Source organism: Drosophila navojoa, chromosome 5, assembly GCF_054131105.1.
Source record: "Drosophila navojoa isolate 15081-1374.11 chromosome 5, UAZ_NAV_1.0, whole genome shotgun sequence".
Taxonomy (NCBI): Eukaryota; Metazoa; Arthropoda; class Insecta; order Diptera; family Drosophilidae; genus Drosophila; species Drosophila navojoa.
This window is the reverse complement of record NC_142893.1, coordinates 7,415,323-7,992,038: the sequence shown is the minus strand read 5'-3', so window position 1 is coordinate 7,992,038 and position 576,716 is coordinate 7,415,323. Positions and strand designations below refer to the sequence as shown.

The 576,716-nt window shown below is 36.7% G+C and overlaps 42 protein-coding genes and 8 long non-coding RNA genes across 112 annotated transcripts in view; 25 read left to right on the top strand and 25 right to left on the bottom strand.

Moving 5' to 3' along the window:
- The window catches only part of LOC149091007 (uncharacterized), a 39,147-nt gene extending 33,243 nt beyond the window's left edge, over positions 1-5,904 (bottom strand). Inside the window, exon 1 of the long non-coding RNA XR_016196922.1 lies at positions 5,704-5,904. This is a non-coding gene — a long non-coding RNA (uncharacterized LOC149091007). The remainder of the gene's footprint in view (positions 1-5,703) is intronic.
- Positions 5,905-27,597: 21,693 nt separating this feature from the next.
- On the top strand, positions 27,598-29,369 carry LOC108655242 (zinc carboxypeptidase). Its single transcript, XM_030382461.2, has 4 exons — positions 27,598-27,863; positions 27,945-28,081; positions 28,161-28,933; positions 29,005-29,369. The coding sequence occupies exons 1-4, from the start codon at positions 27,705-27,707 to the stop codon at positions 29,199-29,201; spliced, it is 1,266 nt and encodes a 421-aa protein (XP_030238321.1). The 5' UTR covers positions 27,598-27,704; the 3' UTR covers positions 29,202-29,369.
- A 23,879-nt stretch (positions 29,370-53,248) lies between these two features.
- sca (scabrous) lies at positions 53,249-72,255 on the top strand. The gene is made up of 4 exons (XM_018106861.3): positions 53,249-54,131; positions 58,713-59,151; positions 69,313-69,849; positions 70,116-72,255. Exons 1-4 carry the CDS (start codon positions 53,665-53,667, stop codon positions 71,040-71,042), a joined length of 2,370 nt encoding a protein of 789 aa, XP_017962350.1. The 5' UTR covers positions 53,249-53,664; the 3' UTR covers positions 71,043-72,255.
- On the top strand, positions 59,158-64,367 carry LOC149091006 (uncharacterized). Its single transcript, XR_016197189.1, has 2 exons — positions 59,158-63,398; positions 63,451-64,367. It is a non-coding gene; the product is annotated as an uncharacterized LOC149091006 (long non-coding RNA).
- Positions 72,256-101,128: 28,873 nt separating the features above from the next.
- LOC149091005 (uncharacterized) lies at positions 101,129-105,253 on the top strand. The gene is made up of 3 exons (XR_016197174.1): positions 101,129-101,381; positions 101,468-101,641; positions 104,762-105,253. It is a non-coding gene; the product is annotated as an uncharacterized LOC149091005 (long non-coding RNA).
- Positions 105,254-128,603: 23,350 nt separating this feature from the next.
- On the bottom strand, positions 128,604-131,012 carry LOC108653730 (Cytochrome P450 9h1). The gene is made up of 3 exons (XM_018104468.3): positions 130,242-131,012; positions 129,224-129,878; positions 128,604-129,141 (listed from the first exon to the last, which is right to left on the bottom strand). The coding sequence occupies exons 1-3, from the start codon at positions 130,947-130,949 to the stop codon at positions 128,960-128,962; spliced, it is 1,545 nt and encodes a 514-aa protein (XP_017959957.3). The 5' UTR covers positions 130,950-131,012; the 3' UTR covers positions 128,604-128,959.
- Positions 131,013-132,085: 1,073 nt separating this feature from the next.
- On the bottom strand, positions 132,086-133,990 carry LOC149091004 (putative cytochrome P450 9h1). The gene is made up of 3 exons (XM_089261515.1): positions 133,234-133,990; positions 132,499-133,168; positions 132,086-132,438 (listed from the first exon to the last, which is right to left on the bottom strand). The coding sequence occupies exons 1-3, from the start codon at positions 133,945-133,947 to the stop codon at positions 132,266-132,268; spliced, it is 1,557 nt and encodes a 518-aa protein (XP_089117641.1). The 5' UTR covers positions 133,948-133,990; the 3' UTR covers positions 132,086-132,265.
- Positions 133,991-135,553: 1,563 nt separating this feature from the next.
- Positions 135,554-135,951, bottom strand: LOC149091003 (uncharacterized). 2 transcript variants are annotated; one of them, XR_016197107.1, is made up of 2 exons: positions 135,812-135,951; positions 135,554-135,746 (listed from the first exon to the last, which is right to left on the bottom strand). It is a non-coding gene; the product is annotated as an uncharacterized LOC149091003 (long non-coding RNA). The 2 variants fall into 2 exon arrangements; XR_016197106.1 differs by having other exon boundaries at positions 135,554-135,751; positions 135,812-135,933.
- Positions 135,690-137,688, top strand: Or49b (Odorant receptor 49b). The gene is made up of 6 exons (XM_018104489.2): positions 135,690-136,122; positions 136,613-136,883; positions 136,949-137,048; positions 137,126-137,227; positions 137,300-137,407; positions 137,487-137,688. The coding sequence occupies exons 1-6, from the start codon at positions 135,690-135,692 to the stop codon at positions 137,586-137,588; spliced, it is 1,116 nt and encodes a 371-aa protein (XP_017959978.1). The 3' UTR covers positions 137,589-137,688.
- A 1,490-nt stretch (positions 137,689-139,178) lies between these two features.
- LOC108653733 (antigen 5 like allergen Cul n 1) lies at positions 139,179-140,302 on the bottom strand. 2 transcript variants are annotated; one of them, XM_018104473.3, is made up of 3 exons: positions 140,133-140,302; positions 139,629-140,059; positions 139,179-139,570 (listed from the first exon to the last, which is right to left on the bottom strand). In XM_018104473.3, exons 1-3 carry the CDS (start codon positions 140,265-140,267, stop codon positions 139,255-139,257), a joined length of 882 nt encoding a protein of 293 aa, XP_017959962.1. In that variant the 5' UTR covers positions 140,268-140,302; the 3' UTR covers positions 139,179-139,254. The 2 variants fall into 2 exon arrangements, with proteins under 2 accessions (XP_017959962.1, XP_017959963.1); XM_018104474.3 differs by having other exon boundaries at positions 139,179-139,549; positions 140,133-140,300.
- Positions 140,303-140,973: 671 nt separating this feature from the next.
- antr (antares) lies at positions 140,974-142,188 on the bottom strand. Of its 2 annotated transcripts, none has more exons than XM_018102918.3 (3): positions 142,007-142,188; positions 141,554-141,954; positions 140,974-141,428 (listed from the first exon to the last, which is right to left on the bottom strand). In XM_018102918.3, the coding sequence occupies exons 1-3, from the start codon at positions 142,130-142,132 to the stop codon at positions 141,089-141,091; spliced, it is 867 nt and encodes a 288-aa protein (XP_017958407.1). In that variant the 5' UTR covers positions 142,133-142,188; the 3' UTR covers positions 140,974-141,088. The 2 variants fall into 2 exon arrangements, with proteins under 2 accessions (XP_017958407.1, XP_089118504.1); XM_089262378.1 differs by having other exon boundaries at positions 141,554-141,951.
- A 951-nt stretch (positions 142,189-143,139) lies between these two features.
- On the bottom strand, positions 143,140-157,255 carry LOC108653738 (uncharacterized). Of its 6 annotated transcripts, XM_018104482.3 has the most exons (5): positions 156,908-157,255; positions 156,702-156,845; positions 143,983-144,103; positions 143,849-143,911; positions 143,140-143,777 (listed from the first exon to the last, which is right to left on the bottom strand). In XM_018104482.3, the coding sequence occupies exons 2-5, from the start codon at positions 156,802-156,804 to the stop codon at positions 143,603-143,605; spliced, it is 462 nt and encodes a 153-aa protein (XP_017959971.1). In that variant the 5' UTR covers positions 156,805-156,845; positions 156,908-157,255; the 3' UTR covers positions 143,140-143,602. The 6 variants fall into 6 exon arrangements, with proteins under 6 accessions (XP_017959971.1, XP_030238334.1, XP_030238337.1 ...); XM_030382474.2 differs by lacking the exons at positions 156,702-156,845; positions 156,908-157,255 and adding an exon at positions 155,310-155,487; XM_030382477.2 differs by lacking the exons at positions 156,702-156,845; positions 156,908-157,255 and adding an exon at positions 151,161-151,203.
- A 206-nt stretch (positions 157,256-157,461) lies between these two features.
- bic (bicaudal) lies at positions 157,462-158,730 on the top strand. 2 transcript variants are annotated; one of them, XM_018104478.2, is made up of 2 exons: positions 157,462-157,618; positions 157,759-158,730. In XM_018104478.2, the coding sequence occupies exon 2, from the start codon at positions 157,761-157,763 to the stop codon at positions 158,295-158,297; it is 537 nt and encodes a 178-aa protein (XP_017959967.1). In that variant the 5' UTR covers positions 157,462-157,618; positions 157,759-157,760; the 3' UTR covers positions 158,298-158,730. The 2 variants fall into 2 exon arrangements, with proteins under 2 accessions (XP_017959967.1, XP_089118563.1); XM_089262437.1 differs by having other exon boundaries at positions 157,483-157,607.
- A 743-nt stretch (positions 158,731-159,473) lies between these two features.
- GTPBP1 (GTP-binding protein 1) lies at positions 159,474-164,526 on the top strand. Of its 3 annotated transcripts, none has more exons than XM_089262436.1 (5): positions 159,474-159,811; positions 161,619-161,972; positions 162,306-162,486; positions 162,552-162,894; positions 162,954-164,526. In XM_089262436.1, the coding sequence occupies exons 2-5, from the start codon at positions 161,714-161,716 to the stop codon at positions 164,172-164,174; spliced, it is 2,004 nt and encodes a 667-aa protein (XP_089118562.1). In that variant the 5' UTR covers positions 159,474-159,811; positions 161,619-161,713; the 3' UTR covers positions 164,175-164,526. The 3 variants fall into 3 exon arrangements, with proteins under 3 accessions (XP_089118562.1, XP_017959952.1, XP_089118561.1); XM_018104463.3 differs by lacking the exon at positions 159,474-159,811 and adding an exon at positions 160,205-160,429; XM_089262435.1 differs by lacking the exon at positions 159,474-159,811 and adding an exon at positions 161,367-161,535.
- A 356-nt stretch (positions 164,527-164,882) lies between these two features.
- On the bottom strand, positions 164,883-165,368 carry LOC108653743 (protein NCBP2AS2 homolog). Its single transcript, XM_018104488.3, has 2 exons — positions 165,105-165,368; positions 164,883-165,041 (listed from the first exon to the last, which is right to left on the bottom strand). The coding sequence occupies exons 1-2, from the start codon at positions 165,275-165,277 to the stop codon at positions 164,960-164,962; spliced, it is 255 nt and encodes an 84-aa protein (XP_017959977.1). The 5' UTR covers positions 165,278-165,368; the 3' UTR covers positions 164,883-164,959.
- On the bottom strand, positions 165,291-166,100 carry MED9 (mediator complex subunit 9). The gene is made up of 3 exons (XM_018104483.3): positions 165,715-166,100; positions 165,525-165,588; positions 165,291-165,468 (listed from the first exon to the last, which is right to left on the bottom strand). Exons 1-3 carry the CDS (start codon positions 166,014-166,016, stop codon positions 165,304-165,306), a joined length of 531 nt encoding a protein of 176 aa, XP_017959972.1. The 5' UTR covers positions 166,017-166,100; the 3' UTR covers positions 165,291-165,303.
- Positions 166,101-167,717: 1,617 nt separating this feature from the next.
- LOC115561913 (uncharacterized) lies at positions 167,718-170,913 on the top strand. Its single transcript, XM_089261991.1, has one exon. It carries the CDS (start codon positions 170,505-170,507, stop codon positions 170,682-170,684), a length of 180 nt encoding a protein of 59 aa, XP_089118117.1. The 5' UTR covers positions 167,718-170,504; the 3' UTR covers positions 170,685-170,913.
- A 38-nt stretch (positions 170,914-170,951) lies between these two features.
- On the top strand, positions 170,952-184,041 carry gem (transcription factor CP2 like gemini). 2 transcript variants are annotated; one of them, XM_030382469.2, is made up of 13 exons: positions 170,952-171,719; positions 173,945-174,056; positions 174,249-174,452; positions 177,273-177,345; positions 177,437-177,834; positions 177,901-177,994; positions 178,731-178,875; positions 179,436-180,008; positions 180,072-180,247; positions 182,698-182,899; positions 182,973-183,088; positions 183,163-183,237; positions 183,471-184,041. In XM_030382469.2, the coding sequence occupies exons 1-13, from the start codon at positions 171,339-171,341 to the stop codon at positions 183,913-183,915; spliced, it is 2,994 nt and encodes a 997-aa protein (XP_030238329.1). In that variant the 5' UTR covers positions 170,952-171,338; the 3' UTR covers positions 183,916-184,041. The 2 variants fall into 2 exon arrangements, with proteins under 2 accessions (XP_030238329.1, XP_089118115.1); XM_089261989.1 differs by lacking the exons at positions 170,952-171,719; positions 173,945-174,056; positions 174,249-174,452; ... (4 more) ...; positions 179,436-180,008; positions 180,072-180,247 and adding an exon at positions 182,479-182,621.
- Positions 184,042-184,249: 208 nt separating this feature from the next.
- LOC108653735 (salivary endonuclease) lies at positions 184,250-189,738 on the top strand. The gene is made up of 5 exons (XM_018104475.3): positions 184,250-185,394; positions 185,453-185,842; positions 186,146-186,754; positions 189,529-189,617; positions 189,688-189,738. Exons 1-3 carry the CDS (start codon positions 185,349-185,351, stop codon positions 186,751-186,753), a joined length of 1,044 nt encoding a protein of 347 aa, XP_017959964.1. The 5' UTR covers positions 184,250-185,348; the 3' UTR covers position 186,754; positions 189,529-189,617; positions 189,688-189,738.
- On the top strand, positions 187,834-189,924 carry LOC149091002 (odorant receptor 46a-like). The gene is made up of 5 exons (XM_089262085.1): positions 187,834-188,194; positions 188,258-188,848; positions 189,529-189,617; positions 189,688-189,869; positions 189,914-189,924. The coding sequence occupies exons 1-5, from the start codon at positions 187,937-187,939 to the stop codon at positions 189,922-189,924; spliced, it is 1,131 nt and encodes a 376-aa protein (XP_089118211.1). The 5' UTR covers positions 187,834-187,936.
- Positions 189,893-191,390, top strand: Or46a (Odorant receptor 46a). Its single transcript, XM_089261990.1, has 2 exons — positions 189,893-191,127; positions 191,184-191,390. The coding sequence occupies exons 1-2, from the start codon at positions 189,940-189,942 to the stop codon at positions 191,235-191,237; spliced, it is 1,242 nt and encodes a 413-aa protein (XP_089118116.1). The 5' UTR covers positions 189,893-189,939; the 3' UTR covers positions 191,238-191,390.
- Positions 191,391-191,421: 31 nt separating this feature from the next.
- LOC108652720 (uncharacterized) lies at positions 191,422-196,596 on the top strand. The gene is made up of 11 exons (XM_089261985.1): positions 191,422-192,265; positions 192,344-192,502; positions 192,561-192,822; positions 192,906-193,058; positions 193,117-193,260; positions 193,320-193,455; positions 193,563-193,724; positions 193,788-194,081; positions 194,143-194,323; positions 194,378-194,610; positions 195,389-196,596. Exons 1-11 carry the CDS (start codon positions 191,512-191,514, stop codon positions 195,989-195,991), a joined length of 3,081 nt encoding a protein of 1,026 aa, XP_089118111.1. The 5' UTR covers positions 191,422-191,511; the 3' UTR covers positions 195,992-196,596.
- KCNQ (KCNQ potassium channel) lies at positions 196,435-258,572 on the bottom strand. 17 transcript variants are annotated; one of them, XM_018104448.3, is made up of 21 exons: positions 258,142-258,572; positions 241,921-241,989; positions 208,379-208,570; positions 207,417-207,634; positions 207,176-207,351; positions 206,962-207,087; positions 206,793-206,903; positions 206,442-206,629; positions 205,254-205,298; positions 203,295-203,488; positions 200,953-201,045; positions 200,183-200,590; positions 199,329-199,456; positions 199,178-199,262; positions 199,051-199,093; positions 198,687-198,783; positions 198,247-198,618; positions 198,083-198,186; positions 197,617-197,732; positions 197,154-197,362; positions 196,435-197,079 (listed from the first exon to the last, which is right to left on the bottom strand). In XM_018104448.3, coding segments are annotated over exons 2-21 (2,994 nt in total). In that variant the 5' UTR covers positions 241,923-241,989; positions 258,142-258,572; the 3' UTR covers positions 196,435-196,992. The 17 variants fall into 17 exon arrangements, with proteins under 17 accessions (XP_017959937.1, XP_017959939.1, XP_089118113.1 ...); XM_018104450.3 differs by lacking the exon at positions 241,921-241,989 and having other exon boundaries at positions 258,142-258,571; XM_089261987.1 differs by lacking the exons at positions 241,921-241,989; positions 258,142-258,572 and adding an exon at positions 208,666-209,384 and having other exon boundaries at positions 197,617-197,723; positions 198,083-198,162.
- mlt (tubulin folding cofactor E like protein mlt) lies at positions 212,038-215,766 on the bottom strand. Its single transcript, XM_089260957.1, has one exon. The coding sequence runs from the start codon at positions 213,688-213,690 to the stop codon at positions 212,224-212,226; it is 1,467 nt and encodes a 488-aa protein (XP_089117083.1). The 5' UTR covers positions 213,691-215,766; the 3' UTR covers positions 212,038-212,223.
- Positions 258,573-266,348: 7,776 nt separating the features above from the next.
- Positions 266,349-296,168, top strand: LOC149091000 (uncharacterized). Its single transcript, XR_016197188.1, has 2 exons — positions 266,349-266,382; positions 295,944-296,168. It is a non-coding gene; the product is annotated as an uncharacterized LOC149091000 (long non-coding RNA).
- On the bottom strand, positions 266,604-271,554 carry LOC108653741 (uncharacterized). The gene is made up of 3 exons (XM_018104487.3): positions 271,136-271,554; positions 267,298-267,371; positions 266,604-267,128 (listed from the first exon to the last, which is right to left on the bottom strand). The coding sequence occupies exons 1-3, from the start codon at positions 271,151-271,153 to the stop codon at positions 266,891-266,893; spliced, it is 330 nt and encodes a 109-aa protein (XP_017959976.1). The 5' UTR covers positions 271,154-271,554; the 3' UTR covers positions 266,604-266,890.
- Hr3 (nuclear hormone receptor 3 ROR-beta) lies at positions 283,543-327,555 on the bottom strand. Of its 2 annotated transcripts, none has more exons than XM_089262610.1 (9): positions 327,304-327,555; positions 286,821-287,048; positions 286,554-286,722; positions 286,293-286,462; positions 286,112-286,215; positions 285,593-285,739; positions 285,287-285,530; positions 285,069-285,219; positions 283,543-285,002 (listed from the first exon to the last, which is right to left on the bottom strand). In XM_089262610.1, the coding sequence occupies exons 1-9, from the start codon at positions 327,344-327,346 to the stop codon at positions 284,882-284,884; spliced, it is 1,377 nt and encodes a 458-aa protein (XP_089118736.1). In that variant the 5' UTR covers positions 327,347-327,555; the 3' UTR covers positions 283,543-284,881. The 2 variants fall into 2 exon arrangements, with proteins under 2 accessions (XP_089118736.1, XP_017959959.1); XM_018104470.3 differs by lacking the exon at positions 327,304-327,555 and adding an exon at positions 306,172-306,570.
- On the top strand, positions 287,280-288,314 carry LOC149091001 (proteasome subunit beta type-6-like). 2 transcript variants are annotated; one of them, XM_089262364.1, is made up of 3 exons: positions 287,280-287,408; positions 287,476-288,110; positions 288,187-288,314. In XM_089262364.1, exons 2-3 carry the CDS (start codon positions 287,500-287,502, stop codon positions 288,215-288,217), a joined length of 642 nt encoding a protein of 213 aa, XP_089118490.1. In that variant the 5' UTR covers positions 287,280-287,408; positions 287,476-287,499; the 3' UTR covers positions 288,218-288,314. The 2 variants fall into 2 exon arrangements, with proteins under 2 accessions (XP_089118490.1, XP_089118489.1); XM_089262363.1 differs by having other exon boundaries at positions 287,310-287,408; positions 287,491-288,110.
- Positions 307,081-307,701, bottom strand: LOC149090999 (uncharacterized). Its single transcript, XM_089262611.1, has one exon. It carries the CDS (start codon positions 307,616-307,618, stop codon positions 307,265-307,267), a length of 354 nt encoding a protein of 117 aa, XP_089118737.1. The 5' UTR covers positions 307,619-307,701; the 3' UTR covers positions 307,081-307,264.
- A 4,098-nt stretch (positions 327,556-331,653) lies between the features above and the next one.
- On the top strand, positions 331,654-341,477 carry Hdc (histidine decarboxylase). Its single transcript, XM_018104461.3, has 8 exons — positions 331,654-332,059; positions 332,972-333,550; positions 333,645-333,754; positions 338,306-338,359; positions 338,428-339,121; positions 339,895-340,040; positions 340,106-340,316; positions 340,460-341,477. The coding sequence occupies exons 1-8, from the start codon at positions 332,032-332,034 to the stop codon at positions 341,083-341,085; spliced, it is 2,448 nt and encodes an 815-aa protein (XP_017959950.1). The 5' UTR covers positions 331,654-332,031; the 3' UTR covers positions 341,086-341,477.
- RNaseZ (ribonuclease Z) lies at positions 333,896-427,868 on the bottom strand. 2 transcript variants are annotated; one of them, XM_089260948.1, is made up of 3 exons: positions 426,517-427,868; positions 425,076-426,158; positions 333,896-333,914 (listed from the first exon to the last, which is right to left on the bottom strand). In XM_089260948.1, the coding sequence occupies exons 1-2, from the start codon at positions 427,802-427,804 to the stop codon at positions 425,083-425,085; spliced, it is 2,364 nt and encodes a 787-aa protein (XP_089117074.1). In that variant the 5' UTR covers positions 427,805-427,868; the 3' UTR covers positions 333,896-333,914; positions 425,076-425,082. The 2 variants fall into 2 exon arrangements, with proteins under 2 accessions (XP_089117074.1, XP_089117073.1); XM_089260947.1 differs by lacking the exon at positions 333,896-333,914 and adding an exon at positions 369,058-369,083.
- On the bottom strand, positions 342,359-343,673 carry LOC108652719 (uncharacterized). The gene is made up of 5 exons (XM_089260871.1): positions 343,425-343,673; positions 343,217-343,361; positions 343,025-343,150; positions 342,807-342,956; positions 342,359-342,742 (listed from the first exon to the last, which is right to left on the bottom strand). The coding sequence occupies exons 1-5, from the start codon at positions 343,541-343,543 to the stop codon at positions 342,488-342,490; spliced, it is 795 nt and encodes a 264-aa protein (XP_089116997.1). The 5' UTR covers positions 343,544-343,673; the 3' UTR covers positions 342,359-342,487.
- LOC108653736 (uncharacterized) lies at positions 344,113-345,987 on the top strand. Its single transcript, XM_018104476.3, has 5 exons — positions 344,113-344,329; positions 344,402-344,552; positions 344,698-344,844; positions 344,905-345,042; positions 345,169-345,987. Exons 1-5 carry the CDS (start codon positions 344,211-344,213, stop codon positions 345,343-345,345), a joined length of 732 nt encoding a protein of 243 aa, XP_017959965.1. The 5' UTR covers positions 344,113-344,210; the 3' UTR covers positions 345,346-345,987.
- Positions 345,449-352,672, top strand: Csgalnact (Chondroitin sulfate N-acetylgalactosaminyltransferase). Of its 2 annotated transcripts, none has more exons than XM_089260870.1 (6): positions 345,449-345,512; positions 347,269-347,374; positions 350,427-351,525; positions 351,583-351,734; positions 351,795-352,094; positions 352,162-352,672. In XM_089260870.1, exons 3-6 carry the CDS (start codon positions 350,454-350,456, stop codon positions 352,294-352,296), a joined length of 1,659 nt encoding a protein of 552 aa, XP_089116996.1. In that variant the 5' UTR covers positions 345,449-345,512; positions 347,269-347,374; positions 350,427-350,453; the 3' UTR covers positions 352,297-352,672. The 2 variants fall into 2 exon arrangements, with proteins under 2 accessions (XP_089116996.1, XP_017959954.1); XM_018104465.3 differs by having other exon boundaries at positions 345,456-345,525.
- Syb (Vesicle-associated membrane protein synaptobrevin) lies at positions 346,400-350,258 on the bottom strand. Of its 8 annotated transcripts, XR_016196915.1 has the most exons (6): positions 350,054-350,258; positions 348,760-348,837; positions 348,174-348,511; positions 346,933-347,138; positions 346,774-346,877; positions 346,400-346,661 (listed from the first exon to the last, which is right to left on the bottom strand). XR_016196915.1 is itself a non-coding variant. In XM_018104484.3 (4 exons), exons 2-4 carry the CDS (start codon positions 348,804-348,806, stop codon positions 346,588-346,590), a joined length of 459 nt encoding a protein of 152 aa, XP_017959973.1. In that variant the 5' UTR covers positions 348,807-348,837; positions 350,054-350,255; the 3' UTR covers positions 346,400-346,587. The 8 variants fall into 8 exon arrangements, 6 of the variants coding, with proteins under 6 accessions (XP_017959973.1, XP_030238339.1, XP_030238342.1 ...); XR_016196914.1 differs by lacking the exon at positions 346,774-346,877; XM_018104484.3 differs by lacking the exons at positions 346,774-346,877; positions 346,933-347,138 and having other exon boundaries at positions 350,054-350,255.
- Positions 353,380-358,382, top strand: LOC108652718 (uncharacterized). Of its 4 annotated transcripts, none has more exons than XM_030382471.2 (5): positions 353,380-354,327; positions 356,362-356,890; positions 356,949-357,057; positions 357,367-357,804; positions 357,948-358,382. In XM_030382471.2, the coding sequence occupies exons 1-5, from the start codon at positions 354,310-354,312 to the stop codon at positions 358,003-358,005; spliced, it is 1,152 nt and encodes a 383-aa protein (XP_030238331.1). In that variant the 5' UTR covers positions 353,380-354,309; the 3' UTR covers positions 358,006-358,382. The 4 variants fall into 4 exon arrangements, with proteins under 4 accessions (XP_030238331.1, XP_030238332.1, XP_017958402.1 ...); XM_030382472.2 differs by having other exon boundaries at positions 353,381-354,327; positions 356,949-357,015; XM_018102913.3 differs by having other exon boundaries at positions 353,383-354,327; positions 357,974-358,382.
- Positions 361,959-368,468, top strand: LOC108654040 (beta-1,4-galactosyltransferase galt-1). Of its 5 annotated transcripts, XR_003980018.2 has the most exons (6): positions 364,140-364,972; positions 365,049-365,211; positions 366,531-366,834; positions 366,905-367,951; positions 368,108-368,208; positions 368,302-368,468. XR_003980018.2 is itself a non-coding variant. In XM_089260949.1 (5 exons), exons 2-5 carry the CDS (start codon positions 364,865-364,867, stop codon positions 367,728-367,730), a joined length of 1,401 nt encoding a protein of 466 aa, XP_089117075.1. In that variant the 5' UTR covers positions 363,186-363,359; positions 364,524-364,864; the 3' UTR covers positions 367,731-368,040. The 5 variants fall into 5 exon arrangements, 4 of the variants coding, with proteins under 4 accessions (XP_017960551.1, XP_089117075.1, XP_017960550.1 ...); XM_089260949.1 differs by lacking the exons at positions 368,108-368,208; positions 368,302-368,468 and adding an exon at positions 363,186-363,359 and having other exon boundaries at positions 364,524-364,972; positions 366,905-368,040; XM_018105061.3 differs by lacking the exons at positions 368,108-368,208; positions 368,302-368,468 and adding an exon at positions 363,186-363,365 and having other exon boundaries at positions 364,527-364,972; positions 366,905-368,040.
- Positions 377,162-424,556, top strand: CAP (Cbl-associated protein). Of its 14 annotated transcripts, XM_089260942.1 has the most exons (21): positions 377,162-377,400; positions 383,601-386,337; positions 389,380-389,486; positions 389,523-389,893; positions 390,224-393,238; positions 396,876-397,127; positions 407,673-407,812; positions 407,916-407,988; positions 408,260-408,292; positions 408,822-408,975; positions 409,045-409,165; positions 409,461-409,493; positions 409,940-409,992; positions 410,058-410,236; positions 410,624-414,688; positions 414,913-415,047; positions 421,773-422,079; positions 422,145-422,259; positions 422,339-422,545; positions 423,187-423,419; positions 423,487-424,556. In XM_089260942.1, exons 2-21 carry the CDS (start codon positions 383,677-383,679, stop codon positions 423,653-423,655), a joined length of 12,423 nt encoding a protein of 4,140 aa, XP_089117068.1. In that variant the 5' UTR covers positions 377,162-377,400; positions 383,601-383,676; the 3' UTR covers positions 423,656-424,556. The 14 variants fall into 14 exon arrangements, with proteins under 14 accessions (XP_089117068.1, XP_089117062.1, XP_089117061.1 ...); XM_089260936.1 differs by having other exon boundaries at positions 377,162-377,360; positions 389,523-393,238; XM_089260935.1 differs by having other exon boundaries at positions 383,618-386,337; positions 389,523-393,238.
- A 136-nt stretch (positions 427,869-428,004) lies between the features above and the next one.
- LOC108654041 (cell growth-regulating nucleolar protein) lies at positions 428,005-429,049 on the top strand. The gene has a single exon (XM_018105064.3). The coding sequence runs from the start codon at positions 428,133-428,135 to the stop codon at positions 428,973-428,975; it is 843 nt and encodes a 280-aa protein (XP_017960553.1). The 5' UTR covers positions 428,005-428,132; the 3' UTR covers positions 428,976-429,049.
- Positions 429,050-429,184: 135 nt separating this feature from the next.
- Obp46a (Odorant-binding protein 46a) lies at positions 429,185-440,350 on the bottom strand. Its single transcript, XM_018105065.3, has 5 exons — positions 440,221-440,350; positions 430,038-430,218; positions 429,830-429,943; positions 429,489-429,645; positions 429,185-429,435 (listed from the first exon to the last, which is right to left on the bottom strand). The coding sequence occupies exons 2-5, from the start codon at positions 430,143-430,145 to the stop codon at positions 429,230-429,232; spliced, it is 585 nt and encodes a 194-aa protein (XP_017960554.1). The 5' UTR covers positions 430,146-430,218; positions 440,221-440,350; the 3' UTR covers positions 429,185-429,229.
- Positions 432,402-441,675, top strand: Ndg (Nidogen). Its single transcript, XM_018105057.3, has 10 exons — positions 432,402-433,036; positions 435,623-436,102; positions 436,311-437,684; positions 438,246-438,656; positions 438,720-439,129; positions 439,204-439,361; positions 440,249-440,503; positions 440,564-440,738; positions 440,811-441,095; positions 441,174-441,675. The coding sequence occupies exons 1-10, from the start codon at positions 432,800-432,802 to the stop codon at positions 441,445-441,447; spliced, it is 4,059 nt and encodes a 1,352-aa protein (XP_017960546.3). The 5' UTR covers positions 432,402-432,799; the 3' UTR covers positions 441,448-441,675.
- On the bottom strand, positions 437,947-439,830 carry LOC108654044 (uncharacterized). The gene has a single exon (XM_089260951.1). It carries the CDS (start codon positions 439,706-439,708, stop codon positions 439,370-439,372), a length of 339 nt encoding a protein of 112 aa, XP_089117077.1. The 5' UTR covers positions 439,709-439,830; the 3' UTR covers positions 437,947-439,369.
- A 3,051-nt stretch (positions 441,676-444,726) lies between the features above and the next one.
- On the bottom strand, positions 444,727-564,336 carry SLO2 (slowpoke 2). Of its 4 annotated transcripts, none has more exons than XM_089262380.1 (29): positions 563,856-564,336; positions 548,960-549,411; positions 468,673-468,752; positions 467,556-467,655; positions 467,270-467,468; positions 466,685-466,759; positions 466,511-466,594; positions 466,317-466,411; positions 466,051-466,234; positions 464,076-464,339; positions 463,804-463,982; positions 463,443-463,583; positions 461,696-461,845; positions 461,172-461,422; positions 459,177-459,551; positions 456,945-457,301; positions 456,706-456,856; positions 455,271-455,843; positions 453,554-453,659; positions 453,257-453,472; positions 453,036-453,199; positions 452,862-452,973; positions 452,595-452,780; positions 451,929-452,135; positions 448,828-449,025; positions 448,307-448,512; positions 447,394-447,736; positions 445,552-445,740; positions 444,727-445,475 (listed from the first exon to the last, which is right to left on the bottom strand). In XM_089262380.1, exons 2-29 carry the CDS (start codon positions 549,238-549,240, stop codon positions 445,116-445,118), a joined length of 5,826 nt encoding a protein of 1,941 aa, XP_089118506.1. In that variant the 5' UTR covers positions 549,241-549,411; positions 563,856-564,336; the 3' UTR covers positions 444,727-445,115. The 4 variants fall into 4 exon arrangements, with proteins under 4 accessions (XP_089118506.1, XP_089118505.1, XP_089118507.1 ...); XM_089262379.1 differs by lacking the exons at positions 548,960-549,411; positions 563,856-564,336 and adding exons at positions 496,579-496,772; positions 504,956-506,152; XM_089262381.1 differs by lacking the exons at positions 459,177-459,551; positions 548,960-549,411; positions 563,856-564,336 and adding an exon at positions 496,579-497,486 and having other exon boundaries at positions 452,004-452,135.
- On the top strand, positions 489,357-489,900 carry LOC149090998 (uncharacterized). Its single transcript, XR_016197167.1, has 2 exons — positions 489,357-489,609; positions 489,675-489,900. It is a non-coding gene; the product is annotated as an uncharacterized LOC149090998 (long non-coding RNA).
- LOC108652539 (uncharacterized) lies at positions 490,092-490,780 on the bottom strand. Its single transcript, XR_003980129.2, has 3 exons — positions 490,529-490,780; positions 490,385-490,456; positions 490,092-490,321 (listed from the first exon to the last, which is right to left on the bottom strand). It is a non-coding gene; the product is annotated as an uncharacterized LOC108652539 (long non-coding RNA).
- On the bottom strand, positions 490,979-491,406 carry LOC115562345 (uncharacterized). The gene is made up of 2 exons (XR_003980131.2): positions 491,216-491,406; positions 490,979-491,151 (listed from the first exon to the last, which is right to left on the bottom strand). It is a non-coding gene; the product is annotated as an uncharacterized LOC115562345 (long non-coding RNA).
- LOC108652536 (uncharacterized) lies at positions 492,286-493,192 on the top strand. The gene has a single exon (XM_018102745.3). It carries the CDS (start codon positions 492,474-492,476, stop codon positions 492,882-492,884), a length of 411 nt encoding a protein of 136 aa, XP_017958234.1. The 5' UTR covers positions 492,286-492,473; the 3' UTR covers positions 492,885-493,192.
- On the bottom strand, positions 493,567-493,902 carry LOC149090997 (uncharacterized). The gene has a single exon (XM_089261917.1). It carries the CDS (start codon positions 493,900-493,902, stop codon positions 493,735-493,737), a length of 168 nt encoding a protein of 55 aa, XP_089118043.1. The 3' UTR covers positions 493,567-493,734.
- On the bottom strand, positions 493,829-494,644 carry LOC108652538 (uncharacterized). Its single transcript, XM_018102747.3, has one exon. The coding sequence runs from the start codon at positions 494,470-494,472 to the stop codon at positions 494,350-494,352; it is 123 nt and encodes a 40-aa protein (XP_017958236.1). The 5' UTR covers positions 494,473-494,644; the 3' UTR covers positions 493,829-494,349.
- Positions 527,244-530,589, bottom strand: Ir47a (Ionotropic receptor 47a). Its single transcript, XM_089262009.1, has one exon. It carries the CDS (start codon positions 530,334-530,336, stop codon positions 528,489-528,491), a length of 1,848 nt encoding a protein of 615 aa, XP_089118135.1. The 5' UTR covers positions 530,337-530,589; the 3' UTR covers positions 527,244-528,488.
- Positions 564,337-576,716: the final 12,380 nt, after the last annotated feature.

Here is a 576,716-nt window from a genome sequence, read left to right as displayed (position 1 = left end):
TGATTAGAATGCATATTAAAAATGCTTTAACTGCCAGCGAGCGCAGAGCGCACTAAACACAGCTCGGCCGACAAAGAATAGTTGTAACAGCGCCGTAACAGTGCTGCTAGCTGCACTGTTAATTGAAATTTATGAAGTGATTTAGTGTATATAGTTGCATATGTGCAAAGAAACCCTTTAGCCCACTTAAATCCACACACACACACACACGCAGATGTGGCCATCCACCCACTCACATGACTTAAACCTCATTTTGTCAGCTTAGGCACAAAATGTCGGAGTTTATCAGCCCATAAATCATAATCAAATTAGTTGGCCCCGGCACTGATTATGTTGAAGCTGGCGCATGAAATTGATTAATAAATCAGGTCGCTGTAATAAATCAGCAACAGCAGCAACAACAACAACAACAACAGCAACAACAACACGAATTACGCACGTGCCCTAACACTTGACTTGAGCCTGTCGTGTTCGCTCACCTCTCCTGCTCGCCTGGCTAATCATCTATTTATGCCAAATGCCAAAAATCTGTCAACGCTTAACGCATACACAATAAAAAAGAATTATTAAAAAATTATTTCGATTTCTTTTTTTGGCACTGATTACGCAGCTCGGCAAATCAATTATTTGCTGACGATTTTAGCTGTTTGCATGCGCAAATCTGATTTACACGCACAAATGAATATTAAATTGCTTGAATCAATTGTGCGCACACACACACACGCACACACACAGGCACGCACCTATACACACACCTACACCCACACACACACACACAGACAGCTTTGGCAATGATTGTGAATTTCGTGTTATGCGAAATCAATAATAACATAAATCGCACAGCGCGCACAATGAAATTCCAACAATTTGGCTCTACGCTCAATCCGACGAGCTTCGATTCAATGTGATAGCAAAATCGACTGGTTGAGCTTGGGGAGAGTTTGGTTTGTGTGGTAGAGCAAGAGAGGGAGACGGAAAGGGAGCGCGGTTAGATTGGAGCGTGAGGTTAAGATGAGCACAGCATGCGCTGATTTTTCGGCCATGCACTTTTCATACACTCAACTCAGGTGCCACGGGCTGCTGAGGAGATTGAAGAGGCTAAGTTGGTGGAAGAAAAAAATTATATTATATCCATATATAATGCCTGAACAATGGCATGACTATGGAATTTACGATCGAGTGTAATGGTAGTGGTAGTCGTGGTAGAGCTTGGCATTGGACATAAATTCTTTTTGGAAATGATTATTTTTAATAAAAAAGGAATGTAATGAAATAATGCGTTTTAATAAGAAATAATATAAAGAAGAAGATCTTTTCAGTTAAATTGACTTTAAATAATAATTTTATTTGTTAGCATTTATAAATATATTTTTTCAGCTTTCTGTTAAATTAAATTTGAATAATAATTTTATTTTTTAGAATTTATAAATGAATTTTTTAAGGGAAAAGCATATTAAGCATTTTATAAAAAATGGGCAAAAACTTTTTGAACTCTTATAAAACAGGATTTAATTTTAGAGATTCTACATTCTAATCAGATATATAATTTTTCATTTTCTTGCATTGTTATATGCAAATCGGAAACTTGTTTAAGTATTTATTGTGGTTAAAATTTGATTTTAATATTTTAATATTTTTATAATAATTTATATAAATATATTTATATAAATATATATATTTAAAATTTATTTTACTATTTTTTAAAATGTGTTATTATTTTTAGAATTATATTGTATTTATGTATTTATTGTAGTTTATATTTTATTTGACTACTTTTTAAGGCTTATTATTATAGTAAAAAAAAAAATTATATAAATATGAATTAATTTATGATTACAATTTGTTTTCATATTCCCAATGCATCATTATCAAACAATTTCTATTACATCAGAAAAGTACATACATATATAGTATATTATATAGTCAATATCAAACCACTAGAGCTCGAAATCGAAAGTGTATCTAAATTTTGCAGTAGACTTACGAAACGCGTTACAAAGTTATTTTCTTTTGTTTTGTTTTTGTTTGTTTTTTTTTTTTTTTATTGTCTCAAGTGTGTTGTTTGTTGCAAGCAAAACTCTTGACGTTACTGTCTATAAGAATGAAAACGCATCCATATACATACAAATATATATATACATATATATATATTTACAATTTATATATATATATGTGCATATATGGATATATGTAGATGGGGATTATTGCCAAACATTTTGCTCTGCCCTGCGCTGTCATATGAAATTCCCCGGAATAAACTTTATTGAATTTTGTATTAATTTTGTTCCTGTTGTGTGTTTTATTCACTTTTTTTTTTTTTTTTGTATTTACTTGCATGCCTCAAAGTCAACTTATTGTTTGTTGTTGTTGTTATTGCTATTGCTGTAGTTGTTGTTGTCGTTGTTGATTGTTGTCGCTTGGGTTTAATATGAAAACGTTGGCGTTTATTAAATTTTGTTTTGGCTGCGCACAGTAAAAGAGAAAACTTTTCGTTCGCACATTGCATGTGCAGTTGACATCTTTATGTGTGTGTGAGTGTGTGTGTGTGTGTGTACGAGTGTTGAAAGGCTGCCTGCTGTTGTTGTTGTTGTTGTTGTTGTCGTCGTGCGCTGTTATACTTACTCGTTGACATTTTCAACGTCAAAGTGCTGTTTGGCCAAAAGTGTCTGCAGCTGCTATGCAAGTGTGTGTGTATGGGTGTGTGTATGGGTGTGTGAGTGAGTGTGTGTGTGTTGTAAGCAACTTTCATATTTGCAAAATTTTTAGCACAAAATTTAAACCATTTTTTTCAATTACGCTGCAGCTGCAACCAGAGCAATCCAGCAAAAGTTTAATTGCATGCCACTTTGTTGAATGAATGCGTGCGTGCGCGCATGTGTGTGTGTGTGTGTGTGGCAAGGGCAAATAATAATTATAAAAAACATAACAACATTGCTCATAAAATATATATAAAAATGTAATAAAAACAATTGTTAACAATTAATTACACATGCGAAACAAAATTGTGAGACAGAGGGAGAGAGAAAGGGAGGGAGAGAGGGAAGAGAGTGGGTGAAATGCGTGCAGAAAAGTTACCGAAAAAAATTCAGCAGCTCATATTTCAGCTGATAATAACGAAAAGGTTAAAAGCAATTTTCACACACACACACAGACAGACACACACACATACACACACACACAGACAGACACACACACACATTTGCTCTACTATGAATACATCATTGTTGCTGTTGTGCGTTGTGTCTAATTGGCATTGTTGTAGTTCCCTTGGCTGCGTGTATGTATGTGTGTATGTATGTGTGAGTGTGAATGTGTAACAGGTGCGCTTTGGCATTTTGTTGTTGAAATGTATTTTGAGCCATAAATTAAATAATGGGCCATAAAAAAGTTTACAGCGCTTGGCTAAAGTGTTTAGAACCCGGTTCATTTTTTTTTTCCAGCTTCTGCAACCGATTTTGCGCCGTTTTTGTTTTTCTTCTGCTTTTGGCCAGCTGTAAATTCCAGCAGTCAGCTGAAAACTCATTTAAAATGGCCTTTCCTCTGTGTGTGCGTGTGTGTGTGTGTGTGTGTCAGTGAGAACTGCACGATAAGTACCCTCTTATACCCAGTGGCTCATCCGCACTAAAAGCAGGCATAATAAAGTTGTGAGCATTTTAGTTACAGCGACTGTATGCTCTCAATATACCCTTTCGAATTGGAAATGCGTTAAGCGAGGGAGCTTGCCAAAGTGCTCAAAGAGCTCTCAAGTGAGATTAAGTTTTCTTGTAAATGAAAGTATACATTTAAAGAATGTTAGATAACATTATGCCAAAATGTTGACAGCAAAGGAGGGACAGAGAGAGATAGGAACAGAAGGCAATCAGGGACAGAGATTATATGATAATGTTTTATGTTTGTATCACATATAGCCAAAATTATATACATAGCTGTCATTCTCTGTTTCTTCCGTCAATTACTAATACTATAAATAAAATCATGTTATGATAGCATAACAGAGCATCTGCTAGTTGTATATTCTGAGGCATTTTAAAATTTAATTCATAAGCTTTATGGCTGTTCAGAGAAATTACAATGATAAATAGAAATTCAGATTACGTATGAATAAATTATAATAAAATAATCGCATCTGAAAGTAAAGTAAACTAAGAAGTTTTCAAAAACATTTTATTGTAGTTATAGTTAAGACATATAAAAGAGGGAGAGAGCGAAAGAGAGAGAGAGAGAGACAGAGAGAGAGAGACAGAGAGAGAGAGAGAGAGTGAGTGATAAGGGCAGAGTGAAAGCGTAATATAGTTTCTGATAACTGTGCTCATACCAAATTCATTAAGAACAGACTGGGAGAATGACTTACATATATGTATATCTTAAGGGAGAGAGACTAGCAATATAGCAATATTTTACAGCAGGTCATATGACTAGTAAAGGTAGTAGTAAATGTTCCTAGTCTGCATCTCTCTGTCTCTTATACTCGCTTTATCTGTCTCCCTCTTTCTCTTTTCTCTCTCTCCCGCTCTCTCTGTCTTTATCTCTTTACCTGTGTCGCTCTATCTTTGCACCAGTCCTTCTCATTCTCCCATCTGATCTTTCTACCTCTGCCTCTATATTTGTTTTAGTATACTCACACAAACAGGGTATTCACTCGTCGCTCTCGTCTCTTAGCACAGTCTCGTTTTTTGCTCAGCCAAATGTCTGTCGCATTTTTCATAAGCCAACTCCCTCTCCTGCGCTCTCTGGGTTTAACTTATGTCTTTTAATAAAGCATTTAAAAAGCGCCATAAATTGCTTAACTCTAAACGAGTTTTGCTCATTTGTGCACTGCCATTGCCAGGGCATTTATAAATTTTATTAGCCATACACACAAGAAGCGAACATTGCAAACGCACACACATACACACACACACACACACACACAGTCGCATTATGCAACTTAGCAACTGAATCTGCATTTGCAAATGTTGCAAATGTTGAATTTCAAAAGAACTGTCGAGTTATGCACAAGCCGGGTCACAAATACACATGCATATACATACATATGTGCACATATATAGACATATGTATATATGCAAAGCGGGTAACCAGACAGCAGCTCCTACAATGCTCCAGCCTCCACTTTGCAACTTGTGTGTGGCGCCCAGCACCTGTGCTGACAGCCACTTGAAGCGTGCGCGTGACATTCGGCGGCTGTCACCATTTTTACACCGCCTCCGTTCACCGTTCACCGTTCGCCGTTCGCTGTTTTCCATTTTCCACTTTTCACTCTCCGGCGAGCCCATGCCTGACGTCGACGCTCGCATATTTGAATAATGCCCGTCAAGTGGCAATGCCATTGTTGGGCCTTTATTTCTGTCTGGCTTCGATCCGGGCACACGCCCCCCTTTGCCCATACGCCCACAACATCCTGACTGTGATTGACGATACGATTTTATATTGAATTCATGCCTCGGCTCAAACTCTTGCGTAATCTGCAGCTCTCTCGCTCTCTCTCTGTCTCTCTCTCTCTCTCTCTCTCTCTCTCTCTCTCTCTCTCTGACTTTTGTATTGCTACACGTGTCAGTTATTAAATGTGCTGATTAAGTGCAAAGTCTAAAGTCGCATTTCTTATGGGGTATATGGAATTTTATTTATTTATCAATTTCCGCTTCCGTTTCTCAGCTCTCCTCAGCGCCGCAACTCAGCATAATTATGACAAATTGATTTACTTACTGGCTGGAGAATAGATTGTCTTGCTGATAATCGAGCAGCGACAGCGGCTCATCTCAGATCTCGCAAGCAACAGCCAGTGACAGTCGCCTCCAATTTCAATTATTATAAATGATTCTCTGGTTTATTTCACTGATGCTGGAAAATGAAATAGAGGTAATCGTTATTTATATTGTTTTTCATCAGTGATTTCCAATGTTTCAATATTACTTGTTGGTTACATATATATTCATTTGCTATATGAATTTCATGTGAATGTAATGCCACGCCTGCAATGGGCGTAGATATACCCGCCAGATGCTTTTCATGTTAGGTAGTCGAGGGTATATACGAGTCAGTGCTTTAAGTTTCAGGTCTCTAGCTTTAGTAGAGCGGACAGACGGATGGGCAACAGTACGAGCATTGCAGAAAGCTAATATGCCTAAAAAATTTGAGGTTGAACAGGTTATCGTAATGCTCTGTTATTTAACAATATTGATTATGTTAAACAACAGTAAATCAACAGTGTTTCGCTAATATAATGTTAAATAATATTTTTCACTCTATATACATACATATCTTTATAAAGAGCATACGTATATATATATTAAACATTAAACGCTAAGCGTGCCAAATGCCGGATTTAGTTTATTGACAGCATGCCGAAAATATTTTTATTTATTTACGTGAAGTATTTAGATTATTGTAAGTAAAAAAAAAAACCAAATAATCTATAATCTTTATCGATTATTTATTGACTACAGTTTCATATTAATTATAATTAATTGGACTACAATGCGAGAAATCAATCAACAATGCTTACGACTTGTCCATAAATAATTACATATATTAATATAATAACTTTTCAATCTGCCATAATCAAATGTTGAGAAATTATGATAATTTACTGCACTCTGATAGCAAAAAAAGTAAAAAAAAAAAAAAAAAAAAAACAGCCAGTATGAATAACAGTTTGTTAAATTTCACAAAGCGTTGTCATTTATGAAGTGCTCTGAAAATTGTTAACGCAGCAATCGAATCGAATGCGCCGCTAAGTATGCAATAAATTTTGTTGAATTGCAAGCCGAGTTCAGCGCGCAATTATATATGCATAAATTCAGTTGTTACATTAAATATAATGCTTTATAGAGTAAATGCCATTCATAGATCTCACTCCCTGCCCCACTCCCTCTCTCTGTCTCTGTCTCTGTCTCTTCCTATGTTGATATCTCACTCGAGCACGCAACACAATTAAGCGGCATTTTAATGCTCGACTGGCTTTTGTGCAACTGGCCATGCTGCATGTTGCCATGTGCATGCTGCCGTGCTGCATGTGCTGCACTCGCTCGTTATAATTGATATTTCAATGGCACTGCAGCCGCACTGAGTGCCGCACGCATCCGTTGTGGATGCCACGCCCTGCCGGCAGCTGTACCCCTTTCAGCGGCAACAAAAGCCCTGCGGCTTACGCTTAATGTTGATGTATTGATTTATTTCCTGACAGTTTTGCTTTTATATTTAATTTAATTTTATTCTTTTTTTATTTTATTTATTTTTTCGTTTTTTGTTTGATTGCGTTGATAGTTTCGAGCAGCGAGAATAAAATAAAAAGAGACGCGTTAAGCGGATTTTTATAAAGTGCAACAAATGCCAATAAGCGAACGAATCGTGACTCGCTGCAACAGCAGCAACAGCAGCAGCAGCTCCTCTTGACTCGCACTCAAATGCAAAGAAGGAAACGTGAGCAGCATAAATCGATAAGAGTTGGGAAAGGCATTAAGTTTATGTATGCACATCGACGCCCTGACATATAAATGGGCTCTCTCTCTCTCTCCCTCTCCCCCTCCATGTGCGCTGGGTGTTAATGTATAGCGCGGTAAAATCAACTAACTAGCCTGATAATCAAGTATACCCACATTACGCCTGACCCTTTTCTTTAGGGTCTCCAAGGAATCATTTCTCAGCAGGGGGAGAGAGAGAAAAAAAAAAAAAACAACAAAAACAAAAACAGTTTTGCAACACGTAAAATTATGTAAATTTTTTTAGCTGCTCATTTGATCAATATTTGGCATTTGCATATTCCGGCCGCATTGTTTACCACAGTTTGTGGCAGGCACACTTTGCCTCTCCCTCTCCCTCTCCCTCACTCTCTCTCTCTCGCTCTTTATCTCTGCCACACTTCGCTTTATTATGCATGGCACAGCCAGCGGCCAAGTTATGCGCTCAGCCATGTAATTCTTTCACTGTGTTCAGTCGTCCATCCATTCGTCCAGCCGTCCCGCAGCCAGTCAATCAGTCAGTCAGCCAGCCAGCCAGCCAGTCCCTCGGTTTGACTTATTAATGCCTTGTATATCAAAGGCTTAACCCATGCTCAAGTGTTAAAAAGTGGCAGCTGTTTGCTTTTAACCAAAACGCCTGCCACACTCGAAGCTCCATCGTAGCGAGTGCCTGAGTGTAAATAACAATGTTCGGGACTCTCTCACGCTGTTTACTTGGCACCGATGCGTTGTTCTCTAATGATGCCACACACACACACACGAGCGAATCACACACACATCTAGATAGTGTGGGAGACACAACCGCCCACATAATAGATCACTTAGCTGTTAAATTTATGTGCATGTTGTGGCTCAGGCATGCGGAAGATGATTTTAGCTGCTAGTTTTTGGCATTTAGCGTGACTGCGAATAGTCTGTGTACCTGTGCACAGGCATGCCTCAGCGCTTGCCAGCCAAGTCGAACATTTCTATTAGGACGAAAACATTTTAAGCAGCCATAACATAACAGTGAAGAGCCTATCGAAAATCAGTGCTGCGTGCAGTGAAGGCGCGGAGGCGTGGCACAGAGAGCTGTGCGGATTAGCTGCTGGCGTATTGAGCTTGTATTTGAGAAAATTAAGTGAAAATAGAGAATGTTGGGTTTGTCTGGGGCTGAAATCCTGTATGAGGACGTTTACTATTCATTGCTAATCATGAATTAAGAGTGAGCTGGATTATAAAAGCTTTCATTTTTGGCTAATTACTTTGTGTCTAATTAGTTATTAGTTGCATTAGTTGAAAGTTTTATAATAATAATGCAATCATTTATATGTTTTGAGTTGTGCATTTTCTATGAGCCTAAAACTTATTTGTTTAAGTATGAATATTCGACATAAGTATTAAAAGTAAATAAGATCTATTGACTCATACGTTGGCTCACATAGATCTGCTGAAAAATATATATATAAATACACAACATACACAAAAGAGAGTTTAAGGTGATTTCAAAAATTTATATATGTATATGTATGTATATTATATTTTAAAAACAATTTTTTGTATTTATATTTACATATTCATATTATTAATATTTATACTTTATCAATTTAAATAACACTTTGCTAAAAATTTAAAATTCTTTGATTTGCAGAACTGTGAGAAATATTATACATTAATATTAAAAAAAAAAAAAAAAAAAATAACAAACAAACAAATAAAAATATATTGATAAATGTAAAATATACATTCACACATGCAAATAATTGTATGTTACATTTATTCATACATATTTGTATTTATTTATTTCTTTTTTTAAGACAGCTGCTGAAATAACCTAATATATCTATAAAGATATTTCAATCTATAAAATATATTTTTTTTTTTTTCTGTGTAAATATGCATTTATATATGTGTGTATCTTTTAAATGATTGTATATGTGTATAGGCAAATATATTTCAATGTGAATATTATATATTTATTATACTTTCAAATATATCCATTTCCATATTATTTACATTTATTCATATTCGCTTGGTAACTTGTATATGCATACAAATGTAATTTATGTATTAAGAAATGTATCTCAATTTATATCTGATATATAATAAATAATATTTTCTCATATTACCATAATATTTGCATTATTCATAGTCACATGAAACACAAAACTCATTGAAATAGAATCTCAATAAATCTTCATCTAAACTAACTGTATATGTATTTATACAACTCGATTAGTTAGTTAGTCACTGCGAATGCATCTAGATAGATAAATCTTTATCTATTTTTCTAGTCAGCATTCAAATATATTCACATTTCATATACCATATTTATGACTTTAATTATTTTACACTCTCTCCATTTCGCACCACAATCAGCAGCAGCAGCAAAACCATTTTCGGAAAGTGCGAAATTTGAAACTGGAATTCGCAATAGAGCAACGCTTTATTGCCATTTGGCTGTTGACATTTGGCCCTGGTGCAGCAGTGCAGTGGTGCAGTGGTGCGTGGCCGTAACCACTTAGTGCGGCTGAGTTCGGTGCGTCGTCAAGGCAACGCTTAGTTTGCCACCGCAAACTGTAGTCAATGCGGTTATGCAATGTGCAAACAGTGCAGTGGATGAAGCGATTGGAAAGGGGATATGCTAGAGGTGGCAGGTGGCAGGTGGCAAAGCCATTGAAACAAAAAATAATTACTCGATTTTGATGCGAAATTAACAAATAAATTGGAAGCTGTTGCTGTTGCTACTGTTGCTGCTGTTGCTGTTGCTGTTGCTGTTGCTGCTGCTGCTGCTGCAATTGGCCAGCATTTTGTGGCTATGTGGAATCACTCATACGCCCCGTACAGCAAATGCAATTAACTCGCTTGGCCTGCAACAACATGATTACCATAAACAAATGCAGCCAAAGTTTGCCAAGGGCATAGAAGGGGGAGAGTGAGTGAGAGTGAGAGAGAGAAATTCCCTTTTAGTTTGGCAGCCAGCTGAAAACTGAAAGCCAAACGCTGTCAGCCATCGAGGGCCACACAATACTCAATGGCTCAGGCGTCGAGCATTTATGGCAGCTTCTGATTGCAATCTCATTAGTCGGAGCGCAGAATTTGATCAGCTTATGCTGAGTTTGTGAGCGCATTTAATCCATTTACCGCGACATCATTAGATGCTATCTCCACTTTCATTTACTCGACCAGCCAATTAGGCGCTGATGTGTGTCTGTGTGTGTGTGTGAAAGTGCAGTATATTAAATTTAAATTGTGCGATTAGCCAATGGCGTTTGCATTGTCTGCCTACACAAGCTCAAGTTCATCAATATATATATATATATTTATGTGTATATAGGATACAAAAAAAAAAAAAAGGAAATTTAAATGTGGCCTAAATGCTTCTGAAAAGCAGCAGCAACAGCTACAGCGACAGGGACAGCAGCTGCAAAGCAATTTGTTTCGCCACCGAGTAATTTGTCTTCAAAAGCAAATGTTTTGCAATTTGTTAACAAGAAAATTTCTTCGCTTTTCTGCGTCTTGGGCTTGTTTGCAGTCGCCTGGTTTTTTGCCCCGGCTTGTTTACATTGTTTGCGCCGCTGTTTCATTTCTTGTATACAAGTATTGGTTAGCACACACACACACAGACACACACGCACAGAGGGGCCCTATCTTTCGCTCTCGCTCTAGCCGAGTCTCTTTCCATTGCAAATGAAAATTGTACACGAATGCTGCGTAAGTGATAAGGGGCCAATGCCTGCGTGGGTGCTCTCGTGGCTCTCTGCGTCTTCTACTGCCATATATATACACACACACATATATTATTTATACATGTATACTTGTACACTTGCTCGTATGTGTTTGGCTGTGTGCCGTCTGTTTTAGTCATTGCTGTTGCTGGTAATAAATGATTTTTTAGTCCAAAATTGAAAGTAAATACATATTGATAGGCCAAAGCAGAAAGCTCTGAGAGACGTATAATGACTAAAAAATACCTTGTAGAAGAGGCAGGATAATAAAACACTAATATTTATATATGTGATGAGTGCATTGAATTTAATTTAATTAATTTATTATTTTATATATTATATATGTATTTATTATATTATTTTGCTGGGCAATTAAATATAATTTTTTGGGGGAATTTAAGAAGTAAAATATTTAAATTACTTTTATTATATAATTTAAAGTCTTAAAAATATATTAAATAAATTTATAAAATAATACAAAAAATATTTATAATTATTTAATTTATTTTTTAGTTATTTCTGTTATTAAAATTTTTAATTTATTTTTTTGTTTGTTTTTATACATACAAATATATGTTTAATTAAGTATAATTTATCAACATTTATTTCCCATCACATCCTTTCATTCCCACTTATTTACAGGGTATTCCTACATATTGTCTAGTTTCCATGGAAAAACAGTCTAAAACATGTGTATGAACTAGATGCTTTAAGCTCGTAACGTGAATATTGTATATTTTCACTATATAGAGTCGAATAACCGTCCGGACCCCGCCCACAGCCCCCAAAAAACATGAGCTGCTACAAATTTGAGCAGCAAAAACTTCGCCAACCGGCGGCAGTTAGAGAGTTACGAGAGTTTCACTAGTTGGGCAAACAGAAACTCTTGGCGAAAAACTCTTTAACGATAATTGAATAATATGCTGAAGCTTAACCCTTCGTTTCCTCCTTTCTTTGTATGACATATGTATATGTATGTGTATGTGTATATATTACAGCAGACAGCGCGGTCTGGCAACGTGTTATAAATATAAATATGCATGGATAAGTGTATGCGCTCATGTGTGCAAATTCAATTAGCTTCATGACCGGACACGTTAATTGGCCTTTAATAAACGTTGCCAAAGTGCAGTTAAAAAATTTGTTTGCAATATGTGTAATTAAATGGGAGATATATGTATAAATATACATATATATATATATATATATATATAAATATGAATATATGTAGCAAATACAAAATTTTGATTGATATTTATGCTTTATACATATATATTTTTTTTTCTTATGAAGTTGATAAAAGTAAAATACATATAGATTTCAATGATTGATAGCGCGCTACCCTGTCAATAGCTTGAATTTTAAATGAACTAATTACCGACTTTGCTTCATTTCTCTTTCCCTGCTTTATACAAACATAATTAATAGACATATGCAATATTTTACTCTCGTTTATATGTCGTTGATGGATTACTCATTGCCTTTGCATGAATTGTCTGAGAGATGGCGAATTAATAAATATAATTGATGCTCAAAGACAATGGAATATGTGAGGGAATATATATTGACTGTTAGTATGAGAAAATAAATTCATTTATTATTTTGCCTAGCATATGCAGATGTTGAGGTAGGCTATAAGTGATTTGCGACATACTCGAGGCGCATTTATAAAGGAAATTACAGAAGCAGACAGCAGAAAGAAGAACTTTTTGCTTCAATATGGATAATCTCTTCTCCCTTGCCTAGCTTATATGTATAGGAGATTTCCTTTAGTGCCGCTGCAGAGCTACAATGTAAAATAATACTCGAATACAAATCCATGTGTTGTTAAACTGCTAGTCGAGCTGCCAAAGACGTTTTAATCCTTTGCAGACTACGTGGTATTTTCAAGTGAAAAAAATGCCTTTTGGTAGTTTGAGAATGTTGAATTTGTAACATATATATTTCATAAATCCAAGAACCCACCAGCAGCACAAAAATCTATAGATGTGTGTGTGTATGTGGGTGTATTCCAGCGTGTGTACCTGGCCTCCCCGCTTCACTATTTGCTCAGCTTCTGTGTTAGTTTGGTGAATTTATTGCCCTGGCTTCAAATCGTCTACATTGATTTGAGTTTTTTATTTCCTCTTTTTCATATACTCTCTCTCTCTCTCTCTCTAAGAGCTTGCAATTTAATAAAGCATGCGTAATATGTTTTCAGTTCCTGTGTGTGGATTATCGAAAAACCTGCCGTCAGCTGCATACATTTTGCACACGAAACACTATTTGCATTGAGCTGAAAAAGTAAAAGTCTGCACTTGCTGGGGTTCCAATTTTTACTTTATTTACTTATTTTATGTTTTTAGTAATCATGGCAAATCCTCACACACTATCACCAACACACACACACACACACGCAGACAAAGAGTGATGCGGAGAGGGGCGAGGCAGAGTGCCGCCCTCATAAAACGCTACAATTTGAACTTTAACACCTTCAATGACAGCCACCGAGAGTGACCCGAGGCGCAATTTTGTGTAAATAACATGAAAATAACAAAAACAGCCTCAGGCATGGCACAGACGTCGGTTTTGATGTGTCAGCCAGGCGCTGGCAGGCAGACGAACAGACGAGTAGGCGAGCAGGCAGCACCACCCAGCATTCTAAGCCACCCGAAAACCACTCACAGGGCAACAAAATTTTGCTTTGCCTTTTTATGAGTGCTCTACGGTTAGTTGTTGCTATTGCCGCTGTAGTTGGCCATTATGCGCATAAAATATAAGAGGGTTGTTCATATCCAAGACGACACAATAGAAACAGTGCCCGATGCACACGCACACGCACACACACACACATTCAGCTAAAGCATAAATCTGAGCTGCTTTATAACCCGCAAAAACAGACAGGTGGCGGGGCCGGCGGGTCAACGTAGGGCGAGAAATTGAAACTTCACTGCAGCACGACACAAGAGAAAAAAAAAATGAGCGAAAGAGACAGAGAGAGTGTGTGAGCGAGAGAGAAGTACAAATAAAATAACATAATATAAAATAAAGAAAAGGAAGGGCCAAAGCCAAAAAGATTTATTTTTACATTTTTATTATAAGTTTCTTGTTGTAAGTTTTGTGGTCATGCGGCGTTAGCTTTGCCTCTGGCTGCGGGTCTGGCTGTGGCTCTGTCTCTGGCTCTGGCTGTGGCTGTGGCTTCGACGTTGGCTTTGGCTTTGGCTTGAGCCTTCCATCAACATCAGCACAAATTGCTGTAAAATCGCGTTGCAAATTATGTTAAATTTCAGGCACTTCATTTTCAACTTGATTGCCTGAAACATTGTAAACATTTTCATCGTTTATCTGCACACTCTGCCATTTTAATTCTTACGCCAAAGTCCAAATAGTTCAATGACACCGGCTCAAAGTGTACAATAATGAAATGAATAAGCTGATTATGTACGCAGCAATAAAAAAAAAACTTTCGCGTTGACAGCTGAATCATAAGCAGAGCACTTAAATCTTGTGAAAGTACTTAAAGCTTGGCGAACCTTTTAAAGCTGTCGGCTTTTACTTTACAAATTCATGGAAACCTAAGCTTGCCCAGGATATAATAAAACATTTATGGCTTAGGATTTTATATAAAATGAAATCTTCTTTAATGTTTACTTGAAGCTTACTTAATTTTGAAAAAAACTTCTATTGAACAGGTTTAGGTATAGGGATGATAGTGAACAAAGCCATGAAAATGCCATTAAGGATATTATCATAAAGCTTTAAGGAGTTTTACATAGGATCTTACATACTTGCTAATCTTAAAAGGGAATTGATTTTTTGTAGATCTTATTTATTTTGAAAAGATTTGATTTCTTTAGTTTACTTAAAAAAAAATGTTTTTTTTTTTTTTTTCTATTTAATTTATAATTTTCTATTGTTAACAGCCAAGCTTAATATCCTACTAGAACACAAAAAATAGAAATATGTAGAGATAAAGCCTTTAATAATACCTTAAGTATTCAAGCTGAACTACAAAATATACTTTAGAAAGCAAATATTTACCAGCGAGGCCATAGTAATTTGAGCTCAGCAAAGAAAGTAAAGTCTTCAAATGCCGCACATATTGTTAGTTTAATCTCCTGTTACGACGGGAGGTTTCCTGCACCCAAGAGCTTCCTGCTCATTTCCCATTCTAATAATAATTTGATATGCTTTTATAAACTAGTACATTTAATCTCACTTGAAGCATTTAATTAAAAGCTCTCTGGGGTAATGTGGCAGGCAGCCAGCGTCATTGGGTTATTTTCACAATTTGCCCGTTTATCACACGCACTTTAATATTAAGATTGCCATGTCAGAGCTTATGAATTGGGGTTTCCAACTGAATGCCAGCGCGTAGTTTGTATACGGCCCGAGCGAACATCAGCTGTCAGTGGCCATAACATTGGGTTTATTGTTTTTCTTTGCCAGCAGGCAGCAGAGCTGCCAAAATAACTGAAAGAACTTCCTATCCAGCGACACCCACACTCCCAGCTTTGTTCTGGCGCTGCTCGTTCCTCTCTCTCTCACACTCTCTCTCTCTCTGTCTGTGGCGACCCTTTTGTCTCACTTTCAGGCTTATTTTATGCTTGACAATTTCATTTACCAACTACGAAATGACCTCAAACTGAACAGTTTCGTACGTAATTGAACATCAGGCATCAACTTGTTGCCATTTGCTTTGTTCTTTTTCGGCTCTTCGATTTCGCTTCATTTTCGTCTTTTTCTTTTTATTCTTTTGTTTTATGCGCATTAGAATCCTTTCGCCATATCGGAATTTCTATTAAAAGCCCCCCGACCTTATAGTATGTACATTTGTAAGCCTTGTAAATATCCAATTTGCTTTATGCTCAGCACGCGAAGCAGGCAAAGGCAATGCGTTTTTCTCCTCTTTTTCGTTTTTTTTTTTTTCAATTTCCATTTAGTTTTCAGTCTTAATGCGGAGCTCCCTAGCGCCAGGCATTTGCTTTTTGCCATACGCTTTCTGCTGACTCGTGCGCCTAATTGTCAGTAAGAAGCAAACAATTTTCAGAGCAAATGGCAATGAAAATGAAAATGAAAATGAGAATGAAAATGCTATACTTAGAGTGCCTTGTGGATAGACAAATATACATACATATATACATGCATACATACATATATAAATATGGGAGACTTGGCAAAAAAATGACGCTGCAAAAATTCTTGGCCAACGCTTTTTTACGCGCTTGATTAATTTTGCTTGCCCTTTTGTACTTTTCCTTCGTTTCGTTAAAAATTGGTGTTTTTTTTCTTTAATTTTATTAGCATTCGTTTTTAAGAGCAAAGTGTTAAATTTGACAGTTTGGAGCACAGGGCAAAGCACATTATGCACACTTGATTAAATATGGCCAAGAAAGTTGCCAACTTTGCTCGCTCAAAAAAAGTTACATTCAATAAAAAAAAAATAGCGCTCGTTATGTTAATTTTTAAGGAAATTTTCTATCGGACAGCTGTCAGCTGATTGGCAATTCATTCAGGCCAAAAGTGCACAAAGCATATGTTCAGATTCTCAGCTTTATAAAGTGACCCCCCACATACACATATATATGTATGTATATATTTCTATATGAATGTAAAATGCGGTCAATGCGCACATCATTAAGCCCTGGTGATTTTCTCAGGTAAATGACAAAGTTCAAGTGGCATTCAGCAGTTGTGTGCTTGATTTGATTGAATGGCGACTCCGAGCTGAAAAGCATCTGCAATACATTTTGTACTTGACTTCTTGTCTAGCTACACACACACAAACACACATACACACACGCAGGCACACACACACGCACACACACAGTCAGCGCTACAGTTATGCGTATTATGTTAGTATCTTGACTGCACGCATACAAATTGTTGCCGCTCTCATCGTCTACATAATGGGTACGTACTTTGCTTTCAATTTACTAATGCATCAGTGATGCCAAGCCAAAAGCTAAAGGTTGACTAGCTACCAGAGCACACTTTCAAGATGAAGTTGTTTTTCTCTGCTTATTTTTTGGTTTGTTTGTCTGTGCGCTTTTCTCCTTTTATGTTTCGCTTCCCTTACGCAAGCGTAGGGTATGCTTGCTGCTTGTTGGGTAATGCTTAATCAAAAGGTTTTCCTTTTTTTGATTACCTAATGTTTGTGAATATTGACAGCTCTTTGACCATTTACTCACAATGTCAGCAATTTTAATTGCAATTTTTTATTAAACATAAATAAATAATTAATGCAAATAAACCAGTTTTTCATTGCCATTAATATATTTAAAAAATAAAAAAAATATAAATATTAAATTTGAAATAAATACGACTTCATAAATATTTAAGTATTTTAATCAAATTTAGTTGCTGATTTTTGCCACTATATATAATATAAATATTTTATATTATAAACATTTTTTTAAAGACTTTCTGCCAATTTTTTTTTATTTAATTATTTAAAAAAAAATACATAAATAAATAAAAATAACAATAATAATAATCATGAATATAATAAAAAATAAATTTATAAACCAACCAAAATATTTTAAATAATTTTTTTATATATACATATATATTATTTATATTTATCTATATCTTTTTTTTATTAATATACTGTTTATATTTCTATATTTTATATTTTATAATTTAAGATTCTTTACCTGTATTATTTTATTTATTTTACAAGTACAATAAACATTTTCTTTTTTGCTTCTGCTGTTTTCCATTTCGGTTCATGTTTCCCTCTCATACAATGTCAGTTTATTTGATTTCATTTACTTATTTACAGGGTACACTCGAGCACAATAAATCCATGGACAATAATATATTTGTCAGTCTATCACACTTCACTTGCCGCATTTATAACATGTTTTTCTCAACTTTTCTTTTGCCCCGGCCCCGGCCCCGGCCCCTTCCTGCCTTTGTTGCATAAAGTTATTGTTGCACGCACATCGAGCGTGCCGGAGTCAAGTCAAGTTTGTTTATCGTTCGTGCATTGTAATCAGTGCTATGCATTGTGGCTGTGTGTTTGTGTGTGTGGCATCTGCCACTCGACTCTGAAGCGGCGATGGCTTTACATTGAATGTCAAATTGGCGAGCGAGCAAAATATGCTAAAAAATCGCAGACAGAAAAAAAGAGAAGCCGCAAATATTAGCAAAACATATTTGTTTTCCATGTTTGGTTTATATATATGTATATTTTTTTTTATATATAATTTGTTAAATGCATAAAGCTTATTTATAATTCAGTTTGTTGTTGAAAAAGCACAAACAGCAAACATTTGCGGTTGCTTTTTATTGAGCGCGTAAATCATAATTAAATATTGAGTTTTTGCTGACCAAATGGAAACGAGTGCAAAATATTTGATATTTAATTGGTTAACGTGGCGTATGCGTGATATTCGATTAAATGCTCTGTTGAGCTGGCATGTTATTTCCTGTGGTTTCTATGGCAAACACTTGAGTTCATGCGAATCGAAGCAAACACCGATTTGTGCGTGTGTGTGTGCTGCCACGCCTACAAAGACACACACACATCACAGCACAGCCGCCCCGATGTTTACCTTGGAGTTTGTAGCGGCCTGTCAAGTACTTGTTAAGCTAACAGCAGCTGCTATTGTGTGTGTGTGCGTGTTTTTTTTTTCTTGTTCTTCGGCCAGCCAACAGCAATTAATTAATGCCACAAAAAAGAGAGAGAAAAAAGAAGAGAAGATGCATGAAATTAAGTTAAGTTTAGCATCTGCTAAATTCTGAACTCAAATTCAAATTGGTTGACTTTAATTCATTTAAATAATACGCAAGCGAGCGCAGACGCCAGCTCTCGGCAGGGCAATGAAAATAAATGAAGGCTCATCAAAATAAAGCGTTGAATATTAAGAAAAATTGCGTGCAGCCGGACACAAATTTAAAAAAATAAATAAAAAGCAGAGAAAAATAAAAAGTGGAAAATAAAATAAAATGAATTTAAAGCGAGTCACAGGTGCGAGCATTAAGTCGCCTGGCCAAACAAATTGCTTCTTTACCTACCTTACTCAACTTTATGCTCACTCGCTCTCTCTGACTCCCTGTCTCTCTCTATTTTTTTTTTTTAAATACTTCCGGCAACAGTTGCTTTGGCCTTAAGGCCCCATCAACTATGGCATCTAAAAAATTTGAAAATTACCAATTTCAAAAAATATTCGCAGCGACTGCCCAAGGCTGTGAGGCGCAAGGATGCGACATGTTTTGCACTCTTTGCCTTGTCTGCGGTTTTTTGTGTTTGTGCAACGTGGCATGAATGTTATAGCCTGCCACGCCCCCAACCACACACACTCACACGCGTACAAGAGTTGGGCTACCCTGCACTTGAAGTGTAAATGTGCAGTGTAATTAAAAGTGGGCGTGTATGTGTGTGTGTGTGTGTGTGTGTGTGTATGCAGGTGCACAGCAATTGAGAACAAAAATGATAAAAAAAAAGGTAGTAAAAGAAAATATGGAACTTTGGCTTGTAGTTTGTTATACCCTGTCTGTGAATGCTCGCAATTATGCCCTTGCCGTAGCTCCAACTACTTTATATACCAACTAAATTAAAATTCATCAATTAGAGCATTTTAGACACAGAAGGAAATTATTTTGCATTCAAGTTTTTTAATAAGCACCATGTTGTCAACTTTTTAAATTACTTTCAGGTTAAAGACAAAAGAATATAGCTTGTCCTTAATAAATTACTAAAAAGCACATAAAAGTTTCCTTATAGAACTACGTTCATGTAACATTTGCTCTATCTTATATATATATGAATTTACTAATTTCCTTTAATTTCTCAAACACTGTCTGGCAAGCCAAATCGCAGCCAACGAACAAACAATCTAAATTATCAACTGATAAAAGCCAGACATAACAAAAGACTCTCAGTTCGCTAATACAACACGAATTACAAATTTCAGAGCTGCCATAAAAAAAAAAAAAAACTCACTTTAAATTATCTCAGTTTTCTGTTCTCTAAACAGAGCATTTACACACACACTTCAGGCATTGAATTGTAGCGGCGAGTGTGCTTACACTCTCACTTAAGAGCTAAGACGCTCGAGAGGATAGTCCAGCTTAAAGCAAGCTGAGAATTATTTATACAATATTACGGTCTGAGAGTCTTTGTGCTAGAGAAGTGAAATGCAAAGCGAGCATATGCTAACACACAAACATATGCAAAGGAATTATTTAGCAACAGAGAATATTTAGATGGTACGAAAGGGAAAACTAAGAAAATAATATTTTCTGAATATATAGAATAAAATATATATATAATAAATATATGAAATAAATAGAAATATATTTGTAAAATAAACTAATATATTATTAAATATGTTTATATATATTTTTTAATATTTAAAATATAGAGTAAGCATAAAATACATGTTATGGAAAATATATGAAAAATTTTGTAATATATGTAATATTTTACAAATATTTATACAAGAATGTATGTATGCATATATAATGAAAATATTTTAAAATGCAAACATTTCTAAAATTAAAAAATATATAAAAATTATAATTAATAAATATTAAAAATTATATATCACATTAGCACACATATAAAATAAATTTATTTAGAAAAAAATATATATTTACGATAAATAAGTGTATATATATAATAAATATTATTTAAAATCTGAAGTCATAATAAGGTAATTCTGTCTTAGCAGTAGCTATAAATTTTTAATAGATATATATTGTTAAAAGGATTTTATATGGGTACAAATATCTGAATTCCCAAATTGAAAGGAATTTAAGATAACTCAATCATATATTTCTGCACAGGGTATTTTAACGTCTCATACATACTTATGACTTTATTTATGATTTTTTGTTCTTTCAGTTTCTTCTTTTTTGTAGGTTTTCTTTTCTTGGCTTGCCTGGCTGCTGATGCTGCTGCTGCTCCTGCTGCTGCTGCTGCTCCTGCTGCTGCTGCTGCTCCTGCTGCTGCTGCTGCTGCTGCTGCTGCCCTGACGACAGACTCTTTGCCGGCGGTTTGTATGGCATGTGGGTAATTTTCAGAAATATGAACTATATGCGCTATGTGCTGGCTTTTTGATTGCTGATGGCTGTTTGGCTGCACAAGGCAGACAGACGGAAAGAGAGAGAGAGAGAGAGAGCGAGAGGTCGGCCTGTTTAAGCGCCATAAGCCGGACACTGGCCCAGCCAGTTCTATTTCCAACTTAGTTATCTAAAACGGGCAACGCTCGGGCTAGCAAAATAATAGAATATGGGCCATAATGTCAAGCAGAAAAGGCGAAACACAGAGAGAGAGATGGAGTAAGAGCGAGAGAGAGAGAGAGAGAGAGAGAGGGAGGGACATCTGGTCTTTTTAATTAACATTTGCCAAACGTAAACCCAAAAGCAGGCAAAAAACATGGCCAACTCTCATTCTCCTCCCTCTCTCTCTCTCTCTCTCTCTCTCTCTCTCTCTCTCTCTCTCTCTAGCTCTTTGCTGCTGAAATTAGTTTCAGCAGGTGAAGCTCACTTTTACTGAATATGTGATAATTGAGTTTTAGGTTATTCAATAGACTGAACAAAGATTCAAATACATTCGGCTGCCTTTATTCGACTAATTGCTGGCCAGAAAGCTACAACAATGCCCACAATACAAATGCATAAAATATGCATGAAATTTAAACAAGCTTTATCCAAATTGTTGTACAAATATTTAGTTTTGCTTAAATTGAAAGAGATGAGAAAAAAATAAAAATACAATTGAATTTGAAATCACAAATTTTACAGAATTTCAATCAAAAGCCAACTAAACAATATATGTAGATAGATGCATATACATAAATACATAAAGCCATAAAATTCCATTGATGGCAATTTTTATGGGCATTCTTTAATTTCAATATATAAATTCAAAGCAGCATTGCCAATGGAATGAATCGAAATGAATAGAAATTGCACACAACCGGGCGCACGTGGTTTGGCATTTTAAAAACTGACTTCATGTGCTGCATGTGAGAAAGTGCGAAGTGTGCCCGAGCATAAATCTTGCCCGGCACAATGGCCAAAAACAGGAGCACAGAACTTCGAAATGGAGACAAGCAGCAGCAGCAGCAGCAGCAGCAGCAGCAGCAGCAGCAGGAGTCGCAGCAGCCAACATACTAGTCACAGGAGCAGCTCAAAAGCACTTAGCCATGGCTGTGAAGCCGCCTAATTTATGGGCCCAGCACCAGCCAGACAGAGTGAGAGTGAGAGCGAGAGAGAGAGAGAGAGTAATACAACCACATTCACATCTAGAGCCACGGCCAGAGCAGATAGCCAAATGGCAGAGCAAATAGCTGCAGATTAGGCACAGACGATTGCACTGAAACAATGCTGAATTCAGAATGCATAAAGCTAGGTGATCTAGAGTAGAGCGGGGACGGGGGCGGTGGCGAAAGGGGCGCGGCCATTGCGGCGGCTGTGTATGTGAGCGTTTTGTAAAGGCCACAAGACTGTGTTATGCACGCTACGCATTCACGCCATTCAAATCGATGTAGCGCCTGTGTGAAAGCACTTTACAACTGTCTGCGTGTGTGTGTGTGTGTGATGTGTCTGTGTGTGTGGGTGTATGTCTGGCATAGAACTACAAATTGATAAAATTCAATTCGATAATGTTGAACAGCTTATGGTTGAATGACAACAGCTGAAGAAAAAGTATTTACATGCATATGCACAAGAGCGTAATGGCCATGAAATGCTCAAGGTCTGAGGATCCTAGTTAAGCTGTTAGAATTGACGTAGAATTGTATTTGATGAACTTTTGATATATCATAAGTTAACAAATGCCAAACTATATTTGCTAAGCCTTAGCTGTTTGTTATAGACACAAAAAGCTTTTCGTAAATGTCTTTCAATTATCGAAGCGTGAGTTAACCGAGCGGAAAAAAGCAAAGTAAAATGGCAATGCAAGAGAAAAATTTATTGAAGGATTAATTTTGTGAATTTTTTAATTTAGTAAATAATGAATTATATGATAGAAAATAGCTGAATAATAGAGATGAAGTCATTTGCCCAGAGAGATTTTATGGACTGCAGCCTTAAGTCGGCGTAACAGTAATATAAGAAAGAAAAATATATATAAACAAATAAATAAATATAAACAATTATTACGATGATAAATATCATTGATAGTAAAAATATATGTACATATATAAATAATAATATTTATAAATATTTAGGCTTAGGTTCTTCGACTTGTTTTACTTTATAATATTCTTTGCATCTGCCTGTAGATCATGCTAAAATAGAGAAAAAGGACTCAGCTCACTTTCAGCTGGCGCAACAAATTTGATTATGTTTGTTTGTGCGTCAGATTAATCTGATGCTGAAGTGTCATAGTTAGGTAATATCATTAGGCCTTAATAAATAGAAATGGCATAACTTTTTTATGACTCAAACTGCAGAGGGGCAAGCACAAAAGGAGAGTTTGAGAGATGCAGAAATGTAAAGAGAAATAGAGAGAGATAGAGAGAGAGACAGAGAGGGAAACCTGGCCTCATTCATTTTATTGTTATGGTTATTACGTTTATTCGCCCAACTCCACTGACATTTATTGCAAAAAGTAAATGTTTGATGATAGTCACGTAGTTGGTGCTGCTTCTACTGCTGCTGCTGTGACTACTACTTAAACAGCGACAGTCAACAAGAATACGAAAAATACAAAATAATATACAAAAAAGAGAGAAAAGTAAAACAGGAGAGCATTGTGCAGAGTTCAAAGTTGGCGGCACATGACATGCAAAAACAAAATCCCAAAACACTGAAACGTGCTTTTTTGACATTTTACGCTATGTGACGAGGGGAACAGAGAGAGAGAGAGGAGGCGTGGGCGGGAAAGAGGCACACGAAGTGTGTGTAAGCGTGTGTGTTGGTAAATTGAATTTTGCTGCCAAAAAAGAATGAAGGAAATTTGTCGTATTGATTTAAAGACAAGAAACGAACGACAGACAGGCATTAGGGTCAATTACCGCTGCTAACTGAATTGACAATAAAATCAAAAGCAGGCAACAAACAGTTAACTTCTGATGCCACATTACTTAACTGTCAACTGGCAAAGAGAGACAGAGAGAGAGAGAAAGAGAGAGAGTCAAAGAGAGAGAGAGAGTTAGAGCTAACCACCCACACACACACACACACACATACTCTTACTTACTCACACACACACACACATTGTATTACTTTCATTATCTGTGCAAATATTTGGCAGTTGGCAGTTGGCTCTGTTGCCAGCTCAACAGTTTCGGGCAAGTTTTTAAGCCGCTTAGAGAGCAACCGAAGTGAAAGTTATTGTGTGTTGACAACACACACGAGTTGACACACGCACACACACACACACATACTCACACGCATATTTTGGTGCACATTTCATAAATGTGCCAAAGGACAAACTATTTTTTGTGCCTGCTGCTGCTGCTGCTGCTGCTCTCAGTTGCTGTTGTTATTGTTATTGTTGTTTTTGCTGCGTGCGCTTTTGATGAAGTTTCCAGTTCGGCTGGCTGGCAGCGCTTAAAACACACGCTGTTTGTCGCACCCCTGGGAACGGCTCCGGCCTGTGCATACGATCTTAACTTTCGCATATGCCCGATATACCCAGAAACTATGCACACGAGGGCCGCAAAGTTGCGTTGAGCCCGCAGGAAGCATCAGCGCGTTGCCCGGCTTACCCACTCGCCGCCCACCTACCCACCTCTCCGCCGCCAGCGTGGCTGTTGTAAATATTTGCCTTTGTGGCCAGCCCAGCGAGCGTTGGCAGAGCAAACATCTCAGACAAATCCAAACTCAACCACCCATCCATTCTATTTGACTAGAAGCAGAGACACGTTTAGCTCCAGCTCGCCACCTCAAGCAACCGGGAAAGTCAATTTGGGCAGCGCTGATGCTGATGCATTGCCAAAGGCTGGCAGGCAGATAGGCAGAGGGGCAGACAGACATGCATGCGTGCTATATAAATCGCAGGAATTGCAATATTGAAAAGTGCGCAGAGAAAGCAAACCACATTTTATGGCCACTGAAAGCTAATTAACAGCTTTTTTACGACACATCAATTCGCGCATTTTCTTTGAGCCGGAAAATAAACACTGAGAGCACGGAACATGTTTGGACGCCGCCGTCGACGCATTCTATAAAATTTCCTTATGTGAAAAAGAAAAACTGAAAGCAGACAAAGAAAAGCGCGTGTGTATTTACGACACACTTGTCGAGGGTGGCACGCATGTGTGTGTGTCAATGCGAGGGAGCGAGGCAGTCGGTACTTAACAACTTGGCGTATTTATTTAGCACGTGCTTTTGAGGCTGGGTAGGGGCAGGTGGGCGGATGGGTTGGTTCATGGGCATATTTGTTGCTTGCTTTTAATTAACAAATGCCTCGAAAAACTCATTGTTGTAATCATAGCCTGCTGCTTAATTAGACGTAAAAGTCTAGCGTTAAATTAACGCAGCTTTTTATAGGCTGCCTGGGATAATCTACGTATAGAGCTATATAAAATTTGGCAACAATTTTCAATTTGCAATTATCGCTGGGTTTATTAGCATTAAGTCAACATATAAAATATTTACTCTAAAATTTATCACTCATTAAAGTCATAAAGCATCTTGGCTTTGCTTTGCTTTGTTTGCTCTCTCGCTCTCTCTCTCTCTGTTCATCGTGAGACCGGCAAAGCAAGCAGCGCGCTCTGCCGCTGTTAAGCAGTGCAGTCTGTTAATAACAACAGCTCTCTCTCTCTCTCTCTGTCTGTTATTAGCATTCGCTGTTAGCAATCAATCAAGTATACCTTAACTCACTTCAACTTGAAGTGTTTAATTATATATAAAATAAATTTGATTTGACTGCAACAATTCTGAATTTCCGGCCCTAGCCATTTACAATGAAAATGCCAAATCTAATTTGTAATTGCATTTCTGGCTTTATATCATTGCATTATAATGCACGCTAATCCATATTGACAAAGCTGTTTAGCCTTTAATTAAATGCATTTGCATAATCAATTAAAAACTTTGAATGACCTCAATATTGGGCATTTGTTTTCTGCATAATTGCATTATGTTCATCAGCAGTTAAATTGTAATCAATATTTAAATAATCCAAACATGATAATTGAATGCAGGCAATTAAAATCGAAATTTGTGAATTCAATCTACCCAAACCCAGATGCCCCTACCAAGTGCTTGTCATTGCATTTTCGCTCTCTGTTTGCCAGCGTCAAGTGCAATCGCATTTGGCCCACTCGAAAAGTGCTTCTTCACGCGCAGACATTGGACTATCGAAATGGTTGGCCCCAAACCAAACGAACAGTGCTCTAATAATACGGCCAGTCACGAACATATCTTATCAATTACGTTGACAAATATTTGTCTGAGCCATTGCGAAAAGTGCCATAGAAGCATATGGGGATGAGGCTGCTTTGCCCTTGCGGACAATCCAGCCGTAATTTAGTGTGAATTATGTTGAATTGCCATTGATTAGTGTTTCAATTTGAAGTGACATTAAATGCATTTACTTGAATAAATATTTTCTCAAAACAGATATTAAAAATGGCTTGTTTGTGCAATCTAAGATAAAAGCCCTTTATGCTAATTACATCAGCAGTCAAATGAAGCCTACTTAAAGTTAAGCCTTTCAGAACTTAAGCAAACTCTAGTGTCTTCTATCAGTATATAATCGACCCTTAAGTATAGCTACTAGAAACGTAAGAGTTAGTTAAGCAAACAATTTAACTATTTGATTAGAAATCAAGATTAAAACACTCGCTCATTTCCGCTCTTTGCGTCATGCAAATCATTCCCATAATGCATGATAACATTTGTTCGCCTACAGAGATATTTCGGGAAAAAAAAGCTGCACAATTTATTTTATGTAAATGATCAATCATGGGAATGGAATATATGATACATATATAAAATTAAATATATTTTCCTTGTAGCTGCCTCGGAAGTTGTATTAAGTTGACTTAAAATACTATATATATATCTTAAGCAAATTCTAGTCTATTATACATTATATAATGAAATTTAAGTATGCCTACTACAAGAATAATTTAATTATTTGATTAGAAAACTAAATTAAAAGCTCGCTCATTTCAACTCTTTGGCCCATGCAGAGCATTCCTCTATTGCATGATAACATTTGTTCGTTTACAGAGACAATTATCGTATACCCATGCACAGTCGTAACTTCCTTTTGTTGACAGTGTGTCTACTACTTTGTGGTAGGTTAAGTGTCACATATGTAGATAAGGAAAACAAAGTGCAGCAGACACAAGCTGTAAAAAAAAGAAGAATAGAAAAAGAAGAGCACAACAATGCCAGATGATTGATCAAAAGTTTGCCCTATCAATAACTTATTAGATAACGCATGGCGTTGGTGCTGCACTCCGACAATATGCACTTCACAAGCTAATCGACACAAGGGCCAAGTGTGTGCTCCCTCCGAATATAAAAGGCAGTGCATGGCCAATGCGCATAGTACAGTGAGCGTTCGAACGTTTCACAAAACAAACAAAGGAAGTGGAAGTGGAAGAGTAAGAGAAAGAGATAGACGCAGAGAGTTAGAGGCAATATGAAAGTGCTACTAGTTTTCGTCCTGATATCCTTGGCTGCGTTGGCCAGCGCCAGGAAGCCATTCGCCGTGCGCTACGATAACTTCAAAGTGTATCGAGCTTTTGTCGAGGACAGCGAGCAGCTGGAGGAGTTTAAAAAAATTCATCACCACCTACAAGTATGGGAATGCGATAAAGCAAGGGAGGCGAACCATCAACAACTTCTTTTTTCTCTGCTTTTTCTGTTTCTCATTTCTTAGGTTCATATACTTCACGAGATTGGAGGACCCAATCGCAGCTATGATGTTATTGTGGGTCCATTGTTTCAGCGCGCCTTTGAGCAGGTGCTGCACGACTTGCAGGTGGCATACGATATAATCGTCGAGGATTTACAGGCGTAAGGCTCCAGACTCCAGCCAGACTTTAATTAAAAATATGAAGCAGATACTAAAGCAAAATAAAAACTTTTCGTTTAGTTTGCTGGACGAGTCGGAGGTGGATGAGGAGGCGCCCATGGACTGGGAGACCTATCATCCGCTGGATGTCATCTACGACTGGGTGGATGAGCAGTGCGACCAGCACGATTATCTCGAGTGCAACGTCATAGGCCACTCGTACGAGGGCAGGCCCATCAAGAGCGTCAAGCTGTCCAAGCGTGAGGGCAACAAGGCCATTGTCATTGAGGGTAATATTCATGCCATGGAATGGATATCGTCGGCCACCGTCACTTACCTCCTTAATCAGCTAATCAACTCCGAGGATGAGGAGATGCAGCGTCTGTCCGAGGAGTTTGATTGGATTGTGATGCCGATGGTGAATCCCGATGGATTTGTCTACACACACGATGTGGAGCGCCTGTGGCGCAAGAATCGTCGCCCCAATGGCTATTCGAACTCGTCGGGTCCCTGCTACGGCATCGATATGAATCGCAATTTCGATTATCACTGGAGCGGCGCCGGCTGGGGTATTGAGGACCCTTGCGATCATTGGTTCGGCGGCGATGAGCCAAACTCGGAACGTGAAATTGTGGCCCTGCAGGAGTTTGTCAACTCCTTTGAGGATGGCTATATACGCGCCTATCTGGCCTTCCATGCCTACGGCCAGTATGTCCTGCTGCCCTATGGACACACAAACACTGAATTTCCGCCCAACTATGATCAAATGATGCGTATTGCTGCTGCTTTTGCCGATGGCGCTGAAGATGCGTTTGGCTCCGTTTTCACTTATGGCGCCAGCGGTTTATTGAACTGTAAGTGTTGAAAAAAGACCACTGACTGCCAATTGTAATGCTATTGACCTCTGACACTTCACTCACTGTAGATGTTGTGTCTGGTGCGGCAAAGGACTGGGCATACGGGGTTAAGGGCATACCATTCACCTGCACTGTCGAGCTGCGTGATAAGGGCACATTTGGCTTCTTCCTGCCATCCAATCAAATTACGGAAGTTGGCGTCGAGGTCACCGAAGGCCTTAAATCGCTCGTTGCCAAAGCAGCCGATGAGGGCATTTTCGATTGAAATCGGTCGAGAGTCGAGAGGACACATTTCTGACTCTCACAAATGTCGATAACAATTGGATTAGCTTGTAGCGAACCTCTATGAATTTATTTACAAATAAAAAAATACTAATGTATATATGTATGTATGTATACTCAATATATTTCAATTTGATGAGCATTAAGAATGCGTATACGTGATATTTGCTTTGGTTGTGTTAACTGCTTGTTGTAGGGTACAGAAAGCAGTGTACTGGACTATAAAATACGACACAAGCTGTTCAACTTCCGGTTGAGGTTTCGGCTGTTAGTGAAGTAAGTGTAAGCAGTGCAGAACTGCTTGCAGTGAGTATTTCAGCTTGATTTAAGTCCTGGCTGAGAGCTTGGGATAAAGTAGCTAACAGTAGCTGTTAATTAAAACTTATTAGCATTCTGTTAAACAAATATTCGAAATAACGAATATAACATGAAGAAATTTGTGAAAAAAAATTATATGTATATATGTTAAATTTAAAAATTAATATATGTATATAAATTAAGTATACAAAGGTGCACTAAATGAATTGAAAGTTAATATTTATTAAAATATATGTGAATGAATATTTAGTAGCAATATTTATTACATTATTAATTCTTCACAAAAAATGCTCTTACCCCAACCAGATTTTGGTCATACTAAGAGAGAATCTATTAGTTGCATAATAAAGAATGATATTTAATCAACTTTCAACGAACTCCCTCAATATCAACACACAGCGCAAATTCAGAAACGATACGTAACCCCTAGAGATAACATTTAATATTTATTGCATCAGCTTGCCAAGCATTTGATTTTGAAGTGACTTTCGAGCTTATTGCCAAAGTTGTTGACTTATCTCTGACACCCACTTATTGGCCTGCTTACATTACAGCACACGCTCCCGCTCAACGTTCGTCCCTGCTGCAGCCGGCAATTAAGCCACAAACTTAAGTGTATGGCTTGTCTGAATTACATGTACTTATGTCGTTTGGGTCAAGCAACTTTACTTTGCTTTCGCCACACAATTGCGACGAAAGTGTGGCCCCTTATCTGGCTAATTAGCATTAAGACTTAAGCTCCGCCAGTCACGACAGGTTCACAACTAAACTTTGAGTGCCATTGATTTCATTCGGTCTGGTCACGTGCCGCACATTTGCGACGAGACATAATAAAAAATGTACTTCAAATATGAATCATAATTATATTTATCGAATATTATATACCCTCTAGCTAAGTGAGCTTAGGGTATAGATAATGAATATATCTTTTATATAAGTTAAATTTTTGATAATGATACGAAACTGTGGTGATTCTCTATTTTTAATAATTAAAAATATTTAAATAAATTATTTATTTTAGATATATGGCTGATAATATATATATAATAATTAAAAATATATCCAAAATATATTTTTAATTTCTTAACTACTATAGATATTCTAACATATTATCAATCGGATTTTCTTAAGCCAGCAGCTGTACTCAAAGTCCTTCACTCATACTATTTCCCATCGTCATCAGCAAATCATAGGGTATTATAAGCACAATATTATGCATATTGCTGGCTCCACTAAATATGATGTGAAGCAATGAGCATAACAGTTTCACGCTCGATGCTCGACGCTGGCTTCTCTTTTATGTTAATTTTCTTGGGGGCAAAAGGCATCTAGGCTCATATAGGAAATTCGGGTGACCTTTTATTGGCAATAACCTGAGCTGTTTTAGACGCTTTTTGTTATTGTTTTCCTCGCTTTTTTGTTGCTCTTTGTTTGTTTCAGTATTCTTCCGTTGGCACGCCCACATGCCATATAAAGAAAAGGGGCTTTAGGGCAAAAAGTTAATTGAAAATGCGTATGGAATTTTGGGCCGGAAAATAAAGAAAGGAATTGGCTTTTGCTGCTGCTGTTAATGGCGCCTGCTTTAAGATTACCGCCTACAATTTATTTTCAGTTGCTTTCAACTGCGTTTGTTATTTGGTTTGCATATTTGATTACAGAAAGATGACGAGGAAGAAGCAGCAGCAGCAGTAACAGCAGAAGAAGTTGGAGCTGTGGGTATTTGGTTCGTCGAGCGCTTTGAGCACGACACTTATCAGGTGTCAAAGGGCGAACCGACGTTACAAGTGCAGCGTGTGTAAAACCTGGAATTTTCTTCATTTCCAGCTACAAACATTTTTAAGCGAACAAGCTGACAGACAGACCGAATGACTGACTGACGGCTATATGGCAAGCATATACTATACTCATATCCTGTTCACTCGACTCGGCTTGGATAGCATTTGCAGTATTTGCATGTCAAAGGGCTAGAAAAATCATTGAGACGTAAATCATGTACCGATATTAAAGTCGATCGTATAGTGTGGCATGTGAAGAGTTGATGCTGATACTGGAGCTGCTCCTGCTGCTGCTGCTTGGTAATCGCTCTGCAAAATGTATTCTACAGCAGGAGCAGCATCAGCAGCAGCCGAAGCAGCAATAGCAGTAGCTCATGTGAAGTTTTTCAAGTGCATTCAACCAACTGCACAGCTTCACCTCAGCACATCACCCACACACACAGACACACACGCCGACAGGGTAACACACTTTATCATAAATAGCAGCGGTACATGGCTGCAGGATAAAGCGAGGCTCAGCAATGGCTGCCTGCCTAGCTCACTGGCTGTCTGGCTGACTGGCTGCATTGGACACGTGGAACCATCATCAATCTAGGAGCCAACGACAGTTTTAACGACTTCTTGTGGATTACTTCAAACAAAATAACCACTTTGTAGTCGCTGCAATTTTATGCTGCCCAACACCCCGCCCCCCCTTCGTATTCCACACAGTTTGCTGTTGATGGCCCTGGACTTCCGACTCGACCACGGCTACAGCTTTAGCTTTAGCTTTTGGCTTTGGGTATTTGCTGCATTTGGATAAAAGTTTTGCTGCGTGCTGCACAAAGTTCCCCAGTTGCCAGTGCTCCAAATGGTGGCCAAAGTGCGAACGTTAACAAAAATTTGCCAGAGCACACACACATACACGCCCGCACACACATGCAAAACTTAAACATGTATAAATTTTTATTGTTCATGCAGCAGCCGAAGGAAGCACTTAGTTGCCACGGCCACAGACAGGTGAAAATAGCTGAAGAGCTGTGCTTCACAAATTGATTGCGTCCAAGGATTAACTTTCAGGGTTCATGGCAAATCAAAACAAAAACAGAATCTAGTCGAGGCGGCAGCAATATAGCTGCTCAAACTTGGGTATATTTTATGCAAATAATGGGCTTTAGGATTTTAGATAAAAAAGTTGTGTTTTTATTATGTGAAAATGAGTTTATATTTAAATTTAAAATTCAATTTTTCAAATAATATGAATGAATGGCAAATCTTGATCTTTATATAAATGTTTTATATATATATATATATATATATTTTTTTTTTTAATGTTATTTATTGTTATATTTGTTTATTGTTATTTACAAAAATATTTAAAAATATATATATTTTGTATGATAAATATATTAGGAAATATTTAATAATATATAATATTTAAAAAAATCTAAAATATATATATATATATATATATATATATATATATATATATATATATATGTCTATATATATATAAAATATTATTTTTAATTTTTTGTATTTCCTATGATATTTTATACTTTAATTTTATTTCAATAGTTAATATAATAGTTAATAATTTATTTCAATCATGCTCATTGTGATTAGCAGCTTACGAGCGGCAGTGGTTTAATATAACTAGGTTCGTGTAAAGAGATTAGAGATTACTTCCATTCACGCAGTCTTACTCTCCTTCACTTCGGCTTTGCATTGCTGAGCTGGCATTCGTCTTTCGAGCACATTTATAATCTTCAACATCGTGCAGCTGCATTAGTAACAACAGCTCTCTCCACTCTTATCTCTTTTTATTTCTACCTTATGTATATGCCAACTAAAATTTGAAATTATATTTGATATATGTATGATAATGATTCACATAGCTAAACAGCCAATGTTTTGCCACTTATTGATAATCTAAGTAATGATATGCCATTAGCCAGACATACGTTTAATTTAATTAAAGAAAAAACGTTAACTTAATGCCAAAAGGCGTGGCAAAAAAAAAGAAAGAAAATAATACTAAAAACATAAGAAGCAAAACTACCCTTAAGACAAATGGGCAGCTGTTGCATTGCTTTCGCATACAAAACAGAAAAAAAGCAGGAGAGAGAGGACAACGCATGAAATCCAAAACGTAGAATCCCTACAAAATGTTGCCCAATGGCCAGTTGCTGTTGTTGTTTACGGTAACAGCAGCAGCAGGAGCAGCAGGAGTAGCAGCAACAGCAGCAGGCAACTGACAGCAGATGCGACAAAGCTTCATTAAAATTAACAAAACTTAATTGCAGCTTACGTGGCACGTAGCATGTTGCAAATGTGCTTTGCAATCTGTTTGATGGCCCCTACAATCAGCGTGCTGCAGCGACTAGGGGAGAGAGACACCTGCACCTGCCACTCGCTGAAGATCGCGCTGCAGCCAGTCAGGCCTGCCAAAATTTGATGTATTGCATTGGGGTCTGGCTGGCTAGCTGGCTCGCTGGCAGGACACTGTTGTGATCCTGTGAGCAGTCGCAGATTGCAGCTGCAACAGGATTAGTGCACGCGTGCGTTCAGCTGCAAACAGTCGAAGAAAGGACATCACGACATAAACAGCCAACAGGCAACGGGCCTGGCCTGGGCCCAGGCCTGGCCAAGCTGATCCAACAGGCAGGCAACTGGTTGCGAGGCCACATAAAGTGGATACCTTGCGTGCAACTGTTATTGACAGCATGCACACGTGTCGCCCGTCCCCCTGCTCATCCTACCTGCCTCTGCACACACACACACACACACACACACACACACTGCTGCAGGCATAGAACTTTCCTCGGCTCAACGTAACCCATTTGGCCTGTCAATGGCTTGTAACTTGGGCAAAACCGTTTAGGCCAACTTGGAACCGAACTTTGGCACATGGCATATCAGAAATTACGTTAAGCGCTTTAGTGCCTTTGACATTTGCATGCAATGACTGTCGCTTCGGCTTTTGGACACACAAAAACAATAACTGAAAACTGCAATTACCCTTCGACCACGCCTACACCGGTCTGCCACCCACCACCTGCTCGCCTACCAAAAGAATAGCTTGGCCCCACTGAGGTCGTTGTGCCATCAATTGTCATCAATGGAAATTCAATTTGCAGCCAGCATTCCATCACCTGAGACAGCAGACAAACGAAAAAAACACGAGCTAAGTCGAATGGAGAGATTGAAACTGAGAGGGAATGAGAGAGGGAGAGTGGGTGGAAGAAAAGAGAGAGCAAGAGATGATGAAGTATATTCTGATATGCAGTGGCACATATTACTTTAATTATAAGCTAAATACTCTATGTTAGACAATATATTATAGTACATATATATAGTTGGTAGTAATTTTTGGCTCACTATTGTAGAGTCTCTAAAAAATGTTTAGCAACTAAGCTCATGCTGATTTTGAAATATTTCTATTTATTTTAGAGTATTTACTCTCTAAGTTTTGCATCTCATATCGATTTTGATAGGACTTTCAAAAAAATCTATAAATAAAATTAAAATTTATAATTAAAACAAAATACAATTAAAAATGAATTTTGTTTATTTTCAATGCTTTTTTTTTACCCTAATTATTCCATTGTCTGTAAACTTTTCTTTTTCTTTCATACGAAAATAATTTATTTTTTACTTTAATTGTGGAAAAATAATCATGCCAATGAAGCTAATATGTAAAACATTTAAACAGAACGGATTTATTACTTTTAATAAAAATATGAAGTCACAAAAAAATGTTTGTTATTTCCTAGAAATACTCCAGTTATTAGAACATATTTGGTATGGGCTTAAAATATTTTTTAAAAATATTTAATAATATTGTTTAAAAGAAATAATTCCCATTAAGACAAATATATTACATTAAATCCACATTAATTGCATAGTACTTAATTTCTTTCCTTTAACACATTTAGTCGACAGCTTCTAGTCATCAGTTGGCAATTTTGAGAGACTGTACTAAATTGAGGCAACTATAATTACTATAAGTACTCACAATGTTTAGACACTCACTTAGTTGTCGCCTGTGAAATTGGTGCCCGAAACTTGCGCAGCTCTATTAGAGTATGCATTAGCGAGCGCATTAAAAATGCGCTAAAGTGAGCATCAATTTTGGCCAAGTTTGCAATTAATTGCAGGCGACCGGCAAATGCTGACAGCGGGCGGTGTCATATTCATAAATTGTGGCCAGCCGGTGCGGCATGAGGCTTGTGGCCAAATAGCTGACCATATGGCGGCGGCAGCAGCAGCTAGTCAGCGAGAGGAAGAGAGAGTGAGAGAGAGAGAGAGAGAGAGAGAGTGGCAAGGGAAAGGGAAAGAGAGTGTGTGTGTGTGTGTGTGCCTGTGTGTGGTTTGTGGTATCAGCAAACGGCGTGGCGGCACCAACATTGACAGCAGCAGGAGGCGTGTGTGCTTGTGTCAGTTGTTTGAAGTGTGCCCCCAATAAATGACGCCAGTTGTGAGCGCTGCTGCGCTGCGATCCAATTTCAAAACAAAAGGTTTCTGATTACGTTACGTTATTTAAAGCGCAAACGCAGTCAAGTGCATAATGATTAAAAGGCCACACGCAGGCACACACACACAGAGACACTCACTGGCACACCTATTCAGCTCATATTTTGGCACATTAATGCAAACTGCATTTCAATAAGAACCAGCATTAAATGCTTGAGCGAGCGCGAGCAACAACTGGCGTAACTGGCTGCCAGATAAAAGATAAAAACTGAGGGAAAATTATGTAGATAACTCATACGCCCCGTTATGCGGTCAGCAGCGGCAGCTGCTTCCTTGCCACATTTGCAGCGCGTATATCCTGTGCGCTGCGTGACCAATTCAACAGCTCGCAGCTCGCAGCTCGCAGATCCTGCTCCTGCTCCTGCTGGACGCTCTCAGGCGTCCATTATATAAATGCGCTTTTAATAATAGCCATACCTACCCGAACGGACCTATAACGTCGCATGCATGTGTGCGTGTGCCTCGGTATGTTTGTCCAGGGTGTATTTGCATTGGCCATAATGGCGAACGAGTCTGCGTTAAGCCAGCATAATTTAGATTTCAACTAAAGATAGAGACACTGGAGCACAGAAACCAACACACACACACACACACGCACACAGCAACAATGTTGCCAACCGCAGCAGCGCATGACAATTAAACCAAAACTGCAGAAAACTGCAGATGCTATGATGTTGGTTTTTTTCTCTTTATCACTCTCCCTCTTCCTTCTTTCTGTTTGTTTTTATACCCTTGGCGAAGAGAGTTGTGTGAGAAAAGCATTAAAGGCAGTTACTTACATATATATACATACGATCACTTAATCTGGTTAAACTTGTGGAATATTTTCATATGAATATATAATAATGTGATTATTTTATATATTTTACTTTATTGATACTTAAACAAAGCAATTTCTTTGTATTCATAATATTATACTTTTAAATAATATTATTTAATATATTTTATTGTTATGGATATGTATTTATTTATTTATTAATATATTTTTATTATTATTAGTATGATATTTATATTGAATTTTATATAAATCATTAATGTCTTTGATGCCGTCAAATAATAATAATAATTTTATTGTTCTGCCAGATTGAAGTCATTAAAATTTTACACATAAAAAAAATATATTTATATGAACATCTTGTATTTAAACGTAATTATATTTAAATAAAAAATAGATTTATTTTTCTAAAAATATTTTATTTAATTTATATATTTTTTGAAATTTATTTATATATTTTTTAATAAATTATATATACATTTTTTGAAATAAATAATCTTGCAGCTTTTTTTCTGAGTTCATAAGACAGATGCTGCTTAAAGTCTATACAAACTTTAAATTTCAAGTCATTTACGTCACAAATAGATCATATTTATTTATATAAATAAACACATTAATTTTAATTTTAATTAATTTTTATTTGGCAAACAACATTTGCATACATTAGTTTCATTAAGATTCTAAAAAAAGGTAAAAGATAAAGAAAGGCTTGTTAACTGGGACCAAATAGCAATGAGCTTGTCGGCAGCCTGTTGCGCATCATTAATCATTTGATGTGGGTTTGGGGTAGTCGCCTTTGTTGTTAAAAATTAGTGTGCATATTTATATATTTTAATAGGAAACAAAAATTCTAGTGAATGATGTATTAAAAATTTGGTAGATTATTTGATATGCTTTGCTGCCATGTTGAACTAAATAAATGTTCATGATATTAAATTTCTATTCATAAACAGATAAGAACAGAAATCCAAATAGTTGACATGCTACTATCACATTATTTTTTGAATGAAATTTTTTTTAATAAATACAATAAAAAATACTTTAAATTGATATATATTGAAATATTTTTGAGTATTCTTTTTATATAATTTTACCCTATGATATACATTTTTTCGCTCAGCAGGCACTAGTTCATTGTCTTTCATACAAATTTAACAAAATCCATCAAGAGCATTTATTAGCCACCAATAGAAGCTTCTTTGCTTCAGCTATCCTTTCTCTCGTCCTCTCTCGTTCAGTCCCTTTGTTGCTATAGTTTTTGTTTTTAATTACTTTTTTGTTCCCTTTTGTGTGTGTGTGCCATCAATCAAAGCAGAGGGTCTTCAATTAATGGCCATTTAATTGGCATTAATCATTCAGCCGCAGCGCATTTCATATGCCCAGCACAGACTGCATATAAAGCCCTTTAGCGCCCCCCGCACACACACACACAATATATACATATATAAATATATCTATAGAGTGCCTATAAAGCGTCGACTATTTTTTAATTAAATTCCAATGCACGTTGTCGCTGCTGCTGCTGCTGCTGCCGTTGCTGCTGATGTTGCTGATGTTGATTCCGCTCTGACGGTTTCATGTAAATTCAATATAAATATTTAAGTATTTGCCACATGCTCATTTTTAACAGCACCTGCAGTCGTATGCCCTTCGCCTCGATCTCTCCCTCTCACTCTACCAACCGCCCAACCCGCCCACTCTGACCGCTGTCGGAAAATCAAATAGCGTAAGAGTCGAGCTGCCAATGTGCTCACGCCTCCCCCTTTTGCCGCTCTCTGCACTCCCGCAAACATGCCAAAAAACCTCCCCGCGTGTCTGTACCTTTGCATAAGCAAATATCGCGCTGTCCAAAAAACACGTGAGGTTTTCCGTGTTGTTTCTGCTGGCTGTGTGCTGTCCCTCTGCATGAGCAGCGACTTCAGACCGGCGACTGCCCTCCAGTTGTTGAGCTGCTGATGAGTACTTCACATCCACAGCCATGCCCAACTTTTGCTAGCCTTCACTCCGCCCCACAGTCTGCTTCCTGCTGCTGCTGCTGCTGTCGCTCGTGCACAGTTCATGGTTCAATGACAAGCAACTTTGAGTGGACAAAACCAACACACACACACACACTTTTACACTCACTCATGCACATACACACACACCCACATACATTCAGAGTTGAGCATACAAGAGCAGCCGTTAGCCGTTTGCTGTTAGCTCTCTTACCTGGTGCGAGCTATTTGTCTGCGGTTTGGCACTGTTGACACGCCCCCAACACACACACATATGTACATGTACATAGACACATGCATACGCCCAGGTTTTGTACCATCCATCAGCAATTTTTGTTCGTACTTAATTATGTACAATTTCAGTCCCTTGTCAAACATTAATGTTTCAGTTAGTTACAGGGACAAAAGGGCAAATTATATAAATCAAATCGAAGCTGAATTGGAAGCATGCTTTCAGATTTTTAGATTGATAAAAATAATGAAAAGAAAGTCAACAATATTAAATATATATTTCTCTTAAATAAAATCGTCATAAACACTTTAGAGTAATACATATCAATTAAATTTATTTCATTTCATTTTATTAAATTATTATAAGTTGACAAAAAAAAATAAATAAATCAATGAAAATTAATTTATAAATAATGCTTTGAATATAATAAATAAAAAATATGTTAAGCATACAAACATAATTATTATATTCCACATTTATATTTAGCTTAACTCAACCTAGCTCGAGGAAAAAAAAAACATTTGTATCAAAGTAAATTCAATAAATTTATGTTAATATTTAATATTAATTATTTTTCACAATTTTTTTTAATATGCTACATTAAATAAGAATTAATAAAGCATATTTAGCATAAATAATATATTAAAAATTATTTAAAGCTTGTTAAGGATTTTTTTCTTTTATAATAAAAGTTTTTGCTGTCACAAACAGTCAAATAAACAATGCTAATTAAAATATTGTTTTTTACCAACGGACAACAAACAAACAAACAACAAGAACAAAAAAAATGGCTGACAATTGATTATAAATTGTTTTCTAGTTTACTTTATCAACATTAAATCAAAGGCCAAATGGTAATTTATGTAAATTGCAGTTATGCAAAGAATTTATTTGCATACATACATACATATATATATATTTTTTTTTTAAGCAAATAATTAAATTTGTATTTTACTTTATGCATTTTATAATACGTTTTGACTCAGCGGTTTCTGTCGGGCCCGCGACTGAACTGAACTGGACTGGCCCCCGGGTTCAATTTATGCTTTATTTGCCGTGCTGGTTACTCAAGTCCTTTGGCACCCCAATAAAATATTCGTTTGGCCGTTTTTATCTTGCTTAACGAAGTGGAACTTGCGTGCGGTAAGTAATAAAACATTAAAAAAAAAGAATAACTGAAAGCAAGTACAAAGACAGTTGAGCAAGAGAATGCTTGCTATGAGAGATACCCTGTAGAGTCCCTCATTGGTCACTCTGTTTGTTTGTCTGTTGAGTTTGTTATTATTAAATGGAAATCAAAGATTTTATGGGACTTACATGAATTCAAGTATACTTAAGCGAAGTTATTTACTTTTATATATATAAATTGCGCTTCTTTCTATGCCAAATGTTGCCTGAAGAGTGGTTGACATGCCATTTCCTTTCTGAAGTCGCTATTTGACTGTTTCCGATATCTCATCGTTACTCTAGTTCACTTTCTCATTTACTCCATTTAGATCAGTATTTCTCTCTATCTACCTTTCACTTTTTCTTTTAACTATATCAGTTCTTTGCCTTCTCTTATTACATTTCATTTTCTTTCTATTAGTTTGTTTCACTAATTATTTCTTTTTTCGGTGGGCTTTTCTTTCGATCTCTCCTCTTCTCTCTCTTCCTTCTAGCGCTCTTGCGTACTTTCACTTTCTCACTTCCATTCTCTCCCTTATCTCTCTCGTTCTCTCTAGTGTCGCTCTCCCTTGTGTTGCCTCCCTCTTTCTCTATTGCTCTTCTATTTCTCTCTATGGGGAGAATATTGTCTCCTTAATTCTCATTGGCTCTTTATCTCTATTTCCTCTCTCAGTACCTATCTCCTTTAATTATAAGCTCTTCTAAGCCTCTCAAAACCCTCCCAGAGCTCTACACTCAAACGTTTCTATAGCAACTCCCTTAAAGCTTGCTCAGACCAAGCTCGATCTCTATAATATGTACATACATATATGTACATATTTTATGAGTTCGCTTGTTGTCTGGCAACAGTTTTATTGCACCCATTCGGCACAGTTTGATTGCCAAAGTGAACCCAAAAATTACGTTAAATTCGAAAGTTCCATTTACTCTGTGTAGGCCTGTGTGACAAAGGCCTCAACTACAAGCTGTAAAGTCTGGGTAGGCCATAGAGAAAGAGAGAGCGGGAGGGAGCTAGAGGGCCGTCTCTCTAAATGAGTAGTTAATTTCATGTCATTTTGTGCCAAAAAGTCTAAACTCATTAAACCATTTCTGAACTGTGGCAGTCAGAAATTAAATGGCCGAGCTTACAACTGATTTGCAGCCACTCGGAATTGTCGACCATAATTCAGCCGTTATGTGGGTGGACGTGTGTGTGTGTGCGTGTAACTGCCTGACTGGGCATGTCTGTGGGCGTGGCGCACAGCCTGTCAACGTTTAAATTGCGGTTACGACGAACAAAAATGAATAAGTGGGCTTCCAGCATTTCGGATGCAACATTTTAAATGATTTCCATGTAGCTGCTGCTGCTGCTGCTGCTGTTGCATGCAACTTGCTACCGCATGCAATTTGCCGTGCACTGCATACGAGCAGGCACACACACACACACACAATGCGAGCAGCCACGTTGACCAATCCGGCAAATGAACAACGTCCTCTGGCCGTTCGATGTCCACACTTTTCACATTTGTGCTGTTCATATTTCATTCTCAATGACGCTGACAGGACAATGCGGTAAGCGAGCCGTATGCGGCAAGTCCTGGCTACGTGCCCCAATCTATCAGTGTGTGGGTGTGAGTGTGGGTGTCTCTCTGTGTGTGTGCAAGTCGTTTGCATGCTGCAGCTGTGTGCGTGTGTGTGTGTGTGTGTGTGTGTGTGTGCGTTCGTCCATTGTTTGTGTGGGTGACGCTTGCTTACACTGATTCCAACTGATGAAGTTGGCATTTTATGTGCGGTTGCCGGGACCCATTCACGGAGTGAACACGCAGCCGGGGCCGCATTGTTTATCGCCAACGGCAACAGCAATGGCAACTGTTGACCGGGGCCACGCCCACACCGCCCTGGCCGGCGTGTGTTGTTGCTGCATTAATCAAAAGTTCAGTGTCAACAAAAGTGATTTTTCGTGTGCACAAAAATTTTACGTTCATAATTAAAAATAAATAAATAAATAAAAATCGAGCTGTACATGAGACAAACAATGGAACGGGGCGAACGCAATGAAAAGCATTCGCATTCGCATTCGCATTGAATGACTGAATGAATGAATAAGCGAATGAATGAATGAGCGTATGCACAAGGATAACAGTTGAAGCGACGCATATGTTATTGGCAAACGGAAACAAGACGCCTGCTTATTGTGTGCTCAGGCTCTGTCTGTCTGTCTGTCTGTCTGCGTGGCTGGCTGGCTGCTTGCCTGCCTGGCAGCTGACAGTTCTTATCCTCACACATTTCTTTTTCGAGCTGCAAATCGAACGGATATGCGCAGGAAACCTCAAACACACACACACACACACACACACAGCTACAGATAGAGGCAACTTGCCCTCAATTTCGATTCATCTTCGGGCTTGGCATTTGTTTCCTTTAGCTGTAACTGAGCAGCAGGTGATATACCTAACGATTTCCGGCTTATGATTTGACTTTATTCCTGCTCTCGTTTGGCTATCATTTATAGGGTATTTGCATCAACAGCTGCTCCTACTCCTGCTCCTGCTGCTGCTCCTGCTGCTGCTGCTCCTGCTCTGTCATATTCTTTTCCAACTGCCTTTCTCATATATCATAGCAATCATATTCTGGCACACACACACACACACAATCATTGCCAGTTATTAATTGAAGCCATTGACCTGGACGCCTGGCCTCATCAAATTTATGAGGCCCAATTGTTAATAACTCTAATGGCACTTGAGCGCACAGAGAGTGGAGCCAATAGCCGTAGTCGTTGCGGCTACGGCTGCGACTGCTGTAAAGGTAATAAGAAAAGTTTAACTTTATGATTTCTTGCTTAGCAGCAGCAACGCAAATTGTAACAACAGGCGGGCCGGGCTGGCTGAATGGCTGCATGGTAGGTGGGCAGATGGGCGGCCCATGCGGCGTATGCTTGTTTTCTTGCTATTTCGGGCATGGGCACGAGCACGGGTACGGGCACGGGCACAATAAAAGCATAAAGTGACAACAAAGCGGCGAACAACAAAATAAATAAATCACAGCCAAAGCAGACAGACAGACACACTCACACTCTCACACACACACACACCAAAGACTCAACGCGCATACAAACAGCACGCACAGCGAAAATGAGAAATAGAAAAAAAGCAACAAGAAATAAAAGTTGAGTTATTTGGCAGGACATACCCTATAGAGCAATTTAATAAATAGTATTGCTTGATAAATAAAATGAATAATTATTTAATGATAAATATATCGATAAATATATCAAAATTTTATGTAGACGCAATTTTGTTTATATATGAATAAATGAATTCGCTCATATATGATCAAAATATATTTAAAAATTAAAATTAAATCAAATTAAATTGAGATAATAATAATCTAATCATTTTATTCATATTTGATTAATTAATGGTTAATTTCAATTTAAATAATTTATAATCTAGTTTTAAGTCATAATTATTAAACATTGTTATTTGAACATTTATGTAAGAGTATTTTTAAATTAACATTAAAAAAGGAGTAAAATAAATAAATTAAAATTAAAATTAAAATAATGTATACATGTACAAATAGAATGGTTTGGCATATTTATTTATTTGATTATATTTGAATTTCTTTATATTTATAGCAAGCTCCACAGACCGAAATACTTCAGCTGCTAAGCTGTTGGCATCTTTAGCAGACAAAAAAGAGGCATAAATAATTATATATATGTATTTAGTATATTGTGGTATGTATATGTGGCTGTAGACTGCTCTTTATGTGCATGTTTACTTTATAGGGTAAGCTTTGTCTACTTTTTTATTCATTTTATCGTTGACTGGGTATAAATGGCACCAACAATAACAAGCAAAGCAAAACTTTTAGTTGTCCCAGAGCTTTTGTTCTTGTTCTTCTCCTCGTTCTTCATCTTCTTGCTCTTGTTCGTCCTTTTGCCATGTGCACGCGATTCATATTTTTCCAAGGCAATGACGCCTTCATATGTATGCTTGCCGGCTTATTGTTAGCGTACGCTATATAGTCCAACTGTTGTTGCTGTTGTTGTTGTTATTGCTACTGGCATTTATTGTACGGCAGTTTGACACAATGCACAACAAGGTGGGCGTGCAGACAGCTCCTGGAACTTGAGAGTTGCCCAAAACGAAACACAGCAACAAAAACACAAGAAGACAAAACAAAAAAAAAAAACAAAACAAAAGCGAACGGAAACTTTGTCATTGTTAGGTTGTTTTGTGGGTCTCTCAACGGCTGCTGTTAAGCATTTCCGGCTTTTATTGTTCTTAAGCTTGGCCCACCACTAAACGCTTCATCATTGCGCACAGTTTTCATTTCCTTTTTGGCTCTCGGCTCGACTTCGAGTTGGGTTCGAATTGGTGTCGCTGCACGTTGAAATATTTATGTAGCTGCTTGTTAATTTATAATGTGCCTTTTACCTCTAAATACCAAATAAAAGAAATATATAAAAAAAAAAAGAAAAGCAACAGCAAACAAAACGAAGACTTTTCACTTCGAGTCCTGGCAATAGCCATGGCCACTTGTGCATGTCCCGCTCATTATAGACTTCACACAACCCCCAACCCCACCCCCACCCGGCTATCGCTCCTTCTCCCCAGCTTGGATAGCATTTTTGCATGTCTTACGGCAAATCACCTTAGGACCAAAAACATCACGAATTTCTCACAAAACTTTGCATAAATTTTCGTGCAAATTTACGAGCTGTGAGCTGTGTAAAGTTTTATTTTGCTCCTCCGCATTTTATATATATTTTTTTCTGCTGCCGCGTCTTCTTCTTCTGTTTTCCACAGTTTTCGCTGTGTTATTTGAAATTTACGATACAATAAATTTTGTCAAGCATTTGAAGTTGTAAAGGCAGCAAAGCCAAAACCCAAAGGAGTTTTCTTTGTTTTCCCAGTTTTCGTTTGCGTCTTGGTTTTTTTTTTTTATTTTATTCGTATGGGCTTTGATAAGCCATTAGTCAAAATGACAAACGTTTTGGGTTGATTTAAATTGCAAAGATTTACAACGCATACACGGCTAAGGCCTTTCCACATTGAATATACGTAAGTACCAGCACTTGTGGGCTGACGTTCGCATTGCGTTTGTGTTTGCCCAAAAGCCATGGCCCATAACGAATCAATTGAAGTGCGTGGGAGTTGAAAGCAATACATTTGCCTATACCCAGTAAATAGTTGATGAGCCAGCGGGCATTGCCCTGCATATCAAGTGAGTTTGTGCCTTTCTATTTTTATCTGAAGCCAAACGGGGCAATGGATTTTGACGAGTGCCTGACAAAGCTGAATCTGTGGGCTTTGAATCTATGGCAATAGTCTGAAGGATAAGAGTTATTAAAACTCTCATCGAAGCCAATTGATAATGAGTAAAAATGTATAATAAATAATAAATAAAATTTATAAATATGCCCAGCAACGTTATATTAAAAACACAAATTTTCTATATAAAAATATTCAAATATTAATATTTTTATTTGTTAATATTTAAAAAATTGTACATAAAAAAATGTGGCATTTGGTTTACATTACACTTACACGTTAAAAAAAATTAAAAATAAATAATAAAATAAGAAAAATTGTCTACATCAAAATAAAAAATGTTTTATATTTTTTTTAATATTTAAAAAATCATATAAATGAAATCTGTAATTTTTTTCATTTAAAAAAAAATAAGTATAATTTAATAACTACCTCTCATTACTAAAATATTATTATTACTTAGCTATATACATGCATGCATATATATATATATATATATTTTCTGTCTCTCGAATTTTCATAAATTGAACACAAATATATTTAATTTTCCATAAAAACCCTTGCCTTTATAAAATATATATATATATTTTTTTAAATTTCAAGTGATTTAACCATTTGTTTTACAACAAGCTGCCAACATTTACCAAACTTTTTTATAAATATTTTCCACACTAAAGTTTTTGTGAAAAATATTATTCGAGTATTTTTTAAAGCGTTTATTGATTAAAAGTGCCTGAAGCTATTTGAGAATTGTACTTCTCGTGGCCATGCCATATGCATTTGCAGAAAGGGGGGGAAAATATGTTGGGCAAATGGAAAATGCGTCTAGTTATTTATCTACACACATATCAATGGGCATAATATTCTGGAGCAGGCTTTTAGCTCGCCGATGCATAAAAAATTCAAAAGCCGATTTTGTGCAAATATCGCCGAAAGGCCCGCCGTCTCGCATACAACGTGGGCCTCAACAAAATCGCATTTGGGCATTTTCGAGAGGGAATCCGAAAAAAACACAAATATTTTTGCATTTTCCCTTCAGACATTTTTCACTATTTTTTGTTTTGCTTATTGTTTCTATCTTTCTCTCTCTCTCGCTCTCTCTTTCTTTCTCTCTTTTATTCTACTCGCGGCTGGCAGCAAAATTGTTGTCCTTTAGCCCTATTTTCCGTGTTCATTCGAGGAATTTTTTCGTTTTGTTGTCGCATGCGAAACGGTTTCATATCCTGCACTGGGGCAATTAAGTTCGTAATCTGAGCGACATCTGTGCCGCACTCGATGTGCAACTGGCAACAACAACAAGAACAACAGCAACGCTACGCAGATTTTTTTTCTGTACGCCGCGCTTTTCAATATTTCGCAGACTATTTCATTTTTGGGTCTCGCATCCGTTTTATATGGAAAATGTCAGCGTTGTTTACAGCTGGTTATTAACTGTCCTTCGCAGCCGTATGATTCCTTTTTTTTCCCCATTTTTTCCCGTTGATGGGCCAGCCAAATGGACAGCCGTAAATTTGCTAATAGGTCGAACTGCGCAATTGGCGTGGTTTAGTGGTTCAATTATGCGTAAGCCGTAACAGAGATTAAAGTGAATCAAAAACTGTTATTGATAGGTCGGCTTAATTGGCTGAAAAGTCTTGATTCATCTATAAACTGGGGGCAGAGAATATAAGACTGTGATATATAACTAGCAATCGAAGTAGAGCACAATAAATTTATTGCTTAGCTTTTAAATATTTATTTTAATTTTTAATTTAATTGATATTTTATTAATTTATTTTTAATAAAATTTTCATATACAAAAAAATGCTTATCAATTACTTAGATTCAAAATAAAAATTTCAAAATAAAAATAATAATAAAGCTGTGATGTTTCAGAAATCAAAACAAATTATCAACAGATCGAATATACAAAATATAAAACTTTTAAATATAATAAAAAGTCTGACAAAATAAATAATTCTATATCATAACCTCTTAAACTCTACTCCAAATATTAAAAAAAAAAAAGAATATTCGCATTTTTTTTTTTTAATAATTAATATCTGCATTCCGTACTAAAATCTTGCCTACTTAATCAAAACCCTCAATCGAAACCCTAATGAAAGTGCAACCAATTTTTCATCTATTTTCTGCTGCCCTGTCGTAGAACGATGATTGATGTGTAAAAGTGCAGCTGCTGGGACTGCTCACTCCACTCGACTTCACTTTCATATTGTTGTCGAAATGCAGTCGGAGATGCAAATGAATGCGGCAGATTGATATACGTAAAGCGCAAGAGCTCAAAGCCAGCTGCATTTCGGGCCAAGCCAGCAGGTTGCATTGAAATGCATTTGCATTGTTAAGAACGCGACTAGACATGCACGCACAGCCAGACAGACTAGATGTGTGTGCGTCGGTGTGCATGTGTGTATGTGTGTGTGTGTGTGTGTGTGTGTGTTAACAAAAGTCATCCTGCTGCTGCCGCTGCTGCTGCTGCTGCTGTGCTTCATAGCTGTTTTTCACCTTGTCCATTAACTGCTGCTGAAAATCTGAATGCCCAAGTGCTCGACAGCTGCTTGGATTTCAAGAGAAGTCAGCCTTGCAAAACATCCTTTCGATACCCTGTAGTGCAATACGAAATAGTAATCTTAAAATGGATCAACTGAACTGCATGAACGGTATGTTACAGATGTGTGAAGAGTCTATATTGACTAGACATGGTTGCTTGAATCTTTTCTGAGAGATATTTTCGTTTATAGAAACCAATTATATATTGTTTAATTTGATTGATTTTTTAATAAAGAAAATGCATTAGAATATAAACATTTACATTATAAACAAGGATGCTTGACTAGCTATAAATATAATCTATAGTTCTTTAGACTCTATATAATTCTTAATTTTGTATACTCATCGTGCAAATCTATGCCCACACTCACTTTTTTGCATGGTATTTACTCAGTCAATAAGTGAGTTTTTTGTTATTATAACAGGCTTACAGTACTTATATTACCAATACACTTCTTAAGCACTCTGTGCAGGGCATCTGCATAGCTCCTTTATTTTGTGGCCTAGTCTCTAGCTCTTACATCCATCTTACAGGGTATCTGCCTTGTCGAACAAGTGTATTTTCGCCTACTTTTTTCGAACTCCATACGCCTAGGATGTGCGATGTAGATGCAGCTGTCGCTGCGGCTGTGAATACGCACTTACACACATGCTGACACACACACACACACACACTAAAAGAGAAAGAGAGAGTGAGCGAACGACCACACATAGGCTAAAGTCTGTGCCATAGCTAAAGGATTTTTATGGTTTTTCAATTGGTTCACATTTTTTTTTCTGTTGGCTTCTTCTGCTGCTCTGTTTTTGTTGCTTTTTGTTTTTATCACAGTGTAGGCAGCTGTCAGGCATTTGGCAGCGTTTCGCATACGCGTGGGGCATTCATTAGGGGAACGCAGCATAAAATTCTGGCTAAAAGCAAAACTCGATGCCGTTGGCTGTTGGCTGCTGCCAGGCCGCCTGCTGCCTGCTGCCGGCTGCTGCCTGGTGCCTGGTGTTGTTGCCAAGAAAACAAAAGTACAAAAACAAATACACAGGCACACATAGACACACACACACACACACATGTACACACACAGCAGTGCTCAACTGGAAGCAGCCATGCAGCAATAGCCTTGAGTGATAACATCATCATCATGTATGTGTGTGAGTGCGTGTGTGTGTGTGTGTGTGTGTGTGTGTGTGAGCAGCGAAGCATACAGGCAACAAGCCACGCCAAGGAGCAAGCGATGAAACCCAGAAACTGCAGCAGCAACAGCCGCAGCAACAGTAACAAGAACAACAACAACAACACGAACAACAGCAGCTACAACAACAACAAGGAAACCTTGGCAACCAAAAAAACTAAACAAAAGCAAAAGCAAAAGCAAAAACGCCGCAGACAAGCAACACGACAATGGGACAAAAGGTGAAGCAAAACGTTGAGCCAAGATTAAATCAGGTAAGAAATTTTGTACGTTGCGAGTGGTAAAAAGTTTTGCACCTGCCGTTAGTCAAGCAGCAGCCGGTTGCTCAGCTGTTGTTGTTCTTGCTGCTCCTGTTGCTATTGTTGCTGCTGCTGCTGTTGTTGTTGTTGTCATTCAGATGATTAGTGCGCAGCCTTCAAGCTGCGACTGCGCAGTTATCTTTTCCTCTTTTTGTTGTAGTTTTACTTTTCGGTTAACTGTTGCCGGCACATCGCGTGTTGTTGTTTTTGTTTATGGCGAAAAACCTGTCCACGCACGTATTGCAGCTTGCCGCTGGGCGTGACAACGCCTCAAATTGGTCAACAAACTGTGCGCGTGTTCCACTGTGCGTCTGCCTGCCTGCCTGCATTATGCTGTGCCACATGCATATGCAAAGAATCAACAGTCTTTGGGCGTTTTACCCTCATCAGGCAACGAGCTCACTAAACAGCCGAGAACAGCTCGGAATGGAAACACCTGCGCTCAACTAATTTGCGCTCACCTTTTGCCTGGCATTGATTGTTATTTTAATTGCCTTCAACGTGCTGCTATTTGCATTTGAAATTTGAAATTTTCGGCTGCAGTTTTGGGAATTGAATAGGTTTACGAGTGCATTTAGTGTAATGAAATGTTTTATGGCAATTTGGAGTACACATTTTTGTGGAGAATATATTAGTGGCTCTTATAAGTATTAGTAAAGTTCCTTATTTTCATGGATTTAAATATGTATTAAAAATGTAGAAGAAAACTTATATTGAAGATTTAGTGAATAATTCATTTTTTATTATTTTTTTTTTATTATTTATATATTATAAAAAAAATTATACTTTTTATAAATATTGATAAATATAAAAATGTACAAAAAAATTACAAATAATTATTTAATATGATAATATGCCGAAATTCCATTTTATTTATATTTTTTTATATATATTTTTCACAAAAATTGTCGCTCACATTTTAACACAAATTTGTGCATATTAAAAAATTAAATATACATATTCCTTATATTTTTGAAAATATATATTTAATATACATATTATATTTGTAAATTAAATAGTCCTAACAATTTTTATAAATAATAATTTAAATTAAATTAATAATATATATAAATAAATAAGTAATAAAGAATTTTAATTGTTATATTTATTATAAAAATATAACTCAGTATAAAAAAAAAAAACATTAAAAAATTTGATAGAAATAAGGTTCTTAATCCAAAGAGTTGACGTTTCAGAAACATTTTTAATTAATATTTCCAGCCATAAAAGATCTTTAATATTAAAAAGTTCACTTTATTAAAAATGTCATTAAAAGAGAGGAAAGATTTCATTTAAATTCCTTTCGGCCCCGACAATAAAAATAAATGCATAAATATTTATGTAACACTTTCCTCAACCACAGTTGAGTACTGCGATGTCTACTGTGGCTATGCTATATATGTTTACTGTGCGTTGGTTTTGTATAAAAATTCTAAAACACTCAAATGTAAAAATGTAAAGCAAAAAAAATATAAATGTAACCGACAGTCTAGAAGTGGAGCCGTTAATGGCTTAAATGCAGCGACAATAAGAGAAACAGCAGCAACAGCAGGCAGCAGGCAGAAGGCAGCAGACATCAGCCAGAAGCCAGAAGCCAGAGGCCAGAAGGTTTACTTCCAGGCCATTAGCTTAATATGCTCTGACCATAACGTGAACCGCATCGGGCGCAGAGACAAGACCATAAAAACCGAAGCAATAACAATAACAATATTAACAGACAGCCAACAACCAGGCGACAATGAAATGTTACAAAGCTCACGCAGCGCTTCGTGCAATGCAAATGGTAGCAAATGTGTTGCAGCTGAGTTGAAAGGGCACAAAAAGCCACCACCAGCAGCCGGTGCAGGAGCCGGAGCAGGAGCAGCACCACTGTCACGCCCATGTGCAGGGTCGGGTCGGTTGAGAGAGCGCGCTTTGGGTATGGGGAATTGCCGGATGCGCTGTTAGCCGCACGAGTTGCCTGCATTAATGCAATGTGCAACAAGCTAGAACACCGCGCCACAAATTGACAACAGCAACAGCAGCAACAGCAACAACAGGCAGACAACAAAAATTAAAAAGTATCAAAATGGAAAAAGGGAAAAACTAAACTCAATTGCATGCAACGTTCCAAATATATGCAAACAGCAGCAATAATAATACCAACAACAACAACAACAGCAACAGCAAGTGCAACTCATGTGGCAATGGCAGTTGATTATAAGCCCATTGATGTAGCTGCAACTACCCTGCGCTCCACAACAAACGCTGGCTGCATTAAAAAATAAAAGCGAAAATATTGCAAATTGCAATACACAAGCGCAGACAAAATGGCAACAATGCGAAAAGGTGGCATCATCCCCAGGCAGGGCTGGGCAGGGGCAAAGGTGGCAACTGTTGCAACTGACCAACACGACATGGCCATCAACTCTGGCCAAAGCCCGCACTTACCTCTCCCCCTCTCCTTCCCTCTCTGTGTGCAGCGAAGCGGACCACCCGAATGGGTTGGTTTCTGGCTTCACTCCGTCTACTCCTGGCCCGCTCTCCGCTCAGCCTCTGCCCACCACGCTGCCCCTCTGCGACTCCTTGGTGGTTTATAGGTGCGCGCTGCACCCCGTCACATGCCAGCTGAATGCGCCATTTTTGGCATATTCCATTCGGGCCCAGCACAAATGCTGAAAATTCAACGCCCAACGCTCGGACCGGGCCAACAATGCCGCCAAATAAACTTCATTCAGCTTTCAGTTTTTGTTTTACCTTTTGTTCGCTTAGCTGTTTTAGCTTTTAGTTGTGGGCCAAATGACTTTCTGTTCTATTTTTCTCTCTTTTTTTTTTGTAATTTTTTGTGCTTTCCCTAAAGTTGCAACACTCAAAAATATTCAACAATAGACGAGGAAATTTGCAGTGTTTCTTTTTTTTTTTTTTTATATATAAAGGAAGATTGCAGCTGATGATATAATGCTGGACATTTTGAGTTGTAGTAAAGCCAAAAGAGCAGAGCTTTAAAACTAAGCGGGTTTAGCTTGATCTTATGAATGTATTTTATGTAGCTATTAATCATAATCTTCAGATAGACCTAAAGAGAGCGATAGACCAAGCAGCATAGCATAGACATCTGATAAAAATGCAACACTAATTGGGTGCATTGTATGTCCTTAATATTATGAGCAAATATTTATTAATTGTACTAAAAGAACTTTCTGGAGTTAACTGAAGTAACTAAATATATTTAAGCTAAAATAAAATACAAAAATAATCCGCATTCCCTCACAAATTATTTACCCTCAATCCAGAAAATTCTAAAGCAAATCATATTACGAACTCAGCGTATATAAAAGACCCTCATAAATGATCTTCAATCAGTAAATAAATATTTTAAATGTCCTCACCTTTTTTTTTTGAAATAGCTTTTAAAAAGTGTTAAATATAAAGCCAATAAAAAAAAAAATAAAAAGCTGGCAAAAACTCACCTGGTTGAGCCGTTGAAGGTCTGACAGCTGCTGTTTGCTGTTCGAATGTTGATTCACCGCAGGCGCGCCATGTGCCACAAGGATATGCACAAGGATAACACAAACACACTCACTTAAGCACACACAGGTAAAGCTGCAAAAAAGAAAGCAAGACCACCCAAGTACAGTTAGCTAAGAGCTGAGCTTAAGTAAATGTATTAAATAGAATTGCTTAGGATAATCACAATTATTATCAATTGACGATAGTTTAGCAACAGACTCCCAGTTGCCATGGCAGCCTTAAAGAGAGCAGGAGTCAGCGCGCTCTTAAATTTGCCTTGAGCGCGCTCTCTCACTCCCACACACACACGCACATTGGCTCTCTTAGCATGGACAACCTGTTCTTTGGCCTGCTTGTTGCATGCTCTTCAGCCTCGCACTATGCGCGCACGCTCTCTTTGTTGCTGAGCGTCGACGTCGACGTCGACGTCGTCGTCCACCGGCTGGCGGGCTATAAAAGCGCAGCAGCTGCTGCGCGCCGCTTTAGTCGAACGACAAGCGTCGCGTCAACTGCATCTCGTGCACAGGCGAGCAGCAGCCAATCTCAAGTGAAAGTTTGACAATATTTTCCACGTGAGACGAATTCGAAGTGTGCGTGTGTCCGTTAACCGTGACTCGTGTCTGTGTGTGCGTGCGTGTGCGTGATTCACTTTAAGCCGCTTAGAGCGAGCGGCAGCACGAGCTCTACAAAAACGTGCACTCAGCAAACATAAAAAGGAGTCGCGCATAATTCGAATATTCTAAAAGGTGGTCATGAAACGTGCTCAACATTTGCATAAATATCAAATGCCACCAAAATACTAAAAAATCATCAAAGCAAGAAAACAAAAAGTAACTGTGCTTGAATTTAAAGTAAGCAACAACAACAACAACAACAAACTGCCACGAAAAATGTTGCGTTTAAGAGCGCTCATCGTGATCGTTGCGTTGGTTGTGGCAGGCGCGCGTGGCGCCACCACCAGCAGCGGCAACATCCTCGTCAGCGACGAGAACAACATGTTGCGCGATGCCCAAACAGCCGGCAGCACGGCTCCAATTGCAACGGCAACGGCAACGGCAGCGGCGCCCGCCTCATCCAGCGTGGAGCTGCTGCGCTTTGTGAACGAGGACGAGGACAACAACGAATTGGAGCTGCTGTCCGGTGGCAAGGATGAGCAGGATGCGGATGCGGATGCCACCGAGAAGAATCTGAAACTGGGCGATCAGGTGCGACTGCTAACGAAGCAATTGAATGCGCTGATGACGCGGCGGCGCGAGGATTACGAATTGCTCGAACATAATTTACGCAAATCCCTGAGGCTCACCACGGACGCGGCCAGCGTCGATGCGGATATGCGCAGCGAATTGGACCAATTGAGGTGAGCTGAACTAACACACACACACACACACACACTAACTTAATTAGATGCAGTTGCCTGCTCGAATCGTCTATGCCACTGGCCCACAATTCATTTACAACTTGCAACTTGCAACTTGCGACTTGCAACAAGCAACTTTTGCAGCTCTGCCTTAACTTTAGTCGGAAGTTGTTGAACAAAAGTTTTTGGTTCTCTCTTTTTTACGAGCTGCTCGTAATGCTGTCTGCCAGCCAGACATCCAACTCATTAATTTCGTGGGCGTGGCTGTCACTAATTTTTTACAGCCACACAGAGACAGAGCGCGTGAGAGATGTGAGCGTTTTATTTATTTAATTTTTTATTTGTATTTTTTGTTTTTGCGCACGCCTGAAGCCAATTTGGCAGCGCCTCAAAGTAGGCGACACTTTTGCGCCTCGCTGACTTTTCGCTTGTTTTCATTTATTTGGGATACTCTATGCTGAGGGTATTGTGGTTTTGTTTGGGCAATTTGTTGAAGGAATTGTTTATTTGAGATGTAAATTTGTTTTTTTTTTTTAAATATATATATAAAAATAAATATTATTATACATATATAAAAAGGGGACAAGAAAAAGATTTAAATTCTTATTTATTAACGAAATATATATTATTATGCTACAGCATACTCAAAGCGCATATAATCAGTTATTAATATTATGTAACATGTTTTATTGTAACATTTATTTAGTAGAAATAAATGTAAAATAATTACATTTTTTGTAAAAATTTCTTTATTTTCATTTCAGTTTTACTCTCATAAAATAAAAATAATAAAATTTATAAATTAAATAAAAATATGTATATAATAATAAATATTTTATTTATTTTTATTTAATATGTATACAACAATACATATTTTTATTTAATTTATACATTTTATAAATTTGTAAAAAATATATATATATTTATATATCTTCTAAAAGATCTTACTGAATGTAGCTCTATATAAATATAAAATATAATAAATATATAACTATTTATATAAATCACTTGCTTTAGATCAAAAATTGAATGCCTTTTACATAATAAATTAGTTTCAATATTTATAGAAATAAAATTGCAATTTACAAATAAAATAAAAAAGAAGAATTCCTCAAACCCAAACGAGCAGACATTTAAAAATCTCTTATCTCTTATATAGAATATAACCAAAACGTCTTCCATCACACAGCTGCCAATCAATCAATCAAACCATTACGATTTCTTATTTATATCAATATCGTTTTAGCTTGCAAGTGAAGGACATTGAAACTTCGTTTCAGTCTTCAGGCCAAATGCTTGTCTTTTATTTGTGCCTCGGCATTCGCTCTGTTTGTATTTGCTGTTGTTGTTGTTGTTGGCACAAACGCAACTTAATTTAAACAAATAAGAAAATCGTTCCGCAAAAAGAAGAACTGAGTAAGCAAGCCAAGCCAAGAAATCCAGTTCCCTAAGCAGCTTAGCATTTGATAAGAGCCCGACACTCAGGCAGCACGTTGATGAATTCTGATTTCTGATTTCTGGCCTGGGCCAAGCCCCCGTCAAAGTTTCTTTTTCACTTTTGTGATTTGTGTTTGTTGTCTTTGCCGACTTGGCTGACTAATAATGATTGTCTCATCGACACACACACGCATACGCACACACTCGCACACATATCACTGTTGATCTAGAGCAAAGGACAACAAAAATGGCGCTCACTTAATTTACTGTACAAATAGCTTTGGCTAGTTTTGCTGTTGTTGTTGCTGTTTGCTCATGTCGTGAACGTCGTAAACTTTGTCACTGACACCGTAAATAATTCAACACACGCGTGTGCCACACACACACACACACACGCACATACATAAGTAGCAGGCAAGTTTGCCAGGGCCAGTCAAACGTCATGTCAACTGTGGTTTATGTGTCACAGCCCCATGGTACCACACCCCCACCACGCCCCCACTCACTGCTTGGGTGATCCATTAAACTGGTGGCCATTTGCCTCCACTGATTTGGTCTAAATTTGTTGGCGCATTCAGCGCATTTCCCATTGCAGCTTCCATTTGATAATTAAAATGTGCGCACAACACACACACACACTAACACACAACATGCACACACACGCATGGAGTTTTCTTCAGCGTTAGGCATGTTGTTTTCCTGCACATTTTCAATTTGCTTCATGTCATTGACAGCATATCCAATTTTTACTTGAATGACATGCGCTGCGTTCACTTTTTCATATAAAAATTCTTTTATTTTGCTTTATTTTTTTATTTTCTATGTTGTTTACAAAAGACGCGCGCACTCGCAGAAAAAAAAAAGTGAACGCGTTCTGCTGCAGCCATGCGAGAAATTGTAGTTGCTTTTGTGTAGAAAACACAATAGTCTGCTCTTCTTCTTTTTTCCCCATTTTTTTAATTTTTAACAAAATTTTGTTCTTTGCTTTTTGTTGTATTTTTGCAATTTTAGCTATACACTCTCTAAAATGTTTAAATAAATTGAGCTACCTCATGTAAGCGAGCCATTGAAGCTGCGATTGAATGCATTCGTGTTGTTCAAATGCGATCAAAATTAAAATATATATACATGCACATATAAATTTATTAGAGATTTTCATTTTTACTATATGAGTAAATAGAAGGATTTTGATTGAAAGCAACTGAAGCATAAATTGCATTCGGTTGGGTTAACTGAGCTTGGATTGTGGATATGTGGATGAATGTATATTTGTTAATTTACTATCTACACAAAGAGGGAGTCTGAAGAAACATTAAAGGGTTTAAAGAAATATTTAATGTTGGGAAACATAATTTGAAGTAAAGCAGTAGAATATTTATTTAATTGTAAATTACAAGCAAAAAATTTTAAAAAAATTCAATTTTCTCTTTTTATTTATTTATTTAAATTACATATTTGTTTTTATATTTTTTTTTATTTAATATTGAATTTTTAAATAATGTTCCTTTTATTATTTATTTTTTTATTGATGTTTTTTTTTTTTAAATTGATAAATAACATTTTGAAAAATTTTAAATTGTGAATATTTATTAGAATTCAAATATATAAAAAAAATTATATATATTTTTTATCAAATATTTTAGAAAATATTGCATTCGGATATTTATGCAATTTTTATGTTTTGAAAATTATATAATCAACTCCAATGCAGAAGCAAAAATATAATAAAAAAAAATCAAATTAAATCCTTTATATTTTCACAACTTTCTGTGAAATTCTCAAACAAAACCTCAACTAAATTTCAGCCACATAGCAAACTACGTTTTCTATGGTTTCACTGAACAGATAAATGCCTCGAGCCATTACGAACTTTTATACATTTCATTCAGCATATTTTACAATCAAATTTTTGCATTCAAGTCCAAGCCCTTCACGTAAATGAGCCAATTACTGCCAACAGTTTAAGCAAGAATTTTCCACATTTTTAATCAAATACGCGCACTTAAAAAATTAAATGAAAAAAAGGGACGAAGGAACTAACCAGCATTTTGCGCGCTCAACTCGGTTGTAACTGAGCGTGTAGTTAAAAGCCAGAAAAACTTCTCAAGTCGTCAAATTTACAGCGCACACACACACGCACAACTGCAGGCGTGCATAAGTCAGGCGCACGCAAATTGAAATATTACGTATACGCAACATTGCCAACCAAAATGCTGTAGCATGAAGAAGCAAAAGTTTTTCATGAAAATTTCATGTAGCTTTGCTCTTTTGACAGTGAAAAATAAAACAGCAGCAGCAACAGCAGCCGGAGCAGCTGTAGTCGGGCGGCAAAAAAAAAAAAAAAAAACAAAAGTACAGAAAACTTTTCTATGTGATAGAGTGGGAAGCAGCAGGACTTGAAAGACACCTCGCTACACACATACACACACACACACATACACACACTTGGCGTGCGCCTTCAGCTCTTCCGACTGACTACTTTAATTGTCTGAAATGCCACAAAAATGCGCTCAAGTTTTGAGGCTGGCGCCTGCCAGCTGCCACAAGTGCTACAACATTTTCATTTTCACATTTTCCCCAACTTGTTTCGCTTGTTGTTGCTATTGTTTTTTGACGCTAAGCAAAATTTATTTTTGCCACACTTGAACAATATTTGCAATTGTTGTTGCTTGTTTTTTCGGTTTTTGCGGTGGAAAAGTTCTTGATTTTTTTGTTGTTTTACATTGTTGAATTTGATTTGAGTTTGGTATTCGTTTTGGCAGCTTTGCACTATGCACTGCTGCGGCGCCTAATTGAAAAACTGCATGAAAATGACGTTGCTTTTCCATGTAAGCCTCACGCCCAAATCCCATTAACACGCGCGGGCGCTCCATCGCGCTGCTTTTTGGCCACACAGGCAATTAAGCCGTCCGCTTGCCTGAAAATGTCAATTTAAATTAGATTCTGTCGGCGTCGCAGAGGCGGGGGCGCTGCACGTTGCAAAGTCAATTAAAATGTTACGCATACGCGCCGTGTGCTGCATATTCATTTGCCAGCTGACCGGCTAATTAAGCAAACCGAAGTACAAAATACGTTTCAAATATAATCTATGCTAATCTCACGTTCTCTTCTTCTTCTTCTTCTTGCCACTTTCTGATTTAACAGACGCGAAATGCAAACGCTGCGCGCCACCCACAGCGGCAACAAAGAACGCCTCACCGTCGAGTGGCTGCAGCAGTCCATATCGGAGATACGCAAACAGCTGGTGGAGCTGCAGCGCACCGCCGGCAGCGTGGCCAAGGATGTGCGCCATGGCGGCGCCGCCTACGAGGACCTGGCGACCATACGCAACGACTATCAGCAGCTGAAGCTGGAGCTGGCCGCACAGCGTGAGCGCCAACAGCAAACGGAGGTGATTGTTCAAGAGCTGCGCGAGGAGCTCCTGCAGCAGGAGCAGGAATACAAACATGACCTGAATAGGCAGCAGCAGCAGCAACAGCAACAGCAAAGGCAGCTAAATGCCAATGCAATTGCCAAGGAACAGCAGACGGAGCAGTCGGCCAGCATTGAGGAGGATAGCAGCAGTCAGGAAAGCAGCCAGGAGGTGAGTAAACACACACACACATACGCAGCGCAGTCCGTGCTCAACTTTATGCTAATGATCAGATAAGCACGCAGCACACACACGCATACACGCGCACACATACATCCACACACACTCAGGTGTGTGCTTCAAGTTTTATGGCTTTGAAATTTTTGCCTTTGTTGCTTCTGCTGCTGTTTTAAGTGCGCTCATAAAGAGGCCCGTCGGCCACCCTACACGTCCCCACCCCTCTCCCTATCTCTCTCTCTCTCTGTCCTCCTATTGCCATTATCTGCCCATTTTATGCCTCATTTTATACCTGACTGCCGTGGCCATTGTTTTGGGGTAGCTCTCGTTTGCCAGCTGAGACACGATGTGCTAACGAGCCGAGTGCCCAAGCCGACTCGAGTACATTGCCTGCCCTGCCTCAAACTTCCTCCCCTCCCTCTCATACTCTCTCACACTCTTTGTGTGTCCTTACTTTTTAATGGCGCCTCATATGCTGCTTAAATTACTCATACGCACCGCAGGACGTCAACATATTTAATATTTAATGCTAACTCCTCGCCCCGGGCAGCCACTTAGACCCACACGCAGACACACTCACAGACACACACACACACAACTCTTCTTTCAACTGCTGTCTGTTCCTGTCTCCATGCCTAACTGAATCATTAACATTAAGGTCAGGCAAATCGCAGACAGCGCCGACGGAACAACAGCATGCTAACAACTTTTAATTATAATTAAAGTCAATAAAAATGCGCCTGGCAAAAGTGAAAGTTAAATGTAATCTTCAAGGGCAGCCACCTCTATCAGATACCCTGTATAGCATAATGCAATAGTTAGCATAATTAAATTGTTGAAATATGCCAACTAAACATGCAATGCCAACTCACAAGAGAGCAGCAAAGGGCCAATAGAAAAAGAGAGTGACAGACAGAGAGAGAGAGATAGAGAGAGAGAGAGAGAGAGAGAGAGAGAGGAACTAAAAAAGAGAATATTTATGGTATATTATTATTAAATATATACAATATTCTTATATATTGAAAGCTCTCCACATAAATTTATTAATTTGCATTTTACATGGTAAGCAGTGCTATTAATTTTCAAGCAATTTATCAACACTACATCCATGTTAAGCTTCTGAGTGGCTTACAATACAATTGCATTTACATGGCTGCAAACATTTCTTAAATTCTTAAATTCATTTAATTGAGTAAAAATTTGTAATTGTGTTATAAAATATATTTTAAAAGCCGCAGAAGAAGAAAATTCAGTTAATTGCCATTTAAGCTACTTATGTAAATGAGTATAACAGTTTGTATAAAAATTCGTATAACAGTTAAGGTAGCAGTTTAGTTAACAGTTGCTATTGATATAACAATTTAAATGGCAATTATTAAAGCAGATTGTAAAAGAGTTTATAGGAGACTTTAAATATTATTTCTACAGCAAATTCTTAACTCTAGCTTCAGCTTCAGCTTCAGCCTCAGCTTCAGATTCAGCTTCAGCTTCAGCTGTAGCTCCAACTCCAACTGTAGCTCTAGCTCTAGCTTCAGCTCTAGCTTCAAGTGTTGTCTTCAACTTTAGCTCTGCCTCCAGCTTCGGCTACATCTTTACTACCAGCACTAACTCTAGCTCCAGCTCTAGCTCTCACCAATTTGACTTTGCTTCAGTTATTGAAGCTAGCAGTGCTTTATTTTCGATTAACTAAAAGGCATATCTGTTGACCCAGCATCCCAATTTTGTTGTTGCCTCTCAAGTGAACTCCTTTCGGTTCTGCTGCGCAAACAAACTAACGACAGATATTTGAGAGCACAGCCAACAGGTAAAGCCGCAAAATGTGTTTCTCAACTGAGGGCACTGCACAGAAAAACATGAATAAAAAAAAAATGCACAAAAAAATACATCAAAAAACTTAAATTGGAACGTTGTGCGCTTCATTAAAAGGATTATGCGACGCCCATATGCATGCGGTTGCCTCACAAAATATGTCAGCAAAATGACCCAAAAAAAACACAAAAAATAAGAGGAAGAGAAGTAAACCGAAAACCGAAAACTGGTTTACAGACACCTGTTTACCGAATGTGCCCCCCGCCTTCCGCCTGCAGCCTCCAGCCTTATGCTTCATGCTGCCCTTTGTCGCTTTGAAGTTTCTTCTGATATTTAGCAGAGAAATTTGCTGGACTATGGCTATACCCTGCGCTGCTTGAGCAGCTGATTGAAAAGCGAACACAAAGCAATTACATATAGCCACTCAGCCAATACAAATTTTGACCACAAATTGCAAAAAAAAAAAAGAATTAACAAAAAAAATAAAGGGCAAACAAAACCAATAAAAGCAATGAAAACGATAAAACGTGCAGTCAGGCGTTGTAAGCGGCTTTCACAAGAGACGCACTCGAATCAGTTGGAGTGCAGGACGATAACTCACACACACATGCACACACACGCACACACATTAATGTTAAAGGGCACGCCTGGTACTTTTCGTATATACATATGTCTATAGAATGAAATTGCTGAAAATTGCAAACAAAAAGCAGGAAATCACCTTTTAATCGCCCTCAGCATTTTTGTGGCAAAGCGAACGAAAGGTGAGAGGGTGCGAGGGGCAGATTGTGCAGAAAAATGTTGGTATATAACGCCAGCTGCGCTGTCAGAGACCAGCCTGACGGCTGCTGTCGCTTTTGTCTTGCCAAAACATTTTGGCCCCTACACAGGTCCCCACTTTTTATTTTTTTTTGTTCGTTGTTGGCCAACAAGAGAGCAGATGCTCTTGAGTGCCTTGATAATCAGTTAGTGTGTGAGTGCCTGTGTGTGTGTGTCTGTGTGTGATTGTATGCGTTTATGATGCGCGCGATGCTTCAGCACAATTTGATCCTTTTCATTATTTTTAGGTTTTCGCTGTTGTTTTGTTGTTGTTTTATGCCACATTTCCCACCAAAAAAAACCCAAAACAAAAAAGAAGCGCTTCACTCTCTGACAGCAGGGACCAAACAGCAGTTAGCCAAAAACCTGTCTTTTCACCTTGCTAGCTAAAAAATTATATATATATATATATATATATATATATATAACAAAATGGCAAAAAGCAATTTACAAAAAATAAAAATAAATTATTTTGAGAGCGCTGCAAGCCAGAAATTAGGTTAAGTTAGAACAAAGCGCATGGCACAACAATCAAAATTGTGCAGGTGGCCGCAGAAAATAAAAAGTGTACAACAACAAAAATTACATAAAAAAATTTGAAAACATGTTCTTGCTCCCTCTCCGTGTGTGATTAAATTAAATCAACTGTATCTAATTTGATTAAAATTTGAAAAGCAAAACCAAGTACACAGAAAAGCGCGCGCAATTTGTGCAAAAATGTTAAGCCAAAACCCCAAGGGGAATGCCTTTGAAGGAATTAAGCTAACAGAGGCAAAGCACACTAATTTCATTTCAGTGTTAGTTAACGTTTTGCAGACATGTGTATAAGCTTGTATTCCCAAAAGTTGTTTTGCTTTACATTGCTGCAACAACAAAAATAGTACGGAAAACATGTTCCTAAATGGTTCATAGTTAGGCTAGTTCGCAGTTCGTCAAAAGAACTATTAAATGGTTCATTACTGGCTCAAAGCATTGTTAACTAACTGAGCTTTTTCGCGCTTTATTTTTTATGGAAAATATTTCTAGGTTATTTTATAACAGTTTTTATGTTAAAATATGCCAGCCAATTTTTGTCAGACTAAAAAAAATATTTAGAAAATGTATTGTAAAAAGTTCATAGCTGGTTCGCAGCTAATTCACTAGCTGAAAAAACTCTAATCGAATTCCTGTATTGGCTAGCTTTTGAAGACTATAAAAAACAGCTTCTATATTTTTCATAAAAATGTTTTGTTAGAGAAAATGTCTTGTTAGCGATAGCTGTAATATAAAATAAAAATATATAAAAAAAACTCACATAGTTTAAAACTAGTTCACAGCTAGCTCACATATTTAAAAACAAAGTCTCTGAATTAAAGTTCAATTTGTGAACAGCCTTACAACTATATATAGATTAAAAAATGTTCTTATCTCAACATTTCCTTAAACCTAAATCTAAGCCTCTATCTTATATTATGAATAGCCCTTTGAAAGCTGCTTCACAAATTCCATTCAAGTCCAAAAATAAATGGCAGCTCCACATTTATTTAAATTGAACCCAAGCCATAATAGATAAAGGACAAGTTGCCATAGATAATGAAGACAACCACAAGTCGAAGTTCCTTCTGTCTCCCTCTGTCTATCTCTATATAAAACTATATCTCTCTCTCTCTCTCTCTGTCTATCTAGTTGCCAAACTGGCTCGTTCAATTGATAAAAATTTCTATCGAGACAAGTTTACAGTGGGGACAATATTTATTTGGGTCTGGCCGGGGTTATGGCAATTGCCAATCATTCTGACAGCTAACACGGGCAGACAGTAAAAGCCTCTCTCCGGATTGTATATACATATATATACATATATATTTATTTGATACTGTTGGCACTTAGTTGAATTGGCTGGGCTACTAATTGAACTGGAATTGATGGCAAGACCTTTTGGCCAGAGCCCTGAAATGTGAAGACGCAGCTGCCAATGACAAGTGACTCTCGACCCAAAAATGAAAAAAGAAACGATGTTCTAATTGCGATGTGTGCAGATTTATAACAAAGCATATTGCTTGTAACATACAGCTAGACACCAGCAAGAGTCACACACGCACAAGGACTCCAGATTAAGCTAAAGTCTCTGATATAACAAATCGCATGATGGAAGCTGTCACTAGCAACAGTTGAACGCAAATATTTATCATTGGTTATTGATGCGACTGTTGCCAGCAGCAGGACAGCTGAACAGCCCAATACAAAACGCAAAGCAGCAGCAGCAGCAGCAGCAATATACGAGTAAACATATATCGCATACACATATGAGAAACTTGCTGTTAAATTAGCCAGGCAAACAAATGCGGCACAGACACAAAAGCAGGCACAGCAGCCGCAGGGGCTAGAGAGAGGCAGTAGGAGCAGCAGCAGGGGAGGGGACACAGCATCAGCAGCAGTAGGAGCTAGAGTAGCAGAGTCAGTCGGAGCAGCAGTCAACGTTGAGAAAATCAGTATCCGGTTTCAGACACAAGAGACTCAAACAAAAAAAATTGTTTTTGGAACTTTTTTGTTTTTGTATACCCTAATAGAGGTTACTTTAATATTGCGAATGCATTTGCAACAAAGTGTAAATAAATGGATTTGGAGCATTGTGGAAGAACTTATGCAACCAATAAAAAATAAATAAATAAATAAATAAAAATATATAAAAATATAAATGTAAAAAATAAAAAAATATATATAAATTAAAAAAAAAAATATATAAAAATAATGAATTCTGTACATTTGAAACAAGCTCTGTAATTGTTTACAATTTAATATAAATGTTAGAATTTTGACAAGGTCTTAAAAAACATTTTAAATTTAAAAAAAAAAAATAATATAAAATAAAATGAAAAGAAATAATAATAATAAAATTTAATAATTATAATTTTTAATATATTCAAAATAAAAAAAATATTTACAAAATAATTTTATATATTACAGAGTATCAGACTTTATTGATTCATATCACTCACTTATATCACATAAATGATAAATGAAATTTATATCCTAAGTTATTCGTAGACAATTCGCGCTATCTTCAATCACATTTTACATATTTTTTGCTGCCTATTCTTTTCCTTTCTAGAGCATCTAGCATTCGCCCATGTCCCGCTCACCTATATTTATGCTCCTGTAATTTTTTTTATTTGTTTTTTTTTTTTTTCTTCCTTTTTTTGTTGGCCTTGGTTAGCTTGGGTTATATTCTATAGCACATGAGTGGGCTCCAGCAGCATTTTACCTTATTTATGTTGATATTTGTGCTGGCTTTTGTTTTATGTTACTTTTCTTGCCTCCAAAAGTTACCCGCCCGCCCTCGCCCACCAGCTGCCTGCTGTCTGCTGTCTGCTGCCTCGCTGGCAATTTGTTTGATTGTTGGAAGTGCTTGTATATATTTTCGGTAACCATAATCATTTCGCTTTTGTGTTGTTGCTGTTACTGTTGTGCGATATTTGCATATATGCAGTGCTCGTAGTTGATATTTATTTTATGAGCGAAATTATCTTTATTGAAACCCGGGCATACTCCTGAGACCCGGATATACATATGTGTGTGTGCTCAAGCTAGTAGTGCGTAGCATGTTTCTATTACTCAAGCAGAGCTCAAAGCTTATCCCCAGCGACATCGAGTCGATTTATGTGCATAAATATTTACATATATATTATATGTATGTATATACTCTATATTTATTTATGCTATTTGTGCTTGAGCTTTGGTTTTCCATTTGGTTTTGGTTTAAAGAGCGCTCGCTCTCTCTCTATCTCTTTCTCTCTTTTCTGAGCCGTTTCATGCCAACTCTTTTGATTAAAAATTTTGCTTTTTGTGAAACTGCGCGGCAATATTTGCGCATATTTAGTTTTAAATTATGCACACGTTTGCCATTTGGCCACGAAAAAATAAATAAAAAAAGAAGTCCTACCAATGTTGGCACCTAAATGCGCATTAACTTAATGGCATTTTGTGGCACTCACACACACACACAGAGTTCCTCCCTCTCTCTCTGTGTGTGGGTGTGTGCAACTTTTTGAGCGGCACACAAAAGTCCTATTAAATTTTTACGACAATTCAGCGTGGAGCAGGAGCCGTAGAAGGAGCAGCAGCCGCAGGAGCAGCAGTCATCGCAGCTTTTTCTATTTGTGCTGCACACACAGACACACACACACACACACATCGAGCAGCAGCAGCTTGTTTGCTGCATAGCCTGACGCTAATAGCAAATCCTTGTTAGCCTTCACTTGAGCACAACATGTAAAATTTCACTTTAATCCTTGCTGCGACCCAAGCGTTTTATGCATTTTACATATATATATGTATGTATGTGTATATGTGTGTGTGGCTTTGCAAATTAATTAGCCGAGCGGCTGCTCCTTCTTGCCTGATTAGCATTTCTTGATTGTTATAGCACACGAGCATAAAATATTTATGCTTCAATTTCAATTTCGATTTCAATTAACGCCGCTGTCACTTGCCACAAATAGCCCCAAAATATACTTAAAATTTTCCACCACTGCCTTGTTAATTGGCCCAACCGAGGCGATTGGCATAAAAGAGGGAGGAGGGTGGAGGGGGGCCAACGCATAAATCACATTTAATTATATTGTTGACATCGTTTTGCCGTAAATCGTGCATCACCTTTTCGATAGGCTCCAGTCAACTTCCTGCACCTACATATATACATATTATATAGACAGTATATAGCTAACATATATTGTACATATATATATATATATATATCTATATTGGCCCCGCTGCGGAACGTGGCGTATTAGCCATGTTCGTGACCTTTCGCATAAAATAGCAAACGGCGCTTCCTCTCTGTTATTTTTTTTTTTTTTTTTTTCTTTTTTTTTTTTTGTGGCAAGGTTTTTTTTTTGTATTTTTGTTGGGCAAGTGGCATCCCAGCTCGCCCAGTTCTGCCAACGTGAACGCCCCCGTCGCCCGTTCCGACGTGCGCTCACGCAAAACAAACAGCAGTTGAAAATTCCTTTAGGTCGCGCTCCGATTGGCCATATAAAAGTTTCGCCTACTCGCACAATTCATATTTTACGCGCAAATTCGTATATATGTAAATAATTGAATTTAAAACGAATAAAAATAGACGCATACCTACTTTAAAATAAAAAGGGACTTTAAAAAATGCGTAAAAACAATTTGGCTGGCTTTTGGCTTGTTTAATATTAAAGCAAATTATTCTTAGTCTTTCGTCATATTATTTAAGATTTTAAATATGCAAATATTAAATTTTTTATTTAATATTTGTTAGCATTGGTTAACATCTGAAACTTCTCTATTATTTAAATTATTTATTTATATATTAATTAATTAATAATTTCCTCCAAGAATAATATCAAAAGCTTGTTAACAGCTTCAACCATTTCAGCCAATTAATAAGTTCAAATGCCCAATAGCAAATGCCAAACAAAAGTTTTTCCCTATTTATAATAACGAAAAATTATTAATGAAGCTACTTTGCGTTCACAATGCTTTGTTTGTTGCCATTGTGAATGCTACAAACAGCAAAGCAAATTGAAAACTTTTTGATTTATAAGCTTGTAATCCGACTTATTTGCTCGCCCACTCCCTTTTCTCACTCTCTCTTTCCCTCCCTCTCTATTTATTCATATTTCCCACTGACTAATTCTCTATCTCTTGCCTCCGTTTTTGTTTGGCTGTGTCGCATAATTAAACAGCGAGGCAAAAATATTACCCTACTCTTCAGCTTGACATCTTCATTCCTCCATTTCGCCACATCTACATCGTCGACTATGTATTTCTGATTCATTAGCAGCATATTTCATTTGGCATTTTCATTCGCTAGTTTTGCTTTATTTGGCAATTATGAGCGCATCTTTGAATGGTGAAGCTTCTCCCTCAAAATATAGATGATATTTCGCAAACTTTTATTTTTAATGAATGACAAGCGAAGCGTGTGTGCTATGATGATATGTATATATAAATATATGTATCTGTATCTGTATCTGTATCTGTTTGTGTTCTGCATCTACATCTGCATGTGCATCTCCATTTGTATCCTTATCTATTTCAATGCTGTTGGCGCATTCATTACATTTGCATTCAGAAATCAGAAATGTGACCCAAATGCCATTACCTTGGTTAACGCCTGTCACTCAGTTAAATTATACTACTACTATATGACTGCGCTGCTACAACTGAAAGATGCAGGAAATGTGGCCTTATTTGAGCGTGCTCAACTACCAAATACCCTGTAGAGTATCTTAAAAACATAAAAAACAATTAAATGTCATTTAAGTGAAAAATATTTGTAATATTGCCGTTGTAAATATTTATTGCTAAAAAATTATTTCCCATATTAATATTATATGAAGGATAAAAAAAAAAATATTTTTAATAAAAATAAAAATAAAAAAAAAATGTGTGTAATAAAAATTTCAATTATAAAAATTCTATTAAAATTTGTAAACATTTTTAATATTGGAATATTTACTTTTTTAACAAATATTATTTATTATAAAAATAAAACATGCATAACAAAAATAAATTATATAAAACATCAAAAACCTTCCATTAAAAAAATATAAAATATATATAGCAAAAGTGCTGTCCGTCATACCCTCTCTACCTACATTTAATGGGTATTCAGTACTAGAAAAAATGCATAAATGAACTTGTGTGCCGCTAACATAGACAGCTGCCAAGTCGCCTTAACTTAAAGTCTATATGAGTGCACACACACCCGCACACACGCACACATACTCACACACACAGACGTAGAGACACTATGTCCCCACTCTCACACACTTAACGCCAGGGATTTGCGCGTTGCTGTCGCTGACATTATTGTTGCACACGCCCTTTATCCTTGCATAGCCTTCGTCTGTGTGGCACTGTGTGTGTGTGTGTGTGTGTGTGTGCGTGTGTGTGTGCGTGTGTGTGTGCGTGTGTGTGTGCGTGTGCGTGTATTTGTGGCAAAGTTGTTTGGCACTGCGGCTGTACGTTATGAAATGCATTTATTATAAATGGATTTAGGATTCAATTCCCTGCACATAATCCCGTGCACATGCATATTACAAGTGCGCTAAGACAACGACAACCGCGACGAAGCAAGCTTAAGAGCGACAATTGACCATGCTCGACTGCGTAAATGTTTCATATTTATGGAGAACTAGAACTTATGACTGTGGCTAGAAATTATGGAAAAATAGAGAACAGCTCTTATAATTTTCTCTGGTATATCTATATAGCCAAGACAGTCATCTCCGAATGCTACAGGGTATACAATTGCATATTTAAGCCAGCTTCCTCAGTAGATATTAGCTTCAGCTATAAAATGTCTGGCCTTAAGCAACAGAAACCCAAATCTGATTTTTATTGATATAGTATATCGATATATGAAAGAAAAAGTACTTAAAACTACTAACGTAACGTCTCATTTATCCCCTATCAACAACCACACGCTGAGTATATAAAGCCCTTACGATTTGTAGCTCTAAGTGTTTCAACGAAAAAAAAAATAATAAATAAATAAAAATTTCTTTCTCTTTGCAGTCGAAATCGCAGTCGAGCAGCGAACTGGCGGACCACAGACGTCGCCACTGTCGCTTCCAGCAGGAGCAGATCCACAATTTGCAGCTGGCCCAGCGCAGCTTGCGCCGGCAGATGAACGAGCTGAAATACCATCACATTGACGAGCGAGTGCGCAGCATTGAGCTGGAGCAGCACCGCATTGCGAATGCCAATTTCAATTTGAGCCGTCAGATAGCGACGCTGGACAAGCTGCACACCTCGATGCTGGAGCTGCTCGAGGATGTTGAGGGACTGCAAAGTAAAATGGACAAGAACATACCCGAGCTGCGACACGAGATATCCAAGCTGGAGTTTGCCAATGCCCAAATCAGCTCCGAACAGAATTTGGTCCGAGAGGAAGGCAAAAATTCCGCACGTTCCCTGCAGGCGATGGCCGTCAGCGTCAGTGCGCTGCAGGAGGAACGCGAGGGAGTTAGAAAGTTGGTCAGCACAGTGGAGCAACTACAGACGAATGTGGATCGCATTCAATCACTGGTCAACAATGAGCTGCACAATAAGGTAAGCAATCTGTTTTAAATATAAAATGACAAAAATCAAATATGATTTAGGCTTTAATATATTTTTAATAAATTATTGATATTACATCTGCAATTCTTAAAAATGATGCGATTATTATAATAACTAATTTTTATTATTTTTTTTTTTTAAATAAATTTTTTTTTTATTTTTAATTTCATTTATTTTAATAAAAATATTTTCATTATAAATATATATTTATTTCTTATTTAATTGATTTCATCTATGATTTTTCTATACACTTTTAGCTTTCGCACCTCAACAAGCCGCACAAGCGTGCACACCATCAAAAGCCACAACAACAACAACAACAATCAGCGCAATTGACGGATTTGCGCACAGATAACGAACTGGCCGAAACTCTGGTGGCTGAGCTGGAGAATGTGGAGGCACAGTACGAGGCGATTGTGAATAAACTGCCGCAGGACTGCAGCGAGCTGTCGACGCATGTGGATGGACTGCATTTAATAGCGCCCGCTGGCCAGCATCATCCACTGATGACGCACTGTGACGCGAACGGCTGGACGACGGTGCAGCGTCGCTTCGATGGCAGCGCCGATTTCAATCGCTCGTGGGCCGATTATGCCCAGGGCTTTGGCACGCCAGGTGGCGAATATTGGATTGGCAACGAGCAGCTGCATCATCTGACGCTGAACAACTGCACCCAGTTGCGCATCCAAATGCAGGATATCTACGATAACAATTGGGTGGCCGAGTATAAGCATTTCTATATCTCGTCGCGTGACGATGGCTATAGACTGCATATCGGCGACTATAGCGGCAATGCGTCCGATGCGCTCAACTATCAGCAGGGCATGCAGTTCTCGGCCATCGACGACGATCGCGATATATCACAGACGCACTGTGCTGCTAACTATGAGGGTGGCTGGTGGTTCTCTCATTGCCAGCACGCCAATCTCAATGGCCGCTATAATCTTGGCCTGACTTGGTTCGATGCCGGTCGCAATGAATGGATTGCGGTCCGCTCGAGCCAAATGCTGGTCAAGCGTCTGCCCAGCGATGTGTGTGCGCCGAGCAGTAGCAATGATGCAGCAGCAGCAGCAGCAGCAGCAGCAGCAATTGCCGCGACAACAACAGCAACAACGGCAACGCCAGTGGTGCCAAGCACAAGGCCAACCACTGTGGTGCAGTTTGTTGCCGCTGCGCAGGCGTAAGCAAACAGTTAGCTGAGCGAAAAAAAAAAAATAAAGAAAACTAAAAGCGAAATAGAGAATAAAACAGCTACAGTGAACCACCAGAGCCATGCCTACTATAGTTTGGAGTGCGTGCGTGTGAAACGCGCAAAAAAAAAAATAGAAAATGAAAACTCAATATATATATATATATATAAATATATATGCGTATATATATATATATGTGTGTATGTGTAAAAATTAACATAAAGAAAGCACGTTTAGCCTCGTGCTGCGTGCGCTTCTTTTGTACATAGCGAATTCTTGTCTAAGTTGTAGTTAATACTATTTCAATGGAGCTTACTAGCCTCGTCAAACACAAAGCCGATGATGAAGAGAAGCAGAGCATTGTGCTTAACAATATACTGTACACTAGGCGTATGCGTAATCTAGCTATAGAATTTATCAACATGGAAATATGCAGCCACACAAAAAAAAAAAAAAAAAAAACAACAAAAAGAAAATCCCCCCCGTCGTACATATTTGTTTTGTCTTTCAGCAGATCTCATAGAGGCATAAGTCAACACGCAGCTCAAAATTTGAAGAAAAGAATAATATCATTACATATTTGGGTAAACATATATACAGCCTATGTATATATATGAATTTAAACAAATAATTCTCCCTCTATTTTCGAGGCATATCATGAGCAAAACAAATAAGTGCGTGTATTGTCTTGCAGTTATTTCCATAATAACATATATATATATAATTAGTGTATAAGTGAAAAGCCAGCTCTAGTGTAGGCATCTCAGACAAATAATAAATATACTTAAATGTCATCGCAGTTGCACACACACCAAATTTCTTTCAACTAAGAAAAGTCTAAAATTATTGGAATTTTTTTTCTATTTTGTGTGTGTGCTTCTGTAGTTTAGTGTTACAACAATTTAAGCGTCCATATCAAGTACATGTGTGTAGACTTGAGCGAAAACAGTCATTAAGTATAGTTCTAATGGTTACTTACGCAATTGCTGATTGCAATTGTTGTATTATATAAATGTTATCAGCGGCAGCAGCAGCAGCTCCTATTCAACTGCTTAAAAACCCAATTTGAAAAAGTATAAAACAAAAAAAAAAGTTCAGCTTAACTCTCATTTTCACTAATGCAACAACAAGTCGTATATGCCAAAGATAACGAGAGCAAAATCCATAAAAAAAAAACAAGTAAAAACAAATATAAATAATATAAAATGCGAAACAAACTATTTTCTGCACTTTTGCATATACCAAAAAATACATAAGAATAATATAAAAATAATAATAATAATTTATAATAATAAAAGTTGCAGCTAGCTTAAGACAAGCATAAACTTTATTACATATATATATGCTTGTTAGTATATATATATATATATATATATATATATATATATATATATATATATATATATATATATATATATATATATATATATATATATATATATATATATATATATATTAATATAAATATATATATACATATACTTGTATACATTAATTTTATGTACGTTACGTATTAAGCGACTCAAAAAGAAAGAAAGAAACAAAAAAAAAAAAAAAACTGGCCAGAGCCAGCGTATTTTACAATAAATGAATTGATGTGAAATTTTTCCCAGCAACAGATTTTTCCTTACGGCATTCAGCAGCTGCATAAATATATCGTATTGCCCAGTGGCTGGCAAAAACTGGTTAAAAACTGGGCGTGAACGAAACAGAAAAAGGGCGGCAGAATAAGTGAAAATTAATATCTAAGGTCTGGCGTGCATTTAATGCCCCATTAGCCTTATTAACTCTGATTTTCTATCATGTTTTTTGCAGGAACTTAAACTCAAGGAATTATAATATAAAGAGCTTAAAATTCTTTTATATTTATATTTAATTATGTTGTTTAAATTCTATGCACACTTATCCAATAAAGTCCAAGGATGCTTAAGCAGATATTTTCTGTTATCATTTGCAAAAATAATTAATTTAATTTATTGATGTGCGACATATATATTTCAAAAATTTTGCTTTAAGCGCTGAGCTGGAAATCATTCCATTATAAACAATTTAAAACAGATTTTTTCAAGCACAAATATTTTGCATTTAATAGATATAAATGAAAATAAAAAATTTCTATTTCATATACACATTTATCTCCTACAATTTATTTTTATTTTTTTTTGTAAAATAAGCAGAAAAACGGTTGCCCTAACAACTTGAATATTTTTGTAAAAAGAAAACTTCTTCAATCAGAAAAAATATACACAGAAAAAGCGAGGTATTTAAATTTGTTTTTCCTTTTTTTTCGAACTCAAAGGTAAGCTTAAAATATACCAGGAATCCGCATAAAATATATGTATATTTTTTTTTTTCTGTGGGAAATGACCAACAAAAGCTGTAAAAAAAATAGAAAACAAGACTTATAAACGCCATGTCAATCTTGAATATATGAGCAACATGACAACGCACTGCTGCGGCACTCAGAGTGTTGCCAATGACAACAACAACAGTCCGAGATATGCTGAATGCATAGATTTATGACTGCATAATACCAAAACACACACAACGTAGCTGTGGGGCAACCAGAACTGACATGCAAGCATGCTGTAAGCCAAGCCAACTAGAGCAATGCCCACAGCTGCGCTTTGGCCGTTAAATGATGTTGACGAGATTTTGTTATATTTTGTTATACTAAAACCTTCTTTAGCTACCATAGAGACTTTTAGTTATTAACTAATATGTAGTTAATGAATGAAGTGTTAAATGTGTGCGCTCAAAAGTATGCTATGATTTTTTGCTGCTCTTTAGCAGAGCTCAGTCAAGCAGTGCACAAAGCAGTGCAAAGGCCAGCTAAATTATTTGATATGTCTGACTGAGTGGAAGGCGGTCTATATGTTCGCCTATCTGTCTCTCTGTACATCCGTCTATCTGTCTCTCTGCCCGTCCGTCTACTATCTAGTATTCTCTATGCAGCTCAGCTCGCCCTGCAGGCATAAGAAGTTTTTCACACCAAAAAAGCTGCAGCAAATCCTTCAAGCAAACGCTCAGCTGCAATTTATCAAGCATGAGAGAGCGCTCTCACTCTCACACACACACACACACTTTAATAATGGAGCAGTGCGCATTTTTTATGCTGCTGCGAATAGCAGCTTATTTCTTCCTCAGCTGCTTTGAGACTCTAATATTGAATATTTTTCAGCATTGACTCTTGACTGGGTAAGCATTGGCATCCATGGTAAGGCATTGGCTGCAGCTAGAAATGTCATTGTAGATTGACGCACTGATCCTTATTTATGCATTTATTTTGCTGACACTTTTTGGCCCCCAAAAATAAAAAGCAGCCAGCTGTAAGTCTAATGCAAGTGCGCTCCGGAAATGTCAGCGAGCACAAAAAATTGCCTTGCAATTTCTACTCTTTATTTTGCTTTCTATTATTATTATTATTTTTTTTCTCTCTCTCTTCATATTTTTTTTGCTTGACATTTATTTGCTGGCTGCGAAAACAAAAATAAATGTAAATAACATTTGGCATTTGGTCGAGCGAAACTCTAGAGGCCCACACACAAGCGCGCTATATATGTATATATAGAAACGAAATTTATATATTCTTTTCTTTTCTTTTTTTTTTGGCTTTTGGCTTTACTTAGGTCAGTCAACAGTTTACAGCGCTTCTGCACCATTTAACCTGAGAACATCTTTGCGTATAAAGTCAAATTTAGTGTGAACTGCCCAAAAAATAAAATAAAATCAAATCAAAAGGAAATGAGCCCTACCTAACCCAAAAACCGACTGGCCATCCAACATTTTTTACACTTTATATATATAAAAATATATATACCACTTTTTTATGCTAGTATTTACAAAGGCCAGCGCTTAAATGAGTAAAGGGAGCACAAATAAAAACTGAAAGCTGCACATTTAAAATGCAAATCTATTCATGGCTCTGCGGTCGTAAGCATCACGAAGTCCGGACCAGCGTCCATCGTCTGTTGGCCGGTGCCCGTTTTCCGTTGTCCGCTGTCCGTTATCCGGAGTCTTGTGCGTTCGCACTTCCGGCAATTAACAATAAGCGTCGCAGAAAGGTAGCTGAATTTTTATTTTTGTGAATAGCTACTTAAATATGGCAGCCATATTAACTATCTGAGATAGCTAGCTCCTCTTTGTGTTGACGCTCTGAAGTGAGAAGCTTTTCAGGCACTTGCGATTATGTGTGAAAATGGAAAGCAGGAAGAAGAAGATGCCCGAGACAAAGTAGAGGAATTATATATATGATGGAAAATTAGAGTTTTCTTTTTTTAGTAAAGTAAAACGGTTGAGCCTAATATAGACTTAATTCTAAATAAGTTTCAGGTAGTTTGAGATTAAGTTATTAAATGTTTTCTATTTGTTTTTTATATTAAATTTCATTTTACGCTGAAAGAAACAAGAATCTAATGATTTCTTCATCTGCATCAATATTTAATTCATAAACAATATTAAATTAATCATGATTAAATATTTTCTATCATCAAAACACATAAATTGTGCTCAGTGCCACATGGAAATAATCTATTGTAAAATGCATTTAAACTGTTGTATTAAAGTTGAAGTAAACTGTAATCAAATTAGTTCTCATCCACGCCTACTCTTAATTTAAATGCATCATAATCAACGCTCAACCACCCATACTATTGCATGCTTTAATGCCATAAGCCCTTCCGTTGCCCTTCAAAATGCGATTCCATTGAAATATTTATGCACACATGCGTGCATACACATGTTTGCCGCTTGCATATATGCAATGCGCAAAATTCGCGGATATGAAGGAAAATCAAAACCAAAAAACCGCGAGATTGAATAATTCGAGTGAACTGAGCTAAACTTTTCGGCTGAAATTATGCTCAATTTCGGTGGAAATAATATACATATAAATATATACATATACATTTATATATATTAATTCGCTTTACATCATTTGATATATGCAATCGACGCAACGGTGCGTATGCGCAATTAATATGCATATCACTCAGTCGAACAAATAATTATGATAATTGAAGTCTGCTTTGTAATCGATGCGCACAGCTTGAAGGCCCTGCTTAATTTGTATCAGAAATGTTTCCGACAGGCAAAGGAAGAGAATAATGAAATTTACATTAAATACACTTTAACACACGCTGGGCCCATAAAGGCAAAGGCAGACAACAATTTAATTAAAAGACATAATACATGCACACAGCTGCTCAGCATAGCAGCTTAAGCTGATAAAAGACGTGAGAACTGTAATATAAAAATAACAGCAATAACAAAAAATAACTATAAACTTTTACGATTCTAATGTGGCACACACACACACACACGCATACACAGCACGCAGAGCCACAGGCAAAGAGCAAACGGTTGTAAGCATTTTCTTTTAATCAGCTGGCGACGCGAGCGCCTTTTTTTGGCTTTATTCCTGCTGTGTGTGTGAGTGTGTGTGTGTGAGTGTGAGACCGTGCCCACATTCAGCGCCATGCTAAAGGGAATATGCTAATTTTAATTAGCCAAAAATTTACATATGCTACGCACACTAGTCAAACAGAACGCACACACACACACACACACACACAGAGAGACACCCACACCCGCAGACGCACACGCAGTCACACACATACAAGTACTTAAGTACTTAAGTGGATATCCTGTCGCAGGACTTTCGCTGTTTTGACAGCACAAAGCACCAAGTTTCAACATGTTACAGCAATTGGCCTAATTATCATTATATATTATAATTGCCACAGTCGGCAGCGCAGCTCATTTGAAATAGATTTGATCCAAAGTACTATATATAGAATATAGATATAAAAATAACATAAATAACATTCGCATCAATTACAAAGTGTCGATGGGTTGATTTTATTCAATTTAGTTATTATTTGCTTTTTTTCCATCAATAATTACATAATTGTGCAAGAGCACATTTAATTAATTTTAATACTTTAATAAGCCTTTGAAGTACAATAGAAAATATAAATATTTCAAATGCAGTTTATATATGCAAGGCAATATTTGTTTTTGTGTATGGTCGAATATTTTAATAAACTCACAGACACACAATATAATTAATTAGATATTATTTACGTTTAAAAAGAAACCATAAATATTTGCCAATTCAATTTATGAATATTTTTATAAAGTCTAAATAATTTATTCATATTAAACTTAACACGTAAAAACATGCAATTTAATTTTCGTTAATTTAAACATATAATTTTATTGAATTATATTTTTGTAAAATTAGAAAAAAAAACAATATTAAATTTTACATTAAAAAATATATATTAAAAATATAACATTATATTTTAAAATATTAAAAATATAATAAAATATTGTTTAAATTTTTTTTTAAATTATTTTACAATGAAAAATGTAGCACAAAATATGTAATATTTTATTTAATTATCCAGTAATTTATTTTATATAATATATACTTATTTAATATTTTGAGAATGCTCAAAATCTCAAAGCGCTTAACATATAAGAGCTACAGACACCTACAGTTATCATTCTATTCCAGAGTAGTGTTTGCTGTTTCATATTCTATTTGATTAGCCATAACAAGCTTTTCTTAGAACCCTACTTAATACCCAAAATGTGTGCACTAGTCAGCCAGTCAGCCAGTCAGCCAGCCAGCTTTGGACTGCATCAAAAATGCCAGCATAATTCCCATAATACTTATATGAACTACACACTAAATCTGTACTTGGAAATCAAAAGCATTTATTACTGGGTCAGAGTAGTGCTCGACGTTCTTTGATCACAAGAGCTGGGCCACAAGCAGACGAAGCAAAAGAAACTGCTCCAAATAAGCCAGCTTATACAAAAAGCTAAAGTAATCACGACGTGCATCTAAAGAGACCAAAAATTCACAATTGCTTTGCCAAAGGACCTTTGCCATAGAGCTGGGCAGGGGAGTTGGCGCTGCCAATGCCAATGCAAGTGCACCCGCATATACATATATACATATACATATATATTTTCATTTCTTTTCTTTTATTTTTCTTCATTTTCATTTTGGCTTGAGTTCTGTGTAAACGCTGCTAAAAGTCACATTGCATTCGAATGCAAAAAGCACACAGAGTGCACGAAACCCAAAAGCCTTATTGTTTTCTGGTTTTTATCTACTCCCAAGCTCCGTTATTTCACTTTTCAGGCAGCCAAGCGAGTCTGAGACACGGCGACAGAGACAGACTGAGACTGAGACTGAGACTGAGCTGCAGACTGAGGCTAGGGCAAGGAGATTATTGTTGCAAACTTGGTTGACAATTTGCGTCAAGCTGCAGGCAAAACTTGCCAGCATAACAACTGACGATGATGCAAGGGCCACGGAGACACAAAATAAGCCAGGCCAAAGTAGACGAAATGATGCTGCAGCTGGCCAAAGCAGAGAGCCATCAGGCTTCAGGCTGGGGTAATAAGGCATCAGGCAACAAAAAAAAAAAAAGAGGGCACTGAATATAAACACTGAGTCGTAGAGTCTGAGAGTTGAATACTCACTCAGTCACATTGTTCGGCCAGCTGCTTACGAGTCGAAAGCTGTCGAGTTTCTTAACTGTCTGAACCGGTGCGTGTATTGTGTCCGCCTGCCGCCAGCTCAAACTTTTACGTACGACTCTATCCGAAAGACTGTGCATTTTTAATACCCTACAAGCATGCCTAATGGAGTCTGATAGAGAAAGAGAGAGAGATAGGGAGAGACAGGCAAGCAAAACTAAATATTTGATATACAAAACTATATCTATATGTGTTTGTCTGTTTGCCACATTATTAAGGCTGGCTGTCAGTGCCATATGCCAGTGTCTAGCTGAACCCTAATCGATTTATCATACATATTTTACAGATTTTCGTTCATAGAGAATGTATTATAAATAACCCTGCGATGAGTCCACTTTGGAATTAAGCAGTAAAGCAGAAATTTAACAAGCCTTAGTGTTAATGAACTTTTTTAATTTTTGGTATAAAATGTTTTTTGCAATTTGATTCAATTTTTATATATATCTACAAATATTCATCAATAAATATTGATCATCATCTATTAATTCCTATATACACCAGGATATACTCTAATTCCAAAAAACTCCTATTTAATACACTCTTCATGTTCTAAAAATAATAAATAAAAAATCTCTAAAGAACACGAAGCGAATAACGTTTACAATAACAATTATATATTCAATATATTATATATAATATAACATTATTTATTATTACATCTACAGGGTATCTCTCGTTTGGCACCCTCCCCAGAACTCAATCAAGCTTTGTAGTTTTTATTATTTTGCACTTGTTAATGACATATTTAAGTTGAATATTATGACTAGCTTTGTTGCGGCTTTAGAATTTAATGCGCTTCGCCTGCGGCGGGTCAATGACTGCGCTGAACGAGAGATGGGTGAGTGAAGATGTGGGCTGGGGTAAAATGGGTGACTGCAAGTAGTATGGCCCGACAGGCGGACGAGACGGAAATTGTATATCCGTTAGAAAATTATCAATTTATGGTAAAATGAGCACTGATTGCAAAATGCGACGATATGGCCAGAGCATTGCGCTAGGAATTGAAAAGTACCAGCATGCTTTGTGGCATTGCTAAATTGAAAATGAATCGAAATGAAGACCAAGCCAAAAACGTATCGTGCCGATGCGAGGCACTGCGAACAGTCCAGGCATGTGGCTGTGGCAGCGGCAGCGGCAGCGGCAGCGGCAGCAGTGGCTGTGGCTGTGGCTGTGGCAGTCAAGGCGACAGTCAACAAGCAGCTGGCAAACGGGGCCCATAATGAGCAAGTCAATATCATGGACAGCAGGGCACACACACACACACATACACACATACACATTCACCCGCACATAACAGTAGCACAGCAGCAGCAAGGAACAGCAGCGCCAACAGCAGGCAATCGATTGAGGTCCTTGCGTACGCCGTTGCTGCTGCGACTTGCGACTTGCGTCATGCAGCGTATTGCGAAGAAAAAGCAGATTGCAATTTGTTTTACTGATTTCCATGCTTTTGGCTTTATTTGCACAACGGAAACTTTCATTAACATCAAACAGCTACAGCTCAAGGCGCTCTCCAAAAGGAATATTCAAGTAAGCTACGCCACCCCACCCAGCCGCTCCGAGCCCACTCTACCTCCCCCACACTCACTCACGCATTGTTGCCATTGTTACATACAGAGAGAGAGAGAGAGAGAGAAAGAGACTCTGTCTGTAATGAACACATATTCGCCATTCGCCATTGATACCCCACGCTGAATTTCATGATTACCTTGCATCGGGCATTGTTCATTAATGCAATTAGTTATAATTAATAAAAGCACGAGCATGATGTAAATTGCGGCCCAATCAAACTGCATGGGATATTGTTACTCGTTAGCCACAGCCAGAGCCAGGCACTTCAAGAGCCCTGCAGAGCCCAGCTCAAATGAATGCAGTGGGTTTTCAAGCGCTAGCAATTGTGGCTAATTGAAGGAGTCTTCAGATTTTTGGTTTTGGAGAACTATTGTTATTGAAGCGGCAATAAATATTTATACAAAGTTGTATAAAGCTGGAAGTAAACGGGATATAAGCTGGTAAGGATTTACTCAAATGGAAGCTGCTGAGAATTCATTGAAATCATAATTAACTTAATTCTTTTGTATCAGCAAAGAAAATAGAAGAAAAATAGAATAGATTTTAATTATATATTATTATGTATATATTTTGAACAGAAGACTTATATAAACAAAGCTATTTTATATACTAATCAATTTTTGTTTTTTCTTTTAAATTCCTATATATAGAAGCTCTTTGTAAACAAAATATTTAGAATTCTAATAAATATATTTATTTTCTTTATTTAACTTGAATACAGACTACGAAATTTTTTTGAAATTTAAGAAATACATAATCAGCTATCATTCCTCATACCCTATTATCCACAAAGGAAAATGTGTATAAGGCATATAAGAGAGAAAATACTTAAGCTCCCATAAAGCTTAAATGCTCTTTGAAAAAAATTATTTTGTCAACTGCTGAATCTTTTGATTTGCGCTAACTAAATTTAAGCTTTATCAAAACAGCTGCAAAATTATGATAAAATGTCTTTTATGCTAATTCTTATAAGATCTAACCTTTACTTTAAAAACCTCAAGCTCTATGCTTAGCTGATCACAGTAATATATAATATATATGATGATAGCTTATATTTTTACTAGACTACAATCTTTTTTCACTAATTCACTTCCCTTTGTATAATTTTTTTTTAATAAACTGAAGCTGCAATCGGTCCGAGTGAAAACCGCAAACACATCTAATTGGCCACAAGTTGATGTGCAAACATTTGCCACCTCGCCAAGCAGCTGGACTGCTGGATGGACTGACGGACGGCTGAAAATCTGAAGAATTTGTTAAAATATGCAAAGCGAGTGCAACCAATTACGATGGCAAATAATGGCACGAAATGTGCTCGAAGCATCTCACATTTACATTCAGTTCGAAGCAGAACAAAAGTCCAGGCACAAAACACTCAAATTTATAAGGCTGCTCGGTTTGGCTGTTGACCCCTGACCCCTCAAATCCCCGGCCCAACTGCCCAGAGATGTTGTTGTTGTTGCTGTTGTGTAACTTTGTTTGTAAGTAATTTTAACAAATTTGTGAGACATTTGTGGCCTTTTGTGCAAATATTTAACCTATTTTTCGGGCTCTCCTGTGCTCAGGCCATCCCACATAATGTTATTTCGCTTTTGTTGTATTGTATTGTGTGTGTGTGTGTGTGTGTGTTTGCCTTGACTTTTTGCGGCCAAAAGGCCCAATTAACTTAAATAATTAGCCAAAGTTTCCACAGTTGCGATAAAGTTGTTGCTGGCCAAATTGGCGCTGGTTCCGGTTCGCCTGCCATTTCACCACAAATGGCCAGAAATTTCTATAAAATTTCATTGTTCTACCGAGCGGCTGTAGTAGGCCTTTTCTAACTGGAACAGATTGTTTTAAATTTATATAATTATATATATATTATTTGCGTACAAGATTTGAGCATGGGCAACGTATTGAAGCGCAGTGGACGAAGGCGTAAATCCAAGGACAAAAAACTAATAAAAAATCCGGTTATTTTATATCGTCTGCTTTACTGGAGCTTGATCTTCCTGCTATTGGGCGGACTACTCGCCGGCGTATATTATATGCTGCAATCTGATTTCGGACAGTGCAATTCTTACGATAGCAAGTGCTTCTGATAGACGCCATTCAGTAAGTTTAGATTCGCTCAATTAACCTCATACGAGATGTTATATGCATTAGCCTCATCAAATCTAGTGAATAGTATGGCAGGTGCTGTGATCGCGGATAGTCGCACGGAAACGAAGAAATGTATTACCCTAACCGTTATTATGCTTGCCATTATTTTATTGTTTTTTGGCATTTTTGTGCAGCTTGACAAGGAGCCGCCACCCTGCATGGATTACAGAGTTCTATGCTTTAAAGGCGCAAATTACCTAAGCGCTACTTAATGGTTTTTCAATAGTTTTGTTGTGGTAAGCTCATTGGCATTACACATACGCGTTATTATTATTATAAAAATATATTTTTCAGTTTGTTTTTAGTTTATTTGTAATACTTCAAGTAGGCTCAGCCTAAAATCAAAAAATAAATAAAATCATATACATATATGCATACATACTCATATAATAATTGTTCAAGATTTATGCTGCTGTTACGTATACGCATCCTTTGAATATTTACCAAATTTTCAACACATTCTTAGTATTTATATCGTTCTTTGAGGTAAGCTAATGGATATTACGTATACGCACTGTTTTTATAATAATCTATTTACAATATCTCATTCTTTATTTTTAATTACAGAGGGTTTTTTCTGCTACACAAATTAATTAAGAATTTTAATCATCATAATTTTAATCAGAAATATTTAAAAAATATGAAATTTAACATTTACAATTTAACAATTTTAGCAGCTGATCAGATCAGAACCAGACCAAGGTAAGTTTAATCATATATTATGTATACAAATATTTTTGATTTTATTACACATTTTGAGCTCATTTTACTTTTATAAATTAATGCACATTATGTTTACGCACCGATGATTTCTTAAATTTCAGAGTTTGTTTGACTAATGAATTGGCTTTCCATTGCAATTTATTTTTCTATTTGGGGAAAACTTTGTGCTGCCATGGGAGACTTCGACTTCGACATTTGTAGACAATGTGCGCAATGTTTACATATAATTAAGACATTTTGCTGACTGCTGCCAAAAAGTTGAGACGACAGAAGAAGCTGCTTTGCCAGCTGCCAGTTGCCGCTGTCTGGCTGATTTAATATGCATTCACTGCCATTAACAGCAAATATTCCAAAAATAAAACACGCAAATTGTTCTTTTAGCATCGACCTGAACATCTGATATCATGTTGAATGTATGATACTTTTTGATTGGTTTAGCTTAACTGGGAAACACGAAAAATTCATGAAAAATAAATATAAATAAAAAACACGGAACTGTTGACCTACTCCCCGCATATTGAATGTTGGAAAAAAAAACGAGCTTTTGAAATTGATTGAAGCGCTGCCTTTTATGCAGCTCACTCGTTGAATTTGCAATGCGCATTCATGAATGGCTGAAGAGCGCAGTTAACAGCTGAACGAGTGTGAAGAAAGTCCACATACATATACAGACACACACATGCAGACGATATGTATACATGTATGTGTTTATAGGCAGATTTTAACTGGGGATTATGGCTGCAACAAATGGCGGATTCTCTATATTAATTAAGGTTTTTACTTGGATTTTATGAGGGTTTTATTGCTCACATATCCTAGAGACCCTAAATATATGCATAGGGTATATCCGCTGTGTATGCAACACAATAAAATATAATATGCACGTCAGTTAAAATCATCTATAGCTCATGTACTCACATGGAGGGCAATTCGAATGTGGATACCTTTAATCTGAGGTATCTCATTGTCGTATACTTTTTGCCTAGATCAATTTGCTTATTTTGTGTATATATATGTATATAAAGTTTTTATGCCCTGCCCAACAATAACGTTGTCGCAGTCACTTGTGGCCTAAAGTTTATCCAGACACACCCACACTCTGGCACTCCGCACACACATACACATATCCACGAATAAAGTTGTAAATGCAAACAACAAACTGCATACTAATGATGTCTCTGTTGTGGTCTGCACTTTTGCGCTGTTAGCCCGCATAATTGGACCCTAGTATACATATATATACATATGTGTGTATGTGACTATTCCTTGTTGTTTATCTTTCTTTGGGTTATGATTTAAAACACAACAGTGCACAATTCACATACATACCTCTTTGACTCGACAAATATACAGCTCCTATGACCACAAAGAGAATTTGTTGCAAAACTTTAATTGAAGCCAAAATGACATTAGCTGAAAGCAAAAATAAGAACAAAAAATTTAGATAATTTCAAATGAAGAATGTACATAAAAATATTTATTTTATATTATTAAATAAAATATTGAAGAAAATGAAAAAATTATTACTATTACAGTTTACCATAATTAATTTTTGTTTGGATTAATCTAGTAAATATTTAGATTTTGTTGCAGAACTTTAATTGAAGCCAAAATTATTAAAAATTTAGTTTGCAAAACATATGTGTGAAAAATAAATCAAATAAAATTTACCTAAATAAATTGTTTCATGATTAAACTAAACATTTTAGCTCACGTTTATTTTGACTGCGAATCTCTTAGTTCTAAGTCTACGCTTCAAATTGAAAGCCGTTTTATAGCTTTTCTTTCTGTTTCAAGTTATCTCTTCACACGTTTGTTTCTTTTGCCACCGAAAATTTGTTTCCAACTCTGTCCAAACTTTTATGATTGCTCTTATTCATAAGCCAATGTCATCTTCGTACAATGTCAAGGTCAGAGTTCAGTTGTCGAGTGCTTGGAAAGTTGATACGAGCGATGCGATACGAGTCGTGAACTGATGAAAATATATATGGGTGAGTGTGTGCCTTTAGAGCAAACTCTCATTGTTATTTCTTGACTGTTGCTGACACTTTGCTGCACAGCAGGTGAAAAATAAATAAACTTTTGAATTTCTAACGTAGATTTATTGCCAGCGCTTGGCTAAAGTTTGACATGAGTTGGCCTTGCGGTTGCTTTGACTCAAACAAACGCACATTCACACATGCACGCACACACACACACAAACACACACAGCCGAAACTCAAGACTAATTACAGAGCAGTATGTATTTCGTTATATTTATTATTATATTTCGCAAAAGTTCACTTGAGCTACAACAGGTATTCTGCGGTTTAAAAACTGTAATTGGATTCCTAATTAATTTTAATTTACCCTAAATGTGTGTGCGTGTGTGTGTATATGTATATTTTTTGTCAAGTTATTTATTAGCTGAGTTTTAAGCGTAAGCTTGGATAAGACGAATTTCTTTTAACTTGTGGCTTAAGCTTTGCTTTAAGATGATACAGTGAGAGTCAACCAGAGTCAGTATAGGAAGCCAAGAAATCTATGGCAGCTTATATACAAAATATGACGAAAAGGCAGATTCGCGAAATATCCCTCGACCTATAAATGTATATGCATAAAAAAACCCAATGGGATGACTTTTTATTTGAGAGAAATACGCTCTGGTCATGTTAACATTCAAAAGTATCTCTAAACCACAGAGAGAAAGCGAGAGAGAGAAAGAGAGCGCATGTAATGGACACCGCTTCCCTCTACTATAAAAGGTGTAAGAAAAAAGTTGACCTCTCAGAAGCTACTCGTGCAGTCACAGTAGAGACCATAATGAAGCTAATGTGCAAGGCAAAAGGTGATTGCTTGGAAAAAACAAGTCCGTGTCTTTGCTGATAAGGTTTTGCGGTGGAAACAGATGAAACCTAAAAGTAGGCAAACGAAAGACAGCACTCAGGCAGGGTATATAAAGGGACCCCAAGCTAGTGCGCGGCTACTGAAAAGAACAGAGAAGAAGATTTAAGCTACAGCAAATGCAACTAAAGAGCAAACTAACAGTGCCTAAAATATATTTATCTGTAATATAAATACTAGGTATATTCAGTATTTACTTTGACTATATAATTCACATTCACAGCCACAAGCCCACACTCAATTAACTATTTCATCACATATAATGCAACTGGCCTCGTAATTAGTTTGGATGGCTTATTGATTTGATCTAAGAGTTCGTTTCAACGCGTTAAGACTTCCGGAGTCGAACTAATACAGCCGTTCCCAGACTACAGCAGATTAGGCAGCTGCTAGGCGGCTGAGATTAACTACACATTCACGGCCGAAAGAAAAGGCGTCATTGCATGAATAGATTTTTCGTGAGAAATCGAACTATGACATGATTCTCAATGCTTCTCACTAAACTCTTAATGGATATGAAATATGTTAATTATGTTAATTATTTCAGTGAGACACAGCCAGAGCGGTAGACAGACGCAGACCAAGAGCTGTCAATTACCCAATTTGTCTGCAAATGATTGCAAGGAAATGCGATAAGCAATCAATTTGCACACACGTCACTGCCGACAATGAGTCGCAGTGCAGCTAACGAGTTGAACTAGGCAAAATTGTGCGCCAGCATACGGTACGTATGAGTAATATGAACTTATCAGGCATTTACATAATTGAATTGTACTACCACACTGGCGTTGGCAGACAGCAATAGTATATTTACGAAAACAATCGTAATGGGACTGTAACAAGCAGCTCTGTCTTGAGTAGAGAGAAGACACTCTGAATAACATGTAGCTAAGCTGCTTACGCGAGGCATTATGTGCACGTGTGTGTGTATGTGTGTGTGTCAGTGTGTAATGTCATGAGGCACAATGCCATGGTAACTTGACTGTGCATAGTTGATGCTGCAACCGCAGGATGCTAATTAGGAATAAGTGAATAGAAAGCACTGAGTGTAACAACTTTTCCAGCACACACGCACACACACTCACACATAACAAACTTCAGCTTGGTAGAATTTCTTTTCTCAATATCTATACATCTTTTTATTTTGTGGCAAGACTTTGTCTTGTTATACCAGTAAGAGCTCAAGGCTAATTTGTTGTCGAACAATTTAACAGTATATTGACCTAATTGTGTGCACTTCTTCACCCACACATTTACGCACTCTCTCTCTCTCTCTCATACTCTCTCACTCTCTCTTCTTCGTTTCCGTTTTGGCCAAAGTTGGGTCCATTTTGGTAACCTAAGCCAATGCCATTTTAGAACTTAAAGCAGCAACAGCAGCAGAAAAAGCAAAATAAATGCTGACTAAGACTTAGTTGACTTTGCCGCTTGCTCTGAGTCGCTTTGATTTGGGTTGCAATTGCTGGCCAATTCTCAGCTTGGCATTCAGTATTCAGTTCAACACGTGCCACTTCTCTCTTTGATTATTTTCTATATTTTCTTCTGCCTTTCCTTCCCCTCAATTTTTTTTTTTTTTTTTTTTTTTGTTGCTGTACATCTCAAATTGTATTTAAAATCAACACGTTTTAAAACAAGAGGCGTTGATGTACGTTAAAAGACAAACAAAACATTTGACATTAAGTATGTGAGATTTGCATTTTATATACGCTAACAAAAGGGGGGTATATTAACATTCTTATGTGGTACGTAAATTTATAGAAAGCTGTGAGGTTACTCAAAATTATATATGTTAAATGTATTAAGTGTTAATAGCAATTAAATTATTTTATTTTTTTAGATGAGAAAAATATTTACATTAATAATAATACTAATTTTTATAGTATATATTTTTAATTATATATATTTTTTCATTTTAATAACTAGTTATATTAAATACATATTTTAAAATTTACTATATTCATTTACATATATCATCATTATTTAATTCAGCTAAGGCTATTTAAATACTAGTTAATTAAACTGAATATTTCAATAGTATAAACATATATGTTATAAAATGTTACAAAAATATAAAATATATGGTAAATTATATATTAAGTTTGGTATTTTATTTTTTTATCAAAATAAAAATTTCAAATACCGAATTTAATAGTAATTTAGTACTTTATTTTCTATAAAAATAAAATAAAAATAATATACTAAATTGAATACATGTAAACATTTTATACAAAAATATTTGTTTATATATTTTCAAACATTTTTATTTAATATATGTTTAATATACATGTAAACATTTTATAAAAAAATATTTGTTTATATATTTTCTTACATTTTTATTTAATATATAGTTTTTTTCACACTAATCTCTCATTTACTACTTTAAATATAAAACATAATCTCATTAACTGCTTCTCTGCCTCTTGTTTAACGAACTCTGATGAACTTCGAGCTACTTTATTCGAGTAGCACATTAACACAGAACTACATTGAATATGTATTTATTATTATTTGCAAGCGTATTTTCTTTTCCGTGTATGCGAATTGATGTCTTTCATGATTTATTTGTTTTTTATATATTTTTTACAAATTTGTGACGAAAATACAGCAACACGTGCTGTGGTATGTAAATACAATATACATTCACTCAGACACTGACTCACTCACTCGCATATTTCATAGAATATATAAACACACACGCACACACTTAAGCTGTATTTGTGTGTGTGTGTGTGTTTGCATTTGTGTTTGTTTGCGCTTCCGTCTGTCAGATACAATTGTTGCTGTTGTTGTTTATGCTCATCGTCGTTGTAATGATTGTCACTGCTGCCCCGCCCAAGCGACCCTCCTGCCCCCTTGGAGCACATGTTTCGACTTCGATATTTGCATTGGCAATGCATTGTTCCCGGAACTTTCGTGTTTTTTTTTTTTTTTTTTTTTTTCTTTCACTTATTGTTCTCTCATGTAAACGAAAATGCTTTAAGCGTACAAAACTGAATGTAGAATTTGGGTTATTTAAGTGAAAACATAGTTACAGACTTGCCGCTAGAGTTGTATGTGCTATAATTATAATGAAAGAGCTTAACTACGATTTTATATGTATGTAGTTGTTAGGTAAAAGATATAGAATAATAATAAAATTATATTTATTCAGGCACAAATGTGATTTGGTTTCCTCATGTTTAAGTAAACTTAAAACATAAATATGCAGGTTTAAATATATTTAAAGAGTAGAAATCAGATAAGTTGATTTAACACATTTAATTGAGCGGGAGTGTATCAAAACAGTACTAAACGTATTATTTAGATAAATAAATAAACAAATGTTAGCTATGCGCAACAATGGTTATAATTTGAAAATAAATAAATATTTTGTAAAGTTTTTCATAGTCAGTAGACTTTAGATTTTTGCAAATGAAATTTGAATATTATCCAAATAGCTTTTCAAACTTTATTACTAAAATGACTAAAGGCATAACAACAATTTTCCAAAATATGAAATAGCATGTCAAATTTGTAAACTGCAAAAGCAAAGCCAAGTGCCATACATCTAGAACAGAGAGAGAGAGAGAGAGAGAGAGAGAGAGAGAGAGAGAGAGAGAGAGAGAGAGAGAGAGAGACAGAGACAGAGAGAGAGGGAGACAGAGAGGTAGATAATATCATCATGAATAAACTGTAAGGCTGTCACATACGGCCAATTATTGAGTTAACTCTATGAAAACAGTCATAAATTGTTTGCTGCTCATAACTCACACAAGTTTATCCATCAACTAGGAGAGATAAAAGTTTCGGAGGCTGGACCTGCAGCTGGCAGCAACGTCTGCAACGCATCAAATTAAAGGGCAATCGAGCAGAGAAACTGCAACAGCTGCACATGTTGCTGCGGCTGCTGTGGTCAACGTACAGCTAAGCTCAGGCCTCACCCACTCAATGGCCGGCAGCCAACTGTGGCAGGAAGAAACTGTGGCGATTGTCTGCATCGGAAACAAGACAATTTGTAAAGTGCATGAATACAAAATGAACTGTGACAATATGAAGTTTAGTGCGCACAGAAGCCACAGAAAATGTCCTGCAACTAGAGGATATATTGATAAAAATGCGATTGAGTTACATTCACATTGTTTGCCAGATAAATTTTCATTCTGTTCTTGTTTCACTATATTTTTGCTGAATTTATTTCTATAATTTTATTCGGCCACAAATCGAGTTATTAATTGAACAGCTACAAATTGATGTCAGGCAATAAGCTCACACTGCAAACGATTTGATAAGGACTCAACAGCAACAACAACAACAGCAACAGCAACGGCAAAGTCCTGCGCTAATCTCTGTAATTTATAAAGCTTTGCGTAAGCCTTTAAAAGCCAGCCACTCCCATCAAATGCAAACATCAAATTTTTAACGCTTTAAATTTATTTACAGCTTTTATTTTTGCTGCTTTATACAGATGCTGCTCCTGCTGCTGCTGTTGCTGCTGCCTCTACTTCTGTCTAGTGCAACTTTTGAAGCGACTGCAAAATGATTTAATTAACATCTCATTAATAACACATTTTTATTACAGAGAAAATAAGCCATATTCAAAGTGCAGTGAGTAGTTGAAAGTTAATCAAGAGGAAGAAGCACTTGAAAGATACTCAGTAATCCAAGTAAATACCTGGAAGATGCTCTGAAATCGAGAGGAAGCAGCTTAGAGGTAGTCAGTTATCAAGTAGCAGTTGCTTGAATATACTAAATAATCGTGAGAGAGTCGCTAGAAGATACTTCGTAATTGAGAATATGTCCTTGGGAGTTACTCTGAATCGTTAGCTGTAAAATTCTGAGTAATCTAAATGAATACCTGGAAGATGTTAAGTATTCAGGGGCGTCGCTTAAAGAGTCAGAGTCAGAGCTGCGAGAGTTTAAAGATCATCCAAAAGCAAAAGAGAATAGCAGGGAAACGTTTGGCCACCATGAGTTGAAAGAAGAATATTGGTATATTTTTTATTTATAAAATAAATATATATAAAAAAAAAGAATAATAAAAAAAAATAATAATAAATAATAATTATAAAAATACATTTTTAGAATCTAAGATGATCTTACTTGTGTATACTGTAGTATAAATAATATATATGAATATATATTATATATTTTATATATATATTTTTTTTATATATAAACATATCTTTATATAATTAAAAATCTCCCCTTTACATTTACTTTCAACTACAAGTAAATATTTTTTTTTATACATATGTATTTCTATTCCAATAAACATTCAGATTTTCATTCAAGAGCTTAAGCTCTATTAAAATTTTTAACTAAAAATATTTTCAAATATTAATTTAAGCCAACACAACAATCCCCACAAGCTGCTGCTGCTGATGATGCTGATGCTGCTGCTCTTGAGTGGGTCCAAAAGGATTGCGTTTATGGCAACTATGAGCTTTCATGCATAAAAGTTTATTCTATTGTTGAAAATTTTCAGCAATCTTGCACTTAGTGCACTTCAGGCTATAGTTTCAAAAATGATACCGCACAAAGTTTTGCAAGAGAAAGAGAGAGAGAGAGAGAGAGCGAGAGCGAGAGAAACGAGAATGAGAATGAGCGTAGCAGATATCTGCTTCAGAAGCACTTAAAATGTTTCGCCCATATTTCGATTATTTACAAAACGATTCAAATTTTCGCCATTTAGCTGCCTGTGGCGATGATTTCCAAGATTTTCTGCTGGCTAGGGGCGTGCGTCGCTGCGGCCTGCTATTGACAATGATTATGTGCTCTGCGTGTGGCTTGTCGATTGAGCGTCGAACTTTGATATTGTATTGTTCGCATCATGGCCAAGTTAATCGAGAGGCCAATTAGCCGGACTCGGTCGGGACAATAATGTAACAACTCCGCCCGCCCCTACGCATTCTGATTGGACAGCAACAACAGCAACAGCAGAGGCAGCAGCAGCTGAGTACACGGCGTAGAGCCTGGCAAACACAATTAAGCGGCTACTGTTAAATTAGCAGCATAATAAGCACCAAAATGTAGTTAAGCCGTAAACAAGCACAAAAGCAAAGCCCGATAAATTAAGCGCTGACATTGGAACAAAAGTTTGCTTTATTTGATTGCTCGAACGGCGGGGAGGGAGGGGATGCGGCGACGCCAGACATTACTTCAGCACAATCGCACAGAACTTAACTGTTGGAAAAAAGAAACTGCCATTGAGTACAATTTCTAGGAACTGGCAAAGACGAAACCCAAAGAACCCAGCAATGTCAAAGCTACAACTTATACAATCAAGGCCAAGATACCAAAGGCCAAAAGTTCACAAAGAGAACCTGAACCAAAATGTAAAGCAAAGAAATAAGATAGAAATAAAATATCAAATTTTCTCAGTCGCCATTTCGTTTTACCTACGACAATTGTATCATTATTATTATTATTATTTTTTTGTTTCAACAAATGATGACATTGTCTTAATACTATGCTTAAATGAGACTGAGGGAAAATTTAACAAAATTTTATTATGATAAAGGAGGTTTTAATGTTTCTAACTCCTTCAGAGTTTTATGTGAATTATAGAGAGTTAGTTTATGAATGAACTATAAATTTAATAAACCATATATGAACTACATAAAGTTAGTTTATGCATTTTAAATATCATAATAAATATAGAATATTATATAGAAATATATAATAATATCAATATCATAAATCAATAATAATAATTTATATTTTGTAGATTTGTATAAATAGCGTATACATTTTTATATATTATTTAAAAAAAAAATAAAAATAAAAATAAATAAATAAATAAATCCCAAATTCAGCCTCATTCAAGAATAAAAACAATCTAAAAACCTATTCATAAATTCCTTAAAAACAAAAATCACAAATTTTAATTAAAGCTATTATTTAATATAATTTTTAATTTTTAAAGTTCGCATTTAATTAATATAATAATTAAATTCACTCATTCAGCTCGTGTCATTGGCATCGCCAGCATCGCAGACGCTTTGCAAGCAAAATCGTAGACATAGACAATAGGCGTCCATAATGAAATATATACAATACTCAACCGCAATTTTTTCCACACATTTTCACATAACATATGCATAAGTGTGTGCGTCTACATATATGTTATGCATGACAAGGCTTCATTCAGCACACACACACTCACACACACATATATACAGATGAATGTATACAGATTTACATGCTCCATGCATGGACATATGCGGGCGTCTTGGTGGCACATGAAAATGGCTGCTGACACGTTTTTGGCTGAGGCTGGAGTTGAGGCAGATGCTGAGGCAGATGCTGCGACTGAGACTGCGACTGAGACTGCGACTGAGACTGCGACTGAGGCTGCGACTGAGGCTGAGGCGGTCGACAGCTGCACATCACGTTTCGCAGTGCCCGTATATCATTTGCGAGTCTTCTCTGGGAATCCGGTTATGTAATTACTTAAATATGTTATAACCAGGAAGCTATATAATATCTTTATATATGTGCGCACACATTACGGATTCATATCACTATGTCACTTTTTTATCACTGCAGAAGAATGCAATAAACTTTCGCATAGCAGATAATTAACAAAATGAGTGCTTGACAAACAAAAAAGCAAATTTGTGTGGAACCTGCTTAAATGTATACGCATAATGGCAGTACCTGTTAATTGCGTCCATAGAAATTGCGATAAGTACTGGAGCTTTGTCTGAATGTGAAAAATGAATATGAACGTAAAGGCAATTCCACTGAGAAATATTTTTGTATACGTAAAATTAAAAAAGCAATGGCTACATTATACAGATTATAAAAAATTATTTAAAAAAAAAAAAGGAATATTTTTTAATATGAATAATAAAAATAACCAATAATTTTGTATTTATTAATTAATATTGTATTTATTATTAATATTTGTATTATTTGTTTTAATATTAATTCGTTAAAAGTATATTAGTTTAATTCAATTAATTTCTGATTAATTTTTTATGGTATTTTATATTTAATTTTAGTATTTATTTTTTCTCTAATAACTATTCTTAGACAAAAATATATATTCAGACATATTTTTAAATTTATTTCTTCTAAGTCTATCTCTTTATTTGATTTTTTAAATAACTCCCAAGTGATTTTCATGCAAATTTTAAATAAATGTACCTAATATTATGAAATGCAAAATAAATTAGCTAAAGTACGTGACGAATTATTTAAACAAAAAAAAGAAAGGAATTTTAACTGCATTTAGTTAAAGTGGGAATTCGTCTCACGCATAACTAATTACTTATGTAAGTGTGTATGCATATATATATATTTTTTTTGACTTGTGTTTTTCTTCTTTTTCTTTCGTTTTCATGTGAGTCAAAGAGCATTTGGCAAAACGTGCGAGCATTTGCGATGCTTTTAACACTTTAATGACATTAATTTAAATGAATGCCAAGCATACACACACACACACACATAAAGGCGCAGCACAAACAACAAACTGTTCAGATAGAAGGAAAATAAGCAGAAAAATGGAAAAGCGAAAAAAAAAATTACTTGGAACAGGCAACTGCCGTGGAAAATCAGAAGCAATTTGTTATTGCTATCTCTCTCTCACTCCCTCCCTGTCTCACACGCCCTTCCTGTCTGTCCAAGAGTAATCTGTATGTACATATGTATGTATTTATCTGTCATACATATTTACCAGGTCAAGCGATTGCAAGTTGACTTTGAATGAGCATAAGTAGAAGAGGCCGAGTTGGCAGTAAAGAATATTAAATGCTCTATGTTAAATATTAAAAAAAATTATATAAAATCAAAATGAAAAATAAAGATATAGATAAGAGTAAGAGAAACTGTATACTACAATTATTATTATTAATTATTAATTATTTTTGTATATAACTCAATCAAAGAAAATCTTTAAATTTACAGTCACAACCAATACACTCTCAACACTTTATGAGCGAGTATGAATAGTACAGTCAATCGCGGCTTCGACAACTGCAGCTGGCAAGTGCCCGGCCAACTGTCCAACTGTCCAGCCAGATAGCTGGCCAACGTTAGATACTTGGCAGTTTGCTGTCTTTTAGGATTTTCAGTTGACTTGAGCTGAATGCGTTTACAGCTGGCGCCAGTCAAAGGCAGTCAACAGCTGTCTCGTTGTTTGAAATTGTAATGGGATTTTCATAATATTTGACAGCTCAAACATGCTCAGAGCCGAACCGAACCGAACAATCGAAATGTATGCATAACGTGAAAATAAGTGTCGAAATATTAATTAACATGAATTCGGCTCAATTATGGTGCATATACATATTTATTGCTGTTGCTTTGAGCTAAATTATGTGTAAATATTTAAGCCAATTTGCTAGTTGAAACAGCGACGAGCCTTTTAAATGCGTCAAATCAACAAATAATAAACAAATTGTGCTCATGCAAAAATATTCATGCAATTAGGCAATAAGTAAACAGCACGACGATCCTAACAACCCTCTGTATATGGCGGCAGTGCCAAAGGCTTGACAACACGGCGTATACGCGATGGAATATTCAATAAACGAACACCGAAGCGCCATCTAATACACTTTAGGGGAAGGTTACTCGATTAAGCTGTGCAGCTTGGCATGCCTGATGAAGGAGATAAGATAAGGTAATATTTCTGTATATATACTATTAAAAAATTGATAACATTAATTAATTATTTTATTTTAATTAATTATTTAATTATTTTATTTTAAACACTATTCACTGTGCTTTAAGTATTCGTATTGTTCTTTATAAGCCTTATTTTCTTATTTATTTATTTTTTATTTTATTTTCTAAAGCTGCACCACGTCCTTAAGGCTTTCATCTGCCTAATTAATTAATTAAAATACTTTAGAGCATGCTTTTAGCAATTAAGCATTACACATAAATTTGTTTTACTATAAAACCCAAAGTCCCTATGGAGACTTTATGCTTTGAAGCCTAAAAATAAAATCAATATTATTTTGTTTTTGCCTAAGCGGAAGGCCATTAGAAAACTAAACCTAATCGTATTAAAATTTAATCAAAATAAATTGAGTATCAAATAAATTTTTCATTAATCTGCTTTGAACGTTATTTACCACTATTAACCTTTAATATTTCATCAAATAATTCCTCTTTTACTGCAAATTACAGAGTAATACAATATTGCCAACATAGAGTCGCACAGGCGTTTTGACTTTGATTTTAACTGGCGCTTTGTGCCTGCGGCAATATTTAATTCCAAATTTTATGCACAGTCAAATTAATGCCATGGCGCAGCTACCATTGTTTTTCCGAACAATATTCGTGCGCAGGAAAATTAAATTAGGCTCCAGCACAATTGCCATTGTTGAGCAAAATGCCAGCCGAAATGCCATTGAAGTCGCTCGAATATAAACAAATAATAAAACAATGCCAAATAAGAGGTAAAAAACAATAAAAAAGAGATTCTTATAGCTCAAACGTAGCTGAAGACTGCGAAATGAATGAATAATAATACAGAAATAAAGCATAGCAGCTGAAATAAATTGGAGAAATATGAGAGCAGAAACTGAAAAAACCAGACGCATCGAAAATTTATTCATTGTAGCAAAAGCTGCTGGTGCCACGGCTGCTGCTGCTGCTGCTGCTGCTCCTGCTGCATCTGGTTACTGCGGCATTCGTTTCCGCTGCAGCTGCAGCTGCAGCTGCGTCGCCGGATGTGATTTTCATTTTTATTTCCGGCAATTAGCACTCGAATCGAGAGAGCAAACGAACTCTTAGCGCGGCCACTGAAGTATGCTTCAGCCAAAATCCGTTTAGATGTGGATTTAATACTACGTTTCTATACCCTATCGAGAAATAATGATTGACTCTCATGTGGAATTACTAATGAAAAATATAATAAATAATAAAAAAATTATATATATGTGTATATATATAAAGTGATTTATTATCATAAGAACTTACTATTTATAATTTGTATATATAAATACAAGAATATGAATACTTATATGAATGATATAATTTGCTTGTAAATCACTAAAAAATAGCTTATCAATTAAATTATTCTATATCATTTTTATTATGATATAAAATTGATTAAGCTCTTATTAAAGCAGAATGTAATTTAAAAAAAAATGCAAGTTTTTTATGCAAAAAAAAAAAATTTAAATAAATAAATTTATATGTATATTTAAGAAAACTTCTCTGAACAAATTTATAGCCTACTTTTAAGCGCTGAGTTGCTCTTCAAATAATTTATATATATTTAGTTATATTTTATATATTTTTTAAAAATTTGTTTTTATCCTCTAATAATACATAAATATCTATAATGTCATTACCATTCTCACATATCCGACAAATATTTTATCTACTCATAATATCTTTCCACAATTCTCATATGCCTTCATTTTTTAAGCTCCGCCTAGTGACATAATTTCAAATGCTCTGCTAAGCACTTAATAATCTGCAATGCTAACCTTTTGAAATGTTCACACAAATTTAAAGTTTCACTCTGCACTTCCGCTGACAACGGCTACTGACCGCCCCCAGCACCCACCGCCCGCTCCCCGTCAACGGTCAGGATTTGCGCAAACGAACCTGACCGAATTTATGTTTCCGTCGTGGTCTGCAGCTGTTTCGGCGCTGTCTCTGTGACATCCGTTCGCATTAGAATAAGTTCATTGCATATTCAGACCCATAAAGCATTTGCTTTAAAGCCCAAAACATGTCCAGCTGACATCTTCAAGAGATTTTTTTCAAAAACCACAAAAAAAAAATGAAATAGTTAATTGCATTGTTGGTCTAAAATTGTATGCCAATCAAGTAATATGATTGCAAAAGGCTTATTTCCGCATTTGAAATAAGGTAAATAAGGTATAGATAGAATGATAGGGTTTTGTCAATTGTCAAAAGAAAATTTAGCCTTAAAGTAATTTTTAGCTTGATAATTTTGTATACATTTTTGTTTAGTTTTCTTCTTTAATATAAGCATTAATATAAGCCATGAAATATATAATTATTATATGAATATAGGAATTAGTTATGTATTGATATAGATTATATTTGAATATAGTAATTATTATTATGTATTAAAATTATTTGTCAACTCAATTTGCAGTTTTTTCATTTCATAATAAAATACCGATAATTCCATGTTATAAATTTCTCTCTCTCTTTCTCTCTCTCACTCAGTTTCACTCTCCCTCACTATCTCTCTTTCGCTCTCTCTCTCTAGCAATCCCTCTCTCTCTCGCTTTCGCCATCTCTCTCTCACTCTTCCTACATATATTATCTACACGTAATAGAAATTCTCTAGTTGCAATTGCTGACGAAATACATTTCTAGAATCTGTTGAATGTGGTCTGTGAGCGTTGCTCACGCTTGACATATTTATGCTGACCAAAATTGATGTTTGATGTCGCAGCAAAGTTCGTTATAATTAAGGCTGCCTGATAGAGTGGATAGAGCCGCGTCTTGGCGCAGCATACAAGACACGGTATGCCTTCAGATGGTATGGTATGTTATGGTATGGTATGGCTCGGCATGGTATGGTTAACAAGTGAAGCAAGTCGGGTATATTTATCAACTAGCCGCAGACCGGCAATTTGTTGCTTGTTACTAACCGTTTGCTTGGCAACTTCGTTGCCTGTTTTTGGGGCTGTGAACAGCAGAGAGCGAGAACTGCGAAAGCCAGCTGGCAGCTGATTTATGATGGCAGCCGCAAAGGGCTTTGGATCTGATCTGGTCTGTTCTGGTCTGGCCTGGCCTGGTCTGGCTTGGTTTGGTCTGGTCTGGCTTGGTCTGGTCTGGTCTGGTCTGGCCTGGTTTGGTTTGTGGCACATAAAATATTAAAGGCTGACGAAAATTAACAGTCAAACGCAATCGAATTTTAAATTAGTTAAGCCAACCGGATTGCTGTGCATATATGAAGATAAACTAGGCAACACTTGTGATGCTCAAGTGCTCCAGCCTCAAGCTACCGAAAGTAAACCAGAAACCAAAAGCTGTCTGCCTTAATTGTAGCGACATGCGTTTTAAGCCGCAAAAACCATTTCAGTTACGACTTTACACTTTTGCACTTCATTTTGCACTTCTTCTGCCTTGGCAGCATTCGACGACCATCGACCAAATGAAAGTAAAGCGCCAAAGGATTTTACTCACTTACATTGCTTCTTCGGCGCCTTCCACTACGACTACTACTACTACTACTACTACATCTACACTTTTGATGCTTTTTCGCAGCTTACTAAGATGTTGTTGTTGTTGCTGTTGCTGTTGCTGTTGGTGTTGGTGTTGCTCTTACCATTGCTGCTACTGCAGTTGGTATTTCAAAGCATTTTACATGGCATTAGTTGTGTATGATGCTGCTTTACGAGCTAAACGAATCAGCTGAATGCGCCAGCTTGTTGCCGCTTTAAAATGTAAGGATGCCGTGCTACAACAGCGCTCAGCGTCTCAGCAACAAATATCTCTGGGGCATACGCAGCGTATGTGTAATGCGCTTAGTGTATTGAGTGCCAAAGCAAAAGCGTCAAGTAAATCGAAATGATATACTAATGTATATGCTCCTCTGATTCCTTGCAACCCTGAGTCCAATATACTAGAATTTAATCTTCATTTGAATAAATATGCATATATATGTACGTATATATGTGTATACATATAAATAATCCCCTGCCCATGTGTAAAGTAATAGATTATTTTGCCAGCTAAATTTTAAAGTGAAATTAGTTTTGCTACCAAAAGCAAAATGTGGGCAACTATCTTTGTAATTTAGTTAAAATTATGTGTATATAAATTTAAGGCCATTTAAATTAAATAGACTGCAAATATAAATCAAAAAATTGTTAAGGATATGGAGAAAAATATTGTTAATATTGTTTATTAATTAATTAAATAAATTATTATTTTTCGTACTGATTTTTACCTTTGAGTCAATTTTATATATATATATGAAATAATTTTTATATATAGTAATTATTTAAATATTTGTAATAATGGTTTATTCTAATATATTTAATATATACGATTATATTATACAATAATAAATAAAGTACACTACCAATATGAATTTAATATATTAAAAATAAATCACATTTAATATTTATCAAAAAAGTAATATTTTTCTTCTAAACTTATATCAAATAAAACGAAAATAAATCAATAAATAATTAAAGAAATGCTTTGCTATAAAAAGCCAGCAGGAGAGGTCAATTGAAGCTTTGAATGTTAACAGCAGAGCTGAGTCAAAGATGTTGAGAAAATATGTTATTTATTTATTTTTTGTTTTTCTATTTAGCAAACAAATATTTTACCGAAATTCAAAAATAACTGAAATTGTGTATGCACAAAAAGATAAGAACATTTCAAATTCATATTCAAAGCGAATTAGAAAAAACGTTTGCAACGTTTGACATTCCAGAAATGTTTGGTATGCATTAGTTGTGCGCCAGTCTGTTGCCTGTTGTAAAACTGAAGATAGTGCACACGTGTGCTCGAAATTCAAGTGACAATTGAATGGGGGTAACTGCAGCAACGGCAGCAGGAACAACAGCAGGAGCAGCAGGAGCAGCAGGAGCAGGAGCAGCTGGAATTGTGTGAGGCAGGAAGAGCAGAGAGCAGAGGAATCAGGCAGTGCAGTCAACTGACAGCTGCTTGACAGAATTCAAGCTGGCATACGAAAATATTACTTATGAGACCGGACAGTAAAATGTCCTTTACACAGCGACCCGAAGAGAAACAGAGGAGGGAGAGAGAGAGACAGAGAGAGAGGTTAGTAGAAGTAGAGACCAAAATCCAGGCAGCACGAAATTCTGGCAAAAAGAAAATATAAAAAAAAATTGTCAATATGACAAAACATTGTACGTTGTACGCATTGTCAAAAGAAACGTGCTCAAGCAAGTTATTGACATGAAAAATGCTCGTGTATATATTTTTGAGTTTTGATTTTAGATTTACGACACACACACACACACACACACACACACTTGAGTGCACAGCTTTGCTGACTACACGGAATTCACAAATTTTTGCAATAATTTTGCCAATAATAAAACACAATTTGCTCGCCTGTTATTCGATGTAGATAATTGCCAAAATCAAATGACAACAATCATTTTTAACATACGAGAAAATTGTATGCAATTTATTTCTACAGCAATTTCAATTCGTTTTATATATATATATATATATATATATGTTTCTATGAAAGTTCAACAACTCTGTCGCTTGATGTATGTCTTGGTTAGTCGACTCAACAATTGTTTTTTCAATTTTCTACGTTGCGCTTGTAATCGAAAAACTTAGCACTTGATTCCCCAGCGTCTCTTTCATCATCGTTGGCTGCTGTTGCTTTTGATGTCAACAATGGGGAGTTCAGCGCAAAGTATGCCAAAAATATTAAAATTGAAAATTGTTTTTTTCTTAAATAACAACAGTGAATGAAATAAAGAGAAGAAAAAAAAAATGAGAAAAATAATGCAGAAGTGAAAACAAATCCCCAAAGTGAGTGGCGCAGCGACGAGCCTCATGAGCCGGTGCAAACGGAATAATATTTACCCAACGTGATTTTGTTTACCTATCTTTTCAAGCCCAACTGCGCTGCTGGCGTTGCCACCTGGCCGCCCTAAAAATAACCAAAGAAGCACACCTACAAACAATGCGACAAACAGAGAGGGCGAGATAGACTGGAAGAGAGTGAGAGAGAGAGAGAGAGAGAGAGAGAGAGAGCAACGCAACGCAACAATATTATATGGCCACAAATTGTTTGTATTTTGTTATTAGTTTTTCTCTGTTTATTTCGCCTTTTAGCATTTGTTCGCCTTTATTTTCATTTCGCTTTTATATCTCATTGTGCAGAATGTGTATTCCAGAGAACTTCAGTTAATCCAGCTGTCGCCGTTCGCTTAAAGCACAAACAGCAGACGTATCTTTAAAATACTTTTGGCTGTCAGCAGCATCAGATACAACTTGAAAATACTCTTAACTTAATTTTTAGCTTGCCTCAAGTTCTGTCAGCTGCAAAATGAAAGGGCAAACTTGCTGGCAACTTGGAAAAAACAAAGGCCGAGACTTTATTTAATTAAAAACTTGATGCACGCATGCAAAATGCACTCGCATAAAGAAAACATGTTACATCTTGCACATGGACATGGTCATGGGCGTCACTGCCACCCTTCCTCCCCCTCTCTCTCTCTCTCTCTCTGTCTCTGCCTTGACAAAACTTTGCTGGTAAACTTCAAATGTATGTTGGATTTTTCATTAGCACTTCTTAATTAGCTCAGACACACCCACACACACACACATGCATTTGTCTTTGTGCAACTTTCTTTTATGACATGAGCTAATGCCTAAGAAAGCAGCTCAAATGCCAAATGTCTAAACATAAAACTTAGCATAAAGTTGGCCAATTTGGCACATCTCCGGCACGTCTCTGTATCCAGGGTGCAATCACTTTGCTGCCATGAGCACTCCATTGTGTGCGCTTTATTGTCCGTTGTAAATCTCTATTACGTCTTAGGTGTACTTCGGGGTCCACTAATTCAATGCCCCACCGGCATGGCAATGATACGAATAGACAAATACGACTCCACTGACTCGGCTGACTCGGCTGACTCGGCCTAATGAAACCAAACAACTGCAGCCAGGCTTCAATTTGTTGGCCAGTTGACTTACATTTTGCGGCCAGCTTCGTAAGCGGCTTTAAATTGTTCAACTGTTACAGACAACAACAAAAATCTCAAGGACTTTCGGCGACAAGCTATAAAGTTGAATGGGGAAAACTCAATTTCATTTTAACAAGGAAAACATTTCAGTATACAATTAGCATATATATATAGAGAGAGAGAAAAAAAACATGCTGTAGGTCAATGCAAAGGCAAATCATGATTACATCACAAATTGAATTAAATATTGACCGCTGCTCGAAGTGTTTTATTCATTATATAAATGCAATCGCGTTCAGCTAGTGAGCTTAATTAACTTGGCGTAAGCAATCATATAATCTGGAAATCCTATACAAAAGCATCGAGCAGGACTTGAAGCCAAAGGTTTTGATTTGCCATCCATTTGCAATCAGACTATCTGGTTTCAACTGTGAATTCTCCGAACTGTCATATACAATAATTAAAACATAGAATAAAAAATATATATTTATATATATTTCCATTCAATTTCTATCTTTATCAATCAAATGTCTACTGTCTAATAGTAAAACACCCAAAACTAAAACCCACTAGGCCTTAATCATAACTTTGGGCACATTATGTGCCGTCCGTTCTGCATTTGATTTTATGACTTTAATCGAAAACTGCCGTGATATTTGGTCTGCATTTTCGGACTTTTATCGAAGATTTGACTTGGGGCACAGATGAAATTTTCGTTTTACATTTTAAATTGAGTACAATAAAATCGCTTGTTTACACAGACGACTTACATGCGCACAGCTATTGCTTTACATATGATTTCTATTTCAAATTTTCCTCTTTTGGTTTCTGCCCATACAACTGGGGATTTAACTTGTTGTATGCGATTCGACTGGGCAACAGCTGTTTGGTAATTGTGTGATTTAGTCGCATGTATTTCATTTGTTAATTTTCATAATTCACATTGCCAAATGTCGGCCATTCGTAATGAGGCTTGATTTATGCGCGCGCCTTAAAATATGCAACATGCAAATTAATAAAGCGCGCTGCTTAAAACTTTTAATCCTTTATGCACATATGGCAGCCAGTATTTATCGCTACCCACTGACATACGCCAGCTCACCTGGGTGAGCTTTTCCCTCATGGGTTTTTTGTTTTTTACTCGCCAATGGCAACAGACATGCCCCCCACACTTTTGTATCTCCCACTGTATTCCCCTATTAGATGGCTTTTGGGAGCACATTTGGAATTTATGCACATTTCATGGCATTAATTATGCGCTTTCGTAGCTGTTGCTGTTGCTGTTGCTGTTGCTATTGTTGTTGCTGTTGTTTATTGTTGACATTAATAAACGCGCAATTAATGAAATTGCAAACGTGCAGCAACATAATTAATTATTTCCATTAATTATGAAAGCTCTACAATTTATACAAAAATTTTAAATAAAATATTTGTATGTATTTATCTATGAATGTACATATATGAATTATTTTTACATTTTATACCCCAAGTTTATTTACATACAAAAAAAAGAATTATTGAAATGTGTTTGATATTTTAAATATTGTCTTGTATGGCAACTAAGCAGGCTCTAGATTAATAATAAATTTATTTTGATATTTATAATAGCATGTAAATTATTTTTCAATTTTATACCCTGGGGCTTTGTCTACTAATAATGAATTTATTTAAATATATATTTAATATTATTAATGTAGTTTAAATGCCAACTAAGCAGGCTCTAAATTAATAAAATATATACTTTTTTAATATTTATATCAGCATATATTTTTACATTTTATACCCTGAAAATATATCCATATATACACACATTATTTTAAAATATTTTATATACAGCTGCGAAAAATAAAATAGCACCACTTGCATTTTTTCGACTGTCTGAGATTTTTTTGTAAAGCCTTAAATATTTGTTTGATAATTAAAAAACAAAATGTATATATTTTTATTTATTCATTTCTTAATTTATCTTTTAATACTTAAATAAATTTTCTGTGGTAAATTTTTAAACTTTTCTCTATCGCTTTCCCAACAGTTTTCATTATGCATTTAAATAGCATAGATAGCTAAATGCTTTGAATTTTCCATGCACTTTTGTAGTCAAACACACTTGAACTGCCGGCATCCTGTCTCTTTAGCTATTTTTTTTTTTTTCTTTTTTGCCCGGAAAATGGCAACTGCTAAAAAACTTATTAAATTTGCTATTTTCTCTTCAACAATTAGCACTCGTAGCAGTAGACGTACTACCTGGGTCCGGCCCGGGCATTATATCCGCAGCCCAGTTAATGAAAACTTTTGAATGAGAACTTGAATAAGTAATAAAGCACTTGCCCCGTAGATGGCGCAAGATGGAAGGCAAAAAAAAAAGAGAAAACCTGGCCAACTGATGATGGGGAGACGACGACGGCAGCCAACTGGGAGAATACTTCAAATCGGGCTGACGGTCGGCCAGTTGGTCGGTCGGTCGCTTGGTTGGGCAGACGAGCTATTTGCAAAATGCTTGACCAACTTCTGAACTTTTGAGTAACTTTTGATGGCATTTGCAATTGTTTGTTGTTGCGTCGAGTGCTCGGAGTTTGCCCCATGTCGCCAACATGCTTATTATTATTGTTGCTGTTGTTGTTGCTGTTGCTGAATAGCCTAAGTGTTTTAATCGGACCACAACTGAGGCTTTAAGTAGCACAAGTATATGCAAATGTATATATAATATATTTGTATATATGCACTGCTTATGTATTTAAGTTATTATAATTGCATTTTCAATTTGTTCATTATATGTAATATATAAATTGAAAATGAAACATTTCATAGAACAATTAATTAAAATTCTCGTCTTAATCAACCTTTCAGCCAAGCCTTTCACTTGTCTTCGAAATGAATTTCAACTAATTATAAAACACTTTATAAACTCTTGCTGTCTTAGCCTACCTCACATTGCCAACTCAATCAAAATGTGCACAATTCACACAATTTAAATTGTGATTAAAACACGCTCGACAAGCCATACAACAGCTGCCAGCACAGTCTGTGCTGGCTTATATAATAAATAATCATATTGCAAACTTAGCCCCAATGCTGCCCACCAAGCAGACTTGAGCCTGGCCACAAGTTGCATTTGTAAGCAATTTGAGGTGCACACATTTGTATTCACCGAGCTCAATAACAAATTTAAGCCCAGCCCAGTGTCTATCGTCTGTGGCCAGAAGCTGCCCAAGTGCGGCAGCCGAGCCACAGGAGTAATAGAAAATTCAATTTTCCGCAACATATAAGTAATTAAATTTACTTTAATGGACGACAAGGCGAATGACATTTCAAAACGAGCATAATTCCTCAATTTGAAGCGAATGCCAAGCTATGTAAATTTTATATTTTATGTGCCAAAAAAAATAAAAACAAAGCAGGTTACAATTTTATAAAAATAGATTGTTAAATTGTTTTGTAATTGTCTAGCATCGACAAACTCGCCGCCAGCTGATATACAATGGGGAATTGCCTTGCACGCATTCATGAAATATTGAACAATAGACATAACACACATTTCGGCGCTGTTGTAATAAAACCTCAAAATTTCTACTCGTATCAATTCAGTTGAAATTTGCATAAAATAAACAATGTGCACGGTCCGTCCATACGTGGCAACGGCATCAGTATTTCCAATTTTCAACAGAAGAAGATACTGTAATTAGAATTTGCATATGATTAAACAAAGAGCCTGCTGGCAGCTGGCTGCTGTCTACTGGCTGCTATCTGCTCTCTGCTGGTGAATTTAAATGCTTTGATAGTTGCAAAACAAACAAAAATATATTTATTTAAACTATATAAAAGGTGTAATTATTATATTTTTATTATTTAAAAAAGTATAAAAAGAAATACATAATATCTAATATGTTAACAAACACATTTTCTTTAAAAAAAAAATATATATGTATATATATATATCAAAAAATATAAAAAACATAATTTTTTTAAATGTAATTCAAGAAGAAGAAAGTGTAATATAATACTATTTTAATTTTATATACAAGCTTTCATTTTAATAACTATGAAATAATATATAATAATAATTGATTGATAATATATTTATATGTTCTTGATTATAATTATTTTTAGTTTTTTGAGCTGATATTCCATTTATATATATTCAAAATATATTTCTAAAAATGCATAAATTTAAAAACCAATTTTTACTTTATACGAAAGCCCGATATACCTTTTTATATATTCACTCTTATAATTTTATTTTATTTTTTTCTTAATTAATTCTTTGTTGCAGCTTAGACCCTATATCGCAGTCTTCATATATTTATATATGAATGCTATGCAGGTATTACAGTACTTAGAAATCTGTTTAAATTGACTTTCACGTATTGCTTAGCATAATTTGAAAGACACTTTTTATAATTAAATTCCAAAGAACTTGGAAAATATGTTATATTATATATTTTTTCTTAGAACTTGTGAGCTAATAAGACGAGGAATATTTTCATAAGCTGAATAAGTTTGAAAAAGGGCGGCATATCCCTGAATGTAAACATATGCGTCTATATACATATATATTAAATGTTGTCGTTCAAATTATTTTGAATTCTGTTACAAGCTTCTAACCCAATTACACTGAATTAGGCAGCTAAGACCTTACGGCAATGACAAGAAGACACGCCTACATTAGCGAGAAATTGGAGCTGAAATCCTTTAATGACAAACTTTAAAAAAAAGTACAACTGAGCAAATAAAAGTCAATAAATTATTATGCCAAGTCAACTGCAGATGGAACTGAGTAAATTGAGTTAATATAATTGAATTAATATATAATAAACATCCACTTTAAACTTTAATTATTAATTATGTAATTGACATAAGTCAATTAAACTAACAACACTTTGAAAGCCATCTGAACTCACTTAAATATGTTTAAAAGGCTTGCAAACCAATTGAAGTTCAAATTCAAATTCAAGCATCGACAATACAAAATACCCGTACGTTCCAGTTACAGCTCGTACACGCTGAAGCCCCAAAGCTGTCAATCAAAGTCAAGCCAAGTTTATTGCACTTGTAAAAGTGTAAGAGTGGAGAAAGAAGCAAAGCAGGCAGCAGGCAACAAAAGAAAACCAATACACACCACACATACGTATACGTATAATCTTAGCATATCTGTATCTCTCTATCTGTGTCTGTGGCCAGAGTTATTTGTTTGCACAGAAAAAGTAGTATGTAGACAGCGCTCCAGAGCATCGACTTGCAAAGTAAGAAGCCAACAGCAAGAGCAACTACTTACGAGTAGCTCACATGCAAATATCATGCATGCAATAGCATGCAGGAGGCGCCGCAGAGTATGCTATGGAATATTTTAAATTGTTTTCAACAAGGAATTTTAATATCAAAAACATGGCCACTAAGCTAGAAAAACATATACATCCACAAACACACACACACACACACACACACACTGTCACACACACGCACACACACTCGGACAAACCCGCTCAAGCGTAAAGATATAGTGACTGACAGCCACAAGCGGAGAGCGCAATCAATTTGTGCTTCATCAAAGTTCTGTGCATATTAAAAAAAAAAAAAAAAAAAAAAAAAAAAGCATGGATCAAAAAATATAACAAAATTAGTTGCTGTTTATTGCAGGAACTCAACATCACTCGAAATCATCCACTGGGTCTTGTGTGTGTGTGTGTGTGTGTGTGTGTTCGGGAGTCTGTATGCATGCTAATTGAAATTAATTAAGTACGCATGCTTTTAATGAAAGTCATGCCTGATTACTTCGCCTAAACAGATTTATGCTGCCAAGCTGCAAAGAATTGAATACGCTAGCAAAACGCCATTGGAATAAAGATGAATTAAATCATCGAAGAAAATATGAGAGAGAAAAAGAGAGAAAAATATAATTTCAACTCTAATTTATCAAGAAAAAATAAATAAAATAGGCTACAAGTAGAAAAAACAGTCAGCATTACAAAAATAAAAATTAATAAAAAAAGCATTACAAAAAATACCAATATACTTATATAATTTTTTTTATTATTATTATTATTTATTATTTATTATTATTATTTTTTATATTTATATTATTATTATTATTATTATTATTATTATTATTATTATTATTATTATTATTATTAATATTGATTTTTTATTTTTTATTTATTTATTTAATTTTATTTTTTCTCTTTTTTAATATTTATCCACTAACGTCTTCTAAGAAAAATGTTTGATTCAACAATTTCTAGTTATAATATTAATTTCAAAATTTCACAATAATGTTTGGCACAACTTAAATAAATTTGGATGATGACTGTACAAAATAAAAATTTTTGCTCGCAAAAAATACTTAAAAAGATTACCAACAAAAACGTCAGCAAAAAATAATAATAATAATAATAATAATACCCGCGTTCATATCTTGACTAAAATTATTTCAATTGATTTCTTAAAGCTAATATTCATTTAAAATTGTTGACATAGCTTAAGCATTCACAATAATTCCCTTAGGCGCAAGTCCTATTTAATGTTTATGGAAGTCCGCTTCAACTACAGCTCAAACTTGGTGATTTATTGATGCAAACAAATTGCGGAACTCCCGCAAATGCGCGGCCAAGGCGTTCGCTTGTTGGCCCAAAAGCAACATCAAAAGCTGTTGCCAAACTGAAATAATTATTTATTAAGGCATAAGTCCAAAGGCCAAACAATACGAATAACTCAAAGCTCGCCACGCGCTCTACAACTAAGCTAATTAGCTGGTCAGTGAAGCGGCATATGAGCAAGCAACTCATTTGTGCTAAAAAAAAAAAAAAGAGAACTTTTTGCACTAGACTTTATTAAAAATACAACAACAACAACAAATGAAGAAAAAGTAAATAAACAAAAAAGAAAACTTTACAAACTGTATTGCTAAATATATTTATTTCGCTGCAGTAACAAAAGACGTGACAATTTTAATAAACCACGCCAAAAGAGTGGTTTGAGAAATGGCGCGGGACGGGAATGAATGGAGTGTGGGGCTTTAGCCGTAATCCCAAATTGATGAAGGTTCATGTTCAATGCCAAGCAAGCAATTATTATTAACTATGCTCCAGGGGGCCACAGCTCAGCACTTGCCATTGACACTGGGCCGCCGCAGGCAGCAATAGCAACAGCAAACACAACAGCAACAGCAACAACAACAACAACAACACCATCTACAGCAACAACAGCACGAGAATATAAAAGCTGTACGTGCCTGGCATATACTGGCGCACAGACGCGCTTCGGTTGGGGCACGCAACTAGTGGAAAAAAAAGATTCGCGCTGAACGTTCCTAATAAGTTCTTTGACTGAGCTAACGTAATGAAATTGCAGTGCCCGAAAAAAACTTACAGTTGAATGTCAATTTACCTGCACACACGCACACACACACACACACATACACTTGCAGACACTCGATTGCAAAACTGTGAGCATTCAAAGCACATTACACATACGACGCGTAGGCAGCAAAGCAATTGTATGCACGTTGCCTGGCAACTGTCTTCGCAATGGCAAATTGAAAATGGCTAAAGGCTGGCCGTGTTGCCAATTCGGTAAGCGCGTAATTGCTACTAAATGGCTCATTATTGGCCCCGCCAAAAACTGCACAAAAAAATCAATGAGCGCAAATTTTCAGCCGGAATTTCCATTAAAGTCAGCTTAAATATTTTGTAAATGAAAAGCTCGCACAGCCAAGCCAGCCAAGCAGGCAGCCATGCAGCAGCCGCACTCATTCAGCGCCAGCGTTGCGTGAAATATTTGTATATTAAGTTTTAAGAAAAAAATAAATAAATAAAATGTAAAATAATAAATAAAATAAAACACCTTTAAGCATCTTTGGAGCGAATGCTACAAATATTTGCATAAATAAGTCAGCAGCAACCGGATGAGGAAGCCGTGCTCGAACGGCATTCCGTTACCTGCATTACCAACCGCTCTCTTCACTACTCTCCCTCTCTCCCTCTCGCTCACTCTCCTTCTTTCTTTCTCTCTGGTAGCTGCAGCATTTGCCTTTATTTTATTTAGCAGCTACTGCGGCCCGATATTGTGAATAGCTGAAGCGGAAAATTGTAAATCGGCTGCGCAGCAAAATGAAAACATTGCAATATGCAAATGCAGCCTGCGAATCGTATTTTATCTAGCATTAAAGCCTTAAAAGCAACGACACTTGTTGAAAATTATGTACTTGCATACATATAAAAAACAACAAATATATAATCAACCAAAATATATACAGCATTCAAATTTACATTCGAATTTTGATTGTATTGTATATTTACAAGAACATTTAATTTAATTTAATATCATTGAATTATTTTTATTAATGCAAAATATTAATACTGAATAATATCCACTATATTATCATAACATTGATTAAATAGAAATAATTAATATTTATATACACATGTATATAAATATTATTTTCAATTAAAATTAATTTTTAAAATTAATTAGTATAATAATATTATTAAAATAAATTTAAAACAAAAAACAAAAAAATATATAATATATTTATATAAAATTAATATCTAAAATTAATTAATATAATTCAAAATTTATTAATATTAAAAAAATTAAACAAAAACAATCAACAAATATATGTATTTTTAAATTATATATGAAAAATGTTTAATTATCATCCCCATCGGCATCTTCATCATACTTCAATTTATTTATTTTTTTTATATATTTATTATATTTTTGATAGACTTCCTTCATTTATTAATTTTACAAAATAACGTAAGCTTCCTTTTAGCATGTGAATGCGGAAGACTTCTGATTACCGCACTTGGAATTTATGTCATGCCTCTTCGGTCTCATTATTCACTTGATGGCAATTGATAAATTTAATTTTTCTCACTGGATTTGCATGCGAAATGCTCTCTCCCAAAGTCGCTCGAAGCTCATCTCTAAGCTAATTATAATATGGCAACATTTGCTCCGACACAAAATATCACTTAGGCATTTAACTGCAATACAAAATGAAAGCGAAAAAAAAACGAAAACGAAAACGAGAAACTATATACAAAACGCTTTTAATAAATTTATCTCCCTAGCAGGACAGTTGCCCACGCAGACAAGCGCACAGAGAGAGACGAAGAGAGAGAGAGAGAGAGAGAGACACCCACACATATACAACATATAGAATACATAAATTAAACGATATATCATGCTGACATCTTAAATATTGTTAAAAACTGTCACGTTTACATTTTCGTTGCTTACTCATTCAGTTGGTGTTATATAAGTATCATACCTTGAGCCAGCCCCTCGAGCCTGCTGCTGCTGCTGCTGCTGCTGCTGCTGCTGCCAATGCCGATGCCCACCTTCGTCGAGCTTCTCTCTTGAGTCCTCATCCTGTCACTGACTCTGCGGATTTCTGGACTGACAGTTAATGGACCATAAGAAATTCAATTAGAGACGTTCGCTGCTTGCTTGCGCTTCTTGTTGCTGCTGCTGCTGCTGCTGCTATTGCTGGTGTTGTTGTTGTTGTTATTGTGGGCACAGTTCGTTCTGTATGTGTTTGCCATGCGCTATTCTTCTTGTGGCATTATTTTTTTATTAATGATACTTTACGCTGCGGCAACGCCAGCCACACACAAAGCCAAATAAAAACGACCGAGCCGCAATTGTCTGACTGTCAGTTGTGTGTCACAGAGTCTCGTCTCGTCTCACTCTCACTTTCTCTCTCTCTCTCTCTCTCTCTCTCTCGCTGTGCAACATTTTACAATGGCGAGCTGCGGCGCCCGGAAGTGGGCTGCTGCAAAAATTTGTATAGTCATTTATGGTGGGGCGCGGGGGCCCAGCGAACGTGCTTTATATAGCATGGCTAATTAAAGCAGCTTAACAGCGGCCAACTGGCATAACTAGGCCTAAATCAGCGAATTGACGGCCGCCAGCGCTTTCATTTGTGCCAAAAAAAAAAGTATGAGGCTAAGCAACAGCTAAAACAAAAACCCAAATTGTTGGCGCGCTTGGGATTGGGCGTTTCTGCCTGTCTGACTAACTGTTTGCTTGTTGGCTTATTTGCTTTCCTGATTGTGTTAGCGGTTTCTTCGCTGTCAGCAGCCGCTTGCCAGTTGCCTTTTGCCTTCATTAGCGCTGTCAAGTGAACGACACCTTTTGCCACGCCCCAACCCACTAGCGCGTGTGTGTGTGTGTGTGCGTGTGGGTGTGGCGCTGCTCATTTGCATAACAGCCCCGCGTTAATCAAGTGCTATCGTTATAATCAGCACATTTGTCTTTAAACTTTATGTTGGCACTATCTGCACACGCCCAACTACCAGGGCAATGTATGTGACAGCAAATTTAAACGGAAAGCTTTAAAAAATCACGCATGCCCGCCACCTAGCAGCCTTATTAACTGCTACGCTTCGCATTGCTCGAGTACTGCAATTATTGCCATTTCCTGCAGCCTTGCCGATTGCTTGGCAAATATCAACAGCAAATCGATCAAGTGTCGCAAGACTGCAACGTTTTGATAGCTGCAAATTGATTTTTCTACAACTCTACTGCTCGCTGCGAATGCAATTGAATCCAATGCAATACAAAAAGCCAAACCAAGCAGCACAGCAGCAGCAGCAGCCAACGACAATGCAATTTATAATGCTCTCAAATGTATGCTATAAATTCTTGCGCTCGCTCACATCAACTGGTTGGCATTCCAATTATAGCTCACAGCAAAATAAACTACTTAGTGTTACTTTGCGCCCCACACACATATATAATTATATATATTTGCCATTTATTTATTTCTTTATTTGCGCTTTGGTTTCTTCCAATTATTGCTGCCAAGAGGTCGAACTATCAACTCCGCTGCCAAGCGCTTTTCATTGTTCACATTTTTTACGTGTCGCTACACAGAAATGCCAAAAATGCCAACAACAACAACAAATTGTCAGAAATATAAAATATTGCCAGATAAGTAGGAAATAGTAAGCCAACCCCAGCGCATAAGGTCGTTAGATTTGTGCAGTCAACTGTGCACATTTCATATTGTACTTCAATTAAACAGAGAGAGAAAAAAAAGAAAAGAAAAATTCCTCTTTCGTTTCAATGGGCAGCACTCAAAGCAAAGTTGTTGGCCGACCAAAATTTTGGTGACTTCTCTCGAGGCTTTTGTGTGTTATTTATTTAACAAAATGAAGGCAGCGCCGCAAATTTATATGCGATAAGAGCTTTTGAAAGACATAAAAGGACTTGGCTTGAGACAGCCTTTGATTAGTTTTATTAAATGGATACAGATAGAGAATTTAATAAACTAATTATATATTTATATTTTATACATATATTTGTGTAACCGACAGAATAAAGCTCTTAGACTCTTATTAAAAATAATTATAATTTTATTAATAAAAAGAAAATAGAAATGGAATATAAATTAAAATATTAAATTAAATATAAATTAATTAATAAAAAGAAATTTTTTATTTATTAATACAAATAATAAATATATATAATAAATAATAAATAAGGCTACTCAGAAAAAATGGAATATATATTAAAATATAAAATTAAATAAATTGCTTAATAAAAAAAACGCCAATATTTTTTTTATAAATTTTTTTTTTTTTTTTTTAAATATATACCAATATTTAAATGTATATACAAATTTTTTTGCAAATTTTTTTAAAAACCTATTTTGCATTGAAAAGCCGATATATTTACACTCCTTATATTATATTATTTTTCCTCTAATCGCTTTTATTTAAATTTGACCAAATATATGTATTTTAAAATTAAGCCAAACTTTTTTACTACAAACAAATTTTTATTCATATTTTAAGCTTTGTTTAAAGCTTAAAAAGCAATTTGATTCAAGATAAAACTTACCTTAAGTCTCTTCTAATCATTTCATTTCTAGGCACTCAACACGAATGCATTTCAATTTATTTTAAATCTTTTTATAATTTTGTTTTCTCAAGTTTCAGCTTCGGCCAGCTTAGTTTCTATATTACATGCCGTTTTGGCAAACTTCGAGTGTTATTTTATAATTTTTGTGCTTTGAGGCAGAAACATAAGCTGCTTGCATAACAATTGCCCTCTCAAACGGTTGCTCGACTTACAGCATTCTTGGCTCTAACTAAAAACAATTTGCATTGCAAATTATGAGCACTATACAAATGCCTTTGTTGGCGGCCTTTTTGGCGTATGGTCTACGTTTATTTGTGTAATTAAATTTGAGTTTTGCAGCTACAATTCAATGCAATTAATATCGCACTAATTAAGTTCAGTTCAAGGCTGCAGTAAATTTATAAAAATTTACATGCACATGCATATATTAATATAAAAATATATGTATGTGAGCTTCTCATAAAGCCGCAAGTGCTCTTTGCTGTACACGAACATTTGAACAAGACTGTGAAATGCCAAAAATTGCATTTAAATAAATATACGAGTGCATGTGAACAATGCTCCGAGTGGAACGAGAGTCTCAAAAAATAAGTAATAAAAAAAAAAATATATATATATATAAAAACAATACAAAACTGTGTCAGTATTTTATGAGAGTTTTTCGCTGTATGTGTGTGTGTATTAAGTGCACTCACAGTGTCTGGCAGCAATTTGCTGCAACTGTTTTTATGAAGTTTGCTTGGCCATAAAATGTCTAAAAATGGGATTTTCATAATGAACGAAAAACGGAAAGTAACAACGAGGGCGCCTGAAGCAGGCCACAGCTTATGAGCTATGCAATTGTTATGCAATACCAAATTGATAAGAATTGATTGTAAAATAACAAGAAATCATGCCAAAGCTGAGCATGCTAGACCATGAGATACTCTCTATAAAAAACTGAGTTCCTGAACTTGATGAGACGGAAAAATAATAATTAAATAAATAAAAATACCTTGCATTTAATTCTACGACTAATAATAATTGCCTTTGTCTCTCTAAAATATTTAATTAAATTAACATTTTAGTTTTTTGTTTATTAAAAATGAATTTAAATATTTTCTCAAATATCAGATACCATAAAAACTTCATACCCATTATAGACACCCTTTACAGCACATCCAAATGCAGAAAATTGTAATCTGCCGGCAAACACTTTTCCAACTTAGCAAAGTGAAATTGAATTTCCATTAGACACCAAGCAAAATACATAAATACATATTTAACTCGTTAAAAGCGATAAAGCTAAATATCTAATCAAAAATCAATTTGCACAAATTCTAAGAAATCAAAATCCAGAAGCAAAAAATAGGAAGAGAAAATAGAAAACAATTACAGAAAATTTCAAATGGCTTTTAAAAGCGAAACGAGAAACGCTTGAAGTCTGATGTTGTGTTGTTCAGTTTATGGTCAAATGAATTGTGGCATTTTAAATATGCCTTTGTGCCAATGAGTGTATGAGTGTGTGTGTGTGTGTGTGTGTGTGTGTGTGTGGCTTGCTCGTAGCTGCGTACAGCACCTGACCAAAGCCAAAACCATAGCCGACATTGCAACGTTAACGAAGCAAAGCAAGCCCAGCAGAGAGAAGCGACAAAGCAAGAATCAATTGAAATCAGCATATGGCATGGAAGTGCATTGCAATGCCTGGCTATTGCTCACACATATAGGACAGACAAACAGACAGAGAAACCACCATACCCTGCCGCCCCTTCCAATACTGAAATCATTGCAATTCTCATTCATTCATTTGGAATGCAACCCACTTGCAGTGCTTGTGGTAATTTTTGCAATTACTCTGCACCCCAGGCAGCAGGAGATGCTGATGCTGATGCAGAGTACTGCGAGTGTGGGGTACAACTGGGCCAAAGTGGGCTGGTAAATGGGGCATGCCGGCTAATGCGCACTTAAATATTTCATTTTGTGACGTTGGCGCAAGTGCTGCATAAACTGGTCCAGTTCCAGCTCGTGGCAGTAATAACAATGACAGCCAACAATGGCAACAAATAAGCCCAAAAATAAACAGGAAGCGAGCTAAACAAATAACACTAAATAACAGCAGCCAGCCACACGCTCACACACACACACAGAGTGAGAGAGATAGAGAGAGAGAGAGTAAACACACACACACAGAGACAACAGCAAATGGCGCACTAATCGTCTGCGCACTTGCTACACTGGCTATATATCTACAGAAATAAAAAAAAAAAGGCAACTTTGCATGCACACACGTACATGCACCACGGGCCGTATGAGTATTGTCGTGTTGGCCCACTAAATGGGTCAATGGAACTTTATTTTGTTGCAGACACAAATCGTTGGGCGCAGCCGCCATACGCCATGCAACGCGTTGCAGCAAATAAATTTCAAATGCTGTCACATAAATTTACACTTTTTATATGTTTTGCAGCGCTCGCTCGCTTCACTCCTTCTCTCTCTCTCTCTCCATCTCTCTGTCTTGCATTTCTTGCGTCTGGTCAATGTCGTGGCGAAAAATTAAATTTGACTGCGCATTGTTAATAGGTCTGCAATGTGCCCATAAAATGAGCATAAATAATGCCTGCAGGCCATAAACAAACCATGCCTTTGCCACGCCCACTTGCAAATTGCCTGCCAACCACTCGCATATATCTGCATTGGCCTATAACAGTTAATTAAGTCGAATCAGTTGCCTAACTTGTCGTCTTGACTTCGCTGCCCCCTTCCCCTTGCCCTTGCCCTTACCCATCCTTCCCATCGACTGGCATAGGAACTTTCCCCTTAGGGCGCAGCTCAGTTGATGCGCTTATTAAATTTATTTGCCACTGCAAAGTGATTGCCTTTTCCTTGTGGCTGGCTGGCTGGCTGGCTGTCTGTCTGTCTGTCTGGCTGGCTGGCTGCCTTGTGCGTCTTCAGAGTGGCACAAGTTTGGCGCTAGAAAAGTTTTCAGTGACACTCAAAAGGGTATTACGCAGAGTGTATTACAATTTTGACAAGAGTTTTGCAATTGGGTAATTAGAGCTCTAGGCTAATGTTATTATAGTTTATGGAAAAAATGCTTAATAATAATTTAATATTTCAAAAATTTAATAAACGAAATACTGAACAATTAAATTGAGCAATGAAAATAAATTAAAATGTATAATAAAATTTAATAAATGTAAATAAAAATGTTGAAAATTGCTAAACGTATAGAAAAATTAAAAAAAAAATATTTGTTAATAATTAAATATTTATAATTAAATATTAAACAATAAAAATAATAAAAATAATACTGAACGTTTAAATTAGGTAATGAAAATAAATATAAATGTTTAATGAAATGTAATGTATGTAAATGAAAAACTTTGAAAAATAATAAATGTCTAGAAATAATAAAATTGTTTTGGCAATAATTAAATATTTCAAAAAATATTCAATCAAAAATTTAAAATAAAAAAAAAAACTGAAAATTTAAATCAAGTGAAAATAAATATTAATGTAGAATGAAATGTTATGTATTCAAATGAAAATTTTGTACATTAAGAAATGCATATGGAGCTATGCATAGATTTTATGATTAATAGTAACAAACAATTTAAAATATTAAATACCTTTATTAAACATTTTTACTTGTAAACAAGAAGAGCATTCGAGGCTTTCCGCTGTTTGTTTATTTTTTTTATTTTTTATTTTATTATATTTATTTTTAAATAATTTTTTTTTTTTTAAGAAGCAAACTTCCCTTTGATTGAGGACCCAAAATGAACTCAACATGGTCTGCTCAAATGCCAAATCGAGTTTAATATATTAATATTATATATTAGCAAAGTCTCCTCTCATTGCAATGGAATTTGTAATGTCTGATAATGAGAAAACATGAGCATGTCAATTAGATTAAACTAGGACATTTCGTAAAATAATATAAACAAATTTGTGGTTTATTTGATTTATAAATTTACAATGGCAGAAGTCAAAATTAAAATTATCTAAAATAACTGAAAACATGTTTGGCAATTAGCTATGCCTATTTAGCATGTTTCTCAGTTTTAAAATTACATGCGCTAGAAAACTAGCTTCAACTTGATAGCAACTCCAAAAACAAGCCGTACTAAACTAACTAAAATGTTGCATGCATTGGCATACATTATGCCATTTTGAGAAAATGTGCCAGCCGCTCAAGTAAAACAAAAGTCTTTGCTGTTGCTCCTTCTTTAAAGACTTTAAGATGCTCTCACAAGGCTTGCGCTGGCTGCATGCAAAAATCAATAAACTAAAATGACAGACTAAATGCGCCGCAGGGCATACTAAATAGCACACGCACACACCTGGAATTAGCATACATGTTGTTTTTTGGGCTGTTGTATTAGTAGAATAAAGCAACATGCAACATCATCCACATATGTTGCAAGCAACATGAGTGAAAGTTTACCAACTGTATTATTATTTGTGCAATTTTGTGCTTTGTGTTTACTAACTGGAGCACACACACACACACACACACAGACATTGGCGTTATAATCAGTGTATTTCTTACCTCACTGGTTACTTGATATTTCAGTTTCTATTGTAATTATACAGAAGACCAGCTGCATTTGCATGCACATGGCAAAAGCTCATGACAAACTTGCATTTTGCTGGCTTTGCATTTCAATTTTGCACAATAAACTAATTAAATAACACGCTGCGATTATTTGCTATGCTTATATATACTATATATTTATATAGCGATAGGCGAAACTCGAATATAGCAAATAATTAGAGTCAATAATGTATAAATAGTTGTATTAATTAATTGCGAATGCTGATTGCATTTTAATTATGCTCAGCCAAAGGCACAGTGGTTCTAAAGTGAGAATAATTGCTGTAAAAACAATTTTGGATATGCAAAACTGATTGAATTATTTTTTTAATTTTAAATTTTTAAAATTACCTGCAATTAAAAATTTTAATTATTTATTAAGGCATTGAAAAAATTGCATCAAATTGTATTATTTTATTTATTACATTAATAAAGCATTTTAATATTTTATTTCCTATTTTATGTTTCTTTTGGAAATTTAGACAATATTAAAAAATTAAAATAATATAAACCTTAAAAATAAAAAAAATATATATATAGATTATATGTTAGCTTCGCATTATCAAATTAATATTCTTATTAATAAAATGCTCTTAATAAATTCAGGAAAATTTTATGGGCGTTTTCTCACAAGATTTATATATGCATAAAAGCCATTTTCTGGACCAATTTTTAACTCTAACCAATTTTCAATTTTAGTTCAAAACTAATTTGCAGCCTTGTTATCAAATACAAAGCAAACCGATTTTCATTAAATTATATGCTTCTTTTTTTTTTGATTCAGTACAAAACAAAAACAAAACTTTTGCCGCTTAAATTCAATTAACTATAAAATATTTGACTATTATTGACAAGGCACCCGACCAATTATTCACAATAAAAAAAAAGGAACATAAAACAAAACGTGAAAAACGAGTTTAGTGCCAAATGAAAATTAATTGTGTACATTGTGGAAATTGTGGCTGTGTGGCGAAAAGCCAGTCGCAAATGCATATTGTAAAATCAAAATTAGTTTTACGGCTTCTGCGGTCAAGCCACGAACATTTTGCCAATAAAACTAAAATCCAACTAATGTGCAGCAGCAATAAAAATAAAAGTTGGATCATAAATATTGAATGAAACAAGTTTCGCTGCAGGATAAACATTTTATACTTTTTGGGAAGTGTGGAATAGAGTGATATTATTATTTATTATGGTTATATTTTCTATAAATAATATTTAAACAATTTTTTAAAAATTAAATAAAAATTGTTTAATATAATATGTATAGAATATAAAAATAAATTATTTTTTATTTAATTTGTATTAAACGAAATTATTGTATATTCATTTGTTTTGTTTTATTATTATAAAAAACATATTTTTTATGTATAGAAAAAATAGCTATGTTAATTTATACTATATTATAAATTTTTATACAATTATTTGTTTCTTATTACTTCCCTCTCGTCGCCATTTTGTGTTAAAGCTCAACAAGTTTTCCGTGAACTTAACACGGTCTTTGCGTCATATTATGAATATTACGTATATTTTAAGCTAGTCCGGGAAACTAGGGAGACGACAGCATCTTATGCAAATTTGTTTTGTAGTTTTGCTTACTTTTTTCACACACACACGCACACACTTCCTGGCACACACACACACACACGGAAATATAAACATTTGCCGCCTTTTAGCAGCATAATTTTTACAGACACAAAAGGCGAAGCGCGACGTGTTTATGTTTCGGATGCGTTGCGAAATGACATCCTGTCACATTTCCCGCACGTGTGTGCGTGAGTATGTGTGTCGCCATCTGTCGGCAAGCTGCATAGCACATACTCGAAGGTATGTATGTATGTGTGTGTGTGACTCGCAACGCAGCCCAAGCTGACTGAATGACTGACTGACTGACTGAGTGATTGAGAGCCTGTTTTAAAGCCGCGTCACTCCAGACAATCGAGAAAAAAATAAAAATAAAAAGGAGCCGGCAGCCGGCAACCGGCAGCATCTGCTCGACAATCTGTCCAAAATATAAAGGCACGTTTTATTTAAATTTCACGCACTTGCGATAAACGCTCCAAAAAAAGAAAAGGGAGCAGCAGCAAAAATAAAATCCAATATAAAAACGAAAAAAAAATGGGAATGAAAGCACACAAATTCCATTATTTGGCATAAATATGTTACACACATGCGCAGCTTTTGACTTTTATGCTCATTTAATACGACAAATATTGAAATTAACATTATTTTTTATGCTTTTGATTCCTTAAGTAGGCACTTTCGGCTGCCATAAAATGGCAAAGGCTCCAGGTTAAGTCACTCGCTATTTATGGCTTCTTGATAATTACAATAAAAATATACAAAAAAAAAAGCAAGAGGAATTTTATGTATGCATACACACATATATATATGTTATATATGAAAAGGTTGCATTAAAAATGCCCTAGCTGAATTGCGAGATTATAGATAGATAATGCGATAAATAAATATAGGGAAAATTAAGCATTCGATTATCATTTATATATATTATTTTTTATATATTTTAGATTACTTTTATATTTTTTATATTATTTTTATATATTTTATATTATTTTATATATTTTTATTTTTAATATTTTAAGAACAAAATGTGTTTTTTTGGGGAGCGAATCCAATGGATAAACCTTGAGAAATGTTTTCTTATATTGCCAAATTTTATGACTGGCAAATAATGAAAATTATTCCGAATCATCAATTTCATTGGTGAATAAGTCAATGACTTGAAAAAAAAATAAAAAAGCACAACACAAACTCTTTAAATCTCAAGAAAATATAAGGCCTAAAAATTTTTATAAAAAATATATATATATACAAAAATAAACAAACGTCAACAGCTTATAATAATGTGTAATATATTTTTACTTTAAAATATAAAAAAAAAAAAAATAAGGGTAAAATGTTATATAAATTAATATAAAATAATATGATATAGAATTAGCACATCGTTTTGCATACAATATATATCTTATTTTTATTATTCAATATTTATTTTATTTATTTTTATTAGTTATAATAACAATATTTAAACTATTAAAAATAAATTTTTACTTTAAATATATTTTTATATATTATATATTTCAGACTTTCCCATATTATTTATTATCAAATATTTATTTTTGCATATAGTTATTTAAGTTAAATTAAAATAATGAACCAACAACTGCTTGGAAATGCAACAAGTTTAATTATTTCATAAGCTAGTCTTAATTCAGTTTAAATACAAACAACTAAATCCCTTTTAATAAGTGTTGTAAAATGCAATTAGACAAGTTGACAGCATTAAAACTTCTACAAAGAATCCGCATTGAATAAACAAACAAATAGTCGTGTAAAAACTTTACTACTTGAGTCCTTCACTTGGCTGGCAAAGTGTTTGCCTTTGCGCTCTTCCTGAAAGCAAAGAGAATCGCTTAAGCGTTAACAACGCTAAGAGAAAGACAGAGGGGCGGCAATCGAGACTGAGTGTGCCGTTTCTCTTTATCCAAATGTTTGTGCTTGAAGAGAAACGGAAACGGAAACGGAAACGAGCTGATATATAAATTATTTGCACACTATTTAATTTGTTGCTCACTGAGCACTTATCGACAATTTGACTAAGTACTACTCCCATTTCGGTCTAGCCATAAGCCGAAAACTGCAACATTTTCCAAAACCGCAAAACCACCAACAATCGGACTGGGCTGGCATATCAAATACGCTTCCAGCCAGCACTTAACATTTTAATCCCGGCCAATGCCTGCCCAAAACCCACACATGTTTTTGCTTAGCAATGCAGCGGCTATTTCGTTGATTATATTAATTGTGCAGCACCTCGCAACTGGCAAAGGAATTGTATAAATCATATCGAAATCCAGCTGCTCAATAACCATAATTGCGCTTAATGCACATTGTTCAAGCTTTGTGGAAATATTTCACATTCGATTTGTCTGCGGTTGACACACGGCAGTTGTGTGTGGCTCAGAGCTCAAAAGGCGAACTGTGTTAAGCTACATTTTGCGCATATTACACTTAATAAATTTATCAAATTTGAATAAATGAGGCAAATTACTGTAGAGTAAATAATGTCCTAGAAAATATTTAGCACTGTGCAATTGATTTTAAACAAAATTATTTAAATATTTGTTTATAAAAAAAGTAAAAATAGAGTATAATATTTTATTTACTAAACAATATACAGATTTTTGACAAATATTTGTAATGTTATATATTTATTTATTTTTATTTTATTTTATTTTTTTTTTTTTTAGTTTTTTAGCTCGTCAAAAATATATTATATTGACTGTTTGTTATATATTTATTTTTTTATTTTTTATTTTTTTTTTTTTTTAGTTTTTATGTTAGTTTTCGGTATTCAAACTCACATACTCATAGCTCGAAATATATATATTGACTGACACTCTGAGAAAATTGGTTCTTGATATGGGTTCTTTAGTGACTTCGTTCGTGATCGGGCAGAGCTCATTTAGGTCTGGTTGATCTCCGAGTTGAGTGTGAAGTCTCTTGTGTATGTGTGTGTTCTCTGAGCACTTTTTCATGAATTGAGTATGTGCCTGTGTATGTGAATGTGAAGAGCAGGCGTATTGTCTTACTCGCTTACTCAATTTTATCTGCGAACGACAATCGTATCTCTCCCTATACGATGCTCACGTCAGACGAATAAATCAACTCAAGGCGATCAACAAGGAGTAGAACCGACACTTCATCTGAGCAAGAGCGCTTGAATATGAGCGATGAATATTGATCTCAAAAACAGATCAGAAAGACTAAAGCGGTTAGTTAACGGTAAGATCATGCATTTATGGCGCCTTTATTTATATTTTTTATATATATCACATCTAACATATTTATTTACCCCCATAAAAACCTATTTATAAACCTCGCACTGGCCACTTGTCAATGCCACTAAACAATTTTGAGGTCGCGCACTCTCAGGTACGAATCCGCGCAAACCAGAAACGGAACTGGAAACGCCAACGGTAAGGGAAGCGGAGACGGAAGCGGAAGCGGAAGCGGAAACGGACTCTTCCATTTTATATAATTTGCACTTGACAATCGAAATGCGCAGCTTACTTACTGCACTTATATAAGTTGTAGTTGTTGCTGTGGCAGATACGCACACATGCACACACGCACGCATCATCACACAAACACACATATACATATATGAAACGTGCTATAAAATATATTTTTTTCTGTGTGTAAGCTGCAAAACTTTTGCAGCTTGTGGTCATATCTGTGTAGTTGGGTTTGACAAAAGGAATAGGAGATGGAATACATAACATATATATATATGCTAGAGCATAACTGGAGCTCAACTGAAACTGCACTGAACTGGAGCATTGAAGGGCAACACGCTCGCACGTTCGTTCATAAATGTAATGCAATTTCAAGTAGAACTTTTATTTAATTGAGTATTTTGGTGTTAAGCTTGTCCTCAGAGCATGCACATACCACATACATACACACACACACACACACACACACACACACACACTCACTGCACATGCGTACAGCTGAAGCTTTGCTCAAAAACTTTGTGCGTCATTTCGGCACAAGCTGCTTTGCGGTTGCTCATTGTCTAAAAGAATTTAAATAGAATTGGGCTAAGCTGGAACTCTTGCGAATATGTTACACAGGATGACACCAGCTGAACGTAGCATTGCAAGAGATTAAGAGAGAATTATGAATTTTAAATGGAACTCTGCATGTCTAGCAAAATTATGTGCTTAAAAAAACGAAATGCAAGTAACGGTGCACTAGGCTATGAGAGCCAAAATTTGAAATTTCGGCTTAACTTAATTTGGCTACATACCAAAGACTGCAATAATATAATATATGAATTATATACATACATATATTTAGTATTTATTATATTATTTTTTGCAGCTTTTACCTCATAATCGAATTGATAAAAACCCAAAATTTCTACCTAGTTTTCTAGTTTAATAGCGACTAACCACAAACCATTAAAAAAAATAACTAATTAAATACGCATAAATTAAATATAATTAATTTATGCTGGCAATCAATTCTAATGATAGTTTATTCATTAATATAATTATCCCAAATATAATTATCCTTGAACTAACTATTAATTATATATTTTGTTTGCTTGCCAGGAATTAATTAGTTTACATTATAAATAGAAATGAGAAAAGCGTACTTTTAGCTGGGAAAAGCTAGAAAATTCCAAGAAATAGTTAACTCAATATAGAGAGAGAGAGAGAGAGAGAGAGAGGGAGAGAGAGAGGAAGCCCACTTCGACAGAAAAGGAAACAACATATAAATTATTTATAAAATCCATTTACTCTAGCTCTGTATTGCTATCAATTTTCTCTACACTTTGTACAAGATGTTTTATAATATTTTATCAGGAAAAGAAAAAAAGAACTTTTTGCTTTGCCAATTGAATTCGGAGTGCAAATGTGCTGCAACGAATTTGGTAAATTGCTGAAAATTGTAATGGACTTGTGCAAGAAATTGCGAGCCATTCGCATGTAAGACAAGTAAGCCATAAAAAGAACAATGCTTAACCATAAATAAGCAGCACGAAAAAGCGCATTACACACACACACACACACATACCACTAAAAGAAGAAGAAGAAGAAGCAGGCGACTAGGCAGCAGCTCACATGAGTTTATTATCTGACAGGCTAACAAGAGTCAGAGGCAGCATGTGCGTGTGTGTGTGTGTGTATGTATGTATGTGCTCTGTGCAGTGTAGCATCATTTTATTTATGCCCAAAATGCGGCGCAATGAATAATTATGCAAATGGGTCAACTAGCGGTCAACTGGCCAAAGAATTTTGGCTGCCACCTAAATGGGGGCAAGGGGGGCGGAACGAAACAGGCCGCAGCCACTGCAGCAGTTACAAATTACAAGTTTACACCATTTTGGCCCCAGCACTTAAGCGTCGCATCGCATTGGCCAACACAAATGCAGTTTGACCAAAATATGACCATTACGGCTTAACGTTAAGTTACGAGAGGTTGCAGCTTAAAAGTCAACTTCTCCGGCAATGCTTCGGAATGTCGCTGGCAGTCATAGATTTGAACTTAAAACTTTGCGCTTTTGTTTTTTTCGTTTCGCCCAGCAGCGAAGTCCAGCGAAAATAATTAACAACTTTTTGCCTCTTGCTCCAAAATAAAAAGATTTTCAACTAGGTTCCATCTTTTCTTTTTCTTCTTTTTTGCTTTTTTTGTATTTTATTTAATCTTTCTCGCGCCTTTTGTCGCCCGAGCTGGGCCAAGTCCAAGTCCAAGTTTTTTCAGCAGAAACTTTTTGTTGCCTTTTGATAGAAACTTCAAGTTTTTCGTCTGTCGCACTTTGATATTTGAGATCTTTTTAGCTTTAGCTGTCTGGCAAGCAGCTCATGAAAACTTGCGCCCAAAAGTATCTACGCAAAACTCACAGCTTAATCGCTTGCAGATTTCTCCTTTTTTTCTTTGTTCATTTTGCTTGCAGATAACAGAGACTATATCAAGAAAACGTTGATTAAGCATGTTCATTGAAACTTGTTACAATTTATACAATTTCCCATATTTTTGTGGCTGCAAAATACGTTGTTTTTTTTTAAGGCTTTTTACAAAAATTAATAAATATTTTTGTAAAAAGTCTATTGAGCCCCCAAAACTCTCTCCCACTGATCACTCAATTTACAGGGTATCCGGCTACCGCGCACTTAGTCAACCAGAACATTTCAATTCAGCTGCAGCCAAAAATGCGTATAATTTTGTCTTGAAATCAAAACAAACTTTCTAAGATCCGCTCTTTAAATTATAAATTATATATGTATATATACTTATATAAAAGTATACATAAATATATATCAGCTGCATAATATTTATTACGTATATCTCGAGCAGCTGCTGCTGCTTCTATTGCTACTGCTGGCGAATAAATCAATATCGCATTAACTGCTTAGTCCGCCAAAACTTTTTGCCTAAATATCCCAAAGCACATAAATAACGAAATGTCAAAAAGTTTTTGTCCAACATTTCTTTAGCCAAATTAAACTGCCTTCACAGTCAACTGCAAATGTTGCGGCCATTTTCTACATTGGACAAACGAAATTCATTTTCAGCAGTTTGCTGTTGCTGCTCCCAAAAATTTGGTAAATTCCCTTTTGACCCCAAATGAAAAATTAATTAACAGGTTAACGTGTCGGTTAAACTGATTTGCTGTGGTTTGTTATTGATTATTTAACGGTTGTGTGATTTTCTTTTAATATGTAAATAACAGTCAATTATCGGCATTGTTTTTAGCAAAAGAATTGTGTTCAATCAATTAAGGACTTTTTTTACCTATAGAAATCAAAATAAAATCAACAAATTTAACAAAAAATACTGCACATCTGTAGTAGAATAAATATATATAAATTCATATATATATTAGTGTCATTTATCATTGTGGACATGCACACAGAATATACTGCACATCTCTAGTGGAACTTATTCACACATATACTTACACATGTACGTATGTCAATGCGTACGTTTTCAACACACACATCGATATTAAGATTCTATGTCAGCTAATCGGCAATTCCTTTTCGCCTATTCCATAAAATGTGCAAACGCACACACTACTGTCATCTCGCTCGCACACACCATTAAATCCAGTCAATTTTGCATTTGGCGGCAAGCAGCAGACTAACACTAGTAATAACTGTAATCGTTTATGTGATTTTGTTGCACATTTTTCTTTACACAAACATTATGCACATTCATAGAATTATTTATTATTATATTTAACCTTAGGTATCACATTTAAATATTGCAATTAACTATTGGAAATTAGCACAAAAAAATTGTACACACAAGCGCGCAATCAACTCTATCAACGATCGAGTGGGCAGCCGCACACAAACTAAATTTCCTAATTGAGCATGAGCCGAAACTAAGCCGACATTTCTCTCTTCCCACCATCCACACGCTCAGCCTGCGCTCAGATTGAGAGATCAAAAGCAATGCAACCAATAGCGTTAGCGCATTCTTGCATACTTTCATTCCACCAGAGTCCACAATAGCGGCACTCACTCTCTCGCTCTCTCTCTGTCTTTGGCTGTATCGTCAGCCTGAAGAGCTTGTGAGTGTATGAGCGTAAGCTGTGATCATTTAAGTTGTCTGTGTGTATGCAGCAGTATTCCTTTGGTATTTATATGAGAGTAAGACGAAGCTGAAGTGCTCGCAGCAGCAGAGTGTGTTCTCATTGGTCTCTTGAAACTCGAGCACCGAGCTGGCTGGTGGTCAGCATTTGAGCGAGAGTCAGCTGAGTGAAAGTTGCCCTATATAAAGGGCAGCAGCTGCAGCATTTCTTCAGTCTGTCAGATCTGATGGTGGGAGGAAAGTGTTTGATCGTGTAGGACTTGGAGGAAATACTTCGGGGGAATTTATAGAGGATTACTGGTAAGAAATACTTGGAGAAAACAGAGGAAATTCTTGGAAGAAATACTCAACTCTGCTGCCACCGCCGCAGCGCAATGAATACTTGCATTCAATTAGAATCCACAATGGCCGCTCTCACTCTCTCTTCCCGTCTCTGGCAGCAGCGGCAGGCTGACTGTCTAATCCTCTCTTATAGTCCACAGACTTTTGACCTAATATTTTTCAGTGTATTAATTATTCCTTTTATTCAACTAGAGAATCAATTCAATAAACGGAAGCTGCGCACTTCAGTTTCGATTAGTTGCGTATCAAAACTTTTGCTTTGATGCATTTGCATTAATTAGAACAACAACAAATTCCATTAAATAAAGCACGAGAGAGTATTTAGTGTAATTTCCTGTTCGCTGATTAATGAAATGCATTCAACGTGTGGCGCCAGACAAACTTTTAATTAGAATGGAAAATGAATAATTAGCTTAAAGTGCAGCAACTATTTGCTTAAAAAAAAATTTGTTATGCTGCAAAATTTAAATTAATCCAACTTTTAATTCATCAATTTTATATCGCATTCAGTTAACTGTTTCATTCTTTCTGGCCACATATTTAAGCCAAAATTTATCCTTGGGCGCCATTTGGAAGCCCATGATGTTGTTCATCATATCTAATGTTGTTTTTTTACACGGCAACAATTCGAACTTGAGCAGCTGATGATATATGATTGATTTGACCTCCATTAGAGCCATGCGATTGCCTGCAAGAAAAATAAATATTTAATATATATGTACATTCTTTTTAATTACATTTTAATTTCAGTTTTTATACGCTCCACTCACCGATGCAACTGCGTGGCCCAACACCGAATGGCATATATGTAAATGGTTTAATATCTTCTTTATTTTGCTCGGCAAAGCGTTCCGGTCGAAACTCTTCGGGATCGGGAAAATACTCCGGATCGTAGTGCAAGCCCGCAATGGGTATGAATACACGGTCACCCTTTTTCAGTGAGATGACAATCTCATTGTTCTCATCCCGTAAATCGATATCTGCGTTGCAAGCACGATCCGTTTGCGGTGCCGGCGGCCATTTGCGCAATGCTTCCGATACGACCATATCCATATACTTCATATGCATTAGACTATCGTAATCGAGGGGTTTTCCCTGCAGCTGCTGCTCCACATCCAAAATCTCTTCATAGAGCTGCTGTTGCACCGCCGGATTCATGCACAACTCATAGGTGACAAAGCACAGGCAGGTGGACACCGTCTCAAAGCCCGCAAAGAAGAAGAGCAAGCACTGAGCCAACAAATCATCATCTGTGAATTTTTTATTAGACTCCTCCGATTCGTTAACCTTGCGCTGTGCTTCCATTAGCAAGTGTATCATATCGGGTCGTATTATTGAATTCTTCACACGAAACTTAATGGCATCAAATACCAGAGATCTAAAGTAATTGATCATCTTTTCATCCAGAATGCTAAGGCCTAGGGACTGATAGATCGAATGATAATGTATTAATTAGTTTATGATAAGTAAAAGTGCTCTAGGCAAGGTTGGTCGACTAGGAGATATCCAGTACCCTATTAAGAGCTGATATAACCATTATTTGCTTATTTTTATGTATTGGCATTGCGGAAATGGGTTAAGTAAAAATACATATATATATTCGTACTGCGTCTATACGCAGTACAAATATAAATTTTAATTTTTAAGTTCTTAGCTTTTGCGCTACGAGATATCTGCGTTCATTTGGATAGATGGACAAACGTCCATGGCTAGAGAAACTCAGCTCATCATCCTAATCAAGAATATGTACATATTCTATTGGCTAAAGTATTACTACTCAATTTATACCTTCATCAACTTGGGCATAAACGTAAACAGCAACGCCTTCAGCATTGTGGCAGCGGTAATTGTGGTCACAGTTTGTCCGAGCTGAAAGAATTTGTTATTCTGCTCCTCGAACGAGTTGACCTTGATGCCAAAGGCAGCGGAGGCGATGACGTCGTTGGTGAAACGCGTGAAATAATCCTTCATCTCCAGCTCGATGCCATTGCCATTGGCGCTCTTCAGCTGATCCTCAATGTAGGCCACGCCCACCTCACTGCACGCATTAATCAGTTCGTACATCGCACGCATTTTGATGCCCGTGAATGTGGGCGATAATATACTGCGCATATCGCGCCATTCGCGATCTTTCAACTGCACCAGACTCTTCGACAGCAGCGTCTGGAACTGCTCGGATCCTGAATGATTGACGAAATGATCGAACTGCTTAACGCCCACACTCTTGATAAGCTCCAGATCGCGCAACACAAATATCGGATCACGTAAAAAGTATGCGCCATAGACTTTGGAGTCTTTGAATTGCTGATACTGTTCGATTTGCCTGACCAAATGCGGAGATAGGCCGAATAGCTCCTTGAAGCGCATATTACCCAGCAGCGGAGTGGGCTTTTCGTGGGGTATGCCCCGCTGCTCGAACGTCTGGTACTTGGCCACTGACCATTTGTAGAGTAATGCGCACAATACGATCACGAGCGTGCCGACAATCAAAAACATTTTGCTTCTATATCAGCTGTACTGAGCGCGGCGAGCTCTCGACTGTAACTGAGTCGGTCAATAATATGTAATAACAAAGCTCTAATATGACCTCATATCTGCCTCTCTCACCAGCTGCCGCTCCCACTAGCGCTACCTTTCGTTCTCTATATAATTTATATATAGAATTTTCAATGTCAGGGCTCTCTCTCTCTCTCTATGTCGTGCTCTCTCGAGCTCTCATGCTCTCTTGTTTACTTGACTGTTCACGCCTTCTTGCTATTTTTTTTAGCATTCTAAATACTCTAATCAATAGAGCTTTATGTTGAGTTTAACTGACTTGATGGTAGCTGAATACCTTAGAAATATTTTATATTTAAATATTTACATTTTTTATTTAATTATAATATTTTAAATACTTAGTATTTAATAAAAATTGTATATAACTATTTAAATTTGTAATAATAAGTTATATTGTATATAAGAATATTTATTTTATATAATCTATAGAAGAGCATAACAGCAGCAACTAGCCCAAAAGTTGTTTATAGTGTAGACAAAAATAAATAAATATAATTAATTACTCTATGAAACAGTATAAGAATATTAAATGCTCTAACTTTTGTGTGTGATATTAAAAAATAATAATAAAAATAATTAACCAAGCTTAAAATATAAAAATAAAAAAATTGTATAATATAAAATGAAAAATTTGAGCTCTCAAAAATCTATAGAAGACTTAGGCTCGCACAAGCGTAATTTCTTTTCACAGCTATTCCTCCAGCTATTGCAAAGTGTTTTTCGAAATGAGCACACCCTCTGCTAAATACCCTAAACAGATAAACAACAAATTACCAAGCAAAACGTTTTGATGATAAATATTTTTTTGTTTATAGCAATGTCTTATCTCTAGAGGTGCTGTTGTTGTCTAAATTTTACTGTTGAATTGTTTGATATGCTATCAGTGAGAATACGAAAAGATAGATTATAATATAGAATATATGTATATGATAATACAATATCAATTACCGTAGAGCTTAGATTAAATAACATTGAGCAAAAATAAAACAAATGGATAGGCTAACACATGATTCATAGTTTTATTCATTTATCAATCAAAAGTTCAAAGTAATCAAACTTTATTTACTTTTGCATAGATGATATTTATATTTATAAATTTGTCCAATATTCATTATATAAATCCATATACTTAAACGCCTTATCAGGCTTAAGCAGCTGATATTATCGTTTATTATTATAATCTTATCTTATCTACTTTTATAGCAAATGCAGCCAATATAGATTGTTGCCATAGAATCAACATTTCGCCTTTGTATTTAGTCCAATTTTCTGGGCACCAATTTCAGCCAAAACTTTTCCTTGGGCTGCATATGAAAACCCTTGAGGCTCTCCAGCATATTCTTGACCGTTTTCTCAGTTGGCAACAATTCAAATTTGCTAACCAAATGATAGATGATGGATTTGATTTCCATTAAAGCCATGCGATTGCCTGTAAAGAGAGTGCTTCAAATTAACATTTATTATTTTTTATTATGTATATTTTGTATACCTATGCAACTGCGTGGTCCCACGCCGAAAGGTAAATACGTAAAGGGTTTTATGTTCGCCCTGTTCTCATCCAAAAAGCGTTCCGGCTTGAAGACTTCTGGCTCTGGAAAATTGTGAGGATCGCGATGCAGCGCTATAATCGGTATTTGAATAATGTCGCCCTTTCGAAACTTGGCCAACAGTTCCTGATTCTCATCGTACATATCGATATCTTTGCCGCACATCCGATCCAAGCTGAACGCAGGCGGCCACATACGCAGCGCTTCGCATATGACCAAATCCAGATACTTCATCTTGGCCAACATATTGTAGCTGAGCGGCTGACCCTGCAGCTCCTGCTCCACGGCTGAAATCTCCTCATACAGTTTCGCCTGTACGTCCGGATTGCGACAGAGCTCATAGGTGAGAAAGCAGAGGCTAGTCGACATCACCTCGAAGCCCACGAAGAAGAACAGCAAACACTGCGCCAACAGATCCTCATCGTTGAACTCTGCGCGTTCCGTAGAGCTGTCCACTGTTTCATTCTGTTGAAATTGCCGCTTGGCCTCCAAAAGCAAATGGATCATATCGGGTCGTATTATGTTATGTTCTCTGCGATATTTCATGGCATCGAAAACGATACTACAAAAGTAATCGATTTTCTTGCCATTGAAGAGTTTGACGCGCAAGGCCTGAAATGGATTGGAATTACTTATATAAAAGGTAAATGATAATAATAATAATAATAACAGTCTACCTTCATAACCCTCGGCATAATGCCATACAGTATAACCTTGATTAGGGATAGAAACGAGAAATGCATCACGGAGTTGGCTAGCGTATAGAACTGATTATTTTTATCCACAAACGAATTGACCTTGATGCCAAACGCTGCCGATGCAATAACATCGTTGGCAAATCTTCCAAAATAATCCTTCATTTCCAGGTCGATCTCTCGCTTGTTGCTCTTAAGTAGCTCGGCTTCTAAATAACGTCCACCCTCCACACTGCACTCGTTGATCAGCTCGAACATCGCCTTCAATTTGCTGCCCGTAAAGGATGGAGTTAGCGTATTACGCATTTCCCTCCACTTGTCGTCCTTCAGTCCGTTCAGACTCTTCGAGAAGATTGTTTCACCCGTCTCGGGTATCATTGGCCGATGATTGATGAAATGCTCAAAGTCCTGGATGCCCACACGTTTGATCAGCTCCACATCATGTAATATAAAGAATGGTTCGCGCAGATTGTAAAAGCCGTAGATCTTGTGATGCCTCAACGCGATGTTCTGTTCGATGAGATGCTTCAGAAACGATTTACGTCCCAGTAAAACACGCACACTTAAATTCCCCAGTAAGGGTCTCGGTTTGCCATGCGCCACGCCACGCTCCTCGAAGGTCTTATATGGATCCATGGCATATTTGTAGAGCAGCACCAGCAGTACCAGCAAAAAGGTGACGATTATCAAAACCATCTCGAACTGGTTGCATCCAAAGTTCGTCTATAACTAAATATAAAATCCAACTAAAAATGAAATATATTTTGGGCACTCGGGATGTACTTAATCGAAGGCATAATCTAAATGAAAGATAATTATCATATGTAAACACTGATTTATTGGGTATGCCAAAAAAGACAAACGTTTAGTTAAATATTTAAGGCAATGTAGTTTTATATTGATATTTTTAGATATAAATATTTATTATTATTTCAATTATTTATGAATTTTTATATTGTTGAAGGCCTTTGTCGATCTGGCTTAACAAATTGTTATTTAGAATTAATTCTTGATAACAATAAATAATAAAATAAATTTTATTTTAAATGTTCGTTCATATATAAATTATTTAATTTTTGTTATTTATGTTTTTATAAACATTTATTTTTTTACCATTTATTTATGTTTAAAATATATTTATTAAGTTTTTACATTTTTTATTTTATTTTTATTATTACGAAATTAACATTTGTATTAATAAAATTGCATTTAAATTAAATGCAAATTAATTCAATTTAAGGCTTTGACCTCTGCCATACCCAAACAATATATTTTATATTTTTAACTTCCCATAATGTAAATGCAAATTAATAAAGAGTATTCAAATGGGCAATTTGAGTAAATAAATATTATACTATTTATCTCTGGCTATGAAAACAATATTGTTTAGTTTTGCCTAATCAACTAAATGGTGAAATTTCGCTGATTGCTGTGTAAATAAATAAACATGCATATATATCTATATACAATGATATATTCTACATATACTCATTACAGTTACAATTGTCAATGCAACCAATTTATTATCAACTATGATGGAAAATTATCAATCGTGGCTGATTGCTCTGCTGTAATTATATAAACATTGTCTATCAAATAGACTATGAGACAGAATATTTGTGACTAGCATAATATCACACACAGGCACAAACACAGATTAAATTTATTTATTCAGTAAAAAGCTTTACCAAACAGCAAATATATGATTTTCCATATTTTCTGCACACTTTTTCATAATCGATAAAAAAGAATGCAAACAAAAGTTAAGCAAAAAATAATACAAAAAATTGGTATAATATTTCAGGTAATCAAATAAAATGCCAAATCATGTGCAGCAATTTGGGCTACTGAAAAATGCATTCAGGATGAATTGGCGGGCTACAGCTGACTAGTTGATACACGCTCGAGTTGATATCAAGTAAGAAGTATTCCAAGTAAGAAGTATTCCATTGGAATTTATAGCAGTTAGTTAAGTCTTAAGGAATTTTTGTGCATTCTCTAAAAGAATAAGCTAATCTACATATTTAATAATAACCGTGCTCCCAAAGCACTAGGACAGATAGTCCCAGTAAATAAATACCCATCTATAGAAGACTTCATAGCTTTCCTTTTTTTTATAATTTTTTTTTTTTTTATAAAAAATATTGTATATTTTATTAAACAAGTTTTTTGCCCAGATTAGGTAAAACTTTATAAAATTATAAATTACAAATCTTTCACTTTGACTTCTCAACAAAACGAATATACCCTCATCTTCACCCCCTGAGCGAGCATTGCAAAATGAAGAAAATTACATTAAAAATTGTGCCTGGGAGCGCTTGCAAGGCGTGGCATGAGTCAGGGCAGCACAACAAAATTATAATAACTATTGCATAACCTTGGGCAAAGATATAAAAGTCAGCCGAGTGCACATATCGACAAATAGTTGAGCTGCCAATATGCTCGAGGACATCCAATTGATTTACATGAATGTGCGCATATTGCGCTTCTGGGCGCTGCTCTACGATAAGAATGTGAAACGCTACATTTGCCTAGCACTGAGCATTATCCATGTGCTCACCCAGATCCTCTACATGTGCACGACGAACGAGGGCATCACGGGCATCATTCGCAACTCCTATATGCTGGTGCTCTGGATAAACACGGTGCTGCGCGCGTACCTACTTCTGTTCGATCAGCAGAGCTATATTCAGCTGATCAGCGATCTGAGGAGCTCGTACTATGAGCTGGCGCGCATGGATGATCGCTATATAGCCCACCTGTTGGCCAAGATGATTCGACAGGGTCGACTTATGGCGCGTGGGAATCTCTTCTTTGGACTGCTCACCTGCATTGGCTTTGGTCTGTATCCGCTGAGCTCCACTGAGAGGGGTGAGTGGGGAGTTGTTGGAAGGGAAAGTTGAGCTTTGCATTCATTTTGGTAAATTTGAGATGAGGACAGCTTTTAAAGTAAAGGTTTAACTAGGTAAATCTTAAGTAATATTTATACATACAAAAGTTTTGTTTACCAAAAAATTGTCTTTTCTAAAATTAATGCAAAGCTTCAACTAATGTCATTCATCCATTAACTTTAATCACCTTTGAAAGCTCTGATACTCTTGATCAATAGACAGCTTTCATTCGTAACCTTATATTATAATATTTAAGCGCTTACTCTAAATACTTCGCATCAACTAAAATTAATCAAAAGCTTCGGCTAATGTCATTATGTTGAAATTCGAATTACCTTCGAACATTTTCTCCACAAAAGTTAATCAAGAGGGTAAAATTCTGCCGTTATCTGGCCACAAAATTAATCCAAATAAGCTTCAACCTAATGTCATTATCTGGCCCTAATCAAATCACCTTTGAGCACTTGCAGTTCTGCCCTTTGGCAGCAAGATACCGGGCGTGAATGAATATGCCACACCCTACTATCAAATTTGGTTCGTCTTTCACATGCTCATCACACCGATGGGCTGCTGCATGTATATACCCTATACGAGTCTCTGTGTGGCCTTCATTATGTTCGGCATTGTGATGTGCCAGTCGCTGCAGCATCGTTTGCGACGTCTCAGGCAGCGTTTGCTCAATCCCCAGCAGCTCTCGCTGGAAATAATCGAATGCATTATCTATCATCAGCGGATCATTGAGTAAGCTGTAAAAAGATGAAGAAGAGCAAGTTTGCAGATATTCAATGAACTCTCCCATCTACTAGCTATGTACAGACCATCAATAAGCTGACTACTTATATATTTCTGGTGGAATTTTTGGCCTTTGGTGCGCTGCTCTGTGCGCTGCTCTTCATGCTGATGTTTGTAAGTGCGTTTGTGTGTGTGTGTGCGAGGATTTGCCATGCTTGCAGTATATATGTGTGTATGTATGCCGTTTCTAGGTGGACTCGTCTGCACATATAGCCATTGTGAGTGCGTATATAAACATGATACTCGCACAGATATTGGCACTCTATTGGTATGCCAATGAGCTGAGGGAGCAGGTGAATTGATGTACTTGTACTTGTAGTTGTTGTTGTTGTAGTTGTCTAACGGGTATTTGTAATATATTCCAGAATCTGGCCATCGCTGTGGCTGCCTACGAGACGGAGTGGTTCACCTTTGACGTGAAGGTACGCAAGAATATACAATTTATGATACTGCGAGCACAACGTCCGGCATCGGTAAGCGCTGTGACTAAAATTAACTAAACTACTATTGCTAATCAAATTTGCAATCATTTTCCTTCTCTTTGCATGCCAGGTATTGCTGGGTAATATTCGCCCCATAACATTGGAGTTGTTTCAGAATCTACTTAATACAACTTATACAGTTTTTACGGTACTTAAGCGTATTTACGGTTGAAATGCGGGGAAATTGCGCATACGACAGGCGGGCCTTAGATATCAAATATAAATACATAAACTAGTATTAATAAATTTTTAAAAATATTTCTGTTTGATAGCTTAGAGTAGTTTTGGCTTTTAAAATTATATTAATTATATTATTGTTTTTAATATATATGAATATTTATATATTTATTTATATATTTGTTTTTAATATACCTATGTATGTCATATTTTCACATACTTTTTTTTGCAATTAATGTATTATTTACAATAAATAGCTGTTAATTTATGGCACTCTACAAAAGGCTTTAAAAATTAATGACGTACACATGCGCAACTAATAACAAAAAATTTTAAATATATATAAAGTTATATCCACGCATAAAAAATATTGAAATGTTGCATAATTAAATAGTTAGCATGCCTTTTACAATTAATGCGCATTGTTTTTTAAATAAATGCCCAATAACAACAACAAATATGCTCTGATTTCATTTAATAAATTGCTGTGAAAAATTATTGTGCAACATTTTTCATTTGTCAGATTTTTTCAAGCGTTTTTTATGAAAATTATATTTTATTTAATGCGAACACATTTTGCTGCTCATCACTTGCGGTTGTCGCGTATTCTTGTTGTGTTTGCATTTATTTGTATTCATTTTTTTTATTGTTCTCTTTCTCCATGCCCTTTAACACCCCACTTAAAAATGGAAGAAGAAAAAAGAGCGCATCAAATTGAGGAAGGTGTGGCAAGAGAGCGATAAAAGTTGTTTGCTGAAGTTGTCAACGCTGAACGCGATGCTGAATTGTCGACAAACTTTGCACCACACTGACTTTGAGTGGCATGCCAGAGCACAACCACCTGCAGCAGCGCAGCGAACACAAAGGTGGCAGCTAAAGAAAAAATAAATAAATAAAGGGGAACAACTGTCGGCAGCTGTAAGCGAAGCACAAACAACAAGAGTCGAATACATTTCAATCTAAAAACAAATTAAAAACAAAACTAAAGTTTATTGGAAGTCACTTCAAAATATATATATTATGCCAATCAGCATTTTTCCAACTTGTAAGCAAATTATATGTCCAACTACCATATAGAATATTCTGCATATTTTCATAAATTTACAAAAATATTTTATCAATATATTTTTTATTTATAAAACGTATTTTTTTCTAATATTTATAAAATATATTTATAATATCTAAACAATTTTATTTAATTTATATAAATATTTTATTTAATCTTGTATTTATAAATATATTTTTGTCAAACCTTACATATTTTTTAAATATATATTAAAATACAACAAACGTAATGTATTTATAAAATATTATAAATAAAGTATAAAGTATGATAAATTTTTAAGGTTAGTGAATACTTTAAAAATACGGATAAAGTATATGTATTTAAAAAAATGTTGTTTATTTTACTAACAAAACTATATATTTTATTTTTGCATATGCATATGCATATTTATTTATTATTTTCTTATTTATATATTTTTTAAATTATTATTGTTATTGTATAATTTTTATTTATTTATTTTTTATTCTTTTAAAAAATATATATTTTACTCCAAAAGAAACCACATTTTTAAAATGAAAATTAATTTTTATTTTTATATTTAACCATCAGTGCATATCATATACATACATCATATATTCAAATATAGTATGACCTTTTAGTAGAAACTTAAGCCAACTATGCCATAATTTTCGTATATCTCGTTGATGGAGCACAGATTGATGAATTGCGGATTCCGTCCGGAGCGGCAGTCGATGGCCGCCCTATCGCCGCTCTGATAAACCGGCGCATTCACATCGTTGCCCCGGACAAAATTACAGGTCATATACTGATGCGTACTGAGCACCCATTGGCCCTCATTGTTGCTGGTGTTGCGCGTCTGACGGAGTATGCCGCACCCGACGTGGGTGGTGCTGTCCCTGACCAGTTGTGTGAAGTACGCGATGCACTTGCTAATACGGAAATGCAAAATTCTTTCAGATTCAATCAGGACTGCACAGCGAACCCATCACCTGCGTCAGCCAGTCTTACCTGTTGGCTGGCGGACTGTAGGCCATAATGTCACGCATGCTGCACTCCTTGTATTCGCCGAACATTTGCTCCAGCGTCGCCTTGATCACCTCATCCTCGGTATGGTATTCAGTGGGACCGCTTGTTGCCGTGCCATCGTTTGGCGTACCCTGCCAGCCGCCCTCGGCCACCACCTGGGCGACATTGCGAAAATGATCGCTGTTGCGGCAATGATCATTGACCAGGGCACAGCGCTTCACATTCAGTTCCGCAAAGCTGGCCAGCTCCGGGTCCCATTGGAGCGTGGCCATGCGTGTGGCCGGATTGAAACCCACTAGATTACCGCCTGCGATCCGATCACGGTATTCGTTCATTTCATTGAGAATCATATTCCGTCTATCTGGCGTAATACGCACCACATGCGCATCCGGACTGCAGGTATCTGCCAGTTCCTGCAAAAATCTTCCGCACTTTAATGTCGACGATACGAGTGGGGGGGTTTTTTTTTTTCCTCATCGAACTTACACCAAAATTACTGCAGGCAATGTGCTTCTCGGGTCCCGGACAGAGCGTAGGATCACAATAGTCAAAGGCCGGAATCCTTGGCCAAATGCAGCACAACTGCCACAGTGCAGCCAACAGCCAGTTAGTCCACAACATTTCGCTAACGCAGCCAATTTGCTCAGCTCTGGCCCCGGAGCACACTCTCTTATAGAGTTGGTCAGCAAATCGATTTGTCAACGCCAAAGCGTTGCTATCTCGCTCAAGACCAACCAGAATCAAAAGCACACACACACACCTGGTCCATTGTCCATTGGCCACGGTCATGGCCACAACCGCATAATATTTAGACAATTAATTAATTCATTTCATTTTGATACCCTCAACCCATTGAAAATCAGCAAAATCAGGGTATACTAGTTTTGTGTAAATGTATGTAACCGACAGAAAACAGAGGCGTAGCACACCCCATAAATCAAATATGTATATTCCTGATCAGGATGACGAGCCGAGCTGCTCTAGTCCTGTTCGTCCGTCCGTCTCTGCAATCTTATGAACGCAAAGATCTCGTAATCCACAAAAGGTAGAGGCTTGATATTGTACATGTATACTCGTGTACAACATATACAACAGGAGCTCATAATATTTTTCCCTCAACTCAACACATTTCCTAATCAATAATTTGACTTTGTATTTTGTAGCTTCAATACTTTTAGAGCTAGAGATTGCAGAGTTATTCTGTGTAGATCCATGTATCGAATGGACAGACTTTATAATTTTCAGATTTTGTATACCATGCACACTTCATTAAAAATTAAAAAAAAATGTTATCGCATTCTGAGAGTTTCATATATAGTAGTCTGTCTGCTACAGGATTTATTATTAGGATGTGTGTTCACATAAAAGGAGCGTAGAATAATTAGAATATTAGTACATTGAAGGGTACAGGAGACAGTAATTTTCTCATATGTTCTTGCCTTTTAGGTTATTTTAACTATGTCCACGATTAACGGTTCTTTTAGAATATCTCTGTGATTATAGTCCAGGCTACGTTTTGGCGGTATATAATTATTTTCGACTGGTTCACTGGGCTTGCATAAAAACTCGTATACGAAATCCCTTCCTTGGTTGCATCTATCTCCTGGCACTGTACTGATTGTATAAGGTACGCCACTATTGACGTTAGCTCGATTTAAATTGCAAATCAGATCTGCTGCAGCGGTATTCCCATTCTCATTTAAAGTGGCGACTATCACACATCCAACTTTATTGCAATGATCCTCGAGTAGAGGCGTGAAGTGACCTAGGCAGGTTGTGTTCCTAACATAATAAAGATAAATAAAATGCAAAAAGAGTTAACTACAAATATTTCAAAAGGTATTTTCAATACAACAAAATGAATCACCATTAGATCTAAATGAATTATGATCGTTTGTAGTACTCACTTCACATTCTTTCGCGTTATTAAGCCCTCTCCACTCAGTTTACAACCCAACATATCTCGAATCCAAATGTTGAGTAGATCCTTAACGGCAGACTTCTGAGTTACTTCTTTTACAAAATGGGTCCCGATTCGCACAGAGGCCACATAATGATATGCCTTGGAGTTGGAACAGTATTGCCCAGTGGTATCACACGTAAACGCTAGCTTTTCGGCTGTCTCGACGAGAAAGTCATCCCACGTGAGGGTCGGCATATTGGCTGCCGCTGGGAAATCAAATAGCCCACTGGCCACCAAGTTGCGCGCGTAATTCAAACGAAACAGTACGTCCTCCCTCAGACTTCCGTCAATGGAAATTAAACGATATTTTTTATCGCCACATCGCTTATGGAATGACTCTAACTTCTGAAAACTTATTTAAATACAAAACAAATAATAATTATATCTATGTTTTTACCCTTTTAAAGCACAGCACATGTGTGGTTCCATTGGAGCAGTATTGCTGAAATGGACAAGCTACTGCAGCCGTACTACGGACAATTGACAGCAGTCCTAGCAGTGGAAACACCAAATTCCTTCTCATTTTTACGTGGCAAACTGCGCGAAAGTCTTGGGAGTTATATTCAGGTCTTGATTTGACTATGGGCTTATACAACCTCGAGGCATTAGCCTAATGAACCATGCACTGTTGCAGATGAATCACTTGGCTATGCTGATTAAAGCATGCTGCAGCGGATTAGGCTAAAACTATATATTATATTAAAGCTACATATAATATAATGTACTAAATCTTTAACGGCAGTTGACAAATAATTTTAGCTTTGCTCTAGACTTTGTCTTTATAGAGTTTGCATTATTTAGAAGTGTTCAGAAATTGATATGATATATGAGTGATAAATTATTTGATGACATAGATAATCAAATATGGAAAAAAAAGAGAAGAGAGACAAACGAAATAATTAACGAAAGATAAACATACACATTGACAGACTCAAGCCTAATCAACTAATTATTGATAGGGTATGTGTAAGTATACTGATAAGATATATATCTTATGAGTTAGCAAATGTGTTCTTGATTCTCATACATGCATAAATTATATTTAACTATATATGAAAATTCAGAAAAGCAATCAGACAGACAATGTTTTGATTTATCTATTATTATAAAGTAATTCCTATGATATTTTATACAATCTCCATATTAAAAAGTATCATTAAAATCCAAAAACATAATTGAATTCCTATTTATAACATATTTAATTGGAAATCTATTTATCTATCGATCTTATATAACATATCTATCAAACTACCTTATTCTGTTCAATTTAGCATGTGATTCTACGAGTGATTTATTTGCCATAAATAAGCTAATGTTATTTATCAATCAAATCCAATACATTTTTAATATATAAATAGATAGTTTAACATATTTAAGCAAGAACATATATCTATATATATCTATCATACATCTATCATTCTAATTTACATTAAATAAAAATATTTAATACTTATGTCTTCCCTTCACACATTCAAATTTCACATTCTCTTATATAAATATAAAAGAAATATATAAAAACATTCAACACAATTTGTATTGCAATGAAAGTACACGAAAATATGCAAAAAAAAACTGTTTGCATAATGTGCATTTCATTAATTTATTTTAAAAAATTGATTTATGTATTTTTTTTTCTTTTATGGCTTTTTAAGTATATTATTTTATCATCGCCTTTTTTTTTTTTTTTGTCTTATAACGTATAAATTAAAATTAAGTTGCACTTATTAACGTATTTACATCACAATGATTAGTGAATTGGTATCGAATACATACATATAATACGAATAACAAATCGATGGCGCGACACTTTGGTAATATTCAAATTTTATATAGAATATAGAATATATATATAGAACTATAGCTAATCATTGAAAGCAATGCTAAAGCGTATATATATGGAAATGATCGCAATAGGATAAACAAAACTAAATCATATTAAAGGAATCGACGATTCGCAATTGTCCAGATAGATGAGTTGAGGGCCGCACAATGCCTATTGTGCATAGTTGGGATTGTAGGGCATTTGCTTCTCATAGGTGCCGGGCACAACACTCGGTCCCGGATTAGCCATGGCCATGTCATATGACGGTGGATTCATGTTGACAGCACCACCGCCCGGTGGCATCGTCGGCGGATAAGCTCCTGCTGTTCCCATTTGCGGTGGCATTCTGCAATTAAACATAAACAGTTAGATGTGGTCGATGTGCTTGCGGTTAAGTGTAGGTGTAAGTGTATTTACGCTGGCATTGCTGGCTGTCCCCCTGGCATGGGCATGCCCATGGGCATCTGCACGGTCACATTGCTGCAAGGGTAGAGAAGAAACGTGGCTAAAGCATTAACTGACATTAGGACGTTTGCCATATGTGCGCTTACCCTGCGGTCTGGGCGGGATAGGGTGTTCCGTAGGCGTTCGGTTGATATGTTGTGGCTGGTATCTGTGTAACGGGATAGCCGCCAGGGGCTGTGTGCGTGGCCGATGTGACTACAACGGGTGCTGCAAAGAAAAAACCACGAAATTGATATTAAAATCTAATTCAATTTCAACTAATTAAGTTGTTCATTTGATAAGCTGATAAGTAATTGGGACTTAGGTTATTATTTAGTAATTCGTATGCAAATATTTTTACCAGCGCGTTCGCTTAACAGATAGCCAGTATTTGTGGCATTTTGTGCTCGTCGTTTCGAATACATAATCACTGAGATAATCACAAAGATAATAAATCCAATACTAAAACCAATTATCATTCCAGACGACATTCTGACAGCCGACAAACGTTCTCTTCGGTCACACAATGGTAACTGTTGACTGAATCGGATCAAAATACTCGGAACGCTCATATTTATAGATTGATAAGAAGTATATTATCTTGATACCCCTTAATTAACCTTAATTCTAGTGGTTATATTAAGCTAATAGAAGTTAAAGTAATTCAGCAACATTTTTAAAATAATTGTGTCAAGATATATTATATTATAATAAAGGTTATATTTAATTTTAATTTTAATTATAAATAGCATTGGCTTTGTATTTGTATATATATTTATTTAAAAATATTAAATATTTTGTTGTATATATTTTGTATATATTTGCATATTTTATTAAATTTTTATTTTTATTGATCTTATTTTTTATAAGTATTTAACAACTATAATAATTTTATACATGTTAACTTTTTAAATTATTTTTATTAATTTATTTTATTAATTAAAAAAAAAAATTGTTTTTATCCTTTTGTTTTTTATTTAATTGTTTTTATTATTATTTTTTTTAATAAATTTAATTTTTTTATAATTTTTTTATTTATTTTTTTTATTTTTTTTTATTTTTTTTTTTTTGTTTTTCGATGTTATGTATATTTTATATTTATTTTAATGAATATTTTCTTTATATATACTTTAATTTGGTTAGTGCACAGCTCTTAGTCGATCAATCTAACTAATTGATATCACAAGTTATTCAAGTGTTTGCGAGCACTCAGAAAACTGAATCTGAAGAGCACTAGTAAATAAGTAAAACACTTTATGGGGAAAGTGTATTCCCCTTTTTTATAGACGAGCACACAGATAGAGAGCTACGATCACACCCAAGAGAGCATAGCTCTTCAAACAGAACAAGTCCAGTAAAAGTTGTTACAATAAAAAATCCACTTAATTACTCATAGCGCAAGTGTCGAAATAGCTCAATTTAATTAGAAGATTTTACCTGAGTTAAGGACTTTATTTTGTCTATATCTTTTGGTTAGTATGGCAGCTACACAGCAGGAAGTTTGCACTAGTACTGCAATGCAAAATACAATTATGCCAATAACATAGCCCTCCATTCAGTCAGAGATCGTTGAAGCACAGACAACAAAGGGAAAAAGTGAACTAAACTTTATATGGCCTAAATTGTTATGACTCGGGACAGCAAATATATATATACACATATATCACTTAACAGTTATGACAAATTGCCAATTTGTTGATAAGGCCGTCAATTTGGGCGGGGCGGGGGTTTACCCACGTAACGCAATGAATACTCTATTAATTCTATTTCGTTTTTTATGAAATTATTGAAATATGGAAAACCATCATAGATGACATAACTAATGATGAAGATGGTGATGATGTGAGCATAGCAACGTTTGGCCACAAAAGTTTTCTATAATCTGCATAGAAAAAAGAGTGTGAAAAATATATTGTGAACCAACCAAAAAAATAATAAAAATAAAATAAAAAATAAAATAAAAAAACAGAGCTAGGTAGTTCAAAGACTTAATATTTTACAATACAAAATGATTTGTTTTTTTTTTTAATCTAAAAAAAATTTTTTAACCATTTGTTTGGCTATTAAAAATTAAGCTCCTTATCAATGTAACTGATAAACAATGACAAAAAAAAAAAAATAAGAAACAAAAAAGCAGTGAAAAAAAGTACCAAAATAATATCTCTTAGTTTTGCACATGTAATCCGCTTACGTACAGTTATGAATCACACACACACATATATATATATATATATATATATATATATATATATATATATATATAGAGAAACCACTACGTCACTTTGAACACACCTGCGCCCTTCATGAGCTGCGCTCGTCCATTGCGTCCGCGCGTTAGGAACACTGCGCACGATGACAAAAAAAATATGGAGAGTGTAAAAAATAATATCCAATAAATGCTTGACATATCCATGACAACAAAAAAAAAATTAAACTAGCGCTACGCACAAGACGACCAACTTGGAGAGACTAACTAAACGCCAGAGCCTCATCATAGCGCGATAACAGAATGCAAAAGTCATGCCATGAATTGCTAGTTCGCCAATGCCGGAATATATTATAAGGGCAATCTAAACAAGTCGTAAAGATATCTACACAGCTCGAAAGGTTTGCAGCTCATGTTCATTTTTAGTTTCGTCTTCGATTTTGTTTGTTGCATAATGCAAATATTTAATAAATATGTCTCGTATATATTTTTAGTGATCTAATAGAAAAGGAAGATATTTCGTAAGACATATTAAAGTGAAACATAAAGCAAACATTTCGGCTATTTTTTTTAAGATTTTTTGTAGTGTAGAATACATAAATATTTAAACGTTGATCTCAGAACCTATAGCAACAAGAGATTTGAGATTTTAAAGACCACTGTTCTAAAATTATTTCTCGTTCATCTTAACTGAATGATTTCAAAGAAAGTTTTAAAAACCCAATAAAAAGAGAACTTACTCAAATCATTCACAGTTTTAACGCGTCGCTGTTTACGTTTATGATGCGCCACATAGCCAACGGTGCAAATCACAAAAAAATATAACAGCATCCTAAAAAGCACTTTGCATATGGCCACCACGAATGATAAGTGGCTTGACTGAGTGTTTTCAGCATAATCCAGCGTAAAGTTCTGCATGTTGTTTGACAGTTCGGAAATAACTGAAATTCGCTAACTCTGCTCTAAAACTAATCCATATATTTCATGAGCTTTCAGCTAAATTGTATGGTATGGACGTATGCAAATGGGTTCATTAATATTATGAAGCACTATTTAGAAGGAATTAACATTTTGAGAGCTTTTAATATAATTGAGTGACCTATTGAGATGAAGGGGGGAATCAAGAGTGAGATATTTGTGTTTGACTTAGTTGTAAAATGGGAATAAATCCATTTGGGTGCTGCATCCGTGTTTTATCTGGGGTTTCTTAATTAATTTCCAATTTAAATTTAATCAAACATCCGAACCATTCAGCCAAGAAGATTAAACAGGAAGTTTAATATATTGTAACAAGGTTTTTATCAAATTATAATATCAATTATGTACCATAGTAAGGAAATTGGAGTAATTCTTAAATAATATTTTTATCTTGTACTTCCTATAATATACAGAGATATATATTTAAAATTTGAAGTGCTCAGGTCTTGTAGTTTACGAGATCGTGCGGATACAAACATGGGAATGAAACAGAAACAAGTATACTTAATGGCGACTACCGCATGTCTTCACAAACCAATTATATTCCAATCAAAATAAATCCAAAAGCTTTTCTCTTTTCACTTACGTGCTCATTATTTTAAAATTCAATTATAATATTATTAATAAATATTATTAGATCTTTGTTTTGCACTTTATTGACTAAAAGTTTGTATGGATTGCACTTTCTGTTGCTTTTTCAATAGTGGATAGTCGTAGACATCGTTTTCAATAAACCAGGCATAGACGCCAACCAAAACAGTTAGAACACTCAATGCAACCAATTCCTTGATCACATATTCCCAATTAAAATTCATTCGTTCGGTCGCAAATGACCAATATGCAAAGTCCAAAATACTTGCATTCATGATGAAAGCCTAAATCGAACTCGTATCACCATGAAATAAAAGCTACAATTGGCATATGTTTAGATATGTATATGAATGTCTATTAATAGAGTCCATTTCATTAGATGGCGTCATAAGTATGATTAGCTAGGCCAGCCTACTCAACTGTACAAGCATATGAAGTAATTAATTATTCTTATATTTACAAGAGACAAACAAATAATCGAAATTGCTTTAGGCCAAAAGCTTTCGGGCCGAAAACCTTAGCACACTTGAATATCTAATTGGGAAATAGATTGTAATCTCTAATTCATGGCTAAGATCAGATATAGAAAAAATATCAGCAAAATTTTTCTAATAAATCAATCAAAAAGTAATTGGAATATTTATAGACAGAAAATTAATTAAAATATTCTCACATTCTATATTATATACTAACTTTCATATTCATCATAGCAAATTTCCGAATCCCTTTCACCATCATCGATTTCAAAATGCGTAACAGCATCGTCTCTTCTACAGTTATTGCAACACGCTCTTGCTTTATAAGCCATAATTGTAATAATAAGAACTATTATAATACTGCCAATAATTGCGTAAAATAATGGGGTTTTTGTATCAAACATATCACATAGACGAACTGAACACTCTTAAAGCAAAACGAAGACTAAAGCAGCTCCAGAGTGGAAAGATTTACAGCAATGTATAGATTGCAAATTATATATTTATACTTATATGTGTGGTTAAATATGATGCATAATTATTTATAAGCTCTCAATAAAGAACTATATAAAATTCTTATATAGTTAAATGAAGGTTTATATCAAAGATTTAGATATATATATGATACGCCTTTTGCTTATAAAAATGGTTGCTTAAGCAATGCTTATTCTGGAATAAATTTTTAAATATTTATCGAATTTTATTTACTCACTTTGCATTTTGAACAGAGTAGCATTATAATTTCTTTTACAGTAATCGTAACCAAGTTTTATACAATAGCATAGTAGAATTCCAATAAGAATAATCGTATGGGCAAACAAAACGTTTAACCCGATATTTGCTGTACCAAGCGACATCGAGAGGAACTGAGCACAGTAAAAGGAACTCAGAGACTAAATGATTTCTTACTTTAAAGCAGAATATAGTGAATACATTATATATTGTGGTATATAGAGAGAGAGAGAGATTTCCAATTTATGACTAATGACCAAACAATGCTTGAGATATTTATAAACATTTTATAGCAAAGTCCTGGTTAAGCAATACTAATTTCGATTTTACTTATAAGTAAGTATTTAAGTATTTATATATGATATTAAGTTTTTAAGTATTTATGATTCGATATTAAGTTTAAATATCATTCGAAATGAAGTATATATACTATATAATAGAGATCGATAGAATCGATAACCCAGGTTTGAATAGCTTAGCAAATTTGTATAATAATAATAATAATACAAAAAAATGTTTAATGAAAATAGAAAAAAATAAATAAATTTCGCATAATATATAAATTCGTTATATCATATATTTCTGAATATAACAATAAGACCAACAAAACTGCTCTCATACGCTGCTATCAGCGCTAGTTTCTTTCACAGTTTCCACACACATCCGCTGCATATCGATAAGAAAAAAATTATTATTTTATTATTCCCTACATTGAATAAAATCTCACAACTATGCCGAAAGAGTATTTCTTCTATAGTAAAATATATATCATAATGTAAAAATTCAAATGATCAGTGAAACAAACACTTAGCAGAGTATTAATATAATGATCGAGGATATTTATTAATTAAAAATTCGATACTAAATCGTGCATAGAAAATATTATATGTCAAACATTTATGTATGATATGTATATATTCTTATATATATTTACATGTCAATAGTGAATCTTCATCATCTTCATCACTTGAACATGGCTTGAATAGAGAATCACATATTGAATTTATTATAAGTCTTATGCATAAGCTCAAGCAAGCCAATATAACCGTTCAAACAATAATTATCGAAATACGGGCAAATTCGTCGTCCGACATTTTCAGAGCACTTTAAAGCACAACACAACAATTGTAACTAAATTTCTTAGAGATCGACATAAACCAAGCTGTGAATATTTTGTGCAAATTCTTATCTCAGAAAAAAAGACCAATCAGAACAGACTCTCTCGTGTATACACATAAAACTTTTAACGAATTAAAATGAGTGGAAGCAATACAAATTTTAAGTAAATGATATTCGTGTATAATAAATGAATTCCTGATTGAAGGTAGTATTAATTTAATATAAGAAAACAAGATTTTCATCCAATTTCAAGAGCTTCAGTCATCGTTTATATATCCGAAATCAAAGTATAATAGTGTTCCCAAAAGTATATGTTACAAGCAGAAGCAGACCACTGCCATTTTTAAGGGTTTAAGCACTTTTAAGCAGGATACAACAATTTCAACTAAATTTACTATTAAATCTAGAATCTAGAATCTAGAATCTAGAATCTAGAGACAATTGGAATTCCCAGAACGAGGTGATGATTCGCAGCATACGTTAAAAGTTTGAATTAGTATACTATATGATTGCATTTTCATTTTTTTCTATATAACTTCACAATGTTAAGAATTCACATAAGATGAAATGTGATTAATATTTATTTACAATTAGCAATGACGACATCAGCTGCTTCCGTTTCAGGTTTGCTTTTACAACAATCCACTATGCAGGATATACATATTGCACAATTTAAGAGGAGAACAATGATTACAATAGCTATCGATATTCCATATGGAGTGAGTGTATCTTCATTGAAAGAAGTTTCCATTCTCCAAACACAAAATTCTACCGACTAGCATGAACGAACGATGACAACTGCGACAAGATCTGATTGCAATCAAGCTTAAACGAGTGATATCTATTGTATAACTATTCAAATGTAAAACCTGTAGCTGTAAGTGAAGGAATTTCCCCCGACAAATGACTCATTGTAGAAGATTATTGACGAGAATTTATGTAAAAATTGCTTGTAAAATTATTTAATATTTTGATATATTTTTTCTGCAAATTAAAAATTTAAATTAAGGAGCATTTTAGCTTTCGAGTTTTCAACATAGAGCTTGGCTTTTAATATACATATTTATTTAAATTTTAATAACTTAAATAAAGGCATTTACTATACACATTTATTTTTTATTTTTATTTTTTTATAACTATTTACTTATTTTTAATAAAGTGGCTCAGCTCTGGCACTACTCACCGGCCTGTCGAAAGAGCTGAACATACATTTTGGCCACAAAGCAGCAACGAATGAAATAAATAGTTGCGACCACAAGCGTGGCAATAATAATTAGCACGGCCAACGGCAGAAAGGCTAGCCAATCCATACTAAACTCGAGCAAATCTCATTATCTAGGATACACGCACAGTGCACAACGAAATCACAAATGAAAATGATTTGGGGCCCAAGAAATGCCATGGCATGAACCCAACAAACTCAGGGGGAGAATGGAAATGGGAATGGAAAAGGGAATGGAAAAGGGAATGGAAATGGGAATGGATAAAAGAAAAGCAATTGCTGATAGGAAACAATGCAATGTAAAGTGTTAACAAAGGACCTGTTGCACTCTCTTCCAACTATACATATATTATATATAGATATATACATATAGACACAAATATGCATATATATTTTTAGATACCATCTTGTCGCACTTGTTCAACTGTCAGTTGAAGAAATACTTGTCAGCGTCAGCTGCAGGGAAATGCGCTGTGAAATCACCTTCGAATTTAATCAGCTACGAATTGTGCTCATTATTTGCACAGATAAACAACTGAAGACTTGTGCAAGCATTAACTATAGACGTAAATAATCACAAATTTATAGCCGTAAATAAATCAAAAGCTGTACAAATCAAAGAAGTCGCTTCGACTAACAGATACTCTATGCGAGAGCAACAGAAGAGAGAAATCATATTTATAATTGAGCAAATAATTTTTTATTTAAATATATAAAAATATATATATATGTTGAATGAAATCTCACAACTATGCAGAAATTCTACTAAGTCTGAGTTTTTCTTCTATGGTAAAAAATAATCAAATGATCAGCGGAACAAACACTTAGCAGAGAATTAATATAATGATCGAGGATATTTATTAATAAATAATTCGATAGTAAACCGTGCATAGAAAATATTATATATCAAACATTTATGTATGATATATATATATACTTATATATATTTACATGTCAATAGTGAATCTTCATCATCTTCATCACTTGAACGTGGCTTAAATAGAGAATCACATATTGAATTTATTGCAAGTCTTAGGCCTAAACGCAAGCAACACATTATAATCAATAAAATAATAATGCTCCCAATACGGGCATATTCGTCGTCCGACATTTTCAGAGCACTTGAAAGCACAACACAACAATTGTAACTAAATTTCTTAGAGATCGACATAAACCAAGCTGCGAATATTTTGTGCAAATTCTTATCTTAGAAAAAAAGACCAATCAGAAACAAGTAGGAAATCTCTAGTTGAGACTGCGAGATCCCTAGAACCCTTCGAGCACATAAACAGGCAACGGAACTCTTAGAACGTAATAAAATATGTTAAATAAATATACAGAAAAAAATATAAGAACTTAAATTGTAAAATATTAATTGAAATGTTTATTGTTTACATCTAAATTCCTAATTATCTTATTACATATATAATTAGCTTCAAGCTCTAATTAGTTCAACTAATATTCGACATTTAAGATTTTTCTTTTTTTATTTATATCTTAATTCTGTATACCAGAAAGCTTTGAGCATGTGTTGGATGTGGCAAAATTGTTAATTATTACAATTGTATTTAAATTGAAACAAAATGATTTTGCACTTTTATAATTTTCACAGTTTTATTTTGTATTTCTTTTTTCTTGAAAAACAAAACTTGCGTAAGTATATTTATAATCATTCACAAATATATATAATGACTAGAACAAAACTTGCATTATTATGTTGTATTATATATTTTATATGCATATATATATATAGAGAGAGAGAGACAGCTACACACTTAATGTTTCTATTCAAGTTAACTAAACACTAACAGTTGTCTACTGAATAGCCGTTTCGTTTTCTTCGCTTGTGCACACAGCTCCTGATTATAACGGTTAGAATACACACAAGGACAATGACAAATAGACAGATCAGGACTATTGTTGAGATTTCCAAGTCCAAATCGGTGGGTTCGTGCACCATTTTAATATTGCTTTACACATATAATTAAGTATTATAATTATGTTTATTGTTATTAATATTCTTTTTAAAATCTTTTCAATTCAAATTGTTTAAATTGTTCTTCACTTTTTGTTTCGGGCTCTATGCGTTGTGCATTTCTTTAAAGCTGCTCGCTAAGTAATGCCATTGTGCGTATTTATGGCTTATTTGAAAGCAATCGTTGCGTTAACTTGGCTTGAAGCAACAGCGACCACAAGAGACGCGTTTATCAGATAAGATACGGCCAACCAAGTAGACGCTGGCGACGTCACGGTTATTATATTATAATAAACAATAACAAAAAAAAAAACAAAAACAAAAAACAAAAACCAAAAAGGAGAACAAGAAGAATCTCTTGATAATCCGAAGATTAAATACCCTAAAATTGATCGGAGCTATAAAAGCTAAATTAGAGAATTTCCGAGTTATATATATAGAAAATGTGACAAATACAAAATAAAAATAAATATTTATAATATAAATATATATAAAATATTTATAATTAAATATATATATATATATATATATTTAAAAAAAAAATATAGATTTAAAAATATATATATTTAAAAAAATATATATATCTAAAAAAATATATGTATTTAAAAAAATATATATATTTAAATAAAAATATATTTAAATAAAAATATATATAAAAAAATATATTTAAAAAAATATATTTAAAAAAAACATATTTAAAAAAAATATATTTAAAAAAAATATATTTAAAAAAATATATTTAAAAAAATATATTTAAAAAAAAATATTTAAAAAAAAATATATTAAAAAAAAAAGTATATATATATATAAAGGTAGCTGGATATTAATATATAATCTTGAAAAAATAAAAACAAAGGTTTTTTTATACAGCAACCCGACCATGGTATATATTTATAAATATGATAGACTTTTACTACAATTTAAATAAAAATTTAGAAATGAAAGATTTTATTAAAGTAACTCCCGGTAAACAAACCTCTCATAAAATTCATGTTTGAGCTAATATTTCTATAGCGAGTATATGACAAAGTCTATGATATAGTAGATCAATAGAAATTCTGCTATATATTATTCTATTACTTATTCCCCACATATATGCTCACACACTCCACAACAAAATGAGAATACCCTTTACCAAAGTATGAATGAATAGAAATTGATTAAGGAACCTTTTGAAATCCAATAAAATACTAAAGTGGACTGAGAGAATTTACAACAGGGTTTTGCGTCAATGGATCGGCTAATGTTCATGATGATGACGATGATGATGATGATCATGCTGATTATGATAACTATTAATATTATTTTTATGTGGAACTTCATTTAATTTCTTAACCAAAGCTTCATTCAGCCAATAGGAATCCCGTAATAGTATCTGCTTTGAGACCTTGACCATCTCGTATCGCTGGCGATAATCGAAATTTATATGGATTACCGCAGAAAGTCTACTGACGTCAAGCATGATCAACATAAGTACATCATTTTAGCAATTAGAGAATCGCAAATTAAATGGGACATTCCCACAACTTCAGGGAAGACATTGAAAGTCAAATAGAAGTCAGGCGATAAGTGTTGAATATATCAATGTTACATATATAATGAGTATGACCTTAAAATACATATGCAGGCTTAAGGATCTGGTATGATTTATTTACTACATACATATTTATATACCTATAGGGAAACCCTATTTGTTTTCAGAGCTTCTAGAATGTTTTAATATAATGCTAATTGGAATAGGAAAAGATGATCGACCTGAGCTACTGATTAACTATATAAAATATATATATTATTTATATGTGGGTAATATAAGAATTTGTAGTCATATCTTGAATTTAATATTTGATATTTGACAACAGACACTGATTTGTCAAGATCTTTATGCTTCATCAACGAACTGACGTCAGTCAAAGAATCTATGAAAACAATCTATGTCGAAAGTAATTCAAAATAAAATACGCAAATCTCCACGATTATGAAGAATATTCGAAATTTCAATAAATGACCATCGAAAAGAAACAAAAATTTATAAATATAATTATTATTATTATATTATACTCCTTATCGTTTCGAGTGATTAGATTGGAACCCACGACTTATTCTTAAAACCTCTTTACTCTTGTCTATTCGCTTACCGCCAGAGATCACTGTAGCTGCCTGTACTCGATTACGACGCGATCGTATTATGCGCAGTATAATAATAATCATAAAAACACAGAAGACAACCACAATGGGTATCCAAACTCCGCAATATATATAAACCATAGTGAGCAGCACACAAGCTCGAATAACTTCAGGTAAAAAAACTCTATTCAATCAGCTTTGCAAGTTCAACCTGCACTGAATAATGTTTTACATACGCATTCGATTCCCACATATTCTATTCAATTTTAATTTATCTATAGTCGCAAAATATATATACATATGTACATATATGTATGTATGTTATATTTATAGATATATGTATATATTATGTATATATATATACATATTTATTGATAATACCCTACACGTTTTTAAGCATAGGAAATAATAATTAATTCATATGCGAACACTTTGAAAAGGGTTTTCTAGTTCAATGGCAATTGTGTTTGGGGAAATATTTTAGAACTGACATACATAACATATATCAGGGCTGTACGTATATTTTAATAGCTAGTTCATCATTAAATCATTATTTTATGATCACATTTATAAATACATTTTAATTCGAAATTTTAATAATTAAAAAAAATATTAAGGAAGATTTTAGTATCACATTTAAAAAACAATAATTATAGCTCCTCAATTAAAAAATAAATAAATAAATTTATTATAGTTTCGTTAATTAGCATTTTTTTATTTTAATTTTTAAATACATATTTTTTTTCATTATCTCTTTTATATTGTTTTAAATATATAGTCAAAAGAAATATAAATATATTTAAAATTTAATAATAATTATAGAGAAACTATAAACAAACATAAACCTATAACAAAACGCGTTGTCAGGCGACACATTGAAAGTCACATTAAAGCTTTTTTGATAAGATATAACATAATAATTAAAACGATATTACTCATTGGCTTGCAGACAATATAAATATATGTATGTATATAAATATAAAATACCATATATATACATATATAAATATACATAGATAAATATACTGAGATTTCCCAATATTGATTTAAATCAGATAAAAAATCACAAACTTGTGTTTGTTTACGAATGAGCCGGTCAAAGAAAGTGCGCAAAACAACAAAAAACTAACTGTGCAAAACGAGTTGAAAAAAATGGTATTTAAAACTTACTCAAACAGACGTCAATAAAAGCGAATTGAAAAAAAAAAAAAAGATTTGTAGAGTTACGTGCAACGGCTTAATGAAAATATGATGAATCATAGAAGTTATATCAAAGGCAGCGCACATCATATGCCTAGAATAAATACTATATGTCTGTGTGCTACTCTGTTTCTGTATGCGTGAGTCATGTCAATACACCACCGAGATTATTAATTTGAATAAGGGAAAATCCATGTACTTACTTGAGAGCACAGTGCCTCGACGTTTGGTCGTACAGCAGTAGCCGCAACAGCTCATTATGAGGAACGTTAACAGGAAAAACATGAAAATCCCCCAGAAATCCATGGCGAAATCGTCAAAGCTATCAAAATCACTATCCCAATCCACTGCAATTGGCGAACGGCAATAAATTGCAAAATTTTATATATTCAATGCATGTCAAACTTACGTTTAAGGCCTTATCGTGGTGCACGCAACACAGGCGGTTTTATTTTTGTTTGTCAAATTGAATTTCTGGTTAATAATTTATAAACTCTTCCACTTGTTGCAGTTAATTTCTATTGTTGACTTTCAGACGGGCGTTTGGACACTAAATTCCACACACGTGAAGGATTTCGAAGCTTAGTATATGCACACACCGTGATTGCGTACTTGGTTAGAACGTTGAATTAAATCAACTCGTTAATTTGTGTTATCTTATCTATGAGAAATGCGATTACTAATCTTAACTCTTGTAGCCTAAGAGCGTAGCCGTGCGTTAAAACACCCAGCACCGCTGCAGCACTAGCCAACACTTAATTGGCGCGCTGTGTTTAGTAGCCACGAAAACAGCTGATTGCCTATCGATAGCTGGTGGGCAAAGAAAACTGCAAAAATCACGATTTTAATTAAGAAAATTTACTGGTTTCTTTTCACTATAAATTGAAATATATTTTTTGTGTATTTTTGAAGCCTACACAATAAGCGCTTAGCCATTTCTATGGAGTTAATAACATTTCATCGATATGAAACACCGAGTTTAGTGTTTGTTAACAGTACTACACACTTATACATACTGCTTTGCCATTTTTATCATGGCGATTTCTTTTTGACATTTGAGTACAACTGGGCGCACGTGTTTTTCGGGCTAAGCTCTGTGCTAAATTATAGTAATATCAAAGTAATTTCAACAGTATATTTCATAACATTACAAACTCTACAACAAAAATTTTCCCCAAAAAACTAAACTTGTGCAACATTTTCTTTGGGCGATTGTGTGTAATTTGTGCGCGCGCTCTGCCTTGTGTGTGTCTCTTACAGAAATGAATCCAGAGAAGCTGAAGAAGTTGCAGGCGCAGGTGCGCATTGGCGGCAAGGGTACCCCACGTCGCAAGAAGAAGATTGTGCACTCGACCCCGGCCACTGATGACAAGAAGTTGCAGTCATCGTTGAAAAAGCTATCGGTCAATACCATACCCGGCATTGAGGAAGTGAATATTATCAAAAACGATGGAACCGTCATCCACTTCAACAACCCAAAGGCGCAGGCATCGCTACCAACCAACACGTTCGCCATTACCGGCCATGGCGAGAATAAGACGATCTCTGAGATGTTGCCCGGCATTCTCACGCAATTGGGTCCCCAGGACATCAATCAGCTGAAGAAGATTGCCTCTGAGATTGCCAGCAAGAGCAATGCGGCTGGCGCTGGTGCGGCTGGTGTTGGTGCTGGTGCATCGGCGGATGCCGGCGACGATGATGTGCCCGATCTGGTTGAGAACTTTGAGGAGGTAGCCATTGCTGGTACCGCTACGGCTGATGCAGCCAAGAAATCTGGTGAAGTTGCGGCGTCTGCCTAAACCCAGCCAATCAACCTACACAACACACACACACGAACGCATTAAAAACGAAAAACACACACATACATACGAACAGAAGTAGAAGCAAGTGGACGACAATTACAACTACTTCTTTTCAAATGGGGGTCATGCTACACACATACATACACACACACCCAGACCTTATACACACACAAAGAAAACAAAAAATTACTATACAACAAATAAAGGCATCCCAAGTGAGCGCTGAGAACAGAACACATAAAATATAATAATTATATTAATATATTAAGGGTATTTTCAAAACTTAAACAACAAAAAAAATTATAAAAACAACTAAATAAATTAGTTATAGTTGGAAGCGCGCCGTAGCAGTAACAACAACAACTAAAAATGTACAACAAAAATGTATTTGCAAAGCGATTAAAGCACGTTTCCACTACACAAAAAACAAGCCCGTTTCCACTAAAGAAAAAAAATGAAAGCATGTCCGTTTCCCCTCACATTAATATGCCGCCGCAGTCTCTTGTTTTGCCACCCACAAACTACATACATATGTATATACATATGTGTCTATATATAAATTCATAATATATGTGTGTACATATACAAATCCATAGTTTTACAGTTTTTCCACATATACACTCACACAGACTTATATTGTGAATGAATGCATATGCGAAGTGATGGACGAAGACGACAAAAAGAAAACACTCCAGAGAAGTCATTGCCAGTTGTGTGCGCGGGAGCAGCAACCGAATAGGAAGGAAAGCATGTTAAATATATTTTTAGCATTAGCATTATGTTTTCCCCCACCCACCCCTAATTAGCTGAGCTTTATTACATATGATATGTACATACATATGTATTTAAAGAACAAAGCCAGACAACTTCAGCTGCCCGCCCTACCATATTCACACATACATACTCTGACACACACACCAATTCGCATGTAATGTTTTTGGATTAAATCACTACGAATGATGCAACACGATAAAAATTGTACCAAAATTGTTAAAAACGTTTTTATAATTTGTAAACTATTTTTTTAGACTATCATACATATACATATATATTAAAAAAGAACTGTAAAAATAAAACACATTCATTTTGTAAGACATTTATTTCTGGCTTGCATAACTCATGTTATGCCGGCGATACGAGCACACACACACTTGCACGTATATTTACATCAATGTTTGACTCCGAGTGTGTGCGTGTGTGTGTGCCATACGATTATGCCTAGCAACGCCTTTCGTACTGGAGAGCGAGAAGGTGCGAATGGCTTGACCGGTAGCGAGAAGAAGCAGAAGAATCAGCACACGGCAGACAAGAAAAAAAACTTGTTGACATTGAAATTTTTGGCATTTCGCTCGCTGTGCACAGCTGTTTGGAAGTTTAAAGATCTTCGAATTCTAAAATCGCTCAAGTTAAATGACAATTACGTCGCTGCAAATACTAATGGAAACTTCAAGTATACAATTGGCAAATGATTGCAACTTATCAGGAAAATATATATATAACAACATAATAAAGTGAGCGAAAAAGGCAAAGGTGAAAAATGTATATGCGCACTTGTATATATACATACAAACTGTGTGTGTGTGTGTGCGAGCAAAACTTGTGTTCTCATTTAAATTCGCCGTGAATCATAACTATGTTCATTTAATTACAAAATACATGATATATGTATAAAATTATTCTGAAGGTTCCAGTAATGAAGAATGCTTATCAAATAGGGCCAATGCTATATAAACAAAACGTAGCAGCAACAACAACAAAATTAATCACAAGCTAGCTAAAAGCGAATCAAAGTAATGTTAATTTATATTAATCTCTCATGCGTTGTGGTTTTTATAATATTAACCACTTCCCCTTTTGTTAATTTAAAACTTTGCGGTCAGGTTAGATAACGATAGTCGATTGCAATTGACTTGCTATCGATAAGTTCCGTGTCGTATTGCCACTGCGTATTTTGGCGCACTGGCAACGCTACAAAATCGTACGTGGCTTGGACAGACGAAAAACAATTCGTAGTCAATGTACTAATTATGTACTCTTTAATGTAATATTAGTGCACTTTTATCCAAATTCAATGTGCATAGTGCAAAGTACAAACGCAACAGCAAATACGACAAAGTGCTGCATGAACTGTAAGTAACTGTAAAAGGACGAAGAAAAACTTGGCGGGGGTTCATGCAGGAGCCCAAAAGCCCGCAACAGGAGTTTGTGGAATCAACAAAAAAATGAAACAACCCTTTCACTTTTTAATGGCAATTTGGATGATTTTCAGATGCATCCAATATTCATCTGCATACATATATTTCCCCTCAGCTGATCTACAGTTTGTTATTCAATGGCACAAAACAAATACCAGAAAGCACAACAAAAGAAAAGGCGCAGGAATTAATTGTTGTTTTGACTTTGTCATAATGTATCTACATTCGTACGTGTGGGCGCTATAAATAAATTGTTTTCGCATTTTTGATAGGTGCACCGCAAAAAAATTAGAAACGGCAAACAAAAGTGCAAAAACAATGTTTGAGCTTTTTCATTTGTGTACGTCAACAAAAATCGCTTACATAAACTAGCAGCGAAAGAGAACCAAAATAAACAAACAGCGTCTTATGCTTTGCCAAACATACACACATTGAGAGAAATACACACACGCGCACGTCCGTACATGTGCCTCTAGCTCCAATGGCTAGTCATCTTTATGCGAGAACAGCTGTTTGTCAACTGTCCCCAGCTGCTGTTGCTGCTTAGCTCGCTTGTTCTCTGGCAATGTTGTTGGCGTCGCTGTGTCTGCAGCGCTTATACTAACGGCTATTTCGTATTTGAGTGAAACTCTCACCCTCTCGCCTCAACTGTTGCCGCTTTACTAGAATGTTTTGCTGCAGCGGTTATTTCGCCTAAGTACGAAAATTCATGCGCCTCAACTAGGTCTCTCAATTTCTTGAAACTGATGCAATAATTTTTATGTACATTCTCCTTTTGGAGGGACTTTCGCAGCAACATGTAGTTGCACTCTTTTTTCTCACCGCTATGCAAACTTCCTCGCGATCTCTCCCTCCCACTCAAGCAACTAAGATCCACTATGCTCTCTACTCTATTGCGTCACTCACTGAATGAGTTTCGTCAGCATTTCGTATAAAAGTGACGCTTCTTACATTGTTTTCTCTCATTACCCAAGTGAAATGCAAACACGGCGCACGTATAACCACTGTATAACTCAGCAAGGCAAATGGGCGTGGGATAGGTTAGGATGACATTAAAAATAACTAATAACAGCTTTGTGGTAAACAAATTCTAAATTGAATTTATTTTCGGTTTTTCTTGCAGAAATAACTTGCACGTACATACACACATATACACACACAGTCAGGCAATGATTCCAAGGATATAGAGCGTAACCCAGCTTAGTTAGACACCCAATCATGAACAATATACAGAACGCACCAGCGCTGCCCCTAAATGTGGGCGTGGGCATTAAAAGCGCACGCAGCAATATCTTTACCGTGGACGGGGTGCCCACACAACAGCTGCAGCAGCTAAGCATCGACTACTCCAGCATACGGGGCAAGGATGTGCTCGTGGCGCCCAATGAGGAGCAGCTGGAGCTGCTCAAGCGGCGTTTACTCGATCGCATCTCTGATAGCTGCGGCGAGACCATCTACGAAATCGGCGTGGGCGAGGGTAAGTAGAACTAAAAAAATACAGGCGGAAGGTGAAGAAGAAGAGTAAATGGCGAAGTGCAAATATAAATTTGAGAGCCAGGAGTCATCTCGCTCACACGCACGCATGTAGGATTGTGGACTTTTGTCCCAGGCTCCTGGAGAGTGCGAAAGAGAGAACAAGAACTCCTACCGGGATTGAGAGCTTTGCTTGCTTGCTCAAAATACATACATATAAATATACAGTGATCCAAAAATGTCTTCGTATAAAAACAATATATACATTAAAGAAATAAAAAATAAATAATCATATATATGTATATATTCTAATAATGTGCATCAACTCCCTCTATAGATGGCCGGGACAGTGGACTGACTGTGGAGCAGTTTGAGGCTTCGATGCGCACGCTGCGGCAGCTGGCCACGGCTATAGATGCTGATCTCGTGGTGCTGCGCGAGCGGAATGTGGAGAAGGGCAAAACGGCGCAGGTGCTCATACGCAAGCATATCGATACAACTGACTTTATGGAGATACGGTAAGACCCGATGCTTAACTAATTCTACAATTATACAAATCTGATGTTATCTATTTCTCTTCTAGCGTGGCTGTTGTTGGCAATGTGGACGCCGGCAAGTCCACGTTATTGGGCGTTCTAACGCACGGTGAGCTGGACAATGGACGTGGCCATGCGAGACAACGTCTCTTCCGGCATAAGCATGAAATCGAAAGCGGACGCACCAGCTCGGTGGGCAACGATATACTCGGCTTCGATGGCGTCGGTAATGTGGTGAATAAACCAGATCATGGCCATCTGGATTGGGTGAAGATCTGCGAGAAGTCCTCGAAGGTGATTACGTTCATTGATCTGGCGGGGCACGAGCGATACCTGAAGACGACAGTGTTTGGCATGACGGGTCATGCGCCCGACTTTGGCATGCTGATGGTAATTGGAAAGCCTTTACGTGTATATATACTTATGTAACTGACTGTTATGTTCTGCAGATCGGTGCTAATGCTGGCATCATTGGCATGACCAAGGAGCATTTGGGTCTCGCATTGGCCTTGGCCGTGCCCGTCTTCGTGGTGGTCACCAAGATCGATATGTGCCCGCCCAATGTGCTGCAGGACAACATGAAGCTGCTCTTCAAGATGCTCAAGTCGCAGGGGTGCCGCAAGGTGCCGGTTGTGGTGCGCAGCCAGGACGATGTGGTGCTGAGTGCCACGAATTTCGTCAGCGAACGCCTCTGTCCCATCTTTCAGGTGTCGAATGTGAACGGCGATAATCTGGATCTGCTGAAAATGTTTCTCAATCTGCTGAGCACACGCATGGCCGGCTCTGAGAATCTGCCGGCAGAGTTCCAGATCGACGATGTGTACTCGGTGCCAGGCGTCGGCACCGTCGTCTCCGGCACCTGTCTGCAGGGCACCATAAAGCTAAACGATAATCTAATGCTAGGGCCGAATGCTGTGGGCACCTTTGTGCCCATCACGATCAAGAGCATCCATCGCAAACGGATGAATGTGGAGCGTGTGCGATGTGGGCAGACGGCGAGCTTTGCGCTGAAGAAGATCAAACGAACGTATTTGCGCAAGGGCATGGTCATGGTGGCGCCAGAGCTAAAGCCGCAGGCATGCTGGGAATTCGAAGGCGAAATCCTTGTGCTGCATCATCCGACAACGATCTCCGCCCGCTACCAGGCGATGGTGCACTGCGGGAGCATACGCCAGACGGCTTCGATTGTGCGCATGTCCTGCGATTGCCTGCGCACCGGCGACAAGGCGCGCGTGAAGTTCCGGTTCATCAAGCAGCCGGAGTACATACGGGCCGGCCAGCGTTTGGTGTTCCGCGAGGGACGCACCAAGGCGGTGGGCAACATCCTGCAACCGATGCCACAGGCAGCCGCCTCACCATATCGCCCCAAGCCTGCCAAGATGCAATCGCGGGCCCACAACGGCAGCAGCAATAGCAGCAACAATCAGCAGCAGCAACGTCACAATGGCCAGGGCTCCAACTCCTCCGCATCCTCCTCGGCGGCGGGTCAAGGCTGCAGCAAAGACAATGGCGAGGACAACAGCAAACAGAGTGGAGAGCGACGCGAGGGCAGTCGTCGAGGCGGCAAGCGGAAACGCAACAATCGACCGCCCCTAAACAGTTCCGCCGTGGCGCCCGTAAACGGCGGCACCAGCTCCCTCGATGCCGTGCCAGAGGCAACGCAAAACTAGAAAACTCCGTTATTTTCAATCCACAAACTGTTTTAAAAAGAGAAGGAACTATGGAAGCGGAAGAGGTTTTTTTGTACACAAAATTTGATAGTTGTTAAGCTCGTATTTTGACGGTTGTGCTAAATGTGAGACATGCGACCGTTAACTTTAATGAGAGAAACTAATAAGCATAGGGAGATTAGAGCATAGCGCATGAAGAGAGAAAGTGAGACAGAGAGAGAGAGAGAAGAGAAAAACTATTTTGCTACAGGTAGCACACGGTAAGACGTCTTTGTATGCTGTGTGACAATTTGTGTGTAAATTTTGCTAATAAATAAATGTCTAATTTGTTTTCGTCCAATCTAAAGACAAAGGTTTGCCAAATTCAATTTAGTTGCTAGATGTATACACTGAGAGAAATGCAATTGTAAATTTCAATATTATATTTCAATAATTGTAAATTTGAATTTCTATAAATGCTGATTTTATCTTTTTTCAATTAAAAATGGAGTGAATTTTTCTTGATAATTCATTTGTGTTTTCAATTGTATATTATAAAATTACATAATAAATTTAAAGATTTTAAATGTTAATCAAACTCCTGCAATGACAGTAGCTTCTTTATTGGGTAAACATAATTATGTTGCAATGACACTTGCTTATTTATTAACTCTGCTGCTTCAGTGTTGATTAATACCAAATCGTGGTATTTATTGAAACAAAAAAACATTTCACTTACTCTTGTAATTTAATTTATATGCCCAAATTGTTTATAGTCTATTACTAAGAAATTTACAATAATTAATTTATTTTTTCTGATTCTTGAGCTCCTTCTTGACGCCCTCCAGTTCCTGTTTGACATTATTCCGAAACATGTTCACGAATGATCTGTGGAGAGAAACGGGGAAATTTGCATGGCATTGTAGAATCGTCTTTAAGGCCTTCACTCACTTGAACCGCTCGGGCGTCATCTCGTGCAGACCCTGCTCCCTGGCCAAGCTCTTCGATCGGTACATCAGCGCGACGACCAGCTGAGCAGCTCGCCTCATCGGATAGCTATCAGCCATGCGCTGAATGAGCTGCTCGTTGTTGGCGAAATAGCGCAATATCAGTCGCAGAACCATTGTGAGAGTGATTTTTGTTCCCTTAACTAGAATTCGGTATCCTTGTATTTGCGTATGAGCTGCTGCTTGAGCCTCAGTTGACTGCGCAACAGTTCCAGGCGCTGCAGTTGCTCCTCCTTGTTGTAGTCGATGCCCGGCAGCTGCTTGATCTGCTCACGCGCTGATTCGAAGCGTTTTTGCAGTTCAAAGATCTGTGTAAAGTTTTCATTTAGTTATTGAGTAAATTACAGGGTATTTGTTTGCTTACCTTATGATTGCAGTCCTGCGATTCACGCAGCTTGGCAGCGTTCTCCAAGGGATCCTTTTCCACGCTACAAAGAATTTTTGGTTATATAAGCTACGTTTTCTTTGTTTGAAAATTTTCTTGGTTGCGCAGTTAACGCTGCATTTTATATAAATATTATTTTTTGGCAACACACACACGCACACACACATACCAGCGCACAATATCGTAAATGATTGGCAATATTTCGATATCCAGCTGATCAACTGTCAGCGGTCCGCCGTTGCCGATTCCGATGCCGTTCGATGTTTGCGTCTCCTGTGAGATGGTCGTCGTCGCTGTTGTTGTTACTGTCGTTGCTGCTGCTGTCGCTGCCGCCGCCGTTGACGCTGCTGTCGTTGTTGTTGTAGTTGCTGATGTTTGTTGCTCAAATGGTGAATTTGATGTTTGCACCAGGCCGTCGGCTGTTAATATTGGTTTCCTGTCTTCAATTTGACTAATGGGCGAGAGTTCCATTATTTTATTTGCGATGTTTGCCTTCTTTTGCAAACGCGTTGTTTTGGTTTAGGTGTACGATAGTTGCTTACTATCTTATCGATATATTTGCTGCTTATCGTTTTCTAGCTGACAGTGCTGTAAAATGTTGCAGGCAGCAATTAGCGCGCGCAAAGTTAAAGATTTAAATATTCCTTAAAAAGCTTAAGCTAATAAGAAGCTATGTTTGCTTTAAAATTTATGTCTAATTTATGGCATATATAAAACTAAATTCCATAACTCTTTCTTACAATCTAACGCTACGCGTTTTCAATTTAAAATTGGTTAATTTGTTTATTTACTTGTCGCAGTCAAAATTATGAATGGCTATACAAAAACAAATGACTTAAATTGTACTAATTATTATAAATTAGCAAAGAGTTTTTTTCTGACAGCCGCTAATTGAAGCCACTAAAAATCGTACATGGCAAATTAATTAAGACCAAAGTCGTCAAAATATATATATATATATTTATAACATGAAAGAAACGGTTTTCTGATCAATATCTATAGATGAGATGAGAACAGAGCGGAACAATTTTATTACAACGAATTGCGTCTTTGACTTTCATTGTGCAAATAAATTAATTTCACTTGAGACCTTGCTATTGATGGCAATTTAAAAACAATTGAAGAATATTTAATTCGGCATCGCTCATTGCCATCAATTGATGAAAAATGAGCAAGGAGGAAAGCATCAAAAGTCAACTTAGATAAAAAAAAAACCAAACTGAGTTTTATAATTCTTTTTTCTTTTTTTGCCATATCTGTATATGTATTAATTGAGTAAGATGTTTCAGAAACCAGACGGGCAATTTCGGCAACTTTTTGAAGACTGCCTTTGTCAATTAAATTTGTAATTAACACAAAATTTGGTGCAGTTCATGAATGAATCCAGAAGACAAAAACCCCAAGCCCACAAATATGTCATCTAAGTAATAATTATTGCAAATTTACTGAAAAAAAAAAAAAATAATAATAAAAATTAAAAATGGCAAGGGTTAAAATAACTTTTAAATTGAGCATCAAATCCGTTGCTTGTATAAATTTTGGGCACAGCCAACATAACGGCTATGGCTCAAAATTAGCACAATCAAAAAACCCTGTGCGATATTTGCGACGCATAATTCTCTCTCTCTCTCACACACACACACTTGTACCATGTGCATTTTCACATATAAATAATAAGTGAGAATAACGTCAATGCACCCACCCAACAAAGAACTCAGAGGCAGGTGCAGCCTCTCGCCGCTCGCCGCTCTTTTAGTCATCTCTAGTCAGCTCTTAAGCGCTGCTGCTCTCTCGATCGTTGGGGCTCAATGTTGATATTATGAATTGTTGCTGTAATTCGCTGACAGTTAATACTGCAGCTAAGCTGATAAAAAAAAAAAAAAAACTAATAACTAAAAAATGCAGTAATTTGTACAGCTGGAGATCCCGACGTCTGCTTCCTCCTGATTCGTCGTGTGCTTGGCGACAACAAGTTTTATTTTCTATGCTGCATTCCACAGGCGATTTGCATGTCCACAAGTGCGAGGAGGGCAGGTCTGTTTATGCGTGTGCAAAGAGCAACGTTCTGCACGCTCTTATGCCAGCGAACACGAAAGAGTGAGAGAAAGCTGCTCACGTCAGTCAGCTGGGAAGCGTGTAGTCAGAGCTAAAATTTATATTAGCGTGTGACGTGCGCTCACAAAAATCAGTACGTTAGCTCCCATCGGCTAAAACACAAGTTTTGTGCGCGTTTTAATAACCACATCAACAAAACAAGATTTATAAGCGTTAAAGCAATAACAACATCGATAGCAACAACAAGCAATAAACATAACCAGCAGCAGTATCAGCAACAATTACACGCCGGCGCTTTTTGTTAATCAGAAAGATACAAAAAATAATATTTAATTAGCGCGCGTAGCGACGACGCCATCGCAGCCCAAATAATAGTGTTCGAGCTTTTTTGAAGTCTCTCCCAATTTTTCCTGTGCCAATTTTATTACGTGTGCGTACCAAAATACGTCATCGACGCGCGCACCAAAAGTGCGAACGACAACGGCAACAACAACAACAAGGAGAACAACAATAGCTATCGGCAGCCATTGAAAGCTTCTGAGTGGGCAGCTCATACACGCATATCAAAACTAACATACATACATCAATAGAACATACAAGCTAAACCATAAAAGCCAATTGAATTGAATTCAATTGCAAGTACGACGCGCGTAATCAACATAAATCGAGGAAAATTTTGCTCTATTTGAAATAATTAATTTGTTGTTGTGTAGTTCGCGACGGCATTCACAGTGAAACGTAACAGCAGCAGTCGATTTAGTTACGAGTCAAGTGCGCAGCACGTGTGTGTGAAAGAGATAACTATTGTGTTTTTAGTATCGTCATCTCAGATGCGGGTGCAAGTGAAATAAAGCACTTGATAAAAAAGCAAAGAAGCACAAAGAAACCGAAAACAACAAAAGAGTGCAGCTGTCAACCAAAATAAGAGCAGATAAGAAAACGTGCAAAACAGCTGAGCAGTGCAGCAGCAGCCAAAACAGCGACAGCAACAACAACAACAATTGAAATCAAACGCAGCGCGCGAACATGGTATTCAATTGGTAAGGCAGCGAACGTCACCGTCAGCGGTAGCAGCAGCAGCGCAGTCGCAGCATCGTCCATCCCATACACAACAAGTGACAATCAACTTGATCAACAATCAGCTAAAGTAGCAGCAGCAGCAGTAGCCGCAGTTCTCGCCGCAGTCGTAGTCGCAATCTCTCGCCGTCCCTTGTCCGTTTTTTTGTTGGCGTCTTTCTGTTTTTTCTCTGCTGATCATCGCAGTCGTCGGCTCGGCTCGCTCGGTTTTTGCGTTGAGGCTTGCATTGAATTCGGGAACTGTAATTGAAACGGTATCTGTAGTTTCCCGCTATCGGCGAATATACTCACAACTCATTGATATTTTAACCTCGTGTCCGTGTTGGTTGCCGCTCGACCAAGGTTCTGGCCACACAAAATGCTCGTCTTTTTGGGCTTTTCGAAGCCTCGCTTCGTCGGATTAAAAGTGCTCCTATAACCAGAATTAAATCGGCATATAGAAAAAATAAAAAAATATATATTTATTTATATTTTCAAAGGAAATTTTAACAAATTGGCAACAATCGAAAAATATAGAAAACAATTAATGGACGTCTCAAAGACAAAAATATAAAACGTTTAAATTTGAAAATTGCGCGTAAGAAAAATATAAAAATCGGTCGATTTAATAAATATATAAAACTCGATTAAACAAATATATTATGCAAATTTAAATAATTAGCGCTGCAGTTCGAAAACCAGTTTATAACAAAATATATACTCTTATATATTTGTGTGCGTGTGTAAAACCTAAAAAAGGCTCTAATTAAAAAACTTAATACAAGCAAATATATATAACAGCTTACGCACACACATTTAACAAAATATAACACATACAAACCTAAAGAAGGTTTTCAAAAACTTTATCAGCGCACCAATACCAACAAATCCGTCTACCAACAGCACGCACGCATACACATGCAAAACAGCCTGCTATAAATAATACGCACACAACGAAAGCAGCTGTTACTCTCTCGTCTATGTGAGCAGCGATTAAACGTGAAGCAGCAGCAGCAACAGCAGAAAAGTAGAAAAAAAGCTACAAAAAATATTAGCAAAGCTTTGCAGCGATTTTCACACTCATCGGCTAAACAGAATACATTTGTAACGCGTCTGGAATAGTTGTGTGCCTTCAAGTGTCTAAGAAAAAGCTAAGCAAAAAATATAAATACAAAATATTTGATATATATCTATAGAAAATATATATAAAATTATAATTTGTGCGTGTTTTCGTAAGATAAAGAACGCGCAACAGTGTTTGCAAACGTCGCAATAGATTCGCCAAATGAAATGCGAAATTTGATTGACAAATTTATAATCAGCGACTATAATGTGCGCCTTGTGACAGTGCTCTACCTGCAGCAACAATAAAAAGTCTTACATAAGCGAGGAAAAACCAATAATTTTTATTGGTCAAATCATCATCTAGAAAAGAAAAAGTCGAAGTCGTAGAAGTGCCAAAACATTTGGTCGCCACATAACTAGAATGTCAAATATCTGACAGCGTGCGACACACACAGACACACACAAAGCTTAAGTTGAGCCACCGAATTCAACAGCAGAGAGCGAGACATAGAGACTCTCGCAATTAACAGTTAATTTTCACGCAAAGGCTTTAAAACACAAGCTCGTTAGAATGTTTGCATCAATCTGACAGCGGTTTAAACAAACCAAAACAAAAACTAGCAGAAGGATAACTAAATCCAGTCCAGCCAAAACGTTCCACAAGCACTGTGCGAAGGGAACGATCGAGAAAAGTTGGAGGAATCGAGATAACAACGTTTTTTTGTGCAATTCCCCCTCAAATTGAAATTTTGTGCAACCGAACGAGAAAGAACTTAGCGATAAATGGAGAAATCTGAAATACGACTGCAACGCATGTCTAATGAATATCAATCGCAATCGAGCTATATGTATTTGCGAAACAAAATGCTGTTAAAAATTGAAAACACCCTACTACGTAGCCATCGTCAGCGTGAGACCACCGGGATCAAGAAACTGTATAATTCATTTTTCGTACTGTTTTAATTGCATTCAAACGTCCCCTCCAACGTTCGAAGAACGCACAACGAATTTTATTTTTATCAATTCAAACTTACAAAACAAAAGTTGTTAAAACAATATCAAAAAAAAGTGAAAAATATCTAACTAGATATTATTTGGTTGTTAGTTGTACAAAAAATCCAAGTGCTGTGCTAAAAAAAAAAAAAAAAACACAAAAAACAAACAAACCAACAAAATAAAAAATAAATAAAAAGCTAGTGTCATTTTTTTTGTTTGTCATAATTTAAAATTAACCAAAATACAAAATGTTGACATAAAATAAGTAAATAATAAAAAAAACTACAATTATAAACCTCCAATTCCCTTCTACATCTTATTATTTGTTGCTTACAACAAAATAAAAAAAAAAAAACCTTGAAAACATATTCAAATTAATTTTTAAGTGGCCTGCAAAAGCTTGACAAAATTGCACGCGAAAGCTCGCCGAGGGTGATACCCTGGAATACCCCGTGTTTCTTAAAGTGCGTACTAACGGTTATTGTGGACAAAAACAATAAATTCGTTGATTTGTAATTAAAGCTGAGTAAAATTGTTTAAAAAAAAAGTAAGCCATAAAAAAACATTTGGTGAACTAAGGAAGAATTAGAGGAGGAAAATTGGAATATATTTTTAAACCGGATGGCGCTTTCGTTTCTATCGCAAAGTTCCGGTCTGTTGGATTTACACAGCATATTTGATCCACAATATTCAATACTACAACAACAACAACAACAACCGCATCAGCAGCAGCAGCAGCAACAATTGCAAATTCATTTATCATCAGACCAACAAGAACAACTACAACAACAACAACAACGCACTTCAACGAAATTTGATCTAAGCATCTTCAACGATTTCGACCAAATGGAATTCAACAACAACAACTTGAATCGAAATCATCATAATCAGTATCCGAATAATAATAACAATAACATCAATAATACCAACCACAATACCAATAACAACAACAACAACAACAACATTCATACGCACCAAACTAACGGAGAAAATCTTAATCAGGTAAATATTATAAAGAGTTTTGATTATTTATTTATACTGAATTGATTTTTTTTTTATATATATACACATATTTATAAAATATGCATATATTCATTAAAATGTTTAAAGTTTCATTCTTATTATATTGCATAAATAAATATTATGTGTATGCTTTTTAAACACGTTTTATATGTCTGATCGAAAATCTTATACATTTTTATTACTTTCAACATACTTATATTACTAGTATAAATATATTTGTACTAAAAATGTAATGATAAGATATGAAAGACATAAATAGCGAATGCTAAAATATGATAAGGTTTTTGATTAGAAATATGTGACGTTTAAAAAAAAAAATATGAACAAAACAATTTTTTTTAAATATATAAAGAAATCATAAGTTAAAATCTATTTATCAATTTTTTTTTTTTTTTTTTTTTTTTTTTTTTTTTTTTTTTTTTGTAATGTAAATGACAGTTCAAATTATTTATAGAGAGCACAGATTATTTTTTTTTATATACATAAGAACTATCACTCAAGAATTTAATTACCTTAAAACAATGTGATGACACATCTTTTTTTTTACATCTAATCTCTAAAAAGATCATTCTATAGATTAGGTCTCAAATATATGGAAAGTTTTTGACAAATAGAGCCCATAGTAATATAAATAGAATATTACGTACATAAGCATATTGAATATGAATTGGCAGTAGGCATTATCTGAAAATAAGACTTCATAAAACATATCACAGATTGTATTTTTACTTGTTTGTTTATAAATATTGATCTATATATATATATTTTATTTATTTACTTATTTTGCTTTGTGCCACTTTTAATTGGAATTGTTGCTTGAGTATGTGTAAATGAAATAAGAATAGAATTCGGATCACATATCCAATTGACTGGCACAGACAGCCAAACAAATACCTACAGCAACATTCGATACGAATGTTCTTCAACTAAATCAACCTATTAGACATTTGAGACTGCCTTCCCTTTATAGCTGTTAATTGATAAGCACAATGGCTTTACTGCTTTCAGCCATATTTCCATTCATAGTCTGGACATTCCGAAAGTGCTAATGCCAGATATGTTTCCTTTCAATGTCGTTCCTATTTGTTTGCGTTCAATTTTTGCTACAATCGATGTATTACATAGTCCCAAGTCTGCTCAATCAATCAATCAATCCTCTTTTCATCTGATTTCTGTATATAATCCAATAAGAGAATAAGGATTCTTTCAGCAGTCAGTCAATAAAAAATTAAAATATAAATAGATATATATCGATATAATGGTAGCTATATCAGTTGATATCTTCTAGAATTAATTTAATTGAACAGGAAGTAGCACTGTCAATCAATACAAACAAATTTATATATATATATATATATATATATATGGAAATATGGGACGTTTTATGATATATACTTATAAGAAATGATATCAATTCAAGCTGTCGATTTTGGCGTTCAGTCTGTCAATAAAAACAGCTGAAAATATATAAAGATAAAGGGGGAGAGGAAGTAAGTGCTCTAAAAATAACTAAAGGCGGTCAAATTTCTTATTTGCCAGTTTTTATTATCGAGTTATGGAGTTAAATACGAAATACGCTGGACACAGGTCGCGCCTTGTTGTGGCCGTTATTATTGACATTATGCGCTTATCTTTTGAGAACACAATCAAAAGAAATTAAATAAAATCTACACACAGGCAAAGGCCCAGACTGCCGGGCGTAAACAAATGAAATCTCAAAGTACTCAATGTATGTATAATGGCTATATACATATATCATGTAAATTGCAATCGAACGTGTATAGAAATTATTAACTTTACGATTTACACTCACTTAATAATGCACAGCGTTTGTACACAGAGAGAGAGAGAGAGAGAAATGGAGAGAAGGAGAGAGAGTACTCGAGAAACGGACTGAGAGAACAATTTACAGGCATAACGATTCTCTTCAGTTGTTGTAGTAGAAGCATTTTTTGTATTATCAGCAAGGTTTAGGACCCCAATACCATGTTAGGTAGCACTGAGAGATAATGCATCTGTTGTGGCTGGGGCAATGCTGCGATAGATCTGTCTAAATGAGCAGCATGCTAGGCGATTTCGTAAACGAAAAACTAATTCGTAGACAGTGTGCTATAAAAGTTTTCTAAATGCGATAGTTATATACATATGTATAGCTGGAAATCGAACTTTAACTAACAAATCGAACAATTGAACTCTCTTTGTAGATCCAAAATAGTCATTTCATTAGCGGCTATCATCATCAGCATATTGGATCGGATTATGAGCCAGTGATTAACTTTGTTGATTCACCGCCAAACTCTGAGGAATCTTGGACAGGTAAGGGATCTCAGAACGAATCCAATTTAATATATACATATATACACACATATATATATACATATATACATATATACATCATTAATGACGTTTAACACACTGAGACTCATCGCATCCATCAAAAGCAAGGCAATTTGTGTATTCGTTAATCGATAAGTTTCGACTTCGATTTCGATTTCGATATAAATACAGACGGACAGTCCAAGGATTCACCAGGACCGCAAATTATCGACGTGAGAACAATTTACTCAGACAGTGGTTCGCGCAAAAGACGAATGGATTGGTACTCATTGGACATCGGTCAAAGTGAAAATTCACCGACAACTCAATCTGGCGAAATACCCAATAAGGTGGCACATCACGAGAAAGATAAACATAAACGTGAAAAGCATTCAGGTGAGACAGATCGAAAGAGCTTAAATATGGTAGAATATAAATCGAACCTTTTAATATTCATTTTAAAGATTATTAAAAACCAGTCTAGGACTAGATATATATAAAAAAGTTTCATTAAAAATTTCATATATTAATTCCGTTAGCCCACTCGACTACATGTATTCCAAGTGCCTCATCAAAAAGTCTTTGAAGCATCCGAAATATAGAGCCTAACATATACGGCAAAACATCCACGATAGTTTTTTCTTTATATTAAGATTCTACGCTTTTATCGCATTCAAAAACAATTAACAACTATTGATGAGTAAACCTGTTTGCTTTGTATTTAACGCCCAACATGCGCCATAGACTTAACTCTATCTCTGTAGAGCCGACAATCTGATTTTAATATGCCATGCTCTTGGAGAGCTATTTTTCAAGCCAAAGCGCAAATGTGTTAATTATTTGATGAACAAACATACATTTTTTGTTGTATTTGCTAATTAATCAATATCTTAGTGATATGTACGGGTTCTGATCGTACTCCGTGTGTTTCTGGCCATAAAATTGATTTTTATTGCTCACATCGTGAGGTAACATTTAAAACTTCATTTAGTTTGTTTGCAGCTTCAGACCAATTGGTAACAGTCTATGTGAAGTAGCCTATTCAAATATTTAGAAACTCCAAAATCAGATCAATAATATTAGCAGTTTATTCTGGAATATTCAATTTTATTTAAAAAGAAAAAGACAGTTCATACGATTCGGTATAGTATTTGAAATCGGAAATTCTAATAAAAAAGAATTAGGAATTAGGAAGAACTAGAAAGCAATTAAACTAAAAACCATCGAAATTTGTGAAAATAAATTTGATAAAAATACTAAATTATATATTATAATCATTAATTATTATTCTATAAAATATAGATTGTGGGCTCTCTTTAAAAAAGAGGCATATGTAATATCTATTTTTTTTTTTTCTTTTTATACGACCCTTAATTAACTTAGCACATACGTGCAAGACATGATGAAAACTGTAAGAATAGCTTCAAGTAGAGCTAATGAAATAATAAAGTATATAAATTTTATAGCTTTTTATAAAAGTTATATGTATACAATTATAGGTCTGGAAAATAACCAAAAAAAAAAAGCTATTAAAACACGCCCCCCTAGAGAAATTTAACATCATACTATATAGAATTCGATAAGAAATAAGTTAAGCTAAATAAGAGTTAAAGTATATGTATATATGTATATATTTATTTCTGGAATTCGACGGCTGGGTTGTTAAGAGTTTACGATTTGCCAAAATCACGCAAAGTCGGGCAACAATTGTCATTGGTCTAATTACAGCACAGCTCTAACAATGCTGATACAGATATAGGTATAGACACACATATATATGTATGTAACTATATACATATATATAGTGACAGAGACACACATAATTTTAACTCTTTCGCTGTTTTACTAAATCGTGCTAGAACGAGTGCCTATCGGGCGGTACTCGTGATGGCTTATCAAGAAATGTGAAATCAACACGACAATTGTCCGGCAGATAAGGCCGCAAAAAAAGGAAAACAAAAAGTTGTCGACGTTTTGTAGAGGCCGTAATTAAAGCAATTTGAATTTTTAGAAAATTTTGCTGCCATTAGTCGAGAGAATAGAAATACTTAATTAACAGCAAATAATAATTAAGTCTATGGCGTTTACTATATATATATAAGCTATATATACACATGCATAGATTGCATTCAGCATTCAGTTTACATAACGCTAGCGGCTTAATGATTTATTTTTCCATGGCTTTTTGTCCTCCAGACCTCGCCTTAAATTCTATTATTTGGTACTCGATCAATGTGAGCTCTTGAAATTTTATTATATACGTCTGACATTGGTGCAATTGTAGTGAAGTAATTTCCTCTTTGATTATAGGCAAATTATCAAGCCATGTGAAGAGCGAACGTATTGTGAATAGTTAAGTTAGTTAGCTAGAATTTCAAATACCCTGTAAAAATAGTTAGTGGAAAAAATTAAAGAGCAGAGAGGTTGAGAACGAGACAGAGAGAGGCAGAGAGAGAGAGTGAGGTAGTAAAAATTACGTTAGTATGATAGATAAGATGAATGTAAATGTAAATAAAGAGAGAGACGTAAACAGAAGAATAGAGAGATAAACAAACATATATGATAGAGGTCTAAAAAGTGACCGGTGTTATCATTGAAGATCGAGGAAAACAGTGAGAGTGAGTGAGTGAATAAGAAAGTCTAGTACGAGAGATTGCAAATGGGTCAAACTACATTGATAATAGATAAGTTTAAGCAGCTAAAAATACTATGGGAGCCATAAACATGATGAATTTTCAATTATAAAAACAGAAACAAGACTAACACAAATATTCAAATGTAAAAATATTAATTGTATAAAAACTTAAATGCAGATTTTTTTTTATTTTAAATAATATAATTATTGATAATTATTTGTTGATAAATAAATGTCGATTTTTTTTTCGTTATTTTTTTAAAATATATAATTATTGATATTGATTTGTTGATAAATATTAATATACTAAAATATTTATATACATTTAATTTTTATTTTTATTTTTATTAAAAAAAAACACATTTTTAAAAATTAGTTTTTATTATATTTTTTAAATTGTTTTCAGTGCAGTTAAAAAAGATCGAACAGTTCGATCCGAGTTTTTCTTACTTATCATTCTATTAGCGTAGAAAAACTATTTGCTTATATGTAAAATATTTTTTTATTTTTAGACGCCTCAAGTTAGAAAAAAAAAAATTGTTAAACAAATATTTTGCCCACTTTCTATTTGCATTTGACAGGTCGCAGCAGCTGGAGCGACGATATAGGTTTTGATCTGAACGCTGAGTTTAACAGTAACTCGTATTTGAACAAGTGAGTACAGGTGTTCATATGAATATACATATATAATGAAAGGGGTTTATTTATTTATATATTTTTCAATAATATTTCTTCTATTTTGCAGTGAAAACTTTTTATCGTTCTCCCCGAGCCTGACGGCACTTAAACAGGAGCCGCAAACGGAGCAGCTCAAACCGAACGCAAAGATAGCATTGGATAGCGGCAGCGCCGGCTCGTCAATTGGCAAAAGTGACAAATCGCCATTGGGCGAGGCGAATCACTCACCACAGCGCACGGGTCAGGAGATTGCAGCAGCAGCGGCATCAGGAATTGTAGGCGGGGCACTTGCCGAAGCTGGTGGAAAGCATGAGTTGAACTCCGTCAACATTTGTGGCTGTGGCTCGCCGCAAGGCTCGCCCGCCGCAGCGGATTTTGAATTGAATTGCAGTGGCAATGGCAACGAAGCCGCAACGGCTGAGCACACCCGAGTTGCAGCTGGCCGTGAGGCATTTGCCCAGGCGCGTAAGTAGCTGTTGCACTTCATAGTATCTACAATTTGATATAATTGCATCAATTGATCAATTGCAGCGCGCTCTGGACTGCAGCAGCAGCTGAGCGTTGTCGAGGCGGCCAAAATCGAGCCCTGCTCGTCGGCCGGTGCATCCCATGCAGAGGATCATAAGTGAGTGAACAATGCGAAGCAATGCTAAGCCGACTAGACTAAGAAAACTCTTAGCTGAGTCTCTTTTATGATAAGCTAGATAGTCATATCGGCAAAACATTGCCTAAATTTAGATTTAGTTTATAGTTTCCAGCAGATTTTAATTTAATTTGCTATATTATATATTTATTGTGAATTAAATTACTTAGTGTGAATATTTTATTGGTGTTAAACTAGTCTCAGATAGTTATTTATAGCTTAGACTAAACCCCAAAAGAATAGAGGACTTAATAATTTTTATGTAATTTTATATGTAATTTTTTTCAAAAAAATAAATATTCTCCTTGTATTTAGTATAAAAAAGTATATATATATTATGTTCAGAAATATTTTCTAAATTCAAATAATTTAATGTTGATTAAATTGATTTAATTATTGAAATTATTAAGGTTATATATTTTTGTATATTTTATTATTTTTTTATATATTATATATTTGGTATATATCATTAAATTTGTATATATTATATATATTTGATATATTTTTCTTTTTATATATTATATATATTTTTAATATTACTATATCGCATTTATATATTATACCCCATTTATATATATATATATATATATATATATATATATATATATATATATATATATATATTTATATATATAATTTTTATATATATATAATTTTATTCCTATTTTTCCAATTATCTATAATATATTTCATACAACCTTATTTCGTTATTTTGCAGATTTCAGTACATTTTGGCCGCAGCCACCTCAATTGCAACGAAGAACAATGAGGAGACATTGACCTATCTGAATCAGGGTCAGAGCTATGAGATCAAATTGAAGAAAATTGGAGATTTGTCTTTCTATCGCGATAAGATCTTGAAGGTGAGTAAAAAGTCAAGAATGCAATGCAAGGATATGGACATTCTCTCTCTCTCTCTCTCTCTCTCTCTCTCTCTCTCTCTCTCTCTTGCTCTCTCACTCTTGCTCTCTCTCATCATCACTCTTTTACTCGCCTTGAGTTCAAACTAATTTGCAAAAAAAAACGGCAAAAATTAGTTTAAATTGGCTGAGTTATTGTTATGGTTGTTTCTATTAAGACTATATCAACTGAGCTCGTTGACAATATACGATTGCGGAGACTGAGCGCCGTTGTGTGGCACAATATTAATGTGTGTGTGTGTGTGTGCGTGTGTTTGCATGTTAATTGATTTTAATATGCCCCAATTAAACTTAATTTATACGCAAAACAACTTCAAGCATGTCATCCGTGCAGAGGCAATGTCTCATGGGGCAATCAGACAAAATTTTGAGTAGCTTTAAATCTAGCTTTTCTTATGCCTTTTCTTTTCTTGTGCGTTTAACTTGAACTTTGTACATTTTGGGCGTTTATTTTCATTTTTTTATGAGTGTTCATTTCATTTATTCATATTTTTTTCTTGCAGAGCGTTATCAAAATCTGTTTCCATGAGCGTCGTTTGCAGTTCATGGAACGCGAACAGATGCAGCAATGGCAGGCATCGCGTCCAGGTGATCGCATTATCGAGGTGGATGTACCATTATCGTATGGCCTGTGCCATGTCTCGCAGCCATTGAGTGCGAACGCATTGAACACTGTTGAAATCTTTTGGGATCCATTGAAGGAGGTCGGTGTTTACATCAAGGTTAATTGCATTTCAACCGAATTTACACCAAAGAAGCACGGTGGTGAAAAGGGTGTACCATTTCGGCTACAAATTGAAACCTATATAGAAAACACAACAACTGCTAATTGTAACAACAACAACAACAACAATAACAGTAACAATACTAATATCAATAACAACAACAACAACAATAACAGCAGCTCGAGCAGCAGCAGCTCCAGCAGCAGCAGCAACAGCAGCAGCAACAACAGCACTGGCAATACAACTAGCAACAACAACAACAACGGATTGGCCATTACCTCACCGGCTCAGACGGATAATCGTAATGCAAATGGCAAGCAGGCAGTGCATGCAGCTGCCTGTCAGATAAAGGTGAGCTGGCCCCAATTAATTTAAATATGTATATTTAGCAAACGATTCTCAAATGCTTGGCAGGTCTTCAAGCTGAAGGGCGCCGATCGCAAGCATAAGCAGGATCGCGAGAAGATCCAGAAGCGTCCGCAGTCCGAGCAGGACAAGTTTCAGCCCAGCTACGAGTGCACCATCATGAACGATATATCGTTGGATTTGATAACGCCTGCCATCACAACTGGCGGCTATAGTCCAGAATAGTAAGTACAACGATTCATATATATATATATATATATATATTTTTTTTTTTAAATTTAAATTAATTTTTTACTATTTATTTATTTTTTTATTTATATATAAACAAACAAATTATTGTTACTTAATTATTTTATATACTTTGTGACACAAAAGACATAAAAAAAAACAGTTTTTATACTCTTTTGTTTTTTATAATTATTTAGTTTTTTTATAATTAAAAAAAATTTTGCGATATATATTTTTTTTATATTTTTTTTTATATATATTTTTTTTATATATATTTTTTTTATATATATTTTTTTTATATATATTTTTTATATATATTTTTTATATATATTTTTTTGTATTTGTGTATATTTTTGTTTTGCCAAATATATATTTACAAAAAGAAATACTTATACATAATATATATTTAATATATTTTTAAATTGAGCTAAAAAGTTATATTCTCTATTTTTTTATATTCAAAAATATGTAATATTTAATGTTATATATTTATACAATTTTTTATTTATAAAAAAATAGGAATATTTATTTATTTATTTAATTTTAACTTAGGTTAATTAACTTCTATACCATCAACTCTATATTATCATTTAGCTTTTCCACTACACATTCAATTGTTCGAACAATTCCATTGCTCTTTGGCTCAATCCAGCTTAAGCTATCAATTCACGCTCGTTTTGTTTCACTTTAACTATTTGTTCTATTTCCGTGAAATATATAACATTATATCATCTATTATATAAATGTATTTAAGTTTTCTATTTAGTTGATTGTTTATGGTCGTCACAGTCCAATGATAAAACTTTTGATTTATGATGCTTTGGGCTATGAATAACTAGTTTATAGTTAAATACTAAGTAGTCCAGTTTTTTGCGTTGTCTAGATTGAGGCTTTATTTGCATAGAACAATCCCAAGTTCAAGTGATGTATAAATATGTATTTATATCTACAACTATTTATTGTTCAATGGGTACTCAGCACCTATGGGAATTTGTTGTATAACCTTTTGTAAATCACAAATCAACTATTTTTTTTTTAAGTTCACTTTTTTCGCTTTTTTGTTTGTTTGTTTTTATAAGCAAATAATTGCCTTTTTTGTTTTATTTTTTTATTTTTTTTTTTTTTTGATTTTTTTGTATATATTTTTGCATTACGCTCTCAATGTCTCGCTCTTTCTATCTCCTCTCGGTTGAACTAAGAGCTGTACAAAGAGATTTACTCGTAATCTGTACGGTTTCTCTGTAATGAATAATCTCCACTTACACTGCTCCGAACCGGTCTTGTTTTTGCATGGATCATTAATAAAATGACAAGTATTTGCGTTTATATGTGGTGAAGAATGTAGAAATTATATATAGTTACCAACCGGTTGTGTTACCCCCTATGTGGCTACAACTGAAAGGTAGATTAGCTTGCAGAGCGAGTTATATAATTATATAATATTCTGAGCTAAAAAATATTTCTACACAAAATATAGAAAATTCTAAAAATTCAAATAATAGAATTAAAATTACAATTTATTAAATGTTTTGAAAAGGTGTTTTAATTATTTAAAAATATATAATTTTTAAGAAATAAATATATATAAATATATAATAATATTAAATCTTAAATGCACAACAATTTAAAAATATATTAAAAATTTTTTAATAATTAAATTAGTTATATATAGATAAATGTGAAAAAGTTTTCAATACGCTCTAAAATATTAAATGCATATGTATTTATTATAGGGTATAGTTTAGTTGTTCAGTCTGGTTTATTGCTTTTGCCACTTGTTTACTAAAGAATGTTTTTCATTCAATTAATTATCGCGCTTATGCGCCACTTGCTTGAGAGTCTTCATAATGTTTATTAGTTTAAAAAAAAAACAACTAATATTATGAAAATGGGCTCCCATGCTAATTGAATTGGTCAACTGAAAGCATTTTTTGTCTGCGGCTGCTGCCAAATTCGGCATAGCTAAAAAGTTGAAGGTCATCAAGTGTATGGAAATGCTGGTTGACTAAGCACAATTTGATGGGGTTTAATCAGCCGCCACAAAGCGTATCAGATGTCAAGGTAGTTAAGACATGACTATATACATATATATGTATATATATGAATGGTATATATAATAATAAAAAGTAATAAAAAACAGGCCAAGTGTGCCAGAGCATAAACTGTACCAATAGAGAGGCAGACAGAGGGAGAAAGAGAGAGAGAAAGAGAGCAAGAATGTGAGAGAGAAAACTGGTATATGGCTACATGATAAGTATGTGTATCTGTAAAATCTGTGTATCTGCTGTCTGGCATTCGTGAACATGCGCTTGCTTTCAAAGGATCACGCCCGTCTCTCTCAAAACGCACAGCAACAAGAGCATTGCATTTGTATATATTAAAATATAGTTCAACTATTGCAATATATAATAATATATACATACATTTTGTTTGTCTCTATTTACAGTATGAAATTGTGGCCAAATTCGCCGGTTCATATACCAAAATATGATGGAATGCTGCCATTTGCCAGCAGCGCATCGCCGGCGGCCAGCAGCAGCCCAATTGCAATCAATTCGGTGACATCCACAAATTCGCCAACATTGAAACTAATGGATGCCACAAGCATGGTGTCGCCGCAGCATGTGCCAGCTGATATGGATGATTATGTAGGCTAAATATACATATTTATATATATATATAGCTAACGCATAAACTAATTTGTGGCTTTCTCTTGTATAGAATCAGAATATTATGCCCGAATCAACGCCCGCACAAGTCACACAATGGCTGACACATCATCGTCTGACGGCCTACCTCAACACCTTTACCCACTTCTCGGGCGCGGATATTATGCGGTGAGAGAGCTCTCTGTACAATACTATATAGGCTTTTGCTCTAACATATTTATGTTCTCTCTTTCTATATTTAGCATGTCCAAGGAGGATCTAATACAAATCTGTGGACTCGCCGACGGCATACGCATGTTTAATATATTGCGCGCCAAGTATGTTGGGCTAGCAACAATGCAATGACACTAGCTGAAAATTGGTTTTGGATTAATCTGTAATAAGTGGAGAGTATTTGTGGAAGTTGTAAAGCTTTCAATGACAAATTCACTCTATATTCAATTTGCAATATCTCTCTGTTCTACTCCACTACCAGATTAATCCAATATACAATCCACAGCTATTCTCCAATTTTCAATGCATTCACTTACCTCGCTTCTATTACCCGCAGATCCATTACGCCTCGTCTGACGCTCTATGCCAGCATGGATGGCTGCAGCTACAATGCCATCTACTTGCTCTCTAATACGGCCAAGGAGCTGCAGCAGAAGATCTATAAGCTGCCCGGTTTCTACGAGTTCATGGCTAAGGGCGGCTCGTCTGGCCTCTTGGAGAATGGCGGCAATGTGCCAGCTGCCGCAGCAGCAGCAGCGGCGGCGGCTGCTGCCGCTCTATACAACAACTGGGGCATGCATTCGAAATATTCGGGCAGCGGTTCGAACATCTTCAACGAGGTGAACAAGAGTTGCGTCTACATATCGGGGCCATCGGGCATACTTGTCAGCGTCAGCGATGAGGTGCTCAACAATGAGGTGAAGGACGGCAGTCTCTATGCCCTGGATGTGCAGGGCGGCAAGGTTATATTGAAGCTGATCAATAAGCAGGATAACAATTGAACTAAAATTGTCTATCGCAGCTTCAGAGCTAGTTGTAGAAATGCTATTATTGCCTGGTACAAACCGATTAACCATGATAAAGAAAAGTATAGTTATTTAGCATTTAAATCGAGCTATATCACACAATTGTTATGAATAATACACACGCGTATTACAGTTCTTTTTCACACAAATATGAGCATATACATGATTTCTAATAAATCTATATGCTCTTATTTCTATATAAGTTTCAATTTGTATGAGATTTCGCGCAGCAATTTTGAACAAGTAGCCACATTTTCTTAAAGAGTTTCTGTTCTTATCCCCTTCATTCAGTTGCCTGCGTTTCCATTTAATCCAACAGAAAAATTAAAAAAAAAAAAGAAATTAAATAATATTTCATTTTAAATTTGCATTTGATTTCATTTCAAATATTTTGTTTTCTTTTGCTGCATGTTTTATGTTGTAAGCTTTATTATTTTATTCTTTAAACCTTTATAAATATACATAAATGTATAAAAAATATATATCACAGACAGCAAAGATATATAAATTTCATATGAAAAAGTTCAAGTAGAAATAAAAAATGACAAAAAAAAATATTAAAAAAAAAAATTATAAAAAAAATACAAAAAAATATATAAAAAAATTATTAAAAAATCAGCAAATTATTACACATACACACCTATATAATTAATTAATTAATTGCAAGTACAGTACCACAAAATCGAGCATTGGAGCAACAAATGTCGGATAATTGATATCAGCTAACAACCAAACAACATCTATTGTTTTAACAAGTTTTATCCATTGTTTGTGATAAAAAGCAATAAAATGTTATCCAAGAGTGGACTGTCAAAAAAAAAAACAAACAAAAAACCCCGAAATTTTTAATGCTCTAATTGAATTTGTATTTTGTTTATGAAAGCATTTCAGTTGTTGTAAATATGAAATGTATATGATTTCTCTTTGGTTGGATTAATTGTACAAATGTGATTTAGCTATCAAAAGTTGTTCAGAAAACTAGGAATAGAAGATTATTAGGGTATATGGTTTATAGTTAATGAATTCAGGGTATACTAGGAATAAGACCTAATACGAGTTACAAAAATGTCTATTTGCTCAGAGTAATACTACTTCTGATTTTTGAATGATGAGTTTAAACTATATAGTATATCTAAATATGAATATGAATATCTTATATATATTTCATTATTTAAAATACCATATCGCTCGTTTCCTAGAGATTGTAAATTCTCCAAGTTTCTCTGATTGAAGCTGAGCGTAGAAAAACGTACATAATTTAAATAGAGATGTTATCGATTATCAAATATCAACTTTATAGTACTCTGGCAACCCTGTTGGCATGGGGAAGTACTCAAAATTGTAGTTTTTAGTGCATTGAAAAAATTCGATTAAAATTTCTTTTAGATGTGTTGGCAAAATTTTTAGACATGAAATACTTGGCAGGAATACTAATACTACTGTTTGCTGTGATGGGTAAGGCATAGCTATATAGATGATATTTACAGTAGCTTGAAATATCTAGTTGAAACAGGTGTTCAAGCCGATTGCCCAATAAGCCAATACATGGTGGAGAACACGAATCGCATATTCACCTATCGTGATGACAGAGGAGCTCTCCAGCTCTTGCGTGCACAGCCGGTGCCCAGTGGACTGAAGCTGTATATGTTCTGCAATGAGCAGGATGTGCTGGAGACCGAATGCCAGGATAATGGCAGCTTTTCGGTGGCCTTGCCAATGAGCTGCAGTTCGCCAATGAAGACGACTGTGATGAAAGATGGACGCAACTCTGACTGTCCGCAAACCTTGTACATAGTGGGCTATAAGTTGGAGGGACAACAACTGGAGCTGTATCGCTCCTGCTACGATGGGCACAATGGACGTGCTCTGTACTCCCAGAGCGATGTCTACTTCAAGAAGTACTGTAAGGCATAGACTAAATTGTTTTAGACTAAGGTGGACTCTATAAGTAGAGTAGAGCAGTTTATATAGAATATGTAGTATGGTAGAGGTAGAGTAGTGTAGAGTACGTGGAATACCCCTACTTTAACTATGACTGTAAGGCATTAGCTAAATTGTTTTAGACTAAGGTAGACTCTATAAGTAGAGTAGAACAGTTTATATAGAATATGTAGTATGGTAGAGATAGAGTAGTGTAGAGTACGTGGAATACCCCTACTCTAACTGTGATCTATTCTACATATCTATATACAATACATATTATTAGTTGCCAAACGACCCTGGGTGGACTTCGATACGGATCAGATAGTGAAGCCCATTGAGGCCGCTGCCTATATGAAGCATCGGATGTACGATGAATTTCAGCTTGTGTTTGGCAAGAAGCAACAGTATTTGCCCAGCGCCAGAGAATTGGTCATCAATCGCGGCCATTTGGTGCCCTCGGCTGATTTTCTCTTTTGTGATCAGATGGCCAGCACCTTTCGCTACATCAATGTGGTGCCGCAGTTCAAGAGCATCAACGACGGCAATTGGGAGAAAATTGAGCGTTGGCTACGCGATCAGGTGACCGTGCAGCAGCCATTTCGCATTCGGACTGGCGGCATCGACATTCTCAGGCTGCAGGACGAAAATGGCAACGAGCGCAGCGCCTGCTTGGCCAACGACAAGCTGCCGGTGCCCAAGTGGATCTATAAGGTGGTGCGAGACACCCAGGGCAATGGACTCTATGCGTTCCTCTCCTACAACAACATATTCGAGCGACAGCGTCCACCAGTTCTATCCACCTGTCAATCTGTCGCATGTCCTTTCACTCTGCCTGACAATCCAAATGCGGGATTCATTTATTGCTGCAATCCAACGAATTTTCCCTACTGAGGTGAATTGATTTTTTTTATGTATTTATTACTATTTCTTGACATCATTTTCCACCTCTTAAATTTCTGCAAGAGTTATTCTTCTTTAAACTTCATTTAAAATTTTCAATTAAAATTGCTTAAGCCCTATTAGAGCCCATCGGCAATGCGTTTGTAAATAATTTAGTATATTTACTTAACGGTCCTGAGCTTATTAGACAACAGTAAACGATTAGCGGGCAAACACTGCTCAAAAAAGTAGACATGAAAATGGTCTAAAAAAATAAAATATATATAAATATAAATAATATAATATATAATACAAATATATTTTTTTACCTAGACTTTCATTGACTCTTAACAAGCTTAAAATTAATAATAATTAAAAAAATGTGATACCTAATGTGTAATAACAAATGTAATTTTTCAAATTTCACAAAGTTCATAAAGAATATAAAATTATAGTTTTAATATACTTGAACATATTATAAAAAAAAGTTTATTTAAAAATAACTAATAAATATTTATAAATATGCTAATTTGCTATAAAAATTAGTTGAAATAGATAAAATGAAACGTGATTGAAATTTTAAAATGATAAAAAATTTAACACAATGAAACAAAAGTAGAATATAAAAAATAGAATATAAAAAAAATAAATCAAATCAAGTAAGAACTTGCACATAAAATAATATAAAATTATTAAAGAAAATTTATTAACTTTTCTAAAAAGGCTTGATAAAATTATAAAATGCAAAATAAATTTAAAAATATATAAAATGCTTTCAATCTTGCATATTATATATTTTAAAATTTATTTTGCAATTTATAGATAGATTATAAATAGAAAAAAAAAAAACAAATAAAATAAAAATATATTTCGATGCGATGATAGTTTAATAAATATTTGTGTGATAAATATTAAATTATTAAATATTTATTTACACAATTTTTATTTATTTGTTGTATTAAAAATGCATATTTAGTTTTTATTTTATATGATCAATATTTGTATTTTTTTTTTTTTTTATATATATATATTTATTTTCTATTACTACAGTTACTTACAGTTGCGCCATTTAAGCATTAAATGTTTGCCACCAATTAGCTAGCATTAATGCGTTTTTAATTGCTCATCAAAATCCCTTTATAAGGCTCAGCCCATCTCGGGCGCTGCAATAGTTGTTGAATAAGTGCTCCATAAAATGGAGTTGAATTTCGATAGTTCCGTGAGCTCGTTCTATTCGATCCAGCAGCGTATCATGCACTATTCTTCGCTGTATCCGCAGGAGCTACCCTGGAAACGCTGGCTGCATACGGCAAATTTTATTTTGATATTTGGTTTCTTTATAATGGTGCTCAATCTGCTGTTGCTGATGTATATTGTGATCAATATTGGCGACATGAATGAGGTGATCAAAGGTTTCTTTCTGCTGGCCACCTGCGTTGCCTGCGCCCTGAAGGTAAAGTGCTCGAAAATATAATCATAAGCAATTTCTAATACCCTGTAAACGAATATTTTTTAGATATTGTCGCTTAAGTTCAATATTCTAGAGCTAGATCGACTCTTCGCCCATATGCATGATGCTGAATTTAAGCCTCTCAGCCTCGAGGAGCAACGCATCTTTCTCAACGCCCGTCAGCTCAGTCGCACCACGCGCAATTCCTATAGCACCGTCTCGCTCTGCTCTCTGGTAACCATGCTGCTAACTCAGTACGCCATCGATAATACCCAACTGCCGTTGGCCACCTATGATCCGTTTCATGGGGAGCGTGGCTCGTTTGGCTTCCGCTTTATGTATGTTTATCACTGTTGCGCTCTGTCCTCGGCCTGCTTTCTGAACATCACCTTCGATTCGCTGTGCTGCTCCATATTCATATTTATCCGAGGCCAATTGGATATCTTTGCCTTGCGTCTGCAATCCATTGGAAAGGGCCTCCAGTCAGAGATGGCCACGGATGCTGAAATGCTGCTGCAGCTGAAGCGTTGCATTCACTATCACAAGAAAATCGTTGAGCTAACAGCCGATATGGAGGCCATTGTCTATAAGCCCATTTCGGGTCAGATATTTTGCTCTGTGCTGGTCCTAACCGCCAATTTCTATTCCATGTCACAGGTGAGTGAGGAGAGGGCGAAACTTCAAAAGATATTAAAATTAAATATTTTCTAAGGAAACTTTTACTAATAGGTGTTTTTATTTAAATAATTTTTTTTGTTCTAAAAATTTATAAAAATTGTTAAGCAATTTATTTTAAACATATTATTATTTTTATTAAAAAAAAAGTAGGTTGTTTTTTATTCGATATTAATTTTTTTTATATGCGAGTCTTTGTTATCTTATTAATATACAAAATTACATATAGAATAAGTAAAACCTAAATATAAAAATTACTATTAATACAAAATAAATATATTGATTATGAATAAAAATATTAAACTTTAAAATAAACATTTTAAAAATATATAATAATAATAATAATAATACTAATAATAATAATAATAATAAAAATAATAATAATAATAATAAAAATAATAATAATAATAATAATTTTAAAATTCATGATAAATTAATTATGAAAACTCTTTACTGGAATTTTTTTTGTTCTTTTGCAATAATTGTTTGACCATATGCAAAATATATAAAATTAAATAAATAATGAATATATGTATAATATTAAAAATATTATTATGATATAACAATTAGAAATAATATCAATTTCAAAATATTTTTTATAGATTTTCATTTTAATATTCAATTTATTTTTTGCTTTTCTTTATATATATTTACATAAAAAGTTAACTGACGAGACGCTGTTGCTGCTCAAGATGTTGATCTATCAGAACTGCATGCTCACACAGATCTTTATAATCTGCTACTTTGCGGGGTGAGTTAATCCGCTGTCATACCACCCACATATATAAATTTATAATATGCATATATCTTATACGATTTAGTGAGATTACCGAGCGCAGTTATGGCCTGCCCCACGACCTATACAAATCCAATTGGGTTGGCGCGCATCGCACGAACCAGCGGCTGCTGCTGATGCTGATGCAGCGCCTGGACCTGCCCCTGCGAATCAAAACATTGAACAGCAGCCATTCCTTCGACCTGATGCTCTTTAGTTCGGTAAGCTGTGCGAAATTTTTTCAGTGTAAATTATGGCATACGTATAATGAGCGGCTCATTAAAGCTCATTACCTCAAATGTCCTTGACTCGGCGAGCCTTTATAAAGGCTCTGCAGCTGGGATTATGGCCAAAGTTCTTTTTTATGGCCTGCCAACTGATGTCGGAACATCATGAAATCACGTCAACTTTCTATAAATATCAAGTATGGTATTTCAATTTTCTGGGCGTGTGGCAAGTGCCGAGGCATGCCACACGCTGGCAGCGCTGCTTGCATCAACTGCGCTTCTGCCTCATCCTCAGCATTGTGGCCATCATGCTGCTCTTCTTTGCGATACGCGTGCTGGCCAACATCGACCAATTGAATGTCATTCTGCAAGTATTCTTCATGTTTGCCACCGAGGTGTCGTGCATGTCCAAGCTGCTGAGCATCAAGCTTAGGAATCGTAATCATGCCCGGCTCATTGAGGCAATGCATTCGTCGTGCTTTCGTCCCGGCTCCAAGAAGGAAGCGTTGATATTTCGCCGCGGCGCCGAGCGTTCCATCAAGTTGCGGAATTTCTATGCGTGCACATCGCTGTTGGCCGCCAGCCTGATCCTGGTCATGCAGTGGTTCGTCGACAACAATGCTCTGCCCCTGTCCATGTACGAGCCGTGCGATCTGCTCAGCTCCGGCTGCTACTATGGCCTCTATTTCTATCAGGTGATGTCGCTGATGCCTACCTGCTGGCTGAACATTGCCTTTGACTCGATCGCTCCTTCGTTGCTCTACTTTCTGGAGACACAACTGGCCATGTTGGCCTCCCATTTGGAGAGCTTGGGCACGGCCGAAACAGACGAGGATAATCTGAGAATAGCTCGGGAGCTGCGCAATTGTTGCGTTCACTATGCTCACATTTTTCAGCTTAAGGATCTCGTCGATGGCTTCATTAAGGTGCCAGGCTCGGTGCAGATGCTCTGCTCCGTTCTGGTGCTCGTCTCCAATTTCTATGCCATTTCGATTAGGACGAAGGAAACTGCTTTTATGATCATGATGGCATCGTATCAGTTTGTTATGTTGCTGCAAATCTTCATTATTTGCTATTCGGCCGATGAGATGAGCTATCGGAGTGCAGTGCTATCCCATTCACTATATAGCGCCGATTGGACCACTTGGAACAGGAGTAATCGGAAATTGGCTTTGCTAATGATGTTGCGCTTTAATGAGCCGCTGCATATGCATACATTGAATCACTCTCAGTGCTTCAATTCTACTACTTTTTCATCCGTACGATTAGTCGAACATATAAATTTAATGTTTTAACGTTAATTTTCTCTTTGCAGATTGTGAATTGCTCCTACAGCTATTTCGCTTTGCTCAAGCGTGTGAACAGTTAAGCTTGCCGCCAATCTTTGAATTTTAAACACTTATCGATAAGCGATAAGTTGACGATACTCTTGATATTCATTGCTATTATAGTTTTTACGTTCATTTTTAGCACGTTTTTGTAGCAGCACAATAAATGCACTAAAATATACCGATGTACTTAATTTGGTTGCGATAGGTGCGATAGTTGGGCTATCGTTTTGCAGCACTAAGCATTTTCATATCGTTCAGCTGACGCTCGTTTCTGTAGTCTAGCGTGTGGATTGCTATGTGTGAAAAGTTAAAATGTCGGAAAATCCAAAAGCAAACAACGAAAATGGACCTAGCTGCCTGCATTGCAGCGTGCACAGTTCAAAGCAGCAATATCAAGAAATTTTTGATGAAGTGGGCGTCGAAATCGAGCTCGCTGATCTTCTGGCAAAATATTTCCAAATCGTTGTCAAGCCCGATGCCCATAAATCGCAATTGCTGTGCCAAGAATGTGTAAACACGCTAATACGCTTCTTTGACATAGACGAGCTGCAGCGGCAGCAGGATGCCGCCAATGCAGAAAAAAAGACTGCCAAGCCGCAGGAGGATTTACCACCAAGTGCTACTAAAAAGGTAGAGAAATCCGCTAAAAAGGTGACGCCGACGTCGCCAAAGACAAAGAGCGTTGCTTCTCCAGTCAAGAATTTGCCAAAACCCGAAGCAACTTCTCCAATTGCCGTGGCTACAACTGCAGCAAAAGCCTCTAATAAAATCTTAACAGTTCTGCCCAATCGTTTGCCCGATAAGCCCAAGGAGATTGTTACACGAAGTGCCAAAACCAAGGCTGGCGCGGCAGATCAGGAACAAATCAGCGCGCTTATACGTGACATTCTGGATGATGAAGAGCCGCAGGCCGATGATAAATTGACCGAGGCAGCACCCACAGTTGGGCAGCTGGAAAAGCAAACTGGCAAAAAGCAGAGACAGCAGGAGACAGTGGAAGAGCAGCTGGGACAGCTGGAGGAAGAGGACAACAATGATGAGCTGGAGTTTCTGCTGGAGCAAGATGGTGAGTAGAGGAACCCACAGGCTTCCAGGGGTTCATTAACTATCCACATTCCCATTAGTTAATACTCTTAATTTGCAGATAACTCCTCCGATGCGGACGTGCGCCATTTCAAAGTTGAGCGCAAGGTCAAACGCGCCGCTTCACGTTCCTTGTCCCAATCGCAGTCGCAAAATGAAAGTCAAAGCGAGGATGAATCATTTAAAGTGGAGCCCTTTAATTTTGTTTTAATTAAAGAATGTAAGCACCTTAAATTCATATAAAGAGACCATCTAATAAGTCGACTCTCTTTTCCCAGCTGACAACATTGGCGATCTGCATGAATATCTATCGACCGTGGTCAAGACCTGCTTTGAGACCTTGCAATTCGATTGGGCCACTGTCTGCCGTCATTGTTCGCTGAAATGCAGCAAATATGAAACTCTGCTCAGTCACATGCAGAAAAGTCATGAGCTGGCCGATGAGCGCTACAGTTGTCCCATTGAAGGCTGCACGGCGGAGGTGCAAGGACGCAAATATCTGGCCATGCATCTGGTGGTGCTGCATGCACCTGTGGCAGAGTAAGCCCATAGCTTGAAAATGCAAAAAGTAATACATTTATTGATTGTTTCTCTCTCTCTCTCTCTCTCTGTCTCTCTTTTAGAATCCCAATTTATGGCAAGTGTCCCGAGTGTAATATGACCTTCTCCAATATATTGCAATATAATAAACACTCTTGCGCACACGTCATTAAAAAGCGTCGAGGCATGCGCTTATACTGTGAGATGTGTGGCCTGGAGTTTCCCTCGTGGAAGCGGTACGTATAGGTCTTCTTAATTTTGACTCTTTGCTAAGTAATTTTCCTTGCCTTGCAGCTTTAATTTCCACAATCAATTTCATTTGGAGCGTCACAGACCGCGCGCTTGCTTCGTTTGCAATTTCGCAGACAACAACATCGATGAGCTCTTCCGCCATTTGTATTATGCCCACGAACCGGAGGGCACACTCTTTTGTGATCTGTAAGGCTTGGTCTCAATTAGTTTATATTGCCTGCTTCTATATATGTTTTACCTTTTAGTTGTGATCGCAACTTTCGTGATGCTGCCGTCTTTATGGAGCACAACAAATCGCATGCGAATGTCAGCAGCACCACCTACAGCTGCTCGGAGTGCAGCGCCAACTTTGAGACACGAGGACGTCTCAACGGTCATCTGGTGGGTGCTATAGGCTAAAAGAACTAAAATATTGTTATACGTAGGCCTTAACTAGCTAAATTTAAAATTTATATTCAACTAATTCGATTTATACTTTCTGCCCCCAGCGCTCCGTTCATGGCAGCGTCATCAGCTGCGAGCTGTGCAGCCGCGAGTTTGCCACAGAGGCGACCTACAATCTGCATATGAAGACGCATTTGATCATCGAGCGTCAGGTGCACGTGTGCAGCGGCTGTGGACTGCTCAGCGATAGTAAAGTGAAGCTGCAGGTAAGCCCAGCTATAAATATATGTATTACAACAGCTAATCCTGTATATTGATTTGCTTGACAGGCTCATGTGGAGGCGGAGGAATCGGCCTGCATTGGCTTGGAGACCTATGCGGAACTGTTGCGCAATGCCTACGTCTGTGAATATTGCTCGGCATACTTTAAGCAGAAGAGCGATCTGCGTGCGCATCGCGATTCGGGCGTGCATAAAGACGGACTCTTCATATGCCATCCGTGTGACAAGGCCTTTTCCGACATGAAACTCTATCGCCATCATTTGCGCAACTTTCAGCAACAGCGCTCAGATGTATTGCATCGCAAGCTAGAGATATGCATCTACTATATGTGCGATTATGAGGTGAGACCTGGGTGTATTTTAGAATAATATATAATATATTATTGAATGCATGTGACTGCAGGATTGCGCTGAGGCCTACATTAACTGGAACTCGCTGTACACACACAAGCGACGCTCGCACGATGCCATTGCGAGAAATGAGCCGCTGGTCAAGGAGAACGAATGGATCTGCCAGTTCTGCCATAAGCAATATAGATCCAAAATGTCGCTTTCGGTGCATGTGGCGCGAAGTCATAATAATAGTAAGTGTTCGCTATTCCAATTTAAGTTCTCACTAATTTGTTGATCATTTCCAGATAATGTCGTTTGTCCTCTGTGCAAGGCCTCCTATAAGGATAACGATGCTCTGACTAAACATCACGCCTACTGGCATGAGCCCATGGAATGCAGTTTGTGCCTGAAAGTGGTTAAAAATCGTCGCAATTACGACACCCACATGAATGTGGTGCATTCGAATAATAAACGCTACTCGTGCAGCGTCTGCCAGAAGGGCTTCTATCATAAGAGCGAAATGGAGGCGCATCAGCGGGTGAGTCGATGAAATTGAGTTTTATGCACTTTGATTTATTTATTAAGTATGCATATATATATGAAATGAGAGGGAATTTGTTGGGCAAGTGGTACATGATTGACGAATGTATTTATTTTGTCGGCAAGGATTTTTTATATGGCTTGGTTCTGCTATTGAGATGGTTAACTGGTGAACTGATAAGGCCAAGAGCTTATACCAGATGCTAACTTTGATAAATTTATAATCATAGCTTTTATAAATTATTTTATAAAGTTAAATATTGTTAAAGCCTTGTTCAGCCTCTTTAAGGCAAGATTCTTGGTAGGTCTTTGGAATGAGAAAGGGCGGCTCGCTTATTTTACTACTTTTTTTTAACAGCATATTTCACTTTCCTTAAAAGTTTAGTGTCTAAAAGAGCTTGTCAATTGTTTCGCTTATGTTAGGGCGTTCTGGTAATGGTCTAAATATCCAGCAGTGGGCATCAAACCAGAATCACGGAAAGCCATAAATAAAATCCAAATAGCTAAAATCAACTAAATTAAATGAAGCAGACAGGAATAGAGGCCAAGGATAGCTACCTTTTAATGGAGCAGCAGAAGTTAGAGTCCACAACAAATAATAATAAAGGAGCAGCAGACAGGAGATCCAGAATGCAGTCAACATTTGATGGAGTTCCAAAAGGAACCGCAAAGAGCCATACCCGAGCAGAGCCATGCCCATAAGAGCGTCAATTTAAAGGCCCCCCCCTTCAAATACTTACCAGTCTATTAATCGCCACGCCTATTCCCATCCGCAGCTGCATAACCAATCGTATAGCTGCGACCAGTGCAGCTTCGTCACACGGAACAAGAAGTCGCTGTCGGTGCATGTGCTGGGCCAGCATTTCAAGCGTTTTGCCTTCGAGTGCAAGGCGTGCAACAAACGGTTCGGACGTCGCCAGGGCCTATCGAATCACATGCAGCGTGTGCATGGCTCACGTTATACGTGTCGCGACTTCTATGATGGTGGATGCAGCAAATCGTTTAGCTCGACGACGCAACTGAAGTTGCATGTGCGTAAGGTGCACAATGGCAGCATTTTCCTAGAGGATGATACAATGAAGGGTGACGAACTGGATGAGCTGGAGGAGCAGGAGCACGAGCAGGAGCAGCAGCAGGAGCAGGAGCAGGAGCAGCAGCAAGAGGAACAGGAGGAGGAGGAGCAGGAGCAGGAGCTGGAGCAGGAGGAGGAGCAGAAGAAAGTAAACAGCGATGGTCCGTCGTCTTCGAAGAAACGCTGCATACGCATCAATGCGAATACGCAAATCGAGTTTATTGGCAACTCAATGGAGACTAAGGAAACGGAGCTGTTTGAGGAGTTGCACGAGCCCAAGTCGAATAAGAGGCAGAGGCAAAAATAATAGAAGACCACATAAGCAATAGCAAAAGAATAAGTACACAATATGATTTGATTGTTTGCTTTGTTTTTTAATTTTTTTTTTCGGTTCTTTATTCTTTCGTTATTATTATTCGCTAAAGCAGTTGTTAAACTTTTGATTTATCAATTGATTTTAGTTGTGTCGTTTCTCAATTTTGAACACAAATCATGTCGAATCATGTCAGTAAAATGGACACATACACATGCTCATGTATGCAATATTATAATATTAGATAACTAGCTTTGTATTTTCGATTCTACAATCACGCTTCTCTTTACTCATTCATTCGCACACATTTCATACTCTCCACTATTATTTACATGCCTGATTTCTTCACTTCTTCTTTCACATCATTTCTCAGGCATACTTTCGGTTTTTCATCGCATCCCTTAGATATTAGGTATATCTAATTTTCTTTCAACATCTTTCGCTTGCATCTCTCATCTCATTTTGAACACTTTTATCGCAGTAAGCTAGAGTTTATTGAAAATGTTTTGGTATGCTGACGCTTTTCTATACCCTACACAGCTCAAGCTCATAATAAATTCTACAAATTTCTAAAAATTAGTTAGGAAAAAAAAAAACAATTGTACAAACAACAAACTGATGTGTGGCTAAAAATGTCATTTTACAGGATATCTGCGAGTCTTGTTATATTTATATATATATATATATATATATTGTATTTTATATTATGTATGTACATTTACGGCAGCAAATTTGATTTATTAAAGCGTTTTGCAGTTTTGGTCATTACAACTTTTCTCTTATTCTTCTTGATCGAATAAATAAAATCAAATCAAATTTTTGTGTGAATGTTTTTTTGTTTTTCTCCTTTTCTTTTGATTCCTTTTATGATACTCTAGAAGTTGGTACAGCGTCGCTGCCTTTGGAGCAGCCGACGATCTTAACAATAAGCATTTATTATATATATCATATATATCATATCATATCATATCGACTAATTTCAATTGCATTTTTAACTAGCCAGAATCTGGCGGAAGCAAATTTGATTTATTAAGCGTTGTAGTTTGGTCATTTAAACTTTGTAGATTAAGTGCTGAGCTTACCTGAAAGAGATGAAATGATTAATTACAGATTTATATATGTATGCGTAGATATGATTTCACATCTCGCTACTCACTGGGCTAATGGGTGTTATAACAATGGCGGTGCGCGTGGCGCACTGTAGGAGCGCCGTGTCCTCAGTGGACTCATCACAGTCACCATCCGCATCGACATCGACATCGGCGCCAATGTCGCTATCAATTTCCCACGATGGAAAATGCTCCATTTCGCCCTCACAATTCAGATCCTCCTCCTCGAAGTCCTCATACTCATCAATGAGTATAACTAAAGATATATACATATTATAGATTTACAATATTTTCTATTGGAAAATTACGAAAGTTTTGGATGATATTTAGAAATTGGTTTCAGTTTTTGTCTCTAAAAATAAAAGTTTCTGTTTAGAATTTATCAAATGATATGGTGCTTTATTGAGGACAAAAAAAAAAAACGTAGAAATGTGGGAAATGATTCTTTGGTGCATTGTTTTGTTTTGATGGCAAATTTTTGGCTCATAGTTCAGGCACGGCCTGGCTTACTTGAACTATCTGGCGGCGTTGGCTTCGCACTGGAATCCAAAGATTGTGCGCCCTCATCTGGCATATTGATGCGCTGCTCGTGTTTGCTATATGGCTCCGATGTGGATCTATGCAGGCTAAATAATAAAATAAAAAATAAATAATCTTGTTGAAATATTTTTTTTTTTTTAGATTTTTAAATTATTTGTAAATGCTCTTGTAGAGATTTTATTTTATTTATTTTTTATTTTATTTTATTTTTTTTTTTTAAATCTCTTAAATCATATTTTAGATATAATTTATTTTTTTTTTTAATGTATTTATAATTTATGGAGTATTTTGGTATATAGATATATTATCTTAGTATATTAGCTCCAATAGTAGAAAATTTCTACTTTTTCATAATATATTTTTTCTGTTTTAATCCTTGTATCATCTGCAGGAGCATTTAAAATTGAACTTCCCAGAACATTTCCCTTCCACTCACCTTAAAGTAACGCGTTTTTTAGTTCTATTCTCTAAATCAGTCATAAATACATCATTGTGCTGTTGCTGCTCAGGCGGTAGCTGATATGAGTTAAGCACGGAAGACTAGAATTATATGTCTATAGATCTTAGCGAATCGAACGAATGGAGAGAGCTGTGAAATACCTTTGTATTGGTCGCTGTATGCTGTGTGTGAGGCATGGGTGTTTGTGTGGCAATTGCATCTGTAGCGGTTGTCAGCGTCTGTGTGGAGGTGAGCGCCGTCTCATTGCCATCGAGATGATCGAGAGCGGAGGCATCCGAGCTGCCAGTCGGCGTCGTCACCAGCTCGGGATGTACGCTGAGCGTAGCCGTTCGCTTCCATACATCGATCATGTTCTGGTTGTGTGTGTGATGTGACAAGCTGTGACTGTGACTAGGGCTAATGGAATGTATTTTGGGTTTGGGATTGGCTGGCAACGGAAGCGCTAAGAATCTATCACGATCCTCCATATAGGCCTTGATCAGTATATCGAGTTTCTCCTCAATGTCCACGACCTGGTATGAGAATTGATTGTTGAGAAATGCAAGAGTTCAGTTTTTTTTTAGAGTTTTATTTGTTTTACCTGTCGCTCGACTTTAACCACACGCGAGGCTAAGCTGATTTTTGAAGCATAGACATCCTTGGCCTTGGAGCCTTGTTTGCCCAGGATCTGATCCAGACTGTGGAAGGATATGGGAATATGGGAAATTAATATAAATAGTATACTTAAATAATATAATTGAGGGCAGTTATGTGGATGTGATCTAAGATTAAGTGAAAAATAGGAGAATTCGGGAAATTAATGGGAAATTAATATAAATAGTATATATATAATATAATTGAGGGCAGTTATGTGGATGTGATCTAAGATAAAGTGAAAAATAAGCTAGTATATATATATTTTTTTGTATATTTATATATTATATTTATATATTAAATATACGCACCGCAAATGCAGCATTTTGACGCGACCCAATAGATCCACATGACCTGCAAACAGTTGAGGAGAGATTTACATACATAAATACATATATATAAATATAGAAAATTAAATAGTTTATAAGCTAAGCTAACCCGCTGCATACTGTTCCATAACGTCCTTGACGTCGTACGGTTTCAGGGCCTCCTTAAACTTGCGCCGCGCCACAAAATACTTGAGCTGCCAAAGGAAATCGAAAAGTGAAAAATCCAACATCTATGCCCTATTATTATAGGGTATACTCACCTTGCGTATGAATCGTATGGCGATCTTGTGCCGATTTGTTAGCTGCGTGCAGCGCGGCTCCTCATCCTCATCTGGGGGCAATTTATGAATCAGAGAGATTGACTTGTGCGTTAGGTTTTGGTTGCTTGCTTCGCGCGCATGTTTAAGCGGCAATTTATTTGGTTTGGTTTTCATATATATTTATGTTTTTGATTTTTGTTTTACATTCAATCAAGTCAATCCAACAACACACAATTAACACATACAAGTAGCGTTATACACACACATATGTATTTATAGAGATATGCATATAGAGCAGTTAATATAGAACGTACAATAAGTATACAGATATTAGGTTAGTTACATTTATATCAAATCACAATATTATTATAGGGTATTTAAGTGTTTATGCTTGTTTGGTATTTTTTGGTATTTTCTGGTATTTTGTTGGTATTTTTGGTATATTTGGGTATTTAGTTTAGGAGAAAGCGTTGGAGTAAAGCAAGCGTTGTGTGTGTCTGTGGCCATGTAGCGTTAGGTGAGCGAACAGAGTTGTTAAGGTGTTGTGGGAGTCCAGCAATGGCTAAGACTCCCTATATACATATATATATGTATGATACGTATACTACTACAAAGAGGCTAACAAAATGCATTTGATCTAATTTACTACGACAGTGTCTAGAGAGAGACAGAGATAGAGAGAGACAAAGAGAGAGAGAGCGCATGCTAAACCAAATCCTAGCCATTTACATAATATACACTGCCTTCGGGAGGGGCATAACGAGTCTAGCTGAAACTTAGGCAAGCTGTTGTTGTTGTTGTTGTTCTTGTTTTACTTTTTATTTTCATCAATTTTTGTTTTTTTGTTCACGCACTTGCCACATTGAATGCCCGCTCGCCGCCCGGCGCCAGAATATGCGATGCCGCCGCAAAGAAACGGCCCGTGCGACCGCGACTTGTGCTGGGGCTGGCATTGGGCGGTTGGTTAGCATGCTGTGTGTCGTTCAGGCTGGTTTTCGACGGCTCGGCGGTCATGTGGCCCGCCTCCAGGTCCTGGGCGGGCGTGATGCGCGGATTGCGCAGCGAGAAGGTGGAGCCAAAGAAATCGCCGTGCAGAAAGCCGCAAAGGACAACGGGTATGGTTAGCATATTGGAGCTGGCCGCAACGGCCTTGGATGGCTCCGCACTGGACTCTAGATTGCCCAGACTGGCGCTGCGTATGCAATTTTCCAGCTGTGCGGGCTTGGGCGTGGGCGTGGTCGCGGTCGTGGTCGTGGTCGTGGCTGTTGCAGCGTGTAAGTGTGTGGGTGATTGAGTATATTAGTGTGTGTGTGTGTGTGTGTGTGAGAAAGCGCATTAGTTTCAGCTGTTCTTGGACCCTCCAGACCTTAATCACTGCTTAAATCTCTTGTATTTTTTTATAAAAACAAAATAACAAAACCAATCAAAAAGAACATTAAACTCAAATTCAAATTCAAATTCAATTTAAGATGCAACCACAACATTGACACAACCACAACACTCAATATAGGGTTATATATAAAATATATAATTTTTTTTGTTTTGTTTTTTTTTTTTTTTAGATATATGTATATCTCAGGTGTATTTGGTATTTTGGAACCTGGGCAGGACCTTGTAGACTTACCGTCTGAATTTTTTATATTTTTTAAGCAAGTTGTTTCAGCAACTGAATCTTCGCTAAAACTTGGATTCATGGATTTGCCATTTTGTACTACCTCTGAAAATGTCAAACCAGATGTTAAAGTTGTTTTTTTGATTTTAGTTTTATGCTGTTTGTTTTTTTTCTTAAATAATTTTGGATATTTTATTTTTTGTGCCAATCAAGTCAAATTAATGTTTCAATCAATCAATTAATCAATCAATGCAGAGACACGGTAGTCTATATGGGTCGCACATTACGGTTACAAAAAAGGTTTTTCAAATCAACACACACCAAAAACTTACAAAGAAATTTTTGTTTGTTTTTTTTTTTTCACATTTCAACTTTTAACATTCTTAAAAAAATATTTCTTAAAATTATTATTTTATTTATAATTTTTTTTTAGTTCTTTTGGCGAGTGCGCAGCATAAAAAACATTCAGCAAAAATACACTAAGAGAAAATATATATCTACAATTGTTATTCAGAAATGGTGTTGTATGTGCAGCGTATTTAGTGTGTTAGAGATGAGTGTAGCAAGCGATTGGGATTATATGAGAGCAAAATTTAGTGGCTATGCCTAAAATTTTTTACTATAATTTGTAGATAATATAAAGGAAATAATTTAGTTAGCCTTTGGTTGTCTTTGATTATTATTTTTTATGTAATTCCTCTTCATTAAAATGAATCAATCTCTCAGTTTATTTTCTTATGCCACTCGAAATGATTCATAGCTTAATTAATAATTATTAATTGAGCAACTAATAAATTTTCCTTGTTGCAGCTGCACAGAGGAATTGGCTTCGCTTTCTTCTGCTTAATTCATCTACAGCCGCTTTCAATCTTTCAATAAAACCATGGGATGCCAATTGATTTCCTATAGCAATTGCCATTTTCCTATATTAATAGTTGATTCATTGTCGTCTATTTTCATTAAGTAAAATTTATTGCTTTCAAATTGTTGGCACTCATAAGGCATTCTATTTATATAAAATATAATGCAGTGAAAATGAAGGTGAATATATAAAACATTAACAAATCTGTTTTGGAATGGTATAATTTAGATTTTATTTATTTATTAGATTTTTAAATTATTTTTTAATTATTTTTTTTTTATTATGTATATTATTTATTTTATAAATATAAAAAATATTTTAAATATGTTTTGGAATGATATAATTTAGGTTTTATTTATTTATTAGATTTTTAAATTATTTTTTAGCTATTTATTTATTTATTTTTTTTATTATGTGTATTATTTATTTTTAGCTTTTTTTTCTTTTTATATCAAATTTTCATGTTTAGTTGTTGTGAATTTCTTCTACTTATGATTCGTAAAAAAGGACAATAAAAAATATTTTTCCCTGCTTTTCTATATATACTATTTGATTCAAATTTTTAAAAATATATTTTTCTTTTTTGTTTAAGATTTAAACACAAATAAATTCTTCATTTTGTATATTCTGTGCTTTAAGTCCTTAGGGTGCAGTAAAATGCTAAATTAATTGATTAATTCAATGTTTATATTTAAGTGTTTGCATATCAGACTCAAGACTATAAATTAATTAAGCCGGAAAAAAATATGTATATACATATATATATCGTTAAAATAGTTTGGCACAAAAGAGAAAATACGCTAAATATTTATTGATTTTGTAATTTAAGGCAAAAGCATTAAAGAGAGGAAGAAACATGTTTGCCGCATTCCCAGTTGCCCCCGCAGTTCCCAGTTAATTAAATCGAAATGCAACAATTTTTTTTTCTTGTGATAGCGAAAAGCTGATGGAAATGCAATTGCCAGCAGTGAATAGTAAATATTTGATTATCATTTGTGTAAATTGTTTTTACTGGTGCGATGAGCAGCGCAGAATAGCAAAAGGCAGATGTACTGAATGGGATATGAGTGTGAGTGAGTGTGGGTGAGTGTGCGTGTGTATATACTATATAGAGAGGGTGTATCCTGTTATAGAGTATGGGGGTTTTTGCACAGATTGGGGGTACGAGTAGAACATGCATTCGGGGCCAAGACAAATAAAAAATCAGAACTTGTTATTGTTTGTTTATGTGTTGTTTTTTTTTTCTTTGTGGGTTGTGCGTTGCTGTGTGTGTGTGTGTATTTGTCTTTTGAATGTGTGCAAACAGAAATGGTAATAGGTTTCCACTGTATTGGAATTATTTCATAACAACTGTTGACGGCAAAATCTTCAAACACGAACTCTCAGCCATCATCAGTGAATGCAAAACGAATAAAATGATTTGGCAAAAACAAGTAAGAAAGAAAGAAAGAGAGAGAAAGAAAATCAAATACGGTTTGTGGCCGCAACTCACCGAGATTCTCCACAGATGCGTTGATATCGCGTATGGTGCGCGTGTACCTGGTAGAGGCACGCGAGGAGCCGGGCGGCTTGGACAGACTGGAACCATCCGGACCGGGTGCCTGTATGGTCTGGCTCTTGTGGCGCCTTATTGTCGGCAAGCGGGCGACAAAGGATGTATTGTGCTTAAAGCTGGATGAGGCCCGTCTGTGTAAAACGAAATATATGTATAAATATTGATGTAAATAATAAACGGCATAACTAGCGAATAGAGAGAGAGAGAGAAAGATTTTCAATAAGACGGGGTATAAAGTTCAGCGTATTACATAGAGCTAGAATATAGTTGCAATAGGTTTCTGTGTGTGTGTGTGCGTGTGTGTGTAAGTGTGTGTGCTATAGGTGCTAGCCTGAAGTTGTGACAAAATACAGGTGGCGAGCGCGGCGCAATGACAGCAGCTGAAAGTCTACGTAGAGCATCTAAATTAGCTGAAAGCAGCTAAGCTGATGGGCTAAATTGAGATTTGAATTTTCAAGTAAATGCTTAAGGGTGCTCTAACTACTATTTGGCAATAGGTAGTTTCTCTAAAGTTAAACTATTACTTAGAAAGATTAATGTTGTAGTTGTTGCACAGCTCTGTTATACTAATAAATGAAAAGTGCAGTGTTGCAGCTTGTATAGTGATTATAAGCTTCTACGCTTAGACTTTGAATATACAACTTTTGAGGCAGTGCTAAAACTTTTTGTATGTTTAAGTTGTCAGTTTCTGGAGACTTTAAACAAATTCTTTTGTTTGTTTCTATTAGTAAAATGAAATATTTTCAAATTAATGCTAAACATATAGTTAGTCTCTTAAATCTGTAGCTTCTTAAAATATATTTTAAGATTATCATTAATTAAAAGCTGGAATTCAAAAAGAAGCTCTACTTTTGTAAAGAGTTTTTTTCCTTAGTTGCTTTAGCTAGGCAATTTTTAATTTTGTTTTTATAAAAGCTGCTTAAGAAAAAGCTTTCAAGTCGAAGCTTTTACTACAAAACAGTTTGAAATTTACAATTTCTTTGATATTAAGAAAACATCAGTACAACAAAAGCTGCTCACAAGATTTTAGCATGATTAGCACTCCATTTCAGTTCAAACTTTAAGCTGGTGTCATTGTGGCATTAAAGAGGATTTCTTAGTGTGCATAGGGCTTATAGATATAATATTATTCTAGAGTGTGTAGTTGTGTGCATATTTCTTGTGAATTTAATATTAAATAAACCAGAGAAAGAAAAGGATACACCGAGACAGAAAGAGAGAGATAATATAAGGAAAAAAATGGGAATAAATAAAGCATTGAAATTTCTTGAATTGAACTCACATGTTAATTATAGTACACATTGTATGCATTTATGTATATGTATGTGTTTTTTTTTTTTATAATTAATTAATCATTATTATAATTGTTATCAATTTTTGAGATCACACAGCAGCAGCACAATGAGAATCAATTTGTATCAGATTGATTAATTTACTTATATCATCGATGAGAACATAAATCAAACAAATTGCAAAACAGAATTTAGCATAGATTATTGTTATTCGTATAATTAGTTGATTAACGCTTGTAAATTGTCATCTAAACATTGATACGATAGGGCATGAATTTGGAATAGAGTTAGAGATACGTGGACAGAGTTATTCGGATAGGGTGCGTTATATAGAAGCTGCGAATTACACAAAGAAAGAAAAAAACTCAACTCGATTGATGTGTGTTGGGATTATCTTAATTGATTTTTGTATTTGATTTAATGAGTACTTTTGGAGCATTTTGATGCATTTGATGTTTTAATGGCTTGGTGCTTGATAAGCAAAATACCCTATGAAAAATATAAAACGAAACATGAATAGCATTTGCATTTGAAAACATTTTGCTTTTTGAATTTGTTGTGAGTATTTTTGTCGTTTTTTAAGTCTTTTTTTTATCACTTTTACCTATATTCGGTTATGTTTTTTAATAATCGCTCCCAGTTTTCAGAACTGAAAAGTTTATATATATATATAAAAATTATTATGAAAGAAAATGATAGAGGTACAGGTAAAAAAATGTTGAAAAATTAAGTACGCTGAAACTGAAATTGTTAATCGATAGACGAAGTGGGAATCATTTTGGTTTTATATATTTGATTTTTTTTCTTCTTGTAGGGTTATGTGGATATTATTTGGAGTGTATCATATAGAAATTTAGTTGATGCTCTTGGTAGTACGTACACACTACACACATGCTATGGGCCTTGAGTGTTGTCTAAATTGTATAGACTATAAGAATGATTTGTTCTGCAGCGCCTCTCGCTGCGATTCTCATTAAAAGTATTTACTGCAGTACGCACAACGTCTCTGTCACACTTTTTAAAAACAACTCGGTGGGCTTGTTGTGTTTGTGTGTGTGTTTGTGTGAATGGAATAGAGTGTAGTGTGAATTTGTACAACGATTACATTAAATAACTCTTGATTGAAGAAGTTAGTTATAAAAAACGGAATTTCTTTAATTATTATTAAAAAGTTTTGGTAATTATTTAAAATATTTTACTAGACTTAATCTTTGGGATATAACTAGTAAATAAATTGATAAAAAAATATATATATATATATATAAAAAAAATTCATAAGTTAGATGGGATAAAAAATTGTAGAAAAACCAATTTTAAAAAAATATAATATAAATATATACCAAAAAAATTTCAATAAATCAAACAAATTAATTTATACTATAATTAAATTACTTATAATAAATATATATTATCAAATATAATAATAATATTTCAGTATATGTATAATTAAAATATAAATAATTATAACTTGCATTTAAGACCTAAATTAACTTAACTAAAACCTAAACAAATATAAGCCTAAAGTCTAGTTTCTGCTGTTGTAGAACTCAAGAGTTATTTCATGTAGCTCGTAATGCATAATTGCAATTGTTGCAATTGTCAGGTGTTGCAGCTATCAGGTAGTACTAGTCTAGTTTACACTTGTCTATTGATTTCTTTGCTGTAAATCCGAGAATAATTGTTGTATGCTAAGTGGGGTGGGGAGGGGGCACTGCTATGTCAGCCCATTGTCAGAGACGCTAACTGTGAATTGTGTGGATTGGAAGGGGTGGAAGGGGTTGTGTGTACTTACGATGCGGGCGGACTTGGCAGCGCCACCTGATGTATCTTCCAGGTGGCCACGGATACGGAATGCTCATCGGCCGCATAGCAGCGCCAAACGGCCTGAATGAGCGTCGCCGCCGGCTGGCGACGCCGTATCATGTGCTTCTGGCGCTGCTGCTGCTGCACCTTCAACGCAAAGCCGCTACCCAAAATGCCCTGCAATAAGTGAATTCAATGGATTGCCATGGCGTGGATGTGTGAGCAAAGAGAGAATGATGATGATGACGGTGATAATGATGATGAAGTTCGGTTATTTGGTAGACGATATTCAGGTAGTCCGGCCTTCGGTGTCCAGAGCATGAATTAACGATAGACTTACCGCAGGTAGCGCAAAGAACGATATGCCCAATAGGGCACAACAAGAGGCAATCAATTTGCCCTGCCAGGTGATGGGCACCATATCGCCATAGCCGACGGTGCACAACGTTATCTAGGTCAAAGTTGAATAATTCAAATACAGTTGCAGTTTCTCGCTTTCGGTTACATACCACGCCCCACCACAGCGCCTGGGCGAAATTGCTAAACTTTTCATTGACGTCCTTCTCCCACATATAAACTAGGAATGATGCAAAAATAAGACCTAAAAATCCAATATACATGGTTGTGATGAGCTCCTGCAAAAAGCATTAAAGCAGAGCAGAAAGAAGAACCATATTTAAAATAAAAACTGCCTTTAACATGCATGTTAAATATAGCGCCCACCTGTCTATGTGCGTATACAACCGAACCGAGCAGCTTCCAGGTGCCGCCGCGTCGATCCATGCGCACCATGCGCAGTATCTGAAAGAATCGTAGACCACGCAAGGCGCTCGTCGCAAACACCTGGCCAGAGGTGCCCATGCCTAATACTACAATTGAGGCTAAAATGGTGATAATATCTAGAGCAGACAAGCAATACCATTTAAGAATATTTATGCCAATGTGTGCATTCATTATGGCTCACCTATAATACAAAATGGTTGCTTTATAAACTTAAGGCGTCCCAGCGTGCCCTGATAGCGCGATCGGCAGCCTGACGACCAAAGCCGCGCTCCAAATTCCATGGTAAACCAGATGACAACTATGATCTCCATGCGAAATAATATATATACAGCATCCTCCTCATATTCCTTGATGGTGGAAAACACGCTCAATGCGAGACATGTGAACACCATCAGAAATCTATAAAGGGACAAAAAAAAAAAAAAAATATTATAGAAACTAAAAATATAGATTTTTAATAGGTAAAAGTCTAAACAGGGAAACCTGGGAAATATTAGTTATATAGACTTTGCTGAAGTCTAAAACGAAAAAGTACTAGAAGTTATTTTTTTTTTAGAAATATTATTTTTAGATGTGATTTGATTTCATAAACTAAAATAGGTTAATAATATTTTTAATTTATTTTTATTTATTTATTTATTTTTATTTATTTATTTATTTTTATTTAATTATTTATTTATGTTTCATATTATACCATTTTTATTTTATTCTTTTTTTTTTTACTTTTAGTGTGTTTTTTTTTAATTTTTTATTTAATTTTTATAAATACATTTTATTTTTTAATTTTTTTAGGTTTAATATTATACTTTATTTATTATGTACATTTTTATATAAATTTTTTTATTTTGGTATTTTTAGTGTTTTTTTTTTTAATAATTTATTATGTATTTAACTTTTATATATATATATATATTTAAAAAAAAAATTTTTTTTTATAATAATTTTTAACTATAATTTGCAACTATGGAATAATTTCGAATTCAAATTAAATGAATTATAAAATCGAATTAAAAGTTTAATTTCGATTTCAAAGATGAAAATCATTTTCATATGCAACTAAATGATCGTCGATGAACTCATGAGCGTGGAACACATTGTTTTTTTATTGGTTCAATTTGGTAAATGATTCGTTTGTCTACTTACACCATCACATGATAGAATATGGCATGCAGGCCGCGCGGTCTCTCCAGAAAATTGTAGAGGCGACTTTGCATCCGCCGGTAGCGCGCATCGCGGCGATGTGTGCCGCGATTGTAGTTCAGCGGCTTCCCTAGGAGTGACATTCGCGGTTGCAGAAATTTTTGCGATTTATTTGGTCCCGCCGGTCTACATTTCCTACAAAAATAAAAATCAAAACACAATTCATATAGAGATGCTATGTGGTTTTGTAAGGCAATTGAGATTTAGTTGAGTTGAATTGCTTATCGCACCCCTTGAAGCCTCTTATATCATAGAAGGCATAAACATCGTTCTCTGGATCCATTTTAAGTGCATTTCCCCCGCCCCAAAGCACACACACTCTAACACTTTACTAAACGTAACACAAATAGAGCTCGGAAATTGGGTATACGGACGTGTGTCGCGTTTGCCGTACAAATCACAACTCGATCGTTTGCTGAGCGCTACGAGCGTTTAAAACCTTCCCTGGCTATAGACTTTCCAAAAACCTCCATGTGTAAATTTTATTAATTATCTACATAAACTGTATTTCGCTATTTTTTTTTTCTACACACCTTGCATTTTTATGATCGTTTATTTGATTTGATTTTATATCGTATTTTATTTTATTTTGTTACACCTGCGACTTCGTCTATGTGTGTTTTTTTTTTTTTTTTTTGCCAATACTTTTTCGCACATTTTATTTCATTTTGGAGCTTGTCGTTTTGTGGGCGTTTGCAGCTCCTTCGTATAGTCACGATCTCTAGAGTTTTTTTTTTTTCGATATTTCGTGTCGTATGCTTGATATACGTCATTAGCCATAAATGTCGACGCCTCATTTCTATATAATTTTTATTTTTTGGCAGATAGTTAATGCAAATATAGGTGGGCTGCCATTGATTGAAGGTGGGCGTGTGAGCTCGCATTTATGGCTGGAACAAATTTTGATGGCCCATTACAATTACAACTCTGTATGATAATAGATCTATTGCTGCATTATAGACCCATTGATACACGTACTATATTTGCTAATAAATTCTAATATATTCTAAAGCTGACTCGGAGCCTGAGGCAGAGACTGCATGCTGCATTGACCCAGTTTCTGGAGAACTTGTTTGCATTAGCTTCTGTTGCATGTGGGCCGACAGCCTACAGGCAGTTCAGGCATCTAGCTGTATTCATTGCCGGCACACACACACAGAAAGGCAATAGGAAAAATTTGTGAAAAAATTCCCATGGCAGAGGCAGCTCTCAAAATGCCATAAACTTTGATTGATTAAAACATATTTCTTATTGAATACCTTTGGCATATGCCAAATATTTTATTTGCCAAAAATGTTGTTGTTTCTTGTTTTTATAGCAACATCAGCTTTAAAATATTTATGAGCATTTTTTGTTGTTGTGTTTATTGCAACAAAAAACAATCGAAATCAAATTTCCATCATCAATGGAAATATTCGCCATTGAATTCTTTATTTAAAATTTGTTAAAATTCCATTATTCTTGAATGCTGAAAACATTTTATGTAGTATTTATTTTTTATTCTTATAAGTCTAAATTGTGTTCTCTAATAGTTTGCATGAAAGTCTATAGGTGCATTGGTATTTGTGCGGAAAGCTTTAGGCAATTCATTTAGCATGCACGCAAAGCTTTTAGCTTGTTTAGCTAAGGCTCTATTAAATTGTTAAAAAAAATTCAAGAGATACAGAGGGAATAAATACTTAGAGAAATCTACAAATTTGTAAAAGATATTACTTATTATCAGCAAATTTACACAAGAGTCTTGTTTAAAATTTATTTTTTATAATATAAAAAATAAATAAAATATTTTACAAATAATAACTAAAAAATTTACAGAATATATACGGTTTTGTAATAATATCCAAATATTTTACTTTACTAAATCATTTAAAAATAAATTATTAAAAAAAAAATTATAATAATAATTAAAAATATTAAGGCTTATTATTTTTTAATTTTTATTTATATTTTCATGTCGTTTTCTGGACTTTTTCATATTTTTCACAGACTCTTGAACTACAATCCAAATGTCTTACATGTAATTTTTTCTGTAATCTTTTATAGTGCATACAAATGAATCGTATTTCTATGAGCTAATGCAATTCTAAATTGCTGAAGCTCTAGAACTTTTGTGGCTTTTAACCATATAAATTAATCCATTAAAATCATTTTGATTGCATTCGCATAAAAATTTGAATCTGTGTGCCAAATATTTGCGGTTCTCCTTTTAAGATCGCAGTCTAGAAGATCATAAATTCATATCGTGTGTAAACAGAATCACATGTTCTGTTTGTTCAGTTAAAAAAAAAAAAAGTGCCAATTAAAATAAACTATGCACGAATAACCCCAATCATAAATTCTGATTCATATTGCGATGTTAATTGTGCGTGGGAGACGCAAAACAAGTTTCAACTTTAAACAGCTCGCACTTTTATTATAATCCAATAATATCATATAATTTATAAGTATATAGTATAAAATGCTTATTGAGCATGACGGAAGCTTTGGCTTAGATATTGGCAATACATCAACAGATCGAGTTGTCGCTTGCCATAATTGAAAGCTTTTAGAAAAACGAAGCGGATCCCAACACACGATGCGCGTGCAATACCAGAGAGTCACGATGTTTTTATTTCATTTTCCTACACCTGGAGAGGGTATTCTGATTGTATCATGAGTAATGTAACGCAAGAGAGTTGCGTGCTTGGCATAGCTAATAATCTATGAATTACAGTCAGCGTACGTAACTTCTATATAACCATATATAAACATTACTACATTTCTGTGTGTAGCTTATGTATATCGGTCAAGTCGCCATATCGTATCAGATTACCGTCATTGAAACTGTAGGCCAACAATAGAAGTTCTTTCACTCTTTGAATATTTCATAAGAAAAGTTTTTTTGAACATAAAATTAACTTTGGGCTATGATATCATATAGCACAGAACAGGGAACATTTTCCTACTTTTTCTCGCTCGCTCTCTTGTATTTTTAGGCATATTTAATTACGACAATATACACATATGATAAGATAAGAACTTGCATACAAACGCATTCACTTTGCCAAAAGAAAGCTCTAGTAACAAAAATCACATCCAAGTCTCATCTTTTAAAGGGTATTCAAACTTCATTATTCCTCAGACTTCACTTCTTTCACATTTTTTTCTCCCAACGAGTGTTCGTGACATAGACAATAGATGTAGCGCATTTGTATTTCCTAGCACTCCTAACTGTATCTTATCGCAACGACAACTCCCAGTGCATCGATAACAATGAATCCATTAAAAACGAGAGAAAGAAAAAACTCTGAGTCATATTTCAGCAAAAATTGTTTTAAATTTTAATATAATGCTTGTTTGTTATACTTAAGTATTTTGTTTTTAGTCTGTAGCTGGCTTAGGTTAGGATGTTAATTAAAATATATCTTTATATATGGACAAGTGTGTGCGTGGGTGTGTATTACTTGTATGTCTCTGTGTATTTTGGCCATTGAAATATATATATACAGTAAATCGGTTTTGTCGGAAGGCGGTAAATAATTGTAAAAATATTTATAATATATGTACGATAGATTTAAGTTGTTCATAACATATATATATGTCTGTATTTGTATATATATAGATAGATAGATATTTATATGTATGTATGCATGTTGGTTGGGTTTTTGTATCCGTCAGTAAGAAGCTTGATACAAGATCACAAATTGTTGTTGCTCTTAGCACCGCTCGTTCACAAAGCTATATGTGTAGCAACATTTCCAGGAATTATCATCATTCCAATAGTCCATCCATCCTGCTGCCTTCCGGATTTACTTCTTAGCATCGATTATAATCTCATCGCCCGACTGTATATTATAGCTGTAGAGCTGTTTATTGGGATACCGCATTTCCTCTGGGCCGAACTCCTTGTAGTCCTGGTCGAGATAGTAGAGACGCATCTTGTTCGGCGCCAGTCCGATGAGCTTCTCCAGTTTGACCTTCAGGTCGTTGACCGTCAGATAGATGTCCACGAAGCGACTTTCGCTCACATCGTTGTACGTGAAGACGACCTTCACCCGCTTCTCTGGCTTCAGATTCACATTGACCAACGGATCCAATTGGCCGTGCACCGCGAGTAGTTCGGCATAGCGTGCGGGGCGCTCCGCTTCCGGCTTGTCCATGTAGTGACGCACAAACGCACGTTCCGCATCGACGCGCTCGTCCACGCTGATCTTGCCGCCGCCATTGAGCATGGACACATTTGGCAGCCGTGCAATCAGCAGCTGGCGACGTTCGTGCTCCGTGCACTCCAGCGTCTCCCAGAGGGGCCAATGCTTGACGCGCAGATTCTGCAGCTGTTCGTATTTGGCCAGCTCATCGATGTCCGCCCAGCTATTGAGCTGAGCACAGCTCAGATTGAGCAGCTTGAGGCAGGGGAAGTATTTGTGGCACTCGCTGGCAGTGGCCGAATCCAATTCGGCTGTGTTTGTCGCCTGCAGGGATTTGATAGGGCATTCTGCCAGGACCAGGGCCTCCAAGCGGGGAAACAATCGACCGAGCCGACAGATCTCTTCCCAGTGCTCGATGGGATTGCCGGTGAAGTGCAGGGTCTGCAGAGCGCCATGTGCCTGGGTTAGCTTGCGACGACCCTGGCACAGATTGCAGCACGTCTCTGTTTCCGTATCGGCTTCCGCTTTTGCTTCTGCTTCGCTCGCCGTTTCTGTCTGTGGCACACACTGGCAGCTGCCCTCGTCCGCCGCATCGAGCAGCACGCTGGTGTAGTTGTTGAGGCTCAAGTGCAGCTCCTGCAGCACCGGCAAGTTCTGCAGCAGTGCATCCACACACATCCAGTCCAGGTAGGTGCCATTGAGCACCAAATTCTTCAGATTGATCGTTGGCGCCGCCTGCAGCGCACTGGGCACATTCATCAGCTGATTCTTACTCAGGTTGAGAAACTCAATGCGCGGCATATGCTTCAGTATGTTGAAGACCTCATGCCAGTCCTGTAGCTTGTTCTGCGCCAGATCCAGCTCACGCACACGCTGGCATTTCTCCCGAATACTGTCGAAATCACCGGCGCAGTCGATGTCGCAGTCATTGAGCACCAGCAGAGCGGGCACACTGGTTAGGGGCGAGAGGCGGGGTATGAATATGGAGAACTCCATGCGGCCGCCACATTTGGTAACTGTAAAATCATTGGGCAGATCGGAGCGCTTGTGCAGCTCGGGTTGATTGGCGTTCTCAAATTCGCATTCGGCGAAATATTTGCGCTCAAGCGCCTCGAGTAATGAGGGCATCTTGCACGCTCTCTTTGTCTGTGTCTATCTCCCTCACACTCTCACACAGTCAGTGTAGCACTCTTAAATGCTGTCGCAGCGGCCAATGAATTATGTAAATTTAACTTTTCACTTTTTGTTTTGCTTTTGTTTTTGTTTTTGTTCAGCTTTGCGTTGCTGTTGCGTGCTGGCTGCGTTTAACTGCACTTTGAAGCTTTGCCTTAAGTGGTAAAGCTTTTACGGTTCTTGTTCAGCCAGTTGTGCTGTGCTTGTTCTTCCTCTTCTTCTTGCTGCTGCTGTCGCAGCCTCTGTCTCTGCCTGCTCCTTCGCTGCTTGCCTTTTGTTGCTTATTGATTTTTGGGAGAACTTAGGTTGCGTTTTACATTGAATTTCGTTATTATATATAGTATATATTATTTTTTGATGTCGTAATGCAACGTTTTGTGCTTTATGTTGTTGTTTTGTTTTTTGCGCAGCGTTTATTTTTTTTTCCTATTGCAATTGTCGATTTAAACAATTTGCTGCGCACGTTTGTATTTGCCTTCGTTGTTGTTGTTGTCGTTGTTGTTGTAATTGCGCACTAATTTAACAAAATTTGTTGTTGTCGAAACAAAGAAAACCACAACAAATTGTTTTTCTGTGCGTGTGCGTTTGTGTGTGAGTGTGTTTGGAGTGTTAAGCAGGGGCCACTTGCCAGACTACCTGCTGCCCCGCTCTACGTCTCTGTTGTCTATCTCTTTCCAGCTGTCTTTCTGTCTCTGCGCTCGAAATATTCCAGTCAATGGCGTTTTACTACGACAAAAAGCCACCTCTCTGTTTTTGTTACTTTATTTTGTTTTTGTTGTTTGTTGTTGTTATCGTTATTGTTGTTTAGCTTTTCTAATTGTTGCTGTTGTTGCTGCTGCTGCAGTTGCTGTTGCTTTGGCTGTTAGTTTTATTCGAATTTCTGATGGTGTCTCTCTCTCAGTCCGTTCGCAACGCCAGCAAACGCTCAACTAAAAACCACAACACAAGAACGAACTCGCCTCCGTGTGTTGTCTGTATATTCTTCTGGCCCGTTTTGCCAGTTGCTGCTGCTGCTGGTGCTGCTCAGCTCGTCGTGTGCTTTTGTGCTGCTGTTACTGTTGTTGTTGGCGCTGTTTGTTGTTTTTGTTTTTGTGTGTAGGTCGCCGTCATGCGCACAGGGGCGGATTCGCAGGAAGCTTTTTCGCTCAAGTAACGTTTTGGGCGCTTCGAAAATATTTTATGATTTTGTTGTTGTTGTTTTTCGATGCCGAAATTAGACGATGCAATAAGTTCTCATCTGATGTAAGTCTCCTGCTTATGCTATTAACGGTGCTGCCGCCCCTACAGCTCCAATCAGATAAGAACTTATCACAACAATTTTGATGCCACCAAATAGAGTTAAATAGAATATTTATCAATACGCATTTCGCGTGGCCTGTTTTGTTTCAATTTCTTTTTTCTTTTTTTGATTTTTCCAAATTATGTGGTTAGCGCCCAAAACTGGGGCCTCATAAACTAGCCCATGGCGCGGCTGTAAATGTCTGATGACGACGACCTTGCGACGTAAATAAATAGACATACGCTACATTACGAAATTGTATTTAGCTAAAGCAAATACAAATATTGTTGTGGTGCTTTCGGTCTTAAAAAGTTTTTGTGGGGCAAGCAAGAAATAGAATTTGTAGAATTATAGAAATTTTGTTTTCTATAATAAAAACACATTTACAATGACCTTGTGCGTTGTGCACTTGGCAGCGGCCCTAGGTAAACACAAATATCAAAGACTTGGGCGCCCTGTTATATGGCGAATGCGCTACCGTTTCTATTCCGTCTGGAAAACCAGTTATAAAGTCAACGGTCATGGGACAGTGAAAACGCGCTATAACAAACTACCCCGTCACATAAAGATAAGAAAACTCGCGTAGCAAATTTTTATTATGATTGGCAGCATTTAACTGTAATCTAGGGGATGATTGCAAATATGCAAGTATTTTTAAATTTCCATAGCCTTGGCTCGAATATGCTGTTACAGTTGTACAATGCGCCGCTGTTGTCGTAACAACTCAATGGGGTTCACTTTGTTGACAGCTTGAAAGGTGCGCAATAAGCGAGCGAGTTATGTCAGTGAGTGGGGGTGGAGACGGCGAATTGGAACAGTCAGAGAGTGTGTGAGAGAGAGAGAGAGAGAGAGAGAGAGCACAAGAGCGATAGCGGGAGAGAGCAAGCGCCGTGAGCGCGCCAATTTACAAAGCTTATGGCGCACATACACAGCTGTGCTTTGTTGATGTTGTGACCAGCATGCAGAAGTACACACACTCACACACTCACACACTCACACACACACGTACACGCGAGCGCACGAAAACACAAACATATGTTTGTTTGCATTGACGCTGAAACGAAACTGCGCAGCAAGTTGAAAGCTTTCGACGCTCAGCTGATTGTGTTTGCAATGCATGGCAGACGTGTGAGCTTTTCCCTCTTTCTCACTCGCTCACAGAGCTTTGCCACCATGTGCATGCCAGCTACAACAACAGCGAATAACAGATGGGCAGCATTGTGACAACGGGGGAACATAGCACGAGCATGGGCATGACAATTGGGGGGCGTTACAAATTTGATTTGCACAAAGCATAACGTTTGACGCCTGCCTTTTTTTATGACCCGACTCAATTTACTGCTGCGAATATTGAGCATTGTCACAGAATATGCGCGAGCATGCAGAAAAGATACAAATATTTCTACACTTCTGTTTTCCATTTGGTCGAATAGCAGAAAAAAATGCGAGGAAAATGTCTGACAAGGGTTTCAATCAGTTTACATACATGTAGATTTGATTATTGCTGTCACTGGCTTCGAGTGCTCCACAGAATGTGTTAAAGATGAATGCACGAGTAGTACTCTAATGCATCTGTCTGTGTGTGGGTGAGTGTGTTTACTAGTGCCATTTGTTGGATCAATAGATGCAGCAAAAAATAGCAAATAATGCAATTTCAATTGCAACAGATGTCAGCCCATAGATTTTCGTGTTACCATTTGCATTACACATTTTTGACATATTTTTCAGAATGGCAATTTGTAGAGAATTTCGCAACAATAATAAATAAACGTTGTTATTTTTATAGCAGCTACTATAGATAGTTGTCAAGGTTGATTCCAAGATCTCATACACATTCCTATTTATGTATATGTACATATATACAGACATATACATGCATATCTACCTATATTCCTTTCGCATTTTCCACTCTAATTACCATAACATCTAGCCGAGCTTTTGATTCACATTCGAATTACAATTGTTTTCATCCTTGAAGAAGTCAACAATAAGCAATAGTTAGCAACATCATAAAAAAGACCCAAAACAAAGTAAAAATCAAGCTAGTCATGACTCATTTGCACTTAAGCAGAGCTCCAATGGAGTCATAACAAAGTTTTCCGTCTCTGCTTTTTTTTACTCATAATCTAAAAAAAAAATACACAACTCATATTAAAATAGTCCACAAAATTTCGTGAGGCTCATTGTACACATCAATTATGTCTTTATTAATATACGGTGCAACGAACCATATCGTTCGTATGTATCTCAGACATTTGAAGGCGTCACACATATACATACATATACCATGGACAATGCCTATATGTCTAGTCTATAATTATCTGTGGAAAGTCGCCTTATTCGAAAATGCGATTTTGTTATGGTTTGACCGGCATTTGTTTTGAGCGACACAGAGAGAACGACAAATAAGCCATTTGTCAATATTATTTTAGTCATACCAAGAAAATTGTTTTAATTATCTATAATATATCATTATTGTTGGACTATTTATAATCGCGTATAAGTGTGAAAAGATGAAAGATGATTGTTATCTGTTTGTCATTTCGGATTATTGTTAGAGTATAAAGATGTTAATTGAAGGAGAGCATAAAGAGGAGTATATCAGTTGTGTGAAAAGTTGACCTTTATGTATATAGATATTATATGTGTTGAATATACATATATTTTGTTTAATTATGTGTAAGCTTAGGTAAAACATTTTCAGATCTCTTCAAAAAGAATTATGCATGTCGGCTTCAGTTGAATAAAATATACACTTAAATCAGTTTTAAAGCTAAAAATTTTCTGTAGAGCTGTATTTCTATTAGTTTTCTCTAGAAGTCTTATATTGGATATCTATAAAGTATAGACATAGACATAGATATAGATTCAACTATTCCGCTAGTTTGAGCGCGTATTCTGCAGTCAGTTTTACCCGACTCAAATCTATTTACATTTTATATACTACTTTATGAAGTTGAATTGTTGTAATTCGAGATTCTTAAACATTTTTTTTTTGTTTCTGTAATTAGAAAATGTAAAATATATAGACACATGTATATAAAGTGAATTTATTTTGTGAACGCAATTTAATGGCCAATTGCTGTTTACAAAATTGTTCAATGTGTATAAACGTGCATATACTATAGATGTATGTATGTATGTATATAGTATATTTAATCAAAGCAAAAACCCAAATAAAAACCAATACAAAATTTATTCAAATCAATTGCGTCAATAAATTCGCCTAAGCTGCATTTGTTGTTGTTGTTGTATCTTCGTTGTGCTCGTAAAATTCTAGAAATATTTCGTGTTTTACACAAATGGAAATTTTGACTTTTCGTATGCCCGACAGCGCACAATTTTAACGACTTTAATACGTACATAAACAATGGCCGCTATAAGAAAAGCAATTTTCCCGTCTCAAGCAAAAAAGTCTAGACAGTTTTTGTCATCATTTTATCGCATTTTTTCGTTAAATTATTACAAGTTTTTCTCTATATATATATTCTTTTCGATGTGTGTGTGTGTGTTTGTGATAACATGCGTTATACTTGAGCTTGACTGTGGTTGCTGCCTGCTAGTTGTTCGGTTTGGTCTTCTGTTGAACAAGTGGTTAACCTTGCGTATGAGTAATGTTTTCTTTATCTGCTTCATTATGCCCGAGTTTTACCAAACAGTTGTTGATTGTGTAACAAATCAGCAAATAGCAAACGTATCGAATATGTTTTATATACGAGATTTATAACTTTGACCCGTTTTTGTCAGCAAGCGAAAAAAAGAGAGAGAGCGAGAGAGATGACTGAGAGTGAGTGAGAAAAGTAGAGCATAAATAATTTTCTTATGCTCATAAATTCGTAGCCAATAAATGTGTCTATTTCATTTCGTTTGTCAGACGTTGGCAAATTGGCAAATTGACAAATTGCATAAATGACCCGCATTGAGCGTTATGGCGGCCTGATTGACTGATTGCCTGGATTGATTGATTGATTGATTGACTGCCCCTCCAAAAATGATAGTGCGGCTGCCGTTGACAGCACTCATTAGTCGCAATAATATTTACACACGACCAGATAAAACGTTTCCAATTTAAATGTCAACCGATTTTATTTCTCCTTTCTTTTTTTTTTTGTATACCCTGTAAATGTGAAATATAGTCGAAAATGACAGTCATTAAATGGCTGGCAGCTTGAAATATGTTCGCAGTATTTTGTTTTTATGGCCACTGATTATGGAGTGTGGCTCGTCTAGGAGAAATATCAAAATGAATTTATATGGATTACATATTTATATACATACATATATTCCCTATATATATTGGACTATTGGTCTCTACTGCTACTAATGCTCCAGTTTCTTTTAAATCTTTCAATTTTATATATTATTTCTTTCATTCAGTTTTTCGTCCATTTTTTTTATATATTGTATAATCAGCTGCTACTAAACATCGTCTAATGAAGCTATTATCCAGTTGTCTGCAACAATTTACCTTCTCTTAAAAAAACTGTATCTTAAATGAGCTTACTTAATGAGTTAATTTACTTAATAGCTGTCTAATTGGGCTTAGTTTTTGTAGGAGCTACCATTAAGAAATTTAGTATATGTTACATGAGCTCAATTTTATATGAGCCAGCAAAAAAAAAAAAAAAAAAAAAAAAGTAAAAAAAAATACACATAAAATAAAATAAAATAAAATAAAAAAAAATTATTACAAAAAAAAAAAATAAAATAATAAAATAAAATCGGACTTCTGCTCTAGAAAAATTTACTTTTGAAAACTATTCTAAATATAAAATTTATTTTATATACTTTAACCTCCTATATAAATCCTAATTAGAGCAAATAAATATTTATTTTAGCAAATTTAAATATATAAAAATTATATTACAAATCAATCACTTTTCCATTTTTAATTCAGTCTCTTTTTTACAGGGTATTTTGTTAGTCTCAAGTGGTCTCATTTACATAGATTTTCTTGTTTATCACCTCTTTTTTTGCCTTCATTTTTTACGCTTCAAATAATCTAGTTGCTTTTGTTGCTCTCTCTTTGTTGTTATTGCTTTTGTTGTTGTTGGGGCCATCAGCGTTAATTTAATATGCGACATTTGCACTTTTCGGTGCGAGCCAGCGATAACCGAATGTTGTTGTTGTTGCTGTTGCTGTTGCTGCTGTTGTTGGTTGTCACCCACAGCGGATCGGTATCAATTTCTGGGTCGGTGTTTGGTATCTTTGCCCTCCAGTACCCAGTGGCTCTTATTATTATTATTATTATTATTATTACTTTGTGGTTGTTGGTACTATTTTGCTGCGTTGGGTTCAATTAAATTGATGCACTTCGTGCTTGTCTCGTAAAAATAGCTGAAAGTGCTGTATGCTTGAGGTAGTTTTGTAGTTTACGACACCCGCGTAAAAAAAAATAGACATAAAAGAAGGGGCTAAAAAACTTGACTCAAATATAATTTATAAGACTATTTCCAAGAGCAACTAGACCAAACGTTATACGTAAATTATTCTTCAAAATATTTATAGAAAATAGAATAGTGTAAAAATACAATTGAATTACTTTACGCAAAATATTATAAATAAATAAATAATTTTTATTTATTAAAATATCGTAATAATTTTATAATTTATCGAAAAATATGCATAACTATTTCATTTAACTATATTGGAAAATTCCTAATTTGTGCGGCATTTTGTGACTATTTTAGAATTTAAAGCCTGTATATATTTTTTTTTGAAAGAGCAAAACCACAATTATTTATTCCATAAATATAGCCAAAAATTTTTTTTTATAATTATTTTACCGCAAAATTTTTAGATACGAAAAAAAAGCATAAAATTTGCCAATTTCACTTCAAACTTAAAGTCATACTTAAACTATATCGATGCGGTCAATTATTTAACTGTTTGGCTATCAAATCTAAGCTTATCTTATTTTCAAATTAATAATAGCCATAAACCAAACATTAAAATGCTGAGTCACTGCCAATGCGGACAGCTGATAAAAGAGAACGAAATGGGAGTATAAATTGCAAGACGTTCGAGATAAAACATTTGTATGTGTGTGTATGTGAACGCTTTACTTAAGTTAGTTATAATCGCCTTTGATAGTGGCTTAAAGAGCATGAAGCTGTTGAATTACTAAGCAGGAGAGAGACGAGTCAAGACGAGGCGAGTCGAGTCAAGTCGATTCGAGTTGAGTCAACTAGACAAGCAGCCTTCAGAGAGACCTTCGTTTCGATTGCACTTTCTCAAACATTTGCCATTGCAATTGCAGTTGGCAAATGCATTTGAGCTCATTATATGCAATTAGTGGGCCTCTCTTTTACTTGGCCGGGCCATAAAGCAATAACTGGGCCGGTCAAGCCAGCTTGTTAACTGAATTATTCATAACCAGCTCAGGCAAAGGGGTAACACACCATATACACCTTTCCCATATATACATACATATATTTATATCTACATATATATACACATATATATATATGTATAGTATATCTCTTACAGTATATATACATGAAGCAGTGCTTGATGTACTCTAAGGGCGCAATTAATTTGCTGGCAATAATGAAATCTAGGACAAAATGTTGGCAAAAGGAAATCGTTGACAGTTGGCTTACAAGCACAAGTTGAGTGTTCTTCTGTTTTTCTCTGTGTGTTATTTTTGCTCTATGCTCGAAATGGGTATGCGGTGATAGACGAACAGATATCCTGTAGATAATACATATATTACAGAGATATAGCTAGCTATCTTAGAAAAGCCTTGAAGGTGAATTACTATAAAATCTTTTTACTTTAATACTGTTATTTATCGATAGCTCTGATAATTGATAATATATGATATTTACTGTTGTCGATTTTATATATATAAAGAATTGATCGATAAGTTATATAATTTAGTAATTGTTTTATATATCTTGAATATATTAAAACTCTATAACTAAATTATACCTTATATACAATTAATAATTTATCGATAAGTCCAACTGCAGTCAGATCTATAAGACCGTGAAAAGTATTTATGCATTAATATCCAATGTCTATTTATGCTAATTCTTTCCTATTGCACACTTCATCCTGGCATACCCTGTGTCGCATATAGTTTTACCTACAGGGTATATGCTATGTTCGCTGTCCTGAACACCTTGCGCAAAACTTTCACAGTCCCAGATTGAAAATGCGAAATCATTTGTCAGCTTCAGATTGCAGCTACACACACGTAGGCAAATTTCTTTTGCCCTAGATGCGGCCAAATGGGCCAAAACGAAACAGCCTGAACACAGGTACATATAGCCCAAATAGATGAATCGTTGCAATGGCACATCAATTGCTGGCATTCTCACTCCGTCGCAGACGGTTTGCTCTTTAGACTCTCATGTTTTAATCAAACTAAAATACTATGGCAAAAAATTACACATAGCTTCATTTTTTTTTTACCGCTACTTCTTCTTCGTCTTGTTATAGTCTTTCTCAGGTAGTTTCTCTGTCGCTCTCTGTGCAGTCCTTCGGGCAATGCATGCTCGAAAGCGCAAAATATTCAGAATTTCTGCGTATGTCTGCATTTTACATTTGCCTCTGGTTTTTGTGGATGATATATATATATAAATTGCAGAAGCCTGTTAAGTGGGTTGCCTAGCATAACAGCACAATAATCCCAGCTCGAGTTTTGGTGTTGAATTCGAGCCAAGGTGATTCAAGATTAAAAGTTTCAGCCGCCAGCCCAGAACTTCAACAATCAAACATAATTGCTTAAGTTGCCAGGGAAGTCTCTTTATATATTCAACTTTAAGGCGTGCCATGGCAATTGCTTTCAGCTTAGAGATACTAGAATTATTTGCTTTTTTTTTTTTAGTTTGGAAAGGTCAAATATAATAGAATTTCGTTGGCTTACTTAAGAGAGAAGAGCTTGATATTAAGTATACGCTCTGTGAAGTCTATTTTGCATACCTAGACGAAGTTTGCGAAAGTTTGCTAAAGTGGAACAAAGGTTGGAGATATTAAATATACTGCACTATGTTTGTATTATTGTAAATATTTTATATAATATATAATTCTATATAATTTTAATTATTTTATATATAAAATATTTATCGATAAGTCGATAACTCTGTCCACGATTCAATTTTAACTTGTTCATTTTTTTGTACAATAAAATTTAAAATTTAAACATAAATATCATATATAATTGGAAGCATTTACAGCTGTTCGTCTATAGCTATGTCTAAACATAGCTAGCTATAATTTAGCGATAGCTCAATTCTTTAGAGGCTATAATTTGGCTATAACTCAGTCAGCACTACTTATCGATAATTATTATATACTACACAAAATACCTACAATTTTTGCCTGACTAGGTATAAATAACTCCAACAGTAATTGCTATTTGTATAATTTCAATTGATTGCTGCAGATAGATTATCGAGCCGTAGATACGAGCCTGGCTAATACGTTTATTGAGTGCTTGCTGTTTATCAATTTGGCCAACGACGTAATTGAATGTGAATTCGTTTCGTTACAATTTTCCATCGATGCGATGATCCGCATAATGATGCGCAATTTTCCATTTGGTGGCACGCTGATTAGTGTATATTTTGTGGCGTGCCACAAAGTTATCAAATATGCCGCCTCAATGAATCACTTTAAGTACGCTAATTTGCTCGCCTAACCATTTGGCATTATCTGTGCGCAACTTTTCTTTATTCTTGCTTTTCATATTTCTTTTTTTGTGGATATTTTTATATCATTTGCATATTTCGAGCACAGATCTTTGTTGCTGTTACTATTGTTGTTGTTGTTGCTGTTGTGTTGGTCTTCATCAATCAAATGTTTGTGCGCTGGGCACCCCAAAACAATTGCATATTCATTGTAATTTGTTTGAACAGCTGTCGTCCGAGGTGAAATTCAAACAGCAACTGAATTTTGCGGCCGGGAGATGACAGCAAATATTCGCAATGGGGCGAATGGGGCGGAACGTGAGGCCTTTTGTTTGCAGACAGATTATTTAGATGTTGCCTTCGACTTTAAAGCGACACGCAAATGGCTAATGATAATTACGTAAGTGGTTGTGTGGCTTTGACTGCCAATGCGGCTGCGGTGCCGGTGGTGGAGGCGGTGGCGGTGGCGGTAGCAGCTGCGACACCGACTGCGGCTAAGGTGGCTGCCCAGCGTGTCGCAATTGACGAGCAAGTTCAGTGTGTGTTTGTCCAGTTTGCCAAGTGCCAAATGACACTGGCTTAAAGTGGATATGGAAGCTAATGTCAGTTCGAGCGAGCAACTAAAAATGCTTGATTCTAGGTAATTAACAGAGCTTTCAGCTTGATGTGTGGCAGATCTTAAAGTGTGATGACGGAAGCCTTAGTGAGCTTTTCGTGAGACACTTTTGTGGTAAAGTTAGTTTTATATAAAAAGTAGAAACTAGAATCAAATACTTGTTGCTTTCATGAGCTTCATTTGACCCAGATTTTATAGTTCAATACTTGAGGATACTTAATGCGATTTAGTAATCTGTATTTGCTCCTAATGCTTTCATATAACAAAAGGACTCTCTTCCTGGACTCTACATATGTCAGACTTTCAAGTTATAAAATCTATAAAATCTATAAAAATCTGCATTTAGTTAACTTTCTTCCCATAATAAACAGCAAATTTTATGTTTTACACAAACTCGTTTATTTTCTCGAGTTGCAGCTTAAAGCTTTACCAAAATTTCCTAAGCTAGAATTATTTAAAGTGAAGCTTTATTCAACTTGAACTTTAAGAAGAGCTCTAATGTAAATAATATAAACTCTTACGAATTGCAGCTTAAGGTGCTCTACATATGTCAGCTTCAGCAATAATGACATGAGGCTTCAATAAGCTAATAGCGAAAAGTTCTTGAATACTTCACACTAATCGAGAAAGTTACATTTACTTGACTTTCTTGTTCGCCTTGCATACAGGATTTTCCTGTTTCGTTTTTCTTTCAGTTAGTTTTATCAGCTGCTAATTGCTGAAACTCGTTCAGCTAATGTTATTAGCGCTTTGTTGTGCTGAAACTAATCCACATTTAACGCTCGATGCGCAACATGAAGGTGGCTCCATCAAAAACTGACATACACAAACACCCCCCACACACACACACACACACACACACTCATGCACAACGGAAATAACACAGCGGCAGGCATAATTATAATTATCATCAAATTGAGTTACGTTGTCAGCTGCAGCACGGGCACAACGGGGCGTATGAGTAATAACAACTATAATATACACAGCCATAAATACACACAAATGTCAACTGTTAGTTAGTTAGTTAGTTAGGTGGTTGGTGGTTGGGTGGTTGGGTGGATACCCATATACATTAATATCTAACCACATGCATCAGCCTGTGCATGCGGCTATTATAGTTAAATGCATTTTGCACTTGTGATTCGTTTAGCTTCGCAGCCTTGGCCTACGGCCGAGCCACTTAGGTTGCCTTTACATTTCCAGCTAAATAGTTTCAAAGCGCTCACAAATATTTACTCAAACTCACGCACACACACACACACACACACACACCTACACATATATACATATATGTATATCAACATTTTCAGGTTTATTTGTACATTTTACATTTTCGAGTTAACGAAAAGTTTTTGTTAAGAATCTGAGCATTTCGCATAGCTCTGGCAACCGAAAATTCCTGTTGTGCGCAAACTTTTCGAGTTCTCAACTTGCAGCCGCGCATTAGTAAATTGGTTATGGGATTTATGCTTTAATCATGAGCGATTTTATGTCGAACATGTGAGTTAACTCTATAATTAAGGGCGTAACTGGCATTTTACGTCATTTTAAGCCGTGCGCCAAACTAATTAATCCTTCAGCATTACGCCGTAGTCGGCTTTATTATGATAACGTAATGAGTTGAAAATTTAGGGCATTTTTATGCTCGCCTTTGGGCCAAACTTTTGCGCAACTTTAATATCGTAGCATAGTTTTGGGGGCTTGCCGGTTTTAATATGAAATTTTTAAGGAATTTATTGGCAAATTGGGGCTGACAAAGTAGATATTTTTTGGTTCGATGCTAAGCTGAATTTATTACAAAATAACTGTTGAAAATGGATGGGTGGAAGGGAGAGCTCTAAAACTATAAAATATTGATATTGATTGGTATTAATTTAGGATAAGTTAGAACTTGAGTTCGTGACACCCTCTAGACATTTACTGCAGGCTACAGATTTCTTGTTGTGATGGCAAATTTCATTAAAAGTTGACTCAGATTTAAATCTCATAAGATTCACTGTAAGACTTTGCATATACAGCATATATTTATAAACTTCTCTTTCTCTTTTCCGTATCTTGTATATTGTATCTTATATCTTATATCTTATATCTTATATCTTATATCTTATATCTTATATCTTATATCTTATATCTTATATATTATATCTTATATCTTATATCTTATATCTTATATCTTATATCTTATATCTTATATCTTATATCTTATATCTTATATCTTATATCTTGTATCTTGTATCTTGTATCTTGTATCTTGTATCTTATATCTTATATCTTATATCTTATATCTTATATCTTATATCTTATATCTTATATCTTATATCTTATATCTTATATCTTATATCTTATATCTTATATCTTATATCTTATATCTTATATCTTATATCTTATATCTTATATCTTATATCTTATATCTTATATCTTATATCTTATATCTTATATCTTAGAGCGTAACGGATATCTAGACTGATAGCGGAGACGAGAGCTGTGATATCGATAATCGTATGCGGAGACTCATAGAGGATATCTTATCTCTACATCTGGAACCAATGATAATAGCGGATACTTATATCTTATATCTTATATCTTATATCTTATATCTTATATCTTATATCTTATATCTTATATCTTATATCTTATATCTTATATTTTATATCTTATATCTTATATCTTATATCTTATATCTTATTATATCTTATTCTTGTATCTTGTATCTTGTATCTTGTATCTTATATCTTCTATCTTCTATCTTCCATCTTCTGTCTTCTATCTCCTCTTTTCTCTTTTCTTCCATCTGCCATTTAATGCCCGACATTTGTATCTATATCTAATATCCCTCATAAGTTCGACTAAGCAAACATGACTTTGATTACTGTATTTCGTTATATTCCGCCTCTCTTAATGGACAATGACTTTTGCTAAACTGCAGTCTGCATTCTGCAGTGCAATAAGAGCGTATTACTTTTGCAAACGCAAATATCGCTTGGCGTGCCCCAGGAACAAACAACTGTTACTTTCCCTTTGCCATATGTTAACGCCCCAATCATCGTCCCCGGCCGTTCTCCTCCTGTTGCATTTGGAGCTTTCGTTGTCGTTTGGCTCAGTGTTTGCGCGAGTCAAACAATTGTCACAAGTAATTGCGATTGCGGGCTGTGTCAGATAGACAGTTGGGGGCACGTAAGCGGTAATTAATTGGAAATGTCAAGCATCGAGACATTCGAGACTGTCAACCTGTTATCAAGTGCAAATATGCAGCCATCTAAGTGGCATGGCTGTCAATCAACCCGCAGCTAGTTTCACATTTATGATATGCAAACGTCAAAGGCGAAAAAAAAGAAAGGAAAATAAAGAAAAAACCGAAAATAGTTAAGCGTCGTCTATCGACTTTCCTGCTGGGCTTGCCAGGTGTATGGGTGGGTTAGGTGGCATGCAACATGTTGCAAGCCGACAATTAGCTGCCTCTGCGACTTCTGGCTGGCACATTAGGTGCCAAGCCCTGCCCCGAGTTGGCGGCGTGTGAGCAAGAGTGTGCTTGCCCCAAAAGGACCGACGCGTTGTCATTTCTTATGGCATTCAACTTAATTGCAAAAGGTGTGCTCGGGGGTGACTTCATATGTGTGTGTGTGTGTGTGTGTTTGTGTGTGTGCGCTGACTCTGGCGCAACGTTGCGTATGAGCAACTTTTGAATAATTAACTCACTTCAATGGCATTCGCTACGTTTTTGTGTCTTCCTCCCGCTCTTTGCCTCTCTCCCTCTCTCTCTCTCTCTCTCTCTCTCTCTCTCTCTACTTTTGTTGCCCTTTTTGCCCACTTCTTGGCTGTTCATATTTGTGGCACAGTTTCTGCGGCTGCCACTTGATGTGGAACGTTATAAAGTAAAAGCGCGCTGCAAGATCATTTGATATGCATAAATTAAAATGCAACCGCTGCACACACACACACACATACAGCTTCAGCTACTGTTGCCGACTCGACTCGATAGCTCCTCTTGTCAATGCAGCCATTTTGCAATGTTCTTAATGGAAGCTGTCAATGTGTGTGTGTGTGTGGGTAGGGGTTGACTGGATGCACGTCCATATGTCCATGTGTGTGTGTGTGTTCGTGTGTAACGGTATTTTATATGAAATACACGCTGACTTCATAGCCTTCGATATAATATTGCATTTTTGGCCTTTGACACTTTGCCAATAACTTTGCCTACAAAAACTATATTTTCATTAACACTCAGGCATAACCACATGCCCACACACACATACATACACATATATATATATAGTATATAGGCAGCAAAAAATAAGCCAAGTTTCTTTCAAGTTGCAGTTTATAGTAGCTTAAGCTCTTCAGCTTATAAGAGCCTTGATGTTTTCATTTTTTTATGGAAAAACTTTGCTAAGCTGAATTTTGAGTGAAAAGATTTTAGGAAAATTATTTTCCTTTAAATTAATATAAATATTAAAGAGATGCGAGCTGCTGAAAGGCTAAGAATGGTATACGATTTTTTGTATATATATGATAATATATAAAATATTTTTAATTAAATCGAGGCATTAAAATCATAGTATGATTATTTAAAAATAATTATTATTTTCATTTATTATTTTATTTAACCTTATTTAACCAGCACAATGATTCCAATGAATTTCAATCAATAAAAAATATTCTATATATAATATTTTATTTAATAAATTAATAATTCTACAACTACTTATTCTATAAAAAAATTACTAATAGTAAAATAATGGGCTTTAAATAATTATTTTCCTTGCAATCTACTCCAAGCAAAAAATGAGAAATCGTTAATATATATTTTATAAGAAGAAGTACCGTTTCATTTGCTTTAATTTTTCTTATATGTATATGCATGTATATAAATAAAGCTGAATAAAAGAGAATCTTAGAATACTACAAAGCTTTCACGCCAAGATTCCCTGAAAAAAGTGTTCCGAAAACTAATAAAATTTGTTTGGCACCTATCAAAATTACTTTTGGTGGCGAAATATTCCACAAACGGGATTTTCAAAAACCAATTTGCCAAAAAAAAAAAAAAAAAAATGGGAGGACACTAAACGTATTTGAAACTTGTCAAAGTTTGGCAAGTTTTTTGGCAGCGCATGCAGCAAAGTGCTGCCGCTGTTGCAGCAGCTGCGCCAGTAGCAACTTTGATGAACCCCTCCCAGAGCTACATAAGTTCGGCTATCAAACCCTCGGCCAATGTCGCATTGCTGAGCCATTGACATTGGTTTTGATACCGCTCGAATTATTCAGTTTGCTTCTTTCTCGTTTTCTTTTGCGTGCTTGTTGCTTGTTGCACGTTGTCAGTTGTCATGCATATATGTATGTATGTATGTATGCATGTGCATATATCGGAATCGATATTATTGATTTATGGCTCGACCTTACATATGGCCAATACATATATGTACATATATATAATTGTATTTGCCCATATTGCGAATGCAAAATGTGAGCCGTATTGTCATTACGGCTGATTGACCAATCCAAAGCCGCATGTCATGTAAATATTTGCAATCACCCAATCGAATGGGTGTAGATATACCCATATACAATATGGATAGCTGTGTAGGTATTTTGCTGATTTTTGCATTTGACTGATTCAGCTGAATTATATCACTTTGATGGCATCATTACAGATTACTGCGGAAGGCAATCATTAAAGCAGCTGCTGCGCATCAAAGGCAGCCAATCACAGAGCTACATCTGTCAGATCTACTCTATATAAATTGTATATATCTGTCAGTCAAAAAGTCTGTATTTCTTCTTCTTTTTCTCTCTCTTGGCTGGCTAAAGTTAGTTGGCGTGAATAATTTCCACTAAATACAATAAAACCATTTAGCTCGGGGCGCTCGAAATTTACATAGAAATGAAAGCCTCGCAACCGGAACTGTGCCACAAAATAATAATAAAAAATACAAGAGAGTGACTTGTAGTAGACAACAAGATACCCTAGATGCAAGTTTGATGCCAGTATAGAAATAGAAATCATGAAAATATCCGAGACTTTGCCAGCTAGAAGAGAAAACCAAAACTATTCATATGTTGTGCATAGTTCAGTTGTGCTTAGTATACAAATTATATATCTCTAGCTCTTACAGCTTACGAGATATATATAAAAGAAATCTGTGAGTTAATTATGATGAAATACTATCAATTTTTACCATTTTCAGAAAGTCTTTCCTATAATCAAAATAATATAATTAATTACTAGAATATCTTGCGAGTATATCTGTTTTCTAGAATATCTGCTGTGAGTTAATGGATTCTAGTTTACATAGATCTTTCAGAGAGTCGAACAGACCTGGTCCCTCCCTCCTTTATTCCCTCCCTTTATCATTCATAGCTCACCAAAATTCCTGTTCCACAAACAACATACCCAATTTCCTCATTTTGATTGAGTTTGTAGGGTATGCAAAAAAAAAAAAAGTTGATGAGCTTCTGTTTTGTGGGCTCTGGTTTAAGGGCCAGCATTGGGGAAGGGGGCGGCGCTGATGCCCGCCCGCGGATGTAAATAATAAAAAGCACATTAAACAGCATTTTCTTTCATTTCGAAACGACAACGAAAACGAAACAATTCCCAGTTTCATTCGTACTAGGGCACATACAAACATGCACATAAAACACGCACACACACAGACACACACACATAGAGAGAGAGAGAGAGAGTCCAGCCCAAAAAGTATGCTATAGTTGTTGTAATTGTTCTTGTTGTTGTTGTGGTTGAGGCTGCTTACTGTGTCGCTTTGACACTTGGGCAGCCGCATTACTTGAAGAGAAAGAGAGAGAGAGAGAGAGTGAAAGAGGGAGAGCGCTGCTGCGGCTACGGCCCACTTACGGAAATGCACTTTGCACTTAAATGGACATTAGATTTCGCCATGCAGTTCATTATAACATCATCGGCCGATGACCACTCAAAAGTGTAAAGCATTTAAAAGGGGGCGGAGAGGGGAAATATGTATTACGTTGATGTGTGTGTTGCGGCACTATTGGAGATGGGTTATATAGCAGTATATTTTATATTAAGCAGAGCCTATATCATAATTGTTTGATTTATAAATAATCTATTATTTATCAATATTATTTGAAATTTCTGAAAAGCGATAGAGACTCATAAATTAATATACATTTCAAATAATAATAATTGGCAATAAGAAAGTAAACGTCAGAAACATCTATCCAGTAATTAAAAAAAAAAAAATTAAATAAAATAAATAAAAAAAAAAAAAAAAAAATAAATAAATAAAAATAAAATAAAAATAAATAAACTAAATAAATAAAAAAAATTTAAAAAATGTATAGACAAAAATATTTATATTTATAGCCAAGCATTCAAATAATGTAAGAACAAAATTTATCATAATAGTACTAATGAAAAGGATAAAGAAATGTAAAATTTAATAAAAAAAAAAATTAATAAAATTATAAATAAAACAAAGAAATTTAGTAATTATATTGATAGATATTTTTCTTCTCCAATTATTTTCATCAAATATGTGCTATGAAAAATTCAGAATTTTAGGCAATGTAATGAATGCAAACTATTTTACGTTCTTCAATGAATAAAATATGTAAAGAATAACAAACAAACAAATATAATAAAATGCCAATTATATTACGTGGTTCGATAAACAAAATAAATTGTTTTAAATATGTAAAGTTTTTCTGTGCAATTTAAAAAAAACTCTTACTAAATTTAAAAATAAATGCAAAACCCAACAAATTGTACCGAAATTTAAACTTCAATTCTGTTTTTTTTTAAGCGCTTAAACTTAATTAAAATTTGCAAAGCGATATTAATTTGGCTGCATGTGAAATATGCAAAGGGGAGAAGCGCGTTCGTTATCTCACGTAATTTTTTAATAAATATGTAATTCGTGGCGAAACGTACAAACTAAGCAGATAATGTCTAAATTATGAATGTTTGCAAACGAATAATGAAAACTGTGCCAATCTCTAGAGCATAAAAGCTTCGTTATTGCCCAATTACTTGGGGCTTTCTCGTGTTTTGTATCGTGTTCGTCCGTTGCTTTTCTTTTTGGCTTGTTTTTCCGTGTTTTGCGGCCGGAACATGAACGTTGGCTTTGCCCCGCAGACGTTTGCTGCTTAAATGTGGCAGCTGCTACTTGGGGCCACTTGCAGCATTGCCTGGCACTTTTTGTTGTTGTTGTTGTTGTTGTTGTTTTTCCCCCATTTTATTTTATTTTTTTTTGTGTTTCTGTTTTTTTTATGCCTTTCATTTTCATGTCCAATTTCGCATTTGGCGCACGCTGAGCCTAAAAGACTGCACTTGAAAATTTTATGGGCGCTGCAGTAGTTTTCGGGCCTCGGCCCTACGCCGGAGTCGAGTGCGGCCCGGACTTGTGAGTTACTGCCAACTGGCTGGCTGAGTGGCTGACTGGCATTATGTGGCCTTTTTTTTTTTTTTTTGATGATCAATTTTATGATGACTCTGGTTGCGCTCTGTCTGCCCGGCTCCAGCCGTGCCACATATGCCACTCGGCTCCCACCGGCACCGCCTCACCTTCATCTCAAATGAAATGTGAAATGTAATCCAGCGGCTGCCAAGTGCCATGTTTATTTGCCTGCCCGGGAGTTGGCCAGTGAACCAGCAAAGCATTCAGTCAGCCCAGCCCAGCCCAGCTGGCCACAGCCGTCCGCATTCCGGAGGCCAATGTGCCAATTGAGTTTAATTTGTTGAATGCCTTTTGACAGATTTCAAAATTAACTGGTATCACACTCGACTGCATCACCCAAAAGTAAATGACTCGCAGTTGAGTTGCCGTGTTGCCAGTAGCTATGCTGCCCCATGACCACGTTTGTGTTTCTGATTGAAGGCATTTCACATTCATTCGATTCACAATGACATTGGCTGAACGTGACACTGGATATGGCAGCAAATAGACTGCGTTCAATTTCAGTTGATTAGCTGGAGCCTACACTCATGTAGGAGAGAGACACAGAAAGAGAGAGAGAGAGAGAGGGAGAGCGAGACAGCCAGAGTTTGGGCAATTATTGTCAAGTTAGCGAACTGAGCTTTGGCATTTTCTAGTTAAATGAAGCCTAATCTGTTTATAGGCCGACTTTCTAAGCTACTTAGAATGCTGTTTTTGTTTTATTATAGCAAAGTTCTTGATGTACTTTTCATTATTTATCTAAAGACCTTTTAAAACTTTGCTGTACTTTTAAATTTGTTTAATGTAAAATTGACTATGGCTCTAGAGAAGCTTTAAAAGCAATTTCATTGCTTTTGAATGTCTGCAAAGGCTGTCTAAATATACATACATATATCATGAAAGGCTTTACATTTTAGCGATTTATTGAGGTATTTCCTTGTTCTATAATTTTTTTTACATTTTTTTATTCTATTTTATGTTTTTTTTTTAGTAGGCAAAACATATTTAATTTATTTAAATTTTTAAGGAAGGTATTTATTAAACTTAAGTGACCTCTTTCAGCTGTTTTTCGAGCTGTTTACCCACAGAAACAGCTGTACTCAGCGAACTGCTGTAGTCTAACCAGCTGAATCCGTTTTCTTGTTTGATATTCACGTCTTAAGATTAGCGGCTATAAAGTCTTGAATAAGCTAAAGGAAAGCTAGATATTAAAAGCTTTCAAAGTGTCTAAACGTAAGTTGATGGAAGTAAACAAAGCTGCTGACACTTAAAACAAGTCAAATATCATTTACCGATATTTTATCTAGTATATTAGAAAGCTTTCATGAGCTTTCAAAGCATTTAGCCGACTGTTAAACAGACAATTAAACAAGCCTTCACTTAAGGCCAGTCCAAGATTATCTCCAATTTAATGCGCTTTGAAAGCTCTTTCACCAACACCTATTGAAACTAAATTCACCAGCTATTCCAGCTCTCAGTTTACCTTTCAGCTAGTCTATTCCGAGCTCGGCCAGTTGCTATGTGTTTGCTCTTGCAGATGAGAAGATTTTATTGCACGAATTCACTTGTGAAATTTGATTATGCACATTTTGATGTGGAAATGTAGAGAATATATGTATGTATTCCACAACACACACACACACACACTGGCATACAGGCATAAGGGCATAATGTGAATGTGAATCTATAGCATCTCCGGTTAACAAAGTTTGTTTGTGGCTCTATAAATTTTTAAAGAGCTCCGGCTAGTTGTAATCATTGATTTGCCGCAACTTTCCGAGAACTTTAGTTAAGCCGATTATAGTCAACATTATGTGGCTGATTCTCAATTTATTTATATAGTTACACAGTTTTCCTTGGATATTTTTTTGCCGGATTTCCAATGCAAAACAGCTGCTGAATGGGGCTTTGCGAAGACTTTAGCAGTTTAATCTGTTCTCTGCCGGCCCAAGCGCTTAATGCATTTGCATAGCCGGAATAACTATCGATAGCAGCGCACCTTGAAGTCAGTGTGGCCCACAGGGCAAGTGGAATAGTCGCAATGCAATTATTGCATGCAATTAACAATTCGGGCCAAGTTTTAAGCTGAGCAGCTCTTAGGCAGTTGTGGCTTTATATATATACACGAGCTTTACGTTTACTTCATTTCAAATTTACGAGCGCCACGCTTGACGAATGCTTCCAAGTAATTTAACAATTTTAAGTGCAAAGGATTTTCTATGGCCTTTTAAGCACTTCAATTCGTTGGCTTAAATAATTTGAATAGGTTTTTGTAGGCAAGCGAAAAGGAGAAGATTTACGCTTATTAACATCGCAAATAATAGAATAAAACTTTTTATAAATATATAATATAAATAATATTATTTTAAGAATTTTTTTCTTTTTGAATAGTAAATTTGTATTCTAAGAAATATATTTTTGGATATTTGTAGCTAATTTACACTGAGAGAAAAATAGTCAATTATTGTGTAGGTAGATTGACAGCAGCTGTAATATTCGTTGTTCAACACTATTCTATATTTTAAATTTAAAAAAATTATAATTTTATGCAGTATTAGCAACATACTAAAAAGTTTCTCTTATTGTGTTATAAAGAGGAAAAAAACATATTATAAAAAATTGCTCGCTTTTAACACTATATTTAATGAAATTCTTCAAGAAATATAATATATTTATTTGCATTTCATGGAATGATATTTTTGTAGAATTTTTCCTCAGTTAAACAAAGCATTAACGTTCTGCCTACACAATAGTTTACCAACACTGCCCTGACTTTGACCATTGTTCCATAAATCTATTTAGATAATGTGTTAGCATAGACACCATAAACAATGGTTTAATTGTAACATAAAACATTTTGTGCCTGACTTTCGCTGCCAGCAGCTCGTGAATCACATTGTATTGAATATTTCGCTAGTTCCATAAATCTCTTAAGACAATATGTATATATTCTGTCAGCTGTTGATATTTATATTTTCAATTTGTTTCTATTTTTGGCACTGCGAACGAAGGCAATTAGAAATCTTGCCTTCCTTCCTTACTTTTTTTTGTTGTTGTTTTTTTTTTAGGTAAATTTATGCCCGGTAAGGCTTTCAACAAGTTGGCAGCGCTCACGGCTATTATTCTTGGTGTCAATACGAATTGGCAGCGTTTCAATGCCTATTTATTTATCAATTGAGGCATTTCTCAACACTGCAATAAAGGCGAAACACATAATAAATAAAAGAAACAATGAGGTACTCAGGGCAAGTGTCTGTTGTTCAGGAAATAAAATCTATTCACATTTTGCACTGTTTATGCTCAACTTCCACTTTTTTTCCTTTGATAGCGCATAGATAAAAAAAAGTACTTTTATGACTTCACAATTTTTAATGACATTTTCCTTTGCTTTCCTACATAGCACAAAGTTTATTAAAGAGCAGGGGAAAAATTACCGTTTTTGTTGGCAATTTATTCAAGCATTCAGCCAGACAACTGAAGTCGAATCTAATGTGAGCGCTTGGAGCTCAACTTGTTGTGCTCTTTCCACACATTTTCACAGCAATTTTCCAACTGAGGTAGCCGCCCAAATCACTTTGCCGTGCTTGAGTTGAGCCACGTTGAGCTCAAGCTCAAACGCAAACTCGAACTCAGATTCAAATTCAAATTCAAATTCAATTAGCTGCAATATCTTTAAGGATATCATTAACGTACTTTTGTCTAATGCAAATTCAGTTTGCCCTTGCTGGTGTAGTTGCTGATTAGAAACCCAAACATTGCACAATTACAGTGAACACTCGCTGCGGTTGCCACATTAGCATAATCCGCTGACTTATGTCGGGTCGATTCATTTGCATAAGCTTCGGCACTGTTAACGGGCTTTCGCTCCAAATGGCTGCCAGAAGCAACAAAAGGGGACCTTAGTGCAGCACTACTATAGTTCTCTTTTTACCATATACCCTGTATAGGGAGAGTGCGCTGCAAAGAGTGTGCTGGGCATGTTAGAGTAGCTAGGAGGGAAGTGCGGTTACTGCTGGTTGTTTAAGCAGCTGACGGGGGTTTTGCATTTGCTTAAGACGATTCTAAGCTCGAGAGCTGTATAAGAGTTTCGATAAGATATTGGAAGAGTTTCAGGCTAGATATGCAATAGAGCTGTTTAGGATGTGCGTCAGAATACAGTAATGGTAGACCTGTATAAAAGATTCATAAGATTTTTATAAGAGTTATGCAAGAGTATTAGAAGATTTCTATGAGACTTATATGATAGCTGTAAAAGCATTTCTAAGAGATTAAAGGCTACAGATTTTATAGAGCTGTACATAACTTGTACAAGAGTTGTTTACGAGCTTTAAAAAGGCTGTATAACAGTATTATAAGAGTTTTATTTATGATATATGTACAGCCAAGAGCTGAATACATGTTGTATATGAGATGAATTAAAGCTGCGTTAGAGTTGTATAATAGATGAAAAATTATGGGGCTGATAAGGAATAGAAAAAAATTTGTATAACAGCTATATAGCAGGATTGTAAGACTTTTATAGGAATGTGCTAGAATATCTAAGAGTATGTAAAGCAATAAAAAAAATGTTAAGTAAAGTGAGACTGATTTAATCATTTTCTCTTTCAATACTACATATGTTAAGTTTCCCATATTTTTAATTGGGTAGATGTCCTACACATAGAGAGTATCTGTTTACAAAATGCTCCATTTATTCCATTTATTCGGGTAAAAATGCTAAGCAGGCTCATTTAAGTTAAGCAGCAGAAACCTTTTTAATGGAATTTCTATGTAAGCCTATCGACTATTTCAAGCGAGCTCAAACAGGGTTTGTTGTAAGTAAAGAAATGTGAAAAACGTTTATCGTGCTTATGGATAGTTGGCTGTAGAACAGAAATTAATACAGGCCAAAGTCGGAATATGAATTTAAATTATTTGTGTGCTGCTGTTTCATAGAATTTAATCATTTTATTTTTATTTTTAGTGGTTTTAGTTCATACAAAAAAACGATACTCGTAATAAATGAAACCCTAAGAAAATCAACAAAATAAAAAATCTAACATAATATTAAACCGAATCTAAAGTGCTCCCAAATGTTGCTTATCTACAAAATTATTCATAAATTACTCGCATGCTTATAATAAATGATTAATAGTGTAATTAGCATAAACCATTTACCTGTGGACCTTTGGCATTTCGGCATTTCAGGGAAAGGCTAAATATAGATTCGAAAAATCATTCAAGCGAATGATTTGCATATGCATTAAATTCAGCTATAGAATCCTTCAAAAGAATATTCTTGTATTTATTCAAGCACATTTTAGTGCCCATCAGCTGCAGTTAGTCGGCGATGCAGTCTTTATACGCTCAATTAAATGACTTTGAAATACTTGTGGAAAATAAATATATATATAGATATTTATATATATGTCTGTCTTAATGGAGAGGCGTGCCGTGGAAATGTAAGTCAAGTGCAGATCTGCGTGATGTTTTCTGTTCGACTTTTCTTTTTCTTTCTTTTTTTGTCGACAATGAATTTTAATTAGTGGCGCAATGCAATTGCGCTAAAAATATCAAACTGCCCAGGAAACAACATGAAAGCCGCATTTTCAATGACTTACTAAATATGTAAATTAATGAAAGCAAGCCAAAAATGTGGCACAAATGCGAACCGAGGCGCCTGGGGCGCTTGGCACCGCTTGCTGTGACGAGTGCTAAGCTAGAAGAAGAAGAATTTCCTTTGAACTATTTTCGTTCGCATGCATATTGAGTGTTGCTTTTTCTTTGCAATTTCTCTCCCTCTCTTTCCCTCTCTCTCTCTCTGTATTTCTTTTCGAATACAGTTCAGGTGGGCACTAACAAATGGCAATGTGCAAGTGGAGCTCCTCACGGCCGCCCCCGTCCCTTCTGCTCCTTGGCTTCGTATCGTTAGATGGTGCAAGTGCAGCTAACAATGCACTCGAGCCATGTCGCTGACTCTTGACATAGCCGCAACAATAACAAGAACCGCAACTAATAACTAACAACCGGTGCTGGAAATAGTCAGAACAGATACTCGAATGCCATCAAAGTGATGTGTGTGTGTGAGTCTGTGTGTGTGTGTGGCACTGCATTGTATTGTGCTATAGCAGCGACCACGCTGCGTATACGTCATGTGTGTATTGCGGACAACTTTTTAATTTCCTGCGCAAATTTATTTTAATTGCGCGCACGCACACACAGCTACATGCATATGTATGTGTATGCAGCACCCTCTCGTTTACCTACGCCCTTGCTCACACACACACACCCTTAACATTTGCTTTCTGTGTCATTTGTAATTAATTGTAAATGCATTTTGTTGTAAATTTAATGAAACGCATCTCATTAAAAATTCAGCGAATTAGCAAATAAATTTGCAAAGCTCTTTTGAGTGAAAATGAAGGAGAGTATATTGGTTTTATGCATATTCAAATAAAAAGTCAAATATATTTTTATAGACTTTTGAGTAGAGTCGAGAAATTTGAAAATGTAGGTGATGAACGAATATAACCGAAGATCAAAGTGATTGAATTCTCTATCTCTCACCTCTCTATGAGCAGTAAGTGTTGTGCCAGTTAGACTCCATGATTTAACATAAGAGTAGACCTTCCTTACTCTATAAGAATTCGCTACTCAATCGCAGTAGCTCAACTCATATAAATGCCACTTCGATCGCTGCTCTCACTCCTTCAGCTCATCGCTCAACTCTCTTCTAACTCTCAAGCGAGCATTCTCCAGTTGCTTACACCCAATTGCTAAATTCTGTCAACTTTTTTTTCAGCAACTGTTTGCATTGTTTTGCTGTTTCATTTAATGTGTTTGCTGTGGTTTTTTATGTAATTGTTAAAAGCGTTAAATTAGTTGATATTTATTTGCGGAAATTATTTAGAATATATGGTTTGGTTGCGTTAATTAGCCAGGAAAACCAAATAGTTGGGGCTTGTTCAGCATCAATTTCGGTTGAAAATTATGAAATGTGAGATTTTAGGCAGAGGAAATCAAAAATCGAATTTGAATTGTTGCTAGTGATGATGAATTTTGTAGAGACGTAATTGAGAATAAAATAGAGTTTGAAGAAATAACATTACATAAAATTTATGTGTAAAGATAAATTTTTAAAATTTATTTATAGAAATATAGAGCTGAAAAATTGTGCAAATTAATTGAATATAAATTGCAATACAAATATTAACAAAATAAATTTTTTTATTAACATTTTCATTACCTTTATTATTATATAAACTAAATTTAATCCCTGCAGAAGCTCTAGCCGGAAAGTTCTGCGTATTTCCATACGGCTTTATAACAAATTAACTTTAATACGCTTTAAAACTTTACTTTGTCATATGACTCTGACTTTAGTTTAATAATACTTATATACTTATCATCTATTCTTTGCTATTCTTCTGCCTCGCTCCTTCATAAGGCAACCTCACAGTCTTAAAGCTCAACCCAGAATATAATTTCCTTAACTATGCGATAAAATCGCTTGGCATTCAGCAACTTCCCAGGCCATTGACTATGCCGACTATATATATATTTATATTGGCATTGTAATAAATGGTTTCAAATGTTTCATTATGGTCTATGCTTTATCTGATTGTCGTTTATTTTTATTTATTTTTTTCGTAATGGACACAGCAGTATCGGCTCAATCGGCGCGTCAACAATGCATATATCATATATCGCATTAGGCTGCCGCCCACATATCGAAAGTAATAAAAGTTTCGTGCCGGGCATAAATCACTTAACACTTTGCTCATAATCGCCGAGGGGCCGAGCCAAAAGGAAAACAAATATAAATTCGAATGGAAACAAGAGAAATTGAATTGAAATACAGAGCCAGAGCACCCACCACACACACACACACACACACACACACACATTCAGGCATAAACGAAGCCCACAGAAATGTTTAAATTTGCTCTTGATTTTTAATTAGTTTTCATTTAGCTTTTTTTTTTTGGCTTTCTCATTGCCTAATTAACTAATATGCAGAGTAAACAAACATTTTTAATGAGACGAGTTACCTTCATTCTTCTTTTTTTCGCTAATTGCCCGTAAATTAAAAGGCGAACGTGTGCGGCCCAGCGGAATAGACCAAAAATTGATGGCGCTTTAGGCCAAAGGCTAGTTCTTGATGCCAGAGGGTCAGCTACAAATTGCAGGCGAAACGTGAATTTCCCTCTAGCTCGGGCTGCACACTATCGATTCTGCCTGGGACAGGATAGGGTCATACATGCATATATACATATACGTGTGTGTATGCATGTCTGTGTAGCTCGACACTGATTTGGCTTAAGCGATAAAAGTGGGAAAGGTGCCCTTTGTGCCGGCGCCAGAGCCACGCCAAGCATAACAGTTTAAATGCGAAGAGGGTCTATTAAAAAACAAAATGGAGTACATGCCAGTACACACACACACATACATACACACGCACACCCGCAATAAAGCCAACATGCAATTTATGAACAGCTCTTTGCCAGCGGGCCGAAATGCTCGTTTGAAGCTAACGAAATGTTGCAAGCGAAACCAAGTCCAGCCCAACCTGACAAAAGCAACAAGAACTTCAGGCAGAGAGAGAGAGAAAATACTAGGGAATACTTTGAGTACGCGCAAGAAAAGGTAGCGGCAAAAAATGTTGAGAAAAAAATGTGGGAAAAAAAAAAAAACGTGAAGCGCAGGTGAGAGTAGTCAAGTCCTACTTAGGGCTGGCTTTATTCTGAGTGTGTGTGTGTGTGTGTGTGTGTGTTTGTGCCAGCAAATTGCAAAGTCTACTCCAGGGAGCTAGCGAAGTTGTTAGACGAATGGTAGTTTCTATACCCTATGCTACTTAGTAAAGCGGGTATACTGGCTTTTAGCCAGGTCACAAACCTTTCCTCACACCGGGCTTACCACATATTCGAATTCAGCTTTTGTTATATGGACTCTTGTAAAATTGGAATTGTTGTAGAATTTTTAATTAAACTACACAATTTATTCATTTAATATATTAAAAACATATATTTTATTTATTTATAAATTCTATAAATTGTATAAGAAAAATCAAACTAAATTGTATTAGACCTCTACTCTTAAAAACATGCGAGTGAAAAGATCGAGAGGACAGAGAAAAGTAGAGAAAATTCAGCGATAGCTGCAGTTTCATTTCTACAAGCATATAGAATCGATATAGTCATGCAACTGTAAACTAGTTCTACATATGTATATATGTATTTTATACTTTTGTACTAAATAAATGTGTCTTACATTGGAGCTTTTGTGGTTTTACGTCCGATCAATAGCAATTTACGTTTCGATATATACACTAAATAAAATCTGAAAAATTCAATTGTATATGTGATATGTATATAGTTGTATTTCAGATAATTTTATGGTATTTACTATATATATATATGTGATATATAATATATATTTTAGATATATGTTATATATGAACTATATATTTTTTATAATTTTTAATAATATATTAAATTGTTGAAATGAAGTAAATTCGAATCAATTTTAAATTTTACATAATTTTTTTAAATATATTTTGAAGTTGTCAATGAGATGTTTTGTATATTTATCTTTTTGGTATATTTTCAGTATTTTATTAAAGTATAAAGAAAAAGAACTACAATTAGGCAACTTTAAACAAGGAATAAATCTTGATTATAGCTGCGATTAGAGACACAAAATCTTATTAGCGATGAAAATCAATTGCAATTAAATATTCAAATCTCATTAATTGCTTAATTGTGCTAACAATTGCATTTCTGATTGCCTGTCAAGCTCATATAATATAACACCGTTGCAACTAACTCAACTGGCAGTCGCTCAGGCCCCACTCCTAGCAGCCAGTTTATCCCTTAGCTTGTTGCTGTCGCTTGCAATGGATTAAATTTGAAAAAATTAAGGGAGTGAGAGAGAGAGAGAGGGAGAGAAATTGAAAGTAACTCAGCGGTCGCTCGCTCGCTCGCTCCATCTGTGGGGGCGTGTCACAGTGAGTGCCCGCTGTAGATGAACGGCCAGTGTGCACAATGAAACTTTTGCGCTGCATTCGTGCGCCATAAGCCGTGAAAGTTTTATGTAAATGTTTTATGCTAAAATATGTGCCAGGTCGCCGCTCGGACCGGGGACCAGCGCTGGGCATAGGTATTGATGTGTCCAAGCTGCATGCAGCATGCCACATGCCACATGCCACCTGCCACCTGCCAGGCAGCGAGGTCAACTCTGGGTACGTTGTAATATATTGGCGCACAAGGCGTCGACTGCAATTTGTAGCGCAGCATTTATTAAAGCGAATCAAAGCAGCAGCAACCGGCTACAGCAGCAACAACACCTGTGGGCCGAAACTCGGACTATGCCACCGCCCACTCAATCAAGCCTTTAATATTCACAGGAGCACAGGCAAAAGTTATTTTTTGGAATATTTTCTGGTATGCAGTCCATTGAAAAAGGGGGAAAAGCGGGTGTAAGGGGCGTGTCAGCATAAATACATATGCAAGTGGAGGAGGGCGTGGCATTTAGTCTATATATATATGATTTATATTCATGATCATGTCAGGTGTAATATATACATTTATATATATATATATTTTTTTTAGCGATTTCCTCTTTCAGAGGGTATTTCCCAGTCAGGCACACCCCACACTAGACACTAACAAAAGGCATGCGAGCGTATACTATTGGCATTCAGTGTATTTTTTTCACGGCTGAGCATGTTATGAGTGTGTTATGATAAAGGAAATATTTTTATTATGTTTTCAATTTCGTTTTCTGTTTCAGATTTCGGTTTCAGTTTCAGTTTCAATTATGGCTACAGCTAAAAATGTAATTGCCAAAAGTGTTGCACACACACACACACACTCAAGAACACACACACATGTCAGCAACTTTTTCAATTTCATCATGAAAATGGAAAGCAGCTGCATCCTTTCCACCTTAACTTTGTCCATGTGAGCTCTAATTCTGTGTAAACACTGTGCAGTTGACTTAAAACAAAAACCAAGTGGAAGTTACATTAATTCATAATTGAAATGTTTTTACAATAATTGCAGGCTCCCGCTAGAGTTGCTAAAACAATTTAAATATTTAAAAACTATTAAGAATTACATAAAAAGTTGAGCTTGGCTCTGCTTTCTTTTCTTTTCTGCCTTTCTTTCTGAATGCATTTAAAATATCAAAAATTCGTAGTACTTAATCTAGTTATACCCCTAGCTGACCTTGCTTATAATCTGCCCCATTAATTTGTCATAATTTGCTGCAATTCTCATGGGAAATTCCATTTAAGTGCGCTTTGATTTATTTTCTTGATAAATAATGCCATGAATAATATTTTACATATTTGTTAGGCACATTTTTTTTCGTACACTTTGTATATAATATGTATGCTATGAGTGCACAAATTAGTTATTTAGCTCTAAGGGCTATAAAACATCTAGGGTTTTGCCTAAAATTCGCATAAACCTTTTGGAAAATGACTTTAAGCACGAAACTGTAGAAATGCTCAAGGTTAAGCCATATCTCTGAACTGAAGCTTTGAATTTTTGTGAGTAATTGAGTTTGCTGTACACTTAGTTAACTATTTAAATATATTTATATTGACACACACAATAAAAGAGTTAAATAATTGAGTAAATAAATATAAATAAATAATAATAATAAATAAATAATAAATAAATGTCAGCTAAATAGATTTGTATTATATATAAAACAAGTATTGAAACTTTGAAAGTTTAAGGAAAAAAAATAAAAAATGTCTAACAAGTCTTTTGGGTATATTATCTTATTTTCGTAATTATTTCAATAGAATTTTTTTCCTTTTTCTGCTTTGCCTCTAAAAAAAAAAATAATAATAATAAAATAAAAAATACCATTACATACACTATTTAATTGTATATTTAATGTATAAAATGAACAATCTCTATAAAGGTATTAGATTTTCTAATGATAAATATGTAAATCGGTCAATTACTGAGTCGCATTATTTTTATAAACGCAACTGTATAATTGCCACAATATAATTGTCACAAATTAATACATATATAAATTTATACCCGAGGCAAGCCAAAAGCGACGCGATTCTATTGAAGTACTCAAATCGAATCACAGGATTCGTGCGAACTCACACAGAAAGCAAAGCACATAATCTGATTGTCCCGGGAAGTTGGGCTGACCTTGTGCCATTTGCAGCGAATACGAGTCATTTTTATGGCCGACAACATATCCGTGTGTATAATGGTTCAGTATATTTCCTATATATATATATATATGTATATATGTGTGTAACCCAAAGGGGTTTCGGCGCCCTAATGGAGAAACGCAATCAAATGCCATGTGTCAGCGGCTATTGAGTGTTTGCCTCCCGATGTACATGTCAACTTTGGCTATAACTTAACCTGCTCCCTCTCTCTCCCCCTCTCTCTCTCTTCCTCCCTCTCTCTTTCTGTCTTTCTCATCCCTTACTTTGTCCCGTACGCGACCTACAGCAGCGGCAAATAATTTGTCGTGCACTTCATATTTTTGCTTGGGCTCATAAAGTCAACAACAACAACAAGAACTATAACTACAACAAAATAAAAGTAACAAAAAGTGGAGCAGTCAGCGCCATTTCATGCCACAGGCCAATAAAATGGCCAAGCTGCTGGGCTGTCGTCGACTGGCGCTGGGGGTGGGCGTGGCCGGGCTTAACTTTGCTGCGACCCAATTCCAGACGTGCCTTATCGCAGATAGAGGTCTATAGTAGCTCTCCGAATACCTCAACAGTTGTATGTATGTGTGTGTGTGCCAAGAACATCATAATTAAGCGCACTAATTTAATAATAATATTGCCTAGTCAAGAAAATATTCGTATATTTTGGATAAATAGCCGCATTTAGGTCTGGGTTGGCATATTAATTAGACATGTACACACACACACACATACATACATAAATATATATTGATATATATATATATATATATATACATAATTTTGGTTAGTTGGTTTTTCCCTCTGCTTTAGTTGGGTAAATGCTGTACGCGATTTTCGTGACAAACGCCAGCGGCACGCATATTTAATCAATTATACAAATTGCCAGCATGTAAATTGCAGTTCACAGAAATTTGTAGATCTCTATCGCTCAGGTGCGAGCCGCCTAGAGCAGGTGGGCGAGCATTGAAAAGCTGAGCTTCAATCTGATTAAATACAACATAAATTGTTGTGAGCGCGAGTCGGCGCTTATCAACTGAAACGTATCACAAATGTGCGCCAATTTTTACAAAACATGCCAAAAACACACACTCACGCACACACGCACACACACTCGCATACATATACACACATTCACCTTAATGGCATTCAACATTTTGCACGTAAATTAAAAATAAAAGGCAGGCGCGCATAATTTTCAATTTTCATGCAACGTTAAAAGCGCTGAAAAATGATATTGAAAAACGAAACTTAACGATGGGCCCAAAGCGTCAGAAACAGCACTTGAGCAGAGGGAAAGAGAGGGAGAGAGAAAAAGAGAGAGAGAGAGGAGAAGAGACCGAACTGGAGATTGCTTGTAGGTAGGAGCAGGTAGGTGGGAGCAGGCGCATTATTAGAAGTTAAAAGTTTGGTAGTTACACTCAGCGAAAAGTTTTGGTAAACAAATTTACGAGCTGCTCATAAAAGGCAAGAAATACTTTGGCTAATATATTAAGGCTAGAACAGAGTTTGCTCAAAGGGGACAAATTATAACAGCTAGATTGTAAAGCTATACAAAAGAAAACTGTAGACAAAAATATTAATATTAAAATAAACTTCAGAAGAAAATAAATCAAAGAAAATATAATATAAATGGAATAAAAAAAATTAAAATTATATATAATATATCAGAATTTGTTCAAGGAAAAAAATGTTTAATATACATAAAAGAATATAAAAATTAATAGTGAAAAAATCAGCAAAGAAAATAAAATATAAATAGAATAATTATGTTTTAGTTAGCTAAATTTACTAAAAATTAAATAAAAATAAAAATATATAATAAAATAAATGTAGTAAATAACAAATGTAAATAAAGTAAAAATATAATAATATAAATAAATAAAATAAAAATAAAATAATTAATATAAAATAAAATAAGAAAAAAATGTTTTCTTAATACAAAAATTAAATGCAAATAAATAATAAAAAAAAATTAAACAGAAAGATAAATAGAAAAACAAAAATATACACAAATTTAATTATTTTAAATAAATTTACAATGATTATAAATAATAATTTAAAAATATATATAACAAAGAAATTTTAATTAATTTAATAAATTTGTATTCATTTGGTAATATGCAAATCACAATTTTTAATTAATTATAAGAAAAAAATGGGAAGATTCGGAAAAATTTCAATATTGTCTTTCAGTTTTTTCTTTATTAAAAAAGTTGCTAAAATATAAATTGCCGAAGTTTTTTTTCAATAAGAAATTTGTTAATATGCTCTACTCGAAATTGTGGCAATTTCCCCTGTGCGTGCCACAAACACCTCTTGTAAGTTAACTGGCAATAGAAATTCTCCGCCAGGCAAATTAAATCAATTATGAACACTCAAGAACTTTAATTATTTTTCTGTCAGTGTATATAAATGAATTTTTAAGTGTGCACATAGATATATAATATAGTGCATATATATATATATATATATATATATATATATATATAGAGAGAGAGAGCAGGAGAGAGTGTTGCCCGCAGTCAAGTTCTGCTGGCAATTCCCTCATAGCTAAAATTGGGGCTTGGCCGCAAAAGCCGCAGGACACACAGAAACTTGCGCTGGGAAGCGTCTGGCAAAGTTGTTGTGCCCGAAACTAGCTTTGAAGTTAACCCAAGGAACTTGGCAGCAAATTTAATAACTCGCGACAAATGAACTTAGACACCATACAGGTTGGGAGGGGAGGGGAGGGGAGGGGAGGTGAGTCAGGCATGCAAATTGCTTAAATACCAAAGTGTTATTTGCTTGAGTGGCGTGGTGTGGTCGCTGTGACGTCATTGTCAAATGGATTTATTACGCATACGCCGCATGTGCAGCAACAATTTAGTTGGCCCCATTTGCAGAACGTGTTTTTTCTACAACTTCTTCTTCTTCTTCAACTCCCTACAGACGCACACACATATATGTATATATATTACTTTGTTCCTTTTTGTTGCTGTTGTTGTTGTTGTTGTTGTTGTTGCTGTCAACAGAAAAGTTTACACCGTCTGGCGTTCAATTTGACGTTCAGCTGTGTTGCTGCTGCCATTGAATGTCATAAAAATGTGTTTGAGGTAAGCTAACAATAACAAATAACACACACACAAATGCTCCGCCTACCTCTACCGCCCACTAGCATATGTTTGTAAATGTGTGCGTGTGTGTGTGCGTGGTGTGTATGGGTTTATTCACACATGCAAATGGCAAGGCAGCTAAATAAATGCTAGACAAAACCAACTATGCGATACCAGCACTCGCTACACATTTGATTTGATATGCTGAAATTGTTTCATTTCTGTATTATTGCTGCGCAGCCTGGCAACCCTGGCCTGGTTAACAGCTGCCGCTCAACACATTTACATTTAAATGTGTAAGGAGCTCTTTTATTTTTTTGATTGAAGTTCAAAGAATATGAAAATGAAATGCTTTCATATATGAAATATTGTAAAAAGAAAATGATTTTCTTTTTATTCTCTTTTTTTCCCTTTTAGAGAAATAGTCCAAAAACACTTACGAAAGTCAAGGCGAAAATACTTGAAATTTCTTTGACTTCCTGCGGCAATTAGCATATTACACCGACTGCTAATTTATTCATTCAGCACAATTACTTTATTAAAGATATAAAATGAAATTGAGATGTTTTTTCAAGCGAAACCTTGCCTTGCCTTGCCTTGGCTGCTTTGCCTTTGCCTGCCTTCCCCCCAGTTTAAACAGTTGACAACCCTTTTGGCACTTAAGCAAACGCTCATAACAAGCTGAGAGAGGGTGGAGCTATGTGAACAGCAAATGCTCTTGCAGGCAGATATATAAGTATTTACTGTTCATTGCGGCTCCACATGGCTCAAGCTGATATCTGATATGTGTATAAGTGTGTGACATATACATATAAATATATATATATACATATATATTTTACAATTTGTCTAATGATAGGTGAGTAGTTGGTTTAATGCTGTTTTCATGGAGTAAATGATACGTAGAGCTATTTATATATATGGCTTTTATTTTTGGAACTTTATCAAGTTTTTTATAAGACATGTTCATTGTTAACAAGTTGATATATGAGCTATAAAGTGAGTAAAATTTAAGCTTGATTAGATAAAGTCAAGTCAAAGTTAAGAAGGGTCTCGCGCTGTTGTAGATGTTGCTAAAAATTATTTAATAAATTTATAAAAATATATATGCAATAACAAATAAATGTATATATGTATATTATTGTTTATCATACATAATAATTTTATAAATATTATTTTTTTTTTTTATTGTTCAGTATATGTATATACATATAAACATATAGAAATTTATCAATATTAAAATCTTTTTTATGAATCTGGGCTACTGTAGACATGTTAACCTCTGCAGAGTTTTGCTAGCTTTGTATAAATTTATATACTTCCAATATAAATGACTGAGAAACCGCTGAGTCAATAATAGTCTAGTTCTCTTAGAAACGGGCAAAGAAAAAATAATTTCAACTCAGCTGTTAATAAATCTACAGAATTTATTTTGCTACAAAGAGTTATGGCAAGAGCGAAAAATATCTAAATGAAGGAAAACTATAATATGATACTTAATTTATTATTATAATATATCAATCTTAGCACAAGAAACATTTGCCTTAATGGCCAACGAAGCCAAGCAGATGCTTATCAGCCTAAAAACTAAAAAAAATAACAATAAAATAAAAACAAATTTAGAATATATTTTTTCACATTGTTTTTGCTAAAGCCAGCTGTCTGGAGTCAACACTCAGTGCAAATCTGAAATATATATGTATGTATATATATACCTCATAAGAAATCGGCAACGAAATGCCTAAGAAAATAAGAATACCTTAAGCAAAGGCTTAAAAAAGTAAACAAATATGAGGTGTACTGTTGGGGTTTCGTTGTGTGTGTGAATATATTGTATGTATGTCTGTGTGTGTGTGTGTGTGTGTGTGTGTTTGTGTTTGTGTGCAGTGCTATTCATTTTCGAGAAAAGCTGGCAAAAAGTTGCTGGCAATAAGCTCAAGCAACAGACGACGCAACAGCCACAACAGACGCTGTGTGGGCGTGGGCTAAGTAAGCCAACAGCAGGAGCTGCAAAGGATGAAGAACAAGACGAAGAAGAAGCAGGCAGAAGCTAGTGACAGGCGCTGCTGGGGCAGCTGCCAAAGCCAGAGCCAGAGCCAAGAGCCAGGAGCCAAGAGCCAAGAGCGTAGGCAACGATTTTTAAAGTCTAACGCGCTTATTTACACATTGTGCCACATGTGGCACTGAACAATTTACATATGCCTGAGAGGGGAGAGAAACAGAGAGAGAGAGGGGGAATATAAGTGTGTGTGTGTGTTATTGTGTCACTGCTTTACAATTTTGTGAAAATTCAAGTTGCTACGTTTAATACTTTTGCTCTGACGCCATTTTGTACACTTGGCTGCATGGCGCACACATCCGCTTGCCAGCAACAACAATTAAAAAAAAAAAAAAAAAAACAGGGTATAAAAAACCAGAAGAAAATAAAGGACCGCCCCGCCCCACCGCGCGCCCACTTAACCACAATGAGCGCCAGCGGCTTAGCACCGTTCCGAGTCGCCAGTTGGTTAAGCGTCTTACACACAGACACATTCGACTGGGCAGGCATAAGAGGAGTGGAAAGGAATCATCATCATTATAATGCCATCACATGTGTCTCTACATATATACGCTCTCTATCTCAGTCACTACCTCGCTCCCTCTCTCTCTCTCCTCTTCTCCCTCTCTGCACACAAAAGGTGACAAGTCTATTTCACTCCTGTGCCAGTTTATATTCCATCCTCTTCCTGCTTAGTTATAGAGTCCTTGCTTATAAGTATATTTTTGGTATAATTGACAGTGCTGCTAAATGCTTTGTGCTTAGCCGCTTGCTGCCTTAACTCTGATGCTCCTGATACCCTCTAATTTCGTATGCCACCCGAGCTGAAGGTTGCTCATTATGCTAATCTCCTGCACGCAATATTTCTGCCATAAATTATTCCTTTCAAATTTCGAAGGGTATATTTATGAATCGATATTCATATTGAAAAAGTCTTTTGTGTACTGAATAAAATACCAAATTGAATGTGTTCTAGAATATGAGAAGAAATGTTGTAAAGCCTCTTCTAAGAAGTCTTTCAATATGCGTATGTGTGTGTTTTTCATCATAGACTACGGGCAAAGGTCGATGGAAAATTGAATAAAAATAGAATTTCTCGCAAAGCTTCACTTTTCTAGCTAAGCCTGAAAATTCAAGAATTTCTGCATATTATTTATACTCTTTAATTATTCTATATATCTAAAATGTATATATGTTACTCCTCTAATATGTATAAATAAAAATTTCTATATTAGTTAATTATATTTTTCGAATAATTAAAAGAAACCTCACGAGACCTTTATTGACCTATTGACATCTATTGAATAGTCTCTTCATTTAGCTTTATATAACATCATTTTAATGAGCATCTTTTGGTCACGCACTGCCCTGGCTAGACAAATTTTGCCTATTCTCCCCAGCTTAAGGGCATATTTCACTTAAAAAACGGCATCAAACAAAAGGCAAAAAATATAACGAAGAAAAACATTTAACTTGAGGCCGCCTTCTGTTAAATGGCGCGTAAAATTTCACACTCAATTTGTGTGTGTGCGAATGTGTGTGATTGTGTAGGAGTGTGTGTGTGTGTGTTTTTTTAAAGGGTCTGCATTTGATTTTTCGATTTTTTTTTTTTTGCTGTTTAATATTCGTGTGGCTTAATAATATGAAATTTATGCGCATATTATTTTACATTTTCTCTCTTTTTTATTTGCCTTTAATATGCTCAATATTTTGTTCAATTTTTACAGTATTTTAACATATGGCACGCTCGATTTGATTTGCCAGCTCTTCCACATTGTTATAAATATTTAAATATGCAATCAGAATCATTTTGCTGTTAACATAAAAACTATTTTAAATTAATATGCTAACATAGAGCGGAAGAGAGAAAGAGAGAGAGAGAATGAGACCCCCCGCTTGATTTTATATAAAATCAGATTTTACATTCAAGGTAAGAACAGAAGAGCATTTACGCCCTCCTTTTGTTCAGCTGTGCAAAGCTTAAATTATTCTTTGGACCACAAAACACAAAAATAATAAAAGTAAGAGCGTTGCACTTTGGGGCGTTACCGACTGCAGAATACTTATTCATAATAATTAAATTTATGTACATATAATTTATTAACTCCTAAACTGTAGGGGAAATAGGGTTTGCCGGGTTTGCCCCGCCCACATATGCGTCGATATATACAATATATATATATATGAAATTCTGTTATCAATCCGCATAGACATTTCATTTACAAATTCCCTTACATTTCAGTTAACAAAGGTTTCTGAGATGCCGAAAAACATTGGCCAGGCCCCAAGGGGCGCTATCTTCTGCCAAATTTTCCAACCTCAGCAGCATAATGGCTTGGACAGCCTGGCATTGCTCAAAACCAATATGCCCCTTGCACTCTCATGAATGCCTCTAACAAGCAAAAAGAAATAAAAACGAAAATCTCTTGGAATAATATAAATAAAATGCAGCATTTTCTGTGCATTCAGTTTAGTGCAAGGACAAGTTTTTCGCAATTTACCCAAACAGGAATTCTATGCCAAGCGAATTTTCTCGTAAACAACATTTATAATTGTTAAAATAAATTGGTTTTAATTAAAGCTGCCCGTGCATCAAGTCAACTGTAGCGCTCTTTAAATGCCAAATTTTGAGCGAATTTTGCCCTATTTCATTTACTTTTTAATTAATTTCGGGTAATTGTTCAAAGTCAATTATAAATTAATATATTCCGCATTTAAGCTGCTGTTTAAAAACGTGATTTTTGGTCAGCTTTGATGGCTTTACGCTGCCTAAAGTTTCTAATTTATTTCACTTCTATTTATAATTTTATACATTTTTAAATTTCATGTTTTTGGCAGTTTTTTAAACTCGAATTTATAATGAATATGAAGTTGAGATTTGAATATGTTCTGAATGTTGATTTACTTTTTATTTAATTTATATAATTTCGTAATTTTAGATTTACTTCATTAGCATGCAAATTGGAGTTGTAGAAAAATTAATAAGGGAGAAATTCATTGAAAAAATAAATAAAATAAAAAAATGAAGCCCTTTGCCTTTTCTTTCGAAACATCTTTCTTCTTTTTTTGAAGTTAATTTAATTAGAAAAAAATATATGCTCTTTTTATATTAACTGAATTATAAATAAAGCATAATGTAAAGAAAGGATTAAAATAATATTAATAAAATATATTTATAAAATATTGTACTTTTCTATATATTATTTTTGTGCATTGTGTTATTTATTTATTTTATTTTATTTTTTAAATATTTATTTTAAATATATTTCTTTATATACTCCACGTTTGCCATAAATTTATGCAAAAATCAGTATTATTATTTTCAATGAATTTAATCATTTTAATTTTCAGCCAGCGTTTGCTAACGAGTGCAAAATGTTAAATAATTTATATCCAAGCCAATTCCAAAGAAAATACCTTAAAAAACATTCATTTTAAAGCCATTTGTAAAAAGTGCTGGAAAAAACGTTCGCCAAAGACTCTGGTAAGCTCGTAATCGGTTTCCAGGCAAAGTTGAAACATTTTTTTTGTTTTTTTTTTTTTTGTTGTCAGCCGAAATTGAATTCAAAGAGCGATGCACAGCATCAGAAAAAAATGCCAATGCTATGGAACGAAAGGATTTTCGATAAGATTAGCCGAGACTTAAGCGTCAACAACTTGACAACATATGGCCTAACTACCCATAGTCAAGGCTCCGGCTCTGGCTCCGGCTCTGGCTCTAGCTCCTTGAAAGATAAATGAAAATGCTTCGACGACTTGATTAAGACAAAAACAAAAGAGAGAGGAAGAGGGGATAATGCTGGAAGCTGACTGTGTGCTGTGCGTTACCAGGGCCAACAAATCCCATAAACAATTCTGATTGCATTTCATTTAGTAATGTCAAATGTCATTTGCGAAAACGCGAGCGGAGGCCAATGGCGGTGCTGGTGTGGGAGCTGTGGGAGGTGGGCGTGTACAATAAGCAGAGAGATTACTGTAACAGGCAGGCGGAGCGCCGGGAGGGGGGGCGTACTGCTGTGAGCAATTTTACTTTTGGGCATGGCAATAGATGTTTGGGCACATGAATTGAAATTTGTGTGTGTGGCATTAGCTACTATTTGCTCACTCAGCTGGCTCCCTCCATCCCAGCCGATCCAATACGATACGTTACAAGAGTGGCCATTAACACACAGCTGGCGCTCTGTGCCGCCCAGTGCAGCAATTCGTCTGCCCCGAACATTTCGAATGAGAAAAAGTTTTCTCTTTTATTCTGGTAAATGTTGTAATTGATTTACAAATGCAAATGTTTGGCACACGTGCTTCAAGGCGACAACTGGCAGGGCCCAGTGAACTTGCCCCCCGCCACTCCCCGTTGTCTGTCACAGTTACAGTTGCAAAAAACTGTTTTAGTTTTCCCCTGACATTGCCCACCCTCATGCTCTCTCTCTCTCTCTCTGTCTCGCTTATAGGGGCTATAGCATTTCAGGCACGTACCAAATTTCTGGCTTATCTTTAGTGCAGGCCTCTTTATCTGGCCGGGGCTGCTTTAAATATGCCTTTTGTTTGTTTGTTGTTGCGGCTCTTTAAAGCAGTTAAGTACTAGCAAATGAATACACACACACACACACAAATATATATACACAGTCAGATTCACTGAAAGAACCTGATGGGAGCTCTTGGAGAACTAATTGAATCCGAGCTGAATTGTTGCGTATAAATTTTCAATTAGTTCTAACTTAGTTATGCTCTGTTTTGCAAAAAGCAAATTACTTTTGTTTTCTAGCACATATATTATATAGAAACCAAAATAAATGAAATAGAATATTCTCTACAGCCAACTAGAAAAACCTAGAAAAGGTTTTTTGTTAAGACAAAATTAAATTTAATATTGTGTGCACCACTGACAATTTAAATTTTTATTTAGATATAAAAAAAAATAATAATAATAAATAAAACCATTATATGAAATACTAATAATAGTAATAATAATTTTAAAAAATTAATAATTTGAATTTATTAAAATTTTAATAGCCGTTTAAAAATAATTATTCAAAAATTAAAAAATATATATATGAATAGTATTTATTTTTATTAAAGTTACTTATCGTTTACATATTTTTCCATTTTAATTTTCAAGATATATTTTAATAAAAATAAATTAAATAAATTATAATAAAATATAAATACAATACAATATTAATTTTTATTAAAATAATTTTTATATTAATATTTGTAACATATTAAATATAATTTGTTATTATAGGACACCATAATTTTCTGGATATTTCTATGATATTTTTATGTTTCTTTAAATTATTTTGAAATTTTATTAACTTTAACGAGTCGAAATCGTCGTAACATCCCTGCGAAGTCTATCGCCTCTCTTAGCCACCCACTCACCCGTCAATCACAACGACCTCAAGCTCTAATTAATTATGCCTTATAGCATCATCTGTTTCAGTTGTAATTATGTAAGAGTCAACACAAATTTTGTTTTCAACAAACTTTTACTGCTGTTAACATTTCAGCAACAACAAACTTTCAGTTTTAAGAACTAACTACAGCTTGTTTCCACTCTATTGTTCAGAGCAATCAATTCTGAAATATTCTTACATTAACATAGACATCGAACATCGTTTTAATTACAAATATATATTCTACATATAATTGCCCACAACTAAAACTAAAATTACGTTCAGCCATTGAATCAGTTTAATGTAAATTTTGGAAATGTTGTAAAACCTAAACAAATTGCTGTAAATAGGTTTATGGCAACGGCAAATTCATGGCCAAGGTCATTTCAGTTGTAAAACAATGTAATTATAGGCCGTAATTCTAATTATGCTAAAAATCTCGGCTATTATTTTTGTTTTTCTTCTGGCTAGGTTTTTTTTGGTTTGCCTTTAACTGTTTTAGAATTGTAAACACAAGTTTTTGTTGCTGTTTTGTTTCCCCGTTGCTGTCGCTGGGAATTTCGGGTGCTTGCCTTTTGCTTTTCTCATTTGAAATTGTTGTTAAGCAAATCGCCAACGCATTCCGCTGACATATTTTCACTCGTAGTTTTTAGTGTCCACAGTAAATTGGTTTGTCGCTGAGCGATATGCAACAAGGGGAGCACCGTGGAAAAGCGGTTGAAAGCGTTGCAAAGGGGGAAGGGGATGGTGCGATGGCTGCTTGGAGCATATTTCCGGTTTAAGATCCCGGCACGTAGCACTGATGGAAATGAAGTTGAAATTGGCAAAAGCTGCAAGCAGGCAGCATCACTTCTCTCTCTCCCTATCTCTGTCACTCTAACTATAGCTCACTCTCTTGCTAGCTATTCATCTCTTTCTATTCGCACACTTTGCACACATTTTGACACTTAATCAGCTGGCGCTAAACAATTCTGTGATAATGCTTAACAAAAAAGATTTGTCTCTTTAGCTGACGGTTCCCTTAGCTATTTATTTAGCTCTGTATATAGGTGTGTGTGTGTGTATCTATATGTGTATGTGAGCTTTAGCACCAACATGCCAATTCTTAAGAATCTTAAATGATTTCATTTCCATTATATATATAAACATATAAATATATATATGCATATACATATATTTATATATTTATAAAAGACTTTTTGTAGATATATCTTAAACACATGTTTCTTCTGCTGCTTCTTCTTCTTCTTCTTCATTCTCATCGGCTGCAGTTAACAAGCGAGAATGGATTTAAATAAAATATATATAAATACAGCTGTTATACACAGCACATTGTTAGGTATATTTGATTTGATTTGCTTCTCTCCAAGTATTTAGCAGACACTACAAAACAAATATTTGTATTGAATTTATGCATTGATCGGAATAGCTTTTGAGGGTTCGTTAGCTTGTGGAGTACTTATTGAAATTGCTGTATATATATATATATATATAGATAAGGATATATTATATAAATATGTCCATATCTATTATAAGGTATACATACAAATATGATTCAACATAAATATCCATATGTTTCATAAATTTTTGTTAAATATTATTTATTTTTTATTTTATTCAATTTTTTAATTTCATTAAAGTTAAATTATTTTTATTTTATTTTTTTATTGTTCATTTCGTATATTTTTTTATTTATATATAATTTATTTATTTTTAATTTTAATTTTTATCTTTTTATATCTTCATTGAAAAATGGAAAATACTTTATATTAATAAATGGTAAATAATTTTCTGTATACCATTATTAGTGCTTTTATTTGTGATTCATTCCAAAATTAAATAAAAATACAATAAACATAATTTATTATGCTCAAAAGTTTAACTTGCTAAAGTAATTTCTAAGACTTATTTTCAATATTTTAAAAATATTTCTTTTACAGCATAAACAATTAAAATTCGAGGCTGATCTAGACGTTATTTGTATATACTAAATAATTATATACAAATTTATTTATGGGCAAAAACTATTCGCAATAAACAGAATTTAAATTTAATTGCTCAGAAAGAAATTCTCAAATTTAAGTACTGCAGATGGCTCTAGGTGGATAAAACATTTGAGTGTTGTATTTAATATATTAAATAACTTAAAGCAAAGCTAAATCTTTATTTATCGATTTTTTCTGAAAGCAAAATCATAAGAATTCAAATAGAAATTTATCAAGTATACGACCCGAGCTCATGAAAACACTTTAACTATAAATTTGCACTAAAATGTATACTTTAAATTTACTACGGATGTATATTGAAAAATACTATATATACTATATTTAAAGTCCCTTTTAAATCCGCTACAAATTTCCATGTAAAATGCTATTTACAAAGCTCAACAAATTCGCCGTAAAAAGTCGCAAATAAATTGCTCTAAATATTTATTTAATTCATGTTGTTTAGTGTTAAAAAATCGTGTGCAGACGTCTGGACTTAAGCGTTAAACATTTGTATATATGTAAATATATAGAGATATCGGACGATTATTTCCGCCGCCGCCGCCAATGAGCGAAGCATTTAAAGAAAATGTAAATGGAAATATTTTGTTTCGCATTTTCTTATTTTCATTTTCTGTTCCCCGTTATTTTTCACGCCAAGTTTTTGCATTAATTATGTTAAATATTTGTGCAGTGTTTGCTAATTAAATATAATAATTAAGAAATGTGAAGCAATTGTTGAACAATGTGATTAAAAATGAAGCAATTATAAATTTTGTCGCACCTTTCTGCTGAGCTGCTTGCAATATCAGCAAAATAATTGTATTTTTATTTATTTGTTGTAGTTGTTGTTGTTGGGGTTTTTTTGTGGTTGTTGAAGCGTCTTTGCGCCGGTTTTGTTTTTGTATTTTTATTTGCTGTTGTTGTCGTTGTTGTTGTTGCTTGTTGATGGTTCAGCTTATTGTTTATTTCTTGTTGATTGTACGCTTTGTTTAAGCCAATTTAAGCTTTTAATCAGCGCTTTTTTCTCGCACTACTACACAGAAACAAGGCGCGACGTACGCACGCACGCACCCACACACACACACACACACGCACGCACGCATAGACAGCAAGACGCGGCGCAGACTTGTGCCTATTTATTTAACTCCAATTTGTTGCTGTTGCTATTATTATTCGATTGCAACGCGTGTATTCTCTTTATTTTTTGATACAAAATATATCTGTGATATGCATACATACATACATACATATGTATATATACAATTTGTATTATCACACGCACACGCCGCGCTTTGACGTCGATACTTTGATACGTATTGTAACTGTAACTGCCCGGAACGCAGCGGCGCAGCAGCAACGTTTGCCGTCGCGTGTGAACAGAACAGCGTCGTCTGCGATACTTGTGCGAAAAATTTTTTGCTACAAAAGATGCCGCCAATATAAGTACGTTGACGTTTGCGCTCAAACAGCGTCGCACTCAACGTGTGTGTTATCGGGTGTGAGTGAGTCGCATTGAGTGAGCGCGAGCGCACCGAGTATGACGGTGGGTGGCAATGGCAGACAGCCACGAGCGCTCTCATGCATACGTCATAGTTCGGCTCTTGGCATGCGGCAGCAGCGAACATGTTGCAGTTCGATGCGAGTTGCGCTCAAACCAATCGGTTGCGACCACGCAACATGTTCTAGTTGGAAGCTCGCGCAAACTGTTGCCGTTTTTCGAGTGTTTGCAAATGAGAGTGAGTGTGTGTGTGTGTGTGTGTTTGTGTGCGTGTTTTGGTTTGAAGCGGCGTGGCGTTTATTTGCCTTGGTTTCAGTTTTCGTGCATAGCATGCGAAATTGCTTGAGTAGGTTGGTAGGTCACTGCCTCGTCTCACTGTATTAGTGTGGGTGTGCGTGTGTGTGTCGCACTCCTTTTACGCTCTATGCGTGCGAGTGAATATGCATGTGTGTGTGTGTGTGTGTGTATTCTACTTGTTTATGTGTGCGCGCCTGAGCTTAAGTTCATTAACGGCGCTTGCTTCGCGCAACAGTTCACGGCATGCGCTGCCTTCTATACACATGCCTAGACACACACACACACACACACACACACATATTTACATGACCGTTAGTTAGTTGTTAGAGATACTCACAGCACAATTTGGGTGCCGATTGCCCTCGCGTCTATTTGCCTGTAGCTGATTCAATAAATGGCACCGCATTTTCACAGTGGCCCTGCGTCGCTGCCGCTGCCGCTGTCGTCGTCTTTTGCTTATTCTTCTTCTGCCTCTGCTTCTTCTTCTAATGCCTGTTGTTGGTTTTCCCTTTTATTCTGCATATATTTTTTTTTTTTTTGGGTGCGGTCCCCCATACAAATCTGCGGCCATAGAGCTGATGGATATTATTTGCACGTGCTTGTATGTGTTTGTTTGTGCTTATGCATATATTTGTGTATATGTGTGAGTGTGTGCGTTGCTCTGTTTGTGTGGATTCCATTTGATGAGAAATCATATAAATAAAACGAGCTTGAGCTGAGCGAAATAATAAAGCGAAAAGGGTTTATTTTGATGGTTTCGCATAGATTCGCTAAGTAAATGTAATTGCATTTAAGCTTTTTCTCTAACTTTGAACTTTTCCACGCAATCAAATCACAGTTAGATTATTGCGGTTTTTCATTCATTTCGCATATTAAATTTAAATCAATTTAAGTTTTAAAATTAAAATTAAATTTTAATGTATAAATTATTGTATACTTAATATGAGAAATATAAATTAATTTTGGTTTGATTTTTTTTTTTAATTGCTCAACTTGTAGATACCCTGTAGTGTTTATTTGTCGATTTTATTTTTATTTTATTTTTTTAAATTATTTTATTGTGTAAGACTGAATTATTTAATTTAATTCAATTCATTATTGATTTGAATTATTGAATAACTTAATTGTTTAATCTACATATATTAATGTATTAAACTTTTTTTTATATGTATATATATTTATATATTATATATTTTTTTTTTTTTCATACATTTGACAAAGCCCCGCAGAGTTATTTTAAATTTGTAAAATTTTTAGTACACATAAAAATTTGTATATTTTTTTTCACATCATTTTTATGACATCATAAATATGCCCAATTGTCAAGGTGTTAATGGGTATTCATGTATAGGCAATCTTAAATTTTTTAAAGAGCTCATTTGGCAATAATGATGATGATAATAATAATAACAATAATGATGGCAAATGTGCAGCAGATGGATACAAATTATTGTCGCTGTGCTGCAGCGCATTATTCTCTGTCTCTCTCTGTGTGTGTGTGTGTGTGTGCGTGTGTTTGACTGGGAATGTAAGTGTGTCTGGGAATGTATGGCCATTTGGTGGGCATTTTTATGGCTATATATTTGTGTCTATTACCGCTAGCCAGGGCGCTAATTAAGTCCGCTGTTCGAGCTGCCCACACGCACAATTTTTTGGCTGTTGCAAAAGGAGAGGCATTCAAGGGGGCGAGGCTGGGCGGTTTTGTGGCGGCAGCTGGCAATTCGCTGGGGGGACTCATTAAAGGCAAATCCCAAATTAATTGGGTATTAGACACAATGCATTACGGCCAAAGCGAAAAGTGTTGCCTAGGCCAGTTCCACCAGACCCCATCCTCCCTCCGTTGGCTATAAAATGCGCCCAGCAAGGGGCGTGGCAGAGCCATAAAACCGCTACGCATATATCCACACATATAGCAATAAAATAAGAAAGGGCAGCGAAAATCGTCTGCAAACTCGCTTATTGATTCCACAGCCAGTTCTTCTATGTGGCCCCAGGCCAAAGGGTCATAAAAATATGAATGCAGTAAAAAAAAAAAAGCTAAAATAATTCATATTGTAAGGCATACAGGTTGTCCTCACTCTCCCACTTCCAGTCCCGCTCCCATCTTCACTCCCTCTACTCCTATGAATATAGCATAAGTTTTTTATGAAATATTTAAGCATATATTTATACTCATTCACGAAACTGAAACGAGTATATTCGTTTTTTGTAGTGCTGTCTGTCCGCTCTTCGGTCTTCAAACTAGAAATATTTTATAATGAAATATTATTATTATAAATAGTCAAGATTTTTTCCAACCGGCCCTAGGGGCGTGGAAAATTAGGTATTCAGCGTACGATAACGCCAGACTGCAACGCTTTTACTTATTCTTGTTTATTGAGGCACATTTCTGTGCCGGGAGCCCAGTTTATACTCTCTATATAAATATATATAATGTATGCAACCAAAGTCAGCAAATTCGAGTTTGACTATATTTTTGTTTGTTTGCATTTCAAAAATTGCAGACACCAAAACATACAAAAGCGTAGGCGGTTAGTGGCAGAGAGGTGGAGGGGAGGGCGGTGGGTTGGATGCCCTCCTCATAGAGAGACATAAATTGGCATTTTGTCCAGCTGGAGCAGAAAATGCTTTTGTGTTTGTTATGAGGTCGTCCAGGCGGCATTTTGTGCCTGTTTGTCCACGGCTCAGAGCTCTTTTGCAGATTTATGCAGCCCCCGTTTCCAGAGACAGCAATTCATATGCCCTTATTTAAGACAAATTGAAATTTTAAATTAAAATGGAGCTTTTATCTTAAATGTGATACTCTAATAAATTTTTGAGAATTTTATTTTATAATGTTTTTAGCCTGAGTTCATTTGCATTATATAACTAATTAACTATAGTTGTAAAAAGAGTTGAGCCAAATTTGTTACAGAAAAGAGAAAGATATAGATATATATGCATATATAGATGTTCCGAATTTATTATACAATTTTTCATGTACAAAATGAATAATACAAAATTTAAAAAAAATATATATAAAAATTATAGTTAAAGAATACTGAATTTATCTCATTGGATAAATTACAACACATATTTATAAATACTTTTTGGGTATACATAAATAATTTAGAAAAAATAAATTAATTAAAGAATTATGTTTGGGATTGGTTGAATTTATTACAAATTTCAAGTAAACTATAAATTTAGTAAATAAATAAATAAAATATAAAAATATATATTTAAACATATATATGAATAAAAAGGGATAAAAATAAAAACATACAAAAAGGCATATACAATATATTTACATATGTGATTAAAACTGATCAGCATTTTATTTTTTTGTAATTATAAATTTTATTTCAATTTTAGCCATTTATTTAAAGTTTTTAGATATTGCAGACAATTGAGTTCGTGTCTTGCCTTGTTAATAATCAATGAATTAATGATTGCTAATCAAAAGTTAACACTGTGAGTTGCTAGTCTGTATTTGTGCATATTAGTATTTCTAGTAATTCTACTTTTTTACTAGATTATATTTCAGCAAAAGTCAATAGACCCATTGCAGCCCTTAGTCAATATGCTTTTGGCTCTAGGGCAAGAGTTCAGATTCGGTTTTTCGGCATTCTTGATGGGCAAACAATAAGTAGTTGGTAAATAGTTTATACAAGTGCCACGCCCCTGCCTCCACAGCCACCGCCACTGCCACTGCCACTAGCTGTGCCCTCAGTGTGCCATATCGTTAGAGTTTTCCTGCTGCTTTCATTGTTATGCGAAGTATGCACATTTTTGTGTACAAGCAAATGTACTTAGGACATGCTGGCGATTTATTTGACTTTTCTCACTGAACTACGCATACATACGTAGAGTGGCTCTGTGTGTGCGTGAGTGCGTGTGTGAGTGTGTCTGGCAAATTAACCCAGTCACGTACTCTGCTTAGCCGGGCCTAATCAAATAAACGCGTCAAATTAAACAACAGCCGCAAAGCCAACAACAACGGCAGCCACAACAATATCAAGGGGCGACAAGTAAATATATGAGTTTGACACCTCGATACCAGATTGTGCAGACAATGCATGACAGAGATGGCTAGAGAGAGAGTGAGAGGGAGAGGGAGAGGGAGAGGGAGAAGGAGAGTGAGAGAAAGATTGAGTGTGTGGTTTTCTGAGTAGCTTTATCCATATACATACATATATATTTATTTATACAATTACTTCAGCCAGCGCTCAACACTATGTCAGAATGTATTTTTTTTGTCCTCTCTGCTTAACAAAGGATAATTTCAGCTGCTTAGAGCGCTGTAAATCTAATAATATAATAAATAGATTATTTATTTCTATAGATTTTTACTATATATTTGAGCATTGCTTGTATGTAAGCCTATTCTAAGAACTTGCTTATATATTTATATTTATATACTTGTTTTTATCTCTAAAATAATAAATATTTATTATCATTATTTAAATAATTAAAAAAAAAATTAAATAAAATGAATTAAATCATTAATTAAATAAATGAAAGTATTTGCCATAGTTTTATTATTTTTTATAAAAAACGTAAATATTATTATTATTTATTGATTAATAACATTAATTATTTTAAAACGTATTTTAATTTGTTTGTTCCTAATTAACATTTTCTCTTCGATATGTTCTATAAATTTACTTTTGTTTCCGTTTTGAAATATAATGAAATATAAAATGTATTTTTCGGCTTCGTTGCATTAATTTTATTTCTATTTATTTTTATTGCGTTTTATTTCTCTACCTATGTATTTTTCCTGCGCTTCACATCATATTCAGAGACCACATTAGTTCCATATTTGATTCTCTACTTCATATTAAATTCACAGATCTCAACATTTTTTTATTTATTTGTCCACTTCTTTTTCCAGCTCTTCACATTTTATTCAAGGATTCCATTATTCCTCCACTTCTACTTGTCTAGCCTTTTTACCTGTTCTTCATATTATGTGCTTAAATTATGTGCATTCTCCTATTTATTTCTCTGCTTGTTTTCCTGCTCTTCACAGATCCATAAATATTTCCCTATTTAATCGTCTACGTCTTTTTCCCTGTTCTTCACAGATCTCCTCATACCCCCACCTCTATTTCCCCACCGTCTTTTCCTTCTCTTCACAATAGATTCCTTGTAATAAACTACCCATTTGTACACTTTTACAGGTCATCTCTCTCTCTCTCTCTCTCGCTCACGCCTTTCACTCTCAATTGGTGCTCGCCTATTGTTTTTGTTGATTTTAGTTGCGTGCGGTGTTGTCGCCGCTGATTAGTTGTTGCAACTGACGTCATATTAATTATGTGGCAGACACCCACACACACACACCCACACACACACACCCACACACTGGCACGCATACAGATTAAATGCGATTGGCTGGTGGCACAGATTCGATCGGAACTCAAATTGAGTGGCGGCGGCACAGTTTGAGTGCTGTTCGAGTGGCACACAGAGGGCGCTCGTGTGTCTGAATGGGACGGTTGAATGGTTGGGCACACTTGAGTGCCTTCTGGCCAAATGAGCCATCAGCCGACGAGCAGCTGCCACGCCAGAGTTGCGCCTCGGGCTGGGGCAATGTGCGTTGCCAACTTGTTTACATTTTGTTATTGTTGTTCGCGTTGTTGTTCGTGTTGCTGTTGTTGTTGTTGATTTTTTTTAACATTTTTGTTTACTAGACGGGCAGCACGTGCTGACAGAGCAACCCATCCGTTGCGCTCCAACCCAAAAGAGTATCTGCGCCGCTTCATCTGCCCCATCTGCTGCTGATGCTGATGCTGCTGCTGCTGATGCTTTGGGTATGCGGCAGTGCCTGAGGCATGCATATTTTATATGGCCATAAGCTGTAGAAGCTGTTGCCAGCTTTATCTCGGCCTCTGCCCCCATTGTGGCTCAGTCTCAGGTCGACACTAATCGCAATTGCTTGAAAAACTGGGCCAAGCGCACATCATTATTTTCTGGCTGCTTTTAGCCGTATTCTTGTTGCCGTTGTTGTTGTTGTCGTTTCTGTTTTTAGCGGTTGTTGCGTTTGCTGTCCTTTCTTTTGATTTTATTATTTATTTATATACTTTGGCGTATTCCCAAACTGCCGCACGTTAATTTCAATTTCTGTTGGCAAATGCAAATATCTCTTTAGATTTGCCATTTTCAATTTGCGTTTGTGGGCGTGGCACCCGGCCAGGTGGCATAATCAACAAGTCTCTTTTGTTGCGGCCTTAGCTTTTGGCCTTTGGCTTTGGACTCTCGCTTTCTGTGGCTCGCAAAATTGTGTCACTTTTATTGGTTTTTCTCTCTTATTGTTTTTTATTTTATTTTTTGTTTTAGGTACGCAATGTCTAAAAGTAAAAGTCTCAATTTAGTTGAACTGAAGCTTTAAGATTTGTCTAAGCTAAAATTCATATTTATTTCCTATTGGAAAAATCTTAATCAAAATTTAATTTCTATTAAATTTTTGTAATAAATTATGGATATATGAAAGTATGTAACTATTATTAAATATATTATAAGCTTAGCATACTTTTGGGTTGAATTTTAGAAATTTTAAAATAGGTTTGATATTTAATATTTTTTTAATCTTAATTTTACGATATATATAATATAAAACTAATATATACAAATATAAAAACTAATAATTAAACAATATATAATAATAAAAAAAAAATAAATAAATAAAAAAAAACATAAACTAATAAATAAAAATAATAATAATAAAACCTAAAAATATATAAAAAAATAAAAAAATTGATAAGTCAAAAATAATTAAATATATTTATACTATAAAAGTTAAAAAAAAAAAAAAAAATACAAAAAAATATAATATTAAAATTAAAAGTATCAAAAAATATAAATAAATTTCATTAAATTAACAAAATGACAGAAAATATGAAAAATCACAGAATTTTCGTCTTTCTAAAAATATTTTTATAATATTCATTATTTTTGTTGACTTTAGTTTTTCGATATATTTAAATACAAATATGTAAAATGCTTCAAAAAGTATGTATAATAATTTAATAAAATAGTCTAATTCCTTCTTAAAAAAAAATAAAAGTAAAAACTATATATATTATTTAATAGAAAATAATAAAAATAAATTGTACAAAAATTATAATAATTGTTTTTTTTATAATTAATTATTAATTTAAATTTTTAAATTAACCTTCCAACTAATTCTCTACTCTTTCTACTTTTTCCAGTATATATATTCTGCTGATTGCCAACCACAAATCGGTAAGTGCCTCACTTCTATTTATTAAAGTATATATTGCATATGTGTGTATATAGATATCTGAAATATATTTAGCTGCCTCAGCTATACTAATATTTATCTAGCAAAATTAAACCAACCCAAATTAAAGTCATGCTGACCAAAAGTTTCATTCACTAGGAATTCCAGCCTCAGCTGGAAAATCTCTTGCTCCAAGTAAAGAGAATAAAAGACGCCATGAAAGTGTTGCTTAAATAAAATACTTTTATTTATTTGTTTATTGCACAGAAAAGGCATCGCTTATTGTCTAAACAGTGACAAATCACACCCAGTTAAATATATATATGTCTATATATCTTTGCTTTAGTAAGACTTGTCCATTTCATTCGATCATTATTTTGGTTTATATTTGCTTAATATGCGAAAATTACGTGAGTGTGTGTGTGAGTGTGTGTAGGAGTGCGTGTGTGGTCGTTTGGTTCTCATGTTGATGACACGCCCACAATGCGTGACGCCCACACGTGGACATTATTAGACAAAAGGATGCCGCGTGCGCCGCTTGGCCTTGACGGGATAATCGTAACCCTCGAAATCATCATCGAGCTCATCCTGCTGCTGATGATAATGATGATGGCTATGACTGCTGCGATGATGCTTCTTTGGCTCCTTGTGCTCCTTGACCGGCACCGGGATGGGCAACGGCACCTTCTTTATCACCGTGTTCGTGTGCACATGCGTATGATGCTTCACTGGCACATGGATGCGTATCCTGCGAATTGTCAATTGTGAATGTGAGTGTGTGTGTGATTGTGAATAAAAACAGGATTCAGTTGGAGTCAGGACTTGCGCTTGGCTTTGACATTGGTTTTGGGTTTGGGGGGCTTTGGGTTCTCTGTTGTTTGTGGAGCTGTCGTTAAAGGCGTGGCCGTTACACTTACTTAAGCTTGTCGTTTGATGGATGGCCGCTTGTCAGGGCAAACATCATGCAAGTGATAAACAGCAAACTTAATGCCTGCAAAAAAAGAGAGAAACAGAACACACACACACACACAAGTGCATAAGTGAAAATGAACAGGAAGAGCGTGTACATGTGTGTGTGTGTGTGCGTGTGCGTGTGTGGGAAGCAGTTGATTAGGGTTTCTTGGTATGAGCATTCGATGTGCCTAATAGCTTCAGGGGACATATATGATGTATTTAACATTTTAGCTTTTGGTTTATGGCTGTAGCGAATGCTATACTTAAGTGAATATATTTTAGCAAGACACTAAAATGGATTTTAGAATTAATTTTATAGCAACAAATCTCTTTAAAGAATTTATATATATTAAAGTATATTTAGATATTTATATTAATATTACAACTGAAAAATTAACTAAATCATGCAATTCATATATTATTTATATATTATTATATTAATTTAAATTTAAAATATATTTTTTTTAATTTTAAAATTATTTAATTCACATTAAATTTTAGGTAAAATATAAACTAAAATAAAAATTAATAGTTAAATATATAATATTTAATATATAAATATATATAAGATATACATATTTATATATAATCATTGGATATTGAATTATTAATAAAAAAAAAAGAAAAGAATAAAAAGAACCCTATGCACTTAGAGTTTAAGATAATAATTTATAGTCAGAATTAAAAGCAATTTTAAATGAATTTATGGCAGCACGCATTCCCTCAGAATACCCTATTCTTATACGCACACAGGGTATGCACGCCTCATCCATTTGTTTCTCTATCTCTTGCGATTCGTGTGTGATAAAAAAAGAATAAAATAGTCGAGCGTCTATAAACAAAACAATATAATTAGCATAATGCCAGTTGCCATTTGGCTGTCTATTTTCGACGCCGGCAAATCGAATTTTGATTGCGACCTGCCGTCGTTGCTGTGGGCGTGGCCAAAACGTAATTACCCAAAGCGAAGCAGAGCTGAAATAAAGCTAGAAGTTAGCTTTAAGCACAGTTATTGATTTCGCTAGCTAAAGATAGCGAATCTTTTGCTCAATTGAAATTGTTTCGCACTCAAACCCAAACCCGAGGCACATTCAATTAGCAGCAGCAGCTTGGCAGAGCAAAATGAAATTGAAAATTGCCAAATTGGCAAAATTAGCTATTAAATCGTTTGGCTCATCACTTTCCAAGACATTAAATAGCATGTTGAACGGCCGCTCTTCGGGCCATGTGGCCCCAAAAGAACTTTGCAACAGGGCAACAGCTGCCCTGAGTGAATTTTTAATAGTTGCTGGCAAAATATTAAATATGTATACTTGTAGTGACTGTGTAGCATAGTGTAGTTCACTTAAATCTGAAGTGACAGCAGAGAACAGCTGTGGGAACTAATTGATTGGCCAAAATAATACTTCAAAGGTTGCCAAAGTAATAACCATTAAATAGATTAATAAGGCAGAGAGAGAGAGAGAGAGAGAGAGAGAGGGGGGTAGAGAGAGTGTTTCATAGTCTGGCTTGTGCATAATCAATAAGCAATAGTGATTGAAGTGAGTGAGCATGGCGCATGGCCAGGAAGCCGAATGATATTTAATTGCAGCTCAAGTGGAAGAAATTCTTGCTGAATAATAACTGAGTGAAGTAGCTACGAGCTGCTGCAAAAGGATATATGTACGAACAAGCATGAACAAGGATGAAGAATGAATATATTTACTGAAATGACAGAGAAAGCAAGTAGTTGGAGAGAGAGAGAGAGAAAGCCTTGAACTTGAAGTGTATGATTGAAATTTTTAATGAAAATTAAAATGGGAGTATGCAAAAGAGCGAAATGAGAGTCAAAAGAAAACAGTAAAAATGAAAAGAGATTTTCAGATGCCTATTAGTAATGATGGTAAAGATGAAGAATTTTATGGAATTCGTAGGGTGCAAAATATTACTGAAAAATGGAAAGTTTAATGCAGTCTGAAAAGGAGCTGCCTTATATATATTATATTATTATTATATATATATTATATTATATAAAATGCAACATTAACATGAAACGTGGAGGCACATAAATATTTAATAATAATATTTATATATATGTTTTTATATAATAAAATATATTTCATCTACATAACATATGCATAATAAAAATGAGTATTAAAATTAAAAATGAGTACATAAATTAAAATCAAAACAACATTATAATTAATTACAAAACTCAATTAAAACTAACTGTACTTGCTGTCTATCAAAGCTAATTTATATAAATTCAAATTAACATAAACTATCAGGCAAAATCATATTTTCTCATTCAAATGAGTCTGTGCATATGGTATGTGCATGTGATTTATTATTTCAGTGCATCAAATGAATTTGTAGCAAATGCGAAATGAAATTAAATCAAAGCTGGCCATGATTTATGGCCAAACTAATAAAAGTGACTTTAATTTCAGTTAAATCAGAATTAATTCTGCATCTAATTCAGCCATTTAAGTGGCGCATTACAAGTGAAATCCGCTTTTAGTGTGCTCTTCTTCTTTTTTAATTTGTCCAACACTGGCTGACACTTGGCTTTAATTGCCCTCTCAAATAGAGAGTCGTTAAATTGTTGCCAAGTAACTGTGAAGCCGCTTAAACGGCTGTCTGGAAACTACTTGATTAAATAAGTAAGATTCTGCTAGAAAATTTACACATTTTATGTATACTTAAAATAAAATATATTTTAAAAATATATTTTAAAAAAATATATATAATTTTTAATATATTTAATTTGTATTCTACGTTGCCAGACAAGAAAACCAATACTAACATCTCCCTGGGCCATTCGAGACGCTCTAAAATGTCATTGTCCCTGGCTGCACTTTCGTTCATTCGTTGCTTGACCTTCTCAAAGGCAGAGCCAAGTCAATTGCTACGCATTTTGGCTTAAACTTCATTCATTCTGAGGTTTCTATTATTTTTTCACACATTCTGCACTTGGAAATGCATAAAAATAATTTTCCAAGTGGAATCGCTGACCTTTTGAATGGGCGAAACTTCGAGTGCCTCAGGCTACATTTTTCCACTGCTTTTATAGACCCCAAACTAAGTTTAATGGAATTTTGTATTATAACTGCATGTAAAAATTTTACACATTTAATTATTAATACATTAAATTATGCGTATTTTTTTATTACTTATTATTACATAGGCTTATATAAAATTAGCTTAAAAATCATGTAATATTTAGCGTGAGTAGAGCCATTTATATTTATGTCTTATACACTACATTAAATTTTACATGTCTTTGAATTTTGTATGTTCATAAATGTTTTATTTATTGTTGCTGTTTTTTTTATATATATTTTTTTGCACAAATAATATTGTTCATTACACGCGCGATTAAAGTCAATGAATGTTTACTGTTTTTTTCTTTTAATATTTTTGTGGGCCAACAAAAAATTGAAATCTTTAATTAATATTTTTTGTTGTCAGTCCGTAATTGCGGTTTTATTTTATTTTTGTCTTGTAATTTATGCAACTGCGTCGAGTGTGTGTATGTGTTTGTGAGTACTTTCTAAGCGAGCTACAATGTGGTTTATTCGTTTCATTTTATGTATATATGTTTATTTATTTTTTATTAAGACAAATGTTGACTTTATTTTTGCATAATTTATGGGTCCGCACACGTTCAATGAACTGCACTTGTTCTTGGCCATAAATTGAGGTATACAAATTAATTTTTAATTGCCAGAGAGCACATTTAATTTACGTTCGGTTGTTTTGCACTTCATTTATTTGAATTTTTTCTATATCAATTTAAATAAATATCTAATTGACACTTACGCCTCGGGGCAAATGCATTTTGACACGCTGAGCTTAACACCTTGTTGCCAGATTTGATTTTGATTATTATTATAGTTTTTAGTTTTTTCTGGAATTGTTTTGGTTTTTTTTTTTTTCAACTCTTTTTAATTGAGTAAACAACGCGCAGTTTTTTCGTCGGTTTTTGTTTTTCTTGCAGCGCTCCAGCAGCGTCTGTGGTAGAAATGGAATTGCATGGGCAAGTGGCGCTCGTCGCGGCTTAAATATGAAAAAAATCAAAGAAAAAAAAAATGATAAATTGGCGGGGTACAGTGAAACGTGCCACAGCACGAAACGCCAAACAAGTGAGAGTGCAAGCGAGTGTGAGCGAGCAGGCAATACAAAGTTGGAAGTGAAATAAAAACATAATCAAACACGCAGACAAACACATTAACACACACACGCACACATACTGCAAAACTTGACCAGCTTTTGCTGCTTAGTTAACGAATAGCAAACAGAGAGAGTGCGAAAGAGAGCTAGATAGAGCGAGAAGGATAGAAACATAGGGGCAAGATCGTGAGAGTGAGAAAGGCAGCGCTGCTCGGCTTAGCGTTTTTTTTTGTGTATTTGCAGAGCGCGACGACAGAGCGAACTTTGCAACGTTGCGGCAAGTGCTTCAAAGCGTGGCACAAACACTTTGCACTGCAGCAGCCGAGTCTGTCTAGACGACTCATAAGCGCGCTGCAAACAAGAAAATCAAGTGCAGGCATTAGACACAGGCAATAGAGGCACAGAGAGCTTAGCATTGACTTTAATGAATTTAGTTCGTGTTGAGCTTTAGGTTTTGATTCAACTTGAAGTGAAGTCTTGAGCAGCTGATGGAGTTGATGTGATCAGAGAGACAGTGCTTGCAGTGGAGCTCAAGTCAATCAAATTAAGCCAACTATAGCATATAAAACTAAATTAATTAACTATAGGTGAAGGCAGAAGGACTCAATGTTAAGAGTAAATAGGTTGGCAAGAGATTCGATGCGTTAAGGCATTGAGTTTAAATAGGGTAGCAAGGGAAGCATTGCCAGGGCTTGTAAGCTTATAGCATAGCTTAAGTAGAGCTTCCAGAGAGAAAATGCAATTTCACTAAAGCTTTAAGACAGTATGTTGACTTTAAGTAAAATATTATTAGGATATAAAACTGAAATTTATTTAAAGTAATGCTTTAAATAAAGCTATCAACCAGTATATTTATGTTTGTTATTATCTTATATTTATTTTAAATATTTATTTTAAATGTATAAATGAAAGAATTCGTTATTTTACTCATTAAACAACTTTTTAAGAATTATAAAAAACTTAAATTTAATTCCTGTCGCAAAAAAAAAAAAATATATATATATACATATATAATATATATATACATATATAATATATATATACATATATAATATATATATACATATATAATATATATATACATAATGAATCCTTAAAAATTGTCAAAATTGCTTTAATTATTTTTATAAAACTTAATTTAAATCATGCCCTAAGAAAAGTTCATAATAAATTTTTAAAAATTTTAAGTATTGCTTTGCTCATTTTCTTGTCTAAATAAATTATTAATTTAGCTTTAAGGTTTGTCAGCCTTTTTTTTAATACTTGAGACTTACTGCAAATATATTTCTTTTCTCTATTAAAATTCACAAATCTTTTTATGTTTTCAAAACTAGAGCTACAGACAATGAGCACATTTCAAAAAAAATATGACAAACATATTAAATCCCATTTAGCTATTCAATTGCTGCCAAAGTGCAAAGAAAGATCTAGATGCCACAGTTCAAACGACTTCAGCTTGCCCATAGGCCGTGGCAGCTTTTGTAGCGAGCGCTTGGCTCTTGACTGATAGTGAAAAGACAAAACTCATATAACAACAGTTGAAAACAACATTTAACAGCAACAATGCTTGCAACAACAGCAGCAACAACAACAGTGAAGGCACAACGCACAACGGCAATCACATTAGCAAGACAATCCGGCAATGAGTGCGAGGCGCACAGCAGAGAGCGCAATGGAAACCGCCTTCAAATACAAGCCAGCCGCATTGTGAAAAGCCGCCAAACCTGCACCACACTCTCAAGCCCCCAAGCCCCCCTCCCCCCGCAAAATTGAATGGGTGGGAGACGAGTGACGGCGCCAAAGTCAAAAGCGTAATTGAAGCTTGTGCCTCAGTTAAACGCTGGCGATTATGTCTGCTGGCTTTTCATGGTGAGCCGCAACGGCCGATAGCAACAACAACAACAACAACAACAGCAGCAACAGCAGCAACATCAGTTTGGCAGCAGGTTGAACCTGCCACAAGGATTATGCAGCCCCCGTAGCTGCTTCCTGGTTGCCTAAAAGCCCGAAACAACCGAAACTGTAACCGTAACGCCAGTAACCAGAAGGCCGTAAACGATAACCGCAAAACTAAAAGCTGAAAACTGAAACCGAGACACGAATCGCAATTGATTTGTTGTTGTTGTTGTTGTTGCTGTTGTTGCTGCCATTTGCTGCTCTTAACAAAGTCATCATAAATTGAGCTGTCTGGCGCGCTGAAATATGTCGCCAGCTGAGCATGTGAATGTTGTCGCCACGCCCCCTCTCCACGCCTAACTCGTGCAATTTAAATGTGCAACGAGCCAGCTACAACAATGGCAACAACAATTGCAGCAACTGCAACTGCAACAGTCATGATATTGCAATTGAGTTGATTGGCATTGCCGTTCTGGCCAACGGGCTAAGCCGTCTAATGCAGGAAGCGCCTTAGCAAAAATATTTTGTGTTACGCTTTAGGCCTAATTTGATAAGGTATTCGATCATTAAGTTCGGCTGTGAAAGGATTATTTATTGTTGCTTATCTAACAAATGCTTTTCGAATGATTGCAGAGAAAGCTTGCATCTTTCCAAAAGGGATCTTAGAAAATAGTTCATTAATTGCGACTTGATTGAGTTTTGTCTCAAGGGGCCAATCACTTATAACTTCTGCAATATTTATATTTGATATCTTTGCTAAGATTTCACTCATCATAATATTAAAATATATTATAAATAGTTAATAAAAATCAGATGCTTATAAATAAAAAACTGAACCATTGATTTATTTTTATTTTTATATTATTATAAATTATTATAATGGTTATATTATAATAATGGTAATTTAAATATAAAATATGAATTTTTAGATGGGGAGGACATAAAATGTTTTAAAAGTGCTTTTGGAGAATATAAAATTGGAAAAAAAATATATATATGATTCAAATATAAAATATAACTTAAAAAAATATATATATTAAGGAAAAGCAGCAAACTAAAATTTATATTAAATATAATTTGGTTATTCAGAAGAAAATATTAAAGAGAAGAACAAAAATTCTTTAAAGATAAAAAAAGATTTTTAAGAAATAAATATGAAAAATGTTGGAAAAAAAACAAAGATAAAATTTGGATTTTTCAGAAGAAAATGTTAAGCAAGAACAAAATATGAACAAAAATTATATATAAAGGAAAAAATATATAAATAAAAATTAGTAGATAAAAATATGAATATGGAATATTTATTTATTTATTCATTTATTTATTTATTTATTTATTGTTATAAAGAATTAATTCTAAATAAAAATTTTTTGTTAAGCCAGAGCGGCAAAGGCCTTCAGGCATAATATAGAATATATAAATATAGAATACATAAATATTGAATATTTATAGAAAATTAAAGTGAAAGATTGTTAAAAAAAAAAATAACAAAATTTTTGCTATGATTTTTAGCTTTGCTTTCTTTTAACAGAAATTAATAGAGCATTCTCTTTATATATTAATATAATAGTATAATTATTATAATTAAAACAACCATATGCTCTCGGCTCAATCACCTTGGCCTGAACTCCTTTTAATGAATAGCCATTTGCTTGCAATGAATATAATCTCGAGTTAATTTGTGGGCATTCATAAAGGCGGCTCATATGCAGTTAATGGAGCAACTATGTGTTTATGTGTTATCAACACGTGTTTTTTATTTTTCAGTAGCATTTTCCGGTTGGCCTCTTGCGTAACGGCAAACGCGGCTAACAGCTAGCAAACAAATGGCCAAAACGACACTTGCAGTTGGTCAGCGGCTCATCCGTTGGTTAACAGAAACATTTTCCGCAACTGGAAAACCGAGCACACAAAATACAAGAAATTAAATAACAAAGAAGAAGACGATGAAGAAGTGAGGCAAAGCAAAGCAAAGCAAAATAAAGTAAACTAAACCGTTTTCACTTTTCTATGCTCGTGACATAACAACTGAAATATATGTAATTACAGCAAGTATATATATTAACCGTATATATATATATATGTGTATGAATCTAGTTTTCTTTTGGTGATTTATTGGCCAGTCCAATTGGCCGGGCAATTAAAGCCGATGATATAATCGGACCAGTTGAGACACGCTCGACTCACAACAAAGTCAAAATTCCCAATGCTTGAGTAAACAAATTGCGACCGGTTCTCCAGTTAAGCGGGGGGGGGGGGGGGGGGGGCCCGGTTATACATTATAGCCGCACTGTGAGCCAAGTGTCAAAATAAGAAACTCATATTATTAATTGAAGCGATTGAACGGCACAGAGCGTTGCACCAACAAATCGTTTCTTGGCCGGGTCATTAGCAGCAAATTAAGTGAATGTGACAACGGGCTGCAACAACAATGGCAATAACAACAACAACAAAGCGAACAACAAACGGAAACGAGCTACATTTGCAACGAACTTGGCTGAAAGCCTTTCAATCAATCTCTATGTCAATATTTGTGCAATAAAAACTGGCCCAAGGCCAAAGGGACTCGCTCGCTCAATCAATTGGCCAAGCCATGTCGGGCCAGGCCAATTGGCTACTTCGTTAAGGCCACATTTGGCTAACCTGTTGGCCAAGCGGCGCCACAAAGAAATAATCCAAGACGTGGCCACAACGAAAGCCTTTCGCTTTTCAGCGAGGGTCGCATTGTGAGTTTTCCACTGAAAAGAACTTCATTTGAATTTCTGATTTAGTTTTAGGAAATTTACCTGAATTATGCAGAAATTTTCAAAACAATTTATACATGATATAGCTAACATAATTTAGCAGAGCTTAGTTTTGCCTTTAAAATTTGGACCTTGTATTAATATTTGGCTTGAGATCTGTAGTTGTAGTTGACATAAGTGTCATTAAAATATTTATTAATTAATAATATTTTTTTGTTTTAAAAAAATATACAAAATTCTGTCATTTAAATATTTATTAATTAATAATATTTTTTGTTTTAAAAAAATATACAAAATTCTGTCATTTAAGTATTTATTAATTAATATTTTGTGGATTAAAAAAATAAAAAAATGCAGGTATTTTATGAAATTGGTTTTATTTATTTTTTTTATTTTTATATTTTATTCATATATTTTGAATATATATTTGTGATTTCCTATGACCAAATCGAAGTTTGGCGAACAATTATTTTATTTATTTATGTTTTAAATATTTTTATATTTTATCTATTTCTTTTTATAAGGTACAAAATATTACAAAAATAAATCAATTAACAAATAAATAAAAAAAAGATATATATATATATAAATATATACTTATATTAAATAAATATTAAAAATTTTAAGTAAATGTATATTTATATTACCATATATTAATATATATCTAATTTTATCTTAATAAAATAATGCAAAATGATCAAATAGCTTTGTAAGCAACCCACTTTCATATATGCATGTATATTTATTCTCAACTACTCAAGCAGCCCTCGCTTGCCTGTGTTTGTTTGCGTGCAATGAGCGTATCGAAAAAGGATTATCGAATTGTACGGCCCGGAAACCAATACATCAGCCGCTGTTGTCTTCATTTCCTTTACCAATAAATTTTCACTTAACTATGTCGGTCGCAAGAGGCATGCAACATTCAATAGTTGCTGCTGCATGGGGCAGCCACAGCATGTTGTCTCCATGTCGCATGTTGAATCCCAACCGGTCATTGTTTGACTCTCATTGTTGTTGTTGTTTGTTGTTGGTTTTTCTGTGTGTGACACAATTTTCCCGTTTGGCTCGTAAATTCAATTGACGGAAGCGCGTTAAACTTGCAACAGCTGCAAAATGTCACCAAACATACATATAGATCTGCATGAATATATATTTTATATATATTATGTATTATGCATTTGCATATTGATACAGCTGATAGCGCTTTATGAACGTGTTAAGGACCTCAAGTATTGCCTGCAAAAATTGCTGCTAAAACTATTTTTCTTTTCTCACTCTCTCTCTCTCTCTCTCTCTCTCTCTCTCCCTCTTTTTTTTGGCTTTCTGCTGAGCCAAGTGGCAAGTGGCAAGACATTTGGCAAGTTCAGCAAACTTTTGCCACATGGACCGAGACAGGGCGACAACATAAGTGTGCTGGCCAGTTGTCTTGATGGCCATAAATCCGGAGCTCGCTTGGCCATAAAACGTGCTGCATATAGCACAAAATCTTATAAGATAGCTTTGGGGCTGCCCCCAGCCGCCGTTCCCCTGCAACACCTGCGCAACAGCAACTTTGTTTTTCTTCTGTTTGCTCTGATATAAACATACACACACATGCACACATTCACACTCTTGGCCACAAATGAACTCAATGCCACTTAGATTTATGGCCAGTCTCCGGCTGTTTCTCTCTCCCTCTCTCTCACTCTGTGTTTTGTTGTGGTTTTGCTGCGTATGTCCATTTGTGGTGTGCGAGTGTGTGTGCGTGTGTGGCAAGGTCATTCTGATGAAGTCAGCTAGCAATAGTTTTTTTTTTATGGTCACCTTTAAACCTCAACTTACTCAATTGTTATTGTAGAAATTTAGCATTCTCTCCATAACTCTTTCTCCATGCAAATGGATAATTTAAGCTAAAGCTAATCATAGTATTTAGTTGTCGTGTAAGTAGTACTAATTTTCGTTAAGTGTTAGTTTAAGTCATTTTCCGTAAGTGTAATTAGGAGCAAGTATTAGTTAGTAAAATGAAATATTTTAGCTTTTCAAATGAGCTGAAGTTAGGCAAGATTTAGCTGAAAGTCAACTAATAATAAAATAAAATATAAAAAACAATATTTTAAAATTATAAATAAACAATTAATAAAAAATAACACCATATACATATAAAATACATTTATATATATATATATATATATATATATATATATATTTATTTATTAATACATTACAGTTCTTCAAGTCTAACCAATAATGTTCCGATTTGCCTTGACTCCATTTGCCTCAGTGATAAAAAATTACTATGATAATGAAAATCAATGACAATAATCATCGTAAATAACAGTTAAAGACTTTATTTTCAATTGAATTTCTCATACTTACTGCCAACAGTTGCATTTCTTATTGAACTGAGTAATTGAAAATAGTTCTAGAAGTAATTCTGCACTTACAGCGCAAACAGTTTCATTTGCCAATATCCGTTTGAGTTTAATTTGACTTACATTCTTACGCTTCGCTCACTCTGTTCAGTTCCTGAATATTAATTGCGTTTCCATTTAAAATCATTTGTATTTATTGCTATCCATTTTGAGACTCTTGTGTGAGCTGAAAGAAATATATTGAAGGGGCTCACTGCTCGTCTTGACATTTTGCTCAACTTACCCATAAACCTTGGCTCTATCAGCTATCCTTCAATACCTTTAATATACAGACTCATATATGCCACAATTTTTAATTGGCTTAAGTAGACCCACTCAATAATTTCTTTGTGAATGAAATTCCCTCAAATGAAATGCGACTCCTTTTGCAAATATTTGCAATAATTGTTGTTAAGCTTGAGCTCTTGTGCATTGGCTTATTGACCCCTCAACGAGCTGATGATAAATTGAAACACTATATTGTTGTCACATTACAGAACAACAACAATGCAAAATAGCTGCGGGCCATATCGCAATGGGATTTCATTAACGCGGCGGTAATTCATTTCCTGCCCGCCGAGCCGAGCCAAGTCAATCAATCGTATTTGCAGTTAATACGTCAATTCAATATATAAATGTATAAATGCATCAATATGCATGCACATATTAAAGAGCGGACATTAAACAATGCCGTTTCCATGGGCCCCAAACAAACGCGAATGCCTATTATTATTAAATAATTGAGAAATGCGAAACAAAGGCAATTTTCCAGGCGGCTGCCCCCTCCCCGCCCCACCCTGCAGCTCCCTGCAGCTGGGAAAACTGCATAATTGAGTCTGATTAAAACAAACAAACAGCGAAAACAACTGAGATGCCTCCACTGGGCAGTGACTGACTAAGAAATACCCTGGAGCCTGCATAACTCGCTGGGCGTATATAGCCCAAGAATGTTAAGCTATGATACACTTATATAGCAAATGGGCTGATTTATTGCCACCTATACATCAAATATACGCTAAAAATTCGAAATCAACTAATCGATCTTCATCATTTATCTTATTAATTTCATATGGCGTGCAGTTATCCACTTACGTTAGGCTCGTAGTGCTTATGACATATAAAAAGTCGCCAATCTTCAGCTTCTTTATGTTACAGAGAGAGCAGACAAAAGGTTGGTCAGCTGCACATACATATAATGCTAGTTCTTCTCCTTTTCTACACATCCGTCCATAGATCCGTCTTTATAAATCTCTCTGAACTTTTCTCTATAAACTCTGCTACATAGATCTTTCCAATGAACCATTGGCCATGGCCTTTATGGTCTTTCTAGCACGCCTTCTTCTGTCTGTAGCAAACAATCTCCGACCACTATACCCTGTAACCATCATCAAGGGGCATAAAAAGCGTCGACAGGAGTCGCGGTAAATTAATAGAGATTTCGTTCTGCAAGAACTGCGTCAGCTGTGATTGTCACCCACCATTTTCCGCCCATATTTTCCTTTACAAGTTTTCTTTTTTCTTGTTTTTTTTTTTTTGTTTCTTTGTATAATTCAGATTACATTTTATTGTTAAGAATGAATTGAATTATTTAGTTTTTGTTTTGTAATTTTTTTTCCATTTCATATCATTTTTTTTCTTTCACTTTTTAGTTTGCTTGCGTTTTTATCTCATTCCTTAAAGTTGTGTTTCAACTTCGTTTATCTCTGGATTTCATGAATTTTTGTTTGTGTTGTGATTGGGTTTTCTTGTTCTTTATATAATTTAATAATAATCGTAATAATCATAATAATAATCGTAATAATGCAGTATGATATATAATATACACATCTCATATATATGCTATACATATATGTATATATATATATATATAGTATATATATATATATATAATATATATATATATATATATATATATATATATATATATATATCTATATATATATATATATATATATCTATATATCTATATCTATTATCTATATATCTCATCTATTATATATCTATATATCATATTTATATATATATATATATATATATATCTATATATATATATATTCATATATAGAGACTTATATAATTCGATTTACCTAAAAAACAATTTACAAATATATAAAAAACGAATTCATCTAGTTAAACTAAATTATGTAAGCATATAAAAAACGATTCTATACGTTATGTATATATACTTAAATATATATATATATACATATACATATGTATACATACATATATATACGCATTTCTTTATTGTTTATTCTCTTATGTTATTTTGCTTTGTTTTTCATTTTTAGCTGCATTTCTGTGTCTCTTTTTTTTGTCAATTTTTTTCTGCCCTATTTAAAAAAAAGTTTCCCGGGCATAGAAAATCTGGTTCTCTGTGCAGTTTTTCATTTTTGAATTTGTCTAAATGTTTCTCTTTTTTTCGAGGTGTTTTATTATTATTTTCTGCCAAAAACTGTTTTATTTTTATTTTTTTTATTTGCCTCATATAACAAAGTAACGAATTGTTTACAACTGCGCAATAAATATTAAATCGTATTGCTGTGTGCCTGGGTGTCTGTTGTGTGTGTGTGTGTGTGTGTGTGTGTGTGTGTGTGTATGTGTGTTAGTGTGTATTTTTTGGATGTTTTATTTATGCGCGCGTCTGAAAAAAGCATTTAAAAAACCATTAAAAATTGTAACAGAAAAAGAAATAGGAATTCTGTTTAAAAATCAAACGATATACATATGTATGTATATATATATATATTATATATATATATGTATATATCATGCAGGTGCGAATACAAATAGTAGTACCAAAATAGACGTCAAAATGAGCAGCAAAAGGAAAACACAAAGAATATATTGCGCATACGCCGCGTTGTGCAGGAAACATGCTGAGCTGCTGTGCCTGTAGTGAGATAGTCTCTGTGTATGTGAGTGTGTGTGTGTGTGTGTTTTGAGTATTAAAATATGCTAGCAGAGAAATGTGTGGACAGCTGACAAAATAAGTGAGCTATCAGTACAGTGTGCGCTGCCTATGAGCGCTGGCTTGTGGCTGTCTTCGTCCTTGCTACAGTGGAGCTCCTGTGTGCTGGCACATGCGGTCAACATAAGCAGTGCATACTGTACCGGAGACCGTATGCCTGATATTGCTTTCGATTTTTGTGGCACAAAGTAAACTCAGCTTGCTGTTTGTCAGTTCTAAGTGTGTGTGTGTATGTGTGTGTGTGTGTGTGTATGTATATGCCATGTGCAACAGTCAGACTACGGCTACACTTAATAATATATCATGAATGAATTCAGCTCCTTGTTTTCATATAAGTTTTCATGTCTTCTTCTTCTTCCTCTTCCTTTTTTCTTTTTGTATATAATTTCAGTTTTCTTATTTTATTTTCCTCTCTTCTCTTTCATGGTTTATATGGGGGAATTGTTTTCATTGCTCTCCTGCAGCTTCTGCCCGTTTTTATATTGTAAATATTGTAACATATGAATATGCCGTTATATGCTAAATTTAAATTTAGATTTACTCGTGTTTCATTTTTGTTTTGTTTTTCCTTTTTTCTTTTCTTCTTCTCCACTTTCAGTTTTAATGTTTTATTTAAAAATTTAACCATTTTCATTTTTGTTTTTGTTTTATTCTTTGCACTAAAAACTTAGCATAAAAATTTAACAATATATATATTTTTATTTCTTGTATATATATTATATATAGATACTTTTTTGTATTGTTATCGCAACTCAACGTGTTTTTTCTTCTTCTTTATCCTTTTTTGAGTTTTCCTTTTTAACAATCAATTTTTGTTTAATTATTTATTTTATTTCATTTCTTTTTTTGTTTGTTTTGTTTTGCATAAAGTTTGCCATTTGAAAGCTGCTCCCTTGCTTTGTATAAATTATAACTAAATTATTTACGCTATATACATATATACATATATTTATATATATATGCATGTATATATGTGTTGTATATATATAAAGTATTTTGTTGTTACTTTACTTTCTTAATTTTTTTTTATTTTTAATTTAAGGCCAAAATGTCAAACGCAATTTTCATCGAAATCAAAAGAAAAAAAATATATCCAAAAACGAAAAAAAAAATGAAGTAGATAAATTATATGAAATTGTGGAATTTGCAAAATTGGTAATTTATTTAATATATATTTAAAGTTGTTTTGCTTCTTGTATTATTTTCTGCTTCATACATTTAATGATAGTTTTTATTGTTTATAATTAGTTTATTTAATAATATGCCTGCCTGTGGGAGAATTTGAGGAAAATCAAAAATGAAATTCTTTTGCAATTTAGTACAAAAATTTTTGATTTTTTTTTTCTGTTGTATAATTTGGGAGTCGGGGAAAGGTTAGGGCATTTAAGACACACCAATTATCACCTACTATCCAATGTGTGGTTGTTGTTGCTGTTTTTTCTTCTTCTTCTTAAACTTCAACTAGCTTAACTTATGTAATGTGTGTGTGTATGTATGTATGCGTGTGTGTGTGTGTAACGTCTTTGTGTAGTCAGTCGTTTATTTTGAAAAGATTTAAAAAATAAAAAAACGTGAAACAAAAAATTGCAAAAAATATTTATATAAAAATTCTTCTAAAACCAATTTGCGTTTGTCTTTAAATTTTTTTTAAGGTTTTCTTTGTAGGGGGCTGAATGGGGGATGTGAGGGCGGGGCAGGTTCGGGTCTGGATTAGGGCTTAAGCTGTCCGGTTTTGTGGCGTGCGGTCCATCAGTCTGTTTGGTATTTTTTTCGCTTGTTTTTTGTTTTTATTTTTATTTTTAATATATATATATAATTTTATTAATTATTTTTGTTGTAAGTTTTGCTTAAAACAATAAACTTGTAACTTGATATTACGTGTGTAGGTTTTATTATATATATATATGTATATATGTATATATGTATATATATATATAATTTTTTACCTTGCCTTACATTCCTTTTACATTATTATTTATTACAATTTTTACTCAGTTATATATATATATATTTAGATATATATATATGTTGTATATCAAAAGATTTTTGTTGCTGTTTTTCTTTTTTTTGTTAGCTAAACTATTAAAGTCTGTTAATGCTTATGTTTTTTTATTTTTTATTTTTTATTCATTAAATCTACTAAACCTTGGAACCGGAATTTGGGATTTGCTACCTTGCTAAAAAATATAATATATATATATATAGACTATATATATCTATGTACGAACATAAAAAATTGTTTTCAAAAACTGTTTTCTCTTCATTAACAGAATATTGTTGTATGTGCTGTAAGTGTTGTTGTTGTTGTTGCTGTTTGTTTAAATTTAACGTAAATGTAATTGTAAATATTTGTAATTGCATTAATCATATAATTATATAAGAACACATTTTTCCGAGATATTCGATAATATTTTTGCTTTCCATTTCTTTTGTTTCTTGCATTATGTATACGTAGAATCATATAAAAAATGATAATATTTAAGACATATTCATATACATATATATAATCATATATATATATATATATGTATTGTATATATAATACACTTGTTTAGTTTACAACAAAAGGCAGAGACAACCTAGAGGGTTAGAGCGGTGTTTGTTTTTGTTTTTTTTTTTTTGGGTTGGGATACATTAAAATAAAAATCAAGCTGAGCTCAGTTTAAAAAAAAAATTACATTTATCTATATATATATACTCGAAAAATTTTGGTATAGAAACAAGAAAATTCTGCGTTTTCTCTTCTTAGTTTTGTTTTTTTGCTTTAAGTACTTGGCTAAGGGGCGTGGCTATTTAGCAGTGTTGTAAAACGCATCTAACTGAAAACTGGTTTTTGCTTTGCTATACTTTTTTTTTTACTTTATATTGTTTTTCTTGCTAAAATGCATTTTGACTTTTGTTTTTTCTTTTGTATATTTTGTCTATGAAGCGAAAGATTAACTGAGTTACATTTTTGTATAGATTTTATTATTACTTGGTTTACTTATTTAGCCTGTTCTTCTTATGTTCTTGTCTAGAAAAAAGTATATATAATATTTTTGAAATATTTTCTTGTTTTTGTTTACTGTTTTTTTTTTCTCTTTCTGTTTTGCTGTAGCTTGCTTTTTGTATTCTCTCTGCTTTACTTTAAGTGAGTCCTTGGCCAGGATCACATCCTTGGTTGTATGCTATCTTAAATGATGATAAAGTTGTTGGTTATTTGTTGCTTGTTGTTGCTTGTTGTTGTTGGTTGTTGTTGTTGCTTGTTGCTGTTGCTATTGCCGCTTCAGTCCTCCAGCTGGAGCTGCTGCTGCTGCAGCTCGGGCGTTGTTGCCGTTGCCGTTGCCGTTGCCAATATTTGTAGCGGACAGCCGGCAGCCGCATCTGCCACCGTATCCATAAATATCGGTTCTGGTTATGTCAGATCCTGCTGTGAATCTATTGAGAATAGCTCCTTATATAGCGCTGGGAATACAACATTCGGATGCTGTTGCTTGAACTTGCTCAACGCTTCCATATGCAAAATCGAAATATCGCTGCAAGAGTGAAAGAGAGAGAGAATTATGAATATCTTATCGAATATATATAGATATTTAGCTAACCGGAAATTGGGTATATTATTGAGAAGCGTGTCCAGCACGGTCACATCGCCCTTGAGCGGCGCATGATTCGTTTCCAGCTCCTGCCGTATTGCATTCATGCTCAGATTGAAAAGCCTCTGTATTTCCGTATTGCCGCGCACTCCATTGCGTTCTGTAAAGCACACACATATACATATATATATCATATCTATAATAGATCTAATGCAGAGTGTCTTTACCTGGCCAGAGCAGCACTAGACTCTGATATAGCGCCAGTTCGGTTTCAGTCAGTTTTAGTTCGGCTATCGATTTAGCCGTTTGGAAAATGCGCGACACCAGACGCATCTCATCCGAATCGGATGTGTAGAACGCCTCCTGGGGCAGCATCACATCCCCATAGAGCACAGCGTTCTGTGAGAGATCTAGCAATCTGGACATGCGAACAATCGCCAGCTCAAACGAGCCCGTCTTCAGCAATAATATCTGCAAAATATACATATATCATCTTTGATTTCTCTTTTATGGCTTTTGTCATCGCAATTTACCTGATCATCCTGACTGAGGCGCATGAAGCCCGGTATTAGCTTTGCAAATTCGATTATGTTCTGTATCATTTGTGTCAGCTTCTCGGCGCAGTCCAGCCAGAGATCCTCTTGACCCAGATTTTTGTAATAGAGTATGCGTGATAGATCCTGCAAGAAATATATATTGCATTATCATTTTAATATAGATAATATTTTAAGGCTTGCTGATAGACTGTCTGATGTATTTTAACGACTTTTGCAGTCAATAAAGCAAATATAAATAACTGATAGATAACTTAAGAAATTTTGATAGTCTATTAAATGCATTTTGATTAATTCTGTATTCATTCGAATAAATATTAAATACATTTATATTCTATTAGCTGATATTTTCATTAATATACTTAAGCTCTAATTATAAACAAATTCTATATAATTTATATTTAGTTTATATATTTTAGCTTGTATTTTTTTTCTCAATCCTAACTGTAACCCTAATAACTCTACTATTCCCAAGTTTTATTCTTTACTCCTACACACCTGAGGCTTTCGGAACATGTCGTGCACGGATTCCAGTTTGGTATTTGTGTTTGCATGCGCCTCCGCCAGGGTTTTGATCAGCACATCGTTGATATCGCCATCCGCTAAGGAAACGTGACAGAAATTTAAAGAGATTAAAGAGGAGCGCTCTACAGATAGTAAAACACCTAGTAGGCCATACCATGACTAATAAATTCGGGATCGATCATTGTACTGCGCGGCTCGTATGTGGTGCTGTCCACATAATCGGCCGATATATCGTATTGCATTGTCTGCTGTGGCGTCACCGATGCCGAATAGCCGTAGGGACTGCCGTAGCCGACCTCGTTGTTTGAGTAGCCGCCGCTGTAGCTGTTTAAGTAGGGCAAATACCCATAGTTACATATTAGAGAGATACGAAATTTGCAAAAGTCGAAAAAGTCATATGCATCGATTACCGCACCTGTTGTAATTGGTGTGCTGCAGCTGATCGCTGCTCGAGGGCGTCTGTGTATCATAGACCGAACTATCGGGTGCCGCATCGCTCTGCGCTCGCATCTGCGCCCGATGGAAGCGCACCTCATCCTCGACCTTCTCGCGTTGTTTCTTGGACATTCTTCCGAATTTTACAGCTAGAAGAGAAGGGAAAACAATGGCAAATATGTAAATCTCAAAATGTAATCGAAACAGTTTTCTGATTTGTGTGATCTTGAATGCCTGCACATCATACCATCACGACTCATTCCCAATTTTAGGCACTTTTGCAGTCTACAGTATTGACAGCGATTCCGATTGACGCGATCCACCACGCATTGCTTGTTGCGCGGACACTGATAGTTCACCACGGAGCTCTGCGATCGCCGGAAGAAGCCCTTGCAGCCCTCACAGGTGATAACGCCGTAGTGCACGCCCGATGATTTGTCCCCACAGACTTTGCATGGAATTATTTCAATTTGAGCTGCAAGCAGATAGAATTTACGAAATTATTATTAGTCATTTATTTGTATAGGAAAGAAATTCTTATAAAAGTAATTCTTAATAAAGTCATTTCATAGAGAGATTTGATTTTCCAGGAAATTGGGTAGTCGATAAAAAAATCACAAATTGAATATAAATTAAGACTTGTAATTAATGATTAATAATGTGATGTGTCTACGCTTAATCAGGTATACATATGATTTTATGTAACATTTATAGAAATGTTTTCGTTTTTATTTAATTTTTTTTTTTTTTTTTTTTTGTATAGTTTTTTTATATTTGTCGGTTCAGGCACATTCCACAATCGTGTTCAATGAACACAGATGACTATTACGGCGGGGTAAGTAGATCGATTCGTGTTATACGTGTATATATGTATGTATATAGATACAAGTCTATATCTATAGATACAATCCTTATAGACTACTATTATGGCCGCTGAATTCGATGGGGGCGTGGTGATGGGCGCAGATACGCGCACTAGCTGCCGTACCTACGTCTCGAATCGTACGGCGGATAAGCTAACTCGGATCACCGATCACATCTATTGCTGTCGCAGTGGCTCGGCCGCCCAGACTCAGACTCTGGCCGAGTCGGTGGAGAGTTTTTTGTGCAGCTTTCAGAATTACAGCAATACGTTGTGTTTGGTGTACGATGCGGCCGTACAATTCCGGAACAAAATCTATGCAATGCGCGACGTGCTGGTGGCCAGCATCATTGTCGCCGGCTGGGATCAGGCGAAGGGCGGTCAGGTGTATACGGTGCCAATAACGGGACTACTCGTCCAGGAACGGTACGCCATCGCCGGTTCCGGCTCCAACTCCATCCACGGCTTCATGGCAGCGCACTTTAAGTCGGGCATGAATCAAGAGGACACCGTCGATGTTGTCAAACGTGCCATTCGGCTGGCCGTACGGCACGACTGCAGCTCGGGCGGTGCGGTACGAATTGGCATCATCACCGCAGACGGCATGAGTGCGTCCGTCTACCCCAAGGACGATCCCGAAATGCGCAAAAAGGACAGAGAGTGGCGGATGAACAAGTAATGAGATATTTTAGAGGCATGATTTATCTGGGATATGACTAAATGCGTTCTCCTTCTTTTCTCTCTTTTTTAGAAAACGAGAGTCCTTCTTACTGCCGATCTAATTTCTGGATGCCTATAAGGCCAGCTGTGTGAAATTTTCTATTTATATTTGTATACTTGTTCATGAAGTAAAAAGAATATATTTCTTTAGTGTGAGAATTGTCTTGTGTTGGATCTTAACTATTCAGCTCAGTTGCTGGGGTTATTTGGAGCTATACGAAATGATTTCATTATAAGATCATAACCTTTAAGCTCTTACAGATCTAACAGTTTTAATAAAGTTCTTTAAGAATTTCTTTAGTTTGGTTGTTGGGGTTATTTGGAGCTATACGAAATGATTTCATTATAAGATCATAACCTTTAAGCTCTTACAGATCTAACAGTTTTAATAAAGTTCTTAAAGAATTTCTTTGGCTTTTCCTATTCCTATCTCCAACGCCCCATTAACTAGCGCTCTGTACAGTTGGCACCAATCATGGCTAACTGCATTCATCTGCGTTCCGTTGCTCGCTAAATAAGTTATTAGCCAAGTTAATTTGGTTTAAAAGAAAAGCAAACGGGGCAGGCCTAAGAAATTGCTTTGTGGCATTTCAAAGGCGATTCAATTGTGTTGCAATACTTTGTTCCGCCTGCTGCTGTTGCTGCTGCTGCTGCTGTTGCTGGTGCTACTTGTTGTTGCCTGTCCGTCTGTCCGTCTGTCCGTTTGTCTATTGTCGGCCCGAGACGTAGACCCATTAACTGCGGCCATATGGCCTTTTGGCCCAATCCAGAGCAATGCAAATTGAAGTTCTCGTGTTGGCAGGCGGCATTCGCCACAATGCGGCATTAGGAGTATTAACTAGGGCTTAGTGGGCTGCCCCATTGTCGTGGCACAACAATGCTGAGCGAGCTGAAGAGCTCAGTACTTATTACGCAATAAGAATTGTTGCACTGAGAGAAACCAAGGCGGACGTGGATAAAAACCAGTTTTAAAGTGGAGGTAAAAAATAAACAAAAAATGTGGGAACAATAAAATCAAAATATTAATGATCAAAAATATATATAGGTATATACACGTATATAAAAAAACTCAAAAAAGAAAAAACAACTTTGAAAGAATAAATATTAAATAATATTCTATTATAATATTTAAAAAATATTTTTTATATACGTATTGTTATTTCCACTTATTTACTTCATATTTTAAATTATATAAATAATATTTATTAATATTTAATATTTATATTTAATATTTACTTCATATTAATAATATTTGTATTTTATGTTTTATTTTATATATTTGATTATAGTTTATTTATTACATATGTATTAAATATATTTTTATTTGTGTTATTTAGTTAATTTTTATTAAGCTTTTATTTTATTTTATATGTATATTCATTTTTACTAATATTATTCTTTCAAGTATTATTAATGTAAAATCTTTATTTTTTTATACATATTTTATCTTGTGAATTTTTCAAATAATTTCCCATTACAACACCAAAATGCTCACACTTATTTCCCTCAGTGCACAATGGGGCACTCTCAGCCACTTGTTCTGCCTAGACAATGGCTCAAGCTGGTTCACTTTAAGTAAATTGAGTGCTCCTCAATGTGTGTATGTGTGTACGTGTGTGTGTGTGTGTGTGTGTGTGTGCGAGTGCGAGTGCGAGGCAGACAACGACAGCTGTTGGGATTCCCTCGCAGCATGCAACAATCCTTTACAACACCGATGATATAATTTCTTTAGCAGCGAACAAAGAGAACAGCAGACGCACATAAACCGTTCGTTGATCAACTGCAGCCAAATTCACACAAGCACACACACACAAATACATGCACTTACACGCATACGCATGCACGCACAAAAGAGAACTGGTTCTAGGCAGCGCTTTGATGCTGCAGACTGGGTTGATTACAACCAGCAGCCGCACAGCACGCCTAACCCCCCTCGCGAGCCTAAGCAACCGAATCCGCATTCAATTGCTTTTGCTGCCGCTGCCTCTGTCGCTGCCACTGCGCTGCTGCTGCTGTTGCTGCCTCTGCTCGCAACGCATATTGTGTAATCTAGCGCTTTGCGTATTTACCCACGAGGATGAAAGATGCGCGCTGAACCGAAAGCAGACAAACACAGACGACGTCAGCAGTGGCTGCGACGTCGCCGTCGCGACGCTGTACAAAAATGTGCCAAGCCGCTGAAGTCGCTTTGCTGCGCTGCTGCTGCATTGGGAGAAATGTGTGACAGTTGATGAGCGTCAGAGCGAATGAGTAAGAGACGTCTGAGTGCATGTGTGTGTGTGTGTGAGTGTGCGTTTGTGTATGAAATGTTTTTCAAGTGTCAATGAACCTTTCCAACACGGCAGTATCACACACCATAATACAAATCATACAGCACTCACACACACACACACGAACGCAGACAGCCCAACTGATTCTCATGCTCGTGAGTGCGCGAGTGAAATAACAAAAGCATATTGAAAAGAAAGTGCTGCTCTTAAGCGTCGCTCTCTTTGTTCTGAAGCAATTCAATGCGCTCTTAATCGTGCGCATGCACTTGCGCTCTCTTACTATCGCGCTCTTTACCTGCCTGCCTGCCCGCCTAATGCAGCGGCGCTCAGTGCAACAGACTGTTTTTGTTGTTTGTGTTTTTATTTCTTTTTCTGCTGTCTTTCTTCTTTTTTTCATTTTGATTATTTTCAAATGTGTGTCGTCACCAGCGGGCTGACTGCGACAATGCACGAGGAGTGGTGTGGTGCGGTGGGGGAGGCAGCCGAGTGTAGTTGACTGCGGCGATGACAACGACGTCTCTGTGTGCGTGTGTGTTTGTGTGCTGGTATGTTTTGTTTGAGCATCGCTTAAAGCGCTTTAAAGTTGTAATGTTCTCTGTGCATTACGAAGCGCTGTGCGAACGGCAAAAATAAAGAAGTGTGGGCACACTCACACAAACACACAAGCAAGCCGACACATGACGACACACACTGACAAACACATGCGTTTGACAGTAAATCTTTATCTTTATCGGCTTTGCTTGAGCTATAAATGTCTGTGCGTGCTTTTGAATGCGGATAAGCAGTATGTCTGTGTACACTTGCATTAAGTACATGCATACATACACACACATGTTGAATATATGTGTGACAACTTTACCGTTAGCCATCCACATCAATCTGCAAAAAGGTTTTACAGGTTTTGTAGGGTCTCTTTAAGCTGGCTAGCGAAAAATTAATTAAAGAGCGCTGCCAATGCTCTAAGCTGGCCCACTTATGTATGTATGTATGTATGTGCGTATGTATGTGTGTGTGTACACATGTGCGTCTATCGGGACAATGGAAATTGATGTTGGCAAATATTGATACAATTAAAAATTAAATAACTAAAAGTTGACTTCTACTCACACACCTTGTTTTCATTATATACATATGTATGTATCTCTATATGGAACAGAAATTTAACAGCGCACAATGGAAAAGCAAATAAAACGTGACATACTTTTTGGGTAAATATGACAAATATTTGCCAAAAAAAAAAAGTTGTTTGTAAAACACGGCAAATACATATATTTACATGTATTCATGTGTGTGCTCATTTTTATTTATTTAATATGCATGTATTTCCCTGCATACATACATATGTAAGTCTGTTATCTTTCTATATGGCATAGGAAATGTAATTAGTGTAAATAAGTTAATACCCAAAAAAATTCTATAAATATATTTATTTATTGTAATATACATATAGGCATATATAATTCTAGCTCTTACATACATATACATATATGTATATGTACATATGTATATGTATACATATGTATATGTATGAACATATGCATAAGTAAATAGATTTGCCTTGAAACCATTGCACAACTATTTTCTTGCATATATTTTCCATTATTGTAAACAATAGAAAATATTAAAAATATAACTTTATAATCTATATAAGAAAACTGTAGCTGTAATTAAAAAAAATTTATATTTAAAATAATTTAAATATTTTTTATTAATGCTTCATTTCTTTTTTTTTTTAATATTAAATACTGAAATTTGTTGCCTCATAAAAAATCTGCCTAGATTTCATTTTTGCTAAATTAGAAATTGTGTACATAAATATCTTTATGCATTTGGCTTTATGTTTTTAGGCAAACAGCTGCTCCCATTATGCATTTTATATTGCCAAATAAAATGTATATATTTATATATTTATTTTTGCGCTGATTGAAGCCATAAGGAAAAATAAAAAATAAAAATAAAATGACGTCTCATAAAAATCCATTGATAATTGCATTTGCTCGTTTTTCACAATGAAATTAACGCATAAATTCATAAAAATGAACGAGCGAGCGAGTGAGACAGAGAGAGAGAGAGAGCAGGTTAAAATCAAGCATACGCACCATATGCACTGGCAGCACAAACAAGTAACAGTTAATTAACTGCTGCTGTTGCTATAAAACAAATAAAAGGCAAAAAGCGCGCCGCAAGTGCAAACCGCAATTTGCCAACAAGTTTTCCACGAGCTGCAGCGAACGATAATTTAAATGCTATGCAAAAAAGCACAATAAAATAAAATTCTGAATGGGCCAAAAAAAATAAAAGAGAGAGAAAACACAAGCACACACACACACACACACACATGAAAAACAAGAAAAACGCGAGAATATTTTCGCATATGCAATTTATTTTGCATGCCAGCGGGATTTCTTGTCACGCCCTCTCGCTCGCACACGCTGTGCGGCAGCTCATCGCTCCGGGCGCTGCAATAACCAGAAGTCAAAATTAATATGTTCTTCTTTATTGCAAATGCAGGCACAAAAAAAGCACACACACACACAAAACAAGAAACAAACGAAAATTAATATGCAGCGACATGTGCGAACAAAAAACACAGAGTGAGTAAAAGAGATAAAAAATATATTCAAAAATAAATAGCTGCGAGGTAGAGCTGCATATGATTTGCAGTTTTTGACTGCGATCAAATAAAATAATAATAATAATAACAGCAATAACAACAACAGCAACAACAACGGCTACATAATAGCCGCAGCAGCAGCTTAGACATAGAGCACTGGGAGAGCAACAGAGAGAGAAAAGAAGTCGCTGCCGCTGCCTCTGCTCTAGCTGTTGTTATTGCTGCCTTTGCTGCCTATTGCACAAGTTGTCACGAAGCAATTCGCTCGGGTTGCGCGGCACGAGCGCAACATTCGCATTCGCCAAAGCAGCTTCGTAAGTGGGTCAGCGAGCTGTGGGGTCAATGCACCGCCTGCCAGCCAAACAGCTTGCCTGAACTCAACTGCTTGCGCGAGCGAGAGCGAGAGCTCATAATAATAATAAAACAGCGCCAACTCACAACTTTACACGAACACACACACACACACACACACACACACATGCACAACAACTGAGCAGACAGACAGCTTTTGTAGCTGCTCTTCGCTTAAGAGCGCGCTCTTTGCCTATGCTTATGCTCTTGTGTCTGTGTGCGGTGTGTGTGTGTGTGTGTGTGTTTTTGTGTTGCTTGCGCTCTCTTTATGGTGCTGCGTTCTTTGCGCCCAAGCACACGTTGTAAAACAACAAAACGAAGGAAAGAAAGAAAAAAAAGTTTTTAAAACTCGTTTGCTAGCCAGCTTTCACAAGTGAAAAGGTTGGGGTGGCGGGCGGGTTGGAGGCCGGCAGGCAAGCCGGCTGGCGGAAAGAAATACACACACACACACACACACGCATACAAATATATCAAAATGCCGTTAGAGAGCGGCATTAGCATGTTGTTGGCATGGCTACGTAATGTTGGCGCTTTCTTTTTGCTCACGCGCATTTGCATACTTACACGTGTGTGTGTGTGTGTGTGTGCGGTTGAGGAAGACGCCGTTAGAATTTGTAAAGAGCCACAAATTCATTCACGCTGCTGCGGCGCTGCGACGCTGCCGCTGCTAAGCTTAGCTACTCATTCTTAATACAGTAATAATAATCAGCAGCAGCATTATAATAATATAATTTTAATTTACGCTCAGTTATGCCAAAGTCACAGGCCTAACGGTGCTTGCCAGTCAATGGCCTTTTCTTTTAGTCTTTCTTTTCTTTGCTGCTGCTTTCCTCAGTTGTTGTTGTTGTTGTTTTTCTTTTTCGCTGACCAGCGCAGGCATTTTTGTTCTTTTCTTTTTTTTTATTTTATTTTTTTTTTTTGTAATGTTTACATTTCGCACTGTTCGGTTCGGGCTGGCCGCTACGTGCCATTGGCAGTGCTGCTTTTGTTGCCAACAAAAAGATCTGTCTCATACGAGGGAGAGCCAAGATACATATATAGGTATATATGTATGTATGTATGTGTATATAATATATATAAATATTCTTTTGGCCAAAAGTTGATTGACCCATGACAAATATTCCCGCTAAGCGAGCAAATGAAAACGAAGAACGCAATCGACAATTTCACCAAAGTGATGTAATTTATAAGCCCGCTTCTTAACAGATCTTTTCAAGCATGCTAACAGTTGTTTCCCTATTCTCTCTCTATCTCTCTCTCATTCTTTCGCTTCTGCTTTTTAGTGCAATTTAGCTTGCACATTATAACGGTTGAACCTAAACGGTTGTTTGGATTTCCTTTTTGGGTTATTTGTTTGCATCGGGAGATGAGTGTGCCACATGACGTATGCTTGATATTGTATATTTCAGATTGTATTGCCGCTCGAACAGAAAATCACGTATCCGTCGCACGTGACAATGCAAACTGAGCAATTGTATACCTTACATGTGTGTGTGTGTGTGCGACTTGTCTTTGTATATGTGTGAAATATTTTCGTCACATGATTCATTTCTCAGCAATTTCTCTGTTCAATTTTTTGCTTATAAATTGAAATTTTTACTCGATTATTATGATTGTTTCATTCCTCCGAAGGAGTTTAATAAATATTTATTAAAAATTGAGGAGTCATTGCGGCAGCTCGCTGACTGTGGCCCGTTTTTGGTGTTTGCTTAAGATTTGCATTTCGGCTTTAATTCTCAGGTATTTTTTGTTTGTGTTTTACATTATATGCTGAAATAACTATGTTTTTGTTTGGCTTAATTTCAATTTTTATAATAATTAAATTGACAAATGTTATGGCTAAATTATTTATATCGTTTAGTCCTAAAGTTCTTTCAATATATGTTTTTAAAGTAAGCTCTTAAGATTCATTCTATTCATGTCATTGTCATTGTCTGCGCCTAATCGTTCATTTAAACCTCTCACAACTGTCTAGCATAGCTTAAGTATTTTTATTCAGTTTTATTCTTTCGTCTTTTAAGACTTTATAATGAATATTTTATGAAATCTTCTGTTTGTTAGATTTAATGGATTTTATTAAAAAAAAAAAACACAAAACAAAACATAATTTTTCTTCTAACAAGCTTAAACGCTTTGTAGGCGTATCTGCATATTATAAACCCTGTGTATATGAACTTTACTTAGTTCAAGAGAGAGTTTTAAGTTTATAGAAGAATAGAGAGATAAGAATAGATTTCTTAATTATTTGATTTTATGGAATTTCTTATATGAATTTATATGTATTTATTTAATATAAATTTACTATAAAATGCTCAAAAATTGTCTTGAAACCTTTTGTATATCTTCTAGCTTCTATCCTTCTTTCAACAAAGATTTATACTATAAGGAACTATTTAAATATAGACACACATATATGTATCATAATCAATGTACTCCAACAAAACTTTGCACAGCTGCATAAAGACGTATTAAGAATATTTCATTCAACTATTGCAGATTACTTCAAATATTTAAATATTTCTATATACAACTTTATATATTCCACCATTTCAGCTTATTTCAAGTATTTAAATACATGTATGTGAATTGATTGAAACATCTTGGCCACAAATGACATCACTGTTAGGCTGCAGCGACGTCCATGTCAGCCCGCACAAAAGGCCCCCAAAATAGAAGAAAAACTGTGTGTGGAAAAACCCTCCAGCTAAACGAACGAGCTCTATGCTAATACAAAGCGAATGAAGAGAGAGAGAGAGAGAGAAGCAAAAACAAAAACAATGGCAAATGCTTAGCATAGTACAAAGTGCAGCAAGTCATAGATAACATGTGCAAATGTGTGTGTGTGTGTGTTGGGTTTGGTATACCCTAAAAGTAGCAAAAAAAAAAAAAATAAAAATAAAGTAGGCCTATGCATTATTTATGCACGGCTTCAAATGCAACAGCGTCGACATAAATGAAACTGAACTCGACTCGAAAACGAACGAAAAACAGAAAAGCTGAAAAAAAAACTAAAAATTATACCTTGACAACCTCAAAAGCCACACACAAAGCCACAGTAAGTTGACTCTTTTTGTTTTAGACGTTTCTTTTGCGCAACTTGCAACAACAACAACAACATTTGCCAATTATTTATGGCATTCGAGTGTTGCTGTTGTTGGCTTCTAGAACTTTAACAATTTGGCCAAAAAACAAGTCGCGCTGACTAACTAAACTGACTAACTAACTGCAGTGACTTGTTGTTTGTGTCTTTGGCAAATGAAAAAGATACCAAACAAAAAAAAAAAAAAAAGAATTCTTGAAGAAAAACGAGTGGAAAAACGAGTTTTTCCAGCCAGCGCCTAATTGATAGCATTTTTTGTTGTTTTTCTTTTTCAAACAACACGGCGTATGCGCAATTTTTGTTGTTGCCATAACAATGAATGCCACAGCAGCATCAATTGTTGTTGCAGCTGCTGCTGCTATTGCTGCTGCTGTTGTTGTTGTTGCTGTTGCACTAGTAACAGCCAAACGAAAAAAATTCGAATCTCTCATCCGCCCCGTTGGCCGACGCCGGCTTCGCAACAAATGCAAAAAAAAAAAATACAAAAAAAATTGTAATCACAAAACAGAATCGACGCGAGCAGAGCCCAAAAGGCGGCACAGAACTTTAACTAAATACATATACATATATATATATATATATGTGTATGTATATATATATTATATATGCTATATACAACATGCATAAACAACAACAACAACTTTGTCTATAAAATACACCAAAAACTAAAAGGCATTCATTTTGTTTTTCTACTGTTGCTGCTGCTGCTGCTGCAGTTGTTGTTGTTGTTGTTGCTGTTGTTGTTGTTGCCATCGCTTCCATCATGCAACTGTGCGCACTAATATCCGTCCTTGGCTCGTCTGTTCAACTTTGTCCCAGTTTTTCGCATTTGTTGGCGGCGCTCGTTCGCCTCTAACTTGTCGGCGAGTTGCATTTTTGTGTGTGCAGCGCACACAAACTACCAAATGCACACACACACACACACAGACACAGAGACACACTGCTAGCTCCAACGTATAGATTCGTCTATTCATTTGGCGCATTTCGCATTACCCAGTGGGACCCGCAGGCATGCCGTTAGCCCTGCTCACAGCTGCCGTTTAATACTCTTCATTATTTTTGTTTGCTCTGCTAACTAATTAGTTATTTATTTTACTTTTTTGATGCAGATGCGCAAGGCAAGAGGTTGCTAAAATATAAAGAACATTTCAGGAATATCACAAATCCAATAAGGTTATTTTATACATTATGAAGCCTCACTTATTGTGGATGATATTTATATAGGCATGACAATTGCAGCGACTTTAGCAGCGCTTGTAGCAAGCCCTGACTAAATATTCTCCATTTACTCTCTGCTTTAGCCCTTGTTCTTCTTTGTTCTATTGCGCCTGCATGCTATTGTCATGTCATGCATGAAAATTCATATATTTCTCACATGGTTTTTCATAACATTATTATTTACAGCTAAGCGGCTGGCTTGACTTAAGCTCTATCAATTAGCTAAGCATTAAATTGGATTTACTTTGAGAGTAGACTAAGGAATGCTTAGATATTACATGTGTGAAAGGGTCATAGAGGATTTATAGGTGTTATATAATATATATGTTGCTTGGCAAACTTTATATAATATTTATATAACTGACTTCATTCTAGCACATATTATTTAGCGTTTATATATTTAGCTTTATTTTCTCACGCATTTTTCTTATGAAAACTTCTACAAAAAGCCTCCCAAATGCTCTTATCACTGAGTTTGAGCTTAAATTTTACTATATATTTCATCTGAGTTCACGTTTCTCAGGCCTCTTCCAGCTTCTCACTTCTTTCAAGTTCTGGTCCAGCTGGGTGGCTGTCGCATTGTGGGGCACATGCAATCTTTTATTTGCTGTCCATACACACAGACCTCTCTCTATATATATATAGATATATATGTATGTATATACACATATATAAATATATGCATGTGTGTCTGTCTGCCTGTGTAGCTCACGCACATTAAATGCTATGCGAGAGTTGCATAGATAAGATACGCAGCAGCAGCTGCTGCTCTGGCTGTAGCTGAGGCTGCCTCTGTGTGTGTTGGTGTGTGTGTGTGTGTGTTGCACTATGTGTGCTCGGCCCCGTGGGGGCCACTGATGCATTGCATTTTGTCTGGCCAGATAATTGCTAGAATAATAATAATATTGCATATGCATATAGTACATATATCAATTTTATGGCTACTCTTTGCTATCTCTATTAGTCTACATCTATCTATCTCTGTTTCTCTCTTCCTATCCTTTACATTCGCCGAAACTTTGTTTATAACTCATTGACATCGACAAGGCCCAAAATACAAATAGAAGAATTTAAATGTATATACAATTTTATTATAAGCTTTTTCTATTTATCGTTTTCATTTCTTTATAATGTTATTTGCAGTTCTGCCTTGCAGGATATTCGTAAACGTTTAGTCGTAGTTTTATAACTCTATTTCCTGTATATTATTTTATTCTTATTGGAGTTTCATTTTGTTTTCATTCATAAACGTTTTACTTGATTTTCGCCAAGAAGATTTTAGCCAAGTTTTTGTAATTTTTGGGCTTTGGTCTGTTTTCATTTCGTAAACGTTTTACTGGCTTTGACATTATGTGTGTGTTAGTTCAAAAAGAATTAATCCGTGTTATTCAACAACTCTTTACACCTTTCCCTCCTGACTTATATCTCTTTCTTGTCATACGTAAACGTTTTACTGGCTGCTTTTGGCATACAAAAACTCTATTACATATGTAATGTATGACTAGTTAAGGTCAGTTGTAATACACTCTTTTAATAGCTTTTAATCGCTCGACTCTCGATTCTTTGCCTGTCTGAGCAATAGCATTGAAGTTGTGGCCTTATGACACACATTTGTGGTTAGCTTATCTCGCAATGCACTAACTACTTCATATAAAACGCACTTTTTCTATATATTCGCAGTAAGAAAATGCATATACAGCTAATGCAGTTCTGCGAGAACAGATAAGTGCAATTGACAATCTCATGGGGCGTTCGTCTGGCTCTATCATTAAGCAAAGTCTGAGCCACTCAAAGATCGAAGCTTCGCAGACGCCAATTCAATGAAAATCATTGATATTATCGGGCTGGGCATTGTTACCGAAAAGCACATATAACACTGATGCCCATCCAATAAGTGAGTAATACAGATAACCCCCATATAGAGGTAGGCGTCTGCTTAGCTCCAAGCATACAAAAGAGACTCTTATACATGTATATGTAGGCTGCTTATCTTTACGGCGTAGCATTAGACAAATATTTCCAGCTAGGTTCAGTGACCTTTTCACACTTCAAGCTAACTGTATATTTACTTACAAGTGTAAGCAATGGGGTAGCTCCATTCAATGGGCTGGCTTGTGACACATATGAAAACTCAGCCTAGGGCAGTTGAAAATATTATTTGAATTTCATTTTTTATTAGATAAATAAAAGTGTGGGAATATTGGGAATATATTTAAATTTTTTATCTATGCTCTTAAATATAGGAATTTGTTGTTAAATTTATGTAATTTAAAGAACATTGAGAACAAAATGCTTGCGATTAATATTATTGTTCGAATTCATTTTTTAGGAATATACTTGACAAATTTTCGTTTATTTTATTTTGAATATTACCTATTTAAAAAATATTTTAAATACTTCTTAGAACAAATAATACTACAAATTTGTAGTTTTAAAATATATAAAGTGCTCGAATAATTTTATTAATTAGTTTAACACTTTTTTATTATATTTCCAACCTTTTTTCTTAGCCAAGTATATTTCTTTCTATTCCTTGGTGTCAACTTTAAAATTTGTTAATCTTTTGTTTTTCGTTTATTATTACTATTTTTTTTTTTTTATCAAATATAATGCGAAATTTCCATAGTTATCGTTAAGGCGAAAGTACTAATAAAAACTAATGTGGTCTTTGCATTGTTTCTGGCACAAAAGCGAATGAACTCGTCCCGAAAAGAACAACAACAACAACAACAACAAAATATGAAGTGAAATACCCCAATAAGAACAACAACCCGAAAATCGCTCTATTTGTTTGCAAACAACTCGAACTTATGGATAGAAAAGAAAGAAGAGGAAAATATTTGCTTGTGCCATATATCCCATGGAAATTCCAATGGCCAGAATAAAAAACTTAATATTTATGTTTTATGGGCGCGCGTGTGTGGGAGAGAGAGAGAGGGAGAGGGGGAAAAAACGTGTAGCGTCCCGTTTTCCCAGTGGCATAGCCAACATATTACAAACAGCTGTCAGAGTATTGGGTATATTCACTTGTTCTATTTGCGTCTGGGTCTTAGCATGCGTATGGCGTGTAAATGAAAATCAAATTAACCGATTAACGGCGAATGTTGGCCAAAAGGCAAACGGCAATTAGCCAAACGGTAAATATTCAAGCGGCTGTTAGAGCTTACAGCCAATGGAATTTCGCGCAATAATTGACAAATGCCAAGCACAAACAATGGCCCAAATGCACTGGGAGAAATTTGCGAGTAAAAAGTAGAAAAAAACCAGAATTATACACTATATTTTCCTATTAAATAATATGCATTATTTTTATGTATTACTTAAGAGTTGAACTCTTATTTTTAATATTTTTTATTTATTTATTTTTTTTTATTTACAAGCTTTGCATAACTTTGTTCAGTGCACAAAACTAATAACAAAACTAACGTAACTCTCGCTCTCGCTCTCGCCCTCTCTGTTACTCTTGCCCTCTCTGTTACTCTCGCTCTTTGTCTGGCAGCGAAGCTCTTTCACTCGCTGCCTATAAAATTTATGCGTAAATAATAATTTTTGCTGCCGCTGCCGCTGTCGGCGTACGCGTCGCTGCTGCTGTTGCTGCTGTTGCTGGAGGCGCAGGCGTTGGCGTCGCGACGCAACGTCAAGCCATAGAAAGCATCGCATTGTCAGTGTGTGAAAGCGAATTCGAGTGCTGTCAATCTGCGGCCCCCTCTCACTCCCCCACCGTTCCCCCCTCTCTCCATCTCCTCCTTCCAACCACTTTCGACGACGCGCCGCTTCGATGTTGTAATGTGCGTTGCGATGACGTCGACGCGTCAACGCTCCCACATAACAGCGAGAGACGCTCACACACACACACACACACACACACACACGCACCGCTATGCCCACATGCACGCACGCACGCAGCTCACGCACTCACTCTCTCTCTCTCTCTTTCGTTCTCGCTCTCTCTGTGTGCTTTCTTGTCTGCGTTCGCATGTGTGTGTGTGTGTGTGTATGTGTGTGTGTGCGTGCGGATCTTTTCGGGTGAATGACCGCCGAAAATTAAATTTTTTGTCGATTTTAGACTTTTACTATGTTGACGTTGATGATGATTGTGTATTGTGCCGTTGCTTCGCTCGCCTTTTGACGAAGCTCGCGCGCACAAACTCAACGAAGAGTGAGCAGCGAGAGAGAGAGAGACAGAGACAGAGAGAGAGGCAGATACAGCTATAATGCGCTGCTTTATAGTTTAGTTCGCACTATCGCGCGTACATTTTATGAATGCGGGGAAGTGGGTGGCAACTGGGCAGCAGGGAACGACCTGCAAGCTCCACACACGTGTGTGTGTGTTTGTCTGTGTGTGTGCCTAGACTACACAATCAGCAAACGCAGCGCAGGCATTTCACTCAGCAGCAACAACAACGTGGAACGACAGCTTTTTTTTTTTTTTCGTTTGCTCTTTTAATTTTTGTTTCTTTGCTCCGCTGCAAGGGCTTGCCAGGGTTGAAGGCGGGTGGGGCGTAGGGCAGTACGTGCGATCGCCAGCCACTTTCGACAGCGAGTCTTTCGCTTTTTTCTCTTTCTTTCTTTCTTCCAACTTTTTTTTTTTTGTAATTTTTTTTTTTTTTTTGGCCGCTTTCTGTTTACGCCGCATTTCTTTCACTTTGTACCGTACTATCTGTTTGCTGTTTTCTGTTTCACATTTTATTGTCGTCTCTGCTCGCTCGCTTCTTTCTTTTTTTGTTGTTGTTGTTGTTGTTGTACTTTTATGAAGCACCGAACGCCAAATGCCGAGCGACAAGCGGCCTGTTGCCTTTTTGGCAAAACTCTCGAGACAGCTCAAAGTGAAAATTTCAATAAAACAAAGTTGCCAACTCTTCTCCTCTTGCCCCACCTCCTCCCCCTCCTGCTCCATCTCCTGCTGCTGCTGTTGCTGCGGTTGCTGTCGCGGAAGTCATAAAGGCAAATTGCATGCATATTTTTGTTGAGTATTACGAGCCCCAGAGCCCTAGCCCCACAGTACCGCCGCCGCTGCCCCTTCCCCCTCTCGCCCTACCCTTAAGTCAGCTGCACACGCAACTCACGCAGCTAAAATAAAATTATTTTTGCTTTTAGTTTTAGCATTTGCTGGCTTTTAATTGTTTGACTTTTTTTTTGCAGGCAGGAAACATTGAACAAGAAAAGTTTTTCATGAATATTATTTAAATTGATCAATGAGAGCGAAGCTGATCAGATTTATGCTTAAAGTTTAAGTACAGCCATATCTGTTATATTCTAAAAATTATTGTAAATATTTTACGAAATTATTTTTAATATATTTAATTTTCAAAAGTTTTGATCTCTTTAATCTTGGATCCAATGCTATTATTTCAACATATTTTTCTATCCTCTTCTCCTTACAGATTCCATAAATCAACTAAGAAATTCATTTATGCCATTCCATACTAAGTTCCATGTAAGTTGATTAATTTCTCATATGTTTCAGGTCGAATTTCATATAATTTATGCGCCATAAATTGCACAGAGCATTATAATAAAACAAAAGCATTATACCTTGATTTCCCATTTTGAATGGGTTGAGGGTATAAAAAAGCGTTAATGGAACTCGTTTCCCTTGATGTTTTACATAGGCTTAAATAAGGACATCAAAGATGAAAAAAAACCTATTCTAATAATAGTTTCTTTTTTTTTGGGGTCAGCGCACGCAACATTTTCGCTTTGATTCGACACGAATGGCCGGTGGGGCGGCTTGGGGGGGTTAATTTAGTAGGGAGGCCGTTGTAGGGCTTATTTCTTGTCCATTTGCCCAGCTAAAGGTTTCTCACTCGTTAAACACAGAGATTGAGGCCTGGCGATTAAGATTTATGACGGACCAGGACGAATGAAAGGAGCAGCAGGCAGCAGGAGAAGAAGAAAAGCAGGAAAGCAAACGCATTAACCATCCAAAAAAAAAGAAAAGAAAAGGAAAGCGAAAAGCCTGACAAATGCTCATTATTCATTTTGGGCCGCTGACCCCGACGAGAGGTCAAAGAACGCAAAGCTTGGCTGATAACAGCGAGAGTGGTAGTGGGAGAGAGGGAGGGAGAGGGAGTGAAAGAGAGAGAGAGAAATAGGCAGATAGTTGCAGCAATTTATATTGTTTATTTATATTACATTATAGTTTATATATATTTAATGTAAATGGCAATTGCATTGAGCCAAAAATAAAATAAAATTCGAAAGCAAAAACAACAATAAAAAATTGTGAAAAAATAAAAAAAAATATATATATACATATATAATAAAAAGAAAAATTGCCAACAATTTTTACGTAGCCATAAAAATTATGCGAGGGTGTGTGTGTGCGCACAATTCATATATGTATTTATATAAACAGCCAAAAAAAAATTTACTTTTTTTGTTGTTGTTGTTGTTGCTGTTGTTGGCATTACAATATCGCTTTTTATTGCTGGCGCGCGAATTTTAATTTGCAACTGAATGAGAGTGTGTGTGTGTGTGTGTGTGTGTGTGTGTGTGTGTGTGTGTGTGTGTGTGTGTGTGTGTGTGTGTGTGTGTGTATTTGCACCTATTGCATACAGAGATACACACACACATACATACACGCATACCTGTGTCTGTGAGTCAGCTTTTGGAGCAAAGGGTCTCTTTCATTGGCGGCTCATTGAAGGCGACTTAGTCAGCAAACTGATTGCCATGTCGAATTAGTTTAATTGTTAATGCAAACGACAAACGACACTGAGCGAAAAACCAGCAGAGAAAGAAACAGAGAGTGACGGAGAGAGGGAGAGGGAGGGAGAGAGTAAGAGCTTGTTTCATAATAATTGTTGCGTCTTTCTTCACGGATTTTCCCTACAATATAATTCCGCTTGAGAAACTCAAAAGTCTCCAGTCGGATGTCTCTTTCGGCCTGAACTTTCACTGCCAACAGCAGCAGCAGCAGCAGCAACAGCAGCTTAATTTATTTTGGGCACTGACCAATCGGCCAACCGAACGAGCCAGCCCAGCGACCAGCTAACCGACTGACACTGACTAACTAACACACGCACACAAAAGAAAAACAACAACAACGAAACCAGCTTGAAAACACACACACACACACAAAATTATCAAAAATTGCGAATTGTAATTTCTGTGTATTTCCATGGCTAGCTGCACCTGTCGTGTTTGCCTAGCCAAAATTTGGCTAGGTGTAGTTTGGCCCGAAGCGAAATACTTGGCAAATCAACTAGCATTACCTGCATTAGTTTCGCAGTTCACATGGTAGAGTCAATTGCATTTGCTAGGGTTGTAATTGAAAAAATAAAATATTTTACCACAGCCAGGCATCAAATAGATAGTTATGAGAAATACAGAGTGAGAAAAAAATGAAGGCGTATATATAGAAATATATAGATGTAAATTTTAGTTAAATTATTTACTAAAAAAAGTTTTTTCTTAAAAGAGTTAAGCTTGAGCTCCTGCCAGATTGCATTTATTCCCATATTGATCACAAAGTGTGAGTGCTTAATATCATTGTCAACGTTTGGTTTAAAGAGAAGTGTTCCTAGAAACATGAAAGACGTGCCTAACAAATGAATTCGGGTTGTATATACGACATTATACAAAAATATATATTTATAGAAAATATATATATATATGTATATATATATTCACAATGTAAACTTGCAGTAGTTGAATCATAGAGCAGACATATTGTAGAGAAAAAAAAAATAATGTAGTCTTTAAAAATATATATTTATATACATACATATGTAATACTGCTTAAGGTTGTATTACCTCTACCCAAAACCCAATAAAAAAATAGATTTCATCCGCCATACAAGTATATATATATGTATATTTTTGAATAGAGCAACGAGCTAAGTCGTTGTAGCCCTGCCTAACGTCTATATATATGTAGTTGTGAACGCGTCAATCTCAGCATCTATGCGAGCTATTGACTTAATATTTTGGTTGGGTGGTTTTCTGTACTTTCTATATACAAGAAATCAATAACTATTCCAGTTTTCTAATCGAAAATTGCAAATATGTTTAATTCAAGTTTTATTAATAGAAAATATTCTTATGCAACTATATTGAAGAAGTTATATTAAAATGCTTCAGCTGCACTTTTCTATTATCTGCTGTAGCATCTATGAGAGTTAAGCTTCCGCGCCAGCAAATTTTTTTGGTTTTCATCATTAAGATTATGTCTTTAATTTAAGAAATATTCAAGCATTACCTCAAGTATCACTTGAAACAACTAAAGCCTGCTTGAGTATTATTTAGATTCTAGACAGCTTTTAGAATTATTTTTAATTTTTAATAATAATATAAATAATTAATATATATACATAGCATTACTTACTACAAGTTAGTTTTTTCTTTTAGACTCTATTCAACTTTTAAATAAATATATAAATATGCATAGCAATTTTTTCACTTATTCCTATATATATATATATATGAAAATTTCTTTGGCACTATGGTCCAGCGTTTTACCTTTGATAGAACCGCTTGAGTTGTTTTGTCCCGCTGGCGATTGGACGTTGCTTTGACCCAGGTTATTTGCGTGTGCTTCCAGTTTCGAAGTGACGCTGCTCCACATGTCAAACATACGTTGCGTATACATAATTAAAATAAACGTCTAAGCGCCTAGCCACCCACAAAACTCGTATGTTATTGTTGTATTACTTTTACTATGATTATTATGATTATTATGATTATTGTTAATAATATTATTACAGTTACTGTTTATTGTTTCACTTGTAAATTCAAATGTAGCAAAGGCAACACGCACGCACACTCACGCACGCACGTACACACACACACACACACACGCAGCAGCTACATAGCCAGAGGTGTGTGTGTGCGCAATTGTAACTGTATTTTACTTGTATTTCAATACAATTTATATAAATTTTATTGTGTTTTCTTTAAGGTTTTTCTTCTTCTTCTTCTTTCTAACTGTTATAAAGTAAACGCGCGGGAATTTATTTTTTGTTTTTGTTTTTATTGCACTTTTTTTCTTGTTTTTGTTTATTAATTTATTATGTTTTTATATTTTACTTTTGTTGTTATATGTGAAATTTCTAATATCACAGTGGGGGGTAGGGCGGGGCAGGGGGCTGTGTGTGTGTTAATGCTTAGGCGCTGCTTTAGCCAAAAACTATATAGACTGTTTATATATATATATATAGAGATGTATATAACTATTAACTATATATATATATATATGTATATATATATGTATATATACTTGTATGTATGCGTGTATGTATATATGGGTTTTGTTGTTGTATATATAGTTTTAACGTTGTCTTCAGGCCCTTTAGGTACTAAAACTTGCTTCTGCTTTATATATATATATATATGTATATACATATATATTCTTTTAGATCTGGTTAATAATTTCTTTTTTTTTATGAATTTTTGTTGTAGACTATTTTAACTATTTAATAAGACACTTGTTCGCGTTTATATTTAGATAGAAATGTTTTTTATTTGAATATATTTTTAAGCAATTGTTTAATTAGTTTTTATTTTATATTTTTGGAAAATTTTTAGCAATATTTTTTATTTTTTTTTATTTTTTTTAGCCCTTTTGCAGTACATGCAAATTTTGATGGCTGGCGAATTTGATGTTGTTGTTGTTGCCTTTTGAAGTTTTGGGCTCTTGTGGTAGTTGTTGTTGTTGTTGATTTTTTAGCACTTTCACTGCGACTTTGTTGTTGTTGCCGTTGCTGCGTTTGCTGTGATTTTTCTGTTGTTGTTTGCTGCTGTTGTTGTTGTCGCCGTTGTTGCTGCCGCTGTTGTTGTTGTTGCTGTTGCTGTTGCTGTTGCTGTTGCTGTTATGCTCATTGTTTTGTCGATTTCTCTGTTTTGTTTGATTCCAAATCAAAATTTCCAAAAATACGAAAATTTCACGACAATTAATTCCGGAAGACATTTAGGCGCATTCTTCAAAACAGCATTTCAAATGAATTTCGTTTAATAACTTTTCCTTTTCACATACATACACATACATATATATAAAGGTATATATATTTATTTATATGCATACATATATATGTCTATATACATACATATATATTGATTGTTTTGTTGTCGTTTATTTAAACACTTTGATGTATAAAATGGTTTGGCCCGTTATATAAATGCTCTTGCTGCGCGTTGTTAGCCATGGCCAATGCATGGCATTCAGCATATTGTTAATTTTCAATACGGGGGCGTGGCAGTTAGCCTGTGAATTTGTTGTTGTATTTGTTTTTTATTTTAGACTTTTCAATTAATATACATACATATACATATATACACATATACATATACACATATCTATGCATCAATTTTTTTTCCAATAATTGAATTTGCCTTTAAAGAACGAAACGGGGCGCGAATACAGTACATGAAAACTGGGCCGCAAAACTCCTAACCAGCACGACCCCCACCCACACACACCCACACACTCGCACACCCATACACCGCCCCCAACACCCCAACAGCAACTCCAATGTGGCAAATGCATGAGAATGTAACATGAACATGAAAAATCGATATAGAAATGAGATTTAAGGGTGCTAGACAAGCTAGAAAAAGGGGGCGGGGTGGCCTAGGGAGGGGAGCGACTAGTCATAATATAGCTGTATGTGTGTGTGTGTGGGTGGGTTGGGGGTGGGGCAACTCTGGCAGACAGGCGCGACGCCTGCAGAAACGAACATGAAATGCAGTTTACGAAGCGACAGCAACAACAACGACGCATAAATCACACAACGAAAGCTTTGCACGTGTGTGCGAGAGCGAGCGAGAGAGAGAGAGAGAGAGAGAGAGAGAGAGTGACAAGCCATGTGCGTGCTGGTGCGTGTGTCTGTGTGTGTGTGTGCGCTTGTAAACACTGAAAAAGTTCTATGACCCAAAGCTTCAGCGTTTGCCGGCAAAAGCAAATGAATATAAAACACATTTTTACTTTTTTTTTCTTTCTGCTTCTTCTTGTTTTACTAACTCGCTGCGGCGGGGAGGCGAGGGTGCACAGTGCGCTTAGCTGGAGCGCAGCACAGTGTGAGGTTTTAGTTGTGAGGGTGGGAGCCCTGTGGGGGTTAGTTAATAGGAACTTCAAATGCGGAAGCAGCAGCAACAGCAGCAGCAGCAGCAGCAGTAGGCGGGGAGTGAGTGAAGCAAACGCAGCGCAGCGCAGCTCAGACATGCAAATACGTCACCAACAAATCGTTGTTGTTGTTGTTGCTGTTGTTGCTGTTGCCGTCGTCACCAAAGCGACAACAACAGAAATTGTGCCAGCAGCGACAACAGCAACAAAACACAAACTAACTGTAACTAAAGCAGCGCCAGCATTTCTTTTGCCCCCCCACACCCAGCCCCGCCCCGCCCCACCCCGTCAATTACTATTGTTGTAATGGAGAAATTTACATATAGAAAACGTAGATAGCAGAACGCTAGCGTCGCTGCCGGCAACGGCAGTGGGCAGCACTGAGAGCGGCATAGAGTCAAATAAACTGAAAAGAAAATGAAAATGAATAGCAACAGCAACAGCAACAGCAACAACAGCAACAACAAGAGGAAGAAGCACAAGCAGAAGCGAAGGCATGAAATTCAAAAATTCTCTCACAGCGAGCGCACACGAATACAACGACAACGAACTTACTAACGGTACTAAGCCGGTCAAGCCCGAAAAAGGGAGGCAGCAACAACAACAACAGCAGCAGCAACGGCTGACGACAAAGTTACATGCTGACTGCTAGCGTCGCGTCGCTGCTGGCGTCGCTGCCCCGCTGTCGCAGTACGTTGACGCCGAAAAAGACCAATGACCTATGCTAGAGCTCTGCACACACACACACACACACACAGAGGCGCAGGCAAAGGCACAGTGAGACACAAAGCATGCATAGGCGCTGTCGCTGTCGCCGTCGTCGTCTCTGCCGCCGTCGCCGTCGCTGTCGCTGCTAGGCTTTTATTTTATATACGTTGGATTTGTTTTTTTTTTTTTTTTGTGTTTTAGCTTGGGTCTGGGGTGGCTCTGGCACACTTATAGACGACACATTGAGTGTGTGCTTAGCAATGTTGTTCTACTAACGGTAATGCAAACAGTTGTCGGGCGAAAAGGTGAGGGTGCGAGCGAGACGGCCAATGACAGTGGGCGTAGGCAGCGTAGACAGCGCTGCTCTAGGTGCTCTGAACTCAACTGAACTGAACTCAACTGAACTGAGCCGAGCCGAGCCGAACCGAACTAATGCTGGGTGACTTACTGTGCAGTTGAGTTGCTCCAACTAACTGTTCCCTGCTATGTAGCTGCTAGCTGTTTTCCTTTGGCGCGGAAAGCTAAGAAACTGTCTACTACGGCCATTATAAATACCAGCCCCAAAAACCAACAACAACAGCAACAATGACTGATAATCATAACTGGTCACAATGGGCAACAATTTGCATTGTTTTGTTTCGTTTGTTTCGTTTGTTTGTTTGCTGCTTGGGCTGTACAGGGTAGCGGGTGTGCGGGTTGGGGCTTGACAAGACAATGTGCGCCTACATTATGAAAGATTATTACTGTGAACTTTTGACTGTCTGGCTGAAGGCAGTTGCAGCAGCAGCAGTGCAAGAAGAAGAAGGAGTAGAAGAAGAAGAGGCAGAGCAGCAGCAGATTACAAAGATTTCCAATTAAACTCTATTTGGAGGCAGCTAGGCTACCCTAAGCAAATTCAAACTATTCTGAACTATTGATCTATGCAAAGTGAAGGAGATTTAGTGAAGCATAGAAATATTTACTAAAATTCGTTAAATCAAATCTAAAATATAAATATACTAAATCAAATCCTATTCACTATTTTCTTCAAGGCGAAACTTGGTTCTATCTTGTATAAATAACTGCAGTTTATTTTCAAATATAGTTTCAAATAGACTTGCTAGCTCTTCATTTTAAACTATATACATATGTAAAAATCTAAAGAAATCTAGAAATCTATATTCCTTGTAGAAATATAAACTGAGTCTATCTGAAAGCATCTATATATTCCTTTTAGAAGTCAGGTCTGAATGTACTTATTTAATATGAAAAATCTTTAATTTGCATAAAAGAAAATATTCCAAAAATTGATGTTTCCATATATGTATATAACGTAAAGTTTATTCCATTTTTCAAGAAACAACTAGGATTTTAAATTTGAATAAAAGTAAGTCTTTCGAATGTTTCTCTCAAAATATAACTCAACTCTTTATATTTTAGATGTCAATCAACTGATAATATATTATATAATATTACTTTATTGTTCTATAGTTCTATATTAAATTTCATATTCTATATTTCTATATTAAATTTTTATTTAATTTATAAAATCTAAGTAAAATCCGCTGCCTATCAAGCATAGCAGCTGGTAAAAATTTGTTTGTCTTGCGAGCTGGAAAATTAGCTTTGACTGCAATTAAGAGATGCGGGCCCAACGTGAAGAAGAAGAACAAGGCAGTCTTATGCAAGCTTTTCTTTAACAAATTGAAGACAATTACAGGAAAATAAATTGGTATGCGCTTAATGAAAGTTTCTAAAAATATATAATTAACAACTGAATGATAAGGGTTTTTTCTAAATTTACTAAAAATTGAATGCATTAATAGAACTACAATTGGTTACCACTTGGTAAATTTTGATTTATTTGGCGCTGAGATCAAATTATTGAAAGAGTTGATAAAATTTTATTTGTGACTTTAGCGAAAGATAAAATTCCCTGGGGGTATATAAATACTCTTAAACAGTTTTTTAGCAGCTATAATTGGTAATATTATTTGAATTATCGGATCTCTGAATATAGAAAACTAAACTAAACTAAACTTTAGCTACAATTTTATATAAGAGCAAGCTACAATAGAGCCCAGCCACAACAAAAATTAAAGAGCATTTTATTCCAAAATAAAAGTTCATTTTAGGGCAATTCGAAAATATTTTCATCTAGAGACAGAAAACTGGTACTTAGAAAATTCGCATGGATATCTTTGTTAAAAATGAAAAGAAGAATAGACCATACCAAATACAACTCAGGCTAAAGCAAACTTCAGACAACTTAGTAAACTCAACTACAGTGCTGCATCGAATTAAAGAACAAATTCAATGTGTGGCAAAAATCTTTTATAATAAATATGCAAATGCAATTGAGAAATGTTATAGAGATATATATGTCAATATATGAATATATATATGTATATGCATATGTATGTATATGTATTTATAATAATTATATTTTCAACAGTTTTTCAACTGTTTTTAATCCGTTTGGCTTAATCAATAAATTATCCAATTTGTGTCGATTTTTTGTTCATTTTGGTAATCCAATAAATATTGTGCTCTTTAACGATCCTTTGTGCCACACAAACACACACACACACACGCACACACACTCACAGTAATTTATTGCATTACACAATTCATATTTATGGAGGGTGTGTGTGCGTGGGCGTATGTGTGTGTGTGTGTGTGGCACTGGGCTGGGCAGAGAAGGGGACGCCGAAGGCTTTGCATTCTCAGCTGCTCCAAAAGTTTTATTTTTGTTGTATTTTTTTTATATTTTCTTTTTTTTTATTTGGAGTCTGTACCAATAAATTACGTCACTTGCACTTCCGTTTTTGTTGCTGTAGCTGTAGCTCTGGTTGTTTTTGTTGTTGTTGCAGTCGCATCACGAGACGTTGCAGTTGCTGCACGATTAGGCACGATTTGGAATTTGAATGCACACTTTAGATATTTGCTGCTGCTGCGGCTGCTTAGATATATATATTTTGTTGCTGTTGCTTTACTTTTTGCTGTTGTTGTTGCAATTTGTATTTAATTTGATTTTGCGTCGCGTGGGAGGCTGCAGCCTGAAACCGAGCAACTTTACCGATGCCAGCTGCAAATTAGCCAGGCATTTTGCAATATTTGCATTTGTTGCAGTTGTTGCATTTGTAATTTTCTATTGCTGCACACGCACCGCACGCACACACACGCACGCAGAGCACACACAAGTCGAGAGACGGAACGCACGCACACACACACACTCACACACAGTTAGACACGGAGGAGAGCGAGAGGCGGGCGCGTAATAGTTGAAAAAACGCATACACGGAGATACAATTATATAGACACACACACGCACGCACGCACGCACACACATACGAAGAAATCATATACAATAAGTATTAAACAACAACAACAAATAATTAATAATAAAGATACAACGCGCAACGCATCGTAACCGCCGCCGCGATACGCTCAATACGAAGTGTAGCTGAAGACTGCCTCAAAATGTTATCGAGTTCGTTGTCCAAGTGGCGCGCCGCATTGCGGCCTCAGAGTGTGTGGCAGCAACGCACACACAGACACACACACACACACCCAGATACGGATGGAAACATTCATACAAAGCAAAGAGAGAGAGAGAGAGAGAGAGCACGCTCCAAAGAGCGCGCATTTGCCGTTGCGCTCGCTCAACATTTGCCTCCACCTCCAGCTGCTCCGCTCCCACCCAAACACCAGCCAAAGCACTGTTGATGGCAACGGCGACGCCGGCAGCGCTGCCTGCTGAGTGGGTATATGTGTCTCTGTGCCGATGACTTCTTCAATTTTTTTCAGCATTACGCTTTGTGCCGTTCATTCGCTATGGCAACCGCTCCACTGGCGCTTTTCTATCTGCAGGCGTATGCTACTCTCTCTGTGTGTGTGTGTGTGTGTGTGAGAGAGTGAGCAGCGCGCGCTTTTTACTAATCAGCTGTTGGCATCGCTCTTACCCAAGAGAGAGCGCCAGCTCGAAGAGAGCGCGCTAGAGTGAGAGCGCGCTTCAAAGCTCTGCTGCAGGCGGAAAAAGCTGTGTGCCATATTACTATTATTACAGCATTTGTTTTCATGTATTTGTTGTTGTTGTTGTTGTTTTTTGGCTTTTTGTTTTTGCTGCTGTCTTTTGTTTTTGTTGGCGATTTTTGTGCATTTCCTTTTTGTGCTGCGCTTCTGTGGCCGTGCGACTGCCACTGCTACGGCTACTGTCATTTCCATTTGAAATTCCCAATTAGCAGGTCAATTGCTTTTTAGGCCAAACTGTGTGCATTGCAGTCGACTGGCATTGCCTCTCTGTCGCACTCACTGCCATGCTGTCTCGCTGTGTCTTTGTCTGTCTGGACTAGTCTGCCTGGCTGCATGTTTTGTCCATTTCTTCCTTTTGCTGTCGCTCTTCCTGTGCGAGCGAGTGTGTGTGTGTGTGTGTGTGTGTATGTGTGTGTGTGTGCGGCATTTAATTACACTTTTAGTTGATTTTCCTCAACGACTCACTTATGCATGAAAATTGTTTCTAATGGCTTTGCAAATTGCGCATAAATGCATTTTTTATAACGTACACACATGTGAGTGCGTGTATGCGTGTGTGTGTGTGTTTGTCGTCACTTAACATGAAACAATTCTCAACTTTGATGTCCTTTGTGCCCATTTATAACTTAGAAATTATACTTATGCTTATGCTTATTAAACTTGCTTAAGACTAAATTTTGCATAATCAATTTTTCTGTTGAGGTTTTTAATTTTCTTGTTATTTTTTTCAAACTTAATCTTTGTATTTTAACTATATACAGAGCTATAAAAAAAAACAAAACAAATAAAAACACCTAGTATAATATATCTATAAATACATCATACATTTTTTGAATGAAAGTTTGAATAGTTAAAATTTATTTGGTTTTATGCATGCTTCAAGCTCTAAGCTATAAAATAAAACCTTGTGATAATTATAAATATGATGTAATAATTTAATGAATATTTATTTAAAAATGATTAAATTTTTAATGAATTTTTATTTATAAAATTTGGAATTTGTAATGAATTTTGATTTATAAATTATTTCATGTTAAATAATTTTCCTTTTTTGATTAAATTTTTTTAAATTATAATAAGTGTTATATTTGCTTGAAACCGAATGTTAATAACTATATTAAATGTTTAATTTTTCAAATATTAATGAAAAGAATTTTAAGGGTATTCAAGTATTACTAAAATCTTATGTAGGTGGATTTGCATTTCATAACAATTTCATTTATTTACATATATCTTCGTTTGGCAAACAAAAAGCTATAGAAACCCGTTTTTATATAAGTTTAGAGTCAAGGATTCGCCTTAAATATGATGAAGCCGATTATAATATAATAAGCAGGGTATGATATAAATATATATGCATCTGCATATATAACACCTTTTCAGTAGCTTTGCTCAACAAATTGAAACGATTTCGTTTGACTAATCTGTTTCTTATTTATTTCTTTTTTAGTTTATATGTAATACTTAAAAATGAAATTGATTTTTATAAAGCTCGCGAAAAAAACCCCCGAAAACATCGCTAAACACATAAATAAATAATAAAATAAAAGAGGCAAAAAAAAAAAAAAACAAATGGCAACCGTAAGCGGAGCAGCTGCTCCAAGGTAAACCGGAGTCAAAGTTCACAAGCTAGATATTATATTGAATTATGTTTCAGGAGACCTAATGAAAAATAAAATAAAATCACAAAAATTAAATCAAATTAAGTCAACTTAGGCGAAAAAAAAGAGAGATAGCAAATGATGTTGCAAGTTGACTTTCGGTTTGCAAAATTCGAAACGCTGCAAAGCAACGCAAAGTTGATAAATTAATATTTTGTTGTAGCTAATTTATGTGTTGTTATTGTTGTTGTAATGCATACAATTAACTCTGCCGCAACACCAACTCACACACACACACAGAAATGTATTTGTTGTGTGTTTTGGGACAGTATAAAAAATATAAATAAAAAAAAAACAAAACTTTGCATAAATGTAAAAAAATAATAACAAAAAAAAGTATATAAAACTTCATATTATGAAATCGATTGGCAAAAAAAATATATAAAAAAAAAATGTGTGTCTATATGATAATGAAACGATGCTACGGTCGATTGGAAAAAAACCTCATGCTGTGCTACCTAATGGATGGATGGGTACGACCGTCCGTCGGACCGTCCGTTCGTCCATTCGAGTTACAGGGCTAGTTTTTGGGGGGCCGGCAGATTCATGCATGAAATGCAAACCATAATGAACTCGTAGCCAAAATCACATAGCCCCAACAATGGGGGACATCTATGCGCTCAAGCGAAAGACACAAATACACGGATACAGATGCGGCTACTGGTAGAGATACAGATACATTTGCTATATCGATATATTTTGCAAAAGTGATAGTGCGTTCGCCTGAACCTCTCGTAACTCGTCTGTGGATTTATGTCTTGTGTAATGCCCGTTTTTTTCCTTCTGTTTTTTCTTTACTCCTATATTAATATATGGCTAATGGCCAGCTTCAGGGTCGCATCAAAAAGCCACTTTAACTACCAGATTAGTTAGTCAGTTCGCCAGTTAGCTGCGGTCTGCATGATATGCGCAAAACGTTTAATGAATTCAATTTAGTTGTTATTGTTCCACTTGCTATTTGCATTTTGCCAAAACCTTAAATATGATTATTAATGCGTCTGATGCGCTACAATCGAGGCCAGACGGCTGTAAAAATATCACAGCTTGAGACGTCAATTGATTTACATTTTCTGCATTTTATATGTTATACGGAATTGGATCATTTTTGAAAGAGAAATGTCTAGGAATTTCATGGTTTATCTAAAGTGAAGGCAGTTAACAGCGCGCAGCTGTGATACCGGATTATTGATATTTATATGATATAGATAGCTCTTCTCAAGGGCTGGACTTCTGTTAGATGTCTTCAGCTCTCAGCTATCTCAATGCAAGATGTTCTTTTAAGGTGCGGTGCAGCTCTTTTTCTGCCAGATTCATAAACATATGTTAAATATTGAATTGAATTTCCAGTCTTTGAAAGTACAGAAGTTAACAGAGAACAGCCATGATATTGTGATACTACCAGGTAGAGCTAGAGTTCTGTGATATGTTTTGGGCTGAGATAGTCATATGTAAAAAGTTATTTTTCTGCTACAGCAGGAAATGTTAATTATCGAACAGAATTTACACTCTTAGAAAGGTATATAGAAAGGTATGTTAAGGTTATGTTAAACTGTTCTGCTTTTGGCTCGATTTCTGCTGCAGCTTTTCTAATTGCCGTTAAGTGACTCTAAGCGTTGTTCTTATCGAGTTAACTCACTCTTCAGTTGAGCTATATTTCTGTTACAGTCATTTAACAGTTACATCATGTAATGCTAGCTTAACAGTTTTATATAACATAGCTTGGGAATGAATGAAGCTAAACTATATATATATGTATATAAACTGCATACTAGCTAAGAGTGTTACTTTGGAGTTTAGCTAAAGTTATATTTGATACAATTTCTAGAATACCCTAGAAAAACAAGCCAAGGTTACTTAATTTGTTAACTTGACTTGGGCTAATTTAAACTCTTCAAGCATAACAAACGTTACAGTGAATACTGCCTACAATATAACTTTTTATTAGCTTGACTGACTTGAGCAATGCACAAATTGTGTGAGCAGACACCGTTAGGCTCGTTATCGATCAACGATTAACGATCTGCGCTGGCAATGCAGCAGCAGCAGCAGCAACAGCAGCAGCAGCTCATCAATCATCCACTGAATGACATAAGCGAACTGTTTAAAGGCTAATGAGCCCCGATGGATATCAACACAGATTCCGGTCAAAATGTAGATCAATCTTTGTTGCGCGCCAAGAATGAAATTCTACTCTTTGCTTTTTTGTTTCCCTTTTGCTAGACAGTTACAAGCCACGCCCCTAGCGCCGCGAGGCGCAACTCATTTGTAGCTCCATCAAAAAAAGAAAAAAAAATGGTAAACAAACAAAAAACTGACAACTGCTGCCGCCTCGAGCAACTAAATCAATTTGAGGCTTAGCCAATGAGCTGTGTATATACGTATATATACATATGAAATATATATATATGTATTTATATATAGATGGTATACATATCTATGTAATATAGTTAATGCTGGCCGAGCTACAGCTCATTAAGATTGTGAAGAATTGCGCGCTGGCTCACAATTCTATTGTAATCAACTGAATGTATCTAAAGACTAGCTCAACATGTGTGTGTGCGTGTGTGAGTGTGTGTGTGTGTGTATTGTATCTAGATACTTCATTCAGCTAACTGTATAGTTTGTAGCTGCGGCTTTTACCGCTAAGGTTCGTGCTACGGTAAAAACTATGAGCCAAGAATGTTGTCTATGAGTATGTGTGTGCATGTGTGTGTGTGTGTGTGTGTGTGTGATGAACAAGTGAACAGAGCTGTGACTTGACTGCCCAAGCAGCTTGAAGCTCAGTGGAGCTGTTAGTGTGTGTGTGTGTGTGTGGAGCAATGGGGCAGGTGTTTGTTTGTGTGTGTGTGGCTCATTTGTGCCGCAAGTGAGTCAAAGAGCCGTAAAGCGAATGTGTCGAAGCAGCAAGAATCGCACAAACTAACAGAACCTAATGATAAAGAACACCAAAGTCCCCCCTCGCTCTCGCTCTCCCTCTCTCTCTCGCTGAGTCTTGCTCGCGAGCAAGTTTGCGGCTTATTTAGTATGTCAAAACATGTTTTTTTTTTTTAGTATTCTATTTGTTTGTCTGTTTTTTTTTTTTTTACTGCTGCAACCAACAGTCGTCGTCGTCGTCGTCGTCTATGGAAAGTGGGACACAGCCGCAGTTGAGCTGTGGCTGCGGCAGTGGCTGCGGCTGTGGCTGCCACAAGAGGTGAATAGCCAATAAATCGACGCTTGTAAATTGAAATTCTTTAGCATTGGGGTGTGCAGCAACAACAACAACAACAACAACAACAATAGCAACAACAGCACACGCACCTGTTACTGCTGCTGTCAGAAGACATCTATGTGTCGGCCTGTTAATTGTGGTGCTTGCGCAATGCTCCGTCATCTGCATGCCACCAAAAACAGCTCGCACCCACTCGCATGCAGTACAGTGAACACCCACGCGAAAGTACAGCACTCACTCAAACTCTGAGATTTCTGTTGCCGTTGATTGCATTAGGCTCCAAGGTACACTTAGGACACAACTTTTTATAGCGAAAGCCTTGGCATTAAGTAACTCAATTATGGCTAGGCCTTTTTGCTCCTCCAGGCCGCACCACCTAAGTCAATTATCGGCGGAATTCAATTACCATGCACACAAGGTGGCTGGCAAATGCGGCAGAGCAATATTGAATGGCCACTTTCATGTGGAATATTAAATGGCAAACATGTATGCATTGGGAGAGACTCGATGGACAGAGGGTTATTAGATATGGGCTCACCCTAAAAATGTGTGGCATGAGATTTGAATATTCAAAAGATTAACATGATCACAGTTTATGCAGAATTTTAAGTCTCTATAAAGTCTATTGACAACTCGACAGCAAAATGTACATAAACATATTAATAATATTGGTCCACCCTAAACATGTTAGATAACAGGGTAGTCATTTTATTATTAATATTTATTTATTTTTTTTAATTTTTCTTTCTTATTAATATTATACAACCATTTTATATGATTAAAATTTTATATTATTTATATATTTATTTATTTATTTATTTTTTTTTATTTATTTAATAATTAGTATGTATATTATTTCAATTTAAAATTTGATTTTCTACTTCATGTTTTATAATCTTTATTTCAAATTTTATTAATTAATTATTATTAATTTATTATTATAATTAATTTATTATTTTTTATATTATATATAATTTTTGTAAATTTTTTTCCAACTCTCTTGTTTGATATTATTTATTTTGTATTTTATTAGGTAATTTTTTCAATTATATTTATATATTTTAGACACAGCAAAAGGAGCTTCAAGAAGGTAAATTTGATTATTATATTTTGTGCTATTTTTTCAATAATTTATATTTCATATTATTTATAAAAATTGTTGAAACTTTGCAGACCTTGGTAAAGTTATATATATGATATAAACTATAGGATGTATGTATATACTATAGATTATATGATATAAAATATAAAGAAGAATATATCTTATATTCGCTTAGCCTATCTCATATACCTCTTAAATAGTCTATCAATATTCATAACTGGTTCATTTTGATTGGTCTTCACTGTATTTGTAAATATGATAACTGACCTGTCATAGCTCCATTGCTGCTGCTCTCTCTGTCTCTGTCTCTCTCTCTGTCTCTATCTCTGTCTCTCTCCCTATCCCGCTCGCGTGTTGTTGCTGTCGCCGTTGCAGCTGTGCTAGATGTTGTTGTTGTTGTTGTCGTTGCCACTGCGGTTGCTGCTGCTGCTGCTGCTGCTCCTGCTGCTGTTGTTGCTGTTGCTGCTGTGGCTGTTGCTGCTGTGGCTGTGGCTGGCTTCTGTGTGGGCAGCAGTGGAGGTGGCGTACGTTCTCTGTGCCTCAGTCTGTCAGTGGGCGTGGCTGGCTTGCGATTGCTGTTGCTGCTATTGTTGTTGTTGCTGCTGCTGTTGTTGCTGCTGGTCTCGCTGCTGGCAATATGCTTGCAAACGCTGCTAATGTTGCTCAAACTGCTGAAGCTGCTCAAACTGCTAAAGCTGCCCGAGCGAGCCAACGCCGGCGGCTCTGACATAAATTTCGGCTGTTGCTGCTGTTGCTGTTGTTGCTGTTGCTGCTGTTGCTGCTGTGTTGCTGCTAGCGCCAAGCGCTTTGGCGCCGGCTCTGCTAGCTGTGCGTCCTCCAACTGCTGCTGCTGCTGCTGCTGCTGCTGTTGTTGTTGGTGCTGCTGCTCTGGCGATGCAGTCGCTATAATCGTGCCCACCTCCTCCTCGTCACCCTCCTCGCCCTCGAAGCACACGTCCAGCAATGTGGCGCCGCCGCCCGCCTGCAATCCTGCAATATCCTTCAGATCTATCCAGCTGGCGCCCAGCTTGTCGGCATCGCTCAAAGGCAAGCTTAGGACACGCGTGTCGCCCTCGTCCACAATGTGAAAGGCTTGCGTCGGCTCGATCTTCACAATGATCGGCTGGCTGGATAAAATCTGAGCGGGCGGTAAATGACATCTGTTGCTGCTGTTGTTGTTGCTGTTGTTGTTGCTGTTGCTGCTCTCGAGCAGACTGGCCATGTTCTCATCGTCGTCGTCATCGACAGCTTCCAGCTCGTTGAGTTGCTGTTCAATTTGCAGGTACGTTGTTGTTGTTGTTGCTGTTGCTGTGGATGCTGCTGCTGTGCAGTTGTTGTTGCTGTTGTTGTTGTTGGCTGTAGCACTGGCCAGAGTACGTATAGTTGTCACAGGCTCCCGCTGCCCCCGCAGCACATCCAGCTTGAGCACCGTGCACTTGTCCGTCTGCTGGTATTGATGTTGCTGCTGCGGTCGCACATATGTTGCTGCTGCTGCGGCGGCGGTGGCTGTGGCTGTTGCTGTTGTTGCTGCTGTGGCTGTGGCAACATCCGTTAGGAAAGCCAGCGGTGGCGATGTGGCCTTATTGGATGTGCTCACAGTACGTGTGGGCGTTGGCGTTGGTGTGGGCGTAGCCGTCGAGGTGGGCGTGCCAGCCGGCCGTGCCACAATCGTTGTGGCTGCCGGCAGCGGTATTATCGATATCGAGGGCACTTTGCTACGCAGACTGGCAACGGCTGCCGCTGTGGCAGCGTTCGCATCTAGATAGCTAGCTGTTGTTGTTGTTGTTGTTGTTGTAGTAGCAACTGTTGCTGCCGCTGCTGCTGCCGTTGCCGTTGCCGTTGCACGATTGCTGCCAACGGGCGCCGCCTGCTGTATCAGCAGGATATCTCTTGGCCTATCCGTTGTGAGGGCCGTTTCTAACACAGTTGCTGATGTAAGTTTGCCAGCAACAATTGCTGTTGTGCGTGTGTTGTTGCTGCTTTCTATATGTGTATTAGCCAACACATATCTGGCACACTAGCAACAGTTGCTGTGTAGTCTAAGTTAATTTATTGAATTTTCGTATGTTTTGCAACACTTATTCTTGGCATTTACCAACACTATGCGTGGAGTAATTATCAGATATTGCCGTTGCTATGGTAGAAGTAGAAGTAGAGAGATTTCGAGTGAGAGATTTTAAGTGTAATATTTATATAGATTTATATATATATATTTTTTAGCCTTTTGCAACACTGTTGTAGCAGCTGCTTTTGTTTGAATAAGTATTGTAATATTGTGCGTTAGATTTTGTCGAATATTTGTAGTAGAATATTAGAGATATATAATTATATTAATATCGTTTATCAACACTGCTCCCTTAGCACACACTTTGATCATATATATCTATATTTATTAATTTTCTTATATATTCGTTTCACTTTGGGATTTTGGTGTAGAAGCACAACATCGAAATAAATTGAGAAAAATCAGCCTTACAAAAAGTGCACTTAAAATCGTTTACAATATATAAGTCACACATCTAACTTTGAATTGCTTTCAATTTATATTAAGTATGATTAGATATTTGTATTATATTTATATATATAATGGTTTGACTTGGGTGTAGATACACCTGTGTTGTTGTTGCTGTTGTTGCTTGCAAAATTTTGCTGCAGCTTGGAATATGCGTCGTATACTCAATTTTTGTGCTTTGCTTTGTTCTCTAACTGTTCTTTATTGTTGTTTATTTGGTTTATGACTTGTAAACGTTTGCTTTATATATATATTATTTTTTTTTTTAATTGTTGCTTTTACTTTTATTTTCTCATTTGGTTTTTGTTTTTTTGCACAGTAAATCAGTCGCATTTGTTGTATTGTTGTTGCTGCTGTTGTGGGCCGTTGCCCAAATGCATTTCCTATTTCTTTCGTACGTCACAATATGTTGATGAATTTTCGTGGCTGTATGTGTCTGTGTATGCGTGGTGTTACTTTTTCCCCATTTAGTGTTATCCTGCTGCAACTGCTGCTCCAGCTGCACCTGGACTACTGCGATGTCCGTGTGTATCTGCTGCTATTGCTCTTGTTGCTCTTGTTGTTGTTGCTGCTGCTGTTGCTGTTGCTGTTGCTGCTGTCGTATCCTGGCGCTGCACATGCAACGAGCTGCTGTTGTTGTTGCTGTTGTTGCTGCCGCTGGATGGCTGCAAGGCGCCATTGGAATTTGACGTCAAAATACGAGCAACTGGAAGTGTGTCGCTGTTGCTGTCGCTGTCGACGTCGCTGCTGCTGCTGGTGCTGCTGCTGCTACCAGATTTCCACATAGCGGCACGCAACCCTAGCGCTCGCTGCTCCCAGCATTGCAATGGCCAACCACCAACCACCCCGCCTGCCGATTACAACAAACAGCAGCTGTGGCTGTGGCTTTAATAATCGATTTTTCAGCACTCACACACATGCAAATCGATACACACACACACACACATGCACTGGCAACACTGCAACGCTTTCGCTTTTAAATAATTATTTTCATTCAATTCGATTACGAATTTTAATTATTTTATATTTATTTAGCGAATATTTTCAATGAATTTTCTCTAGATTTTACTTATATTTCCCTTAGATTTTCTTTTTGTTTTTCCACTTGCACAAATGTATTTACCACAGGTTTCTCATTATTTACGCATTTTCACGCACCATTTTCGCACAGCACTGCCCAAAGTTTTTCCCACGAATTTTCTCGCATTAAATTTGTTCTTGGCTTATGGCATTTGGTGCATTTTCCACAATATTTTCACGGATTGTTTTGTCAGTTTGTGTGTTGCACTGCGTGACGTGCCGTTTCGTGGCCGCGTATATCCTTTCAGATGCGTCCTTTGCAGGAATGTGTCCCAAATTCAAGTGCGCCACAAACACAATTCGCGCCGCACTTTCCGTTTCGCCACTCAGCTGCTTGGAAAAAGGACTTCTAATGGGAAAAAATCGCAATGCCAGGCTGTTTCAACACACACACATGCACACATGCACACACACACACAACCTGTGTCTCTCTGTTTGTGTGTGCGTGTGTGCTTTATATGCAGGCCAAAAATGGGACTCGCTGCGCTGCAAAATAGGGTTAGTAGGCATAATGCCAAGTGCATAGCCAGGAAAAACTGGAAAAGCGCGCGCGGCATTGTTGCGCAGCTTTTCCCACCCTTAAGCGAGAACATGCTTTCCATTCCGCATATGTCTCTGTGTCTGTGCGCACTTTGCTTCCATGGGAAAATTCTCTGTTATGGTGAATTTCGTTGCTCATGGGGAAATCTGAATTTCTGTTCAATTTTTGGGGGGGTTGAAAATTTTACTGTCGGTCTTGCGCGCCGAATTCGAATTTGAAATTGAGCGCGCGGACTAAAATATGTACTGTAGAGAACGGTTTATTATACTGCCGGCAGAGTATAAGTATATGTATATATTGATTTTTGGGAATATCTAAACGGGGTCTTTAAATGTCTTAGACTTTATATTTGTAAAAATAACTCTATGAAGTTGTTTTACATAAGGGAAATGAATTTATATAAATAAAAAACATTATATTTTTAATCTATTTATTAGCTATATGTATGTATATATAAATATATTTTTTTTTTAATTTTAAAAAAATATATAATATAACTTAAAAATTTAAATAAGAAAATATAATTTTGCTTAGTCTTACCTTATACATATATGTTGTATTAATATTTTATTTATTCATATTTATTATTATTATTATTATTATTATTATTATTATTATTATTATTATTATTATTATTATTATTATTATTATTATTATTATTATTATTATATATTATTATTATTATATATAATTATTATTATTATTATTATTATTATTATTATTATTATTATTATTATTATTATTATTATTATCTTCAATAATGAGCTAAATTATTTTTGTTATTAAATTACAATTAAATAAATAAAATAATTTGTAAAAATAATTTAATAAAATAATAAATGTCAAACAAATGTGATATAGCTCATTACAAAAATAATAACAATAAAAAAAAATAATAAAAAATATAATAATAAAAAAAAAAATAAAAAATTATTTTAAAAATAGCTAAAACATATATTATTTTTTATATTTAATGAACAAATCACAATAAAAATAAAAAATAATAATAGGTGATAACTTTCCATGACAAAAAAATCATTCAAATTGTATAGATAACTGCCAAACAGTTAGAAAGCTAAGCAAATACACTGCAATTATGGCTAAATAAAAAGCCTATTAAATACAACAAATATGATTTTAAATGCTCATCGAAACCGCAAAACAAATTCTGCTCAAGGGTCCACAAAAAAGTGAAGCGAATCTATAGAAATTGCTGATTGAGGCGAGCAAACAGTTAGCAGCAGCTGAGAATTCCGTTAAAGATGGGTTTAATAAGAACATGCTGATTGAGAAGAAGCAGAGGCAGCAGCAGAAGAAGAGGCTAAAATCCAAGCAGAAGCAGTTACGCAACCTAGCAAATGGGGCCCTCTAACTGGGCAAGCGTTGAGCATTAGCTTTGACGCATCATTAGCCGTATTATCGGGCGCTTCTTTAATATTTCATGTTTTCCGTTTGCCTCAAATCATGTTAGATTTATATTTTGCTGCCAACCACAAAGTATTGGGGGGGAAGGGGCAGCTACGGCGACGGCGACGACGACGAGTTGATGTTGCGCAAGCCAGCATCAGGTCTATCAAGCGTTAACTGGTTCTGGCCGTAAGCCTTCAATTTGGCTCAGACAAGCTTTGGCTTGCAACTTGGATGTGGAAGCGCCGTTGGTTCTGCCAACCGAAATGTGTGCCTCACCGTTGTAATGATCGCTGTGCCACCGCCTGCCCGCCCCATTGCCTCGTCTATGTTCGCCTCTATTCTATTTATTTCTTCTTCTTTTTCTTTTCTTTTTGCAGTTGCAGTTGCTGGTCTTAGAGCGATTCTAACCTGTTTCTTGTGTGGCAGCAAAGAAACTTGGAGGCGACTCCAGCAACAGTAACAACAACAAGAAAAAGTCCCGTACGAAAGTCCCAGTTATTCAAGAGGAAAAACCTGTTACACGCAAGTGGAACTCGCTTCGATTCTGGCCAAGAACAAATCACAGAACGAGCGAGCGAGCGAGTGAGCGAGACAGCCGATCGAAGAGAAGCAAGAAACAGCTAGCAACAACTGAAACACGTTAGTACCGTTGTGTCGGATTCTTTGTTGCGCAACTGTGTTGCAAGATTAGCTGAGCAGCAGCAGCAGCAGCAGCAGCCGGCGCAGCGACTGGTTTATTGCAACGTCGCGTCGTCGTTGTTGTCGATGAGGCAACGTCTCCAACTGCTGCTGCTGCCTCGGCTGCCCTCTGCTGATGTTGCAACATCTGCAGCTAGAATCGGAAATGCGCCGCATATATACCTACATATATTCATCTATGTATCTATATATGTATATAAATTAGACAAAGCAAACAACTTTGGATAAATGGCTGGAAAACCTTGCCCAGGCAATCGCGTGCGTTGAAGCTTGACTGCGTTTTGCATTCAGTCGATTTTTCAAAACTCATATTGAGTACCGTTGCCCCGTTGCCCCCTTGGCCCCTTTGCTTCTTTAACGTTCAATTAAGCTACGATTTTTTTTTTTGCTTAGCCAAGGCTAAGATTTACCAGCGAAAATATCACCAGAATTATTTGCCAAGTGCAGCGAAACTTTTTTGTCTTCGTCTTTACAGCGCTGATAATTATTATCATGATTATTTCTATGTGCTCAATTGTTGCATAATATTTATGTATGCACATGTACATAATTATATGTATGTGTGTGTTTGTAGTGTAGTTTTATTAATTTTCTAAGCCTTGAAAAATAGAAATCTAAATTTTGATATTTGATTTTATCTGATTCATATTAGGAGATTTAACTTTTATTATTATTTTTAATTTTTTATTATTTTAATTAAACAAAATTTAAAATTTCAGCCAAAACTTAAATTTGCTTAAAATAAAATTTTGTAGTAATTTTTTACAAGACTTTTGAGTTTATAATTTTGGGTTTCCTTTCAACAAGAAGTTTTGAAACTTTTTAAGGATTAGAAATTGGCAATGATATTAAAGCTTTATAAGTAAGGCAAAAACATTATATTGGGTAGTCGAAAAAGTCTTTTTGTATTGGTAATGAAACTTCGAATTATATTTTATATTAACTTGAATATATATTAACTAAAAATTAAAAAGTTTTGCTTTGTTTATATTGAACAATTGCATAAAAATGGAAAGAATAGTTCAATATAATATATATTATATATTAATATAAATATATATTACTTTTACCTAATAAAATATATAGATAATGATGTAGACAGAAGACAATACAATTATTTATACAACACAATTAAATATTGCATTTATGCATATAATCATTTCTATATCTCCTGTTACTAAGAAAGCAAACTCTCCCAAGCCCAACAGGAGTATTTTCTTCATATCTCTGGCAATCAATCGATTTGAAGAGGGCGAAGCTAAGTAGAGATTACTTAGTCTCACATAATTTTAAACCGATTCGCTTTTCGTGCGCTGCTCTGAGACTAAGCATTATTAATCGTCAACTTAATCATCGGCAGCAAATATGAATATGCAATACATAATTGAATAAAGAGAAGGTGAAGGTTTCAGCTGGGACCATAGCGAATTGAAACTTAATTTTAGGATTCGCTATGCCATTACCCAATGTATTTCGTTATAAATGAAATCAACCGAAAAGAGAAGAAAACGGAAAACAAATGAAACGAAACAAGTCCTTAACATCAATTCGTTCACATATTACGATTACGATGTTATGGGATATGGGGCACTTACCTCTTATAGTGCTGGGCATGTTACATGCGTTCTTTGATCTCATCTAAAAGTACTTCACATAGATGAACAGTTATGCAGTGTGGCTGTAACTGTTTAATTTCAGCAATAATTCACAGCTTGTGCTTGAGGCGATTGCAGTTTCGATAACATTGCGGGGGCACATGTCAATGTTATCGATAACGATATCACTTAATTAGCTCATTGCGAACCAGTTCACGATCAACGCACACACGAGAGCAAACAGTTTTCAAACGGTAAATTAGCCGAAGTGGGCGCGACTCGCTGATTGGCTGGCGACGAGCGCGCGCGCGCGCGGAGACTTAGAGAGAGAGCGAGAGCGAGAGCGCAGGGCTAAGAAGAAGCGCAACACAAGTGGACACGCTGGACTGGACGTGTGGACAAACGCTCGAACACTAAACGGCCAGGAATTCAAATCCGAATCGGGAGTCGGCAGCGCGGACTCATCTGCCAGCAGCTCGAAACCTGTGCGGCAGGCGGGACGAGCGGGCATCGGGCATCGGGGCTCGCGATCAGCGTCAGTTGCAATTCGAAGAAAGGAGAAAGGAGTTGGCCAGCAGCAATAATAGCAGCAACAGCAGCAGCAGTCGAGCTCAGATTCCGTCTCAGCATCAGACAAGCTGCCCACACTCCACCCGCCTGACCCACCTGTCTGCCACAATCACAATCACACACACACACACGCACACACATACGCATTCGAAAAAGAATTCCCGCTAATTAAATACATGATCATCGCTCAAAAATACACCCCAGTAACACGAATGTTACAAGAGTCATTCGCGTATTTCATCAGAGTCTGATTCAAATGGCTCGAGATGAGCGCGTGACACGAGATGAGTTGAGCCGATAGATAAAGATGCTTGAACGGAATAAATTTGCAGTGCTTAGTTTGCATCGTGTCACGAGCTATCGTCTGGCTGTCATCTCTAGAAAGACAGCGTCCGTTTTGGAGTCGAAATTGTTGCTGGAGCCCGTGACGTTACGTTGGGGGCCGCGTCATCGCAACAGGCTCCAGCTGCAGCTACACACACAACCACACACACTCTCTCTCTCACACACACACACACATGCATGCAAGCATACAAAAAAAGCGCACCTTTAACTTTAATCGTTAAATAAACAGGAAGACTTCTACAGCAAACACTTACACACACACATACATACAAACATGCACACAGCGTAAGAAAACTTATCACAAGTCAGTAGCAGCAGAAGAAGAAAAAAAACTGAAATAAAACAGGTTGAGAAGTACCGCTAAGCGGGAAGAAACAGCAGCAGCGGCCGCTGCCTCTGCCGCTGCCTCTGCCGCTGCCTCTGCCGCCGCAAACAGTACGAAGGCAGCAGCGCCAGAGCAACAAGCCCCACAAGCAAAAAGGTCAACGAACGTTCTTAGCGAAGAAGAATGGAATCAAAACACAAAAACACGAAAAACTGAGCAAGAAAGAGAGTAAGAAATGACGGAGAGAGCGAGCGAGCGCGGCAGCAGTCGGCCGTCATTGGTGGGTGAGCGAGCAAGGGAGCGAGCGAGCGCGACAAAGAGCGCAAAGAAAGTGCGCGCAGAGAAAGCACGATCGTGTGGCAACTTAAGAGAGCGCCGGTGTTAAGAGTGAGGAAGAGGGAGAGCGCGTGTGTGAGAGCGAGAAAGAGTGCGAGCGAACAGTCAAAAAATTTATGCGGTATGCATTTTGAAAAGTATTTTGATGAAAATAACCTGAACGCAAATGTATTTTTAGCAAGAATTTCTGAAACGCAGCGGCTAAACCAAAAGTGCATTAAAAGCTGCGTTCGGAACTGAAAGAGGGAGCGAGAGAGACAGAGAAGGCAGAGAGAGAATGAGATAGAGACAGCGATAGGTAGAACGCTTAAGCGTTGTAACTGTCGCGAGAAAGCCAAAAGAAATTGAAATTCTTGTTATATTGCTCAATATTTGGTAATACACACACACACACACATATATATACACACACAGATACATACGTGCAAAAGCCATTGAATGTAGCGGTATATTGACGAAATTTCTGAGACGAGCCACAAGCAAAGCTCATTGACCTCCAGCAGCCGTCGACGTCGCCGTCGCCGTCGTCGTCGCCGTCGCCGTTGTAACTGTGTAATAAGCTTTTGGAGCTGCGCACGCTGAGGTCGGCAACAGCTGCAGGGGCTAGAAGTATTTTTTTTTTGTGTGTTGCTGCTTGGTTTTTCTTTGGTTTTTTTTGGTTTGTTGTATTTGATTTCTTCCGTTCGAGCTTTGAGCAATTCAACAGATTTTTATGCCTTCCTGTGCAGCTTAAAGCGTTGACTCAATTAAAAAAGAATAAGAAAAAAAGCAACAGAAACAACAGCAACAACAACTAAACTGAAGACAAGAGATGCTTATGCAATTGGCCGTGTGTCTTTGGCAACGTGTTTCGCGCTCGCTCACTCGCTCAGCCGATGATAAGCCTGATGCCAACACTGTTATTGGTCAAGGCGAAATCTGGCCGAGACTGTGAAGAGTTTTGTCCAGGCGCTTAAGCAAATAGCTGCGGACTCAAATTGCCTGCAACATTGATCCCGTTTCACTGTGCGTGCATGCCTGCGTGTGTGTGTGTGAGTGTGAGTGTGTGGGTGAGTTTCTGTGCGCGCGTTGCGCTGATTGGCCAATCGTTTGCTTAGGGCTTCACTAGGCGAGCGGCTGCCATTGGCTGGCTGCTCTTCTGCTCTCCTTTTCGACGTCCTTTTGCTTGATATCCGCTGCGCTGCGCCTGTTGCTGGCCTCAATACTCTTTGTTAAGAGAGTCGTTGGCTATTTAGAGATTACAAATGGCATGGAAATTCGTTTGGTATTTTAAGTAATGCAAATATTATTATCAATTCAAAAATAATAATATTATACGTTTGTTTTAATCAATTGTACCTACTTTTAATAATAAATAAAATAAAAAAAAATATTACATAATAAGATATTAAAATTAATTATCTTAGTAAAACTTTGTTAGAGCATTTAAAATTCGACTTGGCTCAAAAAATATATTTTCTCCAATATACTTGCGCATTTGGCAGCTACAATTATTTTCATTCACAGAATTTATTTGAATGAATATTATGCGACAGGACGAATCATGTTTGGGGTATAAATAGAGCTCGTCCTGAGTGAAAGTTTTCAGTTCCCAACTGTTTGTGAAATAGAACGCAAGTGCATAAGAAGTAGCAAGACGTGTGTGTTAACTGATAACTGTAGAATATAGTAAGAGGAAGGTGAAGTGAAATTATATAAATGATAAAAAAATATGCATGCATATATAATAGTCTCTATATATTTTCAATAAAAAGAAAATATTTATACATATTTATATTAAAATATTCTTACCCTACAACAATCACTTAATATAATAGGTTAAATTCCAATTTATTTAATATTCTATTTATACATAGAAAAAACTTTTTGATTTGATAATTTTTAATAACACTTTAACATGTTTATAATCATTTTTTGTTTGAAAACTGGTCTAACAAAAAATACTGTGTATAAAAATGTTTTCCCATATTTCTCATCATAAATATCTTAAATGCTTCATTAAAATCACAAAGACAACATTAAAAAAAAAAAAAAAATGTTTGCAGTTATTTTTATATTATTTTTAAAAAAGTGTTAGTTGTAATTATATGAAAACATGTTTATAATTTTTATTGTTATATACTAGAGAGATTTCCATTTATTTTTCCATTTTCATTTTAATTAATTGTGAATGCATGACAAAATGCAGTTCAATCAATTGTTGAATAGGTGCATGAGAGAGAGGGGTGCTCGTTATTCAATTTAGTTTATATTATATATACAATGTCTATGATCGACAAAGATAGTTAGTAAATTGACAGAATTTTGAAACAATAGAATGAAATTCCAGCATAAACAATTAAAGAGCGCTCAACATTTAAACGGAATTTTGTTGGCGTTCGTTCGCTCGACTTCGATCGCATGGACCACAATTACAATTCGTTCGGACAATCTGTTAACACACCAGCTACAGCTACAAATTGTTGTCATTATAATTATTGTTGTCGAAATATTTATTTATTTTACGCGATTTTCGTGCCACTCCCAGCCAGCTATAAAAGTCGCCGGAGCTGCGCATTCGATTCACACAGTTAACAAAATTCTCAATCCAAATATTTGTGCTGCCATCATTAAAACCCTTTTCTGCGACGACGACGACGGCGACGACGACGACCTGTGGCTCAATGAGGTTAATACGAACCACCCTAATGGGCAGTTGGATGACGTTTTTACAGCTGGCCACGCTTCCCATTCGTTCCATTCATTCGTTCCCTACATTTCGCATTTTCATTTCCAATTAGACTGAAGCCCCACAAACGCTCTTAGACCAACGTCCAAGTTGCTATTTTTTTTCGCCTTTTTTTTAACATTTTCAGTCAGCGGTCGACGTTCCAATTCGCCATTTGAATTTGACACACAAACAGCAAAATAGAAAAAAAAGTGGCAAAAGTTAACTAAATCCAGCAAAAAAAAACTCTTCCTACAGATAATGGCGCCCATGTAGCCCCACCGTTTAGAGCAGTTAACCAAAGAACAGGCCCCAACAGCTAGCAAAAGGACGGAAGCTAATACCCCCAAGTGATATATACAGCTGCAGAACAGTTAACACCCACACACCCCCACACACACACACACCCACGCACACACAGACAGTCGTGCAGCACGCCAGCGCCATGGACTTTAAGGAGTATCGGCAAAGGGGTGAGTCAAGTCCATAAAACGCACAGCGGCAGCTCAGATACAATTGTATCTCATTTAATTTGATTTGCATGCCTGCAACTATACGTATGTGTGTGTGTGTGTCCCACACACAGGCATACATCACTAAAAGGATTTCACATTTGTCCTTAGCCATTTGCCCAGCTCAATATAATAAAACTCAGCTCGTTTATCTTGATTCCAAATGCTTTCAGTTTATTGCTCAAATTATTTTTGCCATTGATTTCACAATTATTTTCCGAGTGTACTTTATAAGTTTTTCACAGTTTTTATATGTTTGTACATAGGTATATTTATATAATAATATATGGTTTATTTACTAATTTTTAATTATATCTATTTTTATTAAAAACATTTTTATTTAAGCTTTCAAATTAATTTATTAAGAAATACATAATCATTTATATTTTTTTAATTATTATTTTTATTTATTTTTTTTTAATTTGTCATATACGAATTTTGGCATGATTCAAAATACTATAAATATTTGTTGATTATTTGTAGTAGTTAAATTCTGTTTGCCATATTTATATTTTGTGTTTATTAATGTTTATTTATAAATAAATAGTTCATTAAATATGATACTTAAAATAGAAAATATGTTTACGCAAATTTATTTATTTATAAATAAATTATTAAATTTTATTATTAAAACAAAAAATTTATTTATTTATGAATTTTTATTTTGTCATTGTTGCTTTTTTTTAAATTAAAATACTATTTTAATTTATTTTATTTTTAATTTTCTTGCATTTAGATCTATATATTTTATTTACGTAATGCCTATTTTTTATTTTTAATATAAATGCCAAATTGAAATATTAAATTATTAATACTTTTATTATAAAATACAAATTCAAACAAGTTATGCTATTTTTTTTTTTTTGTGCACAGGCAAGGAGATGGTGGACTATATAGCTGACTATTTGGAGAACATACGGGAGCGTCGCGTCTTTCCGGATGTGAGTCCGGGCTATATGCGCCAGCTGCTGCCGGAGTCGGCGCCCGTGGACGGGGAGCCGTGGCCGAAGATCTTTGGGGATGTGGAGCGCATCGTGATGTCAGGCGTGACCCACTGGCAGTCGCCGCATATGCACGGCTACTTTCCGGCTCTCAACTCGATGCCCTCGCTGCTGGGCGACATGCTGGCCGATGCCATCAACTGCCTGGGCTTCACCTGGGCCAGCTCGCCGGCTTGCACGGAGCTGGAGATCGTTGTGATGAACTGGCTGGGCAAGATGATTGGGCTGCCGGATGAGTTTCTCCACTTGACCAACAACTGCAAGGGCGGCGGAGTGCTGCAGACGACCTCGAGTGAGGCGACGCTGGTCTGCCTGCTCGCCGGCCGCACTCGCGCCATACAGCGCTTCCATGAGCGCAATCCTGGCTACCAGGACGCGGAGATAAACGCCCGTCTGGTGGCCTACTGCTCGGATCAGGCGCATTCGAGCGTCGAGAAGGCCGCCCTGATTGGTGAGTACCGTCACACATTCGTAAGCCGCTTACAGCACACGCTAAAAGTATACAACCAACTAAACCACCCACCCACCCCATCAACCACCCGCAGGACTCGTGCGTATGCGCTACATCGAGGCTGACGAGCAGCTGGCCATGCGGGGCAAACTGTTGCGCGAGGCCATCGAGGACGACATTAAGCAGGGCCTGGTCCCATTCTGGGTGAGTCCTGTCTGCTCCTGTCTAGTCTTATTTTCAGCTTGTCAAAACTAATTGGCCGTCGTCGTCGCATTGCGCAATTAGGCGCTGAGTGGATTTGTGGCCAGCATCAGCTGCAACTCGCACTCTCTCCCTCTCCCACTCCCTCTCTCTCTCACACATTCTTTAGATTTCTCCAGCTGATTCTCTGATTCCCATCGGAGTCAATTAATATACGTCGTTGTCTTCGCCCAGCAATCAGCTCAATTTAACTAATACTTTCATCTAAGCCATCGAGCTGAGCTGAGCTGAGCTGAGCTATTTGTTTATTTATTCTCTTGAGGCTATTCTCTATGTTTAGCTTGTTGCTTCAAGTAATTTTAATTTTATAACAAATAATTGTAGCGTTTGCATTTGTTTATAATTTATATTTTATATAAATTAGTATTTATTTTATATAGCATATATATTTATTATATAAATATGCAGCTTGAATGTGTTCTTTATCCCTCTCCTAAATTTTATTGCCAGCAGCTAGAGCACTCCGAGTTTTCTTCCACTATAAAAAATATTCTCTTTTTATAATTTCCAAAATTTATAATACATCGTTCTATTTATGACTCTACTCTAAAGTTTTTACTGCTCTTTCTGCTACTGTTCCCACAACTACTACCCTTAATCTTTGTCGTAAGCTCGTTCTCCTTCTACTTATTGCTATATAAGACTTGTTTTTCCTCTCTCACTCAATCATCTCTCTGTTGCCCTATCATTTTATGATATGAGAATTTTTCATATAACGCATATTTGTTCGGAGTATTGGTAGGCATTCCGAAATATTCCATAGCATTTAAAGTTTCGGAGAAATGCTTACAATTCTGTCAAAATTTCTCTTGAGCATTGCTTGAGTCCATCTCGGGTAATTTTCTGCCGAGTTAAAAGTGCAATGTTTACATTTTGCTAGCTTCTACTCATTGCTGGGCGCCTGGTACTTCAGCTGAGTATATAGGGAAATTTAGTGAGCAAACTGCTGCATCACGCCTGATCTTAACAGTGAGCGCACTGTTCGCTAACAGCGCAATGTTAGCTCAATGTAAAATAATATGCAGCTACCTACTAGTCATTTCTGTGTGCCTGGTATTTCAGCAGAATTTACATGCAAATTGTGCGATCAAACTGCCGCAGCAGCCGAGTTAACATTGTCATGTTAACTCAAGGTCACTTAAAAGTGCTCTTCTAAGTCCACTCATGTTCTGTTAAACCAAAATTCAGCTACCTACTAGTCATTTCTGTGTGCCTGGTATTTCTGCTGAGTATATAGGGAAATTTAGTGAGCAAACTGCTGCATCACGCCTGATTTTAACAGTGAGCGCACTGTCAACTAACAGCGCAATGTTAGCTCAATGTAAAATAATATGCAGCTACCTACTAGTCATTTCTGTGTGCCTGGTATTTCAGCAGAATTTACATGCAAATTGTGCGATCAAACTGCCGCAGCAGCCGATCTAACATTGTCATGTTAACTCAAGGTCACTTAAAAGTGCTCTTCTAAGTCCACTCATGTTCTGTTAAACCAAAATTCAGCTACCTACTAGTCATTTCTGTGTGCCTGGTATTTCTGCTGAGTATATAGGGAAATTTAGTGAGCAAACTGCTGCATCACGCCTGATCTTAACAGTGAGCGCACTGTTCGCTAACAGCGCACTGTTAGCTCAATGTAAAATAATATGCAGCTACCTACTAGTCATTTCTGTGTGCCTGGTATTTCATCAGAATTTACATGCAAATTGTGCGATCAAACTGCCGCAGCAGCCGAGTTAACATTGTCATGTTAACTCAAGGTCACTTAAAAGTGCTCTGCTAAGTCCTCTCATTTCGGTTAAACTAAAATTCTGCTGCCTACTGGTCATTTCTGTGTGCCTGGTATTTCGGCAGAATTTACATGCAAATTGTGAGAGCAAACTGTCGCATCAGCCGAGTTAGCATTGTCATGTTAACTCAAGGTCACTTAAAAGTGCTCTTCTAAGTCCACTCATGTTCTGTTAAACCAAAATTCAGCTACCTACTAGTCATTTCTGTGTGCCTGGTATTTCAGCAGAATTTACATGCAAATTGTGCGATCAAACTGCCGCAGCAGCCGAGTTAACATTGTCATGTTAACTCAAGGTCACTTAAAAGTGCTCTGCTAAGTCCTCTCATTTCTGTTCAACTAAAATTCAGCTACCTACTAGTCATTTCTGTATGCCTGGTATTTCATCAGAATTTACATGCAAATTTTGCGATCAAACTGCCGCAGCAGCCGATTTAACATTGTCATGTTAACTCAAGGTCACTTAAAAGTGCTCTGCTAAGTCCTCTCATTTCGGCTAAACTAAAATTCTGCTACCTACTAGTCATTTCTGTGTGCCTGGTACTTCAGCTGAGTATATAGGGAAATTTAGTGAGCAAACTGCTGCATCACGCCTGATCTTAACAGTGAGCGCACTGTCAACTAACAGCGCAATGTTAGCTCAATGTAAAATAATATGCAGCTACCTACTAGTCATTTCTGTGTGCCTGGTATTTCATCAGAATTTACATGCAAATTGTGCGATCAAACTGCCTCAGCAGCCGATCTAACATTGTCATGTTAACTCAAGGTCACTTAAAAGTGCTCTGCTAAGTCCTCTCATATCTGTTGAACTAAAATTCAGCTACCTACTAGTCATTTCTGTGTGCCTGGTATTTCAGCTGAGTACATAGCCAAATTTAGTGAGCAAACTGCTGCATCACGCCTGATCTTAATAGTGAGCGCACTGTTAGCTAACAGCGCACTGTTAGCTCAATGTAAAATAATATGCAGCTACCTACTAGTCATTTCTGTGTGCCTGGTATTTCATCAGAATTTACATGCAAATTGTGCGATCAAACTGCCGCAGCAGCCGAGTTAACATTGTCATGTTAACTCAAGGTCACTTAAAAGTGCTCTTCTAAGTCCACTCATGTTCTGTTAAACCAAAATTCAGCTACCTACTAGTCATTTCTGTGTGCCTGGTATTTCTGCTGAGTATATAGGGAAATTTAGTGAGCAAACTGCTGCATCACGCCTGATTTTAACAGTGAGCGCACTGTCAACTAACAGCGCAATGTTAGCTCAATGTAAAATAATATGCAGCTACCTACTAGTCATTTCTGTGTGCCTGGTATTTCAGCAGAATTTACATGCAAATTGTGCGATCAAACTGCCGCAGCAGCCGATCTAACATTGTCATGTTAACTCAAGGTCACTTAAAAGTGCTCTTCTAAGTCCACTCATGTTCTGTTAAACCAAAATTCAGCTACCTACTAGTCATTTCTGTGTGCCTGGTATTTCGGCAGAATTTACATGCAAATTGTGAGAGCAAACTGTCGCATCAGCCGAGTTAACATTGTCATGTTAACTCAAGGTCACTTAAAAGTGCTCTGCTAAGTCCTCTCATTTCTGTTAAACTAAAATTCAGCTACCTACTAGTCATTTCTGTGTGCCTGGTATTTCAGCTGAGTTTACATGCAAATTGTGAGAGCAAACTGCCGCAGCAGCCGAGCTAACATTGTCATGTTAATTCAAGGTCAGGTAAAATGCAATTTCAACTAAATGTAAAATATCATTTATCAACTTTCTACTCATTTCTGTTCGCCTGGTACTTCAGCTGGCTAATTTAATTATTTCTTCGCCGCAACATCGGCCCCCTTAGGCAATGCAATAATTTATTGCACCATTTGTTTTCTGGACAATTTCTATGGAAATCTTGAATTGATTCCGATTTTTTATTGCCAGTACTATACTATAAGGTATAATCTAGATTTCCAGGAGTATATTCTTAGCATTGATCTCCAAGAATATGTGGGTCAACTGGGAACCATTAAAGGGACAATGGGGTTCATTCAAAGGGTCAGCTGAAAAAAAGTCATTCATATTTCTGGACCATTATATGATCCTTTAGGTTTCCAGGACTACATCATTGGTATTATTTAACCAAGCATGTGTGGGTCAACTGGAAGCCATTATAGGGCACATTTTTTGCTGAAAGCACATTCCTATGGACTAATTATTCAGTCCTTTAGGTTTCCAGGACTACATCCTTGGTATTGTTTAACCAAGCATGTGTGAGTCAACTGTAAACCATTTTGCTGAAAGAAAAACATCCATATTGGTGGACTAATAATTTAGTCCTGTAGGTTTCTAGGACTTTATCCATGGTATGATACAACCAGGATATAAGGGTCTACTAGATACCATTTAGGCTTACCGCCTGCTGTATTTATTCTGTATTATTTATAAATATTTCTTATACATATTTCTTGCTGTTTGTTTTAATTCTTGCATCTATTCTATTTATTATTGATATAAATAAATAATGATATATGTAAATTGGTAAAGATATTGATTAATAAAACTACTCCTAATCCAAGTCTAAAATTTATTAGTCTTACATTCTTTATAAATCTCAGATACTACCTAAGGATACTTAGTATTATTATATATATACATTATATTCAATATTCTGCATTAAAACTCTTTTAAATATAAATATATAAAACATTTCTTATTTACAATAGGTCTGTGCTACGTTGGGCACCACTGGCAGTTGCAGCTTTGACAATCTGGATGAGGTATGTGTAGAGGTAAATGCCTCTGTGTATAAACCTATCCATTTAATTGGGATTTCCCCACCCCTCAGGTGGGCATCGTGTGCCGCGAGTATAATTTGTGGCTGCACGTGGATGCGGCGTACGCGGGCAGCGCGTTCATCTGTCCGGAGTTTCGCACCTGGCTGCGCGGCATCGAGCGCGTCGATTCGATCGCCTTCAATCCCTCCAAGTGGCTGATGGTGCACTTCGATGCGACGGCGATGTGGGTGCGCGACAGCACCGCAGTGCATCGCACCTTCAATGTGGAGCCGTTGTATCTGCAGCACGAGAACTCCGGCGTGGCCGTCGACTTTATGCACTGGCAAATTCCGCTGAGTCGACGCTTTCGCGCGCTCAAGGTGTGGTTCGTGCTGCGCTCGTTTGGCATCAAGGGTCTGCAGCGTCACATACGCGAGGGCGTGCGTCTGGCGCAGAAATTCGAGGCGCTGGTGCTGGCCGATCATCGCTTCGAGCTGCCGGCCAAGCGGTATCTGGGGCTCGTGGTGTTCCGGATACGCGGCGAGAACGAGATCACCGAGCGGCTGCTGAAGCGCCTCAACTATCGCGGCAACCAGCACTGTGTGCCGTCCTCGCTGAAGGGCCAATACGTCATCCGGTTCACCATCACCTCGACACACACCACGCTGGACGACATTGTCAAGGACTGGATGGAGATCAAGCAGGTGGCCTCCCTGGTGCTCGACGAGATGAACATCACGATCTCGAATCGCGTCTATCTCAAGGGTAAACACTGGGCCCTACCAAACTACTGAATGTTCTCCCAGTTGTTGCATTATTTTGTTTTGCTTGTGTTTAATTTGATTTTAATTTAGTTTTTCATTGTTGTTTTTTTTTTTTTTTAAATATTGTTTAATGTTTATTGTTTGTTGTGTTTGACATAAAACCCTTTGATCCACCCAGATGACGTATTTTATTTTGCCACTCTTTCAGCAGGACCCAAAGTAATTATTATATTATATTATTTTGACATAGTTACCACAGAAAATCTATAAGATACAAAAGTATCTGAAGGTCAAGTGGAGCAAAAACTTAAAAAAAAATAGTTGAATTGGCTAAAGATTATTTTTTAAATTCACTGAGTAGGACATTAGATATAATCTGAAAAATCTGGTATCTTAGATCAATGCATTAGTGATTTATAATACGTGCAAAACTCAAGAAAAATCTCTGCTGTACTCAAATGTATATATAAGATACAAAAGTATCTAAAATTTAATGCCGCAATCAGTTGAACTCCATAAGTACGATTGAAAGCATTATAGTAAAGTCTATCAAGTCTGGTACTATAAGGAAATTATATACAACTTTTCAATTTAACGAAGAGCGTGTTAAGATTTGATCTACTTCAGTTAATATGATAATTTTTCTAAAAATAACTCTGGAATACTTAACGAAGTATTTCTAAAGATCTTTTCCACTTCAGCTATTATGATAATTTTTCTGCAAATAACTCTAGAATTAGTTAGACTATTTAATCAAATTCTCCCACCTCTTAGATACCAAAGAGAAGAGCGAAGCCTTTGGCTCCAGCCTGTTGCTATCGAATTCGCCGCTGTCGCCGAAGGTCGTAAACGGCTCCTTTGCGGCCATCTTCGATGCAGACGAGTTTCTGGCCAAGACCTATGCGGGCATACGCATAGCGGTAAGTAGAGCTGCTGCTCCTTAAATACGCCTGCACTCACATTCACTCTCGAGCCATGCTTGCAGCACCAGGAGTCGCCGTCGACGCGCCGTCGAGTGCGCGGCATACTCATGTCGGGCAAACAGTTCTCGCTGGACTCCCACATGGACGTGGCCGTGGTGCGCACCACCCTGGACCCGAACAATTGCGACGATGACGCAGCCGGGCACAGCGCCGGCCAGGCCGGGCAGGCGAGCATACGCGAGGATGTGGACAATGAGGAGTCCGCCGCGGAAGGTATGAAGCGCAGGTAGCGTAGTCAGCCAGTTTAGTTCTATTGCCAGTGCCAAATGCTCGATTTGCTTCCTAACCCGATTGAATCTGCTGCCGTCTCTTCTTTCTCTTCTTCTTCCTATTGATCTCTTGCCATTTCCGTTCAGAATCTGAGCTGCTGGAGCTGTGCCAGCGCAGCGGGAGCAACCAAACAAGCAACAATCCAATGCAGTCAAGCAGCTATAGCAACAATTCCAATTCCAATTCCAATGCCAATGCCAATCACAATCACAATGCCACGCCCGCCAATCACTTTCGTCCGATCGACCTGTATACGCCGCAGTGCGGCCAGCCCCTGAGCCTGATCATGGACAGCGCCGGTCATATGTACCATGGCAAGCGTTTTCTGGAGCCCGTCAGCAGCCTGATCGACAACAGTTCCTTTACCAGCAGCATCAATCACATGCCCACGCCCATAACGACGCCCCTCGCGACGCCCACGGAGGATAACGACTGGCCGGCGAAGACGTTCAGCCAGCTGCTGCTGGAACGCTATGCCAGCTCGTCGCCACGCTCCCCGGACGCCTCATCCACGGACAGCAGCAGCCTCAGCCTGGCCGCCGCCGTCACGCCCACGCTCAGTCGCCTCAGCAGCCTCAACGATCTGGCCTCCCCGCTGCTCGGCTCATTCGCATCACAATCGCAGCCGCTGCAGTCTGCATTGGGCGCATCTCGGTTCAGTGACTCGGATGCGACGATTTGCTCAGCTGCCTCATCGCTGGAGTCCTTATAAAGATAATCATTAACTATAATATAAATACTATATAAATATAATCATAGAAAAGAATATTGGAAAGAACAATCCTTCACTGCTGTGCAATCAATAATCGTAGTTACAATTCGCGTCTATATATACAAGTATCTATATCTGTATCTGTATCTATGTCGGAGAGCGGAGCCTAACTGTAGTCCCATGTATTATAAATGTATTGTCAAATGTTGCAAAGTTTAAATTCGATATTAGCCTACACTAACCATATATACAAATGCATATACAAATATTCCTATATAACAGCATTCTTCGTACTCCCTGCCTATATATTTAAATTCATGTATATTCTATATCTGTACATTTGTTTTACTCCTCAATGTGATTAAAAATTCAGCGTTAAAGTTAAACAAAAACTAATTCGTTTTCGAGTTTTCTGATTTGTATCTTAAAGATACATTTGGCACATAATGTTTCTGAATGATGATACAAAAACATGATGTATGATGTGAAATGGTATTTTCAACTACATATCGGTAAATATGGTACAATAGCTCTGTTTTGTGCGTAGCCTGCTAAAAGAAAGAAAGAGAGAGAGTGAGAATAAGATACACCACTGGAATAGAGAATCTGCATACTCACCATAATCACAACTAAGCTGAAACCAATTTCTGCCTGGATTGGGCAGGCCCAGGCAGCATGAATATAAAAGAGGAAAAGGGTAAAAAATTATAAATATCACAATAAAAATAAAGTTCGAAATTCTTTAAATTTTATAATTAAAGTTTTAAATTTAAATCATATATAGCTTCCTTTGTACTTGCAGGCCTTACAGTGCTCAGACTAGAAAAAAGACTACAGAACGAAATGAGATGAGAATCATAATATAAAAAGTTTATCCTTCATACCAATTCAGTAGCTGAGCTGTTTTTCGAGGAAATGCCTTACATACCTTAAACTTTTACACAATTATTAATTTAATAATTAATTATTAACAAAAGATAAAAAACGGAACTTGACAACTATAAATAGCTCGACCATGCATGCCTATGTATTCTAAAGAATTTTTGTTTGTTTTAATAATTAAATAAATATTAAACAAATACCAACAAATTAAAAGTATTATCAAAATTAAAACGAAAAAAAAACTTATTATTGAATAATCCAATTTATAATTCAATTAATTTTCAATCAAGCACCCGCCATTTCAATCACCAAAGTATCCATCCAAGCCGTTTCGAGCTTGGCAAACAAAATAATAAATATAATTCTTGTAGTAAATTAAAAGCACATTGGATATTCAATAGTAACTAAATGAATAATTTGTGAGCTTTAATTATTTTTATAGCTTTTCAAGTTGATAACAATTTGTACGATGGACTAAATGTAGCTAAGGCAAGCTAAGTGGACAACGTGGAGCACATTGTTAGATAAAGCGGTATGTTTCTGGAGCTGGCCCTGGAGCTGGCCCTGGAGCTGCCGGAGGAGTAGTCACTGTTGTTGGCGCTGCTGTTGTTTGTTCTTCCTTCCTGACAAGCGGAAATCGAACTTGCACATAGAATGTTAGCAAGAACAAGACAATAAAATCGTAGAAGAGTATTATGGAAGCAAGTAGATAATCGTTCACCCTCAACTCCGCAAATCGTCCGCCGTTAATGGTCTGAGCGTGATACATGACAAACTGCAGAAGAGAGAGAGAGATGGAGAGTGAGAAAGAGATAGAAGATAGATAATCTAACACTTACCGTCAGAATTATAACGCTGACGAATATCTGGTACAGGATGATCGAATGCGATGAACGGGTCATTATATGCAACATGATCAGAAATATGGACACAATTAAGAAGATAAATGATATGACAAATAATATGACGACATCAAGGGTCAGATCATGCTGATGAAAGGTAAAAAAAAAAAATTAGAAGGTAAAAAAGATTTGTTTTTTTTTTTTTGTTTACTTACCGGCAGAATCGAACCCACTAGTATGGCAAGGAAGAAGATAAGGAGACATATCAAATACCATAAGAGTAGTTCCGGCCAACCCGATCGGGCGCACAGCGCAAATACTCCCACAATTGCGAATTCCATCTAATAGATCCAATTGTATACATATACATATGCAATACAAAATACATATAGACGAAATGTACTCACAATTAAAATGGTCATGATCCAATTCAGAGCGATTATGGTACGAACTTTCTCCACAAATACAAAGATGATGGCTAGTATTACCGAAAGCGTAAAGAATATTCCACTGATAAATTCATAATCCCTAAATACATCGCCAAAGCCCGCTCTGCAATGGGTAAACACACATATACATACACATTGATTAGTCAAGACTTCTCTGTCCGCTTACAAAAATGCAACAGCCAGCCATTGAGCCAGACCCAGCAGGAGTGCGACAAGGGTCATCAGATAAACTATTGCCACGAACTTTCGTCGGGCTTTTTCAGTGTTTCCAGCGTTATCCCCCATTTTTGTGAATAGATTCTCCTCTCCTAAACATATACAAAGAATTTATGCGCGCCTATATAAAAATACACCCAAAACAAAAAAAGGGGCAGAAAGTAAAATTAAACGAATATTATGAATTGCTATGCTCAATGTCACTTAAGTCTAGGCATATTTGATTCCCTTGCAAAGCGATCTAAACAACAAAACAGTGTGGGAATAATTTTAAGGAGGTGAATACAAAGGTGCTTTTGGGAGGTTTCAGAGGATGATATACCTTCATATATGAATGAAGCTGTTTTTTAGAAGTTGTTCATACAGAGATCATATATAGATACTTATATGCTAATATTCCTGGAACAAATAGAGCTAGCTCAATGCAGACTTATATTCTTACAGACATTAAAAGGCGTGGTAGATAGAGTGTCTCAAATGATAGATAGGGATCTCTTCAGGTTCGACTGCTGACAATTTTGTATATGTTGGTATAGCTCAACATTTCAAGTATTTGGGGTATATCGTAGTCGGGCACTCGCCATTACAACTTTCTAACTCCTTGACCCCAGCCAGAGTTGGCGTTTTCTTAGTTGTTTATATTTTGAATTTTCTCGTTGGCGTTGAACTTTACTAAAATTGGATAGTTGCTTTCAAATAAAAAAAAAAAAAATTAAAATTAAAATATAATCCACAAATGGAGATCAGTGATAGTGCAGTTAAGCTATCTGTCAAAAAAAAGCTGAAAAAAACGTACATTGTGACGATATTGATGCTGTTACTCGGCCAATTTCAGGTCATTATCGTAATGGAGATGTGAGCGAGAGAACTGTTAGTCCAATCAAACTTTCCGCCGGATTCTAATTCCATGTTACGTCTCTCCCGCAGAGAGCCACTGAAAAAGTTTCTCATGAAGCATTACTATGTGAGCTTGCTGCATTTTTTTGTCAGCTTCATATCGATACAGCTGTACGTGTTCTTCTATCACATTCTGGAGCGAAAGGCGAAATGGAAGCGTTTCGTGGCCGGAATCTGGACGGTAAGCAAAAGAGTGAGAGGGGAGGTTAAAGAGATAGGAGTGTGAGTTGGAATAGAGACGTGATTAACACTTGGCTATACTAATTCTTTTCGTTCTCTCTCTCTCTCTGTCTCTCTCTCCCTCTTTTCTTTCTCCAATGCTATAGTACGAAGTAAACACCATTTCGATAATGAAGCCCGCTAAAAAAGCTCCCTATATTTGCCTCATCACATCCTGGGTGCTCACCTTCATAGTCATGGCCATCAGTGTGTTCTACGGCAATTGTGCTATCAAGCATAAACGTGGACTCTTCGTAACTACATCCGAGTATCTCTATATGTTAATACCATGCTGATATCCCCCATTTTCGCAGGTGTCACGCCACAATGTGATACGCTGGAGCGAGCGCATCTATGTGCTGACATGCTTTGGCATCATCATCTGTGCAGAAATGAAGCGCATCACTATTGAGTTTCCGGCGCTCCTTATCTATACCATCATATCAAATATTGTAAGTGCCAGATCATACTATAAGCTTTATCTTATCTAAAACTATGTTTCAAGTTGATTCAAATTTGGCTAGTGTTATTTGGTATTTTGACAATCCTTATACTGTATTCTCCTATCTCTGTTGCAGTTTGTTATTATATTTGCTGCCTCGATACGAAAGCCGAAATTTTATCAAGTTGACGAGATCGCCGATCATATACTCATTGGACAGCTGTACTATCTGAACTTCTTTGCCCTGTACATGAGCTATGTGTGGACGACGGCAGCTGGCATTGAGTTGGCCAAATTGGATCTAGAGTTCTGACTAGTTGGCAGTGTTGCCATTTCCACATTGTTGCAGCGCATGCGCCTCCAAAGGGTCTCGGCAACAGCTGTTGCACAAACACGCCCACACACACACACGTACGCACGCACGCACTAACTTTGCTTCCATTTGGTTCAGGTACGACGTTGTAAATGCAAATCGGAAACGTTTTGTTGACTGGTGCTGATTGCATTGGTTTTTCCTCCTAGAGGACGGAGGATTCATCAAAATCCTCGCAGTTCGTTTTAAATAGCTTTGTGCATCAGTTTTTCCGGTTGTTACGCATTTGCAACTCGATTGTTACAGGATTTTTTCTCGTTCTCGTCCGCGTTTCAGTGTGCTTTGGGCTCGTCCTTGTCGTAGTTTTTCGTTGCTTAAAATCGATAACAACAAAAAATGAAACATAGAAACGGTTTTCAGTGCAGCGCGCACAAATAACCAAGTAAAATATTTGTTACAAAGATTCTGTTGATTGAATATGTAAATATTATTTCACGTCAAATTGTGTACAAAATGTTCGCGCGATTCATTCAAGCAAATTTCTGTCGCACACACGAGTACAATAACAACGAAATTATATCAAATACATGCCATTTCATATAGAAGTGTAATTACAAATATATAAATATATATATAAATTTATGTGTATAAGTGTATAATAGATCTATACAGATATATATATATCCATAAATATATATAATAGCCATAGAAAAAGTGTGATTGTGTGCGTGTGATGGTGTATGTGTGTGCGTGTGTGTGTGACTATAAGTTATAAACAATTTTTTCTTTTCGTTTTGTAATACATGTGCTAAGTGCCTTAGTCTTAACTAGGCTAAACGTGTTAACAGTTAACATTCAATTTGACTGCTTTATGGATAAAGGAAAACTAATACACACACACACACATACACAGGCACACGCAAACACCTGTGCGTTGTTGTTGTTGTTACATAAATTTGTTACAATACATATGTGTGAATCGTTTTTTTTTTTACATTTAGGATTAAAGTGTATATAAATAACAATCTGTGTTAAGTGTTTTATGTTGGTTGCATTCTTTTTTTTTTTTGTAATTTTTGTTTTTTTGTTTTAGACACAGTTTTCATTGTGTTAAATTGAATTGAATTGTTGCGCTTAAGGCCAATGCGAAGAAGGCAGCAGCAATTCCTCTAACAGAAATTGCCACACAGTTGCTGTTCGTTGTCTTCGATTCCAGGTTGCTTCTGCTTGTTGGGACTCCATCTAATGGGGTGCCTCGCTTACGGATTTTGTGGCGTGATCGCTGCTGCTGCTGCTGCCGGAGGGCAAAGCGCACACTGTAAAAATTTCAGGCAAAAGAAACGGGTTGATTAGGGCATAGAACTTCCAGTTAGCCATTGAGCTGCTGCTGCTGCTGCTGCTGCTGCTACTACTGTTGTCTCCGCTTACATTCTCACACAAAGTGTATTTATATTTACAGTTACAGTTACAGTTATGCTGGGCAAAGTCCATCATAGCTCTTAAAATTAACTACACACGATCGTTTAGCAAATCTAGGCAAATAAAGAACTAATTAGCACATGGAGCGCACGCAACGAATTGTTTTACCTTTTTTGCTTAGACTAAAATTTTGTTCTACACACACACACATATATAGGGATGAGCTGTGTGTGTGTACATGTATATGTGTTTCTAAATACGTGTGGCTGATGTTGATAGCTGCGTATGTATTGGGATAAGCGCAACAAGTTGCCTTGCTGCATATTATTTTTTTGCTTTTACTTTTTCTTTTGTTTATCAATTGTAAATCGACACTGCAAGTAAATAAAAGTGGAACATTGTTGATAAGTTGGCATTCGATGGGGGTTAGTTGTGTGCCGTATAGTGCAAGCGTCGGTTAAATCGAGTGAAATTTATAAATATATAACTTCCACCATCAGCCAGACAGACAAGCGTTAAATAGAGAGGAACAGAGTTATATCTCTTGAGCACTCGGCTCACAGACAGGTGACAAATGTGTGATAAGAGCAATTCATAGCCAATTCCAGAGGTAAGTGCATAGCATTTATACTATATTATAAAATATCTATCTTTAGGGATATAGTATTATGAAGTATAGTTAAGAGTTTTGGACTGCATTTGACTTTTAGTCCTCTACTGTGATTCTGGGGCAAAGCAACTTCTTATCAAGACTGTATATATAATAAATGTACATTAGCTCGCTTGATATGATACTTCTAATCATTATATATATATGTGTTTGCATATAAACAAATTATCATATACATTTTGATATCAGAGAACTTTACTACTCTACCCATTATAAGTCTCTGTCTATATATAAATCTTTCAGGAATTATTTTAAATATATTCATTTCGATATCGAGCTCAACCTCTAACCAATTAAAGAATATCTGTCGGTTTATATACAAATTCTTCATAAGTTTCGGCATATAAAAATATATACATTATTGTCTCTAAGCGAACTCTACTTCAAGACATGTTTCCCTCTCTATATACAAATTCTTCACAAATTATTAAGCAATGTGTGGGTGATAACAGTTATGTGCTTATGTATGCATGTACACTTAATATACAACTTATCTCTAAATCTAAGTAAAATGCAGGCATAAGCTGTTGGTTAGCTTAAAGCTATTGCAAGCGTACATAAAACCTTTCCATTTAACTTAATATTAGAGTACAGATTAAATACACTTATACAGAGATATGAAGCATTATTACAAAGCCGCTCAAAGCCAATTAGTTTTTTTTTAAGCAGTAGATTATATAGCATTGTGTGCAAAGCATAAGCATGCGATTTCAGATAATTTTAGCTCGATAGGTCTTACCTATTATAATGATCAGCAAGACGACGGCAATGACGCCGAGAATGATCATCATCTTCATGTTGGCCCACCATTGTTTGCGCTTCAGTTTGCCCGCCTGCTGTTCGAACTGTGAGGCACCCTGTTCTAGCTGATCGGCTCGCTCGCCCAGCTCCGATAGCTTCTGATCACGTTCGAGCACCTTCTCGACATTGACGCGCATTATGCCCACCACTTCGTCCACTTTGGCCTGTGTCTGCTGCAGGCGTTTCTGTGCGGCATTGTTGTTGCTGTTGGCCGGGTCGTTGTAGATGTTGTAGTTGGGTGACGACGCATTCGGCGGCGGCGGAAGTATGGGAAAACTGTATAATATTATATATGTGGTGGCAGGCGGAGCAATATTGCGATTAAGTGCCACGCACGAATGCCATGCCCAGACGATTCGATTGGAATGCATTCACCATAATTGAATGCTATGACATCAGAGCTTCGAAGTCGGTTTAGAGGGTCTGGCATTTGTGCGTTGCGCCTCTCAATTTCTATTACGATTTCAATTGTCCATGCTGGGGCTCGACTAGCTCTAGATCCAGCTTTTGGACGGTTTACTTACTCATTGTTGTTGGAACCGGAAGGTGCGGGCGCCTCGTTATTCTCCATCTTTGTGCTTGCTTAAAATGTGCTTTCTGCGCTGCAAAATAACGAATAGTGAGCAAAAATTAAACAGAGCATTCTTTGTTTAAAATTGAGAGCATTGTTATCGATTGATTGACTACTATATACCCTACCTAATTGGTGAATTGCTTAATTAGCTGTAGAAACTACTACTACATTACATTCTCCCAGTCTGAGTCAGATAGAAAAAATTCAATTCATGTAAGGAAATGAGAAAGCGACACAGATTGGAATAGAGTCTATGGTGATTCAAGGTATTCCAGCTGAATACAAGCTAAATCGAATTTTTTAGAATGTAAATAGATTTATTGGAAATTTTATAAAAGAATAGATTCTCTATTGTTTGTATTTACATATGCTGAGCGACAACTGCGTTTATATTATATATAAGAATATGACGAGAGTTAGTTCCAACTAAAAGGTCTAAGAGTTCGATGCGCTTAATTAGTTATACTCTACATATATGGGCGAATATAGAGATAGCCGCTTCAGCTCGAACACATATTTAATGGTATAGGCAAGTAAATAAAATGCAAAATTAATAACCATACAACCCATTTATAAAGGGGCACAGTGTATATTAATATATTGTATAGATTGAGAATTTTTCTCGATTCTCAAGATACGAATCAATTAATTGCTGTGAGCGCAGGCATACACAATCACTTATATGCACACATACACACACTCTCATATTCATATACACGCACGCACATCAAGAGTTGCACACACTTAAAATCTGCGATTAACAAAGTTAAACACACACACATACACAAGCACCGAGTCACAATATATGTACACAAACACAAAACTACATTGACAAGTAGAAGTACATCTTATCTCTGCAATATTTTGTCCAGTACGAAATGAATCATAGAATTTCCGAACTTGGGCTAGCACAGAAATAGTGATGAGCGACAAATGCCCAAAACGCTGCTTGGTCACACTGCTGAGAACTGTTTATTGCTTACAATAAAAATTATAGTATCAAATATTGGAGTTGATGGCGCTTCAACTGTTAATTTGACTTGAATGCTTTCACTGCATTAACCATTAAGCTGACCCACTGAACCGTGACTCTTCACACTGACGCACCAAACAGTGACAGAAGTGCCAGCTCTAGGAGCACCAAAAAAAACTTGTTGCTCGTCCAATTTTTCGCAGCCGCCTGCCAACGCACAATATTTACATTGCGCTGTCGGCCTCGCCCTATTTAACCCAAGTACACTCACCTGGAATATGTTTCTGATACGTTCGTACAGCTGCTTCTGGTCCGTTTGCAAGTTTTATGTTTCTCGGATTATAATTTTCTTTTGATTTTGATTAATGAAAAATCAGTAAGGCAACTTTGTGTTTTGCTTGACAACTTTTACAGGCTGTTAATGAAAAAATGGTGCCTGTTGCTGGTTGGCGAACAGAAATGTAATCAACAGTGCGTTCGCAGCCGACGCATTTTTGAGCAGTCGTAACAGGGCTTGTAAATAGCAGCACTGTTATGAATAACAGTGCGCTGAGCGCAGACGCAATTTTGAGTAGTTTTTTGACAGTCTGGCAGCACTATCATCATTTAATTGGCGAATTATTTGAATTTTATAAATATTTCAGCAATGGTTGCCAAATATAACATGGAAAATGCATAACTCACTGGCCTCCAAGTTGCTAGTGCGACTACTGTTGCTTTTTGCGCTGGTAACTGTCATTTCGATTGTGATCCTATCAAAGTGGGGCTTCGATGAGCTGACTGCGCAGACGGACAAAGACTCGCCGCCCAATCCCAGCGAGACAAATGGTTATAGCTACGCACTGAGCTCGCGGGATGCGGAAATAGAGCGTCTCAAGCACGAGGTGCTCACGCTACGTGCTCAGCTGGTGCTGCTGCAGAGCAATCGTAGCAACAATGGATTGCCAGGCCGGTTGCCTTTGCAGGGTAGTGGTTACTTCTCCTCCTCCGTCTCCGCCTCGTCCTCTGCCAGCAACAGCAGCAGCAGCAACAATAGCAACTCGCATCTGCATCAATCAGACACCACAATCGCCTCTCTAACGCACCACTATGACTGTAGCAGCTATATACGCAAACAGGTGGGCGCCGCTGAGATATTGCACGGGCTGCCTCTCAACAATGAGTACGAGATGATTCCCTTCAATCATTTCACCTTCACGCGCGTCTATCCCATCGATCTGGGGCTGGGCAAACGTGTCGTAGAGAAGCCCATTGGGTATAGGCGTCGCGATCTCTTGGAGGCTGTCAACAAGGCACTCGAGAGCCTCAATCGCAATCACACGGCGCGTGCCAGAGCCAAAGGACTCGCAGTCAGCGAACTGGGCCGTTACACGCTGGATGACTTTGTCGAAGGCATCTACCGCACGGAGCCCACGACGGGCAGCCAGTACGAGCTGTACTTCCAGAGCGTCAAGCATCAGACAACTCTCGTGCGCAAAGCGCTCATCATGCGGCCCTTTGCTCCGCTGCAGACGGTGCAGCTGTCCGAGGTGCCCGCCAGTCCCATTATACATGTCATCGTGCCACTCGCTGGACGCCTGCGCAGCTTTCGCAGCTTTGTGCAGATGCTGAACAAACTGGCGGATCAGCGACTGCACCTCGTAGTCGTCTACTTTGGCGAGGCGGGTCTTAAGGAGGCGCAGCTTATTGCAGGCGGTGCTAAGCGCGTGCAGCTCGTGGCCTTGAACGAGACATTCAGCAGGGGTGAGCGAAAGCTGTATGGATCTCTCTTAGACAATCCACTCATTACTCTCTTTTCAGCCAAGGCCTTGAGACTGGGCGCCGAGCACATTCAGCCGCAGGCAGCAAAGGCAATGCAGCAGGATGCGCTGCTCTTCATGTGCGATGTGGACATTGTGTTTACAGCCAAATTTCTGGAACGCTGTCGCTGGAACACGGCGCCCGGCAAGAAGGTGAGCAGAAGTAGAGAATGCAGTAGAAAGAGAATTTCCCTAACTAGTTTCCACTTGAAGGTCTACTATCCCGTGGTATTTAGCCTCTACAATCCGCACGTTGTCTACACGCTGCAAGGCAAAGCGCTGCCCAGCGAGGACGAGCAGCTGGTCATCTCCAGGGATACGGGCTTCTGGCGTGACTTTGGCTACGGCATGACCTGCCAATATCGCTCGGATTTCCTACAAATTCGCGGCTTTGACGAGGAAATCGTTGGCTGGGGCGGAGAGGATGTGATGCTCTATCGCAAATACGTTCGATCGAAAATTAAGATCGTAAGGGCCACAGATCCGGGCATCTTTCATCGCTGGCACACAAAGGTGAGTCGCATGGCCTAGCCCCCTGGCCAAACCAATGCCTATTGATGTTTGTTATTTGCTCTTGCAGATCTGCACGGGTTCGCTGAGCGCGGATCAGTATCGCGCCTGCATACGTTCGCGTGCATTGAACGAGGCATCGCATGCCCAGTTGGGTTTTCTGGCCTTTCAGGACGAGATTGCCGCGGCGATGGCCCACTCGTGATATCCTTAAGGGCACTACAGGCCTCTGCTTACAATATAGTTAGCCACAAAGTGACAATAACTTGTATTTAGCCAATCGTTGAACTAGCATAATTGTTGAATCTGTTTCTTAGATGCCTAGACAATTAACTAATACTTAAACTTAACTTTACTCTGTAAACGTCTGCGTAATCGTATGACAAATTGTTCTTCCATGAAGCAAACTAGATGCAATCTTAAACAAAAACAACAACAACAACAAAACACAAACAAACGAGAAATACAAACCAAACATATTTAGCATATTGTATCATATACCTATATATATATATATATACATACATATATAAACTGCGTCTGCTCGCATTAGATAAACAAAATTAAATCGTTTAATTAAACTTGTCGCCGTTGTAAATTTTATAGATGCGCGGACTTATGCGAGTTGAGCTGAGCTGAGTGAATGCCAACGACCTCCATTTGGGGTTCAGTGCACATGCAGACGACGTAGCAGATGAAGAAGCAGAAGCAGAAGATGACGTCGCCAAACAGCCACAGGAGCAGCTGTGGGCTTTTATTTCACTCTAGCGTAAAGTTCAAATGATATTTTTACTAGACTCGTAATGCTGCTCTAGCCGAGAGCATTCCAGCTAACACAAACTCTTTGTTGAGCTTAGACATGTTGAGTCTTTTATGTGGATTATTTTTGTAGAATCTTTGCTATGCGATTCTCATAAGCTTATATAGACATATCTATCTATGATTATTTTTTGTGTAAGCTGAGGCAGTCTGAAAATGTTAGATAAATGAAGAAAATTATGAGAAATAAATATTGATTTATTTACATAAAATATATGCATAAAATATATGCATTGATTTATTTACATAAAATAAATGCATAATATTTAATATTATTACTTCGTTAATTCTTATTTTTCAGGTTTCTTTCTGTCTTTGTGCATCTCTTTGGTATTATCTTTTCTTCTCTGTTAACTTCCACTCCCTCTAATGCCAACTCGTTAAGCTCATCTCACATTCCTCTCTCAAATCTCATCCCTCTATGCAATTCTCATTACTTTACGATTATTTCTTCATTATTCATGATCATAAGAGCATGCAGCAGTGTCATCTGTAGATCTCCTACATATATTAAGTGATTCCATCCGGTGGTCTTGTTAAGCTTTGTGCTCAAACCCTTTTCATGGTCACGGTCTTGGGTTATGTAAGAGCCGAAAAATGAATTTGATTCAAGCGCAATTAGCAAATGCTAATTTCACGCCTTTAATCCAAGATTTATCCAGTCGATGTGAGTCAGAGACTTGGAAGGAATTCGCGATGCCCATTACGCAATGCACGAGAAACAGCAACGAGGTGTATTAATTAGCCGCCAAAAAATAATGACAGCTTGGTAGGTAGGTGGGTGCGCAACAAAACATCCTCCTGTCATTCTACGAATGCCAAACTGACCATGAAAACCACGAAAACTGATTCACAATACCGACTTTGTGTTGATTCCCATTCAGGCTGGCTTTTGGCCCGCACCCAAGGTGTTGTTGCAGGTGAAGTGACAAAACGGCGCCACAGCCACACTCACACACACACACACACACACACACACTCGTACAGCCACAGCCACAGCCCCAGCTCCAACGAAATGCCAACACCTCAACCACGAATACCAGAGCTTATTTAGATCTACATAGAGCATAGGCCCCGCCACCCGCCAGCTCCACATCGCGCTTCAGTGCGTCTCTCTGTGTGAGTTTTTCGAGTTCGGTTTCGGCTTTGGTTCTAGCTCCAGCGAATTTCACATAAATACCCGTGCCACAGGGCTGAGCAGCACATTCGTGTTTTCAATTCTGTTGCCAGCGACACGTTAAGCAAACACACACACACACACACAAATATAAATCAACGACAGCGCGCCAAGGATTTGGGAGCCCAGCTCTCTGAAGTTTTTAGTACAACACGTGGCTAAGTCAATAGAAAAACATTTGTGCAAGTGATAAAGTGAGCCAAAAATAAATATACAAACAAAATGCATGTGCTGCAATTGGTGAGTTATGAAATATTTGGGAAATATTCAAACTAAACTTGTGAATTAAAACAGTCTACAAATATTTACAATTTATGACTACAAAAATAAGTAAAATATTTATAAAATTTATAAATGATCCACCAAAGTTGTTAGTCCTTGAGCATCAATATTACAGCATTATAAAAAATATGTATGTATAAATATTACAAAATTAAATACAAAATAATTCAAATATGCATTTACATATTTAAAAAAAATTCTTATTGTCCGTAATAATTATTAAATATCCAAGAATTTTTATATGTATATTTTTTTTATTAATTTATTTTATTCATAATAATTGTTATTATATTTTTAAATATACAAGCAAGGCATAGACATTTACCACATATTTTTAAATAATTAAATTAGTTTACGTTTGTTGTTTTTTTTTTTCCTTTTGTCACAAGTCGATCTAAATAGTAGAAATTTTTAGATGAATTATGGACATCAGAGACAAGTTTTATATTTATTCATTTTATTTGCTTTTAGAATTTCTAACTTAGATTTATCAGAGTAGTATGCAAATTATGAATTTGAATTAATTTGTGATGTGAAAGAGATATTTTTATGGGCATGCCAAGTAGAATTTTTTATACAAGCGGCGAGTGACATGAAAATTATAAAATATAATTTATACACAGCCAGACATAGAAAGAAAACACATTTAACAGTTTTTTAATTAACGATCGAGATAAATAGTAATAGAAATTAAGAAACCAAATGAAATGGATCATTTTTATGCCTTGAACCCATTGAAAGTCACAAATCATGTAAAAATTTAAAATAAATAGCTAAAAAAAACTATACTGAACTTATTTAGCACTATAGATCGAAACAAGTAAATCAGCTCAGGTAAACCGCTAAAGATGCAACTAAGAACTTATAAGTAGTTCATATAGGTCACAGACGCCAAGTCTAAGAACTGGTCTAAGCCTCACAGAGACTATATAGAATTTAGAGCTCATCTACAGATAACTCCGAATCGTAGGTCACTCCAGTAGAATTTATATGATCATATCGCATTGTGCAATGGGTTCGTAAAGAACTCACGCATAACTGTTGCTCTATGATGTAATGTGTGTAGAAATTCCATGGATTATTATGTAAATGGCATATTAATGTTAAAGTCCCTGCCAAAAAAATGCTGCCCGTTAATAATTGGCAGAAAATTCGTATACATAATATATGTATATAATTATTCTAATAAAGAGTGCACACAAGTCACGAACTCGAGATTCAGCGATTGGCCAGTTTTGGTTTTTTTTTTTTTTTTTTTTTTTTTAAATATAAATTTTTATTTTTTATTTTTGGTTAAAGCCAACCCCGCCAAGCGGAAGTTGTTCCTGATGCTTGACTAACAAAGCGTAGCGGAGCAGCTCGCCAGCATATATTCATGATTAACTCTTGTACAGAGTGAGACAGAGGGAGATAGAGAGAGGGAGATAGATAGAGAGAGAGGGTGAAGTGGACAAGTGAACTTTATGATTCCAGCCATGAATGAAAATAAAATGATGTCAATGCTATTTTATGAATATATGAATATGAGTTTTAGGCTATGCGCTTTAATTAGTATATTTCCATCTGTTATTATTATGATTTGAACTTCTTTCTATATTAGTATGTGGGAGGTGTTGGCTGCCATTTGAGCCCTAATCTATGCTCCATTATTGCATAATCGAAGCTAGCTGGCCAGAGATACAGACAGCCAAAGTCGCTCGCTCGTTCGCTAGCTCGCTCGCACCGTCCATTGATCATATTTCACGCTCACTGCCGACGAGTGTCCATATTTTTAATGATGATAATGACGCTGCTGATGATTTCTACACATATGGCTTTGTATTTCGAGCAGCAGCACTTTGGCAGTACTTTCGTCAATTATGATTGGAGGCTGAGGGCTTTGGCCCAGTTGGCCGCTGGACTGTGAAATCTATCCATAAACAATCAGCTAATGATCACGCAACTCCAAACTCTCAACTGTGAACTCTTTCGACTCTTTCGACTCTTTCGCAGCTGCTCTGCCTGGCCGTTGTCTGTGTCCAGGCATCGTCGCGTGGGCCAGAGGCGCGCAGTGCCACGCCCACTGGCAGTGACAGACGGGTGACAGCGGGCTCTGCTGGCGTTCTGGACTCTGTGCTACGCGGCAATGGCAAGAGTCGCCAATCACGCTGCGTGCGCTGCTACGAGGATCGCTATTACAGCACCGATCGCTATGGCAGCAGCGATCGCTATGGCGGCGGGGATCGCTATGGCGGCGGGGATCGGTATGGCAGCAGCGATCGCTATGGCGGTGGCTACTCGAGTCGCAGTGGCGACGATCCGCGCAGCTCCTGGTACTACTATGATCGTTACGAGGATCGTGGCAGAGATCGCGACTCGGACAGATATTATGGGCGCGATGATCGCTATTCGCCACGCACCTACGATCGCTACGAGGGCAGAGGATACGACGATTACTACAGGCGCGGCTCTTCGGGCTATGATCGCGGCTACGGCTACGACAGCCGGGATCGTTACTATGGCGACCGAGACAGTTCGCGCGGTGCGTAGCGTTGCAATTGCTCAATTCAATTTTAATTTCAATCAAATTCCCTTTGCAGATCGGTATTATGATCGCTCACGTACCAGCTATGACAGATACGATCCCTACGATCGCTACTATTCAAGGTATGATTTTCGCAACTATCGTCCATGGGATGAGACCTACAGGTATCGCTATCCTGCTCTACTACTCTTCACGTTTTGATTTCATTTTGTTTTTTTTCTATTGTGTTGTCAAATCTAACGCTCTTGCTCTCTTGCTTACATACAACAACAACACCACAACAACAACAACAACTACAACAACAACTACTACAACAACACGCTCAACAACAACGTTAACCAAACACACAAAACACCACAACAACATGAACTCTGGATACTCAACGCCAAATACGATTATGTGGATTTAATTGCACTTGAACCTCACCCACTCTCCTGTTCTGTACCACTTGTAATCTGCACCCACGCACCCAGAGGCCAGTCGGGCTTCGATAATTCTGGCCGTGGCTATTATTTCGCTAGGGATGACGACGATCGTCGCTCCGGCGCTCTGCCTGTCTACGATCGCGAGCGCGGCCAATCGTCCGGCTCTGTCCCGCCCTGCGGCCACCTGATCAGCAACTGCCCGTACGGTGATCGCGGCGGCACCAAGGTCTCCTCTTCGGCCATCGACAGCGACGGCTATCGCGGCGGCCACACCACAGTCATGGGCAAGCCCAGTGGCCAGGGCGGCTGGACATATCTGGGCGATCAGGACAAGCCGAGCCCCATGGGCGGCAGCCATAGCGGTGGTGGTGGTGGTGGTGGTGGTAAAGGCGGTGCTGGTGCTGGCAGCGGCAGCTCGGCGGGCAGTGCGAGCAGCAGCAGCTCAGGCGGCGGCGCTGGTCGTGATAGAGAGCGCGATCCACAGAGGTAAGTTGCAGTGGGTGCAGAGTGGCCACAACTCAACAATAACTCTTCGTACCTCACCCACTCTCCTCGATCGTTTACGTTGAACTGAGTAGAAGATTAGTAGCATGCGATGCTGTGCGGAACTGTAAAAATCATTAAGATAGGCTTGCTCTCTTGTCGCCCCTTGTAGCTCTTCCTATGGTGGCCGACCACGCCCTCTAGGCGGCAGTTATCTGTTCGACCGGGACAGCAATGCAGTCCCCGAGAGCCCGACCGATCCAGCCGGCTCAAATGGTGATGGTGGTGGTAATGGTAGCGCCCAAATGCCAGCAGCTGCGGCCCAAACGGCGGCCAAGCCCAGCGAGTCCCAGGCCGATCCCGGCCAGGAGACGCAGACGAAGGCAGCGCAGCAGTGACCGCAACCGCAGCCGCAGCAGCCGCCTTGTAGGCGTGGCTTAACATAATCTCTATCTATTTATGTGTCTAATTCCTAAGCTACAATTATAAAGTATTTATGCCCACGACTTTGCGATTTGCTCAATAAACAATTCAAAAGATTCTCAAAACTGTATGATAATAAAACACAAGATATATATGTATGTATGTAAATTGTAAGTACAGTTTATTCATAAAATAGTAAAGACTGGCGTTGAGCGCACAGGACTTATGAATTACAGTAAAGAGAAGCCCAATTTGAAGCGATTGGCTATTTAATTAGAGCTAAGTGTTAAAGTGAATATTTTGGGCCGGAATCAAAATGAAAAACTAAAAGAATTTAAAAATACTTAAGAAAGTAAATAAAATAAATAAAAGCAAATAAAAGAATGAAATTATAAGCAACAAATATGAACTAATTAAAATCAAAATGTAACAAACAAAATTATGAATACAACATATAATAATTTTGTAAATTAAAAATGTAGAAAATAAGAGCACAGAAAAAAATAATAAAAACCAAACAGACATCAAAATAAAAATAATATGAAATAAATATATAAGTGAAATTAATTAAAGTCCAAATAAACAAACATAAGAAAAACGGTTAATATAAATAAACAAATTATGAACAATAAATAATAATGGTAAATGAGAAGGAATAAATAAATATAAAAATAATACATAAAAAAATAATAAAGATAAATGAACAGAAAAAATACAAAAATTGAAAAATATAATAATATATGTAAATTAAAGTTAATTCATATTAGAAAACTATAGAAAATTAATAGTTAAATGAAACAAAAATATGTGTAAACGACACATAAAAAAGAAAACATAAAAAAATAAATAAACTTATCCGTTTTTATTTTGTAAATTAAAAAAAAAAATTAAGAAATATATATATTTAAAACTAAAAATAAATAATATATAATAAAAAAAAAAGATATTAAATACAACTCAATTAAGTAAAATGCAAAGCATTGGGAATATAAGGAAAAAGAAAATTTAAATATAGAATTTAAAAAGTAAAAAAAAAAATATTTCTTTTTGAACATTTAAAATTAAAAAAAAAAAAACATAAATTGAAAAAATATTAAATATTTCAAAGTTATAAAAGCAAAACAAATAAATTTTTGGTATTGACATAAATAATAAACTAATGAACAGAAAATATTTAAAAAAAAAATTAAACTTTTTCAAAAATAATAGCACAAAATAAATTATTAATAAACTTAAATAAAAAATGTTTAAAGTATATAAAAGAATAATAAGATTAAAAACAAAATATAAAATAAAAGAAATAAATAAATACTTAAAACCGAAAATAAAGACATATACAAATAAACCAAAAATGTAAAAAATGTCATAAAAAATTTATGAAAAACAAACATTTGAACTTACCAAATTAAAAGTTTAAGTAACTGAATTCAAACAATTTTTTCATAGACAAAATAATTTGTTGAAATAAAAAACTTACCAATTGAAAATATTGAAGTAACCAAAAGCGAAGGGAAATAAATAAAATTAATAATTAAATAAATTATATGAAAAACTTACCAAATCAAAATTGTAAAAAAATGAAAAATTTAAGGAAAACCTAAAATTTAAAAAATAAAACGTAACCCTTTTTTGAACGAACTTAAATCAATAACAAATTCATTTTTATAACAAAAACACGCCTGATATTGGCAATATAGATCGTTAAAAATTTCACGATTTTACATTGTTTTTTTTTTTTTTTTTTTAATTTTTTTTTTTTTAATTTTTGTAGGATTAATAGTTATATATATATATTTTTTTTTTGTTTGGAAATTTTTAACGAGCATATTGTTAGACCAACAAATTTATAGCTTTCATAACGAAAAAACAGCAACAAAACTGAAGAGGAAAATGAAACTAAAAAGGCACAAAATAATTGAAGTGCGAGTGGAAGATATTGTCGTAATGCCTCTCTCTGATTAAAATTTATATATAAGATATAGGGTTGCTTAAAAGTGAACAATGGTTGTTATGCTTGATGTAAGCAACACGTAAATGATCCGAACTTCATTGCCAGCAATTCTCCAGATGCGATGTTTAATCTTTAAAAATGATTTTTCTGTTTAGAGCTTGAGCTCCGTAAGTATATTAAATTCCATTTATATTTGCGTGATCCATTTGTGAAATGAATTTGTAGTTTGTCGAATTTTCAGTAAGCTGTGTAGATTTTAGTGGATTTTTTGTTGTTGTCTCCTTCTATTTGCAGCACTTTCCTGAAGATTCCTGAAGACTTTTAATTGTGGTTGTATATATATATTTTTTTTATTTTTTAAAATTCAGACATGCTGTAGAATATTCCGGAAATTTCTGATGAAAATCGGCTTTTATATATTTTCATTATTATTTTAGATTTGTTGAATGTTTGTATTATGTATAAATATATGCAAGTATATACTATTTATTATTTGCATTGTCTTTGCAGCTTTAGTTTGGTGAAAAATTTTATTGCTCCCGTTGAAGAAATTCTTTTAAATGGCTCAGACATTTCTTTGTTATCTTTTGATCAGCAATTTGTTTGAGTTTGTAATATTTTTTTTTGTATATCTTGCTGAAGACTTTTGTTTTGTTTTATGGTGTTTCTTGATGATTAGTTTAAATCTTCTTGCATTTTCTTTGAAGCAATCTTTTTGTATAAATACTACAAATTCGTATAGTCAATATTGTTGCTCTTCTTCAATCGCCTTCAATTTCGTGCAGCTATAGTTAGATATGCTTCATTAATACAAGGCCCAACTCACAGCCATTAATTAAATGTACTTACAGTATTTGCGATCACATGCAACTAGTGTTTAACTGTACTTGGAAGGGCCTCTCAAACTGGTTTAGTTTTGAACTGTACTTTAGAGACACTCAACTTGGGTTAGCCGCCACCAGCAGATGGTGGCGGCCCAGCTTTAATTCACTGTACAGAAAGAACTTTTAAAACTTTTGTTCTTCACTTGGTAAAACTCCAGAGGGAACTGTGCCGCCGCATGGATCTGTGCGAGTATTTATAGCTGAGCCGAAGTAAACAACCACCACGAAATGCAATAAAGGTTCCGCTCAACAATTGAAAATACTTTCGCACGCAGGCGTGCCCCGTTTCGCCGGTGGCCTGCGTGCCGTTAGGTCATAACAACGGAGGAGGGTTCAAGCAGTACAAATGTGTGTATGCTATATATAGGGGAATGCATTGAAATGGTAATGCTGTTTATGCTGGTATTCGAGATCCCTCGAGTCGTTAAGTGGTTGTGCTGGTGGTGGGTAAATGCCACCACCACCACAAGACATACGCACGCACAAGATCTATGAGAAGTTGGGGTGCCTGAGAACTAGGAACTGGGAGCTGGGAACTCGAGCAACCAGTTGATATCGCTACCCAGTGCCTATAAATCAGTCAAGATTTACACGAATTAGTTATCCTCGGAGCAAACTTCGAGAACTCCTTAACTTTCTCACGCTTGACTATGCGAGCTAGAAACTGTGAAGGGCCGAGCTCGTTTTTTGGCAAGTTTTTAGGGTGCAGGAGCTAGTAGGGTTGACATTTGGCTGCCGGTGGGCAAGCGGCTGACTTTTATGCTGGTCGCCTATGGCGAGTAGCTACTGTAGCATGCGGGTCAAACAGTGGGCTCCGCGGTGCAGCCGAGCAGCTGCCTAACTGCCTGAAGGCAATCGATACTAAGGTACGACATTATTAAATGTATTCGAAGCAAATGCTACTTTAACGATAAGCAAACTCTTATCAGTATACGAACGCGATAACACGCCCAATTTCATATTTAACCCAACCTGTTAACCAGTTCCCAATTGCCCGTCCACCGGTTGTGATCGCCAAGTGACTTTCGGATAATGCTGCGTCTATCGTATCGACCGAGAGTACAACATGTTTTATGCTTTGTGATATTTATTTACATATATTTTCTCTTGGATCACTTTATACTTCAAGTGAGTGCTTCAATTGACATATTTTTGATACAGAGAAAATATTATCGACCATCTCTCTCTCGCTGTCTATCTCGCTGCATGACAACGAATATTTAAAAATAATTTGTTGTTTAATGAAATGAAAAATGAATTGAAATGAATCGAGGCAAAATGCTTTTCTTATGGAATTAAAAGAAAATGTAAAAAGGCAAATAAACTGTATAGCAGAGACAGCTCCATAAGCAAAAGCAAAAGGAAAGAACGTGGAAAACGTTCAACTGCGGTCACTGCACAGTGGGCAAAGTGTTTGTAAAACGTGTGAGCTTATGGAAATAGAATAAAATAAAGTATTTAACTATGACAGTTAACAAATAATATTTATAATTATTATTATTTATAAATATTATTAAAAAAGAAATTAAATATTTAAATCAAAATACTGAAAAAAATAATAAAAGATATTGCCAACTATAACACAAAATTATTTATATCAAAATACTGAAATAAATAATAAAAAATAATATAATTTTATATATTTTGGCATGTCTAAACTAAATTAAATCAATGTAAACCCACTGTGCCACTTGGCATTGATAAACAACCGTATTAAATTTGTTCAAAATTCAGTTATATATGTAAGTATATATATATGCATACATATCAAAAATATATACAGATATATATGTATATAATTTAATAATTATTTTCTTTTGGACAGCGAGACAAATGAAATATTTTGGATTGTATATTTGAGATGTTTGTTAAAAATAGTTTTAATTCATACACATGTACATACATGTACATATGTGTGTTTATGTGTATATGTATGTATATATTTTTGCAGTCAGTGGGACACTCAACTGGAGAAAAAAGACATAGAACTTATAAAGTCGACTCATGTTAAAGTGAAGTGCGTTTACAAGCCAGCTCACACATACACACACACACTGACACATAGAAACACCCACTCACTCACACACTCACACACCCGAAGCTACACACAGTAATAGGAAAAGCTATGTCGACGCTGACGCCGACTGCTCTGTCGCTGTTTGCCGCCTGCTGATGACGCGGCGACAGCATTGCGAACGGCGCCAGTTTCATGCGAAACGTACGTTGATTAACTTGTTGCATACGCGTCGCCCGAGTCCTGCTCCAGACACTTGTTGTAGTGTCGTTGGCTGTGTGTGTGTGTGTGTGTGCGTGGGTGCCATAATCATTTGCGCATTGCGGGCGCCACTAAATGTCCCTCCTGCTGCTGTTGCTGCTGCTCCTGCTTCTGCTGCTCTAGTCTCGATTCCTGCGGCGTGGCGCAACCACAAACAAAGCACTCGCAAAAATAACTCACTTAATTGAAATACGCGTTCTGATTCAATAAATACTAATTGCCATGCGACTAATGACACGAGCCGAAAGTGCGTGCAGAAATTGTGAATTGGGCGAGGAAATTAAAAAATTCAATATGAAAAAGAAAATCGTTTGAAAAAATCATAGCAAAAACAAATTTAAAGCTAAAATAAAAACAAATAAACATTTCCTATTTGTGATTAATTTTAAATAATTTGATGTATCATTCGAAAGAAAGAGAACTGGAAGCCTTAGCTGCCTTTAATATGCGGAGCCTTTAGGAATTTCTAGAATATCCTCGCACTCAAAGAAAATATTTATCAGTTCATGAATTAAAAATAATTAATTTAAATTCTAAAATTTTCCCATATATTTTATAACTCATTTTTAAATGAATATATTTTGTTTGTTTATTTATTTAATTGTGTTTTTAATTATGGACAACAATTTTAAATATAAAAAGTCTCCTTTCTTTTGTCTACTTTCCAATGTTTTCTTTCATATTATATTTATATTTAAATTTTTCTATAATTTTACATACATGTCTAAGTTACCTTTAATCTATGAACTTCATTATCCAACACTGCTTCAAGCTCCTGCCCCGCAGTCGAACAAATGTTGCCCTGAATTGCTTTATTTTTAATGAGTTTTTTTCGTTCGATTTTCCTAATTCTATTTCTTTGAGTGTTTTCGCTCAATTATTTTTATGAGTGTACCAGACTAGCTAGAAAGGGTCAAGGAGGTGGGGCGGGCGGGGCAGCCATCGATGATGACACTGAAAGACGCGCTGCTTTTGCTTTGAGCTAGCCCTAGCCCCGTCCCTGCCCCCGAGTCTCCTCACCCACACCCACCCGTCCCACCGCATGTTATCGTTAATCGATGGTCGCCCATCAACAAAACTGAAAGCAAACAAGCAACAGGAGACGCTTTTGGGGTTGGCTGCGCTGTCCGCTGTCGCCGTCGCGGTCGACGTCGACTTTGAACAAATATATAAATATATATATTAACAGCAGCGGCAGCAGCAGCAGCAGCAGCAGCAACAGCGCAGCAGAGGCGAGCGTGCTGTGGCGACTCCTAAACAGCATGACACTTGTAGTCACGAGTAGGCAGCTTGGCGCACCAGTCGCATAACTGTAATTCACACCTGGACACTGGCCGCACGTATCCTGTGCTCAGTAGAAAGCAGCCCGCTCTCCAGCCGCTGCTGCTACGGCTGCGTGCGTCGCGTCGTTCTCAAGGTCGCGCGGTCTTATAAAATAATTCAATTAAAAATAATCAAAATACGTCGCAGCCAAAAACGTCTAGCTATATCGGATATACATATATACAATATATATACAATTTGTTTAAAATGCTGGCGGCCCAAGAGAATCGTTTTCAATATGTTTACTTTACGCTCTCCGGTTTGGTTGCCTGCATCATGCTCATTCTCTTCTATATCTCGATGCGCACAACCATTGTGAGTGTGTGTGTGTGCGTGTGTGCATGTGTGTGTGTGTTAAGTGTACTTCATCCGTGCTCACTTGCCATTGCAGAACGAACGCCTGCGCGATGATCTCAAGCAGATGCAGCGCCAATTGCTCTACCCCAAGCCGAATCCGCACTGGAACTACAACAACAGCTGGCGACGCATTGGCAACGCCTCGCTGCGGCATGAAATATACTCGGCATATTTCGATGCACGAACGGATATAGTGGGTGAGTCGAAACTTTGAGAGTGAGGCAGATAAAGTAATATAGCAAAAGTGAAAGAGTTACCATAGATAACTATCATAATGTTGGAAAGGAATAAAGTCATTATTGGAAAGTGAATCAGCATTATTGTTGTCCTTATTATGGTCTAATCATCCGCTTCTCAGATTATACAGAAATAAATATAGAAGCCACTTACTCCAGGGTTGCTCTCATATCTATTTGAGCAACTTCTGAAATTCCTATAAAATTAACAAACTTAATTTAATGTTTCCAGAACATTAAAGTAAACATAAATAAACTAAATATAGTCTCAGCAGCGCACTCCGACTATATTTAATCGCTGCTGCTGAATTTAAACTTGATTTGAAAGCAACATTGGCTGACTCACAGCAAGCCAAAAACGAGAATAAATCTGCCAAAATGTTAGCCAAAAATGAATGAGAAGAGGAAGCAGTAGAAAACTTTCTAACTTTTATAGAAATGCAAAAGGTCGTCAACATTAATTGGAGTATTATTCTTCACTCGGTTCAGTTTTTGTTTTCCTTCTTCTGCCAGAGAAGAGCACTGGAGAGTGTGTAAATATGTTAATTTGAGTTTATAAATAGTCGAGAAACAAAACCCCCATTTATCATCATAATAAAATCAAATTATTATGTTGAGTGCGAAACTGGGATAATTTTATTGTGTGAATTGGTTAAAGTGAAGATAGAAGAAGAAGTGGAGCTGGGGCTGGGGAGAAGATTTAAGCTGAGCGAAAAAAGTTAGCTCTAATAAAAAGAAATATATATGAGAATATATGTACATATATGAATGTATATATCTGAGGGGAGCCATAGTTGGATATACATATATGCATATATAGAAATAAATATTTATGATGTCCAGCGTATTATTTGCCTAGATTTCCAGCTGTTCCAGCTAATGCTCTTTCCTCTCACTCTCAAAAGTCTTCTTCTTCTTGTTAAACGATCTCTTTGCTGTTTAGTCTTAGGCTGTGAGCTCAGCTCTTTCTAGATCTATTTCTTCTCTCTCAATATTCACTCACTGCAAATATGTATTCAAATGGCATCACTGTAGAATTTTCTCTGTTGCACAAGTCTTGCTTATGTTCGTCCCTCTCTCTCTCTCTCACACTCTGTTAAGAGTCTACCCTCTTTATTCTCATTCCCTCTATATAGATTCACTAAGCCTTTCCCTCTCTCTACTCTACTCTCGATGCTGTTTAGTCTAGATTAATCAGCTTCAATATGTTTCTCACTTTCACTATCTCTAATCTCTCTTGTCCTGAAACTCATCTTGCTGCCCTCGCATTCGTTTCACAGGCCGCGTTCGCCTGGACGAGGAGATCACAATTGGTTCGCTGCGAGTTTTCGCCATTCTGCCGGAGCGACTGCGCGACTCGCAGATCAGCTGCATCGTGCGCTTCGCGGACTTCAGCAGCTACGAGATTGTGGCCGAGGAGGCGGGCGCCATGCACGACGTGCACAACAACAGCTTCGCCGCCTGGAGCATCATGTGTCCGCTGCACGTGGCCAAGAGCTCGCCCGTGCAGCTGCCGCAGGCCGTGGCACTTAGCTACGGCTCCAATCGGCTGAGTCAGCTCAGTCCCAGCTACGTGCAGATCAGGTGAGTCGGCTCGATCCCTACTTCCCTACATATTGGCATCTGCTGCTGCTAACTGAGTCATTCTTGCCAGCTATCCGCGGAACATGTCCGAGCTGTTTGCCAAGTCGCGCGCCACGATTTCCGTGTGCGTCGGCCCCATCCAGGAGAACTACTCGAATGTGCTGCGCCTGGTCGAGTTCGTGGAGATGTATCGGCTGCAGGGCGCGACGCACTTCTACTTCTACTACGTGGAGGCCAGCGAGGAGGTGCGCCGCGTGCTGGAGCACTATCGGCTGCAGGGCCTGGCCGATGTGTTCGAGTGGAACGTGCAGTCGCATCTGCAGGATCTGCACTATGCCGGGATTGTGGCGCAGTTCAACGACTGCGTCTATCGCGCCAATGTCGTGGACAACTATCGCTATGCGGCGGTCGTCGACCTGGACGAGGTGCTGATGCCGCTCAAGCACAACTCCCTGGCGGACTACCTGCGCCAGTGCGACGAGGGCCGCACCTCGGGCTTCGTCTTTCGCAACGTGTTCTTCTACCGCAAGGACAGCAACGACACCTTCAATGCGCCCGCCCACGTCATGAACCGGGTGCTCTACACCCAGTCGAAGGTGCGCCGCACCCTGGAGGTGCTGCCCGCCTACATCAGGAGCAAGGTCGTCGTCAACACGCGCGGCATTGTCGAGATGGGCAACCATCAGGTGTACCGCTCCGCGCCGGGCTACGTCGATCACATCGTGCACCAGACGGTCGGGCTGCTCTTCCACTATCGCGACAAGTGCATCAATTGCAAAATGGTTCTCATTGTGGACTACACGGCGCGGCGCTTCGGCTCGCTGCTGTTCGATCGCGTCGATGCCACATGCCTCGAGGTCTTCATGGAGCGACATGGCATCTGCCAGCTGGCGTAGCCCCGACTGTGCCTTATCACCAATTGCCGTTAACGCCCCCAACGGATGAGCGCCGAGCGTTGAGTGCTGCGCATCAGCCGAGAGCCGCTGATGTCCAGTCTGGTGTCAACTCTTGCAGTCGCAACATGCTTAAGTTCTGTTCGCTGCGTCGCGGGCAATCGAAGCCGAAGTCGACGTCGGCAGCGGCGCCGCCTCTGCCCGCCAAACGTGTGTCCAAAAGTGTATGGGAAAATTTGTGCTTAAGCTAGTCTAAAACAAACAAATCAAATGTGCTTTAAGTTATTTAAAATATGAATATATCGAAATATATGCCTATATATTTATAATACATAATTGTATAAAAAAAATTGAATTTATTTCCGCTTTGGCCTTTGCAGTCGTCGCTGCGCCTGCAGGATGTCGCCTTGAGCGATGCGCAGCTGTTAAGTGTGCTCAAAGCGCAGCGTGCGCGAGGCCCTTTAATATTGGCGCTCAGCAGGTGAGCAACAGCTAACAACCAACAACAACGGCTGCAACAGCCAGCAGCTACAACGAATCGAAATCGCATTTGCTTAATTTAATGAGCTTTCAGTGCACAAACAACAGCAACAAAAATTGTGGAAGAGGAAACGGAAGTGGCGTCTTGCCAGCATTGTGGCACGCCATATTCCACTCGCAAAACTCAAGCAGAGCAAAATGGCAGCACAACAACAACAACAACAACAACAGCAACAGCAACAGTGGCTGCAGCAGGTAAGCCATCGTAGGCTTAACAGCACACTAACAGGGCTTAAGCGAGCACTAACAGAGTAGTTAATAGAGCCCTAACAGAGCTCTGTTGAAGTTAACAGCATGGCCTTTACTTTAACATTTTATGTGCTTCGCTTTGATTGCTTCTCTTTTGCATACGTTTTAGCTGTTACTAACTGGATGTTGAACTATATTGTTAGTTAGAGCAAGTAAATTCCTAGATTATAAGGTTCTGAATTTCTATTGAAAATATGTATTACGTATAACTTTAATACACACATAAATTGCATGCCACGCAGCTTCAAGTAGATCACAATTGACAACAATTGACGGTATCGCAGCAGGCAACTGATATCCTGGTGACTGCATTTGTTATCCTTCACTGTCCTTTGGATTGTCAGTCAACTGACAGGCACTCGGATTGCAGCTACTGCACTAGTCAAGTCCTGTCCAGTGGCGCGACGAGTGAGCTCATTATTTACAACTGAAGAGCCCTAACTAGCCGCTTACCTCTCCTCTCTCTCGCACTCTCACTCTTCCTCTCTGTCAATAATGACATAAAGCGGTTGCTGTTCACTCCTTCGCCTATTCACCTCCTCTCTCTCTCTCTCTCTCTCACTTGCCCTCTCCCTCTCTTTTTCTGTATTGTCAACAATGTCATAAAGCTGCTCACTCTGGCGTTCTTCCTCTTACCCTAATCCTACGTGTTGCCAGCGAACATTTCAGCGCATAAACGAAAACAAACCATAAAAAAAAACTATATATTCGTATACATGTATAACAAAAGCTGAAAAACAGAAAAACTATGCAACACTCGGCTAGCTGGGGCAATAATAATAATAACTGTCGTCTGTCTATATGCTGTGCCTGACCCCGAGACCCCTTTCATGTGCTCTATGTGTGCTCAGTTGCCCGGGCACGGACACAGGCGCAATTGCAGAGGGAAATGCGGAGGGGGAACGCGTGGGGGTGGGGCACATAGGGGAACACGCCCCTGCCGCTGTCGCTGACTGTTGGAGCTTGACGCGTCAACTTGTGGCATTATGTGAATGAACGAGCAACGCGGAGGAGCAGAGACCAAAGCGCCTAAAGCCGGCAACAGGCAAATTTTAATGCCACTTAAACCAGCATATGAACGGGGTATATTGGGCTGTTGTAATGAGTGGAATGTGTAGGATATTTATATTTGTGAATATCTTATGTTTTTTAGATATTGTTAATTTTATAAAAATTCTTTAACTGTCAAGTACGAGGTCTATTCTGAAAGTACTACAAAACTAATTACATGTAATGGGTAACTTATAGGTAGAATCCCCTCTGTACAGCTTTCTAACTATTCAAGCTCATTCACGGGGGTATTTTGTGTACTTTTCCAAAGAAGTAGTGACGATCGATTCAGCTCCAAGCAAACGAAAATAAGTTTAGCTAGCAGCCGATATTATATCCAATATATGACAGTATTGCTTATCTAAAGCACATACATAAAACGTAATATACGCAAATTGGCCGGTCTATAAAACAGACGTAGATAAAGCTTGGGGGCGAGTCGGAAATTCGATGGGAAATCGAAGCTATGAAGATTTCTTGGTAAATTAATAAAAAAAGTGAGCGGGTTGCTTACGTTATTAAAATTCTTGTTAAACGGGCGACGATTGGCGAGTTTGATAAGAATATATAATCCAAATATATTATAAATTAAATAAATAATAGAACGTAAATAAATATATGTAGTTTCTTCAGAAATGAAATGATTTAAAAACTATAAAAATTATAATTATATTTTCTGTTGCTTACAGAATATTATATAACAAAAATATATGTAATTTAATAGGGTACTTATAGATTAACATAGTTCAATTTATGCTGCTTCATGCCATCAAAACTTCTCGTACAGCCCGTGCAGCTGGCAGCACCACCCGCTATATGCCACTCGTTGTCATTCTCCGCTCACTCCACATCATGTGCGAGCTTAAGCTGCAAGTTTGGTGCCCCTAAACCAGATGCGCACATGTACGAGTGCGACGGCAACTGCGACTGCGACTGCGACTGCGACGCCGGCTGCGACTGCATATGCGTTTGTGTAGTGTGAGTACTTGTGCTCATACATATGTGTGTGTGTGTGTGTGCTGTTTGTTTGGGCTCTTTTGTTTGGCTTGGACAGCAGCGCAGTCCGTTGATTCTGGACAGTCGAGAATGATGGGGAGAGACAGACAGGCACACACATACACACACATACACACGTGTCCCCCCCTTCATCACATATTGGGCCTTAGCTCCGCACCCTTTTTGTGTCGTGTGTGCATCTGTGTGTGAATTTATGCATACAAATTGGAAAATATATATCGGATCTGTGGTTCGTGCCCGCCAAGCGCAGAGCGCGTCGAAACTAACAACAACAGCGAGAACAACAACAACAAAACACAAACAAATCGTCAACAAGTCACGGCAAAAGCCAAAGCTGAAGCCGGCTTCAGCGCAGCTCCCAGAGACCGAAGCAGACGCCAGAGACTCGAGCCCATAGCACCCACCACTGGCCGCTGACGTCGCAGTCAGCGCTGGCAGCAACAAGTCAGCGACAAGCTGAGCACAGTGGCACAAATTCAATTTGTGCAGTGCACAAAATCATATACTCAAATGCATAATGGAAAGGCATGAAGAAAAGTGAAGGCAAAGCTATGTATATATGCAGGGAAAGTGAGGTAAGAGAGAGTGGCATTCTCACATGACAATTGTTAATTTTATATATACATATATACGCATACACATATATTTATCTTTATCTTTATTGAAAAGAATAGAATTTGTAGATTAGATAAATTCCAACAATTCCTTGGCAAATTTTTCACATTTTCGTACCACTGTGCGCAGACGCCAGCTCTGCCGCTGCCGGCGTGGCGCGTCGCTGTCGCCAAACACGCCGTTGTTTTGTGCTATACGATACCGTAGGACGCTGCTATTTAGTTACTACAGAAGTTTTGCCAAGTCAAGTTGTCGGCGTGAGTGCGAGCGTGCGAGAGTGTGTGAGAGAGAGAGAGTGTGTAAATACGCGAGTGCGAATTACGTGAGTTTTATTTTTGCACTAAGCAACAACAACAACAACTACGACAACAGCAGTGCAAACGATGCTGTTCACAGCAGCAACAACAACAACAAGAATAACAGAAAAGTAACAACAGTTAAGACGCGCGCGCGCGAGTTAATTTGCATTTTTTGGGCTCATCAATAGCCAACCGCTAAATGTTACCCGCTACCCGCTAGCCGCTAACCGCTAAACGTAAACTGTTTACCAATTGCAAGTGCGCGTGTTTAAGTGTTAAGTGCGTGCGTGTGTGTGCGTGTGCATTGCAGCTGAAGACACTTCACCAGAGAGAAGAAGAAACGTAAGTTGTTAATTTTAATGCCCCTTCGCCCTTAATTAACCCTTATCAAATTGAATCGCAAGTTCAAAGTTGAGTTTTTAATTTGTTTTTGGCTCCCCCCGTCAGCATCTGAATCTCTGCTTAGCCGCAACAAACCATAACTGTGCTACAAACTGTTATACGCCATCGACCTTCGCTTCATTAAATATTCAAATCTTAAGTGCGATAAGCACTTATTAGGAACTATTTTCAACCATTTGAAGCTATAAGGTGAAGATAGGCCTAATGCTCGCCGCATATGATATGATAATTTATTATATACTATATATGTATGTTCATATATGTGTACATATGTATTCATACTTATTATTATGTGCCCAATAGCCCAACCGAAAATGGTGCAAAATATGCGCTCCAAATTGTGTTTCTCTTGTCTGTCTCGCTATTTATATATGGATCTAGATAAATGTGTGTGTGTGTGTGTGTGTGAGTGTGTATCTAGTTTCTGTGTGTGTGTGTGTGATTTTTAATACGTTTTAAATTATAGTCTGGCGGGTTGTTCGAGGCGAGTTTTGGTCATAGTTCAATTAATTTTCTAATGACCGGATGCATGGGACATGCCATGCAAATGAAGTTTTGGGCCTTTCGGCTTTTGGCTATTTTTGTTGAATTTATTCGAAATTGTTTTCAATAATAATTATACAATTTCACCTGTCACAGGAGAGAATTTCAACGAAATAAATCAGAAACTTTCATTAAATAGCGCAATTCACGCATATTAAGCATACGCAACGTGCGCCCAACAATGTGAATGTGTCTTTGCGTTTACTATTATTTATTATTTATTATTCCGCTTATGTTTACGATGACAACAACAATTACATGAGCCACATGGCGCGAAATGTTTCTGATAAGACAGCCGACTTTAAGTTTTTCGCACTATATAGTCTATATGTCTATAGTCTATATGTCCCATGCGAAAGTGAACTTCAGAATTTGTTGTCAATAAAATGATGCGTGTGTGTGTCTGTGTGTGTGCGATAGCAACAATAGCGCTTCAAATTGTTTAGAGCTCATAAAAAGGCAATTGTTGAGCATTGACGAATTGTTTACACTTCAGCTGCGTTTCAAGCACAACAAATACAAATGTATTTAATAATAATATACATATGAGTACATACAGTAAACTCATTAAAATTCATATTTAAATTAAATAACCAAATAAAATACTGGTTTTTTTTATTGCTTATTATTTAATTCATGAAAATATTTAAATAATTTTTGTCAACTCTTAAACAAAAATACAAATTTAAAATGAGCAATACAAATATATATAAATGATAATAATATATTTAAATAATGAAAATATAAATATAAAATAAAATGCAAAAAAAAATGATAAAAATATATTTAAATAATAAAATTTTATAAATATAATAAATATAAAATAATTGGCCATTTACGCCTTACCAAATTATTTTCTACGCCCAAAACTTTTGGATGCCATATAGCATGATAATAGCTCATAAGCAGCATGAATGTTTAATGGTTTCTTTCTCTCCCTCTAGCTCTCTCTGTCTCTGTCTCGCTGTAGCATAATTAGCATTTCGTGACAATTTAATAATATTCACTGCTCCCACGGCACTAAAAAGACGAAAAATGATTATAAAACATTAATAGCTGTCGAGTTTTGTTGGCCAAAAGTCAGCCAGTGTGGGCGCTACTCAGAGAGAGAGAGAGAGAGAGGGAGAGGCTGAGAGAGGGAGAGACTGAGAGTCGCTTCAATCAAGTGGCATATTGAATTACGTGTAGCACATGCAACTTAATCATTCATTCATGCTTCACGGCCAATTATTGCTCCTCGGGGTACTTAATTAAGCGACACCTGGCGCACTGAACTGCCCCACACCACCCCTAGGTGGTGCCTAGGTAATGGGAGACGACGACAATGTCGGAATGTCGACAAGTGGCCAGAAGGCATTTGAATGTCTCGTTCGCTCCCAATGCCATTGACCGCGGAGCCATAGAGCCACAATTATAATAGCTCCATATCGTATGTCCAGTTTATGGTTTCACGCTTCGATTTGGGAATTGTCCCAGCTGCTCTGTACATGAAATTTAAAATGCCTTTGCTCACATTCGGTTTGCATTATCAATAACAAATTACGACTATCGATTGCTAACTTATATACTTTGCTTCTATCTAAACGCTGAATTGAGATTTCCTTTCCTCACAGACGAAATACATAAATAATGAAAGTTAAGCACTTGCCACTTCACAATGTTGCGTGGTTCAAGGTCAAGGGAGTGTATAACATGTGTTTAATCTAGTTCAGTTGATGTTATATATGGTTTAGTCGATATCAAGTCGCTATTCCAGTTGCTAAAGATAATTATATGAACTATAGTTTGATTAATGATCAATCATTTCAAACTGTTTGGCTGGGAAAGAACTTTGAGTATATAGAGATAATATATAGAGAGTATGTGGAGCACGTATATAAAGAGTATATATAGATAGTTATGATTTGCTGCTACTAATCTGTAAAACTCTCTTCTCTATCTCTATCTCTATCTCTCTCTCTCTTTCTCCCTCTCTCTCTATGTGTTTCTCTCTGTATCTGGCTTTTTTTTCGTCTCTCTCGCTTGTCTATGTCTGTCTCACAATCACTCACTCCATTTCTCTCTATCTTTCCTTCCCTGCCTGAATCTCTCTGTTTATTTATCCCTATCTCCCTATATTTGTCTCTCCATCTCATTCATTTTCTCATCTTCTTATTCGCTTTCTTTCTTTTCCTCTCTCTCTGTTCCTAGCTCCCATTATCTCTGTTTACCCCCTCCTTGATACAATATTTCGAGGGTATTTCATAGTCAGTCACAGCCAAGCTTTTGTTTTCGCTTATCTTGACTATCTATGAGTATTCTTTGTTTTTATTATTATTTCTGTTTCTGCTATTGTTGTTGCTGTTGTTTTAGGTAGCACCGCTCAGCTGATGCCGCCTCGTTGACTTTTTTGTTTTATTTGAAATTTATTTTTATTTATTTTTTTTTTTGCTTTTGTTTCTTTGGGCTTTTGTGTTTCCAGTTCTTGTTTTGAATTTCGGCTGCCAAAAAACTGAAATATATCCCATAAACAAGGGGCTTTATAAATTGTTATTTTGAATGCTGGCAGATGAGGTGATTCAGCAGCCAAGAGACAAATGTTTGGGCTGAGTCTCTGTGAAATGGTTTTTCGATTTCTGTTCAATTCGCATGTGAAACGAATTTCAAATGCAATTAGCGTTAATTTGTTATCTTCGAACGTCTGCGGGGCAAACGTTTATTCAAATGCAAATTGATGGGCGTTAACGAAACGCCCACACATTAATTGTATATGATTGTATGTATAGATATACTACGTCCATTGGTTCTATAATGTAATATAATAAATGGTTGATCTATTTAATATAACATAAGAATCAAATATTCCATATTTGATATTCTATTTCATTTGATTTTCAACTCCTTTTGCTCAGTGCTTTACTCTAATTTATTTTTACCATGGCACGCAATGTCTATGTAATTATTGGGAATCATACTTCATTAAATATTGATAAAGGTACACAAACAGGCATATAGTACATACACACACACATACATATAAATATGTTATGATATAGATATGGACGTGTGTTAAAATAATTTTTATTATATATGTATGTATGTACATATTTTTATATACTTTTTGCACGTCTGATAAGAATTTGATATTCAGCTTTTATCAGAAATTTTATTTCTATATATACATATATATATTTTTCAAGAATGAGCATGATTTCATTGGAAACAAAAATTAGAAAAGAAAGTAAAATGTTTTTAAAATTAAAATTAAGCAACCCGATAAGTTGCCCCGCGCAATTGACGTTCGAGCAAAAGTTGACTGATTAACGAGTCTTAATTGTGTTGAGGTTTTTTTCCCCCCTTTTTCTAAGCTGCTCAGTGATTTGCGCATTCGCTTCCAGCTGTCGAGTGACTGAAATTGAAAGCTGTTTCCAGCTGTCAACAGATTGGCAATGTGCCAAAACCTTCTATTCGATGGCACCAGGTGCCCAGCAAAAGAGAAAACAGCCGGACTTCGTTCTAACAGTGAACGAAACGCAAATAGAATCAAAGCTTTTTCTCAACTGTTGTTAGCAATGCGATTATTGGATGCTCTAATATGGGAAATATTTGAGTTTCGTGAGAAAGAGTGAGAGACAGAGAGAGAGAGAGAGAGAGAGAGAGATAGAGAGAGATAGAGGGAGAGAGTGAGAGAGAGAGGAGAGAGAGAGAGAGAGAGAGAGAGAGTGAGAGACAGAGAGAGGAGAGAGAGGGAGATAGGGAGAGAAAGAGAAAGAAAGAAACAGAAAGAGAGAGAGAGGGAGAGAGAGACGCAGAAAACTCTAACAAATTCTTATATAATTTTAATTATATCAGGTTTTTAAATTATTTTATATATATTTAAATTATACTAGATTGACAAAAAATAAAAATAAATATAAATTAATTAATATTAAAAATTAATAAATAAACATTTCATAAAAAATACAAAACTGCGAAAAAAATTAAAAATACATAAAGAATACTAAAAATGTGTATCAATAATATAATAAATATATAAAAATGATATAACTATCTACCTGAAGGAAAAGTCAAGTATATTATTATCTCTTCAGTATAAAAACGAAATAAACAATAAATAAAATCATTTGTAAATACAATTTAAAATTACCATAACTAAAGGCATTATAAAAGTATTTTATTTAGTATTTTTTGCAAAAGTATTTATTGACTCAACCAATGTAATCTGTATACATATATATAGGCCTACTTCTACTCATTATCCGTATCAATCGATCTCAAAGATTATTCCAACTACATGCCAAACTGGTTATACCTTATGTTAGGGTATCTTCCCAAAGGCAGCAAAAAACATAAGCTTCCCATTGGTGAATTCGATTGATTTGAGCGAACAGGAAATCGAATGCAAAGAGAGCAAACGAATGAGCATTGCGAGAGTGTGCGTGAGCGAGAGAGCGAGTGAAAGCGAGCGAGTCGGCGTGTGGGACAGAGAGCGAGCACAGTGCTACAATAATTAGCTTTTGTTGAGCACAAAACCGCAAATCAGCAGCAGCAACAACAACAACAACAACAACAATAGACAGTTAACAACTTTGGCAAACTTATCGTCGCAGTTTTTTGTTGCTTTCGCTTCTGTTGTTGCTGCTGTTGTTGTTGTTGTTGTTGTTGGGGCCGGCTCGCTGTCTGTGTGTAAAGACAGCAAAAAAGTATAAAAAAAAGTAGCTGCCGGGTTGCCAGGTGACAAAGTGTTGTTCTCCGCTGCGGTTGTTGTTGTTGTTGTTGTTGCTGTCGCTTGTCGCTGACGCGTTGTGTGAAGCTTGCGAAGCTTCAGTTGCCATTAGAACTTCGACTTTGACGCTGTGTGCGATCGCGAGCGCGTTCCGCAAAATAACAAAAACAAAAACAAAAACAAAAAAACAAAGCCAAAAACCAAAATTGAAACGTATAACAAAAGCAATTACACTGCGCTACACAATACCGTTGTTAGTATAAGACATTTGCTGGCTATTTATAGCATAGCTAAAAGCGTTTCCCACTCTATATATATATATGTATATGTGTGTGTGTGTGTTTAATTTGTTGTTGTTGTGGCGCGTCTGACGCAATGTGCCCTGAAAGTTTTTAAGGTCCTAATGCATGTTTACACGATAGAAGAAGAATTAGAACTAGAGTAGCAGGCGCTAATAGCCTGGCTAGGCCCAACTTGGCCAAAACTGCAGTTGAGCGTCAAGTTTAACACGCGGCTGGCAAAAAGAGAAACAACAATAACAAGAGACGCTGAGATCATTTGTCGATTTTTAGCCACTTAACAAATTTATTATGCTAAGTTCAGACGAAGATAAGACAAGCTCACCAGTTGGGCATTGATATATATAAGTGATATATACATATATATATGTATACATATACATATGCATGTAGATAGTTGCTTGTGCCTGGTCACACTGTGCACACTGTGCTGCCGGCACAGTCGTTGACCCGCCCAACTCTTGGGCGCCTTTCGCATTTCGCATTTCGCATTTGGATATTCAGCGATTCAGAGATTTTGCAATGCAACAAATTCAGTTGGCGCACGTACGCGTTGCACTAAGGAACGCGGCACAGTGGACAAAAGCGACGGCAGGGCAAAGGGGGACAGGGAATTGGCAGGGGGGGACGAGACACCGGCATAGCTCTTTGATATAAACCGACGAATTTGCAATTAATTGAGCACTAAAGGCAAAGCTTTACTTGTTGTGTTCTTCGATTGGCTGTTTGTGATTTGCCGCCGTTGACCTCGTGACGTCAGCGTCGCAGTCGCAGTCGCAGTCGTCGTTGGCGTCGCTGCTTGCGGGTGGCAGCAACAAATGAGCGCACGAGCCATAAATTAATTATGTTTGTATTACAACTGTGTTTACATATGTATCAATGATTGAGTGAGTGTGTGTGTGTGTGTGTGTGTGTGTGTGTGTAAAAAACAAATAAAACGAGCTAGAAGAAGAAGAAGAGGAAGAGAGAGTGCAGCATGTTGCCCAAATAAATTACGCATACGTAAACAGTAAAACAACAACAACAACAACAACTGCACTACCAAAATCGTAGGCAAATGAAGAGCCAACAAACAGAAGCAAAACAAATGCTTGGAAAGCAGCATTAAAATTCGATGCTAATTAGCAACAACAACAACAACAATAGCAACAACAACAATAGCAACAGCAAAACAATAACAAAAATCAAAGCAGAAAAAAGAAAAGGCAAGGACAAAGCGCAAATAAAATCAATAGGCCATTACGACTCATGGCAAGCCCCTGCAAAGTCTAAAGCAATTTTCTAGAATTTTAATAGATTGTGATATATTGCGCGTAACTGTAAATTGAAAGAAATTTGTATGAATTTGTGAAATATTGTGCGGAACTTAAATTGAATTAACAAAAAAATATATACACATAGTTTAACTGCCTTTGGAATTGGTGTGGAAATGCGAAAATAATAAAAACTATGAGCACATTGGATAGAAAAACAGTTTTTGGGAATAAATAGGCTAAGTGAAAAAATATGCAAAAAAAAAAAAAAAATAAATAAATAAATAAAGAATGTTTTAGATAAATGTATAGAAACAGATTAATAAAATGATACAGAAATGAATACAACAAATTTAATTTAATAAAAAAATAAAAAATAAATTAAAAAAATAATAAATGAACGAATGATAATAAATAAAAATAATTATTTAAAATTTTAAAAATTAAAGAAAAATGCTTATATTAATAAGTAATTTTTTTATAGAACATATAAATACAAAAGCTTAAAAAATATGCTAAGGGAATATATACTTTCACATATAATAATCCAAAATGACGTTTTTTTCCTTGATTTCAAAGAACTCCCTCGATTCTCAGATATCTCGAAAATTGCCTAATCAAGCTCCAACAATGGCAACTTCAGTTCAACGCAGAGTTGTGTCTTTATCAGTTGAAAGATAACTGAACAAAAGTATTTATTGAGAAAATGAAATGCATATCTAGTGCAATAAGTGCTAATTGTTGTTGTTGTTGTTGTTGTCGTTGTTATCGATGTTGCGTAAATATAGACAACTTTTGTATACCCTAACCGAGTTGAGCACTTAAGTTAAGCATGCGATATTTAATAGGGCATGGGAAATGATAATATGATAATGTGCTGGGCACAAAAAAAAAAGAGAAAAACACACAAAAAAACTTAACGCAACGGAAGCGAAACCAAAGAAAATAAACAAGAGGGAGGGAGAGAGAGAGAGAGAGCGAGAGTGAGACGGCTAGCTTGTCTTGTTGTAAGGTGTTGCTTGAGTTTTTATGCCTGCCCGGCAGAGAGGAAATTGCCGTTTTAATAGTTTTTTAATTAGGTACCAAATGTTAAGTGTGCACCACTGTGTTCTGCTTCTGCCTATAATGGTTGTTGTTGTTGTTGCTGCTTTGAGCAGTGTGGACGAGCGAGACCGACTGCTTGTTGCATAACCTGACACCCGCCTACCCCCCCAACTGCTGAGCCCTCAGGCACACTTCATTTGCATCACGTGCACATTTCACACATCTCTGTCTGTCTCCCAACCCAACCCAACCTCCCGCCCGTCCGTCCGTCTGTCGTCTGGCACCTGACAGGCTCTGGGAAAGGCATCACAGATCTATTTGCGCCCACCAAGATGAGTAAGCAGCCGCAGAGTCAGCCGAAGTCAAGAAATTCAAATCCATTAAGTACGTTTTATAAATAAATCAACGACTACTAACCGCATGGCCCAGTGGAAGATACATAGCTCTATATGTATATACATGTGCACACTCTCTATATACAGTCGGCACACTTTGTCAGTCGGAAAAAAGTGCTTCAATTTCGACTCGTAAAAATTATTCAAGTGTACAGCAGAAAAACAGGGAACAGACACCAAAAAAGAAAAGAAAAAGAAGCTAAAAACGAATCGAATGAAATTACGCACGAAAAAATATCTTGAAAATGCCATAAGTTAGACACTCACACACACACACGCTCAGCTGCAGCCTCTCTCTATGTGTGTGTGTGTGGGACTCAAGCGATCTGTTTGGGCATATTGGTTGAGGTGTTCTATAGGCGGCGCAGCATTTTGTCTGCATCAAATTGATTTGGGAAATAAACATTTTACGTATTTTCCACAAAGCACAAAAATAAAATTTCTGAATGACTTAAAATAGATCTAATTGAATTGAGATAAGAAAAAGATAATAAATAACATTTCAAGTTTAAAGAAAAAGACAAAAAAACAAGAAAGAAAGCTCTAGTCGAGACTGCTCGACTACGAGATCCCCTGAACCCTACAAGCAACTGATATTTCAATAATAATTAGCAAACACACACACACACACACACACGCATACAAACAAACACACGCATACACACACACTCACATATACAGGCGATTGCGCTTGGGTTGCGCTGCAGTGTTGGCAATATAATGACAACTTATTTGTTGAATAATTTAATTTCTAGACGTACGATCGTAATGAAACTTTCAGAACGTAATCATAATGTTAAAATGTATGTGTATACCGAAGCACAAGTCTCTAGTATTTGATATACGACTTCTACAAAGATGAGGGTGAGGGGGTGGATTTAGGGGTGGGGGGTAAATTTTAACAAAAACCGAAATTGTATAAAATACATCTTAATATACATTTTAAATTTGGAGACTCTAGCTTGAAAGGTGTAGGAGATATAATTTTTTAAGTGATCTTCGATAAGGTTTTTTATCGATAAAAAAGTATCGGAATGAGTTATCGTTTTTTAGTGATAAACTCGATCTGCGCGTGATACATACGGACATTTTAAAAAAAAGTTGAAGTCTCTAGCTCTTATATCTTCTGAAATCGACGCGTTCATACATACGGACGGACGGACGGACGGACGGACGGACGGACGGACGGACGGACGGACGGACGGACGGACAGACAGACGGACAGGGCCAAATCGACTCAGCTTGTCGCCCTGATCAAGAATATATATACTTTGTGGGGTCTGCCACGCCTCCTTCTGCCTGTTACATACTTTTAACAAAACCATTATACCCTGATTTCCCATTTTCAATGGGTTCAGGGTATAAAAACAAATAAATAAAAAAAACTTTGATAAATTTGAAGAAAATTTGAAAATATTGAGATAAATTTGGCTCATAATTTATAAAAGCTAAACCCATTGAAAGAAAAGGCAAAAAAATTTACGTTTTAAATGAATATGTTTGTGTGAGCATGCAAAGTATTTGTTCATGATAATTTATATAGAATGGAAATTAAACTGTTTTAAAATTATATTAATTGCTTTATTTCATTTTATAATTTAGAAATTTTATTTTGATCTAAAACTCATTCAATTTGAGCAAAAAAAAAAAAAATATGAGTATAAATAATAAATTTCGATATTTAATATTGATAATAATTATTAATATTAATAAAAAATATTAAATATTTTCTATATATTTATGCTTTCATTTTGTTTACGATTTATTTGATATTCTTTTATTATATATATACAACATATATATTTTGTGAAATTCCTACCCTTCGATATTTACCATTTGCAGCAATAATATTTTGAGCTGTTATAAAATTTGCCATCAAAATATTTGCCTGCCTTTGAAACTCTTGCGTGTTCTGTTTATTTGCAAAGTTCAAACATCTCAAAGTTGAGTTCTTTTATTTTTGTGGCATTCAGAGCGAAAATGAAAACATGAAAATTGCAGAGATTTCAGCGTAGCCAAAAATATAATTAAATATGACATTATTTTGCAGCACGAAAAACGAAGGCGCAAAAGCATTTTCTAAACAACTCAGTTTCGATTTTGTTTATAACCGCAGGCAAACTGTGTGGATCTATATATATATATATACATATATCTATATATATGTATTTTCATATTTTTTTCTTTCTTTTTTGTTGAAATTTATGCAACATTTGTTGTTTGAGTTTTCGCGTGCGCCTCAAGTCCTGAGAACTTGACGTGACTTGGACTTGATTTTGTGCTGTTTTGCTTATGTTTGGTGTTTGTCGAGTTGCCACTCATGACTACACAGCGCCCACAGCACTTGCTGCCTATTTGCTTAGCACTCGACACATGACTCCTTCAGCTGACACGCCCCAGCCACCCCACACGCACAGTACTCCCACTACTCGAGAGTCGAATGCTGCGAATGCTCTCCAACGATTCGAACAGACCTCAGCGCCTCATGTATTTTTAAAACGATCATCAGACGAGCCTCATTATGAATGCCCCATATTGTATTTGCCGTTGTTGTGCTTGTTGTTGTTCGTTTTAGTTTTTCTTCTTTTTGCTCTTGCTTTTTTCCTCTTTTTCCTCTTTTTTCCCGATGTGTTTTCTTAATTTTTCCCCATTTACGTGCCCCGTTGCGCCACAGATTTGTGTGGCCCGCTTGGCAGCTGGGAGCAGGCAGCCCATGGCCCATTCCTTGGCTGCCAGTCGCCGTCAGCAGAAGAAACGCGCGCTCGAAAGAAAATCTATCTTGTTAGGGGAAAAGTCTCACGAAAAACGAACCAGAGGGAAAATGAAAATCTCGGGCGCGTCGAGAGCGAAAGTTGATAACTAAAACGTAAAAATCAAAAGTTTTTCCTTTTTTTTTCTATGCGGTCAACAATTACGTGATACATATATGTATATTTAGAGATAGATATAGAAACAGATATATGTATATGATATATGTGTTTGTATATCAAAATTTGTGCAGCGCCGGACGCGTGTCAAACTTTTGCCGGGCTGTCGTGCGTCGCAGTCGCGGTCGCCGCTGACGTCGCAGCTGGCGTTGACGCTGCTTGAAATGCCGGCTCGCCGTCGGCTGTGCTGGTGCTTGATCGGCCGATGGCGCCGTTTGGTTGAGTTTTTTAGTTTTAGTTCAGTTTCTGCCAGCGACGAGTGACACAGAGAAATGCGAGAATAATCCCTACGACGACGGCGACAAAAGACGACAGAAAACGACAAGAAACGAGCAAAAACAACAAAAAAAAAAAAACAAAAGCAATTTTCACACGAATAAGCAGCAATTTTTAGATTTAGCTGATTGAAGGCGGCAAACGCGGCGTATGCGTAATAAACACACACACACACACACTGCAACACACAGGCAGGCACAACAAATTAAACACACACACACACATATATATAGTGAAACCCACATACACATACAAACAGCTCACATACATATATAGTGCCTATATATATATCAAGAAGAAAGACTTTCGAGTGTGGCTTAGACGCGACGTAGACGATGCCAAATAATCGTAATCGTAATCGCAATCGTAATCGCAATAAACGAAATAAAAATCAAAATCAAAATCAAAATAAACAGCAAGCGGCAGCAGAGGAAAACGAAAAAGAAGAGCAGCAGCAGGAGAAGGTAGCAGCAGCAGCAGCAGCGGCAGCGGCAGCAACAACTTCATCAACATCATCATTAGCAGCAGCTGACGATCTTCAGAATGATCATAATGCAAATTCTGGCAGCATTTCAAATGGGTCACCAACGGCGAGCGACAGCGCCACAGCTGGCGATGAGGCAACTGGCATAGCCAGCAATGAGATCAGCCAGCGAGAGCTAAAAGAGGATCAGCCAGAAAATCGGAGTGAAGTCAAAGATCAGCTGGAAGATCCACAAAAAGATCTGACAGCAGAGAAGCCTAAGGAGCAGCTGATTGCAGTAAAAGAGAAAGAGGTAGACTCACCTAAAGAGCAGACAGTAGAAAAGCCTGGAGATCAGGTCAAAGAAGACTCGATTAAGCTGAAAGAGGAAGAACTTGACGATCAGTCTGAAGATCCAGCGAATAAACAGCCCAAAGAGCAGCTGACTGCAGTGAAAGCTCAGCTAAGAGAGGATCAGTGTACAGATCAGTCCAAGGAACAGTTGGTTGTAGTGAAGGAAGAAGCACTTGAAGATCAGTCAAAAGAAACGGCCAAAGAGCAGCTGACTAAAGAAAAAGAGGAAAAGCTTGTCGCAGATCAATTGCAGAACCCGTCCAAAGAGCACCTGATTCAAGTGAAACTTGAGGATCAGTTGGCTGTAGTAAAAGATCAGATTGAAGAATCACCAAAAGATAAGACAGAAGAGAAGGCTGACAATCAGCTTGCAGACAGAGAGCAGCCGCTTGAAGTCAAAGTTTTGATAAAAAAGGAGTTCCAAGCTTCGACTGCAGATCCGTCGGATATAGCAAAAGCAAAGCAGTTCGTCGACCAGTCAGTAACACAAGTCATAGATAAGCAAAAGGAACAGCTAATCGGGCAAGTTTCAATAGAAGATCTGAAAAAAGAGGAAATTGTCGATCAGCCAGCAAATCAGTCAAAGCAGCAGCTGGAAAATCATTCTATAGATCAATCAAAAGATCAGCCAGATAATCAATCTAAGCAACATTTGTTTGTTAAGACTGAGGATCAACTGAAACAACAGCCAGTGGTGCACATAGTGCCGGTACGAATTGAGCAGGAAGCGACAGCAACAGAACAGCAATCAGTTGTTGATAGAGCAGCAATGGGCGCCAAAAATTCCAAGCAGCAACGGCAGCAACAGCAGCAGCAGCAGCAGCAGCAGCAACAGCAGCAGCAGCAGCAGCAGCAACAGCAACCTGAACAGCAGCAACAGCAACAGCAGGAGGCTATCAAAGCACCAGGTAGTCCACGACAGGCCAAGGTCATAGTGCATCGCATAGTGCGCGAAGGCGACGATGATGCAAATGCACAGCAGCAACAGTTGCCGCAGCAACAGCAACAACAACAGCAGCCAAGTCAAGCAGAGCAAGAGTTGCCAGCAGCTGTGCAAGAGATCTTGGCCAATTGTCAGCTGCAACAGCCACTGGCAAAGCAACAACAACCGTCAAATGCACAACAGCAACAGTCGCCGGCACCGCAGCAACATGCAGCAAATCAGCCGCTGCAACGCAGCACCAAGGTGATCATACATCAGATACGCATCGAGACGGACGAGAAGGAACGCGCTCGCAGAGGTAAGCCAACAATTGAGGAGATCAGCAGCACCACAGCAACACCCGCACACAGCAACAGCAACAGCAACAGCACCAGCAACAACAGTGGCACATTGTCGCCGCCGCCGCGTTACCTCGTCGAATCGCCCTCGCCAAAGGCCGTGCAACAGTTCAGTAAATTCTCGCGCGACTTGCAGATTCAGGAGCTGGAGCAGAGCAGCGACTGCAGTTCTGGGGAGTTCAATGGGCCGCTGCAATCGCCGCTGGTCTTTGAGGCCGACTCCGAGACGGAGGCCACAGTCGCGCCCATCACCACGCCCACCACCAGCACAGCTCACTCGGCTCAGTTCCCTCCCGACCTGCCGTCCAGCAGTCGCGCCGACCCACAGGAGCAGCTGCGGCAGAAGCGCGCCAAGCGAAACGCAGTCGAAATGCACTTTCTGCCGCAGCTGCTCAGTCCGCGCTATTTGGACAGCATTCAGGAGGAGAACAGCGAAACGGCGGCAGCGCCCAATGAGCTAAGTCGCAGTGGCTCCGCCACGGATCAGTCCAAGTCGCGTCCAGCCGGGCCCCTCAAGGTCAACGAAACATTTCCGCGCAGCCATCTCGACTTTAGTCGTCGGCACAAGCGGCGCGAGGAGCCGATCGCTCTCATGCTGGAGACGAAACTGATCGAGCAGAGCGACAATCTGGAGAGCTGCACCCGGCTGCAGAGCACGCTGTCGCCCCAGTCCGAGGATGCCGAATTGGTTTATCTCAGCTCGTCGAGCTCGAGCAGTGTGTCGGATCTAATGGAGCTCGAACTGGAGGAGGCAGCTGCTCTCGCTGAGCGCGTTCTCATCGATCTGGACACCGATGCCAGCAAGCTTATCAATCGGCCCGACGATGAGCTGAGCAGCAACATCACCACGGAGCCCATCAGCTCATCCAACGAAACGGAAACCGAGGGCGAGTGTGAGGTTCGTAGCGCAACAGAAACTACTAACCCGAACTAACCGAAGGGCAGGAGAGATAATTATATAATGAACAAGGGTTTAGCGTGAAGGTAGGGAAGATGGAGCCTAGAGCATAGAAGATTGGAGAGTAGCAGAAATTGGATTTACTATATACATATGTAGTTGCTCATCAAGATAAAAAAGCGTTCTTTGTTGTTTAAGAGCAGGAAAAGCCAAAGACAAAACTAATGTGGTATTCATTCATAAAAAAAAGTATTTACTGTTTTCTTATCATAGTTTCAGATCAGTTTTTGTATGCCAAAGAGTACAAATTTTTACAAATTTTATAATTTATAATTAAGTATTCATAAAAACTTGAAATTCCATTAAAATATACTGTAAAATTATGTTGTTCACATAAGGCACAATATTCTAATTCATCCAAATTTATAAAATTTATAATAAAAGACATCCATGGCAAGAGACTTGCTCGTATTATCTACATATATAAATAGACTTATTGGATACAAATTAGGACTGACTGCATTGATTGGGCAGATCCAAACACCAAAGAAGAAATCCTACGCCTACACAGAACAGAACTCTATATGTATAAATAATTATATATATACCTCAATATACTCATATAAAATATTGTCCATAGCGTATCATATCAGCTAGATAAATCTTCAAGTATTTTTTCGTGCCGGCTTAGCATATATTAGTCTAAATGAAGCATTTATGATGTATATATTTTTATGATGAATTGCTTTCTGAATGTATATTTTTTGTTGTTTCTTATTTAGCAGATTCTTTTACGCTAAATTCTGTAACAAATCCGTTTTTCATAAATATTCCGCTTTTTCCTAAATATTTATTTACTCAGTTTACTTGGAGCAAAAACTTCAGACAGCAAAGTGACAGCCGTGCGCATTTGCTTAGAAATTACTAACTATATATCTATAGACAAAATACTATAAATCATTTTGATTGAACATCCAGCAATAGCTCAATTTTTATTTGACTTCAAAGACTAAACAGGTTTGCCATAAATCAAAAGAGATATTTTTTTGCACTAGAGAAATATTTTTAAAATGTAAAAAAATCATAATAAAACAAGTAAGAACGTTGCAGTCGGGCGCTACCGACTGCGGGATACTCATTCACATCCCGCGGAAAACTCTTTTTTGTAAATTGCAAATTTTGTTATTTTAGCTTATTTTATATTTTTTAAATATTTAAATTTTATTTTTATATTTTATAAAAATCTTTCCTTCCGTGTTATCAATGCCTATTAAGCCTATTTGTATATACATATACATACATACATATGTATGTAGGTAGCTCAAGCATATAAATGTCGCAATTTGATAATACAAATGCCGATTGCCACGCCCCTAGTGGCCGTAGACACCTCATTTTTGGCCAGTTCTTAGAAAGAGCTAACGGTAACGTAAATGCGAAATTTGAATGCTTGCGCTCAAAAAATGTGAAAATTACAGGGTATTTTTCGATATGCCACGCCCCCAAAGAGGCGTGACAATTATTTTTGGGGCATCGATAGAGGACGTTACCAGTAACTCAACTATCCAAATTTGAAGCTTCTAGCTCTTAAACTGTCGGAGATATAAAGTTTTGCGGTTTGCCACGCCCCCTTCGGACGGACATATATCCACTATAGCTTGTTGGACTTGGGAGGTCAACTCGCGTATATATACCAAATTTCAAGTCTGTAGCATCAATAGTGCCTAGAATATAGCCAAATTTGAAAAATCACTATATCTTCAGGTTCGATTTGCCACGCCCCTAGTAGGCGTAGACATAAAAATTTTTCATCAGTCATTATAGAATTATAGCATTAGCTTACGTGCGAAATTTCAACGTTCTAGCTATAGAACTTTAGGAGATACAGTTTTATCTGATTTGCCACGCCCCCAATAGGCGTAGATATATCCACCATAGCTTTTTGGACTTGGGGGGTCAACGCGGACCTACATACCAAATTTCAACTTTCTAGCTCTTCAACTAACATGATTTCTGGTATATCGGAAAATGCATTTTCCGATTTGCCACGCCCCTAGTGGGCGTATCGGGAAAATTTTAACACTTTATAAATCGGAGTTATACACGAATATGTGTTCCAAATTTCAAGTCTCTAGCTTCAATAGCGGCGAAATGAACTGCGTTCATACGGACAGACGGACGGACGGACGGACAGCAAGACGGACATTGCACAAAACCAATATACTAATTCACTTCGTGAATGAGTATAATAAAAAGATAAAAATATTAGTAAAATCAAAATGTACATATACTGAAAAAAGAAAAATAAACAAAAAATAAAATAAAATAAATAAATTAATTAATTTATTAGCTTTTAAAAAAATATATATGTATAAAAAAAAAATAAAAATTAAATATAAAATACTATACAAAAATATCAATAAAAATAAATATAAAAGTAATATATATATGTAAATGTAAATATTCATATTTAGTATATTCACAAAAAATATGCAAAAATAAATATAAACTTGTGAATATATAAATGAATGTAGAACAGCTCACAGTTCTCCTGTTTATAATGAACAAATTTATGACATTCTTGTATAGTAATTTATAATGCATAGTTAAACGTTTTATTTTCGAGCAAATTTTAGTGCTTGCATCTGTTGGCTATCTAAGCAAAGAGTCTATCAAGAGTATATAAAACAGACTAAATCAAAGAGCAAGAAGAATATAAGAGGAATATAAGTCAAAGAGCAGAACTATTATACAAGCTTATAGTATTTAACAGTATATAGTATTTTTTGAAAAATCCGAAACAAAAAATTCCACAATTCTATAGAGAGTGTGAATGGAATAGGCTCCACATGAAATAGCTCTTAATTGCTTTGTTTTGTTGGCTAAAAAATTCTAGAAATTTGGGTCATTCAGATACGCAATTGAACGCAAAGTGCGCCACGTTTATGGTTCAGTTTATTTTATTTAGTTTTTGGCTTTGTGCGTAAGAATCTAACAGGCAATTCGCATAGCGATACACAAGTACAGCAACAACAATTGCAGGTCGAAACGGAAGTGGACACGGAAACGGAGGCAACAACTGCGGCCGAGCAGTCGTCGAGTCGCGAGAGCACACCTGTTAACGCTCAATCCCCATTGCCAGAGCAGGCCGCTGCCGCAGGCAATGTGCTGGCAACGGCAACGGCAACGCCAACGGCGACAGCGACAGCGACGCCAGCAGCGACGCCGCCCACGCACGCTGTGGCCAACGAAGGCGAGGCGAGCAAATTGGCCAACAGTTCGACTGCAACCGCTTCGCTGGCGGCCACGCGCGAGGAATTCGTACGCAATATGGACAAAGTGCGCGAATTGATCGAAATGACGCGACGCGAGCAGAGCGGAAACGGAAACGGAAATGCGAACGGGAACGGGAACGGTAACGGTAACGGTAGCGTAAGCGCAGACGTTAACGGAAACGAAATCGCGTCGCGTTTTGCTGCTGCTGCTACCGAACAGCAACAGCAGCAACAGCAGCAACAGCAGCTGCAGCAGCAACAGCAGCCAAGTGAATTGCGTTGTAGGTTATCACCCACGCCGCCGCCTGTGCCACCACCACCCAGCTGCATGCACTATACCCCAACCACACAACAGCAACAAACGCAGCAGCAGCAGCTAGAGCAACAGCAATCACAATTTGATTTGCATGCCAAAGTGAATCCTTTGTTGCTCTCGCGGCAAGAGTCGAACGATTCGCACTGCTCGGACAGCACACAGCACAGCCAATGCACCGCCATAAACATGGCCTCACCACCACCCACACCACACACACTTGCCCCACCGCCACCCACAGCATCCACTCCACCCACTCCACCCCAGCGCCAACATTCAGCCATTTCCACAATTTCAGCTGAGCAAGCGGAAGCGGATCGCATCAAGAAATTGCGTCTGCTATGCACCGAGACCTTGGCCTCCATGCCCTATGGCGAGCAGATGCTTGAAGAGCTCGCAAGTGTGGCACAAAATATACAACAACAGCAGCAGCAACAGCAACCACATCAGCAACAGCAGCAGCAACAGCAGCAGCAGCAATCGAACATGCCTTATCCTCTGCCTCAGCTGCCTCATATAAGCGAGCTGCAGCTGTCGCTGAACCAGGTCCAGGCTGAGGAGAAGGACGCCTGGCTGGGTGTGCCCACGCAGGCGGATCCTCAGCTGCTAGTGTGCCTGTCGCCCGCACAGCGTGCCCTCGCACAGCAGCAACAGTTGCAGCCGGCGGCCGATCAGCTGCTGGATGCGCACGAGAAATTCGTGCAGCGTCGCGGCTATCATGAGCTGAGCAGAGAACAGGTGCGCGCCATGGACGAGGCGCAACTGAATGCCGAGCAGCAGCAGATACTCAAAACAGCGGCCAAAATGCGCGAGTTGCGCAAGAGTCTAACGCCCACGCCAACATCGCCGACGCCGCAGCAGCAGCAGCAGCAGCAACAGCAGCCGCCGCCGGTGCCTGTGAAGAGCGCTGAGACAGCGGCCAAGGCAAAGAGCCAACAGCAGCAGCAACAGCAGCAACAGCCAGATGACGCAAGCCTGCCAATGAGAGACACAGCAGCAACAACAGCAGCGACAGCGACATCATCACATGAAAATAAACCAAGAGCAGCAGCAGCTGATCAGTCGTTGCCTTACGCATTCGAGCAGTCGACCAAACACAGCAGCAACATCAGCAGCAGCAGCAGCAGCCACAGTCACAGTCACAGTCAGAGTCAGAGCAGCAACAGCAACTACATGAACGGCAGCAAATTTCCAGCCAGCATGGAGAGTGAATTGGCGCGCATGTTCCCGAGCATCGCGCCGCAGGGCGACATATTCGCGGAGCAACGCAAGCGATTCTCCAACATCGAGTCGAGCAGCCGGCAACAGTTGCTGCCGGCGCAGAGCAAGCGCTACTCGAACATTGAGACGAGCTCGTACGAGTCCCAGAAGCGTGTGGAGAACGGACAAGTGGTCTACGACAGCAGCAGGAGCAAGCGCGAACAGCGGGAAGAGGGCGAGCCGATCACTAACAATGGTAAGCAGGCAGCAACAGTTGCAACAGCAGCAGCTGCAGCAGCAGCACCAGCAACAACAGTGGATGAGGTGGATTGTGCACCGCCTCCTGTGCCGCCACCGCCGGCAGCAGCTAATATTATGTCAGCAACGAAATTAAATGGCTTGTCAAACACTTTCAACGATGACGCACAGCAGCAACAGCAACAACAGCAACAGCAATATAAAGAGAGCAGCCAGACAACAACAGCAACATCTACAGCTGGCAGCCATGCCAAGGTGAACACTGGCAGCACTGGCAGCGGCACTTATGAGGAATTTCGGCAACGTGCCAAAGCAGCGCTCGACGCAATTGCGCAGCCTTCGCCGGACAATGAAAAGCTCTTCAAGGACTTTGACGCCCTCTCCCAGCAGCTGAATGCCGAGCTGCAAACGGGACGCGAGCAGCGGCAGCAGCGCGACAAATCCGCCTCGCTCTACGATCTCAGTCGGCTGACCAACAGCAACAGCAGCAGCAGCAATGGCCACGTCAGCAACAGCTGCCAGCAGGAGCAGCTGAAGCGCCAGCGACATGCGCACATGCAGGAGCTGGAGCGCGAGATCGAGCGCTCGGCCAGGTCGCGCCAGGAGCGTTTGTCCTCGGTGCCGCGCACTGTGGAGATTCCCGTTGAGCTGGCGCCGGACTACCGTAGCCGTCGCTCCGAGTCGCTGTGCAATCTCAGCGAGAGCGGCGGGCAGCGGCCGCACACGTCCGCGGAGCACTATCCGCGCCAGCAGCAGGACGACTGGGCGCGCTACGCCAACGACCTCGGCTACTCGGAGAACATTGCGCGGCCGTTCGCCCGCGAGGTGGAGATCTGCTATCAGCGGCAGCGACAGCCGCACAGCGGGATACGCGCTCCACGGCTCTCGGCCAGCACGAACGATCTGTCCAGCAGCAGCAGCTACGATGGCTTCAATGCGTACGGAGGCGGCAGGAGGCATGCGCCCATGCTGCAGCAGGCGCCGCAGCAGCAGCGGCCGCACTACGCCAGCTGCTACTCGATGATCGAGCGCAATCCCAATCCCACGTACATCAGCACCACCTCCAGGCGGGGCGTCTCGCCGGCGCCACAGCCGCCGCACTCGGGCCAGCCTCCTGCCTACGACCGGCAGCAGCGGCGCGCCTCGCTGCCGCGCGAGCTGCACGAACAGCAGCTGAAGTATATACTGAGCAAGGAGGAGGAGCTGAAGCTGGAGTTTGAGCGGCTGCAGCAGGAGCGTCGCCGGCTCATGGAGGAGATGGAGCGGGCGCCGACTGTGCTGCAGGCGCCGCCGCCGCGACGCGAGAGCTACCGGCCGGCGCCGAAGCTGCCGACGCTGAGCGAGGACGAGGTGTTCCGCCAGCAGATGGCCGAGGAGTGGATGCACAAGGTGGCGGAGCGCGAGGAGCGGCGCCAGCACAAGATCATCAAGATCTCTAAGATCGAGGACGAGCAGCAGCACGCCACCGAGGAGCAGGCGAACATTAGCGACGAGTTCCTCAACCGGGTCAAGGAGCGGCGCCACAAGCTGGCCATGCCCGCGGACAGTGACTGGGAGAGCGGCGCCGAGTCGCAGCCGGTGCAGGCCAAGGCGGAGTCCGATGTGGATGGGGAGGCGGTGCCGCCAGTGCGTGTGCTCGAGGGCCAGGCGGAGGCGAATCTGCGCGAGCTGCCGCGCCACTTGCGCGAATTCGCCAAGTTCAGCAGCTGTGAGCAGCTGGAGGGAGGCCAAGTGGAGCGGCACGAGCAGCAGGAGAGGAACGAGAGCGCCACGGACAATGCACAGTGCAGCGCCACCAAGAAGTCGACCATTGTGAAGACGTACAAGGTGTCCCGGCTGCCGCCGTCTGTCCAGGGTGAGTTAGCCAGGGACCAGCAGCCGATAGCCGCCCCCTTGGCTGCCAATCGTTATCGTTATCGCTCCAATACCGCGAAACTTGTTAGTCATAATCTGCAATTTGGCAACGCTTCTGTAACTAGCTCCTGCCGCTCCCAAACGCCTGACACTGGTTGTGGTTCCGCTTCCAAAGGTTCCTGTTCCTCAGCACCCTCTTCACCCTCCTCCTCCACTCACTCCACTCTTAGTTCCCCCATAGCCCAAGCAACACCCATTCCCATTCCCAGTCCCAGTCCCCGTAGCCCAGCACCAACTAGCACCCAGTCCACCGATAGCAACAATAACACATCCAACTCATCCGCCGGCTCAACAGCTGGCAGCATTTTCAGTGCAGCTCTGCTGATCGGGCTGTCCGTGCTGACGGTCTGGAACAAGTTCGGCTAAATACCAAAGACACTCGGAGAAATTTATGTGTGTGTGAGTTCTAAGTCTAAAGCAGTTGGAATTTAGGCTGAGAGAAATTATATTTTGTCGTATTCTGATTTATAATTTATCTAAAGAAACTAGTTTTTGAAACTTGGAACTATTAGTTCCGCTTCAATATGTATTTCTCTAAATATTTATATGAATTTATGAAAAAGAATTCAGGTATTACTTACTTGAGATTGTTTTAAGTTAAAGTATCTTGGATACATCCATTTTGTTTACATCCCATTTCAAAATTTGTGCATAGAAGTTCCTTAGCGAATTCTTGAAAAAAAGACCGAAAAGAATATTTTGCTATAAAAAGCATGAACAAATTTTCAATGAAATATAAATTAATCAAATAAATATTATATTTTATTATCAAATATATATTTAAATATTTTTTTCTATTTCTATAAAAATATAGAAAAAATGTATGCATAATACAATTTTATTTAAATATTTAAAAATGCTCAACATTTATTATTTAAATATATTTTTTTTTAATTAATTATTTTATTTATTTATTCAAATTTATTTTAAATTAATTTTGTAAATTTATTTATTTTTATTTAATTTATTTATTGAATATCTTAAATACAAATCTAAATAAGTAGTACTATTGCAATAATAAATACGATAAATTATAAAAAAAGTATAGAAAATTCTAACTGAAGAAATTCCATAGTAAGACTCTAGTAACATGCACATATGATTTTCTCTGAGTGTACTTTAAATGCAAACTCATTGGTGAATGGTCATTTGGCACATCCTCTCACATCTCTCACGAAACTTATTGTAGTTATGTGCTTATTGTTGTTGTAGACACAGAATCTCTCTCCTTCTCTCTCACTCTCACTCTCTCACAAAAATGTCTCTCTCTCTCTCTCTGTGTGTGTGTTGCTCTTTTGTATATCAAATTTCTCTCTATATCGCCGCCCTCACACAGACAATGATAAAACAGCAACCAACAACAACAACAACAACAACAATGAAAACACCAGCAACAACAGCAACAGCTACAACAACCAGAACAACAACAACAACATTACAAGAGAAACAACGTCAACCATGCATAGCCATATAGTCAATGAATCCCGATCCGAATCGAATTTCAATCGAACAGGAACGCCCATGCCCTCGTCTGCGCCATTTTTGGGCAATTTTCATAGAAATTTCGATGAGCTCTTTGCCAGTTCACCCTTCCGCTCGAAAATCTTCGAAGAGTTTGATAAATATTGGCGCAATTTCGACAGTAAAACCACGTCCGACAGTTTCTGAATATGCCTAAATATATAGCAAAATACTCTCGATACGCACGCCCAGAAACCTTTGTTAATGGAACCGCAAAAAAAACGCTTTAAAAACAAAACAAAAACAATAATAAAGATACATATATTTAAACAAAATCCTTTCCCCCAGCCTCACCTCTACAGCATGCAGCCTAAATATAACTAAATGAAAACCTTTCAATTATGTATATTTTTGTCCTAGACAACTGTTGAATAAAAAAAATAAACAAAAAGATATAAAAACGTTTTGTGAAAATTAGTTAATTGTTTTTATTTTCTCTTTTCGAAATTAATACAAAATGAATTCAATTTATATAGTGTTGTTGAATGTTTAATAAATGATCGATTGATTAACAAAACTCAATTGTTATTTAGTGTTTATTATTTTGTATGCATGATCCATATAAATATTTATCTATTTATCAATATATATACATGATTTAGCTCTAAGCTCTGTCATCGAGAGATTCGTTTTGTGCTAAGCGCTTGTAAATGATGCTTGACCAACTGACTAATACTGTGAATGTCCCAAATATGCATATTTATAAACATACATATATCGAATGTAACTAATAAACAAAAATAAAACTCATAATTCATAATTTAAGCATTACTTTAAATGTATAGTCATTCAATAGAATGGATCCATTAAATATGGTAAATTAATTAGTTTATAAAATTAGTAAATCGGTGGCATTTATTTTAATATTTTTCTACTCATACTTCATATTATAATTTCATCAGATAAGAATAATTCCTCCAATCTAGATTTTATGAATATAACTGTTTAATTTAAGCTTTGTACTTGCTTATATACTTAAAGCTTGTCTTACATTTATATATCCATTCTGAAATCACTAAAAAAGCTCTTTAAAGCCTTAACACATTTAATTCTATCAAAGGTAAAAAGTTGTTAAGGTGCATTAAAGCTTTTTCCTGCTCAATCATGCGATGATTGCTTAAAAAATCTATAAAGTTGTTCTGCTTTGATTATAAAAATCACGACTAAAGTTAAAGTCTCATTAGGACTAAGTGATTATATTTGCTTATATATATTAAATAATCAACAAGAGCCTTAAGCTCATTCTGATACTGTACCAATTTTCAAATGAACTAAAGTTGCTGAAAGCTTCGAGCTTTTCAGTACGTGCTCCAGAGCAATTTTATTCAATGGAAAAACTAGTTTTCTAATCTTGCTCTTTTCACTCTCTTCCATAATATCTGTTCCTCTGGCTCTGCAAATTTATTTCGCCTGCCCAAGTGTCACATTTAGCTAGAATAATAATTCTCATTGACACAAATTTATGACATTCACATGCAAAGAATTCCACAAAATATTTTCCAACTAAAATTCACGCTAGAATATTTCAAATAAATGCTACTAATTTAATACAAATTTATTGGCTGACAAAGCAATCGCATATATATATAGCTCGTCTATATATATTAAGAGTCTATCAGGCAAATGTCTTTTATGGGCTCATAACGATAAATATTAAGTTGTTTTGTTTCTGATTTCGCATCTTCATCTTGTCTCTGCAACTCTGCGCTCAAGTGTTTCCACATTGAGAACTGCGAGGCCCCCCGATGGCCCCTCTGCTGGCAATTGAGGCGGCTTATCTGGGGCGCTGCAAGCGATTGCATTGGGCAGGCACACAAATCGCGATTAAACGGAAATTTTAATTAATTCCATTCAATTGGCATGACAAGGGAAGCAAAAGCAAAAGCAAAAGCAAAAACAAACTAACAAGCGATTCGTTTGTTTTCATATTTGTTTTTGTTGTTGCAGCGAGACAATTGAGCACAGGGTTCACTCTTTAGGCTAAGTGCAGCATGTGGCATGCGTCTAGCAGAGAGAGAGAGAGAAACAAACTAAACGAATGCCAACAATTTTGATAGCCAAAGCAATTAAAACGACAGCGACGCCAACGTCGACGACGATGCCAACGCCGATGCCGATGCCAGCGCCGAAGCCAGCGACGGCAGCAAAGTCACATCTACGGCAGCAGCGACAGAAGCAGACGCGATTTCTGCTCTCGCCGCAGCAGCAGCTGCAGCAGCAGCGCAAGCGACGCAGCTGGTCCGAGAGCGATCTGCTCAAGGAGATCGACAACGAGCTGCAGCTAGCCAAGGGCTTTCTCTATGCCAACGGTCGGTCGAAACTGAACCCTGATCTGTGTATACATACATGTCTATATATTCCTTGCCCTTAACAAGTCCATCCAATTCGTGTGTCTGCCCTCCAAATGTCTCTAATCCAATTTGTTTGGTCAAATGAGCGCAGCTGCTTGCTAATTGGCCAAAAAAACGAATGAAAAACATTTTATAAAATGTTCTGCGCTCATTTTCCTCATGTACTCACACCTTTGCACCATTTTTGTTTATTTTTAAATTCGGCATTTTGCACCTGCCGCCGCAAAGTATGCTAGCGAATATTTGTGAAACGGCAAAACGAAATTGTGTATACGACCTGTGCGACGCGAGCTTGTTCATGGCGTGAATATATATCTTTATCTGCCAGCAATATTTACGTCACACTCACTCACTCTCGCTCTCTGTCTCTCTCGCTCGCTCAGTCTCTCTCTTTGCGCTCTTGGCGCTCCTGATTTCCTGTCTCTGTTTACGAAAGCATCAGCATTTTGTTTATGCTGTGCGCCGCCAGCGGAAAATTGGAAAATCAAATTTGTTGAGGGCACAGCTAACGTATTTGTAGAAGTAGTACTTGTTGTTGTTGTTGTTGTTGCCTTTGCGCTCACACAAATTGAGTTTCATTTTAGTATTTTCTGTTGCCGAAAGAAAATCCAAGCAACTTGTACAAGATTCTCGCCTGGCGTAGTCGTCGTCGTGTTTAAGTCGTGTGCGCAACGCGAAGGCGCGTGAAAAATCAAAAACAAAAATTATATATATACATTATATATAGATATAGATATACATATATTCGGATCGGAGGCAGCGGCAGCATTTCTACATTTCCACTTGCACACATCGGAGAAAACGAAAAAGCAAAGCAAAAGCAAATATGGGGCAGGGTTAGTCGAGCGTTATTTCCAAGCATTTGCTTAGCGCGCTTTTCGCCTCTCTCCAAAATTCAATTTGTTCGCAGTGCAGTGACCAAAGAGCGTAAAATCAAAGAAAAGTGAAGTGTTGCTTGTTGCAAGTGTTTCGTTTCGTTTCGTTTCGGGTCACAATTCCCATTCTAATCAGATCTCTGCCACATTTTTGCAGAGCACACACAAAACAACACAACAACAACAACAATGTTTGCGCCCAAGTTTAAAGCACGCGCACCAGCTGGATCAGGTAAAACTATCTATATATACATGGCTGATCCTCTGATTGATGCTATATCTGCTGTCGGATGCATCACGCTGTGTGTGTGTGTGTGTGTGTGTTTGTGTGGGCTGGTTCACTGGAAACGCTCAAATGCGTGGGTGTGGCACTTGCAAACATGACGTTTTCAATGGGTTTTTTTTATGAATTTCACTTAAGAGCTTTGTAAATTTCTTGTAAGAATCTCATTTCTTGAGTTTTTGGGAATTGTATTTTAGTGCGTGTGCGTCGTAAATGGATGATAAAATTAAATTTGTTAATTATGTGAAGTTTAGAGAGACTTGAGCGCATTTTTTTTCGAGTATTTTGATTGCTTTGTGAATATTTTGAATGGATTTTTAAAGAAGTTTAGATAATATGTATCTCTGCTCTATCTCTTCTTTACCTATATCTCTTTAGCTGCTGATTGTTTTTTTTTTTGTAATTTAATAAATCTTATAGTATTATTTTAAGCCTCCATTCTAAGCATTTATATTATAAAATTTAACAATCTTCAACCAAATTTTCCTTTCAAATTGCTTGCAGATTTTTGCAATAAATGCGAATAACTAACATTTGGCTGAAACACATATCGAAACTTATTTATATAGACATTTGGGCATTCTGTAACAAAAGTTGCAGAAAATCGAATATGTAGTCAAAATTAATTAACTACAATAAGAAATTCTCTAGAATTTGTGAAATTTGAATGAACTAGAATGATTATTGCCAAATGTGAAAGTGATGCAGCAAAATAGCACAAATGAAATATCAATTAAGGCTCGATCAGTTCAATAAGTAGAAATAACCAAAAATTGTATTAAATTGTAAATAGCAAAAAAAAAAAAAAAAAAAAAAAAAAAAAAAAAAAACACTTATAGGTAAACCTATATAAAATTAATCAAAAAGATCATTTACACAGTTCTGATACAAAGTAATTTGTATATCTGCAGCTGCAAGTTTTCTTCTGTGGTAGTTTCCAAATATTGTTTAAATCTTCACTCAAAACATTTGTTCAGATTTTAATCGAATTTTGCAAACATTATATAAATTTTTAAATATTTATTAATTAAATTATTATTTTATAATTTTACGCATAACTTAATTGCAATATAATTCGTTATATTATGCGATTTTTTTTTCTACTCTATTTTCCGAACTATGCTCGGAATAAACTTTATGCAGAATTTCATTGCCAAGCTTACTCTGAAATTTATTCCGAGCATTACTTCGAAATTTAGTAACTATTCGAAATATTATTCCAAATTGATCAATAATTGTACTCCTTAGTTATTTAGGATCATGATTACCTTTCATTTCATCTACAAATGCTCAATTAATATTCTTTTCAATATTTTATTTTCTACATTTTAATGAAGCCATCAGTCAGCTTTCTCTTTATAGAGCCTTACGTTAATATCTATTAAATTATTTCTTTATTTATTTGAGGCACAATTTCTAATCAACTCCTGAGCCATTTTTCTTTTTATATTGAAAATTTATTGGCACGTATTTATAGATTATTTTCCTTTCAGTTAGTTTTCGACTTTTCACTCTGCCAATGATCAAGATTATGATGATGATGATGATGATGTTGTTTGATAATGATCTTGTTTGTCTATCTATTCATTATTTTTTTGAACTTGATTTTTGGCTTCGCACATGTTTATTTCAAATATTTCACATTATTTCAGGTTAATTGTGCAGCCCAAAAAAAAAAAAAAAAAAAGTAAGAAGAAAAATAAATATTTTCGACTGGAACTGGAGGTGCGCATGATATTTTTTTTCGCGCTCCTTTGCGATGTGCTAAATTTATAAAATGACGTACAATCCAAAAATTTGTTGGCCGCGCAATATTTATTACAAATATATATATATATATATAGATAAATATATATATGTATATACATACATTTGTGTGCAGCGGAATTGTAGTTGCTTTTGTTATTCTGTAGACGCCTACAGTATCCATTAAAAGTGGAAAATAAACACAGAGCAAATCCAGATGGGCGTCGAAACTAAATGAAATCATAGAGTACACATGGAAACTTATTTCGGATCAATGTCTCAAACAATTTTGATGAGCTCGGCGACGAGCCTAACTGATGCGTTTTGCGCTATATAAACACCTTATGGCAATTTCATCTGCTTCTTCTTCTTCTTCTTTCTTCATTCGGCGTAGGCGTAGCTAATCTATCAAAATGCGTATACGCCCCATTGCCCATTTGATTGGCGTCACGATCCGGCAGCATTAGCTGGCAAAGTTTTCAGTTATGAAAATCTTATGCTGCTCTTTTTGAGCATTTCTTTTGGGCCATAAAGGCGCCTTTATTTATTTAAAGCATTAATTTGTTCGCTGTTATTTTTAAATTTAAGACAGCAGAAAACGAAAAAAAAAAAAAGAATAAATACAATACATATATATAGTATATAGTACATATATATTTATATTTATTTTTTCGTGCGACTTTTAGTGACTGAACATAATTTATGGTTAATATAAATTCAGTTGAACTTGACTATTGATATGTTTGCGTGAATGAAAGCATGAAGAAATGATTTGAACATAATTAAGTTAGAGATTGAAAAAAGAGGTGAATAAGATTATATACTATATAAATATATATATAAGAGATGACGTTGTCTTTGGCTCTTCATTTGCTGAGCAAAAGTGTTGAAAGAAAAGCATTGCCAAAGATTTATTTGTGGAATTAAAATTGGGAAAAGTTTATGTTGCAGAAGGCTAAAGGGTTTGAGGATTTGAATTGGGAAATAAACTTTTTATGACTATAAAAATAGCATAAAGAAAGACAAGGCTTAAAATTTAATGCTAAATTTATAGTCTAATTTATCTATTTTCTTCCTCGTATATTTTCCGCTTCCTTATATCTTCTAACCTTTGCCACACACTACAACCTTCTCTTACCCACACCCTTCATTCATTCAATTGAGGCCCAATGACCTTTGCAACCTGCTGGCCCAACCCTGGACCACTCCCACCCCAAGCCCAGCATGATAGACATCAAACTCGTGCCGCTTTCTAAAGGGCCCCGTGAGTGAGTAGATGTGCTATTTGGTGCAGCAGCACTCCATAAATACTTTGCGCACTCAATTATGGGGCAGAGCAGATAAATCAAAGCGGGAATGCCAACCGATACGCACACACAATAGAGAACAATGCGGCACACCTAGTGCAGGCTGGGTCACAGCGCTGGCCACGCCCTCATTCGATAGCTGGGCAGAGCCCAGAGTCAATCGCTCTATCCAAAAGGCGGCCGTTCCAATCGCCCAATAAATGGGCGCACGCACAGGTTGCTCGCAGCTCGGCCAGACTGGGATAGCCTCAGTCTCTGCGGCTGCAAGGCCACAAGACACAGGCACTAAAAATATAGTTGTAGAACGTTTCTACGGAATACCCTATGAAATGAATGGGTGGAGCTGTTGGGAGGGTTAAAGTGGAGGCAGTAGAGAGGTATTTTTTGTGTTGGCCCTAAAGTTACTTTACGAGATTTAATGCATTTTTCTATCAGGCTATTTTCTATGCTGTTGAAATTTAAGTTTACTTATAATTAGGTAACAAAAATCATTAATTCGCAGTATGTTGTATTTTCTTTTTATTCTAATTTTTTTCTGCATTTTAAAATTTGTTTTTGATTTATTTTATTAATATATTTATTTAAATTATTTTTAAAATTTTTAAATATTTGTATGTATATTTTTTTTTACTTATTTCTATCAAGAAAAAATCTATAAACTGTTTTGAAGTAGAGAAAAAGTCAGCAAATTTATATATACATATTTATTTATTTATTTTTAACAAGAAAAACTCTAAAGATTCAGTAGAAACAAAATACCTACATCTCTTTTCTGTTTTACGTAATTTATACAATTTGAAGAGCTTTAAATGTTCTCATTCTTATCAGAGCAGCGAAACATATGTATATACATATACATATATATATATATATTTATATTTGCATACACTAATTGCTGTAATATTCCCAGGGCATTAATTAGTCTATCATTTCATACCTTTAAACACTCTTTCTCTCCCTCCCTCTCTTTACTTGCCGTCCCATTCTACAGTCTACTTAAAATTAAAAGTGCTCTAATTGCAGGTAGAACATATATTTTTACTGCCCCTGTTTCCCTCCCCTCATCTGCCTAAAGACCCATGCGATATTTTCATTTCCATTTTCATTTTGCAAATCAATAAATTTCACATAAATTGCCAGCAGCTACGAGTCGATTCTCCAAGTAAATGCGCTTCTTCACGAACGAGCGCGGGCGCTCCTTGAAAAAAAAAAGTAAAACACACCCAACAGCAGCAGCAGCAGTGGCAGCAGTAGCAGCTAAGCTCCTGCTCTGCCCTGCCCTGCCCTGCCGCTCCCTCTATAGCTCAAATGGCTGAGGCTACTTTAATGAGCATTGTTTTTTATTGGCTACAAACAAAAACAAGTAAGAAAGCTCTAGTCGAGACTGCTCGACTACGAGATCCCCTGAACCCTACAAGCAACTGATATTTCAATAATAATTAGCACCCACACACGCACTCATGCAAACAAATACACGCACACACACACACTCACATATACAGGCGATTTCGCTTGGGTTGCGCTGCAGTGTTGGCAATATTAGGAGAACTTATTTGTTGAATAATTTAATTTCTAGACGTACGATCGTAATGAAACTTTCAGAACGTAATCATAATGTTAAAATGTATGTGTATACCGAATCACAAGTCTCTAGTATTTGATATACGACTTTTACAAAGATGAGGGTGAAGGGGTGGATTTAGGGGTGGGGGGTAAATTTTAACAAAAACCGAAATTGTATGACATGCGTCTTAATATACATTTTAAATTTGGAGACTGTAGCTTGAAAGATGTAGGAGATATAATTTTTAAACTGATCTTCGATAAGGTTTTTTATCGATAAAAAAGTATCGGAATGAGTTATCGTTTTTTAGTGATAAACTCGATATCCGCGTGATATATACGGACATTTTAAAAAAAGTTGAAGTCTCTAGCTCTTATATCTTCTGAAATCGACGCGTTCAAACATACGGACAGACGGACGGACGGACGGACGGACGGACGGACGGACGGACGGACGGACGGACGGACGGACAGACAGACGGACAGGGCTAAATCGACTCAGCTCGTCGCCCTGATCAAGAATATATATACTTTGTGGGGTCTGCCACGCCTCCTTCTGCCTGTTACATACATTTTAACAAAACCATTATACCCTGATTTCCCATTTTCAATGGGTTCAGGGTATAAACAGAAAAAAAAACCCAAGCAAAATTTCCGTTTGATTTATTCCTAAAGAGCATAGAGCATAGGGAACAGAGAACTGAACAAACCGGAAGTGCCAAGCCAAGCCAAGCCAAGCCAAGCCGAGCCGAGTCGAGTCAGAGCCAAACCAAACGCACATTCGGCTTTTGTTTTCTTTTTCAAAAAGAGTTTACAAAACAAATGAAATCATTTTGATTGACTCTTTGGCTGGACTCTTTTATCCATATCTATAGTACACATGGGTAGTATAGTCAGATGCAATGCATATGTATGGGTGTATTCAGCATTCAGACTATGGTATATTTAGTTGCTTACACATCCGTTCCATTTCGCATTGCACGCATTATTGGCGTTTCAACCAAAATAAAACTAAAACTCTGCTTTTGTCTTGTACAAATCGGAATATACTATAAATACATATATATACATATGTACATGCAAATGTATATATGTGTATGTATGTTTATACGTATTGAGTGTGCGCTTCATCGAGCACGCGCTCCCATATTTGATTGCAGCCGTAATTGATCTTCTATTTAAAATTGCTGGGAAATTGTTAGCTCTTGCGGGGTGTGTGTGCTCTGACTGTGACTGTGACTGTGCCTGTTACATATATACATGTGTGTGTGTGCGTGTGTGTGTGTTGTTTTAGTCATTTAGCAGTTGTTCCCAAAAAGAAAAATCAGTAAACGCCGAGTTGGTCTGCTCGGCGACGATGGCTCACGCAAAATTCAGTCGCTTTGAGCCGCGCGCGGAGTCAGCTACTCGAGAACTCGTCGCAACGATCCAGTTAAAAACGATTAAATATATATCCATATAACAAATACAACATCCTCAGCAGGGTAAAAAAAAACGAAAATAAAATAAAATATAATCATCGTTTCTCTGCAGCAAAATTGCGAGTGTTAAGTGAATGAATCAGCGAGGATTGTGAATTTGATTTAGATTTTGATTGGCATTGGCAAGACTTTGATACGATTGTATAATTCGATCAAGTGCTGATTGAATTAAGACGTCAGCGCATCCACCCACTATAAAAATACAGCAGAGTGAGCGAGAGAGGGCGCGCTATATATATCGAAGCCAAAACGTATTCTATATGCGATATGCGTGTCAATGTCTGGCGGCGAGTCGCGCCTAGGGCAGGCAATATCTCTGTAGACAGAAGTGTACCTAATGTGTGTGTGTGTGTGTATGTGTATGATGCTGGTTGCTTGTGTATCTGTGTGCTATTACAGGTGGCATATAAATCTGTTCAGTGAAAGATCTTGAGTGAAAGAACAACGAGGGCTATTCTGTAATTATGCTGAACCGAGTGAAACTGAAAGGAGAAGAACTGAATGAACTACTTTTTGCTTTTATATAAAAATCAGCTGTATAGCGATTTCTACTATTTTCATATATACCATATATACAAAGGAATAAATTAACAATTTTTAAGTAAAAATGTACATATATTTATAGCTAAAATTAATGTTGAGAAAATTTGCTCACTTTAATAATACTGAACAAAAAATATATAAAAATACATAAACATTTCTATAAGCTATAAATTTCATTTAAAGTATACATATATACAGGTGTATGCTATAAAAATTATAAAAAAATCATTAAAGTTGTATTTCACGTTTTAACAACTCAATTGCCATGTTTAAGACCTTTCACAATCAAATGTCAAGTTTTATAAAAAATATAAGCAACGGCATTTTATCGAATTAGAGTTATTAATAATTCTTGCTTGATTGCTCAACACAAGCTTCGGCTATAGGCTATGAGCACTCCAAAACAAAACGAGATGGCAGAATACTTTTCCTTTAGAAAAAATCATTTTAATTAGAGAATCATAAGAATTTTCTCTTAGAATTCGCTCTTATATTTCTATTTCCAATCAGTATATATCAATCAATATAATTTTACCTTGATCTACCTTAAACTAATAGATGAAATGTCTTCATTTGCTAGTCCTCAGTGCTTCCACTGCCGGTGCTCACTGTACTTAACAATTGAAACAGCTCGTGAGGTTCGTTTCTCTTAGCGTGTTTCTTGTCGTTTGTCGCTTGATTCAAATATAATTTTATAACAGTCTGTGAAAGTCTTTGTAAATTCTAAACATGCGCCAAATGCGATGACTCATCCCTCATAGATGTTTATGTGTGTGTGTGTGTGTGTGTGATAGTTTTTTTTGTGTTTTTTTGTTTTTGCTTTGCTGTGGGCAACTTTTGAATGGGTGCCAAATGCGGCTTCCTTGGTCGTATTAATTATTGCTGTTCAACGTCGCGATGTTTGTTTGTCAATTTGTCTTCGCTCGGTTTGTTGACTGCAGCATTTATTTTGGTTAGAGAAACCAATGAAACCAATGGAAGGCGAGCATCGGCCGCAAAACGAGCATAAATTTGTTGACAAGTGTAAATGTCAGCAGCCAGAAAATGTATACATGTATCTATGTGGAGCGAGAGCATAAAACTCAGCTAGAATGTGAACTTGCGCCCCTGAAAATGTCATGTTTAGCCCACCCAACGAACCACTGAACCACTGTCAAAATGTAGACAACTGTGTCACAAGAGCCAACCACTCATTCCCCCTATCAACAGGCGTCTGGACACCCAAGAGCCAAACACCGTACGGCTCCAGCAACGAGCTAGATCACAGCTCCTCGGCGGCGCCCACACCACCGCCGCCGCCCACGCAGCCCGTGTGGACGCCGCAGCCGTCGCCAGCGTTGAGCGGACGCAAGGAGTTCCGTCCCGTGCGCTTTGAATCGCCCACACTCCCGCGACGCTACACGGCCCTGCAGCAACAACAACAGCCAGCGGCAACGACGACGACGACGACGACACCACCGTGGTCTTATACAAACGGCAGTTGCCCGGTGCCTGCACCACGCAGCAGCACCACCACCACCACCAGCACCAATCTGAGCACGCCGCCCTCAACGCTGAATTCCAACAACTCGGACTACGCGGAGACCGATTATTCCAATCAATTTGGCCCCGTGGCACCCAGTGCCAGCGTCTCCGACAAGATCAAAAGTAGATAATATTCTCCACATGTGTGCAAGCGTTAGGAAAGCTATTTGTGAATACCTTTAGTGATTAGAGAGGAGAGATTTAGGGGTTTGATGAGGGGACATTCGGAGATCGGCGATCTATAATTATTAAATCGGATCTTCAGAACTTTCAAAGAAAATCTATGATATGAAGAACAGGGATCTATATATTGATGGGAGATAAAAGATCTCTCTATGTATTTTATTAATGAATATCTAAAATTAACGATTGTGAAATGAGGACACTAGATGAAATCTATATAATACCCTAGTTTTACTATCAAATGTCAGAGATCATATTCGAGTATTAGAAATCATATATCAGTATGTCTTTGAAGAGTGCTAACAAACAAGATAAATGAGAAAGCAGAGACGTGAAGAATTTCATAAACAAAGTTTGCTAAAACATAGATCTAAAGTATTTGTTGTGATTTTATAATTGAGAATCATAGCAAGTAAAGAATGTATAGACAATAGTGTCTAGTCAATCCTAAATAATAACTGTAGCTAAAAAGGAATACCTTTAATTTTTACAAAATCTTCTTATAATTTATATAAAGCAATTAGAGCATCTCCAAAGATCTTGACACTTGCAACACTCGTATTTTGCTGTTCAAACTAGACTTATTCGTCCGCCAGCTTATAAAGGTTTCCCCTATTCATATGACTCTCTAAACATTTTCTCATTTGTGAAGCATTTGAACGCTCGGCTTCCACATCGGAGCTGTACAGGCCGTTCGCACGCCGTCAACAGAACGACACTAGCCGCGCCGTCTATAGGCCCAATGAAGTCAGTAAGTATATCCATTGTAGGCCCCGTACAACACGAAAGTTGTATGATACGAACAGTTCGAGCGCGTTCACAAGTCGTTCGCACACAAGCAAGATTAACAGCGGCAGGTGCTGCATTCTAAATGTTTTACACACGTTTATTTCCACTCGTTTTCCACTCCCCTTCTTGCGAATTCCACCTAAAAAACAAAAACAAACACTGACTCCACTAAAACTAAAAACAAGAATTAAAACAATCTCGGTTTACAGTCTACAAAGTCAAGCACGAGTATATGAGCGAACCGGAAACGGAAAGCGATCGCCCGAGAAAAATGGCACAGTTAGGTCGACGGCAATACGAAGGGATCGGTCCCGTTACCAACGATGGAATGCCCATCATACTCAGATCGGTAAAAGCAAAAACAAAACAGAAATCAGCTCAAGTTCAGCTAGCGGAGCGAACACACAATCTTCCCTATTTGATATATAAATATTTTGTCTGTTACGCTGCAGGAGGTCCAGGAACCGCATCAGCATGAATGGTATAAGCGCCTCTATCAGACCATACATAAGCAGAAGAATGGCGGTAAATGTTTTACCACTCAGATCCAACAGAACTTGAAGCATTGTGAAACCCAGCCATAACCACATTCCCATATATAACTTGTGATCCACTTAACCAATATCCCTATAATGCTTCAGTTCTGCGCCTGCTGAACTAGTTGTTTAACTCTCTGAATTCTCTTTTTCGAATGCCACTCCTCTACTATATATATACCATATGTCACCAATTGTACCCATCCCCATACGCTTTCCACACTCTGTCTCTCTTTGTCTTGTCAAATCGCACTCAACAGACGAATTTGTGATACGCTACAAGTGTCCCAGAGGTGATTTTTGAAAACTCTTTATAACTTATCGTACTTTTAGATGTATACATAATCTATTCTAAATTCAGTTTAAGCTTTGCTTAAGTAGCGCCCACTTATCGCTTCGCCTGCTTTTGGTAGTAGCTGTAACATTTATGATTTCTAATTTGGACATTTTCCTTTTTATCAGTTGGCATGCGGAATTCGATTTAATCATATTTATTATTGGACTTTATTATATATATTATATTATATTATTTTTTGGTCATTTTTTTGTGCCATTTAGCTCATTGGAACGCTTGAAACAAAATTTCTACACTAATCTTAAACTAAGTACCTACTCATACACCAAGCTCTAACATTATGTCTGCCCAAAACAACAACAATAATAATAATAATAACCACAACAATTGCAACATCCGTGATAACAACAACCACAACAACAGCAACAACAACAACAACTTCAGTAGTGCTCGTAAATTTCTAACTATTTTCATTACAATATGTTCAAAAATCTAATTGGATTTCTATCTATCATAACCTTATGCAGCTCGTCCATCGTATAAGAGCAATGGTTATGTCTCTGAGCCCGAGCCCAACTACGATTCCGATTACTCAACAGTAAAATATCGTACACCCAATCCGCTGCGCGTACAATCGGTCTCATCGGCTGTAAACGTGCGCAATCTAAGCCAGGACGATAAGTAAGTTCGGGAAACTCTACCTTCTAGAAATACTTGTATATTTACCTTAACTAAAAACTCTCGTTTCAGATTGTATGGTACTATGCCCAATCCCATAAAATCGGCACAAAACTCATACAAGAATCAACCTGGTCGCATCGAGGACTATACCACGGGTCATTCGTCCGTTTCGGAGAAGGAGAAGAAGGAGGCAAGTGCCCAAGTCAGCAGCAGTCTCTAGTCGCGCACAGAGCTCTATCCCTATCAAGAACTAAACTATGTGAACTCGTCCATGGCTAATGCTTAACATCCACAATTCTTTCCATATGCTCTCAACTGCTTTTCACTCATTTCCCCCCATTCACACTTTCACTATATATAATACCCCCCATATCTGACACACGATTTCATACGCACGCCTTCATTATTCTACATTATTTTCGTCCTACACAAATCGCGTTGCAATTTATCTAACTCACAGCAAATTATTCTATTCACAATTCTAGTGGTGGGACGAAGTGATGGACATCTTTAACGGGGTATGAACGCTAATCTATATAATTTCTAGTCATAGATTATAGATTTTTATTATATTTTTTTTTGTGTATACCCTGCGCCCATAAAAAATGGGTAGATTAGCTTTCTGTTAAGTTTTCGTTGAATGGTGAAATCCTTGAAAATATGCTTTAGTATATCTTATCTGTCTTATCCCCTTTCCTATTCAATAATTACGCGTCACGCTAAGTGGCTCAGGGAACATACTCGCATACCACGCATTATAATAGAGTTCGTCGATGATATTGATAATGATGCAGTAAGTCCCAAATAGTCGAGTTAAGTATCTCTAGGGTCTCATTGCGTCCACAAACGGCACTTGAAATACTAATTTTTACAGTAAAAATTAAACAGTCTTGAAATCGTTTCATTGGAAAATTAGTTAAATGAGTAATGCCTAATCTTGATTTATCTATTTATTACAACACAGAATTTGGAACAATCGAAACTATCGCCGCTTTACACAGAAGGCAATTTGTCAAGGTAAGCAAATCTGTTCCTCCCTAAACTATTCCTCTATTAATATTTTACATTCGTATCATCCGCAGAGCTCTGGCCAAAGAATCTGGTTATACCAGCGATTCCAATCTAGTCTTTCGCAAAAAGGAGCTGCCCGTCAGCAGTCCGCTGAGTCCCGTGGAGCAGCGTCAGGCCTACAAGAGCTTACAGGCCGGTGGTGAGCCGCCTTTGCTTGGCTTCCGCAAGCCAGCGCCCGAGAAACCCAAAGGTAGGATAGTTCACAATTGAACTAGTTCATTTAATCTTAACATGGTTTCTCTCACAACACTAAATAACTAAAGTTAAGGCGCAGTTGTTCGTACTAATTCTTCAATTGGTGTTGGTTTCTCTCTACAACCTTCAAGCTCTACTCTGTTCTACTACTCCTCGAGTCTAACTAGCTAGTACTGTTCTTAATCAATTGGTAAACAATATATACCATATATATATATATGATAGTATACACACCCACTGCCACACTAGAAGTTGTTATCAGCAAATGCGTCGAGCGTTCTTTGAAGCACTGCAGCACCGGGCACCCTCTATAAAGTCGCGGCTCCTATGATTAATATGCAAATCTCTCTCCTGATTTCGACTCTTCCGACAAAACCAAAAGAAATTGTAGAAGAGTTTGAATTTATACAGATAACGCCGACGCTAACCAAAATACGCGTCAGCACCAAGCCTTTAGAGGAGTCTAAAGAAGAATCAGATAAAGTCAAGGCAGCAACGCCAACTGCAGCAGCACCGCCACCACCACCTCCTCCTCCGCCACCGCCACCACCGCCGCCGCCACAGCCGGCTACAGCTAGCAAAATGTTTACGCATTTCTCGAAGAATCTGCCCTCGTTTATACCGTTAAGCAAGAAGCAGCAGCAGCAGCAGCAGGAGACTCCGCCTCTACCACCGAATCGTCGCTCCTCCTGCACGAAGAGCACGGTGCGCGTGGAGAAGATAACGAGCAGCTGCTCGAAATCGCGCCACGATCAATGCTTTCAGCCACCAGGCGGGACTAGCACTAGCAACAGCAATACGATTACCCTGCGCAAGGTCTCTACCGCGCGTCGGGAGCCCATCTGTCGCTCCAAGTCCACGGGCGCTGTGTCCACATTGCTGGCCACGCTGACCGCCACCAAGGAGACGCGCACCAAGGACGGCTGCCTGATGAGAGTGCAGCAGCAGCAGCAGCATCACGCTCGCCTCCGCTCCGTCAGTCCGAGCCGTCGTCCGGCACGCCTCCTGGCGCTGCGTCACTCGAGTCGCAGTCCCGTCGCCTTTGGCCGCAGCATCTCCAAGGAGCGCAGCTTTGCCGAGGAGAAGAAGCGACTGGAGAATACGCTGCCTGCGGGCCGCACAAACTTTGAGGCTAGCACGAATATACTGAGGGATCCCTCGCTGAAGTCGCCGCAGGAGGTGCGCGAGGCGGTGCGCTCGTATGCCACGTGCAAGGCGCAGCATACGCGCAGCAAGTCGCTGCCGCGCTTGCGCCACAGCACCGTTAGCACCACCACGCGCCACACCATGTGCTTCCCCCAGGTTCGGCCGCAGAATCTGCTCGACTGCAGTCGCGCTCTGAAGAAGGTGATGCCCAAGTGCAGCAAGGCGCAGACCCAGACCGTTGCCACGGTGCATCGCAGCGCCTCGAATGAGAGCTTGCCGCGCAGCAACTCCACCTTCTCCATTGACTCGGTGGTGCGGCAGGAGTATGTGCCCATAGCACCGCCCAAAACCTATGTGGGTAAGTCGAAGCCAGCCAAATCGCTGCCAGCGCCGCTGCAGATCAGCCGCAGCGAGGGTCACGTGCCACGCAAACGCGTCGGCACCACCAAAACCGCCAAGACCACTGCCAAGTCCAAGCCAGCTGTGGCCCAGCAGTCCTACAGCGAGACGGTGCGCGAGAAAACTCACTTCTGGAACGATTACAATGCCAAGCAGAGCCAGAGCCAGACCCAAACGCCCCACTCGCTGCCGCAGCTAATCAACGGCGGCACCACCACCGACTACAAGTACTGCTCGCTGGTGGAGCCGGGCTACGGCGAGGATATCTATGACTACACCGCACCGCCTCCCTCCAGCTGCATTGAGGATCTCGTGTGGAAGTATGAGAGCAAGGCACAGTCGGGCGCCCGACCTCAGGCTGTCACAGACATCGCCCGTCCGCAGTCGCCCGAGGTAGTGCAGCGTCGGTTCTCACCCACGCGCGAGGTGCGCGTGCCGCAGCAGCCACCGCAGCCGCAGCCGCAGCAGCAGCGGGAGGTGCGTTCGCCCTCTCGCCGTCGCATCGACAGTCTGCGCTCGAGCCAGCGCCAGGACAAGGAGCACCAGCAGGCGGTGGCACGTGCCAGCAGCCTGAGTAGTGCCGACGATCGCAGCAGGCGGCAGCAGGGCGGTGCAGACAGCACTGCCGCTGGCGGCCTCTATCAGTGCGGGGAGCTGGCGCACAGTGCCACCTCGCTGGTGCAGCTGGAGCGGCACAGTCCGAGCTGCCGGTACCGCAACAACTGCGAACGCTTCACCGAGCTGAATCGCTTCTACAGCACCTTGGAGCGGGTGGGGCAGCTGGAGCGCGCCACCTCGGCGAGCAACTTTCATCCGTTGCGCAAGGATGCGGAGCTGCTCGACTTCGATGAGTGGCGCAAGGTGCGTCTGCACGAGCGGGCCGAAAAGGAGCTGCAATATCTGGTCGGCAAGCTGCAGTCGGATCAGCGGGAGCGCGATCTGCACTTTCGCTCGAAGGACGTGAATGAGATCAAGTGGCGGCAGGAGGCGGACCAGGCGCTGCATGCCAAGCAGAAGTCCGTCGAGGATTTGCGCGAGAATTTCGAGCAGCTGCAGCTGCTGAAGCGGCAGCGCGCCGAGGCGCAGCTCCTGCCGCCCGTGCAGCGTCAATGGCGACGCAATACCGTCGCAGATCTGGCCAGCAGCCTGGAGACACAATCACAAGCGCAGGCGCAGCCGGAGCGACATCTGAACAACGATCTGGTCAGCACACTCTCCAAGGATCAGATCAAGAAGATAACCCAGCAGCTGAACGAGATCTATGCGGGCAATCGCAGGGCCACAGTGGAGGAGCAGTATGTGGTGACCGTGGAGAAGGACTCCAAGCCGAGCAGCCATGCGAACACGCTGAAGGTGCGCTGCAACTCGACCATCAACAAGGAGCAGCTGCTCGGGCCGGTGCTGCGCAAGCGCGAGGAGCAGCAGCAGGCGCAGACGCTGCCACGCGCCACGCGCAGCCAGTCGCCGGTGGTGGTGGCTCGCGAGACACGCGGCGCCATAGCCGCCAAGAATGCGGAGTTGAGCCTGAGCAAGCCGCCCGAGGTGCCGCCGAGGCCCAAGCCCAAAGTGGAGTCCAAGCCAAGCGCGGCCAAGGCTGAGCAGGAGTCGCAGCCGTCGCAGCAGTCGCTGGAGCCGCAGGAGTCCAAAGAGAATCCCATCAATCAGAAAATCCAATATTTCGAGGAGCGACAGTTCGAGGAGCCCAGCAAGACCATCTACCATGCGCGCGAGGACAGCTCCCCGGACGAGGCCGAGGTGATGCGCCTCATCGAGCAGAACATGCAGGCCAGGCAGCAGGCCCGACACCACCACAGTCACAGCCACAGCCACGCCCACGCCCAGCTGGTGCACACGGAGCTGAGCAACTCGCTGACCGATTTGAGCGGCATCTACGGCGAACGCGCGGCGGCCCGTGTAAATTTTCACTTGCACAGCCCGCCCGAGCGGCCGCCCGAGGACGAGGACGCGGCCGATCCGGCGGTCGAGCTGCACAGCTACGGAGCTGGTTCGCCCGGTGGCAGCGTTGAGCTGTACGACGCGTACTACCGGTCGCGCAGCCTGTCGCCGCAGTCGCAGGTCTCGGCCTGCTCCAGCTCCTACCTGCAGCGCGTCTACACCGGCGAGGTGCAGAAGATCAAGCAGAAGTTCGAGAGCATCGAGCGGGAGCAGTCCAATGAGCGGCGTCATTTTTTTGGGCTTAGCCAGCTGCGGAAGGCGCGCAGCGATCCTCAATTGAAGGCCGGAGGATCAAAAGACGCCTCGGGCAACGCTGCGGATGCGTTGCCAGCCGCCGACGACGCCGTCAGCCAGCTGACGCACAGGTTTGAGTTGCGCGCTGCCACGCCCACCGGCTCACCGGATCGTGGCAGGCGGCGACAGCGCGCACGCCTCATGCCGCACATCGACATCATCAGCAAGACGGCGGAGCTGCTGCCGGCCAAGGCGGCCAGTCCGACGCGCAGCCACAGCAGCAACAGCTGCTCCCAGGGCCACGTGCAGACGCTGCGCCATCGCTACGAGTCCCCCGAGCCGGGCCAGAGTCTGCCCCAGCGCTATCTGTCCACCTCGCTGGCTGATCTGCGGGATGTGCACGATATCTCGCCCCACCTGAGCGGCGACTGGGTGGCCCACAAGCATCCGCAGCGCACGCCGGCGCTGCCCAAGAAACCCCAACGTCAGCCGGGCCCCAGAGCCAGCTCCGCCTCGCCCATGCGTCCGGCCAGGACGACTCAGCAGCCACAAACCACTTCCGACATCTTTGCCAACCAGCCATTCGATGCCCACAAGCATCGCCCCAAGGCGCGCTATGTGCCCGACGGGGAGCCAGCGGCTGGCGCCCGGCGTTGCCCGGTCGGCAGTCTGGAACGTCTCAAACGCAGCGCCATGGCGGTCACATTTAAAGGTAACTCAACTATCTGACAGTGTTGCAGTGGGTGTGTTCCTCTCTCTCGCTCTCTCTCTCTCTTGGGTTGTTGCCTGCGCTCATCTAATCTCGTAGTCCTAGGCTTGGATTATCGTTACTCTCTTTCTATTTTGGAGACTTGGCTTACAATTGGTTTTTCGCTCACAATTCGAAATTATTTTTATCCATGTTCTGTATTGTCCATTTGTCCATTGCTGGCGTAGATTTTGACTCGAGCGCCGCACCACCACCGCCCATACCCCCACAGCCGCCACTCAAGGGCCCGGGGAGCCACTCGGGCTACGAGCCCTACAGCCCATTCGTCTACAGCAACGGTGATCAGACTGATTCGGGTACAGGTGAGTCTGCAGCCAGGTGGCCAGCCAGTCAGCGGCGTTGCCAGACCGATGCTTGTCAAGTGTACTAAAAACAAATTGAGTGTACTAAAAATGCCGCAATTCCAAATGATTTGCATTTCGAAGGGGGGAACTATTATTAACTACTCATCTAAGTCTTTTAGAACTCTGATTTCTATAATTCCATTGCTTCTAAACAAATTAATATTTTTATTATTTTTATTTAAAAACTGTTCGCTTGATATCTAATTTTAACTTGATCTTTGTGTTTAAAGAGTTCAAGACTTAAGATATTATCACATATCTCACAAGGAGCTCATAAGCTAACATCTGTATTTAAATGTTTGGTTCTTCAGTTCTTTCACAACACAATTATTTACGCGTAAGAAGCCAGTTCTGACCTTGGGGCCCATGAAATAGAATACCCTGAACAAATATACATTTAGATAGACTTATTTTGGTTATTATAATTAGATTTGTACCAAAAACTTAGGACAAGTGATCAGAGAAATGTAAAAAAGCCAAATAATATTATTTAAAATATTATTTTGAATGTAAACCATCTAAAGTTATTATATCTATACAAAAATATAGATACAAATTTATTTGAGATCTAAGAGAACTATTTAAAAATATTAAATATATTCTAAAATTATGTAAAATATATTTGTGTATTGTATGTACATATATATAATCGAAATTGATAATTAGCTTAAAGATAGTCAAGCAATTCGCGCCTCTCTCTCCCCACCTTCCAACTGACTTCACGTATATCTTTCTTATATACAACATGGGCATATATATTTCCCACATTAACCCAATTCCACGCTTAATTACTTCACATTCGCCTTCGTCAATCTTATCAACCAGCTTATGCCTCAGTCCGACCCCCCTTCACATTGAATTTCTGCTGGCTACGCCTCTGCGTGCTGCGTTCATTCAACGACCTTTGCGAAATTCCGTTTTTATGCTCTTTGAGGTATTTTGTGGGGTCTGCTTTTACTACCGCAAGAAATTTCCGCAATTGCTGCAATAGCAATGGCTTTTTGTTTAGAAGGTGCGGCGCGTGCATTAGTTGGCCAAATTAATCGATAGGGCCAATAGCAGAGAGCCAAAACTGACGGCCAGCGCGTTGTTGACCCGCTTACCGCCACCTGTCCAAGGCGCAAGCCGAGCACGAGCTCGACCATCGAACCGAGCGAACGAATATCCAACAACCCTCAAAGCCGGCCCAGACGTTGCCATGGCCAAAATGTGTCAACAACACAAACAACAACAACAACAACAGCAACTAGAAGAAGAAGAAGAAGAGGGAGAAGAAGAAGAAGAACAAGAGCGGGCCGAGCTGACGTTGGTTACCTGTTCAGCGCGGCCTTTCCATTCAGTTAGTTTCACTTTTCCGTGCCAAAAACGTCAACGCTCGACAATTTCCCAATTAAATGCGACGCGCGTCAATTTCCACTTACATAATGCACCACTGAGTGGTGCGAAAAAAACAAAATCGAAATTCTATGTAGAAGAAAAAAAGCAACCGCTAGATGAAATAGAAATAAATTTTAAAAAATAATTATGATACATCAAACGTTAGCGCCGCGACGCAGCGACACCTACGCGGCGGCCCACCAACAGCACCCTGGCAACAGCAACCGTAGCAGCAACCACCACGGCAACAGCAACAGCAACAGCAACAACCACAGTCGACGCACTGCCTCAACGGCGGGAAATCGCGTGCACTGGCGACAGTCGCATCAAAAGCTGCACAGCAGCTGCAATGATTTAGAGCTGACAGATGACAACATTCAACAGCAGCAGCAGCGGCAGCAACAGTTGCGCCGCAGCAACAACAACAACAGCAACAGCTTTGATCAGTGGCAGCAACGTCCGCTGAGCAGCGATGGCAACAGCTACTACAACAACAGCAACAACCTGACGCCAGCCACGCTGCATCGCAGCGTCTGCGATGTGCCCAGCTGTGGCAAGTTGCTGTGGCTGCGGCGGGACACAGCAGCAGCAGCAGCAGCAGCAGCAGCAGCAGCGCCCATGGTGCCACCACTGCCGGCAGCAACAACAACAGCCACAACAACAACAACCACAGCAATGAGCTATCATATTGTTGGGCTGCCCCCCACGCCGTCACCGGCGCAGCGTCAGGCATATTTGGCCAATCGACATGCCATAGGCGCCTCCATGCCGCTGCTCATGTGGCAGCAGCAGCAGCAGCAACTGCAACTGCAACAGCAACTGCAACAGCAGCAGCAACAGCAGCAACTGCAGCAACAACAACAACAACAGTGGCAGCAGCTAAGCGGCAGTTAGTATAGCGCTTAATATACACATCTCTCCCATCTCCCGTCCCGCCCTTCACTTGCAACCCAACACGTCCCCCTTGGCCCAAGCATGTGCAGCCTCCTGGCACGCCCACTCATAAGGCAAAAACGTTCACTTTCTCAATTTTTGATTAAACGATTTTCCAGTTTTGCGCTTTCTCACGCTATTAAATTTTTCTTCTTCTTCTTTTTTTGCAAAACTTGAAACTTGTTATCAAAGCAGAGAGAGAGAGAGAGAGAGAGAGAGAGAGAGAGAGAGAATGAGGCAGAGAGCGCAACAGATAAAAGAGAGTGTGTGGGAGAGGGAGAGAGAGAGTGAAGGACTATCTCTCTTTTTCGATTGCCACGCTTTTGTCATGCATCTCACGTTTTTCACGTGCTGCGCGATAAAAAGCTTCGCATTGTTGGAGCTTTCTGAGGTGCAACGATCTCTTCAGACTCTGATCTTGTGCTTGGCTCCAGACAGTGGGTCACAAAAGTACGTGAAATCGAAATTTAAATACAATACAAATCTTTAAATATATTTATAATAAATTCCATTTTCCATTGAGATTGCATAGAATGAAATGCAGCTAACGGATTAATGGCAAATTGGCTTTTTCTACTCAAAACTTTTGTATAATATCAAAACGAAATATAAGGCAATCATTGTAATAAACTAAAATTCCGTTTGCGATAAAGTCCAGCTCTAAGACTGTCTGGATGTTAGCAATCCGAATTCGGTAATAATATCAAAACTTTCAGACAGGCTTTAAATATTTTAAATATAATGTATACATGTTTATATTACATAAAACATGTAAATAAGTGGATAAGCTAAAAGCTGCAGTTCAATGCAAATATCAGTAGATGATTAATAAATAGCTTATCCATCTAATGATCATAAAATACAATATTAAATATAGGTTAATTTAAAAAAGGTTTTATTAATATTTATTTAAATATTATTATTATATTTTTTATTTATTTACTTCTTTTTTATTTATTTGTTTTTATTAATTTCATACCTCTTTTCACATTTCAAAATATTTCTAAATATTTTCCCTTAAATTATTTCAACAATTGAATTTGATTCATTTGACAATGTGTCATCCAGTTCACGTACACTCGAGCCCGCGGCTCTTATCAACTGTGCGTGAGTTAATTGCCCCACTGTAAGCACTTCGCACATCGACCACAACAACAACAATCAGTAGTAGTAAGAGAAGAAGAAGAAGAAGCAGCAGCTGTGCAATGTCTGAATAAACGTGCGATTTGAGGTGGGGCGCCAAAGAAACGGCATTCGTTGTACGACGATAACTGAAATGCGACAAAGCCGCTTCAGCCTTGCCTCTCTCTCTCTCTCTCTCTCTCTCTGTCTCTCTCTCTCTATTCCACTCTATGCTCTCACTTGCTCATTCACTCAATCTTTGCATTTCATTCAGTTTGAATTTCAGTTTTCGGTTTCGGTTTCAGTTGAGCGCAACGCGTGCTACGAAGCAGTTGTTAGAGTCGCGCGCCCCTATCGATCGATCGACTTAAACGAGTTTGGAGCGAGGTTCGTGCATTGGCTAAGCCGAGACACCTTTGGCTACTAGTTTATCAGCTGAACGACCTTCTCATACTATCTATCTAGCTGTGATTCTGATTGATTGTGTGACTAAGCACAGTGAGGTGAAGCGAAGAGTGGAGTGAGGCGAAAAAGAAAAGGTTTTTGTTTTCTGTCGTAAGCGCTGATTAACCTAACTCGAAAGGAAAAGCCGGCTTAACGGGGCAAACAAGTGCATGTGTGTGCGTGTGTGTGTGTGCCTGCAGTGAAAGATGAAAATCGGCAACACTTTCAAAACGCTGCAAATTGCGCCGCCTCAAACAAATCAGTGAAAGTGAAAAATCTCTCAAGTGACAATTATTTCTCCTTTTTTTCATTTATTTTTCTACTTTTTTTTTTTTGTTTTGCTGCATACAACAATAAAAAGCAGTTTGTTTGCTGTGCTTTATGATTTTTTAAAGCATTTTGTCATTGTCACAGACAACAACAACAACAATGACAACAACAGCGACAAATATTTGTACAGCTTGTGTGCCGCTTTTTGTAAAGCCCTTCGTCAAAAACAAATTTCTATTTATTTGAGATGGAAAATTTGATCTTTGGCTGCTGCGCAATTCGTTTAGAATTCGCTTTACGACTGTGCTTGATTTCCAATTGTTTAACTGCCATTCATATCAGTTGAGCGCTCCACTCATCCCACCCCCCTGCAAGTTGATGTGAAACGCGGTCACGTCATATGCAAATGAATATCCACAACTGAATCTCCCAACTATGCAGCCCAAGGCCACAGTGAATATATTTCTGCTTTATAACTGCTGCAGCTATGCAAATGACATATATATACTAATATCTAGTATATACTAAGTTTGCTTAAGTGGCTCATCTTGTCTTAACTGCTGGTGCTTATCAGAAATTACTTGCAGCCTTAGCTAGTCTTTGTTGTTGATCTTGTAAAGCATTTTAACTATATGTCTTTTTCGAGGCTTCCTTTGTTTCCAAGTACGAGCTGCTCAGGGCAGTCTCATGGCTTTGTGTTAAAGCTCATCAAAGCTGCTCAAGTCAAGTTATTAGCCACAAAGAAGCATTAACTTAACTATATTATAAACTCATTTTACTTAGTTTTAGAGTTAAGAAGGAATCTGTATAAATTTATTTAAATTTAACTGCATTTTTCCTATAGTTCCTTTACCTTCAGTTCCACTCAGTTTCATGAGTTTGAGATCTGCAATTAATTATTTAATTACCAGGGTATTCAATTAATAATTTAATCATATTATCATCAATATACATATATTTCGAACAAAAGCTAATATGAGATGGCAAACAAAACTTTATTGAAATATTTGCAACTTTGTCAAATAATTTTAATTTAATTTTATATTGACCATCAAAATGAAGGGTAAATAATCGGGCATCAAGTCATGCATATTTTCCATAGTTTAATTTAAATAATTTAGTTAAGCTGATTCTTCGTCGTTTAGCGTTGATTATGGCTCCCAAATCTTTCTTGCTGCCCTCGCATACGTGGGCCTGATTAGTTCAGCTCTTGATTCTGCTACCTATTTTATATCAGTTGATGACGTCTCTGATTTAAGTCTGTTGTTATTTCTAAGAAATTTATTTGGAGGGAATACTTCATTGCTTGTTTAAATATCTCTAAATACCTTTTAAAACATTTTATATAAAAGGCCTCAGTTCTTTCGAAAATTATTCGCATTCATAATTGTTATTGTAAATCTCATGAATTCTTGCTGAATTTTACGATATATTATTTTAGTATTTTTAAAGAGTTTAAAGGCATATTATTTTTCAGAATTTATATATATAATGCATATATAAAATTTTAAACTACGTTATTTAAAATAATATATATACTGTATATTTACTTGTACAACTTTAAGGCTAAACTCTTACAGCTTCAAGACGTCTCTCTTAGCCAGACAAAAACTATTGCTAAACTCCATAAAAACCCCATTCAAAAAAAGCTATTAAAACTTGATCAGATAAGTAAATAATAATTATAATTTCTTCATTGTAAACTTTTTTAATTGACAGCCATTGCATTGTTGACTGAATGATATAGGGGCTGCATTATCTCAAGATGCCAATCATGAGCTGACAACAGCGGCAAGCACTTGGGCGCTCGGTTCATCCCATTCGGGCGGGTCGTCAGCCATCCACCCACTTAGGCCACACGCCCAGTTGGCACCACTTTCAATTCAATTGGTGGCTCATTTAGCTATCAGTGGAAACTAACGAGCATTAACTTCAATTGCAGCTCATTTTCGATACAATGCGAAATGTTAATTCAATTGAAAACGAAGACTAAACTATGAGTATATACCTCTCTCTCTCTCTCTCTCTCTCACTCTATATATACATATATTTGTATATACTTTGTTATTCATCTCAACTTTCTCAGTTTGCTGAGGGGTTATCTGCGTTTTGTGGGGTCTATCTGCTTAGCGAGGCGTGCGCTGAACAGCGTTAACGTTGTTTATTTGCTTACCAATTGGCATGCACAGACGTTAGACTACAGATGAAGATAGCTATAACAGATACAGCGACAGGCTACAGCTACAGACAGTTATAGATACAGCTACAGTTACAGATAAGCGCTGCGGCTCGTTTCATAACAGCAGCGACAATAATTTATATATTTTTTTTGCGGTTAGCTCGTCTTACACTTGCCCTACGAGCAGCCGCCCGGCACTGCCCTAACTACTTATTTCGTGTTTTTAGCATCGCGCGTAGCAATAACAATAAACGAAACACAACAACCTTTTGGCCAGCCAGACCAGGCGTTCAATTTCCGATATTTACATACATATATACTCATCGATACGGTATCCGATTCTTCTCGTTTCATATAGACGTCAATATACACTTCAAGACCCCACTCAGGAATGAGTACAAGCCAAACATATCGGATGAGGAATTAGCCATACGACAAGCGGAGCATATGCAAAAGCTATACCAGGAGGAGCGACGACGCAAATATCTACAGGAGCTGCAGGACATGAATTCGCGACGACACACCGACAATTTCACACCCTCACAAAAGTCACCGATTGCCCTCAATCGCTACGATGACTTTCCCACAGACGTGACGCTTAAGTCGCTCGTGGGACCCAAGACGGTGGCACGCGCTCTCTACAATTTCCAGGGGCAGAGCTCCAAGTAAGCCCCACTCAACTCGCACAAACCTTGCACTTCCACTCAACTTGAACTCGGTTTTATTTTAGGGAGCTCTCGTTCCGCAAGGGCGACACCATCTACATACGACGACAGGTCGATCCCAATTGGTACGAGGGCGAGTATAACGCCATGATTGGATTGCTGCCTGCTAGCTATGTGGAGGTAGAGTCTAAACTCTGTAAACTATTCCCTATATCCACTAATATCTATCTCTCCCCCTCTCCCTCTCCCTCTCTCGCAGATTATCAGTCGTGATGGCGCTCGCACACCCTCGAAGCGCCCCTCCGAGGGCCAGGCTCGTGCCAAATACAACTTCCAAGCGCAGTCCGGCGTTGAGCTCTCTCTGAACAAAGGCGAGCTGGTCACACTCACACGTCGCGTCGATGGCAATTGGTTTGAGGGCAAAATAGCCAACCGCAAGGGCATTTTCCCTGTCTCCTATGTGGAGGTAAATAGCAGATTATCGATATTCTACTGTACACTCTTTTATTCTACTTTCCTGCTCTCCTCTACTCTTTTGTACCCCACCCAGTTCTATTCTACCCAACTCTCTTTTTCCCGAATCTCTAGCCAATATACTCTAACCTAGTCTACTCCACTTGGCTTACTTGCTAGTCTATTCTCTCTACTCTACTCTACATTAAGATAGTCGTATCTACCGCAGTCTCGTCTTATAGAAGTGCCCACTTATTGAGCATACTCATATGAGTATATTCATATGATTCATGCCTACTTCAGTTACACATATTTTTTCCTAAGCATTGTGTGTGAATCATCAGCTCATTGTTTGCAATTACAAAATTATTTACTTTAGAGTACTTTGAATATGCAAGAGATCTAGACCTTCAATAATTTATATATGCAGATTAGTTTTAGCCATATATAAAGGCATCATTTTGAATATTTATATATCTATATTATAAAAGTCTAGGTAATGTCTAGTCCAATCCCCATATCAACTGCAACTATCTAGTCTATAACTTTTAGCATTTCTTCAACATTTACGCACTTTTAATGAATCAATTAATCAAACCTTATCAACTCTTCTTCTTTCTTTGCTATCTGTGTGTGTGTGTGTGTGTCTCGCAGGTCTTAACCGATATTGGTGCAGAAGATATTGCGGCTAGAACGACAACAGTTATCAACACTCAGAGCACCACAAATTTGCGTCCAAATCTGGACGTGTTGCGCACAAATATCAATAACGAGTTCAATACGCTAACCCAGAACGGTGCACATCCGCCCAATGGCATACTGAAGGAGACCCGCACGCTGCACAAGACAGATGCCCTCCATGTGGACACCAGCTCCGAGCCACTCACGTAAGTATTTGGAATCAGACTCCAAAGTAAACCTAATTAACTTTCTGTTCTGCTCGTATCTCAACAGCTATCGCGCTTTGTACAAATATCGGCCACAGAACTCCGACGAACTGGAGATCTTCGAGGGCGATCTGGTGCATGTTCTGGAGAAATGCGACGATGGCTGGTTTGTGGGCACCTCGCAGAGAACGGGCTGCTTTGGCACATTCCCCGGCAACTATGTGGAACGTGTATGAGCCCAAAAACAAAGAATAGAAAAGAAAAGAAGATAATAATAATACAAATACTTTAAAAAGTGAATCTAAATGGAGGAGCGTTAGGAACCGTTACGATATTTGTCTTTTGTCTTTGGCAGCCAAGCAAAACCCAATCCAAAGAGTTTATAAAATTGTTAAGATTAGAATTAAACTCTAAGCTTAATTGTAGGCCAAGGCAAAAGCAATTATTAATTATTTATATAAATTATAAAAAAAAAAACATTATAATTTCAATTGTTGTTAAAAAAAAAAAGCAAATATCAGCTGCTTAACTTTGCCGATGTTTTTTCTCTTTTAATTTTAATAATGTACAACTATTTATTTATTTTTAAACAAATGTTGAAATTATGTTTATTTATATGGAAAACAAAAAAATATATTAACCAGAAGTTTGAACCACACACACAGCCCACACACACACATACACACCAAGCAAAACCTAAAAAAAAAACAAGTTCAAGCTAAGATATATTATTTTTTATAATAAACCCTATTTTTCGTTTAACTACTAATTTTAACTAGTCACAGCTAATTTCCAAAAACAAAGCAAAAACAAGAAAAAAAATCCTCACAAAAACTAAAAAAAAAAAAAAAAAAAAAAAAATTGAAAATCAACAGAGAAAAAGTGCCTTAAATATAAAATATTTAACAAAATATATAAAAATGAATGAATATAATAACAGTAAAACCCAAGTGCCCTTCTGTTGTGTCGACAATGCTAATGAATTAATATGCGACTATTTATACATTTACATATTATTATTATTGAAGAACTAAATTCGTAATTTGTAATTCTACGAGCGTTTATCACACAGACACCTGTTGCAAGCGAATGCGCATTAAGTGAATCAAATAAACATTAAAAAAACAAAACAAAAAATTATAATAAACAAACACCAAAAACAAAATAAAACTTTGTTTCATTTCAACTAAATATAAAATATAATTTAAGTTACAATAATATTTTTTATATATGTTCAAGAAATCCTTTTCAATTATGGCATTCGCAAAAAAATACAGAAATATGTAAATAGTTTAGTTTTATTTTTATTTTTCTCCACAATTCACTTTGAACATAAACAGATAAGACTTATTTTATTTACAATATAAATTAACATTTTATTTTGTCATGGCATATGTTAATTATTTTTTATTTATACTTTAAGCTGTGTATAAATTATGCTGCATAGACTTGCCTAGTTCTAAATAGCTGTACTATAGCTATCTAAAGGTGAACCTCTACTTAAGCCTAAGACCCTTCATTATATATGCGCCAGTTATCACGGTAGCTAAACAAAATTCCTAGCTCGTATACAGTTATCAAGAAAACATTTCAAAAGACCTCTCTCTCTCTCATAACACCCCTCTCTATCCCTCTCTCTCTCTAAGATGCTGCCACGCCTTCATCACGTCTGTGCCAATTTGCGTTTCCTCTCCTGCTTGAGCTCTCGTTTCACCGCGCGCTGCTCCAGCTCCTCGGTGTACTCGGCGTACATGGCCAGCAGGGCTGGATAGAGCTTGTGGTAGTGCTGCAGATCCTCCACGGTCACCTGCATATTGTCAAAGGCAATGGCCACGTGCTGCATGTCCTCGGTGCTGGGCAGGCGCGGGCATTTGGCATAGCGCTGCGAGAAGTGCGTGAGGATGGTGTGCTTGGCCTGCATGTCGCGGCCCTGCTGTATGGCCTGCGAGATGGTGCTGTGCGTCTTGATGCGCGCCTCCTCCTCCAGGTCGTCCTCCATGGTGGCCTCGTGTATCAGCACCGTTGAGTTGCGACCCAGCTCGACCAGATCTGCACAAGGCATCGTGTCGCCGCTGTAGGTCAGCTTGATCGGCTCGCCTTCGTGCTGCGCCTGCAGCGTGAGGCTGATGCCGAAGGCATGCGGACAATGCCTCACCAAGCAGGTGGCTATCGAGGCGATGCCCAGCTGCTCGACACGCTCGCCCGCCAGCGGCTGCTCCAGCAGCTCGCCGTTGCCCATCAGCGTGTAGGCATCGGCAATCGGTTCGATTTGACGATTATAAAAGTTCAGCCAAGGCTCGATCTGACGTGGAGCCAGCAGCAGCAGTGGGGACGTCGGCTCCAGACGCTGTCGCTCGCGCAGCAGCGCAATCAGTCCGATGTGATGGTCGGCATGCAAGTGCGAGACATAGACAGCCTGCAGCTGCAGCATCACCTCACGGGCACGCTCTCGCCCAAAGAGCCGCACGATCTGGCCGTGTGTGCCTTCGCCGCAGTCGAACAGCATGAATGCCTGCGCCGCGGTCTGGATGAGAATTGAGCTGACGTTGCGCGTCTTATTCGGTATGCAGGAGCCGGTGCCGAGGAATATGATACGCGGATAGCCCTTGCTCTCAATCTTCAATGTCTCCGCCGTCTCGCTCTGCAGCTGGGCGAGCAGCTCGCTGAAGCCAGGCACTGCATGCGTCTCCTTGATATATTCCTCGGGCGTCAGCCTCGATTCCAGCGTGCGATCCAATCCTGTAGCGTAAAGATGAGCAAGTTTACGTAAATATCAGTTTCTGTTTATTATGTTTCCTTTGCAGTTGAAGCAAGAGGGGAAAGAGATGGTGCAAGTCCATTAGATGAGATGAAAGGGTTGAAGGTGGGTTGATTGTTGATGCTCGAAACTTATGACGGATGACATTGCATGATGTTCACAGCACTTAAATATTTGATAATTTCCTTAATTCTTATATATGTATATCTACATATTTACTTATTTTTTACTACTACTAAAAAAATAAATACTTTCAAATATTGAAATTTATATATCTAATATAAAATACATAAAAGTGAACATGCCGAATAAAATAATAACAAATATTCCTTCACTCACCCTTCTTAGGTCTCAAATGGAAGCTGCTCATGGAAACGAAGGCCTGCTGCTGTCTCACTTGCTGCTGCTTCACCTCCTTTGCATTCACTAATTCACTCTCACTCAATTTATTCTCTTGCTGCTCCTCAACGTCATTGTCCAGCTTCGTTTTCTTTAGGCTGTGACTCAACGTGTTGCTGGGGCAGCTCAGCTGCAGCTCCGCCGCCTCGGCGAGCAGCGGAAAGAAGCGCGGAGCCAGCTGATGCAGCTGGTATTGGATGCGATGAGCCGCCGCATAGCCGGAGAAATTATTTAAATGCGAGTTGAGATAAATGTGCTGTGTGCCGGCAGAGAAGTTAGTCTGCATAAAGTCGAGATACTCTGCATGAGCTGTGAGCTCGGGTGGACTAAAGTGCACCACGAGCGCCACCTCAGTTAACTCGGAGTTGGCGAGCTGTTTGTACTGCTCCGACTGCGCCTTTAGGGACTCCAGGTAATCCACGCTGGGCACATCTATGAAGACAAAGGAGAGCGCCGTCTCGGCGGGCTCTGTGACATCCGCAGAGTGCACTACTGTGCCACAGGGCAGCGTCACATCTTGTCCGTTTTTCAGCTGCCCCAGCAACGGGCCTGGCGGCACGCCCGCCTCGACGCACTTCACTAGGTTGAGCGCACCTGGGCGTGGCTTCAGTTTGCAGATATAGCTGAGAACGGGCTGCAGAGGCTGCTCCTCGCTGCGCAGCACAACTGGCTGCACGGTCAATATCGAGTCCTCGAAAGGAACGCCCAGTGTGCTGTCTATTGTCTGCATCTGGAGATTCTTGAGCACCACAAAGCGGCGCATGCTCTGCAGCATGGTGTCCAGGTGCGGTGGTCCGTGCAGGCCCACATTGCGCACGCCAGCATCCTGAATGGTCAAGGCCAGGCCCGGCAGTCCGCCCACTGCGGTCCACGTGTTCCGTGTCACAAATATTTGCTCTAGGCGAGATAGGCGCGTCTTATGCTCGTGTGCCAGACGCTGTGTGCCCTCGCCGCAGTTGAACAGGTAGCGGGACTGATCGGTAAACAAGTAAACAGCGCTGGGTGCTCCGTTGGCGCCTGCGCCGAGCACCTGTAAATTCACAGAGCCCGGCACAACAGAACTCAGCTTTTTACGTAGCACATTTGGTTGGCGTTCGTATTTGGCGGGTGGCGTTTGTTCCGCGGCATCTGTAGACACTATGGTGCTCATTCTGATGCAGTGGTTAGTCAGACTTCGCAGCGGTCCATGCGGCACGATTCGTTGCAATTTCAACATTGGCAACCACATTTCACTTTCAGCGTGCGCGAAACAGCTGATTGCCGCGCTAGAGATGGCAAAACTACTAAATTCTGCAAGCTAGGCAGTCAAAAGCTGAATGATATAGCACGTTACCATATAATGTTAATTGTTCATCAGCTAACAGAGAGTTTACAGTGTAATGCCGTCGATTTATAGCTGCAGTAGACCGTGCTAACAGTGCACAACTGTTTAGAAAGCAGAACGGCAACAGAATTACAATCGATTAACGATAATCAAAACAAATATCAAAGCGCGCACGTGGAATACACCGCGTCTTCTCATTCGGCTGCAATTTCTTTAATAATTCTCCTAAACTATGGTATTCTTCACCTGCAACATTTGCGGCGAGTCCGTTAAAAAGCCCGCCGTCGAAAAACACTACCAGACTAAATGCCGGGGCAAGACAAAAAACGTCTCGTGCATGGACTGCCTCAAAGATTTCTACGAGGAGGAATATGTAGCGCACATTAAATGCATTTCAGAGGCTCAAAAGTATTCCAACCAAAACTTCGTGCCCAAGGAGCCAAGGAACAAGAACGCACAGAAACAGGAGAGCTGGATGGATATCATACGTGCAATATTGGATAGCAGCGAGTACCAGCTGACGCCGACGTTGCGCAGCGCCTTCCAGCGTCTGCAGAGCGTGGACAATGTGCCGCGCAAGAAGGCGAAGTTCGAGAACTTTGTGGGCAACTGCATGCGTATGCCACGCCAGCAAGCAACCCAGGTGTGGGACATACTCGAGAAGGAGCTGAACAAAATGAAGGAGGCCAAACAGGCCGAGCTTCAAGCAGCCAAAGCGGCCAAGGAGGCAGAACTGAAGCAAAAGGAGCAAGAGCAAGAGGCGCCGCCCAAAAAGAAATCCAAACTAGAGTCATCAGAACCCGCAGCAGCTGCAGCTGAAGCTACCGAAGAAACCAACGAATTCGATTGGGCTGCACAGCTGCTGAAGCTAGTGTCCAAGCAGCCCGATGGCATCTTCCAGGAGAAGCTGAAGAAAAAGCTGCTAAAGAAATACACAAAGCATCTGGCGGTCGAGCAGCTCAGTGAGAAGCAAACAAAGAAGTTTGAGAAACGCTTTGACAAGCAGCTCAAAAAGTCGGATGCACTGCAACTGGAAGGCGATTTAGTTAAGAGTATCCAGCAGGACGTCTCATGATCTAGCGTAATTTAGACCGTATCTTAACGTAATGTTAGCGAACAATTAAATGTGTAAGCAACAATTTAACTCAACTGAATTGTCTCTACTTTCAAGATATTGCTCTCAATGAGCTGAACTTGCTTTGGTATATCTGCATCAAGGATGATCTGTACTGCATTATTCCTGCTGTCTGAAGCCTTGGCATATAAATATGTGGTTGCTCTTCATGATTATCATTTATTGCTGCTCCATCTCCTTCTCTCTACACAAATCTATTTCTTTGGCCGTTGCTCGCACTTTTGCAAATATTGTCGCACGACTCGGCATTGCGCTGTCTTGTGAAAACGCTCCGCTGGACACTTTAATATCATCTCCCTGACCATGCACTCCATCACCAGACCCGGAAACGGATGACAGCCATATGTGGTCAGACGTTTGGCCAACAATTGCATGTCCTTGTGCTCGAGCTGTCCTAGAGCTGAAGAGCAGTTCTCATATATATGGATTTGTTACTAAATGAGTCTTGCATACCATGCTTGTCGCACTTGACGTATGCCTCGTAGAGCAGCGCTTCATCCGCCGCATTGGCCAGGTCGTTCTCCAGGTGTTCGCGCACGTGATTTAAATTTAGACTCTGACGATTGGCTGCCAGAAAGTCGGTGCTATTGTATGTGCATTCAGCCGTGCACTGGAAATGGATATATATTAGATCTTTTTATATGAAGTAGGGCTGAATGATGACTAAGTTGAGCTGGCAGAGTAGCTGTAGAGTTGGACTTTTACGTAGATTATTTCTAGAGACTATTACTTGAGTTGAGTTTAATTCAACTACCTGCACCTCTAGCCCCCTCCCAACCCTTTTTAATACTCACATACAAATAGAGCAGCTCATCCTCATCGGTGGTATAGTGAATTTTGTCATGCCAATCCGTTTGACAGTCGCTGAACTGCGGCGATTCGTCATGCAGATCGCAGCAAAAGTCGTGCTAGAAAATAATGCATAACAAATAATGAATTAGATATAAATGAATATATAGTACACATATATAACATATTTTTATTATAAGAATCAAGTTTCACCATTGTATTAGTCGAGTGGTGTTCACAAAACTCGTCCAGCTGTGGCATCATGCGCACCACTTGAAACCACAGCACAACATTCCACAGTGGCCACCACACAGAGAGCATTTTGAATGCGATTCACCACTCGATGGGTCTCCTCCATCTCTTTTATAAGCAGAGGCCAGCTAATTGGCCGTAGCTGAAAACAATTTAAAATCTTTTAATCACATGCTTAATTTAAGTTTTTAATTATTTGCAATCTACATTAGAGTACAAAATACCAAAACTTCGGTATTGTGATAGAGCATGCCGTCATATTGGGTATACAGTTAATATGTCATTTAATAATTTTATAATATAGTTATATGAAATTGGATATTGTTTATTTGATGTATCATCTCTAAGATGTAGTTTTAGTTATTCTACTCCTTCTCTTGTTTGTCTATCTAATCCTACTCCTAATCCCCTTGTTCTTTTCCTTCTCTTTCTCTCCCTCTTACTAAACCTCCAACTCATACATACATCTCCTCTACCTCCTTCCTGCCCAGTCGGCTCTTCTACTGTCTGTAACTACGACTATCATCTCATTCCAATATCGCTGTTTTTTTTTTCTGTCTGTCAACAAAACTTCAATTTATTATAAATGCCAATAATAAATACATTAAAGTATTTTAGAGTTCTTTCTCTAATGTTATATTCGATTATATCAAAAGTAGCTGTTGGATCTACGCCGACGTCTCGCTCTGATTCCTGGAATTCGGCTGCAACTCCCTGAAGATAAATGATTTCGGGAGTAGGCAGCCATCCATCACCGATCAAGCGGCACCTACCACACACACACACACAAATATATTTAAATATATGTATATATTTATGCATGTATTCCCATGACAGACGCGCCCTGCTGCCAAATATAGTTAAGGCAAAGAAAATTCACTTTCGAGTTGGAGCTGGAATTCCATGTTGGACGACATGATGGACTGACTGATGGCTGCAGTGCGTGCATGCGGAAGCAACTGCCGTGCCCCTGTCCTCTTGCAACCAGCTGCAACTAATTAACCGAGAAATACATCATAAATAGCCCAAGTAGATGATCATTATACATAAAGCCGAAAACCAAAGACGAGGCCAGAGTCACAGACGCTCTGTCGCTCTGCCTCAGAACTTTGCATTTGTTTATTTTTACAGAGCCGCAGTGTTCGTCTGTATGTGTGCGTGTGTGGCTAAGGGAGTACGTCTGCGGCGCTTCACGGTGGCATCAAGAGAGAAGGAGAGAGAGAGAGAGGGAGAGAGAGAGAGAGAGGGAGAGGCAGTTCAGAGTCCAATCAAGCGGCACGTGCCCGCCCTCGCCTGAAGTTCAGTTCAACGGAATTGGAACGCGTGCCTCGCCCCATCTAAATGTTGATCTCAATTTTTGGGGTCACCCTACAAACGCCCCACCTTGTGGTTACCAGGCAAACAACCCAAACACACCCACCGGATTGAGCAATTCTAATCTCAGGGAGAGTAGAAGCTCTATTAACTATATATGTATGTGTATGCAGGGATTCTTTTGATGATGGCTCAGGAAGTATTTCTAAGCTCATTAAATGGGTTGGGTTTGCCAGCATTAGATCATCAATTGATATTGGAGTGGGTACAAGTATTAGTATACTCGATTCTACAATAGATGCATATATTTATAATTAAGCTTAAATATAGCGTATTAATAAATATTTATTAAACATATTTATAAACGCGAGCACAAATGTAAAAAAAAAATTGACAAAAATGTTATAAATAAAAATGAATAAAATTTATATATTTCTTTCATTTCCAAGAACTCGCCAATTCAACACACGTCCAAAAATCCTTTTTGTAAAAATTTTCCACTTAGTTTATATTTAAAATTTTTCTTATTAATTTGTCCAACTCTTCGGCTGTAAAATATTTGCAAAAAACAAGAAACGTCCGAACTTAATGCGTGTGGAACATAAATGTCAACGGCAAAAGCGAAATGTCATAAATAAGTAGGCGAAATCATCATCTATATAAAATCTAGATCTTTTTAGATCAGTGCCCACTCTTGCACGCTCTCTTCGCTCTTTTCTGCTCGCGCTGCACGCTCTGTTAACTTTCGCTCGCTGTTAAGTGCATGCATTTGGATGCCATTTGAAATAAAAGCGAAATGCATTTGAGTGTGGATGATATGTTAGCAGCGAAGACGAAGCCTCCAGGCGCTGTTAAAAAGACTCAAATGTGAAAAAGCATACACACACATACACACAGCCATCCATTTTGTGTCTCTGTTAAGCGTGAAGACTCCAGACGCACACACCCACACGCCGCGTTCTGTTAAGTGTTAACGGTCAGAGGGACCGAACCAAAGAGAATTCCACAGAGCGGAGCTGCGATTCAGTGAAGATTTTGTTTTCATCGCGTGCGGTTCACTTGGCTCCGCTAAAGAATCGAGTCGAATCGAAAGCTATAAAGGAGACAAGGTGCTCCAAGACACAATTCCATAGACCTATTCCTATATATATTTAAATATATATATATAATATATATACTATTGCTATAGACGATAGATACTCAGTTGTCTGCCGGTTCGTTATTTTTAAATTCGATATTTTTGGAAGCAAACACTACGCGCGCGTCTCCGTGTGTGTGTGAGTGTGTGTGTGTGCCTGTTTGTGTAAAAATGCTGATCGCGAAATTGTGAAACACGCACAGATAAAGAAATATTATTTTGAGAATTTCTTTAAAAAAAAAATCATAAAAAATCAGATTAAAACTTTGCCATGAAAACTTTTAACCAAAAACTGTGGCGGCTGCTGCTGCCGCTGCTGCTGCTTGGCCTGAGCCAGGTGCGAGGTCAGTACGAGAATTACCTGGACAGCCTGCGGGCCCAGGAGCTATACGAATACGTCGAGGGCAGTGGAAGCATACAATACTTGGCCAAGGGCAACAGCGAACAGGCGATGCTCCAATTGGAGCAACCCATTAGCTTCTATAGCGACAAATATGAACAGATCTACGTGAGTACAACGAGTTTATATACTAAGTATACCTATATAAGTATGAATATTATCTGCTAATAAATTAGCTCTAGAAATTGTGCTGAATGAATTTATTTTTGTTGCATTCAACAGCAGCTGATAAGAGCGCAGCGATAAGCTTAAGCCGATTGTCTATCAATAGGCATTATGCAAATAGTTTGCTTACTTTAATACGTGTATTTATAGCTAAGTGGACAACAGAAATCGGCATGAATTTTGGGCAGCATATCTGGCTCTGGCTCATTTCGACATCACCGAGACTGTGTAAAAGTAACTCGCAGATACATTTGTATCTGATAGATACATTTCCACTGCGACAGCGATTCGCACGCACGCACTCAACTCGAATACGAAATAATACAACACTTGAGGGTGGTCCATGGCAATCTTGTTCCTCACTCTTCTCTTAGTTTCTATAGGCATAGACACACTCTACAATAAATAGCGAACAAGTCAACCCATTGATGTTCCCGTTGTAGCTACAACACACATCTAGCCCGCCTTGGCTCAGATCCAAACTTTTAGCCGCCTTTTTTTTACGAAATACTCTGAAAGGCGGGTATTTGAAAATGCTCAGCGAATGTGCAACACTATTCAATGAAATGCTATATGAAAATCTGTTTTATAGTTTTGGTTCATTTTGTTAGATAATGAAAACTATCAGCTAGGCGAATATTATATATAAAAAAGTATCAAAACTTAGATTGACTTTATAAATAACAAAATTATTATAGGGACAATCTTACAATCTTTTACTTTCCTGCTCTCAATGTGAGCCTTTCTTTCTTGTCTCCCTCTTTCTCTGTCTCGCTCTCTTTACCTGTAGCCTGTTTTTTGGCAACTCTCTTTTTATAATCAATATTTGATGTCTTCAAACTATTTTTCTTATTTAATATTGTAATAGATGCACATGGCAACCCCTCCATCAATAAGCACTTATAGTATTTATTACAAGCAATTCTGTTTGCTGTACTTTCCCTTAATACTTAAAAATAATCTGATTAAAAGCAATCATTATTCTAATCAGCAATCAGAGACGGAACCTTAAGTAAGCATATACATTTTAAAATATATTTTAGCTAAGTAAGCGTATTAAAATTTTCATTACCTCTATCTCGTCCACTATTCCACATTCTACCTCTGTTTTCTTGTTGAATGTCTAAAAATTATGATGTGCTCTTAGCGGCGCGTCGAGGCGAAAGTGTCGCCTATTTTTGTTAGTTAATTAACTGAATTTATGTGTCTGACGTCGAAAAATAGCACGCGGCACAGAATTGTGTGTTGTGTGTGTGTGTGTGGCATTAACATTATGGCCATAGAAATGCATAAATATTCGAGAATTCCTTTGACCAGAAATAACCAAAAGCTTCTTCTCCTCCAGCCAATTCACATTATTCAATTTAATTGTTATTAAACCCCTTCGGCGCTGCTAAAAATAGAAGATCAAACGGAAAAGCTGGCTCGATTTATTTTGGAATTTATAAAAATTCAGTTGAATGCAAAGCTACATGAGTTTTTATAGAAAATATATAGAGCTTTTGTGTAGAGTTGGGAATATAATAAAAGAAAGTATAAGAAATATATATTACCTTTTTTTTTTTGCTTTACAATATTTGCTCTGCTGTTAGAACAAAGAAAAATCAGATAATATTTAAGTACCACAAGGCTGTCTGCTAAATATATTAAAAACTAAGGTTAAATGAAAACTTGATAATAAATTTTAACAATATTTTTTTAGGCTGTAAATAAAATATTCAAAAAATTCCTTCATAGCCAAAACACAAATTTCTTAAAGTAAATAAAATAAATCATTAACCAATAAATCAAATCATTTACAAAAAACCTTGGTAAATTCTACTGCAGTCTTTCGGGTCTCAAGTGGCTTTGGCAAATATTTCCACACACACATTTCTGTAGCCCGCTGAGATGGCGAGGATGAAGTGCGGCCAGTCTTGGTGCTAATTTGTTAGAGAATTGCTTTGTGCCACAAAATACAATCGCTATCATTCTTTCCACTTTTTGGGCACACACATGTGCTCCAGTTCCGAAAATAACAAAAGATCGACAAGAAAAGAACAATATATATATATGTATGTGTGTACGTCTATATATTTGTTTATTTAGGCAAAATGGATGCAAGAAAAATACGCAAAGTTGTGCAATTGAAGTTGAAAAGTGTAAAAATTGTGGAGCAATTGAATTTGGCATTCCAATTGGAGTGCGTGGCGATGTGTGAACAGGAGCAGGTCGCGCAGCTGGATAGTGTTGGCCGCTGGCTGCGTCTATTTATCTAGCACTAATTTAGAAAACTCATTAGAGAAAGTGAAGGCGGCTCTCTCTCTTCTCTAATGATCATTGAGGCGCGCTTGTTAATGATTTGTTTTTGTTTGGTTTCCGGCAGGCGCAGTGGCCGTTAAATGTTAAGTGCCCTGTTGGCACTTCACAAAGCAGCTAATTGATGGACCATATGCACTTATATACACCATCCATGCCCTCACACCCACCCCTTACCCACACCTAAGAGGCACTTCAACTAAGCGCATCCCATTCACATCTCCATTGCAGATCAACACGAATGGCATTTTGACATTCAACGTGGAGTTTACGGAGTACTTGAATCAGCCCTTCCCACTCGAGTATCCCTCGGTGGCGGCCTTCTACTCGAACGTCGACACGAGCAACAGCAACGACGACAGCTCCATTTCGCTCTTCGAGTCAAAGGATCCTGAGCAATTGAATCGCGCTCAGCTGCTGGTGCGCTACGCCTACAGCGATTGGACGGAGTTCGAGGCACGCCAACTGATTGTCGGCACGTGGCGCAATGTGGGCTACTTCAACTCGAAGACGGACAGACTGAACACCTTTCAGGTGGCCCTGATTGTCGGCGACTCGCAGACCTTTGTGCAGTTCATCTATCCGCAGGGCGGCCTCAACTGGCTGCAGGGCGAGGCCGGAGAGTACGGCTTGCCCGACATTCGCGCCCAGGCGGGCTTCGTGGCCGAGGATGGACGCTACTACAATCTGAATGGTTCCGGATCGGAGAATGTAAGTGAATATGGAATAATAATACCTTAGTCGGGCACATGTATAGGAAACATTTGTGGCTCTACTCTTGCTTAGCAGCAAATCGTTTTCGTCTTTACAACGCCTCCTTCTATAATTTAATACCTTACTATTCAATCCTCCTTTCCCATTTCAAAGTAAAACTAATCAAGAGAGAAAACTAATCTCACGTTCTGCCACCACTCCACAGGCCCGTTTCCTCAGCGACAGCACCAACTTGGGCGTGGCTGGCGTCTGGCTGTACCAGGTGGCGCCCTTGACGGGCAACGAGAACGTGGTGGCGCCCAACAACGTGGAGACGCGCACCGAGTCGCCGGCCCTCGCCCAGAGCTGCAACGGCAATGGGCATCAGTGCGACAGCCATGCCCAGTGCTACGACAAGTCCGAGGGCTACTGCTGCGTGTGCGAGCCGGGCTACTATGGCAATGGACGGTCGTGCCTGGCCAACGATCTGCCGATGCGCGTCACGGGCTCGCTCTCCGGCCAGCTGAATGGCCAGGCCGTCAGCGAGGAGGCCAAGCTGCAGTCGTATGTGGTGACCACGGATGCGCGCGTCTACACGACCATCAATCCGGTGAGTGGGGAGCAGGCGGCGCAGCTGCGGCTGGTGCTGCCGCTGCTGACCACCGTGGGCTGGCTGTTCGCCAAGTCGCTGAATGGCGCGGCTAATGGCTACCAGCTGACCGGAGGCAACTACCAGCACGTCTCGCGCATTCAGTACGAGACGGGCGAGACGCTGCTGGTGAATCAGACGTTCGAGGGCTTGAACTACTGGGACCAGCTGACGGTGAAGATCGAGCTGACGGGCTCTGTGCCACGCGTGCCAGCCGGCGCTGCACTGCATCTGCCCGACTACACGGACGAGTACAGGTTTGTGCGTCCCGGCGAGCTGCACTCGCTGCAATCGCATCAGCTGGAGCTGGCCGAGGAGCAGCGTGTGATTGGCTTCCAGGTGGATCAGCGCATACTCTACCAGAGCTGCCTGCGCGACGACGATGCCGATCCCACGGACAACAGCGTCCTGCAGAAGGTGTCCAAGATCACGCTCGACTACTTCGAGCGCGACCAGGCCCTGCGCACCAGCGCCCTGAGCAAGATCGGCGTCGATGCCGAGTCGAATGCCTGCACCGACGGCAGCGTCCAGTGCGGCGAGAATGCCATCTGTGTGCCCTACGAGGACACCTATCGGTGCGACTGCCAGCACGGCTACTCCGCCCAGGTGGACGAGCGCGGCGGCGAGAGCTGCATCGATGTGGATGAGTGCGCCCTGGGCACCCATGTCTGCGACGAGAACGCCCTCTGCTCCAACAACGAGGGCGGCTTCACCTGCGTCTGCTACGATGGCTACGAGGGCAACGGCTATCGCTGTCTGCGCAACAATACGGCCGAAAACATCGAGTACCCCACGCCCACGCCAGTCGACGGCCAGCAGGGCTATCCGACAGAGGAGGACCAGCAGCAGCAGCAGCAGCCACGCCCACAGCAGCCCGAACCAGAGCAGCCGGACGAGCATGTCGACTATCAACCCAATCAGAGCAATGGACAACATCTGGATGAGTGCTACGTAAGTGTGAGCAGGGGAAATTGCATAAAAGAAAAATTATGTGATGGCAGAGTTTCAAGAGACAAATAGCGGATAGTATCTAGCGGATAGTATCTTAAAAGAAAAGTATCTCAACAGATAAATAGCCAAAATAAAAGAATCTGAAAAGGAAAATATCTACAAGAAAGGTAAATAGAAAGAGAAGAGATTAACAAATATAAGAAAATTATCTAAACAAGTATTCTCGACTAAAACTTGAAAGTAAATGTTCCTTTAAAATTGATTAGTCTGGTAATTGTTTTATAGAAACTTTTGAAAATTCTTAAAATTATTTAAACTATGCCTAAATATGGTCAGTTTACAAATAGATTTAGTGGTTTAGTTTTTGGTGCATCCAATTTTCTGGCCGTGTCATTCACAAAGCATCGAATTCGTCTATCTCTAACAGAAGCCCAGCCAGAGGGGCGGGCCGCAAGTTTTTCAGGGATAACTGAAATCGTTCTTTGTTTCGTTCCGAGTTCGGTTCACAATATTCAAAATGGGAAATGATTTGTTGTTGTTGTTGTGGTTTGTATTTTTCAGAGCTGTTCGCCGGATGCGGACTGCTACGAGGGACGTTGCAGCTGCCGTGAAGGCTTCTCGGGCGACGGCTATAGCTGTGCGAACATCTGCGGCCATGACGAGGTCTTCGAGCATGGACGCTGTGTGCCCCTACTGATGGTGGATGAAGTGGAGCCGCGCTGCAATATTCTGGGCGACTGCACCTGCCCGGAGGGCTACGAGCTGACCGAGGAGCAGCGCAGCTGCCGCTTCACCGGCGGCTATGAGGTGGACAGCAGCGAGGATCTGCTGCCGTGCGACGTGGACTCCAACTGCCATGTGAATGCCCGCTGCGTCTGGTGGGAGCAGCAGCTGCGTCACATCTGCACCTGCAATGCCGGCTACAGCGGCGACGGCTACAACTGCGATCCCATCGAGGACTCCTGCGCGATTGTGAGTGAACCAAAGCGAGCTGCTCCCATTTGCTAATCCCTCCATTCCTTTCGATTCACGCAGAGACCGGGCATCTGCGATGCCCACGCCAACTGCGACTACAACGAGCAGCTGGGCAAGTCGGAGTGCGTCTGCCAGCGTGGCTACCAGGGCGACGGCCACAACTGCCAGCTGGCCCCAGAGTGCCAGGCGGCGGAGGAGTGCGGCGAGAACGCCTACTGCGATGGCGGCGTCTGTCAGTGCAACGCCGGCTACGAGCGGGACGTGAGCGATCGCTGTGTGCCCGCGGGACGCTGCGGCTCAGTCTATTGCGGATCGAATGCCATTTGCAAGTGGGATACGGCGCTGAGTGTTCAGTACTGCGACTGCATCGATGGCTACCAGGGCGACGCACTGACCGGCTGTGTGAGCATACCCATACCCTGCAATGTGCGCAACAACTGCGGCATACACGCCACCTGCGAGCCCACCGAGTGAGTTGGCCGAGTGATGATGCGAGGCAAGAGCTCTCGATTGATTTGAAATATTTCCACTGCTCTCCATTCAGGGATCCCGCCAACTATACGTGCCAGTGCAATGCCGGCTATCGCGGCGACGGCTACGTCTGCATCGAGGAGCAGAACTGCCTGAGCAATCCCACGATGTGCGACATGAACGCCAAGTGCCATTCGACGAACTCGGGTCTGGTCTGCGTCTGCAATCCAGGTGAGCTCCTACTCTTCCGTCTTCTTGCTGCGCTGCGGCACACGATCCTCGGGGCAGGGTGTGCACGAATTGATGAACACGAAGGTGAAGATGGCCAAGGCCAGCACCACGTTCAAGTAGCCATTGTTGCGATCCCAGGTCAGGGGATGCATAAAGAACTCCCGCATCGACTGCAGCGTGGTCGCCTTGCGCCGATATTGCTCCACCTTCTGCAGCTGACGGCGCTGCTGCTGGCGCAGCGACCACAGCGCCGTCTTGCCCCTCAGCAGCGTGGCAGCCGGCTGGCCCAGCCCGGTCAGATTTCTAAAGCGCGACACCTTCGCTAGCATACTTTGTACGGGCCGCATCTCGTTTATGTTTCGCGTGTGTTTTTCACCAAAAAATATTTACGACTACGAATTTAGTTAGGAATTGAAATCGGATGCGATATGTTTCGAGGGCTGTATTGAATGCGAGTGCAAGATCAATGCCAACTATTTACACTATATATTCAAGGGAATTCTGAGGCAGAGCAAACCTCCAAACTTTGGGAATTACTTCAATTATTTGCGGAAGGAGAATTTTTAAAAAATATTTTAATTACTATTTAATTAATAATTAATTTTAATTAGTTTTTTATAAGAGTTTTTACTGATCCTTACTTTTTAACTATTTTCCTATCAACATTTTATTATAAGAAATTCACGATATTACATTTTTTAGTTGGTAATAACTTTTAATTACTCTGAATTTGTTGATTAATTACTGTTAATTAGTTTAAGTAATTGATTCGAAAATAGATTACTTGTACATAATTACTTGCTCTCCCTTTTCCCCTTTCTTCACTCTATTATTTACGTCAAATTAATTCCGCACTTACCCATTTTAATCATTGATTTTCTCTGCAGGTTTCTATGGCAATGGCTCCGTTTGCTTGGAGCGCCAACAGCACGACTCCAACTTCCTGATTGTCAGCCAGGGCGTGGTGTTGGTGCGTGTGCCCCTGAATGGACGCAATGTACGACCCATCAAGGTGGCCTCGATGGCCATTGGCCTGGACAAGGACTGTGTGGAGGGACGCATTTACTGGGGCGACATATCGGCACGGAAGATCATCAGCTCCAAGTACGATGGCACCGATGAGCGCGTCTTCATCAGCACAGGTAAGTGGAATGAATCAATGGGTCTATAGGTCATTTCATTGTGAGCTGTGTGCCTTGCAGACATTGAGTCTCCGGAGGGCATTGCCATTGATGTCATCTCGCGTCGCCTGTACTGGACGGATTCGGAGAAGGACACCATTGAGGTGGCCAGCCTGGACGATCCCACGCTGCGCGCTGTCATCATCAACAAGGATCTGGTGAATCCACGTGGCATTGCTGTGGATCCCTACAGAGAGTGAGTCGAACTAACCAAGAAATGCATTAAGATCCAGAGAGATTCTCTAATCTCGCTTTCCGCTTTTAACAGGAAACTCTACTGGTCCGACTGGGATCGCTCGAACCCCAAGATAGAGTACTCAGACTTGGACGGCACTGGCCGGGAGCTGCTGCTGGGCGCCAACGATGTCAAGCTGCCCAATTCGCTGGTGGTCGTCGAGCACAGCGGTGAGTTGTGCTATGCGGATGCGGGCACCAGGAAGGTGGAGTGCATCAATGCACAGAGTCGTCAAACGCGCACCATATCCCAGGAGCTGTCCTATCCGTTCGGCCTGACCTTTACGCACGATCAATTCTACTGGACCGACTGGACAACGTAGGTGCTCGAAAGCTTTACCTAATATGGAAATTCTCTTAGTTTTGCTCTCTCTCTCTCTGTCTCTCTCCTACGTAGCAAGAAGCTGGAGAGCGTGGATAGCTCGGGCGTGCGCCAGAAGCCCATACAGACGTCCTTCTTTGGCAGCCACAAGCTGTACGGCATGACCGCCGTGGAGCAGAACTGTCCGCAGTACTCCAGCCAGTGCCAGATCAACAACGGCGGCTGCACCGATTCACGGATCTGTCTGGTCAACCGCAAGGCGCCCTCCGGCAAGAGCTGCAAGTGCACCAGCGCCTCTACCGGCTGCACCGTGGCCTCGCCCTACGACTACGTAGTGCCACGCAATTAAATTAGTTAAAATCACCAACAAAAGCAGAAAAGAAAAGCAAATTAACTTATGAAATGAAAAAAGGAAAATTATTTTTGTATACGCATAACAATGAAATCTATAAACTAAGAATGTTGAAGATCACGTACCAAAGCAAACCAAAACAATTAATTCATAATACAAATCAAACTAATGTGTGTGCCATCTTTGTAAAGCTACTCAATCTAATAAATAATATATAAATAAATAAACAGATGTATGTGTAATTATTTGTGTGGGCAGGGTTTAAATATATGAGTGTCTGAATTACATAATCTACCGAATAGTGAGATTAAAAATTTAAAAAAAGGGGAAAATTCAAATTGAATAATAGATTATTTTAATACTATATTAAATATTCATATAAATATATAACTACAATTGAAAATTTGATTTTTGTTGATATTGGAAAAGCAAAAATAAAAATAATAATAATACATTTTTGTTTTAAAAAATAATAAATAAATAAATAAAAAAAATAAATAAAGAAATAAAGAAATAAATAAGATATAAAGAAAAATTCAGATTCAAATAATACTTGAATAAAAATTATTTTAAGTATTTAAAAAATTAAATAATTGTATGTACACCCTAAATCATATTTAAAGCCAGCAAATCAATTAAATGCAATTTAAAATCCGTTAATATTTTAAATAAATAAACAAAATACTAAAATAAAATACATTACAAACAATTTATTTAGAATATTAAATGATATTTAAATACACTTATAATTCAATTGTTTTGCTTAAATATGCTTGTAAAAATAAAATAATATTTATACATTTAATTATAATTTGTAAAAAAATTTTCATCTAAAATACTATTTCAAATTCCAAGTCCCGCCCCATTTTGAACCATCAACAACTTCATTCAGTTTTCATCAACTATATATTTTGAATTTATTGTGAGTTTTTCTTGTCATGGTTTTGTTGTTGTTGTTGTTGTTGTCGCGTACCTTAAAGAGCACATTTAAATATTACAGCAAAGTTGTATGATCTAAACTTGTAATATGCTGCGCAGAGCATTCAATTATCAATTAAAGATAGTAAGTACATTTGGTTTTTCTTTAGTTGTTTCTTGTTGTTGTTGTTGTTGTTGCTTGTGGTTCTTTGATAACTAATTGTAGGCATTGCCATCTTTTTGCTTTTTGTACATTGAGACATTTACTAATTGCTAATTTAGTGACTGCTAATAGAATACCTAGTACATACTAAATATATATATTTATATATAGTTGCTAAATGTTTTCTTTCTTTTTTTTTTGTTTTTTTTTTTCTTTGTTGTTATTGGATGTGCTAGGCTTATCTAAGCGCGCATAGGTCGCGTAGGTTCTTGAGACACTGGAATGCATGGTTCAGCATCGTTTCAAACTGGAACCGAGTAAAATTCACTTAGTATAAAATTGTTTTGTGCTCTATGTATACATCTTAAGGTTCATGAATATATATTGAAGTGTATATATATATATATATATATATATGTATATGTATGTGTGTGTGTGTGGAGTGTAGGTACATTTGTATGCTTTAGCTAAAGGCTAATTAATAAATTTTCCCTGTTGCTGGGGACGTGTCTGGGTTTCGTTCTTTGGAGCTGCCAATCGACAGTTCAGATATATATATCATATATATGTGGTTGATGCTTGGGGTATGTGTATAGCTCATTGAATTTGGTACAGTTTCGTTTACAAGCTATAGGCTTAGGCTTTGAGCACGGCCCTCAAAACCGAACTAAGTGCTTAAGGACTATCGACTATCGACTATATATGTATATATATGTTCATAAACTTTATTATTAACTAATTTCTGTTGTTTTGCGTTGTAGTTCTAATAGTTTGTATGCAGTTCCTTGAATGCTACCATCTTAAGAGCTAATATTTACAGCGACTACATAGCATTGTTTCTCTATATTTTCATTTTTGTTTGTTTTTCTTTGTAAAGCATTAGAGTATACCAAAGCCTGTTTCTTTTGAATGTTTTATGTTCTGAAAACCATCATTAAAAAGTATTTTTTTCTTTCTTCTAAATTTATTTTTTTATGAATGGAAAGAATATTTCGGTACAAAACATCGATAGCACCTTTCTTATAGTAAAATATAGTTTATTTACTTTAGCGAAATAGCGAATTCAATTCAAAACTCTGTGCAACATATGAAACCTAAGGAAGTAGCTGTGTGCAATGCGAAATCTTCAAATTTATAGAGAATGAAATCATGAACAAATTCCGACTACAACTATCGCTTACAACTATCGTATATACATAATTTCTATTGCTACGAAAAAGCTGTTGAAATCATTTTGAAATTTTTATTATAATTAATTTTTTCTGATTTTTTTGGTTTTGAGCCTCTTGTTTTTGGGGCAGCTAATTTGCATTAGAGCGAGATATGCTAGAAACGAATCGAATTTACTTAGATCTACATATATATAGAATGCATTAGCAGCTAACACATCTTAATGCACGATACTATTTACAGCTAGCTAAAGTGGTATTTACCATTCCATTCATGCCAATAGTTTAACTACTTTGTTGTTCCCAAAACACACTTTGTTGCACACTTTTTGAATAAAGCATACCGAATTTTGAATCTAATTTATTGCTACTCAAATACTTAAGTGTAGTTTGCCTATAAGCGAAATGATAAAACACATCCATATCTTGTTTGTTTTTTTTTTTTCGCACACTTAACTAAGCCAACTCAGTGAGAGAAAGAGATAGGGTTGGAGGGGAATTCCCCATCTAGGGGGCAATGCTAGAGTACATTTCATTAGCTGCGACACGCACACAACACAGACACGGGACAGGCTGCTTTTGGGTGGGTTGGGTTCTTAATACATAATACGCAGAGATGAGCCATTGAGAGTTAAAGATATATTCGTGGCACGAGTCGTGGCCCTAAAGGCCAGCTGTCAATAATAATGAAGATAATAATAATAATAATAATAATAATAATAATAATAATAATAATAATAATAATAATAATAATAGTTTAAATACTGCAAATATTTATAATAATAAGATAAATTATGTAAACAAAAATCATACTGCAATCATATAAAAAACTTATATATTAATAATAATAATAATTAATAAAAAACAAACAAGTTAGTAAAAAATAAATGAAATATTATTAGAAATAAAAATAAAAGTAATTAAGAATTTTTATTTATATTTTGTTTTTAATAATAACAATACATTAATAAATAATCCTTAGATAAATGTTTATTGTAGAAAAAATCAATCTTAAATTTTTAAAAAATATATATTTTATATATAATAATAATGCATACTCCATAATTTTGTCAAAAAATATTCACAACAGTAACAAAATAATAATAACAAAAACAAAAACTTACATTGTGTTTCAAGCACTTTTCTCACAGTAAATAAAGCGTGACACGATATATCCACACGCGCTCATCTCTTTACCACTTCTTTATATAAATAGTTTTGGAATTGTTTGTTATACTCGTTTTTCTGTTTTTTATTATTTTTTTCTAGGGTTAAGCAGCTTGACCTTATATTAGGCAGAGGCAGTTCTTGCTCGGTTAGAACTTGTCTCGACGTCTGTGTGTGCTGGCCGAATTCTATATCCATTTGTTTTTGGACATGGACGAGCGGAGTCGGCGACCCCACATCAGGTTGTATCATACAATCGTGCCCTGCAAATGCTGCGGCGACGGCGCCTGCGACGACTGCGGCAGCGAGTCCTGCGCCTGCAGCGAGGCGCCCGACGAGGTGCTCGGCCCGGGACCCAGATCGGCGGTATTTATGGCCAGCGAGGAGCCGGCGCCCAGCATGCCGCCGCTGCTGCCGCCCCCGCCACCGCCACCACCACCGCCACCGCCACTGCCACCACCGCCGCCGCCGCCGCCGCCTCCTCCGCCAGAGCTGCCGCCAAGTGCCGACGGATTAATGCCGCCCACACCGCCGCCGCCCAGCACACACGGCACGCCCAACATGGGCGTTGGCTCCTCGGGCGGCGTCACTTGCAATGAGATTTGATTCTAGAGAGAGAGCGAGAGAGAGAGAGAGTAAGGGAGTTGAGCAAATCTTTAGGCAGAGTGAGCGGGAGTCCATTACCTCCATGCCAATGCTGCCATTGAGTGATATCTTAATGGGGTTGCTGTGATTGGTGGCCTGCATCAGTGTGGTGAAGTGACTGATGCCGATCTCCTCCAGCGAGGACTTGCGACGACCATGGCTGACGCCCACGCTGGGCAGGCCCTGCCGCAGCGAGGACGAGCGACGCAATAGTATATCGTTATCGATCTGCAAGTACAATAATATTGGACACATCCAAAAGGCAGAGGCCGGATTAGAGACTAGCGGCAACAAGCGAATGGCCAAAACAAAACGAAATACAAGAACACACAAAGACACATGAATTACACAATACAAATTGGCTACAAGAATTTCTCTCTCTTTTTTTTCGGTCTCCTAAACACACATTGAAGTGAAATCCGTGCCGCACGCTAGTTGATTAAATTGTTATTATTGTTATTATTATTATTTGATCGTGATGATTAGTATTGTTGCTGTTATTATTTCGTTACGGTGTTTATATTCGTTGCGGGTGCAAAAACCAACTCGAGTTAACGGAAACGGAAACGTGATGTGGACATATCCGTTGCGTGCGTGCTTTATGGTTATGAATGCTTGCTGAACAGCTTTAGTTGTTCTTGTTGTTGCTGATAGTTGTTGTCATTGTTGTTGTTGTTGTAGTTGTTGTTGTTGTTGATGTTGGTCTGGCTGTTGCGGCTGTCGAGTGCTGCGGCTTTTCGAAACGCTTCAATTTTGTGAAATGGATTGATATTTGCGAGTCTTTCGAAAACGAAATGCAACCAAATTTTGATGCTCTACATGAATCTATGTGTTTGAGTGTGTGTGTGTGTGTGTGCTAGCAGTGTGTGTGTGAGCATTGTTGCATTTTATACATTGTGCTTCTTCATACAACAACTGGGTGTACGATTGCTCAAGTCTAGGTGTCATGTTAGCCAATTAGTTAAAGTAAAAACAGATTTCGGTAAACCGAAACATTCAATACCCTTGCAGCTCGTTGGTAAGTATAAATTGAGCCACTATCTTTGTATAATACTAGGTATGTATTTGATTGAAGAAAATTTTAATCTATCTCTATGTGTATATATAAAAAATAAAAAATAAATGAATATAATAAAAAAATAAAAATAAATAAAATAAAATATATATTTTTTCTTTTAATTTAAATTAAAAAAAAAATAAATAAATAAAATAAAATATTAAAATAAAAATAAAATATGTAAATATATATTTTTTTTTCTTCAATTTAAATAACTAAAAATTTGAATTCCCTCGTAAAATATGGCTATAAAAATGCTTTCCAAACTTAAGAAAAGCAACGTAACATTTGAGGAAAACTTCTTTTTGAAATATTCATTTTTGCATGCTAGTTTGATTCCTATGAGAAACTGAGAAGGTAATTATACATTTTATGGCTCAACTTGATATTCATGTTTTTGATGTTCCTGACTCAAAAAACTTTCAAAGTTTTCGCAGCTAGATAAATCGATTTAAATTATTTTTACTGTTGCTGCAAAGGTATTGAAATGATAAATATGTATAGCATGTAGCAGATAAATATGTATTTATGCAAAGCCAGAGCGGCATTGATAGATTACGAATTTAAGGCATATATGAGGCAACTCTGGCATTGGATAAACACACAGTTATCTAGGTAAAGTTGTGGACACAAATGGAGTGGAGTATATTTCTTGGAGTGTCGATAAACGTGAACGCAAAAAACAGGAAAGTGGAAATCGTGTGTCTCAAATCGAGAGGCAGTGAGTGAGTGAGACAGTTATGGAGTAAAACAGAGAGAGACAGTGACAGAGAGGGGAAGAGAGATAGGTGTAGGAGGTGTGGATAGAGAGAATAATAGCCAACCCGCAATGAGTTACTCCTGCCGCGCTGCGAGCCAACCACCGTCGGACTGTCGGGTAGAGAAAGAGAATTCGATTTAATTTGCTGCATCGGGGGCGTACAGCGCTGCGATGATCCATACCCGGCCAATGTCTGAACGCTCTGCATTTGCATGGGGTTCAAACCGGCGATGCCGGAGCCGCGTCGCGAACCAGCTCCGACGGCGGTGTTGCTCATATTTGGCATTTGCGGGCCACAGGTGGCGCCCAAATTGATGTTCGAACAGAACGATATGTTCGACTTGCGGCGCGAATTGTGACGCTCGAAGGTCTTTTGGGCCGAGAACGGTGAGGGGCGCACCAAATAGCTGTGAATTAAATATTGAGATAATGAGTTGAACAGAAATTAATTAGCTTGAATTTAAATATATTAAATATTTGTAGGAGATTTGTATTTATTATAATATTATATTAATTATTAGAACTATTTGCAATTAAATCAAAAACCTTTTTAAGTCTATAACTTTGGTAGTAACATATAAGTATTTAAAATCAATTCGCATGTCTGAGAGTTAATTAACTAACTTATACTTTCTACTATGAGTTCTTTAAAATATTCATTAGACCATCTTAGAGCAGCTTAAAAGCTTTATAAATTGAAGAATATGTTTAGAATTTGCCAACAAAGCTTGGGCTCTATCAACTCTATTCAAATTACAAACTAGTTTCAAGAAAAAAAAAAAAAAACATCAGCCAATCCCTGTTTTATTCTGCTCCACTGTTCCCTAGATCAACTATAAGAAATCGTACTCATTCGCTCTCGCTCTGAGCAACAGCCGAAGGGCATTCCGTTTCTATCGTTTTTGTTTACAGCTGAGCGTCTAGGCTATATAAGTTTCTTGAACAGTAAAGTCAACCCTCTCTCGAAGCATACTCACATCAGATCGCCCTCCTCCAGCTTAAGATCACAGCTTGGATTGATTATCACATAGGACAAATGATTGCGCTTCTCGCTGACATCGTCGTAGTCGATGGTTGGCAAATTGAGCGACTCCATGCGACTGCGCACCAGATTGGCGATCTCCGCCCGCTCGATTTGCTGGGCGTGATTATCGCGTGCCTCGTCCGCCAAATTGATGGAGTACTGCAAGAGATGTTGGTCCAGCCAAAGATTAGAAATGTATGCAAGTCGTAGAATTTATTGTCAATTTGTTAGTTACACATTGATGCATATGTGTGTATTTGTTTGTTTGTGTCTGTGTGTGTGCAGTGATAATGTTATCTTAGATATATACTCAGTTTTCTGGCATCCATCACCAACAGCATGCGTCAAAGCGTTCAAGAACCAAGTTACAAAACGAACTAAAACTCACCTACCTCTCGCGACACGCCCACAATTGTGATATTTGTGTGTGTATGTGTGTGGTTTTTTCTATGGACTTGAAATGAGTTTACTTACGGATGATCCTTTACGCTCCGCACAGCCGCCCAGGCAATTCACTGACTTCTGGCGTGGCCGGCCACCACCGCCACCACCTGCACCACCACCAATACCACCACTACCACCACTACCCGCTGTCGGCGGACGATATGTAACACCTCGCAGCATTTCCGTGCTATCCTTGGTGGAGTCGGGCGTGCCAGTCTCCTCATCATACTTTCCATGGAATTGTTTTTTTTTGTTTTTAATTTTTTTTTTTGGCCGGGTCGAGATGGTTTTTGGTATGCAAATTTCAATGAATTTTTCGGTTAAACACAAAATGATTTACATTTTTAATTGATTTTTAATTGAAATGGCAGATTGTTTCAGTTTTATGCATGAATAATGTTTCTCTTTAAATATATATGTATATAATTTTTTTTCTTTGGGCTTTATGCTCATTTAATGTCTTTATATATATAATATATAGATATATGTATAGATGTATTATTTAATGTGTGTGCGTGTGCATGTGTGTGTGTGTGTGTGTGTGTACAAAAAACAAGGTAACATTGAATGTGTGTTGTTAGTCATGCCGAATAAAATGTTAACTAAAAGCCAAAACATGTTCGTAATCAATTTTTCGTTTATAATCAAATTAATGGAAAAAGCATCGAAAGAAAATCGAAAAAGAAAAACTGAAATGAAAAACTATTGTTCATAGAAAGGTGCTTTGCAAGCGCTTGTTCACAAATTCGCGCAACGAAATGATCGAAAAGTCAATTAAAAATCTAATTAATATGCTAAATGAAATGGTCTCTTCAGGATTTTGCCTATTTCGTGCTTTGCAGCTCGAGTTTCATAGTCGCCGTTCGTTTCGCTAATTTGTATCGATTTTTTAATCAAGCTAAGCAATTTTAATGAGCATTTCGACACACGAAAGTTTTCAAGGGTGTATCTATGTATTTTTTTAAATTTTTTTAAATTGAAATTAAATTGGTGGAATAACGAACAGAATAAAAGCTAAATACTCTATGGCAATTGCTTTAATAAAATTGCTTTATATTGTATTAATAATAATAATAATGATAATGATTTTAAATGAAAGTTTTTATAAATGAAAAAATATATTTTTTCTATATAAATATTATTATTATTATTTTTTTGAATATATGTATAAACAAATGATTTACGTTAGGTGGATAATTAATAAAATATTTGGAAAATATAATAAAAATATATCACTTTATTTTTAAGTCAATAACCAAGCAACGATTATATAATAAATGAAGCTGTGGCCAACTTAGTGACTCGTGTTGGATAATTAATAAGTATCAAAGGCCACACAACACGAAATGCAACAAGAGGCGAGTCCAGACAGCTGCAAGGGGTTAAGCGGGTTTTGGTTCGGGTGTTTTACAACGCCTATGGACAATGTAATTATTTATGTTTTGTTTTTCGTGGCCAGCTATTGTCCTGGCGTGCAGGACGCACAACAAGCAAATGCAATCAGCTAATTAAAGGACTGCATGCAGAAAAATTAAAAATTAAAAAAAAAAAAAACGAAAACGAAACGGAAACGGAAATAAATTACAGCGAGCGAGGAGAAGAACAGAGTCATGCAAGCGAATTCCTAGCTAACTCTACTATACTATATATCTACACACACACACAGGCAAACTACTACTACTACTACACACACACATACACACACACACGTAGAATGGCCATAGAGAATGCTATGGCTTATGAGGCAGGCAGGCAATTGTTGTGAGAGTTGTATGAGAAATGTATTTGATTTTTTAAATAGATTTTGTTGTTGTTCTTGTTGAGTATATTTTTAGCATATATATTTTTTTGGTTTGTATTTTTAGTTTGTCCTTTTTTGACTAGTCTATAATTTGTTATTAAATATTTGTGACTCACTGCGTGCGTGTGCGTATTTTCAATAGCTGGTCAAGTCCAATACAAACGCAAATTAGTTTATTTTCATTTCAACATTTCATTTCGACAGACAAATTTGACAATGGGTCGTATGAGTAATTTATTCGCAAATTGGCGAGGCACCGGGGGAGCGCCAAGAAGGCTGGGGTATTTTCATTTTCTTTTGATTTATTTTTAGCTAATGTGTGTGTTTATATTACGAGTAAGGAGTAGGCAAAAGATGAGCTAAAAATGGTGGGAAAAAACTTTGGCAAATTCTTTCGACTGGCTGATTGAATAAAATATATAAAAATATAAAATCAACTACGAAAGTTTTTATCTTTTTTTGTTAAGGTTTATATACAAAATCAAGGGGGAAATTTTTATACAATTGATGCTAAATCAGCACGCTATGCTTTATGTATTCGAAAGGGTTTCTTTGGCTAAGCATATATATATATATATATATAATTTATATGTATATGAGGAAAGAAAAACTCTAGATCGTTGTTAAGCGAGTAAAAGTTACGTTAATTGAAATTTGATTAAAAATCTGTTTAGCTTTGCCATTACGTTCACAAGTTCAAGAGTAACAATTGAGAAAAAGAGAGTTCTTGTAGTAGTATAGTATATTGTATACGATTACTTATAAGTAGATATAGGATATATAGAATATATATTGAGTAAAATATGCAAATGAAGTTTAGATATTTTTTGTTTTTTTTTTATTGGCGCAGACTTGTCTCAAATGCAGTTAGTATCGAAGCGTAAGCGTGTGATTTAAAAACAAAATAAACTCAATGGACGAAACACTTAAAACAAAAGTAACACAAACTAAAACATAAACGAATGTCCGCTAATTAAATATTAAGAACCAAAGACTAACTTAAGCCAAGTACAAATCAATTTCATTTGAATTTCTTTTCTTGTATACCCAAGTTGTGAGCAAGAGACAGAGTTAGTTAGAGACAGACAGAGAAAGAGAGACAGGCTGTGTGAGTAGTGTATTTTTGGTGTGATAAGTTGAAGGCAAAACAAATTTTGGTTGTTTTAGTTCTGGTTAGTTTAGTTTAGGTGCGGCCAATCGGTTTGGCAAAAGGGGCCCAAAAGGTTGAAAGTAAACTTTGTTCGATTTCAGAGTTTGTTATTTTTATTGAATTTTGATTTTTTTTTTTCGTTGTTGTTTTCTTGGCTGGCTGCATTTGTTTTGGACTCACCGATGGACGCAAGCGCACACAATGCCTGCTGAAGGCGGAGAAGGGTCCCCATCTCTCGACCGGCGAGTTACTCACATGTGAAGTATCCGCATTGGAGGTGTCCTGCGTGCGATAGATACCGATCGGAATTTCGCAGGTGGTCGAGCAGAGTTTCTGATACAGACGCCCATAGGTGCGTATCCACATGTCATCTTTCGTAATGCGCATCTGTCGGGAAGGGGGAGAGCGGAAAAGTGAGCTTGCTTTATTTATTCTTTGAGTAATTTTTATTGTTGAGGTATTTGTTTTATTTATTTTTACTTTTTATTTATTAGTTTTTTATTATTTATTGTGTAGTGCTTTTTTTTGTATGACAATTAATATTTATTTAATTTTAAACTTTATTCATTTTTTTGTATTTATTTATTTTGTAGTTTTTTTTTAAGTTTTATTATATTTTTATTAATTTTTTTAATTTATATTTTTTTTTATATTATTAGTATTTTATAAATATTGTTTGCATTTAATTTTTATATATTATTTATTATTTATATTTTTAATTGCATTTTAATTTTTATATATTATTTATATTTTTAATATATATATATTTAATTCATTTTGTAATTATTATTATTTATTTATTTTTAATTTTTTATATATCTATTTTTTCGTTTTTGTTCTTTTTACCGAAGTCAAAAATCCACTGCCTGGCGCCTGATCAATGCCCAGCAAGAGTCGCACAAATGTAATCACATAGTCCTTGACAAATGCCTGGTAGAGCAGCGTGTCCAGCATGGAGGCACTGAAGACCGCGCCGGCGGCGAAGGGCAGACGAAACATGTACGAGATGTGCGAACCGCGCTCCTTCTCGCGCTGCAATTAAGTGAGCGACAAATTAACCAATGACAACTGCAACGATAAACCCCCCGCCCCGGGGCCCACCCTGTTACCGACCTTCTCCATTTTGCTGAGATGCAGTGCGTACTTGTCGTGCGCCCGGAACTGCATGAAACGCATATTGGAGCTCTGCGACAGCTCCGTGATGCTCTTGATGCTTGGAAAGAATCTGAACGGAAGTGAAGAAGAGTTAGACTTGAATACAGTTATCTCTTCAGATCGACTGCCTACTTGAACATATTTTGCACAGCAACTATCGTATTGCAGTCGGAGAGCGAATCCTCCTCGGCGGAGTTGGAGAGCTCCTTGTTGACCACCACAACACTCTCGGCCAGCGTAATGCCAGCGCGCAGCAGATCATCCAGGCAATCAATAGAGCCCAGCATCCAATAAACCTAATGGAAATGAGCAGTTAGAGGAGCTCTAAGGAGAGTGAGGATGAGGTAACTCACGAGTGGAAAGTAGGAGAGTGCGTCGAGAAAGGCGACATCGGGTCGTCGCTCCAGCAGCAATATAATGGGATTCAGTGAGGTCTTCGAGCGGAAATGCGCACGCAGTGGAATGATAAAGTTGTAAATGCCATTCGAGGCGTAGTCCGCAGCCAGAATGATGGTCTTGTTCTGCCATTGGTACTCCTTGGCATTGCGATAGCTGCAGTGCTCACAGACCTAGAGGGGGAGAGAGAGAGAAAGAAAGCGCCGGAGGGAAAGTTGAGACATTCGTGTTTTTTGTTTCTAAAACTTTCTCACCTGTGCCAGCTGCAGACAGCATAACGGTTTCTTCTCCTTGAGCAGGTAGCAAAGCGTCGGACTGACCCCAATGAAGGGCGAGACTGGCGGAAAACCCTTGACAATGCTGCAATGTAGAAAATTAAAGCGTTGCAGTTGTAGAAATCAGTAAATGCTTTTTCGATATTTGTCTTAAGCAAGAACAAATGAAAAAGAGGTTAAAGGTAAAGCGTTTCTCATTGTTCTCGAGTGCAGGATGTGAGCATCTAAAGAGGAGAAAACATGTGTCCTCTAACTACATGGCATCGGTATACATAGATGGTATCTGTATAGCTGATGATTTTCATAAAGTTTTCCTTTTAGCATGCAATAAATGTGGCCCAACCAACAGCTGCTACAACTGGCTAACTTGCTTGAGTCGGAGACTGGCCCACAACAGTGGCTCTTATCGCAACTGACTGTTACATGGCCCTTGGCCAGCAGCAGTGTAAATGAACAACAACAACAACGGCAGCAGCAACAGCAGCAACAATAACAACAAATGAAGTCCAAAGAACAACTTTTGTATGAATGCAAACGACAAACGACAAACGAGGAAGATGCAACTCAGCGTTAAAGCAAAGAATGAAATAAACAACGAAATTGAAAATAAAGGAAGCTGAGGCGTAAGCAGAAACATCAACAACAACAATAACAATAACAACAACAAGAGTGTGGTAGTGTAAAATGTTGGCATAGAATAGTCGCATCGAACGACTATATAAATACGCTGTAAGCACGATAGGTAGGTAACCTACAAATACCTAAAGCTGAATTTTTCAACGGCATATCTGTAATTTATTATATCAAAGACAAATTATTTTATGATAAATTCTTATTCCTATTTTTTTTTAATTTTCTGTAAATGTTTTTTAAAGCATTTTTTATAAATAAAAGAATAAATTAGATAATTATTTTTTATAAATAATTATTTATTTTTTTTATAATAAAAAATAAATAAAATTATTATTTATTTTTTAATTATAAAAATAAAATAATCATTTTTTTTATTTATAAAAATTTTTTTATTATAAAAAATTAATTATTACGAAAAAATTCTGTAAAAACTTTTTTATTTATTAAAAAAAGTAAAGAATTTTTATAAAAAATTAAATGAAATAAATTTTTGTATTTATAAATATTCCTGATTTTTAACATTGGTCAGTTGTCACTAAAAATATGCTGCATAAGCTAGCATTAAATTTATTATTATTTGAGCAAATTTTTTTTATCATATTTTAAATTCAATTTAAATTGCCAAAATTTTCATTAAAACCAACTAAATTCTTTAACTTTCGCTTAGGACAGCTGTCACTGGCTATACGTTCCATTAGCTAGCATTTAATTGTTGTTAGGGTATAGCTTAAACAGCACTGAAAACGTGAAAGAGCATCATCAACAAATCTCAAGTCGTAGCGCGCTCCGTCCAAGGTAAACGTTGCAAGTCATTAAAAAGTGCCCTGCGGCAGGCAACTAGCGACTGTTGCAAGCAAACAAAATATTGCATAAGAAGCGGCAGCAATAGCAACAATAATAATAGTAACAGCGGCAGCAACAACTGCAACAGCAACAGCAACAGCAACAGCAAATAGCAACGATAACAACTCTTCAACAATGGAACATTCCAAAATGCACAGCCCGAGTTGCAGGTGTCTTGTGGCCCGCTGTGTGGCGGCGCCTCGAACGGGCGGCAACTTACCCGGAATAGTCGGCCGCCCACACCGGACGCGCCAAGCGACGTGTCTCTGCGGAGCTGCTCGACGTAAAGCCAAAGCCAGGAGGCGGTGGCGGCGGCGGGGGCGGGGGCGGCGGGGCTTGGAACGGGCACTGGGCTAGGCTGTGAAAGTGCGCCTGAACGGCAGCCGCTGCCGTTGTGGTGGTGGTGGCGGTGGTGGTGCTGCTGCTGCCACAGCTGTCGCGTGAGCAACTGTAGCAGCAGGAGCAGCGCTGCAACTGGCGACGTCGCGCCGCCAACAATGGCAGCGGACCACCGGCCAGACCCTGGCCCAGGCTCGTGTCCAAGCCCATGTCCGAGCCCAACCGCTGGCCAGACGGCGGAGCGCACTCGCTGTCGCAGCTGTAGCTCTTCTTCATGGCACGCCGGCGCAGCGACGCTGGCAGCGGCTGCGCTGCTGGCGCATTGGTGGCATTGGCATTGCAATAGCCACAGTTGGCGCCGCCCAGCGCGCTGCCACGCTGCTGATACGAGTCCTCCGAGGAGCTCATGATGAGCGAATAGGTGCGCGATTGTGGAAAGTGACCGCCCAAGCAACTGCGAGAGTTCAGGTTTTTTTTTTGGATTTGTTTTTTTTTTTCAGCGTTTCATATGGAAGAGGAAATTAGGGTCTAAGGCTAAGGCTAAGCTAAGTGTTTTCTTGAGGTGCTCAAGGCAGGATTATTGTTACAGCTAAGACAACATAAATATATATCTATATATCATAAGCTTATATTGAGGGGACTGGGCTGGAGCGATATTTTCAGCATTTGTTGTAAAGTTGATATGGTAAAGAGTATAAAAAGAAAAAGAAATACATATATGTATTTAAACTAAAATAAATACTAACAGAAAAAAGAAAGCATGACAAATACAAAATAAATAAAGTACAAAAATATAAAAAAAAAATATTTGGAAATTAATTCTTTAATTAATTTTTTTTTTTTTTCAATTTTACACAACACTTCCATTAGTTTGCATAAAAAATCTATCTTTATATAAATAATAAATCGATAATAATAAAATGATGAAAATATCGCTGGGAGTTTATTTACATATATAGACAAATAATTTAGGCAGCTCTTTGATAGCACGCCAATCGGAAGATTAAATTCTTACACATATAACAGTTAGAGAGGTAAAGTTAGGTACAGTTAGGGCTGCATCTAGTAGTTAACTATGTGAATTGAGGTCTTTGCATTGCTTTTTAGTATTTGTTAAAAGTATTTTTTCTCGTTCTTTTGGGGAGTACACATAGTTACAGTTATGCATATATATAAGTTTGCTATTATTACAAGGGGGGATTTGGTGGGAAATGTGCCTCAGTTATCAATTGGTTAATCAAAAGAAAAAGAAAACGGAGTTACTCGGGTTGTGGCAGACATAGAGAGGAAGCTAAAGGCCAAATGCATAGACTTACGCAATTTTCTCTGAGGGCGAACGCCAAGGCATCTCATCGTCAATCTCATCGTCGCTCTCATCCCCCTCCTCGCCGTCGTCGTTGCCGGCTATGCTAAACGATGAGGACGTAAACATATCCGGCACGGGCAATATGGAGGGTCGACGACTGCCTGTGGATTGTGTGAAAACATAACGGTTATTTGGGCCAAATTGAGCTCTAGTGTTACGCTGTCTGCTTGGTATTTATGTATATCTTACCTCGACGCTGATTGAGCACATCGGGACTGAGCAGATTGGGATTGTTGGCGAACGGCACGTCCAGGTGATTGCCCGTGGTGGTCAGTGCGGCAGGTGTGATGCTCAGCGAGGTGCCCATGTTGAGGCCGACGCCCAGGCCGCCGCCACCGCCGCCGCTGCAGCTGGAGCTGGCCTGATTTTGGCCACCCGTCCCACTGCTGCCAGCTGCACCCCCACCACCTACCACTAGCGATGTTGTTGTTATTGTTGTTGTCGTCGTCGCAGCCGCCGCCGTCGGTAAATGCGTTGTGCTCACCGTTGTGTCCTTTAGATTCTGCCTGGAGTCCGATATTATCACAGCCGTCGGTGTGTCGCTGGCTACAGAGGGTAAATTTGCAATCGGAAATTCATTAGGATCTTTCGCTCAGTGTACGGCAGTGTGCGCGCTCAATTAGAGCGCAGTGCATTAACGCAAAGTATTAAGCACAAAATTTATAGCTACTTGAACAAAATGTCGTTGCTTTACATGTAAAATTCACTAATAGTTTAGCCAAACAACAAACAACTAGGATGAAGAAGCAGCACGACGACGGCACAAAAACAGAGTGGGTTGGAGGAGACACACACACTGAGAGAGAGAGAGAGAGAGAGAGAGAGAGAGTGACAGAGAGAAAACGACGTGCAGAGGTAGAGAACCTGTTCAACTCATTAAAAGTCTTTTCAATTCAAGGACCAAGAACTGTGCAGCTGACAAAGTTGCCCATTACCAAGTGGTTAACAGCAGGAGAAGCAGCACCAGCACAAGCAGGAGCAGATGCCAATGACATTAGCTTAAAGCGAGTCTTGAATACGAAATTAATCATGTGAGAAATAATATATTAAGAGGATAACTTTCAAAATTCTCTTTAGTACATCAAACGACTTGGATAAAAAACAACATAAATAAATGAAATAAAATTCCATTTCCCTAAGCAAAAAGCTCAAATTGGTTATAGTATTATACATATATTGACTTAAGCCTTTAAACATTTAAAAACTTTCGCTAAATACATAAAATTTTTTTAAAAAATATATATAATTATTATTATTTTGATTTATTTAATCATCAAATGATAGTCATATTCCCATAACATTAAGATTATTTCTCATCCTAATCTATTTCCCATCAACATTCAACTTTCAGCTGCTGTCATTGGCGTCTGAGCGCTGTCAAGTTTTTGGCCTCACGATATTGAGTTTCAGTTAAGGTGTGTAGTTGGAGCTTAATTGCGTTGGTTCACAGCACAGTCAAAGCCACAAGTTGGCTGGCCTAATGACGCTGCCTCATTTGCAGAGGCTTGTTACCACGCTTTAATTAAGACGAAAGGCGACAGCAGCCACATAAATTTCAGCCACAAGATACACGAGTATTTTGATAGAAATATTTCCTAGGCTGCCTTTGGCAGACACGCAACAGTTGCCGCCGCGGCCACAGACGGATGTGGGCACACGCTGCGTATACACGATGTGGCCAAGGTGCACAGCATTGCGTATACGCGATGTGTGCCAACAAGAAATTGTTGCGTGTACATTGCATATAATTTACAATTGACAGGAGCCTCTACGAACACAATATCAACTAGCAATAAAAATCAATAAATAATCGACAAATAGAGAGAGAGAGAGAGGGACAGGGAGAGAGACAAAAACATTTAGAAAGGGGTTCACAGTATGAGACATGCAATAAAATACGTCGAAAGGAACAAGTGCTAAAAGCAAAATGAAGCAAAAGACAAAAATAGCATCGCGGAAGTAACTGAAATTGCTTCAGCCTAGTGTGCGAGTGTGTGTGTGTGTGTGTGCGTATGTGTGTGGGTGACACCTGTCGCTAATGGCTTTCAAATAGCGGAAAATGTTTGTCGGGCTGGGCAGGCTTACAAATGGGTCCAAAGGCATTTACAGGCGCTAAGCAAAACTTAAGTTCTAGACAAAAATAAAACATGTATATAAAAAGAGAAGGCAATACAAAGAGTGTTAAGTATATATATAGAGAGACAGACAGAGACAGAGAGAACTAGAGGTAAAGAGTACTGTTATGTAAAGGTGATAATTATTTAAATGTTTTGGATTTGGATTTTGTTTTGCATTTCTTTCGGCATGAATTAGTATATAAAAAACTTTTGGAGTCGTTCAGTACAATTGGAGAAGGTATTTTGTTTTTGTTTTTTTTTAGTATTAGTTTTGGGGATTTGCTTTTCTTGGAGTCACACTCACGCACAAATAGTGTTGTATAATCACTGTCACATGTTAGTTGTTGCATTTGCGGATACGGTTGCGGTGATGGTGACGGTGACGGTGGCGGATACGGATACAACGGTTGCAAGTGTTGCCTCTCAATTAGGGGCGTGCCGGCGCCAGAGTCATAGGTGGGACTATGGGGCACACGAACACAAACAGACGGCACGGCTGCAATCGTCGATTGATTCAAAGCGATTGCTGTTGCAGTTGCTGTTGTTGTTGTTGATGCTGATGCTGATAATAATGTTGATGATGTGAGAGTCGTGCTAATTGTTGTTGGTATTGTTCTGGTTGTTGTTGTTGTTGTTGTTATTGTTGATTGTTTTGTTGTTGATGTTGTTGTTGTATTCGCTACACATACATTATACGATATATATGATATTATATTATATATATATGTAGATATATATATATATATATATGGTATGTGTGTGTTAAGGAGTGTGTGTAGGTGTGTGTGTGGAGATGTGCGTGCATGTGTGTGGGCAGTTAGTATATTTTTTTTGGTCTAGTTCTCAGCTATAGTACTCAGAGTTGCCAAGATCTAATGTGACTTTATCGATGATATGCTTAGTTCTAGTTTATCACAGTATTTGCTATCCAGGTATTACTTTTATATATTTTTTTGTGTATTTTTTATTTTTCTTCTGTGATTTTTTTTTTTTTTTTTTTTTTTTGGTTTATTATGCATTTCTATAATGTTTCATATCAACTAGTTATAAGAAAATATTTTTATGTATTTTTTAGCCATTTCCAAGCCACTCATTATTAAATGAACTATATTTGTTTTTATTTTTAAATATGTGCATATGAATGGGAATGTTTTGACTTATTTTGGCAAAATATTTTAGATTTAAATTTATAAATAGCAAACATTAAAATGATTTTTTTTTTATTATTATCAGTAAATATGTTTATTCTATATTTTTTATATTGCTAAACTTAATATTCTATTATTAATATTTTTTAGAATTTATTTAAATATATATATTATTTTATTTTTAATAATTCATAATTTCAATTGTCAATCGTTTCTACATAATTTTATTTAAATACCCAAATTTATATTTTGTCATAACTTTACAAAATATTGGAAATGACTAAAAAGTTTTCTAAAAATATATGCTATCTAGCTAAACTGTATATAATTTATTTTATATATTTTTTGTTATGTCAAGATATATATTTTCTAAGCTCGAAACAAGAGAAACATAAATAGAATTTGAGCAGAGCCAAGAGGCAATTTAATTATCAAAGTTGTAAAAAAAAAAAATAAACAGTAGTACAAGAAAGAGGTTAAAGACGTTCTGAGAGAGCCAGAGAACAAACATAACAAAGCGGTGGAATTTTCGTATTCGATATTTCATATATTTTGTATTGTTTTTTGCTTGCTGAATCTATTTTTGTTGTGTTAGCTTTTGAAACGAACTTTGAGCGCAATATAATTAATTAATGAACAAATGAAAAACGCCAACTTTCAAGACAGAAATAAATGATATTAATTAGAGACGGGCACGCGCAGACACACATTTAAAGCGTTTCAGTTTGTTGTTTTTGTTTTTTTTTTTCAAATTTATTTCTTATTTTTAAGTCAGACAAATTGACAACCGCAACGAGACGAAATTAAGGAAAACAAATTACTTGAAGACAGACAAATGAATTAGAAACTTTGCCGATAACGAACGCAAACGAAGGCAGCCCCAACAAAATCAACATAAATAATAATAATACAAACTTGTTGCTAAATTATAAATAGAAAATTAAATAGAAGTATATTTATATATATTTGATAAATATATGTATGTATGTTTTTTTCTGGGCAACATTCAAAGTCATTCAAACGTGTGTGTTTCGTCTCTTTGGTAGTTTATAATTCTTTTGATGATACACACACACGCACGAACACACACACACATACTCTCTCACACTCACACACACTTATTTGACATTCATGTGCCACATTGTACCCACCAGTTGCTGCATGTGTGTGGGGGGTGGTGGCGCCAGCACCACTGCTGCCAGCACCACCGGCTGCCGTTGTTGTATCCGTAGTTTGATTTTGATTAACGACAAATGCCGAATTCTCCTCCTTGGTAATGCTCATATAATAGCACGTGTCATCCTTTTTCATGATGTGCCTGGGCCCAGGGTTCAGCAGTATGGTATCCTCATAGAATTCTGGCAGCTCGGCCGGACGCACGCCCACCAAAGCGACGCCATACCTAAATATAAGAAAAAAAAAAATATATATAAAAATATATTTGTTTAGTATTATTTTTCTTTTTGGCATTTTACATAAATTTGTATTTGAATGGACGCAAGCGTCGAAATATATATGAATGACGAGATAAAGAGGCGTGCAAGTTGGCATTTATTTGTGCCCAGCCACTCCCCATACGCCACTCAACGCCACGCCCCTCCGCTTGGCTGCGAACGTCGAAACGTCAATTCAGTTTTGTTAATGCTAAAAAGCATTTTGAAGTATCTTCACTTACTTGCGATGCGAATGAAAGCTGGCATAGGTAAAACTTTTGCCCTCGTACTCCCCGAAGAAGCGACTGTCCCCCAGCACAATGTGATAGATCTCGTTGCCGGAACATTTGCCATAGAGACGATGCCATTCCTCCGGCGACTGTTGACCTTCCCTATAAAGTGCGAGACGGCACAGAAATAGAAGTTAGAGACAAGTTTAATAAGTGCAAGCCAGAGAAATGAATTCAGTTTTCAGGTTTTAAGTTTCAATTGTTCGGATCCGGATTCGGATTCGCTTTGGGATTCTTTCTCTGGTGTCTGGCCACAAATATGTATGTTAAAGCAACGTGCCGAGTTGAACAGACTCATTAGAATTCTTTAGTTAACTAATGCGTCAAGTTATACGCGGCGTATGATTAATCTGGCTTGCGTGCTGAAGCCGCAGACAACCCAAGAGTATTTCATTCATTTAATTTAATTTAATTTAATCTTAATTGTTTTTCTTTTTTACACACACTTCATGAGCGTGCAGCATTTGCATAAAACACAGTTTGGCTGCCAGAAACAATTGCGCATTAAATTTAATTAAAACTCGCACTTCAAATTGACGCGATTTGCGCATATTTCCCTTTTACAAATGCGTCCGTCCTTGTGCCAGTTTGATATTTAATGCAGGAAATGGAAGTGGATGCGACCAACGCGTGCTTAAATGCTTTCAACAGCTTAAAATTTAAAGAGTAATTACTAATTGAAAGCGCTGAGGACTTCAGCAGGGTCGCAGTTGATGAATTGAGTGGAACGTCGAATATTAATAAGAGGAAACAGAAAATTTAATTATACAAAAAAAAAAAATAATAATAAATAAATAAATAAATAAATAAATAAAAAAAATAAAATAAAATAAAATAATTAATAAAAAATAAATACATAAAAAATAAAATAAATAAATAAAATATAAAATAATATAATAAAATAATAATGATAAAAATAATAATAGTAATAAATAAATAAATGAAATAAAAAATATTTATATGCATATAAATATACAAAAATACAATTATTATAAGTATAAAAAAAATACATATGAAAGTAAAACAGTATAATAAATACAAAAATATATTGTTCCCTTCGGAACCGTTTGGAACCTATTAAAATTCAAAATAAAAGGGTTGCCGCAGGTGCAGAATAAAAATGGCAAAAATAATTTCAAAAAGCTAAATAAAATAATAATAAAAAAAGAATAATAATAATAATAATAATAATAATAATAAATAAATAATATAAAAAACACAATTATTGTGAACATGAAAAAATATACATATAAAAATAATAATATTAAAAATAAAAAAAAGGTGAAAAGGTTGTAAAGGAGTTTGTAACCTATTAAAATTCGAGATATAGGGATTGCCTCAGGTGCACAGTTATTTAGCAGCATATCAAAGAAACTAGAATTTAAAATGCGTAAAAACAAATAGCCAGCTATAAAGCTTATCTATGGCCTTTTCTGTTGATTAAGTAATTTGGTCGCCTGAGTGCCTGCCCGGCGTGTTGAAGGATAGCAGAAAATGCGATGCGAAATGCCAGATGACACAGGTGACACGCATCAAGGCGGCAAAACTGCTGACGCAGAGCAGCTAAATGTTTTTTTCTCTCTCTCTCTCGAGTTTGCTGACCATTAACAGTTGACCGGGCATTACACGGGATATATGGTATATATGAATATATGAATATATGATGATATACATGTGTGGTTTTTTTTCTTTTACGTACTGTCCTCGTGATGTGTGCAGCAGGAGTGTGACTAGCGTGCTGGCGCCGGGGCAGGTGCAATTGTTGGCCAGCAGGGCGTACTTGAACTCATCCTCGCAGACCACGTGCTCGGCGAACTTCACATGCAGCTTGTGCTCCGGTCTGGCCACAGCGAATTTCCGCACATCAATATATTGATATAGAGAGACCAAACGAAAAAAGAAGACGAAAAGAATGAAAGATGAATGTAAATACATGTAGTTAGCTATATGTATAGATTGACGGCATTGGTTCCGTGGCACGCACAGTGCTCAAACAGTGAACGAAATCGAATTAACTGAGGCGTGACAAAGTGTCGCCCGTTACACGCAACAGAACTCACCTGAATATCTGTACATATTGCGGCACATTCGGCGCAAAGTCCTTGACGGCCCAGGACCGCAGTATGGTATGCTCATCGGCCGCCGTTTTGTCCGCATAGTTGCGAGCAGCCAGTATGAAGCAGGCTTCCGCCTCGTTCATGCGCGCCCGCGCCAAGTCGCCGTCCTTCAGGCAGGAGCCCTGTGCGTTTGTCAAAATGTCATTGGGCATTTGGCATTTGGCGTTTGGCATTTGGAATCGAATCACAGTTTGTCAAATATTTATTGAACCAACCTGAATGTAGATGACGCGCTGCGCCCAAATAGGCACCTGCAATATCATTCGCATCGTTGTGTCCAGCTCCATGGGACTGAGCAGCACCACATAGAAGTCCTGCAGCAATGGGTGCGCATAGAACTCGTTCAGAAAGTCCATTATCGTATCCGCATGCAGCGTCGTCGAGCAGACAACCACATGCTTCTCGCTCTGCGCTCGATGCGAGGAGTAGCTGCCGCCCAGTTTCTGTCGCTCCATCCAGGTGAAGGCCAATTGCTCAAACTGCAATCCAATGTGGGGACAAAAATAAAAATAACGGATATGAACATCACAAACAATCTTAATATATTTTTAAGAGGAATCCGAGTCCTGCTCGTGCTTTATTTGTTTGCATGAGCAACTGTTTTGACATTCTCGCAGCCTTGGCCTAGTCACCCACTCAAATATGCTCAAATATTTGTGCTTCTAGCTACTTAAGCGCTTATGTCCACAAATTGCTATGCTTTAAAGATAATATCCATACTTATGAAAACAAAAAGAAACACTTGAATCACTTAAATTCCTATTTGGGACTCAGTGAATGAAAGCGAAAATCAAAAGAAAAGCAATATATGAATAAGTGGAAATATTTCTATTGCTGCATAAACGGATTTAAATTGTTTTGCCATTATTTTGAGATTATTTGAACATTTATTATGCTTATAAATACAAAATAGAGGCAGTGGAATATTGTAATTAGCTTTTATTTATTAAATAAATAAAATACAAATTGATGTATTAAAAATAAAAATACTCATCAAAGAACAAAAAATAAAATTAAAAAATATTTTTAGTAAGTATATAAATATTTTTTTAATATAATAATTCCCTTTTTATGGGTTGCAGAAATTTGTAAAAATTATTTATTATATTTATTATCATAAACAAATTTTAATTATTATTTAATTATTATAAAAATACAAATAATAAAAAATTATAATTAAAATAATATGTTTAATTTGTTATTTAATTTGTTATTTTTCTTCTGTTGTGAAATAATTTTTAATCGAAAAAATATTATATTTTGATAAGATATAAAAATCAAAAATATTTATAGCTATTCCTATCTAACTACCTATCAGTTTTCTTCTTTCAGCTACCTACAATAGCTGTTAAAGCCATCCGATGACGCTCTGCACTTTATTCTACACCCCTATATATGTACATAGTATACCCATATCTTAAGTTTGATAGATTGCTGACATTCAATATTGACAGCGACACAGAGAACGTTTTTTGTTTAACTCGATTGCAGTCTCAATTGCAGCACTAATATTTTCAATAAAATTTAAGTGCTTGCCAGGCGGGCACACTCACACACTCACACACACACACACAGTCAACGCACCATCCACACTCACTGCCAACATTTTGGTCACAATGTTGTTGCTGCTTTTTGCTATTGTTATAGCTGGTCATAAATTGTTGGAGCGCGTCGGGCATATTGACATGGAGCTTGTTTGAGAGAAGTGCCTGCAGCCAGTGCCCCAAAAAGTATGCTACCAAAAAACAACATTTTGATTGATGCTCTTGTTTTTTGGGCAGCACACTGGGTCCGCCGGTGGGTTCATCAGTCAGTCCAGTCAGTCGATTCTATAACTGCTCAGATTCAACAAACATTTATTCGTTAATTGTTTTGACTCGGGTCAGACATGATTCTGTCATGTCATATATATATATATTTAGACAGATTGATGACCAGTAGGCGCCATCGACTCATCTGTTAATAGCCAATTTGATTGATGGACTGAGCCCCGGTCAACATGCGCCAGCTAAGCAGCTTAAAACTGTGTCCGCTCGCCTATCTGCTCTCATCTATCTACACGATGTACATAAATATTGGCATAAAAAAAAAGTCTGTGGCCGCCCAGATAAGTCGCCAGCAAAAAGTTCTCATCTTCATCGTCTAGTTAAAGTAGTTGAGCGCAGTCGGGCATTAAATGCATTTACTCACCTGCGTGGGCAGCACAATGAGTGCCACACAAATCATGATGACCATATACAGCTGTGATGGCCAAATGTCCGGCACAAAGTCGCCGTAGCCCACTGTGGAAAAGGTCACAACCACATAGTAGGTGCTCTGGAATAGATTCAAATGGCGATGCCCTGCGCGCTGAAAGTGCTGTATGCCACAAACACTAAAAGAGAGAGGGAGAAAGGGAGAGAGGGGGAGAGCGTGTTGGATAGACTGAGCTGGTAAGTGAGTTTGTTGTAGCTTACCTGGTGAACACCAGACACAACAATGTGGCCGACAAAATGGTCAACTGTTGTGACAAAGCCGATTGGGACTTTTGCATGGCACGATGCAAGTCGTTCTTAAAAAAAAAATTAAATAAAAATGTTTCAACATACAAATTGAGAATTATGGTTAGTTTAACATGCACACACACACACACATATATGCAAATACTTACAAACATGTTCTCCAGCGAACGTTTGGCCAGCCAACAATTTAAGAATATTGGAATGAAGAGATTGCGCAGCGGCGGATGCACAATCTAAAGGGAAAGCAAACGGAAGCATAGAACGGATAATTGTCGAATAAACAATTCATTTAGCTGTCGATTTAGTGGACTAAGTGTACTTACCGTTAGTGCAAAGGGTATTGTCGTTACTAATTCTAGTATAAAGTGAAATGAGAGTATTTGCTGCCATATGTTGCCCTGGGAATACAGAAATGAATATAAGATTTGATATTAATAACAATAGTTAAAGAATAAAATGATATATAATAATAGTGATTAAAATAAATAAATAATGAATAGATGAAAAATATTCTATTATATTGTAGGAAATATTTAAATATATTAATTTAATAAAATTTATGAATGGTAGATACTTGGACTTTTATGTATAAATATATATTAGAAAATATAAAAAATAATTAAAATAGCCAATTTATTTATTTATTTTTTTTTTCAGCATCAAAAATAGTATTTTTTTAGTACGAAATTTTATTATGAAACATATTTTTTTTTTTAACTAAAAACTAAATTTTAAAATAAAAATTATTGAAAACAAAACAAAAATTTTTTAATATAAAAATTTAAAAAATCATTTATTTTGTTACATTTCAATTTTTATTAAAAGAAACATAAAAACTGCATTTTTATTAAAATAATTAGTCTTAATATTATATTTTTATATATTTTCCCTTTTCACATTGAACTCACCTTATAGCCTAGATATGTTAGAACCAAAGATTGAGTTAACGACACCATGGCTAGAAGTAATTGTAGCACCCAGAGGACAGTGGGCCGATTCACCCAGAGTATTGCATCCCAGTTAATAATTGGATTCTCCTGGAACTCCTCCTCCGTCAGCTTGGCAGAGATGATAAACTCTGTCTTATTGGCCACTTCGCAGCCATAGCTGAAGCCAAAAGAGAAAAGAAAAAGGTTATGAGAAATGCTCGGCCATAAATCTGATTTGTTATTTGGCCGTTGGCCAGTGGCTTACCATGTTATAAATGTTGGATTTTTATCCAATATCACACGTATTATGTAGAGAACACACGACAGTAACTTAAGGAATAAATCGGCAATTCGTATGCGTAAGCCTTGAAAGAGAAAGTGGAACAGAAATAGAAAAACCAACACACACACACACACACAAAATGAAACAAAATTTGGGTCAAATAGCTAAATAGCGTAGGCAGGTGCGTTTAGTTCAGCTGCGACGTGGTCAGCCAACAACAACAGCAACAACAGCAACAGCAAAGCGAAGACAAAAATAAACCCAACTGCCAGCTTTTTGACTGTTTACCAATCTACCTATTTACCTGGCCAACCTGTTTACCTGCACAATTATTTCCTAACCAAATCAATATTTACTCAAGTATATTGCGTCTGCCACTACATAGGCAATTCGCCTTTTTTTGATGTTGTTGTTGTTGCTGCTGTGTTTGTTGCTTTCCCTTCTGCTTCTTCTTGCGGCTGTTTTTCCAATTGATTTAATTGTTTGTGCGGCCTACGAAAACTTTAATCGCTTTGCCATAAGTTTATTTACATTCGTGAATTCTATGTCGGCCAGTCGGTCAGTCTGTCTGGCCAGAGTTGAGTACAGTGGGCACTCGTTTGAGATGACTTGCGTGAAAGTACAGTATATTGGAGATCTTGGGGAATAATATATGAGCTTGGAATCATTTCTAGCAAATTTCAAGCTTAAGCAAGAGAAATATTTAATTTTGAATTCCGTTTATAAAATATTTTTTTATATATATATATAAATATTAATTGTAAAATTAATAAATAATTATTTTTATATATCTGAAATATTTTTATATATATTTTCATACATAATATATAATAATATTTTTATATTTAATTTAATGACATATAGAAATATATTAATTCAAAAAATATTTAATTATGTGTAATTTCTTCATGAAAAGTAGAAAAATCGGTATTTCTTTAGTATAAAGTTTATCTTAGTCTGCTTTTACTGTGCACCACTAAATTATTAAGAAAATCACGTAGTAAATCAAATTTGTTTGCCCCAAAGAGTATACTCTATCCTTTTCTATCCCCTCCCACCTAGTCGTAGCACCATCTTCATTTCCATTGCAAATACTTACTTGAACGCTGATTCTTAATGAAATAGAGTTGCAGTCTTTCTTTGAATGTGTTTTCATTCACATAGTACTCCACGCGCACTCTGCAAAGACAACAAAAATAGAGAGGGAAAAATTGTATTAAAATATGATTGAATTCGTTAAGCCTATTAGCAAATGCAAAGCGCATTTCCAGAGCTAAACAAATTAGTTTATATTGTGCCAAGCATTGCGTTTGGCGATAAAAATGACAATTGAGCTGATGATGATGCTGCACTTGGCAATTTGATGCGCTTACTGATCACATTATACGGACCATAAAGTGACACCGGCCGCAGCTTGCGTTGCCCCTGGCAGCCAGTCCCTTGCCTCGCCGCCTTCCACTTGCCACAACGGTCTGTCATGGCATTTTCCATTAAACAGAGCAGAGCAACGTGTGCCCGTCTAGTACATATTAAATTGTCAGTGCATAGTCTTTTCTCTCTATCTCTCTCTCTTTCTCTGTCTCTTGACAGCAGCAACGCTCAACGCCAATAAAAGCTGCAATTGCATTGTAAATGAACTGCCAATTGCACTTGCTGTTAGCTGCTCTTGGCTATGTGGATTAATTCTGAAAAGTTTCAACTGTAGTTGAGCCGATAAGTGAAAGCTGCTTTTAACAGCTTCAAAGACAAGCTAAATTGTTGACCAACACTTAAGGCTTTAACAAGTCGAAAACTGAGCTCTACCAAGGGCTAAAAGCTTGAGGTTGGCTATAAGTACTAAAGACTTTAAGAAATTTTTACTTAAATATGTATATATAAAAAAAAATAAAAATAATTATAATAATAATTTGACATCAATAGCAAGTCAAAGAATATTTTAGACAGGTTTGGACTCAACACCCAATAAAAAAAATTAAAATAAATTTTATTTTAATTATATATATTATTTTTATGCTTATGAAATTTCAATTTATTTATTCATTTACTTATTTATCAAATATATTTATATGGCAGCTTATATTGTATATATTATTTTTTCAATATATATTTTTTGTATGTCAAATTCGGGTACAATATACATAGAATATGATTTATATATTATTCATCAAATTTTCATAAAAATATATATATACAATGCTTTGTTAAATTTCACTTCATCCACCCAATGTCATTGTAACTTGATCTTCCAGCACTTCTTTATTTATTGGCACATCTGTTTCGCCAGTGCTAAAGGAAAACATTGCGTGTGCAACGTGGCGTATGAGCAACGTTTAGCTGGCAATTCCACTGCAGCTGACAGCATGACGGGGCTCCAAAACTGAATGCTGAATGCTGAGCACTAAAATTGCAATGCAGCCAGCTGCAAGACATAATATATATGTATATGTATATATACATATAACTATTTACGTATCTCACAGTTGCAGCTTGCAAGTATCTTGTATCTCAAGTTTAGCATGTAAATTGCTTCAGCTTTGACCATAACTCACGAGTGCCTGGCAAACATTCAGCAAAACATTCAAGCAGACATTGCTCAAACACTTGACTGCCCTCAGTCTAAGCGCGTCTGTCCTTCCGTCTGTCGGGTCTGTCTGCCTAAGTAATTAAAGCGTGCACAGTGCTTTAGGAGTCGAAATGGACAAGCGTTCATTTGAATGCAAACCTGATGCTTTGTTTGGCAGCTAGTTAGTAAAATTATGAACACACAAAAGCAGCTCAGTGCTTCGGGAGTGAGCTCCTCCCCCGGCTGGCGTATGCAGGCCAAGGTTAATGGACGAGCGTAGATAAAAGCGTGGCAAGCCGGAATAAATGAGACCCGTGTGGGCGAGTGGAGGCACTCAGCACTCAGCACTTGGCGCTCGGTGGTGACCAATCAGTTATGGCACAGCAAGTTCGTGCAGCCGCACAGCGACGTGCCACATCCAAGCGCTGCACACAATCAACTCTGACCTGGCGATAGAGCCAGACGGAAATTCGCTGACGTTCAGTTCATTCCACTCGGCCAATGAACGCGGCAGAAGAAGCGTCATTTGCAGCTGCGTCTGCTGCTGCTCAAACTATGCTGTATGCGAGAGGCGAGAGGCGAGCAGCTCACGCATGCTGCGAATCGTCTTGAATGCTCACTTTTGACACATTCCTCTCGGGGCCAAACAATGCCAAAGTTCAGCAGCAGCAATTGAACCCGAGGCCACTTTGATGTTTGGCCTCGCTCGCAGCACACAGCTTACAGCTCAGCTTAGCCAACTTGGCCAACTTCCCAAACAAAAAGTAGCTGAAAATGTCAACAAACATTCAGAGTCGGTGCAATGACACCCGCCGCTTGATGCTTGATGACATTACATTACACTAAATGCAACAGTTTAGCCAAAGCGAATCAATTTCTCTGGCGGATAAAGCATTTCGTCTTTTCATATATTTTACACGACAAAGGCGCTGAATTTTCTGCAAAGAACGAGCATGAAATGGCAGAGCGACAGCTGAAAAATTACCGACTGGTTTTTTATTGTCGTGCAGCAACTGAAAATGAATTGACGTTGCTTTTGGTTGAATTTAATATATATCATTTAATTTAATATAATATATATAATATAATAATATATATATTTCAATAATATAAATTTTATTATAATACATATGTTAGCATATAAATTCAATTAAATATATTTAATTCATTAAATTAAATTAATTTTATTTCCTTGGATTAGAGTTGATTTTAATTTATTATATATAAATAATAAATTAATATTTGTAAATTTCAATCCCATTTTTTGTACATTTTTTTTACAGTAAATCTAAATATTTAAAAAAAAACAATATCAATATAAAAAACTTAAGCAATAGTTGAAGCTTATGAGAATCTTAATATAAAGTGGTGCTCCTTGCACACTTGAAACATGATTCTTATCAATATTTCGAAGCTGTCAAATTACAAGCCACAAGCCTCTTTAGGCTACTGGCAGCAGTGTTTAGTGTGAACACTTGATATAAAAAGGAATACAACAACCTACGCAGTATGCCACAAACCTAAATGCTTCGTAATAAAAATGCCATCACTTAGCTGCAGCGAGCAGCCAATAAAAATGTAAAATAAATCTTAAGCACGATTGCAAATGTAAGACAATACAGGTGTAAATGTGTTTAGATGTGACTCTAGCAAAGAGTGGTATTACTTTTAAGATGTGGCGCATATAATATTTATATTAAAACTAGTCAGAAAAGTTAGAATTTGAAAAAAAAAAAAATAAAAATAAAAGCTGTATAGAAATATATTCTTTAATTGTAAAAATAATAATACAACTACGTATTTATATAAATATATAAACACCTATTGTTAATAATAATAATATGTAAACCACTCAATAATATAAATATATATATTTTTAAATTTTTTTTATTATTATTATTATTGATATTTATTTTTTATATTATTATTATTCTTATTATTATGATTATATATTTTTTTATTTATTTTTTTTAATATAATTATCATTTTTTTTTTTACTCAATTTATGATTATTTTTCTGCAATTATTCAAAATAAATATTCATTAGCCACAACACTTTTAATTAGATAAATTGAGTAGATCCTTTGGTCTCTGTCGGCCATAGAGTAATATTTCGTGCATTTTGTGTTTCGTGTTTACTATAATATTCAGCAGCAATATCTTTTATAGATATCTGTATAATATATCAACTCTATTATAGATATCTGTATAATATATCTACTCTATTTTTAATTTTCCAAAACGCATGCATTGAAGCTGACCTCAATCGTAGCTACGAGTGCATTTTCCATGCAGACGCCATTAAATAATTTTCAGTGCTTGACTTTTATCTACGCTGCGGCTTTAATTATGAGCGCGGCGAGTTTTAACTGCATTTAGTTTCTCGACTGTAAAAAGCTCCTCTGCACGTTTTAATGGGCCGCAATCAATGTGAATTGCTTTGGGCAATCAACGCGTCGCAGCACTTTACGCAAAAATACCAAAATACTGCTGGATGATTTTAAGGAGGATGCGCTCCTTTGTTTTATAACCTTCTCAGCTCAGTTCGGTCGTGCGTCTGCTTAATGGGCCAGCAGCTAGATGGACTGAACTGATGGACCTGAACGTAAAGCGACGCCCTGTCGTCATCAAGACCATCAAGCATGTTGTTGGCTGTTACTCAATTGGATTTCGAGCCATCGCAACGGCCGCCTTTGAGCACAACTCGTTTCGTGAGCTTGTTGTTTGACCATGTCGTGGATGTAAGGTCTTTGTGCTGTGCTTGCTTTTGTGTGGACAACAAAAGCCGCTTCATTGTTATGCCAGGTATTTCATACGGGCCCGCTTTGATTTCGAGTCCCGCAACTTTGCACAGCGAAAAATTTGCTTTAAGGAGAAAAAAATATACCGTTCGTTCGTTCGTTCAAAGTGAAATTTAATCAAGTTTTGTAATCAAATCTGGGCGCTGCTGCTAATAGAAATGTGAGAGCAGCTAGCAGACGAGGCAGAAGAGACCGAATAACGAAAATCACATTTAAAAATCAATAAAAGGTAAAGACAATATATATGTATATATTTGTAAGGCCTATCTAGGTGCGGGCAAGGTGCTGCTAGTGGCGCCGCAGGCTCTGCTTTAAATTCAATATCAACATTCAATTTGACGCTCTAATCAAATGACGAAGCAACAAAAACACATTAACGCGCAATTTGTTGTGCCACAAGGCAAACATTATAATAAGTGCTACAGCAAGTGCCAAAATGCAGAAGTAAGAGTACATAAGAGATAAGCGAAATCAAGTGAAAGCGTTGCAGTTGGGTTGTATCGACCGCAGCATACTCATTCATGGCGCAAGGTTTGCTAAAGTCTCTCATTTCACATGAGCCCAAGGAGAGCAAAGTAGATTTTACACTAAACCAATATGCTCACTTGACTTTCATGGATGAGTATAAAAAGTCCATCGTAGTCCGCAAATTGATGCCAGACCCTTAATTCAACGCGCACTTGATGAGCGAAACAACTGCATGCAATCATTTTAAATGAGCTACGCACATTATGCATACGCACTATTGTCCCTTAACAAGCATTAACACATATATGGAGCAGATATACTATATATGTCTGTACATATATAGCAAATTGTTGTCACAAACTTTTTTGTTGTGTGCCAACTTTAGTTCTCTCTCAATTATTTGTCGTTGCTTTAGCAAATATTTGCACAACATTCAACCATACGTATGCATATTGATTCCATCATAAAAAAAATCTTCATATACTATGCACAAGCTGTTGTTATTCGCCTCTTTGTCCATGTCAATCGAAAAGTTTTTAGCATTGATTTTCCCAATGCGGCTACCAATACATATTTAAAGCGTTCAATCCACATACATATATGTATGTGCATATTTTTTATATTAATACCCAAAATCCAATTATATTCACAGCCATCTAAATAAATGAAATAAATTTCCCTTTTCACACACCCACACACACTGGAGAAGCAAACCCAAAAGTTCGACAGTTTTTTTCCAACTTTAGTCGTAGTCCCCTACGTCATATTTAATTTAATCAAATTAAAGTGCTTTAAAAACAATAGTTGAAAAGTTTTTTTCTTGTAGTAGCTGCGCCACGCACAAATAGGAGCAGCAGAGTAACAGCTATTCTTTTTTATATATAAGTAAAATATATAGATATTTGCTTTTCTTGGTAATAATGAAAATATTTAAAAATATATTGAATGCAAAATATGGCTGAATAACTTACAAATAGATTGCCAATATTTCTATATGTAAAGGAATTCAATGGAATATATTTTTAATATAAATATTATATATATATATATATATATATATATATATATATATATATATATATATATATATATATATATATATATATATAATATTTTAGAAAATATAAAGAACTGCATTTAAATTTTGATTAAAATCAGAAAATTTAAAATATACATTATTTCATATAAAAGCAAAGAAAAATAATGAAAAAAGGAGCATTAAATATTATTTAAATAAATATGTGAAAAATTTTAAATATCTTAGAATTATATATATATATTTTTTTAAATTAGTATTACATTATTTTTATTCTTATTATTATTATTTTTAAATAAAATAAATTTCTGAAAAATATTTATAAAAAAATCTGAGGCCTATAAAGTAGACATAAATTCATAAAAGGCTTTTTTTTTGCACTACAATAACTATAAATATTTTCATTAAATAAAACCTCATTACCATATTATTATTTAAAATATATTATATATATGGTCAGACATTAATAAATTGCTTAATAATAAATTATCAAACTACAAATTCAAATACTTTAATTATTAACAAAAATATCATAGCATACTTTTCAGCTGAGTTAAATTTGAGCTGAGCTGCAAGCTACAAATGTAATTATAAAATGAACTAAAAATAACTTTTGGCAACAACTAAAGCGCCTCGAGCACTTGGCACCCACACACACACACACTTCCATACACACACAAACACACTTAACACACTATTAGTGTCTCTTCTGATGTGAGTGTGTGCTTTTAGTTGAAATTTGATTAGATTTGATTGCTAATGGCAATCAATTTATTGTTGATTGCTACTTAAATGCTTTTCTATTTTCTATTACATTTTGGATGCGCAGCGTAACGCAATGCTTTAAAAATCAATATTTGGATAGGAGAGGGAAGAAAAATTGAATTAACGACAACGCTGCGTATACGTAATTTGATTTTGCAGCAGTCAACGCCATAGCCAACGCCAGCGCCAACGCCAGCGCCAACGCCAGCTGAGTGGCTTTCAGTTCAGTTCTGCCAATACATACCTGGGTATACGATCATAGGAATCCCATGATGAGAGACAATTGTAGGACGAGTTGCGACTGTTGCCCGCCATATTGCATAATAGATGATCCATTGGCCAGTCGTTTTCAATTATATATCACACGCACATAAGCCGCACACATGCACGCCCACACACAGACACACATACACCCAGTTGTATGTGTGAATTGAATATTTCACAGTTTTATAACTAAATTAATTTAGAGGAAAATGTAAGCGGTTTTACGGCTGTTTGGCTCTATTTTGCAACGCTTTTAGCTCTAATTGAGAGTCACTTTGATGCGCTAACAATTTTCAATTGATTTTCTTTATGATGATGATGATGATGATGATGATGATCTATTGCTCTTCTATTATGCATCACTATCGATTGCATTGGAGTTGGCTTTAATAATTGATACGATTGGTTGGCGTCTCTAAGCGGAATACACGATGTTGGCCAAATAGACTTTAAGACAGTTGGCTGACAGTTCCGCACTCTTACTTTAATCAAAATTGATTGCCCTGCCTGTAATTAATTTGTTGTTTGAGCACGCAATACAGAACGCAGCGCCATGCCCACACACTCAGATACACAAACACAAACACTCCTATTCTACTAACAGATTTCAATATGATTTTCTTTATGGGTATGTCTGTGTGTGTGTGTGTGTGCGTGCGCGTTTATTGTCAATTGTTTGCACTTTGGACATTTAATAAATTTATTGGCGTTACAGCCTTGAAATGAAGGCGACAAATGGGCGCAGCGTAATTGTTAGTGCTGCAATGACACTAGCTGAAAGCTGAAGCCCTAAGTTTATGCCAGCTGGATGGGAGGTAGTAAACAGCTTGAAGATTTAAGTTCATTAAAGCCGCAACTGAATGCTGAATATGCAGCAAAAGAGAAAACTTAAAGTGTACTTAAGGTAACTCCGAAGCAGTCGAAGCTTTAAGAGACTTTAGCTATTATTTATACAGCAGCTTGACAAGGCCTAAGTACTCTTATTTCACTAAGAGGCAGACCCTCTTTAGTCATGCACTCTGGCCAATTCCTTTTCAATATCCTCTCAGTAAAGTCTACCCACATTTAATTGTCAAATGCAACCCATGTCATTGTCAGCTCCATTTACTTTATTTATATGCAACAAAATTGATTTCGCTCTCGACATTTTAAAGCTTTGGTCATTTATATATATATGTACGTATATGTTTTAATTACAATTCCATTAAATTTATCAATATTAACTCATATTTTTTATTAATGCTTTTAATCACTTTTTCTGGTCATTTATTACATTGTTTAAGCGCGCCCGCCTGTTAACTATTATAATGTCAAATTAATTTATAGCCATTTTAATTGGCGTAAGCTTTTCAATGAGGCCTTTTGTCAGTCATGTTAATATTTATGAAGACATATGTAAAGCTATTTATGCCTATGTATTAAGCGAAAGTGGCAAGAGGAAATAAAAGGATTTATTAAAATAGTTGGGATGAGATAAGCGAAGAGAGGGAGACAGAAAGACAGAGGGAGAGAGCAGATCAGATAACTCAATATCTATGTATTTATATATATATATTCTATTTTTTTAATTTTGAAAATTTGGTATATTTTTATATATTTTATTTATTTAACTTTAAAATAGTTTCGATGAATTAAATATATTTTTATAAATTATATATATTTATTTTCTTTTAATTTTTTTTTTTTTAATTTAATTTATTTTTATTTTTATTTAATTATGTTTATTTTTCAAGATGTATTTGAAAAGAAAACTTTGAAAATTACATTTATTAATTCTGGTTCAACTATTCTCAACCTTTAAGGACCTCTATCCCTGACCCTAATGAGTTTATTTTATTAAAATATAACAGCATTCCATACAAGTGGCCTTCAAGAGCTGTCATTTACTCCCAAGAAATGTGAAAAATGTGTGTCAAATATTTATAATGCCATAAATAAGTTGAGCATCATAAATATTTAAGTTGCTGCAAACAATATTTTGTATTTTTGCAAGCAGTGGAAAAAACATATATATATGTATATATATGAAAGATCGTCTGCAGCAACGTCTTTTGGTGTTAAACAGGGCACGTAATGCAGACAATTTGACGCCGGGCAACATGACAATGCAAATTATTTGATTTGATTCTTGATTTTTGACACTCAGCGAATTTGCTGTGTGCCGCAAATGTCAAAGTCAAAGTCATCAGACGTGATCCCAACGAGCACTTGGAACGAAACGAAAGCAACTAAGTGACATATTGATAAATGACTAAAGTACTGGCAAACGGTCGAGCATCAAATCAAAACGCAAATGCCACCGACTGCGTACAATTTGTCCACTGTGAGACGCCTGGCTGGAGACGAAGATGAAGATGACGACGGAGACAGAGACAAGGTCGGCGACGTAGTCAATAGCAGCTGTTTAAATGGCTAAGCAACATTTTGTGGTTTTGTCTTGAACCTAATGGCTTTTGGCTTACGGCTTGGATCCCGTTTAAGCTCTAGAGAGCCAACGGCCACAACTGGGCAAGGAGTAAGCGCTTTAACTTGTGCCTGCTCTGCCCGCTGCCCGCTGCCCGTTGCCTGCTGGCTATTTTCTTTATATTCAATTTAAATTTGCTGTCTCAAGCAGCTGCAATTTATTGCCCTTTACTCAAGCCAGGCGACCTTTTCAATTAAAAAGCAACAACAGCAACAACAACACGAAATGAATATACAACTTGTAATCGCCGGCTAACCCTGCCCCAACAAAGTCACGTATCGATTGGCAGCTGATCCATGCATATTTTTTTAGCCAAATCTTTCTGAGCTTTGGCAATTAAAAAGTCACAAACTTGAAGTCGCCTCGACCCCAAGTAGGTCGCTATCAATAGCAATGCGAGCACTCAAGAGGAAGCAATGCGTAGAGAGATTTATTTGGAAAGGAGTTCCATATGTAGAACAATTAATATTTTATATATCATTCTTATTGCTTTCGATGCTGGTATGCCATACATTTAACGCTCAAATTAATTATTTGCTGCATAATTAATTATGGCTATATTTATAGAAATTACCTAATGATTTGCTCCTAATCTAATTTCATAAATCTATTAAATAGCTGATTTACTTTCATATATGAACAAATACTTTATTTTATATATTTTATTTTACGTTCTTTGCAAAAGTGATATGATATATTATAATTGAAAAAGTATAAAACCAAATTTAACAATTCTCTTCATTTAACATGAACAAATATTAAATATTTTTAAATCAAAGCAATTTTCCTTATTAAATTTATGGAAATGTATGTCCAATATTTTCCGTAAAGCTTATACCGCTTTTTATCAGAAACATTTTTTAAGCATTTAAAATATTTTAAATCTTGCTTTTGTTATTTTTTCGCCTTTTAAATTATTTTCAGGAAGTTAATTAATATAAAAAAAATTAATGAATATATATATAGCAAATATATATTTGATATGGAATATATAAAAACGCTTTGCTGGAAATAAATATATAAAAAATTTAAGCCTGAAGCAAAAAGTTATGCAAATTATTTTAAAAATATATAAAATGATATATAAATAAACAAGGGAAAAGCTTAAAAACATACTATATATACATAAAAAAGCAAAAATCTTGGATATATATACATATATACCAAATCAACTGACTTTGTGCAACGTTTACATATATTTGCCGCAATCAAAACACCTACATTTTGCCGCTTCATCATAGCCATTCGATGTCAGCTCGCAACGCACACACAGGGTATTTGTGGTCACAAAAGCTGAATGCAATTTACATATTGTGTACAATATTTGCTTGAGTCATTGTCAAGTGTTGAATAATTGACGAATTTCCTGTGATTAATTGAAGTACTTTTTGGTTTTGATAACTCGAGCATGACATGAGTGACGCCCCGTCCTGTTCATATTTTTTTCTCTCTCTCTCTCGCTCTCTTTCTCTATATGTATGTATGTGTGTGTGTGTGTGTGTGTGTGTGTGGCGGCAGTCAGTTTATCCAGTATAACACGCGCATTAAGTATACGCAGCGTATTTATGCTTTATGTTGTTGCTGTGTATTTAATGGGTGTGTTATAAATGTATCTGTATGAGTGTATGTCTGTGTGTGTGTGTGTGTGCTTGTGAGTGTTGTCACTAAATGTTAGCATTTCATGGAAAATTGTGTTGTTATTTCCTTGTTGGTTGCTTGTTTTTACACACATGACTGTGCCTCAATTACATTAAGTACCTTTTACTTCTATGCTTATATATACAGTATATATGTATGTATATATATGACACCTTCAGCTAGGCATAGCAAAATAAAGTATACGCCGCACAGGCCCCAAATAGCTGACCTACATAACATAGAGAAATGTGTTTCACATAAAAACATAATGACGAATTCGTATCCACAGAGAGAGTCACAAAATATTTGCAACAGCTGCAATTTGTTAGGGTTTCACTGCACCGCTATCATATCAATCATAACGCGACTTGCACTCAGCCAAATTACACTTGCATTCCGAACATATTAAAATAATGGCGGGTCGAAGAATGTGCACAATGTGGCGTATGAGTTATTTCTGTGCAACTTGTTCATGGCAGTTAATTTTAGAAGAAGAAATGTTTGTCTCTGTGCCCGGTGCGCTCATGGCTCATTAAGTTTATCGATTGGACAGCAGCAAGAGAGTGCGAGAGAGAGAAAGGGAGAGAGAGACACAGCCAGCCAGCTGCTGTCTGCCTCAACTTTACCTAAAATTGTATGCAAACATTTTGAAATTTCCTAACAAGCATTTCGAAAACATTTTCCTCTGCATTCAACTGCAAGTCAAACAATTCCCTCGTCTATAACATGGTTGTAAACTAGCCAACAAATCAATTTGGCGCACATAAAATGTAAATAATTTCTCAACTGTCTCATTTCGGGACTCGGGACTCGGGAGCTGCGTCTCGTTACTTGGGCGCTGCTCTGAGCCTTTGTTTCGCCTGCCATTTGCATAGAACGCTAGTCAGCTACAGCACGAAATTAATTCAGTGGCATTGTTAGCCCGTGACCTTTGCCAGTTGCCACTCGGCAGCATTGACCGCCCGCCAACGAACCAAACGAACGAACTCTGAGTGCTCGCGGAAGTCCACTTCACAAAGGACGTCACAGTTCGTAAACCTCCATTCGGGTTAACCACTCAAATCTGAAGGGCTTTTGCGGCTGCTTTAAGTAGACAGCATATGCAACTGATCTATCTATGAACGATTTTCTCATATATATTTATATGTATATTTATTCTGTTTTGCTATGAAGTGATAAGAACTGTATATATTAATTTTAATATGAAAAGCTTTTGGTATTGATTTGATTTTTTCTTTTTTATATGTATTTGTATTTAATTGAATAATATTATATTCATAAATAAATAGTAATAAATATGAATATCTACAAAATAATAATTATAATAAAATAATAATTTTTTTCCAACAAATTTTCAATTTAAAATTTGTGAGTTTAACTTCAATCGGACGAAATAAATATATTTGAGAAATATTTGTTATTTGTTAAAATTATACCAGACTTTACATTATTTCCTCAGTATCTAATATTAGATTAAAATATACAAATATCTGGAATTAAAAAATTGTGTCTAACAGAAAGTTGAAAAATATATATATACATATATAAAAAAAAAATAAAAATAAAAATAATTAAATAAATGGTAATGTACAAAAAAATTACTAAATCGTATTTAAGCAAAATGTATAAAAGAAATATTTATTAATTATTATTATTATTATTTAAATATTTATTTATACATACGGAATAAATGTATACATAATATATTAATAAATTAAATTTATTAACTTAAGCAAAACTGCTGAATTTATCTTGTTTTACTGCATACATTATATATTTTTTTATATTTTAAAAAATACTAATAATACTACAAGCAGACCAAGGCAACCACATTTTAGTATATATTTTATGGTATTTCTTGGTATTTTTTTAGATTAACTCTCTCTCTCTCATATTATTCAAGGCACTCGTTTTGCCAATCAAACCTCCAACTAAAGCGCATCTATAAGTCACTTTGGCTCACAGCGCTCATCTCGTTTTGATTGCAAATGCGCTACGGGCTTTTGTTTTATGATTTGTGCATATACTCAGCTTTATGGCATGATTTTGTTTTATGTGCAGCACACAAATCTGATAAGCTATATAAGAATGGTAAATGCAGCTATATCAGAGCATATATACTATATAAATATAAACCTTTATGTATTGTGAAATGTGGCATTTTGATGGGTTTATCATTTCGGTAGCTGAGCTGCACATTTCCCGCTGCCAGCTCATTGAACTGAACTGAACTGAATGGGAGTATGATGCAGTTCGCTGGGAATTTCGAAATGGTCAAATTAGCATTACGAATAGTTAGCAGGAAATAAACAGAACGTAATGCCACATTGGCATTTCCCACGCGAGCCAACAAAACGAGTGAACAAGAACATCAACAAGAAAGTTCTTGCCAACTTGCGTGCCCCGTGTCAAATGCCTGGCAGGCAGCCAACTGAGGGCGGGCGGAGAGCTGGCAACAGGCGGCACGCCTTGCCCGACACACTGGGCGCAACAGTTTAAAGCGGGCGTCAACCAAACTGGGCGCGACTCGTGCCACAGCTGCCTCAGAAATTGCCATGGATAAAAAAAAATATGAGCAAACATTTGGACATGGCTCACAGAGCCCCCAACCAACTGCCAACTGTTGCTGCTTCTTCAGTCTCTTCTCTCGCTTGTCAGCTGACTTAGCATATAGGGCTAGAGAGAGAGCTGCACTTAATCGTGCGGAAGCAATCGCCAGCTATTAGATGGGCAATTTACACAAATGACGTCATTACGGTGCCGCAGGCGAATGCCCCCAAGAAGAAGAAGCAGAAACAAGAAAAAACCAACGAAAGAGCAACAGACGCCGGAGCTGTTCACATAAATCAATGCTCTAAACTTGGCCAAAACCGCACGCGACCTTTCTGCAGCAGAAAAGCAACAGAGAAATCAAGAAAGGAAAAATATATGTAACAAGCTTGATGGTTGATGGATGCCGAGTATGCCGAGCCAAACGATGCCCCGTAGAGCAATGTGCACTAAGAGCAATAGCCTTGCAGAGCTGGCAGAATAAAGTGTAAACTTTGGTATGCACAAAAGTCATAAAAGTAAGGGAAAAGTTCGCCAAAAGGGTCAAAGAGATAAATAATAATAAAGAGATAATAAATGTATATAAATAAATGGAACTTTAACATTTTATATAAATTTTGGAATAGGTAGTAGACTCAAAATACTTATATATAAACACACTCAAATATTTGTATTAAATTTGGACTATGTAAATCTTTACACTCAGAGGGAAAATCTAATTGAAGTTCTGAACTCGATTCATTTAGCTGTTACTGTAGCCAATCAATATATTTTTCTTTGTATTAAAACTGAAAAATCCAAAAAAGAGAAAATTTAAAAAAAAATAGTTTACGACAGCTAAAGGTAGCATTTATCTATATAAATCAGTTTTAATTTCATAATAAAATCTAATGCCTAATAAATTAATGGAATGCCCAGCGCACATCTCTCCTATATCCTATATACAGCCACAGTTCAACATCATATCCGCTCAACAGCAATTCCCCACTGGGTATTCAGTGAGAGAAATGTGAAAATGTGTAAAGTGCGGACTAAACAACAGGCCGAAAACAGAAGCAGCGAAAACTCAAGCGAACCTCAAGTAGGCAGCGAATTTATCGCTTGAGCAGCTTAATGGCACTTGGACAAACAACTCAAACAACAGAGCGAACACACACACATACACACACAAAAGCGCATTACAAAGCGTTTAGCAGGCATTGCTCCAGCTCCTGCTGCTACTCCTTCCCCTTTGCCTTTGCCTTTTTCCTCGTCTTTCTATTGTTTCGCTGCGGCGCTTTATGGCGCCTGTGCGTGCATTTGAGCGTATGTAAAAACCGAAATGGCCAACACATGTGGCCTAGGTGAAGGTCTGGCCAGGACGACTTAAGTGATTGTTTATGACTGAAGCGCGTGTGTGGGCTCTGATCTAAATGAAGTCATAAGTGAGTGAGTGGGATGAAAAAACAGTTAGCTCATCCCTTTCTTTAGTTAATAGCTAAATTTAGACGATTAACAGCAAAACGAAAGAAACCTTATACTTGATATCTTGATGGGTAATCCATAGCCCTTATTAAAGTATTTACCAACTCATAAAAAATATTCATTTGGCATTTTCAGTTGCATCTGAAACGGGCTTTAGCTGGAGTCACTTGGAGTTTTATTATGAGAGCGCAGCTCAAAGAGCGGGACTGGCACTGAACGTTAAACCTATCTACATAATTAATATTGTAATTAAAAGCTCATTTCAAATGTTTAACAACCGTGTTTGTTAGCTGTTTATGATGGCCTGGTTGACAACGATTTTTACAGCACTCAAACTTTCGACTGGGAAATCTGATAAATAATAGCGCAAGCTGCCGTAAAGAAATTTTAATGGGGTAAGCTTATTCATTTGAATTGGAAGTTACAGTAAGTATTAGTAATGAATTATTATTTTACGATTTTTACCATTTAGCTAGATCTAGTCAACTAGAATTATTTCAGCTAAATATATCAAGTCCTTTCTCCGCAGTTAGCTTTCTTCAGCTTGAATAATGCTAGCCAGATTCTCACCAGGATCTATTCCACACACATCTACTATTCAGTTCAACTCCATAATACACATACTTTTCCTACAAACATTCTGGCAGTCCTTATATCCATTTTAGCCACACTCAACGTGCATAAAACATAGCTCAAGTCCCGCTTTGGCCACACTAATTTGAGCTTCTGAATGCCAGCTAAGGCACACAATCCCATCGCCTTTACTTGGGCTGCTGCTTGAGCTGCATAAAACTTCAACATTTTTATTACCTTTCAAAAATTGTTGTACGACAAAAAGCAGCTTCCAGCATTCTAAACATTTTGGCCAACTTAATTGCTTGGCTTTATTTTTAGCTCTGCTGGCAGAAAGGGAAAACTTGAAGGGAAAATTCCTTTTTGCCACACTTTTGCACTCTCTAGACTTTTATTTCACTTTGCAATGCCTCAATATTTCACATCAAATACTTTAATTCAAGATTATTATTATTTTTTTTTCTTTTTGCCAATTTAAAGCTTTTTCTTAAGATTTTTGGCATTATGGCTCGTTTGTTTATGCGAATAAATTTTATGCTAATTTAAATGCGCACACATTGGAAATTTCTCTGAGAGTTTTTTATTATTTTGCTTGCTTGCCTCTAGGCCAAAAGGCAATTTGGCAATTTGCATGTGCAAAATTAGAAGTTGTTGTTGTTGTTGTTGTTGCTTATCTGCTCATGAAATTGTTTGTCATTTATGAGTGTGCGTGTGTGTGCGTGTGCAAGGATTAGACTTGTATGCGAAATTAGCTTATTTGACATTTCAATGAGCAAATATTTGTACAAATACATGAAATATTTTAAATATGTGTGTGTGTGTGTGTGAATTTTATGCCTGACTAGCTGTGCTGTGTATCTGTGCGACAGCTTTAAGGTCTCATACATGCATGCATGTATGTATGTGTGTGTGTGTGCCCTTGAGTGGCCCAAATGGCAAGCTGTCAGCGCTCAAGTAAAGCCGTCTCGAAAGTGCGCAGCATTGGCTCTTTCAGTCTCTCACTCTCTGACTGTCTCTGGTATTTATTTATCTGCTCTTGTCAGTTAATTTCCGTTCAAGTAGCCATTAAAACAATCATTGCGGCGCTTAGGCGCCCACACACACACACACACACGTATGCCGCCGCCATATTTATGTGACAAGCTTCATTCTTATGTGCCGCCATTAACAGCTACAGCTTGTCGTCACAGCAGCCATTTAATAATAATAAAGTGACTGAATCCAAGTTAAATAACTCAATTATGTTGGCCACCAGACGTGGGCCTGGATCTCGGTCAGCAGCTGACCCACTCGCCCACCCACCCAGCGCCTGGCCGCAGCTAATTTTAGCCATCAGCCGCATTCAATTTGTGCCTTTTTTTTCTGCTCCTTTCCATTTCCTTTCTAATTTCTTCGCTTTCTGTTTGTTCTGTATTTAATCATTTCCAATTTGTACGCGAAGCCAAAGCCCGGGCGACAGTGGGTAATATGTATAAAAGCAGTCATGTTTGGATATACCATATTATATTTGGTGATTAGTTCAGCTTGCAACATGTGGCACGTGTCAACAGTTAGCTTCACACAGTTGAGCTGCAGAAAGTTTTGTATAAGTTTTCAACTTTTAATGCCACGCAAAGTCAATTTATCTGTGCACTCGACACTTGACTTAACATGACAGTCTCTCCCTCTCAAGCAGGCGAAAGGGTGAGCTCGTCTCAGCTGTAAGTGTAACTGTAACTGGTGTCATTGTTGTAACAGCTGTAACTAAAACAACCATCGCAACTAACTCTTTAATCAGCTCACAAGCACGCCAAAGGGTTCGCTGAAGGTAAACAGCCTCCGCGTCTCTGCTTTCTGCATCCCTCCAGCCTTCGCTGGGGTTAATTAAACCAATTATTTTGGATTTTAATGGGTTCTCCTTTAATGAAAATTGTGTTTTCCTAAATGTACTTTAAGCGCCCATTGTGTAAACAGTTTCCTGTTTCTCTATTTGGCGCGTTGTCCTTAGTTTATTGCAATTATCTTACTTTAAATTATTTATTTTATTTTCGGTTTTCTTTTCAGCGTAATTTATACTATTCTTGTGAGTTCAGTAAAAATTTCTTTAATTTTTTTAAATTTAATACGTACAACATATTTCTATGTTTTAATTTATTTATGTTATTATTTATTAATAAATAATCCATTTTGCTTCATTTTCATTTTAATACATCATTTTTATAAATATTTCATTTTATTTTCAAATGAATGAACCATTTGTATTAATTAAATAATAATCATGATTTTTGCTTTCTTTTTTTATTTTACAATTTAGTTTTAATATCATTATACCTGATAACATGTTAATAAATTATTTAAAAATATATTTTTAGATATATATTAATATGAATAGAAATATATTTTTTAATTTTTAATTTATAATAATTTTTTGTTTGTAATTTATTTATTTTTTTTTTATTTATTTATTTATTTATTTATTTATTTATTTATTTATTTATTTATTTATTTATTTATTTTTTTTGTATATATTTAATGTATATATTTAATGTACACTTAAACTTATTTATAATTATTATATTTGTTTATATGTTATCTATTTTTAAAATTTCTTTATTGCTGAACATTCTATGAAATGAATTTATTCTCTATATTCATAAATATTAGATTATTGCTTAAATATTTATTTTTTCATTTCCATTTTCACATTTTAATTATTTTTGGTAAAAAAAAAAAAAAACAGCTCAAAACGATCCATTAACAATGGACACCTTTGACTACCTGTCACAACCGTAAAACACGCTTACACACTGTCACACACACACGCACACACGCACTGAGACACACAAATACACAGCCAGAATGCGGGCACGCCACGAGTCCGATCGAATTGTTCAAGATGCGCGCTGGTTGGCTCTTGGGTGCCTTAATGGACGAGGTGCAGGACTCGCAATTGCTTTCGTACGCGTCGGCACAGGAATAACGACTGAGGCGAAACGAGCCTGGCCCACGGACTTGGCCACGATGAACCCAAAAACTCACCACAGGCAGGACGACGCGTGGTGGGCTACAAAACAAGAAACAGCTGCTGCCGCCAATTGGCGCCAAAAGCCGGCAAGGCATTTGTTTATATTTCGCCTTAAGAGCAGCACACCGAGTGCGTGGGCGAGAGCGAGAGAGAACGCGAAAAGAGCATGCAGCTGCGTTAAAGCTCAACGACAAAGAGCGACTGTTAACAGCGTAAGAGCGCAGCGGCTGTTAGCTAAAAGCTTCGGCAACGGTTTTAATCACTTCGAGCAACAGAAATTCGAAATGTTTGCAGATGAAACTAAAAAATAAACGAAATGTGTTAAATTAGAAATCAAACAAAATTGTGGAATAGAAAATTAAATTAAAAATTTATGTAAATAAATAAAATACATATAAAAATAATACATATTTATGAAACATATTTAATATACAAAATATACGGCAAGTAAGCTTCAGAAACTTTGAAAAATGGCAATTGAGAAAACCATATATATATGCCTCGGCTAAATAAATTATTTTAAATTATTTTATGTACAAAAATACTTTGCATAAAACATTAAATACGAAAAAATCATTGATAGAAAGTCTTAATGAAAATTAAAAATTATAAAATAATTTATAAAATGCAAAATTTAAAATATGAATATAAAACAAATTGAATATGAATATAAAAAAAAAAAATAATAATAGCACATTTTCTAAAATTAAAATAATTAAAAAATATTAATAATAATAACTGTGAATATATAACAAACTCGAAAAAATTGCTATTTACATACAAAAAAAAACTATAAATAAATAAAATAAAAATAAATAAAAAAAATAAATAAATAAAAAAATGTTTTTTTTTTTATTAAAATAAATTTAAAAAAAAAAATAATAACAAATATTGTATATGACAAACTCATAAATAATGCCCTTAACCTCAAGTCAAAGCCTTGAATAGGCTTACAATCATTCAAAGTCACTGATAGAAAGAGAGCGGCCTTGCTGCCCAACTGAAACATATAATATAGTATATATAATATTTCACCCTTTGCTAGTTGGACAAATTGAGTGAATGCTAGGTCAGGATACAGGACAGATTATAAAAAGATGGCCCTAATCAATAAGGCTTCAATTTGCGGCCAACAGCACTCAGCAGGGCGTACCTGTTGTTGGCCCCATATAAATGTATGTATAAGCTAAGCGTGGTATGCATGTATATGTATATATGTATGTGTGTTAGTCAAACGTAGTTTGGGTAGCATGGCCACACAATTTAACCTTTGGCTCGGCTTGACAATGCCATCAATCATTTGGTCTGGCAGCCAACATTACGTTTGGTAGGCAATCTCGCTGGCGTTTATCCTTTAACCTGAGCCAAGCGAGCATATGAGCACGAGGCGCACTCATTCAATTACCAAACCAGCAGAGTTTTCTTTTTTTTGGGGGGCTCTCTGCGGTTAGGTTTTGGCCTTTGTTTGTATTCAGATAAAACCCCATCTAAGTTATGCCAAAACGCACTCGAGCAGCTCTCAAGGCGAAAATCATGAAATATTTATCAGATGTGTGGCTGTGCGACTGTGTGTGTGTGTGTGTGTAAGACCCCAAAAGCCGACTGATTAAAATGCGGATATGCTGACAGCTGGCCCATACATAACTAACTCATCTCGATACGGAAACGGGCCACGCCTCAATCATTTGTTAAACGCCCCATGGGCGGCATCATATCATTTACCACCGACCTGATAATCAATCATAATGAAAGGCACCAAGACCAGCACACACACACACACACACGCACGCACATATGTGCGAGTTTTAACTATTTTACAATAATTTAACTCAAGTAAAACAAACTTTTCATACTAATTAACAAACACTTGTGGGCCACGCCCACACGCCCTTTACATAATTATGCACAGGTTAATTGACTTGGCCATTAGGCCAAAAGGTAAACTTTAAGTTGAAGAAACACAAACAGCAAGCAGTTAAAGCCGACTGCCCAAATGCCCTTACACCTTGGGACCATAAATGTAAAAGTTTTCGTCCAGCTGCTGCTGCTGCTGCTGTGGGAAAACAAGTTGCCAAAACTTTGTTTCATTCAGCTCGGGCGTATATTTTATTGCCCAGCTTGGCCCAAAATTGATTGAGGTCCACGCACAGCGAAGACAATCGAAATTGCTGTTTGATAACGGTCGCTGCCTCTACTGGGATCCAGCCGGCATTCAACTTTAAATCAATACTCCTCTAGCGGCCTAGTTCAGCCAGTTCTCGAGCCCAGCAGGCTTTCATTCATCACTCCACACACAGCTTCATACAGCTCTCATTTCAGTTGGCATCTCCAGTTGAAATTCAAAGTATATATATTTATTTTTCTCCAAATTGTTTTGGCCATGCATAATCATTTTATATCCTTTTTGGTCGGCGGCATCCTCGGCTTCCTGATTGCAAAGCACGGCGTAAGTAATCCTCGAAGATTCACATTCATTTTCATAGAAGCTCTCACGTTCTTATCATTCCTCAGCGGTTTTAAAATGGCGCCCAGAATGAGTTGACCCAGAAGAAAGATCTCGAGTCCCAGAACTTTACTCTACCCTTTTGTAACCCAAACTTGCAGTTCACAGTTTGCCAGGCAACGACTCAATATGCTTGTCGCATTTTTCTTTGGCTTTATCGCGGGCATGATTCTTTGTTGCAAGCGACGGAAATGCAAGCGATAAGTTTACTAATTTATTAAATATAAAATAAAATTGTACAAAATAAATTCAGTTTTATGAAGAAAATGAAAGCATATTTCTCTTAAGCAAACATAAATTGGAATATGAATCTTCTCTCAGATCTGCTTAGGTTCTCCTCCCTCCGCCAATGACCTCAATCATTAGTCATTAGTTTACCATTATCATTCTCTCTCATTCTCCCCATGTCCATTCAATACTTTCACTCAATACTTTATCATTATTTATTGCTTATATACTACATATTTTGAATATTTTTGCACTTTATCTAGTTTATACATATTTGATTAATATGTCTTGATAGGAAATGATTTAGTTTCTTCAATCGGTAATTTTGTAACCTGGTTAGGGTGGACCACAACGTTTGCACAGCATCAAGCCCGTTATTAAACCCAGGCCATATGATATTATGTGACTCATCATGAATATCTAGTGGCTGAGATTAAATATAAATATTTGAATTTTTTTTATATATTTTCTTTTTATATATGAAACTTACAGAAAAAAATTGGTCTTACACTAGATAATGTGGGTATAAACAAGGTCGCCTCCCCTCTGAGAAATTTCTTAACTATAGAAATACATATGCATGAGACAGAAAGCAAAGTCTACTTGTATTCAACAAAATTATTTTTTGCATTACCTCATGTCAATTTTTCATATATTTTCTCGACTTGCTGGAAGCTCAAATATTAATGCCAATTAAATAACCAACAATGCAGCCCACCAGCAGAGTGATCAGCCAATCATTCTCCATGTTGTTTTCTGTTTATATTCTTCTATGTACTCGGATTACTTTACCAAATCCCAAAATTTAGAAAATCCAAAAAAAAAAAAGGTTGTGTAGAGAACGATACGATACTCACGGAACAATACTTAAAACTGATCTTTTACGTTGGGGTTGACTGGGAAGTGACGTCTCAAAGCATGCTACTCGAAAAGTGAAAAGTTTTAGCGTAAATTTTAGGTAAGGCAGAAAAATAAACCACTTTAAAGATTCTTGGAATTGCTATCGAATTTTTATGTAGAGAAGAGCTTTTATAGAACATCTAGTTATAGAAACATAGCTAAAGACTTGTAACAACAACAACAATTTTATAGTGGTTAAAATAATGTCTTTTATTTAAGTTAAGGTTCAAGCATTACGATTCACATTCAATTGTGGGAAATCCCAAGAAAATCCTCTTAAACCATTTTCCGTAAATTTGATAGGTCTGGAAAGTTATTTGCCAAAAGCTGTTATTCAAAGGATTTCTCTTCATGCACCTTCAATAAAATGCGTAGAGTCGATTACAAGCTGCATTAATTAATCATTAAAATCATCTCTTACTTCTTTTTGCGGTTTACGAATGGAGACCAACTACAAAGCCTAGTACACAACCCAACAGCAATGTAACCGCCCACGTGTAATCCATTTTATAATTTTAATATTATTAAAAAAAGAAGATAAACTGAAATTTTTACGTATAATTTTGTTAGCAGAAGAGTTTAAAATATAAAACTGTTACTAAATTCACTGCCTACTAGGTAGACAATCATTGAAATCAATTTTGACTAGCACTCTTTGATTTGTATAGAAATTAGCTATGTGCTGGGTTATCAAATATAAAGGAATTGCAAGACGGTTATAAAGCTGAAGCCATAGATCGTTAAAACTCTTGTAAATAGGTGTCTCTAATTATTAAATAAGAGAAATAACTTAGAGAGCAATCGATATAGATGGCTCTTCAACGATTTCTTTCTTGATGGGATAGAAACCATTTTATTTTGGTATTTATGTGCTATGGGTCTACCTCAGCGTTTAGCTGAGTTAATTGTAGCAAATGGTAATCTTTGCATGTATGCAAGAGAATTGCGTGTGAGCATGTGTATGTGAATGAGACTCCTTGTGCGAATGGCAATCGTATCACTCCCTAAACGATGGGCGTCACACGAACAGATCAGCTTAAAATGCTCAACAGAATACAAAAAAAAAAACCAAAAGGCGGCGAAGGCCCTTGCTTAGAGCCAGAGAGTGAATGGGATGTTTCCGGTTGATCTCCTTAACAGAGTGTAAAGCATAAGAAGTATGATCATAGAACATTTTTTATCCACATTCGCTAACTTGAAACTAAAAGTTGGATTTTCGAAAGGAATTTGCATATAAGCAAATCAAAATTTAATCAAAATATATATTTTTATAAAAAAAAATGTATTGATAAAAGAACCTGCTCTGCAATCCACCAAAGTAGAAGGGAAATTAAGCAACTTTTTTTATAGATTGTAGAAATATCCATCACATAATTGTATTGCTCCAGTCCCTTTAAAGTATACTACTACTCAGACATCAGAGACTTCCGAGTATACATAGACATTGATGTTTGTATTTGGGCCAACTGGGATGCCAGCAGGCCATTTTTCTGTACGGCTGTTTCTATCAGGTTCAGTCGACAAAACTATTTTCAGGCAGTCTTACACACAGAGTTTTCGTAATACTGTTCAAAATTTCCCTGTTTTTTGCCTATTCGATTTTCTAGTTTTCACTTTTATTTTTCTTCTTGATTTAAACAAAAACCTTTTTGTTATCACTCTTTGAAACCAGCCCGCGCATGTGTAATAAAGACTGTGGAGCACAGCGGCCCCAATCGGGCTGCCCCAATCCATCATGTAGGCCACCGCCGTCGCTGCGTCCGACATGTCGGCCGCCGCCGACGCTTTTCTCGAAGCTAAACTGTACGGCCTGCAATCGATTGTTTTTCTTCATTGTGGGTGCTGGCATTGGTCTGGCGATCGATGCAATTAAAGAAAGCGCCAAGAAAGCGCAGGAGGAGGCGAACAAGGATCCCAAACAGAAGGAGAAGGAGAAGAAGGAGAAGGAGAAACAGGAGAAGGCTGAAAAGGAAAAGAAGGAGAAGGAGAAAAAGGAGAAAGAAAAGAAAGCCAAGGAACAGCAGGAAAAAGAGAAAAAAGAAAAGGAAAAGAAGGCCAAGGAACAGGAAAAGAAAGACGGAAAAAAATAACAGATCAAAAGCCACAAAATTAAGTTAACCAAGGAACAGCAACGTTTGGGTTTAGTCATCAGATGAACTTAAATTCCAAATTGAAAAAGTCCAAAAAAAACAATAGATAAGATAGTGGCAGAACGGGATATGCCTTTACGCTAGCTAACTGTGTGACTCCAAATTAATAGTTTACTACAAAAGTCTAAATTTAAAGTGCATTTTAATTAAAAATAATTTATGTGCAAAATAAAAAAAACCGAAGCGCAAATTCCCTATTTTTAAAGAGAAAATGTATTAATTTATAATTATAAAAGATTAAACTATTATTCGAAATGCTTTTTTCTCCTTTTTTGTGCAATGTCCATATATGAAGCTAAAGATTTAAAAGTCGAGTAATAGGGTTGTTGGTAGTGTTTGGCCAAGAAGAGTATTCTGAAGTGGGTCACGCCCGGCTGCTGCATTCTTAATGTTGTTTCATATTGCATTCCACCTATTATTTATTTTTAAATAATTATGTATTTTTTCAATGAAAAAATATATTAAGATTGAGACATAGGTGAATTTTTAAAATATATATATTTTTATATTAATAATATTTTATTTTTATTTTTAATGCTATGGTCTTTAATGCACTCCATTGCCAGCTTCAAACAATTGGTATTTATTTAAATAAATAAAAAAAAAAAAAAACACAGAATAATTTGCATTGATACGGAAACTTTTTAATCTGAGTTTCATTTACAACGGTATAAATAGTGAATTAACCATGTATTCGTGTCCCGTTCCTCACGGACGGGAGTCCCCATGTAGAGCAAACGGCAGTCACAAATAGCGATTACTCTCTGGATGCGCTGGTCAGTCTTCGGGCTTAATTTTTCTCTTCCTTCTGGTCGGCATTCTGTTCTTTGCTCCGCAGGAAGAGTGTGCCGAGTCCCACCCCAACCATGAAGAACAGAACATGATTACATGGCTTACAATTCAAGCGCGAGAGCAACGACGGCTGTGGTCTACACATAGATCGTCGCATCTCTGGCATATTTATTTATACTGGATAAATGCTGTTTAAATGTTGTTTTGACTCTAAAGCGTTGAACTGAATATCATATGTTGTTCGATAAACTGTATGTGAATCGTTTGACAGATGTTCTTTGCATGGGCGATGTGATCGAACCGAAACCAATTCCATTTTCATTTTCATTCATTCCAAGATTCCGCACAATTTCTATTAGCGTTTCAATCGTATTATCGGCAATCGATTAACTGTACTTCCGAATGCTAATCTATGATTATGCAGAATCCTTTTTCCGTATTTTTTTTGGAATTTCTTTCGCCATCTCTACGTCTTAGAGCCCAACCTTCGTCCTATATGTTGCTTAAATTGTTTACTGCTCAGGCTCTGGATAGTTTTCACTCGTTACACGCAAGCATCGCTATGATATTGTCCGAAACTTCTAAGTAAACAATGCGGCGCAATGTTCGGCCTCTACTTCTTCTTGGCTTTCTTCTCCTCCTCCTTCTTCTTCTCATCACCAAAGGTCTTGCCATACCAGAGGCTAACCAAAACGCCGGCAATCACCGCTGAGATGCGCTCACAACACATCTGCATCTTTAACTTGGATTTGTATAATAAACTGTGGCCGAAATCTGTTCAATTTACTCTATAATTTTGTTGGAATTTATGCAAAAGTTTTGCTGCGTGTAGTCGAGCTGAGTAAACTAAATATGTTTAATGACCCCCCAGCTCCTATATTTCAAGTGTGACAATCAAGAGGCAAAAGCCTACTTTGCATAAGGTTTTCCAAACTCGTCCATTCTGACTTCTTCATCAAGTGATAAACAACTGTCAAATTAAAGACTGTCCCCACCAAATTCACCCCCAAATAACGGCCTGCTTATGAATAGGCCCTCAAAGGCACGCTTAAGTATATATCTTTATGTATATATCTATGTTTATATATCTTACTCTGCCATCAGCCATTTGGCTCTTTTCATTGCTGCTGTTTTTTTTTCTGTTTTTTTGGGTCACATTATAATTTCATTTGACAATTGTGGCACATCAAGATGTCACAAGTTGCGTCTGTTCAAGGCATACGTTGAGCGCTACACCAAAAAGACTTTAGTTGAAGAACTCGAAATAATGCAGGGAATACCCTTACTTGTAACTGATATAGAGTTTAGTTGTCGTTAAAATAATATACATATAGATATATATATAAATTTTTTCTATAAATTAAGTTTTAATTGCAATCAGTTAAGGAATAAAAATAAAAAAAAAAAAAAATAAAAAAAAGCAATAATATTAATAAAAAATACCTTCTAAAAAAGTTTTCATAAATATATATATTTTTTAAATTAAATTATTATTATTATTATTATTATTATTATTATTATTATTATTATTATTATTATTATTATTATTATTATTATTATTATTATTATTATTTTTTTTTTTTTTTTTACATTACTAAACCAATGTAAAAAACTTTTGCCCGAAGTCGTAATACTTGCTCATCTGTTGTTATATAAGAAATAAATTAAATGAAATATAGTGTATAATTCGCTTTGATTAGGCAGCTTATGCAACTTATTGAGCATGTTATACCCTTTCAAAGGATTGTGAATTAAATTTACGTCTGTTACCCATTTTTATCAAATTTGATGGCCATCAATTATTCATAAATCGAATGTCGCATAAATAATAAATTCATTGACGACACGAGCTAATAAAAAGCTTTTAAGAAGTTTTAACAAAAGTTCCACCATTGAATTAAATCGATATTAAATTTCAAATGAGCATTAAATTTGTGAGTAAACCTAGAGAATTTTAATGCGGAAAAAATAATGCAAAAAATTTAAAATTTATTTGTGTTTAAATAAAAAAAAGCAAAGTAAAAATATACATATATAAATAATTTAAAAGTATATAATAATATATAATTTAGTAATATTTTATAAAATTAAAATATTTGTATGTAAAAAAATGTTTGGTTAGGGTATATTAAGTTCGACTTCTTTTTGTTGTGTTATATATTATTTCTCTGCTATTATAAGACAAACAGATTTGTTGGTTCCATTGTTGTTTTATTTTTTATATATATATATATTTATTTTTATTTATTTTTTTTTGTCAAATGCTGGGCTGAAAACCTTTGCAAACTTGACCAGCATAAATTTATTATTTATAACTATTATATTTTTGCTTACATGTTTCCCTTTCTTAGAGTATTCGTTGTACGTCTTAGCCATCATATTTCTTCAAGTCTCATAACGAATCACGTTAACAGCTTGTTACGTACATCATACAAAGGAATAACGACTTGGTTATATACTTTATATTATGTTATATAATCCAGGGCACAAATGATGCTTGGCTCTAGACGATTGTCAGCCTTTGTGAGTGTGGGTGTGTGTCTGTGTGTGTGGGTGTGTGTCTGTGTGTGTGGGTGTGTGTCTGTGTGTGTGGGTGTTTGTGAGTTTGGTTAGCTGCCTCAGGCCCCAGAGCAGAGGTAAAGCAAAACAATCACAGTTCGCACAAGGCAAAAAGTTGTTCAATTGCATACGAGTAACCGACTTGTGTTGTGTGTAACCAGGTGTGTGTGTCTGTGTGTGTGTGTGTGTTTGAGTTTTGCTGTGCTTCAACAATGTACTCATAACACACACATACACACACACAGCTTGGAGCTAGCTTTGCTGACACTCAATGTGAACTCACCTTGGTATCTGCAGCGCAATCTCGTCGAGACTGTCGGATGGACTCATTGGGGTCCGTTCGAATAGCCGGGAGGGCGCCAAAGTCAGGTGGCCAGTGGAATCGCTGACACATTTGAAGACCTTGGCGCCGCGCCTCTGCCGCTGCTGTTGACGCTGCTGTTCGACGCGTTTCTTCCGTTTGTTCTCCTCGGCGCGCTGGAGATTATGCAAGCGAAAGAAGAACATTGACATTCTGCAATCGGCGGGATGGGATGGACGGCTAACATGAAGGGCGGCGGGGTGGGGTGGCAGATGTGACGTAGAGACGTATGATGGGGCAGTTAGGCAGAGAAAGTTCGGAATGCAATTGTGCGGGCGAAGCAGGCGAATTGTAAAATTTGTTTCATTTTCGATTTTGATTTTGATGTTATTTAATTTTTTTTTTTTTTTTTTTGGCCACAAAATTTGAAATTTGTCAGCGCGCACGCATTTTGTTGATTGTTGTTGTTGTTGTAGTTTGCATAATTTGGCATTTCAGTCAGTGAAGACAATGCATTTCATTTATTGTTGACGTTGTTGTTGTTGTTGTGGTTGGGTTGCATTTGGTTTTTGAAAGCAGCATGAATTATGCAACAGAATTGAGAGCGTAAAGCATTTTTGATTTAAGCTTGGTGCATGAGTTTACAACTCTGTGTGTGTGTGTGTTTGTGTGTGTGTAAAAGTGTAATAGTGTTTGTGTGTCGCTTGCATTTTTGGGAGCTGCTGTCATCCCAAGTCGTTAGTGCACCAACATACGTACATGGATACACACATACATACATATATACAAATTGCGCATGCAAAAAGCCAAAAAGCCAAACGTAAATACAAATCAGATTGGATAAACAGGATTTAGAAGTGTATTAACTTTCAGATACCCAGTTGTATGTATAGAATTAATAAATATAATAATTTATATATAATATATATAAATTCTATATAAAAATATTGATTAATACAATAAAATTACTTATTTATATTTATAAGTATTGGTTTATATAATAAAATTAATTTTTTTTTATTTATATTATTAAAATTACTTATTTGAATAATTTATATTTTTAATTTTAAAATAACTTATTTATATAATTTATGTAATATAAATAAATTATATATGGTACATAATAACTCAATTTATATTGACTATATTTATATCCATAGATCACGATTTAAACAGCTATAAAAAAAGAAAATATATATACATATATGTCTTGGTCTTAAATTTTCTACTTGAATACCCCTTTTCTTTTTAAAATTTAATACAAATTATAATTTATATGCATGCAGACATGTATAACTAATTTATAAATATTTTTCTAGCATCTTGAGGCAAACCAAAATACATAACTTATTTATCTAGATTTTTTTTTAAATATTTTAATATAAATAAACAGAAAATATTGTAGAAAATATTCAACAGTAAATGAAAAGTGCGCTATCCTCTCTTATCACAGACCAGAAATTTCCACCACTCAGTTTCTACGAATCATAGTTTATCAATCATTCCCCATAAGCCTCACAGTGCCAAATCATAATGGATGGACATCATCAAGAGCAACTCAATTCACATGATTTGTATGCCACTCTCACTCATTTCATATCAGTTATACAGGGTATATGAAAGCCAAATCTAAATGACATGTGCGCTTTGGGGCACACAGAGAGCGAGCAGCAAAGTAAAATTAACTTCCGGCAGCATCAATCAACTTTAAGCATTTTGCAACAAGAGAGCAATAGAGAGAGAGATGGAATGAATGCAAAAGAAAGAGGGGCAGAGAGAGAGAGAGAGGGCGAGCGAGCAATACATAGAGCTATAAAGCATAGCTGGACAGCTGCTTACCAAATGTGTGTTGCAGACCGGAAATTGAAATATGAAGAGTTGATATCATTTTTTTTTCGGGCATCTTTTAAATGCTGAAAAGTTTAGAAGAAACCAAAACGGAAATGAGCGGAAATTCTAGCCCAAGGCTCCAATGCAATTTTGTGCGTCATTCAAGGCCAACAAAACAGACACAGTCAAAGAGAGAGAGAGAGAGATAGAGGGAGATAGATACACTTCATTTGGTTGGCAGCATAACAGCTGGCAGTAAATCAATTGGCCAAAGAGCCAAAGTGGTTGGACATTGATTGATCTGGCTGCAATCAGGCGTTAAATACGTATTACGTTTGTCATCAGCAGACAGCGAAGGGGCTTCCGTTCAATTAGACCGCAGTTATTTCAGCCTAATGACACGACTCGACTTTGCCACTTAATGAGCCAGCCGCACATCTCAGCATTGTGTCAAAAAGTAAATTAATCGAAATTTACATAAATTTACTCAAGACATTGGCGCGTCTCGGGGCGTCGTCGTCTGTGCCAATACCAATCGAAATACAATGCGGCTCTCCCACAAGTAATTACCAATCGAGTCCCAGACGGCGGGTAAAACAAAAGTGAACGAAAGAGATAGGCAGAGAGAGAGAGAGAGTGAGGGAGAGAGAGACAGAATAAAACCGAGTAAGAACAATATGAACTGTGCCGTTGCGATACCCTAGAAAATGGGCTGTGGAATATTATTTCGAGATTAAATATAATTTTTTAAAATTATTTAATTCAATTTACTTCATAATTTTTTAATTTTTTTATTTTTTTTATTTTTTTAGATATAAATAAATATATCTTAATAAACATAGGTCAACGTTTTTTGTATTTAAAATAAAATTATTTTATTTAATTTATTTTATATATGAAAAGTGTGAACCACTTATGAAAGCTTTAACAAAATGTAGAATATTTTTATACTTGATAAAATTTGTCGTAAAATTTAATCAACTTTATTAATTCATCATAGATCTACCCTCTCATATTAACCACAGGGTATATGAAAAAATCGAACACTTTGCATCATCATTAGCTCGCAGAGAGAAAGAGAGAGAGAAAGAGAGAGAGAGAAAGAGAGAGAGAGAAAGAGAGAGAGAGAAAGAGAGCGAGAGAGAGCATCGACACTGTACACACTTTGTTAATTAGGCAAACTCTGTCAGTGTTTAATAGCTTTATAATTTACCCGAGTTTGCCATGGCAAAAGATTTTCAGGGGGGGTGGGGGCTGGCCCGAGCCAAATGATTTCAAGTGTGCAAATTGAAGTAAATTAAGGCCAAATGGACATCCAGCTGGAGCGTGTTTAAATGATCAGTGGGAAAGTCTTATTTAAATTAAATTGCAGCCAATGTGAGAAGGAAAATAGAATCGATATGGTCTCGGCTCAACAGCAAAGGAAATTAAATTATATATATTAATAGAACTATTTCACGCCCCTAGTCTGGCCGAGAACTTTGCGAGCCCTCTCAGTGTCTGTTCGAATCTGGCCAGAATGACTGCCAGCTGGATTATATTATTGATGCTTGGCGCTGCAGTGTCATTCCCAAAACCTCCCAAGCTTCGCGATCTGTGCACGATAGGCGTGGTCAGGTTTGCACGCTCGACGTGCCAGCCCTTACTACCTGTCTGGGTGATGCACAGGGGCAGATGCAGATTGGGCTATAACTGCATTATCGGATTAACGCAAAGGCAGTGTATAAAACAATGTTACTTAAAGGATATCTCTACGACGACGACAACAACAGAAGCAACAACAGAAACAACAGAAACAGAAACAGAAACAACAGCAGGCACAACAGCAATGACAACATCACGAATAACCAGACCAAGAACGTCTAGATCAAGTGTAATTCCTTGGTTTAATGGAACAACAACAAGAAGGAGAACGCGTCGACCCCGAACAACAACAACATTACACAGTTAAACGAAGAAAATATATACAGATTTTTATATAATCATCAGATGTTACTGCATCAAAATAAATTTCACGCAATCGGATACAGATTAGTTTGATTCAATCGAGCAACAGGGAGTATATGACGGTAATATACCTTGGATAAGAAAACATATAAAGATGTTATTTCGATTTCAATTGTCATCTCCCGATGAATTATCCAATTAGGTCAATGCATCAAAGCTATAAAACAGCTAGCGATAACAGGAAAATAAAAACAAAACAACTGACACTAATAATTGGCAGAAGAGGAAGAGGAGAGGAGCCAATTGGTCGTTAAGTTAGCAATAATTGGATTGCAAATATAATTTGATTGTGGTTGTAATTGAACATGAATTGGGTATAAATGGTTAGATAAGGAAGACAGAGACAGTGTGAGAGAAAGAGAGAGAGAGAGCTAGGAAAAAAGAGAGGGTTAGAGGGAAGAGGAAGAGGAAGGAGATAGAGAGCAACAGATCTGGACAAAAAGGAAAGCCAAGAGATATATAAAGAAACAGAATCAGAGAAATGCCTACATTGATAGAGACAAAAGACTGTGAAAGAGAAAGAAATAGATTAAGATACAGGAATAGAGAGAGAGAGAGAGAGAGAGAGCGACAAAGCAAAAGAAATAAATAAGAGAGAGAGAAAAACCAACCTATGGAGAAATAGAGAGAGAGAGAGACAGACACATACATATATCGATTTCTTAATGCAATTCATGAAACATGAATCATGAATCTGTCAAGGTATATTTTAATATGATTTTAATCATGCAGACAAATTCTGCAGTCATTATATTCTGCATTCATTATATATGTATATATAATATATACATGAACTATATTCACCGCTCAGAGCGGAACAGAGCTATGAACAGGCAGAACGCAGGCCGTAAACAAAACGAGCCAAATCGAATCGCCTGTTGATTGAGATCAATAATAATACCTGTTACATCGTCTATATTCTCCAGTTTGTGAAAAGGTAAAACGCCGACAAATTCGCTTCCGCACAACGCGTAAAATTAGCAAAACTGTTAAATAAACCTAAACGCAGCTTATCAACCGCACGCAGCCGGCTTCCCCCCCAAGTCCCGCAGTGGGCTGCGTGCCGATGCCTTAAATGATTTCACGCCCATTGCGGGGAGAAAAAGAAACAGAAAAACAAACAATGGCAACATTTTCAGAATTCCAACGAGCCCAAAGCGAACAATGAACAGCAGCAAAAATAAAGAGAGGGAGAGAGAGAGAGAGAGAGAGAGAGAGAGAGAGAGAGAGAGAGAGAGAGAGAGAGAGGGAGAGAGAGAGAGAGGCAAAAAAAAAGAAGAAAACCGTGGAGCCCAATAATCATTGGGGCACAAAAAACTTGGTCAAAAGCAAAGAATTGCGACCCGCTGGCTTTTGTCATGCATTGGGGTTGAGTGCGTTCAAGCGCGCACAACTACACACACACACATACATATTGGTGGCTATTGCCAGTGCGAATATAAAGCAAAATGCCGAAATAAACACTTGTGCGAGCTTCAGCGCTGCCTCCTGCTGTTAGCCGTTGTTAGCTGGCCACAAAAGGCCATATTTTCCAGCTCAACAGCGGCGTTTTGGCCACGTTTCTGTGTGTGGGTGTGTAAGTGTGTGTGCGTGTGCGTGTGCGTGTGCACTTGTGCGCCTGTACCGGACACAGGTCATTTCACTGTCCTTATGATGGGGCGTGCCGTAACAAAACCTGCCCCGAGTGCCGCCCAGGCCAGCCGAAAAATGAAGATGCGCCATAAAAATGTAGACAATTTTTACGACACGGCACAACATGAGAATGGCCACTTTATTTCTTCATTAAAAATCCAGTATTGATTGCCCCACACACCCACACACACACACACACACAGCACATACCTTTGGCACACTTTGGCTGGAACAATAGCAATTTGATGGCCTTTAATTGTGAGCAGACATGATTCCTTTTGATTTAGCTGCTACATGCACAGACTACCACACTCACACACATATGCACGCATACACAGATCCAAAAAGTGCCAAGTAAATAAGTTTTTAATTACACAAGTCAATAAAATATTTCACATGTCCAAACTTATGCTGGAAGTGGTCAAAAATTTAAATGTAAATAAGAAAATAAATAAAATAAATCCATTTACATTCATCCGAGCACAATTGCGCGTTGAGCTGTAAAAAGTCTAGGAATTAAATATACATATATATTTATCAATAATATATAAAGGCATAAATATATATATAAATGTATATAAAATATTTTATATCCTGAAGCCAAATTTTTATAATATAATATTTAATATTTTTTAATATTATTTTTTAGAGAAAAGATAAACCTAAAATATGTATCAAATTTTTAATTATTTTTTTACATAAATAATAGAGTACTATTATTATATTATTTTATTATATTATTTATTTATTTATTATATTATTTATTTTCAAAATTATCTCTACTTTATAGACTGACTGATTTTTAATTTTAATTATATTCTTATACATAAATGTCTATTTATTTTTTTTTTCGACTTTTAAAAATTAATTTATCTTACATAAAGTCAAACTATCATTATTTTGGTTAATTTTATTTTTAACTAACTTTTTTTTTAATTTTTAACAGCAACATTTCTACTCTAAAGAGTATCTGCAGTTTCCTTACACTGTCTCTGCTTTATGCTTTTTTTTTCAGCTGAGAATTGCAATTTATATTCAACACGCCCAGTCCCATTTTAAGCCACGTTTGCCTCAGCCGCTTGCCACATTTTATTTCCCTCTGTTCTTGATTTCTATTGTATTTTGCGGCTTTTGATCTGCTTGAATTTCAATATGCCTGAGTTTGACATTTCACGGCGTGTTGAATTGCCAAGGATTTGTGTTCGCATCTGAATTGAAGCCGGTTAAATCCCATTGGAATTGTATTGTTTATAGCTCCACTTAAATCTATAATTAGTTTTGATTCAACTCGTTGCGTTGATGCCTAATAATAATTGAATAGCACTTGAGGTTGGAGTTTAAAGTAATTAATAATCTATATTGCTATTGGCATTCATTAATCATAATTAAGTTGGCTTTTGTAAAATCATTTAAATATCTTTGTTTTTTAATTTTGCAATTTAATGCATTTAAAATTAAACTAATAAATATTTATGTAATATAAATAAAACTATTTAAACGCATTTCGCATTCATAAAACTAGCGACCATAAATATTGCACAAGCCAGGCATAACTTGGTAAGTCTTTAGAGCCTTAACTGCGACAGCTTACAATGTGCTCCATGTGAAGTTTGTAAACTGTAAAACTTTGGGCGTTAGTCAACTTGCCAGCTAATTAAGGCCCACAAACATACACACATACTATTGTAAAAGCAATTGAGGCAAACGCCTCGCTGGTCCAGCACAAAGCAACCAAAACGTAATAAATAAATTCAAAGTAGAGAAACCGAAGAAGAGGAAGAGAAAACATTCAAGCTGCGTCAAGAATGGGAATAAACACAAATATGAGTTGAAGGTTTATATACTTATAAATAAATATATATATATATGGTTATAAGAGGTAAGGCAATACAATAAGCCAACTGTTGACTGAGCTGAGATGAGTTTCAGAAAGATGACGAAGACGTCGAGAATGCTGCCGGAGCAAGAGTTGAAGCATGTGTGGATGGCTGAGGATGTGAAATGAGAGCCAGGTCGCAGCAACAAGAACGGCAACAATGAAAGCGTGTGCGTGTGAGTGTGTGTGAGTGTGTGGGTGTGTGCGTGGGTGTGTATCAAAAGGATTGGCATTTTAATTTGATTTCGCATTGATAGAGCAAATGGTGACAGTTTACACTGCCCAAGCGGATTGTGGAATATGTGAGAACCAAAATGAAGAAACAACAAAAACCAAAGTATGAAATCAGTCGGGATCAACCGACTATGGAATGCTCGTTCACGTTTTGAGATATGCTAGCTAATAGAATCAATAGTTGAATAGCTTTTGAATAGCCATGATGATTAAATTTCGAAAACTAGATGTGAAGTTTATCAATATAGACCTAGATAATAGTCAATCCAGGGAACTCGTCTAAGGGAACAGTTAATAAATAGATTCAATTTATAGAGCCAAACTATGGTATCAATCTAAGGAATCAATTTATAGAGTTAATCTATAGAAGCAATTATGGAATCAATTTATTTAGTTAATATTCAGAGTTAATCTTGGAATATAATCAATGGAGCTTAATAGTCAAAATATACATAAATAAATATTCTATAAAGTCAATCAATTGACTCAATATTCAAAGTCAATTAGGCTTACTCTGATTCCATCAGTTTACTCAATCTATGGAGAGAGGCAATAAAAGCCGTACTTTCTGTACAGCTCGATCATTCACTTTATTTTTTCTAAATAGCAAATCCATAAATACATTCGTTCATATTATCAGACAATCTGCCATAAAACACATCCCCAACATTTCCTATATTAACAGTATCTAAACTCTCTATCTTCAGTTGTGCATCAACCCAAGCCTATCTACTCCTTATATTAGGTGAACGAGCATTAGAATGAATACGAAAAACTTACTTGTGAAAACCAACTCACTATTGTGTAGTTGCGTGTAATTGTTAAAGGACTGCTATCATTATCATTATCATTATTATTATTATTATTATTATTGTTATTATTATTGTTGTTATTAATATTATTGCTGCTCATGTTGCAAGTCAAGTGAAACATCAATGAGACAGAGATAGATATATAGACAGACAGAGATAGAGAGATAGAAAGAGAGAGAGAGAGAGAGAGTGGGCGCAATATACACTAGAGAGCACAACACAGATACAGTTGGACACAGATATACACACTTATATGGTAACAGCAGCTCCCAAATATTTATTGCTAAGTCTTAATTAATTTCGTGTGTGTTTTACCTGACGAAGTTTTTAATTGAATTAAATGCTTTAAAAATTGTTTTTAGTTTAGTTATATATATATATATATATTTTTTTTTTTTTTGGTCTTGTTTTTGTTGGAAATATGTTAAAGCACAGTCTAGAGTTACACTTTCAGTTGTTTGTTTTAAATTACATATATATATTTATTTCGATATTTACACTATACTTTTGGTCAATCGACGAGCCAAGAGCGAAGCTTAGTTTATGGCTTAAATACTAGTTAAAGCTTTTACCAAATTGTGTACCAGTTTTTCTTGGTCATATGTACACTTAAAATTTATGGCTAATAAATCATATGTATATATATATATATATATAGAATTCTATATAATTCAACTACAACAAAACGTGATTTATGGCTAATTTGTCTATTTTTAATTTTGTTTATTTATTTATTTAGTTATGCACAAGTCTCACATAGATGTTGTAAATAGCTTAATAGATTTTTATAAAATATTATTTAGATTTAGTTTTATGTTTATATATATGTTTTTATGTTTTTATATAGAAGTTGGCTTTTTTTGTTTTTGGTCCACAGTTGAGTTAAGCACACAGATTTCTACATGTATTTACATAAATTTTATATTCATTTGTATTATATTTGTACACAGCACATTTAAGTTATTTATAGTTGGTCAGTTTGAATTTATTATAGTATAATTTTATTTTTTATAATTTCATTACATTTATTATATATTTTACACACAGCACTTTTATATTAATTTTATGTTTGGTCAGTTTGTTTTTATTGGTTTTCCTCTTAAAGCTGATTTTTAATTGGACTTTTGTTGTTGCTGCTAAAAATTCATTATTTGCTTTGTTGGTCCTGAAAATAAATCAAAAACTGTCTCATTCCAGACTCGCTCCCATCCGACTCAATTGTGCCGCTGTCGATGACTGCAAATACTCCACATTTCTCTACCTCGCATTTCTTTTCAAACCAAATGAAATTATGGCAAAACATAAAGGAAACGGCATCAACAAAAAAATATATATATATAAATGAAAGAATTGCCATAAAAATAAAACATCGCCACTCATAATGACACAATGCGCGCGCGTACCCCCAAAAGTGCAGGCGAAACCCATTTCTCTGATATGAATAGAAGACGCTCGTCGCATCAATTTGACGCCCGCTGCGTCCTTTGAATGCAATAAATGTTGCTCGGTGCTAAAGTGCGTGCTGCCGGGCAATCAGACAGCCATTTGAGCCAGCTGCCATGCAGAATGGCAGCCAGTTGAACTAATTCAATTGTTTGGCATTTTGCAGTCGGTCGTAATAATAATTGAATTAGACAACTTGGCAGAGGAAAGCAATAACCTCAGAAATTACTTGTTTAATATCTTGAGAGTATTTAAATTTCAAGATTTATTTTTCCATTATTATGGAGAACTCAGACTAAAGTATTTTATCCATTATTCCTTTCAGTTCAGTTTAATTGCTCACTTTATATTTAGTTCCACATAGTTGTTAATTTACACTGGATTCGATTTTCTGGCTGCATTCTGGCAATCAAGCTGTCAGTTAAATGCCTAAAAATAACCTCGATTGCCTTTATATCGTGAATAACAAATGAATAAACAAAGCCAAATTGGTGACAAATCCAAAAACGGGAAAACAAAGAGACAAATGCAAACAGATTAATTAATAATCAATTTTATGCAGTCGAATGATCTAAATATACCTATTCAGCGAACAAAACAACAGCCGAGGGCTCACACAAAAAATAGAAAGAAATCAATAAGGGAAACACACGGGATATATACGCTCATACGCGCCGTGTGACCGACGCGTGGCTGTCAGTGTTGTTAGAGGCGCGATATGGGGGAAATTGGGAAAGGGAAATGGGGAAAAACCGAACAAAAGCGGAAACTGAGCGCTGCAGCTGGCCAAAACTTTTCGCTCTCTGAATGACAGCAGTCAAAGCGGCAAAACTTATTATATACACATGTACACGTATATATATGTGTATGTGTGTATAGTTGACATGACAAGCCAGCAGCAGCCGCAGCAGCAGCCGGGCGTCGGCGGGCCAGAGAATGAGTTGGAAACTTGGCTTTGGCTACCTCTGACGCAGTTGCTGCGGCTGCTGCACGTTGCATGTGACAAAATGCGACAAGCGTTTGCTTCGTATCCATTTACGAAATTGAATTTATGAACTCGACATGCAGCGCACACACACACACACAGGCCAACAACTTCAACAGCTGTTTTTGCACACATGACACATGTGTTTATATTGTATATAAAAAGTCTATATCTATATACATATATATTTATATTAACTTCCTGTCGCACGACAGCTGCATTTGAACTTTCAATTCATAAAAAAGAGAAAAGCGAACAAATATAATGCCACAAAAGGGAAGTAAACTAATTTGATAACAAAAAAGCTGCTGCAATTAAAATATACCCTGTAGTTTGTTGTTGCTATTAATTTGAATATGTTATGCACAAATTTATATAAAAACTTTGTTTCTATATATTTTTATAATTACTGCATTATTTACTATATTTTCTAAATATTTTTAAAATTTTGTTATTATTATTATTATTTTTTTAAATATAATCATTTTTTTGTATTTTAATTTAATTCTGCATGTTTTATTATTTGCAGTATGTTGTATATATTCGGAAGAGTAAAATAAATTAGTTTGGACATAGAAAATACATATATAAATATTTTTTCAAATGAATAATAATACAATAATAATAATAATAAAATAAATATCATTAAAAATAATATCAAAATAAAAAATTTATAAAATAATATTAATAAAAATGTATATATATAAAAATTATATTTAAATAAAAATAAATATGCAAATGATAATAATAATAAAATAAAACATAAATATAAAAATATTTAAATAAAAAATAAATACAAAATAATATTAAAATAAGAAATAAAGAAATATAAATTATATTAAATAAATCTGAAAAAATAGTTTTTTATTTATATTTGATTAAATCATTTTTATACTGTATTTATTAAAATTATTATAATTCAAATTCCTTCATAATTCATCACCTAGCTCTAAATCTCACTTTAAAGAATCACAACGCATTCATCCATTTAAGGCACAGACAAATAACTATTTAGTGCAAAATTGTTAGAGCACAAAAATTTATAAAATTTATTTATATTTCATTTATTTGTTGTTCAACAAATTTCTTACGCTTAGTTTGGCCAATCAATCTCAAAATCCTCAAATGTTCAAGCCCAACTAAAGAATGTTTAGTTCGAAAAATTTTAGTTAGTTAGTTGAGTCAGGCTTGTGCGGCAATGCATGCCTTGCACATTCTCTAATAAAGCCAGCAGCTGCTCCACAGTAGCAGCAATAATAAAATGTATGTCAAGCTGTGTGCGTCAACCAGCACAGTTACCAAACGAACAAAGCATGACTGACTGACAGACTGCCAGCTTGACTGACGGACTGACTGACCGAATGTCTAACATTTTGGCATTTGCTTTTGGCTTCAAGCACAAAAAGTTGAAAGCCATTTTTGAAGAAGCGACACGAAAAACAACACGCACACACACACACACACAGTATAGGAGCTGCGGATGTGGTCAGAAAGCAACAGGGGACAAGTCAGCAACCGCAGAGGGAGTGCAAGAGAAAGGAAGAGAGAGAGAAAGAAACTGAGAGGAAGGCCAAAGATAGCTAGAGAAATCAGTTCAATTTATTTTTCGATTTTCGACAGACAATGATTTGTTGTGGTGCTCAGTGCTTATCATAGCTATGAAAATACTTGCAATATTTTCACAAAACAATTTCCAATACACACACACGCACACACACAGAATTGTTTGACTTTTTGCTGTGCAAGCAGTAAAATAAAATAAAAATAAGGAATAAATAAAATACTCTTACGCCTCGTGCTTAGCTAAGTGTTAATCAAGCGCAAGATTTTTGTCAATTTGAAGTGTTTCAGGAATTTCAAGTGTGGCTTCAAAAAATATACTGGTCAATGAAGCATGGCTAATTGATTTAGAGCCAAGCGAAAAATAAACCTTGATCAAAGGCAGCAGCAACTGCCATATGTGAGTGGAGAGCAACAGAAAAAAAATACAAATTAAAAAACAACTAAGCAGTCGGTCGTAACCGACTGCAGAATACTCCTTCACGATTCATTTTCCAATTTGCCACGCCCTCTATTATTATATATATATTATATTTAGAGTATGTCAACAGAATATTTTATTTATTTACTCTAGTATTGTGGAAAAAATTTGCCACGCCCCCATGCAGCATTTCACAAAACCAATATACTCATTTGACTTCCGTGAATGAGTGTCGTAGACGCGCTTATCGACACTTCGAAGATGTTGAAAAGTTAAGCGCAGCTCCCGTCGAGTCTAAACACAAATAAATAAAGATGGGCATTAAATTGTATTGGCTGTCCAAGCAAGGACTCTGAGATGTCAGTTGAGTGCAAAAGGAGCAAGAAATAATTTGAAAACAGAGAGAGTGAGATGTAGAGGGACAGAGAAAAACGAAAAAAAAAAAACACGCATTAAGTCGAATGAAAATATAAGTTGTACTGTGATAAACTGAAAAGCGAGAGAAACAAAATAGGAAATAAAATGAAATAAATTACATGCGAGACGCATTCAAGTTTTCCAAAGGACATTGCTTTTAAATTAGCAAAGTGCAGAGATAAGCTAACAGAAAGGGTGTGTGAGGGAGAGAGAGAGAGAGAGAGAGAGAGAGAGAGAGAGAGAGAGAGAGAGAGAGAGAGAGAGAGAGAGAGAGAGGGAGAGAGAGAGACAGAGAGTGGGAATACAACAGATAATAATAAGCTTTTCACATTAAAACATTTTAAGCTGATTTGAATTGTTGGGGGAATAAATTGTAAGCAACATTTTTAGGATTGGGAACTGACGATATTTATACAAAAAATCTTTGACATTTTGTATACAAATGATTGAAGTGATAATGATAATTAATGGTAATAATAATTCATATTGGAATTAATATTTTTTAGGTATTAACACACTCAGACAATTTGAGTATTCATAAATTTTTATAAAATTAATTTTTATAAATAATAAAATTTAAAAAAATTCTAACTTTTCTATTTAATCCGAATTTATGTAATTTAATATTTGCTTAATTTTAATGCTTGTCCGCAAAATATATTTTTTAAACGCCTTTAACTTTACTTCCTTGGCATTCTCAATCGCAAATTCTCCAGCCACTTCACAGTTTCCAATCAAATATGAAAACATCATTAAGACAATTCGATCAAAATCGTTCAACAAAATCATGTTTAATTGAATTGCCTTCAATTTTCCGCCAGCCGAACAACAGTTAATAGAATTTTCTCAAAATTTGTCTCTGGCTGAAATCGAATTTATGCTGTCAGTTATCCATATCACGCACGCGTCACGTGGTACCACTCGAAAAGTCAATCTATATGTGATTAGCTAGTCGAAAGGCTACTTGGACAAAGTTTTGCGCAACAATATTGAACGCATCGATATGAACGGAAGGCCGCTGCTGAATATTAATTAAAGTTTCCAAATGAATTTATATGGTAAAATGTGTTAAGCACAAAGTTGCAACAGCTGCAAAAGTTTTTTGTGCAATATCAAGTTATTTAAACATTTATCAGCTCCATTCCACTCCACTTCACTCCATTCCAGTCTTCAGTCTCGACAGCTGCGACAGCGAGCCACTTTTCACCCAACAGCCGAAATGGCCAAGTTTTGCGCAAATGGTCAACACTGGGCACAAGGCAATTATGTGGATGAGGCAACATTTTGTGGCGGGGCAGCAACAATTGTGGAATGGCATGAAATGAGGGCTGTGTGTGTGCCATGCCATTCAAGTTGAGCAACGGCACAAACCGTTTTGACGCCTCTCACTAAACGCGTTCAATTAAGTGCCAAAAATATATACACACACACATACACACTCACAGAGTCGCAGTGGAGTAAAATGTCAGGTCAGTCAGCAACAGCTGAAGCTGCCAAAAAAGGTTTTACTAACACATTTGCGGGGCCAAGAAGCTGCGCGGGCTTTGGAGACCCTTTTTACAAAAGCCTGTTTGCGATTGCTGTTGAATAAATTTTCTATACCCTAGACGTATTATAAAGTGTTAGAGTAGATGCTGAATATTTAGCCTAGCCAGGCAGACAGAGTAGAGAAAATACAATAGCACAAAGGCAGAGAGCAGAGAGTGCAGTCAATCAATAAATTTGATTAGAAATTATTTTTTACTGCTAGGAGCAGCATTGAAGCAAAAAAAATGCTTATAGGGAATATATAAGCAGATATTAAATCTGCATAGGAATCTATAAAGAGCAAAGCGAATTTTAACCATCGATAATTAAGAAGCGCAGAGCAGAATTAATTGCTGCATATTAAGCTGATTTAAAGATTATTTTAGAAATTTTATTCTAAATATTTGTATCTACATTTATAATATGTATGTGCTGCTATATTTATATAATATAATATATTATATGATATAATATTCTCTCCATTTTCTACAGTAGTGAAATATATTTAAAAACATTTTTTTAACTTGATTTGCAAAATCGGAAAAATGTTTTGTAAATATATTTAAATGTCTAAAACTTATTCAAAATATTCCAAGTATATGGCAAATTTTTATGGTACAGTAAAAGATAAAAATAAATATAATCCATTAAAATATAAATCATATAAATTTGTTTATGGTATATATAAATAAATATATGTATTCAATGGAAAATATATTAGTTAAAGGTAAAAAATGTAGGAATAATCACAAATGTATGCCATAAAAAAATATAATAAAATAATAAATATATAAAAATAATAATTGAATGTATTATAAATATATTTAATCTAAATTTTCTCGATAATTTTTTTTATAAATATTATATTTTAAATATATAAAATATATATACCAGCCATATTTGAAAGAAAAATTTGTTTATATAACATATATATATATTTTTATATTCATAGCTTTGTAAGAAAATATTAATTATAAATAATAATTATTATAAATCTCAAAATAAACTTCAGCAACAACTGCAACTGCTACACAGCTGCCAAAAACTCTCAGTAGTAGATCACCTCAAAGGCATATCTTTATATAGGATATCTGAGCGCTCTCTCTCTCTACTCTGCACTCTAATGCATTCCTTTCAGTTGCGTTGCAGCAGCAGCAGCAGCAGCTGAACTTAACGCCAGTTGCAGTCGCATTGTTGCGTTGAAAGCGACGCTTTAATTACATGAGCCGCGCGTCAGCGTTTCACAAAGCAACAATGGTACAACCTGACCCAATGGCACCTCCGGCACCTCTGGCACCTAGCCCTAGTCCCGCGCTCCATCGCCATCCCATCCATGCTCAGAGACCGGTCGGTCGGTCGGTCGCTGAGGCTTTTGTTGCCATGGCCAGCAATTAAAGTAAGTGGCGCCATTTTCATTCTGCAACGCGTTGCTGCCACACGTTGCACAGCCACCCTGGCCAGGCCACAAGCTACGACTCTGGCTCTGGCTATGCTCGGTGGCTACAGCTCCTACTTCATGCCAAGTTTATAAGTTCTCTTCACTGACTGATGGACTGACTACGCACTCGCCTGCTCATTCCGCTCAGATCCACTTCGCTCTGACAAAGTGTTGCGCATTGGCCTGTGGCCTGAGCTATTGTTTTCATTCTTATTTGCTTTCCCTTTTGCATATTTCTCATAATTTTGTGCGCTTGAACTTCGAGTGTGGCGCTTGAAAATGTCAAGGGGACAGACGAAGCAGCCACAGCATCCTCATAGATGATTAATGAGTTTATCTTTGGGTCTTTCACTGTTGTAAAACTTCCACTTTGAATTAAATTAAACGAATTGCAGCAAATGCGTGCAGTGCACTTAAATACTTAAGTCTAACTACAGCAAGTGTAAAAATTCTCAAAAGCCAATCGAGCGCTCATATTTTTTATCTTGTGTATAACACTCAAGGACCTTACTGAGTCCATTGTCAGACTTTTATTAGCCACTAGCAACGACTCATGTAGTAGTGGAAGCATACCTTACAGTGCATACAATTCATACATCATATATCAAACGAAATTCTAACCCATTTACTTATTTATTTTGGTAATAAATAAACACGTAAGTTGCATAAATTCTGAACACACCGATTTATTTAGCACATATATTTAGTGCCCTTCAGAGAGCTATAAAGATATAGCGTGAAGGCAAGGTAAAGCATTTATATGCGAAACTGCGTACTGTGCGCTGAATTTATATGATATTCATTTTAAGAATTGAAATAATTTTGCATGCACTTTGTGAATTCTAAATGTTTTTACTGCACTTTGGAATGCACAAAAAGCGCAGAGCATTAGGAGGGCCTTAATTGTAAACAGTTTTTCCAGCTAATTATAATTGAAATTCATGTGAAAGCCATGTGAAAAAACATTACTATGCATTAATGCGAAAGTATTATATATTGTGGATACAATTTAGAATTATGTTGCCAAGGGTCAAAAGCAGAAATATAATTTAGTTGAAATTTTAGTTGAATAAAATATATATTACATATCTAATAAAGAAGTATTAGAGAGTTGCATGATTAAGGAAATGAAATGTGTTGAGGGACATTAAAGCTAAACTCATTCAATTCGTTGCATTCCCCTTCAACGTATGATGTGTGAGTAGAGCCATGCAGTTCTCTAATAAATATGTAAATTAAACTAATATGTTTGTATATCTAATGTTGTTTGTCCAAGTAAATCAATAGATATATAACATACAACTATACATATTCCCCAATTTACATATATTCCCCAATGCCTTCTGGCTCAACCACAACAGCAACTGCTCAAAAATATTGCCTAGAAGATTTAACTCATATTAGAAGGCAAATTAAGTCATTCCATACATAAATGTCACAAAATTTTCTCGAAACTCGCAAACAATACCAATTAGAGCTAACTTTCCATCTTTTCACTTTCAATTTTATCCAAAATTCAAACGAGAATCTCCCACTTTTAGCCAGTGGCAAAAAACAAAAAGACAACAACAACATAACTGATATGCCAATTAGTAAGCTGGTAACTAAATACTATACAAAATGGAATATCCCGAAAAAATATGCGACGTTCTGCGAAAATTGCAGAATTCAGAACTCAAGGCAAAGCGGATTTGACATTTATATATGCTTGAACTTTACAAGGCATCAATAAGCAAAGACACACACACACACACATACACAGAGACGAGCAACGAACGAGAGTATTATGAATTTAAATGCTTGAGAGACGAACTCAAACTTGTGCTTGGGGAAGGTCAAAATGGCGTATCAAATATCATAGCCCAGCGCACACACACACACACAAAGATGTGTCTCTGTGTGTGTGCGCTAGATAGCTGACGAAGAAAACGTAGCATACTTTCTAGCGCAAAACAAATCGAATCAATGCTTGCTCACTTGCCATTTTTTGCCCGGTTTTTGTATTTTTCTACGTAGACCGGAAATTGAAACACCATTGGAATATCAACGAACAAGTTCAAGAAGAAGCAGCGACAGCCATGGCTATTGTATAAAGGGACAAAGAGAGGGTAGAGCAAACGCTGCTCCGATTAGCAAACAAGAAGCAGAAGAAACCAAATGCCCGACTTGGACTTCGCATTGCGCGCATAAAAATGCAGTGTGTGCATTCCGAGAAGGGGGAGAAGTGAGTGAATGGCTGTAGGGTGAAGCAGCCGTTGCGACAATCTTACACAAGAAATACAAAAAAATAAAAGGAGCAAAAAAAACACGAACCGATATAGCGGTAAAATGGTAAAAAGCGAACTGGAAATCGCAAAATCGTTACGCGCGTTGCCAAATACGTGCGCCACATTGTCCGTCCTTTTTTTCGGAACGGGGTTGCAGAGGTTTAACCGAGCTATCTGCTCCCGTCACGCATTGGCAATGTGCACAGAGCCATGACATAATAAAGTTATGCGGCACTTTTCATTGATTCATTGGAATGGCGCAAGCTTAAAGCAAAGAAAATATGGACGGAAAACTCAATAAAAGTTGAGGCGAATGCACGGCGTGGCAATTAGGTGCCAGCGGGAGTGTTTGTATGCAAGTACTTACATAAATTAAACACAAACACACACAGCTGCAGCAGCACTAGAGGCTCACCTCTGCACACACTTAAGCGGCAAAAGTTGAAGCTGCACTGTTGCTGCACTTGAGCGCGTGTCCCAGCACTCTCATGACTCAGTCAAGCTAATGCCACAAGGGTGCCGCAAGGTGTGTGAGTGAGTGACTTTGTGTGTATGTGTTTGTGTGTGTGTTTTTTTCACAATTTTTCGACAAAAAGTCAAGTGCATGATGTCGCCTGCAGGCCAGGATTTTATGGCTGATTTGGTCATAAACGCATTTGCCACACATCAGCAGACAAATTGTGCATTACGCATACGCAACGTTAAACAGCCCAGCCACACAGTGACTGCGCGAACGAGAGCGATAGCTAGCCTAGCTACAGTTTATTAAATATTTACCAAATTTATGACCAAGCGAAAATTAAAGCTAGCATTTTATATGCCACACACTCAGCTGCAATTTGTATTTCAAGTCCCTGCGGACTCAGAACCTGCCAGCTGAGTAAACAAACAAAAAGAAAAAATAAGAAAAAAAAAAAAAATGGCAATATTTTTCAAGCCCCTTCTGAACACTCTGCAGCCAATGTTTGTGGTTGAGTAAAGTTTAGAGTTGAAAATTATTTAAAATTATATATTATATAAAAATAATAACAATAAAAATAAAATAATAATAATAAAATAATTTAGAAAATAATAAGATATAATTTTATATGTTTATTATTTTAAAAATAAAAAAAAAAAATGTATAATAAAATATACGTAATTGGAAGTTAGATCATTGACTTGGTCAAATAAAATTTTCTAAGAAGCTTCGGAGTTTCAAGTTGGGAAAAATAAAATAATAATATATTTTTTAAGTCATTATCAACTAAAAATTATTTTAAAAAAATTTTTTTAATCGTATTTTTTTATACTATTCAATAAAAAAAAATTGAAACACATTCTTTTTAGCCATAATTATATTTTCTAAAAGGTAGAGTAGACTTTAGCAATAATCTCTCTCTCTTCATATTGCCAGGTCATTAGTTTTATGTTTTAAAGCCACTTAAATTATTCAGTAGCAAATTCAGCTGCTGTTTGCCCGTTCCACAACCAACTGCAAAAATATATACATGTACATTTTTAAATCTAAATTAACTACATTAAACTTTACATGTGCAGCAGTTGAAAACTTTCAGTTATTCTAGTGCTTTATCATGTTAACAATTCCGGGAACAATAACCAGTAAAAAAAATATGTGAACGGAACTCAGTTGACCCAGACTTCATAATAAAGCACACAAATCCTTTGCCGCTTTATTCGGGCTTTAACATTAAAAGCAAAATGCTGTCAAAACCCAAGGCAAGAAAAAAGCCTTTTAACTTCGTGCGAAGTTTGGAAAGCAGGTCCAAAGTAAATTCACTTAATTTATGTAAATAATTATATTTCAATTACTGAATTTGCAGGAAGCAGATGGACTCAAGACGCGCTGTCCGCAATTTATGCGCGTCTAGAAACTTTGCTTTAGACGCCAGGCAAATCAAAATATTATAATAAAAAAATATATAAATAAATAAAATATGCACAAATGTAAAGAGTTAATGAAAATATTTGTGTGTGTGTGCATGCATAAATTCAATCAAAGTTATGTGTGTGTGTGTGTGTGTGTGTGTTTGTGTGTGCGAGAGAAAAAAGAATATATTTATATAGGAAAATATGGCAAGCAAATTGAATCTCTGGAGTCTGAGATGTCAGCCGCATATCGTTTGTAATAAATTCAATTTATTAGCAACTCGACAGCTCACACACAGAGTTGGCCTTCTGCTGCGTCTTGCCCAAAATGGACCGAGCCCTAATTGTGTCGGCAGCGAGAGTAAATGTGAAATGGAATACAATTAATATTAATTTTGCGCTCGTCTCACAGCAGCTCCAGCAGCTTTTTTTTTCATTATCTCTTACTTTTTTGCACGCCAATTAATTGTCACTTAAAAAGCATTCACATGTTTTTTATATTTTCATTATTATCTCTATTAGCTTTTTTTTTTTTGTTTGTCTTCATTGGCTGGCAGCTGTCACATCGAGTTACACAAGTGCCAGAGAATTTAGCCGGAAAGCAAATAAAACAAAACTTTTTTTTTTTTTTTTTTGTATGTAATGTAATATAAGAGTCGAACTCAATTAGATGAATTGTGTGGAAAAATCTGTGCAAATGACACCTTGGGTTAGGTGGAAATTGGTTTTGATGTAACTGCGGGGAAAATAGATAAACGTAATATATATTGGGAACTAATTTATTTAAGTTAATTAATTTGGTATATTGATTATACAAATTGATGAAGAAATAGACATATGTAGAGTAGATGAAAGCATAGTGAGGCAGCAGCACATAGTCTTTTTTATACTGCTATTTATACCTATTTTTATGCCTTCATTTATATTTTTGCTTATGCCTAAATTTACACTAAAATGTATGCCTAAGTATAGAAGTATATAGTTATTCTAATTTTTATACGTATTTTTATACCTGTTCTTATGCCTATTTTTATACCTAAACTTATACTAGAATGTATACCTATACTTACACTAAGACTTATACCAATATTTATTCCCATACTTATACCAATATTTATACCTATACTTATACCAAATGTTATAACTATTCTATTTATTAAACCAAAATTTATACCTAACCATTCACCTATACTTTAGCATTCACTTTGAATAAACTTCTGTTGAACATCATCAAGTTTTAGCTTTGACTCATTCACTAAGCCATAAAGCCTATTCCAAATCATTGCCTAAACTCAAGCTCCACTTCATGTCTAAGCATCACAGTAAAAACAGTCTACATCGCAGCTTTAGCTCTTCACAAAGTCATCTCTCGTTCACCTAATCCTCAGCTTCGACTACAATTGCTTAAACACAACTAATCCAGCATAAATTCCAGGCTAATGTCATTGAGCTTTCAACGGCTAAAGGCGACACACAAAAGGCCGAACAGAGCCATTAATTCCTATATGTCTTCCATTACCTAGACGACAGCGCAACAAGTCATTTGATACATATTGCAAGCAAATTTAAGCTCAGCTGAATTCATATAAACACATGCACACAGCGAAAGACAGTCGAGTTGGTAGACAGGCGGCATATTTTAATGCCAATTAATCGTTTTAATTAGTGACTTACACAGCGAGACCCTTCTCTAAGCCGCTTTATTTATTAGCGTGAACATACATTATATTAGAGACTCAGCAGCAGCAGCAGCAGCGGCAGCAGCAAATGAAAATCGCGGCTTAAATACGCTCAGTAACATGTTGACACTAACAGCTGAGCAGCTGAACAGCTGAACCTAGGGTGGACCAAAACGGAGAGGGCAGGCACTCAGTGTCAACAGTTTCTCAAGAATATGACACAATTAATTTTCGAAAATTTATGCTAGAATAATTACCAGCTGAATATGAGATGAGAGACAGAGAGAGAGTGAGAGCGAGAGAGATAGAGAGTGCACACACTTATTCGTAGAATATAATTCAATTTATGCTGGTAAAAAAATTATGAGCTTAAATTATGCATGCAAACGTTGCCACGGCTCATCTTAAAGATACCAAAAAAAAAAAAAAGTAGAAAGAAGAAGCAGAGGCACATATACATAATATATGCAGGAGAAGTGTGCGGAGAGCTGCTATTGCTTCTTCTTCTTCTTCTGTTTTTTTCGCTGTGTCAACTTATTGCATAGGCACAAATGAAGACAAAGTCTGTTTCATTTAAATAATTATTTTCAGCTCGTAATTTAACAGCTTCTTATGTGCTTTAAATTTATATGACTGAATTGGTTGAGAGAAATGGGAAACAAATGCTGGGCAAGAGCTTAGAAGGAATTTATAAAGAAATCAAAGGAACAGTTTAGGTATAAAATTTTGGTATAAATTTGTATTGGAAATACTTTATTTTTTGTATAAAATGTAGGTATAAAATTTATGTATAATATTTAGGTATAAATGGGTATTGCAACTGATTTGATTAAATTTTTTCCTCCTTCATCATTTTTTACGCATTTAATATAAAATTATTTTAAATATTTTAAGTACTAAAAATATTTGATAGCCATATTGTATGCATATGTATCCAATTGACCTAATATAATAATAAATAAGTTTATTGGATATGTGTATACATCTATTATTTTCGTTTTCCACAGAATTTTCCTGCATTTGAATTCGATTTGTATTCGATTGCTATTGGACAGAATGAATTAGCGACCGTTCAGCTTCTGAGAAGTTTTACTAAGAAAAAAAATAATAGTATAAAAAACCGTAATCAATTGGCCAATAAGTGCTTGACTCAAAGGTACCCTATTTTCGTGTGTTTTGACTAACTATTTTTAGTACCTAATAAAAATATTATAGTTCAGAAAATTAATTGAGTGCTATTTGAAATTAATTTGATATAATACAATATGATTACATGTAAGACTTGGCATTTAATCATATGCACTGCTATTGAGTGGCCATTTTTCTAGGGTATATCGCATGACACGTGTTGGCTAAACACACGACAGATGTTTGATATATTTTTAGCCGTAGCAAATGTTGCCAGCGAATTGTCAATAGCCGTGAAAGGCAAAGCAAACGCAGCCAGCTTGCAATATTTGCCGCTAACAGCCATGAGTTGTCAGCCATTGAGCAACAGGCACAGCCAATACACACACACACACACACACACACACACACACACGTATATTCAGTGAGTGGCAAAGCTGTTTTATTAGCACAGCAGCAGGACAACCAAAATGTATTACCTAGCATTGTGTGGCAGGCAAATGTGTTTCGCTTGTATGCGTAGCACGCTCCACCCAGCGTGCCACGCCCCGTAGGCAGCCCAAAAACACTTTCAATATGCACATGCTGAGGCAAGACGCAATAGTAGTAGAAGTAGTAGTAGTAGTAGTAGAAGTAGTAGTAGAAGGCGTTGCTGCTTTATATGGCCGACAATAGCAATAAACCAGCTGCTGCCACTGCCTCTGCCTCTGCCTCTGCCGCTGTTTTCTTTATCAATGTTGTCAAGCTGCGCTGTTTGCACAGCAAATGCCAGACAACAACAACAACAACAACAGCAGCAGCAACAACAACAACAATGCCATTTATTCATTGTCCATTCGCAAGTTGATTGTTTGCTTACTTTTATCATCGATTTCGTGTCGCTACGGAAATAATCGACAAAAGTTTTTAATCAACTGCACAGAGAGTGAGACAGACAGAGAGATAGACAGACATACACACACAGACGCACTCACACCGCCACTACATTTACTCATTTGCCGCACTTTATATAAGCATTACAATCATTAAACGCCGTCAGAGCAAAAATATATACATATCTATATAAGAAAAGCCCGGAAAGGGCCGCACAACACGTCAGCAAATTTTCCCTTTGGCCGACTGGATTATGACCGCAGCAGTGGGCAGGAGGCGGGGCTCACGTTTAATGCAAATGGCCAAAATTAATTATTAAATTACACGAAAAAGGCATTTGAGGTTTCTCTCTCTCCCTCTCTCTCTCTCTCTCTCTCTCTCTCTCTCTCTTATATGCGTTTCGATTTGTGGCCAATGTATGTGTGTGACTGTGTGTGTGTGTGTGTTTGGTCGCATCTGTTGTTATAAACGTGTAAATTTGCCGCTTTGGCAAGTTAATTAAAAATCTTTTCCACTGCAATCGAGTCTCAAGCGACAAACGTAAATTGCAAATATTAAGCATACGCCACGTGAGCGTGAGGCAAGCTTAAGTTCTGTTCAATTCGCTTAAGCTAAGCAAAGAACATATTAAGCCAGCAAGCACGTGCACTAGTTCGTGGTTGATAGGTCAGTTGGCTTTACCCAGAATCAGAGAAGCCTAAAAAGTTCCGTTTTAATTGGCAATTTGAGCAAATGATTTTGTAAATCAAAGTTACGGCAGGTTGTTATGGAGAGATATAACTAATATGTATGAGGAATGTGTGCATATGAATTAAATAGAGGAGAGGAAAGTAAGAATAATAATTAAATGTAAAAAAATATATATATAAATACGAGGGATATTCATAAAGTTGTACAAATTTTAAAGCTAAATTTTATAAAATAAATAAAGTGAATTTTGATATGTAAAAAAATCCAAATAGCTTTCTTTTAATTTAGTATAACTCAAAATTTTAAAAGTTAATAAATTACACCTAATTTCAATATTTGTACAAATAAATTATTATAATTAATTGATTTCCTTTTCACCTCACTTAAAGTTCTTTACGATTCACTCAAAGCTAAAAAAAAAATGGTAGCCACATTTCACATATTCATCATCATCAAGTTACTTCGAGCAGCCCTCAAAATAAACTTCTTTTAAAACAAACTTTCACTTTGGCTAAAAAATTAATTAAAAACAACTTTATTATATTAATTAAGGCACTCCACTTGAGTCAGCTTGTGTAGGAATAAATAGTTTACAGCAGAGCAAAATTATGGCTAAAAGCAAGAGTGCGCACAAAAGTAGGCAATAAAAACCAAAAAGCTCCTAAAATATAAATGGAAGACGAGAGTTGACCAGTGGAAAGTTATAGACAATGTTCTAGAGGGCACTGGCATGAAAAAAACTTCAAACTGGTGCTACTTATAGAGCCGAGCCTTAGCAGCTGAGCTAAATGAAAAACAGATTCAGTTAAAGAACTTCACTACTCTGGACATTGGTTAGCAGCCTACAATTTGATTAACCATAAAATTCTCGTGTTAAGCCGACATGCAAAGAGCTATAACATTCGAGCAGATAAATACATGTTCATAAATTGGATGCGTGCTTAAATTGTTGATTGGGAGAGACTTAAATGGCAGGCCTTCAATGCCAGCGAGGTAGCTCGCCCATAGAGGTCGACAGGCATAAATTATGCAGGCGTTGCTGAAGCGCATATCGATGCCATTTTTAATTGAACACCCTGAGTAGTAAGAGAGAGAGAGAGAGAGAGAGAGAGCGAGAGAGAGAGAGACAGAGAGAGAGAGAGTGAGTGAGTGACTGAGGAGAGAGGTCTGCAGTTGAGGCATGTCACTCGATACTTTTATGGTAAAGAGCGTGGCAAAATTGAATTAAATCATTTTTACAGTTGTTGTTGCTGTTGCTGTTGTTGTTGTTGCTGCTGTTGATTTAATTGAAATGCATCCACACGACAGTTGCTGGCGCTGCCAATGCGCGAAACTGGTGAGATGAACTTTTTTGCAATTTACATGCAAATGCATTTCTGACGCAGTCGCAAGCCAAAGCCAAAAAAAAAAAAAACAAAACAAAATTGATTTCCGAAATCAAATCAAAAGAAATTTGTGCAGCAAGTGTTTGCTTTAACAGCCTGTTAAATATTTAACCAAAGAATTTGCTACCAGATACATTGTGCATTGGCAATTCATCCATCTGTCTGTCTGTCCATCAAATTGTTGTCGCTTTCACACTTTTTTCGTTTTAGCATATCTGCAATGTGCCAGAGTCTATAGACAGGCGGCTGCAATTGCTGCCTGCTCTCGTCTGTCTGTCTGTCAAACTGTTTTGTCACAGCGTTTGTCATGCACTTAGCCAAAGTTTACCAGCTGCCACGTTGTTTTAGCCCAAGCTACATACATAACTTGGGCGCTCTGCCAAGCCATAAAATATTTATGATTTTATATTGCAGACGCTCGGGCCGGGCTCACTGACTCTGTAACTCTCTGGCAGGCTGACACTCACTCGACTGGCTGCAACTTGATTTATCGCACCACATGTCAAAATACTTCAACACAATTTCAATTTTCCACTCTTGTGTAGCGCAACAGCGGCTTGCCCTTAAATCTGTCAAGCATGTAGATTTGCAGTCGTCTATATATGCAGTATGACTGGCTTTTCCCGCTTCATATATTCCGCAGATTAAAACATATGTGGCAAGCCCAAAGTTCATAAATTTTATATGAATATGAGTCGGACTTGTGTGAAAATGTGTCAATTGCATTGTTTTTGGAGGCTTGTTTTAGTATTTTTTTTTTAGAGTAAAATTGAATATGTTTAGAATATAATACATATTTTTATATATAAAATAGAGGCTTAATATTTTAAAGAAATATTATATATTAGTTAATTATTATATTTATTATGATTTCCCAATATCTCTCATTTTTTTTATTTATTTTTTAATATTTTTTATTTTTTATTTATTTTTATTTTTATTTATTTTTGTATTTTTTTTTTTTTTGTATTTTTTATTATTTTTTTTTTTTTTAATATATTTGAATATTTGTTACTTGTTTAATAACATTTCCTTTAATGACTTTTATTATTCGAAAGAAAAGCAAAGAGGTTAAAATTGAATAAAATCGTATTAACCATTCCTTATTAATCTAACTCGATGAATAATAAGCAGTTAACTGAAAGTTGGACTTCCATTAAACTGTAAAATATATACATAATATAAATCAAGAAGTTGAACTTGAACAACTTAAACACAACCGATCGCCTCGAGCTGCAAGTCGTAAGAAATAGATGAAATGCCGGGAGCAAGTTAGCTCATACATCAGCTCCTTCACAGTAAATGCTTCAACATTGGCCGCTTCGCAAATTTGTGTTACTTCTCTTCTTCTCTGTCTCCTACGCAACTCAATTTAATTTTCAATAAAAAAATATGTAAGTCATAAAAAAATTTGCAATACACCTTCCAACAATTTAGCAGCTCTTAAGATCAGCCAAATATATATCCTTAGTCTAGACACGCAACCATTAAAAAGGATCTGAAATATTCACGAAGCCATCGAGCGAAGCGTCTCAAATTTTGCCTTCAGCCTGTTTGGCAGCGATAATTGACTTTATCTCAGTGAGTGCATTAAAGATGCTGTCGCACCTTGTTAGCTTCATCGATAACTTGATAAATGATGCCAGCCAAAAAATTAATAATATAAAAAAAAATATAAAACTTTCAAGGCGAAAGAAAAGTCTGGCTATAAAGATAGCCAGAGCTGCCCTGGACTGTCCTGCCAAGACATAAAATTTTCTGCAGAAAATGTGCCATAATTTCATTGAGCAAAGACTTTAAACGTCTGGCACGTTCGACTTTTTGCTCTACTTGGACTCTTTTTTTTTTTGCAACTTCTTCTGACGCTGCTGTCTCTTCCTCTTCCTCCCATATTGCGCTGCACAAATCTCAATTGCAGCTCTTTTTATGGCTGCTGCAATTGGCTTTTACGCTGTTAAGTCTTAATATTCTACTTGGCTTACTTGCAATTTTTTCGCTCTTTTTCCTTTTCTGCAGCTGCAGCTGCTGCTGTTGCTGTTGCTGTTGCAATGACTGCGACTACGAGTCAAATATTTGCCCGAAGCTTACACAAAGTGAACTTTTTACAGGGAAATAAAACAAATAGAGTGGGAAAAAGGGAGTGCAAGAGGGAGTGAGAGCGGCAGATACAGACATTTGCTTGCGGCGCTTTTCACACTCAGCTGTAAATGCCTCGAGCTGCGCTCTGAATATTTCTAAAGAGATATATATATATATACATATTTATTTATTTATTTATTTAAATGTCTTTTTGCCACATTTTGCATAAACTGAGTCGTGTGGGCGCTGGGTCAGCGGTCATTCGTGCAGCTTTAATGCGGTCAAGTCTCTTCTGCCACACTGACTAAATAACTTTATTAGTTTCTGTGGTCTCTAGCCCAAAAAAAATAAAATAAAATAAATAAATAAAAAAATAAAAAAAAACATATAATATTTATACATATACATCTCTGTATATTTGTTTATCAAATTCATTGCCGGCATAGTATTTGTGGCTGTTGGTAATTAATTTAATTATCTTCTATTTGATTGCGCACTTGCTGCTCAAATGCCAAAATATTTGCTCAGCAGTTGAATGCAATCAATATTTGTATTGCTGAATTTATGCAAAGCTAATTAATTTCTGTTTATTTTCGCATACAATCTCTAAACAATTTATCATGAATTAAATATTGCATTGACAGCTGTAAATGAATTTCGTTCAATTGAGCTCTGGCCTAAATGATACACATCAATATTTTAAGGCTTACTGGCAATGCCAGCACCTGCGACTCGAACACTGTGCGAGACATTTTAAATATTTATAAAATAATGCTGAGACATTTATGAAGATTTGAGAGTGGAAGAAAAACTTTTCTGTTGAATTTGAAATGAAATTCGCAGGAATTTGTAACTAAGCTGAATTAAATTGGCAGAAATGAATAATAGATGATAGAAATATATTTTTAAAAAATTATTTTAAAAAAAATATATATATTAAAAATTTTTTTAAAATTTATAAATAATAAAAACTCATTTTATTTGTTTAATTTTTTATTTATTTTAAATTTTTTATTATTTATTATTAGATATTTATTATTTATTTAATTATATTTATTTTTTATTTTAATTAATTTATTTTCTTTTCATTTTAATTATTTTTATTTATTTATTTATTTTTTTTTAGCTTTTATTGATCAATATTGAATCGATTTAAAGAAAACTTTAATTTACAATCTTTTTTCCAATTTATATTTTACGTTTAATTACTGCTAGTCAGGCTTCAATTTATTTTTAAATAAAATAATAAATAACAATAAAATAAAAGTAATAAAATCCACTTCACAACGTGTTTAAATTGGCTAATTTGCATTTTCAATACGCATAAAGATTGTGTGTTTGCGCTGTTGGCAATTTATAAGCTTTTAGTCGAATCAAAAATCCCTTGCTAATCATTTTAGCTGACACTGAAAATGGTGTACGACATGCAAGCAAATCATTTGTAACACACACACACGCAATCACACACGCATACGTCTGTGTGTGGCTCCAATTTGACGCAGTCCAATCAGAAAGCATTTCAATAATATTCAAAGCACAGCGAACAACGCGTCACCAGGGCAATCAGCAAACAATTCGACAAATGTAAAAAGTAAGCAACAATCAGGAAACAAAAAGTAAAAAAAAAGTAAAAAAGGAAAAAAAAAACAGCAGGAAATGCAATAAAAAAGTACATAAATTATTAACCGCAAAATTGTAACATACATACGTATAAATTTATATACATGCTATATATTTATTTAATTAAATGATAAATGCGTATGCGCAGCGATGCGAAATCAGCTGCAAAATGAAATTTCAGCCATAAATGCGGGCGCCAAAAAATGGGCTTTAAGGCTTGTCAAGGTAAACGTGCCACGCCCACAGCTAGTTCTGGGTGCGAATTATGAAGGCGCAGCGCCGCCAAAAAAGGGAAAAACAACTGACAGCCCAGTTAATTTCATAAGGCACATGACGTATACGCCCCCTAAGCCCTAGACTCACTCGCTCTGTGTGCACAGAGCAGTCATGCATATTTATACATAACGAGCATCGCTCGACGTGTGTATGTGTGTGTGTGTGTGTGTGTGTGTGTGTTTTATTTGGGGGTTCTGGGCACTTGAACCGCTTTTGTTAACTGACGTCAATCGATTGATTTTGTTGGCCGTGTCATCCATCCCATCTAAATGCTGCCCATTATTTAGCTAACATTCTTCCATATGATACACAGGTGCTACCTAATTACTAGAACAACATACAAATATATACATTTATACATACATATATGTATTTATATATACATACATACATATGTACATCCCTTTATATACTCTCATCAATATCATATGCATTGTCTGTTTTATTATGCAATAATTAAGTACCTTGTTCTTTGTCTACCTTTCGCCCATATCAAGGTCCCACTTCAGCTGTCTGTGCGTTGTCAGTTCAGTCCCATTGGTCTGATTAATGCCTTGAGCCACTGTCTGGCTGGCTCAATTATTGAACAAAAGTTTTACTTTTTTTGCCCTTTTTTTGTTTTATTGTTTTTGGTTTTATTGTCTCTCCCAGTAGTATTTCGAGCTTGGCTTTCCATTATGCTCTGTCGTCACATGTCATAAATGCGTGCCATATCGTCACATATGTCATTCGGTTTTTATGCACTCTCTGATAGCGTTTTATTGTCCATAGCCAATGAAATTTTAATAGCTTTTCCCAAAAACTTCGGCCCCTTTAAATGTGCTCTTTGAATTATCATTTCAGCATTTGAAAACACACGCACACACACACACACATTTGGAACACTCTTCATGCCATTCAAACATAACATTTATTTACCTATTAAGCATTTGAACCCCAACTCCGGAGCTACGGAAGACATAAACCGCTTAGTAGTCGAATGTATTCCTCAGAACTCATTTTATCTCATAATGACTTTTTTCGCTTCTCTTTTATCTTGAATTGGCCAAAGCGCTTTAATGACCTCACAGATAATTTTATTTTATTAACATATATTTGTTTTAATAATTTAGTTTGAACTGATTCCATTATAATGCATTTTATATATAGATTCAGCTACACATATACAAATTTTGATAACCTGATTATTTTATATGATGATTTATGTATAGCTTCAATTAGTAATCTTTTATCTGCTGTCCTCCATTGTTTATCCTCTATACTTCATCGTTTATTTTCTAGCTTCTGTCCCATATTTTACCCGTTTTTCTTTATCTGATATCCGCTAGCCTCTATCCGTTATCCCCTATCCTTTATCTTTTATCCTTTATCCTCTATATATTATCCGGTATTCGATATCCTCTATCCCTTACTCTTTATCCGTCATCCGCTTTTCTCTATACTCTATCCTCTATCCCATATCCTCTATTCCTTATCCCATGTCAGCTATCTACTATCATCAAACCTTATCTTCTATCCTTTATCCTCTGTCTTCTATCCTATGTATATCACATATCATATATCATATATATATAACATAATATCATATCCCAATTACGCTATCCAAAATAAAGTATTCCTTATCCTTTTCTTTTGCCGTTTTCTGATATTACATAAAATACCATATTAAAGTAAATATAGAAATCCGAATCAAATCCCTGTGCGTGTCGATATGCCATCAAAGCAATATTTATTTTTGGATACTTTAATAAATATATAGGTGAATCATATACGTGTAGCTGCTTCGCATTAATTCGCATTTGACAAGGCTATTTATATATAGACATATAATAAATCAACACTAATCAGATAGCTTCAATTACGCGCGTTTGCCTTCTGCCCACACTCACTTCGATTGTGAAAATCAATATGCCCATGATATGTCCGAAGAGATATAATTTCCAGAAGAGCTGCAAGTCGTCGAAGCGGGTATAGATCGGACTCTTTAACGAATCACAGGCCACGGATGGCACTTTTCCAATCATCATGTCACGATAGGATCTCTGCTTGAGCTGCTTCGTTAGGCCCACATTCTGGGAACTCAAAATGTAATCGTTCAAGGCAGCGGCATAGATCGAGTTCTTCTGCAATATCGTATTCACCGGAAACTCTTCGGCCATATGTATATCGTTCGCTTTGCATAGCAATGGGTGCTTATAGTTCTGCTGATAGGCTTCCAAGGCGCTCCAGATCAACGAGTACGTCTGATAGGCATAGCTCGTGTTCAGGCTAAGCAACAGTTCGACCTGATCCTTGGCCACCATGCAGACAGCGTTGGGCACCTTTTTGGTAAAGAAATCCGCTTCGTATTCCGTCTCGATGAGCGTATGCGAGCCATAATCAAACAGGACCGGCAATCGGCTGGCATTCAGCTCGGCATAGTTCTGTATGTGGCGCTCACGCGGCTGCTTGGTCAACCAGGTGCTCAAGGTGGCATTAAATGAGATGTTGCACATGATACCAAGCACGGCCAGCTGAAAGCCCAAGATCCTCACTGACAGCCTACTACGTCTCGCAATGGGCACCGTATGATTGATCAAATTCCGCAAAACATTCAAGTTCAGGACGAGCCGAGAATAGGGAAAATTCAACTTCGATTTTCGGCAACAATATGCCACGAACGTCTCGAACAAACTGAGGCCCACATAAACTGCGAGCAGCTTTAGCATCGACTGCGGCGAAAACATGCGCAAATAGATCTGCCCGATGCTCAGCTCTCGGCCACAGGGCACCACAATCAGGAAACTGACCATGCCCAGCGTTGCCGACCTCTGCGTGCCCTCGGCTTGATGGCGCTGCGAAAAGGGCTGCACATTGGTCACGAAATCCACTTCGCCCCGACTTATCAGCAGCATTATCTCGGGCGTATAGAGAACTCTGTGGGTCTCATTGAGGTACGGGCTCAAGTAGTCAAGTTGGATATTTCGATGCTTGGCAAAGGACTCCATCAGATTGTAGCAGAAGCCGTTGAAGTATTCGCGACCCGTGCGCGGATCGCGGCTGATGAAACTGTTCGGGGGCACGAGCGAGGGTATCATAACGGCTCGCTTGCCCCGAAAATCGAGCCAGTGCTGCACAAAGAGGCGTTCAGTGTTGTTAAGCGTGCGGTTCAGCTCCTCGTAGCTGGGCTGAGGAAATGGCCGCATGCGTAACAATGAAAATTGCCGACTTTTACCAATTAGTATTAGGATATTGTAGTAATAATATCGCTTGGCCTGTCGACCAATTAGATCCAGCAACTCTTGAGCATTGCTCTGCTCGATTTGCAGCCAAATTATAATTCTCGCCTCTCGCATGCCCTCCAGGTTCTTGGCCAATGCGGCAGTCAGCAGCATTGCATCTCGTATTTCACGTATGTAAATCAATGCTAAGGCCTTGCGTGTATAATTGATGACACGAATCACGTTTCGTTCGTCGTAACGCAACACTGGCCAATTAGAGAACGGCCAGTGTTGTAAAGCATCCAAATTAGTTGGCTGCCTACGCTGCAGCAGCAACAACAACGCAATTGGCTCTTCCACATTCACCTGGACCAACAAATTATAGAGCACATCCTCTCGACGCTCCACTTCTAGGCCAAATTTCGACCAAGAGCAGCTGCCAACCGCCCAGAGCAGACTGAGCCAACACAGCAACAATTTCATTTTGGCCATTTGCAATTGACTTTGGTTCTCGCACTGAACTGCGTACGCATGCTTCACAGACCTTTTAAAGGTTTATCGAGCAATCATTATACTGATTGCATTAAAAGCTGATTTAAATATACTCTTTGAAAGTCCATTTGATTGCATTTGCCTGGCATTAACTTTGATAAACATCCACAGAAGAAGAGTGAACATTTTAATGGTGAAAATTTGATTTTAAATGGCATAATTTATGGAAAATCGTTGAAAGTACTTTGTACCCCTTAGCTCTAGTTTCTTTTATCAAAGTCTTAAGACTGCAATATACCCTAAGTCTGAGCATCATAAAGAAATAATGAATAACATTTCACTGCCAAAAAATGTTATATGGATATAATGTAAAATAGTTAACATATTAGTCTTTAAAATATGTGATCTATTTTATATTATATTTATATTCTTAAATTACTATAATAATAATAAATATAAGATTAATTGCATTTTATATTTCGGTATGTAAAACATAAAATTATATTTTATATAAATATTATTTTATAATATTTGAATTTCATTTTAAATTTAAGTATTTCTGTCAAATATATTTTACTATATTTAATTATATTTAACAGTTATTTTATATTTTATTTTAAATATTGTAGGTCAGTATATTATATTTTAATTTAATTATTTTTATGCATTTTTTAGTTAAACATATATTTAATTTTATATCAACATTTAATATATTTATTTTTATTTTTTACTTTTCCTTCATATGATATATTTCTTTATTAAATTAAATAAAAATGAATAATGTATTAATTTTTATGCTTTTCTGAGCTATATGGACTCTTTTATGTGCTCTTAAGCAGCTATAGACTAATGTACTACTTAGCATTATATAAAATGCAATTGCTCACATACATTTGCCCAACCTACTGCCGCATTCATTAGCAACCACACACACTTGCGACACCACAGAACAGCCCCACCCGAACCCAACCTGCCGAACCTAGCTGCTTGCCAAACCCCAAAGTCATTTCCATGCTAAGCCAACACTAATGCCAAAAAAAAAAAACATTTTATCTACTGGGAAATCTCTTTTTGTTTCTATTCATTTTGAGATAAGCTTAAACAAATGCGCAGGTGAGTGCTCGCCAGGTGGAATGCGTTAAATTCCTGTGTAATGCCGGCTGGCGTGACATAAAGCTGCTAATTAACAACAGATTGCTGGGTGAAATTAAGCAAAAATTGCGTATACGCAGCGTGCGCTTCTAATATTAAAATGAGCATGAATTTAAAGTGCTACTTGACAGGAAAAAATACATATATATACAGATATATATATGTATATATAAATATATAGAGAAGAGGAGCCACAGCACGCATGTGTTTAGATAAATATTTAATTAAAGGCGCAATATGCGACGACGCTAATTATGGCCAACAAGGCAAGGACCAGGCTAAGACCAAGACCAGCACTAACTGGCATTTACGTGAATGTCAGCAGATTGTGCCTTATCCGACAGCAAATGCCAGAGCTGCAGCATAGAGAGAAGGAAAGACTAAGAGAGAGACAGAGCGAGAGAGACAGAGAGAGAGAGAGGGTTAAAATTTGTTGTTATTTTGCATTAGAAACTCACTCGAGCTGAACCCTAAACGACATAATTTACAAAAGCGCTTTAGCAGAGTCAGAGTCCAAACCGGTCCAAGCCGGACCCGGATCCGGACTCGAAGGTTTCCGGCTCATTCCAGCTGACGTCCAGCGTCCGGCAAGTGTCAGTTGCACTGCTGTTGGCGGCTGGTGTCGGTCGTTGTGGCAGTTGTGCAACATTTCAAGCGCATTTAATGCGCATAATGTCAACTGCAATAGCCAGCTACAACAACAACAACAGCAACAACAGCAACAGCAACTGGCTAAGAGAGACGGCGTAGAACCACATTTACGTTGTTTCAACTCTCGGCCGAGCTAAGCATTTTGTTTACTGTTTGCTTTGTGGTTGGGCCGTTGCTTGTGTGTACATACCGCTGCCACGCCCACCTTTAATTGAGCAACTTTTGCACATTTAATGCCAACAACAGGCTGCAATTTGCACAGGTAGAGACCAAAGACACACACACACACACACATACACAGCTTAAATGGATGTATATAGCATGTAGTTAGTCTTTGTCTTTGGGGAATTTTCGTCAACTGCATTTTGTGCATAAAAGTTCGCTCAGAGGTGCAGTAGAAGTAAGAGTAAGAAGAAGAACAGAATGTAGACAACAATTTTAAGCAGAATATTAGAGTTGGGCAGAGCAGAGCAGCGAGAGGGGGAATTAGAAGGCAACTAAGTAAATAGAAGAAGAAAGGATGGAATAAGAAGAGCAGATGGAAATAAATAGCAAGAGAGAGAGAGAGTGTGTGATAAAGTGAACAGACTGAGAGAGAGAGAGAGAGAGAGATAAAGGAAGTTCGAGCAGAAGAGATAAAGGCAGAGGGAGCAAGAGAGATAGAAGAAAAAAGAAAATGAGTGAGAGAGAGAGAGAGATAGAGGAAAAAAAGAGAATGAGTGAGAGAGAGAGATGGAAACATAGAGACGATACACAGAGAAAATTAGGAAAGAGAGAGAGAAAAAGAAAGAGAGAGAGACATATAGGTGAGAAGATAAAGTCTTTCATAGAGTGAGATAGAAAAGAAACCTTTGATAAAGGGAAAAGTGCGAACGAGAGAGAGAGAGAGAGAGAGAGTGAGTGATATAAAGAAAAGAACATAGAGAGAGCGTAAGGCAAAGAGAAAGTGACATAGAGTGAAAACAAAAAGAGAGGCAGACAGAATATGAAAAGAGAGATAACTTTTCCCTATACAAAATACTAGCCATTTATATGAAAAATTAATAATAAATATAAATAAAGCCCAACCACCTAACCTATTAATTATATTCACAGCTGACTCTAAAACCCTCTGATAGGACAATAAGCAGGCAAATAGGATTATGCTTGGACTTGGATATCCAGAATTCGCACAGTCAACTCTACGAGAATGTGGCATCAACTAAACTGAGAACAATGTAACATAGAAGCTGAGAATTTGCAGCCGGCAAGTGAAGCACTTTGAGAATGTCACACAATGTAAAATAAGTTTATCAAAAATTCCAGGGCAATCGCATCGACGCTTAATGAAGACGTCAAGGAATGCAACTCAATAAGGAACAAAGCAATTCAATGTTGCTGAACTGTAGAAATTTCGTCAGACTCTCAGGAATGCAGCACAAAGTAGAAAGGCAACTTCAGATGTAATCGAGTCGTAGGGGGTGGGAAAGGCAGGGATCAGTTACCACAGACGCATGCAAGGGCTTGTAAGTCGTTTAATAGTCAAATATACGAATATTTATGTTGAGTGCCAACTAGTAGCTATTTGAGCCAACTTTTGTTATCGTAGCCAAAAAAACAATTTGAATCGAATGTCAATTTGCATTTACCGCAAATTGAACATTTTGAGTGCAGTTAAGTGCATTGCGATGTTAGCTGCTAAAAATACATCACTTATTCATGTATAAAATAACGGAGGCAATTGTGTTCGTTTAATAATTAAATAGATAATTAAATAGATTTAGTAAAAACTAAAATAAAATAAAATAAAAAATTATATATATATAAAAATATCAATATAAATAAAAAATGTTTAATGTGTAAATAGTATTCATTAAATATAATTTCATTTCTAAAAGGAAAAAAATTTAAAAAAAAATAAGTATAAAATTTAAACACAGAATGTTTATGTGAAAATAAAACAAACAAAAAATGAGTCTCTAACAAACATTAGCCACAATTTTTAGGCATTAATTAAAAATATTATACCAACACATAAACAAACATATATGTATTAAAATGATATTGAAATTATAATAAAATAAATTTACTTAAAAAGAAATATAACAAATTTAAAAAAATAATAAAATAAATATACTTAAAAACAAATATAACAAAATTAAAAAAAAAAAAAAACAAACAATTTAACTTTAAGTCTTTCTAAGAAAAATAATAAAAAAAAATTACAAATGTATGCAACAATAAAAAAGTAAATAAATAAATATTAAAAAAATACCTCACTCAGATAATAAAATGTGAAGTGAAATCGAATGAAATTCCTTATTATATTAAATCTTAAAAATAATCATTTTATATTGTAGACACTGTGTAGACCTTTCCCAGAGGGTTTAATCAACAGTTTCAAGCTCTTGAACACGTTTGGGGCAATTGACCATTAACATATATATTCCAGTTAAGCAGCAGCAACCGAAACAAGTTTGAAAACAAAATAAATACTAAGCACACACACACACACATATACACCCTGGAGTACACACACACACACACACACACACACACACCTAGAAAGCTTAACCTTTATTGATATAAAATTCACGCACGTAAGCAAACAATTTGCTTCAAACCGACAAAAAAAAATTACTAAAAGGAACAAAAAAACAAAAACAATATAGAACCTAATAAAAATAAAACAAATGCCACAACAAAAATTGCACACATTTTTCCACTCTATATTTTTCTTTTCCTCGTTTTTGTTTGTGTGCGACTGAATTTTCCCGCAGCGAATTTTGCGGCGGATGCGATTGCGGATGTGGATGCGTCTACGGATGCGGAATCATAGACGAGTGCACAATTGAGTCGACGTAGAGCTGGCAACACCTAAAAAGAGTCTAAAACAAAAGCGACAACAACAAAATACGTACCATGGATTGGCGGTAGACGTTGTAACTGTGAGTGTGAATGTGTGTGTGTGTAACAGAGTGTGTGAATGTGTGTGTGTGTTGGCTTTGCCTGTTGGCTTTTATGAGCTGCAAGTTTTGGAGTTTCTTTTTGGTTTTTTCTTCTCTTTTATTGGCGTTTATTTGTTGGCCGTTATATTTGTTCTAGATGTGTGCAAACGATGCCCACAGGACACACTCGAGCGAAGGATTGCGCGAGCGCGACTGCGACGACGACGGCGACGGCGACGACGGTTACGGCAGAGCGACCAAGCATTATAAAAGGTTAATAGCAACTTGTAATAAATCGCCGTATGCAGCCAGATTCGCTTGAACTTTGAACCTTACTTTGGCGCAGTGCGGCAAACGAATCGCTGCTTGCGGTAGGCTTCGAGCAGCTTCCAACGATACGGCGCACATAAATAAGACAAACTATTCGGTATACAACTCGGGGCTGGCTACCTCCAAAAAGATCTGTGTCAAGCTGCACGCAGTTCGCTTATTTATTTATTTATGCGCACAAGACACAGCGACACAGTCCGAGACAGAAAAGGAGAGGGAGAGAGAGAGAGCGATAGAGCGAGAGACACACGCCAAGACAGCGAACGCGAATTGACAGCAGCCAACGAGAGCGACGTGAAATGAGAAACAACAGCAACAACAACAATGATTTTATTGCCACTTATATGTTTAGGCCGAACTAAAGCCAAATTAAATATTTAAGCCAAGCAGCTACGAGTTCGCTACAATTGATTTATATGCAATAGACACACACACACTCAAACAAACGCACGCACACAGTGACACATTTAATATTAGTTTTATGTCCATTAATAATACACTTGTTTCTTTGAGATTTATGGCAACTGTTGCTAGCAATTATTACAATTTCTTTTTTTTTAGTTTTCTTTTTTTTTGGAAAAGTTCTGAAGAAAAGCGTTTGTGAATTTGTTGTGCAGCGGCTAAACTATATATTTATTAAATTATTTTAAATTTACTAGCAATTTAAATTTTTCAACTTTCATTTTTATTTTATAAATATTTTAAAATTAATTTGTGTATTCCACGACAATTTATAATTGAAGTAGTCTTGTTCTAAATTTAATTATATTAATTTATTTATTTTTAATATATTAATTTTTGATTTTTATTATTTTTAAAATTAAATCCGCTAGTCAATTAAATTTTCAATGAGTTTAATTAAATTTAATAAGCAAACATTTGCGCGAATTTCAACATTTTTATTTAATTATTTTTTTTTTGGCACGAAAAAATGTCACGCTCACGCACACGACACGAAGAAGACACGCACGCACACACACACACGCACGCTGGCACACGCACGCACACACTCCGCTCTGTGTGTGTGTGTGTGTGGTCGGGAAAAACGTTTGAAGGAAATTGCTTGAACAGGCGGCCGCACACAGATGACGAGTGAAAATCACATGTTTCATGTGCAAAGTATAAAAGCAAACTAAAACCCGATGTCGCCGCCAAGCGACATCGACATCGACATCAGCCATTGTATAATGCCCCGAGAGCTGTTAACGCTCGAGCCGAGCGCCTGTTACATGCGGCGTATGCGTAACATCGCAGGACATTCAAACAGATTGAAAGCAAAGACGCTACGTGAGAGCTTTTACTGACCAGCAGAGAGAGAGAGAGAGAGAGAGAGCGAGCGAATCTGAAAGCTCGCACTGTTACAGGCAGCTCTGTTAGCAAGCTGTTAAGTTAACAGTTGATGCTATTGAGGGACATTGCGCATACAATTAGCTGCCGGCTATATATAAGCGTTTAATAATTTATGTATTAATAAGAAAATTGAGCAGGAAATATGAATTTGTCAATATAAAATTTGAATACGTTATTTATGGCGTGATATGCGATGAGCATCATAATATCTGATATGCAATTAAAGTGGAACAGCATAAAATATTTGATAAAATGTGAGCATTCATATATAATATAAACATGAATAAATGGTAAAATTTAAACTATATTTTCAATTGCAAAAAATAATGCAATACAAATATAATATAGTTTAAGAAATCATAAATATCAGATAATTTAAATAAGATAACTATTTTTATTTAATTAAAATAATATAAATTTAAGATAAATAATTTATTTTGTAGAATATAAGTATATTAGTAAATTATAATATACAACAAATTATAAATAAATTTTATACTACACATAAATCTTATTATTAAGATATATATAGTTTTAAAGAGAACTTATATTTAAATCAAATCCACTCCATCATTAGATTTTATAAATACTTTTATCTATTTATACTAATATGTTATTTTAAATAACAATAAATGTGCAATTATTATACCCGCTTTATTAAAGTTGTTTCGTATGCTTTTTGCAGCCATTCATTAAAAATGAAAAAATATTTTAATATATTAAATACTGTAATTAATATATTTATGAGTAATAAAAAAACAAACCACTTTTATATTTCCCAATTATTAGAGTATTCCCATTGCCCTTGCAATTTCCACTTGAACTAGACAAACGATTTCACTGCAACAACTCTGAAACAAGCACAACAACAAGAACAACAACAACAATGAAAACTTGTTAACAAGCTGAAAGTCTAATTAACGCTAGACGTTGTCATATTTATGACCGCAGCTCGACATTTATTCGAGTGTCATGTGGTGCGAGCAGACAATGTGCCAGCCGCAGCGACGACCGCAAATCATTTAAGGCTCTAATTAAATTTAAAAGTCCAACAAACAGTCACAGCGTTTGCCACTGTAGCTCAACAGGTGGCGCCACAAGACGCATGCAAATATTACATTAATTGACAGTGAGTCGACCGCACACACACACACACAGAAATTGCTTATCAACTGTGTAAAAATAAACCTTCTTGATATTTTCTCTATTCGCTGAACAATAAAAATATATTAAATGTTATTTATTTAATGGAGTGTGGCATATATTGCCATGCAATTCAGATAAAATGACAAATGTAAACAACGATAAATGTCATAATGCCAAAGCCAAACAGAAACAGCGTGTGTCCAGATGGGGTCGGGGCGCTGGTAAAGCAAAGCAGAGCAAACCAAAGCAAGGCAAAGTGAAGTAAAGTGAGGCCAAAACAATGTAGAAGAGCCCACTGCTGGACCAATAAATCAATGTGAAAGGGCAACAGCTATATATTGCCTTTTCCTTTTGGCTCTAGGCACAGACGGAGGCTAGAGAGTTACGCCTGAATTCCATTCGAAATGCCAAACACAGCAGCTGGATGGCCACTCAAGCAGGCCGACAGGAAGGCAGTCGGCCAATAGGCAGAGTGAACACGCAGGACAGCAGCTGCCTTGAGTCAGAGACAGAGCCAGGACAAGGCAAGGCAACTCAACTCGAGTCAAGTCAAGTCAAGTCAAGTGTAACGGGCTGGCATTGACAATGCCAGGGCGAGCTGTGCGTTGAGTGCTGAGTGTTAACATACTAATATACACTTTGCATCTTAATCGTCCTCTGCCGTTAGAGCCTGTTAGCATGCCAACAGTAAAAACAACAACAGCGACAACAACAATAACAATAGCTAACATTATAGCTATCTGCCTGCCTTAATGCTGATGACAATGATAGCCCAGCGTAGGTCCTGGCAAAGGATGTCTGCTCCTTACGACTTACGCCAATCGCTTTGATTGCGGCCTACATCTACTTCGACTACAACTTTGGCTGCTGCTGCGTTTATTGTTATTGTTCTTGTTGCTTATTGTTTGGCCTATCATTATTATTGACATATTTATGCGATAATTGGCTGATTATTTTGTTTTATTATTGAAAATATTTTATGCATAAGTTGGCCTGTAGCCCCAATTGACAACTTAAGCAGATAGATTGCCAAACTTGGCATCATTGGCATCGATGAGTTTAAATATTTACTGCAATAATTGGAAAGGAATTTGAATTAACTGAGGCTTATTGATATCTATAAATTATTTTGCGCATTAGCATATATTTCAAGAAAATCGAATTATGTAATATTTTAAAATACTAATATTAAAAATATATTTAATTAAATTAAATTATTATGATATTATTTTCCTTTAAAATTAGTATTCAATTCATTAAATAGAAAAATTCATGGAAGTGAAAGAAAAATACTTGAAATCCCATTAAAAAATGTACAAAAAAAAAATAAATAAGAAGATTTATTTCTTATTTATTTAGTGTTAAGTGATTCTGCATTTAACAAATAAAAAAATCCTAAGGCTTGTATGCATATATATAAATTCGATGTATTTACTATTTCATTTTAATTGTTAAATTTTTATATACTTTTTTAATTAATTTTTTTATTTTTGTGTTTTTTTTTTTTTTTGTTTTTTTTTTTTTTTTCTTTGAATAACTAAATAAAATCAAAATTTAATTGACTTGTACTTGAGCAATAATCCAAAGCGCCATCTGTTGCAGGCCCTGGCAAAGTACACGCGCAATAGAACTCTACACAAAAAGCTCGAGCACTGCTCACACTCAACAAAGCACACAGAGTGGGGAAACACAGGCAGAGGACAGCCGTTAACCAGACGCAACACATTGCATATGTGTGTGAGAGAGAGATTGCACAGTCTGGCAACGCTGCAATAGGCACAAGCTCTCGTTAGCGCTCACGCAGCGAATAACAAGCACAAAGCAGAAAACAGCGCAAACACGTGGCCAGCTAAGAGTGCACAGAGCACAGCCGTTGAAGAGAGCGCGAGAGAGCGATTGAAGTAGTAACAGCGGCCGCCGTTAACGTCGCAGTAGCAGCGCTGCAAGCAGCGCAGTTAACAGACAGTTCAAAGGGATTTTTGAGAGTAGCGCGTGTCGACGTACATATATGTGTAAGTGTATGTGTGTGCGTGCAGCGCATTATGATGCGTAATGCTAAGCGTATATATTTGTCTGGACGCATAGATGATTTGGCAACCGGCGCCACACCCCATAATATACAAACCCAGCTCCTCGGTTACCCAAGGTCATTTGAGATGTGCTCTACGAAGTGCTTTGCCATTTTAGTCTGAACTGTTGAACCGGCGGCCTTCACCTGCTGCACACGTTTTGCCACAGATAACAGCCAAATGCAGATTGCAGCAGCAGCAGCAGCAACTACAACAACAACAACAACTATGTTGCAGTTGTGGGCGCGACCCCAAAACTGGAACACATTAAAAATTTGCCATCAGCTTTGGCGCTCGTCGCTAATTAATTGCAAACACGCAATGCGCCAACTGTAAAACGGAAATAAAATTAAATTAACTCACAAACACACACGAGTAGAAAATTTTCTTATTTTCTCCTTGTTTGAAATTTAATTTGTCTTAAGCTTGTGGCACAATTCCATTTAATACTTGTTGCTGCGCTGGCATTGAGCCATTAAATGCTATTAATTATTTAATCAAATCTTATGAGGTGCCCGGGGCCAGCGTCGCGACGCGTACAAAATGAGATTTTTAGGGCAGCGCCTGAGAGCAGGCAACGACATTTTTCAATTGAATTCACACAAAGTGTATGTGTGTAGGTGTGTGCTCGTGTGTGTCTGTGTTTTATTTTGAATAGCTTCAACATATTAAGCTAATTTCGTTTGTCGCCCAAATTTTTGTATAAGCTTTTTGATTAGATCAGCTTCAATATGTTTTTAGATTAAGAATTTGCAATATTTTTGCTTGCATTTAAATCGGTTTTTAGCCAAATATATTCCATTCCTTATAAGATCTGTGCCATGGAAGGCCCCAGGCACTGCGCTCTGTCGCATATGTCCGCAATGCCAACATGCTTTGTGGCAAAAACAACATATGGAAAAAAATACATTTGTATTTGCTCTGTCAGCAGCTGTTGCCATAACATAATATTCCCCTATGACAGCTAAGCTACCCTCTGAGGCAAAGGTTATGCCAACCAAACGAGCACAGAGCCTTGGCTTATGTTTTCATATATTTTAATCAGCAATAATTTAAAAAAAATTTCTACATTAAATGAAAAAAAAAAAAAAAATTAAATTAAATAAAAAATAAAATAAAATAAAATGAATAAAATTTATTTTTGAAATATTAATTATAATTATAAAATTAATTAATATCTGTTCATATTTTATTTTCAAAGAATTGCATATATATTTAAAATAAATATATATGCATTTATTTATTATTATTATTATTATTCGACACCTTTTTTTTATATATTTTTATATTTTTATGCACTAAATATAAGTACATAAAGTAACTAATATTTTCAAAATTATTTTGTTTATGAAAAAAATAAAATAAAATAAATATTTTTAAATATTAGATTAAAATTTCAAATTGTATATTATTTGTATTTATATATGTATTTTTTAAATAAGTAAATGATAAAAACACTTAGACTCACTCGAATCAATAAGTCAAAATACCGAGCACTACATCTAGGATCAATCTGCAGTGTATGCAGAGTTAAATCCATATCAAAATCTTTATAGTTCGTTCAACAAATTTATCTTATATGATAACAGCTAAAGGTAATTAAAAACTTCATTAATTAGAGCACACCTTACAATTCAAATAAACTTTTTCAACCATAAATTATTCCCATTTCCAGAGAGAAACGCCTACTCCCGAAAAAAAAAAACATAATTTACTTCCAGCGAAACTCTTTTAACCATTTTAATTGACTTGTACTTGAGCAATAATCCAAAGCGCCATCTGTTGCAGGCCCTGGCAAAGTACACGCGCAATAGAACTCTACACAAAAAGCTCGAGCACTGCTCACACTCAACAAAGCACACAGAGTGGGGAAACACAGGCAGAGGACAGCCGTTAACCAGACGCAACACATTGCATATGTGTGTGAGAGAGAGATTGCACAGTCTGGCAACGCTGCAATAGGCACAAGCTCTCGTTAGCGCTCACGCAGCGAATAACAAGCACAAAGCAGAAAACAGCGCAAACACGTGGCCAGCTAAGAGTGCACAGAGCACAGCCGTTGAAGAGAGCGCGAGAGAGCGATTGAAGTAGTAACAGCGGCCGCCGTTAACGTCGCAGTAGCAGCGCTGCAAGCAGCGCAGTTAACAGACAGTTCAAAGGGATTTTTGAGAGTAGCGCGTGTCGACGTACATATATGTGTAAGTGTATGTGTGTGCGTGCAGCGCATTATGATGCGTAATGCTAAGCGTATATATTTGTCTGGACGCATAGATGATTTGGCAACCGGCGCCACACCCCATAATATACAAACCCAGCTCCTCGGTTACCCAAGGTCATTTGAGATGTGCTCTACGAAGTGCTTTGCCATTTTAGTCTGAACTGTTGAACCGGCGGCCTTCACCTGCTGCACACGTTTTGCCACAGATAACAGCCAAATGCAGATTGCAGCAGCAGCAGCAGCAACTACAACAACAACAACAACTATGTTGCAGTTGTGGGCGCGACCCCAAAACTGGAACACATTAAAAATTTGCCATCAGCTTTGGCGCTCGTCGCTAATTAATTGCAAACACGCAATGCGCCAACTGTAAAACGGAAATAAAATTAAATTAACTCACAAACACACACGAGTAGAAAATTTTCTTATTTTCTCCTTGTTTGAAATTTAATTTGTCTTAAGCTTGTGGCACAATTCCATTTAATACTTGTTGCTGCGCTGGCATTGAGCCATTAAATGCTATTAATTATTTAATCAAATCTTATGAGGTGCCCGGGGCCAGCGTCGCGACGCGTACAAAATGAGATTTTTAGGGCAGCGCCTGAGAGCAGGCAACGACATTTTTCAATTGAATTCACACAAAGTGTATGTGTGTAGGTGTGTGCTCGTGTGTGTCTGTGTTTTATTTTGAATAGCTTCAACATATTAAGCTAATTTCGTTTGTCGCCCAAATTTTTGTATAAGCTTTTTGATTAGATCAGCTTCAATATGTTTTTAGATTAAGAATTTGCAATATTTTTGCTTGCATTTAAATCGGTTTTTAGCCAAATATATTCCATTCCTTATAAGATCTGTGCCATGGAAGGCCCCAGGCACTGCGCTCTGTCGCATATGTCCGCAATGCCAACATGCTTTGTGGCAAAAACAACATATGGAAAAAAATACATTTGTATTTGCTCTGTCAGCAGCTGTTGCCATAACATAATATTCCCCTATGACAGCTAAGCTACCCTCTGAGGCAAAGGTTATGCCAACCAAACGAGCACAGAGCCTTGGCTTATGTTTTCATATATTTTAATCAGCAATAATTTAAAAAAAATTTCTACATTAAATGAAAAAAAAAAAAAAAATTAAATTAAATAAAAAATAAAATAAAATAAAATGAATAAAATTTATTTTTGAAATATTAATTATAATTATAAAATTAATTAATATCTGTTCATATTTTATTTTCAAAGAATTGCATATATATTTAAAATAAATATATATGCATTTATTTATTATTATTATTATTATTCGACACCTTTTTTTTATATATTTTTATATTTTTATGCACTAAATATAAGTACATAAAGTAACTAATATTTTCAAAATTATTTTGTTTATGAAAAAAATAAAATAAAATAAATATTTTTAAATATTAGATTAAAATTTCAAATTGTATATTATTTGTATTTATATATGTATTTTTTAAATAAGTAAATGATAAAAACACTTAGACTCACTCGAATCAATAAGTCAAAATACCGAGCACTACATCTAGGATCAATCTGCAGTGTATGCAGAGTTAAATCCATATCAAAATCTTTATAGTTCGTTCAACAAATTTATCTTATATGATAACAGCTAAAGGTAATTAAAAACTTCATTAATTAGAGCACACCTTACAATTCAAATAAACTTTTTCAACCATAAATTATTCCCATTTCCAGAGAGAAACGCCTACTCCCGAAAAAAAAAAACATAATTTACTTCCAGCGAAACTCTTTTAACCATTTCGGTTCTGCAAATAAATAGACTTTCACTCTTTAAGCACCTCGGCCCGAAAGTAAAAGACATTTGGACTGCTCGTTATTTCAGCTGTCAGGCAGCTGTTGTTTCAGATAAAAAATAAAATACACAAACAATGCCAAATGCTGACAGGCGCAGTTAAAGGCAACGCATGGCAGCGCAAGCCGAGTGCGACAGGCCACATATCATTTACACACACACACACACACAGACACACACGCACAGGTAAGACAAAATGATGGCGACAAAAGTTGCTCGCAAAGTGACAACAATTGCCACGCCCACACTGACTGCTGACTGCTGACTGTCGTGCCGCCTCCTGCTGCCGTTAACATCTTAAGCAGGCGCAGCCCGTCAACCGCATGTCACAGACAGTTTGCCTACCAAATTAGATGCAAAAAATGTTTCACATTTTATATACTAAATGTTTTTTTTAGAGAACTTCTGCTGCAGTTCCGCTAGCAAATTTTATATTGCTTAGACTTTGCCCAATTTAAGACGCTTACAATTAATGCCAGGCAACTAGGTGCCCTAATGGCGCATATTACTCATACGTACCGTTGCGCTCATAAATTACATACAAATGTTTATGGCCAGGCCAACAGCTTCCTAAGACCAAAAGCACTCACCTAAAAAGATAGAGAGAGAGAAAAGAAAATGAAAGTCGTTTTAGATATATAAATAGAAAGTTGTGTGGGAATTGTAAGAAACAGGGGAGAGCTCGCTTGACCAGGGCCAAGTAAACACCTGAATTGGGGGGCGTTGCTAAAAGGTTGGGGCCAAGCAGCTTAACGGACGGAAGCATGCTGTTAATGTTTTTCAATAGCTCTTGATATATGAGCCACAAGTGTGTGTGTTTTTATATACTCGATGAGGGTATGGACATGTATGTGTGTGTGCTTGTGTGTGTGTGGGTCTAAGTGTCTCGGGTGTTGTGTTTTCTTAAAGGATTTTATGTCCTTGCTGTGTGACAAGCATTGTATTGCAAAGCAATAGCCACACAGAAAGCAAAACCATGTATTGCAAAAGTTTATTGAGAAAATTTAAATTTCCTGGAAATCTACTAAATATTGTAAGACATTCAAGGAGAAGCTCTTTGAAGATTAAGCAGGTACTGAGCAAAATTCAATAAGCCCTTAAAGGGATTTATTTTGTATTTATTATGATAATAATAAATAATTTAAAAGTATTAAACAATTTGTTATATATGTATATATTTTTTTCATTTAACAACTGCAGTTTTAAGTTTATTTTATTATTTTAATTTTTTTTTTAAATATATGTTTAATGGTAGCTTAAATTAAAAAATACTGCCAATGTACTTTTTATAATATAAAAAATTAAAACATTTAATTTTAGATAAAAAATATTTATTTAAATATTTAAATTTTATATATAAAATACATAAATCTAAAATTGAAAATTTTATATAAAATACAGAAAATGTAAACTAAAAACTTTATATAAAAATAACAGCCCAAATGTTAGTAAAACAACAACTTTCTTCTTTAATGTAAGAAATGTAACTAGTTTTATGTTTAATGCAAATATTAAAAAAAAAAAAAATAATAATAATAAATAAATAAGCTAAAGAACACAATTGATTTTATTTAAATTATTTTTTATTAATTTTAAATAAATAGGAATAAAATATAATATATATAGTAAATTGAAACTGTGTTTTGTATAAAATTAACAAATAAAATATCAATAAAAAAAAAAAAAAAATTTCTGTAATAAAAAGAAATCAAATTATTTTTAAGCATACTCAAAATATTTAATAAAAAACAAAATTAAGGGACCTCCAACTGCAGGCTTTTAAAAGTAATTAAAAGGTATTAAAAAGCAACTCAATTAATGATGGGCTAAAAATGCCCTAGCTGAAAAGAACAGCCGCCGCTGGCACAGGCCTAATTGATGTTTATCACTGCAATCAATGTCTGTCAGTGCAGCCGTTGACATAGAGACAATTAGCTGGCGGCGCACATAATCACCTATCAAAAGGTGTCGATGCTGCAGCAGGAGCAGCAGGAGCAGGAGCAGCCATGATACTGACAAAAAGCGAGCATAATTGAGTTATTTACGCTAATTGCCACACACACACACACACCAACACCAACACACAGACACACAATCTATAGGTGGCTTTCAGCTATAGACATAAATTTCCAGAGCTGTGCGGTGGACCGCAAAGTTTGCACAGCGCACGTGACTGCCAAAACAGGCAAACAAGCTGAATGAATGAACGAATTACAGATTGACTGACGGACTGACTGGCTGGCTGACTGCTTGATTGACTCACTGACTGCCTGCCTGACTGCCTGCCTGCCAGCCTAGGCGTCTCAACACGTCTGGCAGCCACGTATCGCTTGAGCCTTGCCCATATTTCATATTTCGTACAAATTATAGACCGAGTGGGAATTGGACGGGAGGAAGGCACAAAACGTCGCCTGCTTCCTGTTGATGTGCGCTGCACATCCGCTGCCAGACTGCCGATTGCCACAAGCACGCACACACATACACACGAAATTACTGTGCACGTGGGCGTGGCAGACAGTGAAATGCACAAGCCCCTCCGGCCAGGACAGACTCAATGCCTCACTCTGCCGCAATGCAATTACAAACATATTCAATTTTCAACATTCTCCACAAAATTGATGTGTTGAACTGTTTGGGTGAGGGACGCTTGAGCGGTGGGCGGGGCAAGCGCATGTAGTAGCGGCGTCTCTTGTTGCATGTGCGGCAGTTTATTTCATTTGTCTGTCTTCATTTTTGCTTAACCAAGCGCAAGCTTTTAGCTACGGAGGAATTTTTAAGATTAAACTAGATAATACATTATTGTAATATAAAATCTAATATTTACAAAAAAAAAAATGCATAATAAAAAAAATATATAATTTTTGGGATCAAAGCGAAACATATATTATTTTACTTTAATTATATTAAAACAAAACAAAAAAAAAAATCTTAAAAAAAAAACATAAACAACAACCATAATAATTCTATTTTAAAATATATTTTCTCTTTTGCTAAAGCTTTGGAAAAAAATTGCATATTAATGTATAATATACATATATATGAATGTAAAGGAATTCCTACCAAATTAAAAAGATAAAAATCAAAATTTTAAATTTCTTGTGCATTTTCAATTTCAATGCAATTAAACACCTTGCAATACATCTCAATTAAATTATCGCCTCATCAATAAAAATTTCGCAATTTACCATGAAAAATTCATTTCATGCGTGTTAAGTCAGCTTTTATACGGCACACATCCTGCCACAGGATGTGATTGATGACAGCTCGCCCTCAACTCTGTGCACATAATTTGAGCAAAGTCCACAAAACCACACAAAAAAAAAAAAAAAAAAAAAAAAACATTATGATAAATTCAAATCAAATGCGGCATACAAAATAAAAAACATCTCTATAATTTATGTAGACAAAATAATCTCACAAATTGCGGAAACACAATTTTTGACTAAGCTCATTTGGCAATAAGACTTTATCTCTGCTTGCTGGCCCATTCATCAATATTTATTTGCAGCCTTGACTCTTAGCCGGGCTAATACGCATTAATGTCGGCACATTGACGGCCATGGCCACGCCCACTCAATACCAGTGAGTAAAAACGAAAATGTTCGTTAAAGTTCGCTCAGCCTGGCGTCAAACGGCATTAAAGCCATAAAGTGTAGCAAAAAAGATTGAGCCATAATCACGCAGACAACGGGATAACAGGACCATAAACTTCAAGTGCTTCAACCAAATTAAAGTGGCCAACAGCCTGTATCGTCCACAGAATTCCATTTTAGCTTTTTATAGAGGACGCAGCCATCCGCACAACATGGCGTATGCGCAATTCGCCTTGAATTTGCCAAAGCGTCTCAAATTTAATTTGTTTTGCATTTATGCTAAAGAGAAATTAACGCCGAAATGTGACAAATAAATACATTTTATTCAACGAAATTAAAAGAAGAAAATGCAATAAAGTATGTGCGATAAAATAGGCAAGGAATTTTAAAAAAATATATATATATATTTTATTAAAGAAAATGTTTGGAGTTTTTTGCATGCAGATAAATTAATTTTTTTTTCTTTTTTATTTATTAAATTTTTTAGAGAAAATAAAAATAGATAAATAAAAATAAATAAACAGAAATAGAAAACCGATAAATAATATAAAAAATATTGTTCTAGAACATTTTTTATCGTTAAATATAATAATAAAAAAAAGGCAATATTTATAATAGAAGTAATAATACCTTCCATTTCCATTTTTTGTTTATTTTTATTTTTTTTTTTTTAATAAATAGAAAAAAAAAACAACATTTCCAACGTCAATAAGTTAAATATAATTTTTGGAATATTCTTAGCATTAAATTATGATTGAAATGTATTAATTTCTTTCTCTCTAAATTTGTATAGATTCAAATTTTGTCTTCTTATTTATTTATTTATATATTTTTATTGCATTGTTAAATATAATTTAAAACAAAAAGAAACGTAGTTGTAAGCCTGAAAAACACCTTATACATACATATACACTTTAAAGCTTAAGTGTATCCTTAAGGATTTTCTGAAAAACAAACTCTTTCAGTTTGTAAACAGCTAAAATAGCTGAGGCAAAAGTAAAAAATAAAAAAATAAAAAAAAAGCAATAAAAAAAATCAGCCTGGGTAAATAAGTAAATTTCGAAATGGCTTAAAAGTGCGCTGCGATAAGCTCTGCCTTTATGCGCCATGAAATGAGAATAACAATAACGGGGGCTGAGTATCTGCTTGTGGCAGCTATGCGCGGCGAAATAAAAGCAAATATTTATGAAACCTTTATCAGAATTTTTATTTGTATTTTCGTTTATTTTCCTTTATTTTATTATTTTATTTTATTTTTATTTTTTTTTATTGTCTGCGACGTGCTGAAAGCGAGCTATGATGAAACCCTTTCACGTTTTCAAGCTGTCAGAATTGAAAACGAGATGCGCCGACTTACCTCTCATCCAGACGCATGCTGCTGCGACTTATGTCACTCCAGACGGACATGGAGCGCGGTCGCTGGAAAAACGATTTGGAAAAGCGTCGCACCGCCGGCATTTGTTGCGGCGGATAGCCGGCCAAATCGTTGAGCTCCTCGTGAAAGTTGACATTGCGCGCGTTGGCGCCGCGTGTGGGCGATGCTATCGATGGCATCGAATAGCTATTCGTATTCGTTTGATTATCGTCCGACATGCCCAATGCTGTATAACTAACAGATTGCAGATTGTGTTGTGTCATCTCTCAGATATGTATTCACTGATACTCAGCATGCACTTCACCAATTGCACTTGCACAATTTCCACAGTCTTTTCGCATTTTGTTGAACATATTTTTGAATATTTTTGATTTTGTTTTCTTTTTTAACAATTTTCACGTTGCGTTCGTTGCCTTGGCATAGCTCGCTTTAAACTAAAAATTGCAATGGAATATAGCAAAGGAAATATGTAATATGTAAACTATGCCAGTCACACATTTTAATTGTTTCTCATTGCGTTCTTAATGCAAAATGCATTCATTAAACGCAATCAACTGGCAGCGGCTCTAGTAAATGGACAACAATTGACTTGGTAGACATGCGAGACAGTGATAAATCGTTATGAACTCTGAGCTCTCACTCACTCTCCCTCTCTCCCTCTCTCTATCTCTCTCTTTCACACACTCTCTATCTTTTCCTATCATGTTGTCTAATTGAGTGCAACATGCAAAAGTTCAGCAAGTCAACTGACTCTACAAATCCATCAAAACAATTTTGGGTCTTGCTCAGTAACTTTGCGAAAGTTTTTTAATTTGCTTTCTTCATTTGTCACGTTTTTGTTTTCTTTCTTTTATTTTCCTGTAGCTCGTAAACACGTCGCCAGGCCAAATTATATGAAATTTGAAATGAAGGCATTTTAAATGCTCATGAATTCGTGATGAGCCTTTTGCCTCTGCATATCTCTCCGCCACTCGGAGGTGCGCCTATTTGTGCGTACTCTCCTTGTCACCCATTTCATATGCATAATGATAATTCACAATGGCTTAAGTACACCCAAGCATGCACACACACACGCACAGTCCCACAAACACTTCCTCAAGCATTCAGCTTGTATAGATGAGGCCGCCGGAATACCCCTAATTAAAGTGTTACGCACTTTTCAGTTTCCACTGTTGCCCCAATTTCATTGCTGCTGATGATGATGACGCTGCGGTTATATACCCTGTACATAGCTATATGGGAGGGTATATATGATAATGAATACATAAGAGCTGTGATATTCTCATATTAAGCAAAAATCGAATAGGAAGGCATTTATTAAGAAAAAAAAAAACATTAGATTTAATTTACAATAATTTTTTTGATCTGTAGCATATAAATAATTATATTAATATATTATACAAAAATAATAAATACATTTTTAATATACAAATTTTAATATCAAAATTAAAGGCTAAATATAAATTATAAAAAAATATATATAAATAAATAAAGTTATATTAAAGATTATTAAATAAACATATATAAATAATTAAAGTTATATTACTTAAATAATCTCAATTCACATAAAAATCAGGTAATCCCTTTAAAAATATAAGTTCAATAAATTTACTACATCTTCCTCATATATAGGATATCCTCAAGTTAAAATCTCACTACTAAACTGAAATTCTTCGCTAAATGTTTTTAGTGTAGCATTTCGTTTCGTATTATATTTCGTATACTTTATGCCATGGCTACATAAAAATTTCTTTTATACGGCCACTTTTTAGCGACTCGACTTTTATTTTCCTATTTTAAGCAGACAGCACTCAGAGCACCCACAAATGGCAGATGAAGCTAACCAGTTGTACAGCGTTTTTCAGGGCATGATCTACGAAGTCCTAAAAGAAAATGTTGCAAACTTAACAGAAAATGGCAAAAAAAAAAGGAAAAAGGGCTATAAATGGAGCTGCATATTAAAGAGCCTCAGCGAAACGAATGAGCATAAACAATGGGCAACGCCCTTTTTGGCAACGATGTCTTTAAGCAAATGAAAAATGGAAAAAAGGCGCGTTAGATGTTTATGCAAATATTTTTAGAAGTCAACAGCAAGGAATACTAATGGAATCTAAACTTTGCTTGCAAATGCCAAGAGAATCTATCATAGATTTTTGTATTGATTTTTTATCTAATAAAGAATAACTTGAAGGAATGGAATCAAGCATTAATATTTCATTTGCTATTTTGCTAGACAGTTTTAGATATATTTATTACGTAGAGTATCTGTTAGTCCAACACTCCCACTCTAATGCACTTTTGGTGTTTATGCTTTGTGTTGGCGACGCCTTAAAATAAATTCAAGTTGAGCACGCGACTCACTTTCAGCTTTGCTGCTTAGCAGCTCCACTTCACAGCTCAAAATTGCCAGACAAAAGCAAAAGCAACTCTCTCTATATATACGTATTTTGTGTATAGTTTAGTATTATCATCTAGCTATAAAAACTATGTATGACTGGGCGTGCGTGTGTCTTTGATATATGAGAGAACATTATGTGCAGCTTATATACCCTGTGAGCAGCTAGAGAAAAGTTGTGGAACTTCAAGAACAATTGTATTATATTTTTCTCTGTTACTATTTTTGCTCTATTTTACTCTATTAACTAAATATTTTATAAGTGCTTTTTATAATTTTTTAAAATAATATATATAATATATATCGATAGATTTTAAGTGCTTTTTTCGACATCCCAGCAGGCGAAAAAAATTAATAAATAAATAAAAATATTGCTGGCTGCTCTGAGCTTTTTTTTCAAACCAAGAAAGAATTCTTTGGCTATTAATATTAATTTTTTTTAGCGTTTGAATTTGAATTTATTTGTTTATGGTTTGTTTGATTATTTTGTATATTTAATTTTATTGTTATTTTTAATTTATTTTTTATATTTAATTTAATTTTTATATTTAATTCAATTTTTATATTTAATTTAATTTTTACATTTAATTTAATTTTTAATTAATAAAATTTTATAATATAATTTTTTTTACTATTTAATTTTTTAATTAATTTATTTTTTTTTTTTATATATATTTATTTTTTCTTTTATTTATTTTTGTATTATTTTTTTATTATTATTTTTTTTTTTTTTTTGTAAAATATTTTTTTTTTATATCTTTTAATAAATTGTCCCACTTTATTCCTATTCTCGCAACACATCTCACACATGCAACAGCTACCCTTCCGTTCACGCGGCATCTTCTAGCCGAGTAGCCCTTGACATTTTCAATTATTTGCTTATTTTCATTGTTGGATAGCAGCCAAATGGCAAATGCTGCAAGCAGCAATCAGCAGGCAGCATATCAAACAGTTTAATCACGATTGCAGCTGCCAGCAAGGGTGAAACTCGAGCTGCTTTATATGTATGTATGTGTTTACTCTACTCAACATTAATCCTTGACATATGCAGAGCGTGCATCGATGTGTGAGCCCTGATGGCCTTGGCCAGTGAGTAGAGCTAAGGCAGCTGCACAGCCTTATCAATTAATGAACTTGTCGCACCTGCTGCAGTGCTGCGACACATCCGCTCGCTGCCGCTGGGTGCGAACAGCTTTAGAAATATGAAACATGTTTTGTATGCCGTGACTTCCGTCATTTGTGGGTCGGCATATGTAACTGCTGTAGCTGTTACCTTTTGCCATTTACCTTTGCCTTTCACATTTACCTTTTATATTCATGCATTCCTCTTTCTTCTTTCTGTTCTGCCTCTATTCAGCCCTATTTAAGGCCATCTGGCATTGCGGAAACGCCATTTCGTTAGTGACTGAGTAAACAGGCATTCTGCTTGGGCTTGAGCCTCGATGGGCTCATAAATGCCAACAACAATTGCCGGTCGGCTGTGTGGCCAAACGCACATAAATAATTCGCTCAACAATTTCAACGAATAATGAATGCGCTCATCTTTGCGCTGTAAATACTACGGATATTTTGTGAGCGTGATTCTTAGAGCTGTTGTTGTTCCTAGTGGGAGAGTGCACTAACGGTGCTTAAGCCTGATTTCCATTTGTTTTTCCTATTGTGATTCCATAGACATTTTAATATTTACTCTGGCCTCCGCCGAGGGCAACACCAGAATTATGCAGCTCATCATTTGGCATGTAAATTGTAAAGACTGCGATTACTGTGGGTGGGACGTCTCGGAATCAATTGATGAATCGAAAAACTACGGCAAATCTGTGGACATTTGAGTCAGGCATTTGTGAATGAGTAAGAGGGAGAGAGAAAGAGGGAGTATGATAAAGTTCCTAATTTCTATACTTTTTATTATATACACCAATATGAATTATGTCTGCATCGATAGTAGAAATACAGCAGCATAAATATAAAATAAAATATGTACTAAATAAAAAATAAATAAAAATAAAAATAAAGCAGAGGGCTTCAAACTTGATGTATTTAATTAGGCATTGCTTTTTTATATTTGAATTTTTTAATAGTTACAAATCAATGTTTCAAATAAATATATGTTTTCCAAAAAGTAAAAATCTGATGTTAAAATGCTCAGCTAAATTCAGTTTAAAAATCAGTTTAAAAAATGCAGTTAAAAAATCAAATTAAATTTATAATATATAAAGATTTTTTAATGAATAACAGACCGATCTTATTTGCAAAATTATTCATAAATAAAAGACAGTTGAAAGCTCAGTAGTAGTAGTTAAGGTTTGGAATTAAATGCACTTTAGAGTTCTAGACAAAAAGCTATGAAATAAAGCTAAAAAAATAATAATAATAAAAAATTCACTTAAATTTTAGAGTGTGCCTTTTATTCTTGAGACTGTCAACGTCTCTTAAACACACCCTCCTCGACTTCGTAATTTCTAGCATTTTATATGCCTTAATCCTGCTTCTCTTTAATGCGAGAAATCTGCTTGTGAGAGCTAAGATTTAATCTGCTGATAAAACTTTGACTCAAGAGCTGCCTCACTTCAGCAGCTGTTTGAGCTCATGAACAATCGCTGTTTGTGATATTTTAGCAAAATTTACGATTAAACTCTTTGGCTTTCAACTTTTGGCAAAACACTTTTGCACGCTTGTGCAACATGGTCGAAACTCAGATTTAACAAATTTATGCATAGGCAGCTGCCAGTGCGTCAGCTGCGACAACAATCCAAGTTAGCCTTTCTCTCTCTCTCTGTCTCTTTCTCTCCTCTGTATCAGGTAGTAGTCTCTAGGTGGCAATTCTCGTTGGCACTAAACGAAACCCAAACGCATAAGCCTGATTACTAAAAACCTGTGCGTCTGTCCGCTTAAGCCATATCATTATATACACACATATATATATATATTCATATATATACATTTTAATCATAATTCATAAATGACTAACCAAAGCCACATATCACATAAAACGCTCAAGTACTCTCAGTGGCCCTGCACTAATTCGTTTACAGCCTCATATTCTCATGCAGCTCAATAAATTATCTCGACTTTTTTTTGGCTTTTAGGTATCCTGCGGGACCCGAAACTTGTGACATCTGCAGCAAGGGTATCAACGGTAGAGTAAAGCCCTGACAGTCCTGAGAAGTGTGACACGTTTTGATATTTATGTGCCTGTAGCATTATAGTCAAAGCCATTTATCAAGGTCGCATGGCCTGCTTACATATGCACGGCTATACAACAGAAGTAAAAGAAGAAGAAGCAGCAGCACTAGCAGCAGTAGGAGCAAAATAAATAAATAAAAACATATGCGCATAATCCTCAGCTGACGTACTGCATAAGACCACATCGCATGCGGGTCGACAAAACTCAGCCTGGTTTAACCTTTTGCATGCGACATTAACAGCGCCGACTCCTGCTGCCGCTGCTCCTGCTGCTCCTGCTGCTGGTCAGGCGAACACAAAGAGACAAAAAAGTGAAAAGAAAAAAAAAAGAAGTTGTCACTGCTTCATTATCCCCATCAGCCACACTTTGAACTTGAAAGAACTTTGAAAGACTTTGCTACCCAGGAGCAGGCAGAGAAGCGCTCAAGCTGAAACGAATTCACGGGTATTTCATTTAGCTGAGTTAATTTTCATTTAACGGCAGGATTTTCATTTAACTGAGAGGATTTTCATTAATTTCCAAACTTCTTTTGCTTTCCCCTTAACAAGCTTTTTGGTTTTCATTTAAATCTGCTTCTCAGTATGCCCTGTAGACATTTAATTGGCTTTTATCAGCTTTGAAAAATTCTGATTTAGCTGACATGAAAAATGTTTTCTTCGAGTGCTTTTTAATAGAATTTTATCTGAAATGCTTTTGCTTTACATTTCATAAATTTTGTTATTTTATTTCAAATTTTTTGACTGTTTAATTTGTGTTTTTTTTTTTTGCGCTTGCTAAAAGCATTTCGTTGTGGACATTAAAAGGCTTCCTTCATAACATAAATATTTTGTGCACGAAATGCCAGCAGCAAAAACAAAAGCAAAATTCTTTCAGCTTAGGTCGAACTATATATAGAAAAGTAAAAAATAAAAATAATAATAAATAAAAAATATATAAAATAGTTGTACGAAGTTTTATGATATTTTGTTAAAAAGAATATTTTTTTAAAGAATAATTGAGGTATTTTATAGAGTTTATATACATTTTTTCGGTACGTTATTAGAGCATTATTATTTTTTTTTATTTATTTATTTTTTTTTCTCAGAATTATACCAAAAAATACAGAGAAAAAAGAAAGAACTCTGTGCAAACTTCCATCCCAAAAGCTCTTTATATATAGCTAACAGAAAAACAAAATTTCTTAAATAGATAAACCAATTCTACTCAAACCACACTCGACGTCCTCTCTAAACCCACACTCACACGCACACACACACAGGGTATCTGTCAGTCATCATTATGCTCACTCAGCCAGTTGTTACCTGCTTCAAATTTGAACATTTTTCATTTCGCTTTGTGGCCGTTGCCAGCCAACAAAATTGATTTGTGGCCCACTGAACTTTTTGCGGTTGGCGTAAATTGAATTTTTATTTCGACTTAGCTGCTTTGCCGGCTGAACAACGGTAAATTCACACCTGTGCTGTCTGCAAGACAGAAATTAGCAATTCAAACAAAGTAACTTTTTCCGTTATCCAAGCAGCGCACAGCGAGCTGTTTGTTTGCCTTTGGTCTGTGGCCATTGTTCGGATTTGTGAGCGCATCTAAAGCCAGCTATAACTAACAGTCTTACAGCCACGCCTCAAACAATGAGATTATTGGCATACAAAAAAAATACATATAAAGAAATAGGCAAGTTTCCGTTGCAGTTTGTCAATCGAATGGTTTTCCACGTCATAAATTCTTAAGATATTTAAAGGCTAAAAACTTTTGCCTAGAGCCTGAATGGATTTTGCCAACTTGATTACGTTATTTGGCTAGCGAGCAAAGCCTAGACATAAGCTGCAAACCATTTAAATTTCATCAACTGATCAATTTTTAAGTTTTTTCATTGAAATCCATTTTTTCTTCTTTTCTTTTTGGCACAGCGCAAATTTTGGTGCCAAGAGTGTGCAAGAAAAGCAAACTTTGGCCAACTTTTTGGCAGCTCTTAAATTACATGCTTGGCCATTTGGCCAACGATATCAGACTGGAAATCACTTAGCTGTCTGCTCAAACTGATGGAGCCGAGCAAATAGCCCCGAAACAAAAACATCTAACAAAATGGAGAAACACCAAAATCTGAACAAATACTCAGAGAGACACACATGTACACATACTCACACATGCACACAGATACATACACACACACACACATAGATTCACGCACACCCACGCAGATAATGTAGGTACAAATCGTTGCTGGCAGCATCTACTGACCCAAGTAGAATGAAAAGCACAATCGTAGCGTAGACTAAAGGCATGACAGACTGTGGGATACTCTGTAAATTACGAAGATATTGCAAACTAACACTAAGGTAAAAGGATGAAGTAATCAAAGTGAGAAAGCTTAACCTGAACTAAGAAAATTTAGTAGTGTTGATGAGATACCCTGTAAACTATATATATGCTCATTATTTTTATAAACAGACGGCATATTTCGAAATGAGCTCTTCTCAGTTTATTCAAATAGGAATTCCATGAGAGTGAAGCAAACATATGAAGCTGTTGCCGAAAGTGATCTACGGTCTTGTAGATGTGAGAGAACGAGATGGCATGCGGAACCCTTGTCGGCGAGCTGTGTATGTGTGTGCGTGGTTGCTTGAGAGAGACAGAGACAGAGAGCGAGAGAGAGAGATAGAAGAAGAGAGAGATAGAAGAAGAGAGAGAGAGAGAGAGAGAAGAGAGAGAGAAGAAGAGAGAAAGAGAGAAAGAGAGCGAAAGAGAGGGAGAAAACAGGGCGTTCATTATAGAGGCTGACTTTATAGTTGTGTGAATAATGCGGAAACAGGTAATTTATTTATATATTTTTTATTTGTATATATTTATTTCTATATGTGTATATTACTATATATATTTTTACAACACTTCAATACAAAGAGAAAAGCAAAACAGTTTAACTACACACAAAAGGTTTAAGCATGAGCCAAACTTTTTGAACTACTCAGGTGAAACTAGTTGGACTTTGAGACAGTTAGACATGTATACACTTTGTTTGAAATACAAAACTTTATGCTGCACTGGTTGTAGGTCTGTCTTTTGTTGTAAATTCGTACATAATAAATAATGTGGAATACCATTTGGGCAAAGGGAGCAAACAATTTTCTCTGAAGTGGCCCTAGAGATGGTTGTAAATTCATCAATGCTCTCCACCAATTCAGTGGACGGTGTCAAGGGAGCAGAAGGTCAATACATCGATCATACATGAAGTGACTATGGGTATAGTAATCTTACCATGGCTCGAGCTCCACATGCCTAATTAAATTAACCACAATTAATTTTGATTAGATATATAATTAAGATTCTTCTTTCTTATGAACCAAATAAATGAAATGTGCTTTACCTAATTGAAAATTCGCACACCCCATCCAGCCCTGTTCCCATGTACAGGGTATACAAATAAGAGCAAGATGTCGCCTGTAAGTTTGGGGATTAGAGCGACCAGTTAAGACAGCGTGTTAAGTTGTCTGTTATGGACTTAGCTATATGCCACCCATTTAACAACAACAATAAACAAGGGAGAAATTCACACAGACGCCTACGCCAGCACGGAGCGGGGCACACAGCCTATTTTTCCCTCGATTATCATAAAAAGCATTCTCTGCTCGCCTCAGTGACCAAAATGAACAAATATATGTGTTTATAGAGAGATGAAGAGAGCAGGAGGGCGGGGGGCTGCTGTGTTTGACAGCGGACAGATGTAAAACATGATATTCGCTCTAACATAATTACGATATTAAGTTACGCACCAAAATGTCAATGGGGAAAAAAAAAAACAAAAACAAAAAGAAATGTTTGCGTAAGCCAAAAACCAAAACTGAAACCAAAATCCAAATAGCTTTTCGTGGCCTATGGCTAGACATTAAAGCTGCGAATGGCCAAACGCCATAAGCGGAATATACTTAAATATTATTAGCCAATTTGATGGCGGGCATTTGGAAGGTAACACACAGAAGCAGGTTGCGAAACAGGAAGCAGAAAGTACTTGGAACTTAAGTTATGTGTAGGAAATATTAAATTATATTTGATGGCTCAAAATGTCGGCTAGAAATTAGTTGTTTGCTAGACGAAAATGTTGAATATTATATTTTACGATTTTTATCAAGAAAATCTTGACACCTTCAATAGTTACAAAACTCCATTTGATAAGCCATTGGGCAGCAAATAGTCCACAAAAACCAATAAACTGCTTACATTTCCTAAACGCCTTCAATCCAATCTCCACACATTATCTAAATAGTCGCTCATCTATTCCAAACTTTGATCCATAAATCACAGCTCATATCGAAAACAAAAAGCAACTGGTACAGCAAATTACATAAATACCAAACAATCTCATAGATAGGCATTTCAAGCCCAGACTCCCAAATTGAATCCGAGCTCAACTTGAAGAGGCATTAAAAGTTGGGCTTAGACCTAAATCGAAGCAATTTCCGTCAACAGTTTTGCGTCATTGAGCACAAAACAAATCGAAGTTTGACGCTGCGCCAATCAATCGGATTTTCTGGCAGACATTGCGTATACGTAATGTGATCAGCACATGCTAATAATTGACATAGATCATGGATAATTATGAGTGGCTTGAGATGTTAGTTGAATTCCTTATAAAACTGAGTTAAATAACTAAATTATTTAGCCAAATGCTTGAGCTAAAAGCGAACAAGTTTAGTTTAAGCTGAGCTGGCTTAACGAGAACTTTATGTAAACTTAAGCTTAGCATATATATTTAACTGTACGTACATATATATATTTTGCCTATCCATGTCATGCGCCTTTTGCAACTTGCGGCTTAGGCAATTTGCCGTGTATGCGCCACATTCATAGATTAACTCGACCTTTGCCCAAGTTTTGTTGGCCTTGTTCAAGCTCTAACTGTCTCTCTCTATCTTTCTCTCTCTCTCGTTTCCCCCTGCTTGTTTTCTCCCCCTCTCTCTCAACCTTTGTGCTGACATTCCTGCCTGTTACATTCCCATTCCCATTTCCCAATTTTCTTTTTTGTGCAAAAGCCTACAAAAAACTTTTCGGCCGCACATTTTTCTTTTGGGCTTTTTGTCCGTTCGTCCTCTTGTTATCCTGTTCACTTGGCTTTTGGCCTGTCTTTAGGTATTTAGACCCTGACACCGCTGGCCATTGACTTGAGTAGCATACAGCATTTTACATATATTTGCTTTTTTCATATACTAAAATGTATATATTGGGTATTGGCTCAATAGTTATGTTATCAAACATCAAATTGATATTTGATTATTTTCCCTTTATGTTTGTTGTCTCTTCGCGTGCGGCTGTTAAAATGCTTTGATAAGCAAGCCGAGGCAGACATTTATACACTTTTTACGCCTTTTTGCTTGTATAAACATTATTTTTAATATTATTTTTATGCGTGGCCCATAAATTGTGTGCAACGCGACTCTCTGTTTATTTTGTGGTCTGCCGCTTTTTATATGTCTGCTTTCCAGTTTATATTACATTTAATACTCTTTGTAAATGTTGCAAATACTCTTGATAAATATGTTTAATTAGTTTTATTCGTAAAAGAAAAAGGGAAATAAAACAAGATTTACAAATTAAGCAATTATTTCTAAAAGGAATTATTTAGAAACTTTATTATCGATATATGTCGATATACATTTTTATAGAATATAATATAATATATTGCTCTTTTTTGGGAAACTATAATATAAATCTGCTTTATTAATTTTTTAATAAAAATTTATAAAATATTTTTTTAATAAAAAAAAAAGTAAAAACACCACTAAAAAATAAAAAAAAAATAAAATAAAAGAATATAATAACTCTTCCTAAGACTTCAACCTAATAATTAATCTAAATATATCAAAGATATCAATATATCAAATATATGTCATCTATATAATAAATTATATTTATTTCCATTAAAAAGATTATCTCAAAATGTCAATCAAATATTTTATGAATAGTAATTTACATTTTTAATCTAGTTTGATAAGTGTCAATAAATTATTTTCTATGCATTTTATAGGATTATATAGGATTAGCTTCATATATTTACATCAATAATGAATTTCAATTTTATACGAATTTATTCCGTTATATTTCTAGCTGCGCAGCTCTGCTTTTATTATGCACACAATATTTAAATTCAATCTATTTGCACGAAATCAAATATTCATGAATTCCATCAGAACTAAAATTGTGTGCTTGCTAGTTGATAAATAAAATGCCAATAGGTTTGTTGATTAACGCACAGTTTTAATTTCCGCTTAAATTTGATGGCCAACTGCGAGTTGGAAAAAGTTTTAATTGTTTTAATCAACTACATTTGAATTAAATTACGCAATTTTGCGTGGCGAAATTAAGGCCGAACTTTAAACAAGTTTTCGCATTCACAGAACCGCAAATCTAATTAAATTTGTAACCAAAAACTTATGTACAGCGCGCTCTCTCTCTCTCTCTCTGTCTCTCTCTCTCTCTGTCGCTCTCTCCCTCTGGCTCTCTCTCTCAACGGGTTAACTGTTGTGTGCAAATCTAAGCAGCTAATGCGCAATTTTGTAGCTACAAAATGTGCACAGATTTATATCGAGGGCATGTGGACGACTACGACGTCAGACAAAGGACTTGGCGCTAAAATCTGACACCGGCTGCAAGTATAATGAGCCAGAGGCAGGGCAAAGTAAGTATATATATTAAAGTTAATTGGTATGCAAATTCTGTAAAGGCCAATTTAACGAATTGTCGTGGCAGCAAACAAAAAAATAAAACAAAATACCAAAACAAGAACAACAAAAAATGCATGTAGTTGAGTAGAGTTCGTGACTTTTTGAATACTTTATAAGCTCAGCATTTTAGCTTTAAATGGCAAAATGTTTAGCGAGCCATACGAAAGCGGTATACAAAATGTATTTTAAATGCAAATGGCTTAGAGATTAAAAGCCAATATAAACACATATGCATGTATGTATTGCTACAGATATTGCTTGCGAGAGCTTAAGCGCTCTACCGTTAACGGTAGCCGGATAGATAAAACAAGGCAGCCAAAGAAAATTTCGGCGAAATAGTTTGTTAATATGCGGAGCATAAAAGTTGAACTAGAGAAAGGCCTTAAAATATTACTTAAAGCAGGTAGAGCGATTCTCTCTGTATGAAAATTGTGAAAACTAAATTTGTATTTAAATATAATTTTTAAAAAAGAAAATAAAACAAAAAATAAATCAGTTAAATTAAGAATTTATCAGTTAATACAATTGAATATAGTTTTACACATTTTTTATGGTTTTTAATATAATTTGAAGCCCTTAATTACATATATATCATAAATATAAAGAAAGAAGCAACAGAGCAAGAAAGCTGACAGTGGATGAGTAGGAAGCAAAAAACATCGAGCAATAGAAGTATGTGAAATACCAACAGTATACGATTAACTTCAGAGCGGCTTACTAACAAATATATTCAGAATAAGGCCACAACAAAGCAGCACAAAAGCATAGCATACAAAGAATCTTAAGCAATCTGAAATAAGCTAGAAATATGGTATATATGGCATATCATAAACCTATTCATAAAAATTTTACTCAAACAAATATTAAAGGAGATGTTTCTATTAAAAAGAGATAAAACAGCTAGCAAATTTTTTCACTCCACTTTCTCTTTAAGCCATGTTGTTAAATGTTAAAGTAAGCCTTACAATTTTTTTGTATTATGAATTTGTCAGTAAAAATTCCAAAAAGCCAACGCCCAAGGCACAAAGCGCCGTTCCTTGTCCGCGAAACATTCAAGGTGTCATAAATAAAATTAGAAAACGCTCAACAGCAAAAGAATTTTATCGAGAGTGGAGCGCAAGGACGTGTTGTTGTTTTCTCAGTGTTTTCAGTGCGTGTGTGTATGTGGGCGTGTATGTATGTATGTGCGTGTGCGTGTGGGTGTGAGTCACGTAATTTGCAATAGATATATGCAGCAGATCGAATGCTTTTGTTTTTCATCAGAATGCACAGCAAAACAAAAACAAACTTTGACCACAGAAAAAAAAGGACATAAAATAGAGAGAGGAAGAGGGAGAGAGAGAGGCAGCAAAACAAATGAATGTTGTTGTTTAGCGAAGCAAATGAAGTACAAGAATTGCACACTAAACAACGATTCACACACACACACACACACACACACAGAGGGACTCAGAGAACAACCAGAGAGATGTGTCAGAAAGCCTAACTGAAAAAATGTTTCTGCTGTCATTCCATGTCGCTGTATATTGTGTCTGTGTGTGTGTGTGTGTATGTGTGCTGGCGCTTGTGTGAGTGATACAAGTTGGTTTACTTAGTGCCGCACGTGGGCAAAACTAACGAGAAACTGTGAAAAATTACAAAAAAAAAGAAGAGGCAAAAGGCACAGCAGCATGTTGTTGTTGTTGTTGTTGAAACGCCGGGCACTGCTGCCAGCGAAATGTGTCAAGGCAAGCGACGCACACGAGCAGAGCAAAGCATTTTGAGTAAACACTAAAATATTTTAGTTGCTCTATGCAAAAATGCGGAGGAACAAAAAATAATAATAAATAAAGAAAAATAAAGAAAATAAATACGAATATAAAAAAAAAATAATAATTAAAAAAATAATAAAATAAAAAATACGAGTATAAAAAAATTAATAAATTAAAAATTAAAAATAAATATTACAAAAATAAATCTATATAAAAACAATAATTAAATAAATAAAAGATAAATATATGCAAATAACACAATAAAATACGAATATATAAATAATATATATGAATAAAAACTAAATAAATAAAATACAAATATACAAAAATATTACTAAATAAAAAATAAATATAAAAACAATAAATATTTAAAAAAAATCTGAATAACAAATTAATTTAATAAACCAACTGAAATTTGAATGGCTCCGTTTTTTTGCGCACTAATGAAAAGTAGTAGACAAATATAAGAAACTTTCGCTGAGCCAATCGATTTTTATCAGCTGCTCATTAAAATGAAATCCTATAAAAAAAAATACATATATATTTACATAGTTAAATATATACATTTATATATTATAAAACTTAACATGTAATGCGAATATGTCAATACGCGACTGCCAAGGCACTTGGCAAGTTTATTTCAAAGTCTGCGCACAAAAGTATGCTATAAAAAATGCAGTTAACTGCGACACACCAACTCGTGCATATATTTATATACTCTGTTTGCTATTTATTACACCCACACACACACACACACACTCCCACACTTTTGATTAAGCTGCATGTAAATGCAGCTGTTCACTCGTTTTCTTTTTATTCCTTTAATATTTTTTATTACTTCAATGAATCGCACACGACTCTCAGACGGCTGCAGACTCAAGGACACGCACAAGCATTTTATTATTATTTCATTTGCATTTCTATTGGCTGTTGCTATTTCTTGCACTCGTTAATTAATAAATCCACGCCACATTATATGGCACGCGCTTGACTTGACAATTTCGGATTACTTCTTCTTATTTATTTCTTTTTTTTTTTTTTTTTTTGGTTTGTTAACGCCTCGAGAACGGAAACGTGCACAGCGTCTCGGTCGAACGCTGCGTTTTCGTTACGTTGCGATGAGAACGTCGCGCAGCTCTGCATCAAACTGAATGGCGGCACACAAGAACATGTCTAACTGCCCGCTGCTGCGTCAACTGCGCTGCTCACTGCGACTGTGACTGCGACTGCGACTGCGACAGCGGCAGCGACTGCTGCTGTTGACTGACTTTCAATCTTGGCGTCTTTGACGCTGGCCACAGTCGAGCAACTGTCACTGAAGCCTGTGCGAAACAAAACGCACAAAACTCAACTTCGACTGTCCCATGGCTCAGCGTCTGTGTGTGTGTGAGTTTGTGTGTGTGTACTGTGTGTAGCAACTTCCTTGTTGAGCATTTGCTCTTTACATGCCTAGCTCATTGCTCTCTTAAATATTGTGGCCACAAAAATTAACTAGCACGAGCAGCCAGAGCTGTCGGGGCTTTGCAGCATTAAGAAATTGAGCACAAGGAATAAACAATAAAATCAACAACTCGATGAAATAAATAGGCCCAATAAACAACAATAATAAAAAAATATTAATAATTTACAAACAAATGTTTAACAATATAAAAACAAAAGAAGAAACTAATAATAATATCAAACGGGAAAGATATATAAAATTAATACAGCCAAGTATTAAACAACTTATTAATATAAATAATACCATATTATTATTTCAAATTATTTCACAGATTTTTATTAAGAAACATGAGTAAAAGTGTGAATAAAAATATGTAAAAGCTATCTATATTTTTTTATTTATTTATCAATATTAATTATTAGTATTAATCACGAATCTTGAGGCATTGCAAAGTCTACAACCTCTTTATTAAATTTTAATTTTGTTATTCTAATTTTTTATTGTAAAAAATATTTATTATATATATATATTATATATATTATTTTTTATTATTAATATTTTCTGTAAATTAATATTTAAAAATACTTGTTGCTTTTATTTCACCTTTTTACCTCTAATTTTATAAAAATTTGTATTTAAAAAAAAATATATACATATATATATTCTGAAATATTTTTATATACATCGCTCCAATTTCATTGTATTATTTATTTTATTAAAATATATATATATATATATATATATATACTTTTTAATGAATATCTAAAAATACTTGTTGCTTTTAATTCACTTCTATTTAAAGTTACTAATTTCCAAATAAATATATTTGCTAACCAACATATCTAACAGTGTATTCAAGCACGTGTTATATAACACCACAAACTCTCAAATACAGAGGCACACATAAACACGCACACACACACACACTCTATCTCTCTCTGTTAGAGCGCAAGAGCATAAGAGCTGTCGGCCGCGTAACCCAGAAAATGGCAACAAAACAAAATGACCAAAATCGTGTAATCAACAAGAATTTGGCGCCAACACGTGGAACACGTGCTCATCATAATGTTTCAATTCCATTTCATTGCGTTGCGCATACATAAACATTAGAGCTTTTGTGTGACGTCATATGTGGCCTTATGACGTGAGCTGAATGAAAAGTCTACAAAAGTGCTAAATGAAGACGTCATTGAGTGTAAGAGGGGAGATGCCGTAGGGAGAAAAAAGGAGAGACGGCGAGAAAGGAAATGCGTGTGTGGCGCCATCTAGTGGTTGAGCTGAGCAATAATATTTATACGTGGTTAGTTAAACGTTAAATAAAATTAAATTGTTTTTTATTTGTGAGAAATAAAAATTAAGGTAAAAATATGTAAATATTAATTTTAGATTTTACAAATTTTTTTGTATGTTTTATAAGTAAAAAAGTTTTTTCCCAGTAAAATATCTTTAGTTTTTTAATTTTATTTATTATACATATATTAGTCTTTTTAAATATTTTAATATTTTACTTCAAAGCAAATATATATCTCTTAAATATTTAACTTGATTTAACACTTGCATATTTTCACTTTTGTAAGCTATGCATATGTCCATTTGCAGGCAACAAATATTTATATAACAAATACAAAGGAATTTCAACAGTCAAAGCAGAAACCACAAAGAAACAAAAAAAAAAAGGGAAACAACAAGCCAAAAAGCTGAAAAATTGAAAAAATAAATGGAAACTGAAGACGGAAATAGGATTTGATGTCAATAAATTGAAAGAATGTTGAACAAATCAATATGAACGTAAGGCATTCAATTGTAGGGAAGCAGACGAAGTGAATCGTCGATGCCAGCTGACAGCAGCCACAGATTCCTCACTTAAATCACACACTCACACACACACACCACACACATGCAACGCTTTAAGCTTACAACTCGCAACGCTTGCAACATGCAACAGCAATTGATAAGCTCCATTGGAAATTGAATAGCAAATGCTATTTGAGCCGCATTAGCGAATGAATGAATCAAAAGTTCAGCTGAATGAAAATCGCGCTAAGTCTCTGCCAACACGAAACGCCAAGTAGAAAATAAATTCAAGTTTGCCAACAAACTACAAGAGCAAAACAACTTGAATGAAAAGCCAAGTTAAATCGTTAGGAAAAACAAAACAGCCACAACTAAACGCAGTGGGACACGACACATTAAATAGTCAGAGAATATGTAAAAGGGAACAGCTTGGGCTGGGGCATGATTTTAATTTACTCGTATACGTATATATTGGGCATATATTATATTTAAAAATAAATAAATAAAAATGTGTGAGAAAGAAAAAAATTAAATTATGGTAATAAAAAAAAAAAAAATAATAAAAAAAAAGCTTTAAAATAATTATTTTATTATTTTTCAATTTAAGTAATGAAATAAATAAATAAAAAATAAAATATAATAATATTTATATATTAAAAAAAAAATTTTTAAAAAAACTAATAAAAACCTTATACCGATTTTTATGGTGTTTAATTTCCTATACAAAAAATTTTTGAAACAAAAAAAAATAATAATATATATAAAACTTTAATTAAATTAAATATAATATATTCTAAAATATAATATTATATATATATATATTGCTTTGAAACTACATTTTCTGATATATATTTTTATTTATATTTTAATTTTTTTATTTATTATATATATTTTTAAAATTCTTCTCATTCAACAATGCATTGCCCAGCTCTTGGCGATTTTAGTACACTGCGTGCTTAAAATTCAAGTTCTCTTTTGCTGAAATACTTCATTGAAATGCGAGACAGATGACAATGCAAGAAATGCATAAGATAAAAGTCAAATCCCAGAGACAAGAGAATGAAAATGTTAGAAGCGAATTAAGTGACACTAAATGCCCATGCTGAGGGCTGAGTGGGTGTCTCTGTCTCTCTGTGTGTGATTGCGTATCACTTAGTGAATGTGCGTGTATCTGTGTGTGTGTGTGTCAAGTGAATTTGTAGTCAATTTCCTGCAATTTGTCGTTGGCAGGCAGGCGATGATAATGCCAAGGATGCCGATGAGGAAACTCTGCTTCCTGTAATGATACGCAGCGCACAATCAAGACAACATAATACACTTTAACACTGTCTGTGTGTGTTCGTGTGTGTGTGTATTGGTGAGATTGTGTGTTTTTATATATATAAGTAAATATAAAAACAAATTAGAATGTGTGCAAAATATGGCACAAAATGAATTTTCGGCATACCAATGCTGTAAGCAATTTGTCGACGCCTAATGGAGAAACAAGCGCGTGAAAGATACTTCAGTAGGGGTAGTCCCTCACACACCCACTCGAGAGAGAGACCGTGCAACTGGCATTCACATGTTTCTGGCCGTGCTGATAAGTGTTGTTGTTGTTGTTGTTGTTGTCGTTGTTTAGTCCCTAAATTGAGTGTTTCGACAGTTTCGGACGAGTTCCGAATACTCTGGCTCTGGCTCTGGCGAATGCTTCTGTCAGGCATTTGAGTCCCTTCAATTCCAATTAGAAGGCGCATTCAGTGCGCGTCTCTCACGCGGTTTGACTGCCTAAATCGCATTGACACGCATTTACATGTCTCGGCAGACAGTAAATTGAACAGCCTAATGTCCCAAGCACACACACACACACGCACACATGCACACGTACACACACAATTGTAATTAAAATGTCAGCACAAAGAACGGGAGACGTTGCCTCGACTCTCGGCTGGCCAAGGTCCTTTGGGCTTATCAATTTAGATTGCTGTCCGCAGACAAGCCTCAAAATTGCAAAAACTGCAAATGAAAACGAAATACCTAAATACTATATGCAAAAAAAAAATATATATATATACAAAAAAAAAATGACGAACGACAACACAAACATAACTGTCAACCGCAAAAATATCATAGGAAATAACGCCGCAGACACAGATCAGATCCCATTTCTGTTCGGGCACATCATCAGACCGCAGTCCGGACCCTTCGGGCAATGAGACAAACATTTTTGATGTTTTTTCTGTTTTCTTTTTATGTTTTTTCTTTCTTGCTTTGCATGTCCCATATCCTGTAGAAGATTTTTAGAAAATTGTGCTAGGCGTATGGAAGAGCTACGCAAACTTAGCTGGGAATTACTTTTGTGTGGAGCAACAGACATTTAAAGATTTTTAAAAATATAAACAGCAAAAGAATATACAACATTTTTTAAGGCTTTAAGTATTATATAAAATATATTTATATATCATTTTTTGTATAATTATCAAGTAGTTATTTTTTACATATTTTTTTATATTTTTAAAGGCTAACAAATTTATTATTTTTAATCACAACTAAAAAAACTCATAATAAAGCTAACAACTAGAACTGGAGCTTCGATTCTTCTTAAACGTTTATATAAAATATTTAAATATTATTTTTAGTCTACAACTTTGATCAAATACTATTATTTGGATTTCTTAAACGTTTATATAAAATATTTAAATATTATTTTTAGTGTACAACTTTGATCAAACACTATTATTTGGAACGTATTACTCTTGATAGATACAATACAAATTTCCTGTAGAGTTAAAATAAATAAAAGCAAGCCTAAAAATCTAGATAAACTTATCTTTCCTTTTGCTGAGCTGCCACACAACCTTTTGCTGCTCTTCATTTGAATTTCTCCGCACGTTTCACTTTTCAATTTAATTTTATTTAAGTGAAATTGACCTAAAGCATTTGTTTTTTATTTCCATATTCCTAAAATTCATTCAGTAAAATGTATTTATATATAAATAGTTAGATGTATACAGTATGGAATTTGCATGAAATTTTTAAGCAATTTAGATCTTTTATTTATGATTAAATTTATTGCCCCTTATATTTTTTTTTTTAATAAATACTGTACAATAAATATTGCAATTATTGGTTTGAAAATCAATATATTAAATTTGATATAATTAATTTTTCAACGAATATATATTGAATAAGTATCTTCAACTATTTCCATATAAATAGATCATAATTTGATTAAATCTATTATTTAATACTGCTCAAGACAATTCAGTTCAAAGAAATATTGGAGTGCAACTACTTGCATTTTTGCTATAAAAATTCCTATGAATAACATCTCAAAGCAAAGGCTAGCAAGCTGCTCACACACTGCAAAGTTACACAAAGTAAGCGCATATTTATGCAACTAAAGTTATTTTTCAGCACGCATCACAAACAAGATACTAGAAAATATTATTCAACTGAGGAACACACTCAGAAGAGCACTTCAGCTGATTTAGTCTTTAGTCTGTGCATGATAACAAATAAAAGCCAGGTTCACAATTGTGTAAACACATACAAGGCATCAAAACTTTTGCTATTTTTATATAATTTTTTGCAGTGAGCTCAAAACTTGGATTCAGTTCGCCTGTTGCTGCTGGACGGGAAAAAACACTGAAAGCCACAGCATACATATACAAATTGGTAAACAAAAAGAAGAAAGAAAAAACGGTAGCATTTGACCGCATATAAACATAAATAAAAAAACTTATTTAAAAGTTCAACAATGACAACAAAAAACCGGTTGACAAAAGTGTTTAGAGTAAAAACTTGCAGAGAAACGATATTAGTTGGCTCGCTTGACCCTTGACTGCAAAAGTTTCTGACAGTTATTATATTAGATATCATAAATGGAATTTGTCAGTTTATATATATGCATGTGTATATATGTATGTATATATAGGGAGAACAAAAAAAAAGTGAATTGCCTTTCGCTCATACACATGTAAATTGAATACAAAGTGCAAAAGATGTCAGCTTGCATTTTCATTCAGTTTTTTTCCCCGTGTTACCCAATACCTTCCCCCACTCCAGCACTCGACTCTACTCTCTTTTTATTTTGGGTAGGAAAATACATACTACAAAATATGCATATTAATGTGTGTGTGTGTGTGAGAGTGTTTGTTTATCCTTCACGTTGAAGCAGCTTTGATAGAATATTGTGCTCACCAGAGTACGCATATAAATTACTAGCTTAAACTCTGCCGAGTTTTCGGCTTTTATTCATTTAGCCAAAATCATTTCCTCAGCCATTCCATAATCAATATTATTATTATTTTTTTTTATATGAGTTGCTTTGAATAGCTATTTCGTGCCGCTGCAACAGTTTTTGGAGTTTATTTTGAGTTTTACCCTGAACTGCAAACGGTTGGTTTAGCTACCAAAAATTTGTTAATTTGATTGATTTGAATAAATTCAGTTGAATAAATTTAAATATAAATAAAAATATATACATAGCTATATATACAATTTTTCATTAATTGTAAATGTTTGTTAAAGTGATTAAAGTTGAATAAAAAAAAAAAACATATATGAATTTTCATTAATGAATAATAAAACTCTCAACAACTTACAAAAAAATTTAATTAAATTAAAAAAAATTTTTTTTTTTTTTAAATGTCTATATTCATACATAAAAATATGTAGGTGCGCGAAAAAAAAATACAACAATAAAACTGTTGGAATGAAGGCGTAAGCAATAAAAACATTTGTAGCCGTAATTTCATTTTCCGTTTTAAATGCTTTTAATGCTGTTAACAGCATAACATGGCGATAACATGGCCATTCATGTAAAAGCAAAACAAAAACCCTCTTGAGCACTTTTGTTGAGTTTTTTAATTAATGAAAATTTTACCATATTTTTTGAGCACACAGAATTTAATAAACTCCTTTTTTCTTATAAATGAAATGTTCATATATATATTATTTTTTACATATTAATTATATTATTTTTTTTTTTTTATAATTCATTATTTTATTATATTATTCTCAGCATGAGTGCATTTCATAGTCGTCACACATTTCTCTCCCGCTGAAACGCATTCCAATTTGTTTGACAACTACCGGCGTCAGCTGCCATTGACGCGTACAAACGTGGCCAACAGCTGCGACAACGCGTTGCCATTTGTAGGAAATGTTAAAAAATTCAGATTCGTAAAAAAGAAAAAACTAAATTACATAAATATAAGTTAGGCAAAACAGCGTTGGCACATAAATTATATTAAATAAACAGAAAGAAGAAGCAGCAAGAGATATCTCTGACTTGAGCCGTATTTATGATATTCTACTTGATGAATTTTCACGCTCCTCTCTCTTATTTTTTTTCCAGCTTATTTTCATTTTATTTTTCTTTCGCCAGCAGCAACAGCAGCCGACACTTTTTATAAACATCAATATTTATATTTTTATATTTTTCAGCATTTTTTTTTCTGTGACTCTTGGGGTTTGTTTGGCATTTGTTTGCATTCTGATTGACACATTGAATTTAGTTGAGTCTGCGTCCCCAAGCACATGAGAATATATATATATGTACGTATGTATGTGTGTAGGGAAAAGCATATAAGGAAATTTAATATTAAATCAATTAATTGTGGCTATGCGAAAAATGTTCGATTCTTCTTCCTTTTTTTTTTTTTTTGCCTAAGTAAATCTGGCAACAGCATTTTATGTTGAGCCTAATAAAAATAAATTAGCCCTGGCTTTAATTATGCAAAAGGCCAACGTGACAGCAGCAAAAAGGACGAAATGCCAGAGCTCCCCAGCTGGGAGAGGCCGGCCCCAAACCCAACTACGTGCAGCTGCTTGAGCCTTGTTAAATTTTAAATACGTCGAAGACGTCGAGACTTCCGGAACTGCTGCCGAGCCGAGCTAATTGAACGCCATTTGCTGGGACAGTAATTGATGTATGACTCTGTGGAGTCCCTGGAATTACCTACGGGCCAGCGCCTCAAATGTCAGCGCTGGGGACAGCAGCCGGCCGACTCAGCCTCAAGTACGACTTCTGGACTCTGACCAGAACAAAGGCAAATGGTATTGTTCGGCTCCATTGCCGCAACTTGTCTGCTGTGGCAGCTCATACAATGAATGCATTTGATTGTGGAAATTTAAAACTGTTTTCCATTAGGAAATTGCATTGGGGGCAACCGTCTAGGCCACGCCAGGCCAGCGCAGGCCAACAGCCGGGCAATACAATGTGCGCCAGTCAAGAGGTCAGCTTGACAGCCCTAACTAAATGGCAAGTCGAGTGGCCAAAGTGTGGGCGTGGCAGCGCCTAATGAAAACCCATTCAGTGCGTTTTGCTCAAACCTCTACTCTATCGACCGACCTCAACCAAATATAAGTATAGAACAAGAATATATATATATATATATATGTGCACACACACACACAGACCGAAAACTTTTCCGATAAATGCCGCAAATATTCTTCACCAAATTGGTACATTGTTAGTAAATAAAAGAGAAAATGGTCACGACTTGCAACAATTGTCGGAGAGTGCATATAATCTCGATATGATACTCTCTAAACGGGCAAATGAATTTGGCTACAGGCAAAACTTGGTAAATTTGGTAAATTTTCGATATTATGTAGGAAATAATGCAAATAATAGCATTTATTATAGAGAATAGAGCATTAGAGAATATATGTTTATTATAGAGAATAGAATAGAGAATATATAAGAGAATATTATGCCTTGGGTAGACTCGATAGCATAAATTCGCAACTGATCCATAAATATTAGCAAATGGAAGTGAATAAGATTTATTACAGAGAATATATTATTGAATATCATATATAATAATTTTACAATAATTGTTTAATTTGTAAACAATAACATAAATTTACAAGCTATCGATAAATCTAGTGATAACCATTAATTATTTTTCGATTCAAAACATTTTAGAGACTAGATATTTTTAGGAATATATTAACAAAATATATTTATAATTAAATTGGTAATATTATTTTTACACGTTTCAGATTTATGAATTATTATTGTGATATATAATTCAGCAAGCTATCGATAAATGTTAATATCATATAATCATTTTAATTATATATTTTTTGTAATTAATAGGCTTTACGGTAGAACAAATGTTTCTTTCATTTAAGACTCATAAGCGATTTGACAATTCGCTAAAGATGAAATAATACTCATTTTGAAAGTATACTAATATGTTTTACTATTAGTAACTTATCTAAAATGGATTTTGTTAGGGTATTCAGCAATAATCAACATATTTGTTCCCAGTTCACACACTCACTTCTTTCATTTGCTTTCGCCAAGCTCTATCAATATTGGTCCAAGCTGATTGTATTCCTTTGCCACCCTAACACACACACACACTAATACACACACACACACACACTCTCTGTGTGCCATGCCAAGTGTTTGCGCTGCTTTCACGCCTTTACAACACGTTCTTCCCCTTTTTTTTTCCGCAATGCCCCCCGTTTCTGCCTTTATATTCAGACGTCTTATTGAGCAATCAAGTTGCAGTTCAGAGACACAGCGCACGTGTCTAGTGCCATTTAGCGGAATGCTTAATTTCGTTTTAATTACCGGCCACAGCAATTAACAAACCTCGCTCTGTTGGCCCCAACAAAGGGGAGCCGTCGCAGGAACAATGCCAGCTAATTATGCCGAAAGACAATTGTGCTGGCCATTAACTGAGCCCCACTGAGGCGTCACAAATGTTGTCAACGCACCGATAGAAACTGGCCAAAGACTAGTTAATCTTCGCCGGTCGACAGGCGACACTCGAAGTGTAAAAAACGCAACACTGCCGTTTGTAAGTATGCGAACAGTAGTGACTGTTCAGCATATGAATACTCTTATCTTGCAGATTATAGGAAAAGCTATTTTATTACTTGATTTTAATCTCTTTTATATAAGCTGTGCTGGCATATCCAGTAACATTACGCCTCAGAGTGGAGTATTTTAGCTGGATAATATATGTACATTAAAAAGATATTTATATAGAAAAAGTTTGTATAATAAATAAATAAATACAAATTTAATTTATTCATATTATAATACCTATTAAATAAAATATCAATAAATAAAATAAATTAATATATTATATTTAAGTTTAATTTAATATTAAATTGGAACAGTTTACAAAAGTTTACTCAAATAAGTATTATGTTTCCCAAATGTTATCTCTGATGGATTAAATTCATATATTATCATAGCAAAGTATTTTATTTGAAACAAAGCCCATTAATAATCGTCTTTCAAAAAGGAATCCTTCATTTTACCGCACAAAATTATACCTTGCATTCATTTATCATTCTGAATAAAAAATTTATGCAAAGAATGAGAACTTTATAAATGTTTGTATTACCTCATCAATGAGTACAGCAATCGAAATATCGCTTATACACATATATATATTCATCATTCAATTATTGAACTGAACAATTAATGAGCACACATACATAAATATCATATGTAAATATATACATATATGTATATGTAGCTAAGCCGAAACCCTTTTCATAACACCCACACTATGCGAATACCCGAAATGTCGCATTAACTTTAACTCAATGGGACAACAAATTGCCCCCAAATGAAGCTTATGAGTTATCGTATTTCCATACACGTCGAACACGGCTTTTGTATGTCTTATACCCGATGCCTTCTATTTATATGAAACGCTCGACGTCATACGATTGCTATTTATATTTATAACCAACGGCGGCTAGCAACAGGACTCTTGGCTTTTTCACTGACCTATTACATTTGCAACAGCAACAGTAACGAGCTGAAGGGGGGAGGGGCATACAAAACATGGTCATAAATAAATAATTATGTGCTTGAAACTATTGGAAATTACCGTTACCGTAGCAATTTTATAAGAAATGTTTTTGGTTTTTTTTTTTGTATTTTTGTATTTGGATTTGATTTCGACTACCTTGAGTGCTTGAGCGTGGCTTTGGCTGTGTGAGTGTGCGTCGGCATGTGCCTGACTTCAATACAGTAACAAAAAAATAAAAATAAAATAAAGTTAAAAAAAAAAAAAGTTCAAAAATCAATCAACGTGCGAAAAAGGCAATTTGTGGTTGCCGGTAAAAAGAACAACAACAACAAATGCTTGAAAATTCTATTATGAGCAAAGTTCCGGAACTTATGTGGGCACCGTGGGCAACATTTGTGTGCTTTAAATGGAGCAAAGTAGAACTAGATCTATTATAATAGAATGCTTATTTAACTGCCAACAAAGTGTAGTTAGACACACTGTTAAGTTAACAGCTGTTAATAAGTCATTTTATTGCTGCATTCATTTGGGGTAGAAATAAATAATAAATATTGAATAAAATAAAATAAATTCTGTTGATGGTTTAATTGAAATCAAAAAAGTTAAGACATGCTTAAATTTTAAATTAAAAATTAATGTATTTGTTAAAACTTTAAAAAAACTTTTAAAATTGTTTCATGGTTTGAAAAATTAAAATAATAATAATATAAAAGAATTTTAGTTTTCATTTTAAAATTGTATTATTATCTAAAATATAAAATTAAAAAAAAAAAATAAAATAAAAAAAAAAAGTAAATAAATCAATAAACCCAACTGGAATTTACTATATCGTACGCCGAATTTATGCCGTAAAAAAGTTCCCGTTCGCCCACAGTGCAGCATAGCACAAAGGCATAGGTGTATATTATATGTATGTATATGTGCGGATATACGTGTATATATGTATGTGAGTCTGAGTGTTTGCTCTTGTGTACGTATGGAGCACCTTAGCGAGCTGACAACTTTTTTGTAGCCGCTGTTGTTGTTGTTGTTTTTTGGCAAACGCCAAACGTAGCATGAAACATGAACGAACCGAGGCGATAAAAAAGGGGGCAACAGGAAAAAAGAAAAAAGGAAACAAAAACAAAGATGAAAAAGGAAAAATCAAAATATAATATTAAAGTTAAGTCTTCTCTTCTTTTTTCATTTAATTTTTGTTTTCTTCGTCAGTTTGCTCGTCGTTCTCCATGGAATTCTGCTCAATGACGCATTTAATAGCTTTGCTTTTTGCCAGTTTATTGTGTGTAGGACGCGTTCCTTTCAATATTCCGACAAATTCTCATTGTGTGTGGCCGGCGAAGGGAATGGGAAAATATAAAAATAAATAAATAACTAAATAAAAGAAGAAAATGCGCAAATTAGCTGAGCAACATTTGGAAATTGTCATTTGGCGAAAGCCAAGCCGAAATGAACGAAATGATTTGGCAGTTAAATATTTAATTATTGGCGCACGCATGAGCGACACTCGAGCCTCATTTTCACAAATTTATCAATTACGTGGGAAATTTCGTTGGAAACGGTCTGTCACGGATACGCCTACTCGGAACAGAGACCGCAGTCGTAACAGGGCTATGGCTATTCGACTATTCGATTCAGAGCGAACGCCGACGTTTGGAAGTTCGATTTACGTTTTATATACCCTGTATAC

What these genes read in the sequence shown, in the direction of transcription:
- MED9 (XM_018104483.3), bottom strand. Translation starts at nt 166,016, where the DNA reads ATGGAACTCTCGCCCATTAGTCAAATTGAAGACAGGAAACCAATATTA. An exon ending in ATTTACGATATTGTGCGCTG is followed by an intron (nt 165,589 to 165,714) that starts GTATGTGTGTGT and finishes AATTCTTTGTAG; the next exon opens with CGTGGAAAAGGATCCCTTGG. An exon ending in CGCAGGACTGCAATCATAAG is followed by an intron (nt 165,469 to 165,524) that starts GTAAGCAAACAA and finishes AACTTTACACAG; the next exon opens with ATCTTTGAACTGCAAAAACG.
- mlt (XM_089260957.1), bottom strand. Translation starts at nt 213,690, where the DNA reads ATGCCCTCATTACTCGAGGCGCTTGAGCGCAAATATTTCGCCGAATGC.
- Or49b (XM_018104489.2), top strand. Translation starts at nt 135,690, where the DNA reads ATGCTCGAGGACATCCAATTGATTTACATGAATGTGCGCATATTGCGC. An exon ending in GCTGAGCTCCACTGAGAGGG is followed by an intron (nt 136,123 to 136,612) that starts GTGAGTGGGGAG and finishes GAGCACTTGCAG; the next exon opens with TTCTGCCCTTTGGCAGCAAG. An exon ending in CCAATGAGCTGAGGGAGCAG is followed by an intron (nt 137,228 to 137,299) that starts GTGAATTGATGT and finishes AATATATTCCAG; the next exon opens with AATCTGGCCATCGCTGTGGC.
- LOC108653743 (XM_018104488.3), bottom strand. Translation starts at nt 165,277, where the DNA reads ATGGTTCTGCGACTGATATTGCGCTATTTCGCCAACAACGAGCAGCTC. An exon ending in ATGACGCCCGAGCGGTTCAA is followed by an intron (nt 165,042 to 165,104) that starts GTGAGTGAAGGC and finishes TTCTCTCCACAG; the next exon opens with ATCATTCGTGAACATGTTTC.
- LOC108654041 (XM_018105064.3), top strand. Translation starts at nt 428,133, where the DNA reads ATGGTATTCTTCACCTGCAACATTTGCGGCGAGTCCGTTAAAAAGCCC.
- LOC108653735 (XM_018104475.3), top strand. Translation starts at nt 185,349, where the DNA reads ATGAAATACTTGGCAGGAATACTAATACTACTGTTTGCTGTGATGG. An exon ending in ACTACTGTTTGCTGTGATGG is followed by an intron (nt 185,395 to 185,452) that starts GTAAGGCATAGC and finishes TAGTTGAAACAG; the next exon opens with GTGTTCAAGCCGATTGCCCA. An exon ending in TGTCTACTTCAAGAAGTACT is followed by an intron (nt 185,843 to 186,145) that starts GTAAGGCATAGA and finishes ACATATTATTAG; the next exon opens with TTGCCAAACGACCCTGGGTG.
- SLO2 (XM_089262379.1), bottom strand. Translation starts at nt 505,108, where the DNA reads ATGTTTCACTTGACTTGCAACATGAGCAGCAATAATATTAATAACAAC. An exon ending in TAGTGAGTTGGTTTTCACAA is followed by an intron (nt 496,773 to 504,955) that starts GTAAGTTTTTCG and finishes CATAATCTCCAG; the next exon opens with CGCGCCGAGGAGAACAAACG. An exon ending in TAACATATCTAGGCTATAAG is followed by an intron (nt 466,760 to 467,269) that starts GTGAGTTCAATG and finishes CTGTATTCCCAG; the next exon opens with GGCAACATATGGCAGCAAAT.
- LOC149091002 (XM_089262085.1), top strand. Translation starts at nt 187,937, where the DNA reads ATGGAGTTGAATTTCGATAGTTCCGTGAGCTCGTTCTATTCGATCCAG. An exon ending in GCGTTGCCTGCGCCCTGAAG is followed by an intron (nt 188,195 to 188,257) that starts GTAAAGTGCTCG and finishes AATATTTTTTAG; the next exon opens with ATATTGTCGCTTAAGTTCAA. An exon ending in ATTTCTATTCCATGTCACAG is followed by an intron (nt 188,849 to 189,528) that starts GTGAGTGAGGAG and finishes TTACATAAAAAG; the next exon opens with TTAACTGACGAGACGCTGTT.
- LOC108652718 (XM_018102913.3), top strand. An exon ending in CCATGGGATGAGACCTACAG is followed by an intron (nt 357,058 to 357,366) that starts GTATCGCTATCC and finishes CCACGCACCCAG; the next exon opens with AGGCCAGTCGGGCTTCGATA. An exon ending in AGAGAGCGCGATCCACAGAG is followed by an intron (nt 357,805 to 357,973) that starts GTAAGTTGCAGT and finishes CGCCCCTTGTAG; the next exon opens with CTCTTCCTATGGTGGCCGAC.
- Or46a (XM_089261990.1), top strand. Translation starts at nt 189,940, where the DNA reads ATGTCCTTGACTCGGCGAGCCTTTATAAAGGCTCTGCAGCTGGGATTA. An exon ending in ATTCTACTACTTTTTCATCC is followed by an intron (nt 191,128 to 191,183) that starts GTACGATTAGTC and finishes TTCTCTTTGCAG; the next exon opens with ATTGTGAATTGCTCCTACAG.
- LOC108652719 (XM_089260871.1), bottom strand. Translation starts at nt 343,543, where the DNA reads ATGGGGGATAACGCTGGAAACACTGAAAAAGCCCGACGAAAGTTCGTG. An exon ending in TGGCTGGCTGTTGCATTTTT is followed by an intron (nt 343,362 to 343,424) that starts GTAAGCGGACAG and finishes TACCCATTGCAG; the next exon opens with AGCGGGCTTTGGCGATGTAT. An exon ending in GGATCATGACCATTTTAATT is followed by an intron (nt 343,151 to 343,216) that starts GTGAGTACATTT and finishes TGGATCTATTAG; the next exon opens with ATGGAATTCGCAATTGTGGG.
- GTPBP1 (XM_089262436.1), top strand. Translation starts at nt 161,714, where the DNA reads ATGAACAATATACAGAACGCACCAGCGCTGCCCCTAAATGTGGGCGTG. An exon ending in CGAAATCGGCGTGGGCGAGG is followed by an intron (nt 161,973 to 162,305) that starts GTAAGTAGAACT and finishes CTCCCTCTATAG; the next exon opens with ATGGCCGGGACAGTGGACTG. An exon ending in ACTGACTTTATGGAGATACG is followed by an intron (nt 162,487 to 162,551) that starts GTAAGACCCGAT and finishes TTTCTCTTCTAG; the next exon opens with CGTGGCTGTTGTTGGCAATG.
- Hdc (XM_018104461.3), top strand. Translation starts at nt 332,032, where the DNA reads ATGGACTTTAAGGAGTATCGGCAAAGGG. An exon ending in AGGGCCTGGTCCCATTCTGG is followed by an intron (nt 333,755 to 338,305) that starts GTGAGTCCTGTC and finishes TATTTACAATAG; the next exon opens with GTCTGTGCTACGTTGGGCAC. An exon ending in GCTTTGACAATCTGGATGAG is followed by an intron (nt 338,360 to 338,427) that starts GTATGTGTAGAG and finishes CCCACCCCTCAG; the next exon opens with GTGGGCATCGTGTGCCGCGA.
- LOC108652536 (XM_018102745.3), top strand. Translation starts at nt 492,474, where the DNA reads ATGTGTAATAAAGACTGTGGAGCACAGCGGCCCCAATCGGGCTGCCCC.
- LOC108654044 (XM_089260951.1), bottom strand. Translation starts at nt 439,708, where the DNA reads ATGCGGCCCGTACAAAGTATGCTAGCGAAGGTGTCGCGCTTTAGAAAT.
- antr (XM_018102918.3), bottom strand. Translation starts at nt 142,132, where the DNA reads ATGAGAAGGAATTTGGTGTTTCCACTGCTAGGACTGCTGTCAATTGTC. An exon ending in ATGTGCTGTGCTTTAAAAGG is followed by an intron (nt 141,955 to 142,006) that starts GTAAAAACATAG and finishes ATAAGTTTTCAG; the next exon opens with AAGTTAGAGTCATTCCATAA. An exon ending in ATAACGCGAAAGAATGTGAA is followed by an intron (nt 141,429 to 141,553) that starts GTGAGTACTACA and finishes TTATTATGTTAG; the next exon opens with GAACACAACCTGCCTAGGTC.
- LOC108652538 (XM_018102747.3), bottom strand. Translation starts at nt 494,472, where the DNA reads ATGCAGATGTGTTGTGAGCGCATCTCAGCGGTGATTGCCGGCGTTTTG.
- CAP (XM_089260936.1), top strand. Translation starts at nt 383,677, where the DNA reads ATGCCAAATAATCGTAATCGTAATCGCAATCGTAATCGCAATAAACGA. An exon ending in TGCCCATCATACTCAGATCG is followed by an intron (nt 407,813 to 407,915) that starts GTAAAAGCAAAA and finishes GTTACGCTGCAG; the next exon opens with GAGGTCCAGGAACCGCATCA. An exon ending in TTCCAGGGGCAGAGCTCCAA is followed by an intron (nt 422,080 to 422,144) that starts GTAAGCCCCACT and finishes GTTTTATTTTAG; the next exon opens with GGAGCTCTCGTTCCGCAAGG.
- LOC108653741 (XM_018104487.3), bottom strand. An exon ending in CCATCAAACGACAAGCTTAA is followed by an intron (nt 267,129 to 267,297) that starts GTAAGTGTAACG and finishes GACAATTCGCAG; the next exon opens with GATACGCATCCATGTGCCAG.
- Csgalnact (XM_089260870.1), top strand. Translation starts at nt 350,454, where the DNA reads ATGCATAACTCACTGGCCTCCAAGTTGCTAGTGCGACTACTGTTGCTT. An exon ending in ACACGGCGCCCGGCAAGAAG is followed by an intron (nt 351,735 to 351,794) that starts GTGAGCAGAAGT and finishes TTCCACTTGAAG; the next exon opens with GTCTACTATCCCGTGGTATT. An exon ending in TTCATCGCTGGCACACAAAG is followed by an intron (nt 352,095 to 352,161) that starts GTGAGTCGCATG and finishes TTGCTCTTGCAG; the next exon opens with ATCTGCACGGGTTCGCTGAG.
- gem (XM_030382469.2), top strand. Translation starts at nt 171,339, where the DNA reads ATGGCGCTTTCGTTTCTATCGCAAAGTTCCGGTCTGTTGGATTTACAC. An exon ending in TGAGGCATTTGCCCAGGCGC is followed by an intron (nt 177,835 to 177,900) that starts GTAAGTAGCTGT and finishes GATCAATTGCAG; the next exon opens with CGCGCTCTGGACTGCAGCAG. An exon ending in CAGCTGATATGGATGATTAT is followed by an intron (nt 182,900 to 182,972) that starts GTAGGCTAAATA and finishes TCTCTTGTATAG; the next exon opens with AATCAGAATATTATGCCCGA.
- KCNQ (XM_018104444.3), bottom strand. Translation starts at nt 208,718, where the DNA reads ATGGATCCAGAGAACGATGTTTATGCCTTCTATGATATAAGAGGCTTC. An exon ending in GATATAAGAGGCTTCAAGGG is followed by an intron (nt 208,571 to 208,665) that starts GTGCGATAAGCA and finishes TTATTTTTGTAG; the next exon opens with GAAATGTAGACCGGCGGGAC. An exon ending in AAAAACATAACCGAATATAG is followed by an intron (nt 203,489 to 205,253) that starts GTAAAAGTGATA and finishes CGTTTTACACAG; the next exon opens with ACGGGCCTCATCCAGCTTTA.
- LOC108653736 (XM_018104476.3), top strand. Translation starts at nt 344,211, where the DNA reads ATGGAGATCAGTGATAGTGCAGTTAAGCTATCTGTCAAAAAAAAGCTG. An exon ending in TCGTGGCCGGAATCTGGACG is followed by an intron (nt 344,553 to 344,697) that starts GTAAGCAAAAGA and finishes CCAATGCTATAG; the next exon opens with TACGAAGTAAACACCATTTC. An exon ending in ATACCATCATATCAAATATT is followed by an intron (nt 345,043 to 345,168) that starts GTAAGTGCCAGA and finishes TCTCTGTTGCAG; the next exon opens with TTTGTTATTATATTTGCTGC.
- LOC108653730 (XM_018104468.3), bottom strand. Translation starts at nt 130,949, where the DNA reads ATGTTTTTGATTGTCGGCACGCTCGTGATCGTATTGTGCGCATTACTC. An exon ending in TTATGCCCAAGTTGATGAAG is followed by an intron (nt 129,879 to 130,241) that starts GTATAAATTGAG and finishes TCGATCTATCAG; the next exon opens with TCCCTAGGCCTTAGCATTCT. An exon ending in TGGGCCACGCAGTTGCATCG is followed by an intron (nt 129,142 to 129,223) that starts GTGAGTGGAGCG and finishes TTTTTCTTGCAG; the next exon opens with GCAATCGCATGGCTCTAATG.
- LOC108653733 (XM_018104473.3), bottom strand. Translation starts at nt 140,267, where the DNA reads ATGTTGTGGACTAACTGGCTGTTGGCTGCACTGTGGCAGTTGTGCTGC. An exon ending in TTGCCTGCAGTAATTTTGGT is followed by an intron (nt 140,060 to 140,132) that starts GTAAGTTCGATG and finishes AGATTTTTGCAG; the next exon opens with GAACTGGCAGATACCTGCAG. An exon ending in TACAGTCCGCCAGCCAACAG is followed by an intron (nt 139,571 to 139,628) that starts GTAAGACTGGCT and finishes TGAATCTGAAAG; the next exon opens with AATTTTGCATTTCCGTATTA.
- LOC108654040 (XM_089260949.1), top strand. Translation starts at nt 364,865, where the DNA reads ATGCTGGCGGCCCAAGAGAATCGTTTTCAATATGTTTACTTTACGCTC. An exon ending in TCTCGATGCGCACAACCATT is followed by an intron (nt 364,973 to 365,048) that starts GTGAGTGTGTGT and finishes TTGCCATTGCAG; the next exon opens with AACGAACGCCTGCGCGATGA. An exon ending in CCCAGCTACGTGCAGATCAG is followed by an intron (nt 366,835 to 366,904) that starts GTGAGTCGGCTC and finishes CATTCTTGCCAG; the next exon opens with CTATCCGCGGAACATGTCCG.
- bic (XM_018104478.2), top strand. Translation starts at nt 157,761, where the DNA reads ATGAATCCAGAGAAGCTGAAGAAGTTGCAGGCGCAGGTGCGCATTGGC.
- LOC149091001 (XM_089262363.1), top strand. Translation starts at nt 287,382, where the DNA reads ATGAACACAGATGACTATTACGGCGGG. An exon ending in CAGATGACTATTACGGCGGG is followed by an intron (nt 287,409 to 287,490) that starts GTAAGTAGATCG and finishes CAATCCTTATAG; the next exon opens with ACTACTATTATGGCCGCTGA. An exon ending in AGAGAGTGGCGGATGAACAA is followed by an intron (nt 288,111 to 288,186) that starts GTAATGAGATAT and finishes TCTCTTTTTTAG; the next exon opens with AAAACGAGAGTCCTTCTTAC.
- LOC149090997 (XM_089261917.1), bottom strand. Translation starts at nt 493,902, where the DNA reads ATGCCAGAGATGCGACGATCTATGTGTAGACCACAGCCGTCGTTGCTC.
- RNaseZ (XM_089260948.1), bottom strand. Translation starts at nt 427,804, where the DNA reads ATGTGGTTGCCAATGTTGAAATTGCAACGAATCGTGCCGCATGGACCG. An exon ending in CCATTTGAGACCTAAGAAGG is followed by an intron (nt 426,159 to 426,516) that starts GTGAGTGAAGGA and finishes TTTACGCTACAG; the next exon opens with GATTGGATCGCACGCTGGAA.
- Ir47a (XM_089262009.1), bottom strand. Translation starts at nt 530,336, where the DNA reads ATGGCCAAAATGAAATTGTTGCTGTGTTGGCTCAGTCTGCTCTGGGCG.
- LOC108653738 (XM_030382474.2), bottom strand. Translation starts at nt 155,439, where the DNA reads ATGGTTTATATATATTGCGGAGTTTGGATACCCATTGTGGTTGTCTTC. An exon ending in TATCCCGCCCAGACCGCAGG is followed by an intron (nt 143,912 to 143,982) that starts GTAAGCGCACAT and finishes CTACCCTTGCAG; the next exon opens with CAATGTGACCGTGCAGATGC. An exon ending in GGACAGCCAGCAATGCCAGC is followed by an intron (nt 143,778 to 143,848) that starts GTAAATACACTT and finishes GTTTAATTGCAG; the next exon opens with AATGCCACCGCAAATGGGAA.
- LOC149091004 (XM_089261515.1), bottom strand. Translation starts at nt 133,947, where the DNA reads ATGGTTTTGATAATCGTCACCTTTTTGCTGGTACTGCTGGTGCTGCTC. An exon ending in TTATGCCGAGGGTTATGAAG is followed by an intron (nt 133,169 to 133,233) that starts GTAGACTGTTAT and finishes AATCCATTTCAG; the next exon opens with GCCTTGCGCGTCAAACTCTT. An exon ending in GGGACCACGCAGTTGCATAG is followed by an intron (nt 132,439 to 132,498) that starts GTATACAAAATA and finishes CTCTCTTTACAG; the next exon opens with GCAATCGCATGGCTTTAATG.
- sca (XM_018106861.3), top strand. Translation starts at nt 53,665, where the DNA reads ATGTTGCGTTTAAGAGCGCTCATCGTGATCGTTGCGTTGGTTGTGGCA. An exon ending in GTCAGGAAAGCAGCCAGGAG is followed by an intron (nt 59,152 to 69,312) that starts GTGAGTAAACAC and finishes TTCTCTTTGCAG; the next exon opens with TCGAAATCGCAGTCGAGCAG. An exon ending in ACAATGAGCTGCACAATAAG is followed by an intron (nt 69,850 to 70,115) that starts GTAAGCAATCTG and finishes ATACACTTTTAG; the next exon opens with CTTTCGCACCTCAACAAGCC.
- LOC149090999 (XM_089262611.1), bottom strand. Translation starts at nt 307,618, where the DNA reads ATGTCTTCCGGAATTAATTGTCGTGAAATTTTCGTATTTTTGGAAATT.
- LOC115561913 (XM_089261991.1), top strand. Translation starts at nt 170,505, where the DNA reads ATGGAGAAATCTGAAATACGACTGCAACGCATGTCTAATGAATATCAA.
- Syb (XM_018104484.3), bottom strand. Translation starts at nt 348,806, where the DNA reads ATGGAGAATAACGAGGCGCCCGCACCTTCCGGTTCCAACAACAATGA. An exon ending in TCCGGTTCCAACAACAATGA is followed by an intron (nt 348,512 to 348,759) that starts GTAAGTAAACCG and finishes AATATTATACAG; the next exon opens with TTTTCCCATACTTCCGCCGC. An exon ending in CTTGCTGATCATTATAATAG is followed by an intron (nt 346,662 to 348,173) that starts GTAAGACCTATC and finishes AAATTTTTACAG; the next exon opens with TGTGCGCTTTGCCCTCCGGC.
- Obp46a (XM_018105065.3), bottom strand. Translation starts at nt 430,145, where the DNA reads ATGCTCTCTGTGTGGTGGCCACTGTGGAATGTTGTGCTGTGGTTTCAA. An exon ending in ATGAGCTGCTCTATTTGTAT is followed by an intron (nt 429,646 to 429,829) that starts GTGAGTATTAAA and finishes ATCCATTTCCAG; the next exon opens with TGCACGGCTGAATGCACATA. An exon ending in CGTCAAGTGCGACAAGCATG is followed by an intron (nt 429,436 to 429,488) that starts GTATGCAAGACT and finishes ACTGCTCTTCAG; the next exon opens with CTCTAGGACAGCTCGAGCAC.
- LOC108652720 (XM_089261985.1), top strand. Translation starts at nt 191,512, where the DNA reads ATGTCGGAAAATCCAAAAGCAAACAACGAAAATGGACCTAGCTGCCTG. An exon ending in TTTTGTTTTAATTAAAGAAT is followed by an intron (nt 192,503 to 192,560) that starts GTAAGCACCTTA and finishes CTCTTTTCCCAG; the next exon opens with CTGACAACATTGGCGATCTG. An exon ending in GGCACACTCTTTTGTGATCT is followed by an intron (nt 193,261 to 193,319) that starts GTAAGGCTTGGT and finishes TTTACCTTTTAG; the next exon opens with TTGTGATCGCAACTTTCGTG.
- LOC108655242 (XM_030382461.2), top strand. Translation starts at nt 27,705, where the DNA reads ATGAAAGTGCTACTAGTTTTCGTCCTGATATCCTTGGCTGCGTTGGCC. An exon ending in AAATTCATCACCACCTACAA is followed by an intron (nt 27,864 to 27,944) that starts GTATGGGAATGC and finishes CTCATTTCTTAG; the next exon opens with GTTCATATACTTCACGAGAT. An exon ending in ATCGTCGAGGATTTACAGGC is followed by an intron (nt 28,082 to 28,160) that starts GTAAGGCTCCAG and finishes CTTTTCGTTTAG; the next exon opens with TTTGCTGGACGAGTCGGAGG.
- Ndg (XM_018105057.3), top strand. Translation starts at nt 432,800, where the DNA reads ATGAAAACTTTTAACCAAAAACTGTGGCGGCTGCTGCTGCCGCTGCTG. An exon ending in GGTCTGCGTCTGCAATCCAG is followed by an intron (nt 439,362 to 440,248) that starts GTGAGCTCCTAC and finishes TTTTCTCTGCAG; the next exon opens with GTTTCTATGGCAATGGCTCC. An exon ending in GCGCGTCTTCATCAGCACAG is followed by an intron (nt 440,504 to 440,563) that starts GTAAGTGGAATG and finishes TGTGCCTTGCAG; the next exon opens with ACATTGAGTCTCCGGAGGGC.
- Hr3 (XM_018104470.3), bottom strand. Translation starts at nt 306,301, where the DNA reads ATGTATACGCAACGTATGTTTGACATGTGGAGCAGCGTCACTTCGAAA. An exon ending in CAGCACACCAATTACAACAG is followed by an intron (nt 286,463 to 286,553) that starts GTGCGGTAATCG and finishes CTACTTAAACAG; the next exon opens with CTACAGCGGCGGCTACTCAA. An exon ending in ACATGTTCCGAAAGCCTCAG is followed by an intron (nt 285,740 to 286,111) that starts GTGTGTAGGAGT and finishes TATTTCTTGCAG; the next exon opens with GATCTATCACGCATACTCTA.